The 487,587-nt window shown below is 41.3% G+C and overlaps 6 protein-coding genes and 2 long non-coding RNA genes across 26 annotated transcripts; 3 read left to right on the top strand and 5 right to left on the bottom strand.

Moving 5' to 3' along the window:
• Positions 1-31,427: 31,427 nt before the first annotated feature.
• LOC120408233 (cardiomyopathy-associated protein 5-like) lies at positions 31,428-77,796 on the bottom strand. Its single transcript, XM_039544937.1, has 12 exons — positions 75,963-77,796; positions 71,703-71,798; positions 70,784-71,017; positions 69,010-69,032; positions 66,266-66,387; positions 60,318-60,467; positions 58,178-58,324; positions 52,953-53,100; positions 43,395-43,528; positions 41,845-41,944; positions 37,874-38,050; positions 31,428-36,459 (listed from the first exon to the last, which is right to left on the bottom strand). The coding sequence occupies exons 1-12, from the start codon at positions 77,787-77,789 to the stop codon at positions 36,207-36,209; spliced, it is 3,411 nt and encodes a 1,136-aa protein (XP_039400871.1). The 5' UTR covers positions 77,790-77,796; the 3' UTR covers positions 31,428-36,206.
• LOC120407996 (cardiomyopathy-associated protein 5-like) lies at positions 77,789-79,028 on the bottom strand. The gene is made up of 2 exons (XM_039544432.1): positions 77,860-79,028; positions 77,789-77,813 (listed from the first exon to the last, which is right to left on the bottom strand). Exons 1-2 carry the CDS (start codon positions 78,885-78,887, stop codon positions 77,789-77,791), a joined length of 1,053 nt encoding a protein of 350 aa, XP_039400366.1. The 5' UTR covers positions 78,888-79,028.
• A 13-nt stretch (positions 79,029-79,041) lies between these two features.
• Positions 79,042-93,159, bottom strand: LOC120407997 (cardiomyopathy-associated protein 5-like). The gene is made up of 3 exons (XM_039544433.1): positions 92,988-93,159; positions 79,126-81,363; positions 79,042-79,078 (listed from the first exon to the last, which is right to left on the bottom strand). Exons 1-3 carry the CDS (start codon positions 93,101-93,103, stop codon positions 79,042-79,044), a joined length of 2,391 nt encoding a protein of 796 aa, XP_039400367.1. The 5' UTR covers positions 93,104-93,159.
• Positions 93,160-100,447: 7,288 nt separating this feature from the next.
• Positions 100,448-167,697, bottom strand: TENT2 (terminal nucleotidyltransferase 2). 5 transcript variants are annotated; one of them, XM_039543416.1, is made up of 16 exons: positions 167,521-167,697; positions 160,372-160,424; positions 160,041-160,232; positions 159,123-159,248; positions 156,703-156,952; positions 154,876-154,990; positions 154,672-154,763; positions 152,994-153,060; positions 151,280-151,349; positions 140,033-140,109; positions 134,370-134,498; positions 129,737-129,780; positions 118,770-118,906; positions 110,080-110,171; positions 105,408-105,487; positions 100,448-101,609 (listed from the first exon to the last, which is right to left on the bottom strand). In XM_039543416.1, the coding sequence occupies exons 3-16, from the start codon at positions 160,193-160,195 to the stop codon at positions 101,535-101,537; spliced, it is 1,509 nt and encodes a 502-aa protein (XP_039399350.1). In that variant the 5' UTR covers positions 160,196-160,232; positions 160,372-160,424; positions 167,521-167,697; the 3' UTR covers positions 100,448-101,534. The 5 variants fall into 5 exon arrangements, with proteins under 5 accessions (XP_039399350.1, XP_039399349.1, XP_039399351.1 ...); XM_039543415.1 differs by lacking the exon at positions 160,372-160,424 and having other exon boundaries at positions 167,521-167,696; XM_039543417.1 differs by lacking the exons at positions 160,372-160,424; positions 167,521-167,697 and adding an exon at positions 157,502-157,571 and having other exon boundaries at positions 160,041-160,179.
• A 43-nt stretch (positions 167,698-167,740) lies between these two features.
• On the top strand, positions 167,741-180,427 carry LOC120407646. Of its 2 annotated transcripts, none has more exons than XR_005600152.1 (3): positions 167,741-167,988; positions 176,120-176,253; positions 179,235-180,427. It is a non-coding gene; the product is annotated as an uncharacterized LOC120407646 (long non-coding RNA). The 2 variants fall into 2 exon arrangements; XR_005600153.1 differs by lacking the exon at positions 167,741-167,988 and adding an exon at positions 173,826-174,091.
• Positions 180,428-180,533: 106 nt separating this feature from the next.
• Positions 180,534-351,226, top strand: HOMER1 (homer scaffold protein 1). Of its 5 annotated transcripts, XM_039543422.1 has the most exons (11): positions 180,534-180,652; positions 183,404-183,583; positions 184,513-184,686; positions 271,162-271,318; positions 275,103-275,234; positions 281,252-281,344; positions 288,863-289,005; positions 325,734-325,890; positions 339,244-339,354; positions 341,235-341,315; positions 348,186-351,226. In XM_039543422.1, exons 5-11 carry the CDS (start codon positions 275,133-275,135, stop codon positions 348,372-348,374), a joined length of 876 nt encoding a protein of 291 aa, XP_039399356.1. In that variant the 5' UTR covers positions 180,534-180,652; positions 183,404-183,583; positions 184,513-184,686; positions 271,162-271,318; positions 275,103-275,132; the 3' UTR covers positions 348,375-351,226. The 5 variants fall into 5 exon arrangements, with proteins under 5 accessions (XP_039399356.1, XP_039399359.1, XP_039399357.1 ...); XM_039543425.1 differs by lacking the exons at positions 180,534-180,652; positions 183,404-183,583; positions 184,513-184,686 and adding an exon at positions 198,988-199,157; XM_039543423.1 differs by lacking the exons at positions 180,534-180,652; positions 183,404-183,583; positions 184,513-184,686 and adding an exon at positions 226,598-226,720.
• A 256-nt stretch (positions 351,227-351,482) lies between these two features.
• JMY (junction mediating and regulatory protein, p53 cofactor) lies at positions 351,483-486,455 on the bottom strand. 2 transcript variants are annotated; one of them, XR_005600510.1, is made up of 12 exons: positions 485,282-486,455; positions 459,141-459,314; positions 442,199-442,349; positions 432,585-432,754; positions 410,549-410,714; positions 402,912-403,099; positions 385,287-385,373; positions 379,530-379,625; positions 377,034-377,586; positions 371,030-371,340; positions 365,237-365,391; positions 351,483-351,605 (listed from the first exon to the last, which is right to left on the bottom strand). XR_005600510.1 is itself a non-coding variant. In XM_039544878.1 (11 exons), the coding sequence occupies exons 1-10, from the start codon at positions 486,185-486,187 to the stop codon at positions 371,033-371,035; spliced, it is 2,799 nt and encodes a 932-aa protein (XP_039400812.1). In that variant the 5' UTR covers positions 486,188-486,455; the 3' UTR covers positions 362,989-365,391; positions 371,030-371,032. The 2 variants fall into 2 exon arrangements, 1 of the variants encoding a protein (XP_039400812.1); XM_039544878.1 differs by lacking the exon at positions 351,483-351,605 and having other exon boundaries at positions 362,989-365,391.
• Positions 351,588-394,523, top strand: LOC120408212. 9 transcript variants are annotated; one of them, XR_005600520.1, is made up of 12 exons: positions 351,598-351,711; positions 353,541-353,823; positions 357,749-357,849; positions 371,086-371,362; positions 375,261-375,459; positions 376,577-376,669; positions 377,220-377,347; positions 381,498-381,615; positions 391,759-391,852; positions 392,139-392,262; positions 392,558-392,776; positions 394,228-394,523. It is a non-coding gene; the product is annotated as an uncharacterized LOC120408212 (long non-coding RNA). The 9 variants fall into 9 exon arrangements; XR_005600513.1 differs by lacking the exon at positions 381,498-381,615 and having other exon boundaries at positions 351,588-351,711; positions 353,717-353,823; XR_005600518.1 differs by lacking the exon at positions 381,498-381,615 and having other exon boundaries at positions 351,588-351,711; positions 353,717-353,823; positions 357,812-357,849.
• Positions 486,456-487,587: the final 1,132 nt, after the last annotated feature.

The raw sequence follows: 487,587 nt of genomic DNA on the forward strand, positions 1-487,587 counted from the left end.
ACAACATTCAGATCCAGATGCTCTTGGTGTGGGTTACTGGTCCTTAGGCCTCTTCCAGAAGAAGGCTGCTAATGGGTAAGGGATCTGCTAAGCTTTGGTCTTAGTGTTTTATTATTGTCTGTGTGACTGTGCTTTAGTTTCCTAAAACACTGCTACTTATTATTGACACAATTCCTCTAAATCTTTTTAAGACCTCCATTTGCCTTGTTCTAGGTTGTCTTTTAACTTACCAAGAACACCTTTCACTCCTTCCATGCTGAGATGGCCTTCTCAGACAGAAGATGAAAACTAAATATTTTTGCCTTCTGGGGAGGATGTACAACAAAAATCTGTTTATTGTTAGGCATACTTAATTCTTTTCCCAATAGAAAAACACACTAAGATTCCAGTTCCACATCTGTGAAACAGATCTACAGAGAAGATTTGTATCACCAAACATTGTGCTACTGAAGTAACATACTTTTAATATTTTCTCAGTGCAGTAAGGCAGTAGTTGATATAAAGTGTGCTCCACTTAACACAGACACACTTAATTGGACAATCAGTTACACACACACACACACACACACACACACACACACACACACACACACACACACCTATTTTCCAGTCAAATACAATGAATCAAGTGCACTCATTTCTGCTTAATATAGATCATTAATTGTTCTGCAAGGACCTGGGTTTAAACTCTATCACTGCAGCTAGGTATTAACCAATTAGCACTTTATTGTTGTGCAAAGGTGTAGCTAGTTCTCATCATGTAATTAAGCAATTCTACTGTGTCATTGATTCAGGGAAACATGCTTAAACACATGCTTAACACTCAAGTCAACTTAAAGTTAGGCATGTGCTTAGGTGCTTTGCCAAATTGGGACTTTAAATTATAAAAGCCACATTGTGTTGGACTCAAATGCTACAGAACCAAAGACATTCTGAGGCAAGAATAAAAATTCAGGCCAACATTCTATCTTTCAGCTGTAATTGTTTAAATAAAAAAAGAACAACCAACCCACAAACACTTCACTTTCTGCTGCTATTACTAAGTTGTATTCATTAATAAGTCATTTGAGCATCAGTGTGAGCTTTGTCTGAGTAAGGACTGCAGTGAGCTTGTAGTAAGGTGGGATGTTTAGTGGGGCACCCTATAGGGCAGCTCCTGGAGATCTCCATCTGCACTAGGAAGAAAGCAATCTGCAACATCCCATGCAGGAGTGCAGCAAACTCCCCCTCGTGAACCAGATAATTGGGCTGGCTAGTGCATGGGGGAAGCTATGGCTCTGCCTACTCCAGATTAGGCAATTTGCTCCCAAGATAGGGGAGCAACTCAGCAGGAGTTGCGAGGACTGCCATTCTGGCCAGCCCTTATGCTGGGTGCAAAACAAACGGTCATAGGTCTCACCCCCACTTAGAGCTGTTGGGTTCCAAAATGGGGACCTGCTGTGGTTCCCCTAAACTAAAATCCTAGTTTAGATCTGGTAAAAGCTGCCACCACCCAATAATGTACGTGTATTGGGACACAGTCCTTCCCCAAAATCCTTGGGGATCCCAAGAGCCCCAAATCCATGGAGTTCTTACACCTAGGAGAAATAAACCATTCCCCCCTGCTTCCTCCCCCCTCCCTTTTCCTAGGAGAGATACCGGAATCCAACTACAGAGGGATACCTCCCTCCTCCCCTTTTCCTGAGAATCCACCCAAGGAAAGATCAACCAAGTCCTTTACAGAAAAGATTTATTAAAGAATAAAAAGAAAGTAACTGTCTCTGTAACCAAGATGGAACATTACACAGGGTCTAAACTTATCAATCTCTGGAGAGAATTCCCCCTCCTTTCTTTCTCAGTAAAAGCAATAACAGTACAGAATTAAAGAAATTCTATAGCAAAACACAGAATTGCAAATACAGAAATAAAAGTATAAGAATACTAGTTCCTTGCTAATACTCACTAGCTTGAATAGAAGAATTTATTGCAGAAACCTGGGAGGACTTGATTAAGATGTCTGGACTCCCTCAACTCCCAAGAGAGACTCTCTAAAAAAACAAAAGAACAGAAAAAAAAACTTCCCTCCACAGGGATTTGAAATTATCTTGTCTCTGATTGGTCCTCTGGTCAGGTGTCCACAGGTACTGCTTGTTAACCCTTTACAGGTCGAAAAAAAACCTTAACCCTTAACTAACTGTTTATGACACAAACTCTTTACTCAACGTTTTACCCAACGATAATACCACCTTGCACTTGTACAATGTCTTTCTTCAGCTTGACCAAGGCAGGAGGGGAGGGGGGTTGGGGTGCCACAGAAAGGGCAGCTTGACCCCGTGTCCTTCCTGATAAGAATTGTGTTGAAGTTGCTGATCCTGCTCTTCTAAAATGCATGTATGTGCCCTCAGAAATGTGTCTAACAGCAGGGGCGGCTCTAGGCACCAGCAAAACAAGCTGGTGCCTAGGGCAGCAAAATCTAGGGGGCGGCAAAAGGCTGGGGCCCTAGCTCATCCTGCCGCTGTGAGCCGAGGAGCGGCCCGTCCCCTGCAGCCGGGGGGGAGGGGGGAGCGGCAGGCTGGGCCGGTGGACCTGCCACCGTCATGCCTGCGGGAGGTCCACCGGAGCCCTGGGACGACTGGACCTGCCGCAGGCATGACTGCGGAGGGGGCGCTCGTCCCGCGGCTTGGCAGCCGCGGGAGGTCCAGCCGAGCCACGCGGGACCAGCGGTCCCTCTGCAGTCATGCCCGCGGGAGGTCCGCTGCTCCCGCGGCTCCGGGGCGCCTCCCGCGCATGACTGCTTGGGGCGGCCAAAAAGGTAGAGCCGCCCCTGCTAACAGGGTCTCAAGGCTGCCAGCTCTGGGAAAAACCCAGACCTGGTTAATCAATAATCAAAAGGAAGCCTCTTGCTTGACCGTTGAAACTGCTTGCTTAACAAGTTTTCTTTGAGGGACAGATCATTGTATTACTTTGTATAAATAAAGGGGGGAAGTATGAGGTAGTGGGACTCTTTGGGACTGGACTCTCCCTCTGGATGCATCTTGGATTCTCCACAGGCAGACAGGCTGCCGCTGTGCCACTCGAAGCCACACTCAGCTTCGGAAATTATCGAGGGTTGGGGGTGTTTTACTAACCTGTTGTGGACGTGTGTAAGTGCTTGAGACTAAGTAAAGTTTAGCTTTAAGTGAAGGCACTTTTGTGTTATCCTGTTTGTGCCAGTCATCTATGGGTCGGACGGCCGTGTCTCCCCTGATTTCTTTCCTGACACCACCTCTCACAGAGTAAGAGTTCCAAGGGCTTTGGGTTGAAAGAACCCCGGGTAACAGTATCACCACCACCAAGGGAAGAGCATCAATAAGATTTTGCCTCCTTTGAAGGACAGATAATATTTACTGCATTGGAGCCTTTTATTGTTTACCTTCTCTGGACTGCCAGTTCTTGGAGTTCTCTTTTATTCTATAGAGCAGTGACCAAGTGAACTTTGATGTACTATATTTAAAAACCTTAACAAATAATTTGCTGAAAAACACCTCTCAGAGGAGCACAGTAACCAATTTTTAAACCAAATAATTTGGTTAGAAACTATTTCACCCCGATAGCAAGAAATTCTATTACACACAAAACTGTTTGAATGTTCTCTCCATTCCTCGGCTGCATTGCCTCTGGACAGCTTCATTTGATTTTAACCACTCTTTGCCTCAGTTATGCTGCAGCTGGAGAATTTGTGACCTAGCTCACATTCTTACAAACAAGGAAAAATGGTATAAAAAGTTACTTCCTCTGTCTGTTTTGCTGCTGAAGGCAGTTGGCCTAGGTTGACATCTCTATTGTCTCACTCATTGATGAAAGAGGGAGAAGGAGAAAGAAGCCCCTTTAAAGTTGTGAAAAGTCTTATTTTTTCTGAGAAAAGAATGACTTACAGGAGTGACGAATTTATCACAAGTTACATAGGGACAGATTGCAAGCCCCTTACTCTTGCTGGATCATGAAATCAGTGAGATTATTCATGCAAATTACTCCTCACCAGTGGGAGTAAACAATCTCACTCAATTACTGGTATACAGTACTAGTGTAAAATATTTGGAGCCCTATTCTGCTTGATTTACTCTTTCATGCAGACCCAATAACTTCAGGGGTGAAAATCAGACCAGAATTTGGTGTGTCTAAAATCTTTTGCGAAGGATTTTGAATAAAATAAATCCTCTTCCTATATTTGATCCCTTGGACTGCATATTACAGTATCTGTTAGTGGGTTCATATGAACCATTTTTACAGTTTTAGTTTGGGTGGATTCAGTTGAACAAACAAAATATACAGCAAAATGCAGCTGAAACAGCGTTTCATCTGATTTGGAGGTATGGGCAGGTCTACATTTAAAATGCTGCATCAGTACAGCTGTCCCATTGCAGCTGAGCTGTATTACTCTTAAGTGAAGGTGCTCCTACACAGATGGGAGAGCTTCTCCTGTCAGTGTAGTTAGCTACCACCTCTCAGAGAGATGGGTTACATCAATGGGAGAAGCTCTACCATTGACATAGCACTGTCTACATGACAGGTTAGGTCAGTGTAACTACATTGCTCAGGTGTGTGGATATTTCAGACCCCTGAGTGATGTAGTTATATCGATATAGGTCTGTAATATAGACCTGGCCTATGAGACTCAAAACCAGATGGAGCTGCTGAGTTTTGCAAGTCTTCCACCAGAACCATAAAAGTAGCCTTTTGGTTTGTGGTTTATGATGTTCCAGAGTGCAAGCCAGACCAGTGAGGGGCTGTGTCACTACTTGCCCTGCAACCTGGGGTGCCTCACAATTCTTTGTTGCTGTAGCTCCGAACCTGGGCTCCTTATAAACAGCATGCAAGCCACACCCTGATTGTCCGGGTATAGCCACAGCCCTGGTCCAGCTGCTCTGACCCCAGCAACCGGGCAGCAAACACCAGACGCACTGTGGCTTCCAGCAGCACTGGTTACTATTTGCATGGTGACCCTAAGAGGCTCCCAGTTCTGAACTCCCCCCCTCAATGTGTGTTTTTCCATTATTCAACCCTCTCCTGGACAGTCAGGTATATTAGTCCATTGCCCCTCTAAAGGTATCAACATACAACAATCTGCTTCCTGAAATGAAGTTACCCAAATAATTCACAATACCAGATTAGTTTTAATTAAGGAAGAAAACAAGTTTATTTAACTATAAAGAGAGAGATTTTAAGTGAGTGCAAGTAATGAGGCATTAAAGTCAGAAATGATTACAAGAAAACTAAACAAACTCTTTCTAAACTTAAACTAGACTTGGTTCAAGGTGACGTTCAAAGTGTTTTCAGTACATAGCTGAGCAAGCTCTCAGGCCAGGATCTGATCCCAAAGTCTATAGGCTGTTTCTTTTGTCTTCTTACATGGAAAAGAGAGATGGATAGGGAGAGATAACTTGGGGTGCTTTTGCCCATCACTTTTATAGTTCAGTCACCCTTAGAAACGCAGGTTCCTGAGAGTGACTCTTAGATTAAATGCTTTCAAGCTGAGAGCAAGGCAACATGAAGTCTGCTGAGGGGAGAGATTTTATGCTGTTTGCTAAGATGCTGCTTTGTTTGTTCCTTCCTTGCCAAAGAATGGACATTTGATCAGGTTTGATGACACCTGGCTAGGTGTCTCCTTGTCCTTGGTCTTTGAAAAACAGGTTTACCAACTCCCAAGACTTGTTTGGTAAATGAGTTCAGCTAACAAATGACTCATCACCAATGTACTGTACTGTACTTGCAAATGTCTAAAGAGTTTCTGGTTCTCATACAAACCTTCAGAACCTATTTCTCCATCTCATAATCTAAACTCTATCATAGATGTAAAATGTCATGCTTTACACTCTGACGTCTGATTTTTTCTCCTGAACAAATATAGATGCTAGCATTTTTTATGGATGCTTCTACCTGTGTGCATGTTTATATGGGCGGAAAGTCAGAAGCCAAGGCTGAGGTTACCTGGAAATTTTATCCAAATTGTGTCTCTCCTACATGTATAGCTTTTTCTTCTTTCCTTTGTGGCACTGCTCCGATGATCTCATTTTCTCTTGTCTGCCACTATTTCTAGTTTTTAATGTCTTTTATCTTCATTTAGGCACTCATCTCCTTTCATTTGCCTCTCTTTCTTCTCTGTGCTCCTTGAACACCTTGTTTTTCCACTGTTGGGTGTTTGGGGTTCTCCCCCCCCAGTTTTGCGTCTCAATTTTTATTTCCCTTTTGATTTTTTATTTCCTGTGTTTGTTTCTCTTCTTTAGTTTCCCCTCTGAATCATTCTTCTGTTTTGGGCTTTGCAGCATCATTATCCTCTTTGATTCTTCTTCTCCCTTGACTACAACGCCCTCTCAGTCCTCCGTGGTTGACTCAGCCAGAGCTGCGTGGGAAGTGATTGTGAGTGAATCAGTGACTTGGTGCTCAGAGGGGCATTAATAATCTATTTATTCGCAGTTCCTACCTGTATATCTAACTTCTTCTCTAGTGACCATTTTTCAGATGAAGCTATATATAATCCTTAGACATATGAATATGGAATACACTTCAGAGAGGCTGGAAGAGTTACTCTAAAGATGGAAGAGGCTGAAAAATTGAAAAGTTACAAGTAGCAACAGCTAACATTAGTCCTAGTGGAGAAGAGATTATTAGCTAAGTGAATGAAGGATCTTAAACAGCAGGTGGCCTCTTTCCATAAATCAAAATGTTCTAATAAACCTACAGTATAATTCACATTCAAGTGTTATTTTTTTATTTAACTGTAAAATGCAGAAATTGTCTTTCAGCAAGCTAATGTAACATATTGCAGGACCAAATTAGTGCATGGTCTAGAAACTTTTATAGTATATGGAAATATTTTGTGATATCTTAAAATACAGTTTTGGAGCATTTGTTTTCTTTCCAGCACAAAGGCCCCTTTCATTCCTGTAATTAAAACTGGTAAATGCTTAAAGTCATGGAACACACAGAGATGATTTTTAAATGGAACCAGATTTTTTAAAAGGTTGTAAAAGTACCTCTGTCTCCTGGGAATCTCACTGGTGGTTCCCTCCTGAGTCTCCTGAACACACTAATGTGTGCTGGCTCTGGGGAAATGTTCACATTAATAGGACACTGGCTAATTCTTTTTTATTGTTTTAAATGTTATTTTACTACCCATTCTTTCCAATGCCCTCTTGAAAGCTTGACATAAGGCACCTGAATTTCCTGTCATTTACACTGATGTAAATCCAGAATAACTCCCCTGACATCAATGGAGTCACAGTGGTGTTAAACTGGTGTAAGTGAGGGGAGAAGGGTTGTGCAGAAGAGCTGCTCTAGGGAGAGATTTTCCTACTTATTTCAGCTCCACTCATCAATTGTATCTGTGCAGATCGACCCATGTGCATGTGTGGAATTGTGCAGTCTTTGTCCTTTCCTATTTTGGTAAATAGTTTTTTTCCCCTGGTTTGGAATAGAACTGAAATGAACATGTTTCTTTTACTTTCCCCCAGAATAATGGTGACCAGTCTAATTGGTTCGCAAAGGGTTTGAAGCAGCACAGGTGTCATGGACACAATCATTTGGGGAGGGAAGGGGGCTGAAAAACTCTGATAATATCCCTTTAAAGGAACATGTGACAAGCACATCATATCTATTTCTTCCAAGACTGGTGAGCTTTAAACTGATGTATCAACTTCAAACCAATCCTCTATCTAGTGAGCCATCCACCTGAATCTGTTCCTTAGTGCTTCTGTTGAATAAATATTGTTCAACCAAATTATGTGTGTCTTTTATTTATTTGCCTACCACTGTGTTTTCTTTTTCCTGAGTTTTAAGAATCAGGAATATGTTCTATGGGACTTCTTACTGAAAAGTAAAGTGAGACTTTTGTAATGCACTATCAGCTCATTCTTCCAACTAAGGGAATGTATGTGGCTGTGTTATAATCCCCAGAGCTGAATGCTATTGAGTGAGACAAATAAAAGAAAAGTATGGAAAAATGAATAAAAAGTTGAGGGAAAAGTTGGAACACAGCATCTCTTTTTTGACAGTATCTTTTCATTTTAGGAGTGAGTGGGGCAAAGTTTCATTTTGGAGGTGCATTACCTCACTCCCCTTCCAATTTGGGCATGATATCTGGTAAATATTAAACTTTTAACCAGTCCAACTGGAAGTTGACTTTTAATATAAAACTCTTGGAAGCAACCCTTCTTGTAAATTCAGTATTATAGGCCAGTCACAAAAGAATGACATGAGATAAAATACCATACGCTGTTACTAAACTTGAAATAAAAATTGCCACAAGAAGAGTACTTGTTTAACTTCTACTTTCAAATGACCCCCAGGTAATTAGATAATAGCCTAAAGGGAGTTCCTAATACGGCTATAAATAAGTAAACCTGGAAGGTAGGACATTTTGGGGTGTTCCCAGATTTAACACTGCAATAAAAAAAGCCATGTACATTAAACCTTACCAGCACCCACCCAGAAAGTTAATCTGTATCATATAAAGAAGCATCAAACAGAGAATTATTCCTTTTCTTGAAGAACTATCCAGTTACCAATATTTAAAAAGACACATTTTCTAGATATTGGACTGTAGACGTGCAGACTCACCCCTGCGGTGCCTCCTGCTGGTTGTGCTTGGGAATTAGCTCATTTCCAGCCAGGAGACCCCTCTGCAGGCCAGTGATCCTCCTGCTCTCTTGGCCCCCGTGTCCCTCCCTGGACCCCAGTGCCCTTTTAACTGGGGTACTGCCCCCAGCAGTCCCCCACCAATCTGGGTCTCCCCTCCCTGAGGAACCCCCCCAACCCACTATCCCCACTTTGCCTCAGTTTTGGCCACTGCCCAGTCTCCATCTAGCCCCTGTTCACTGGGGCAGACTGCAGTATCAGCCACTCATCATAGGCAAAGGGGTTTGGACCTGCTGCCTCTGCCTACCCATGGGCTGCCTCTTTGCAACCCCAGTACCCAGCTGGCCTTACAGCCTGTGGGGGTGGGGGGAGTTCCAGGCCAGAGCTCCCCAGCTCCTCTTGCCTTCCCCTAGCCCTGCTCCCCCTTGGGCACCCAGGTACACTCCCTAGCAGCCAGACCCTTCTCCCTCTAAAGGCAGAGAGAGACTGTTTGCTCCTGGCTTCCCTGGCCCTTTTATACAAGCCAGCTGTGGCCTGATTAGGGTGTGGCCGAGCTGCAGCCGCTTCCCCAATCAGCCCAGCTTTTAAGCCCTTCTTGCCCCAGCCACAGCCCTCTCCTGGGCTGTTTTAAGCCCCAAAGGGCAGGAGCAGGTAACCACCCCGCTACATGGACAAATACTTTTTCAGTGAAAAAGCACCCTAAGAAACTCCAAGTTGGTTTTGCAGGTCATAACTTTTTATATTCATCATTCCATGGGCAGTATAGGGAATGATCATAAATTTTATCAGTGCTGTTATAGAGAAAACAAAATCTGAATTAAAGCTGAGATTTTCTCTGCAGACAAACTCAATAAGAGGGATATTTTCATGTGACAATGATCAAAATGAGTTCAATTAACTGTTATATAGCAGCAACCACACCCAGGGGCGGCTCCAGGCCCCAGCACGCCAAGCGTGTGCTTGGGGCGGCAAGCCGCGGGGGGCGCTCTGCTGGTCGCTGTGAGGGTGGCAGGCAGGCTGCCTCTGGCGGCTTGCCTGCGGAGGGTCCACTGGTTCTGTGGCTTTGGTGGACCTCTCGCAGACGTGCCTGTGGAGGGTCCGCTGGTCCCGACCCTCCGCAGGCAAACCCCCGGAGGCAGCCTGCCTGCCGTGCTTGGGGTGGCAAAATCCCTAGAGCTGCCCTGACCACACCTAGACTCATTTTAGGCTCTTCTGTTTGAACATGGGTTTTTAAAAAAAAAATTTTGAGCATATAAAATTCTTAAGAGGAAAATTCCTTTCAATTTGAATTATTGTCTCCCTCCCCCTTGTTTATTTGGTGTTCTCTTTAACTCTTATTTTAAAAGTACTTTCAGTACCAGGTAACTCAAGAGATGTGAGGAAGTCCCTTTGCACTGAGCTAGGTAATAATTGGAGGTATACCAATCTCCTAGAACTAGAAGGGACCTTGAAAGGTCATCAAGTCCAGCCCCCTGCCTTCACTAGCAGGACCAATTTTTGCCCCAGATCCCTAAGTGGCCTCCTCAAGGATTGAACTCACAACCCTGGGTTTAGTAGGCCAATGCTCAAACCACTGAGCTATCCCTCCCTCCTGTGGAGCTACCACAGTTTTGTTTTGCTTGTTTGCTTCAGTTTTTCCCCCCCTTTTTGGCCACTTAGAAAGAATTTATGCTTTTAGATTAGAACTAAAGAATACAAATTTCAAATTCAGGCCCTAATCCTCTGCTGGGTTCTGACCACTTTACATTGTTCCACTGGTGCATGGTGGCCCTATACCGACACCTAGTATGATCCACTGTAGGAAGGATCTACTCAGCACCTGGGAAGCATGTTGTGGTGCAGAACTGGTATAAAGGCAACTTCACCCAGTATACAGCAAGTTTCAAAGAATACTGGTCCACTATTCTGTAATGCTATTTTTGGAAAAAATAAATGATTTTCTGAAGAGATGGATCAGGACTGACTCACACTGCATGGTATTTAGATATGTGAATATTGGCCTCTGTAAAATTCAATGACACATGTGAAGACATTTTTTGCTACTCTCCCTGGCATTTATTCATAGACATGGATTTATAGACATTACAAGTATAAGCAAGGGACTCATATAAACAATTAGATCAGAGCTTTGACTTTCAGGTGTCATTTGTTGGAATCAAGCTAACTGTATTAGACATCTCTCTTTACTATTTTTTTTTGGCTTGTTGCACCACATTACTATCTTTAGCTTAAGAAACCTCTCCAGATATTTACTTATGTTTCATACCTGTGCACTCATTCCACTTTTACTGTGGGTAACTATCAGAACAGAGGACTGGTGGGGCAGGATAGTAGGATTCCATTCTCTTCTATGCTGTTATCACCTTGCCATCAACACAGCATGCACAAATGGGGACAGTGCAGGAAGAAGCCCTCTTGAAGTAATTTTCTCTTACTTGAACTAGCATTCTTACTTGAACTAGCAAGTCTTGCCTTGTCTATCTTAGATTGGCATCTCTTCAGAGCAGGGAACAAGCATTACTATATGCTTGGAAAGCACAGGGTAAATTTCTGGTGTCATATATATTATTATAACATATACAAGGCCCAATTCTTATCATGCTCTTGTATTTTTGCACCAAAACGGCTATGAAGCCCACAATCTGGTATAGATGTGTCAGGGTTCCTTCCCCACTCTGAACTCTAGGGTGCAGATGTGGGGACCCGCATGAAAGACCCCCTAAGCTTATTTCTAACAGCTTAGGTTAAAAACTTCCCCAAGGCACAAATTCTTACTTGTGCTTGGACGGTATCGCTGCCACCACCAAGTGAGTTAGAGTCAGGAAAAGGATGACTTGGAGTTCCTGCTTCCCCAAAATATCCCCCCAAGCCCCTTCAACCCCTTTCCTGGAGAGGCTGGAGAATAATATACCAACCAAGTAGGTAAACAAGGTGAACACAGACCAGACCCTTGGGTTTTTAGGACACTAAAAACCAATCAGGTTCTTAAAAACAGAACTTTATTATAAAGAAAAAAGTAAAAGAAGCACCTCTGTAAAATCAGGATTGAAGATAATTTTACAGGGTAGTAAGAGTTAAAATACAGAGGATTCCCCTCTAGGCAATACTTTAAAGTTACAAAAAACAGGAATAAACCTCCCTCTTAGCATAGGGAAAATTCACAAGCTAAAACAAAAGATAACCTAATGCATTTCCTTCCTATTATTTACAATTTGTAATCTTAGATGCTTATTTCAGATATGGCTTTAGGAGATGTATTTTTTCTGCCCCGGTCCCTCTCTGTCCCCGAGAGAACACAAAGGTGACACTAAACACATTAAATAGATCCCAGTGCCTGATGGGGCAAAAATCACTCAGCAAGCATGGACCCTGCTCAGCTCCATATATGCTGAACCAGGACCTTAACAAGCACTGACTGGTGGGAACGCCATAATAGGAATCAATTTGGAGTTGGAAAATCGCAAGCACTGGTGGATCTGCAGCAAGGGACTTACTTCCCAGACCAGAAAATAACAGTTGGGGATGTTGAAATGCCTGTCGTTATCCTGGGGACCCAGCCTAGACAGTGGTCAGGATCTGTTCAATTACAGGCTGAGCAAGTGCAGAATGGTGGTGGAAGTACAGTGTGACTGCTGTGTTTGTTGATGAACACAGCCCCAGAGTTGCATCCCGCCACCTCCTGTCCTCACGTTCACTGGCCTCTTTCCTGTAATTTGAAACGAGATAAATATTTAGAAAGATACATTTTACAGAACAATGGTTATACTCTTTCACAGTGTGATAAAAGCAAAGAAGCACAAGAAAAAAACCTCCCCCCACAGATTTGAAAGTATCTTCTCTCCTTATTGGTCCTTTTTGTTAGGTGCCAACCAGGTTATTTGAGCTTCTTAACCCTTTACAGGTAAAGGAGGGATTTTATGCTACCCTTCGCTGTATGTTTATGACAAGGTGGAACCCTTGGGTGACACAGAGCCAGTATAGCTCCATGCTCCCATTCACACAGCCCCTGGTACAGTCAGGAGAAATAGTGTGTAGCTAGAGTATGGCTGCCTTCTGGCTAATCCTGATTGCTAGAACAGATCCTTGGTACTAAGGGCATCTGGCCACAAAGCCAAACCAGCCCCAGAATTGAGAACTTGCTTAGGAGTCAAACAGCTCCTATTCCCACCTGCTGAAGTCCTGTGATGAGCACAGCTTGCCTGGACCCAAAATTCAGGTGATGACGTATGGATGCATGACGTTCCTGTATTCTAGTCTGTTTCCCTTTTGATTCATGTGATAAGATATTCCTCCTGTATTCTCATTAAGAACCTTGTTATCTGTCTGCTTGTTTTTTTCCTATTCCTAACCCTGAACCATATAATGCACAATCTATACAAGCCTCTTCAGATCGCTGTTTGTTAACTTCCTGACAGATCCAAAAAGTCAATGGCATGCATCAAAAAGGACTCTTTCTACTCTTTATTTCGACACAATTTTATCTCACCCTCTGCATGAAAAATAAAACCCAAACAAAGAAAACTTCCATTCATAATTCCAAAGCATCTTGGTGCATATAGGAAAATGAAAGCTCTACTCAACTGCCAGTCAGGCACAATATTGATTTTAGAAACACCATATTCGATATGAGGAGTGGGGATTTCTTGTTTTTCCTTCTCATACAAAAGGAGATAAGCTGTTCAATTAGAGAAGCCAATGTACACTTAATCTTGCCTCTTGCTAGCACTTTCGGTGAGACCCAGCAATTCTGTTCTTCTTGACATATATTGCCCCCTTATGGACAATGAATAGTTATAAACAACAACAGCAAGCACATTTATTAAAACAGTTTTATTTTCAGACTATTTACTGGGCAATACAAGTTTCTCACTTTGAAAAATACACATCTATAACCAGATGAAACCATGTGGGACATTCTGTGATGGCTTTGTACAAGAGACCTTGTGTAAGAGAGCCTTTCCAGTCCTCTCTTTGCATTAAATTGCACCACATTACTATTTGACAGTACTATTTTATACCACACTAGGCAAGGGCAACTCTCAATACCAAAAAGATCAACATTTCAAAATTACAGTTATAAAAATAGTCCAGCAATATTGTCACAATGACATAATGTTAAGATGCTAAGTGACGTAAAGCACGTCAGACTATATTTCCCAAATGACCATGCAAACCACAGAAAAACAGGAGAAAAACACGTTCCCTAGGTAGGAAAACACTGCATATTTAGAACCAGGGAATAGATAGTTTAAAAGGGGGTGGGGAGGGGTTTTATGGCTTTTTTTCTCAACTACAAATAAGTGAATGATTAACTTTTAAATAAAGCAAATGTGGAGAATAGCTGAGAAACATATTTTGCTTTTTTCTCCTTTCCACATATAGTCTCTTGTTGTCTCGTCATAGGGTATGTGTATGTGCAAGAGATCCTTTATTCTTAAGGAGAGGGGCAATATATTATTATATAACATATGAGGACAACCTCAGCCAGTAACTCAAGTCATTCACCTCTTTGCTGGTGGCATGGTGCTGGAAGGACTGGGGACCAAGCAACCAAAATAAGCCAAATTTGAGTGGCATTGTGTTCTCATGCACCAACTTACAATGCCACCCACTCAAATTTGGCCTGGCCACCCTTCCACTATGTCAGTAGGGAAGAAATTCTGCTATTACACCAACTCGCTTTGGTGAGGGGCCAAACAGGGGGATGGGGGGAGGCTGGGTCCTCAGCCCCCACCCCCTTTGTTGCACCCTTTCCAAGTTCAGGTTCTCAAAAGGTTGTTCATGGCCCCCCATTTAATAAGGGGGCATGGCCCTTTGCCACCCCCCCATCTCCAATGCCCATGGGTGGTGGCTCTTCTGCTGGAACATACTCACAGGTGGACTGGGTTGGTCACAGGCTTCTGCTGATGTGCTTCGTCCCTAATATGCACAAATAACCATTCTCCATAACCCCCAGTTCTGACTTGTCCTCTCAGCAGGTGCATGTAAACATTAAATGCTGGTCCTGGGTGCTTGTGGGTGGTCTCGGTGGATGATGGTGCTGGGATTGTGATTGCTGGGTTCAGACAAGTGCTGATAGCACTACTGGGACTCAGGATTGAAACTAATTTGCTGAAGCATATAAAAGTTCTGTAGTCCAGCTGATAGAGCAATGAACAGTCATTCACACTCTGAAGCAACCTCAGGACTCTTGCTCATGAACTCAGCCTTCTGGAGGGAAGAATTCAGCAGGCTTTGGGTGTTGGGAGCACTGGGAAGCTATGACCGATCCAAGAGCAATGCTGTGGCTTGTCTCTGAGACATATCTGGCTAAGTTCAGATATTAGCAGAGTTCTTAGGGTAAAGAATAAACCCACATTTAGATACTGAAGGTCGTTGTGATAGGATTGCTGTATGCCACTGACCTAATACGACTGCAGCTCTCCTCTTCCTTATGATGACAGTCACAAGAACCAGCTCCCAAACTGTGAAGGATTTTTTTTGCCTGAAGCAGTTGCTAAGCAGACTCTTTGGGTTACTATGTGGGCATTAGGCCTCTGCAAAATTTCTGGGATCTGTTTCACAAAAATGTCACAGGGAAGCAGAACGATTCCACTGAGATGTGATTACACTCAAGATTTCCAGTGATTAGTTTGCTGTGGTGGCTTGAAATACATTTTTAAAAACAAGAGGATTTGCTATTAGTTTTGCTAAGAGCTTGGGAGGTCAGGTGGAGGTGAATGAGCTTTCAGGCTTTTGAGAGCTTGGTAACACAGCAGCCAAAAAGGAGACAAGCAGCACTATTTCCCAAAGCAAACAGCTTCAAAGATGGTGATGGCCCCACCTCATTCATCTGACTTTGAGAACCTTGGGCAGTATGGGGGAAGTAGGATACAGGAACCATGTGACCCACCAGTATTGCACATGGGTAGCAGTTAGGGTCAAATCACCACCTCGGACAGAGTGATGAGTTAACACAAAGAAGTCCATGCTAGAAACGGCAACTACCAGAAATCTCTTTCCTAGTGTGATAGTTCCAGGAGTGGTATCACAGAAAACTGTGATATCATCATACCTGTGGGTATGTGGAGTATTTGGTGACACTCCTTGATAAGCTATTCTATATATACACAGTACTGCTGCTGAATATATTGTAGAATAGGTAGGAGAAAGAGAGAGACCATCTCATGCTGGTGTATTCCCTCAAGGAGCCCACTTGTCTAAATAGGATTCAGTGCTCTAACTACTGGCTGCATGAAAGATGGAAGAGAAGGTGCAGTACATGCTACAACTTCTAGTGTACTTGTTATTTTGTTCTCCCAACGCTATTCCTCTGAGGATGAAAGCCATAGGCTGTTTCTACTATCTAACCCACTTTTGTTAGTCTTTAAGGTGCCACCAGACTCCTTGTTGTTTTCATCTAACCCACTGCATTTCTGCAAACCAAAGAAAGCAGAATTGCCCTATAACATCTCAGACAAGGCCTTTGTATTGTACAGTGCATCAAGGCTCAATTATGTGCCTGATCTCAAAAGTTATGCGAGGAGAACCACAACCACGGGCGGCTCCAGGCCCCAGCATGCCAAGCGCGTCCTTGGGACGGCAAGCCACTGGGGGCGCTCTGCGGGTTGCGTGAGAGCTGCAGGCAGGCTGCCTTCGGCGGGTTGCCTGTGGAGGGTCCACTGGTCCCGCGGCTTTGGTGGACGCCTGCAGGAGGTCCGAAGCCGCAGGACCAGCGGACCCTCCGCAGGCAAGCCACCGAGGGCAGCCTGCCTGCCGTGCTTGGGGCGGCAAAATGCCTAGAGCCGCCCCTGACCACAACAAATTCTGCAGCAAAACAGCCTCTATGCGGCAACACTAATTGATTGCAGACTTCTTCAGTGCCCTTTGATTTTACTGCAGGAATTCTAAAATGCACCAGCAAATGAAAATAATCCTGTTAATATTATTTATTTGCACTGTAGAACAGAGGGACATACCCTGGCACATTCTGAGCTTTTGAGAGTCTGTTGGGTAAGTGGGCTGGGAGAGAAGGGGCAGAAACACTTGTTAAACTGGAAAACTGGGAGTAGCAGAAGAATATTCTCTGCCATACCCTGGCATGCCTGGTATTCTACTGTGGGGGTGGGAGGCTGCTCTCTAAGCTCCTAAGCAACTGGAGCTCTAACCAGGGGAGTTGCTGGAGAAGGACGTAGCTGTCAGGCCGAACTCCTATGATTCTCATGAAGGAGTTCTGGTCCTGAGCCACTTAGGAGCTACACATGTAACATGCTTTTCCCTCCTGTGCAGCTCTTTACCCTGCAAAGGAACAGAGCTCTCCTTTTCGCACAACTCTGGGTCGGGGCATGGGAGCAACCTTCTGCTCCTGCATTTTCTTTGTTGTGCAGGAGTGGAGTTCAGAAAGGGAAGTCAGCTGCCATGCAGAGCTACAAGCCCAGCAGGAAGACATACAGAGCTCCTGTGCAGGCTCTTTCAATAAGGTCACCCATTTGCAGAAAAAGGCTACACATTTAAGCCTGGTTTCATCTCCCCCTCCAGCTGGCTAATGCATGTATGTTTCTGTCACGCCCCAGGCACTAAGACTTGTGAAATTTTTAAATGCTTTGCTGGATTGGGGCCTCTCTAAGTGTAACCCTTCTGTTCTGCCAGATGTTGTTACCAGCAAAACGGGCCAGGTTCAAACAGCTAGAGTTCCCTCTGAAACTAACTACAACCACCAGCTTGACACAGCCACCCAGAATGTCACTAAATAGGAGGGCCCTCACTAGAGTTCACTCAGCTCTACTTCTGTTCTCAGAGGCTTCAGAAGAGACCTCTCTGCATTGCACTTCATCAGAGAATCCTCCTAACAGCACAGTGCCCCCATTAGAAAGGAATCACTAACAAATAGGACCCCAGAGCAGAGTCCATGCCCCAGGGGTGCACTCCTTGCCACAATATAGGAACATTTCCTCCTCTCTCTTCTCAAGTCAGGTCCACTTTTCAACTAACTCCGGACATTGTATGCGGTTGTGGTGAGTCCCAAAGTGCCATTGGAGGAATTCTGGGTAGAAATTTTGTGCAAATAAGGCCCTCTGTAGCCATACTTCAACCTGTTCACCAAGTGATGGGAGCAGAGAGCTTCTTACCCTCTAAAGTTTCAGGCCACAAGGCTTACAAAAGAACCACAGCACACAAGTGTTTGAGAAGGAGAGGCTATTCTCCTTGTGCAGTAAATGGAGTTCTGCAAGATGTGTACTCCTGTGGGTGTTCTGCTTCAGCTGTGCCTGTTCCCTATGCCTTTGATCAAAATTTTTTGGTAGCCATGCCCATTTGACCTATGCATCCTAATGCTCCACACCAAGGCTATATGGGGCTGCACAGGTGAACTGTGCTCAGTTCCTTCTCCATCGCAAAGACCCACAAGGGAGACTCTAAAGCAGAGGAGCAGAACGACAGGTAGTGGCGCATGCATTGGGACACACATCTTGAAGAACTCCAGTTACTGCACAAGGTCAGTAACCTCTCCTTCTTTGAGTAGTATCTATGTGAGTGCTCCACTTCAGGTGACTACCAAGCAATACCCCAGTGACCAGAAGCCCAGGGGGAGCCAGCTGAGGTCACTTAATTAGGGTTATCTGCAAATAATGGGTCAGACAATCCCCAAAGATGGTGGATATTTCAATATGGGGTGTGCTATAGACCGCCGGGATCTAGCTTAGAGATGGATAGAGAGCTCTTTAATGTTTTTAAGGAGGTAAACACTAATAGGAACTGCTTGATCATGGGGGACTTTTCCCGGATGATATATATAGAAAAAAAAATAAATAATAATATAATAATTCTTTCCAGCTTTTCCTAGACGTGATAGCTGATGAATTCAGTGGTCAAGTGGGTGACGAGGAGGGGATTTTTTTTTTTTTTTTTTTTGTTTTTGAGGACCTTGTTGAGACCTTGTTGTGTGGGACAACCTTGCTCAGGGGACAACCTGGAAGTCGTTTCGATTCCATATATTCAGGAGGATAATCAGAGAGAGTATAATCAACTAGAGACTCAAAAGGGCTAATTTTACTAAATTAAGGCTAAAACTAGGGAACTAGCTTAGAAGGGAAGGGAAGATCTAAGGGGGGATTAGGCGGGGGGCAGGTGGGGGTGTGGGTTGAGTTGAAGTTGAAGTTGTGCATGTAGAGAGGGGGAGAGTGAAGAGAAGGTAGCGGCTCGTGAGCAGCTTTAGACCGGCGAGCTGGCAGAGCAAGCGTCTTAGAGGGTCATAAAGAAAAAAAGAAAAGGAAAAGGATGGGAGGAAAAGGAGGGAAAAGGAAACCTACCTTCAGAGGGTGAGGGGAGAGGGGCAGCGAAGAGAAGCAGAAAGGCAAAGCGACGAGTGGAAGATGGATCTAAACTAATAGCAAACGGTTTTTTAAAAAAAAGAAAACCATAAGAATAAGTGAAGAAAACCAGAAAGAAGAAAAAGTGGCTTTAAAACTTATCTTTATGGATTGGAATGGAGGGAAAATCTTTATATGGCATAATTTATAAATAATACTTATGAAAGTCGAGGAATAGTAATAGGGGGAGGAATGGGAGTGATAATAGGAGAGCTGAGGTAGGAATATGAAGGGGTGAAGCTTAACGCTGGAAAATTAAAGGAAAACTGGAAATCGGGAGGATATAATTCATCCTAGAATATATTATATTGCTAGAGGATATTGCTTAATTAATAATAAGGAATTAAAATCAATATTTCACATCTTGAATGGAGATTAGATAATGTAGTTCGGATATTATATGAGAAAAAAGGAAATAGAAAAATTAAAGGATGGATTTAAGAAAAGTTGTACTGTAAGAATTAAAAGTCTGTTAAAAAATGTAAAAAAAAGAAAAAAGTCGTGGAAAAATCTTAGGCAAGAGAGGTATGGAATGGATATATGATGGATGGGGGAGATCATGAAATCGTGCCAAAGCAACTTGATTTTGACCAAAGAGAGAGTAACAGATTTTTAAATGGATGGATCTTTTATGGATTTTCATATACAGGATACGGTTACCGCTGGTGAAGCGTTGAAGATGGAATTAAAAAAAGAATTATCAATGAAGATGAGAGGTGGATAAGGAGTGGAAAAAAGGGAAGAGGGGAAGGAGGGAGAGGGAGGGGGAGGGGTTGAGGAGGAGGGGTTAGAAGTGGAGTGAGGAGGGTTACCAGTGGAGTTTGGGTAAGCGTCATTTTTGGGTTTTTTTTTATTGAGTTTTTTAGGAGTGGGCTGATAGGGCTGAAGGATGAAGTAAGTGTGTGGGCTTTGTTGATGTCAGATAGGATAGGGGAGGGGATTTATTCTTTGATGAGAGGATAAGATGGAGTATTAGTAACAGGAGTGAAAGTTAGATGTGTATTAGTAGTAAATGGTGTTAGGGATGTGTGATAAGAAACTAGTTATAAGATAGGGGGTCTAAACTTTAGTTACTAGGGGAGAGAGGAGAAGGGAGAGTCGGAAGGAGGTAGGAGAGAGAGTGTGATAGGGCATGAGGTATGAGGCAAGCTGATGGCTAATGCGGGGCAAGGGTTGCATTAGTTTGCATTAGGCGAGGTAGGATGTTGCATTAGGCTAGTATTTCTAGAGTTAGATATTATATATTATAATTGAGTAGTATCAGGTTTTTTATTGGTCTCCCATGTTTGGAGAATTGTTTTTTAAAGAAGAAGGAGAAAGAAGGATGAATTCAAGGAAGAACAGGTACTAGAAAGATCCGAGGAATGGAAGGCCTTCGGAGAGAAAGGAGGTTTTTGAAGGACTTGAGGAGCTACCAGAGAAGGATAAGAAGGAGAGGAGATATGATATTAAACTAGAAATAAATAGAAGGATTAGGAAGGTGATAAAAGGGAAGAAGAATCAGGATATAAAAGGTCAGTGGAGAAAAACAGGATTGAAAATTAGATAAATTCAGGCTTGAAGAAGAGAGGAAGGTTTCTGCAGAGTAACCATCAAAAAGTGGGATCAGGAGAACAGTCTAGGAGAGGTCTAGATAGGGAAACAGTGGGGCGAAGAGGGATTATAAGAGTAAGATTAGATAGGTAATGGATGATGGTATGATAGGAATAGGGATCAATTAGTTGCCTGGTATGATAGGTTATGGCATGCCTTTTGGTTCTTTGAGTTGAGAGTGGAAGGCTGTCAGCTGATCCAGGGGCTGTGGAGCTTTGGGATTCAGGATTCAGGGGAAGGAAGGGGAAGGGGGGAGATTGGGCTGAGGGGGTTCGTGGGAATACTTAGATTTACCAAGCCAGCACTAAACAGCTTCTGTTATACCTTACTAGTTACTCAGAAGTCCAAAACACAGTTCCCTTTAAGTAAGCCAGCCTCAGGCCTCCACCCAGATACTGAAGTCAAGAATAATGAAGATAAGTGAAAATCTTCTTCATCATATAAAAGAAAAGGTTCTACCAATCCCAAAGGATCAGACACATTACCTCCAAGGTTAATATTCCAGATCTTAACCAAATACACTCTTACAGCCAATTCTTATTAACTAAACTAAAATTTATTAAAAAAGAAAAGAGAGAGAGTATGGTTAAAAGATCAATATACATACTGACATAAGTTCAATTCTTGAGGTTTAGATTCATAGCAGAGATGGTGAGCTTTGTAGTTGCAAAGAGTTCTTTTAGAATTTAGTCCATAGGTTATAGTCCAATGTCCAATATCATATTCAGGGTGTACCAGCTTAACTGAGATCTTATCTTATGCTTTGATACCTGATCGGAATCTCCCACCTACTTAATGGGGCTTAAACATCCTGAAGGATAAATGACTCAAATTCAACCCTTAAAGACATATAGAGAGATAATGTCAAATTCCCCTGATGAAGCTTAAGCAGATCTGAAATGACAGGATCAGGACCCAAGAATCTTTTATAGAATTTCAAGCCTTCTTTGACAAGTCGGAGTCCCTTGGCTTACAATAGTTAATCAGGGCAACTTTGAAGTAGGTCCATCACTGCTACTTAGCTACACAAATTAACATAAGGCAATTGCCTATTTTTTGCCATTCGCAGATAATCAGCTATACATTTCAAAGAGAGATGAATACAGCAATATCCTGTGTTTACAGTTCATTTAAATGCTAGGATGTTCTTTTCATCTTTGAATTAACAGAATACAGCATAGACAGGGACCATTGATTACATTGTTGACCACTACCCATATATATGAAAATACACAAAAACAAACATTATCTCCCTATATGTCTTTAAGGGTTGAATTTGAGTCATTTATCCTTCAGGATGTTTAAGCCCCATTAAGTAGGTGGGAGATTCCGATCAGGCATCAAAGTATAATGATTAGAAAAAGAACCAGATGACCAATATGGCTGTCTGCAATTGGTATATCCTTAAGTAAGGCTATAGACATAGTTAGTGTTCTTGTGCAATGTACTATCGCTCTCAAAGAGGGTTGAACATGAGGTCGGTCATAACAAATCTTTATATAACCAGAGATCCGTTTTGATAACCTCTGTTTTGAAATTACTGAACCCTATTTCTATCTGCAATGGATACAAATAGCCCAGGAGATCTTCTAAACAGTTTGGTCCTACCTAGGTAGTAGGTTATTGCCTTTTGTACATCTAGAGTATGGAATACAGCTTGAGTGACTTTGATTAATATGAAATCCTGAGGACACCTTAGGTAAAAATCTTGGATGTTCCCATTGTGACACTTTCTCTCTGATGAATACTGTAAATGTGGGGCAGGGTCTGCCATTAAGTCCCCCAATTCTCCAACCCTTTGGGCATAAGTGAAGGCTGTCTTCAATAAAAAATACATAGCTAGTGATTCAAAAGACTGTTTCGTAAGACAATTAAGTTCTGGGTTAAAGTCCCAGCTTGGAGTATGATCTCTGATTTGTGGGCAGATATTGGGTAACCCTCTTAGGAATCTTGCTGTAGTTGGGTGAGCAACAAGTGAAAAATTTCCTATTGGTGTGTGAAAAGCTGTTATTGCTGCTAAGTGAACCCTAATGGAATTCATAGAAAGATCCTATGTTTTCAGTTCCAATAGGTAATCCAATACCCTGGAAAGAGAAGAACGAGTCGGAGAAATCTGATGACTATTACACCAAAAGATAATATTGTTTCCATTTCTGGAGGTAAGTATTTCTTGTAAATTCTTTTCTACTATTTAATCAAACGTGTTGTACCTCTGACGAACAGGATATTCACAAGAGCTATTGAGGTCCCACCATGCTTGGAGCCTTAGAATCTGCAGGTTGGAGTGAAGCGTTGGACCAGCATCCTGGGTCTATAGGCAAGGACCGAGGTGAAACTTCCACAAAGGGCAAGAGGCCAGTCTGACCAAATAGGGATACCTCCAGACATGTCTTGGCCACATAGGTGCAATCAATATGACTCTGGCTTGATCTTGTTTGATCTTATTGAGAACCTTGAATAGTAATGGTATCAGTGGATACGCATAAAGAAATGCTTTCATCCATGAGCTGAGGAACACATTTCCTATTGCTCCCCCTTTGGAGCAATACTTGATGCATTTTGTATTGGCTGCCATGGCAAGCAGGGAGCCCCCAGACTAAAAAGATCTTGTGGGGACCCTGGAGTTCAGTTCCCATTCATAATTTAGAAAGACATGTCTTCTGAAGTCATCTTCCATGGTGTTCTGAATACCTGGGAGGTAAGAAGCTGAGATGACTATGTGTTGACTATGCACTAATTCCGGAGTTTTATCACTTTGGCACAGAAAGATGGGGAATGTCCACCTTTCTGAAAGTTGATATAATATATGCATGCCATGTTGTCAGTTATCATCATTACTGACTTCAATGTGATTAGTGGTAGAAAGCATTTTTGACGGCTCTCAGTTCCAAAAAATTGATGTGGAGAAAATCTTCTTGTAGTGACTATTTGCCCTGCACTTTGTGAGGTCCCAGATGTGGTCCCCAACCCAAAAGTGAAGCATTTGATCTTATCATTATAGTAGGGGGAATCTGCAAGAATGGAACACCTGTGCAGGTTTTGGTCAGGTCCTTCCACCAGTTGAATGAGTGTAGAACCCATTGGGGAACAGACAATAACCTGCCTCATCTGCATTTGCTTGGTTTGTAAACCATTTGAAGCCATCCTTGTAGACCTTGGAGGTGTAATCTGGCATTCTGCACTACAAAGATGCAAGCTGACACACGTCCCAGCAGTTGAAGACAATCTCTTACTGTTACTTGAGGCCTTCTCTGAATCTCTGAGATGAAATTCACTAGTGTGAGAAATCTGCTGGACGATAGGTATGCTTTGCCTGTGTCTGCATCCAGGAAAGTGTCTGTGAAATCTAGACACTATAGTGGAGTAAAAATGAACTTTTGGAGGTTTATTTGAAGGCCCAGGCTGTGAAACAGGGAATACCTAAATTTTTGTTGACATGAACAATTCCTGATATGATCTTCCCTGATCAAACTATCCTCTAGATATGGAGAAATTATTGTCTTCCAACGACATAAGTGAGTGACAACTACTGCCAGTATCTTTGAAAATACCCTTTGTGCTGAAGATAGGCTGAAGGGAGTACCCTGTATTGGTACTCCTCATTGTTTATTAGAAAACAAAGAAACTTCTTGTGTGAAGGGCGAATAACAATGTGACAACATGCAAACCAATCTCCTACTTCTAACGAAGGAAATATTGCTGCAAGGGTCACTATCTTGAATTGTTGTTGCTTTACATATTTGTTTAGAGACCTGAGGTCTAAAATTGGCCTCCACCCTCCAGTCTTTTTGGGTATCAGGAACTAGTCTGAACAGAATCTGCTTTCCCTGTGTTGCACAGGAACTGGTTCTATTGCTCCTATACACAGAACAGAGGTCACTTCTTGCAATTGATTGTGAGAGGTGTTTCTGAAGAAGGATAGGAAAGAGGAATGGGTAGGTGGGAGAGATTTGAAATGGATAGTGTAACCAGGTGCTATGGCTTCCAAAACCCATTTGTCCAATGTTATATGCTCCCATGCATCCTGTGGGAGAGGTAGAATCTAAAAGGATGGAAGAGGGAGTAAGATTTTGCAGTCACAATAATTTGTCAATTGGATGCTTGAGACTCTCAACTAAGCCATCAAAACTGTCACTTGGAGGACAGGAATGGCTGACACAATGTAGCTGAAAGAGGTTTCTTTTTTGAGTGTGTCGGTCTCTTGGCTAGGGGTTCAGAGATTCTACGAAACGTTGAATATAGAACTGGGCATGCTCTTTCTGCCATCTGAGACCTATTAAAGCTCCTTTTATTTACAGGAGAATAAATCCTTAGGCTCTCAAGTCCTTTAAAATGTGGAGAGTTGTATCCACTAAGTGCACACAGAGCTTGCAACTGTCAAAGGAGAGGTCTTTGGCACACTCTGAACCTCTTGGAAAGCCCAAAAGCTGAACCAAGATACTCTTCCCATGACCTGCTGTGGAGATAGACCATGCTGCAGCATCTGCTGCATCCAAGGAGGCCTGGAGCAATGTCTTTGCCAGGAGCTGACCTTGTATAATGGACTTAAACTGGTCCTGATGTTCTTCTAGTAGATGCTCAATAAAATAATTGACTTTATTATCATTTAAATAGTTGTATTTGACCATGAATGCCTGGTGGTTTGCTATCCTGAACTGAAGTGTGGCTGAAGCATAAGATTTAACCAAAAATACTGAGCCAGTTGTGGTCCTTAATGTAAGGGGTGGACTGAGTTATTTTGACTGTCTCATTCATTAATGGCCTCCACTGCTAGGGAATTGGGAACTGGGTGAGAAAATAGAAACTCTGATTCCCTAGCTGGAACATATTACTTTTTATTTGCTCTCTTGCAGGTAGGTGGTGTGGTAGATGATGTTTGAGAAACCATCATAGCAGGTCCCATAAGAGCAGCTTACAAATCTTCATACACATTGAAGTGTGTAAAATAGCTAGGAGTTTCTGATGGGACTCCTGCAATTTCACTAAGGAAATCTGCAGCGCGTCAGCAATTCACTTCAGTTTCTGAAAGTGCCTGAATTCATCTGCCATAGAAGGTGGCGGAGGCATTACAGCTTCGTCAAGTGATGATGAGGAAATATTAGTAAGAGGTGTCACCTCCTTATAGGCCCTTGCCTCTTGCCCCTCAAAGGTCTTCTCAGGCATAGGTGATGGTAAAGGAGGTTGAAGCACATGGGCTCTTCTCTTCTCCCTTCAGTGTTGTAAGAACCTTGATGTAAATTGTTTGTGATAGCATGCCCACGGATCCCAGCAAGGCCACTGAGGGGGCCCAAATGGCATTGGTGGAGGAAGCCATCTGTGTTTCTGCCATGTGGATGCCATTTGAGGCCTGTAATACATCAGCATAGGAAGTAGAGTGCTGTGTCCTAGAATAGGTAGGGGAACCCTGCACTGAAATTTGAGTCTGAGGAGTCCTCTTCCACATTGTCTAAGTGGGGAGAAAGCTGTTCAGCTTGCAGAGTAGATGAGGGTGCATGTGATGCTCTAGGTGCTAGAGGAGTCAGTAACAGAGAGGCTTGACACTGACAAACCCACAGCACTTGTTAACAGAGGAAACTCCAGCTCAGGAGATATTATCATATCCTTAGGGCACCTAAACTCTTATGGTACCAACAGTATCAAAGATGAGGCTGAGTGGGTACCTGTGGAGGGTGGCTTCAGTACCGATGCAGCTGGTACTGAGCATGTGATATGGGATTCCCTCAGTAGTAGGTAGGTGAGCAGTCTTTGGTATTGATGATTTTCTTATCAGTCTGAATTGTTGTTCAGGGATGGGCTTGGTCTTTTCAGCCCTGTCTCTGCCACTCTGGGTATGGGTATCCAAACTTGGTACTGAGTCTGCCTTAGATGACTGATTCCTCTTCATCTTTGTGGTACCGGCCTCACTCAGAGCCTGTGTAGAACTCCCCTTAGGAGCTGAGCTCTTGTGAGACAGTGACTGAGCACTTCTTGGAGATTGATTTTTTACCTCCTACTGCTTAGAGGCAGATATACATGAGTATCATAGATGTAGTCTGTTCTGCAGTACTGCCTACCTGTCTACTGCTCTCCAGTGACCAAGACATCCATGTGGATGCGGCATTTGTTGTCCTGGGAGCTCTATGTACAGGGGGGTCCTCCACTCTTGGGGCTGAAGCTGGACATGAAGCTTGCGCCATCATTAGGAGTTTAAACTTATTTTCTCTATTCTTTTGGGATCTACCCTTGAAGGAAGGGCACATCTTGCACTTACTGGGGATATGAGTATCACCCAGGCAGTGGAGGTGGTGGGAGCATCCACCACTTATCAGAATAGCCTGACAACAGGAGAGGCACCTCTCGATTCCTGGGACACCCGGCATTCCCAAGCAAAACTGATGAAAATTTAACCCTTGGGAAGGGAAATCTCGTATTTAACTAGCTCTATGAATAAATGGGGAGAGGGTGTTTTGTTTTTTAAGAAAAAAAGAAAACAAACAAAGGGAACAATTGTTTCAACAACTATAACACTGTAAGGTAAGTAACTATAAGGTAGCTATCTGAGAAAAAGCTAAATATTAGAGAACAGGCACACAGTAGACTCTGTTTGGGGCCAAAGGCAGTTGTGAAGGAATTTAGGCGGTTTGCCTGTGCAGCCCCATGAGTGGGGGCACTGCTGCCAAAAATCTCTGATCAATGGGGCAGAGCAAAGGTGCACCTGAAGTGGAGCACCCGTGGGATACTACTCAAAGAAAAGCATGGCTCTAGACTCATTTTGTTTTGCAGTGTTACAGATTCCTAAGATTTGTAACATTTCCTTTTCAAATGAATATGTATGTGATCTAGTTAGTTCAGATTATGTCTAAGATCACCGTACATGTTTGTTTGTTTTTAAAAAGACACCAAGAGTCAAGTTAAAATAATACAGCTCATTTCCCCTAACCTACAGTGTCTTCTCAATGATCAGTTAATAGAGATTTTTGAACAAGGAAAAACGAAAGACGTTTTCTCTGAATATGTTTAATGAAATAACCACTTCCAACAACATTTCTTCAACAGCAACCTGGGTAAAATACAGCATATTACAATAGAAAGCATATGATTTTTCATATTTAATGCTTTGCTTAAAAAAGTTAGCACACTTTACAAAAATAATCTTTATTTCTACAAAGAAGAATTTAAATACAGCATGCGTCTCAGGCTTTCTCCTATATTTCTCTCTTGCAATGTCAAACACCTAGCTGAAGTGTTGGTAAAATCGCTGCTTCCATCTCTCTTGTTTCCCAGAACCTGGGTTTACAACATTAGAAAGTAGGTTACAGCCAATTTAAATAGGCTGTTACACGTAAAATTCTCCCCCTTGATCTGCACGCTTGCTCTCTGATCCACCATACAGTTCCATATGACATATTATGCACTTGTAATATTCAATAAAGATTGCAGTACAATTTTTAAAATGCCTTCATTTGGTTTACAACTCTCCAATGTCCATATGCTTTTGTCCTCCTAGCTAACTTCCCCTTCCAAATCTTTAGTGGTCCTTATGTTTTTTAACCTGCCTCCTTATCAGCATCTCATTAAAGCACACATCTGTGGCTTTACATTATCCCACTACACTAAAACCATTAATTCTCTCTATTACCTCTGCACTGCAGATAAGAGAACATCAATGCAGTTTAGAGAGGGGGAATTTTGGCCACACAATATGCATCAGCTTTAAAACATAGAGATCTATGGTATTTCTACTCCAGAGTCGTGACAGATAGACTTCATTCTAAAAGGTTCATTACTATCCACAAGGTATGTAGTGTCACAGATTCCACAGTACTGTCTACACAAAATGAAAATTCTAGATGTGTTAGTTTTAAAAATCTGAAATGCAGATAATTCAATCACTTTAATATCTCTATATTTTAAAAGAAGCTTAACTGCCAGCCCTTAGCTCAGTTGCTAAGAGATGAGCTCACTACTATTTTAAACTCCAGAAGATCAAACCAACCTGCTTAACTCAATATCAATATTGTATTTGTTAACAGAGAGTTGCACTAATTAATTCTTGCTTTCTTTGAAAAACAGCTGACTTTAAAGAGAAGTGCTTATAACCACGCAGGGTTTTAGCATCTTCCTTATTTGGCCATTAATGGAGATCTTTTAAAAAAGCAGCAAAAATGCCATAAACTAGCAATGAAGAGTCACCGTCCAGCTTGTTACGCATGCACAAGGGAAGCAAAAGTGTGACACTAAATGGGCCAAATCCTCTCATACACTGTAATGAAATTACCTCCTGGAGTAAGACAAGAGGGGTTTGGCCCTTTTCTTCTTTTTGGTGATGTACTTGTGCACTCTCATCTCCAGGAAGCGCAGCTTAGACTCTCATGCAGTCATTTGTAAATAAACATATGGGGCCCAGTCTTGCAGTCCTGAAACGTCAATGGGAGTTTTATAAAAATACGTTCTGCAGGCACAGACCCACAGCTATGACCAGGGGCGGCTCTAGTAATTTCGCCGCCCCAAGCACTGGCGGTCGCCGGTCCCGCGGCTCCAGTGGACCTCCTGAAGACGTGCCTGCGGAGGGTCCGCTGGTCCCGCGGCTCCGGTGGAGCATCCGCAGGCACACCTGCAGGAGGTCCACCAGAGCCACCTGCCGCCCTCCCGGCGACATGCAGAGCGCCCCCCACGGCATGCCACCCCAAGCACGCGCTTGGCGCGCTGGGGTCTGGAGCCGGCCCTGGCTATGACGGACACTTCCTTTTCCCCAGAGATGCCCCTGATTTACGCCTCAAAGGTGCTCTGATACTATGGTGAGGGGAGCTATACAAACATCTGTGTAACATCTTGTGCACCTACATAAAATGTGCTATTAGCTGAATCAAGGAAAAATCTTTGACTGACTGTTTTTAAAGCAAGAGATGGAAATGTGAATGGAAAGAAAATCTCACCTTTTTAAAGATAAAATAATCAACATTTATTTATTAAGCACTGGCAGTATGATAAATCTAGAAAGTATCCATGTAAATAGTAACTTTATATATGGCATTTAATTAATAGTAGAGATAAGAAAATATACATGTATAAGAAATAACTGCATGATGATTCCTTAATATTATGTAATCAGCACATAACAGACAACTGTGTGTGTTATGGGAGTTGCATGTAAACTATTTTTTCCTCTGGTTTTAGTCTACATAATAATATTTGTATAATTTCAGTGGGGCTTCTTGGCTTTATGAGTGTGAATTTTGATAGGTCTAGTTGAGGAAACATAAGGAAAACAGGCAGATAACTAGTACATGGTTATAGATAACCTTAGTTAATTTTACCTGAAGATGCAGTTCTGCTCTGAAAAGTTTCTCTGTGAAAATGGGTGTGTGGGATGACATATTTATCATGTCCCATGATCCAAGTCTGCTAAGCACCTCTCAGGAGGATTTTAGCACCTCACAGGACTGGAATATGTAATATGTACTTGACTTACAAGCAGAAAGATGATTCTTCTCATAGTCAGCCCTGCAAACTCAGGATACGTCTTCACTACCCGCCATATCGGCGGGTAGCAATCGATTTCTCGGAGTTCGATATATCGCGTCTCATCTAGACGCGATATATCGAACTCTGAACGCTCTCCCGTCGACTCCGGAACTCCACCACCGCAAACGGCGGTGGCAGAGTTGACGGGGGAGCCGCGGACGTCGATCCCACGCCGTGAGGACGGGTAAGTAATTCAAACTAAGGTACTTCGACTTCAGCTACGCTATTCGCGTAGCTGAAGTTGCGTACTTAGATCGAACCCTACCCCTAGTGTAGACCAGGCCTCAGATTAGGCTCTGAAAGTCATATTGGGTTCACTCCTCCTTGTGCCTTATCACCTGAAATAAAGATTCTGCAAGGCATATTATGCCCCTAGTTACATCTGTGCAATCCCCTGGTCTTGTGGATGTGTAAAGGTATAGCTGATTGGAATTTAGCTACCACATCTGTTGATGCATAATACATAATAGACTCCAGTTATTAACATCACTCATCATTAACAGCATTGATTCTGCAGGGTTAGCCACAATAAACCAAAAATAAGTGAACATGTATTTTTGTCAGTAAAATGAGCAGATGCATCTCTGAATACACTCAGGCAACATACATGCTGTTTAAGAAGGTGCCATTTATACACAGTCATTTTTCAGAGTAGAACAATACTTTAAACTATACATGTTTCACCTGATGACTTAACTATAATAGGGACAATTCTTCCGTTTGGGGGGAATCTCTGCTCCATTCCCCACATGTTGTGCCTCATGAGGAACTGCAATGAGATGTGGTCAGTGACCAGAGAACGCTACCCTCTGGTATGCAGAACATAAGCAAAAATATCTCTGTTACAATGAACTTTGAAACTCATTTGCACAACACACTGTTGAAGGCAGAATAGGGCCTTTACTTTTCCTGGCAGGTCAGGTAAATAATCTGATAGGATCTAGCTTCTTGATAGTTAATTATGAATTCCTTGCTTGTTAAATGTGAACGACTTTATGCAGATTAGTGATTCTATAACATGTATTGCTATTTTCAAAATCCAAATTAACCCTCAACCTATCTGAAGTCCCAGTTTGTGAATGATTTTGGAAGAGGGAAATTCCAAATGAATCTAACTTCACTTTAGTCTTTATATGCTATTAAAAAAAACAACCCAACCCTACAGTGGCAATAAGAATGTGTAGCTCACTCATAAACCAAAGAAAACATCACAATAGTGGGGATTTAGCACCTACATGTCATAAATTAGGCTTGGTGATTGATACCATAATCAAATTCCATAATCCATAACTGCATCTGACGAAGTGGGTATTCACCCACGAAAGCTTATGCTCCAGTACGTCTGTTAGTCTATAAGATCCCACAGGACCCTTTGTCACGTTTTACAGATCCAGACTAACACGGCTACCCCTCTGATACATAATCCATAGTGAATTTTTTTTCTTTCTTCCATTACTTATTTCGAAAATAAAGTCTCTCTAGACCATCTTTAGTACAAAGAAATTTAAACGTAAGTGATGTTTCCCTTCAAAAAAAAGTACTGACTGCAACAGAAGAGGAAATTATTACTCATAGACACCCCCGCCCCCATATGCTCTGCAGTGCACTCATAAAAGCAAGTTCTATTTGATATATACTATTACAAGCTGACATTGAAATGAAGCATTTAGGTTTTTTTCTGGAATAGAAAGGCCTAAGTGAGATTTGCGGATCAATACTATCTATACTAGTGAGAGTCCCATTCAGCACTTGTTTTTGACAATAGAAATTAATGATCATCTCTTATAGTCAGGCATATATTCTTACCTCCAAGCACAAGGATTTTTGGACCTAATCCAAGCCCAGTGAAGCTAAGGGGACTCTTTCCAGTGCATTCAGTGGGCTTTGGCTCAGGCTAAATATTAATTAATGCTAATAACAGCTGCAAGTGCAAATCCCCATGCCTCAAGATAAAAACACACGTCAGGGTATTTCGAGCATCCTTAGTTTCTTACTGTTGCATTGTCTTGACTCTGAAGTGCACCTGTGCAATGATAAGCATGGAATGATGAACAGACTGTGTACACATATTGCATAAACTCATTAGCATTTGGAAAAATGTCTCAGCCACTACCAGCTGAGCTAGCAGCCTATGCATAAAAAAATAATTCACACAGCTATAATGCATCATTAAACAAAAACATCCTCAAGAACATTAGCAATATATTTACTTGGATCTTGTTTTTGTATAGGTAGCTATTAATCACAGTAGCCAGAAAAATGGGTGTAACAAGCCCCGACATCTTGATTCAATACACTGCATAGCGAAAAGCAAGAGTGACTATATTTTATATTCGAACTTACACCAGAAGCACATTCTGGTAAATAAATTCTAGGAGCTCATCTCTGCCCTGTAGTCATAAAAGCAAATACAAAAAGCACCGTAACTGCATCTCTAGGTTCTTAAGGGCAGCAGAGTTTACACTGCGTACTGCTGTGTTTTGGCAGATCATATTGTGGATTTCAACATCTGTACTTCTTGTAAATTTGGTAAAACTCTAACCAATATGTATGCTTACAAGTCTTGGGTAATGCATTTTATTTACCATGTGCTTTGTTCTGGCTGTCCAAGTTAGGATGAGCTTCCAAGCTTTGTTCATTCAATATTAATTAATGTGGACTAGATTAGTAATTGAGACTAGCATTATGCAAGAAATAAACACTGACAGCTCAAAAAACAAAAGTATCCAACATCAGAGGGGACATCAAATATATATAACTTGCTCCCCATTTCTTATAGACAGTTCCTGACAGCTGCAAACAAAAATGTATATAACCCAAGAACTAATTGTTTTTAATCAACATGCTTTTCACCATTTAAATATATTTACCCTTTTCCTACCAGCATTCAATGTTCTATTGCATTCTCTCACACATGGTATTTTGAAAAAGGTCAATTAAATAGACATTGTCCACATATTTTAGTAATCTGTACTGCATTATTCTTGAATTATTGGTTAAATTAAGATTATCCACATACTTCACAGAAAACATATAGACTGTTTGAGAAATCCTGGCCACACTGAAGCCTATGGGAATTTTGCCATTCATGACAATTAAATTGAGATTTCATCATGTATGTGGATGAGTAGAACCCTTACTTAAATTTATAAATCCAGAGGGCTAAATTCTGCTATCATGCACATGGATTTAACTGAAACAGACTCTGGCCCAAAATCTACCAGGGAGAATCACAGCTTCATATGATGTGTTGCATGCTGGATTTTGCATTTGTTTCGCTAATTTGCTTTGAAGAGGTGTAAAGTCACAGGTGGGCAGACAGCTCTATATTTATTTTGTATCCGACCAGTTCATCTGTTTTAGATATTTCCAGAGTTATTTGGAATATATTACTAATGAAAAATGCTCCAGATCTTCTGTTTTCAGACAGAAGTATGCAAATAACAAAAGCGTAGAGATATACCGATATACTGCTTAGGATCAACCCATAACCATCGCTTCTTACGTTTGACAGGTCTAGCTTTTGCAGTAGGCAAATGGCAAAATCCTCGTCAAATCTAAATTTTGGACACAGCTTACTTGTAAGTCCTGTAAACACATTCCATTTTTGGTGCTATGCATCCAAGGTCAAAACTGAAGCTTAAAAATGTAAATATAAAAATACTGTTCCCTCCCATTTAGCTAAATGGCCTGGGGGACATCTGAACATTTTGGATAACCAAGTGTTCAGCTAAATGGAAGTGCTATTTTGAATACAGGACTACATGGGGGGACACACTGGATTTGGATAACTAGGATTTTTGGATAAAGGGAATATGGATAACTGGAATTGTACAGTCCATCTGGGAAGCCTATCAGGTAGTCCTTCAAAACAGACAGAGATCCTGTATTTGTATAATTGGAACCATTTTGAAAAAGCCTTTGATCTAGAAGGACTATTATAATGCTACCTGCACAACAATGAATGGTTATAAACAAGACTTTGTTTTGTCATTTGTAAATATTGCCTGAAAGATTCTAGTTTGTCACAAAAAGTGTTTTTGGTTTTCTTTGCCATTCTTGCTCTCCTTAACCCTGATTTGTCTACCCTGCAATACATCATGGAATTGCTGATTAGTGAAGCTAACCTTGGCTCGCGGGACACAGCTGCCCTGCAAGGATGCAGCGATGACAAGTAGTAGAGGACATTGCAGATAAAATAACTGGAAAACTGGGATTTGCAGATTTAGTTTCATTTTCATAAATATTTTCTGAATTTAGCTATTAAAAGCTCAACCCTGTATTATTTCTACACTCAAATCTCCAGCGAAATCATTGGTTTTCTGGGCACTCTAGGAATGCACACAGCCTACACCTCTGACCTAGCCTCTCACCCTCTCCCCTTCTATTCTATTTTTCTGCTTTCCACCTCCCCCGGCCCCTTCAGCTCTGATAATATCACCACCTTCAGTGCCCCCTTTGTGTTACTTTTCCACACCATCCCCTGCACACACATGGAACACTCTCCCCTCTCCCAAGCCAACAAGCCAGCTGAATCCCTCTCTCGATTCAAAGGACTCCTTAGCATGCACTCCTTCCAGGATGCTCCCAGTGAGCCAGGAATAATTTTAAAAGCAAAAAAGCACTTTTAATTGACTCATCAAGATGTGCACAGGCTTAAACTAAATGACTGTGTGATCTTGTCATTCACACCTTGTCCGTCCCTGGGTATCTGTAACACCTGTCACTGCACCAAAATCAGAGCATAAACCGTATGGGACATGGAGCATGTCTTACTATTGCTTTGTGATGCCTCTAGTACACTTTTAGGTGCTGCTAAAATAAAACATAAATAAAATAGACTGCAGATTGGACACCAACTGTGATCTTGACAAGCAGAAATCTAAATTGTAATTAATTAAAAAACTATTTTCAACAGCAACTCCTCTCAGACATGTGAAACCCCACTTACTTCAGAGGGTACCGGGGATTAACTGAGATGAGAAGTGAGCCCAGTGGGGAACCACAAGGATGGGCAGCATGCATCACATTGCCTGCCATCTCTTAAGGTCAATACACACCAGGGGTTCACAGGGCTTCATTGGCAACACGACCAATGAATCTGGCCAGGAGAAGAAGGGCCCATAGCGCTGATTTGTAAAGTGCTTTGAAATACAGTTCTAACTAACACTGGCCAGGGTTCATACCAGAATATAGCTCTGCCGGCAAATGTTTAATCACATTCCGATACCATCTTTGTCTTCTTATCTAGCAATTTCTAGCGAGCCCATCACAATAGCCTCCAAGCATTGCAGCTTTCTAACTAGGGTCCAATGCTAGTGTAGACAAAGCTCAAATGGGACAAAAAGACAGAGTAGAGCAGAGGCAAGGAGATCATCTACGGGGAGTTCTATAAATGTGAAACTGGGTAAGGTAAGATCAAAGGCAACAGCAATTATGTCACAGATGAAAAAGGGACAATCCACAGGAAGGCTGAGGCTATAGGACCCTATCTATCCTTTAAGCCGTCCAGGCAGTAATTTTAGGACCAGAAACGCAGGCAACACTTTGGACTCCAAAATTGCACATGCATATTTTTGCTGAACATCTATTCACATTACAAGTGGCATTTGTGCACACAAATCAGATAACTGTGACTGTCTGAACAATGCGGATGGGAAATGTTGAGTCTATGGATTCAAAATGTGTGTGAGCAATGTTGGAGGCTAGTTTGGGGCTGGCTTGAAAATGTTGCCCCTTTGATCTTATTTTCTCTGCCCATTTATTTTTGTAGAAATGCAGATTTCTAAAGCTCAAAGAGAGAAGCACTCATCTCATATACAAGATCATCATCAAACGTAAAAAAATTCAGCTAATATTGTAATTGTTTTCTATCGTAGTGAAGACTGCAGTTCCTGTTCATGAATTTATCTTTCCCCGTCCCAATGCTCGGTTCTAATATACACCTTTTCCCTTTAGAGAATAACTCAATATATACCACAAGATACATACTAAGTGGGAGGGAGTCTATTATCCTCTCCATGCACAGAGTGCTATGTGTATAATTACAATTAGTGTTGATGTGTGGGAGAATGGTGTGGGTAACATTTGCTAAGAGAAAAATAGATACCTTCTCCCCACCCCCCAAAACATTATAACGGTTTGTCTTCCGGATAGTTTGAAAGCAAGAGATTAGCTGTGTTTCACAAACTCTGGCAGCTCCATTCCTGTGTGCAGGTTAAGTATGCCAGCTTTCTCCAGAACAAAGGCAGGGTGAGCAGCATTAGTAAATCTGTGCCTGATGGTGAACAGAGCTAGTCCTCTCTCTGCATTGAAGAATGAAAGTCTCCCAGCATTATAATCCAGCAGAATGCCGACCCTGGCTGGCTGCTCCGTCATGTAAACATCACTCATTACACCATGGTGGAAGAATTTATAAATGAAACTGTGGAGAATGGGAAATAGAAACAAAATGAGAATCCATGATGCCATTAATCAGAAATAAACTACCACCATTTATTTCCCAGCCATTAACAAAATTGCTGCCTCTCGTACACTTTGCACAATGCAGTTCACACACTGAAGGAGATCTCCGAGAAGTATGAAACTTACTACATGTCTAAGCAGACGTTATTTCGTAATACTACCTTCTACACTCTGAACTCTTACACTAGCCCCTCAGCATTTCAAAGAACTCTCTTTCAGGAGAAAGACACCCATTTTGATCTTCTTCATCAATGCCACCTTCGTTCTTTTCTGGCCTTTGGGCCCAGTTATGGCGTCAGAGGGCTTTGAGGATGCTCAGAGTCTCACAAGATCAGGCCCTACTTATCTCAAATGCTGCATTTAGTTGATTGTTGCTAATATGCTCAGATTTAGGATTAAATAAAAAATGTACTCCCCAAAGGTTGGCACTTTACTTGAACCTGTAGTATACTCATGTCCTATAAATAGGGCTACGATTTTGGCTTGGAAATTTTTTAGTAAATTTCATGCCAAAAGTGCAGGGGGAAAATAGATAAGTCACAGAAAGGAGAATGAGCTTACCCCGCTCTCACCCCACAGCAGCAGTTCTGTCCCACAGGGCTGGGCCCAGCTCCCCTTGTTGGGCGTTGCAACCTGGCACATGAGGTCGTACCACCACTTGGGTTTGGCCCATCCACGGCTTTGCAGATAGAGGCAGAGGGGCATCTGGGCCAAGCCTGAGTGATGCTGAACCCTGTGAGCCAAGCCACACCACCACTCGGGCCTAATCAAATGTCTTTATATAGCCATTTCCAAGATTGCACTGACTCCATTCATGTTCAGGATTTCCGTAACCACAGTGACCTCCATGACAAATCATAGCCCTACCTACACAGCCCTAAGTGACCTGGGACTGTCCCTTTCCCCATGCCACAGCTGCAGCTGACAGGGGCACTCAAGCTGGATCCCCCGCATTATGAAAGAGCAGAAGGACTGGCAGGTGTGCTTTGTGTGATCTCCAGGACTCTGGAACTTGCTCCGTGCTCCAGAAGTGACCTTCTGCACATGCTCCAAAAGCCCTTTTTGATAGGGTTTTGCAAGCGGGTTGAGGGTATGTCCCCAGAACCCTGTACGTGATCCACTGGCTGGTTGAACTGAATTCAGTTCATTTGTGCCTGATAAATGTTTGTTTTTTAATGCTGCCAGATGTGCTAAGCTGCTGTCAGACTAAGGGTCAAGTACTTTTATAGGTATATTTTTATAGATATATTTTTATCTTTTATAGGTATATTTTAAATTATGACTTAAATCTGAAGAAATAAAAATAAACAAAGATGTCTTCCACCATGTGTAAAAATGTAACTTTGCAAGTACCTAGACTCACTCAGCTTTACCTTGTTTGTGTAGAACAATAACATATGCACCAAGAAGTATCATCCTGCCCCAGGATGCTGCCTTCTGGTGTAGAGTTATAGCAGATTCCAATCCGATAGCCTTTGCAGCCAGTGACAGTGGTTTCCCAGTAATGCAGACCACGAGCTGGCAGCAGCTCACCCAGGACAGATGGAATTCTACGAAAGAAGAGAATACAGCAAAGCCAGTATTTCAGCATAGCGACTACATAATGTTCTTTCCATCGCTTATAGTCACATCATGTGGCTGCATCTTATATTGCATAGATAGTAACTTCATCCTCCTAACTGAAGCTTTCCAATATAAAAAGCTTAGTTACTTTTAGCAAAAAACCTCTCTGATTCAACCTGCACATTATGGTAAACGTGCCGTGAGAATTTAAAACTATTAAACATTATAGAAAGCCATATAATGTCCAGTAAAAGACACACAAGGACGTAGAATAACATTTTCAAAAGTGCCTGGCTGATTTAGAAGTCTCATGCTCAAAAGAGATTTAGGCATTATGGGCTGGTCTACACTAAAAAAGTCTTGCCACTTTATTATATGAGTACAGTTAGATTGAAAAAAAACCCTAGTATGTATATGTTTATGTTGGTATAAAAGTGCTTGTACCAATGTAGATTACTGAAGGTTCAGGAAGCCAAACAAGCTATATCTGTATGAACTTCTTCTATGCAGGTATAACTGCATCCACACTAGGGTTTATACCAGTATAACAAACAGATCACATCTCTAACTGACATAGTTAGGCTGGTTTAACTTTTCTAATGCAGACCAGCCCTCAGAAGTCCCTTTTGAAAATGAGATTTAGGCTCTTAAGTGACTTAGGGGAAGTTTACACTTAAAACACTGAATCGGTGCAGCGGTGTCGCTGTAGCACTTTAACGGAAATGCTGTAAGTCGACAGGAGAGAGCTATAAAGAGAGAATAGTGAATACTCCTTAGGAAAGGAAAGTAAGATGACCAGCCATTTTTAACCACGGTCAATATGGCAATAAAATCACAAATCAGTTCTTCTTGGGGCAATTTTCAAGAGCCAGAGAACTGAGCATGAGCCAAGACAAGGGCAGAGCCAGTCACTCCAGTACGTAGCTTATTCTCTGAATTCTTATCTCACAAAAACATGGTGACTGGGCAATATAACAAAATTCAGTGCTGATAAGTGCAAAGCAATGCACATTGGAAAGCATAATCCCAATTATCATATAAAATGATGGGATCTAAATTAGCTGTTACCACTCCAGAAAAAGATCTGGGAGTCATTGTGGATAGTTCTCTGAAAACATCCACTCAATGTGCAGCAGCAGTCAAAAAACTAAAAGTTAGAAACAATTAGGAAAGGGATAGACTATAAGACAGAAAATATCAGAATGCCATGGTACAGCCACATCTGGAATACTGCTGGCAGGTCTGCACTTCCCATCTCAAAATAGATATATTAGAATTGGAAAAAAGTACAGAGAAGGGCAACAAAAATTATTAGGAATATGGAACAGCTTCCATACAAGAAGAAATTGAAAAGACTGGGACAGGTCAGTTTAGAAAAGAAACAATTAAAGAGGGATACAATAGAGGTCTATAAAATCATGAACAGTGTAGAAAAAATGAATATGAAGGTGTTATTTACCCCTTCACATAAGACAAGAACCAGGGGCCGTCCAATGAAATTAATAGGCTGCAAGTTTAAAGCTAACATAAGGGAATACTTCTTCACACAACACACTTTTGAAGGCCAAAAGTATAACTAGGTTCAAAAAAGAACTAGATAAGTTCATGGAGGATAGGTCCATCAATGGCTATTAGCCAAGATGGTCAGGGATGCAACCCCATGCACTGGGTGTACCCCTAAGCTTCTGACTGCCAGAAGCTGGGACTGGATCACTCACTAATTGCCCTGTTCTGTTCATTCCCTCTGAAGCATCTGGCACTGGCCACTGTCAGAAGGCAGGGCACTGGTCTGAGCCAGTATGGCCATTTTTATGTTTTTATCAGTTTAATTTTCAGTGGACGTTTCTCAGTGCAGCTTTAAGCTCTTTACAACAATAAAAAAGGTATCAGACTAACAGACATTATTATGTTGTATTTTCTCTTCCATCTGGCCTCAGTTTTATTAAGGTAATTGGATAAGCCAGTTTGATGGTGTCTTCATTTGAGGATGCAATGTTTTGTTACCCTTCTCTTCCTCTCTTAATATTAAAAGTTAGAATATAATATTTTTAAAGTGTCTATTTTGATAGTATTTTGTATCCCACTCTCCCAACCTTCCAATATTGGAGGGGAGTGTTCTAATATTTTGAGCTGTAATGGACAAGCACTACACACATCTAATTTACTGATGTGAGCCAGCTACGTTGCACAGCTCCAGGACCACAGACTGTCACGCATAAATTAGAACAGCTTTCAGGATGCCTTAGCTTACACCAGAGACCACACTGGGATATGAGAGCATAAATGTGGTTGTTTATGCCAGTTGAACCACATAATCTGGCCCATTTCATCATCTGTATTGACAGTGCCTAGCATATTGTTTTTGCTACCAGAATGCAAATAATTTAATTAATAATACAATAACAAATTACAACATCAGTGCTATTTTTTCTGAAACATTCCCTTGATACCTCTGTTTTAAAAAAACCAAGGTGTTTTCTAAAGTTCCATAATAATTTATTATAGGGTTGTTTTTTTTTAAATCAACTGTCATAAGCAAATATGGTATGAGATAGGTCAGTGTTTCTCAAACTAGGGTCGCTGCTTGTGTAGGGAAAGCCCTTGGTGGGCCGGGCCGGTTTGTTTACCTGCCCCGTCTGCAGGTCCGGCCGATCGCGGCTCCCACTGGCTGCAGTTTTCTGCTCCGGGCCAATGGGAGCTGCTGGAAGCGGCGGCCAGTAAGTCCCTCGGCCCGTGCCGCTTCCAGCAGCTCCCATTGGCCCGGAGCAGAAAACTGCGGCCAGTGGGAGCCGCGATCGGCCGGACCTGCAGACGGGGCAGGTAAACAAACCGGCCCGGCCTACCAAGGGCTTTCCCTACACAAGCGGCGACCCCAGTTTGAGAAACACTGAGATAGGTGCCGTTTTATAAATCCAAATAATGAAATAAATTGGTGAGACCACAAAACAAGTATCATTTTAGGTTTGTGGCTGTGATTGTTTTCACTTCACAGCAGTGCTAAAATTGAAGCCCTATCTCATTCAGTTTCTAGAAAAGCAGGACTTGTCTACACTTACCGGGGGATCAACGCATGGCGATTGATGCATCAGCGGTCAATTTAGTCGGTCTAGTGAAGGCCAATAGAGCCGCTAAATTGACCGCAGATCACTCTCCTGTCGACTCCTGTACTCCACGAGAAGCACAAGGGGAGTCAACGGGAGAGCATCTCCCGTCGACATAGCGTAGTGTGGACCCCAGGGTAAGTAGATCTAAGTATGCCGACTTCAGCTACGTTATTCACATAGCTGAAGTTTTGTAACTTAGATTGATCTCTCCCTTAGTGTAGACAAGGCCTCACTCTCTTATGCAGGATGAGGCAGATTCTTGCTTTCATTGAAGAGGTGTTCTTTTCCCTCCTAAAGCAGTTCAATTTTTTTTCTCCTCCACCCTATATAATCATCTACAGCTGTGTAAAGTGGGTGTAAAATGTTGCCATTTGATTAAGCATTTTGCATCCACCTGGTGCAGGGGTAGATTACACAAGGTACAAGGCAATGAAGCTTGACCAAACATAGGTTTTGCACCGATTTAAATAAATCAGTAGAAAAATAACTTAGTTAAACTGGTGCAGCCTCCCAGTGTAAACTCAGTTATACCATAACAGGGTGTTGCACCAATTTCACTAAATGTTTTTTCTACCATTTGAGTTACATTGGTGCAATAACTGGGTGTAGATAAGCCTGAAGAGTCAGGCCCCATATCGAGACATCAGAACTTCAATGCTCAGGATTCTGATACTTACCCAGTGAATTTAGTTCTCTCAGGAAGGCATATCACAGTTCCATCGGACGACACTTGCAAAGCAGGATGAGCTGTGTCACTCATCACATGAAATCTAGTTCCTGTTATTATTCATGACAAAAAAACACACACCAATTCAGGGATGACTACAGTACTAATTTGAAATGAATCATAAAATACCAAACAATACAACAACATTTACTGTTTTCTAAACAAAACACAGCAGCAAGGATGAGTTTCTCTTAGAGAAGAGCAGAGCCCGAACAGTGCACTCTTAAGTGCAACTACTCTTCTCTTGAAATTCAGATCTGGATCTGAACGTGGCAGCTTGGATCCATCTTATTTTCACAAAAGGAGGAGGCGGTGTATGCAAGTGGTAAGCCTTAAATCAGGGCGACACCTGTATCAGCAGTGTTTTCCCTGCTTCACCCTCCCACACATAAAATAATTATACAGCAAGAGCAGCAGTGGCTACCAGCATTGACAGCCAATTTTATTTATGTAGCATTTTCTAGCATAACTATGAAAGTTTCACAAAAGGGAACCCAGTAGCTTTGAACTTTAATAACTTTCTTCACTAATCTATCGTGATCCAGTTCCCCACTAGACTAGCACAATCATAAATACAGCCTCACTACATAGACCTCCAGGTGAATCTGCCATAGGCAATCTCACACTCAACAATAAAAATAAGACAACTACAGATATCCTGGAAAATTGTAGGACTTCTTTACGTAGGGTTTGCTGCTGTCATTGTTCTCCGCATTTCTTTACTAATTTTATTGTCACAGTCTGTTCTGCGTCCATCAAAATCTTTTTTATTAGTAATGGGTAATGTTATGCCAAAGAAGGCAAAGACTCCCAAGTGCTTACGGTAGTTCAAAAACTCTTTGGGCAACACAGAGATCCCTGGTATTAAAAAAAGTTTTGAAGTCAATCAATTATTTTTCAAAACACAGTTCTTGAAGTTTGAGCCTGCCGTAATGTATCTTCTCCTAAAATACTGGACTAAGTTGTTTTTGTTTTGTTTTAAATCCACTTACAAACTTTTAGTTGTGTTTCAGATCATTCTGTATAATTTTGAATAGAACCTTTGATTAGGAAATGTCTTGCCAAGGTAAAAAAAAAAAAATCCCCAGACATATCCAGGTAAGGCCCACAAGGGGCTGAAATGCAAAGATGAGTTTCTGTCAACTGTTGAATTTACTAGGGTTGCATAGGTCTAATGAGGGCAGAACTTGGTATTGTTTTAGGAGTTTTACATTCACAAGGAGATGTACAAAATTCCAGTACCTGAAGAACACTGGACAGTTTCCAATAGTCCTGATTCCACTTACACCAGCTTTACACTGGCATAACTCTATTAAATTCAGCTGAGTTATTCCCAATTTACACTAAAGAGCAGTCAAATCAGAAGCAGGCCCAGTATGTCACAATGAACTGGTTACTTTTGGAGACTAAATTTCAACATTAAATTCTGGGGCAATTATGCCTCCTTTAGTGTCCTGCCACTCTACTCCATTGTTTTGATGTCAGAAAATGCAGATCTACCTTTCGTTGAGATGAGGGCGGCTTCACTCTGTTCACTTGTCCCAGATGAGTTGGCAGCTCTCACATAGAAGAAATAATTCACATTGGGCTGCAGATTAACTTGCAGTTCAGGCTTTTTTATTCCAGCAAAAGATCTAGAAAAAAATCAACAATTTTTACAATTGAAAATGCATACTAAAACTTTCATGAACAAATTAAAATGATCTCTTATACAAACAGCTAAGCCATTTTAGCTACGTGATACTGTACTTGGATATTACAGTGATGGACACTGTAGGAAAACCTGAGGTTGTATGGAAGCGTAGACAGACAGATCTTTTCTTCAGATTACAGATGGATTTTGCTGTTTTACCTATGACATTTTCCCTTGCTTTACTGGCTTTAAAATGACTTGAGTCTCTACTGCCTTGCACTTTATATAATTATTTATACCTATGTAAACCAGGTATAAAATTCAACTAATCTGATTTAGTAGCATTTTACACACACTTTGTGCTCAGATTGCACAGATGGAAGTGAGTAAACAAAGTGCAAGGCAGTGGAGAATCAGGACCCCTAATTTTCATTGATCTTCCCAGTAAAACATACATGTTGCCAGATGAACGAGTTTAACAAATAGAACCTGCAATAAATACAGCTGCATATGAGAACACATGGCTGGTATGACCAGGCTACTTAAATACAGATTTCAACTGTGTGTGGAAGATACCACTTTCTGAATATACATGGGAACCACACATATCTTATTGTGGGCTCTTATCTCACACATCATTCAACAAAAAAGACCTGACGTCCCCTCCCTAACTTTGCAGTGCACTTTAACTGGCTAGCTTTGCAAGATACAGCAGTAGAAGAACTGTTTTGGCACAGTGTCCTACTTTGATTAATCCTGCCCTTTATGATTCCTCAAAAGCTCCTGCCTTCACATCCTTGACAGTCGGTGCCATTACACACTTCAGGAAAACTGAGAGAATCAGCACTCACTCGATCTACTTCACCTTGAAGACAGCTGGGTTGTCTAGAAAAATATGAACTTTACTTTTTATTCTGATGGAAACATACGGGCTGAATTTAACGTTTTCTCACTTTCTGGGTCCATATTTTCAGAGTCCCATAGAATGCACATACACCATTGCATGCACAAAACCTGTATCTGAGTGCCCAGGTAGCAGTTATCTGCACAGATTAGGTAACTTTGTCCACAAATACCAGCCTATACATACCATACAGTTACCCAGTTTTCAAGTGTAAGTATAGGTTATTGTCTACATTGTGCATGCACATGTGCATATTTGGGGGCAAATTCTGCCCCCTTCTGCATGTCTGTTCTTTCACAATGGAACCACACGGTTCTGTTGTACAAGGAGGAGCTGGGTGTGGAGAACCCTACCTCTGAACAAGACCCATGTGCCAGCTTATGGAAGGTGGGAGGAGAGAGAGTTGGGGATCAACCACAGCACGGACCCTCCTTCTCTCTACTTGCTGTGTCACGTCTAGATAAAAAAAGGCTCTGCAACTTTTCTGAAACATGGGGAAGAGGATTCCTCCCATCCTGGCTCCCACTGTGCATCTCCCCAGCTCCCAGTCTGACTATTTAGACCAACTGCTAGGTGTCTGAATATTGGACAGATTAACATGGTTCCTCCAGGGGAAATGATGAAAACTCCCTCACTTGGGACACTGAAAATGAGACCAGAATGGTCTCACTACTACAATTACTGCTCCTGCGCTGACAGGGGGATGGAACTAGATTAGCCAATGAGTCTTTACCATCTCTAATTTCTATGATCCCACAGTATGTCAGACAGGCAAATGCAGTTTGCTACGTAGGTCCATTATTATTAATTTATCTAAACTGTTTTTCTGCAGATGTCCCACTAGAGAGCAGCACAAACTGAAGAATGATCAGTGCTCTTCCACTAGGATTTTCACATGCACATCTGAGCCTTGTTTATCAGTATGAGCAAAATCTCACAGTCATTACACTTTTTTCATGAAGGCAAAACTCCCTTTAACTTCAAAGGGAGTTTTGTGTCCATAAAGATTACAGGATTGCACTCTATGTGCAATTTATTTCACTTCTCCATTGTATGCGTTTTACAGTGCCTTTTGTCATGAAAAAATTGAGAAGAAAAATCATTATGTCCTTCAAAGATGTTTCCAATCTGAGTGAACTTCAAAGGAGGGGGGGCACTAAGCTCATCAGGACTAAGACAAACCTTGTTATAGAAATAAGCATGCAAATCCCAAAAGAGATGCAGTAAGTGCAGAATCAGGTAACCCAAAGTTGATGAAGATTGACAGATTGTATCACTATCAAGTAAGTGATAAAGACCCTGATTCAACAAGGTACTTAAGCATGTGCCTGTCTTTAAGCAGGTGAATAATCATATTGGTGGATTATCCCAGAAAGGCTTTGTGGGAGAAGTGTGACTAGAGGAGGGATGACTAAAGAGAAGGTGGTCTCATAGAGGAGAAAGACTGGTCTGAGTATAGGAGCAACATGGAAAAAGGCATGATGAGAGTACAAGAAGAATACAAAAGAAGCACTTTGGAGGCAGGCTAAAGTAGAATAAAAGGAGCAAGGAAGGAGAGACAGCCAAGACTCAGGCAGGAATGGAGTTTTGCAAAGCTTTGAAATAAGTTATCCACACTTATTTAAACTAAGAAGATAGCCTGGGACACTCTAGAATGTCCTGATACTCCAACAGTTTTTGCAGGTGAAATCATTTTTCGTAGTTCTCCATTGAAAGCTCTGACACAGAAGCAGAACACACTGAAAAGGAGTCATTTTGCTCAAATAGTTAAAAGCGTGCGAAAAATCGAGCTACAAGGAGACGTATAGAAAACTGCTTGTCCTAATGAATGGACAAAAATCTCTCAAGCACAGTGATTTCCTCTGCACAATGCCTTCCTGTTTTCCCCATAAGATGCCACAAAAGTCACTGCTCTACCATGAAAACAGGAGCTGTCCTTTCCCTCCCCGCCCCCCATTGCAGAATAATTATATCATAACATTTGAGATGGCTTCTTAGACTAACCAAAGGCTATACAACATGTCCATCTGAGTAGAGAGGGCAGCAAGCTGCAACATTCACATCCTGAGTCAGAGCCAAACTTTCTCATAGCGCAGGGGCGTTCAGATCTGCAGTTTGTGTTCAGAGTAGGATCAGCCATCAAGTTCAGACTGGGATGTCCTCCAAGTCTGAGGATATTTGAATTCCGGCTTTGGGCCCATCTCAATATGAGAGCGCAATATTTCACCTACAGCTCAGATTTAATAGCAGCACAAAGTTGTCTGGACGCAGAACGGACCTATCAGTAAAACAGTGATCAGGTTTGCCAGTAAGGTACTGTGCCTAGTAACCTATTTTAGCTAGCTTTTAGCTTCCTAAGAATACGAGCCCATCAATTTTATCTGAGATTAAGTCTTAAAAACTATCCCTGCTGGTGCCAACTAATGAAAGAGGATAAGCCAACAAGATTGAACATTCATTTGGAACACTCAGTTAATTTCAGCCAGCTCCAGACTCACAACAAGCTGAGTCCCAAACAAGAAATGTCTTTGAATGCCTTGCCTTTTGGTCTGGCTGCTGGGGAAAGGGATGAGGTGGAAAACTGAGCCAATGAGGCCCCCCCTACCTCCCTGAGCCATAGGCAATCACTTTTGTTGGTTATGCTTTAGGTCAGCCCTCTAGTCAGTAATTTAACCTTCAGAGGGAAAAAGGCGTGATTACTGCCTGGTTTATGTGAGTATAAGGCAAGTATGTGGGAAGGGAATCGGCATTGTTAACATCCTGATGGTGCTATGGGAAAAGCCTGCTCCGTTTCCAAGTCCCTGTGATAAACTGTGATGCTAGATCTCCCTTAATCTAGCATAAACCATTGAACCCTGTAATTTCTGTCATAGAAGGAAGGGAAATCAATCTAACAAAATATGCTGTGTGTTTGGTTATATACTTGCTGTTTAAAATATGCATCACATTTTACAGACAATTGGAAATGTAGAAAGATAATTGTATTGTCAGAGCATGACATAACCTCTTGGAAAAGGGCCAGGTTTTCTTTAGGTTTCATACTATTGCTACAAAACCTTTGACAAAAAATACAGGGCATTAAAAAGCAACAAAGAGTCCTGTGGCACCTTGTAGACTAACAGAAGTATTGGAGCATGAGCTTTCGTGGGTGAATACCCACTTCATCAGACACGTCTGATGAAGTGGAAATTCACCCACGAAAGCTCATGCTCCAATACTTCTGTTAGTCTACAAGATGCCACAGGACTCTCTGGTGCTTTTTACAAATCCAGACTAACACGGCCACCCCTTTGATACAGGGCATTAAAAGTAAAGGAACACAAGACACTTGATTTTTTAAATTTTCTCTCTTGCTCCTGTTTAGAATGAGAAATCTAAGTCTCAAAGACAGTCTCCAAATTTCAGGTACACCTCTACCCTGATATAACGTGACCTGATATAACACAAATTCGGATATAACACGGTAAAGCAGCGCTCTGGGGGGGGCGGGACTGTGCACTCTGGCAGATCAAAGAAAGTTTGATATAATGCAGTTTCACCCATAATGCAGTAAGATTCTTTAGCTCCCGAGGACAGCATTATATCGGGGTAGAGGTGTATTATATTTAACAGGAACATTTTTTCACTTATAGCAGGAAGCAGTTACATTTTTCTTCACATTTAAATTGGTGAACAAGATTGTATCACCTGATTGATGTGGCTCAATGCTCAGAAATTGCCTAAAACACTGGAGATTTTCCTGAGTCATGAGAAATCTGATTTATAGAAGTTGTTTTTTTGTTTTCATCCACACAACAAATATATCCCATTTATTCCCATCTATTGCAATAAAAATTCTAAAGGAGTACTTTCAAATACAGTGTAAGCCAATGGGTGACTTACATATGTTAAAGTGTTCAGAATCCCCTCTGTATTTTAAATAGCTATTTTCCCTTCCAAACAATCCACCAGTGGAACCCAATATCTAGAGCTGTGCTGACATCATTGATATCTGTGGTGAGAGCTGAATGCACACAACGTTTTGCAAGTATAGCACCTCACAGGATTGGGCCCACTAAGAGGGCTGGATGGTCTTGTGGCAATTGGAGTTCCATTTCCAGCTGTGCCACGTGCTTCAGGCCTGCTTATCTGCCCATCTACACCTTTCTTAAAGGAGTTTGAATTGCGCTAATATAACTGAACACAGTACCAGGCTCTTCTTCAGTGATGCGTGCAAATCATTTAGGCCCAATTTTTTTTTACAAGCATTGCTTAATCTTGAATGACTGTTTTGGGATGCTCATCTTGAGCCACCTAGGGATGATTGTCAGAGGTTCTGAGCACCTACAGCTGCCATTCACTTCAGTGGCAGAGGCAGATGCAACTGCTCAGCATGCACAAGTTTTCACATCTCCACAGCACTGTTCAACACTGGACAACATTGTTATATCATTCCCAGACCCATCTTCTCTATGGAGACTGTACTTCTGAGAGTGGCCTCAAGCAAAGTAGTCCATTCTCTACCAGGCTAGTGTTCCTGCCAGTAGATAGGTATAGTATTGCATAGACATCTGAAGGTTCCACTTGGCATCAGGGTGCTAGCTGAAATCCAGCACAGATCAATGGTGCTGAGGGAAAGTCTTGCCAGTAAGTGACCTATGGGAAAGGAGTTGGTGGTCTCAATCCACTTCCGACTGGACAGGTGTCCATGTCACCAAATCGTCACCATAACTGGCCCTCGTCACTGTTCATGACAGTCTCAATAAGACTGAATGGGCATTGGAGACTCAGTATTATTCTTTTGCTGCAAGAGGTGGTCCCCTCCAGTTTAGGATTCAAACATATTGGCAAGGCAATGGGCAGGGATGCTTGTCCTGCTATTCTACACATAGATGGAAGATTTCTGTCTCTAGGGGTATCTATCTCACACTGATCACAAGGATTAAATTCACTCAGGAAAACACAAACACAATTATTTCCACTTCTTATGAATTCACAACATACTAATTTCTGTCTCTCAGGTTTCTCACGGTTTCTATCTGAACAGCCCACACAGCTAATCCCAGGACTATATTTCTCTAAATTTTCCATCTTCCACCCATAGCTCCATTGACTTCTCCACTCAGAAAAAGCAGAACTGTGAGAAAACAGCAGTGGTATAGAAATCAAAAGAAATATTTCAAGCCCACTTAGCCTGGAAAAGGATTAAAGAAAAGCAAGGATGTCTGAGGAGGAGTTCCATGAGTTTACACACAGCCAGTAGGAAATCTTCAGCCACCACAATAGCAAGGTTAGGGAGTGATTGTTGTCAGAGAACTAAAAAGGTTCTGCACTAGATCATCCCGCATGCGGGTGAAAAGTTGAAGGGGGTGGGAATATTTGGGGAGAAAAATCTCTGTGCCGATTTCTTTGCAGAGATTCCCCCACACTCTCCCATTGGGGAGTGAGGATTGTCTCCACAGGAAAGGGTGTGGTCCTGTCCACATACCTGGTAGATCTCCTGGAACCTGCAGAAGGCCACAAGCATTTGCGTGTAGGCCCTGTATACTTGCACCTGATCCAGCCCCCTATGGTGTATTGGAGACACCCCCCCCCTTGTCTGTGGTGGATCCCCAGAAGGATATATGCAGAGAAGTTAATGTAGCCTAGGACTGTATTACCTTTTCCTGGTAAGTTCCATATACCAGCAGGAGTGTGCAATTCACATCCTGTACCCCCAACTTGCTCACTACTTCCCCATGTCTCCTCCCTCATTCTCTGCTCCCTCCACCATGCCCAGGACACCCTAGCAGTTGTATTAACTTTCCATTGGCTTTCCATTGGTGCTGCAGAACCCCCTTTCAAGGGAAATCCAAGAGGCAGGCCTCTTGGATTTCCCTTGAAAGGGGGTTCTGCAGCTTCTGGGCTTCATGGAGCTGGAGCAAAACAGGATGGGACTAGAGATACAGGTTCACTGTGTAAATGGCCTGCGCCTGGCTTATCCCCAAGATCTGTGGTGTCTGTCAAATGTATTCCCTATTTGCTTTTATTTTTTGTCCTTTCTGAAATTTCACTCTGGTCACAGAAAGGCCAAAATATCAATTTGATTCAGTAATATATAGACTCATGAACATTTCAGATTTTGCACAGGCATACTTGACAATGAGGGTCAGTCAATTCTGTCATTTTGTAGGCACAGTTATCTTCACACAAGCAAACTGCTCCACACTGAACTTATTTTGCTCACCAATGACAGAAAACTGAACATTTTCAGCTTTGCTGTTGAGCAGAATAGAGGCTATTCCAATTAATTGCAAGTAAACTTGTAAACTTGGAGTAAACATGTACTGTATGGTCAGAAGCAACCACATTTTGCCTAACTGAAGACAACATTGGCAGGAATTCAAGGGCCTCATAAAATTTGTATGAAACTGAGCACGCTGCAGCTGCCTGCATACCAGGAACAGCCATGCAGAACTCCTGTTCCTCCTCCTGCTTGGATTAAGACAAAGCATCATGTGCTGGCACATTTAGTCTATGCAGGCCTCAACGCCCCATTTAAAGGTCAGAAGGAGCCATGGTCTACATTGTAGAGCTCTGGGGGTTACATTTGGCACATAGGTACTGACTTTTCTTGCAGGCTATTTAAATATTCTTTTAAAATGTATTTATCCTGTTTGTTTTTCCTTTTCCTTAGAGACTATCACCAACTGCCTCTGTGTGTCACCTAATTCATTTCTGTTATTTTTAAGAACAATTAAACTATTCCCCCAAACGCCTTTGGGCAATGGGCTCTTCCTTCTGTATAAACCTCCGTCTTCCTTACTGTCCCTGCATCATGTGGGGCTGGAAGGTCATGAGGGGCCTGTTTTTTTTCTCATTCTCTCTGTTGCCATCCTTTGGGCAGGTACAAGAGGACAGAAAATATACTAATCAGTTATGGGGAACACACACTGAAGTCAATGCAGTCTGGGACAGTGCTGATGTCATTGGAACCTATTACCCTCACCTGACAAATATGTGCCTTGATATGGATGATGACAACGTATATACTCAGTGTCATCACTACTGTGTTTGAAGTGACGGATGGTAAGCAGAGGTGGGTGGGAAATGGTTTTGCTGACCCACGAACATTTGAGATTTCGAAAATGGACCCATTCCATGTCAGGATGAAACAAAGACCCTTTGAAGTGTTTTGGTGAAAAAACAGAGAAATAGCTCCACTCCAGAATAGCCAATCATCCAGTGGCTAGAACAGTCACGTTGGACATCAGCAACTCAGGTTCAAGTCCTTGCTCTGCCTGATTCAGACCAGGGACTTGAACCTGGGTATCTGACATCCCAGGTGAGTGACCTCATCATGGACTCTTCTGGGCTGGGTCTCCCTCCTCTCCTCACCTCCTGAAATTCCATTCTGGACTTGAGAAACTTTTCCCAAAAGTTCAGTCAAAAGCAGTACATTGCCACAAAACTTTTTGGTTTCAACAAATTGGCATTTTCTGATAAAAAAAAAATTGTCAAAAAATTCCAAACCAGCTCCAATCCAAGAGTCGGTTTGTTTTTCTGTGGGGAGCCTTTTTTGGGGTGGGGTAGGAAAGGTTATTTATTAGTGATGATTAATTATTATTTTCCTAGGAGAAATGGTTTATAAGTTGCGTGCACTCACAATTTGGATACGCCTGTTATTGTAATTTTTAGAGTACATGCATTACTAATGATTATTATTTGCATTGCAAGAATATCTAGAATCTGAACCCACTCATGATCTGGGGCCCCATTGTTCTGGGTGCTGCATAAATACATAGCAAACTAGGTCCCTGCCCTGAGGATCTTACAATGCAAGTTTTTTTGATATAGCAAGATGATTTGCACAGACAGACCCCTGTGCCAGCATAGAGCCCAATTGAAATCACCAGGCGGTCACCCACACAGAACTCATTGATGGATCAGGTCTTAGGAAAGCTTATAATTTAATTGTAAATCTTACAATTTAACATAGGAAAGCTCCATACCAATAGCATACTAATACTTGTGATGTGTTTAATAAAGAAATCACATGAATGAATCCTTCTGCTATGCTCTAGTGATGAATCCCCCACAACAGATTTTCAGGTCCCTTAAATCTTTTTTTTTTTTAAGCAAACATACAGACTTCCCAGCCCCTGCCCTTTTCTGTGCAACACAAGTGCACTGGTTCTGCTGGGAAGGAGGGGGAAGGGGCCCTCCATAGCTGAAGAGGAAGAGGTAGAATTTGCCCCTTAATCTCTTATTTCCCAATTGAGGACTAGCTCAATGGAAGTTTTTCCTGAGTAAAGACTGCATAAGGACTTCAGGTTTGGGTCTGAAGTAAATGGGTTCATTAGCTTAGCAGAATAAAATGATGATATTTCTAGTTTCCCCCGATCTAAGATCAGAGATTAGCATCTGGCCCAGAAGCTGATTTCTTCTTTATTCTCTTTGTCCTGAATTACATAATCTCTTATATAATAATCCATGATCTGGAAAGTGCTCCTTAACTTCTATTTAATCTCATCTATCCACATTTCAAACCTTAGGGACTGACCTGAGACCCTCTCCTTCAGGAGAGTACTGTCTGCAGTACTCCAGTGTGAAAGACTTTGTTGCTTCTGAGTTGGCTGTGCTCCATCGGATGATGGCAGTGTCCCAACACACAGTACAGTCTTCTGCCTTTAGTAAGGGGGTAGAGGGTGCTGTGAACACAATGATGTGTTAGCTGTACTATGAAGAATGCTACAGCAACTGCAATATATATGCTAGGAAGATTGAAATGAAATGACAACTACAAAATGTATATGTCACCAATCCTAAAAAAACAAACTAAATTAGTGTAGAAAGATCATTTTTCCTCAGATGGAAATAATGTGCGCGGAAACAACTGTAAACACCACTACAATAATGTTCTCCCATCCCCTGTTATCTTTTTTTTGGGGGGGAGGGGGGAAGGGAGGTGCACGCTAATCAGGAAAAACACTTTACTTTACCCATCTCATTACCCCCCAAAAAAAGTAGTAAGAATTACGTGCAATTTATTCTGTGCCCTATGCTTTGGAGCTGAAGGTCTCAAGTTCAATCCCTCCAGAAAGAACCCATGAGAAATCATTACGTAAATTCATGCAGTTCAGAGTTTCCTTAACAAGTTAATTTAGATCGGGGTTCTCAAACTGGGGGTCAGGACCCCTCAGGGTGTCACACGGTTATTACATGGGGGGGGTCGCGAGCTGTCAGCCTCCACCCTCAAACCCCACTTTGCCTCCAGCATTTATAATGGTGTTAAATATAAATTAAAAACACTTTTTTACATAGGGGGGGTGGTTTGCACACAGATCCTTGCTATGTGAAAGGGGTCACCAGTAAAAAAGTTTGAGAACCACTGATTTAGATGATCTCAAACACTTTTTTCACTCATTTATGTGGTGCTTTAAGGAATAGACCCATGAAGCAGCATAGGGTCTGGTTATACCTAGATTACCACAGCTCTGTCTTCAGCAGCCCTTGCATCAACTGTATAACAAAAATTAATATGATGCAGAAGAACTGAGTAGTAGCAAAGGGCTAACTTTGCTGCTTTAATTGTGTCCCGTGTATTGTTGCAATGCAGCTACCAAAATTTAATACTACACTTCTCTTCCCTATGGCCTAAACTCAAAGACTACAAACCCTATTGCACATATAGAAAAATGTACATGAAGGAGGACATGGATTGCAAGTGATTAAAGGAATATTGTGTGAAATAATGTACTGAATTAGCCTATCAGATTCAAGGTCTTATTTTCTAGGCTGAAAGTGATTTTGTTTACTCACTCAGTTTCTCTCTGCAAACTTTTCTCCACTACGTGAAGTACTGGCATCATGTGAGCCTACCAAGATCTGAATTTAACACTTCTGGGATAATATTAATATTGGTCCCTAAAATAATATCATTGAGATTTCTGTTCTATTATAATAAACAGATATATTTACAGTGAAAACAAGGCTAAGTGCTGTGGTGTTAAGCAATGTGGTGATCCTGAGCTGAATCTTGCAAGCTGGTGTGAACTATTTCTTTGGGAACAGCAGGTAATACTAGTAATATTGCACAAATGGATATAAACTGGCCACCAGGAAGTTTAGACTTGAAATTAGATGAAGATTTCTAACCATCAGAGGAGTGAAGTTCTGGAACAGCCTGCCAAGGGGAGCAGTGGAGGCAAAAGACATATCTGGCTTCAAGACTAAGCTTGATAAGTTTATGGAAGGGATGGTATGATGGGATAGCCTAATTTTGGCAATTAATTGATCTTTGACTATTAGCAGTAAATATGGCCAATGGCCTGTGATGGGATGTTAGATGGGGTGGAATCTGAGTTACTACAGAGAATTCTTTCCTGGGTGTCTGGCTGGTGAGTCTTGCCCATATGCTCAGGGTTTAGCTGATCACCATATTTGGGGTCAGGAAGGAATTTTCCTCCAGAGCAGATTGACAGAGGCCCTGGGGGTTTTTCGCCTTCCTCTGCAGCGTGGGGCATGGGTCACTTGCTGGAGGATTCTCTGCACCTTGAAGTCTTTAAGCCACAAGTTGAGGACTTCAATAACTCAGACATAGGTCAGGGGTTTGATACAGGAGTGGGTGGATGAGACTGCATGGCCTGTGTTGTGCAGGAGGTCAGACTAGAAGATCATAATGGTCCCTTCTGACCTTAAAGTCTATGAGATAAGGGGCTGGACATTTCAGGGAATTATCAGAGGACTCGGGGGGTTGGAGAGCACCTATCACTAACTTGTAAAGTGGGGGCAGGGAGCTGGGGGGGGGGGGGCTGAAAAGTAGTGTTTGTGATGCCAGAGGCTTGTGGATCCACAGCAGGCACAGACAAGACTGCATCATTCTAAGGGCAGGTGGTGGTACCCTGGGAAGCGTCATGCCAAAACAAGAAGTCAGTGGGCCTGATCCTTAGCTGTTGTTACTCTGTGTGGCTCCATTAATGTCAATGGAGCCATGCTACCTTATGCCAGATGATGATCTGTTCCACGTACTGGCCCACAATAGACCAGGTTTGGTGACCCTCAGGATGTTATAAGGCTCAGCCTGTTTTCCACAGCTTTCAAGGAGGAATTGTCACTCTGAAACCTAAAATGTCTGTAGAGTTAGTGTGAAGTGATGCAAGCAGGTACAAGCAGGGTTGAGAGCTCTTTTTATTCTGAATATCATAAGGCTGAATCATGCAGTCTGTTACTATCCAATTTTTAAGTTCTCGGCCATTTTGTCTTTTTTACTCCCATGACTTTATGAATTAAACTGTGCAACAGTGTGATGCTGGCAGACCAGGTGCCAGCTCATACTAAGCCCATAGGCCTCAACTGAAGACTGACCAATATATAGCTGGGAATCAGTCTGGCTCACCCGTGTGTTAGTATTGTTAAAATAGGTATTACGGTTATAAAAATGTGTTTTGTGTTTAGTCTTTGTGAAACGCTTGTAGGAAGTTGCATGTATTCATCTCATTTATAACATCTGAACCCCGTTATAAGGTTATATTAAGGGTTTGCATTGTAATCCTCTGTAATTGTATAAATCAAACAAGAATGAAACATTAATTAATGTAAAATGCTGGCTTCCTACAGAAGGTGTTAGGTCCTGCGCCTGCCCATCAAGAAGGCCCATTGTAACCAAATGAGACATTGTGAAACATCAAAGAACAAAGACTTTGTTAATAGTATTCCTCCCTCACCCCCATGAAGAGGAGGCGAATGTGTGAACTCATCCCATCATCTTGAACTTGGGGGAGAAGGCAATAAAAATCCCTAACACAAAGAAACTCTCTATGCTGTTTGAACTCTGAAGGTCAAAGATTTCTAAGCGTAAGCAAGGGATCCGCAGCTGCTTAGTCTGGGTTAGCCCTAGGCTGTAACTCATTTGTGTGTGTATGTTTATCTGCTTTAATATTGGGAATAACTCTCTTTGCTTTTTCTTAGTTTATACATCTTTAGTTAGTTTATTATAGGTGTAAGATCTAAAGTGCAATTGTCCTAGGGTAAGTGACTGGTCCTTTGGGACTGAGAGTAACCTGAACGTTGTTGTGATTTTTGGTATAAGGGACCATCTATCGTAAATGCAAACTTGTCTAAGTGGCAAGATAGACTGGAATCATTTGCAGACCCATACAAAATTGTGAATGGACCCCTTTGGAAATCTTAGACATAGTCTGTGGACCCCCCAAGAGTCTACGGACCATAGGTTGAAAACCACTGATTTAAAGGATCTGAATATTCCAACCTGTGACCTAGCAGTCGTTCCCTGAACTGATATGCTGGAGAACTAGTTTCTATTGTCTGTGATAATTTTGCTGTCCCTAGGTGTTTGAGAGGGCAGGGTGATATAGTATCTTCCACTATACAACATTACCACTAGCCCGTTACAGAATGTAGCATCAATGGACTCCAGAGGGAGTTCTCTTCAGGTGGATGGGCAGTGACCAAAAGATGGAAGCAGAGTGAATAGTTCATATAAAAAAATCATCCAGCTTCCAAAAGGGACAGGCATAAATAAAACAATATCAAACAAATAACAGTCCAAAGAGTTAGTCTTTTAAAAAACTTTAGATTTTGTGAAAAGTATGTTGACTTTCCAGCTGGAACAACTAGTTTGCACTTTAGCCTGATGCCAAAAATAACATTTAGCTGCCAGAAGCCAGATTCAGAGAGATTAGAAATCAGGGCAGGACAAAACTCTGGTAGAACATTTTTTGTGAAAATTCATGTGAATTATTTGGCCATTTAAATGTAAAGGATTTTGCACCCCCAAACCTGTGGGTTTTCACAAAATTTGGGAAGTCTGAACTTTCTTTCCAGTTATTTTTCGCAAAAATCTTTGGTAAAAAATATGCACTATGACTTAACATGCTCCAGGATGAGAAGAGGAGGATCCAAAAACTTTGTGGCTCAGTGGATTAAGTACAGGACTCAAAGCCACAGCTTCCACCAAGCGATCTCAATAATACTTGGTGCTTTATAAACATTATTTCATTATAAAGCATGTAAATATCATTATCCGTGTTTTACCAATAGGGAAATTGAATAATCCTCCTCATCCTGCAGAGTTTAAATGATCTGACAAAAGTCATCCAGCAAAGTAAGTGTCAGAACATGGATTAGAACACAGGACTCCTAAACCTATGCCTAATCTGCTAGATCATGGTGCCCCGAAAGCAAGTCACAAACTCTGAGCCTCAGTTTCCTAATCTGTCAAATGAAGCTAATACATAATACTTATCTAATTACTTGCCGTTATTATAATTTATTATTCATATCACGATAGTGCCTAGAATCCCCAGCCAAATTCCGGGCCTCTGTGTGCTAGGTGCTGTACATACACATAATAAGAGACCCCCCCCCAAAGAGGTTACCATTTAAATAGACAAGACAGAAAAAAGGTGGAGAAAAGTAAGTATCAATATCATCCCCATTTTATAGATGAGAAACCGAGGCACAGAGCGACTGAGCAACTTTCCCAAAGTCACAATTTCTGACAGAGTCAGAAATTGAACTAATATCATTCCATTCCAATGCCTCAAGTACACGTCACAATTGGGGACATTTTAAATTCTGTGTTTTCTCAAATTTCACATGTGGTAAATACATTGCTGTCATTTTACAGGTAGGGAAACTATGTGACTTGCCTATTATCTAGTGGATGGAATCAGTGAAACACTTCTCTACATTTCTAATAGCATTGTCTAGTTAATACTGTCTCAGGAACTGAGATCTAATCTTTAAATGCCAAAATATACCTACCAGTTCTGAAAGTGGATTTGCGACTCGGTAAGCTACATCCTGTATAGTTCACAGCCATGACCCACACACCATAATAGCGATCTGGCTCCAGGTCTTCCAGAATGCAGTAACTCTCCTTCACTGTAACTCTGTATTCTTCCACCAAGGCTAGTACAAGCACACACATACAGGTCATTAGAGAAATGCACACCTGTTAGAAACAATTTGTACGGTTTAGGGTCTCTTATATTGACCAAACAGGAGTCGATCATATCGGGGCTTATATAGAATAGGCATAACACTTGCCACAAAAATATGGTCAAGAAGGAACTAAATGAGTTCTGCAGAGTAAGGAGATAATGGGACGGTTTACTTGTGGTCATCAGCGGTGCTGGAACTAGGGGTGCAGCGGCACCCCCTGGCTTGAAGAGGTTTCCATCATATACAGGGCTTGCAGTTTTGTTCAATGGCTTTCAGCACCCACACTGTACAAATTGTTCAAGCGCCACTGGTGGGCACCATCAAATTTAATTGCCAGTTGGCTTTTTATTGCACACTGCATTTGTGGAGATAGCTCAGCACCCCCTTGGCTAATTAACATGGAGGACTTCTAGCACTTAAATTGCTTTAACTCTTTACCATTCACTCTCAAATAAAACGGCAGAAAAGCAAAGTTAAGATACAAAGGGATTACTACAGGCAAATGTGCTAAGTTCTTCTTGCAAGGCGTTCAGTAGAGATGGTTGAGAAACAGAGGGGTGTTTTTCTGCAGGAAATTTAGAGAAAAATGACTCTCTTTGCTTTCCACAGAAAATTTAGACTTTTTGGCAATTTATCACAAACCAAAATATTTCCAGTTAAAATGGTGCTGCAGTGCTTCACAGGAGTTGTAGTATGGCTGCTCTCTGGGTGGAAAACATCTCCTTCTCCCCTCTGAGTAAAGGAGTGCATCATAGGAATCCCTGTCTGTGGTGCATCTTGGGAGATACAGTCCAACCAGAGAGCCTGGCCTATAAAGGAGAATGTAAGTATAAAACACTCAGATTAAAATTCCCATGAGGTACTGTGGCACTATTTTGAAAAGAAAATTTTTAGCATTCAGCCAAAATTGAAAACTCTTTCGTTGGGGGCATTTGTTTTTTCAATTACATATTGAAATTTTCTCCTGAAAGTAAAGACAAGATGGCTGAGATAATATCTTTTACTGGACCTTCTGTTGGAGAGACAGAGGGAGAGAGAGAGAGAAGCTTTCGAGCTACACAGAACTCTTCTTCTGAAGAAGAAAAGCTTGCTTGTGTGTGTGTGTGTGTCTCTCTCTCTATCTCTCCCCCCCCCGCCCCCGCCTCTCTCCAACAGAAGTTGAGCCAATAAAATATATTACCTCACTCATCTTGTCTCTCTAATATCCTGGGACCAACATGGCTACAACACTGCTCCTGAAAGCAGACATTTTATTTGGAAGATTTTGTTTAATTGGAAACCCAATTTTCCACTGAAAAAAAGTTCTGATTAACCCCTAGATCAGCCCTAGTGCTGAGTGCCCTCAATTCCCATTGAAGTCAAATGGATATCAGAGCACTCAATGCTTTGAGGGACTGGACCCCAAATTTTTCGTAATACGTCAGCTGTAAACAGTTGTGAATCTTGGCTTCATTTCTGTCTTGTGTAACTTACTCTCTCAGAAAGGAATTTAATTCGCTGCACATCTTACAAAAAATGTTTAAGCAACATTCAAATACTTTAAATAATTCTTACTAGTCTATTTTTTTACTGTACAAACTTCTTTATTGCACCTCAAATTCACATATTTAAAAAGTAAAATATTTTTGTGCCATTTTGAAAAATCTGCACCTGTGTGTTGAAATGTTGCATTTTTGCTGAGTTTTTCCTGCTTTGTTACCACCGAACACATTTCTCCAACTTGGGAGCATAAATCCAGACCCCTAAATCCATAATCAGGCACCTGATTTTCAGAGGTGGAGATCTGTATCTGCAGCATTATCTGTCCTTACTACTGTTAATATTAACTCTTCAGGATCAGTCATATTGTGCTCTTCCCCTTTATATAGCAATAGCCACATTTTTAAGGATCATTTTAGATATAATTTTATTTGAGATGCTGAACTAATGTTGGTGAGATGCAGGTTCAAAAGTCACATACCACTTTGAGCTTTGTTCGGTTGAGGCTCCTCCATGCAATACACCTGGAAGCAATCAATGATGTCTCCTTCACTCACAGTCCAATAGATTGCAATTGATGTGCTTGTAGCAGAGTTTGGTTCCTGAGGTAGCAATTTTGGAGTCTGTGGAACTGGAAGATAGACTTTGGTAGTTATTTATACTGCTCATATTGAACCACATCAACTCCAGTTATGCATGTCATGAGGCAATCAGATGGTTTATTTTCCTTTAACTATGAATACTTGAGATGACAGCCAGTTAAGGAGTCATTAAAATAAAAAATAGGGGGACTATTTCAAATGACTGAATAAGGACAATAAGCTTCCTTTCAACTAGCTACAAGCATCCTCTTCAGGGAATGGTAAAGTGGGACCTTCCCCACCAACCCAGAGTCCGGTCAGCCTTAGGAGTGCCCAGGTCACTAACTTGCTTTCTCCCAATCTAGATATCAATAGATACAGGCTGCCTCTGTCTGCCCTTCGGTGATATGGGAACCCGTGTTCCACCATTGAGTCCAGTGATACCTTTAAAACTTAAAGCTATCAGGTATGTACTGCAATGTAGTAAAATGTCATGGGCATCATCCCTTCCCCTGCCCTTTCCCCATGAGGTCTATTAACCTTAATAGAAGAGAGTGAGTCCACGTGCTCAGGCATCTACTACTTTGTAGTGCACTCTGAGGCATAAATTCTGCTGAAGCCTCAAAGTGCCTCTTATAATTTAAGCTGTCAGATCAGAAAGCCCAGCAGGAGGGTTACTATTGTGGATTGCACTGTATTAGAGAGGGAAGTAGGCTGCCTCTTGGAAGAGGCAATTTGTGTGGAACTGGCCTTGCCCTGAACAGAGAGATTATAACAGGACAGCACCTGCTGAACAGGAGACCAACCAAGAAGACAAGAGAAACATTTGTTCATAGGAAATACTACACTAGAGCTAGTTAGTGGGAAGTGGAAACCTACTGAAGAAGGGAGCCAGGTTTCAGAGGCAGGAGTGGATGTACGCCACTGCCAGCCAAGGGCAGAAATAGTTGATAAGATTCCTTGGAATCTAGGAAAAGTACCTGTCATACCATGAAGAGATTGTACAGTCTGTCAATTCTAGAGGGAGAGGTGACAGCTGAGCAATAGGTCTTTAAAAGAAAGGATGTGAACTATGGGAGAGGCCATTACTCCCAGAGAGGAACAGACTCTGCTTGGACACGATGCTAAGTGGGCTCTGTCCTCCAGGGCTCAGAACTTAACAGCGTGGAGAGAGAGAGACTCTTTGGAGTCTCACTATTGTTGAACTGTTCCCTGGATGTCCAGGGGTGTTGTAGTAAGATGAGGCCCTGAAACATAAACCCTTATCAGAGGCCCGGTAGGAGGCCTAAGGCCTGAACTAAAGTAATGGTCAAGACTTTGCTAACATAACACAAAGTTAAGCTGTGAGCCAGAGGCAGGCCCTGCTCACAGAAGCTGACAAGGAAAGGGCTGATGCTGCAAAAAGAGACATACCTAAAAGGTACTGGACACCAGATATCAGAACATTCGCATACTTGTACACTCCACACAGATAACAAGGAACAAGCTGATCCATCCCAATGACAGGGCCAAAAGGGTAATATGATGGATAGAGTTGTTTTGTTTGAACCAACATGTACAAGGTGAGAGGCAGCACCTTACTACGTAGAGGGGTTGTACCTTGCTTCGTAGAAGGGTTGAACCTCAATACGTCAGGAGTGATGTGTAACTTGTTTGTACCTGTGTATAAGAATGCATCCCTGGGACGGTGTCTTTGTCCAGCCTAGGGAACAATGGAGAGTCCCGCCACTGACTGAGCTGAGTCCATTGCCAGGGGGCACATATTTGTAGTATGTCCTGTAGAGTAGAGTCTAGAGGGAACTATTACTGTGCTTCGTTTGACAATAAACCTGGCCCAGGTGCCTTCGTACCTTACTAGAGTCTGTGGTCATTGGGGGTTCTCTTGGGGTCTGCTGTGCCAGCGATCTGCAGAGCTGGGGCAGCACACAGAGGGAACAAACGCACACAGCCAATTAATATCAACATTGAACAGAACATAGCACCACACCAGGAGCATCTGATGACAGATGTTTTGTGGGGAGATAATCCTTTCAGGGGGCAGACATAGAACTCTGCTTGAGCTGCAAGGCTGCCATACTTTGATTTTGAACCCTATATCATCTGACACCTGATTGGGGATGCCACAAAGTCCTCACAATCCTCAGATAAGCACCCAAAAGTTTGACTGCTGATCCAAATGGAACCAGCCCTCATGAGATGGTTATTTTTCAGGATTATGAGTCAATGGAAGACAAAACCATATCTCACCATTAAATAGTCTGATTGCACAGAACAAAAATATGCACTGTTTTTTCATTTACCCAGTAAATTTCCATGTTACATGGATTCTATAAAGATCTAAGCAGAAAGCTTTTGCTCTTTTCAGTTATCTTCCGACTAATGATGATGATCGCCTGTGGCATTAACAAAGTAGATGCTGATGCTAGCTGTTTTCCTGTGATTTATACCGAGAGCTACAGTAAGAATACATCTGCCTGTCATTGAAAAAATCATCCCTTTAGTTGCTAAAAGCAAACCAGATTTGGGGTTTTTTTTATTGCATCTAGAAGAGCCTGTCTTCTAATTGTGTCCAGTGGGGAAATGATTGTGGGTTTTAAGTAGAGTTGTATGGAAACCAGAATTCCTATTTAATGGGAAATGATGCAATTTTCAAATCTGTTTCTGTTCCAAAATTAGAATGAAAACAAAACATTTCAAAATTTCCCAAACAATGAAATTTTTTGAAAAATTGTTGTTTCAAGTCTATCAAAACATTTAGTTTGTATTAAATCAAAATATTTCATTCAATATCAACTTTGTTTTTTATAATATAGAATTAAATTTCAAATTGAAAAGTCATTTCAAAACAAAATATTGATATATTCCCCTCAGAAAATGTTGAAATGGAATATACTGACATTATCAAAATGCTTCATGTCGAAGTTTTTTTCCTGAAATAAAATGTAATCAAAACTGACAAGTTTCCAGGGAAAGTTTCTATGTTAATGAAATGGCATTTTCTGATGAAAAAATAATCCATCAAAAAAATTTCTACCAACTCTAGTTTTCAGTGACAAGCTGTCGCATAGATCATTTCATCCCTGGTTCTACTCTCTCTGCTCACAGTAAAACCAAGACGACCCAAACAGATAGCATTCCATAGAGGGGTTTTCACAAGGTCAGTATAATGGGGAGAATGGTCAGTTTCCCCCTCCTTTCATAGTATCCCTGGCAGAAAGTGGCAATCAGTGGAAGTGCTGGAGTCAAACAGTAACCTGGTTTAAACAGCAGGGGCTGGTGGCAGGTTTTTATCAGTGACACGTCCTTGACCTTGGAATTTGTTCCCTCCTTTTCTTCCTGACAGATTTGATTACATTCTGGGTATGCTGCAAGGTTTATCTATGGTCCCAGGCCTTTATTGAGAGAGTGGATTAAGTGAAGAGACAAATGGGTGAAGGAGACAGTTACTGGGTGGGAAGCTCTTGGGGAGAATTTTCTGATTGGGTGAAAAGACTCTGAAAAAAATCTATTTTTGCTATTTTATCAACCATACAGCACAGAGAGAGAGAGAGAGAGAGAGAGAGTGAGCGTGTGCACGCACACGCATGTGCAGGGGATGAGAGGACTTCAAAGATCAAGATCTGAGGAAATTTCATTTCCGTGTCAGTGCACTGACAAAGAAGTGGAAGAAGTATGGTCCAGTTGTTCTGGCACCTGCGACTGGGAAGAGCCTGGTTCAATTCCCTGTTCTGTCACAGGCTTCCTGTCTGACATTGGGCAAGTCACTTAGCCTCTCTGTGGCTCAGTTCCCCAACTGTAAAAGGAGTATAATAGCACTTCCCTACCTCTCAGAGGTGTTGAGATTAGAGCTGGATGAATATATTTTTCTGCTAGTTGGCTCAAAAAACATCAGAGAAAAAAAAAAGCTTTGGATTAACCTGAAACAAAAATGTTCTGGTGATTTGAAAAACTCGAAAATATTTGGGTTTCTTTTCAACTGAAAGAATTTGGTAAATTCAGCATAAATTTGCTAAATTTTCAGTCGACCCGAATGTGTATATTTTGGCAAACACTCTACTTGCAAAGATAAATAGATAAAGACTGCGAGGTACAGTCACAGATGGTATAGTAATGGGCTTCATATAAGTACTTTAAATAGATAGAATAGAGTGATGCAGCAGAGGTGAGCAATGCAAAAGTCACAGAAGAGACAGCACAAAAAGGAGGATTAGATAGGAAGAGAAAGAGGCTAGACTGCATAGGGAGCTAAGGGAGAGAGAGCATTAAAAGGTATGGAGGAAAAGAAAAAAGAGGAAGAGATGATATCTTCTGTTTATATCACAGGTTTAGTTTCAAGGGAATGTAGAGAGACAGTGCAGAAGAGCAAGGGAAAAGACTATATGGAGGAAAAAGGGAAGGAGAGAAATATAGGAGGGGGCTAGCTGGGTTATTGGGAACTGGAAATGGGAGCTAGAGCCCCTCACCCCTAGTTTGTCAGTGCAAATCCAGCCCTGGTTGGATGTGCTGTTTGGTTTTGATTGGACACAGTGGTTAAAGCAGATCTCAGCAACTTTAGGAAACTAACTGGTTTTTAATCCAAGTGTTTGTGGAAAGCAAACACAAAACAAAGGCAAAGCAAATCTGTTCCATCAGTTACCTCCTTGCCATTAGCTGGCAGTCAGAGTGGGAAGGTGGGACTTGCCTGCTGGATTGGAAGGGTCAGTTTATAAACTGAATAATAGCATCAAAGGAAATTTGCTCTAAATCTTTAATAAAAACTGCTAGAGATTTCCTAGTAAGTTACTTTTTTTTAAAGCTACAATGGCATGGGGTTGGGTTGGGTTAGGGCGCCAGCACTCAGACCATCGCTTGAATACAGAATTGCCTTGATACATCTAAATACATTTAATTTTCTTATTTCTTGAAACAACATTTAAAAATATGTTTTGAAAAGATGAAGAGAATGGTTGGCAGGGTGCTGACAGGAGGGAAGCTGAGTAGGTGGCTTGCTGCAAAGAACTATGCTGATTCTGAGCTGTTAGTTCTCAGAAATCATAAAACTGAAAAGAAAGCTAGTAATGGATGAAGCTGATACACCATGGCCAGTAGACAAACATGGCTTGTTTATTCTCTCAACTTCCATGACTGCTGGTCAGATCTGGATGATCTTCATAGGTAAAATTCACACACACATATGGCACAAAGCGCAACTAAACAGGCTTTAGTTTAAACTGAACAGGCTTGTGAACTAAGCATGGGCTGGGGAGATGGAATACACCCCATTACCCTCCATAGTCACTGCCCTTGCCTACAGAGTAGGCTGGGTCCAGCTACTGTAGCCACTGCTCCTTCATATCCATATGTGGATAAGTTTTCCAACCACTAGATCCACATAAATACACATCCAGTAGCCTCCTTTTTCAGTCCACCCCCAACTTTTCTCTCCACTCCAGAGGCCTGCTTCCCCAGCAAGGAGGTGGGTCAGAAGCACACCCTGAATGGCTGCCGTATTTGTGACCCCACACATGGGCACCATGGGGCTTACTTAGCATGGAGAGTGTTACACAGGATTTATGCCAATATGAGATTTTCACTTTGGAATGAACAGGTATTGTAAAGGGTGATTAGAATTTAGAATAAACAAGACATTTTAGTGTTTTCTCCTGCGCTACCTTTTCCCCTGCCCAGCAATAAACCAAGCACTTGTGCACAATTAGACTTCATTTCAAATTCAGCTCTGATTGCTAATTACACAGGCTCACAACTCTAAACTTTTTTTTTCAAAGCACATTCTAATTTTACTTTTCTATAAATTCCAGGGCTTTGCGAAAATGTTTATTTTTCACAGGATGCACCCATAGATTCTTACCAGCAACACATTTTAAGGTATTCTGGTCACTTCTCACTGAAGCGTCTGCATAATGGTCAAAAAGTGAAAATGCACTGGGCATTTTTTCTAATGAGAGAGATTTATCCATTGCCGAAAGTAACCTATTGGGAAGAAAATATATATCCAAATAAATCCCTGTAGTATTACATAGCTTCCAAAGCTCAAAGATGAACAACATGTGACATGCACTGCTCAAAATATTTCCCATGGATTTAAGAGCAACAAGCAAAGAGAAGAAAACTTCCTAACCTTGGACGTTAACTAAGGGGTACAATGTTTAAAATTAGTTCAAGGATATCTTAGCAGTAAAGATGAACCCAATCTAACGACACAAATCTGTACACTCATGAACTGTGGGAAAGTTTAGATATGAAGTTCACAGTAAGGCCCTCAAGAATATGGGGTTTAAGCTTATTGACATTGTCCCTTTGTATATTTAAAGGCTACAGAAAATTACATCTATCTACAGGAAGTTGACTTCAGAGACATAATGTAAAGCAGCTGGTTATGAGGAGAAAAAAAGAAAAAGGAAAATGGATTGGACTCAATTAGCCCTTATTTGCTTGGTTCATTATGAAAAACAGCAACATATTTTAAACTTTGAGGCAAAAGCAGCTCCAAGGAAATGAAATAATTCTTTCTACAAAGCAGTCGAGCAACCCCATTTGTTTTTACACTGAAGTTGTTAGTTGTTCACAGTTTTAACAGGATATATGTAATAAAAAATAAATTTTCTTGAGAAAGACGTGCAGCATTATATAAACCCTTTTCTTCGCGTTTTTTAGTAAATCAGATACAATCAAGTAAAATAATCTAGTTCATGCACAAAACAAACTAATTTTAATACGTAAGCTAATGCTAGTAAACAACATGCAATAAAAATCCTTGAAAATTATTTTTGCATAGCCTACTTTTCAATAATCTACAATATACAAGTAATTGGACAGATTGCCACATGCTGGTATACAATTTTAATGTAGTGGGTGTCCCACAGGGGTCTGTACTGGGACAAGTCCTATTCAACATATTCATAAATGATCTGGAAAAAGGGGTAAACAGGAAAGTGGCAAAATTTGCAGAGGATACAAACCTACTCAAGACAGTTAAGTCCTAGGCAGCCTGCGAAGAGCTACAAAAGGATCTCTCAAAACTGGGTCACTGGGCAACAAAATGGCAGATAAAATTCAATGTTGATAAATGCAAAGTAATGCACATTGGAAAACATAATCCCAACTATATATATAAAATGATGAGATCTAAATTAATTGTTACCACTCAAGAAAGAGATCTTGGAGTCATTGTGGATAGTTCTCTGAAAACATCCACTCAATATGCAGCCGCAGTCAAAAAAGCAAAGGCCAAGACTATAACAGGGTTCAAAAAAGAATTAGATAAGTTCATTGATGGCTATCAGCCAGGATGGGCAGGGATGGTGTCCATACCCTGTTTTTGCCAGAAGCTGGGAATAAATGACAGGGAATGGATCACTTGATGACACTTGTTCATTCCCTCTGGGGCACCTGGCATTGGCCACTGTCGGAAGACAGGATACTGGGAAAGATGGACCTTTGGTCTGACCCAGTATGGCCGTTCTTATGCCACATGATTTCATAGCACAAATCCCATGAATAATGAGAAATGTAAAAGGATGTTTTGAGCATCACTTAAAAAATAACCCTTTACTTACATATAGAAATTTCCAATTTGATATTTCTTATTAAAAAAACTTACTATTTTACAGTATGTCCCTGAATTGGCCACATACAATTTACCTGGGCCCCAATCCAGCTGAACACTTTAAGCACATGCATACCTTTAAGCGCATGACTAAGTACCATTGACTTCAGTACCGATAAATCATATGGGGCGCATATCGGTACATAACTCCCATTTAAGTCAATAAGTGAAATCCTGGCCCCACTTCAAGAGGAGTTTTGCCATTGACTTCAGTGGGGCCAGGATTTCACTCAATAACACTGTTGTGCACAAAAGGGCTGCGGGTTCAGGCTTTATGAATAATAAGAGATAACTTGTGCAGATTTTAGCAGATGGCAAATGATTTTAAGATTAAATTCTCTCTCATCAGGATGAGTCCCACTAAACGGAACGCTCAGTGGCAAATCAGATAGGGAATAAGGGTTTGATTATGGGTTTGGGGGTTTTGTTGGTGTGTGTGTTTGGGGAGGGAGGGAGGATACAAACACAGATGAAATAACAGTCAAATTCAAACTTCACTAGAGTTGCAACCATTTATACTAGCTCTGAATTTATCCCAGCAGTTCCACCCATATAAGTGACATGTTGGATGATTTTCATTAAGATTTCATCTCATATGGAAATTACACCAGTAAAATATGAACACTTCAAAACAGGGTATTTAAGGCAGAAATCTAAGCATCATCAGAATGCTCTTATATAATTACAAGCAGCAGCTATTTAAGAATGGCTATGCAGAATATTCCAAGTGATCTGACATTTAAAAAAAAGCTATATTTATTATTATTTAAATTATGAATTATAAAACACATGCAAAACCCTTCAAAAGCTGTCAGCTACAGTAACAAGTGTAAGATTTCTTCACAGACTATTATTTGTGGTGTTTTTAAAAGCAGATATTTATACTGGAAGCATGCTTTCAATAAAGCTAGAAAGTATTAAATTAAATAGCCAAACATGCTATTCCTAATATTCACTACAATGCACCTAAACCACATTTCATATACCTTTTATTCATTTCTTTATATAACTAATAGAGAAAGGGGAAAAGAATGTATTAACAATAAAAAACAGAAGTCAACATAATATTAAAGCACGTAATTTCAAGACCGAGTCTGCTCTTTTCTGTTGATGTAAATAAGCACCACTTCATGAACTTCACTGGAAATTTTCCCATACGCACCACCAGAGAATTTAGGTCTCCAAGTATTTTCCCCTCTTTAAGGCCATGAATGAATCAGCATGGTACCTAAGCACCTGCCTAGCTTTAAGCATGATTAGTCAGTTTTCATTACTCCTGCTTCACTTGAAGCAGAAGGCTTAATTACTTTGCTGAAACAAGTTGTAAGTTACGTTTACAGGAGGAGATATAATTTCTACATTAAAACATTAGGGTCCAAATTCCAAGACCAAAATTGCCTCCACATTGCTGACCCTTAGAAGCTCCATGATCTTTACACCAGTTGAGCTGGGAATACTCCCATGTCATGGGAATCCTCAGCTGTCTCTTTAGCAGCACAAAGAGGACACAGAACTGATCAGGATTAACCCTCCATTCCTTATAGAAAGGGCCAGAGGAGCTCAGCATTGCCAGCCTCAAAAGATCAAAAATCAGAAGTTAAAGACCCCCAAAATTAGGAGATTGCCCCCCCAAATCGTGCCTTTTTTTAAATAAAAAAAGACTATTTTGTGGGGGCTTTTTAGCCTTTTTGTCTCACTTACATGTCTGCCCATCCCCTGCCCAGCAATTAATTCTGCCCCATCCAGCCCCCAACCCCATCAGCTTAGCCCCCAGGGCTATGGGTTTTTCTTTGCCATGTAGATTTACCCTTAAGCTCCCTCCCCGCCTGCTATGAGAATGGCTTCAGGATGTTGTGGGGAGGGGAGGAGAGGGCTCTGCCTGTAGCAGATGACTGGTGATTCTGCCTTGGGGGCAGACAAGTGAGGCCAGCAACTAATCAGGGAGCGCCAATTCACTAGAGAGCTGGAGCCTCTTGCATTATTGAGAGACTGGGTCCAGCCCCAGCCAAAATCATGTAAGTCGCAGAAAAGCCACGAGAGTTGGCAATACTGGGATCTTTAACAACCACACATAGTTAGGGACCCATTTTTACATCTGACATGAGACATGGCATATCTAGTGGCACATGCCCCCAGATATTGTGATGGGCATTGAGTCAGTACTGACACAGAGGGGGAAGTGCTACTCACCGAGTCACTGACAATTCTTGCAGCAACTGTGCATTCCTATGGGCATAGATTTTGGCCAGTGATTCCTGCATCTAACCCACAAACCATTTAGAGACTGTAAGTAATGGAGAATTTACCACAAATCTCGGTAATCTGTTCCAATGGTTAGTTATCCTGACTGTTAAAAATGTGGGTCTTTTTTTCCCGGTTTGGACTCTTCCGACTTCAATTACCATTTCCTTCCAATTTCTTGTTACACCATCCTTTGATATAATTAAGAATCCTTTCATAACAGAAATCTTCTCTCTGCTTCTTATAGATTGTGACTGAGTCATTTCCTAACCTGCTCTTCAATAAGCTAAATAGACTGAGTTCCTTTAGTGTCTCACTGTGAGGCACTTTTCCACATGACAGATCATTCTTTGACCTCTTTTCTGAACCTTCACATGACCCAGCAGTTCCAGACTGGTGTATCTGAGGTTTCAGAATTAATTTACCTCAGAAGACAAAGTAGGTCTGAGGATATTATATCAAATGCCATATGTGACTAATATCATTAAGGTTTCTGTTATGAATGTAATTCATACTTACATTTAGGAAAACAACATCATCAAGTTCTTCAGTTTCCGTTACAGTTGTCTCTAAGGTTTCCTTCGCCTCAACAATACTTTGCTGAAAGTTAATCATCTGGTCATACAAGTATTCCATTTTCATTTTCTTCACTTCCTCAAAGTTCTGGGACATCTCATCATACTGGGCTATCACTGTCTTAACGATCTCTTCATTTTGGTCTTCTAAAACCTGCTCATTTTTTTTACTATTTTCCTGGAAAATAAAACATGAAAATCTGAGAAGTAAAACTACATCAGTGAATGAATGTACCTAAAACTCTCTAAATTATGTAAACACCAACTATTAGTCTGGCGGCCTTTGGCATCTTTACAAAAAGATGTATGTAATTATCTAAGCAAGTTCACGTATAAGAAATATTATTAGGTAAATACTTTAAAAACAATGGCCAACATTTTCAAACTTGAGTGCCTAAAGTTAAGGTTTCTGTAGTTAGGCACTTAAATAAGAAGCCTTATTTTCAAAGCAGCTGAACTTCCAAATTTCCTATTGAAATCAACATAGGCTACAAGTATTAAGCACCTCTGGGCATCAGACCACTCAGTTAGATGCCTGAACATGAATTTAGGTGCCTAACTTTAGGTATCCAACATTTGAAAGTGTTGATCCATGTAAAAGTTTAAAAATTAAACGAAACAGATTGAAAGTGCTATCACAATAGCCCACATAGTGTTCACTGTGCAGCAGCTCTGTATAGTAAAGCAACTATATATTATTCTCAGTTAATCACTCATAGTAAGGAAACTTTGTTTAAGGACTAGTGAAATAGACAATTCCTGTGAAAATGATAACATGAAACTACAAAACAGTATAAAATATCCTTAAAAGACTGCCAATATTGAAGGAGGAACGAAAACAGTAGTGTAGATATTAGACTTACCTCAACAGAATTAAACAGGGATTCTATTTCACTAACCAACTCCTCAAACTTCACTGACCTTTGCTGTAACTCTCCTAGAAATTCGTCTAATTGATCCTGAAATAAAAAAGTGGCAGCAATTTTCTAAATATGATGCTTGGGAAATACTGCTTTATAAAGCTTTCACATAAAATATATATGTAATGTTTCACCTCTAGATATTATTGGAACAATTGTTAAAATTAATTTCATAGCTTCAACATGACTAGAAAGGCAAACACAGGAATAGTGGTTGGAAAAGGTACAATACCAACTTCAAAGAAGAAATAATAATTGATCCTTCAAGGTGCTTATATGAGGTGTTTCACACCCTCAATTCTCACTGGCTGTGCAGGAATTTGAGGGCACTCAGCACTGCACAGGAATGCTCCAGAGACTGCAGGATCAGGCCCACAATGAGAAAAGAACACAAGTAATTGTTACGGGCTAGCCTATGCAATAAAGTATCTAGGGAACTAAACATAAATATAGATGTTACTGAGGTTCACTTTTAAATATCTTAAATAAATATATACAATTTAAAACTATGTATGTATTGCTGTGCACTGAAGGTCTGAACTTGCATTCCGTTTGCATTCCAAAACTCTCATCAAAGTCACTGGTTGTTTTAGGTGTGCAAGCAATACGGAATAAGGCTCTCTTCATTTTGGTCTTCTAAAACCTGCTCAATAAAGACAACATTGACCACGTATTATAATAATAATAGAGCTGTCTCTCTATGCAGCAGTCCTTCTTGACCTTCCTTGAGAGAGTTGGCCATCTGCTCATATGCAATTTATATTTCATAAGTGCACTTGGTTTTAATCAATTTGTATACTTCTGAATGGAAGGTTAGAGGAAGATTGGTAGCAGCTTCCTACAGTTTGGCAAACTTCCACATCCAAAACGTGTTTGAAAAAATACCACGTGACCTCTGAATTATAAATATCATATTCTATTGTAAAATTTAATGTTAAATTGATAAATATTTAGGATTGATCACTTTGAGATCCCAATGTGAAATTTTGTTTGTGAAGATAATGGCTCTGTCAGTTTTTATAGATTAACAGCTCATTTCACTTAACATGAATTTCTGCTCTAATGCCAAAAGCTGAGAAGGTGAGCGTTGTGTTGTCTTCTTATTTCCTTAGCAATTATATCTGTGTGAGTAGCAAGAACTACACATAGACAATCTAAAAGTAACATGAGCTTTGGCTGGTAGAAATCATGTGAAGTCAGACATGTGTTGTGGCCAGATTTAATTACTAACTGTATCTCCAAGTTCCACAGCCAGGGAATTACATCAGGGGACATATCCATCTCTGGAATAACTCCACTGACTTCAGTGCAACTACACCAGGGAAGACTTCAGACCTGTGACTTTATTAGTGACATTTTGGCAGCTGATCATAATTCACAGCCAAAGCAGGAACTGCCATAGATAAAAAGTGATAAAATGTGGTACATGCACAGACCAGAGAAAAAGAAAAATTAACAGTTGCAAAATTTTATAAATATTTATATTTGAGGGCGGTATTTCATCATCTTATAATAATTTTTATTCTTACTTTTGAATTAGCGTTATAATATACTTGTGCAATAGAACACATGCCAGAGATCCACTTTCAGGCCAAATTCAAGGGTGAAATGTATACATTTAATGTTAGTAAATCATCCTGGTTTTAACAGTCAGTAAGAGAGTGAAAGTAACTTACATGTAAAGAGGCCAGAATGAGATGAAAAAAGGTGCAAGTTAAAGGTGAAATCAACAGGGAATTTTGCTTAAAAACTGATGCACATGGCTCAGAATTTTTAATAAATCTCCAATTGCAAAATGGTTATTACTGGTGACTGTGCACAATCCAGAAAACACAACATGACTTTTGGATGCTGGATTCAGATTGCACAGCTGGTAACTAGAAAAGGAATACCTTTTGACTGGTAAACTGAGCAATTTTGATATGGAATAAATGAGAAGATAAAGATTAGACCTCATAATACCACTTTTTACAGTCACTTTTCAGATCCAAACTTCAATTAAACATAGACAAGTTTCTAGAGAAGTGAAAAGTGTTTTCACAAGTATTTATATTGTAGGAGTATTTGGATGCATTCATTATACATAGTATATTAATTAATGTATACCTATCATAATACTAAATTGTAACACTGGCAAGAATAGGCTTGCTAGAATTATGGATGAGGGAATTTTAATTTCATACCCTTATTTTTGAGTTTGTTTCAACCTTTTATATTGGATAGATCTGACAATTGCTATGATAGAGGCTGGACGCAAATTTTTTAAAACATCAACAGTGGTGTACATTTAGGCTCCATATCAGGCACTTCTCGCCGCCCTCCCCTCCCCCCCCCGAAGACAATAAGAGCTTGTCTGCACTACCACTACAACCAAATGAAGGAACTGATTAAAAAAACATGAGTCTAATGTGTAGTGAAAGGTAAGATTTTAACCATGTTTTGTAATCAGGCTAAAGCCTTTGTCTGACCTTTGTACTTAAACTGGACTGCTAACAATCTTGTGACAATGTCAGTGCAAGCACACAGAGGTTACTCTACAATGTCAAAGTGAAATGAACCAGTGTTACTAAAGTTATGCCTCTCTGCATGCCAAAAAAAGCCACCTATATTAAGGATGACGCTATAACTAGGAAAGCTTAGTAAGACCTGGTATGTAAACAAGATATCACACAAAAAAAATGAATAGATCAAAATCGCCAGTTTGGCAAGTTCATGACTGCAAGGCCACCTTAATTACAATATATTCTTCCTTCTAGTTCCATATTCTAAAAGAGACCTTGTATTGCCCTGTTCTAACTAACCTGATAGTCATCTTGGTACCAGTATTTGCTGGCCCAGCTCTCCTGCAGATTTTTAGGAATTTTTTGCATTCTTTATTTTATAGATCTTGTAATATGTGGGCTTGCTACACAAATTAAATGAACCATGGTGGCCTGCAATGCTGTTAAATCAAACCCATTTAAATATTTTCTATTTCCATCCTCTCATGGGAGAGATTCTCTGCAACAGCCCCAAATTCAGCCAAAATAAACATTTGCATCTTACTTTGCAACATTTTAAAAAAGTCACCAAACTTTGGCTGCCTTCCAAAGGCCCTTCACCAAGAACTTCCTGCTACCCACCCCAGGTATGTAGCCCTGGTGACCTATGACAAAAGCTTGCCAGCCAAATGGACCTTCCACAGTGGCGCATCAGACCATTCTGGTTCTAACAGATGAATAACTCACACCTTCCACTGGATTGGGAAACAGGGCAGTGCTGCTCATGGAGCACAAGGGTGATGTGTTCATGTTGGCCCAACCCAAGAGGTGAGCACTGCATGTATGTTCAGCACTAGGCTGAAGCTTCTGAATGATGCTGCAAGTGTACCTGAAGGTAGCAGTGCCCAAACTTTTTTCTAAGGCAATCCACCCACAACATTGTATCTTTTTTTGCAACCCACACAGGGTCCACATTGGGGGAGGAAGGGGCAGAATCATAATCCAGAATCCTCCTCTGCTACCACCTTCTCTTCCTTGTCCTGTGAAGGGGCCACTGACTATCCTCAGCAGTTTCCTTCCACCCTCCACCCCAGCACCACAACCCTAATCCTGGCCCAAAGCAGAAGAGAGGCCGGGGGTGGGCAGGAGGGGAAAGGATACCAACCCCACTCCATACCCCACAATGGCTGCTCCTGTTCTGCAGGGCTGGGCCCAGCTCCCCACTCTGTGACCCTCCCATGACCAGGGTCACAGCACCTCTCAAGGTTTGGCCTCAGAGGGTAGGGAGCCAGGCCCAGTCCCATGGGACAGGAGCTGCTGCAGTGAGGTAAATGTGGGGTGTGCTTACTCTCCAACTCCCCCTCCTCCTCTCCAGGGCCTCACTCCACACTGGGCCCATGACCCATCTACAACCTTTCCATGACCCACCATTTAGGAAACACTGGTATAAAGAAAGTGCATTGTAATAATCCAGCCCAAGGTTGACTAAAGCATTGACAATATGGCAAAAGGAAAAGTTCCTGTCAATAGATAGTATATATAGAAACTGAAAACCAAAATACTTGCATTCTTTCTGCTGAATCTGGAGCAGTCTCCAACTAATAATTTACAATCCCAAATTTGGGCTAAGGTTAAAGATGAAAGATTCATATTTTAAACTACATAGTCAATCAAGTAATCATTTATCAATTTTAATTATGAAAATGTTAACATAAATGCTTACCTTCATATCCGTTACAGCAGTGTCCAGTGTTGTCACATCATGGCCTTCATGCTCCCCAAAAAGCTTGTCAATAGCAGAAATTGGGCACCTGCACTGGCAGCAATAAGTATCAACGTGGGCCTTCTTAATTTCTTTTTGTTGACTCTCACTTTCAGATATGTCGAGTGATGATTTTTCAGAATTCATCACCACAAAGCCTGAATCCTCATGTTCAATGGGTGTCTCTTGCTCTGCCTCATTTACAGATTCATAACTATAGCTAATCTGGTCAAACGATTCCCTGTCTTCAAACAATAAATCTTCATGTGCTAATTCAGAGGATATTTCATCTTGCAAAAGTTCTTCTTGGGTAATCACTTCATAATCCATCGACTCAGCAAGATGTTCATCAGTCTCCAAGCACTGCTCCTCTCTTGTTGAATCTGATGGAAGGTTATCGAAATCACGTCTAAAAGGCTGTATGTTTAAATCACCTGAGGCCTTATCAAACTTTACTCCAGGTTCTGGAAGGCCAGTCTTAACTACTTCTAGGTTATGCTTTGCTATATTGTTGGCAATCTTTTCTCTGACTCTTTTTTCATTTGTCTGCTCATCTGTACCAAATAGATATTTTTCCCCATTGTTCACACTTTCAAAACGATCATGGTCTAAATCATATGCCTCTTTTGTCAAGGGTTGAAGGTGATTATTTAAATATGAAATTAATTGCTCTGGTTGCTGAGGAGTATGAACATATTGATTGCTTTCACTTTCATCAACAGGTGTTCTTCCATGAGGCACGTAATTATCCATTTTATTAACTATTGCTATTTCATGTTCTTCTTTTCGCTCATCTGTTCGAGGAGTTACTGTCTTTGATTTATCTTGCACAGATGCTTCTTTTTGATTAGCAATTACCTCAGAATCTAGTACTTGACTGGACTCTTCATGACTCATTTGCTCTGACAATTCCTCGTGTGTTGCTGCAGGTGCATTTTCTTCCTCTTGTTGACTAGTGGGATCATTTCTTGCATCTGAAATATTAAGCGTGCTTCCAAAAGGAACTGCCTGAGTTGGTTGACAAATTGTTACTTTAATATAAGTAATAAACGGGATTGTCTCTCCCACCACAATTTCTCCTTCAGACAAGACCTGGGTTTTGGTGGATTCTTCAGATAAAATATGAACAGATTGCTGCTCCTTTTCAATTACCTCATAAAAATCCTTATGTTTGTCTCCTGAAACCCTCAGTTGGCCTGACAGGTCTTTATTAATAGACTGAGCTTTTGAAACTTGATCTTTCTGAGACTCAGCTGCGTTGCAAGGAATATCATCTTTAAGAATGTATTTTTCAAAATATATTCCAGTTTCATCATCTGTGTCAGAATTTCTAGGAAAAGATGCATCAGAATTCCCACTCTCTTCATCAGAAGGAGGCTCATTTTCACCTTTTGCGTTTTCTCCCACGGCTTCTGCATAGAGGTCCTTGTATAAAAATGCCAGTGCAGGTGGCTCCTCTAGAAGTTCTGGGTTAATTGCGCTGACTGATGTGGGAAACAACATAGACCGTTCTAACACTCCTTCTTCTGTATCAAATAAGGGTGTGCCTGCTAACTTCTGTTCATCTTCTATATTTATCACTTTTTTACTACAGTCAATTGATTTTTGCATAGTCAAAAATTTCTGAGCATCTGCATGAGACTGCATCTTGCTTTCTTGTTCTATCATTCCATAAAAGGCTTCATCTAAGTCATTATCTAGTAAAGTAAATTCATCTTCCGAAGTATTAACATCAGAATTTCCAGTTGAAGAGATGGTTTCTTCTGTATGTTTCTTAGGGTTTGCCATTACAGCATCAAAGGGAGATAGCCCCTGAACAGATAGTTCAGTGGGAGATTTGTCATCAATCAAAGTATACTTCTCAAAATAATCCATCTCAATGGTACTCTCATTAGGATTCAAAACTTCACCACTTTTATTTTCTGACACAGTGGAAATTTCCTCCTCTGTTTCTACAATTTCCTGAGCATCTACTTCAACAAGTTCTTTTTGTTCCATATCTTTAACTCCAGTGTCATCTGCCACTGAGTTTTCTGAAATTTCTGTAACTGTTCCATATGCTGACGCTTCATGGTCACCACAATCAGACAGTTTTGTTTTAATGAGGGTATTTGTTTCTAAGTATTCTAGTTTATCTGGCATGTGTTTGCTTTCTTCTTCATCCACTGAAGAAATGAGTGGGACAGCATGAATGTTCAATATCTCATAACCTTCTGAAATGATATTAAACATATCTTTTTGTTCATCAGGTTCTGGAGTATATTTGGATTCTTCTGCAGAGTGCACATGTTCTGTTAATTTCTCTTCTCTCGGTAGATAATGTTCAGGCTCTTTTGACCCTGCTTCTACATTTGAAAAATGCTGTATTTCTTCTGCTGTTGAAAGGTCTCCAATGCTAGTTACTGTTACATTATTTACATTTTTATCTGAGACTGGATTACCTGGTAGTGAGGAGTATAAATTATGTGTGTGGGTTTCATTAATAGGCTCTGATAGAAGATTACGGGAAGCTTCATTTGAAACAAAATCAGATACCATTGTCATGTCTGATTTATTCTCATTAGTACTTTGGGCTGTACGTGCTGTCTGAAGTCTACCTGGAAATTGTTTTGATTCAAAGTATTCAGCTTCATTTGGAAAAGACTGAATTTCTTGCTTGTCTGCTTCGTTATTATTTATAGGATCAGCTGAGCCAGTTTTTGACTCTTCTGACAACAAAGCAGTTTCCTCAAAAGCATAGGCTTGAATTTCTAGATTCTCTGTTTCATTAAAAGGCCTAACTACGGTGGTTTTTAACTGTGTTGATGGGAAACTGTCTACTTCAGCTGAATAAGACTGATTTTCTTGCATCACGGTTTCATCAATAAAGTCTGATGAAACAGCCATTGATTGTTCAGATGACGTATATTCTGCATCAGGCAAAGAAGAATCAATATCATGCTTCTCTTCTTTATTAATAGAACCTGCTGAAAAGTTCAACACTTCTGAAACCAAGTCTGGCACTTCATGTGCATCAGGTTGTATTTCTTGCTTATCACTTTCAGCAATGAAGATGGGAGAAGGAGCTGTTAACTGTGCTGACAACAAGTATTCTGTGCCCAGTGAATAAGCTTGAAGTTCTTGCCCATCTCTGCCATTAATATGCATTAGTGGCATAGTGACTAACTGTTCAGACATCAAGTTTTCTATTTTAGGTGAATGTAGCTGAATTTCTCGCATCTCTGCTTCATCAGTGTCATATGATGAAACTAAAGAGTGACACTTTGATTTTGCAGGCTTGGGTCTATATGGCTGAATGTCTTGCTTTTCTTCATCATCAATAGAATGTGACAAAACTAAATGTTTAGGCACAGATTGTGCAGTTACAGGTGAAGAAGATTGAATTTCTTGGGGAATTACTTCATCAACTGAATAATATGAAAGTGAATGTTCAGGCTCCAGTCCTGCAGGTACATGTGAATAACACTGACTCTCTCGGATTTCTGTATCTCCAATAGGATATGATAAAATTAAATGACCAGATTCCAATTGTGGAGTTGTGAGTGAATAATGCTCAATTTCTTCACTCCCTGTTTCAGATAAAACTAGATGTTCAGACTCGAATTGTGCAGGTACAAGTAAATATGGCTGAATTTCTTCATTCTCTGCTTCTTCAATGGAATGTGATAAAATTTGATGTTCACACTCCAATTGTGCAGCTTGTTTCTCTGCTTCATCAATGGAATATGACAAATCTGAAAGCTCAGACTCCGGTTCTGCAGTTACTTGTGAATAATATTGACTTTCTTGTGTTTCTGTTTCATCAACAGGATATGATAAATCTACATTTTCAAACTCCAGTTGTTCAACTGCAGGTGAATAAGACTCTTGCTCTTCTGCTTCTTCAATGGAATAGAATAGATCTGAATGTTCAGACTCTGACTGAGCAGTTATGGGAGTGTTTGGTTGGATATCTTGCTGGTCTGAATGTTCAGACTCCAATTGCTCCATCTCTTGTTTCTCTGTTTCACAAGTAGAATATGATATTTCTGGTTGTTCAGATTCCAGTTGTGCAGTTACAGGCGAATAAGGATGAATTTCTTGCTTTTCTGCTTCCTCGATGGAATATGATAAATCTGGATGTTCACATTCGGATTGTGCAGTTACAGGTGGATAAGGTTTAATATCATGCTTTTTTATTTCAGATAAAACTGAATGTTCAGGCTCCAACTGTGCAGTCACAGGTGAATAAAACTGAATTTCTTGCTTCTCTGTTTCCTCACCAGTATGTGATGAACTAGAATGTTCAGAGACAGATTCTGTAGATATAGGAAAGGGCTGTATTTCTTCTCTCTCTGCTATAGCCATAAGATCTGATGGCTCAGATATTGACCGTTCTGATATTGATGTTATGGGCATGGGTGAACTTGTGTGGATTTCCTGCTTCCCTTCTTCCTCAGGAAGGTATGATGAAAAAGACAGTGACTGTTCTGATGTCTCATGTACAGTCTCAGCTGGAGAAGACTGTGTCTCTTTTCTCTCTTCTTTATCAAGAGGAACTGTTACACCCGCGTTTGAAAAACTGCTAGATTCAATATTCATTTTGACATGTTTTATATTATGAAGTGAACCATCATCCCTATCAGTGCAATTCTTTTCAAGATGCACCAAAGAAGGTGAGGAAAGGCTTTGATTTAAGAATCCTTTGTGCTGTTGTTTCTGCTTCCTTTTTATATCTGATGGCACAGCTGGATCTTTACTACCCTTCTTTTGGAAAAATTTTGGTGTTTCTTCTTCTGAAATTGAACTGAACTTCTGGATTTTAGCTCTTACAGCCCCATTAAGGGCTGGCCTTCCTTTTTTCAGTTTATTTTCTTTACCCATGGACTTGGAGGCAATTGAAGCATGTGACACTGGTTCCCCTGTAATGTCTAGCAAATCCTCTTTATCTTTTGAAGTTTCTGCATCCATAGCTTGTGCTTCCAGCTGAGCAGCATTTAACTTAGCATCCTGCACTTTTGTGGGAGCATCTCTTAATTCTTGCATCTGCATTCTGGACAAGTCACTCTTTTTGCTGCCCTGGCCTCCCTTCAAGTCTGATGTCCTATCTGATGATTTACACATTCTTTTCCGGACAGTCTTACCTTCATCCATGAGAAAGATAACTTTCCCTGGGGGAGAATCTACAGATGAACTTTCAACACTACAAAGATCAGAAGTAGCACTTGCTTCTGAGGCCCAAGGAGTGGAACATCTGCTTGAGCTGGTTTCCCATGTTATTTCACTATCTTCACTTTGAACTGTTACCACAGAAAAGGAAGGCTCGGACATGATGCATTGTAGTTTGGGTTTCACATCTTCATTCTGGATAATCTCCTTTAAACTACAATAATAAATAAATAAAAGTATGGTAGGATCATTTATTATAAAAAAATCAATTACAGTCAAATCAAACATACCTAAATCTGAAAAATGGTTTTCCTTAAGTACTGTAACAAATATAGGCATAAATAATGTAACATTTTGTCTGACAAATATACTGTTGGCATTGATAACATCGTATGTTGTAAGATTGTATAAAAACACTAAGGACTTCAGATTTTATCTCACTTATGCTAGTGTGAAGTCAGAGTCTGGCTTTAAAACTTAAAGGAAGCTTAATGTTCTGCAAAAATCTAAGCATGAAATAAATCAGCAATATCACTAAAGATCTAAGGCCTGATTCTCCAATGCCTGATAGCTTGTGGAATCATTTAAACCTGTACTATGTTGGTGTAAATGCTGACACACTGATTTGGTAGCATTTTTTACCTACTTTGCACAGATGTAAATGACTAATTCAAAGTACAAGGCAGTGGAGATTCAGGCCAATAGTTTATTACTACATCTTAGTTCTCTTCATCTTCCAACTTAATGAACTTTAATTTATTAATTTAGGTCAATTCTGTGTATAAAGGTGTTACAAATAATAAAAATATTCCTCTATAATCATGGGTTTATCTGAGTAAGTCCTCCAACATACCAATAAATGGTTAACCATGATTTTAAAAAGAAACTTTTAAAATATTTATGGTACATAAAATTCCAATAGCTATCATTTCTATCAGTGATTTAAGTATATTGTTTCAGGAAAAGCCTACAGAACCATTTACCCCTCCAGCTTTATAAACTACAGCAGCAAAAAAGGTTAAAACGATTAAAGAATTAAGGATGAAGTCACAAACTTATTTCAGTAAAGAAATTTGAATAGTAATATGCAGAAAATAGAAAAGACTACCAGCAAATGTTCAACCCTCTATTTTTCTTCAGTACCCAATACCTTAAAAACTTCCATCGAGTAAAGCAAACCACAGATTCGGCAGAAGATGTCCTCCATTAGCCACCTTGCTATGGAAAAGGCCTTAAGAAGCCTGTAACCTACCTAGCAACTGTCTGAAGGAAAACTACCAGTGTCACCAGCCCCATCTGATTGAGTACAGAAAAGAGCTCGGAAGAAGAGCTCCGTGTAGCTCAAAAGCTTGTCTCTCTCACCAACAGAAGTTGGTCCAATAAAAGATAACACATGCACTGAAGCAACTATGAACTCTCAAAGCCTACTTCATGATGAGGCAAACTTGCAGCTGAAACATCCTAGTTTCACTGAATAGAGGGAGATAGTCATGCTTTGAACTATTTTTATCTGGCTAATATAATGTAATTACACAGATAGGAATAAAGAGCTAACCTGTGACATAGGAGACTCCAGGATCAGAGCCAGGTGGAACTCATTGTCTTAGAGGACACAAGGAGGAGGCTGAGCGGCACTGAGTTTGTTTACAGATGGCAAGTAGAGATTAGAGAAAAAGGATAAACTACAACCACATTGACTTAAAAACCACTCTCCAACATATGGTAGAAGACAGACATGTTAAAGCACAAGGAGAAAAGAAAACCCATCAAAGGAGTACAATGGTCTACAGCAGCGGTCGGCAACCTTTCAGAAGTGGTGTGCCAAGTCTTCATTTATTCACTCTAATTTAAGGTTTCGCGTGCCAGTAATACATGTTAACGTTTTTAGAAGGTCTCTTTCTATAAGTCTGTAATATATAACTAAACTATTGTTGTATGTAAAGTAAATAAGGTTTTTAAAATGTTTGAGAAGCTTCATTTAAAATTAAATTAAAATGCAGAGCCCCCCCAGACCAGTGGCCAGGACCCAGGCAGCATGAGTGCCACTGAAAATCAGCTTGCGTGCCTACCCCTGGTCTACAGAAAACCTTAAACTCCAAAAACTAGAAGCATACAGCCCCCACTCCCCTTGTTCAAAAGTACCCAGCAAAAGCAGTTGTGTGTCATGCCTGTCACCAAATAGAGCACATTCCAGGCAGAACTGACCAAAGCATGACAATTCTGTTTCACAGCAACTTTTGCGGTTTTGAAATTTGTTTTCAATACACACTGGAAAGGAAAACACTTTCAAACATTCTTGAAAATGGAAGAGCTTGTTTTATAAATGTCACTGGTTTATTTACATCATAAAGGTGTGTAAATGAAGTTGGGGGGTGGAGACACTCATTGGCTAAACGGGGGAAGAAGAGGGGATTGTTGCAGTAAGAGGAGGGGAGTGGGTGGAGAAAGAGCAAATCTGCCTGGGAGGGAGATGGAAATGGGAGAGAAGAGTGAAGGTTAGAAGGAAATGGAGATGAGAGTGAGGTTGGGAAGTTGAATGACCACAAACAATGGCTACACAATGAGCAGAACAAGTATTCAGAGCCCCAGGGTGCAGAGCTGCTGCTACCTTTGTGGAGAGGCAGAGTGGAGTTCACTGGGCCTGATCCCCTAGGGGGTGGGGTGACATGTGAGTGAGAGTGTGAGTGAGATATATGGGAAGCTGGAAGCCTCTGCCTTCCTCCCTGAACCATAAGGTGCAGTTAGTATTGGGTCTTTGGGGAATGAGCCTAGCGAGGGATTTCCATAGGACACTTCCTGTGAGCTCCTCCTGGCTGCTGCTGACAGGGCCGGCTTTAGTGCGGGACCCAATTCGAACATTTTCAGCGGGGCCCTGGCAGGGATGACTAAAAAAAAAAACCATGTAAAAAAAAAGCATTTCATTTCTTAGCAACCGGTTCCCTATAAGAAGTTCTTATTTAAGGGATGTGCCACAGTATGCATTTTTTGTACCAATAGGGTTATCATACATCCGTATTTTCCTCCCAGATGGCGATTTAAGAGCCAAAAAGCCTGACATGTCCAGGAAAATACGGATGTATGTTAAACCAACCTAAAGTTCTTTTTTAAGAAGATGGGCCTGAACTAGAAATGAGCTCCATTTTACATGTGTGGGTCCCCACCACTCCCTGGGGGTGTGCTAGGGTGACCAGATGTCCCGATTTTATAGGGACTGTCCTGATTTTTGGGTCTTTTTCTTATATAGGATCCTATTACCCCCCACCCCCATCCCGATTTTTCACACTTGCTGTCTGGTCACCCTAGGATGTGCACGTGTGTGGGTCCCAGCTGCTCCCTGCCCCTCTCATTGAAGCAGGTGTGCAGGATTACTGCCCTGGAAACTGCAGGGCAGCAGTGGACATGGGGCTGGCTGGAGGCAGGGCAGGGGCTGACTGGAGATAGGGTCTGGCTGCAGGCAGGGCAAGGGGTGGAGGGCTGGCTGGAGACAGGGTGTGTGTGGGGTGGGTTGGCTGGCTTCAGGCAGGGCCAGAGCGGGGTGCAGCATGGGTTGGCAGGGCTGGAGACAGAGGAGTGCAGGACTGGCTGGCTTCAGGCAGGGGGGTGCAGCAGGGGTTGGCTGGAGACAGGGCAGGGGATGAGGGGCTGGCTGGAGACAGGGGCTGGCTGCGGGCAGGGCAGGGGGTGTGGGGCTGGCTGCAGACAGGGGCTGGTGTGGGCAGGATGGGGGTGTAGGGCTGGTGCGGGCAGGGCAGGGCGCGTGGCAGGGGCTGGCTGGAGACAGGGGCTGGCTGCGGGCCGGGCAGGGGGTGCGGGGCTGGCTGCGGGCCGGGCAGGGGGTGCGGGGCGGGGGGGGGACAGGGGCTGGCTGCGGGCAGGGCAGGGGGTGCGGGGCTGGCTGCAGGCAGGGGCTGGCTGCGGGCCGGGCAGGGGGTGCGGGGCTGGCTGCAGGCAGGCGCTGGCTGCGGGCCGGGCAGGGGGTGCAGGGCTGGCTGCAGGCAGGGGCTGGCTGCGGGCCGGGCAGGGGGTGCAGGGCTGGCTGGAGACAGGGGCTGGCTGTGGGCCGGGCAGGGGGTGCAGGGCTGGCTGCAGGCAGGAGCTGATGCCGGCAGGGCAGGGGGTGCAGGGCTGGTGCGGGCAGGGGGTGCAGGAGGGGCTGGCTGCAGGAAGGGGGGGCTGGCTGCAGGAAGGGGGTGCAGGTGAAGGAGGTGCAGCCCACCCTGTATGGTGAGTGCCCCCTCCTCCTCCCTTCCCCACCAGGGTAGCAGCAGCAGCAGCCCGGGGTTTGGTGGCTATTTAAAGGGCCCAGGTCGCCCCTGCTTCTACCGCTGCGGCCCTTTAAATAGCCATGGGAGCCCTGGGGAAGCGGCGGGGCTCCGGGGGCTATTTAAAGGACCGGGGTGGCAGAGTCAGCTGGAGCCTGCCCCCTCTACCCCAGGGCTCGGAGGGCTATTTAAAGGGCCCGGGGCTTTCCTGCTTCTACCGCAACGGCCCTTTAAATAGCCGAGGGAGCCCTGGGGTAGTGGCGGCGGGGCTCCGGCGGCTATTTAAAGGGCCGGGGCGGTAGAAGCAGGGGAGCCCTGGACTTTTTAAATAGCCCCTAGAGCCCCACAGCCCTACCCCAGGGCTCCAGCAGTGGGGCTATGGGGGCAATTTAAAGGGCCTGGGGCTCCAGCCCCTCCTGCGAGCCCCAGGCCCTTTAAATTGCCCCCCTGGGGAAGCCAGGCCACCCCAGTACAGCGCACCAGCTCTTGCCAGTATGCCCTACTGGGACTTGGGCGCGGGGCCCAATTCAGGGGAATTGGTTGAATTGGCTTAAAGCCAGCCCTGGCTGGTGATTTTGTTCCCCATTTAGTAAGGAAAAGGGGAGACCAAGGGGCCTGACTTGCCGCCACTGCTCTCACCAGTGCTGGCTATTTTGAGGAAGGAGGCCCCAGATGTCAGAGTATTTCCATAGCCCACACCTGAAAGCTCTTCCTCCCTCATGGAGAGCAGAAGCCATGGAGGGAAAGGAGGCCATGGGCCTTGTGCCCTGAACAGGTCCCTCTGGGTTTGAAAAAATGGTAAAGATCCTCAGAGCCGCACATGACCCAAATACCATGGGTGAGAGAAGGCAGTGTTGGCACCAGCCCAATTCAGATTAGCCGGGAGACAGGAAAAGGAAACTGCAGCAGGAATCCTGGCATTGCTGTTCAGGACAACACGTCAGGCCGATCCAATGTACTGTGGTGATTTCGTTATCAGGGAGCATCTTACTGCTGTTTTTGCTATTTTACACTTGCAGTGAGCGGTAACAGAGGCATCCACCAGTTTGTTCATTTTGAGCCCTTTTACTTAAAACCTCAACCCTAGTGGTGAATTTCCTGGGCCCATACTACTTTGTGCCCACATTCTCGTGTGGTGTGGTAGGGTAACATCTTTACCCATCCAGTATACAGCCTACTGATTGTACTAGGCCTTTGTATACTCTACACCTTGTTTCTTTCTCCTCCCCTCACCTAGTCAGAAGGTGCTGACCTATTTGAGAGAGGCTAAAAAAATACTGAAACAAACAAAAGAAAATACACTCTCCAACTCCCATTTACTTTAGTAGGTGGGTCTAGAGCACCTATACTTACAAACTTAGTTACACCACTGTGACAGTCCCCTCTGGGCCCTGCCACATCCCACCCACTGGCTGCCAAGCAGCTCCTTCTCCATGCTGGCTAGCGGAACCTCTCACCTACTCAGACCAGTCCACTACTCAAGTTAGACTCCTCAATCCACTTCTCCAGCTTCCTTCAGGCTGAGGGCAGCCTCTGACCCTGCTATACTGCCTCTCACCCTCTTCCTGGCTTTGTCTCCTTTTAATTGCAAGTAGGTTTGCCAACCCTCCAGGATTGTCCTAGAGTCTCCAGGAATTAAAGATTAATCTTGAATTCAAGATTATTTCATGTGATGAAACCAGGAATACGTCCAAACAAAATGGAGGGCATGTTGTTGTTGTTTTAATGGCAATTCTCCAGCACCTTGTATTGGTCCCCCAGTTCACTTGCCATCTGAGATTTTATCCTTAACTAAAATAATCAACTCCAAAAGGTACAGGAAATGGTTACAACAATATAATGCCTGCTTATCTTTTGTTTTCGGAGTATTTGAGGCTGGGAGTCTGAAGTCCTTTTATCTATATGAGCCAGCTAATGGAAGGAGCCCAGAAACAGCAGTGCCTGGACAGCTAACTGATGTTCTTTTCCTGTGATTAAACTTTAATTCCACATGTGTATCAGACTCCACAGGGAATCCTACAAATGAGGGTCTGGTAACTTGCATCATAATAGTTTGCTTGGTGTTTTTCTCAAAGATATCACATCCTTTCCAAATACCATCACTGCTTTATAAGAAAATATTAGTTCTAAATGGCAATAGAAAAAATAGACGTCAGTCAAGAAGATAATTTCACAAGGTACAGTTCCAAAAGCTAGAGCACACAGCACAGGAGTTTATAAAAACAACTGGTTTATTCATGCTGACGAAGGACATGATGTCTTGCGCTGTCCTTATGACAGGGTTCTGATACTACTTGTTAATCTCATTGTTTCCAGAAATCAGGGCCGGCTCCAGACCCCAGCGCGACAAGCACGCGCATGGGGCGGCAGTTGTTGTGAGGGGCGGCAGATTGGGCCGGCGGACCTGCCGCAGTCATGTCTGCGGGAGGTCCACCGGAGCCCCGGGACGACCGGACCTGCCACAGGCATGACTGCGGACGGTTCGCTGGCTGCGCGGCTCCGGTGGACCTCCTGCAGGCATGACTGCGGCAGCTCAACCGGAGCCGCCGGACCAGCCAACCGTCCGCAGCTGCGGGAGGTCCAGCCAAGCCACGCGACTAGCGGACCCTCACCAGTCAAGCCAGAGGGAGGTCCGCTGCTCCCGGGGCGTCTCCCGCGCATGACTGCTTGGGGCGGCCGAATATGTAGAGCCAGCCCTGCCAGAAATAACAAAAGAATAACTGCAGTACCTGGCTTTGATAAAATGGTGTGAAAAGTAAGGCACCATGACTTTGCTGGAGTTTTGAGGAGACTGTTGCTATCAGAACTTTACAACAGATTTAAAAGGATAACTAGTTTCTGATAGAAACACTGCATTGTAGCACTGACCCTGATCCTGGAAACAATAACATGCATCACTTTACCCACTTGAGCAGCTTCACTGGCTTACTTAGGACTACTTAGTGCAAGTAAGGATTTTTTCATTGCAGGATCAGGCCCTTTATCTGTATGTTGCATGTTTTTATACACTCTCTCTAGAATTCTACTTTAGAACTTTAAAAATGTCCATTAAGCTTTATGCTTTGTCACATCGTCTGTGCCAGTTTAAACAAACCACCAGCTGCTGCTAGCTTTTGTTTTCATAGATCTTATTTAAATCCTTCTTCCTCTTGCATTGAACTATTTTCTCCCTACCAGATAATGCTAAGACTGACTCTGTATGGTAGCATGTCTACTATTGTGTTTCAAATGCAGCCCACCTGCTCTGTAAAGCTTTAGTCTAACTGGGGAAAAAACACCAGTTACAGTTACCCGCAAATCCTCACACATTCCATGCTGGATAATCATGCTTTAACACCACTGTCCATTACTGTTGTTACTGTGCCGTCCTTGAATGCTACTTTACTAAGCACCTGCCTAAAACACTTAGAATATCTTCAACACTTTGGATCTCTTTTAGCTTATCCAAATGGCATATATTGTGTACACTACATTTTTTACCTACACCACAAACTAATTACTTTTTACCTTTGTTTCTAAAGTACCAGACACCCTCTCCTAAGATGGCCTAGTCTCCAATTGACTGTACAAAGAGCCCAGTAATGAAATAAACTAATTTTTAACCCTGTAAATTCTTTGTTGTATTTTCCTCTCTCAAAAGAATAACTCACAGTATTTTTAATATTTTAAAAAATATTAGCTCTTTTTAATAGATTCTGAAAGAGTGAAAAAACTGGTCACTCAAAATAATCTCTTCTCTTTGTTGGATACACAGGGTTTGTGTCAGGTTATTCACAAGCACGGCTACAGCTTTTTTTAAACAGCATTGACAAACTTTATTTTTATTTATTCATTAACTTTGCACTTATCACAGCTGTAGATAAGTACTTTCTATTTAAATATATGTTATTGTATCCTTAGGCTTTAGTTACTGACTCAATAATCCACTGGTGTCCCATTGCTCATTGAGATCTCACCTGTATTATATACTAAATGACAAAAAGATTAAATGATCAGTCAGATCTCTCTTTCTAGCACAATATATGAAGCTTGTCAATTTGGGTTCTGGCAGAATGTCAGAGGAAGCAAACTCCAGGGACAAGGGCTCTCAGCTAAGAGCATCCTGTATAAAGGAACTTCAACAAAAGTGCACTGGATGACCTCAACTGTTGTAATGGAATACGAAAAGAACTGACATAACACAATCCCAGGCTTTGTAGGGTTCTAAAAATGAGAGATAGGAAGACAATGCTAAAGTTATTCTCTTTGAGCACTGCTGGGGGAGTCAGGAAACCTGAGTTCTATTCGTGTTTCTAAACAGGCCTGCTGTTTGCCCTGGGGCAAGTCACTTGACTTCTCTATGCCCCAGATCATTATACAGTACTCATCTTGCTTTGTAAAAGCACTTGGAAATCTGTGGCTGAAAAACATTACATAGGTTCCTCTTATGTCCTATGGCAAAACTCCCCCCCACCCCCACCCCGAGTTTAATAGTGCAAGGGCAGTCTAGAGCTGAATAGGCAACCAATCCTGCATGCAGCTCGCAAATGTTAAATTGCAGTTAATGCCAGAGTTGGCTGCAGAATCAGGCATGTACGGCCTTGCAGACAGATTTAACATATCTTGGACTTTTCTAAAAAAAGATTTTCAAAACATCAATAGCAAGTGTATCTTGAAACAGAGGCACCAAATTTCACTTGTAAACTCACAACCAAGTTACAGAGTCACATCGTATGGGCTTGGCCTTTACATCCTTACTCATATTCCTGAGAGTTTTGCTTAACTAGTAATGACAGGGGAGGGCTTAAAGCTCCAAATCTTCATTTTATTTACATTTACAAAACTCTCTAACAGCTAAAAAAAAGTTTAAAAATTTACACCAATAAACCATTTCTGAGCTAAAAGAACAGGAGTACTTGTGGCACCTTAGAGATTAACAAATTTATTTCAGCATAAGCTTTCGTGGGCTACAGCCCACTTCATCGGATGCATAGACTGGAACATACAGCAAGAAGATATTTATACATACAGAGAACATGAAAAGGTGGAAGTAGCCATACCAACTGTAAGAGGCCAATCAATCGAGATAAGCTATCAGCAGCAAGAGGGAAAAAAACTTCTGAAGTGATAATCGAGATGACCCATAGAAGGTGTGAGGATACTTAACATGGGGAAATAGATTCAATTAGTGTAATGGCCCAACCATTCCCAGTCTCTGTTCAAACCTAAGTTAATTGTATCTAATTTGCATATTAATTCAAGTTCAGCAGTCTCTCTTTGGAGTCTGTTTTTGAATTTTTTTTTGTTGTAAAGTTGCCACCTTCAAGTCTGTCACTGGGTGGTTAGAGAGGTTTCTGAGCTGTGAACTTGTTTTGCCTTATTTGCTCTAAAGGCCAAATGTTAATTCCCATCACAGACCTCCTGGAAAAGCAATGGAATATTCTTAACAATCATCATGTGAACAGAACTACACTAATTAAATCAGAAGCAAATCAAACTTAGCAAATCAAGTGTCTACACTGGCACTTTACAGTGTTGCAACTTTCTCACTCAGGGGTGTGAAAAAACAAGTTTTAGCGCTGTCGAGTGCCAGTGTAGACAGTGCATCAGCGCTGGGAGCTACTCCCTTCATGGAGGTGGGTTTTTTATGCCACGGCTACACAAGCCACATTAAAGTGCAGCCATGTTGCCAGTGAAAACATGCCCTGAGTTGAAAAAAACTCAGGTGCCCACTGAACACAGCTGTTTGGAAGTCCCTCAAATAGATCCACCTATCTTAATTAAATGCTGTTGTGGGATGTACATGAATTGTGCCATTATTAATATAATTGGCTGTCTCAGGAATTTGTCACCATGATTTACCAAATACTCACTGCATTAGAACATTCTTCATCTGCAGCATTATGATGCTATTCCTGACTAGGCAATGGTATTTTACTTGTACAGTTTGTATTGCAATAGCACCCACCCAAGCCAAGAATGAAATCTGATTGTCCTAAGTACCATTCAAATGCATAGATAGAGACCCTCCCCGCATCCCCCACCCCCAGAACTGCTATTAAAGAAAGGATATCTGAAGATAGAAGGCATGAGCTACTCTCATCTGTAGCTTAAAGATGATTATTTAAACACCATTATTAACTATTTAATTGTTGCTCATAGAAGCAGAAATATCCAGCTGATTACTCTGATTCAGAAACATACTTAAGCATGTATATAACTTTAAGCCCTGCGTAGTCCCATTGACTTCAGGGGGACTACACGTGTGCTTCAGGTTACACACAGGTTGAAATAACTTCCCAAATCTTGGCTGAAGAGCTTAACCAGCATGGTTAATATAGGTGCCAAAGATGCAAGAGATCTTTTGGGGCATGTAGTCCATTCTCTTTGCTAGTACAGAACTGCTCCTATAGTACATTTTGGCACAGTAGGCTTGGTCCCCTCTACTTTGAAACAACTCCAGTGATGGAGATTCCCACCCTTTCCTTTGGGAGAGTAACTCACAGTTGAATGGATCTCACGATCAGGAAGCTTTCCTAATGCTCTGGACTAAGTTCTCCTTTTCTTAATCTCATTTATTTACCCCTAGTTAGAACCAGGAAGCAGAGGAAAGATACCAGAGAAGAGGGTCATGGCAAATTTGGGCATTATTATGAGTAGAGTTTCACCATTTGTTCTTCATCTTGTTGACCTCTGCCCATGAAGAACTTTCATGGTAAGGCTCCAAATCACTCCAAAATTTGATAGGCTGCCAAGAGGTTCTGTATAACCAAGAACAACTCCTATCACTTGGGTGACTGGAAGTATATTACTCAAACCACTTATCAAATAGACTTCAGAAAGTATTTTTCAAACATTACTACTTATTTTCCAACTCTGTTTACAATGTACATTTAACAATGATGGATTCTGTCCCCACACAACAACCTCCTGCTCTTGATCTACACTAGGTGGATCTGGATGGGCACAAAGTGTCCCACTGATATTAGCGAGGTTCTGCAAGGGCACAAGGGTCGGCCCACATGGATCAGATTGCAGGATCAGGCCCAGGATCATGGCAGAGACAGGATCAGAAGTCAGATTTCTGGCTCCCAATCCTACACGGAGAGCACTCATTCCAAGCTATTTCTCAGCAGTTTCTCTGTTAAAAACTTTGGTCTCTGCATAAAAATGCCTAAAACAGTATTCTGTGTCCCTTTTCACCCCAAAAATCAGTCACAGAAGGCCTCAGATACCTGGCAGAAAGAGCTTAGAGTCCTCCTTCCTCACCCGACTGCTGACATGTAAATCCCCAGAATAAGTAAGATCAATATGTAACAAAAAGTCAGCCAGAAAGGGAGGGGCAGGAGATGCCACTCCAGCTGGCATGCTGCAGACTCTTTAAATAGAAAAGCCTTCAGTGCTCAGGATAGGCACTTACAGAATAAAACTTAATTACAGCCAAATTAACCAGAAAGGCTCGCTGGCAGATTCTCATTTGTTTTATTCAAATATGCTTTGGGGGAGAAAAAGATAAAATAGGTCTGGATCCCAGGTCCCCCAAGTGTTACGCCCCGCCCATGCATGCAGGGCTTGTTCCTTTCTGGAGAGGGAGTACCTGTTAGTCAGCTCCGCCACTTCTTGGGGCTCCACCAACCCTTCGGGGACTTCATCCTCTATAGAGGAGGAAATCTCAGACACTCTGTCGCACTCAGAGCCAGAGTAACCCTCCATTCAGTTCAGGCCTTTGCTCGGATTTTTACCCCCTACTCCGTCCTCCCCAGGGTTGCCTGAAGCAACTGTCATCCCCAGCAGCTTCAGTCCTCCTGACTCAGGGGAGTCTTTAAATAGAAGGCAGGAAAGTTACAACACCAAGTTGCTGTTGCTGCCTAAGTCTTACCACTGGGTCCTAGCACCAGCCTCATCCCAGTACACTGTGAATAATAAAAGGGACAAACCAGTAATTGCAGCCAGTTCTCTGGGCTACTCAAGCCACTCACAAACTAAGCACATTTTTGCTACGAAGAAGCTTTTGGTAACAGTGTTTTATAGCCAAGCTCACTGGCTAAATGTGCAGAGTTACAAAAAGAAACACAAATCAGGGCTTCAAGTGACCTTCCCCAACCAGAAGAAAGGGAACACACGGACAGTGTGGGGCTATGGGAGTGGAGGAAGCAGATATGTAGAAAGTCTAATTGTGTCTCAATATCAGTTATTAAAAGCAAAATAAATGTATATAAATGTTTAACAGGGGGCTCTGGTGTAGAACCCTGTATGAGGGTTCAGAATAAAATGTGGTTTAAAAAACATTTTTTTTATAAAGATTAAAATATTAAAAACACAGCAAAGAATACACAGCCTTAAAAATGAATGTGGTACTTGTGAAAGGTGTCAGGTGATCCTGGTGTTTCAAGTTTCCTATCCTTACGCCTCGAAATTGGAATACTGAGTTTATGGACCATGTGAGGGGAGCCAATTCAATACCCTTGGTTTGAAAAACATAAGTATTGTAATTAGGCAATGGGAGGCATGACTAGATTTACTGCTCAGATGCTACAGTATCTTGAAACAAGTTATGACTTTCCCTTTCCTTCCCATATGGTAACTCTGCTAAATAGTAGTTACTAAAGCCTATAAAGACAAAACAATTCACTAAGTTGTGGATGAAGAGGCAGCTGCAGTTTGAACAGCTACTGATACTACGTATTGTTATTGATAAGCAAACTAGCAGACTAACAACATCTGCTTTTCCTCTACAACAGATGGAAATCAGCCACATTTGCACTGTAATTATTCTCTACTATCATACAAACTGGGTTGCTTTTCACAGGCAAGGAGAAAACTATCTTCAATATTCTTAAATTAGAACTAACCAAATGAAGTGCTTGTCACAGTTCAGGGCAACTGCACCTGTATTTCCCCATAGCGGTTCAGCAATGGCATCCATCATCAGGCTTCCAGCTCCCATGGCCATCACCTCTCTGGGCGGAGACATGGGTCTCACTTCCTCCGACCAGGGAATCCCCAGGCTGCACAATCTTCTGACTGTACTGGGATGTCCCAGCAGGGGACTCTGCCTGCTTACTTTCTCTTAAGAGTCTACCTACAGAGTAATTGCCTGCAGTTACAAGTTTCCATGCAGCACTTCCTATGCAAGCACATTTTTCTCTTAAGGTAAAAGCACTACCGAGAAAACAATAAAAGAACCTACACACATGCTAATAAGCTTACCAGTGATGCCCCCAATCCGAACATGGGCTCTGGCAGGAGCAGTCCTTCAAAACCCCATCCAAGGAGTTTCCCTTGTGGTTTTGAGTTCATCACAGCTTTAGCTCAGAACAAGCACCCACTCTTATGGGGCCTCAGTAGGCCAAGTCCTTCCAAATCTTCCCTAAGGATTGGGGCTCTGTTGTATTAATTTATATGGTATAAATGGATCAAAGGTGTTAACATCACCCAATCACTGTCCAACATTAAGCACTGTTAAACAAGGTCCAGAGTTGGTATACAGAAGCCTCAACCTACTTTCTACCTTGGCAAACACACCATTAATTTTTTTTTTAATTAATGATAAAGATGGAAAAATAGTTAAAGGCATTTGAAATGTAAAGTATTAAATAAAGCTTTTATTTTAGCAACATCTCTTGTTCTCTTTCGAGCTGGAGAGTCTTTAGAAGGCAAACTCCCTTGTGTGGCAGTCTCTTAGATGGTATGAGATGGTGATAACTGTCCTTTTGGGGAAAAAAGAGAAGTTAGCAGAGATGGGCTGAAGCTGCAGCTGCTGTTAAAGTTCAATTCTGTTTTTATTCCCGGGGGCGTTTGGGATGCAGCTGGAGCTGGTAGAGGTGGCGATGTGATCTGGGTCCCTATGTCCTGGCCAGGCCAGAGAGAGGTCTCAGGATCAGGATGACAAAAGGCCTGGGGTGCCTCTATATGGTGGGGGTGGCAGCAGCCATGATGGTGAAACTCATTCCAGTGGCCTATTTTTCTATCATTTCTTTCATTAGCCACCCAGCCAGGGAATGGTGGACTAGCCCATCCCCTCATTATTTTGTCCACCAATTGAGCCTAGTTTCTGACACACCAATTTTGGATCACTGATTTCTGGCGCCACGTTTTTCTCATTTACCAAGCATGATCTTAAAAGTCTGAGTTACATCAGGAGGCTTTTCTTTGGGGTAGGATGGGGTGGACTAATTCAATCTGTCTCCCTTTCGTACCTTTTTCCATCAACATTTGTTATTATAGGTTATTGTGACATCTTATGAACTTTCTTATGCTTTTTACAGTTGAGTTCACAATTATGGTAAATCTGTAGGCCCTCCATGGATGAGAGGTCCTGTCCATTTGCTGGATCAGGATATTTAGCCAAGAATCCTTTGTCTATTGGTCCTTAAAAAAATCCAGTTTGAACTAGTATACGGAAAACTCCCCAGGCGGTAGCTTCAAAGGGCAGATAACCAGAGGAGTTAAATTAGCATCCCCCTCCTCCTACACCAGATACACGTATTTCCACAATAACACATACACAAAGGTATTAAGCCGAATTCAATAAGGTTTGTTCAGGATATAGTCAGTCTGTTACAGCACTCATTATATTTATAATGGGGGAACCCCCCCTCAACTGATATTTTGAATTCAGAATCCTAAATGAACCAGAATGCTGTTTCTTGATACTTTGAGTGAAATAAAATAATTCCTTATTTTATTTGGCACTTTAAATAAATTGCAAGTTGTAAATCAATCATCAAGCTCTGGTTGATATCAGAAGTTTAAGGAAGTCTAGCTGGACTAATTTCTGAATATAAACCATCTATCTAAAGAAGCAGCAAAGAATCCTGTGGCACCTTATAGACTAACAGACGTTTTGCAGCATGAGCCTTCGTGGGTGAACACCCACTTCTTTGGATGCAAGCTAAAGTTAAATTACAAACTTGGGTGCCAGAATCATCTCATCCAAAGTGTTTTCTATGTACAGATAAAGCATTTTTGTTCCCCTTGCCCAGGCAGTGAGACCTGTTAGGTACATGATGTACAATGCAGTCTCTGCATCACAGATCATTTCTTAAACAATTACCTTGATTTAAAGGGACATTAAAGTAGATTATGCCCCAGGTTTGGCCTTTGTCACTGAGATGGAGGATCAGCTGAGTGAAAGATTTTTGAAGTTAACGGAGAACAGTGTTATACCTTCTTCTATAAGAAAAGCTATCCTGAAACATCTCTGTAGGTACACAGTGCTGTGGATAACAGGTATAGATTCGTCTTACACACAGTGAACGCAGTGTCATTGCTTGCTCCCACCACCACTAATTTAAATGACCAGAATAGCATTCTCAGCTTTGTCCTGTACCTCTCACAAATTGGCTTGTTCTATAAGTAGACCAAAAAAGATTCTACATATCCCTTTACAGGGTCTTCTTGTAAGCACCACACTTCAATTTGTTACCCATGATTGATTTACATTAGTACATGCAAACATTAACAGGAACACGAGAGAACACAAGAACACTCAACCATTCAGAGAGTTTAAGGCCACAATGCATGATTAGGTCGTATAGTCTGACCGCTTCTATGTCACAGGCCATTACATTTCACCCAGTTACTGATCTGTTGAGCCAAATATCTTGTGTTTGACTAAAGCATATCTTTTAGAAGACATCCAGAGATGGAGAATCCACCACTTCCCTTAGTAGTTTGTTCCAGTGGATAATCACCCTCACTGTGGAAATTTTATTTCTTATTTCTAATTTGACTGTATCTGGCTTCAGCTTCCAGCTATTGGTTCTTGTTATGCTTTTTGCCAGTAGATTAAATAACCCTTCAGTTCCTGGTATTTTCTCCCCATGAAGGTACTATATACATAAACAAACCCCAACATTATACTACCATTAATCCTGCTTCCTGACAAAGATTTCACTGACACAGATTTACCTTCACTAATTTACACCTGCAGAAGTTCTTCCAACTGAACTCTAAACTAAAACAGATCTTTGCCATGTACTCTCACCAACTGCATTCTTGTACTAGTACTCACTGATCTCTAGTTCCCCTTATAGCTTTTACTCTGGCTTCAGGGCACATATTTCAACCTTTTTTGACTAATTTTACTCAAGTCACTATCTCCCCAGTCTAGGATTTCCAGAACCCACCTACACACAATACTTCATGGGGGATTTACTAGAGCAATTCCTTGCACCATCAGTGTCTTGTTAATTTAGAGTTCAGCTTTTTCACCCACGCCCTGTCCTAATGACCTATTTTGGTCATACGTATAAACTTACTTAATTATGAGAGCTTGATTTAGATTTATATAAAAAAAATCTTCAATGAGTTCATAATAGAACTCTTTAATCTCACTGACAGCATAAATCAAATAGTCAAAAAGCCAACATTATAGATCCTACTATACGCAGTCCATGCTGATTCCAATACTGCTGCTATGGAAAGTGAAGCTTTTGCTATCATTCAGTGAAGTCAGTTAGGTCACCTGTCCAAATCAGTGTCTTAATTGAAAGTGATGTTACTAATTCCGGTGGCACTGGAACACTGAAGAGAGCTCTTGGAAAAGGATATAAAGTGAAACAGAATCCTACACATCGTCAATTTCTGGCATAATGTAAACAGAGAAATGGAAAAGACATCAAGCAGCAAATCACTACCAAAACTCACATAGTATTCAAAGCTGTTTCCACAGCAATGGAAGGGGTTTAAATTAAATCATTCCACTTGATTGCAGCGAGAAACCTCAGAGATGCTTCAGTGTTGTACTATGCACAGTGACAGAAGGAAACATTGGTCCAACATGACAAACTTTAAGAGTTAGGCCATACCTACACTTACAAGCTTACAGCAGCACAGCTGTACCAATACAGCTGTGCCACTGTAAGAGCACTTGTGTAGCTGCATTAGGCCGACGGGAAAGAGCTCTCCTGGCAATATAATAAAACCAGCTCAACGAGTGGCAGTGGCTATGTCGGTGGGAAAGTGTCTCCCACCAACATAGCACTGTGCACACCAGTGCTTATGCTGGCAAAATTTATGTCGCTCAGGGGGGTGTTTTTTCACATCCCTGAGCAACAAAAGTTTTGCCAACTTAAGTGCTAGTGTAGACATGGCCTTAGTCTGTTACTTAAAGACTTTAGGTCTCTCAGAAAACTATTATTGCTTCTGATTATAAAGGAGGTGGAATCTGATTACAAATGAGGAACCTTATTTGAGTAAATTGGGAAGAAAGATCTGAAAAAGTTAATTCATAAATATATTGGTTATTAGTAGACTCCTCACTCTGGATAGATGCCTAAACTAATTGAAGATTCAGCTCATCAAGTCATCTTCAAGCAACTACACAGGGTGAGTGATCCAAACTTTCTAAACTAAGTGGAAGATGAGCTCAAAAGTTACACAATCCAAACAAAAAAAACTTCAAGAGCTTCCATCCTGTTTCATTAAGTTAATCAAAAACTACTGCACACAGTAGTACAAGCTTTACAGCATTCACAAGTTATTCTTCAAATACTTGGCATTTCCACAGTATTCCTGCTCCTGGATGGCCAGAGAGGATACTACAATACCTTGATATTTGTTCATTTTTTGATTTTCCCTTATAAGTTATTCTTCACATTACTGGGGTACTGCCACCATCCATGCCATCACCAGAGAGAACTACTTCAAAATAGTTACTCAGAAGATATCTTGCTCAGGAGTACGGGAATACTTGCTGGAGGAAAGAGGGTAGTGCAGATTTATTCCCACATATTTGAAGTAACTGCCACCTGGACTCATGGATTCCTGGTTACAGGTACAGATGCTCAAAAATGTTTCAACTTTTAATTTTTTTTTCTTGGCAATTTCTCATTGCCTTTTTTTTTTAAACCATTAAGTTGAAGGCATTATTGTGCTTCATAAAGGAAGCTATAAGGGAATTTTAAAAAGGAGACACTATCCTACTAGCAAATTTTAGGCAAAGATGGGGAAATAGTGCGGGATACAAAACAATTATTTAAAGCACGGAGAATGGTAACAAGGAGAGCTTTCCTTATGCAATGCCTATTGCCTTTTCTGCTTTATCTGTTGGGAGAGATGCATACTCCAAGGGCTTGTCTACACTACTGCTTAAATCAATGTAACTTACGTCATTCAGGAGTGTGAAAAAGCCACTCCTGAGTGACGCAAGTTGCATTGACTTAAAGCGGTGTCTACACTGCACTACGTTGGCGGGAGATGCTAATTGTCATTGAGGTAGAGTAGTTACTTCAACAGGAGAGTGCTCTCCTGTCAACATAGCAAGTCTTCACCAGATGCGCAGCTGCAGTGAAGTGTAGTGAAGACAAGCCCCGTGAGATAAAGTTTATGGAAGATTATATATGTAGTTTTGTAGCTTTGACATGCTGCTCACTTGAAATGCATCTGAGATGCTGTCTTGTGTATGCATGTTCCTTTCTAGATCTTTTATTTCCATAAAGTTTTGTACTCTGTAGGCATAGGAATAGCTAGTGCCTTTTTAAACATTGTATACACACATCTAGAGTTACCAGAGAATCTTTGAATGCTGACATTTTGTGCAACAAGTTTTCATTGTTTTACGTAAAGCCACTTGATCATACTTCAACACATTTAAACATGGGTGACTCATTCAGACCAATTTTAGCATCTCAAGAAAAGGAAACAAAACCTGATTTGGAATAAAACATTTCAGTTTTATCTGCTTGACTGCCATTGAACTGCAGATTAGATTAAAGTTATAGAAGCAAACTTGTTTAAAAAAAATTAGATGACAGATTAGAGTGAGATGTATAGTAAATTATTTTAGAACAAGCAACAACCTGATGGTATAATCTTAAACATTAAAGTGTTTTGTAACTTTTTAAAGAATTCTGCAGTTGATGAAGCATAAATAAAAGTTACCTGCAACTTGGAGACATGGACTCAAGAACATGTTAAGAATCCAAATGTACATTTTGAGAAGCCCTGTAAGGACTACATTGCACATATGTATAAAATTCCAACAGCCACACATACATTTCTGGTTTTGGACAAGACAATCCTTAGAAGAGCTCATGTGAAATAATAGCAAAATGAAACAGAAAAGTTATCTTTATTTTCCGTACATAAACTTTATTCCACTGGACACCATACAAAATATTAAACTCAAGAGGAAAAAAATGAAAATATTAATTTGACATCATCGAGAAGTAACAATTTTAACATGAATTGGTCTGCAACAACAAATACATGAGAGGCACAAACTGTGCTACAGCAGGTCTAAAAGAAGTTTCACTGGGTTGTTTTTTTTTTGGAAAAGTTAAAATTTTCAAGATTACTTTTTAAATTTCAATTTACAGCAGCTGACCAATTTACAAATATTTACACAAAATCAAAACAAAAACTTGGCTTATTAGCAGCTTTTCTTTAAGCAGCCATCACTACTACTTTGCATATGGAAAGGAAACATTAAAATAGATATCTGACCTAATCTGTATGAACATTAAGCATTTACATACATTGGTTTACCATGGATTATTTCAACTGTTTTGTAGTAGTTCTGCTGCTCAAAAATTCCAGTTTAGATTATAATTCCTGTGACCTGGAGCATAACAACAACTAGGGTATAATTCCATGTTGATAAATTGTTATTGTTGTTCCATGTAAGAGGGAAATAAAACTTGAAAGTGCCAAGTAGAGCAAAAGTGCATACTGCTTTAAGCAGTTGTAAAGCACAGCCTACTTATTTATCAAGAAACGTGCAATGTGTGCTATGCTTTAAGGAAACAGCTGGACTTTTATACATTGCTTAGCTCTTCATTTCTTTATTTCAGTGTTAAGTGTGGTTGAATTAACCATTACACAGTTAAAGGTAACAATTTAATATACTCTGATATTTTCCTTAAAATTAATTTAGTTCTGTGGTCTGAAATTTGGGTCATAATAGTCTCCTATACAAGTCAATGGTGCAAGGATTTTTAGAAAATCCATCTTTGAATGAATGGTTGTATTAACAAATGTCATAATAAAATATGCAATCTTTCTTATAAATATTTCCTTAACAAAAACTTGAAAGAGAAAACACTTCATAAAAAACTATGGGAAAACTGCATCTTGGTTTTGATATTGTTCTTTATATTTCAGCAGACTCCAGTAAGAAGAAGAAGAAGAAAGAAGCCAATTATCTTTTCTGTATAGTTGCTCTTACAGGTAGTATACAGTTCAAGTCTCTCTTGTCTCGTAATCTCTGCCATGACTGAGGAAAAAAGTTACAAGGTTTTTAAAAGCTATTTTCTTCTATATCACCACCTCCTTTAAAACTGAAAGAGGTAAGCCCTACACAGATCCACAAAGATTTTTAAACAGTTTTGTTTTCCTCACAAATTTATGAACAGCGTCAGGTACTTATTTCTTTAAAAAGATTGCTTACAGTAAGAGGGAATCTGTAGTAATCCAGACAAAATAGTGTGACTGTTGAGAACAAGGGCTAGTCTACACTAGAAGTGCTACATTGCCACTGTAGCATATCTGGTGAACAGGGCCGGCTCTAGCAATTTCGCCGCCCCAAGCACGGCGGCACGCCGCAGGGGGCGCTCTGCCGCTCGCTGGTCCCGCGGCTCCGGTTGACCTCCCACAGGCGTCCCTGCGGGAGGTTCACCGGAGCCACCTGCCGCCCTCCTGGCAACCGGCAGAGCGCCCCCCACGGCATGCCGCCCCAAGCACGCGCTTGGTGTGCTGGTGCCTGGAGCCGGCCCTGCTGGTGAAGATGCTTTATGCCAGAGCTCTCCTGTCAGCATAAGAAGTCCACCTCCGCGAGAGGCCGCAACTATGTTGACGGGAGAAGCTTTCCTGCTGACAGAGTGCTGTCCATACTGGTGCTTAGATTGGAGTAACTTACATTGCTCAGGGGGGTGACTTATTCACATCCCTAAGCAACGTAAATTACACCAAAAGAAGTGGTAGTGTACACCTGAACTATTAGAGGGCTGGAGCACATGACTCATGAGGAGAGGCTGAGGGAACTGGGATTGTTTAGTCTGCAGAAGAGAAGAGTGAGGGGGAGATTTGATAGCTGCTTTCAACTACCTGAAAGGGGGTTCCAAAGAGGATGGATCTAAACTGTTCTCAGTGGTACCAGATGACAGAACAAGGAGAAATGGTCTCAGCTTGCGATGGGGGAGGTTTAGGTTGGATATTGGAAAAACTTTTTCACTAGGAGGGTGGTGAAGCACTGGAATGGGTTACCTAGGGAGATGGTGGAATCTCCTTAGAGGTTTTTAAGGTCAGGCTTGATGAAGCCCTGGCTTGAATGATTTAGTTGGGGATTGGTCCTGCTTTGAGCAGGGGGTTGGACTAGATGACCTCCTGAGGTCCCTTCCAACCCTGATATTCTATGATTCTAAGTATGTTTTCAGGGGACAAAGACAACTTGTGAAGGTGGGGGTATTAGTATATTTTAAAAAGAACTAAGTTTCTTATAACGTTTTGGCTTAAAAATGGTTAAGTACCTTCACATTTCTGATTTTGGAGACATAGGCTAAATATCTGAGGAGATCTCCCTTGCTACTTCTAACAAAAGGATGTGTCCTTGAAATTGGTGATTTAAATTATATTATCTCTTTTTATGTCCTGGGTTACAGAAGTAGAGTATGGGATAAGGTCTTTAAGGCCCTGATTTGGCAACTGACTTTATACAGGCAAACCTTGTGCGAGTGTACAGTCAGTGCCTTTCAAGTAAACATTTCACAGGAACAGTGAGCTGGAGCGATTTTCAAGGAGAGTTAGGCACCAACCCCATGGGGCTTCTTTAAAAATCCAAGCCTTAGAGGATATTCTTTAGTATCTGCATCTTTTTAAGCAATTAATATAGTTGTTCCTTATGGTGCCTAAGGAACTTATTTAAATCATTCATTAGTAATGGACTATTTTATTTACATATATTATATGGTGCTTAACACTAGTGGCTTCACAGAAAAAAAATATTTTGAATAAAAAACCTAACACACTTTATATGCTTATGAGGTCACTAATATTTTCACAAAAAAATAAAGCTTGCAAATTGCCCATATTAAAAGCCCAGACCTGACCACTTGTGTCAGTAGCTCATCAACTGATCTCTTTTTTCTTAGGTGTTATGGCAAGAGGCAGATTTTTACAGCAAGCCCAGAAAGTTATCCAGTATGGGCTCTCTCTCTTTTCCATTGCTTATATTCAGTAACAGATTTAAAATCACAGGACAAGCATACCATGCCTAGAACTATATACATATAAATAGTTATAGAATCATGCAAATATAGTTTGGAAGAGACCTCGAGAGGTCATCCAGTCCATCCTCCACACTGAGGCAGGCCCAAGTATACTTAAGACAATCCCTGGCAGATGTTTGTCTAACCTGTTCTTAAAAGCCTACTATGGGAAAACTATGCCTACTATAGCAAAGATTCCACAATGCCTGTTGGAAGCCTAGTCCAGTACTTAACTATCACAGAATATCAAGAGTCGGAGGGATAGCTCAGTGGTTTGAGCATTGGCCTGCTTAAACCCAGGGTTGTGAGTTCAATCCTTGAGGTGGCAATTTAGGGATCTGGGTCAAAAAATCTGTTTGGGGATTGGTCTTGCTTTGAGCAGGGGGGTGGATAGATGACCTCCTGAGATCCCTTCCAACTTTGATATTCTATGATTCTAGTCCAACTCCCTGCTCAAAGCAGGACCATTCCCCAGGCAGATTTTTGCCCCAAATCCCTAAATGGCCCCCTCTAGGATTGAACTCACAACCCTGGGTTTTGCAGGCTAATGCTCAAACCACTGAGCTATCTATCCTTCTAGTCAGAAAGTTTTCCCTAATATCTAACCTAAATCTCCTTTGCTGCAGATTAAGACAATTACTTTTTGCCCTACCTTGAGTGGACAGGGAGAACAATTGATTACTATCCTCTTTATAACAGCCCTTAGTCTTCAAATATGTTATCAGGGCCTCTCCTCAGGTCTTCTTTTTGCAAGACTAAACACACTCATTTTTAAACTTCCCTCATACATCAGGTTTTTATTTATTTATTTTTAAAGATCTTTCATCCTATTTGCTGCCTTCCTCAGAGAACACAAAATACCTATGAAATGTGACAATATTTTAAAAAGCAAAATATTTTACTAGTGTTTGTGACACAGAAAGATATTCAATTTTAAAAGGACTAGTTCTGCTTGTTTCTTGCATTAGAAAAATCTGATCTTCACTTCCTTCTCTTTGTTGGAGAAACATGAACAGTGATACCTGCTATGAAAAATCTCAATGAACCCACAGTACAAGTGCAGCTATAGGTACTTAATTCCAAACAGATATCTCACATACAACGCAAACTCTATGATGGGGAATAGGGGTAGGAGACAGGAGGTGGTCAGAATTTGCAGATTAAGCCCTCTAAGGCCTAAATCTTACATTCCAAGTAAAATCCACATCTCTCCCTCAGCTGGAAATAGGGAAAGTTGCAGCTCAGTTAACAGTCATGTCTCACTACAGTTAATGTTCTCCTAAGATTGTGTCAATAAGCCCTTCTTGCTGAAGAAGTGTGCACCTGATATTTAAAGTGTGTACAAAGAGCAGAAAAACAACTTGTAAATTACTAGACGCCATGATAGAAGGAACAGTAAAGACAAACTATTTGTTTGTTTGTTTTTGTTCCATAGCTCCCTTTCAGATTTCCATAAGGGACACCACTGAATCTAGGAAAGGTTGAAAGTGTTCTACCCTCAAAACATGAATAAGGAAGTCAGGCTGAGACTTTCAAAGCTGACTAAGGGATTTGGATGCCCAATTCTCATTACAATTTATCTCTGCCTTGGAGTCCTGAATTTAAACACAAAGACCATTAAGAAATTCTCATTTTAGGTACCCACTTCAGTGTTAGCCCTGCCCTTGTGCGCAAACGCGCGCGTGCACACACACACACACGCCACCACTGTAGTACACAAATCCACTGACCCTCTGTTTTCATTTTTTATTCCAAAAACTTTCTTGCAGACAAGAGGGCTACAAGAATTAATGTGATGTATTTTTTACCTTTAGAAATTCATCCTTGATAATGTCAAACTTCTGCTTTTCATGTACAGCCCTAGCTGTGTTTGTTCCATCAAAAGGCTCTGCAAGGTTAAACATAAATTTTAAGTGTTAAAAAACCAACCTTTACTTTATCTTCACCTAGTAAACTACTCTGAGAGAAGCAGAGAATGAGTCAACATATTGTCACTTTCTATGAGGGCTTTTTGATACTGGCTGCATTTTCCCTTTCTGACATATACTGTGCAGGTAACTCTCATACCATAAACACTAATATTCTGCAGTTGCAGTAGAGATTGTTGGAGATTTACTCCTTTAAATCTAGATAGATGGCATTGTCAGCAGGACTATTAATACAGGTGGTCTACCACGTGCTTTCATGCACTGTACAAGTATTTCAAGTATTATAAAAGTCAGCAGTCAATTCAAAGTCTCAGAACAAGGAATAAAGCAGCCACATCCTTGACTAATGTCTTTTGTCAGTTCATAGACCATATATTTCTATCCCATTTTAAATATTGCTAAATATTCTAAATAAGGAAGGTCCTGTTACAATCAATAGTGTGTATTATACATCTAAATATGACTGTGCAACTGTTCTGAAAAGTCCATGTGCAACAATGTACTTATATCAGATCTACAAGCAACTACTTTATCTTATTATGCAGTATCTTTTGAGACAAAATTATACATCAGACTGAAGTAGTAAAATATGGTATTTTCCTTGTACCTGAATATATAAAAACCAAAAGCCCTGTAAAATATTTAAGAAAACCCATCTTTCAAAAAAATGTCTACTCTTCCTGCCATTTTTGTCTTTTTCCAGTTGGCAATGTATAGTTTTTCACGTTTGCTTCTAATGGACTAGACTCTGGCCTATTATTTGTCATCCGCATAATCAATATCAGCATAGTAGTCATAAATTTGTACTCGCCTCTGCAGTACAGCAAATATACAACAGGGTTACCATGCACAGACCGCCTTTCAATTTCATTGCAAAACAAGTTTTAGAATCCAGTCTTTTTACACTTTTCCAGAGGACAGTTTAAGTACATTATGGTGTATTTCATACTTGTAAAAGGTACAATATCCAATGACAGAGCCCTGAGGCAAAATACAGTCCTAGCTAGATTAGTCTCCTTTTAATATGTGTCACATTCTGGGCCGTAAACTAACTTTATTTTTAATGGTTTAGGAACCCTTTTAATTTTAGTGGATGTGAGCGTAAGAGTTTTATGAAATACATTAATACATATAAGATGTGCTGGAAAAAAAACAAAAACAAAACTATAAACGTCCATGTATAAATTGAGCACAATATTGGTCACAGTTTTGTATTTCTCATATGCATTTTTAATTACAGTGGCAATGATGCAGTTGTGACTTTCCAAAGTATTCATTTATGGCCTGTTTTTACAATCCTTATTCAAGAAAAGCAGTGTGGCGGGGTGGACTTGATTCAGAGGCCCTTGCTGGAGGCCTCACAGTCCTGCCTCACCCCACCCCCAAAAAGAGCAAAGGAGTAGTGCTCCAGGCAGCCTAGAGCAGCTGCAGGGAAAACAACCAATCAGAGGGGCTGCTGGAGCAGCCAATCAGGGTCCAGGAGGGCCATATAAAAAAAGCAGCAGCAACAGTCAATTGTTGCCTGGAGCTGGAAGAGGGAGGACTGGGTTCCTGGTTGGCTGGAAGAGCAGAAGGACCACAGACAGCTCAGTGTGGGCAGGCATGAGCCCAGGGAGGGCTGCCGAATATCAGGGGAGCTAAGAAGGAGCTCCTGGCAGGCTGCAGGGACCAAGCAAGGACTGAGCCCAGAACCTAGCCTGACCAAGCGAGGGTACCGCAATGGACCCTGTTATAGCGGGCAGTTTCTCTGGGTAGGAAGCCTTGGCAAAAGTTAAAGACTGTATACCCCGGAAGGGGTTTGTTTGTTCTTTTCCACCTACAGACAGTGTGTGAGATTCAGCCAGAGGGCTGAGTCATTGAAGACCTGCCGATGAAGCCATCAACCAAAGGGGTGGGAGGAAGGGGTGAACGTTTGTGAGAGGTGGGTACCACCTCATTCCAAGAACTGAGAAATGGCTTGCTCACACTTGACCAGAAGGGGGCACTTGTAATTGGATGCTCTCACCTCTTGCAAGCTCTCATTTAACTCATGGGGATTTTGCCAGTATACCGACTATAAAACTGGGACCTTTCATTATCAAAACCATCCAAATTACACTCCAAATTTAAGTGCACTTCAGTATTCATAATTCACCAGCACAATGGGCTGACTGGTTTTGTTTGGCATGCTTCTAGAATTTTTTCCTTCCTAAAAAAGATGTTTAAAATAGTTAACTGGGTGCTTACTAGCAGATTTTACATTACAGTGAGACATGCCTTTATACTGGATCAGAATATTGGCCATCCGATCCACAAGATGTTCAGCATTCTAAAAATCTAGACACAGAATTTGACACAGTGACTTGTTACTACAGTGAATTGCAAATGCTGATTATATGCCATGTGAAGTAGCATAGTATTTCCTTTTATCTGTCTGAAATTTGATGCTGAATGATTCTGTAATAATAGTTAGGAGGCTCCAGGCATTTCATACTGCACCCAAGATCATAAAGATTTTAAATTACAAGTGAGGGGCTGCAAAGCCTTCCCAAGATTGTCAGGAAACTGTCCCAGTGCAGACTCAAACCTTTCCCATGCTATGCTAATAAATGATAATACATTTTTTTATTCTATTCTCCTATCAAAAGAAAAACATTTGCATTGGAACAGTGGACAAGAAGAATTTTGCAAGACTATGTATGCAACATTTTAATTAAAATAAATCAACTGTTAAGTGTCCCTCAATGTTTTCTAAATGTCAGGAAGTTTTCAAAGGAAAACTCCAGTATAATGTAAATTTTACTCACTAATCGGAAGAATAATTCAGTAAAAATGAATGTCAAATATAAAATAATCAAATTTCCATCCTGACAATTTGATTGAGAAGAGGACTAAAAGTATCATCTTTCCATTAGGAAACATTAGAATCCAGAATGTTTCAAGGGTAGTGGCAAGGCAGGTTTTGTAGAATTTTTTTTCAAAAATAGTTTAACTGCACTGCTGTGTTAAGGGCTAATACTGGCCTGAATCAGGTACAGGGCAGACAGCTATTGTGCGAGCGTCTCTAAAAACATGTGCAGTCCAGTCACTCATAGGAGCTACAAGGGGATGGAACATGCTTGGAGATGGCATGGCACACATGCAGTTAGGTCAGCACTAAGGGCCATGAGGGGCTAAAGCATTCCCAGTTTCGATGGAATCAGTCAGAGCCAGCTCCAGGTTTTTTGCCACCCCAAGGGGGGGGGGGTGAAAGGGGAGGGGCAGAGTGCCGCCTGCTTGGGACGCTGGTGCCTAGAGCCGGCCCTGGAATCAGTGATTTAAGCTACTAAACTAAGACATCACCACTGAGCATAAGTGAACTGAGATTTTTCAAAGGCTTATAACTTGGCCCAATTTGGGCAGATTTTCACAGAAATAGCAAGAGACACACCCTTGACACAAAAGGAACCTCCCCTCCACCCCCATCACCACCAAATTCTGACTCCTTGCTCCAAAGCATGGAGGTGCCAGATCTTCTCAAAGAAACGTTTGCCAGAATTTTAACATCGCAAAACAATGTATTTTTCTTTAGCCTTGTTCTTGGAAATGGCAGGACCATTATGGCTGAAATGTTCTAAAAAAAAAATTCAGCCTGAGGCAGACGGACAATCAGAATAGAAAATTTGAATTTGGCCAAATTATTAGCAACTGAAAAAAGGATCAGTGTGACAGGGTGTACAAATACCACATTGAACTCCCAACCTGCAGAGCCTGCTCCAAATGGAGAGGAATCTTAAAAGGGAGCAACTCAGCTCAAAAAGGGGGAAGACGACAGAACCAGTCTTGGGGCTCCAGAACAAGGGTGCTGAAGAAGCCTCCAGTGAGTCAGATATCGTTGTCTCTCACAGGCCCTGGTTCAGAGCCAGTTGAGAGGGAGGGAAGGCCCAGGCTCCCCTACCAGCTGTCTTTGTTGCAGGAGGGGCCAAAGCCTCACCCCACTCTAGTAAGGAAAGGGTAGGACAGCGAAAACCTTGAGGTGAAGCTAAGCCACATAACAAGGGTTAGGAACTGGACTGAAAGCCCTTCCTGCTGGGAGGCATGAGACTGGAAACTGGGTGTGCTATCCACTAGTCCACCTGACCCTCTGAGGACTATTAAAGTAATATAATGGGTAGTATCAGGCACCCTTAACACTTGGCAACATTATCAGCCCTGCCTGTAACACACGTACTGTAAGTGAAGGATAAACTGGGAGCAGTCACTGCATAAAATAGCATGTGAAGTGAAGCAGAAGTATTGTATGACAATGGTAAAAAAAAAAAAAAAAAATCGTTCAAGGGAGAGAAGCCAACAAATATTTCCACTTTAGTGGCACAGGACTTTGCTACATAGTTGTAAAACAGTAATCTATCTTGGGTACACTAACTTTTCCACTGAAATGTCATAATATATTATGTATCTGCATGTATTATTGAAAATGCCTGAAATAAGAGACAAGCAAAGCCTATAAGTGACAGGCTAAAGTTAAATGAATGCTATCAAGAAACTAAATATATGAAACTGAAAACACAAAAATTGCAGCTTCACACTTTACCTTCTACACAAATGAATTTGTTTCTCCATTCAATACCATCAGGTCTTGGAATGGCTCTGGCTTCACGAATTGAAATCATTTGGTGACTCCAGCTAGAGGAAAGGAAAACAATTTGCAGACACTTAACACAGATTGCTTTTTGAACCATCTGTATACGGTTACATACAAAATAGGTAAAGTGTTCATACAGAGTTATGACTTAGGAATTTCAAAGGATAGTAGTTCGAAGAAGCAATTTTTTTTTTTGCGTTTCTAGGCAGGGGCTGCTCTAGCCATAGACAAACTAGGCCACTGCCTGGGGTAGCCAGGCCAAACTTGAGTAGCACTGCAAGTCTTTACACAAGGTTGCAATGCCACTCCCTCAGATTTGGCTTGCTGCAGCCAGCTCTCTTGATGGAGAGGCAGCCAGACGATGCCTGAGTGAATAGTGTTGTGACCTAGTGCTTAGCTCCCACTTCATTTCTACCATAACCACTGAACCATCAGAAGGCTCACCACCCTCAGCCCAGAAAGTCCAATGCAGGGTGCATGCCCCTCCCCTACTTGAGAACCTCTGTTGTAGGGGGTAGGAGTGGAGTGGTACACTAAAATTTTGCCTAGGGTGGCAGATTGTCTTGAGCAGCCTCTGTTTCTAGGCAGAAAATGATGGAAATTAACCATTTTGGCGAGTGGGAACCATGAGGGGGGAGACGAGGTAAAATTTTCATACACACATTAAAATAAATTATGAAAACATTTCAGCAATATAGAACACCACAGACCTCAATGGACATTATAACTTGGTGGTGATTTTTTTTTTTTTTTTTTAAAAGAAAGTAGTCCCTTTACAGTTCAACATGCTGTTTTAAATTTAAAAATACAATTAGAACTTGGGACTCTTAAAATTCTAATTAAAACAAGCCAAGCTGACCAGTATAGGTTGAGAAGTAGGGGAAGGGCAAGGTAATAAATCAAGTCCAACTGTGGCTACATAGTGGGTGCCATTAAAAATGTCCGACATTTAATCATAATATACAGTACAGTAGTTTACTCTCAGATTGGTGAGAGAGCCTGCACAGCCTACAAGCAAGGTAAGGATATTAGAGAACCTTTACACTTTTTCTTGCTGAACCTTTTGATTGTTCAGAATTGTACATCAATGAAGCCATGACAATTTACATCAACTGAGAATCTTCCCCCATAGCTTTACGTAAGACTGTATTCAAAGTATTTTTTACAAATTAGTTCTTACTCACAACTTCAGACTAGACACCTGAAAAGTTTCAGCTTATGAAGTTCAGCCATTTGAGTTAAGTGCACATACATCTTTACAGCAGAAAATATACTTTCACTCTTCCATAACTCAAAAAAAAAATCTATGTTTAACAGTTTGTTGAAATTTCCCATGGGGTTACAGGACAAATTGCTTAATGTACAATTTAGCTGAAATACTTCAAACAACTTATCCACACATTTTAACCTATTTAAATCTCTCTTGACTGGACTGTTCCTAGGCAATAACAAAAGTATAAATGGTAAATATGTCTAGCATTTAAGGCCAGCAAAAACTTTAGCTCTTATCCACACCACCACTATAGTATCTCCTTGTGTCTCCCACTAATTTTCACAAATTAGGGAACATTTATCAGTATAATATGAAGTATTGTAACTAAATACTGTAATGCCCACGTCAAATGAACAATGTAGATCAGGGGTTCTCAAACTGGGGGTCAGGACCCCTCAGGGGGTCGTAAGGTTATTACATGGGGGGGGTCGCGAGCTGTCAGCCTCCACCCCAAACCCCGCTTTGCCTCCAGCATTTATAATGGTGTTAAATATATTAAAAAGTGTTTTTAATGTATAGGGGGGGGGTCACACTCAGAGGCTTGCTGTGTGAAAGGGGTCACCACTAAAGTCTGAGAACCCCTGATGTAGATTTACTAATTCATTAATCATGTAGGCAGGTTCAGAAAGGGCTTCAGGCATAGAGTGCTACTTGGAAGGATGCATAGTGACCACAGTAATCATTAGCAAGGTTCCACTGCAGTTTTAGAAAATATGGGTCATAGAGGAAAGAGTAATATTAGACACCATGATTTGGCTCTCACCCCAACATGTCTATAAGCTTATCTTAAACAAGCTAAAGGGAAGAGTTATGTAACAGAATATCTAAACTGAGCAGATCACAGCAGGCAGTAAAGCCACTTTGGTGCACACTGAACATGATAAACATTCCCCCCCGCCCACTTAAAAATTATTGAGGTTCTACCTGACTTCAAGATAAGCAGTTGCATCTTCAGCAAAATAAAAATGTATATTTTATTGCAGAAAAATCTATATATTATAAGCTGTTCTATACTAAAAGTGTTTGGGAACAACGAAGTAGCATTTCTAGTTGTTTAAATCACATTTTGCACTTCACTGAATCATGACAGTAACTACCTTTACTTGATATCCCATTTACCATTCATTAACATTGTATTCCTACTAAAATTAGAGTCTGAATTAGAATTGAACTATTCACAGCAAGTGATTTATTTACCGACCTTAGACTTTTTGGTTTGTAAAGAATGTTCACAAGTTTTCTCGCTATTTGTAGTTGCTCAATGAACATTTTATGCAAATATATTTCAACCTATAAGTTTAAAATATGTTCTTTGTTTCAACTATTTCATCAGCTATTTCTGGTGTCACTGATCATATGATGTTTTACTCTCTGAGCAGCAGACAACATTTCAAGGAAAAAAACCCAAAGATTTCAAGACAGCCAGGCAAACGCTTCTGGTATAAATTTTTGTCTGAACACAACGCATTCTTGTAGACAAAAAAAAAAGTTACTTACACAAATGTTCAAAGAAAATGAACAAATACATTGTGAACATATTCAAAAGCAATTAACTGTTAATCTAAATCAATGTTCATGATTGCATTATCTTCCCAGTTGTATTCTGAATTGATAAACATAGCTGTGAACTACTCTACTTGTTATATACTCTGCTCTTCCTCACACTCCAAAAAATGGAGAGACAACACATGACCAATCCATACTTATTTTGTCATCTCTAACCAAATACAGCTTATTCATAGGTTGACCTTAAATCCATAACCCAACATCAAATATGTAACTCAAAAACACTTGCTATAAAAATCAGCACCCCTAACCCCTCCAAGGACATTTTAGAATCTATTTTTCCTCAGTAGGGAATATATAGTTTCAAGTAACATGCCTTCATTATACAGTTTTTTATTTAAAATTCTAATTCAGAAGAATGAATTCTGAAAGTAAAACATTTTCACTTTTCAATAAATAGGTAAGATTTAAAAATAAGACTGCATCTTTCATCATGCCTTTATTTAGTCTCCAATTCTGCAGCAAAATCCACTGGATATAAGCAAGGCATTTATCAAATCAGTCCTTGCTTTGTTAAAGAGCGTTTGCCAAGTAAAAACCTGCTGCCTTCACTCAGAGCTGCTGTGTGAAATCAGACACGAGGATCGTAAGAGGGTCTGGTAAACAGAGAGGAGTTTCAGTAGATTATTTTCTTTTGAATACACTTCTAGACTACTTTGCACTGTGCATTAGACTTTGATATACTGAAAGTGCAGCTTTGATAATTTGGAATAAAAAATTATGTTCTTTGAAGAGAGCCCATTTACTTATTAAAAGTTTACACACACAAAAAAACATTTAAAAGCACATCTTCAGCAAGTTGAATTACGTACAAAACATTATCAGAGTGAAATTTAATCAATCGCAAACCAGTGTATGAGAATCAAATTGTGTATTGTTTGCCAATATTGCTGCATAACAAATTTATTTGAGCTTTTCCATGTGTGGTGCTTCTGGGACAATCTCCAAGTCACAATTCCACATCTTATTTTCCCCTCGATTATTTTATTTATAACTTGTATTACAGTGATGCTTAGAGGCTCCAACTGAGACTGGGGTCTCATTGTGCTAGGCACTGTACAAACACATTTTAATTGACAGCCTCTGCTTGAAAGAGTCAACAGTGTAAACAGACAAGACAGACAAATAGTGAGAGGGGAAAGAGAGGGATAACAAGGTGAAGTGACTTGCCCAGGATCACACAGCAGGACAATGGTGTAGCTGCAAACAGAACCCAGCTCTGAGTCCCAGCCCAGTGCCCTACCTACTTGACCACGCTACCTTTCTCATAAAAATTACTTAATTCTACCTGATATGATGTATATTAATGTAATTTAAAAATCTGTCTTCATTTAGAAATGATCTCTCTCTCAAACTGATCACCAAATAATATTACATTCTTCTCCCCGCACCAAAAACCCTGTGACAGCTGACCAATTAAGCACTCAAGACAGGTAACAACAGCATTGAGGACGCAGATGATACTTTAATTATGTCCCATTGTGAATATCCATTATGATACAGTCTTCAATTATATGGTCACACTACTTCTAAATTGTACATTTTCCTCTATAACACCTATATGGTGTCTTGCATCTTGTAGTATTATGTATTACTCTGTATAGGCCAGAAGCTATGAAAGCTACTTATATGAATTCTACATACAAATCATAATTATTCTTTAATCTGTACTATGTTGTATAATAGGTCAATAGTGATAATTCACTGGAATATATAGGCTGCCTCAGTGTGAACTAAGTGCATAGTTAACTACCTGCAACCAAGTTGGGAATGGATGACAGGGGATGGATCACTTAATGATTACCTATTCTGTTCATCCCCTCTGGGGCACCTGGCATTGGCCACTGTCGGAAGACAGGACACTGGGCTAGATAGACCTTTAGTCTGACCCAGTATGGCCGTTCTTAAGTTCTTAAGGAAGGCTCTTCTGCTTGTTGAAAAGTAGTATTGTATATGCTGCTGATTAAATTATTCAATTATATAGAGAATTGAAAGATCATTAGAGGTATTGGAGCATTACAGTAATGAAAACAGCGTTAAGTATGTAAGCATGAAAAAAATATGACAGGAATCTATATGCTGCAAAAGAGTTTGATATACTGTATAAAGTTTGTATTTTTTTATATGAATATTTACGTTCTCTTAACGTGATAATTTTTTAAATAAAAACTCCCAGGTTTCATTATTTTCTTTTAAAGGAAAATATTCCAGAATGATATCACAATGTGCTCTATTTTGGAAAACTGAACACTGAAATAATTCATGTTCTTCTTGAAATCTTGTCCTCTCGCAGTTTCCATGACTCTGACCTCTCCTCATTCTTCTCCTATCTCTAATTGCTCATTCAGTGTGTCCTTCAGAAGAGTCTTAATGTGGGGTTCTACATGGCTCTGTTCTTGGTCCCCTTCTCTTCTACCGCTATACCTTATTGCTGTGTAATCTAATTCGCAAACACAAATTCAACTACCATCTCTATACTAAAACTCACCGATCTACCTCTCTACTCCAGACCTCTCTCCTTCTATCCAAATTAAAATCTTAGCCTGTCTCTCTGACATCTCTTAATGGATGTCTGCCATCACCTCAAACTCAACATGACTAAAACATAACTCTTAATCTCTACTACCTCCTCTCTCAATCACTGTGGACCACACCACCATCCTGCCTGTCACTCAGGCCAGTAACCTGGTCATAGTCTTCAACTCAGGCCTCTCTCTCTCAAGGTTCTCACATCCACGTCTAAATCTTGTGGATTCTCTCTTCCCTATCTATCCACATAGCTAAAACCTCATCTACGCTCTTCTCTCACGTCTCAGCTACTACAACATCCTTCTCTCTGGCCTTGACAAATGAAATCTTGCCCTATTCATATCCATTCCAATGCTGCTGTAAAAATCATCTTCCTAGCCCATCATTATGGCTGTCATCCCGTTCTTTGCATCCCTCCACTGGCTCCCCCTTCTTTATTGCACCAAACATAAGCTATTGGTTTTCATTTTCAAAGCCCTTCATGGCCTATCTCCACCCTACCCATCATCTTACAATTTACTGTTATGATTTCAACTCCTTTCTCCAACTGACTCATGACACCAGTCTCCAATCAGCCAGTTATTACATTTTCAAACAAAGTATCTTCGTGTTTTCTCTCATACTGCCCCTCATGCTTGGTGCCGTATATAGGGTACGGACAACCTGCTGCCACTTCAGTTCCTTCTTTCTGGCACTGCTCCAACAGAGGGATAGACGGGTGGGTCTCAGAATGGACATGAGCAACACATCTTGAAGAACAACAGTTACAAAAGGTAGGTAACTGTTTTTCTTCTTTGAGTGCTTACTCACAGCAAGAGTGGCCATGGGAAGCAGCTCCTGGCTGCAGGCATGAGGGCTCCCATATGAGGTCCAACAGACCATCCAGGACCTCCCATTCGAGGGCTCAACCCTCTTCTCCAAGAGAACGGACTCATAGCTCTGAAGGCTTAAGGACTCAAGAGCCACTCTCAAGTCCCTTGGCCGCCATATCCCCAGCTCTGCCTTGATTCTACCAACCTCAGAACAGGCAAGACTATTCTAGGAGGCGTAATAGAAACCACAGGATGAGGCCTCCTCCTTCATCTGCTCAGGGCTCTGGGCAGGTGAAACAGTCCTCCGGACAAAACAAGCCTTTTGAAGGTGCACCCAAGGGCAACACACTGATTCAAACATTGCATCCAACTATCCCAGGGGTTCTCAAACTGGGGGTTGGGACCCCTCAGAGGGTCACGCGGTTATTACATGGGGGGTTGTGAGCTGTCAGTCTCCACCCCAACCCCGCTTTGCCTCCAGCATTTATAATGGTGTTAAATATATAAAAAAGTGTTTTTAATTTATAAGGTGGAGGGAGTCGCACTCAGAGGCTTGCTATGTGAAAGGGGTCACCAGTGTAAAAAAAAAAAAAAAAAAGTTGAGAGCCACTTAACTATTCCATCCTTTTCGTGCCGACTGTCCCACTTCTACCATGCATGGGCCTGGATCACGTCAGATTGCTGGGTGTTCCGCATGGTAGAACTGGGATACTCTCTCCAGTTCAGCTTATCTCCTCCTGCTCACCCTCCCTTCCCCATCCCTCTTCAGGGAACCCTCTCACAAGAATCTGCTAATGCAAGAGATGCAGCCGCTACTAAGAGCGGGAGCGATGGAGGTGGTTCCTCGGGAACGAATTCATGAAGAAGCTGAAGTTCTTTGGCCTCCATCATCCCTTCCCTGGATCTATGAGGACTGGTATGCTGCCCTTGACTTGAAGGACCCATGCTTTCATATATCCATAACCCCGCCTGACAGAAGGTTTCTCAGGTTTGTGGTAAACCACAATCACTATCAGTTCATGGTCCTCCACTTTGGCCTGTCAGCGGCACCTTGGGTGTTCACCAAGTGCATGGCAGTCATGGCTCATTTCTTGGAGAAGTGCCAGGTGCAGGTGTTTCCGTACCTCAACGACTGGCTGATCAAAGGCTACTCTAGAACACAAGTGGAGATGCAGGTAATCCTAATAAGATCAACTTTTGACAACCTTGGCCTTCTACTGAATGTGCAGAAGTCAATCCTGTCCCCCACTCAGAGGATAGAGTTCATAGAGGCAGTGCTGGACTCAAGACAGGTGAGAGCATTCCTACCAGAGTCACGGTTTCAGAATCTTTGCAACATCATACAAGATCTCAGATGTTTTCCTGCCACCATGGCAAGGAATTGCCTGACGCTCCTCGACCACATAGCCACCTGTACTGATGTAGTCCAGCATGCCAGACTGAGGCTCTGACCCATTTGAGCGTGGCTAGCATTGGTGTATTGACCAAACCGGGACAGTCTAGACAAAGTAGTCACTCTTTCCCAGCTGGTTCTTGAGTCTCTCCTATGGGTGGCTCAACCAGCAAGCCATGTGTGCAGGGATTCCCTTCTCCAGACCTCAACCATCACTTTCCCTGGTCATGGATGCATCAGCGATGGGATGGGTAGTGCAGCTGGGGAAGTTCAGGACTCAGGGCCTCTAGTCCCAAGTAGGGCTCTCTCTCTAACCATCACAGGCGGTAAGAAGGAAGGCAAGACCCTATATACAGCGACTCCAGGGGGTGCCTGAGCCAACCCGACAGATACCATTAGGGGAAAAACCTTCCAACTACTGTGCACACCATGTGCACATACCTAATTGGAATCGACATGAGCAAGCACTCGAAGAAGAACTGCAGATCATGTAAAATGTACTCTATTCTGCACTGAACAGCAGTTGATTTCCAAGTGAAATTTCCAGGTGTTTGTTTTGACCTAAACTGTTTGGGTCAAACAGGGGGTTGTTAGGTCAAACATTTCAGTTAATATAAGGTGAAACTATGAAATAAGGGAAGAAGCCACTGAAGTAACCAGGACCCAACCTACGTCAGGTCAAAATCAATACCTTAAGTTGCATCCAGAAACTCTGAATATCTTTGGAGAGGGAAATATCAGTCTAAAATAGCACACTAACAAATAGCTGGCTTTAGGACAATAGAGCTATTTGATTTTTGACAGACTATTTTGTAGATTAAACTGAGGTAGTTTATTAAACAACCGTAGGCACATCTCACTGCCAAGCTTACACAGGCACATCCAAGTGCCGTCATGTGCCCCATTCCATTTCTCTCTCCCCTTGCTCTTCATCACCCCCATTCTGCCTCCAAACCATTCTTCTCTCTCTGCTGATCAGTCTTAAAATGTTAGCATGCTACATCCAAGTATGCAGCATTTTCACCTATTGCAAGATGCTAAACATAGGTAGAAGTTTATCACTTACTCAAATTCTGTGGCATAATATTTGAAGAAGCCCACTAATAAGTCTCCAAGAGTTGATCCATTTTTGGAGATGTAAGGAGGAACGGTGCGTGGGGCTTGATGTACAAGGTGCAGCTGCATAGTAGGACTAAAAGATTCCTGTCAAAATAAAAGAAAAGAGAATATAGCCTTTTGTAAAGTACATGCTGCATGACTGCACTTAATCTAGGTGCTTTCAAGATCACACACACCAGAAAGTTGCCCATCATTTATTTAGCAAGTTCTGTAAGTGTACATGGCCCAGTTTCTATTTACTAGTGAAGTGCCCTATTGTTCCTCCTACTTCTCTGTTGCATACAAGTAACTCTACTGACCTCAAGGAGAATTAATCATCCCCTGCATGGGGACAGTCAGTCATGTTATTGCCTGTGCTCCCTTTCCTTTCATGAAGCTGCCTAAGAACTATCATCAGAAAAATCTCAAAATTGAATTTTTATTTGCATACCCACTATGACAGATAAGGTCTGAAAGGGAGGGGAAACTTGTTTCATATTGCATAGTTAGTTTTAAACCAGTATGTCAAACCCTTCACTCTTATGTGACCTTGCATCTTCCCATACAATGATTTCAAAGACTGTGGTAGCATTTCCTCTAATCAAGTTAAGTGAAAACATTAAAAATCGTTTAACAACCAACATATACCTGACTATATAGTCCATAGCACTTTGGTTTTTCCACCATAAATATTGGAGGCTGACCACAAGAAGAGTTGCCTTTACTAATTCAGAAAGTTCTCCACCCAAGACTAAATAACTCAAAAAAAATTTAAACAAAAGAGAAAATTTAAGTAACAATTTAACTTTCCTAAACATAAGCTGGGCATGTTAAAATAGCAGCAAACAACTGCCAGTCTTGCCATTTTGCATATAGGTCCTGTATTATTAATTATTATGTTTAAGAGAAACTTGTACCGCACCATATCTTGCAAGTTCGCCTCAGAATATGGAGGCATGGTAGAAGGAACCACAACAAGGGGGATGCAACTCATCCTTGTGTTCCTAGCTAATGCAATAGGTTTGAAAACCCTGTAATATGAGGGCACATATGAAAAGATTCTAGTTCTTGAATTGCAACTTTAATACTAATTGTATAAATTGTTAAAAAGAAAATGTATAGAAATTAACAGACTTCTGAAAGCAATCTTGCAGCTGGCAAGAGAAGAAATTAGCAAAAACTGAAGGAACCTCTTCAGGGTCACTTATTTATTATTCTGTTTGTTATTCATTTCAATGTGCCTGCTAAGCTTTCAGAAAATAAAACTGAAATTTACAGCAAGCTTCTCTCAAGTTTAGCAATACTCCGAAAAGGTTTTTGAGCACTATCTCCATGTTCGCAATAGATGACCATCTGTAAAATGGTCAGGTGGTTAGATCACCAGAACAGGGTTTGGGACTACTGGATTCTGTTCCCATTGTTGCCAGCCTTGCTGTGTGACCTTGGATAATTAACCCTCTCTGATAAAGAGCACTCTACCAATTACCAAAAATATTGTTCCTCTTCTACCTCACATAATTATGTCATGTATATTCATTTATAGTATAATGTCCAGAGGTCCCCATCTAATACCTTACAATCTAAAAGACACAGGATATACTAAGGACAGGGATGTAGATATCATATACAAATAAAGTCACATTCTCGATCAATAGGCACTCAGTAAACATCTAAAGATCCTGCAGCGTTCCATACTGTTTTAACATCAGTTTCACCAGAAATGTAATACAATACCTGAGTGGAAGCTATCCCTATAGTTTGCTGTGGGTGTGAACAAAAGAGCCACAGCATATAGTAACAAGGACATTAAGATATTTCCCCCTCCTCACACACACAGGTTGACAACTGGGGCTGCAGCCCTCTAAAAATACAGAAAAAAGGTGAACATAATGAAATTGCTATTGCAGACATTTACTACTTCTACGTTTACATGCTCTTACTAGACACTTCTGAAACGGAATCTGGGATTTATTCAAAACACCAAGATCTTCCCAACTTCAAGAAAAATCCACTAGTCTGCACTGAGGCGGTCATACTGAACTGGTAAGGAATTAGGCTAAGGGAGTATTGCCCCATTTATTTTACAGATTAATAAATGAGCTATTTTCATTAGTGCAATTACTAGCTCACACTTAGATAGGCACCTGACCATGGAAAATATACAGGCATCAATCTAAATTAATGAAACTTGACCAATATTTAAAGAATGTGATTATGACAGTCCCTAGTTTTTATTTATGGAGCTAAAACAAAGAATATCCAGATTGCCATGAAAAGTAATCTACTGCCAACAAACAGTTATAGTAACACCATCAGTCAACACATCAAGCATCACCAGGGTAAATATTTTAGCCAAGAAGAAAGCACAAACATACACAGGAAAAAAAATAAAGGATGGGTGAAAAAAATATCAGATACCATTATCATTAGAATTTTTTTTTATGTTGGCAACCAAAGCTTAAGAAGATGTATTTAGGAAAGCTAAGTTCATAGACAACTTACTCATAATATAGACATCCTAAATGTTATAATAATCATATAACTGATTGAATTTTCAGGTATATCTATTGTGCCTGCCTCTTCACTAAATTTACTGCTTACCAGCAATCACACAAGCACCAGCATAGCAAATATGAAAAAGACTCCTCCTGTGACAAGTTGGAAATGCACGCCATTCAAAAGATCCAAAAATGCCAGTCACTATTCTCAGCCAATAAGAACAATTCTTAAACTTTCTGAAACAGAAGCCCTGTGTTCTAATTTCTGCTTGTCACAGTGAATAATTTTTTAAAAATATTTTTTTGAAAACTGAAGTCAGGTTTTTAAAATATATGTACTATTTTTAAAATAAGCCTGTTTTAAATTTAATTTCATGACAACCGATTATCTTTTTATCGTAATCTTGTATCATTTAAATAAAAGGTAAGTTGAACTAATGAATCCTAATATATTTTAACTAATAAGTTAAGGGTGCTTTTCTAAAAAACAGCAGCAAGGGGAAAACATTTAACTAAATTTGGAGGTCAAGCTTTATAAATACGGCACAATGTATCATGTATTGTATTGCCTATTTTCAGGCTTAATGATGTGAATACTACTATTTATTTTTTTCACCAAATGCCAGTACTTTGTTGTGCAGTGAAGATCTTGCCTTAGTTGTTGAATAAATTTATGTTAAACTAGCTATATAATTGCTTAAATAAATGTGTATAGTTATAGTGTGTGCTCCTGTTTTAGCAAGAAGTACTACCAAAACTAGGCTAAAAGATGCATTTAGCTGTACAGTAAATAAATCAAATCACCATGTTTTAATGGTTATACCAATGAGAATGAAATTTGCATTTTGAAAATAACTAAAAATGTACAAATGGTTAACACGATTTTCCACTTGCTGATTTAGTGATTTAAATCAAAGAAATTGATCATCAATCCACCCTCATTCCTCCAAAAAACAAAACTGCATATCACGTATTTGACATTATTGCCAGGAAAATGTTTAAGAACTTTGAGGATACTCCCACACCTCCATAAGGTTTCCCAGGAACTCCAAGGGCTGCTGATCACCACTTGACAAAGTTAATCAGGCAAAATACCACTCTTTAAAGAGATAATTGGTGTGAGCTTGCAAATTCTTTAGGACTGAAATTCATTATTACAGCGTTATGCATTGATTGAAGAGCTAACAAGTGTCCAAGGATGGTAGCGCCCACAACTAAAACAAGCTGTTTCACTGACAGAGTAATGAAAATTAAGGACTACTTCAAAGCTTTTATATAATGTATAAGATAGCACACTCTAGCTTTAGCAGGTCATGAATTCATATCTTGAAAAGTAACATGCATGTGCAATAATTCCTTCCTCCCACTTCTCCCTTTGTAATTAAATAATTTTCCTTCTGACAGGTTTTAACAAAATGTTCCTTATGTGAATACTTGGCAGCTAAAAAGAGAGTTACCTTTTTCCGTAACTGGTGTTCTTCAAGATGTGTTGCTCATGTCCATTCAGCTTAGGTGTGTGTGCTCACCACATGCACCAGATTCCATAAGTTTTTCCCTCTGCAGTATCCGTAGGGGACCAGATCTGGTGCCCCCTGGAGTGGCGCGCATATGCAGCGGCATATAGGGCACTGCCCACCCCCTTGATCCTCAGTTCCTTCTTGCCAAAAACTCCAATAGTGGGGAAGGAGGATGGGTTGTGGAATGGACATGAGCAACACATCTCGAAGAACACTAGTTACAGAAAAAGGTAACTGTCTTTTCTTCTTCGAGTAATTGCTCATGTCCATTCAACTTAGGTGACTCCCAGCAGTACCCCTGGAGGCAGGTAAGGAGTTCACAGACATGTAGATTGCAATACAGCTCTGCCAAACCCAGCATCGTCCCTGGCCTGCTGTGTGATGGCATAGTGGGCCGTGAATGTGTGTACCAAGGACCTCGCCATGGCTTTACAGATGTCCTGGATCGGAACGTGTGCCAGAAAGGCCACTAAGGATGCCTTCGCTCTAGTCGAGTGGGCTCTGACGATCAGTGAGAGGGACTCATGCTAACTCGTAGCGGGTCCGAATGCAAGAGGTAATCCCGTTAGAAATCCTTTGCATGGAGGCCCTTCATCCTATCAGCTGTAGAGATGAAAAGCTGAGTAGACTTACAGAAAGGTTTTGTCCGATCTAGGTAGAAAGCTAGTGCCCTTCTTATGTCCAAAGCGTGAAGGCACCTCTCTTCACTAGTCTCAAGGGGGTTAGGGCAGAAAACCGGAAGAAAGATGTCCTGGCTCATGTGGAAGTGGACACCACCTTGGGAAGGAAAGCTGTGTGGGGTCGGAGCTGGACCTTGTCCTTATAGAAGACCATGTACGGCAGTTCTGAGGGCAAGTCTCCGAGCTGCGAGTCCTGACTCGCCGACATTACCGCTGGAGCTGGACCTCCTCCATACAGAAGGTTCTATGGCAGTTCTGGGGCCAGGGCTTGCAGCTCGGAGACTTGCCGCCATCACCGCCACCAGGAAAGCTACCTTTCACAATAGATGAGATAGGGAGCATGAGGCCAAAGGCTCAAAGGGTGGACCCTGAGCCTGGGCAGAACCAAGTTGAGATCCCACTGTGGGACCAGGGACTGGACTTGAGGCAAGAGCCTCTCGAGGTCTCTAAGGAACCTGACCATCATGTCATGGGAGAACACAGTCTGCCCCTGGATTGGTGGATGAAAGGCCAAAATGGCCACCAGGTGCACCCTGATGAAGAAGTGCGCCAAGCCCTGGTTCCTTAAATGAAGCAGGTAGTCTAAGATCAACTGCACCAAAGAATGCGAAGGGGAGATGCCCTGTTCAGCCACCCAGTGGGAGAACCTCATCCACTTTGCCAGGTAGATCTGCCTAGTCAAGGGCTTTCTACTCTTGAGAAGAACCTTTTGGACACCATCTGAATAGGCCCGTTCATCCAGGTTCAGCCTCGCAACATCCATGCTGTGAGGTGGAGGGATGCAAGGTTGGGGTGCAAAAGTTGGCCGTGATCCTGTGACAGCAGGTTCAGTCAGTTTGGCAGGGGCTAGTGAGGGACCTAGGACAATGGCAGAGAGGCTCAAGATGCGGCTCGCTGGTAACCAGACGCAGACCTCTGGAGGCACGCACCCCCCAGCAGGAGTTTTGGAGTCGGAGCCCGGAATCTCCGCAGCACCAGTACCGCTCCAAGGACAGGTCAAGGGACTGACAGTACCATTCCCTGGACCGTCGTCAATCCCTCAGGGCAGCATCACTGCGTGCAGCTACATCTTCCCAGCTTCTGGCAAACAGAGACTAGCGACACCATCTCTGCCCATCCTGGCTAATAGCCATTGATGGACCTATCCTCCATGAATTTATCTAATTCTTTTTTGAACCCTGTTATAGTCTTGGCCTTCACAACATCCTCTGGCAAAGAGTTCCACAGGTTGACTCTGCCTTCTGTGAAAAAATACTTCCTTTTGTTTGTTTTAAACCTGCTGCCTATTCATTTCATTTGGTGACCCCTAGTTCTTGTGTTGTGAGAAGGAGTAAATAACACTTCCTTATTTACTTTCTCTACACCAGTCATGATTTTATAGACCTCAATCATATCCCCCCTTAGTCATCTCTTTTCCAAGCTGAAAAGTCCCAGTCTTATTAACCTCTCCTCATATGGCAGCTGTTCCATACCCCTCATCATTTTTGTTGCCCTCTTCTGAACCTTTTGCAATATATCTTTTTTGAGATGGGGTACATCTGTACGCAGTATTCAAGATGCAGGCGTTCCATGAATTTACACAGAGGCAATATGATATTTTCTGTCTTATTATCTATCCTTTTCCTAATGATTCCCAACATTGTTAGCTTTTTTGACTACCGCTACACATTGAGTGGATGTTTTCAGAGAACTATCCATGATGACTCCAAGATCTCATTCTTGAGTGGTAACAGGTAATTTAGACCCCATCATTTTATATGTATAGTTGGGATTATGCTCTCCAACGTGCATTACCTTACATTTAATCAACACTGAATTTCATCTGCCATTTTGTTTCCCAGTCACCCCATTTTGAGAGATCCTTTTGTAGCTCTTTGCAGTGTGCCTGGGACTTAACTATTTTGGCAAAATTTGCAGAGGATACAAAATTGTTCACCTCCCGGTTTTCCCCTTTTTCCAGATCATTTATGAACATATTGAACAGAACCGGGCTCAGTACAGACCGCTAGGGGACACCACTCTCTACCTCTCTCCATTCTGAAAACTAACCATTTATTCCTACCCTTTGTTTCCTATCTTTTAACCAGCTACCAATCCATAAGAGGACCTTTACTCTTATCCCAAGACTGCTTAAGAGCCTTTGGTGAGTAATATATATTCCCATTCTACATGCCTTATTGGAAGGGAACACAAACCTCCACCCAACACAGCTAGTTACTCAAAAGCAACACACACAAGGAAACTCTGGCCATGTAATTTTTTCCTTTAAAAATCTACAATTTGACATTATCAGCAGACTCTAGCCATTTTAGTGTATCTTCCCTCACATACCTTTTCAAAGGGTGCAGCTGGAAGGAGGGAGGAAAATACAAAGTAGCCACTAATAGCTGCCTCATTCAGAGGCAAATACAATGCCAGACCCAGTGCAGATTAAAGGAGCTTAAAAAAATTAATCATGATTAATTGTGACATTAAAAGAGTAATCGCGATTAATCACCATTTTAATCGCACTGTTAAACAACAGAATACCGTTTGTTTAAATTTTTTGGATGTTTTCTACATTTTCAAATATGTTGTTTTCAGTTGCAACACAGAATACAAAGTTTACAGTGCTCACTTTATATTATTTTTATTACAAATATTTGCACTGTAAAAAGATAAACCAAAGAAATAGTATTTTTCAATTGATCTTGTACAAGTACTGTAGTGCAATCTCTTTATCATGAAAGTGTAACATAAAATGTAGAAATTTTTTTTTACATAACTGCACTTAAAAACAAAACAATGTAAAACTTCAGAGCCTACAAGTCCACTCAATCCTACTTCTTGTTCAGCCAATTGCAAAAAGACAAACTAGTTTGTTTACATTTACGGGAGATAATGCTGCCCGCTTCTTATTTACAAGGTCACCTGAAAGTGATAACAGTTGTTCCCATGGCACTGTTGTAGCTGGCATTGCAAGATATTTACGTGACAGATATGCTAAACATTTGTATGCCCCTTCATGCTTCGGCCTCCATTCCAGAGGACGTGCTTCTATGCTGATGATGGGTTCTGCTCAATAACAATCCAAAGCAGTACAGACCGAAGCATGGTCATTTTCATCATTTGCGTCAAATCCAAGAACAGAAGAATGACTTTCTTTTTTGATGGCTTGGGTTCTGTAGTTTCTGCATTCGAGTGTTGCTCTTTTAAGACACACCTCGTCCCTCTCAGATTTTGAAAGACACTTCAGGTTCTTAAACCTTGAGTCGAGTGCTGTAACTATCTTTCTAATCTCACATTGGCACCTTCTTTGTGTTTTGTCAAATCTGCAGTGAGAGTGTTCTTAAAACGAACATGTGCTGGGTCATCATCCGAGACTGCTATAACATGCAATATATGGCAGAACGTGGGTAAAACCGCAGAGCAGGCGACATGCAATTCTCCCCACGGAGTTCAGTCACAAATTTAATTAACACCTTATTTTTTGAACGAGCATCAGCAGCATAGAAACGTATCCTCTGGAATGGTGGCCGAAGCATGAAGGGGCATATGGATGTTTAGCATATCTGGTACATAAATACCTTGCAACACCAGCTACAACAGTACCATGTGAATGCCTCTTCTCACTTTCAAGTGACATTGTAAATAAGAAGCAGGCAGCATTATCGCCTATAAATGTAAACAAACCTGTAAGTCTTAGCAACTGGCTGAACAAGAAGTAGGACTGAATGGACTTGTATGCTCTAAGATTGACATGGTTTTGTTTTTGAGTGCAGTTATGTAACAAAAAAGTCTACATCTGTAAATTGCACTTTCACGAAAAAGAGATTGCACTATAGTTCATGTACAAGGTGAATTGAAAAATATTTATTGTTTATCTTTTTTGCAAATATTTGTAATAAAAATATTATAAAGTGATCACTGTACACTTTGTATTCTGTTATAACTGAAATCAATATATTTGAAAATGTAGAAAAACATCCAAAAATATTTATAATAAATTTCAATTGGTATTCTATTATTAAACAGTGAAATTAAAACGGTGATTAATCCCAATTAATTTTTAATTGAGTTAATTAACTCATGTTAATCACTTGCGTAAACTTGTGATTGACAGCCCTAGTTTTTAGTGATTACATTAATGTGAAATGCACTTGAGCTTCCTGAGTTAAAGTTTTTTGTAGGGTGTTCCTTATTTTCATTCTAATTTGTAGTTGAATTTGTGTAGGAGTTACAATTTTCAGATCAATAGTTAAATACTTAAGTAACTACATTCTTGGTGGAGAAGGTGGAGCCAACAATATACTTGCAATTTGCTAGCAGACTGTAGAAGCCAACATTTTTATTATTTTCATACAAGATTTTGATTAGAATATTACTACTTTTTATGGTACTATATAGTCATAAATTAATCCCAAAAGAGTAAATGTAATGGCTATTAACCATATAATACCTATACTGCCACCTCAAATACAAGTGTCTATCTGTGAAATTACTGTCACTCGAACACAGTTAAAAAGAATCTACAATGTTTTCAGATTAAAACAGATGAATTCCCACAATATGTTTTCCTAGACAAGTTCTACTGCTTTGGCAAGTCCACAATGTGAACCCCTGCATTTTGTGAGAGTTCAAATAAACCCTAGAAACACTGAGGGTGAGGTAATATCTTTTATTGGATCAACTTCTATTGGTGAGACAGACAAGCTTACACAGAGCTCTTTTTCACATCTGTGTAAGCTCAATAGTTTGCCTCTCTCATGAACAGAAGCTGGTCCAAAAAAGATATTACCTCACTCACCTTGTCTCTCTAATATCCTGGAGCCAACACAGCTATGACAACACTGCATTATAGAAACTTGTTCAAATGATTTTTAACAAGGAACAAATTGTAGGAGTTGGTGACACTCAAAAATATATGCTGTACAAAGGACAACTAAATTTCACATGAATTCCAATATTTATATGCCATAAAACGTTGACCTGAAGGCAAGTTCAGTTATATTTAAATACACAGACTATAATATTTACAAAAAATGATACGAAACTTCAGATGTAATGCAAAAAAGTGAAATCACCAAAAAAGTGAATCTTGAGAGAAGAGATGGAAAGATATAAAAATATAGTAATATTTTTCTAAAGAATAAAAACACAATGTAAAAATAAAATATACCTTTAAAGACTAATTTGAGGACGAGTAAGTACTTCGAACTAAGGTACTTCTAGTTCAGCTACGCTATTTGCGTAGCTGAACTTGCATACCTTAGTTCGAATGCCCCCCCCCAAGTGTAGACCAGGCCTAAGAGAAGAGACTGAGTGGAGTTATAGGAAATGAGACAGAAATGAGGAACAAAGAATACGAAGGCACAGACGGAGGAGAAAAGACAAATGTTAGGGAGAAATATGAAAAAAGTGATACACAGGAAGAAGAAAACGGAGTAAGGAAGGAATAAGGAATGTCTCTGAACAACTTAAATACAGAGTATAGCCACTCAACAACAACTTCCTTTTCTTTTCCAATTGAATATCTGTAAAAGGGCAGGAAGCAGTCAGTCAGTCAGTCAAAGAGCCACCAGTTAAGGCCCTGATCCTAAAAAGAGATCCAACAGCATGGACTCTTATGCCCAGAAGTCCCATGGGAAATCAGTGGGACACTGCCTGGGCATACCAGTAAGTGTCCACACACACACAGCCCCTTGATGGAATTGAAGCCTAAAGTCATGAGAAGGTCGCGCACAATCCTCCATATGAAATATGCAAAGTTGTCCTCTGCTGGTCTAAATATTTGATCAAATGGAGGATCCAAGTGACTCAACAGCTAGGCGGTTGGCTCTCTCCCTGGCCTTTCCTGCTGCTGACAGCCAACAAGAATGAAAGCACTGCTGGAAGCAGTATTAAGAAATAGCAAGTGGTATGTTATACCAGACTAATATATGCAACTGATAAATTTTCAGCACAGTACATGGTCGATTAGGTGTGCAGCTCCTATTAACAACAATGCAGCACATTGTCTGATCCTGTGTTGAAAGCTGATCTTGTATGTAACTGAAACGGTTTATACTAAAAAAGGAATGATCAGAATCAGCAGTTAACCGTTCTGCACACAAATGAAATGGCATTGAGTGTTCCAATGACCATGCCCATAAGCTATATTTAATTTTACCCAATACTGATTTAAGTATTCACATTAATATTGTAGATAATCAGTTTTATATACAAAATATGATGTAATAATAATTTATAAGAAACACTTACTGGGTAATTTTTTTGGAGGGATGGAAGGATGGGTTCAGGTAGGGCTATAAAAAAAAAGTTTAAAGTTGCTGTGATTCACATAATTCACAGAAAACAATATTGTATCAATTACACCAAAGGTGTGGACTGAAAGTCCATGATAGAAGCGTTTACTTTGAATTTCACTTTCATGTACTTTTGTGAAATTAAAATTACCTGCATAAACTTTATATAATTAATGTATATCTCATTATATGAAAATTATTCAGTTAAATGAAAGTGTTATCAACATATTGCTATTTGTAGAATAAACATATGAAGACTTCTATGTCAGCTGGACACTGTTTGCATTTTAAAATTCATGTTAATTCGTTATTGTAGGCCACTATTATTTAGACTCCAAAAAGGATAATCATAGCTTAACTCAAGTACTTGGATCTACCCTAATATGATTATAACATGCCATGGGATGTCTTTCAGATTCTAGATAAGTACACAGTTCTTCAGATATAAAATCTGCCACGCTATGTCATCAAAAGTAACTAAAAATAAAATAAAATGGCCCACATATCCAGTAGCCACTGCTGAGAAAAGCCCTAGAAGATTATGTTCTGCGCTATTTCCTGCTTTTACTACACAGCTAGCAGTGTCCCAAAGCCACGTGGACATTGGTGATGTTAGTGCACTAACAAAGAGGTAATTTTAACTTTAATAAAACCCTGAGGTGGTCGAGGGAGTTGTGTTTGGGGGCGGGGTGGGGGGGAGAAGAAGGGGAAGAAACAGGACACACAAAGAATAAAAATAATGGGGCAAATATTTATCTTCCATATCAGATGGTGTTAAACATAATAGAGAGAAAAAAAACCCACAAAAAACAGTTGAGTTTCCATTTAACGTTTGTACCCCACTCATTATTTATTAGAGCTGCAGATCTAGTAGCTAGCTCCTTGTTGCACTAAAGCTATGATGTCACTCCATCAGCATTTTTTAAAACAGTTCATCTATACCAGGGGTTCTCAAACTGGGGGTCGGGACCCCTCAGGGGGTCGCAAGGTTATTACAAGGGGGGGTCATGAGCTGTCAGCCTCCATCCCAAACCCCACTTTGCCTCCAGCATTTATAATGGTGTTAATATATAAAAAATATATAAATTCAAAACACTTTTTTATAAGGGGTGGGGGTCGCACACAGAGGATTGCTATTTTAAAGGGGTCACCAGTACAAGAGTTTAAGAACCACTAATCTATACCATTCCTTAAGGAGAATGATAAAGTTTAGCATCTAGAACTCAAAACTGTGTCTCAGAGGGGAACAATAATTAAGATACCCTTTGCTTTGGGGAACTGAGAATTGGACCTGCAGAATTCTCAGCAATAGGACTTTCATATTTTCAAAAAGAATGCTACAGTGACTAATTGAGTTGCTAAGAATAAGATCACAGCTGTTTTAATACTCAAGGTTTCCTTTGCTTGTGGGCGTTTGGGGATATGAAGGAGCTATCTTATTTCTATGACATCTTGGAGATTTCCCAGCATTCTGTCGGAATGACAAGAAAGGAAGCAAAATCTGAGCCATCTGAGTGCTCAAGATATTTTCATCTGAGTCTACATCATCAAGAGTCTAGGGCTATAAAGGGGGTCAGTAATCACATTTGCCATTTGAGTTCCTCTTTTCCTGCAATACAGTGCAGATGGACCTGTTCATGTAGGAAGGTTAAAGCTCAAGAAACGTGTGTACCTATAAAATAAACTCAAGCCATAGGTCAAAAAAGATTTCCACAGTAGCATGGTTGGCAAAGAGAAAAAGGAAACAGAACAGAGATTTGATTGCACTAGGGAGGAAAGATGGACTCAATTTTACTGGTAAATGAAATATTTGCTTTTCCTTTCTTCTTCCCCTATACCTCCTTACTAGGATTTTTGTAGGTAAAGTATAAAATTAGGGAAGATAAGCTGTTTCCAATAGCCTCCTACCAATGTGTGATCAGCGGTTGTGTGTTAGGTAATCTTGCAGAAAAAAAACATTAGGAATACAACCACTAGCAGCTGTGCATATATCCAGAGACACATTCCCCCAGCCATTTTAGCCCAGGAGGTTGATCTAACAAGCTAAAAAGCTCCCAAACTATGGTTTGTGAATTGTTGGTTCTCCTTGGAGAGCTGGCTAATCACATGGTGCTGCTTCTCCAACTAATTTCCAATTGCTTAATAATATTAGGAGATAGCAAAACACACATTAGGTTCCTAATAGTTTCCCACAAACAAATGCAGTGGTTGTCACAGGTATTTTGTGCAATTATCACCTCCTCACAAGTAGTAGTATCATTGCAAAATATCTATGTATATAAAATCTATGTATTTCATTGTATCCCCCTTCCCTACCATTTGTAGAACACTTGTCTTCATAGACTGTAAGCTTTTCAAACCAGAGAGTGTGTCTATCTGTGGCTTTGCACAACACTTAGTGCAAAAAGTTCCCCAATGTGAACCAGGAACTCTTTGGGTGCTACTGTAATACAAATATTAAAATAAAAAACAAAATAAAAAGTGAGACCCTTGCCTTCAATCTCCAACTGAGGCAGCCTACTTACACTGAAAGCTTACCACTGATCACATCAAATGGTTTATAACTTTTGGGCCAAATCTGTTTTAAAGACTGCTAAATGGCGTTCATAACTCTTTGAAAATATGTTTTTCCCCCTCTTGCACACACTTCAGCTTTCTTATTTTGAACCTTAGGATCTGAAGGCCCACAGTGATTTTGATCCTATAACCCAAATGGCCAGGACTGACATAAGACCTCACTGATTAACTTCCCAGTTATGTCATTTTTTTAAATTGGCTGCTTCAATGATTTACATCCATTCCACCCAGTTGCATGCAAACAATTTAGCCATTTTTTTAAACCTGGAAGGAGCAAGAAACTATTCTGGAAACACTCCACCACCTACCATAAGGTTTCTGAGTCACAAAAAAAAAACAGACTTAGCAATATTTTGGCTAGTGATTCTTCCCTTCCATAGACATCTCCCCAACGGAACCTATAGCAGACAACCAGACCAAGAATATACTCATAATAGGACAACACGGACTAACTCTTACATTTAGTGCCTAGATACCATGGTGACTGCTACATTAGGAATATCTACATAGTCTCGGCAGGATAGAATTGAGAGGTAACTCAATCTAACTGGTCATGGAATGACATATACCTTTTAAATTGCTATGCTTATAGATGTTGTCTTGCTACAATAATCAGAGCCATCAACCTGGTTAACTGTGTTTTTAGTTAACTTCTGAATTGTTGTAAAAAGTTTGCAGAGAAATCATGGTATTACGTGCTCTTTGAGACAGTTTAGTAAGTAGTTAGCTATACATTCTAGGCTGGATATCAGACATCCAGGCCAAGAAAATTATGTAAAAGTGAATAAATAGAGCCATGTCTATCTTTCTACCTGCGGGAAAGAAAAACTAAGCAACCTGAAAGGCAGCAAACTGATAAAAGAAAAACTTAAAAATACACACATAATTTGCAGGTAGAACAGCAAGGGATTTTTGTGGCCAAGAGCTTAGTAGGATTAGAAAAAGGATTGATATTTATATAGATAAGAACACGGAGTTACATTAGAAAAGATTAAAAACAAGAATTTGGAAGGAATACAAACCTTCATGCTTCGAGGCATAAATCAGCCTCTAACTGGCAGAGGCTACACAGAACTTCCTCTGAAGACAAGTTACTCCATAACTGTACACCTCAGAGTTTCTTGCACTGTCCTTCAAAACATCTGCTACTGACCACAGTTGGGACACAGGATACTGAACTAGGTGGACCACTGATTTGATATAGATTCTCTATTCCTATGTTCCTAAGCAGGCAGAACAGCTTAGGAGATGATGTAGAGGGATTTCTTTACCATAACAGAGCAATATAAGCATATGGGGGGAAGGAGAGGAGGGGGACCATGAGCATGCAGTTCAGTCTTATGCTTACAGAAGCAATCGCTGCGCTGCACCATTCCCCTAAATTTGCAACAAGGAGCCTCAACTCAGCAGCCCTGAGACTTACCAAATACAGACAGAAATTCAATATTTCAATACATAAACTACAAGAAAAGATGAGAGACTATGGACATTTAGGGACCCCCAGCAGTTCATGATCACTGAATATACCAGTCCCTTAATGAAAAATCAATAGTAAGGAAGCTCTCATGAACTTAAGCTCTGTTTGCATGAATTCACTGCGCCTCAGTTGTTCAGGTCCTGGGAAATCAGAACACAGAGGAGGCCACCCAATAGCATACAATCCCCCTTAGGATATCCTGAAGACATTCCTGAACACAAAAATAACCTGAAAGCAGAGCAGTTAACCAAAATACACCTCTTGTAAAGTGAAAATATTAAGTTGGGCTTGAGTTTATTTTATAGCAATACAAGGTCCTCTAAACAGATTTTTATTAAGAATTAGTCTGCCTCCAGAGAACAGGTCCATCCTCACTACATAAGAGGAAGCACTAAGGAAAAAGAATACAAAAATAATTTTCACTTTATCCTCAGCCACTTCTGTCCGGTTACTTGAGATCTTAATGTTAAAAAAATGAAAGCTAGGAAAATATGACTTTAAAAGGGACAATTTCAAAAGCTGAAAACATACTTACTTTGTAAATAGTGCAAAACCATCAACACAAGACTATAGCTGCTTAAAGTACCACGACTGGCATCATTTATGTCATGAAAACTTGCCCACTTCTTAACCACCAGTACTAATGGACGAACTCGATTCTCAACTGTAAGTAAAATAAATACTCATCAAAACAAGCAATTAAGTAAATTTTTAACTAATTGTCAATGCTAAAGTTTTTATATTCCCTCCAGGTTAACATGACACCACCTACTATACGTTGCCCTCCCCTTTTCCTGCCTAATACAGAATTTCATTAGTTATCCCAGTGCTACTGTCATCTTACCAGAACAGGAAATTGTATTCATGCTTACTTGAAAATGTCCTGTCTTTGAGTAATAAGGATCACAGATCCATTACAATGGATACTTCAGTCTGGTTGCAACTGGGGAACAGAATTGGACCCACCAGTCACTAGTAGCAGGGGAATGCCCCGCCTCCTGAAGTTGAGATAACTTCCACAGCTAGGATAATTCAAATCTGCTTTCCTAAATTACGGATGATGTTAAATATACTTTGAAGAAAACAATTTCTCTTATTACAGAGCATGGTAAATTCCACATAACAAACAAACGCAAATTCTTCGATGTTATTCTCTACCCTAGATAATCCATTGTTTCCTAAGTAAGTCTTATAACTTAAAGAAAGGAAATTTCTTTCTAAACATGCATAATTTTTCCTATTCTTCTTTGTGCTAAGGTCCACAGATCAATTACAATGGGATTTTCATAGCAATGTGCCTACAAGGTGGAAAGCAGGATCATCCTTTAAATATGGACTTCTAAAAATAAGTAAATGATGTATCTCTCTTCTCTCTTTTCCTGGGCATTAAGCTGTGGAAAAAATTTCTGCCAAAAGAAAGGAAATGTCATCAGGTAAGATTGGATAACCAATATGCAGAATTTGGTTAACTAATGGCCATCTAGCAGATCTCAATACAGAACACAACGACTCTACCCTGAGATTGTCAGCATGCCTAAAAGGACTATACTTTGTTGCTTAGCCAAAGGAGGAATATTTTGAATTTCCTTAAGGAATTAATGCAATGAGTATTGTGAGGGCTACCTTTCCGAATTAAAAGTACAATACTGAGTCTGTAAGGAGCACAATGAGGTTCCTGAGTCACACTCTATAACCTTGTGGGGTTGGAGTAAAGTTGATGCCTTAATAAAATATTTAATGTTGGATTTGTTTTTTTCTTGAACATGCTGAGAACACATTACAGAGACTTGGGTTTATTGAGCTTCTGGACCCCAAAGAGAAGTCAAATAGAACTTATTCTGGTACAAAGCCCTTGGTTTAATTACCATGTTAAACCAGTGAAACATAGCCTTGAGTTCCCCCAGAATGGCTTTATTTTAGGAATATAAGAGTGCCCAAGCAAAACATACTTCATCCAAGCATTCATTTTTAACCGTTATGGTCCTGGATGGAGAACTGGTTTTGCACTAACAGACCTCCTGTGTGAGACAGACACACAGAAAGATCCAATGCTAGGTTAATCAAGCCTGAGAGCTAGAAAGGCAAACAGTAATACTGCCACTGTCTTGTTCCTTTTGTATTATCTTGGGGAGCTGTGGAAAAGGTGGGAAGATATATAGCAAGGATTTTACCCAGCTTTATGAGATGTCATTCACTACTTCACATCTTGGATCCTCACACACAGCAAGGTTATAAGGTTTCCAGATGCACAGAGGTCAATCATTAGCTCATCAAACTGGCTTACAATAAGTGAGATTTTTGGGTGGAGGAGCCAATTTGCTAATTTGACTTTTGCCATGTAAATCTTGGTGTTCATTTCCCCATTGTTGGGAAATGCACATAGACATAAGAAACTTTGTTCAGCCTTCAATGAGAGAATCTCTCGAGGTAGGCCAGATTCTGTTCTTCCCAGTTATTATGAAAATCTTATCTGACATGCTGACTGTCTTGACCAGAACAGGTTAGTTATCCATGTAAAATATGCTCTAAGACCCCAATGAACCACTGTGTTCCAGCTAGTGGATGATGTGCTCTCTCTTTCTGGTATCCATTCCCTGAACTGAATCAGAAAGATCCCTTGAAAAAAGAAGTCTTTGATTCTCTGCATTCAACAGTTGGGGGAGTGAAGAGTATATATTTGCAGCTAGAGCTCTGCCAACAGATGATATAGGGTGATACCAATAGTTACTGGACAGGTATATGAACTCTGGATCATTGAAGCATGCCTGTGTTTGAGATCAGAATTCCCAACAGGATGCAGGAAGAATTCGATTTTCCTGTGACACCACTTGTTTTCCTTATGACAATCTTCATACTCTGTTTACATTCTTCCAAAATGAGACTTTGTACCTGGCAGTATTCTCCTCAGCATAGGCCTATGATTAACTTCCGTGGCACCATGTGTCTGCATCTGTCCTGAATCAAGGACATAGTAGGCATTGTATCACTCTGTATATTTGCTTCAGCCTTCTCTTTGTACAGACCCTTATCAGAAGAATTGGCCGGGAAGAGATAAGTGAATTTCCTTCTCTAAAGCCAGTATTATTGCCAACATGGTCCTGGAAAGAGACCCTGGGAACACATGTAAATGCACAAACAGTAATGACTGAAGATAGGAAAAGAAACAGGCTGCCCTCCATATGCAAACATAAAAATTGTGGATGGTAAAATGGGAATGCTTTAAAGGCAAGCCTCTACTAGAAACTTAGATGTTTCAGATATGGCCCTGCTCTCCTTGTCCCGGATTGTGAGGCTAGAAATAGGATGGGAAGGGTGTTGCAATGCTCCAATTTGAAGTAAATGATGACGATTTTGTTCATGTTGTGGCTTTTGCATTGGTTACTGAGACTGGGAATGGGACAAAGATGTTCTTTAAATTCTCACACAGCTACACTGGACATTGCCCAGGGCGGGAAGCCTATTACCTCATTTGATCAAATGCCTTTTTTGTCCGCAAACTGAAAAAGCCTGGCACTAATCAGTGGCCTAATTCCAGACAGGGCTGACAGGCATGTAACTTAGGCAATATGTGACAGCTACCGACCCTGCACTTGTTCTAGCTACCATTTGCAAAGTGGTAGCTTTTCCTGTTGTACTTCACAGACTGCTCCAACTTGCCAAATAGCCTGTATTCCTTTTTTCTTTAGTGTCTGGAAGAAGTATAAGTCAACTCTTCTGATGACTGAATAGCCTCAGTTTTCCATAATTTTTTCAATTATATCACTAAGATAGCTAGGATCTGATTTGCCTGAGCATCTGATCCCAAGGAGCAAAGCACTATATACCTGCGTCAAACAGATTTGATTCCCACTCTCTCCCCGAGAAGCATTTAGGCATGATTTTTAAGTTGAGAAAGACCACGTTAGTGCTGCTTGTGAAAATATGCAGGGGTACTTAGGGTGCTATATTTACTAGTTTATTTTTGTTTGCCTGATGCCATCTAAGAGTTTTCATGCCCAAAGGAGGGAGCTGAGATACCACCTGTGAAAGGCCTGTATAGTGAAGTGGTCACCCAGGTAAAAATCTCCACCAGTTAGAAACACAGACTCCCTGGTCACCAAATAGCCACATTTATCTTGGGTAGTGAAAGCAGATTAAATTTTGTCTGGTGCACACCGAGGAGGCCTTCTACCCTTATAAAATTGAGTCAAGGGTAGAAAAAAGTAAACGGTGATCCAAGAGACCCCTCACTGCCTGACTATTATTCTGTATCTGAGCTGCTGTCCTGCCATTAGTCTACAGCTACCTGCTACGAGAGAGGGAGAGGTAGTGGTGAGACATGGCAACCTGCAACAGAAGCTAGGAACAATAATCTGAACATTAGGGCACGGTGACCTACAGCACCAACTGGAGATGACAGCATGATACTTTCCCAATCTTTTTGGTGCGACAGAGAATCCCTAGCGTCTATGACATCTTCCCAAAGTGTATCAAGAGGGATATACAGCTACAAGGCAGCTGCAGACCAGCTAGGGATAGCTTTAAAATATCCAGTTCTCTATCGACAAAAATCTATCCTCTTTTTGTTTGAGAAGGGAGGAAAATGTTAATATATTTTACTCTTTGTGTCTCTAACTCTGCTTTGAACTGCTGGTCTGAAACTGGGGTGAAAGCATTCCTAGAGGAATCAGCAGATCTATGTCCAATTTTTCTGCTTATCTTCTCTGGGAGGGTGAGCAGAAGATCTTGGTGCTGAGGATTATCTGATATGCTTCACTCCATGAAGGTGAGCAGGGGAACCAAGCACTGATTTTATTATTCATTTATTTCTCCTTTGGGAGTTTGTCCCCATAATCCTGCTTCAGAGGGGGGAGTGAAATTGGGCTCAGATTGCACTGGGAATATTTCAAGGGGCTAGCAATTTCCATGATCTCAGAGATGCTGAGGTTATTTGTCTCTCTGCCCTAACACAGCCCTCTCCAGGTCTCTCAATGAGGCACTAGCCTTGGGCTCAAGAACAGTCTCCCCAGCAGCTCTAGCCTCTCTTTTGCATGGGATCCACATGTGCCAGATAAGTCTGTTTTCCCCAGGGGTGAGGGGAGTCTCACCTGGGATGTCAGCAGGGATCTATTCAGGTTGGGGGCTAGTATAGAGGTAGCAAGAGGGGGAGGGAGCTGGGCCCAAAGGCTCCTTACTGCATCCTCAGGTACTGGCAGTGACTGTGCTGTATCTGCAGCCCCCACATCAGTGAGCTGCAGGGAAGCGGAGGCAGCTGAGCTCTGCAGTCTGAGGTGTGGCTGCTAGTGTGGGCTGAAGGAATGCTGGCACAGTCTTCCATCTGGCATATTGAACTTCTGGCTTCAGTCTCTTCAGGGAGATGGAGGGGGCTGCTTCCCCCAGAGTCTGTTCTTTCCCAATCCTGCCTGTCCCATTTTCCTACTTGGGCAGCATCTTGTCCAGCACCACCAGCCTCTCTAATCCTGTCTGGCTCCTCTCCTGTCCAGGGGAGAGGGGCTAAGGTGACTCCACCCGGACTGGGAAATTGCACTCTGCCTGCTGAGCTGGTCAAGCTCCCCAACAAGACACAGACCCTTTCATTTACCTCTAGCTTTTCTCAGGCTAGCTCTCTCTGCAGGGGTGCCAGCTGCTCCAAACACCTCAGAAGTGGAATCCGATCTGAGGACGACAATCTCCCCCAAAATCAAAGGCAGGCTTGGGACTCAGCTAGGAATTAGCCAGACTAATTATTCAATGGAATTGTCAGCCTAAACCTGAAATATTCTTTGGAATTCCCCTCAAAGAAGCTCTGCAGTAGGAAGGCAGAAAAAACTGGGGGACCTTCAGGGAGCAGGGCATTCCGCTGCTCCCAGTGACAGATGGTGCAGGTTCTGCCCCCAAGCTGCAGGCAGGCTGACACACCCACTGTAATAGATCTATGGACCTTAGCATGAAAAAATATACATTTTAACTGTTGAAAGTTAAAAAGATTAGTCATATTAAAACTACACGACTTTTCTCCATATAACTGATCTTTTAAGAATTGTGGGTAACAAGAATTACTGTACCTATTTTAGTTACTTAGTAAGACAGATAACATCCCAATATGATTAGATACTAGCACATGTGTAATAAAAGTTCCTATCAAGGGGGTTTAACTGAAGTGCTAGTTTAAAGTAGGAGAAAGTTCTCTGGGAATAAGAAAATATAAAGACAACTTACTGTATGCATAGGTTCTGAGAAGGAATGTATTTCTTATTCCTACAACATTGTTTACATTCAAGTCAAACTCCACACAGCTATGGGGGGGAAAAAGAAGTCAAATTGTATCACACACATTTTTCAAAATAAGACAACTACAATATATTTATTATCATCCTGTCATTAACAAACTCACAGTTGTTAGTTCAGTCAACTGGAAACTTGAGTTTAAGATAAGCCTCTAGACTTTTGCTTCTTGAGTCAATAAAAGCTGTGAGGATGTCAAATGTGCTATTTGCTTAATTATTGCTCATGCCTCAATTATGGACTTGAATTCGGTTGTGTCTGATACAACTAAATAATACTGAAATTGGAAGGTATACGATATGCAAGAAGAACACAGTCCAAACCAATAGGATGGCTTAAAATCCTACGTTTTCGTATTAGCCTACACATTTACATTGACAATATTTAATATATATTCATTTGCGAAAATACTTGGGTTTGATGAAGCATCTTTTGAAATCATTTCGGATTCTGTGATGTTTTAGTTTGGAATAAGTCCCTGAGAAAGGGAAAAGGAAAACACAGGTAGAAGGTTTGGAAACACAAGGATCTTCCTAGACAATTCAGGTTCAGATTTAATTGATCCTACTCTGGGGACACACCAATGTGGCTATACACACTTCAGTGGCCTGGTTGTTTCTTAACTCTGCAGTGGTGTTTGGATATCAAGCAACAAGCACTTTAGAATGAGATATTTGTTTTGTACAAAATATGCAAGATTTGCTATTAACTCAGTTTCTCCATTGTTAATCTGACTTCAGAGTGTGCGTTTTTTATAAATTTCACATTATTAGCAGCAAAACGAGCGCAGCAAGAAAAGCATAATATGCCTATTCCCAACTGACAAATTTTAATTGTAGTGCCTGTATGAGACTGGAAAACTCTAGATTAGTGACAGCATCTGAATTTACAGTCAATGAAGAACAGCAACGTTTTAATCTAGAACAGAAAGGACACACTGCAGATGGACCAGAAGGGAACTCAAATCAATGATACATTAGAGATTCAGAACTGATTCAGTCAAATTTTCTCAAAGTGTCAAACACTCCTTATTTTGCTTTGATTTTAACAGCCATCTCCTTTTTTAATTTTTTTAATCTATTTATGAAGCTTTAATAGATTTACAAATTATTGCCATATAGGTATCAAAAACAAAACAATCATTTCAGCAGTGAGCTTTTGTTTAGAGAAACATTACACAGTAATATAATCATGAGATCGCTGTTCAATAACCTCTGTTTGGGAGAAAATCCCTTTCGCATGTTACTTACATTTCCTTTATAATAATTTATAGGATTATTTGTTATATTGGTGGAAACAGAAGTATGCCAATTAAGCTATCAATTCTGAATATCTGCAGAACACGCTATACTGCTAAAGGAATTTTTATTTTGTTAATTGCTTTAAAAACAGCCCATTGTATCCGACATATTATTTGAAAACGTATATCAGAGTTAAATCTTACTCTTTCAGAAGTCAGAGAACAATAAAGCCCCACAAAGTAAACAGAAAATCAGCAGAGTAGGAAGTTTACAAGTTTGAGTTAGTATTTGGTAGATATTGTAAATAAATGTGAAAACACCGCTGGGAATATTAGTGGTCATTGAACTGCACTGAACTAAATATGCTTCCTGGGAGCAGCTGAGAAAAAGAGAAGATGCCTGGTTTATACAGGGTTAGTCCTCTAGGTAGTCATTGCCTGGTTCATTTTTTGATCTCTGTATGGGTAAGTGCGTGGGTACATGCACGTGTGAGTTAATGAAGAGTGTGGGAGAGAAAGAGGTTGATGGGATAAGATGGAAAAGTAGTACATCATGGAGATTTTAGGAGAAGAGGGAGACAGTAACGTACACAATTAGGGAAAGAATTAGGTGAAGGAAAGGAGGGAAAAAGAGGATAAGACACTGAAGACTATTCAGGAAAGATGTATCACCTTTAGGGAAATTTTCTGATGAAACTTAGTTTTGTCAAAAAATGCCTATTCAGTAGAACAAAATCTTTTGTCAAATCTGTACTAGAACTGGAAAAATCTTCATGGAAACAGCAGAACACAGGACACTCTGCCTCCGTCTCCTCCGCCTCCCCTCTAGCTCAGGAGAACAAGCAGTACCGCTCTGGGTTCCAGAGCTGGGGGGTTAGCAGGGAGGAATAGCAGCTCAGCTCTCTGCCTTTCTGGCAGTCACCCTCAAAGAAGGCTTCTGTCAATTTCAGAAGAGAAATTGACAAGAGCCTTCCTTCAAGACGGCCAAGAAGCAGGGAAAAAATAGTTTTCATTTTTCTGAAACAGGATTTTTCTCAAAATCCCTTGCTGTGAAAGTTATTTTCCCTATAATTAGACTGAATCTAAAAAAAAGAAAGGTCTAACAAAAGCAATAAAACATAGAAAGTATTGCTGACAATGCTACAACTAAAAATACACATATAGTACAACAGCTGTTTAATTCCCATAAGCTACAAGTGTTGGCAGTATAGTCTTCTTGGGTGATAAATTTGCCCAGGGGCTAATAGATGACATGTAAATTTTTCAATTCCTGATTGTAAAGAGTTTCCACTTTGTGTGTTGGTGTTAAGATTATGGCAATGTATTAGGTGAAACTTTACATAGTAGTATTACCAGCAAAACTAGTATGAACCGTAAGCTTATAAGAATATTTATGAAAACTACCTAATACGGTCACTTTCATACTTATTCTTAGGGTTTGGGTTTTTTTAAAACTTGCTGTTACATAAAGATAACTTCATCTAATCACTTAAGTTTCTCACTTGTGAGTTACCACAGTGGTCTCCTGTGTGCATTTAGTAGTATCTGGGCAAACTTTACATGATGCTTGCTTTTACTTCACTATTTGGATAATATATCCACTGTTTACCTACAATTGATCATTTTATTCAACTATTTTAAAAGTAATATTTTGCATATTTTGATCTTGTGTCCCACAGTCCTATACCCTATCCAACAGACCACCTTTTGTCCTCTTTTGAACCTCATTGCAAATGGAAAAAGTATGTAATGAAATTCCAATTAGCATTTTCTAATCCAGAATGCAAGTATAGCACAATTGGAAGGTAGTTACTAATAAAAACTGAGGAGATACTAGATTTTGTAGTACCAAAGGGGATATAGTAGGGGTTTTTGATCTGATCATAGTGGATCTCTCCAAGGAAGGTCAATAAAAGTTTTGGGTTCCCCACCCCAGGACAGGATGAAGAAGGGGAAAGGCGGGAGGGGAAAGCAGGAAGAAAGGGGGCAGTGGGCAGAAAATAGCTGAATATTAGAAAGCTGCTCAGGGAACTCTATTAGGAATGATTAGAGTATAGTCATATGAAAATGATATACAAATTGTCTTCCTATCTTAACATGTAGGCCCTTAAATTTAGAAAGACTTGGGCACCATTCCTATACTTTGTCACTAATGTAATGCTTTTACATGTAATCTTTTTTCCAAGTAAGCACTCAAATGTTGAAAACTTAGCTAGGGTAACAGGATATAAATAGCTATGCTGTACAGCTTCCTAGTGCATCCCTCTTATTAGGCTAATGTTATTTTCATATTCATAAATTTCACAAGAACTTTTTGCATCCATTATGCCTTCATTGAGATGTCTATTTTTTCACTTAGATACACATTGTTTTTCCTTAAGTGTTTAAAAAAATAAAAATTAAATACTAAACTAAGTATTTAATGCACGTGCATAATCCTTGTACTATACGGTTAGCATGGAAGTCCATAATTTTTGCTACGAATTCAACACCTCTCTCCACAAAGTATTTAGAATGTTAATTTTGATTCAAACCAGACTCTATAGTTTATGCATAATGATTAAAAAACAGTAAGTCTTTACAAAAGATGATGTTCATTTGATGTTAAGACAGTTTTACAAAGTACAAAGTACAAAGACTAACGAATTTTTTTGGACATAAGCTTTCGTGGGCTAAAACCCACTTGATCGGATGCATGCAGTGGAAAATACAGTAGGAAGATATATATACACACACAGAGAACATGAAAAAAAATGGGTGTTACCATCAATATAGCGCAAGTAGAGTAGGGTTGTTAGGGGATGAGAGCTGAGGAAGCGTTGTTCTAAGTCAGCCATAAAAATGTTGGCATAGTGTGGGGCCATGCGGGTACCCATAGCAGTGCCGCTGACTTTAAGGTATACATTGTCCTCAAATGCGAAATAGTTGTGGGTGAGGATGACATCTTCATCACCTGGACCCATGGAAACGAAGCCCTTGAGGAATTCCACCATGATTTCAACAATTTCCATCCCACCATCAACCTCAGCCTGGACCACTCCACACAAGAGACCCACTTCCTGAACACTACAGTGCTAATAAGCGATGGTCACATAAACACCACCCTATCCCGGAAACCTACTGACTGCTATATTTACCTACATGCCTCCAGCTTCCATCGAGGACACACCACACGATCCATTGTCTACAGCCAAGCTCTAAGATACAACCACATTTGCTCTAATCCCTCAGAAAGAGACAAACATCTACAAGATCTCTCTCAAGCGTTCTTAAAACTACAATACCTACCTGCTGAAGTGAAGAAACAGATTGACAGAGCCAGAAGAATACTCAGAAGTCACCTACTCCATGACAGGCCCAACAAAGGAAGTAACAGAACGTCACTAGCCTTCACCTACAGCCCCCAACTAAAACCTCTCCAGCGCATCATCAAGGATATTCAACCTATCCTGAAAGACGATCCCTCACTCTCAAAGATCTTGGGACACAGGCCAGTCCTCGCTTACAGACAGCCCCTCAACCTGAAGCAAATACTCACAGGCAACCACACACCACACAACAAAAACACTAACCCAGGAACCTATCCTTGCAACAAAGCCCGTTGCCAACTCTGTCCACTTATCTATTCCAAGGACACCATCATAGGACCTAATCACATCAGCCATCCCATCAGAGGGTCGTTCACCTGCACATCTACCAATATGATATATGCCATCATGTGCCAACAATGCCCTCTGCCATGTACACTGGCCAAACCGGACAGTCTCTACACAAAAGAGTAAATGGACACAAATCAGATGTCAAGAATTATAACATTCAAAAACCAGTCAGAGAACACTTCAACCTCCCTGGTCACTCAATTACAGACCTAAAAGTCGCAATTCTCCAACAAAAAACCTTCAAAAACAGACTCCAACGAGAAACTGCAGAACTGGAATTAATTTGCAAACTGGACACCATTAAATTAGGCTTGAATAAAGACTGGGAGTGGATGGGTCATTACGCAAAGTAAAAACTATTTCCCCATGCTAATTTCCCCCTACTGTTACTCACACCTTCTTGTCAACTGTTTGAAATGGGCCACCCTGATTATCTCTACAAAAGTTTTTTTTCTCCTGCTGATAATAGCCCACCTTAATTGATAAGTCTCTTTAGAGTTGGTATGGCAACACCCATTTTTTCATGTTCTCTGTGTATATATATCGTCCTACTGTATTTTCCACTGCATGCATCCGATTGAAGTGGGGTTTAGTGCACAAAAGCTTATGCCCAAAATAAATTCATTAGTCTCGAAGGTGCCACAAGTACTCCTCGTTCTTTTTGCTGATACAGACTAACACGGCTACCACTCTGAAATCTTTTCTGAAAGTTAACGATACACCGGTGATTATTATGATATGTATGTATTAACGCTATGCGAGGAAATATGAATATTTAATTATATTGTGCTTTAAAGTCTGTGCCCAAACAGAAACAGGTTCCCTCTCAGCCAGGAGAAAAGGCAGCTATCTACTAGTCTCCAATGAAATTAAGAAAAGCATGACCAAAAAACTATAGAAGTGCCATTTACGTAAGCAGGGGGATGGGAAGTCCACAAGAAGGGAAGAACAGCAGGAGGTAATCTTGCCTCTTGAAACAAGGTCACTGAAATTTGGAAGATATAAGCAAGGACAGAAGCCACATTTGACATCCATCACTAGACAGACAAGGGAACAGCGGAGAAAGATGTGTCTTTCAACCAAGGTTGTATTGAAGTCTCTGGAAACTGAAAATAAAGTGAGAAATCTGCTTAGGCCAAGATATTTCACTCACAAAGACAAGCGAAGCCAGCACCTTGTGCTTCTGTGGAAAGTCCTGACTGAGAGAAAGTCAGCCATGACTGGGAAGAACGAAGACTGGTGTGAGAAACCATCTTGAACAAAGCCTGTACCCTGCTAGTTTATCTTTTAGATACCTGTTTTCCCTTTTGATTTCCTTGTAACCCTTTCTAACTTTATTTCTTTTACTTGGCATCACTTAAATGTATTAACAATAGGACACAGGTTAGGTTTGTTTTTTTTTTCCTTTTTTTTTTTTTTCCCTATAAACCAATTCTGTGCTGTATCTGCAGGAAAGGATATATTTATTCCAATTAAATTAATAAACTGTGATGTGCTTTTGTTCCTTTAAAAAGACACACAGACCTTCTTATTTCTCTGAACTGTCCAGGCAAGGGCTGGACATAGCACAAGGTTTTGGGAAACTCTGGGACTGGGAGCGTGTTGGGGTCACCTTGCTGGTTGTAACCAAGGCTGATAGAAGCCAGAGTGGGTCTGTAGACAGGTTGCTCAGGTCAGAATTGCTGAACCAGGGCTGGCTGCATAGCACACAGACACTCAGGGTATGACCTGCATGCTTGTTGCTGACTCAATGTCCCAGGAAGTGGAGTTACAGTGGCAAAGCATTGAGAGGCACTAAGTGTTACAGGGTAAGAAGTGACATCCCCTCCCTGCTCTGAATTGCGCATGCACAAACTTAAAATCTTTTCAACAGCTACATCCAGCAGGGCTGCACATGTGCCTGTGCTGCCTCATGCTCCTGTGCAATGGCCATGTCCCTCCCCTCCCTCAGTTCCCTTGTAATTCAAAGCCCTTGACTGCCGAGGACTCCAAAAGCAGGGATGGAGAATGGCTCATGGGACCCACACTTACCACAACATCATAAAGAACCACTGCTAGGCAAGGGATGGTGGCACAAGGAGCATCAGCTGAATCAGTTGAACAGAAATTGAAGTAGTTTTCCCAAACTTGGCATCAGATCTAGCTAAACCCAGTGCATAATGCTTGACATACATGAGTGGGCTGCTCTGTGTAACTACCTTACAGATTTCAGTACATTTCAGAAGTAGGCTACAGATGTCACCTAGGCTCTGCTGGAGTGAACCTTAATAATCATTAGGATAGGCACAACACAGTTAGATACAAAGACTACTTAAATGGATAATGGAGTGCATGAAGTAGTCTGTCCCTATAGCCACAAATAGAAAATGAGACATTCTGAAAGATTTGGGCCTCTCAATGTAATATAGAAGAGCTCTGAATATGTCCGGAGTATGTAGCTTTTTCTCCCCTGGTGTGGAGTTTCAGGAAGAAAAGACGTACACTAACTGATTGGCTCAAATGGACCTCAGAAACCACTTTGAGAATACCACCTTGCCCTTACAGAATGAGGTATACAGATGTTCTGACATGAGTGCCTGACACTCATTCACTGTTCTGGCCAAATTGATGACCAGCAAAAAGACTGTTTTGAGAGTAAGACTGTAGATGGAGCACTCAGAGGGGTTTGAAGGGAAGCTCCATAAGCTTTGAAAGGACAACATTGAGGTTCCACATGGAAGAAGGTTCTCTAACCAATAGATAAGTAAGCATTAGTCTCAAGAAATTTGGATACCATTAGATGAGAGAAGATGGAGAGCAATTTTATCACAGACCAGAACCCCATTGTGCTAGGTGCTGTACAAACAGAACAGACAGACATTCCCTGCTCCCAAAGAGGTTACCATCCAAGTATAAGGCAAAAGACAACAGAGGATAGAGGCAGATAGGAAGTACAAGGAAACAGTGAGTCAGGATTGGCCAGGAGGATAGGTAGTGGTCTCAGCATAGCAGCAGCATAACCATTGCCAAGTTTTGTGTAGGCCTCATGGCAAGGTAGAATTTTAAGGCCGGTTTTGAAGGAGGATAATGAGTTAGTTTTGCAGATGTTTATGGTAAGCTCTTCCCAAGCATGAGGGGCAGCATGAGAGAAAGGATGAAGGTGCTTGTTTTCTTACTACATGGGATGAGGCTCTGCATTTCTCAACACATGGAAGAGTAGATCGCAGCAGCGCCAGTAAGGCCAAGGTGACAGATTACAAGGGTACTGTCCCAATTACAGTTCTCCTGTCCACTGCTAGTCACATATCAGTGCCCAGTACAGAAAGAAACCTAGAGGGAACTCTGGGAACATTCTGACCAACAAAGGAGGATTCCCTAATTGAAGTAGGGAAGAAAGAGTAGCTTGGAGATGGCAAAGAGGAGTTTATCTCTTTCAAAGGCTTTTTCTCCCCACTAGAACCAAGGTTATGGTGCCTGGTTACAGGGAGGAACTTGCCATGGATAGGGCTCCTCAACTCTGGGTTGGTGGATTTCTCTTCCCCAGGGTAAGACATGACTTTCATGGATTGCTCAAGTAGAAGTAATTTGAGCCTGATGGGTCTCAGTTTTTGAGTGCAGGATGAGAAGATGCAGCGGGGGGGGAAAAAAAAAAAAAAAAACACTTCTTGGGGACATCCCCGTCCCCGAAGCAGAAGAGACATCTGCTGAGCCCATCAATGAAGAGCATATGACTATCACATGAAAGATAGGGTTTAAACCCTGTGGGTTTAGAGTTCGTCATGATGACAGTTGGTTCAAAATGACTTGCCCTACTCTATAGGGGGCATATAGGGCACGTACCCATTTTTTTTAAACATCTAAGTCAAAGATAACGAGAAGTGAAGAAGAGTTTCTTCACAAAACGAAGTTTGAAGCTCAAGAAGTGCAGTGGGTTGAACATTTGCCAGGTTCCATTTTGCTGCCACAGACAGTGAGAGGCAACTGAGGGAGGATTGCAGACATTCTGTCCTTTATGTCTTGGAATGGGAACATGAGACAGCACAGGGGGCATGTGAAGCACTGACAGATACTGCTATTCAAAAGATTCTGAGCTTGTATATGTGAGGCACATTCACATCTACAGTGGGGATCCACACTGCCACACTCAAAGTTAAACACTTAAATGGTGAAAACATATTGAATTTTTTCCCCTTTGAATTTTATCCTGCAATGAAGTAACTATTAACTAGAGCTGTTTGAGAATTTTTTCTAAGATATAGTTTCTTTGGAAAAATGCCAATTTTTGCAGGACTGCACCAGAAACTACACTTTTGGTGAGAAAGATGCCTCAGGTCAAAACTAGAAACCACCCCCCACCTCAGAATAGCCCAGTCGTTACGGCCCTCACCTGGGAAGTCGGATGTACAGGTTCAAGTTTCTGCTCTGCCTGATTTGGAGCACAGGCTTAAACATGGGTCTTCCATATCCCAGGCAAATGTTCTAGCTCACAGGCTATTTACTACTCTGTAGTGGATGACTCGCTCTCTTCTGTTTGACCCGTTCCACTTTGCATAAATAAGTAAATATTCAATAGATCAGAGATAGAGTTCGATTCTCTGTCTCTGTAGTTAGAATATTCACCTGGAATGACTGGAACCTGAATATCCACTTCCCAGGTGAGCCCCCTAACCACAGGAATACTAGCTATTCTGGGTGGGGGTGGGAGCGCTCACTGATTTTTCACAAAAGATTTCAAGAGGTCTCTGATATGTCCCAATGTGGAACTGGCAATTTTTCAAAATCTCAAAAATGTTTGCAGGATGAGAAAAAGGTTCTCACCCAGATCTACTATTAACTAAGGCCTTTAAGAGACAAACCAGATAGCAACGCTCCGCATCATAGTCGAGCAGTCTATGGAGTGGAACTCCTCGTTGTACATCAACTTTGTTGACTATGAGAAAGCGTTCGATAGCGTGGATCGAGAGACCCTCTGGAAGCTCCTTCGGCACTATGGCATCCCAGCAAAGGTGGTCAACCTGATCAAGAACTCATACGACGGCATACACTGTAGAGTGATCCATGGAGGGCAGCTCACAAACAGCTTCCAGGTGCGAACCGGAGTCAGACAAGGATGCTTGTTGTCACCACTTCTCTTTCTTCTCGTCATCGATTGGATTATGAAGACATCCACTTACGAGCATAGGAACGGAATCCAGTGGACGTTGTGGACCCAGCTTGACGACCTGGACTTTGCCGACGACCTTGCACTCCTTTCACACAGTAAACAGCAGATGCAAGAGAAGACCAACGTAGTGGCAGCCACGTCATCACAGGTTGGCCTCAACATCCACAAGGACAAGACCAAGATCCTTAGGATCAATTCCATCAGCAACGACCCAGTCACACTGAATGGACGCCCCCTGGAAGAAGTACAGTCCTTCACCTACCTAGGTAGCATCATCGACCAGCAGGGTGGCACAGACGCAGACATCAAAGTAAGGATTGGTAAGGCAAGAGCAGCCTTCTTACAGCTCAAGAACATCTGGAGCTCCAGAGAGCTGTCTTTGGCAATAAAGATTCGACTGTTCAACTCCAACGTGAAATCAGTCCTACTGTATGGAGCTGAAACCTGGAGGACAACCAAAACAACCACCAGGAAGATCCAGACCTTCATTAATAGCTGCCTCAGAAGGATTCTCCAGATCCGCTGGCCAGACACCATCAGTAACATCCACCTCTTGGAGAGGACCCGTCAACTCCCAGCAGAGGAAGAAATTAGAAGGAGAAGGTGGGGCTGGATAGGACATACACTACGCAAGCAGCCAACCAACATCACCAGACAGGCACTGCGGTGGAACCCCCAAGGCAAGCGGAAAAGAGGCCGCCCAAGAAATACCTGGCGACGCGACCTTCAGGTTGATAGCAAAAAAATGGGCTATACCTGGAACCAGCTAGAGCGAATGGCCCAGGATAGAAGACTCTGGAGATCTGTGGTTGGCGGCCCATACCCCGGTTGGGGTGACGGGCATGAATGATGAATGAATGAATTAAGAGACAAAACGCTGTGTAAATGATAATATGTGATGTGGTACTGCTATTTATTCACATCATAAAAACTCGCAACTGGAGGGGCTGTTGAGAATTGTTTAAGGCCAGGAAGGAGATAAGCTGACATTACCACTATCCTAGCTGACAAGATCTATGATCTGACTACACGTCACAAATACAAAGCATGATTTTAATGGGACTACTCAAGTGCGAAGTACATGTTTAAGAACTTTACTGTATCAGCCTTAAGAAAGGATGTTAATTTAAAGTACTTGCCTGACTTTATCCCTGAACTTCACTATTGGCACTTTTGCTCGAATCAGCTGAGGTCTCTCAATGTAGTTTGCTGAAAGGGAGGAAAAATATATTCAGTGAAGTGTCATGCAAGATGTTGACTGTAAGAAAACTGGATCCTAAAGTGGTAGTCAGATCGTTCACATTTAGTAAATAGGAGCTGACTAGTGAACTTAGCTAAAGTGATTTAATGAAGTCCAATATGAACTTTTGCAGTAAACCTAGAAGAACTACTAGCTGAAATACAATCTAGGTGATTATAAGAAAAAATTAAAGTTAACTTCATTTCTACTGTGAAAAAACCATTGGTCCAAGGTTTTTCAATGGGACATGAGATACAAGCAGATTAATCCTAAAAAGACCAATTCTTCAAATGCTACATTGAATAGTCCTTGCTCACATGAAAAGGACCATTGGGGATAGCTCAGCGGTTTGAGCATTGGCGTGCTAAACCCAGGGTTGTGAGTTCAATCCTTGAGGGGGCCATTTAGGGATTTGGGGATTGGTCCTGCTTTGAGCAGGGGGTTGGACTAGATGATCTCTGGAGGTCCCTTCCAACCCTAATAATTATGATTCTAAGTCAATGAAACTGCTTATATTAGTGCTACTTACTTTGTAAGAGGTACAAAACCAGACCTAAAACTTGGAAGCCAGACCCACTGTCCGCTGATATACAGCAAAACAGACTAGCACTGAGCTGTGGGTGTGAAATGTAACTAGCCTGTCTAATTTTTAATCTTTTCCCTTAGTACTTAGGAATTTTTAATCTACATTTTGTTAGATTAGTACTTTGATTTTGTCTTAACACAAGAATTGTATCTTCATTATACATACATACTGTACTTAAAACTCTCTGCAGGAACTGTTAATTTGGTTAATTGACTCTGTTCTAAGAAAGATGTTCCCTAGCGTTCTATCGACATAGAAGACAAATTATTGTTATTTTTGCAATTAGGACAACTCTTTCCATCAAAGGAGAGTAGGGGAGATAGACCACACCTGCACTTTGTTTTTCGGGAGCTAGAACATATCTTCCCAGAGGCATATCTCACTCAGCAATAATCAGGAGAGACAGAGAGAGAAAAGCTGAGTCCAAAGGAGCTTAACCATTACAGAAAACCATCAGGGAACAGAGCTTTTAATAGTCTTCACTATGTTAGCAAAATCTGGGACCACTTGAACTTTGCACGCTTTCTGTATCAGACACAACATTTTATTTTCCCTTTTCGCTACTGTAAATTAAGCCAGAAGTATAAGGAAAATAAAGGTAAGAACATTTTGTTCTTACCTTTAAGACCACCTTAAATTTACTTATTCCTCACTATAATACTAATTTTATATTTCTCTCAGGGTAGTGAATATAGATTAAGCAGTTTCTCTTCATGTTTACAATCAGGTTCTCAGTAACCTAACGATGTAAGGTTTGGGTTGCAAGCACTAGAGGGGAACATTAGTTTATTAAAAATAATCTTCCCAGTGAAATTTAAAAAGTCATGTCTATCTGATTTTAGAATCTGGAAAGGCCTTTCCAACTACTGTATCACTTACCCCTTCTGATAAGATACTGTATATTATGTGATTTTTTTATCCCATATGATTGGAATCTAGACAACATATACATATAAAGGTAGCTTTAATGAACTATCCATTTTGCCTCCAGAATTACAAACACTGTTACCAATTGTCTAGGACTTACAAAGTTTAGTACAGAAGAGTTTTTGGACTAAGCTGAGTATATGCCTTGCTTCAGTCTTCTGATTTACCTGAAATATGAAATTTAAGATACAGAACATAAGTATGTGACCCCTTCTCTTTCCCTACTTATACAATATTTACAGTGAATGGAAAAAATCTGATATTTTAGGAGATGAGCATGTAAAAACCTATCAGCATTCAGGAAGTTTATCAAAGCTTTTATAATATTTTCTTTAGCAACAGATAAAATATTTCATACAGAGTATTATACATCGTAGTCACACCAGAGAACAACTATGACAGGAAGCTAACCCATACCTGAAGAAACTGGAGTTTTGCAACATTCGCTTTAATTGGTGTTACTTACAAGAATACTCCAGAATCCTCTGCTTAAGACTTAGTTTTACTATTCCTTTTCTCAGAACTTAACATAGTTTCCTGTTTTTAGTTTCCTCTCACTATATGTAGTAAAGAACAATAAGTACATTATAGTGATGATATATATTACATAATAAGGTTTCTTACTGTGGCAACTCAGTAAAATTACCGAGTCTCTATTCCCTCTTAAAAAGTTCACATTCTCTGTTTTTTTCTCAATAGGATTTTGTATCACGGAAAGTTTGTCTTGCTGTCTCATAATAATGCAAATGGCTGTCATCACTATATGTAACCTGGACTTTAAGTCATTTTCACCTTTGAGAACTTTTTTCCTATTGAAGTAAAGTACGCTTATTGAAAAATCTAAGATACGGAAGGTACAGCAATATTCGCTATTTCTGCCTAACTTGATGTGGCAACTAAGAAAAAAACCTCACTTATTAGAACTATCAGTCTTGTGCCTTTAAAAAAAGGAAGAGCACAGAACTGGGAAACAGGATATTTGGGTTGTATTCCCAGCTGTGTCACAGATTTTCCGGTGTGACCTTGGGCAACTAACTCATCTCTGTGTGTTTCAGTTCTGCCTATTTGTAAAATTAAAGTAACTACTTTACAGGGTTGTTGCATGAAGCTATATTAAGATTTGTAAAGTATTTTGAGAGCCACAGATCAAAGCTCTAGCAATATGAAATATAATTGTTACCGTATTTTCCGGCATATAAGACGACTTTTTATACTAAAAAACAACCCCCAAAAATCGGGGGTCGTCTTATATGCCGGGTATAAACAGCGGGCAGCCCAGAGCCCTCTGATTCCCGGCCGCAGCTGGGATTTAAAAGGCTCTGGGCTCCCCGCCGCAGCAGGCAGCCCAGAGCCCTCTGATTCCCAGCCGCGGCTGGGATTTAAAAGGCTCTGGGCTTCCCGCCGCAGCAGGCAGCCCAGAGCCCTCTGATTCCCGGCCGCGGCTGGGATTTAAAAGGCTCTGGGCTCCCCCCCTCGGAAGGGGGGGGTAGTCTTATACGGCAAGTATAGGCCAAAACCTATGTTTTAACTGTAAAATTAGGGGGTCATCTTATATGCCCAGTCGCCTTATACGCCAGAAAATACGGTAAATAGAAGGTTTTCACACCTCCTGTATAACTCTCAATTTCTTACATGGGTGGATTCCAAAAACAGACTTAATCCACTAAACAAAAACCAAATTTTTCAAGGTAATATCTTGAAAGGGACAATTTGCTTTATTACAGAGTTCACTGTGTTAACAGTCTTCCCATTTTAACATGTTTTTTAAAGCAACTTACCGGCTCCTCTTTAACCACCAGGCACAGGTCACCATCACTGCTACGAGTACCAAATCCATTCAGTGAGGATCCAACCAAGAAGAGTCTGCTCTCTGTAGCAACAGAACCATAGAATGAAGCTTGAGGATTTTTCTTAGCTCGAACAAAATCATGTAACTGAAACCTGTATAGTCAAATATGTACTAAAAGCCTGAAATAACATACGTGGAAAAATTCGCTGAATTTCCTTCTGGAGTTCCGTTCGGCAGAGCTCTTTTTTGTTCAAGTCGCAGGTTTGTTGCTGACATGCTTGAAACAACTCCAGAACCTGTTGACTTAACTTAACACCCCCCACAAAAAAAAAACAACACCTTTTATAATGGGTGAAAAATTCCTGCAAAAAATACAGTTATATGAAAAACGGAAGACAGAATACATCACAATTAAGAGACAATAACATACATATATGTCTATATTAGCTTCCAAAGTCTATTCACTCTTAGAGCCTTATCCAGCTCAAATTCACCTTAATCACCCACACAAGACTGATTTGGCCAACATGTGGAGAGAGGCTATTCATCCACAGCAAGCCAATTTCCATCTTCAGCCAGGCAATATCTGCAACCTTCCAAGCAAAGAGCAGCCCTAAAGGCTACAAATATTTTCTATTGACTCATAAACAAATAGGAACTTTAAAGTTATGTCAGGAAAAAACAAATATTAAAAAAACTGTTTTGAAGACAGTTTGCATGAGAGGAAAAATCAAAACACTAGCTATCTGTCAGAAAAAATCTGGTTTTATTTGGAAACAAGCATCATTAGTTTCTCTTAATCTACTTTATAGCTATGCATTATAATCATCATCTTGAGGTAAATATTTTCACAGTAGTATAACAAGACCTGTCCTAATACATTCTTGACCTTATTAAAAATGAAAATTCTAACATGGCATTTCCCTGTTATTTGTTACATAATGCACTACAGTCTTTCAATTTCAAAAAAAAAGGCTGCAGCAGGCTTTATTCTTATTTTGTGGCTCTGATATCATTATATCCAGAGGTGGTGCTAGCTCATTGGAGGGCCCTAAGCAGGAATATTTTTGCCACCCCCAAACACATACTGAAAAGTGAATAGGTGGCACCTTTGAGCTGCTCAGGACCCTAAGCAATTGCTTAGTCTGCTTATGCCTACCACCAGCTCGGATTATATCTGCTATGCCCCTCCTCCCACACATCCTAGAAGATGCAGGATACAGCAAAAAGTGCTTTTTCCTCCCTTACACATCCTCAGAACTGGAATGATAAATTCTCCCTCACCTCCTCCCGGTTTGGGTAGAGAGGCTTCTTTACAGCTCTCTCATTACACTACAAAAGGAGCAATCTCCCACACTACTGGGTCTCTTTCCTTATTAGTCCTATCTCTGCTGTTTCACATGTGATGCAACAAATGGAGACCACTATGATTTTCACTCTGCCTGACCCATATGCAGATTTCATGAGATCCACGTGTAGGAAGAAAACAGGGAGGTAGCATTGAGCTACAGACATTCTCTGCCCCTTGCAAGAACAAGCAGCCATGTTTGTTAAACCCAGCAGCTGATGCTGCCATAGAATCCCAAAAAAAGTTTTCCTGGCAGCCTGAGAGACAAGAGTCTCCCTACCAGCTGGAGAACAGACTTAAATTAGTTAATGTTTGTAAGTGCTCTGTAAAACCATCATGCAAGTGACAAGTAGTAGTATCACTAGCTCATTTAAATTTGTTAATAGATCATAGAAGATTAGAGTTGGAAGAGACCCCCTGCTCAAAGCAGGACCAAGCCCAATTAAATCATTCCAGCCAGGGCTTTGTCAAGCCAGGCCTTAAAAACCTCTAAGGATAGAGATTCCATGACCTCTCTAGGTAACCCTTTTTAAAACAGAGTGGTGTCTTACCTTTAATACTTAAGAAAAAATCACTAGCATTAAATGTTTTCTTTATACTTTTTTCATATAAATGATAAAATATGAACATCTCACAAGAAGAAAGTAAAACTCAGGCCTGTGTTAACATTACCTTATCTTTGGCCACAGGGAGCGTGGTTTCTATAGGGTCTGGAAATGGAGCATCTCGCAAGGGTGGAACACATCCAGTCAAATCTGGTATGTAATGTGCATGAAACAATGGTGAAGGAATTGATCCTGGGAATGAGTATCTGCGTTCTTCTGGTGAAGGCACTGTTTGGTTAACTAGAGTTGACTCACAATGAGGTGAATGAAACCGCTGACGTTTGACATCATAAGGAACATTTTGTTCACTTAGCCTCCTGCAAAAAACAAAGACAGTATCCCTCCAGTTTGTAATTTAAACATGTACCAACATCCAATAATGAATTACTTAAAGTAGAGCCTGAAGTACAAATACTAACAGTTAATTACAGTGAATATTTCAGCAAAACCAAGTTTTTTTAAAAAACAAGAGGCACGCCCATCCTAGATACTAAGTAAATCAAAATCTTGAATGGAGAACATATGAGAATGGATAACCGCTGAAGTGCAGTCAACTCTGAAGTGCAATGCACCATCAGCTGCTTAATGGCACAATTTACATTATACAACAGTAAAATGAATACCATCGTCAACTGAAACTAAATGGTGAATTCGGTTAGGCAAAAATATAACTAACCAAGCTGAAGTCTGGTCAGGCTATTTTTATGAAAAGTAACCTACTTTTTTTCTGAAATACTCACTACTGAAAAGTGTGTTTTTGTAAATTATATCAACATTGGTGCAGTGAAAAGTTGTGTCCAGTGTGTATACCCAGTGACGAATTTGATAAATTCAAGGGTGGGAAGGGGAGAAAGAGAGAAACTTACCACAATAGCCATTCAAAATGTAGAATTTGTCTGTGTAGGTTTAGATTGTACAGACAGTAAAATGTGTAATCTGGGCAAAAAAGAACCACTATTCATTTGGCAAATATTTATAGTTTAATGCATTCATCAATGTGGCTCAAAGTTAACGTGTCCGTTTCAAACATAAACAATATAATCGAGCATGTTCTCATTAGTTTTAGAAATCTAAATATACTTTATTATGTGATGCTGTGGTCTTACATTTGTCTTGGCATTTCAAACTCCCATTGTGATAAAGCTGTATTAGATGTTAGAGTCTATACATTTTACTTTCAAACAGCTGTTGTACAGAAGAGGATGCTCTAGTTTTGTATAAAAAGAAAACATGAATATAAAAAGTGTATTTATTCTTTATAAAAATGCACCATGAACAAACTTTTCTTTAAAAAAAAAATAAACCTGTTTAAAAATAAAAATTTGAAATTTGAGAAACTGATTGGGAATTTAAAAAACAGATGTTGATTTCCTCTTTCAATCTATGAGTAAAAATCAGGAGGAAGAGGATGAGATATACAAATTCTAAAAACAAAGGACATGGGGACAGATTTTCAAAGATATTTAGACACCTACAGATGCAGATGTTTGCCAATGGGATTTTCAAAAGGTGTCTGTCCGCATTTTTAGACACCTAAATACCTTTGCTTCTGGTCACCATGGCCAGATTTTCAAATCTGCCAATTTGTTAGCTACAGTTAATACTTCCTTTGTTTAATAAATAATCAGTTTTAAATGCAAAAACATGGTTTTGATTATTTTTTCCTTATGTATTCTATTTTTGCACATTTACTTGAATTCCAATTTCCATCTAAATACAGCTTGACAAAAAACTGAACAAAACCCAGTTTCCATCTGGAATTTCCCTTTCAGAAAAACCTAAGACAACTGAGAGGGACACAAAGTTATGTGTAAGTTTGTTTGTTTATTGTAGAATAGCCACAACTTGCTTACAAAATTCCAAAAAGCAAGAATCTTGTGTGTATGTGTATATATATATACACATAGATAGATAGATAGATATAGATAGATACACACACACACACACTTATAAAATGAAATAAAAGTTATAAAGGCTAAATGTAATTAATACTATACTTCAAAAAGCTCTCAGATGCAGAGGCAAACAAACTGCAGACTTCCTGTTTTCTATGTCACAGAAACATTATAATCTCCATACAATGTACATTGAAAAAGCAGTTCTACTCAATCTGAATTTTTATCAAATTACTGACACTAATCTACTTCAAGTTAAACACATGTGTGTGTTTGTTTATACAGAATCGGGGCCCTGATTTGCAAGACAGATGGCGGAGGAGCCACTAGTAATTGAAAAGAAAATAAAAGAGCAGTGTATGCCAAGCACTTTTCTATTACAGCTAATATTGTCACAAGCAGGTGTATGAATGCTTAAAAATGCTGCTATGCATGCACTTGAATAAGAAGTTTCTGATCAAGTAGGTCCAATATTCCTGATTCTAGACAATTTTAAATAAAAAATGCAAATTGATCTCACCATCAAGTCTCTCAGAAAACCACCTTTTTGTGCATTACAAGCATAAGTAATTATATACTAACAAATACTTACTTCCTGCCTCGGAATAATGTGGGGGCAGCTGATGTAGGTCCTGAGCTGCCATTTCCATACGTCAATGGCTGAGGCGAAACAGCTGGAATAGTTGAAAGGTTCCCACTCAAGAGAGCTCTAGAAAGACTGCAGTCCATAATTATTATTCAGATAATAATTGAGGGTTTGGGATATTTTTCTTACACTTTTCAACAAAAAAATTAAGTAGAAAACCCCAACTATAACCTATTTGTTAGACGTAGTATATCTATTCTTTACATTTGAAAGGAGGAGGAGGAGGAGGAGAATACTTTTCACAGAATGAAATTGACTAGAATAAGAAAATGAGGTAGTCACTGTGCAGAGTACAAATACAAAAGGAACTTTGCAAACTCACTCAAAAACAACACTTAGGGTTAACATGAATTTCTCAAGAGAACATTCATGCTTTAAAACTTAACCCCAGACAAATGTTCCTTTCCCTTATTCATCTCCCCTGTTGACTCTCCACCCCCACCCATTCTCAATTTAAGATCCTCAAAGACCCACTGTGGCTTACTAGCTCCCACTGCTGTGATGCATCATGTATTGCACTGGTGTGTATTTCATTCACCACTGAACAGTAATGGAATATGCACGCCACCAAGAGAGGTAATGCAAATCCATGTTTAGAAATTGATAAATTTCTAAACAAAATTAAAATATTTTATATGACGAAGTATAAAATATTGGAAAAAAATATTCTTCCAGTGATAAATAGAAATTATTTTCCTTCAAAGGAAGATACATTTTGGGCCTGATTTGACAGTGACATTTGTTAATTCTCTGAGAATTATCTTCATTTGATTCCTCCCTCCAACCTAGATCAGTTTAAAAAAAAAAAAAAAAGCACAGGCCTTCCAGGAACCATTTCCCACTCTGAAATTCTACTGTACTTACGCTGCATTCTGAAAGTTGAACCGAGCATCAACAATTTGCTGATGAGAGAGAAGAGTGGGTGGTATGTTCAGAGGAAGCTCACTGAAGAAATTATTGTGCTGCTGATGTTTTGGAAGAAAGGGTGGACGACCCAAGTTGGAGGAATTTGGGAACATGCTCTTCTTCACTAAAAGTGAACATGTATTCTTCTACCTAGATCAACATTTAAAAAAATCCTGAAATTAGGCTGCTAACAAAATACTAATTATGTACTTCTTTTCAAATCATGCATTGATTTAACTATTTTGCCACTGAACAACTAGAATAAATCAAACAGATTTCTAGAAGTCACCTTAGATTTTCTCAGCCTTATCCTATGGGTATTTTATCACCTCTGAGAAGACACTGTGTAAAACAAAATCATTTTAATAAGTAGTTACCTTGATTTAGCAAATTCTTTTAAAGGGAAATTTTGATTAATTCCCCATATCTAGTTTTTGTTTAAAATGTTTTATAAAACCTAAGGTAGGTGTTTTCACTGTCTTGTTGAAAATTGATTTCCATGTAAATAGTCTACTTGGAGTTAAACATTTCTAGGAAATACTCCAAAAGAAACAAAATGGCACTCAGTTACTATATAAGAACCAGAAGGTGCAACTGACCATAAAATAAAACAAAACTAGTATATTATTGTGTTCAAGATGAATAATATGCAAAAAGTAAGCAGCCAACATTAATGGTGAAACGTAATTTAGAGTTTTAAAATGATTTCAGTTTCAACAATATAACTGAGTTCAATTGAACTATTCACATGCATAAAGTTACTCAGATGCATGTTTACAGGATAGAGTTCTCAGGCAGAGGTTCTCAAACTGTGGTTCGTCGACCACCAGTGGTCTGTGAGCTCCATTCAGGTGGTCCGCAGATAGTTCCCTCTAAGGTGTGTGCATGGGCAGCCGCTCACAAGAGAATGAAGGGCCACCGATCTAATTAGTGGAGCCGCGCAGGCATGGCTCCACTAATTAGGTGCCTGGACCCTGGAGGAGACACACATGTAAGGTGAGGTGGTGACCTTGGAGGGGAATAGAGGGTAGGTGGGAGGGGGCAGTGGGGTGAGAAAAGGGGGTGGGGGAAGTTTGGGACATGGAGGGCTGCGGTGGCCAGAGAAAGAGGCAACTTTTCCCAGCTCCAGGGCTGCAGCTGCTGGGGAGAGACGGCCCTCCTTCCCAGCCTCAGCTCTGTGGCAGGGGTAGAGAACCCCCGCCCATAAACCTCCTTCCCAGCCCCAGCTCAGGGGCTGCCACAGCAGGGGAGAGAGGGCACATCTACTGCATTAGAAAGGTAAGACTCCTGATATTAAAATATGAGTTATGCACTTTTATTTGTAGAACAAAAAACAATTATAATTAATTTATATATCACTTTTATCCAAAGCGCTTTACAATAGTTAGCTAACGGTACAAACAACATTTGGAAAAATCATTAAGTGGTCTGCCAAGACCCTTGGCAATTTTCAAGTCGTCCGTGGGGGGGGGGGAGAAGGGGGGAAAGAGTTGAGAACCACTGTTCTAAGGCAATAGTAGTAAAACTGATTTTTTTTTATTACACATTCTTTCAGCTGATTTGACAAACATTTGTGAGTCTGTCACAGTTTACCTAACCTACTATTTTCATTTGCCACCATGTAGGAAAATGCCAAAATGTATCATTTAAATTACATACATTGTATAGAATCAGAAAAATCAGAGGATTAAAAGAGAAAAAACACATTAAAAACTTCATCTTTAAGACAAATTAGACATAGAATTATAATGTACTACAGAAGTTCCTGAGCATCTCTTCTTAAACTCAATTTACGTTATAAACAAGTTTCCTTTCTTAAGTTACTAATGCTGCCTCAGAAGAATTTTCAAATCCAGTTTGCTAATCACTGCATACTGCTGTTTACTTTTCACATTTCTCTTTGCTGCAGTGAAAGCCAGTGAGTTTTTTCAATTTTCTTTATAGTCAGTTTCATGTTCAGGGTCTTAAACCCAAACACATAAATCCCAACACACAAGTAGCCCCACTCACTGCAAGAGTTAAGATTATACAAACATCTCTATGCACAAACAACCTTTTTCATCGGAATGCATAACAATAATTTGGAAATAAAATTAGATATTTCCACATTTTTAGGTTGTCAACTTGATTTTATAAACACTACCCCACAAAAAAGAAAAAAAAGCACCACCTACAACACTGATATGCTCATGCTAAAAAAAAGTTAAACCATTAAGGAACTCAGTGGTAATTTCCCAATTGCTTAAGAAAAGAGAAACCACATATCATAGAAACAAAAACTGCTCCAGTCCCATTTCCAGCACCAGATACATCCCTTCATATATGCTAAGTACTTGTGTATTCCATGACCCCACAGCGACAAAACCTGAAGTGAGTACATCCTTTGCAAGAAAACTGTGCTTCAGAATCCAAACTTTCTTTTTAAAATGGTTGTGAAAAACCCATGAACCAAGTATAAATCAATGCACCAGTTATCTTCCTGAATCAGAATACAACCTAAACCCATGGCTCAGAGATATGAACTGTTCAGTTTGTGCAAATGGTGATAGTTATCATTAAACTTGAAAATTATGTTAATATTTAAATTAATTTTCATTACTGATTGTCCTAGTATAAACATTTAATAAGGGCTTGTCTTAATGGGGAAATTTACCAGCATTATCATACTGCCACATGGGGATTTATACCAATATAACTACAGCAGCATGTTAATGCTGGTAGATTTCCCCATACAGACAAGTCCTAACATGCATAGCCGACAAACCTAAAATGATGCCCACTTGGATTGGAGGGGCAAGTAGAGACACTACGGGGAATCAGAGAAGCTGAGGAGTTCCTAGAGAGCCAGATTCAGGAAATATCAGTACTCTAGGTTCAAGGAGCTGGCCACCAAAGACTCAAGACAGAGAGAGAGACAGAGAAAAGACCTGGCAATTTGTAACCACCAGAGGCAAAAGGTCACGGCAGCATTCTATATGGCTGGAGAGAGATGAGGATGAGCAGGCTGTGGCCACCAGAAAGACAAGGATCAAGAGGAATTCTACAAAGCTAGAGGAGTTTCCAGTTGATACCAGGCCCTCAACGTGGAAACTGTGGAAGAGACCTCTCAAGATCCAGCTGTTCCAAAGGAACAGAGATGGTACAGGACACACCTGTGAATGACTGCTCAGCCCAACCTATAAGAAAAATCAAGCTTGTCCACAAAGAGCTCTCCCGCTATCCAGGTATGAGACAGACAGGCTCAGCCCAGCAGAATCCAAGGAGAGGCTTACTGTGAGGGAATCCAGGTGTGGGATGAGAGGGTTCTGTGTGGGGCAATCTGGGTGCAAGCAGATCATTGGGGAGGGGGTTTCGCGTGCAGGGGATGGGACTCTGCGGGGGGTGGGGGGGAGGAGTCCAGGTGAAGATGGTTGGGGTTAAGCAGGAGGGCTGTGGGGGAATGAGGCTGAGCAGGAGGGAATCCAGGTGCTGGGGGAATGGGGCTTGGTGGGGTGGAGATCCAGGTGCAGCTGATTGGGGTTCAGTGGGGTGAGAAGCTCATTGGGGTGGGGGCTTGAGTGCAGGGGGCTCAGCGGCAGATGGTCTTGATGCAGGCGGGAGGGGCTTTCCAGGGGGTCCAGGTGTGGAGGAGGGGGGCTCAGCAGGGAGAAAGGTCTGAGTGCAGGGGTCCTCTGGATGCAGGTGAGAATCAGTGGGGCGGAGATTCGGGGTGCTCGGTGGAGGCGTTCTAGGTCCATCTTCTGTGGGAAAAGGGAGCTATAAAGTTTGGATGGCCTCCAGCTCAGTAGAAGGGGGACCAATCTTCTCGGGGATGGCTGGCGGGCTAGAGGAGTCAGGAAGTGGTTAAACTAATAAGAAAAGAAGAAGGTAAAAAGAGGGAAGGTCTGAGCACTCCGTACAAAAATCAAGATGTTGAGAACAAAATTAATCAAGGAACCAAAGGACATAAAGAGAAGAAATTCTTTAACTGCCTAACAAATCAACAAAGCCAGACGTGTACCCAGAAGCCTCCTGCTGCAAGACAAGCCCAAGAAAGAAACCAACAGAACTCCACTGGCCTCAGCTTAAACCTCTCCAACACATCATCAGTGATCTACAACCCATCCTGGACAACGATCCCTCGCTTTCACAGACCTTGGGAGGCAGGCCCGACCTCGCCCACAGACAACCCACCAACCTTAAGCATATTCTCACCATGAACCACACACTGCACCATAGCAACTCTAACTCAGGAACCAATTCATGCAACAAACCTCGATGCCAACTCTGTCCACATATCTACACCAGCAACACCATCACAGGACCTAACCAGATCAGCTACATCATCACCAGTTCATTCACCTGCACATCCACCAATGTTATATACGCCATCATGTGCCAGCAATGCCCCTCTGCTATGTACATCGGCCAAACTGGACAGTCCCTACGTAAAAGGATAAATGGACACAAGTCAGATATTAGGAATGGCACTATACAAAAACCTGTAGGAGAACAGTTCAATCTTCAGGACCAGACTCCAAAGAGAAACTGCTGAGGTTCAGTTCATTTGCAAATTTGACACCATCAGCTCAGGATTAAACAAAGACTGTGAATGGCTTGCCAACTACAAAAGCAGTTTCTTCTCCCTTGGTGTTCACACCTCAACTGCTAGAAGAGGGCCTCATCCTCCCTGATTGAACTAACCTTGTTATCTCCAGACTGATTCTGGCCTGCATATTTATACCTGCCTCTGGAAATTTCCATTACATGCGTCTGACAAAGTGGGTATTCACCCATGAAAGCTTATGCTCCAATACATTTGTTAGTCTATAAGGCGCCACAGGACTCTTTGTTGCTTTTTAATTGCCTATGCACCAATGCTAGGCGCCTGGGTAACAAACAAGAGGGATTCTCATTTATGAGCATAAATTTGATCTAGTTGGTATAATTGAAATCTGGTGGGATAATTCCTTTACTGAAGGTTAAAAATCAATAGTTAAAACCTATGTAGGAAGGATCAAGTGGCCAAAAGGGGAGTGGGAGTGGTGCTGTATGCAGGGCCGGCTCTAGGCACCAGGAACCCAAGCAAGTGCTTGGGGCAGCACAATTGCAAGGGCAGCAGTTGCGCTTTTATTTTATTTATTTATTTATTTTTGCACTTCGGCAGTTGCGCTCTCCGAGGCAGCAAAAAACCTAGAGCCGGCCCTAGCTCTATGTAAAAAATTGTATTAACCTCTACCTTGATATAACGCTGTCCTCGGGAGCCAAAAAATCTTACCACGTTATAGGTGAAACCGCATTATACTGAACTTGCTTTGATCCACTGGAGTGCGCAGCCCCACCCCCTGAGCACTGCTTTACTGCGTTATATCCAAATTCTTGTTATATCAGGTCGTGTTATATCGAGGTAGCGGTGTACTTGTTTCCAAGTCACTGATAACTCAGAAGAAAATAATCTTGAATGCTTATAGATCAACGTCCTAACACTTAAAGCACACAATGAGCTATTAGGGGCTGCTACAGAACTTCAAAACACACTGGTATTGGTCAATTATTAAGTGGAAATGGTAGAATTACCAATAATGCTGAAAAGGCAGAAATGTTCAATAGATATTTCTGTTTTGTATTTGGGAAAAAAGAGAGATGATGTACTCATATCACATAACGCTCTTCCCCTTCCACTAGTATCTCAGGAGGATGTTAAATAACAGATGCTCACCAACAACTGCACCAATATACACACCGCATGCTTCTAACCCCGTGGAGTCCCACGTGCATTTACATTGCTGTGGCCTAGTGCCTCCAGACCCCAGCATGCGTGCCACACATATGCCTCCAGTGCCCTACACCTGGTGCCCCTAAGGCCCCAGCTCTGTACTACACCACAACCCACCCCACACACACCCTTCAAGTGTTCTGTATTCTAGTGCCACGAACACATCCCCCCACATCTTGCCAGCCCCCATACCACAGAACAGTACCTTTGCCCAAGCCGTACATCCTTGCTCTGTACCCCCCACACCTCCAGGGCCCAAGCCCCCAGCTCTGTACCCCACACACCTCTGCACACACGTCTAGTGCCCTAGGCGACCCCAGCTCTGTACCTCGCCACACACCTTCAGTGCCCTCAGCTCTGTATCCCACACATCTTATGCAAAGTAAGCTGTCATGGGATAAGAGGGAAAGTCCTCTGATGGATCCGGAACTGATTAAAAGATCAGAAACAAAGGGTAGGAATAAATGATCAGTTTTCAGAATGCAGAGAGGTAAATAGTGGTGTACCCCAGGGGTCTGGCAAAAGGGGTAAACAGGGAGGTAGCAAAGTTTGCAGATGATACAAAACTACTCAAGACAATTAAGCCCAAAGCAGACTGCCAAGCGCTAAAAAGGTATGTTACAGAACTGGATGACTGAGCAACAAAATGGCAGATGAAATCCAATGTTGATAAATGCAATACATTGGAAAACATAATCCCAACTATATATATAAAGTTGTGTGGTAACAGTTAATTTAGATCCCATAAGAAAGATCTTGAAGTCATTGTGGATAGTTCTCTGAAAACATCCACTCAATGTGCAGCGGCAGTCAAAAAAGCTAACAATGTTTGGAATCATTAGAAAAGGGAAAGATAAGAAGACAGAAAATATCATATTGCCTTTATATACATTCGTGAGTGCAGATGTGGTCACCTCATCTCAAAAAACGATGTACTGGAATTGGAAAAGGTATGGAAAAGGACAACAGAAATGATTAGTTGTATGGATATGATAAAGGCCCAAAAAATCATGACTGGTATGGAGAAAGTAAATAAGGAAGTATTACTTACTCCTTCTCATAACACAAGAACTAAGGATCACCCTAATGAAATCAATAGGTAGCAGATTTAAAATAAAACAAATTGAAGTATTTTTTTCACACAATGCTCAGTCAACCCATGGAACTCTTTTCCGAGGACATTGTGAAGGCCAAGACTATAACAAGGATAAAAAAAGAACTAGATAAGTTCATGGAGGATAAGCCCATCAATAGCTATTAGCCAGGATAGACAGAGATGCAAAACCATGCTCTGAAGTCTCTCTAGCCTCTGTTTGCCAGAAGCTGGGAATGGGAGACAGGGGATGGATCACTTGATGATAACCTATTCTGTTCATTCCCTCTGGGGCGTCTGCCATTAGCTACTGGCATACTGGACTAGATGGACCTTTGGTCTGACCCAGTATGGCCGTTCTTAACCCCCACCCCTCCAGTGCCAAAGTCCCCAGCTCTGTACCCCACACATCCCCCCACACCTCCAGTGCCCTCGTGCCCCCGGCGCAATACCCCTGTCCCAGCAGCGAGTGGGGGGCGGGGGCGGAAACAGAGCGCGGGGCCCTGGCCCCTCCCCTGTGTCCTGAGCAAGGATTCACCCGCGGCAGAGGACCCCGAGGCTGGCACCCGCGCCCCGGCCGGGACACTTACTCCAGTCCGGGGTCAGGGACGGGCAGCGGAGGAGCCGGGGCCTCGCCGGCCCCGGGCAGTCAGCGGCGGGCGCTCGCTCTCCTTTCCGCCGGCAGGAGTTTGCCGGAAGCCAACGGGGCCAGGGGCTGCCCAGCTGAGAGCCGCCCTCTGACCCGGATCCAGAAAGGGCCGGCAGGACGTGAGCGCTCTGCCCCTCCCACCCCGGCCTCACGCGGGTCACCGTGCGCATGCGCGGCGCCCCCGTGCTGGAGACGCGGGGCTCTGGTACAGGTCCGCGTGGCGGCGACGGTTTTTTCTGTTCCCTGCCCGTGCGCGCAGGGACGTGCGAATCCTTCGGGGGCCTCCCTCGCCCTGGGACCAGCTCTGTGGGAGCTGCACCGGCGTGAGCCTCCCGGGGCCTGTCACCCGCCTTCGCCGCGGTGCGAGCTCAGCCGCTAGGCGGCGCTGCCCTCACGCTGCGGCAATGGGGTCAGTGGCCTGTTGCATCGTGGTAACTTGCCTCAGGGCGTTGCCATTTATTCTTGGGGTGCGCAGCGTCTGTGCTTTAGGAGGTGCCCTCCCCCCACCCTGAGATGATCCCGCCATGGCTGCTGGAAGCTGTAGGGCACAAGCGTAGGCAGCGGAATTGGAAAAGAGGCTCAGGGACAGCTCCTTGCAGCTAATCATGGCCTGTAAGAACATGTTAATCTGTAGGCAGGTTGCATGTGGACTGTTGCTTTAAAGTGCAATATTTTCCTCTCCGTGCACTAAAAATGAGGCCGTTCCTGTCTCTCAAGGCCAGTGCTACCATTAAGGCGAACTAGGCGGTTGCCTAGGGCACCAAGATTTGGGGGTGCCAAAAAGCGGTGCCCCCCCTTTTTTTTTACAGCGGTTCTTCCCCGAGTGCGTGGTCGCTGCTCCACTTCTCCCGCCTCCCAGGCTTGCAGCGCCAATCAGCTGTTTGGCGCTGCAAGCCTAGGAGAAGAATTAGAGCAGGGGCGGCGTGCTTGGGTAGGATGCAGAGCAGAGGTGAGCTGGGGTGCGGAGGTACCGCACAGCTCCCAGGGCTGGGAGGGTGGGGAGCTGTCACGGGGGTGCCTCAGGGCTGGGGGGGGAGCTGCTGCAGGGATTCCTACCCCAGCTCACCTCTGCTCTGCATCTTCCCCAAGCACGCTGCCCCCACTCTAATTCTTCTGCCTCCCAGGCTTGCAGCGCTGTGGGGGGGGGGTGCCTCAGGGGAGGGAGGGGAGCTGCTGGGGGAGGGGGCACCTCAGGGCGGGGAGCTGCCGCAGGGCGGGGGAGAGCGCAAGGTGGAAGTTTCACCTAGGGTGCGAAACTTCCTTGCACTGGCCCTGCTGTCTCTAAACACTTTATTCTCTTTCCTAACTTCCAATCTCCTTGGAAGGGCTTCAGGTGAGGCCGCTCTGTAGGAACTTTACACTTCTTAAGCACTAAGGGGGTAGGAAGACCGCCCCTGAATTTAGAGCAGCTGAAGTGGTTCCCCCCCCCCCCCTCGGTCAGGAGACACACTGATTAAGCACCGACCAGGTGTTTACCACTGGAACACGCAGTGCATAAAGCACCAATCAGGAGAAGGGGCAAGAAGTTGGATTGAGTTAGTACATGCGCATAATAGGATGATTGATGTAACCGATTATAATAAAAGGACATGGAAAACCCCCGTTCGGGGCGCTCCACTGGAACAGATTGACCAACTTGGCTTCGTTATTTGCAACACCGCTCTGCTAGTGTACAGACTTTTGAGGAAGGGATGAGAAGGGCTGGTAGTTTACGGCCTGGTATCTAGAGCACTACAGATATCTTGTTTTCTGAACTCACTAATGGATTAGCACTGAAAGACTTTGCAGACTAAGGCTTGGTGTACACTACAGAGTTAGATTGGCCTAAGGCACCTTATGTCGACCTAAGCTTTGTAATGGTCTATGCTACTACGTTGCTCCCACCAATGTAAGTCACACACTTACCAGGGGGGATAAAAATCACTGATTTTTTTAAATTTAAATCTGATTTTTTTATAAAAAGGTTTTTTCCTCAAAAAGCAATCTAAAGATAGTTTTAATTAAGATACATATAGCTCAAAAAATCTCATTATGGAATGGGGATTATAAATTCTAATTCTATAGTATGAACATTGTGAAAAAATAGATGATAGTACTTGTCCCATTTGGTATTTTATGCTTGTAATTTAATTCTGTCATTGCATATTTCTCTTTAAGACCTCACTCAGTTCCTTCCAAATTTCAACAGAATCAGCAATAAAACAGCTATTTCTCTGCATTTTGTTCAAGGCTACAGAAATAGGCTTCAGGGTACTCAACATGTGTCCAACATTTCTCTTAAGCATAGTGTTGAGAACTTTGGCTGTGACAGTGCCATCTATTTTTTCACAATTTTGTTCACAAACTGTCATCAGATTAGGCCAGTTCTTGATATAGTGCTCAAAACCATCTACTATTGAGTTCTATCACACGTCTTGTGGGAGAGTTAGCTTGTTTCCTCCCACTTTTTTCAGAGAAGCTGCTGCAAAGTGGTTGTTATGGAAGTATTTTGCAATTTCAACATTATTAGCCTTTATTTCTGGAACACTGAAGTCTTTGGCTAGGAGGTGCATCAAATGAGCACTGCCACAGTATGTTATTAGCTTGGGACTCCCTGCACTCTCTTCTAAATTTCTTCTCATCTTGGATATATTTGCAGCATTGTCTGTGACCAAGCTGCATACTACACATTTGATTTTTTTTTGCCATTTGTTATAGCTTTTACTGCTATTTCTTGTAAGTATTCTACTGTGTGTCCATTTCCTGATGTATCAATTGTTTCTGTAAGGAAGACATTCCCTTCTTCGGTTGTCACACAAGCACATACCACAGGATCATTGTGGACATTGCTCCATGCATCAAGACTCAGGTTAATAATTTCACCCTCTAGACCTTTTGCACACTGCTCAGTTTCTCCTTCATACACTTTATCCAGCAATTTGCCTGTGACATCTGCTCTGTTGAGTGAACTGTATCCTGGTCTTAATGACTGAACCATGTTAACAAAGTGTGGGTTCTCAATCATATGGGAAGGAGAGTTTGTGCATAAACAAACCAGACAATTTTTTCATCAATTACCTCTTTTTGTAATCTGCTGGTTCTTATGACAAACTTATCTATGGTTGTTTCTGGATGATAGAGATTTTTTTTTCTTTTTGCTACAGGTGATATACTATGGCTATGTGACATACATGATGTGACTGAAACACTCTCATTGGCAGTTAACTCTGAAACTATAGAAAATGATGTTGATCTTAAAGGTGGATAGTCTTCTGAATCCTGTATGTTGAGGATGGATTCTCCTAAACAAACTAAGTCAGTGCAGATATTTAATTATTATTACCATACTGCTTATTTAGTATTACTCATTGCATTCACTGACACTCAGTACTATTTTAAAGGTGAAGTTGTAAAAGAAAGATCTGCCTATTTCAGCTATCTATTTTTTTTATCATAACTGCATCTAAAATGATAGTACCATAGAGTAACAACTACATTTTTTGCTCCAACATGAGAATTCAAGAATAGTCCAGAAGGAAGACAGGCAGTCCTTAAGAAAGAAGTATGAAATAAAAACATTTACCAACCTGAAGATCCTGCATGTTCAGACATGTTCTTTTCATCATCTTCAATGCAGCTTCCTCCTGAGAAGGAACACTTCTCATGATGTTTCATTCGGGCAACCAGTCCCTGCATTTCTTTGTTTCACTGTTTGCATTTTGCACGCATGCCTGTCTTACCCACAGGTACAGGAACTTCATTAAAATATTCCCAAACTGGGTCTCTTTTGCGGCCTGCTGCTATTATAGGTTTTCCCTTCTAGTGAGAGAATGATATGGTAGATCTCAAATCAGTGAAGGCTACACTCAGAAAGACCTCAAGACTTCTGGAATGTGCTGCTCAAACAGTTTTACTTTTGTTTCTACTGCCTGTCCCTCCCTTCTCACATTTATCTCCAGACTTCTTCTTTTTGTTCAAATCTATTCTGCCCCCAACAATCTTCTATTCATTGAACTTTTTGAAACTTTGCACTTTTAGAGAGAGGTAAGGGATTGACTCTGTGTACACAAATTTGCAGAGGGACAATAGGGTTGAGGTCTGTTATTTCTCACCTCTATATACTATTTATTTATTTTATTTAAAACATTTTTGCTGTTAAAAAGCATGTTATCTCTGGAGACAAATTCACAGTTTGAGAACTGAAAAACTAAGCATCTCTGATGGTATCTTCTAGACTGCGCACTGAGTCCCATTGAGTAGATACAAAGATTAACCTACATAATCTATACAGAAGCCCCTGGAACCTCATAAGATTGGGTCTCTAATCCATGTATTATTGGAATTCATTTACAAAACTTTTCGTAAACATTACATGAATATATTGTCTCATACTATAGAATTAGAACTTATAATCCCTTTTCCATGATGAGATATCTTGGAGCTATAATGTATCTTAATTAAAACTATTTTTGTTAGGTTTTATTCTCAAAAAGCATTTTATCAAAAAAACCCAATTTAAATTTAAAAAATCAGATTTTTTTTTTAAAATCACAGATTTTTATCCACTCTGACCTCACCTACCTTGTCTCTCTAATATCCTTGGACCAACATGGCTTAAACCACAACTCCTGTCTTCTTCATTAAAATGCATTGACCTTGTTTTAAACCTGCTGTCTATTAATTTCATTTGGTGACCCCTACTTCTTACGTTATGCGAAGGAGTAAATAACACTTCCTTATTTACTTTCTCCACACCAGTCATGATTTTATAGACCTCAATCATATCCCCCCTTAGTCATCTCTTTTCCAAGCTGAAAAGTCCCAGTCTTATTAAGCTCTCCTCATAAGGAAGATGTTCCATACCCCTCATCATTTTTGTTGCCCTTTTCCATACCTTTTCCAATTCCAATATATCTTTTTTTGAGATGGGGCGACCACATCTGAACTCATGGATTTATATAGAGGCAATATGTTCGTGATGCTTGCCCCTGGTCTTTGACTCCCAACTCTGATTCCAGTTCTGACCCAGGGCTTGATTGGGATGAGATGATAGGAGGGGAAAAGAGACTGGGATACACCACAGGACACCTGCATCATTCAGTGCATAGGCTGGGCTGTGCCCTGGGGATAAATTAGAGTTGAGTAGTGAACAAGGCTGTTCTCAGTTAAACCCTTACCTCACTTGTTGCGGAAGTTGGACAATATGTAGTGAATGAGGCAGGCAGGAGTCTGTAGGAAGAGAAATGATGGTTTCATGAAGAAGAGCTCTGTGTAGCTTGAATGCTTGTTTCTTTCACCAACAGAAGTTGGTCCAATAAAAGATATTACCTCATTCACCTTGTCAGTCTCATGGTTAAGGCAGTTAAATGGTGCTTTGGAGAAATGGATTCTATCCCACCCTCTAACACAGATGTGTGATGCAGGGCAAGTCATTTAAACCAGACTTTTCACAGGTTGCCACTAAATTTGTTCCTCATTTTCTGGGTGCCCATCTTGAGAGCCTGAGGTCTGATTTGCAGAAGTGCTCAACACTCACAGCTGCAACTGAAGTCAATGAGAGCTGTGTTTTGTACATTTAACGTGCTATACAATGCTAAGTATTCTGAAAAATCAGTTCCTCGGAATATCAAATTGAACACCCTAAATTAAAGGATACTTTTGACCTTAATCTCTCTCTGCTTCAGTTCTCCATCTGTAAAATGGGAATAATACCAACCCCTCACCTCACAGAGGTTTTGAGAATATACCTTAATGCCTATGAGCTACTCAGACAATATAGTGCAAAGTGCCATAGAAAAGCCTCTGAGGAAAATAATTCTGTCTTCAAAGCAGGGTTTGAAGAGTGTAAAATCAAAATCCTGAATAGCTGTTCATTCAGTGAGCACCAGATACACTGGTCCTGTGGAAAAAGTAGTGTGATCATGTCATTGAAGAATGTATCATAATGGATATGCACAAGGTTGCTCAATAACCTTAATTCTGGTGTTTCCTAACTTGTGTGTGCTAGACTTTGTAATCTTAATAGTCTTCTAATGCAGTTTATAGTGTGTAATATATAGATTTAAGCTCACTTGAAGTTCAGTAGAGACTGAAATAATGAAGTTATTTATGGACATCAAGCTACTGTTCAAGGTTTTCCTTGTGTGCAATAAACCCTTCTGAACAGGAAACTGTGGTGTAAGAAGTTTACTGAAATATTATCCTTCCCCAGCAGATGAAGAGGTATTGGGGTAATTCTGTACACCTAGCACAAAATGAGATCAGGCTCCTTGTTAGCAATTCATGTAGTATACTGTCATGGCATTGTTGATTAAGATTTGGACAACTTTAGATCTGATCAGGAGGAGGAAAACCCTGCAGGTGAGATTAATAGTTGTCAACTCCAGCAATGTGAAATTAAGTTTCATCTCTGGGGAAGCCCACAACATTGACTAGTGTGGGGTTTTGGAGGAGCCCTTAGGCCTTCTACTAAAGCACCTGCAACCTGTGATTGTTACTGGAGACAGCAAGGTGAGATGGGGACTCCTTGACTGGTATGTTCCTCCTTTATCTACTACAGTAGATTTCTTGAATGACCTAAGGTGACCCTGCTGTCAAGATAGGGATAATACATTACCAGTAAACAGCCCTGTAGGCTCTTCTGAAATAGTCTGGGGAATGGTGTCATGAGGTGTGTGAAGCCTAACAGCTAGAGGAGAAACCATATTTCTTGAAGGCTGGGATTTTGCAGAGGATATCATGTAGAGCTGGTCCACTAGCAAGCAAATTTTCACAGCTGTAGAATCTACCAAGGCTGCATGAAAATAAACTTTTGATTATTTACATGAAGGCCCAAGGAGTGGAATAGTGTGCCTATTTTTTGGAAATTGAAGACACCCCTTATGTTGTATGTTCTTAGCTACAATTAATCTAGATCCAGGATACTCTGATGTCAAATTAAAGCAACCATGACAACCAGGCATTTGGTGAAAACTCAATATTGTAGAAAGACCAATCAGAATATTTTCCTACACAAAACTTGGAGATTTTAGATGTGATCAAAAGTGCAGCTGTCTTTCAAGATTGTCAAACTTGCTGCCTGTAGCCTAATGTGACAAAATTACCTTAGAGACAGAGGCAAACAGTTTGTGTGAATGGCTAGATTTTTATTGGAAGGGCTTTTGGGCTCTCTCCTGAAGAATGAATCCATTAATTATGTTATTTTACCCTGAATGTTTAGCATATCTGGCATGTAAATACCTTGCATCACCAGCTACAACAGTGCCACGTGAATGTTTCTCACTTTCAGGTGACATTGTAAATAAAAAGCAGACAACATTATCCCCTGTAAATGTAAACAAACTTGTTTGTCTTGGTGATTGGCTGCACAAGAAGTAGGACTGAGTGGGCTTGTAGGCCGTAAAGTTGCACATTGTTTCATTTATGTATGCAGTTATGTTAAAATTCTACATTTGTAAGTTGTACTTTCACAATAAAAAGATTGCACTACACTTCTTGAAACAGTATTTTTCAATTCACCTGATACTTTTGTTTATCATTTTTACAGTGCAAATATTTGTAGTAAAAAATAATATAAAGTGAGCACTGTATACTTTGTGTTCTGTGTTGTAATGGAAAATAATATATTTGAAAATGTAGAAAATATCCAAAAGTATTTAAATAAGTGGTATTCTATTATTATTTAATAGTGTGATTAAAACTGATTAATTGTGGGTTTTTTTAATTTCATAATTATTTTTTTAATTGGTAGCCCTGGGTTGTTGGTTTTTGTTTGTTTGTTTGCCTAAAACTGCAGATTCAAGTCAACCAAAATTCATGTCAATTTTGGCAACCTGTTTTGTATGAAAAGAAAAAAAGAAAAAAATTCTGAAATATCAAAGTGAACCAATTCAACATTATCAAAACAATGTTCATGCTAGAGTCACAAGAGGATTTAGGGATCCTTCATAAAACCAATTATGGTTACCCCCTTATACTCAATAGCCCACTGGTTGGGGTATGCACATGGGATCTGGAAAACTCAGACTTGAGCCCACACTCTCCTCCCTCCCACAGGCTGCTGGCAATTCTGAGGTGGGGTTTCCTCGGTCTCTCCTATTCAAGTATTGCGTACAAAATGGAACAGCTTCAATAGTCATTGGGTTAGTGAAAGTGCATGAGAATGACGCTGTAGCATGGTGGTTTGGACACTCACAAGTGGGGGGCACCTGGGCTCCATTCCCTGCTCCTGTGCCGGGATTCAAACCTGGGTCTCCTGCATTCCACTGGACTATTGCGTATAAAACCTCCCCTTCTTGTTTTTTGTTAATCTAGCCTTTCATTTACTTTTCTTTTATTAAAAATGCCATAAACGTTTTGTTTTGGGTCAACCAAGACATTTTGTGCAACCACTAATTATTTTTCCCACTTTCAGTTCACTGAAAATTCTGGAAATTTTTTATTTGACCCAAACTGAAATTTTTTCAGACCTGCTAGCAAACCAAAAAAATCAGTTATTTGCGCTGCTCTAATACAGAATTACTTGCTAGTAGCTGATTTACTCTTATGGATCCACCTTCTAGGAAGTAAGAGGACTGTCTGTCATGGCCATTATAAAGAAACCAGCCCAACCACTTCTACCTCAAGACAGAAGCTTCTGGAGAAAACCACTAAGCAGCAAAATAACAAACAGCATTCACCTACTCATCTATCTAAGGTATTTATACAGCCCCAGTCACTCCAGTGCCTCACAGTCCTTAATGCATTTATCTTCATAGCCCCCATATGAGGTAAGGAGGTACTATTATCTCATTTTACAGATGGGGAACTGAAGCACAGAGAAACTAAATGACTTGTCCTAGGTTACATAGGAAATCTGTGGCAGAGCAGGCACTTCCAGGTCTCTAAAGACCGAAGATACTACCCTAACCATTGGATCATCCTTCCTCTCAATAATTACTCCCTTTTGAAAGTGGGGAAACAGAGGCACCAAGAGACGATATTATTTGCCTAAGGTCTCATACAGTGGCAGAGCTGGGAATAGGGCGCAGGTTTTCCAGTGCCTAATTCTCAAAAATTTTGCTGGGCCCCCCTTTGAAAATATTTCAGACTGTCATGAACCCCCCAAAGTGATTGGTATGATATGATATTATATGGTACAGTATGGTACCATACAATGGTATAGAATTGTAGAACTGGAAGGGACCTCAATTACCATACCATGCCACCTTTCCTTCTGCACTGCTGCTGGTGGTGGCAGCCAGCAGCCGGCTCTCTCTGGCCACCCAGCTCTGAAGGCAGCTCAGAAGTAAGGGTAGCAATAGCAAATCACAGACATTTGTCTGCCCGGATGGAGATTGGAGGACCAAAAAAGAAGTCATGTTCAGAAAAATCTGGATATATGGTAACCCTAATCTCATGACCCCCACTACAATAGCATTGCAAGCCCCTTTTTGGTAAGGACCTCCAGTTTAAGAAACACTGCACTAGAATACATTGGTTCCCTACTTAGTCCTATAAGTCTTCAGAAGAGAGAGTAGAATGGGAAAAAATATAAAGTAATCACAACTTATTCTCTCTTATTTTAACCTCTTCTCATCTCCTATTCCATTATGAGGCAGCAGTAGCTGCTCTATAGTCAAGGTTGTGTTAGAGTTCAGTTTATTTAAACCTTTATTAAAAAAATATATATAAAATATAAGCTAAGTACTATTTGCATATTTCATGGTGGTTTGATACAAAATAAATTGATACAGAGTAAAGAAGTTCAAAAATCACCCCATTTGGTGATTTTCACCTGACTCTCTCACTTTTCTTTATACCCCTTTTGCAAGAAATATGAAACTCTTGGATCTGTGCTTTGGTCTCATGATTGCACCTCGTGTTCATCTATAAAGCCTTTTATAACTCAAGCCATAATGGAAAATGTGGCAAGCTGAACCACAGAATTTGACAACTTGGCTGCACTTGCAAACCCCATCAACTCCACTCATTTCCAGGTGCAAAAGCCCTACACACATACAAGAGTGAGATTTCTTAAATAATCTTGTTGCATAGAGGAAGTTCCTTTGAGCTTGGAAAGAGAAAAGCCAAAGTTCAAATCTCAACTTTTCATCCATTTTTTAAACTCCCATGCAATTCATTATCCTTATTATTGATTAAGCCCAGTAATCCCCAATTGGAAGGTAGTTAAGGAAGAGCAACACAATTCTCTCCACCCTACATCCATTTTTATACGTTAGCAAAGAGCTTATGTGAGGTCACTACCACAACAACCCCCAATCTTAACCTCTGCAGCAAGCTATCTTTCAGAGTGACTAAGATTGTGACAGGACATACCCCATCCACCCAAAACCTTAAAAGCATGGAAATAAAAAGTTAAGAGGAAAGAATTGTGCCTTCTTTTCACCTTCGTATTGCCTACAGTGCTATGGATACTGCACTCTAATGATCTATAAGGCTTTCGCTTCCATCTCCAACAGATGTCAAAAAGCAATATGTACAACAGCTCCATCAGGTTTGTGTTGACAGTCAGATGTGCTGATCTTTTTAATATAAAAGCATGAGGTCACTGTTAAGATTTTGTGTTGCAGTGAAAGTTTGATGAAATCAGAGTATGTATTGATTTTATGTTTCTGTGCTTTTAAAGTTTTGGGTGGATGAGGTGTGTCTTAATACAATCTTAACCATCTGTAAACATAGTTTTTGTTTGCTAATAATATGAAATTCAGAATTCATAGCAAGTTGTATGAGACTAGATAAGCCACATAAGGTAAGTCTCTATCTTTGCTCAAACAGCAGCTTGTGAACTTCATGCATCCCTCCCTTCTTCCCCTCCCCCCAAAAAAAGCCTCTGAAGAAAGGAAAGAGTCCAGTTTATAAACTTATTGGGCTAGACCAAGCTTTAAGTTTACAAGTTTTGTTTGGCAATGTCTTAACTCTCAAACTTCCAATACCCCAGATCAAATGACGTGCCAAGGATACCAGAGAGAGACAAATCTACAAGACTATACATATCAATACAACCTTTAAACCAACAGCTTTAAAGTATATTTATGGTAAAAAAAAAAACTGGAAAAAGTCACATTATTAAACAGATCTGCGCCTGTGAAAATTCAGAATACTATTTTAACTACTCAAGTAAGCAGATAAGATTTAATTACTGCTCACTCCTGTTAGCACTGTACAACAGATACAGCTTTGTGAAAGCAAGCTGGATTTTGTTCATGTATGCACATTACTAACAGAATATCTAACGACAGTCTCTATTACTGAGGATGACGCATTAACCAGAAAAAACACAGTTTATATTTCAGTATCCAGGTGGGGGTTGTAGTGCAGGCAGTATTTACACACACAAATAGTAATGTGAGTGCCAGTAGGCATAGAACCGTCACTTCCATTTGTGTAATATTTTTCAAGACTATAACTGCACCCTTATTCCTTCCACACATATAAACAAAGACTTCAGACCAAATTTAGAGCCAATATACCCCTGAAGTCTTATTTATTCTCAATGGGGCTAGAGGGATAGAAACCAAGACAGAATTTTTCCCTTGCCATTTTAGCCTCAGAGTGTTGTTTCCTCTACTTGAACTGAATTTGGATAAAAGTACCACTGTTAGGGGAAAAGGGAATCAAAGTGGGGTATAAAAAGACCCCTGCTAATGATGGAAGTTTGGATTATTCCTGTTTTAGGTCTGTTTTAGGTCTGTCACCTATGGTCTCAGTGAAACAGAAGAAGGACATGATTAAAGGTGAACATGATTAAAGGTGTTTATTAGGTACAGGCAAGTAAAGAACACTCAGTGATTTGGAATCAAGCGTGTGAAGCCCTCTAGCCCTTACAGATGTTATGGACTAACAGTCAAGAAATCTATACAGACGAGATGTCAGTCATGGAGGGAGGGTCGTGTCTGACCGACTGCCACAGTTCTGGTGTGATGGACAACCTAGACCGTCTACTGTACCTGGTGATGATGATGTGCACAGGAGGAACATGGATCAAATCGGCTGCTGGACCAGAATTCCTCAATCTCAGGCAAGTAGGGATGAGTTGACGTGTTGTCTCTCGGAGACTGCTCATGACGACTGATGACTGACACAGACACGGGCTGCCACCATGATGGACAGCACCATATAGCCTGTGAGAGGAGCTTATATACTCTCTTGTCTCCGGGCAGAATTGCCAGATCACATGACCGATCTTTTCCCGCCTTACAGGAAAAGGACGCCAAAAGCCCAACAAGAAGGGAGATCAACATGGCTCCCAAACAACAACTTTATAGAATTCAAAATGACGATTGTGAACAAATGTTTAAAATGATACCATAACAGAATATACAGTTAGAATACATAACAAAACAATTTTCCCGTACAGTTTCCCCTCTTTGGCAGTTTGAAGGACTCTGTCTTCAATGCCATCACAACAAATTTAGACTAATTTAAAAGAGGGAACTGATATATAATGATGACTGTATTAATCTGTCTTTTTATCCAAAACGTGAGGGCAATTAAGTAAATAATAATCATTAACTAGATGACCAATACAGTGATTACCGGATGCAACAGAATGTTCCAGAATTGATTAAAATCTACTGAGCCATTGAATAAACCTTCCCACCAATGGAAAGAGTCACTTTGTATCTTTTTAATATCCTCTTGATTTGATTAGAGGAGTAATACATAGTAACCATCACTTCCCAGCTTTCCTGTTGTAATTGCCTTATAAAATTAACATTACAACCCACAATGGAGAAAACTGAACAGAGACACAAATTAATATAAGGGTTATTAGAGATCTTATAATAGGAATTTACTAAGAACTCCCTGCATCAGCTTCTCAAGCATATGCATGTATGATCAACAAATACCAACGTTGAGCTGTTAGAGCTGGATGGCTGGAGTTTATAGTTACATTTGCCCTCGTTGGGATTTAGACAGATCTGAGAGATCTCCAAAACACCAGAGTCACATGTATAACACAATCCTTTCTCCTCTAAACAGGATCATAAATTGACACTTCGATAGGTTCCATTCCTGTTGTGCACCCATTTGCCCAGTTCTATTGGAAGCAGGACTGAACTATTGAGGTTTAAACCTAAGGGCACCAAAAGGTATATCTTTCCTCTTGGGCATCTAATGGGGTGAGGACATATGCTATAATAGTGTCATTACTGGGTAAATATGAGAAATTGAATAGTCTCTACCATGCCTGGTGACGTTGTTCAAAGGCATTAGTGGCATTCACCCAGAGAGCATTTCGTAATTTGTAATTCGATAGGGATTAAACCACTGAGGCCACTTCTAATAATATCTTTAGCCAGGCTTAGTACCCGCTCCTGAGCCTGGATACACGCCAATGCCATGGAGCTATTTGATTGCAGGACGTGAATGGCTCCTACCAGATTAAGGTGGTCTGCCTTCTGCAGCTACATCCAGCCTGGTAGAATGCTGGCAACCTTGTACTCTAGGACACTTAACTGGTTTAATAATGTTGTGAAGGGGTTTGTTAATGAGACTATATCATAACCTAGTGCCCCAATCTTATTGGCTAAAACTTGCTGATCTATCATATTGAGGACACCTAGCCCTGTTCCTATCCCTTTTAATATGGTTGGTACTGTGTCCCTTTTTTGTACCTGTATAGGGGATGCTTTGGGTACCACACCCTTGAGACGTGTGTGCCACCCAGATATTATAGGAATGACTTTAGAGTATACATTCTACACACACTTGAGATAATGAAATCTGGACAGGCATGGTTTTTTTTAGCGCATAAATTGAGTTAACCATTAACAACCTCTTAACACCTCTTTTTACAACAACTGGACCAATGTTGCTGACATACAGTTCAGAGACGACCACAACATTGGTTATTTCGTGAAGTCCAAACAAACTTGTTACATGTCAATTTCCCATTTTATTGGGATGCGCCTGTATATTTACACTTCCAAAACATTTGATATGAAATGACACATTTTCTTTAGCACAAAACATATTAGTGCCAGGATGGTTAACATAACATAACTGAGTACAGTTAAAACATGTTAATTGAATGTGATAACTGAACAATGGAGTGTTCAGATATGCACTTACATTATTTACTGTGTACTGGAGACCCACTGAAACCTTAACCTTAAAATTTCCAACTGGCCTGGTGGAGGGAATGTTGGATTGAATATAGGCACTTTTACACAGCTCCCGCATTGCTAATTTGTTTGAACACTCCTCCAAGAAATCACTATTGAACTGCCACACAAATTCATATGGTAATTTTTGAACCCATGAAAGCTGTTCTCCATCTTCCATGGTAGCTTCATGATCCCCTTCATCATTTTCCGTGAAAGCCATCAGAGACTTATTATCGGTCTCTTGTTTCAAACTATGTAGCAATCGTCATTGTGACTAAATACATACATGGAAATTTTTCCATGAAGTTTCATACTAGGCAATTCATAGTCATGGCCATAGATGTAAACCCAATTTCTTTCATATTGACTGAAGGTTTTGTTTACCTTGCAGTACACATGTTCATTTTCTTTAACAACCATAAAACATTTTATACCTATAAATATATATGTGAACAACATGAATTTCATTTTTAGATGTAGAAGTTAGCCCTGAAACAGAGAAACAGAAGAAGACATTAGTATCATGCAGTTATTTCCCCTTCCATGCTTTTAATTGGGTGGAGTGGAACCATTTTAAAATTATTTTTCTGTCTGTTTTTAACTCCACCTGATATGTTGTAGGGCTAGCTTTGTTCACAATGACCACTGGGCCCACCCACTTTGGACCCAGTGAATGGTTTCTGTCTGAGAAAAATGTATAGAGGACTTTGTCCCCTATTTGCCAATCTATAAATTTTAAATTTCCCCCCAGTCTCTTATCCATCTGCCTTATACTACATTTTAGTTGCAAGGCCACTTGCTTCTGAGCATTGCTGATGGCATTCAGTAAGGTGTTCATGTATTTATCCATTTACACTTGTGGCTGGTAGTGGTCAGGAGGCGCCCTTCCCACCCACCATTGTTCTGGTGTTTTCATTAGACACCCAGTTATGATCTTGTGAGGAGTGTATCCATGAACCCCCATGGATGACCGTATTGCCATCAACACAAATGATAGTTTTCTGTCCCAATTTTTTCCAGAAGTTTCTATGATTTTCCTCGGCGCTGTCTTGAGAGTTCTGTTGGTCCTTTCCACAGCCCCGAGGTCTGTGGATGGCCTGCAATGTGGAGTCTCTGGTGAATATTGAAGGCGTGGTAAAGGGTTTTAACTATTTCCCCCACAAAATGGGGCCCGTGATCTAATTCGATGACAGATGGAATCCCAAATCTCGAAAAGGTCTGTTCAAGCAGTATCCACATGGTGGTGGTTGCACTATTATTGCATGTTTGGATACTCTTCCACCCATTTCAAAAACAGATCTAGTATGAGCAAGCAGTATCGGTTAACCATCCTGAACATGGTAGGGGACCGATGTAGTCTATTTGCAGTCTGTGCCAAGGCCCTTCAATTGGTTGGTGCTGCCTGGGTCCCATAACAATCTTGTGGTCAGGGTTGTTGGCAGCACATGCCAGATAGTTCCATATGTAGTTTTCCACTTCTTTTGCTATGTCTGGCCACCATCCCACTATTAGTATTCTTTTAGTGGGTTTTTTTCCCACTCCAAAATGACCTTGATGGCGGGCCAAAGCAATAAGCTCTCTCCTGAGACAGGTGGGAATTACTAGAATGGGTATTTCTCTGTTGCTGCTCTGTTTAGCTGCCATAATTAGCCCACTATCATGTTGGAAGAACTTATACCAACTATATTCCTTCTTATCTAGTAATTCCATAATGCTCTTATCCTGTTTTTGCAGGTTGACGACATCGAACTGGTTGTCAGCCTCCACTGGTTGAATCCTGTGTACCACTTCTGACGACTTCAGCCATAAGGTTTCAGGTCCTAACAGCACTGCTTCTTTGGCCAAGAGATCAACCCGATGGTTCCAAAGGGTGATCTCTGCAGAGTTCTTTGTATGGACGCGTACCTTGAACAGGTGGGTTGGCTGCTTTTTCTCCTCTGCTAACCTCCAAGCATGGGTCAGATATTTGGTATATGCCACTGGTTTGTTATCAGCAGACTTCATGTCCCTGTTCATCCAGACTGGCATCCGGTCTATTAAGGCTCGTATAACCCAATCTGAATCAGAGCAGATCATTATAGGTGTTTCTTTGTCTGTTGCATCAAGGGCTGCCACTACAGCAACTATCTCTGCAGCCTGTGCAGACCTTGGGGTGACAGTTCCTTGTAAAATGATATCTATGGTGACTTGTAATGCGGCATAGCCGGTGCGTGACTTGCCCTGATGGTATTGGCAACTGCCATCAATGACCCACAGATCCATACCCGCATCCTTGGCCTTTTTGTAAGAAATCTCCAGGTGGAATGGTGAAAGCATTTCTTCAATGTTTGTGGGAGGCAGTGGATATTCATGCTCCTCTCCCTGTGTGACTAGCGCGAACGGAACAGCAGAGAGGGTAAGCACCTTGTTCACCTGAACATCCAGATTTAAGAGGTTCAATGTCCACTCTGCAAGGCGGGGATTGGAGACCCAACCTTCATTAATCTTCCCAGATAGGACGTCCCTGATAGATGTGTGAACAGTCGTCAATACAACAGGGGACATCCCTGTAAGGTATTCACAATGCTTCAGGTGAGCACTACCACCTCCCGCTCACAAAGCGAATACCTCTTCTCAATTTCCATCAGAACCTTAGACCCGAAGGCCACAGGTTTCAGGCCTGTCCCACTTCGTTGTAACAATACCGCACTTAATCCATGGTCTGTGGTAGCCAGTTGGAGATGGTATGGCTTGCCTGGTTGGGGGTAGGCAAAGGCTGGAGCTTGAAGGAGAGCCTGTTTGAGTTTACAGAAGGCAGTTTTCTCCTCCTTACCCCATCTCCATTCGTGTCCTTTTCTTAACAGCAGGTAGAGGGGCTGCGCCAGCTTGGAGTATCCTTCCACAAAGTCCCTTGAGAAGCCAGTCAGGCCCAGGAATGATGGAAGCGCTGAAATACCTTGTGGTGCAGGCATCTTGGTGTTTAGTTCCACCCTGGCTGAATCAGGTCCTCTTCCTTGAACACCAAGCTCCATACCCAGGTAAGTAACCCTTTGTTGTAACATTTGGGCTTTGCTGGGACTGATGATGAAGCCAGTTCTTTCAATGGCCTGTACCACCTCTTTTAGAACCTCCAAGTTCTCCTCTCTGGACATAGTAGCTATTAAGATGTTATCAACGTAGCTAATGATTTTGTCTCTGCTATTAAGATTTCCCCACATCTTGGATATGTACTTGTGACACAGGGAAGGTGCATTATGGTATCCCTGTGGTACTCTCATGAATGTCAAATTTGTGCTAAGCACTCGGGTGCAGTGGGATAGAAAAGAAAGCATTCGTGAGATCCAACACCATGAATCACTGTGCTCCCGTAGCAATACTTGACATTATTTCTTGAAATTTTGCCATGACAGGTGTTAGTTTAGGGGTAACTTGATTTAATTCGCGGTAATCTATGGTCAACCTCCATGTGGTTTTATCAGATTTTAATATGGGCCAGATTGGTGAGTTGCAGACACTATCCATTTCAACCAACACCTTTTGATTTTTGAGGGAATCAGTGGTACTACATATTCCTTCTTCGGCCTCCTTGGAGAATTTGTATTGTTTTTGAGACCTCGGGTTAGGTCCCTCAACCATGACTTCGGCCTGGATTCTTCCACACTGCAATTTGTCTTTTGCAAAGACTCGTGGATGATGGCTGGTAACTTGCTTCACTGCTTCTTCCCATTCAGCAATGATGATTGCTTTAACTGCCACCACCCAATGTGAAGATGGCACAACGATTCCTCCCAACTCATTGTCTGTTTTACTGAGCATATTATTTGGTGAATGTAACTTTAGTGCCCTTGTGGCCAAGATGAAGTCTGCTCTGCAGGCAGCTCTAGCCAAGAGACAGCACATGCAGGAATGCAACAGAAAAAATCCCTTCCAGCCCAGGGGCACCTGTTCCAAACCCCCCAGAGTGAACACACACATCCACAGGAAAAGTACAATGAATATAACAAAGGGAGATATTTATTTATAGAAGGATGAGAGGAGAAATACAACAAGGGGAAATATAGGGGGAGCAGTAAAACAGGGCTGCATCCAAGCCAATGCCCCACGGGCCCAGTGGTAGCACAGTCTGGAAGGGCAGACACTGAGCAATGTGTCTGCACACATTGTTCAGGAGTCCTGAGCAAAGTTCCAGTCCAGTGGTGAGGATTGGGTGCTCCTGGTCGTCTTTGGCACCAGTGAACTTTCCCCAGCAAACCCCTCCAGTGCCCTCTTCTGCCGCTCTCTGCAATGCCACACAGAGTGACCACCTCCCAACTTAACTATCTAGCAACCTCCCTCCTTGTTCCCAATGTAGAGTCACAAGCCCCAGTACTCACAGCCCCATCTAGCTCTGAGCAGCCATGATACTGGGTACAGATTCAGCCTGTCCTTCTCAGGCGATTCCTCCCTGGCACAGTGCTCCTCCTGGCTCCTGTCCTGGGGTGTCCCCGACAGGCAGGTTCTCCGCTGCTTCCTTTGTGAGGGCCTGCAGGCTGCTGCCTCACTCTTTCCCTCTCAGCTCCAGCACCACCCCCTGGAGTTTCCCTCCTTTTTTCCTCACTCTCCCCTCCCCCCCCCCGAGGAAAAAGATGTAAAGGGGCCATGCTCTCTAAACCCCAAAGGGGTTACATGAATATACTATTAAATTTAGTCTTTTGAGCACATCTGTGCCCAAACTACCATGTCCATCTAGGCATTGAATGTTGGTCCTTGGTCTCATATTTTAGAAGCCTTCTCCAGAGGGTAGATCTAAATCCTCTCAGATCAGCAGCAATGTCTTTGTTGTATTCTCTGTTGTCTTTGAGGTATTCCTTATTATACTTAGCTGGGTCCTGGCTGGAGGAGTTCTGGCGGTCTGTTGCTGCTTCATTTTTATAGTGTGAGCTGCCCTTTTTCTCCTTGATTTTGTTGATTGGCTTCCCTTGATCACACTTGACTGCTGCTACTTTTTTCTTATTCCAATGACTTGGGAAGGCTTCTCGCTGGAGTTCAAATGCCTCCCCCATTTTATTCTCCAGGTCTCAGAGAGTGGTGGTTCTTGCATTTACAGGTCCAATGGAAATCCTTATAGCAGGCAGCAATCCCTGAATCAGAATTTCCTTAAAATCAGGTGTATCACAAGTGGCCAACCCGTTAACCACAGGAGACATGCCAGACAGCTAGTATAGCAACTGTTTTCATGCCAGAAACCTCTCTGGCCTTCCTCCCCCCCAACCCCATCTCTGTCTGTCTGAATAGTATTTACCCGTAACATTTTCATGTGGATAATATACCTTAAACACAGCATCATACACTTCTGCAATGTCTTTTATGTTGGCTATCTGAATGTTTTCAGGCAGGGCTTCAAACTCTTCCCCACTCATACATTCCCTTAACAAAGAGACTATAGCCTCTTTACTTAAACCAATCATGCTGCTAGTCCTAGTGAGCCAGTCCAGAGCTGACTCTATTGAGAGAGAACCCAAGTTCTATCCCATCACACGTACCTGCTCTGGCCCAAATGGTTTTGTCTCATGCCTGGTTTCAGGTGGTTTGTGTGGTCCATAGCATACCACAGTAGTGGTCTCTGGAGCCACTGGAGGATATGATGTCCCCTCCTCCCTTCCAGTAAAACATGTTAATTCCTGAAGGCTGTGTTGATATTTTTCCCCTTCCTCTCACACATTCATGCTATCATCAGGTGCATCAGAAGTTTCCACATCTGAGTTTGTGCCTTGGGACTCATAGCCCCTGACAGAGTCCATATGTATAGCACTGATCATTCCCTGTCTTTTCCTTAACTTCTCCTTTAACATGTTAACTTTAAAAATACATGCTGAATGATTATTAGACCTTTCTTTGAAATTTTTTGTTTCCTTCATCATCTCCCTTATAGCTGCCTGGGAGTCTTCTAATTTTTTTGCTAATATAAAATTTTCCTTATCTTTTTTGGTGAGACAGATATTAAGTTCCTTCACCAGTTGCTCTAATTGGTTTATTTGCATGGTCTGATTTAAGCCTGTGCTGACAAAGTGTTTGAGTGCATTGTCAGTCCTTCCATTTCAATACTTTTAGATGACATTTGTTCTTGAATATTTGTGCCAGCACCTTGCTGGGACTTAATATGCTTGTCCAATTCTTTAGCTGCCATTGCAAAGCCATATATCAAAGCCCTTTTCCTTCGCTTTTTACTAAGTTTTAGTTTTGATGTGACAAATCCCTCCCAATTAACACTGAGTTTCTTTAAAGCATTTTCTCCTGCAAACAATTCCTCGTCCCATGGAGTTTTACCCTTTCCGAATAAGTTGACACTCTGCTTGAGTGAAATTTTATTTTTCTGCTCTTTCCAGCCATGGGCTCCATACTTCTTATTGTTCATTCTTGCTGTTGATGTATTACTCTGATCTGACAGGGCTTAACAAGATAGCGTAGCCTGTCTGACACAGAGCTGCTGAAAGCTCAGAGGGTTAAGGGGGAGTTAAGGTGTTCACTGAACTGCTTGGATCAAGGCAGAAGCACAGCTTACTGTAACACCTTAGTTAGATCCGGCGGCGTAGTGGTGTTGGAGGTGATATGCTTGCCTAGGGCCTACTAAGCCAGGTGATGCACTGCTTGTTGGGGAAGCACAGGCAGCAGGGGTGCCCAACCTGTGGCTCCGGAGCCACATGCGGCTCTTCAGAAGTTAATATGCAGCTCCTTGTATAGGAACCAATGCTGGGGCTGGCGCTACAGGCGCCAACTTTCCAATGTGCCGGGGGGGTGCTCACTGCTCAACTCCAGGCTCTGCCACAGGCTCTGCCCCCACTCCACCCCTTCCCACCCCCTCCCCTAAGCCTGCCATGCCTCGCTCCTCCCCCTTCCCCCCCAGAGTCTCCTGCATGCCACAAAACAGCTGATTGGGAGGCGCTGGGAGCGGGGTGGTGGAGCTGATGGGGGGCTGCTGACGTATTACTGGGGCTCTTTGGCAATGTACATTGGTAAATTCTGGCTCTCTCTCAGGCTCAGGTTGGCCACCCCTCCTATATGGCCTTGAGTGAAGAGAAGACCTGGGACTATGGTGGGGTAAAAGTGGCCATCCTGGACAGGGTAGGGCTCAGGGGCGCCATTTCAGATTTTTGGGGGGAGGGGGCAACTTTAACTTTGATTCCAGGAGTTACTTAGGCAACCGAAAACTCTAGGTTTTTTGCAGACAGTAGCTTAGAAATTAGCTGACTATATATAAATAACGAATCTCTAATACTCAGCTCTAATACTAACATGTTCTGGCATCTTGTGTCATGTCACTTAAGGGACACGGGTTAGGTTTAAAATTTTAAAGGATATTCTTGAATACAACTGAAGCAATTGTTGAAAAATCTAATTACTTTCTATCATTTAGGCTACTTATTTTTAAGTTACTTTCACAGTATTGCCAACCCCAAATGTTAAAAAATGATGTCAGGTTCACCAAAAATCATGGGATTGGCTTAAAAATCATGAGATTATCTAAAAGTAATAGATTTGGTGTTCTTTGTATTTGCCTTCTGCTTTTTGAGCCTTTGGGGTGCATTGGGGTCACATTTTGAAGCTTTCTTCACAGCCATGTGGGCTAGAAACTTACTTTTTCTTTAAGAATGAAGGCTGAAATCATCACATATCCACTTGACTCCAGGAGCTGGGGCTTTAAAGAAAACAATTATCATGACAAAATCATGAGAGTTGGCAACACTCCTTTCATTTCTGTATAAAGACCAATTACTTTCAGGAAGGCTCTTAAGAAAAAACACTACCATGATTGAGTTGCAGTTCTCCCAGGAGAATATTTAAAACCAAATACCAAGAAAATTCCACATTTTAAAGTTGAGAAAAAATGGAGTCTTCTAAGGAAAATAAACAGGCCAGGAGCTCTGGGCAGCTCTTCCTCTTGAAAAAAGTTGGAGGGTCAAATCTTCCAGTTCTTAATCAGATAAAACTTCTATTGCCATCAGCACCTCCACTCATGGATATTACCATGTGTTCAATAATTATACACTTCATACTTCAAGATATTTAACCATCTTATCCAGGGCTATGCATTTTATACGCAGTGGTTCAGGGACTACATTTTCTGTCATATTCTAAACAGTGCTGAGCATGCAGATGGTGTCAGTGAATAAGAACGGTCAAACAGTCCATCTAGCCCAATGTCCTGTCTTTAGAACAGGCAATCATTGAGTGATCTATCCCGTCACCCATTTCTAGCTTCTGACAAACAGAGGCTAGGAACACAATAATACAATATCACGAATAATACAAATCATGACAATAATTGTCGACTTTATGGACTCTATGGATGCAATTTCTGTTCTTTATTCTGGAACTAGCCTGAATACAGCTGAAACACTAAGAATTTGAGGCATAAACACATCTGATACTCATATGACACTTTCTCATTCCTTCCTTTTCTCAAACTCAGAACAAAAAATGACAAAACAAAATAGTTTTCAGTTAAAATATAAAATTTCACAGCAGCCATTGCTCTACAGCCCAGCATGGGGCAGAACATGCCACTTCTTGAGGGTTAAGTGATCTCCTCTCCTCTCTTTCTTCATCCTTCCTGGGACAGGGGGTTGGAGTGTGGGAGGGAGCATGGGGTGTGGTGTCTGGGAGTGAGTTTGGGTACAGGATGGGGCTCAGGGCTGGGACAGGGAGTGAGGAGTGCGGGCTCTGGGAGGGAGTTGGGGTGTTGGAGGGGGGTTGGGGTGCAGGCTCCGGGCAGCGCTTAGCTCAGGCGGCTCCTGGAAGCAGCCAACATTTCCCTGCAGCTCCTAGGCAGAGGCGTGGTCAGGCTGCTCTGTATGCTTCCCCCATTTGCAGGTACCGCCCCAGCAGCTCTCATTGGCCACTGGTCCCAGCGAATGGGAGCTGTGGAGCTGGTGCTCAGGATGGGGGCAGTGCGTGGAGCCTCCATAGCCACACTTCCATGTAGGAGCTGGAGGGAAATGACATTAACTTCTGGGAGCCGCATGGAGCCAGAGCAAGCAGGGATCCTGCCTCAGCCCCACTGCACTGCCGACCGGACTTTTAATGGTCCAATCAGTGGTGCTGACCGGAGCCACCAGGATCCCTTTTTGACCGTTCCAATTGAAAAGCAGATGCCTGGCAACCCTACTTAGGGACAGAGTTTCAAAGATTTTTAGGCACCCAAAGATGCAGCTAGGCATCTAGTGGGGTTTACAAAGAACCTAACCTTCTAGGCACTTTTATAATCCCTCTAGGTGCCTAAATACCTTTGAAAATTTGGCCTTTAGTCTATGTGTGCCTCAGTGTCCCATCTGTACAATGGGGATAACAACACTGTTCTACCTCCTGGAGAGGCTGTAAGGAGAAATAGGTTAGACATTGTGAGATGCTCAGATACTATGGTGATGGGGCCACATAAGGACCACAGGTAGAGTGGGAACTTCTCTATACCACTGCTAAGTATTCCTGTGGTTTTGGCCCTTTCTTTTCACCTATCCTCCTCACATCTCCCTCTTTTCTGAATGTAACCTTGGTTCAGAGGGCTTGGCTATATTTCCTCAGAGTCCCCGGAGTTCTGTCTTCACTTCCAGATCCTTAATTTAATTACCAGCCCTTTCTTATCTTAATCACCCTGTCTCTGTAAACAAAATGCTGACTCCCCCCTGCCCCAGGGACACAAGCTGAGACTAGCACCTCTCCTCTGATGAGCTCACATAACACACTCAGGCTGCACAGCAGGTAAGAGCTCTGCCTAGTGCTAGGACTACATACACTGGGAGCAGAGCTCATGTACATAACTCGGGGGTCATAGGTGCCAACTTCTGCTCCCACTGATGGGTGCTCAACCCCCCTCTTTCCCCATCCCCACCCTGACTCCACCCCTGCCCTGCCCCCTCCCGCTCCCATTCCAGCCCCTTCCCCAAAGTCCCCGCCCCAACTTTGTTTCTTCCCCGCCTCCTCCCCTGAGCATGCTACGTTCCCACTCCTCCCCCTCTCTCCAAGCATGCTGCCAAACAGATGTTTGGTGGCAGCAAGGCGGGAAGCACTGGAAGGTAGGCAGAGAAGCAGGGGTGTGGCACGCTCAGGGGAGGAGGTGGGGCATGGGTGGGGGGGAGTTGGCTGCCGGTGGGTGTAGAGCACCCACAGAGTCAGTGCCTATGTCGAGGGGGACCCTAAATGGCTCTGCTGGTAGGCCTCTCAATTTTAAAATACAGACAGAAATTTCTGGCAGCTAGATGGAGTGAGGGGTGGTTGACAGGCAAGGATGGTAAATGTGGGTAGCCCAATGTGCAGCAAAGCATGTGATGGACTAAGGTCTAAGATGGAACAGAGGCATGCAGCCCATAGCATACAAAAATTAACAGACTGGGCAACTTACTCGCTACAGCCAGACACCTGAAGTGTGGAGAAAATCATAGATATGATAATATTGGAACAATTTCTCCTGAGCCTCCCTGAAAGCACATGCATTTGGATTTGGAGGCACAGCCAACAACCCTAGAAGAAGTGGTAAAGAAAACTTTGTGGAGACAGACTTTCCAAAGAAAGAAGTCCAGCTATTTCAGGGACTAGACTTGGCGGGGGGGAGTGTGTCTTGCCATACTAAGGACAACCAAAAAGAAAAAGGAGGAGGCAAGAGAAACTCCTTCAGTGAGCTAGGGTGTGATTTGCTAGCAACATGGGCAACTGGGGTGTGTATCTATTGGGTTTCCGGGAAACGGGGCGGGCAAAGCCCGCCCCATGCTAACGGATCCCCCCCAGCCTAAGGGGAGGTTCCACAGGGCCTCAGAAACCCACTAATTGCGGGGGACAACTAATAAAAGAACAGGGACAGGAGTGTGGTCAAAGGGTCATAAGAAGGGAGCCTGACGAGGACACCAAGCAGAGAACCCCGGACAGCGCCCACTGCTCCTCGAAGGCATCAAGGGAGCCAGCGGACGCCGCCCAGAGGAACTCCGCTCGGAGACGTGAACGGACTAAGGATCGGAAACAAGCCCCACAGTCGCAGGAGTCTCCATTGGCCAACCACCTCTCCCTGGTCACGTAGATGGCCATCTTAGCCAGGGTGAGGAGGAGGTTGACCAGGAGGTCCCGCGACTTCGTGGGGCCACGGATAGGGAGTGCATGGAGAAGGAGGTGGGGGGAAAAGTGCAGCCAGAAACGCAATAGGATATTGGTGAGGAGCCGGTATAGGGGCTGCACCCTAGCGCACTCTACGTAAACGTGCGCCAGGGTCTCCCTCATGCCGCAGAAGGGGCAGGTGTCTGGGACAGGGGTAAACCGCGCCAAGTACACACCTGTGCTCATGGCCCCATGGAGGAGCCGCCAACTGATATCCCCGACGGGCCTCGGGACCAGGGTGGAGTACAGGCTGGCCCACTGGGGCTCCTCACCCTCCAGAGGTGGCAAGAGGTCTCGCCACTTGGTGTCGGGGCAGGACAGGAGGGTGAGGAAGTGAAGGGTGTGGAGCACGAGCGCGTAGAGATGCTTCCTTGGCGCGGTTTGGAAATGGACCGGCTGCAGATCGTGCAGCCGGCTTGCGGAGAAGGGGCGGGGGGGGGCCGGTCGGGTCCACGGGGCAGGGGCCCGATGAAGAGGTCCGGAGGGCTCGGGGTGGGGGGTGGGCGGGGTGTGCCCTCACACAGGACCCGGTCGTGGTAGGCCCGAGCAGCGGGCGGCAAAGCGGCCTTCACGTCCTGTAGTACGCGCCGGGGAGTACAAGGCCTGGAGAGCCCCATACGCCGAGCGAGAGTTAGGGGATCCAGACAGTCTCCCCGGTCGTAGTCCAGGAGGTCTCTGACCCTGGTAGCTTCCGCCAGGACCAACCTCTGGTACACCGCGGGGGACTCCGCCACCTGCACACGGAGCTGGGGGTTGTGTAGCAGAGGCTCCGCGAGGAGGTCCGCCCCCTCGGTGGCCGCCACGGACCTGGTTGCGGAGAACAGCTTCCAGGTCCGGAGGAGGTCCTGGTAGAAGACCGGCAGCCCAGAGAGATCTCGCGAAAGGCCCCTCGGATCGAGATAAAGGAGCTGCCGGTCGTATCGGAGCCCTCGGAAGCGGCGCAGGAAGGCGTGCGCCAGGGCTCTCCACGCCGGACTACCCGCACCATAAAGGAGCCTCTGCAGTGCCTGGAGGCGGAAGACGTGGACCTGAGTGCGGAGGCACTTCAGGCCCTGCCCTCCCTCCTCCAGGGGCAGGTGGAGCACCCCTGCAGGGACCCAGTGCAGTCCTGGCCAAAAGAACTCCAGAACCACCCTCCGGAGGTCGGTCAGGAACACCGGGGCCGGGACCAGGGTGTTGAGCCGGTACCAGAGCATGGACAGGACTAGTTGATTGAGCACCAGTGCCCTCCCTCGGAAGGAAAGGCACCGGAGGAGTCCTGTCCATTTTCGGAGCTGCTCCGCCACCCTGCCCTGCAAACCTTGCCAGTTCTCCGGCGGAGAGGGATGCGTGGCAGAAAGGTAAACGCCGAGATAGAGCAGCGGACCCGCGCTCCACCGGATGGCCTGAAGCGCGGGTGGGAGGGAGCTCGCCTGCCACCCGTCCCCGACCACCAGGCCAGAGCTCTTGACCCAGTTGACCCGGGTGGAGGAGGCCACCGAGTACACGGCCTGGCAGGCCTCCACCCGCACCAAGTTGCCCGGGTCCTGGACCACGAGGAACACATCGTCGGCGTACGCCGACAGGACCAGCCGCAGCTCCGGCTCCCGAAGCACCAACCCCGTCAACCTCCTGCGGAGGAGACAGAGGAAGGGCTCGATCGCCAGGGCGTACAGCTGGCCCGAGAGGGGGCACCCCTGCCGCACTCCCCGCCCAAAGCTGACCGGCTCGGTCAGGGTCCAGTTGAGCCTGACCAGACACTCTGCGGAAGCGTACAGCACCTGGAGAAAACCCACAAACTGGGACCCGAAGCCTAACGCTCGCAGAGTGCCCAGGAGATACCCGTGGTCCACCCTGTCGAATGCCTTCTCCTGATCCAGGGACAGGAGGGTGAACGACAGACCATCCCTGCACCCAAGCTCCAAGAGATCCCGGACCAGATACAGGTTATCGAAGATGCTACGGCCCGGGACGGTGTAGGTCTGGTCTGGGTGGATCACGTCCTCCAGCACGGCCCCCAGCCGCAGCGAGATGGCCTTGGCTACGATCTTGTAGTCCGTGCTGAGGAGCGAGACGGGACACCAATTCCGTAAGTCGCGGAGGTCCCCCTTCTTCGACAGTAAGGCGAGCACGGCTCGCCTGCACGAGAGAGGGAGGACACCGCTCCGCAAGGACTCGGCCCAGATGGCGACCAGGTCCTAGAGATAAAGGGGAAGCTTAAGTGCAAGGGTGGGGGGTGGATGGACTGCCTCATCCAATCATTACAGGGACAGACTGGAGCCCCTTCCCTTATAAGAAAAAAAGGGGGGTCTAGAGTACCTGCAGCAGAAAGCAGGGCTAACAAAAAATAGGACAAAAGGGCTTGATATAGAAAAATCTGAAAACCTGAGCCCTGAGGACACAAGACAAGTGGAAAATAGAATCTCCTTAGGGAAAAGGAAGGAGGAAAAAAGAGAGCCCATAACAAGATGTAGAGGAAGATAGTCAGACAGTCCCAGGGAACTTCATCAGCAGGAGTGTGGGAGGAAGAATCTCAGGAACAGTTTGTGGGGCTGGGAGAGCCAGAGCTTTTACTAGAGAAGGAAAAGGAGGGACAGTAAGAGGCTGTACCCCAAACCAAAGGGGGAGAGGGCAAAGAGAGTGGGGAAGTGGGCTGCCTCGGTGTGAGAACCTATAGGCAGAAACTAAGTTATGCAGGCAACCCCCACCCAAGAAATGTGATTTCTGTAGGTAGAGAATGGAAAACCACCCTGGAAGCAAATCTGAGCAGAAAGAGTCCAACACCACCTCTAAAGAAGGAAGGGCATGCGGGGCAGGGTGGGGGAGAAACCTGACCAGTAGGCAAGCAGGGAGATGTATGGGGTTAAGAGTTAACAGGTGAGCCTGTATCTGATCATTCCAGCACCCATTAGTTTCCCTAGAGGAAGCTAATTAGGGTAATTAAAGGTAATTAGCTGATCAGATGGTAGGCTGGGTGAGCTAAGACTGATAGAGACACAGGAGGGAAAAGCTAACTAAGCTCAGTTTCACAGAAGTCTGAGTGAAGGGAGACCTCCGCTTCTCTCAGACCCTGAGGAGCAGGCCTAATGTATAGGAGGCTATTGTAAATAGTGCTATTGTATGGGACTATAAGAGTGTTGGTGGCAGGAGTGATAGTAACTTAAAGGATGTACCAGTACACCGGAGTCCTGAGCAGGGCATGGCCTCAACCAGAAAAGGTGGGGCCTTTCAAGATTTAAGGGCCCAGGGCTTTGGCCCCTGTGGGGAGCCCCAGCCCCTTTAAAGTGCCACCAGAACTCGGGCAGCAGGGCTCCCCGCAGGGGCCAGAGCCCTGGGACCTTTAAATCCCTGCCCGAGCCCAGCTGCTGGAGCTCCGGCAGTGATTTAAAGGGCCCGGGGCTCCCTGCAGTGGCTGGAGCTTGGGCCCTTTAAATCACTGCCAGAGAAGCCAGTCCAGTCCAGTCAATGTACGGGCTCTTGCTGGTATGCTGTACCAGACCATACTGGCTTACTTTCACCTCTGGTTGGTGGAAAGAACCCAAAGAAATGGTGGCTACACTACTGGCTGGTTTCTGTGCTGCAAAGAGGCAGGAGTGGAGCTTGTTCTGCAACATGTGTGTTCTCATTATTGTTTTCTTTGCTTCTGTCCTTGCTGCTGTCTGTTCCTATTGCATCTAAGTTTAATTTAGATTTTAAGTTCTTTTGATCAGGATGGTTCCTTACTATATGACCCTGAATGGGGCCTGTCGGTGTTACAGTGATGATGATGTAGATGTCTTCAGTTATGAAATACAGCATAGATCCTTTTTTTTGTCTAACACAGGGTGCAGAGTCTTAGTGATATTTTTCAGTCATGCCACACAAAAGAAACAGGTTGTTTGGTCAAAACAAATCCCCCTCACCTAGCCAAAAAAAAAAGGAGGGGGGGGGGAATTCTCACTGCAGGTATTACTGCAGGTATTTCTGCAACATTCTAGTTGCTTGTATTTTATTATGGCCGTTTTCCAAGTTCTCAGTGTTCCTTTTTCCAAAGAGTATGTTACTCTGACATAAAGAAGGGTCTAACAGATTGATGACATGGATAAACCCCACACTGGACCAACACAGAAAGGAGTTAATGGTCTGTGCAAGAGTCAGCAGCCAAAGCCAGTCTCACAAAAACTGACAGCAATATTTAGGCTGGAGAGAATAAAAAGGAGAAAATGTTTCAGAGGTAAATTGTTCTGACAATGAGTTTCTTGGATTTGAGGCAAAGAAGACTTAGGGTTGGGCTAACCAGTATTAACTTTAATAAAAAAAAAAAAGAAATCTAAAAGTATCAACGTCTAGGGAGAAGGTTTAAATTGAAACCGAGGAAGGGGGTGAATTTTGACATCCCAAGGGGTGCATAGACTGTTTATTGGAGCAAGTGGAAAAGTCACCTGGTCATGTACAACAAAAGCCCTCTCAGGTGTGATGTTAAGGGAAGCCTGTTCCAGATGTCTGAAAGGGGCATAGAATTAGTATAGCAAATACTAGTGTATCTCCCCTGCAGAGAGAAACCAGTATGATTTTCCTTCTTTCAACATCTGAAATATCAAAGTGTCCAGAATAAACACATGTATCAGCCCAAATCTTGCCTTTCAAGCAGCTCACTTACTACTGTTTAAAGATAATAATCACAGGTCCCTTTGGAAGTACTTTACTTAAACAATGCTTCTGATCAGGCCCCTTTTAAGAAAAAAATGATTGCTAAGGCTTTCAAAATAGGGTGCCTAAAGCTTTATTCCTAAATACTTAGGTAGGCAACTAAAAAAATTGCCTGAATTCAGCTGTGAGCTGATGGATTTTCCATGCTCTCGAAGATCAGGCCACTTATTCAGGTATCTAAATATAGATGATAGAGGCTAATTTAAATGTTTCTTACCCTGTAATCAGAACTGTATGGGCCATAAATTGCCAGCTCATAAACCAGAGGGATTCTGGCAACAATGAACTTCATTGTGAACATCACTTTTTGTGTTATATGATTTACTAGAGCTTGCAAATGTCTTAGGAAAAACTGCTGTATAAATGTCAGTAAAAACTATTTGCTGTTTACCACCTGTAAGCATATTGATGAGTAAGGTAGTAGTAGGAGTTCCTGACCTGTCTTTAACAACTACAGAGTAACTGTAGGATAGGGTGTACTCCTCACACCTGCCCTCAGAAAGTGGGCCTGCCTGGTTTAATTCAAATCAGCTGCAAATAGGAGAGGTCTGCCCACCTCCCCAGGATGTCAATAAGTACAAACAGGGGAGATGTAGGCTGAGTGGGTGGTGCTAATTATGAGGAAGCTCATTTGTGAGGGAATAGGCAGTGCTTCTATAAAGCCAGAAGGCAGGCAACAATGTGGGAGGAGACATGGAGGAAGTCTGCACTCTCTCTCCCCCTTAGGAAAGAAGGGGAGATAAAAACCTAGGAGGAAGTGTTTACATAGTAGCCCTAAGAGAGAGGGGTCTGACTCAGTGGTGAGCTGGAGCAGGTTCCCACAGGTTCTCAAGAACCGGTTGTTAAAATTAGACCTCCATGGAGAACCGGTTGTTAAAGGGCCAGGGGGTGGGCAAAGAACTCTGGTCCGTGGGCCGGACCATCCTGTTGCTCCCAGGATTCCCAGCTGGGGAGGCTGAGGCTCCCCCGTCCCTTCCCCCGCTTCCCCCCAGCTGCAGCGTGGCCAGCCACCAGCACCAGCTGGGCAGCTCAGCTGAGCTCTGGAGTCGTCCTGCTGCCACTTTTTGAATGGCCCAGCGGGGGGGGGAGGGGAGAGGGGGCTGCTGCAAGCTCCAGGACTGGCCAGAGGGGAGGGGAAGGGGCAAGTGGGGCAATTGTCCCAGGCCCTGCAGGGGCCCCCGGCCCCACGAGGATCTCTCCCCTGGCCCCTCCCTCGCTCCCCCCCTTAAATCAGAACTTTTTATAGGGAACCGGTTGTTAAGATTTTGGCAGCTCATCACTGGTCTGACTAGGTGGTTGGAGAGTGAAAAGCTTGGAGAAGCAGGGTAGGAAGTAGTCCAGGGGCAAGAGCAATAAGGTAGATATAGCTGCAGACCTTAACTGCTCACTATAGGACCTTGGACTAGAAACCAATGTAGAAGTCAGGCCTGGATTCCCCTACTGTCCACTGTAGCATAGTATTTCTAGGGGCTGTGAATGGGAAGGTTGCCTGTGTCACTGTGGGAGTGAGAGCAGTGGGCATGAGGGCATGATGCTGCTTGGGCAGAGATTTGAAAAGACTCCCTGGGAAGGGGAAATCAGAGTATAATCTGGCCAGAGAGCCAAGTCACGAGGCAGCTGTACTGCAACTATGTGAGCATCAGGACAGCTGACACTGTGCCTGAGCAGAAACGGGGTGCTGAAGTGGAGGTAGTTAATTGCTAGAAGGAGGCACCATTCAGAGGTGAGTAGAGCACTCTGTGACAAACACCTATGTAATTCCTGGCCTTTTTCAGATCTTAGATAAATAATCTATAGAGATTCCTATTGTTATAAGTCCCTGTTTTCAGTTCACAATTTTCTGAAGCTCTCCTTTCGAGCTGAAATTCTCTCTGTTAAGTTTGTGCCTGAAGGTAAATTGTTTTGATCAAAAATGGCTCAATCGTTCATAAGACAAAAGAGTGGAAAAGAAAAGGTTACTTGTATTATGCAGTAAGTGTGGTTCTTCAGGATGTCCCCCTGTGAACTAAGATCAGAGATTTTAGGTAGCAATGTCCACTCAACTTGCACATGTGCTTTCCCAGTCTCATGTCTTGCACTGAGGCATCTAGCACTGTGCAGGAAAACTGTCCTCAGTTCCTTCTCTATTGCAGCGCTCCTTATTAAGAGCTCTGACATATGGAAGGAGGGTGGGTTGTGGAGAATCCATAGGGACACATCTCAAAGAACCACAGTTACCGCACAAGGTCAGTAACTTCTTCTTCTTTCAGTAGGCAGTATGCATGCTCCACTGGGCTTCGGAGTCAAGTATAGTACTGATGAATCCAAATGTATCACCTATGACTTAGCATCAGATGCTTACATAATGTTCCACAAAAATATGAGCAGATGTCCAGGTTGCTGTTCTGCATATTTCTGTGATGGGAATGTTGTTTTTTTTAATGAAGGCTACAGAAGTGTAAAGAGATCTTGTGGAATAAGTTCAAACTCCAGATGGAGGATGAAGATTGCAGATATGATAGCAATAGGTAATACAGTTTGATATCCATCTAGTCTTTGCTTCGAGGTTGAGGATACTTTAGACCTCTCTGCAATCAAAAGGAATAGTTTAGGAGATTCTGAAAAATTTTGTTCTCAAAGTAGAATGCCAAAGCTCTCCTGACATCAAATATATGTAATCTTGCTTCTGTTGTTGAAAGATAGCTTTGGGAGGAAATTAGGAGGTGAATAAATTGGTTTATGTGGAAGGCAGTGGCAGAAGATACTTTTGGGAAGAACTTTGGCTGTGGTCTGTGTGACCTTTATCCCTTTTAAAAAATAATAATAATGTTAAGGGTGAGTGTGCCATTAGAGTCCCTATTTGCCTGATTCACGAAGCCAAGGTGATGGCTGCTAAGAATGTTGTTTTCATAGACAGATACAGAAGGAAGCATGTGGCCATGTGCTCAAAAGAAGGCTTTGTAAGGCACTTCAGGACCAGATTAAGGTCCCATGTCTGACTTGTGAGAAGTTATCCATACCATATCCATCCATGCCTAGGATGTCTGATTTGTGAGAAGTTATCCATACCCTTGAGGAATCTTTGTTGTAGGATGAGTGAATACAGAGTAGCTGTCTGTCTTATGATGAAAGGCAGTTATGGCTGCAGAATGTACCTTTACTGAATTTAGAGATAATCCTGATCTAGGATGTAATCTAGTGCTAGTGGGAGGGGAGAGCATGTGGGGGTAATCTGTTGAGTCACACCAGATTTGGAATCTTCCATTACTGCATGGTCAAGGGTGGCTGAGAAGCAACTGAGGACAGTTCACCTATGCAGCATTAGGTAGCCTAGACATAAGGCCTGAGACAGGGAGAATGCATATGCAGGCCAAATAGACACTGCTACCTAAAATCTCCAATCTGAAGCACAGGGATGCAGATATATTTACAAAAGCAGCAAAGAGTCCTGTGGCACCTTATAGACTAACAGACTTTTGGAGCATGAGCTTTTTTGTGGGCGAATACCCACATTGTCGGATGCACGTAGTGGAAATTTCCAGAGGGAGGTATAAATATGCAAGCAAGAATCAGGCTAGAGATAACGAGGTTAGTTCAATCAGGGAGGATGAGGCCCTCTTCTAGCAGTTGAGGTATGAACACCAAGGGAGGAGAAGCTGCTTTTGTAGCTGGCTAGCCCTTCGCAGGCTTTGTTTAATCCTGAGTTGGAGTCAAATTTGCAGATGAACTGAAGCTCAGCAGTTTCTCTTTGAAGTCTGGTCCTGAAGTGGGGTGTGTTGTTGTTGTTTTTTGCTGCAGGATGACTACCTTTTTGGCTAAATAAACGTAAGGCCTTATGTCTAGGCTACCTAATGCTGCATAGGTGAACTGTCCTCAATTGCTTCTCAGCCACCATTGACCATGCAGTAATGGAAGATTCCAAATCTGGTGTGACTCAACAGATTACCCCCACATGCTCTCCCCTCCCACTAGCACTAGATTACATCCTAGATCAGGATTATCTCTAAATTCAGTAAAGGTACATTCTGCAGCCATAACTGCCTTTCATCATAAGACAGACAGCTACTCTGTATTCACTCATCCTACAACAAAGATTCCTCAAGGGTATGGATAACTTCTCACAAATCAGACATCCTAGGCATGGATGGATATGGTATGGATAACTTCTCACAAGTCAGACATGGGACCTTAATCTGGTCCTGAAGTGCCTTACAAAGCCTCCTTTTGAGCACATGGCCACATGCTTCCTTCTGCATCTGACTATGAAAACAACATTCCCAGCCAGCTCCAAACACATCTAGAGTGGAGCACCCATAGGGATGCTACTTAAAGAAGAAAAATCTACTTTTCTACAGGAGCCTTTGGCTGAACTCCTTTGCACCTGAAAAAGTGCAGCTCCTTTCCTTAGCCCCCTTGCCCCTTACTGTGCCTGCAGGATCTGAGCCAGGAGCTTCTGCAGAGCCCTTGTGTCCACCCACACTCTTCATTGTAGCTAAATTAGCCATAGGCAAAAAATATAAAATACTACAATTTTTGAGAAATGGTATGCTTTGCAATCACCTTTTATTATATATGCTCAGTTAGTTGCCTGGGTAACATTAACTGTGGCATATCCTGACTGATGAGTATCTAGCTGTGAAACCTTAGCTTTCTTAACATGGTTTTGTGTTTGGTATGTAGCTGTGGTACATTATTTATTAGTCATGTCTGCAAGACATCCTTGCAGTATAGATAAACTTATACCAGCACACTATTTTATATTTAAATATAGCTATGCTCATATTGCATATCAGGGCCAAATTTTGACCTAGTAAATCTAAGTGTGTTCAAATCTGAAACGTACCTCCATTGAAATAAGTGAAGCAATAACGGGAATTAATTTAGGCCAAAATCTACAGTGAAGACTAGCTTTTTTAAAATGATACCCCTGTACTATACTTTAAAGTTCGTTTAGAAATCCGCGTGTTCTGGGATGCAAGCCAAAACAGAGACTTAGCTCTAAAAGAAAACTTCTGTCCATGAAAAAGCCGCTTTCCTTGTGGAAAGCATATAGGGCTTTAATAATACAAAGAATTTAAATCAGATGTACATTAAGAAACAACAATAAATTAATATTCCAAAAAACAAATTTAAAAAAATCAGTTAAATGACAGTTTAAGTACCGACCCATTGTTTACAAAACCCAGAAGCATAAGAGCCAGGAGATGAATAGTAGAGAGCTTGATGAATGTTTGTTGTTTTTTTTCATAACAATAAACACATTCTTACCAAGTATATAGAAATACATATTTTGTCATAACATAACCTTAGCTGTAATCTAACAATCAGTTTTTCTTTTAGCAGCTATAGGGTGGGTCTTCTAACATGTGACTGTGGATCCCAGCATGGGTAGAAACGTGCCTAGTGTCTGAGCTCGGAATCTTTTTGAATACCAGCGTCTTAACAAACACATTTTGGGGCCCTGCAAAAGGCCTTTGGCACACCCCAGCCTTGCTTCCTCCAATCTTGATAGCGGCCTTCATTTGCTTCAAGTCCAGTCCAAGGGAATTGAACGGTCCTTTGTTTCCCACACTAGGATCGCTTGTTTAGTGATCCAAGAAACGACAAGATCCAGTACAGGGATGCCAAAAAATAAGGATCCTATAGTAGGGTGGCTTGGTGGTCTGAGCCTCTGACTCTGGTCTCTCTGTCAGCCCAATAAAAACAATGAGGAGTCCGGTGGCATCTTAAAGACTAACAGATTTATTTGGGCATAAGCTTTCGTGGGTGGTTTTTTAAAACAAAACACAAAAAAACAACCTTACTTCTTCAGATGCCCGATGTGGCCTGGATAGGGTCCCAGCTGGGTCACTTTTCTTGCTGGTAACCCCTCATCCTTTCTGACCGAGGGAATCTGGGTGGGTAGAAAGACCCAGGTCCTCTTACTTCACCAAGTCCTGGTCCAGGGCCCTTAAAGTATAATGGTGTGGGATGGCCAGGACCCTGTTTACCTTCCCTTGGACAACTTCTTCCCTCTGTTTGGGGCATGGCTGCTGTTGGGTTAAAGACCTTTGCTTCAAACCCCTCTATGGGCTGATGCAGGTGGCCCTCTGGTGCCCCTGTATAGGGGTCTCCCTCTCTCTTGGGTAATGTCAAAAAGGAAATGAAGCCAACAAATAGGTGCTAGACTGTGACCCAAGAACTCCTCCATGCCAGTTGGCATGGAGGTTACAAGAATATCCTGATTCTGGTTCACCAAAGGATGTCATGTGAGGTCTTAAAGGAAAGCTAGGGTTATGCTGGAAATTAATTGTATGAAATGTATATACAGATACACATACCCCTCATTTATTGTGTGTATGTATACACATACTAGGACTGTCAATTAATCACAGTTAATGCCTGCAATTAACTGAAAACAAAATTAACGTGTTAATTGTATTCCTCTGGGAGAAGAGCGAAGCACTGGCAGGGCTGAAACTCAATGCTTAGTGGGTGGCAGTATGGGGCAGAAGGTAGGCACAATTTTTTCTAGTGGAAGAGGGGATTTTTTTTTAAAGTCCAAATGAGGTCACTAGTGCAAAAAGTTTAAGAGAAACTGCCATAGAGAACAGAGGTATGGCGAGCTCAGCCTCTCTGCACCAGCCTCTCCTCCCCTACTTCATGCCAAGTCCCTGAGGTAAATCCACACTCCCTTGCAAACAACGGCTCACTCAGCTGAAGGGAGTTATGTAAAAATAGTAGTAATTCTACATTTCTAAGTTCAACTTTCATGATAGATTGCAGTACAGTACTTATGAGGTGAATTGAAATACTATGTTTTTTACAGTGCAAATATTAAAATATACTAAATATTTTGGCTGTTTTCTATATTTTCAAACCTACTGATTTCAATCCACAATACAAAGTGTACAGTGCTTAATTTATATTTTTGATCTGTTATTTAACAGTGTGACTAAAACTGATTGATCACAATTTAATTGCTTGACAGCCCTAATATATACTGAAAATGTTCTAAAGTTTGCATCAAGGCAGAGTTGACAGAGTCTACAAGGGATGTTAATTTCAATTTCAGCAGAGATGGGTGAATAAAGTATTCTCATTCACAGTGGGGTCTCCATTACCTATTTAAACTGAATGCAGATGAAGGATTGTAAGAAGTTTAGGAAAAACAACAAGGAGTCCTTGTGGTACCTTGGAGATTAACAAATTTATTTGGGCATAAGCTTTTGTGGGCTACAGCCCACTTCATTGGATGCATAGACTGGAACATACAGCAAGAAGATATTTATACATACAGAGAACATGAAAAGGTGGAAGTAGCCATACCAACTGTAAAAGGCCAATCAGTTGAGATGAGCTATCATCAGCAGGAGATGACCCATAGAAGGTGTGAGGATACTTAACATGGGGAAATAGATTCAATTAGTGTAATGGCCTAACTATTCCCAGTCTCTGTTAAAACCTAAGTTAATTGTGTCTAATTTGCATATTCAAGTTCAGCAGTCTCTCTTTGGAGTCTGTTTTTGAAGTTTTTTGTTGTAAAATTGCCACCTTCAAGTTTGTCACTGAGTGAGTGGTTAGAGAGGTTGAAGTGTTCTCCGACTAGTTTTTGAATGTTATGATACCTGATGTCAGATTTGTGTCCATTTAGTCTTTTGCATAGAGACTGTCCAGTTTGGCCAATGTATATGGCAGAGGGGCATTGCTGGCACATGATGGCATGTATCACGTTGGTAGATGTGCAGGTGTACGAGCCCCTGATGGCCTCCTTCCTGTGGGTCCAGATGATGATGATGATATCAGTGTAGCATGAGTAGAGTAGGGCAGTAGGGGATGCCCCTGCTCTAGAGCTGAGGAAGCATTTTTAGTCAGCCATAAGAATGTTGGCACACAGGGACTCCTTGTTGTTTTTGCTGATACAGACTAACACCCAAAATTATTTTCAGAGTGGTAGCCGTATGCTGCAGCTATGTCACAGATCACCAGTCTTAAACCCTAATTCTCAGGGCTCTTAGGAGTTGGTAGTTTCCAACCTGCCAACAGTTGCCACAATAGAAGCTGAACCCTGACGGAGGACTCCAGTCCTGGAATCTGACTGGCAGAATGTTGGGGATCTACTGAGCTGCCCTTGCAGAGCTTGTTCCTCTCTGCCTGCCAGGGATAGGGGGGTGAGGGGGCTCTGTCCTTCTCATGCTGTACCCCATCACCCTAGGCACATTTCCAGGTCTCTCGGCCCCTCTCTCTAATAGCCAGGCCTGAGCATGAAGCAGAGGGGGTGGGACAGAGCCGCTTCTCCTGCCAGGTGTGAGGGTGGCCACTCCAGATTGCTGCCTCTATGCAGCGCAGCAGCTGCCTATGAGAGCCCAGCTGGGGAGGTGATGGCAGCCTGCCCTCTCCGCTGCTGGGAAGAGTGGGGGCCTCTGGTTGTGCTTCCCCTCTTCTCCCCCCTGCCAGCATGTTTCTGGCTTGCTCTGCCCCACTCCCTGGCAGCTGGGCCTGTGGAAGGGGTGGGCCACTGCTGCCTCCCCAGCCAGGCTCTTGCAGGCAAAATAAAGCACCCTGCAGTGACTGTAACCTTGGTCCTGTAGGCTCTAAAAAGCCAGGCCTCTATCTCCTGAGTTAAAGGAAAATCTGCTAGAAGTGAGCTAAATAAATAATTTTGTTCTTCCTAAGCTGCAGCCAGCTACTAAAGGGCAACCAACAAAGAATCCTGTGGCACCTTATAGACTAACAGACGTTTTGCAGCATGAGCTTTCGTGGGTGAATACCCACTTCTTCAGATGCAAGACTTGCATCTGAAGAAGTGGGTATTCACCCACGAAAGCTCATGCTGCAAAACATCTGTTAGTCTATAAGGTGCCACAGGATTCTTTGTTGCTTTTACAGATCCAGACTAACACGGCTACCCCTCTGATACTTGACACCATAAAGGGTAACCTGCTCACAACGTGCCTACCTGCTCCTACTTTGGGTGCTGCAGCAACACCCATTCCAAATTAGGAGCGCAAAACTGGGACCCAACTGATCCCCACCAAAATCATGTATAATGTTACTTTTTTCCCCAGGGATCTTTTTTCAAATACAGGTGGCACATTGGTTTTTAATATGTAGCTCAGATCATTTGATTTTTCTTCAGACTTTACAGAGATGTTCCTCTTTGTCTTCAGTTTTAGTCTGGCATTTTTTTTCAGGACAAACAGTTTTCTAAGTCGTCATTATAGAGGGGATAAAATAGGGCTCTGAAATGGAAGCTGACTGCAACTTTATCTAGGGAGAGGCTACCACATCTCCATAATACATTGCATCAGATTCAGGCAACCTCAGGCTTTCTTGTGAGTGATATATTAATAAATTTTCTTTGAATAATTTATAATGTTGCTGTGCAAACTAGTTACAGTATTAGGAGTCCTAGAAATGTCAGGTTTCTAAAAAAATCTATTGGTAAACATACACAATGCAAAATACTATATTAATGCAATACTGAGGCTGTCTTTAAACCCACTAAAGGTAGGAAACCCAGAGTTAAGGTTCCCATGACAACCTTTATGTATGCAGTGCTATGGTTTTAATTACCTGCTTTATGTATAACTCTATAAGCACTCTATTTTCATTTTATGGATTTTAGGTACACTGAGCACTATCTATAGTACATCTTAATTACACTTGCAGTTCTCAGCAAATATCATACATATGAGTTAACTATAGTAAACTGATGTATAGAAATATCTTTCATAGTAACATTCAGTTGTCTGTGTTATATACATCCAGACAAGATAATTATAGCTTACTTGTCTGCCCCACTGTAACGTATTGGCTAGTCCTGTTTCTCAGAGTTATAGTAGTGGAACACCGATAACTCATAATATAGAGAGCTCCTAGAAGTCAAGGCAATATAAAGGATGAGGTAAACTGAAACCAGTACTTAATGGTAAGTTGAATCAGAATGATGGTCACTTTATTCAGCTCAGCATGAAATTATAGTTTCCATATCCTAAACATTTACATTGTTCCCCAACACTAGCATGTCCTTTACAAGGGCAGCGCTATTGCTTACTTTCCTTTTACTTCCTTCACAGACAGCTTGACTGACAGCGTGAAATGCTCGCAAAGCTGTTATTAAGGTGCCAGGATCACTATACACCCATACAAAATTCAGTTACTTTTTGTGAGTTTCTGAGCCCTAGAAAGGGGCAAGTTTTAGCTGCAGTTTTGCTGTACTTAACTTGATTATTGACTCTGCTAATCCTTTTAAGGGATGCACAGAACTTGAAACTTGGGGTTACTAGACTCTAGTACCTCAACCTCTTGACCTCTTTTGGATGAGATCCTGAAGGGTATAGGAGACTGCAGGGCAGATTATTTAGCAAAAGAGGACCTATCTCAGTGCAAGCAGGAAGTGAAGCACTGTTTGGTGAATTTTGTAGGGGATATTTATTTACAGGCACCTCTAGCAAGTTCATGGTTTCTGGCAGTGAGAATCTATTTTAGGGCAGGGAACCTGCATGCCTTAAATTCCATAAGTAGTCAGTAAAAGATTATAATAAAAAAAGTGTTTGTAAAAAAGCAGATTTGAACACCATCTAGTGGTTTTCAGTTCTCAAACTACTAGTAGTACCTCTAGCAAATTTGTAGGGATAATATTAAATGTACAAAACTTAAAAGGTGGGAGCAGTTGTCATTGGCAGTAACCTGTTTAGAAATCCATAAATAAGTTTTTTTAATTTATTGACAAACTAGCAAATATATTTGTTAAAGTAATCATCAGTTATTTAACACTGAATAAATAATTTGAACCTCCACTAAAGTCACCAGTTACAAAGGGATAAAAATCCAGTGAACATCCTCAATGAACAACAGTTTGGAGGAGAAGAGCAAAGGGAAATGTTCTATAACTTGGTCAGTAATAAAGCATTGTACATAACTCTATTAAATACACTTGCAATATATCACTACACATAAATATCCTACATAGTCATAAGTGAGAAATTGTCATTACTATGTTAGCATACAATTAATGCAAGATTGGAACATGACTACTCCTCAAAGTAAAAGGGAAGAGGAGATCAAACTCAAATAGTTGCTTGACTTTAGCTACATTATCTAGCTAGGAAGAGACTCTATCCAATCCACTGGCTCTTTTAGCAAAGATTCGATGGGTCAAAATCTCTGCTGACATAAGTTCCATTGATTTCAGTCGTGTTTCAACCATTTATGCAATCAGTGAATTTGGCCCAATATCGTATAAGGTACTGTCATTTGAAATTTGACTCTAGGAATTTCAACCTTCCAAACAATTTAAGCATCAGAACTGCAGTTGTGTTTTTTTTTTATAAACAGCTTAAACCTTTAAGTCTTTCTTTCCACCCTAAAAGTGTTTATCAAATTCCTATGAGGGATTAGCTTATTTCTTGCAGCTGCAGAATGGACAAAGAAACAGGCTGAGACAATAATTTATTTTCAATCCTATCAGCAAGTTGAAGACTCACCAGGGGCCAGTCCTCTTCAAGCTGTAGAGACAACAATGTGGCATCTCCTAGAATCTTTTTAACAAGACAAAATACAGTGAGTTTCAATAGTGAATCCAGGTACCAGGCAATCGGGTACAATTCCTAACTTTGGCCCTGATCTTCCAAGTGACTCTGTGTGGATGAAATCCTGAGCCCATGCAGAGGCCTTCTGACATTAATGAGGCTTCATACAAATGTGATTCACCCCCACCCTGCAAATTGGGGCCCTTGATAGTATGCTGGCATCCTTAGATATGAGAATAAAGAACATGGAGTCTTAGTAGCATGCAAATTGCAACTAAAATCTCAAGGTTTTAAAAAAAATCTATTTTTAAAAAAGGCTACTGGGCTGACTGAGGACAAAATGTTGGAGAATTAACTTAGTCAAAAATTGTAGAATTCTAGTATTCCTGAGCAAATCAACATTTACTAGTATTGGTGGAAGAAGGAAAAAAAGATACCTCTTCTGTCAGGGTTAGAACTCTTAAGATTACTGAATATGTAGTTAATTAGAAAATAAACTGTGTTTAGTGACAGTTAAGGTGGTGGCAGGACAAACCCTCACCTGTGGAAAACCTTAAAAGCACAGAAACAAGACATTAAGGGCAAAGATTCCTGCATTCATTTCCACATTCATATCTCCAACAATAATGCACTCCATAATTACTCCCACTCACCTTTTACTTACATCAGTTGTAGACACCCAAAAGGAATAGGTACCCCAACTTCATCAAACTTGCACCCTGACGCAAAACCTTGTGACCTCATTATTTTCTATCAAGTGATCAGCACAGCTGATTGTTGCACATTCAGTGCATGTGGGATATTGTTTTGTCTTAACATTTTTGATAGCCTGATCTTTTATACAGCTTTGATGTACCACAGTAGATAGTTATGCAGAGACAATGAAAATGGGAGCAGCACCTGCCTGGGAATCACAGAAAAGCTGTACTGTTGAAGCTGCTCCTGACCATGCCAAACCTCCTGCAGGATCTCTGAGGATGTGATGTTAGACAGAAAATTGAGGTACATTTTCTCCCCATTTAAAAGTGAATGGAAGTACACACACACAGAGCAGTCCTCCATGATGAACTGGTGATGGCATAGCCTTTCAGCAGGAGCAAACTTCCATGAACAGAGGAGTCTGTCATCACTCCCCAAAACATAGCCTCTCATTGGCTTTTGGAAATGGATACAGCCAGGACTGGCTGCAGCAGCAAAAAATGCAAGTATACTACCAGTTCTGCCTTTTGCACTCTCCTTTTGGGACCCAGTCCCTTCCTGTGTGAGGCATACGTTCTCAGCATTCAAAAATGCCTATGCTGGATAACTCCAAGTATGACAGCCAATTGTGACATTAGCCAGGGTACAATCTGGACTGATGGACACCTGTGTCCTCTCAATTTTTCCAACCTGGGGTGCTATTTACCCTGCTTTGCTGTGAAAGCAACCACTCCTAGCCTGGTCTTGCACAGTTCCAGCTATATGGGATGAGTGCCTGCCACTCATGAATTGCATTGCAGGCCAACACCAGCAAACTCCCAGTCCCAGTCTTTCTCCCCAGCAATGTGCATTTTGTACTGCCCAGTACCCTCCTGGACAATACAAGCTCAGATAAAGTCCATCATATATTAGGGTTTGTGGATATCATTATCCCAAATGGAGTTTTCCCAAACCCTTCAATCCAAACACACTGTTTTAGATAAACTATCTTTTTGTAGTTAATACATTGGTTTTGCTGTTTTAAGTGACTACAAGTAATGATGCATGTGTCAGAATTGGTTACAAAGTAGTAAAAGATGAAGTGCAACTTAAGCTAAGTGAAGACAAAGGAAAGATCTCAAGTATCAGAGGGGTAGCCATGTTAGTCTGGATCTGTAAAAGCAGCAAAGAGTCCTGTGGCACCTTATAGACTAACAGACATTTTGGAGCATGAGCTTTCATGGGTGAATACCCACTTCGTCAGATGCATGTGAGAGACAAAGCAAAGGTGTCTCTCACTAGTGTTCCAGCAATCTTACTGGCTGAACCTCTTTCAATCAGGATCTCTTCCCCTTCCCTCTGTCCAGTGCTGCTTCCGTTGTTCTTCAGGGGTTGATGCTGCCATGGGTAGAGAGCAAGGGAGAGATGACTTGGGGCACCTGCCCTTTTCTCTTATAGCCCTTTCTCTTGCACAAGAATCATCTCCAGCTGATGTTCAGGAGACAAAGTCAGTATGGCCAGGAACCGTAAGCTGCTTCTTTGTCAAAATGTAAATCTTTTGCCCACACCCTCTCTCCTGCTAAAGAGTGACCCCTTGATCAGGTGATGGTCCCTTTGATCCTGTTGACACCTAGCTGAGGTATGGGCTAGCCTTTCATCTCTGGGAAACTTGTTTGTGATTGCCCTCCAGAACATGTTGGAACATGTCTCAGTTATAATCACAGTGAAATCTTATATCTTTACATACAATGTTACCACTCAAATTTACAGGACAATAATTATCAGCAAATCATGAGTTTTCAAATGCTACATTACACTTTGTACAAAATTTAATATAGTCTTGTAAAAGGGATGAACATAGAGATACAAAGTGTTACACCCATTCTTGGCCAATGGTGGGAATTGAACTGGTGACTTCCAGAGGTTTAAAAAAAAAAAAGTATGCTCCTTACTGCTTGAGCATGGCTCTCACCCTGAGAGCCATCACACATAGGCATCAACTCCATGGGTGCTCTGAAGCTGGAGCACCCACAGGGGAAAAAATAGTGGGTGCTGTACTCCCCACCACCCCCACTCCCATTCCTCTTGCATGGATCAGTACCTCTCCCTCCTTCCCTCTGCCTCCCACCTGCTGTGATCAGCTGTTTCCTGGTGTACAGGAGTTTTGGGGGGGATGGGGGAGGAGCGAGGATGGGGTGTGCTTGGGGGAGGGAGCAGAACTGGGGGAAGGGGTGGAGTGGGGGGCATAGCCTTGGGTATGGGATATAGCCAGGGGTCGAGCACCCCCACCACTTTGGAAAGTTGGCACATGTGGTATCACAGACGTATAGCCTATTTGGCTTGGACACAGAGCATATGTATGCACTGCATCTGGGAGTAAGCCTCCCAGCCCAGGTCACAGCTTCACGCTAGCATACTAAAAATAGCTGCAGAGATGTTGCAGCAAGGCTCTGAGGCTTTGTGTCAGAGCCTGAGCACCAGCTTGTGTTGCAATGTCAAAGCACTGACTATATAGCATGCTAAAAAGAGCTAGCGCAAGCCCCACTAGCTCAAATCTGTGGACCTAGGTTAGGAGGCATGCTCCCACATGCAGTGTAGATACACTCAGAAAGGACATAAACACACACACTATGTTGTTTCTCTGAACTGTCCAGGAGAGGGCTGGATGTTGCAGGGCATATGGTTTTGAGAAAATCTGGGCACGCGTTGGAGTCGCTTTGCAAGTAGTAACTAAGGCTGGTGGAAGCTAGAGTGGGACATGAGGCTGTAGACAGGCCACTGGGATCAGAGTTTGTGAACCAAGGCTGTCTAGCACACAGACAGGGTCAGGGCCGGTTCTAGGCACCAGCCCAGCAAGCAGCTGCTTGGGGAGGCACATCCAGGTCTTCGGCGGTGGGTCCTTCACTCCCTCTTGGAGCGAAGGACCAGCTGCTGAATTGCTGCTGAAGACTGAAGGGCAGCAGTAGAGCTGCAGATCATGATCACGGCTTTTTCTTTTTGCTGCTTGGGGTGGCAAAAACCCTGGAGCTGGCCCTGGACAGAGTGCAACTTGTATGTTGGTTGTGGGTGGCACAGGGTGGGAGCTACAACAGCAAAGCATTGTGAGGCACCCAGGGTTAGATGGTAGGCAGTGACACAACCCCTCACTGCTTTGGATTGTACCCAGAACATGACATTCATAAAAACTATAAAGCTTAATATTTTTCATTACCTTCCAAAACTTGCACATGATTGTCCAAAAGTTCTCCCTTGCGAGTCAGTTTGCCCACTCTGGATGGACCCAGAAGAATCAAGCATGATAACCAAAGGCTTAATGTCTTTTTACTAAGATTTGCTTTAGTAGACCTCTCTTCTTTGCAACATCTCTTCAGGCCATAAAGAATATCCCCACAACTCCTAGCAAAAGGAAGAATGACTGCAGAACCAGCAACAATTGATCTATCAATGGAACTATCACCAACATCTTCTGAAAGTGATACCTGGGGAAAAAGCCTGCTTTCATGAGCATTGCAATTAACAAAGTTTAAACATGAATGGCCACCAGCTTGCTCTGCCCCCCATACCATGTTTGCCACAAGTTCAGGGACTGTAATATTTCCTAGCCCTGCTGTTGGGATACGGGGAAGTGAATCTGGCCCTATATATTTACAAGTTTGTTTGTTTTAATGGGAAGAGTTTGCCTGTGACCTCTGACTTAGTCCTTGACACTTAGCAGCCTTTTTTTCCATTGCTTGGAAGATCTGTATACTCTTTATTCGGACTCTTTTTCTGCTATTTTCTTTCCTATGCAGAACCAGCAGGGAGCCCTACTGTTTCCTGTCAGAGCCCTCTGATATTTTTCTCAACTCAAAACCTTTCTCTTCCTCATGGCAAAATTGCCTCAGGGGGCTAGCCTGATATTTTCCCAATTAATCCCTTGCCTCAAGGGCAGGGTCTCAGGAACCCCATATACTAACAGTACTAAGAATTGACAGTATAAATCCATCTGCCAAAGGCCTACTGTCACTCCCAACTGCCATAGAACCTTCTGATTTCAATATTCCATCCCTTCAACCTTTAAAGGACCATTACACAATGTTATACAGATGTGCACATTAATATGGAATATCCCTGTTTTTGTTACTACATTAGGACCATACCATCAAAAAGAGATCTCTATTCAGTTTGATTTTATTCTGCTAATAATGAATCACCTTTCCTTTGGTGATTTTTCAGGCTGTACTGCAGGAACCATTACAAGACTTCATTCAGTTGCCTGGGAATGGCTGGCATGACCAGCCTGAGTCTGCATCCCACATGCAGAAATTGAAAGAAGGTTAATTAATAACTTCAAACGTCATGGCTATCATAGAGCTAACAGAAGAACTGGGAAGCCTGTGATATCCCTTCCCTCTCCAGCCCAGCCATCCCTGTTTGTCCGCTGGCCCTGCCATACCCATTTTCACAGGCACATCTTCTTTCCCACCTACCAGCAACTGGTCCAGCTGTCATCTTCTGCCTGCTTATTAGTCTCTCCTATCATCTGAAAGTTCCATTGTCTCCATACCCCCCGGTCTCACTAATCAACCAGTCTCCCTAGTAAAGCTTACATTTTCCACCTCAGATCTCTGCCTCCTTACAATTTTTTTTAAAGCAAAGATGTCATTCCCCCATGCCTGTGTAACTCACATACTTATACTTCAGAATTATTATTTTATAAGTCCGAAGAAATGGAGAGAAGCAGGGGGGAGTAGACATGGGTTTTAGTTGAATCATCTATGTCCGTGCATATGTGCAGAGATCAGGTCATGGCAACTTAGGCCCAGAGATATCTAGAGGAGAAAGATATGTGATAGTTACTAGATATGCTCAATAGCTCTTTTTAAAGCTGTACAGAAATTTTTCATTTAAAGGCAAGCAGTCTGTCAGGTCCACACATTCACCCTCTGATAACTGAGTCAGAGGTTAAGTGGGAAAGGTTATAAATACGGAGTAGGAGAGAGCCTTAGAGAATCAATGGCTGATCAATGCATAGCTAAGAGATCTGTCTGTTATGAAGGCTGCATCTCAATACCTGTACCATTTTGGGTACAGAGTCTCTGCTTTGCTAGAAAATGGAGACCGTCAACTATTAGTTCGGGCATTGGAATTAGCTGCTGGCTGCTAGGCTCTTAGGACTGTTTTGCTGAAGATATTCTGAAGTATTTGGATGGGACCTTAGAGGCTTCTATTCTCCTTAGGCTCTGAAGAATCCAGGTGACACACACACACACACGTACATTTTGAGGCCATGGTATAGGGACTGAGAAATGCTTTCTGTGAAAATGTCTGTGTGTACCAAAATATAAAATTATATATGGTCTTTTGAAACCTTGCACAGAAGTATATGTAACTGCAACAAGTGGGGAAGTCTGTACAGTACAAAGAACCCCAATAACTTTACTGCCAAATAGTCTTGTTTAAGAGGTTATTCAGAAGTATTCCAAATACTGTTTGCAAATATTTGTGTATGTGTTAAATGTTTGTTCACTAAGAAATTGCATAGTATGCTCTATTTGAAGCTGATTGACAGCTGTTATTAACACCTATATTCAGAGTTTTGAATACTATAGTTCTGAGTTTTAACTCCATGTTATATGTTCTGAAGTCTTGAAAACGCCAAACCCTGGCTTGTGCTTCAGCACAGAGGCTGTGACAGAGTGTGAGTAACCTCAGGCTGACTCTCTACACTTTTTGCAAGCTTCCCCATGTGGGCCAAATTGAGGAGATAATTGGTTAAGGACTGGATGAGTAAACAACTAACAAGGTGATTCAGCTTGTCAGCTGGGGACAGTTCAAAGAGAGAGGAAGAAATAGGAGAGGAGGAAGAAATCTGGAAGGAGGGGCTAGAGAAGTCCAGGATCTCATTGTAATCTCTAATTCTCTTTCTCCTTGTGTGGGGGGAGAAGGTAAAAGCCTTATGTTGTAGGGAACAAGCATCTGTATAGCATATTGTCAGTAAAGCATGTGGTGTTGAACCCTGCAGGAGTTTGTGAGGACTGTTTGCAGTAAGGAATCCATGGTGAGGGAATACTGCCTTTGTGATAGAGGCAAACTGAGATGCAGGAAAAAGGGGAGTATAATAGTTATACAAAATATTATCTCAGCAGTTAGTAAGTGAGCCAGATATCTACATTTAGGAAGTAGAGAAAGTGGGGAGGCCTTGCACCTATGTAAGGGGGCTGTTGGCCCCTTACTTAAACTTGGTGATATATATTTTTGGTTGTCCCTCTTCCACTACTAGGAGAAAGGGGAAGGGCCACAGAGAAGTCAGGATCCTAAACTGACACTTCCCAGGGCCAAGTGGGTGATGGCAATGTTACCAACTCATGACAAAATCATGAGTCTTATGATAATTATTTTCCTTAACGCCCCAGCTCCTGGAGTCAAGTGGATATGTGATGATTTCAGCCTTCATTCTTAAAGAAAAAGTAAGTTTCTAGCCCTTGTGGCTGTGAAGAAAGCTTCAAAATTTGACCCCAGTGCACACCCTAAAGGCTGAAAAAGCAGAAAGCAAATAAAAAGAACACCAAATCTGTTATTGTTACAGAATCCCATGATTTGTGGTGAGCCTGACTCATGATTTTTGAATATTTGGGATGGGCAATACTGAGAGGACAATGCTCCAAGTCAGCCTGATTGACATGGAAGGTAGGCCAAGAAGGGAATCAAAAGCCCAGTGGCCCATTCTTCCTGAGCAGCAAACCGAGCTGGGTGGGGGAGAGAACTGCAGCCCAGGGACAGAGAAGGCAGGGCTGTGCTGAAGGCAGAGCAGCAGCCAGAACCAGAGGGGCCAAAGGAACAGCCCAGAAGGTAGAGTCAGGCTGCAGGCAAAGCAGCAGTAACACTGAGCCAGAGGAGGTAGGGCTGCGCTGGAGCCAGGAGCAGTGAAGACCTGCCACACTGACAGTACCCTAGAGATGAGCTGCAGGGCCAGAGATGGGATAGTGGATGCCTGCCATGCTATGAGTACACTGAAGCTGAGAATGATGAACCATTGAGGAAAGCGAGGTGGGGACACTGGGCAGTGAGGGCCCAGTGGAGGGAGATATTGCCATGCAAGAGGACCTTGAAAGTTGGACTGGGGGAGGGGAGGGTGAACCCGATGAGAGGGCTGATGCTTGGGAAGAGGGTCCTGTCACCTATGGCCTGAGGGCATGTAGCTGCCATCAGAGCAGGTGGCTGACCCACGGTATCATTGCAGTGCATCCAGGTCCTGGGAGGGAGGCCTGGGACATGTGAGGAATAGACTGAACTTTTCAAGTTGCAGAGACTACTGTTTATGGTGTTCCCCCTCCCCATAGGGAAGGGTCCTTTGTTCTTTTGATCTTTTCAATTTTCCCCTTACTTTTTTTACAGCTGCTGTTTAATAAATTGTATTTGGTTTAAACTTAATGTAGTGATCAGTGGGTCAGGAAAGTGGCTGGTGTGGGGAGAGTACCCCAGAATGGTGACACCCTAGCCTCTGGCCTAAGTGACCACAACAAGATTGGGGGTTAAGCCTCCGAGGAATCCTAGACCTAGCCTTATTGGGGTTACGAGGACTACTGCATTGGAGAATAGAAGAGGAGTTCTCAGGGTCAGGCAGGCATCTGAGTTTGGAGTGAGGACTCAGATTCTTTCACTGTCCTATTCTACCAGGGTAATACAGAAGCTAGGAAAGTTCCCCACTGTAGTGGGACCATTCCCTTACTTACACCTACACTGTAACCTGGCCAGCTTAATGGAAAGTTCAAAGACAAAAGCAGATGTACGCTGGCAAACAGAAGGGAGAAGTGTCTGTATTCCTAACCAGTTCAACACACACCCTACTGCTCTCTTATATGGACCAGCTGGGATAGTTGCATCTCCTCTTCTTTCCTTAACTGGCCCCATTCTCTGCAGTTGATGCCTTTCACTAAATCAACTCTCTAGTTACAATTTGTAACAATATTCTCCCATAAGCTGCCTGTTATTTGCAAGGTGCTGTTACCTTGTCTTCCCTCTATTTTCAAGTTTAAACTATTTTTTTTGTCTGTTAGAAATGTTTGAACCTACTTCCCTTTCTTTCTATTGTATTCCAGGGGGAAAGAATCCCCATCCCAGACTTCTTACACCAGTAGCTAAGGAGCCAGCCCTCCCTAGGTATACATCCTCTCCAGCACTGCCGTTTCTCAACTGTGCCGGAACATCCTGGTCTGACTCCCTGCGTGAGTCAACTCCTGTTGCCATTCTAGGAGCAAATGAGCAGCACATATGAGAGCACCATATAAACCTCTTTCATGGCATACCCCAATTGCATTGCCATTATAGTTTAAGTAAAGTTATTCACCTGCACAACAAGACAGGGATCAGGTCCTCATACTTTTGTTTTCGCTTGTACACTAAGACATAAGAGTGTAAGGAATATGTTGTCCTTATCAGCGATGCTATCAATATTGGAGGAGAGACCTGAGAGGCTTGCATTTATCTGGCCAGATAAAGAGCCTTTCAGGTTACCTTCACAATGCATTTATTTGTAATTTGTAAATTCACAGATGTATTCTGTGAACTTTCTTATGTGGTTTTTAATTTTTTTTAAACATTTCAGTGCAAGTATTTTCAAGTACTTTTTTATTTTCTCATTATTGAGCAGAACCTAGTAAGATCTCTGTACTCTCTCCTCCACTTCCAACCTATTAAGGTCTCAATCTTGCAGGAATGTAGATACAGATTGTGAAAGTGCGCTTCTGAGCTGTGGATGGGACTGCTCAGCATGGTGCTTTGTTATTCATGACACAATAAGGTTAAGTAAACTGAGGGGAGTGGGCGCTGCTGGCTGTTGAGCTGGCAAGAACACTGTGCCCAGTATTTATTAAATAATAAATCCTGTTCCCTCAGTGTCAATTTTCCCCATACTGGGTCACTTCTTGTGGCAAGACTAACCTGTTTACTCTGTTATTCCTGCCCTTTCACATATGTAGATGTTATTTTTATGAGCTATGACCTTATTGTCCTTGCAGGGAATTGATTGCTGGGGAAGACACTGGGTGTATGTTCCTTTATGTTATGGAAAATGTTATATTAGATCAGTCATTTATGTAAAGGGAGCTCAAAAGCTTTAGCGAGAGGTGCCTTACAAATGTATACTATAAAATAATGAAAATATGCATTTTATCTCTTCCCTGTATAGAATGTAATCAGTTATCAAATATTTGAATTACTTTTGGATTAAAAATGCAAATGTGGAAAATAATAGTATCCTAGCATACAATTAAATAACCTTCTTGTGAGATGCAGGTGAGGAAGAATATGGGGTTGTTTGTTTTGGTATTTTTTCCTATGCATGTTTGAAAAACCTTGACAACTGTTATCACAGGTCATTTTCTTGAACCACCTGGGATTGGCTAGCTAGACCATATCCCAGATGTTCAATTATTATCCTTCTGTTTAGGATGTCAAAGAGTCAATGATTTAGAAAAATTAGAAGAAGGAATGAGAATTTTATTTGCCTGCTTTTGAAGATGAGGAAATAAAATAAGTTATTTTGAGAGAGAATAGTATAAGACCCCCCAACTCTATGAACACTTATGCACATGCTTAACTTTACTAACATGAGTAGTGGACTACTCATGGCAGTAAAATTAAGTGTGTTTAACTGTGTGCAGGACCAGGGCCTAACCAACAATTGGAGAGGATAAGTGACCATGCAATCCGTCTACCTCTCATCACTATTGGTTGAGGACAAAAAAGAATTAGTTGAGGTAAAACTTGGATTATACTATCTGGTTTGGAGGAAACATCATCACTTTTCCCTCTTGTGATTTGATCATGGATTTTAAATGGGATTAGTTTAATGTTTACCAAAAAAAACCCTACCACAATTTAAAGTATACATAATTGCACCATAAATATTGCAAACTAAAAGGAGCAGCCAGAAAGTTCTAAGCAAGATGTTTCAAGCAGAGTTCCTTCATAAACATGCTTTTTCCCTACACAACAGGATTAGTCTTTAAGACCTCACACAGACCGCTAACTGCTCTATTGAGAGCATGTCTTGTATAGACTGTAAATCAATATGGAGGTTCAGGGATTATATCAGCAGATGTTGAGGGATGAATTGGAGCTGGATGAAAAGCAAATCAGGAAATATTTTGAAAAGTTCCTTATCCAAGGAATAGACTGAATCCCCAATTCTTTGTCTGACAAGAAAATAGGGTTGTCCCCTATTGGAACCATTATGGAAATACCAGCTGTGGCTCAATAGTTACAGTTAAGTTTATTTTTTGCACTTAAAGCAGAGATTCAATGTCTGTAGTATGTATAAAATACAGTTAACCTCCCCAAAATCACAGCACTTTGAGTACAGAATATGTGTTTTGAGCAATGACAAATAAAACTGCTAATTTGTTTAGGATTTACGTTAATTTTAAAAGGGGGTCTTTAAGAAATTTAATATAAAAATATAGGGCTGGAAGGGACCTCAAGAAGTAATCATGTTCAGTCCCTGGTACTGAGGCCATTCCAAGTAAATCTAAACCATTCGATAGGTGTTTGTCTAACCCAGGGGTTGGCAACCTTTCAGAAGTGGTGTGCCAAGTCTTCATTTATTCAGTCTCATTTAAGGTTTTGCGTGCCAGTAATACATTTTAACATTTTTAGAAGGTCTCTTTCTATAAGTCTATAATATATAACTAAACTATTGTTGTATGTAAAGTAAATAAGGTTTTAAAAATGTTTAAGAAGCTTCATTTAAAATTAAATTAAAATGCAGAGCCCCCCAGACCAGTGGCCAGAACCTGGGCAATGTGAGTGCCACTGAAAATCAGCTCGTGTGCCGCAGGTTGCCTACCCCTGGTCTAACCTGTCTGTAAAAACCTCCAATAATGGTGTAGGACAGGTGTAGGATTCTCAAACTTTTGTCTGGCAACCCCTTTCACATAGTAAGCCTCTGAGTGCGACTCCCCTTATAAATTAAAAACACTTTTAAATTATATTTAATACCATTATAAATGCTGGATGCAAAGCGGGGTCTGGGGTGGGGGCTGACAGCTCATGACCCCCTGAGGGGTCCCGACCTCCAGTTTGAGAACCCCAGGTGTAGGGTAAGTATAAAATTAAAGTTGATTTAAGTTTAATTAAGGAAATATGTGCTGTAAAGAGAGGCCCTGACAAGTAAGTAGGAAGTCCTTGAAAATAATATGGCGTAAGGCCAGAAGGAATAAAATAAGGAGGATGTCTGGTGCAAAGAATAACTAATAATAAGGGGAAGTTTGTTTTAAAAAAAAAAGGGGGGGGGGAGGCTCTGACCAATAGGGATGACTGCAGATGTTTTAATATAAAACAAAGAGAATCTATCCTAAAATGAGCCAACATGGCCCTTCCCCAAACCACATACCAGCACTAAAGCCTATGTGAACCCAGGTGCAATGGGAGAACTGTTGGACAGCAAGAAGGAGGGGAGGAAAGGCCTTGGGAAGAAAGGAGATTGTAAATCTTATATGAATTAAGACGGGAAATAAGGGTGAGTTGTTTCCAACTGGTTTTTAGCTGAAATCAGTAAATGGCAATAACATAACTTGTTTGTTAAAGAGAATAAAAAGTAAACTCTTTAAGGGTTTGTTGCTAATACCTGCCTGTCCATGTTGGAGCCAACCAATGTGGATCTAAGCACCTATGGGTTTAGCCCATTTGTAAGTATCTTGATCAAATGCTTATAAACGTTTTAAGTATCAGAGGGGTAGCCGTGTTAGTCTGGATCTGTAAAAGCAACAAAGAATCCTGTGGCACCTTATCGACTAACAGACGTTTTGCAGCATGAGCTTTCGTGGGATGCATCCGAAGAAGTGGGTATTCACCCACGAAAGCTCATGCTGCAAAACGTCTGTTAGTCTATAAGGTGCCACAGGATTCTTTGTTGCTTTTATAAACGTTTTATAACTGTTTGGCTGTAGTAAATTGCTTATTTTTTAGGCGCTTTAGGCATGTTTAGAACAATTGTATAAATACCATTTGGTCTTTTAATCACAAATTCCTTTATTAAATCCAATTAGTGTTTGGTGGTTTCCCATATTATATTATTAATTCCAATTCCACAACTTCTCTTGGAAGCCTGTTCCAGTGCTAACTATGCTTATAGTTAGAAAGTGTTTCCTAATAGTTAACCTAAATCTCCCTTGCTGCAGATTAAGCCCCTTACTTCTTGTCCTATGTTCAGTGGACATGGAAAACAGTGGATCACCATCCTCTTTATAACAGCCTTTAACATATTAGAAGACTATTATCAAGACCCCCCTCAGGCTTTTTTTCTGAAAACTAAATATGCCCAATTTTTTTAACTTTTCCTCACAGCTCAGGTTTTCTAAACCTATCAGTTTTGTTGCTCTCCTCTGGACTCTCTCCAGTTTGTCCACATCTTTCCTGAAGTGTGTTGCCCAGAATTGGGCACAGTACTTCAGCTGAGGCCTAATCAGTGTCAAGTAGAGTGGCACAATTACCTACTGTCTTATATAAAATACTACTATTAATACACTTCAGAATAGTAGCCTATTTTGTAACTGTATCACATTGTTGACTCATTCAATTTGTGATCCACTATAGCCCCCAGAACCTTCTCAGCAGTACTACCACCTAGCCATTTTGTTGATTTGATTTTTTTTCACTTCCTAAATGAAGTTCTTTGCACTTGTCTCTCTTGAATTTAATCTTGCTGACTTCAGTCCAATTAACTAATTTGGCAAGGTTGTTTTGAATTCTAATCCTGTCCTCCAAAGTACTTGCAATCTCTCCCACCTAGTTGTCATCTGCAAATTTTATAAGCATACTCTTCACTCTATTATCTAAGTCATTAATGAAAATATTGAATAGTACTGGACCCAAGACTGACCCCTGTGTGATACCACTACATACACTCATTTAGTTTGACAGTGAACTATTGGTAAATTAGTCTTTGAGGACAATCTTTCAATAATTGTGCACCCACCTTATAGTAATTTCATCTAGACCACATTTCCCTAGTTTGCTTATGAGAATGTCATGTGGGAATAGGCAAACCACTTTTCCAAATTTAAGCTGGACAATCTGTTTTTGGTAATGTTTGTCCCTGTCTTGTCCTGGACTTGGTTTTGTTTGATATCAGAGCATGTTACTTTGCTCCCACTGGTGTGACCTCACATATATGGTGCATGCAAGGTCATGCCACATGGAGGACACCATTTTGAAAAGCATGCCACGTTGTTCCCACTGGTGTCATGCATGTGCGGTCACACAGGTAGGGGCAGGCCCATGCTGTTCCAGAAGTACTGAGACCTCTGGTATTCTGTAGATGCATCAGTGGCCCCTGTATGAAGGACTGTGTCAAAAGTCTTTCTAAAATCAAGATATATCATATGTACTGCTTCTCCCTTATCCACTAGGCTAGTAACCCTGTCAAAGAAGGAAATTAGGCTGGTTTGGCATGACATCCTTGTTAGATGTTCCTTATAATGCTATTATTCTCTAGGTGCTCACAAATTGATTGTTTAATAATTAGTTCCAGTATCTTTCCAGGTGTTGAAGTTAGGTTGACTGGTCTATAATTCCCCGGGTCCTCTTTGTTCCTGTATTTAAAGATAAGTACTATGTTTGCCTTTCTCTCCTCTGGGACCTTGCCATTCCTCCATGTGTTCTCAAAAATAATCAGTAATGGTTATGGATTGCTTAAGTTACTTCCTTAAGTACCGTAGGATGAATTTCTTCAGGCCCTGCCAACTTGAATACATATAGCTCAGTGGTTCTCAACTTTGCAGATTACCTTTCAGTTATCTGATTTGTCTTGTACCCCAAGTTTCACCTCACTTAAAAAGTACTTGCTTACAAAATCAGACGTAAAAATACAAAAGTGTCACAGCATCCTATTACTGAAGAATTGCTTAAGTTCTCATTTTTACCATGTAATTATAAAATAAATCGATTGCAGTATAAATATTGTACTTACATTTCAGTGTAATACTGAGCCTGTTTTTTCACATGTGAGCCTTTATCGGAGGCCTGAGTCCCACCACCCGGTACTGAAGCATATAATTAAACTCTGCAGGCCCCCCCGTGACAGGCAGCCCTGGGCAACTGCCCTGCTTGCCACCCCATAATGCTGGCCCAGCACTTGCGACCCCTCCTAAACCTGCCCTGTGACACATACACACGCACACTCACAACCCCCATGTTGAGAAACACTGATCTAGATGAATTGAGTACCCATGGAAAACTTATGTACCCCCAGGGGTACACATACCCCTGGCTGAAAACCACTGATCTAACTCATCTAATCATTCTTTAACCTGTTTTTTCCCCTATTTTGGCTTGTGTTCCTTCCCACTCGTAAATATTGTGTTTAGTATCTGGTCACGTGAGGTGTTCCTTGTTTGGTCCTGAACTTTCTTAATAGAATAAGGCAGCCACAATGACATACTTCACAACATCTGAAGTGGCTAAAGCAGGATGGGTGCTGCCCGCAAGGAGCAGGAGGTTGGAGGGGTTGTCCGGTGCTGCCTACCTGGGCCACTCACTCACAGATAGCCTGTCCACCCCTCCATCTCTATTTATGGAGGGGCTAGACTTGAGTGATGGTGCAACCCTATGTGCCAGGAGCCAGGACTCAATGCCCAGAGTTGAGAGCCAAGCCCAGCCAGCTCTATGGGACAGGACCTGTTTCACCCAGGACAGTCCCGCAAAACCTGGAACTGTTGGGAGGTCTGCTTCAAACTTCCTACATTAAATTAACTGAAACCTTGTGCACAGACTACTTTTGAAGATTTATTTTTCAAATTAATGGCCACCTCCCCGTTTTTCATAATTGACCATTTCTTCAATTGGACATGAAGGGGAGAGCTCATTCAGATCCTGGCTTGCATACAAATATTGCACAAAAACAAGTTAAAAGAACATTACAATGGTTGCAAAAATCAAGCACTCAAAAACTAGGAAAAAACAGAATTAAGGTTGCCTGTGCAATCCTAATTCAGCTGCTTTGTGATTATGTATTATGATACAGTTCTTAATTATATATTATTTGTCACACAGGACCCCTGCCTCATTCAATGCACAGAATAGACAATGTTCATTTAATGAGCAGTTATTCAATATTTTGTTTTCTCCTCATTGTTCAGTGTTTGCCCCATGCTTTATTTACTGCACAGTATTCAAACCTTGTTCAGAATTCACTAACTGATTTCCTCATGGGCTTTTCTCTGGCTCTTACCACTACAGTATCTGTGTTTCACAAACATTAATTTATATCCTAACACTCCTGTGATACGACAGATTATTATCCCCATTTTACAGGTGGGGAACTGAGACAGAGGGAGATTAAGGTCAAAAGTACCCACTAATATTGGGTGCCTAATCTGGGACCCCCCATACCCTGATTTTTCAGAGTACTTAGTATTATATAGCACTTCATCTGGTCAAAGCATATCTCTCAGTGATTTCAGTTGCAGCTGTGAGTGCTGAGCACGACTGTAAATCAGACCCATGCTCTCAATTGAGGCATCCAGAAAATGAGACAGCTTCCCAGTGTCCCAAGTGGTGGTGGTCTGGAGATGGCTCAGTCTTTCTCTGCTCTGAACCTGCTCACAGCTCTGGTTCTCAAGACACTATGTAGTTGTTCATAGAATATCAGGGTTGGAATGGACCTGAGAGGTCATTTTTCTCAGTGAGGCAGTGCCCTATGTACCCCAATGGTGTAACTCAGGGCTAATCAGACTTTTACATACAGGCAGACAATTTGAGTGTTTCATGGATATCTCCCCTCCCATTCATGATTGCATAGTGTCCCTATGGTAACTAGATTGCTTATATGGGGGAAATATTCAAATAATTCTTGGATGTCTAATTATGAGCTGGAAAGCGGACCACAGATTGAGACTCTTTGATGTAACTGCCTCAATGTAACTGCCTAGCTTTGCAAGGATCAGCTGCCCTTGATCTCTATTTATGCATTAGAATTTAGAGATTTAGGTACAAAACTTTGCTGGACCTCCAAAGAATCAGGTGCCAGATAAATGATTTTATATTAAACTAGCACCAGTCTCTGACAGAGCCTGGCAATTTCCGGTCTAGTAGCAGCAGCAACATGTGTTATCTATTTTGGCAATACAGTTGGAGGAGTGGGCCAAAAATAGTAGGATCTGGAGAAAACTAGGTGCTGGCTGTGTCTTTGCAATGCTACTAAGCAGGAGTGCATGAGGATCTAGATTTTTGCAGTAAAACTGGAGAAGGTGCTGAATTTCTGAATTTACCTGGTAGAATGTGGAGGTTTGGGATTTGTAAAAGTAGCTGGATCTAAGGGCTGGATACATATATTTATGGTGCTAGTGTGCCAGTTTGCAACAGGATCAGGATTTTTTTTGGTGCACTGGGAGCTGTTAAATTTTGATAGGATGAACACCAAAAAACCCAAATTGGAATTTAAAATTGGCAGAAAGCAGGCACTGTATTGGGCTGCAATGCATCAGGTTCTGGATTTTTTTTACGGTGATGTAGTAGAGATATACTTATTTTATATTTAAATTATACATTTTGGGGCTTTGGGCCAAAAATTGCAAAGATCCAGCTATAACTGTTCTCTATCCAGGCTATGGAATTTAAGGCGGTAGAGAGGGAAACCAAAAATTGGCTAGGTCTCAGAGACTCCAAGTTTTTGTAGTGTTTATTCTCTGAGATACATCTGGGTCTGGATTTTTATTTTCTGGTAGGGTAAGAGGCAGCTGGACTTGTTCACTATTTTGATGGTACAGTTTGGGACGCTGGAGCCAAGAATCAGCAGACTCCAGATTTCTTCCCATTTTCTGAACACCCGATGTTCTGTGGAGAATCAGTGAGGTGGGCAGAGGAGGTGGGAGATGGATGCGCTAGGACAAGGCACAGCTAGTACTCTGGGGAAGATCACTCATTGAAGTGGGCGGCAGCCGAGATTTCCCTCAGCTTCTCCTGTTCCATTCCCTAATATAGAAGCGCTTCCGGCGGCGTGGAACACTTTGACATCATCCCCCGCACCCTGATGACGTCAGCGCCGGGAGCTGTGTGTGACGTTGGTGCGTAGGGGAACGCGCTGACGTCTCCTATTTAAAGGTCCCCAAGCGGAGGATGGAGACAGAGCGAGCAGGTGCCGCTGTGGGGAGCGACGGGGCTGCAGAGCACAGGGAGGGAGCGCGCGGCGCAGCCTGCTGGGGACTGTAGGGTGCCCGGCCGCGGGGAGGAGGCGGGGCAGGTGGACAGCCGGGACCGCTAAGTCGCCGCGGTCTCGTGGACAGAACAAGCGCCTCGTCCGGCGCCCGAGGGGTGGGAGAGAGAGACGAGGGGGCCGGGGCAAGCAGCGCCCGTTCCCGGGAGCGAGGGAGGCAGAGAAGGAGCGAAGCGGGGGCGGGTGTGAGGGAGGGGGGAGGTGCGCGGGGAGCCGGCGGCTCGGGGGCGCTGGAGCAGCCGGGTGCAGCCCGACATTGAGCTCCCAGCCGCGACACTGGGATCCCGCCGCCGTGTGCGGGGCTAGGGAGCGGGAGTCCCGCGCGGCTCCGTCCCTTGGTCCGTACCGTGCCCCTGCGGCACAGGAGAGTGGGGGGCGCTGCCGCTCCCTTCCCCCGCTGCCGCTCTCGGTGATTGATCCGCCTCTCCGAGCCCGGAGGAAGATGCTCGCCCGCTCGCTGCAGGATGAGGCGTGACTGAAAGGACCCGTCCCCGCTGGAAGAGGGAGCGGCGCCCAGCATCTCCACGGCCGGTAGGGGGGTCTCTGTCTGCGGGGGATGTGCCACCGGTGCTCCCCCATAGCTGCTGCTGCCGCCGCTCTCTGGGAGCCTCATGCCAGCGCCGGTGAAACGGCTCGCTCCGCCTCCGCCTGCTGCTCGGGAAAATGAATCGATACCCCCCATCCTGCTGCTGCTGCCGCCGGCGGGGGTGTTAGAGGGAGAGGCGGCGGGCAGCGCTGCGCATAACGCCGGCCGCATCCCGCGCTGCACCTGACATACCCCGAGCTCGCGCTGCCCTGGGGCTTTGCTTACCCGGGGGATAAACGCTGCTGCAGGGTCCCTCGCCCCGGTGTGAGGCGACCGTCTCCCCTTCTCCCCGCGCAAGGAGAGGCTGGCTGGCTGTGGGGAGGGGATTTGCTGTCTGCTGCTACCTCCGAGGCCATCTCCTCTGGCAGCGGGCTGGAGATACAGGCGAAGACCGTGCTGCGAGAGGATATGGGAGAAACCCCTCTCGGGCTTCTTCCTTAGGACGCCTCGGCTCCTTCTCCTTCCAAAGGGGATTGTGATTTCTTTGGCTACAACCCCACATGCTTATGGACTCCCGTTGTGGGAGGCGCTGACCCGCTAGGGCAGCGCTTAAGCCCTGCTAATAGGGGCGCGAGGCCACTTGGATTTCTCTGAAACGCCTGGGATATTCAGCCGGGAAACGTGGTGACCTAGACTCGTGTCAGCATCGCCAAGGGAACGTCGGACCAGAGCGGTAGAGAACCAACAGCGTGGTGGAGAGGCGAGGAAAATCCTCTGGGAATCATCTATAGAGCAACTTTGGTGCAAGTCTCCGTTGGGCATCATGGGGTAAGGATTTCATACTAAGAAATGGACTTGTCAAGAGGAACATAAAAAGGAACTGGGTTTCCAGGTGGTTCACAAGTTAGAAGCAAAATACATAGGTCCGACATGAAATGCAGAACAAATGAGCTTTTAAATTCTATTGTCAATAAGCTTTTCTGGTACAGGAAGTCTGGTATGTAGAAATTTCATTTTAACTTTAGTAGAATGAATGCTTTCGTGGTCATGTGATATAGTCTTTGGTCTCTCAGCACTATGGACTTGGATAGGGCACCAGGAGTTGTATTAAAGTACACTGTTATTTCTATAACAGGTTTCTGCTAACAAGTTGAGTAGGGAACTAGGGAATATTTGAGCAACGAGACCTGAAATGATAGCTAGAAAAACATCAAATTGGTGTTTCTGCGCTTTCCAGACTGGGATACCATCTATTTCATGTTTACATTTTTAGTTTTTACTCTGAAAAGTGAATGAAAATGGCATCTCTCTACTGAACTGATCATTTCCTTGTGTGACTCTAGTCGTACCTACTTGCATTGTGACAAACCATTTTACTCTTCTTGGCTCTGCAGGGCCAGATCAGCTAAGAAAGTGATTTACATTCTATTATTTGGGCATCCTCAGAATTATTTAATAAATTACATTTAGTAACCTATGCAAACCACCGAAGACGACAGAGTTGTGTGGGTTCATTGATCACAACTTGATTTGCAGAACTCTCTCTTTCTGGTGCTGACACAGAAGAAGAAAATAACCCAGCTTGACTTTCAGATCCCAGACTGGGAGAAACTTGAAAACTTTCAGTGACATTTTTAGTCCCTTTCAGAGTTGAACCATAGTTTAAAGTATAGCTTGTTACATTGACTTAACAGTAGGTACCAGGGAAGGAAACATTTGTTCTAGCTCCTCTTCCAGGTACCCTACAGAAGAGAAATTAGATCTAATGTATAGTTTTCCCAGCTTTTATAGCATGTTCTCTGTATTGGAAAACCACTGTACACTAATTATTTTGTGTAAATCAGAACTTGTAAAGTAGAGAGGTGGGGTAAATTTTAAGTCATTTAGGCTATGAAGTGACTTAGCCATTCCAGAAATCTTTTCCCATGGCCAACTGGAATTTTAATAAGTCTTGAAGTCATCCCAAGCAGCACACTTGGTTGGGCAGCCCCTACCAAGTATAATGGAAAAATCATATGATCTCTCTCGATATCTTTATCCTTTTTCTTTGCACAGAACATCAGTTGGGGATATTTGACTAATTCACTATACACAGGAAACAGTAGTGTGGATTATAAAGAGAGAACCTCAAAAATCATTTTTTTCTCTAATGTTTTGTAATTATACTAACTTTATACAATAGTAAGGCCAGCATTTCAAACAGAAATGTGAATCAAGACAAGTTATGGTCCTTCAGTGTCTCGTTCATATAGGGGTTTGTGCTGGGAAGTGAAAAGTGCATTTCTCCTCAAGGACAGTTAAATGGGCATTTTAAATCTCCAGTTTTTTCAGCAGCTAGTTGGGGGGCTTTAGGTAGTTCTGAATATGTTCTGGTATGTAGTTCTGGAGTAGACTAATCTATCTATGGCATAGGATGAATAGACTGATAATCTTTTAGATCCCAGTGGTGCACCTCTCTTGTTCATAGGCTAGCTATTATATTCTTGCTTTCTCTCTCCTTTTCCACTCACCCACCAGACAACAACCCAACTCACTTTTCATTTGCAGCAAGCTACATACATAGAAGATGTATTCAAGCAAGCAGTAATGTAGGTACTCCTTGTGATACAAGTGGCTAAATGATTGTGGGGTCTTCATAGAATATAAATGTTGTACAGACCTTAGTGCAGTTTTAATTCAGATGTAGGAATTGTTGCTTTTGGAAGGCTTTCAAAATACTACTAAAGTCTGCTCTTAATAGTTTTTCTAAGAACTTGGTTAGTTGATCTTACTCCACATATGAATGGAAAATGTACTTTGTCCTTCACAGAGCGGTGAAAAATATGAACATACTTAATTCTACCTGGATATATGTATACAAGTTCTGCCCAATACCCATGTTTTCACTGTTCTGTAGTAAAAAGTAATGAGTTCATCACCCCTTCACAACTTTATCATTTCTGAAAATAAAAGCTAGCCAGCATAAATGGAATATTTCACCATTGCAAAGAAATTAAAGTGTGTTGGTTATTTTTTGTTAATTAACCAGTGCAAATTACCTCTTCTAGTAGAGGAGGTGGAAGTTTCTATAAATACTTCTTACAAATATATAAAATGTGAGGGGCTTTTGAAGTATAGAGAGAGGAGGAGAGACTACAAAAATGGCTTCCCAGAGAGTAGATCTCTTAACTGAGTAATTTCAGCAGCAAATCACTAGCAGATCTTCATCTGAAGAATGACTCTCTTCAGAGAAAGTGCATGCTTGATAATGTAGAGAAATGTATTAACTCAGAAGCTGTACTATTCTCTCTGCAGATTTCCTTGTAAAGGAATGGGCACAATCAGATCAGAAATGCTGATATTAACCATTGCTAAGACTATTGCTGTATAGCCATGTCTACACTTATCTGTTCCTGACAGGTTTCACAGTGAATGCATGGAGACCACGTTTAGTGAAGATTCAGTTGAATCCACTGTTAAGAATGGGCAATTTTGCTAGTGTTGAAAGGCACATAGCCTGAAGTATCAGTCCCCTTCGTGGGACTGAAGTCCTTTTTTGTGATAGAGGGTACTCTATGATATTTCTGTAGATGCTTTTTCTAATGTAAGATATAGCAACTGTAACACCACAATTTCTAAAGTTTTATCTCGATCATGGCTTTTTCTTCAAGCTTCTATTCAAAATGAATTCAAGTGGCATGCAAAGTGAATGACTGTAAACTCTTGAAGTTTAATCCTTTAGAGTCAAGTTACAAGAGTGCATGGCTACTCTGATAGAAGCAGTGAGGCAGTTGGTAATTCAAACATTTAGGCAGGACTGCATCTATTTTATCAACATATCGAATACTTAATAGGTGCTATTTTTCTACACACCTCTCACTCAACCTATGAACATACAAATTGGTACCAGGCCACACCAGTGGTGTACCTATTTCAGCGCTTAGTACCAGATGCTTCAGAGGTAGGCACAAGAAACCCCATATAGACAATTGTGGAGTAAACTGTTCAAAAGAGAAGCTTTCTGTTTTAGTCATATCTAATGTAACTGGATGTTCTTACTGACACCATAAATATTATCCTTCTAAGCTCTTGAATTCATAGCCTCAGCATCTTGTGGCAAATAGCTTAACTATGCACTATGTAAAGTATTCCTTTTTTCAGTCTTCAATTTGTTGCATTTCAGTGTCATTGAATGTCCCTTTGCTTTTTGTAATGTAAGAGACGGTAAATAGAAATGCCTGATCTAGTTTTGTCTGTAACATTCATTAGTTCATACCTTTTCATCATCCCCACTCTTATTCATCTCACTAAACAGTTCCAATATTCTTGGTCTCTCCTTGTATACAAATTTCTATATCTCCAGTCATTCACTCACTGTCAGTTTCCTGAGCATCTACAGGGTAATTTCAATCCAAGTCCCATTAGAAGGAATAGTTTACACTATTCATGAGTATTACCTTTTATTGTTTAACACAGAATTTCACCTGCAATTTTGCTGCCTGTTCACCTTCTTTGTTTTAACTTAGTGAAGACAGCTTTGTCATCTAGAAGGTCTGCCAATTTGTTGTTCACCCCCTTTTTAAAGGTAATTGAAAAATATATTTAAATACCAGTTCTGCTATGAAAAACTTGGGCAACAGCTGTTAACTTTGCAAAGTGAAAACTGATCTCAGCTACACTTGTACTTTTCCTGGATAAGATCCTGGTTTATTACACTAGCTTTGCCCTGTAATCTTCTTCTTTCATTAAGGTTACCAGTTTTGGCTGGATGTATTCCTGGACTGAAGGTTTCATCATGACATAATCTTTAATTAAAAATGAATCTTTAATTCCTGGAGACTCCAGGACAACTCTGGATGTTTGTCAACCCTTTCTTTCATATGGCTTGGGTAGGTAGCAGTGACTACAAATTTATACAGCAGCAATGAGCTGGTGAACATCCTTCAGGCCCCCAGCAAATTATTAATTCCCTTAATAGCCTTTTTGCAGGACTTTGTCAAATATTTATTGAAAATACAAAGAAATTGTTAACCATTTTGCCTTTTATTTACCCTTGCTGAATGATTAAAAAATTACAGTAATTGCTATCTTTGTTTTCTTTTTTTCTCTGACAGTTATGACACTTGTCAGCCTCCAGTCCTCGGGTGTAGCCGCAGACATTAACACATGTATGTTTTTGCATGCACTAGCACTTGAAAGAATTGCTGGGAGGTTGCACAGTCAGGATAGCAAGGCTTTCTCATCAACTGGGGAATGTTGTAGAAAGTAGTATGTGTGTACTTATTCCACAGATGCTATTCGCTTAACTGAAACAGAAGTTCCACATGAGTACTACTTCAAGTACTCATGTGGAACTTCTGTTAACCTCATGTGGAACTTCAGTTAACCTCCCAACATGCCAGGGCTCTTTCTAGACACCTGGCAGAATGCATATTTCTAGTTGATTGATTACCCTAATTTTGACTCATCTACATGTGGTCTCTGAGTCTCAGGCATCTAGCTAACACTCCAATTTTTAGCAAACATATATATATATATATATGGTCTCTTTAAATCTTCTTTAAAAAGTGGATTTTTCTTTAATTGTGTGGGACTGTCTCTGAGATAGTATACTAAGGGTTTAGCCTCGTGGGGGAGGGAGGAGGGAGACCCTGCAGTTAGCGTGGAGTAGCTAGTGTGCAATAATTCCCCATGTGAACACTCTTACTGCTCACTCAGAGTGCCTTTAGTGCATAGTAGCTTAATGCACTTTAGGAAAAACCCTTAAACAGGCAAGTTGTTACACTTAGGCTATGTCTACACTGCACAGCTTTTAGCAACATGGTTGTGTTGCTACAGCTGTGCCACTAAAAGTCGTGCAGTGTAGCAGCTGTTTGTTGGCAGGACAATGCGCTGTTCACACTGGTGCGTGTTGCGGCAAAACTTTCATTTTTGGGGGCGGGGGAGGTTTAACATCTCTGAAAGACACAAGTTTTGTCATTCAGTTGCCAGTGTAGATGTAGCCTAAGTCTCAATCAATCCCTCTGCCTCTCCCCCCCACCCCAACCCCCCAAACAAACCCTAGTCTTAAAGGGAAACTTACAATTGGTGTTGTAAAATCTACATTGAATTGTGCTGAACCATTTTGTTTGGGCTTACAGCATAGAGATACATGCTATACAACTTAAATATCCATATGAGCGATTTATAAAACAGAGAAAAGAAATGTCGTCTGTCACCTTTTTTCTTTTTTTAAAGCAATTCAGAGATTGTCTGCCCTTTACATTTCTTCGTGCAGACTACATTAACTGAGTATTAAACAATATTTGACAATACTAGAAACCTTCACACACCACAAACTGGACCTTATACTAAACAGCCAGCTAGGATATGATGTCCCTCTTAGACACCACATCAAATTTAAGATTCTTATCCTGATTTTTTTTTCCCAAGCTACCTAATGTGCTGGATTCAGGCTAACTCAGGAACCACCTTTTCTCATCAGTAGTGGTCTCCTACAGAAGTTGGAAATATTGCTTATAAGTATGAGGGCAGAGCTTTTTGGTAATGCATTCGTGATCTTGAAACTCCCTTATACAAAAGCCACAGACTGTGGCGCTTTCAGGACAAAATGAGATTTTCATTGCCACTGCTTTTCCACTTAAATACTTTTTTAACACTTAAAAAATTACACCTTTTCCTCTGGCAGGGGTGAAGTGTAGTAACAAGAAGAACTCTTGTTACAGATGTACCCAGAGGTACACCCTGAAATGTATGTACTAGATGAGTGAGGTATAAATGCCTAGAAAGAGTCCGGTTTGTGTTTGTTCTTAATACTAAATAGTTCATAGACTACTACCCGAGGAAGTAATATGGTCGGGAACTCCACACACTTAAAGCATGTGTTTTTTATGGCCTTGAAACAGGCATGAGAAAATTAAAACTGTTTTTGCAGCCTTTCAGCACATAGGCATGGAGTAGATTGGGCTGAAGACATCTTTCTCTCCCAATCCTTCTCCCTAATAAAACTGGAGCATGTTATAGGTTTGTTAGACATATTAGACCATTTCCCCCCCCCCCCCAAAAAAACTTTTGTATTAATCAACTGTTAGTTTAGAGACAAACACTGTGAAATTGGTATGACCTGCCCCCCCCCCAGCATGGATCTGGTTTCATATTGGTATAACTGTAGCACTAGGGGTCGCACCAATTAATTATTATTATTATTTTTATTTTTGGTAAAGTAGTATAGCTAGATCAGGATGAAAACTGTGCCTTAGAGTGAAATCCTAGCTCTGCTAAAGTCAATAGCAAAACTCCCTGTCACTTCAGTATGCCCAGGATTTCACCCTTAATGTCTCAAGACAAACATGGTGGATACCAGAGGATTATTTGCAAGTGGTTTTATTCTTGGGATGTCTTTCAAATACATAATAAATGGAAACTGTGGCTAAGACTACAGACACTACTGCATTGCATATCTCGTTGTTAACATGTCATTTCAAAATAGATTAGCGGGCTGCTGAGTGTGTCTTTTTATGGCTTGCAAATGATAATGGAATTACCACCGGTTCTTATGAATAGCTTTAATATACAATCCACTTAAAAAAGGATGAAAACAAACCAGCATGACTGCTTAGTGCAATATTGGTCACTTGTATTAGAAGCAGAATGCATCACTATTGGCTAAATTTTATTTATTCATTACAAAGAACAACTCAAGAGTCATAGGGAATGTTTACACTGCAATTAAAACCTATGGCTGGCCAGTGCCAGCTGACTCAGGCTGTGGGGCTGTTAAATTGCTGTGGAGACGTTCTGGCTCTGGATGTAGCCTGAGCTCTGGGACCCTCCCACCTTGCAGGGTCCTAGCCTGGGCTCCAGCCTGAGCCGGAACATCTACATAGCAGTTAAATGGCCCAGCAGCCCAGGTTGGGTGTCCCTAGCCTCTATTTGCCAGAAGCTGGGATGCATCACTTGATGATTACCTGTTCTGTTCATTCGCTCTGAAGCACCTGGCATTAGCCACTGTCTGAAGACTGCGTTAGGTGGACCTGTAGTCTCACCCAGTATGGCTGTTTTTATGCCATCTGTGGGTGTTTGCAGTTTACGCACACCCTCAGGGGCCAAGACAACAAGTAATATAAAGGCGAGCACAGAAAGTTACATGTTTTTTAAAAAAAAATCCTTCTTATAATAGTTGGTCCATCAAAAATTATCTGCTTTACCCTTATTTGTCACCTCTATTCAGCAGTGCAACTTAATGTTGAACCCTATGGCTAATCTTTTTTAAATCAGAATTGTTGCTTATCTATCTCTGTGGTACAGTAATGCATAGGGAGAAAAACATATTGATTTAGTGTTTGTAAAAGTGGATTACAGATATCTGTATAAAATAACTGTCCAGATCACCTTGGTCAAATATTAATCTTGTAGTTACAGCTTCCAGTGTATCTCAAATTATGTATATGTAAAGAAGTTTTGAAATATGTAAGTAGATAGGACAGTTTCTGTTGATCAGATATTATTATTATTTTATTTAAATCTAAAGGACATGTTCGTTTATAAACTTTGTGTTTCATGTAATGAAAGATGTGATTGAATTAGCAGCAACTAGTGGAGAATTAGGATGAGACTTGAAGTGAACTGCAAAAGCAAGTGTGCGTGCTTCATTATGCATTTCTTTCAAAAATATTTTTTTCCTTTCTCTCAAAGATTAAAAATGTCTGGTTCAGATGTTGTTGAAGGAATGAATAAACTTGCAAAACCAACAAACTGAAACTGAAGCTGTTGTTGTTCAGGATGCAGCTTGGGTTTCAGGCTCCTAGCTCTAGTTTCCAATCCAATTGTCTTGGTGGTAGAGTAAAGGTATAAGTATTTTTTTTTCTCTTTAACTCTGTGATATGATACTGACACAATCTTTACCTCCATGAAGGGCACAAACAGAAGGGTGTGTTGACAGAGCTGCCAAGCACCAAAAAAAAACCAACTACTATACAAATTGGGAAGCTTGGAGTTAAGGCTAGGTAGGAATTTTATCTCTTTCTGGACAGATTTTTAATTTGAAAGCATGGTCCTGTAGAAGTCTTTAATTTTGAAGGTTTTCAAATAATGTGCCACCATTAATAGGAGCTTTACTTCTAAGCAAATATGCCTTTAAGGGGGTAGAATTAAGGCTGCTCTTGGGACCTTTAATCTGAATTTCCTGACTTTAACAAGATTTAAAATCTCTCAAATGTTGACTTCTTACAAATGTCTGTAATATAGTCTTTTAGGATTAAATGAAAAAGGATGACTAAGTGCAATGATCATGAGAGAATCATGTAAGACACCATTAGAATAGGGTCCGAGGACTAAAATTACAGATAGCATCCGAACGCTTCTAACTTTGCACAGTTTTGGAGTCAGACAAAATTACCAATGGTAGTGGTAATATTGCAAGTTACTGGTTTCTGGGAAGGAGGAGCATGGAATACATTGCAGTTCCAAGGAATTAAATAACAGGGTTAGAAATCAAACACACACTGCTGGCATGACACTGAAGTGTACTGTGATTGATATCTTTGTTCTGTTGGCAAATATAATGCTGGTGACAGCAGTCATTACTACTACAAAAACAATAACACCAATCCAGAAAGACTGTATTCAGGCATCCAGCTGCTCTCATTCCAAGTGCAACTGACTGATGCTTTCACTTGAAAAATCAGGGTAAACCTAGATTTCCTGTATCTTATACTGGTTGTCACCGACAAGTATGAAGTGAACTAGTTTGCAGCTTTGGGCTTGGCTGGCTTGAAAGGATGTCTGGTAGCTAAGCAGCTCTGAGAGAAATTGTGATTCAAATTCACAGTTCCTCTCCTGCTTCTTTTCTACCCTTCAACCTCCTCCACCTGCCAAATACGCACAGTTTAATTTACTACATCATAGAGTAAGTACTGCACCCCACCATGGTGGCTGGCTAGCTCTGGGTGCAGGAGCCAAGGCTGTGTCCTCACAAACATTGGCCCTGTTCTCCCCATCTTCTCTGGGCATGAGGCATAGGGTTTAATCTAGGAGAATTTTCTGTGACCATCTGGAGGGCTGGGTTGGTCTCTTATTTGGACAAGTAATCTTTCATGATTCTCTGCAAGTACCTTGTTGACAACATAAACCTAAGTATAAGTAGGTCCTCTTGTATTCCTTGGCTATGGAAATGACCCATTCCCACAAGTTAAATTATTGAATTTAAGGGTTTTTAAAATGCTTCTCATCCATATGGTTGCAAAGACACTGTGGATGTGACCAGTGTACGTTAGGGTGAAAAGTCTCAAATCTACATTAGCCTAGAAGTATAGCTCTGAGAAGTGTGAACTCTCATGCAACTCAGTGAGTTCTTAAGTCTGAAAGGTGAAGATTTGATTTATTTTTAGCAATGAAGTATTCAGCTGAAATAGCTGTTCCACCATTCCTAGCTGCCAACCATGCAGCCTATGCCTCCCAGGTGCCAAAAGGCTTAGCTCTCCCTCATCCAGCTGTGAAAACCTCCAGTGTTACCCAAGTCTTGTGATGCAGCTAGGAATTATCAATACAAAAATTATTAGCGTATTGAAAACTGAAAATAGTAAGACAAAGTAAAATCAATGGCGTATATCAAAATAAACTGCCTACTGGCTGCTGTCCTGCTTGTAGTATTTTCCTATGTAATTCTTTATAAACTTCCATTTAGCAATATGAAGCTGCTGCAGAATTTCTTGTCATAACTGTATGTATCCTTTTTGTCTCTTACTAGAAACTTGCTGAGTAAAAGAATAGCCATTGGTTTGTGTATACACAAATCAGTGAAGGAAACTAAGAAATAATGGCTGGTAGTTGGTGGCTTTTTCACTAGCATTCTAGTTACATAAGTAATTTGGGGCCCTAGCAGTTATTTAGCCTACTGACTTTCAAACAAGGCATTGTACCATCTGCACTTTCATGAGTTATGGACTTCTAATTTCCAGTACCCACTGATGCATACTCTGAATTGTATACAAAACTAACCTATGTTGGTTCAACTTGCTTCAACTTTTTTATTTTCCATTCTTCTCTTTTGAATATTTCTTCTCTCAAATATTTAACTGGACTACTAACAGTGTCCTTATCACTGTACAAAACATGCCGGATGATCCTGTCACTGCCACAAAGAATTTGCAACCTTCAAAATCCAGATACAAAATGCATTGGATGACTGGGAGAATGGGTCTTAGTGTGGTAAATGTTGCATATGGGTGTATAACAGTGCTTTCTGTTTTTAAGTGGTTTAACACTTGATGCTTTATGGAAATATTGAGTTTAAGAAAGGGATTTGAATGAAGAAGGTGATTGCCTTGTTCAGCAGGGCCAGAAAGGACTTTACATGTGATAGCAACATGTATAAAGCAGTGTCCAGAGATGAATGGAAAATGCAAAGGAAGAGGTGAGGAAGGAGATCTGGGTGGAGAAAAAATGGGATTAGGAAGAAATAAGCATGGATACATGTAGAATCTCGAAGGACAGTAGGAGAAATCTGAACTTGATAAAGGTAAGACAGTTCATGGATATTTTCAGTGGAGAGAGTAACTGGGCAGGGGTCAGGAGAATCTATTTTAGACATGGTATCTCGGATGGCCTGGAGGAGATTGAGCAAGGAGACCCAAGAGGAGGAAGTTACAGTAGCACAAGTACAAGATTGCTTGTGGCATAGTTGTGTGTTTGGCGTGGAGAGAGGAGTGAAGAGTGGCTGAGTAGCCAACTGGATGTAGGAAGCCAAACCTTCCACCCAGTGTGTTGGTTTTGTTCCAGGAATTTGAAAAAATATGAACATAGCTCTGAGAGGGATCATTTAAAACATTGTCCACAATGTTAAGACCTCCATTTGCAGCCATTTAGCTTTGTAAGAACTCATCCAGTTCAAAACACTCAAGTTATTTAACTTGCTAAATTAAAAAGTGAGGGTTAAGCTGTTACAAACATTTTTAACCAATACATCAGTGGATTTCTTAAGGGTTTAGTGTAGAGCTTGAGCATTCAATACCGCTGCAAGGAGACACCTTTGTCTAAGCTCATGGAAGGAAAACCATCAAGTGTCTGTCAGACAAGGTAGATGCAGATACTAATGAGAACATATTGAGCTCTCATCTTCTAAGCCACAGAAGAAAGAATAAAAGTCTTATAGGTCAGTTTGTACTCCACTTCTGCTGCTCGTGGCCGTAATAGGTTAATTTTCACTGGTTGGTGGGGAAAGTTGTTAAATCTAACTAGGCAGGCTGGTGTGTTAGCAATTTGAAATTAAATATGTACCAACTAGCCCATTTGTCTTTAAAGAAGAGTGAAGCTGGTGAATGGAAGTGATGAGTATGTTGCATAGCATGGGTTGGTCTGGTCAAAGGCCTGAAAAAAGAGTATAGCTAGTGTGGTGAGAAAAGCACCAAATGCTGTCAAGAAAATTTATTTAGAAGAGCAATCAGGGGTCTGGGTAACACTGATGCTCTAGATCACGAGTAGTGGTCATTAGTTATTCTGAAATTAAGTTATTCTGACAGCATGTCTCCACCTTCTGTCCCCTACAACTCCTAATAGTAAATGTTTACCTCTAGAGAGACAAGGTAGGTGAGGTAATGGTTTTTTGTTTTTTTTTTTGTTTTTTTTATTGGACGTCTCTTTCACCAACAGACTTTTTCAGGATACACAGAGCTCTTCTCCCGGTCTTTGTCATTTAGGGCATTCAGTATATTCTAAACTTAACAGCATTTGCAAACTTCCACTTGTACATCGCCTTTAAACCTATTTGCAAAATAAATTATTTTCTTTATGCCATTTATTTTGTTTCTAGTAAATGTTGTTCTTCTGTTTAAAAAAAAGCTTCTGTTTTTGAAAATGAAATGTCAGCATGCTTTTGGACTTTGTGAATTTTAGGGAATTGACAATAACAAACCATACATACACCATATGTGCTAGTTGGTTTTCTAGACTGTCAAAGTACTAACTCTGAAGAGTTTTTTTTTTTTAAATGAAGTAATTATTTTCTTTAAAGTCAAAGTTAGGCAGTTATGTGTTTAATTGTACACATTTGCAAAAGACACGTAAATATCTAGGGTGATTGATACTAGAGAGGTCCTTCTGAAGTTAACAGAAATAGGTGTATGGGCAGTATGATGGCAGATGAAATTCAGTGTTGATAAATGTAAAGTTATGCTATCTGAAAGGATTAACTCTACTGGTGTCAAAATTAGCTGAAAAAAGATATGGGTATAATTGTGGACTTATCAATGAAAATTTATCAGCATGCAGTGGTGTTCAAAATGTAAATCAAACGTGAAGATGCATAATGATTGATAGAAAATAAGTGTTATAATGCCAAGTCAATGGCATGCCTTTGCTTGGGACGTTTTGTTCATTTCTGGGCATGGTGTCTGAAAAAAGAGACAGAAATAATATGGGTTTTGGTATAGAGAAAGTATATCCTCAAATATAACTCCATTGCTTGCAAGTTTTAAAACTAGGCTGGAATAAATATTTTAAGAGTGTACTCTACAGAACTCTCTTGGCTTGACATTGAGATGGACTGGATGATCTAAGTAGGCTCTTCCCTCTTGATGGCTCTCCCATTATGACCTCAAAGCACCTTCCATTTGCTTCTATTGTCAGTAGTCTCGGTGTCATCTTAGACCTCAGACTCTATCTCTAGCATCTCCAATACCTGAAAATATGCCTGTTGCTACTTCCTCAACAATACCCATATATATCACTACCTTGACTCAGCCTGTGATGAAACTTTCTTTCATATAATCTTCTCCTTTTTCTACCAGTCATTGATGCACTCACTTTAAATATTACCTGAAACTTCTCTTCTCACTTACTATACATCTTAATTTCTCTTTTATCTGCTAATATCTTTAAAAATGGTTTGAGTCTGTGTAGGAGCTAGAAATAGAACTTGAGAATTCCTGTTTCATAGCCCTCTGCACTCATCACTGGGCCACATCTTTCTGTCTTCTGTGGAATTGAGAGCAGATGCCTGATCAGCATTTTCCCAGATTTTTTACGGAGGGAGGGAGGGAGGTGACAGACCCAGAGGAGGCACTCCTGGTGCTACAGACACATAAATTTAATGTTAATTTCATCACCTGCTAAGGATCCACATCGGAAGATCTAGGATGATGAATCCAGGCAGCCTGGAAACTGGTTTGCTGCTTTTGGGAGACCAGGTGGTGATTATATGCTACTATAAAACTTTATTCTAGTGCGAAGAGGCTGGCTGCATTCCATTCAATTATTTTCACACTCCCAACCAACTTCTTAATGTTAGTGTTACTGCTTGGCTGTTGCTACAAATAATCAATTTAAACTATTTTTTATTTTTCAGTTCTGAGGATATAGCGACAACTAACTCTTATAGCAGATCTTTACCGTTCTCAGAATATTGTGGGCATCACAAGGTTGATACACCATTGTTAGGGTCCTACCAAATTCACAGCCATGAAAAACATGTCACAGACCATGAAATCTGGTCTTGTGTGCTTTTACCATATACTATAGGGATTTCATGGGGGAGACCAGTGTTTATCAAATTGGGGATCCTGACCTAAGGGGATTGTCGGGGAAGAGGTGTCACAAGGTTATTTTAGGGGGATTGCAATATTGCCACCCTTCTCCGCTGCCTTCAGAGCTGGGTGGTCAGAGAGCAGCGGCTGTTGGCCAGGTGCCCAGCTCTGAGGGCTGCATCCAGCCAGCAGCAGCACAGAAGTAAGGGTGGCAGGACCATACTATGCCACCCTTACTTCTGCACTGCTGCCTGCAGAGCTGGGTGGCGGAGAGTGGCGACTGCTGACTGAGGGCCCAGCTCTGAAGGCAGCAGCGCAGAAATAAGCATGGCAATGCAATACCATACCATACCATCCTTCCTTCTGCGCTGGTACTGGCAGTGGCTCTGCCTTCTGAGCTGGGCTCCTGCCCTGCAGCCACCTCTCTTCAGCTGCCCGGTTCTGAAGGCAGCACCGCTGCCAGCAGCAGTGTAGAAGTAAGGGTAGCAGTACTGCAAGCCCCCCTACAATAACCTTGCGACCCCCTCACCTCCCACACACAACTCCTTTTTGGGTCAGGGTCCATGGCTTCCCATAATGTAACAGTCTTTATTATGCAGTATGTTGCCAGACGTAAGGAAAAGGAATAACTTGCCAGATCAGTGATGGCAGATAGCCCTGGAATACTACATACAGTGCTCATTAAAAATGAGTGTAATTGATTTGATACTTATTACTGTAAGATGAATTCATTTACTTTTTTAAAGATGCTCATCCAATTCCCCATGTAGCATGAAATAGTTATTGGCTGATCTTATGATCTGGATCAGCAATTCCTTTGAAAACTTAGAATGCTTCTAAAGCCTGGAAGAAAATGTGAACTGTTTGGAAATTGATGATGGAGACAGTGGGTATATATCAATTTTAGCCCCTCTTATTATTTGTCACTCTTTAACCACCAACACTGTACACAGTGCTGATGAAGATACTGCCCCTGTCCAAATGAGCTTACAGTCTAAATCGATAGACCTAGAATACAGTGTGAGAACCAAAGAACCATTATCTTTAAACTTTTAACTTTGCAACTGATAATTTTATTAATGTAGGTTAGTGCTTCTGGGCTAAATGAGTCTTTGGGATGGAACTGAAAGAAGACGGGTGCTTAGCACACTGGGATAAGAAGGGAGTTTGATATTCATAGCACTGGAAGAATGCACACAAATAAGAGTGAGCAGAGGTGAAGAGGAAAGATGAGGCAGAATTCTTTCATTGGGTGAAGAGAAAAGTGGTAATAAATTAAGGCAGAGATGAGGCAGAGGCTGAGCCTTGTCGGCAAGGACAAGGAGTTTAAAGTTGATATGGAAAATGTGTTGAAGGAGAATGACCATAGTCTTAGTGCCAATTTATGAAAACTTATTTTTGCTGCTGAAATATAGCAGATAAATTCCAGGTGACTCGTTCTGACCACACTAGAGCGACAATAAGAAGCTTACTTTGTGTTTATAGATTTTTTTTTCAGCTGCTTTTGACTCATTGTATTGATCAGCACTGTGGATACTGCTGCATCAGTATGGGGTGCCTGAGAGCTTAGGCCATGGCTACACTTGCAAATTTGCACCGCTGCAGCAGGATGTGAAAACACACCCTCTCCAGTGCTGCAAATTGCGGCGCTGCAAAGCGCCAGTGTGGTCAAAGCCCCAGCGCTGGGAGCACGGCTCCCAGCGCTGTACGTTATTCCCCACAGGGAGGTGGAGTACGGACAGTGCTGGGAGAGCTCTCTCCCAGCGCTGGCGCTTTGACTACACTTAGCGCTTCAAAGCGCTGCCGTGGCAGCGCTTTGAAGTGCAAGTGTAGCCATAGTGCTTAGTAGAGGAACTGTACTGCAGTACACTTAGTTGTGTGAGGGTCAACAGTTGTATTACAGACTGGTTTTCAATAGAATCAGGAATACAGCAGGGATGCATTCTCTCACCTATGCTCTTTAATGTTCTAATAGACTATCTGACGACAAAGCTGACTGAGGCCAAAGTAGTAAGCGGTGTGAAATCTAAAGATTCATCTTTAGAGGATCTTGGGTATGCGGCTGATACTGCCTTACTGGGAGAGACCATGGACCAACTACAGCTAGTGGTGGAAGAGCTGTGAAAAACTGTAGAATCTATGGGACTTAAGATCAGTAGTGGTAAAGCTATTTGTGCCTCCTATAAAATGGAAATGAATGACCTGCAGATGCTGTCTGTAGATGGTAGTGACATTGAATGGGTGAACAATCTGCCTGGGTAGTTGGCTGACAGCAGGATGTTCTATATCTAAAGTCACATGTCGGATTGGTCTTGTCAGTAGGATCAAGTCCAATGGGCAGAAAAAGGTATACGGTACTTTTACAGAAGGGTTATAGAGGTGAGGTTGAAGGAAGTAGAGCACAAGGCCAACCACAAAATGAGGTTGGAGGATGCAATTTTTTGGGGTTTTCAAAAACAAAATCCTCCCATATTTATGTAACCCACACACCTTCTGGGTGTGGTGTTCAGTCCCATCTAGTGGCACCTAGAGAGTGTTCTACAGCCTTAGCTAAGAGCCAGTTGGCTTTTAGCTCATGCTGTAGAGGCTCATGCACTACGCTCCAGAGGTCCCCGATTCGGTCCTGCCCACCGACGACCAGGTCTGTCGGCATTACACTTATTCTTTCAAAAAAAAGATGACTTTCAAGGGACTGTTCAAGATAGAAGTCTGTTGTACGTACCACCACAGCTACATAATAGCCAGGTGAATCTTCTGTTGCTGCTGCATTATGACCATTATGCTTCATTCCTTTGTGGGAGAATTTATTGTAGAATCCATCCCATGCTCCAGAATCTCAATTTTCCTCAAAACAAAATAGCCTTTGTGCTTGCAAAGAAAACCCTGAGCAGGGTGTAAATTGATTGTTACTTCCTGAGTCTTAGCCTGAAAAATTACTCTTGGATGTGATCTCCTCCAAAGTTGATGATTTTTTAAATATCAACCTTTACTACTTCACTGCTGATTCAGTGAATATTTCTGCTAAAATGTGCCTGTTCCATGAGCTTAATTACCTTCTACTTGTCCCCATATACCAAACACTTGAATGATCCTCTACCCCATTGCCAAAACCTCAAGCTTGGACCTTGTTAATGTCTATGATGCAGTTAGGAGTTGTCACTACAAACATCCACAGCATATCAAGAATGGAGACAGCATAGAATTGAGTAATATCAAACAAGAGAGAGGCTACTGTACTACATTCATTTTTGTATTTAGTTTATTAAAATCCTTCCTTTTACTGTAGCATTTCCAGTCTACTACTACAGGGGCTGCAGGATTTAGGTGAAGCTTTCAACAGAATATGTAGGGCTTTAACCAGTTGTTTTCTCTGTGCTCTTACTGTATCCAGGGATTTTTTTTTTTTTTTTTTTTTTTACTGATGTCTGAAGGAAATCCATTATGGTGGAGAGGTGTCTTTATCAGATCAAACTTCTGGTCACAAAATACATTGGTTCTGGACAATATTTCCTGTAATTTTTGCATCAGTATAAAGTGTCTCTGTTACAGTGGTTAAATCCTCTGATTTTTACAATTAAAGATACTGAGGCGGAAATGTCCACTTAGCAGTGTAGTCATTTATTTTTCCATAAGTCTAAGTGTAGCTTTGTCTAGTAAATCACAGGTACTCTACCTTACCACCATGACCCATCCATTAAACTGGGGAATAGGAGAGATTTAGGCATCAGGGCATGCATAAAGTGCTGATTTCTGCCTGTTTTTGGCAATTGCAGGTTGTGTAATCTGATTGCTGTCTTGGGGTGAGTAAGAACTAGGCAGCTGAGCATCAGTAAAAACTTGAGCTCATGTTCTCCCATTACATTAAAATAGTAGAGACTCCATGAGATCATTTGGACATGCTTTCCCACTGGATACGAGGAGGGGTGGATAGAATTAAACCAAGGTGATTTAAATCACCAAGTAGAAAGCCTAGATTTTTATCAACTCTTCCATTTGTATTTTCTAAAGAGAGCTGTATTCTCATTAGCTGATATAACCATTAAAACATATTGATTTACAACTAAATAGAGCCTTTACACTAGATTTGGTATATCTTTTCACTGCTTAGGAGGGTATACTATAACTATAAACATTTCTTCAAGCAATTGCATAGCTTAATATTTTCAGATCTTAATACTTTTTAATATGTTAGATGGTGAATGATACATTATTTACTAGATAATTAACTTTTTGCTCATGATTTGTGTCAAGCTGCAATAGGATAGAAACTGGAATTAAACACACAACAGCATATAGAATTTGGTTTTATTAAAACACCTTACATGTTTTGAAAGCATGAACTTTTCTCAAAACATGTTTCACATTTACAATTAAATGATTTATTAAAGGAACAGGGATTAACTGTAGTCAGTGAATTAAACTGATTATTTCAGTTTAGGCATATTTGAAAATTTTCCCAAGTGAAAGTGACTGGAACATAAGTTTCTACTTATCTAAGTCTCTTGAAAATGAGACAACAATTTGCTAAGTTACTTTAGGCTTTCCTTCAGACTTTTAAAACTAGTAAATATCATCCCCCTCCTTCCTAGATTTTGTTCATAGACTGGAAGAGAAACAAGTTTTCCTTTGTTTAAAACAAAACAAAACAAAAAACCTCCCAATCGATTTCTCAACTTTGAATTAGTCCAAATGAAGAAAATCTCTTCAGTAGGCACAGAAAGAGTACTACTGCTTTCAAAAGCTGGTTTAGCACGTAAGCACCAGAAACTAGAGTTGTTGAGGTAGTGACTTCCTGCAGTTCAGTGGTAAGACTTTCTTTAAAACATCAGCAAACCTGTACTGCATGAATGGTTCACCTCGAGTCCTGAAACTTATAGTTGAAGTGCTTTAGTGGCTTTTGGATGCCTGTGTAATAGCACTAGCATCTTCAGCATTTAGGTATCTACACTGGTATTTTAGGTTGAGAGTAAAATGGCAAGAAAATGAGGTTGAGTGAGTGCTTGATCTATACGCTTCTTTACGGCCTGCAATTTAACTTTGTTGTTGGGTATTTATTTCTTCAATGTCTCTTGAAGTTCCTTCCAAATTTCACCTGCATCAGCAATACAGCAGCAATCTTGCTACAGTTTGTCCAAGGCTATGGAAATAGGTTTCAGTATATTCAGCTTATCTTCTACATTTCTCTTTAATCCAATATTGACTACTTTGGCTGTGATAGTTCCATCTACTTTGTCACAATTTTCTTCACAAATTGTTATCAGAATAGGGCAGTTCTTAATAAATAACTCAGAACAGTCAACCACTGAATTCCATTGTACATCTTGGTGGAGAATTAGTTTGAAATCTTCCTGCTCTCTTCGGTGAAGCTGAAACAAAGTGGTTGTTACAGAAGTATTGTGCAATTTTAACACTTTCCTTTATTCCTGGAATTGTACCTAAACCTTTGGCTAAAATGTGCGTCAAATGAGCACTGTGCCCATATGTTAAGTTTCAGGTTCCTTTCATTATCTTCTTCTAGTTTTCTTCTCAATTTTGCGACATTTGTAGCATTGTTTGGGACAAAGCGACACACTTGACATGTTAATTTTTGTTCACGGTTGTTGGAGCTTTTTCAGCTGTTACTTTTAAGTATTCTGCATTATGAACATTTCCTGATGTATCAATTGTTTCGGGGGGGGGAAGAGGGATAGCTCAGTGGTTTGAGTATTGGCCTGCTAAACTCAGGGTTGTGAGTTCAATCCTTGAGGGGGCCACTTAGGGATCTGGGGCAAAAAAAATTGGTCCTGCTAGTGAAGGCAGGGGGCTGGACTGAATGACCTTTCACAGTCCCTTCCAGTTCTAGGAGATTGGTATATCTCCAATTATTACCTTTTTTTTTTTTTTAAAGCCCCACCTTCTGTTGTCACACAAGCACATATTACTGGATCAGTATGTACATTGCACCACACATCAAGACTCAGATTAACAAATTTCCCGTCAGTGTTTTCTGCACCCTGTTCAACTTCCTTCTCATACGCTGTATCTGGCAACCTTCCAGCAATGTCTGCTCTATCAGGCGGAATATAGCCTGTTTGTAATGACTGAACCATGTCAATGAAATATTTGTTCTGAACAAGATGAAAGGGAGAATGTGTTGCTTAAATAAACTAAGCAATTTTTTCAGCTATTCAGTCTTGCTGGAATTTGCTGGTTGTGGTTACAAACTCATTCATGGTTTTACTGGATGATGAAGAAAGGCTTTTTTGGGAGTGGGGGGTATGTGCAAGTAATTTACTGTCTGATGTATATTTATTTAGTTGCAGAAATGCTGGTCACACCAGCAGATGACTCTAAAGTTCTAGACCTTGCAGACTATGGATGTTCATCTGAACATCCCTGAAACAAAGATGGTAAAAAGGTAACTCGTTCACCTGAGTATTGCAATCTTTTTAAATCAGTGCACTGAGTAAATGACAGATTCTTCATAGTGCAGCTGTTTATACCACTGTTTAAATGATATAATTATTCTAAATCCAGTTTTATAGGGACAATAAATTATAAGGACTATCTAAATCTGTTTAAACCCTTATCTCTAGCAACATACCAAACAGCTTGGGGAAAAAACCTCATGTGTTAAAATTCATAAATGCCTAATAAAACTTCACTTTTGAACAGGAAAGCTTCATGTAGGATGTTTGATTGTATTGAGCAATTAAAATTTTTTAATCCAGTAGTAATAGTAAAAATGAAATTGATAAATACTTCCTCAACAAAGTATCATACCAATTATATTTTGGATGCGAACATTTTAAAATTTATAAGTATCTGCCCAAAACACAAATTTGATGATGATCTAAATTATCATTTACTAGCATTGTTAGAAAGGATAGGTAGCCTGGAAGAATGGAGTAAAAACAAATTTACTATCCAATTGATCCAAATTATGATGCAGACAAGTCTGAACAATCTTCAAAGTTGTTACCTTCTGAGAAGCATTTTTCTTAATGCTGTTTCATTCTGACGTCCAGGCCTTGTATCTCTTTGTTGCACTGTTTACATTTGGCACATGTTCCTCTTGTATTGTAGATATGCTCTTCATTGCTCTATGGCACAAATTCGCGGGAGACCACTCTTTCAAACACCAGTGCCCTTTTATTTCCTTGTATTTTCCCACCACCACGTGTGTATACAGCTTTATACAGGTTTCAGAGTAGCAGCCGTGTTAGTCTGTATCCGCAAAAAAAACAGGAGTACTTGTGGCACCTTAAAGACTAACAAATTTATTTAAGCATGAGCTTTCGTGAGCTACAGCTCACTTCTTCGGATGCATAGAATGGAACACACAGACAGGGGATATTTATACATACAGAGAACATGAAAAGGTGGAAGTATGCATACCAACAGGCAGAGTCTAATCAATTGAGATGAGCTATCCTTAGCAGGAGGGAAAAAAACTTTTTGAAGTGATAATTAAGATGGCCCATAGAAGGTGTGAGGAGAACTTAACATAGGGAAATAGATTCAATTGGAGTAATGACCCAACCCTTCTATCAGGCAGGTAGCCCCATGGGGAACAGCTTGCTCTTACAGCTAGCTGGGAGCAACAGGCCCTCACTTGCCTGTTCCTCCCCTCCTACTTCCTTCCTGCTAGCTTTATAGGCCTTCCCACACCAAGCTCACAGGTGTCTGTCCTTTAGGGCTTTAATCAGCCACTGCCTGTCAGCTCTAATCTCTTCCCCTTACTGGGAGCTGAGTTAGCAGGCTCTGAGCTAGCGGGCTGAGTCAGTGCCTTTTGGCCAGCACCCTGTTGCATGTACCCAGGGATACAGGAATTTCATGACCGTATTCCCAAATATGGTCTTTTTATGACCTGCAGTCATGGCAATATTTTTTCCTCCAAATCTCAGGTGTTGAAATCAGCACTAGAGGCTATACTCTGTCCCTTCTTTCCACAGTGACCTGCTTTGACACTAGTGTTGCTCCTTTCTGGTTACTTCTCCCTTGTTACATAACTCCCCTGCTCCCAGAAAAACAAAAGAACTAACAATCCAAGACTTCTGTCATGTAACCCACATGCCTTTTACACTGCAGTATTTTATTTGTTTATGGACAGGGAGACAGTTGAGGAATTATTGGATTTGTGTGCACATGCAAGGAGACAGAGCAAGGCCATTTACCTGAAGTGTCCAGAACCATGAAGAAGCAAAGTCTGGTAGTTAGTTACTGAGCAGATCAGTGTTTTCCCCTGAGCCGGAGAATAAGTTTCCATCGTGAATGGAGTCATAAATATTCAGAGTTAATTTTAGAACTGAGCCAATTAGAGCTCAGGAAGGGAGAAGTTATAAAATAGGAGTCTGAAATCATCCAGGTGAGCTCAGTGGATGATCCTGAGGGGATCACATGAGAGTTAGAGGCTGGGTTCCAATGCTTGTCATAACTTTGCCAGTCTCTTGCACCCAGTAGTACAGCCCTGAGATCCCCCCACAGGATCAAGCCCTTAATACAGCACTTGACATCTTGTGCCATATTTATAAAGCTTGACCTCAAAAGTTAGATGTTTTTCCCCCAGATTCTTTCTTTATATAGAAAAGCAGCCTTTAATTCAGTTTTTGATAGAGACTCATGGATACAGCATATTTTATTTTTTGTTTAAATGTTGTGAGAGAGTATAATAAGTTTAGGCCTTAACATATTTTGTATTAAATTCAGATTTCATTTTAAACAGGTTTATTTTAAAAAAGAAAAACTTATTATGATTTAAATAAAAAAAAACTTTTACATTTAAAAATGTTCTCTTTTGTTTAAAAAAAAATCTGTATTTTTATCCATCTTGATAGGAGGGAGCTTTGAATGTTGACTGTAAATGAGGTCTTCGAACCATATGGGTGCTCTGAGGATTGTGAGGAAATATTTATCTCTGTAGCTCTTGGGGCATCTCTACTTGGCTCATTCTGGAACCCTAGCTGTGCACTCAACTTCTCTTCCCCCTAACAAAGGGGAAACTAATGTTACTCCTTGTAGTTCTGTGCAGCTATCATTTGGAATATTTGCTGGCTTGCCATGGGAGTGCTCTGTAGGAAGAGGGAAGTACTGTGTAGGCCCCACTTCATCTCATCCGCAAACTTCTCCATTGTATCTTAACCCAAGTGTTGCAACAATTAATATAATAAGTTACTTTAGGAAATATTTATTGGATTTTTAAAATCTTTCCAGTGTTTGTAAATTCATAGAATATATTAACTGATTTGTTGGATTATTTTTATTGTTTGTTTTAGGGATTATTTTTTTTTGGTTAGTAGATAAGAAAACTAGTTTATGTATATGTATATGTATATATATTTTTTAAAACTTGGTTGGCTGGTCTCGCAGCATAAAAAAAAACTTCTTTCCTTTTTTAAAATTTGTTAGGGTTTTTGGTGAGAACAAAGGGTATCGAGGCTTTGATTGGGATGGGGTTTTGCTGCTGTTTGGTGACCAGAATATTTGCTTTTTACTTGATTAGATTGCTGGATGATATTTTTACTGATTGTAAATTTAATTGCTATAATATCACTTTAAGATCATAGCCATTTTTATATTTTAATCAAAAGAATAAATTAAAATAAGAGGTAATTCAGAAGTAATAGTATGCAAATAAATAGAAGATCTCCAGATCAATAAGCACTTACAAATCTTTAAAAAAAATTAGCAGTTAAGATGTTCTTTATACATTTTATTAATGGTAATTCATGAAGGTATTCCAAAAAGGAGCTGCATGAAGCCAAATGCTTGTCCTTGTTCATATCCTTCTCCTTGTTGTTGACATCTTACTCCCAGAGGTCTCATTTTGGTACATGACACAAGGAAGATGAATGTTTATGATGGTTGGCTGGAAAGACAGAGTAAGGGAAACTGTTCAGTGAGATGGGCCGTCAAAGCGGCAGTCAATGAAACTGCCATATTCAGCGATTAATGTTGATCTTGCCTTTCTTCAATAGCACTCTGGGAGAGGTGATTACACAGAGCTGAAATGGCACAGGATATTTTGGGGCAACAGAGGGGGTGAAATTTTTTTTTAGTTTGGACCATTCAAAAAGAACTAGAATTTCTGTTTTTATTATGGAGGAGCGGCAGCCACTCAGATATTTAGATATTTTGTCTCCATGATGTTGCAATTCTCTGTTTTCAGGAGCTTGTGCTCATATTGTATTACTTAAAAAAAAAAAAGCAGTTTGCATTTTAACAGGTAAATATCTCTCTAAACGCTGAGCCTCTCTGTGGGGCCAGGAATTTGGGGGCAGATGGCCCCAACAGCCTTACTACACTACTTAGACCTCAACAGCAGCATCTGCAAGTTGCACCTACGCAGCCTGATGAGCAACAGTGAACAACAGCTGCATAGTCTGAGCTGTTGTGTGGAGTAAGGAGACTGACTGGCTGAGGCTCACTACAGTGGGAGGACAAGTCTTTTGGAAGGAAATGGTTGTTACCAGAACTTTGATAGAGAATGAAATTCTTGATTAGATACAATTCATAAATTCAACTCACTTCTTATAGATGCTCTTAACTTTTACTACTGAAGATTGTAGAAAATTATGATTAATCAGGGCCAGATTTAAGAAGGACTCCATCCCACTCTTTCACTGCAGAAGCTTGTGCATATTTTGGAAATCAGATAATTTTCTATCCTTGCACAGGGTTTCAGAAGACAGTCCAGGGTTTTATGAAATCTGACAGACACAGAGTGATGTTCATCCTTGATCTAACTTCATTAAAGTTACACTGGGGTGAATTTGGTCCATTGCTTATTTGTGTGGGGATGTGAAAGAAAAGTTGTCTTTACTTTTATTGCTATGAATGAATCTGAATAAAAGTAGCACAGTGCTTATAGATAGTTTGAGGGGGAAAAAAGTAGGAACGTAGTCATTTAAGCAGGCTAATACACTGTAGAGAAATAGATCTAAAAGTGTTGTCACAAACAATAGAATGTACATTGATCCACTGAAATACCTCTTCAAGATTCACTTACTCCACAGATGTTAACCTACGTCAATCAGTGCCCTCTGCTCACATTTTGTATGTGAAAAGGGGATGAGAATGAATATAAACTAATGACCTGTGGCTTCCAGGAGCAGCTTGTATTTCTATTTGTTTTTATACTGTTAGCTCTTCAGGGCAGGGTCTATTTTTATTTATCTTGCACAGTTCCAAATAGAATAACAGCATTTAAATAATTATCTAATGAATGCTAAGCCCGCCAGTCTAAATAAATCCTTATTTGGTGTGACTTAAATGAACCCAGGGTAGTCGCTGTTTCTTCTTCCTTGTCCATGTATCGTACATTTAACATGTTTTGGGGTAGTATCTATGCTAAGTATATAAACACTACCCAGAATTTATTAAAATGGATATGTGAAATCAAAGCCACAGAGGCCAAGAAAAAGTAGAGTATTAGAGTATTCTATCTAGGCATTTATGTGGTTCTCATTGCAGTTTATGAGCACCTCACAGTCATTAATGGACTTTATCCTCACAATATCCCTGGAAATATGCATGTATTATCCCTGATTTTACTGAGGAACTGAAACACCAGATAAGCAACATGTTGCGGCTCACACCAGAAGTGTGGCAGATGCAGGAATTGAACCCAGTTGTTTTGAGCCCCAGCCTAGTGCCCTCTTCACTAGATGGACTTTCCTATGCCTGAAGTATTGGGTTCGTAAAACAATCTCCTCTCTCCCACCGCCATGATCTGCTACCTTCCTAATCAACCCTAAAATTGCTAGAAGAGGATCCTTATACTGGCTCATGCCTGTCTTTTATACGGCTTGGAACCTGAACATAGGTTTCTTCAGTGTTTTGTAAATTTGCCAACATGTAACCTGCCAATGTTACATTTGTGAGATAACTTTGCATTGGCAGGTTTCAGAGTGGTAGCTGTGTTAGTCTGTATCTGCAAAAACAATGAGGAGTACTTGTGGCACCTTAGAGACTATGCCCAAATAAATTTGTTAGTCTCTAAGGTGCCACTATGACTCCTCATTGTTTTTGCATTGGCAGTGAATTTTAAAGTTGGAATATACACTGTTCAAAAGGTACTTCCTTCTATTTATTCTAAATTTTACCAGCCATTGACTTCATTCAGTGACCTCTGTCCTCTTGTATGATAGAACAGGGTAGAAGAAGTAAAACTTGTATGATGATCTTCAAAATATTGAACACCTTTAATGAAACTCTGTTTTTCCCAGGCTGCGTAATCATAGCTGTTGCAAATTTTTTTTGTTCTTCTGTAAGTAAAGATTAGAATGCTAATGCTGTCTGCGGTTTTAGCAACACCTGCTTGCAGTTTCTTTTCTCGTTATTCCTTTCCTCTTCTTGAAATTATACCTTAAGGCAGTGTTTCTCAAACTTGGGGTGCCGCTTGTGTAGGGAAAGGCCCTGGCAGGCCAGGCAGGTTTGTTTACCTCCCACATCCACGGGTCCAGCCGATCGTGGCTCCCACTGGCCGCGGTTCGCTGCTCCAGGCCAATGGGGGCCGCTGGAAGCAGGGGCCAGTACGTCCCTCGGCCCACGCCACTTCCAGCAGCCCCCATTGGCCTGGAGTAGCGAACTGCGGCCAGTGGGAGCCACGATCGGCTGGACCTGTGGACGTGGCAGGTAAACAAACCTGCCTGGCCCGCCAGAGCCTTTCCCTACACAAGCAGTGTCCCAAGTTTTTGGGAAACGCTGCCTTACTGGCTTCCAGAGCATTCAGCTGACATCATAGCACACAAGCCAAATTTTTCCCCCAAATGCACTATTTTTATAGGATTAAATACTCGTAAAGATTCTATCAGTAACTAGTGGAAATGCCAAAACATTATCAAAAGGATCTAATTTAAGAAAGTTGTCGCATTTTAGCTATGCAGAAAATAAAATAAATCACCTGATGCAATACAGATACACAATTTATGCCTTCAGTGTATAAACATGTAAGTGGCCACCTACAACAGATTTCAGTGGCATATCACCTGCTTATAGCAGTGTTAAACTTGGCCCTGTGTGTACATATTAATGTAACTGTATATTACCTGTGTTTCTAGTGGCATACATGTGACTCTTAAGTTTAAATATATTTAGTCTCTTGGTAAAATGTTGTTGTTTTTTTTTAATTTATATTTATCAGCATGGTGGAGAAGAGGGGATGACTCTTTATGGATAGGATTTTTAAAAATTCTCAGTGAAATAAGTCAGTTTTAAAGATAATGATTAGGCAATGCTGAGCACTTTTTAAAATTCCAGACTCTGAGTGAGTGTGGTGTTATCAAATATAGAAACCTAAAATGCCTTGTGCCAGCTGTACACTTTATCTTCTCAAACTGACCCCTTCTAATATTTATGTATGTTCACTATTCTTCTGCTGTAGAGCTGAAGCTACTAAGTGGTAAGATTTCTAAGTCATCGTGTGTGGGGTTTGTTTGTGGTGTGTGTGTGTGTGGGTTTTTTTTGTTTTTTTTTTTGTTTTTTTGAGATTTAATAGGTTGTCCTACCTCATAAAAGTTTAGTTGTTTCTCTTGTATTTTAAATATGTGAAGACCTATATACTTAATTGCAGGCAGGTCCACTGATCCAGTAGTGAGTTTTTAACTAGGTGAGACAGGTTTGTTTGTCTTGGGAAGGGATGCATAACTGGGAGCCTTGAGTCTGTGTTCAGCCCGGTGTTTGAGTGGTTACTCCATCTCTGTTAGTAAAGATGTGGAGCTGAACAGTAAGGCTTTTAGGGTATGTCTTCACTAGAGCTGGAATGTGTAAATTCCAACTTGAGGAGACATACCCACCCTAGCTCTGATTGCGTAAAATAGAAGTATAGCTGCAACAACATGAGCAGCAGGAGGGGCTTCCTCTCCTTAGTACAATCCTGTCTGAGACCATAGGTATGTACTCGGGGCAGTACTTCCCATTGCTCATGCTGCTGCTAACTGTTTTTAGCACGCTATCTCGGTCAGCGCTAGCGTGGGTACAGCTCTTCAAGCTAGAATTTACACTTTCCATTGTTTGGGTATACTGAAAGAAGGACAGGAGACACTTGATATGGATTTTATTCAGGCCACAACTTTATTATATAGATATCTAGGACTACCGGGCAGATAAAGTGTACAGTGCAGGCAAATCATGCTTATTCAAATCATTTCCTGGGGCTTCCACCAGCCCCGCCTTCATTTTCCATCCAGGTCCCCCCCAGCCAACCCATGGCTTGGACCTTACCACCCACCCTCCTCATAGGAGAGTTAAGGTGGGTTATAATAACAAGGGTGGGGAGCTTGATGCCATACTCATCATAGGAGTTCCCAACCCCCTCCCCATTTCTGTTCCTTTATCCAGCACATCCTTTTAAGTCCTTTTACCAGGCCATTTATCTGATCACTGGATGCCTTCTCTATGGAGTACCTTCACTGGACATCGGCCCGACACTTACAAAATAAGTTGCGACATAAGGCCTACCACCTTTTCTTCTTACCAGAAAAGGTCCTCCCTGACACCCGCTGTGAGGAAGGTGAAAAAACCTCATTGCACCAAAGCCAATCTGGTGGTGTGGGAAAAATTCCTTCCCAGCCCCCCCTTAAAAAGGAGTGACTAGCATAATGCCCACAGCAGGCCCTAACCCACCTGATATTAGCCACCACTAGGGGAGGGTGGGTGTTGCTTTGCCTGCTGCGTGGAAAAAGGGGCTTCCAACGCCCAGGCTTGCATCTTTATAGCCTTCAGACCTCACTTCCTTGGGGGTGAGTCAGCGCTGGCAAGCTGACCACCATTCACCTTTTGCAGCCGTTTCTGACTTTGTTCCCACCCCTAGCCATAAAGCACAGCTGCCTTCCCTCAGCAAGCCCGGACAACATTCCACCTGCTGGAGGAGTGTTGTGGTCAACTCTAGTATATACAAACTGGTTGCCAAGTAAATGGGAGCTGTAACAGGAGAGGTTTGGAGAGAGTGTGCTTCCCTCCGTTTAGGGATGGCTCCACACGAAGTAGTGGATATGGAGGACAAGGGAACAATTGCTGTGACCTGCCTTGGATATGTTGTTGTCCATTCTGCTAGAAGACAGACAAGACTTTTGGTACATGAAGTACAAGTGGATGGCCATACTCGTATACAAGATGTATTATCTGGAAGTGCAAGTTTCAGCACTGCAGCATCTGAGAAAACAAAAACTTCTTGGACAACTAGATTCAGAAATTGTTTCCACAACAGTCTATATAAGGGGAAGGACTGGCTATAAAGGAACTGGAGAGAATAGAAACCAAAGACTCAGATTGGCAACTTTTGACCAAGAGGGGAAGTAGAACCAAGAGGCTTTCAACCTGATTAGAAGTATTGAATCACTAGCAAATACTCAGTAAGTAAATTGCTAAAGAGCCTGTCTCCGGAGGAACAGAAAGCTACAGGGGTTGTACCTGGTAAATAACCTTGTGGTATGAAGCAAGCAGCTAGCAGGAGGTTCTTCATCCATCCGAAGAAGGCAAGCAGTATTATTGGTGACTCCATATTAAGCAAAGTGAACAGAGAATTCAAGGAAGGGACAAAAGGACAATAAAACAGCAAAAATACAAGATGTAACTGCAAGATTAGATGGGATTATGCAGTTGTCTGGCAAGTTGACACTGATCATACATATTGAAACCAATGGTATGGCATCACATGGAACTATATGGCTTATGGAAGACTTCAGGGATCTTGGAAGGAAGCTGAAGAAGAGGAAAGTTCAAGTGATCTTGAAGATCGTTCCAGTCCCATGAGTTGAGAGAAGTAGAAAATACTGCATGTGGGTTGCGTGAATGCTGTGAAGCCAAAGGTTTTAGTTATGTGGAACATTAGGCCACAATCCACCAAGAGATGGGGGCTGTATGAATGGGACGGTCTGCAGCTCATAGGTGAGTCTTCTCTGGAGCTTGGCATGGAGGTCCTTCAAATTAACAATGCAAAGGAAGGGTGTTAAGGAGACTAGTTCAGTAAAAAATTACTCAGCATGCCACAAAGAACATGAAGAGAAGAGTGTTCAGTTGCTTATAAACAAATGCTACAAGTCTGGGTAACAGGCAAGTGGAATTGGAAATTCTCATTAAGAAACTTGATATAGTTGGCACTATTGAAACTACAGCCACTGTAGAAGCAGCAAAGAATCCTGTGGCACCTTATAGACTAACAGATGTTTTGCAGCATGAGCTTTCGTGGGTGAATACCCACTTCTTCGGATGCAAGCAGTGGAAATTTCCAGGGGCAGGTGTGTATATATAAGCAAGCAAGAAGCAAGCTAGAGATAATGAGGTTAGATCAATCAGGGAGGATGGGGCCCTGTTCCAGCAGCTGAGGTGTGAAAACCAAGGGAGGAGAAACTGGTTCTGTAATTGGCAAGCCATTCACAGTCTTTGTTTAGTCCTAAACTGATGGTGTTAAATTTGCATATGAACTGGAGCTCAGCAGTTTCTCTCTGGAGTCTGGTCCTAAAGTTTTTTTGCTGGAGGATGGCCACCTTAAAATCTGCTATTGTGTGGCCAGGGAGGTTGAAGTGTTCTCCTACAGGTTTTTGTATATTGCCATTCCTAATGTCTGATTTGTGTCCATTTATCCTTTTCCTTAGAGACTGTCCAGTTTGGCCGATGTACATAGCAGAGGGGCATTGCTGGCATATGATGGCATATATTACATTGGTGGACGTGCAGGTGAATGAACCGGTGATGGTGTGGCTGATCTGGTTAGGTCCTGTGATGGTGTTGCTGGTGTAGATATGTGGGCAGAGTTGGCATCGAGGTTTGTTGCATGGGTTGGTTCCTGAGCTAGAGTTACTATGGTGCGGTGTGCAGTTGCTGGTGAGAATATGCTGCAGGTTGGCAGGTTGTCTGTGGGCGAGGACTGGCCTGCCACCCAAGGCCTGTGAAAGTGTGGGATCATTGTCCAGGATGGGTTGTAGATCCCTGATGATGCGCTGGAGGGGTTTGAGCTGGGGACTGTATGTGATGGCCAGTGGAGTCCTGTTGGTTTCTTTCTTGGGCTTGTAACAGCCACTGGTTACAACTCCAACAATACTCCTTCTCTCTGGAAAGACATCCTGCAAGAGAGGAGCAAGCCAGTACTTCTCCACTCTGAGCTATTTAGTGTCGTGCACCCTCTGCAAAGATTGGTAGGAAAAGAACAGCTCAATGTCTCATTGAAATAGCACCTGCTCTTTTTCCCCTGCATCTCTATCAATCCGAATAGTTCAGCATCACAAGGAGACTTCTGAGACGTTGTCATTAGTTTCCCTCTCTCCAGTCCTGTATCTCTAATGTGCTTCTGACATTGATTCATCTGACAATTTTAAGCTCAACCTGATCAAAGCCAAGCTTTTGATTGTCTTTATTGTAGATAAAGCAATGGATTCCCCTCACCCCCATGCCATAATCTGTGTGTCCTTTTTACTCTGCCTTCCCAGTGCACACATCCAGGCACTGCCTGAGGCTTGCCACTTCTGTTGCCATAATGCCAAGATTTAATCCTTTCTGCTCAGACTGCCAAGACTCTATAGTAGACGCAACATGAGACGAGAGTCAACAAATCTCTCGCTGTCTGGCTTTAATACCAGCCATGTTGCCCCTTCCAGTCCATTCAAAATGTTGCTCATGGGGTCATCTTCCTGGCTTGTATCTCTGACTAAGCTGATAAAGGGTCATTAAAAATATTTTAAAATTATGACAAATAGAAGGACAATATCTTTGTTGTTGCAGCTTTTGGGATTTTTGGATCCCCTTAGATTCCTAGTGCTACCTACTGTTTTATCCATAGGGTCTGATCCTGCAAGTGGTTTAGCATTGACTTCAGTATGAATTGAAGGCTCCTTCACAGGTTTTGTCCCTGTGGCAAATAAGAATAACCATTCTAAACCATTAAAGAATAACCATTAAAGTTTATATTGCATACTGAATTTTCATTCATTTTGTTAACTAGGCCAGACAAGTATTTTAGTAGTTGTATTGCTGTGTTAAATGGACTTTAATTCTGTTCTACATCGTTTTTTATACATACCTTCCTGTAGTGCATAAAGCAGCACAACTGCACATTATTGTGTGTGTTCTCTCATCCACTCCCCAGAGGGAGAAAAATGTGTAGTGGAGTGTCTTACTTTGGTAGTGGCTCTTTTTAATATAAATATAGCTGTTGCTATATGTTCATTAGAGAAGACAAGGTCAAAGAAGTGCATCTTCTACTTGGAGCAGAAAGTGTTGAGGTTTGTGATGGTTCTTACTTCCTATGGAAGTTCATTCTGCAGTTGTGGACCTCCCCAGATTAAGTTCCGTCTCATGCACAGACAAGTTTTACTTTTTTTGTTAAGAGTTTCATTGTGCTGGAGGAGCATAGCTGTCGACCATGGTCTGCATTCCAGAGCTTTAGACAATCTTCTTCTATATATCCTGAGCCCAAGCAATGGAATGCTTTTTTCAGGTAAGACCTTGAACTTCTCTTGGAAGCTAGTAGCGGAGGACAGGTTTGTTGTGTTTGCGGTAGCCTCCTTTGCTGAGAAGATGTGCTGCAGAGTTCTGAAGTAGTTAGTTTCCTAAATGCTGAAGCTTTATGCTGAGGCATATTACATTTCTGTAATCCAGATGAAAGGTGATTGAAGTGTGAATAACTGAGACTAGGTCTTTGTCCACCGGAATGGGACAGAGTGTTCTAGCCAAGCAAGGGTGGTAGAATACTTGTTGGTGCTGGTATGTGAGAGTTCATTATTAGCAAAGAATCAAAGATTATTCTGACCTAGATTACAGGAATAAATAGACCAATTGTGGGTGTGTCTCTTCAGTCAACAGAGACTTGCTCATAGCCTCAAGCTCTTCAAAATACTTTCCTCTTTTGCCCATTTGCATCACCTTTGTGTTGCTTGGTTCAACTTCAGCCAGCTGCTCTTTATCCAAGAGCTGATCTAATTCAGCATGGTGGTAGTGGTGTGGTTGTCTGTGGTAAAGGATAGGTAGAGCTGTGTAACACGGATTCATGTCAGCAATATGTAGATGATATAAGACCAGTTCACCTAGTGGTTCCATGTAGTCATACAATTTGGTTTGTAGTCCGACAACTTAGATAACTCAGTTTACATAAATAGGAAGGAGGCTGTTGGAAATTTATTGATATAATTGTTTATACGGAATAAGTCATTAATGTAACCATAAATTCCTTTGGATTTAATAAAGGCCAAATGGTATTTATAAAGCTGCTCTAAACATGTCCAAATGCCTAAATACTAAGCAATTACTACATCTGTATAGTAACAAACATTTATAAGACGTGATCAAATACTTAAGGACTAGACCAAGGCGGGCTTAAACCCAGGTTGGCCGGCTCCAGCTTGGTTAGCAGGTACTAGTAATTAACCCCTTAAGACCATATCTCTCCTTTTTTTTTTTGCCTTTTAACAATCAAGTGATGTCACTGCTAATTGCTAACTTTAGTTAAGAACCAATTTTGGGTAGTGGTATGTTAGGGATTACTACTGGCTCAACACACACAATCCTCCTTTATTGTTTAAACAAGTGATGATGATCCCTTTTAACTGGGGCCTTCTTTCCAAGGACTTTTCCTCCTATCTTACCAGTTACCTTTCAGGTCCAGTTTTTCCAATTAAACCATATTCTTTAGAGGGCTTCCCACAACTGCTAACAGGACCTGCACTGTACAAAATACATTTTCTTTAGCCCAAGTAATTTAGCCATTAAATATATATACATCATCAATCCTACAAACATTCAGCCAAAATTAGGCCCTTTCAAAGTCAGAAGTTTTTCCCAATAAATTCAGATATTTTAAAGTTACTTTTCGTCTAAGGGAATTGTCAAAATGGGGATTTTTTTTCAATAATTCAAATATAGACCAAGTCTGACCTATGTTTTTATTGGAGGATAGGCCTCTCAGCTGTTTTTGTATCGTGCTACATATTTGTTTTCTTTTAAATTGCTCCCCTGTTCTACTCAAATCCCTGTATACTTTTTAATTCAGGCATGAACCAATAGCACAGAGCAGATGGGGAGGAAGAAAGTGGTTGAAACTGAAAGCAAATTGACAGTGCAGGAGTAGGTGAGGCGCCAATAACAAATTTACAGGATGAGGAAGAAGATGGAATGGAGGTGGGGGGATAGATGGACTCTGCTTAATAATTTTGAATTTGCCCTTTTTAAAAGAGAGGTAATGGTAGGTATCAGAGTTTCTACTAAAGTAAAAGCTTTCAAGATAGCATGTTTAGATTTATTATTTTAAAATAAGTTGTTAAGCTAAACCATGACTTATAGCTGGAGCAGGAAAGCACTGGAGCCAGCTAAAGCTGATTAAACCAGCAGGCCTGACAGCTGTTTAGTGCTTAAAGTACAGCACATCAGCAAAACCTCCTTTCTGTGATTACCCATCATCAAAAAGCAGCTATTGAGGCTTCTCTTATTAATGACTAACACACACATAGGAATTTATATGCCTGGTAAATGGAAATGTTTTGGTTTCTTAATTTTCATAAAACTATCCAAGACTGCCAACTTCTCCCTCATATCACTGCCCACCTCCTGTGATTTTTTCAGTTTTTCATTTCTTAGTTATATTCCAACTTTCTTAGTGATAAAAATTCAACTACTAGAAGACCTATACAACTAGATGATGTACGGAAAAGTATAGTCTACATAATCTAGGAAATTAATCAAGACAACATATTGTGGCACTCCTCTCTTATAATCAAACTTTTAAATTAAAACAAAAACAAAACTTGAGTCATTGAAACCCTTATAGAATTAGAGTGCACTTTTAAAACTGCATGTGAATGGGAAACTTCTGTCAGAAAATGAATTTTTTTCTCAATTATCTTTTCAGCTTTTATAGACACCATCTTTCTTTTAAATTACTGACAGTCAGCAAGTCTAAAGATTTGCATGCCAAACACCATTTCAGATTGAATAGCTGTGAGAATTAAAGTGTAAAACTACTTAGGACAAAACTCTGTCAGTCAATCGATGGTATAGAAAATCTTTTCAGTAAATGTTTGTTGATTGTGATTATAGCTTCCAGATTTTTATCAAGTGACAGATTGCAGAAATAGGATTAATATGGCTACTTAGCTAAAAAAGCAGTTCTATATTTAAGATTGTCATTAGTCATTTAAAGTTCTGACACTTAACTTGGTGTATGTAGTCTAAAAAGCAAAATCTGTTAGCTTTTTCTGTAATTTAATAGACTGGATATATTAGCCTCCAATAAACTTTCAGATAGTGTAATGAATCTTAATCCTTATGATTAATGTCTGTTATCTTCAAATACCACCTTTTTCCTGTACAGGGAATGTCTCTGTGTATATTGTAGTTGCTTCCATAAAGGTTGTAAAATAACAAGACCCTAACCCTATGTAATACTGTTTTTAATAGCAATTGTACTCAGCAATATCAGATGATAGGTACTAGTGCAGCATTATCTAGAAATAGAGTAAGAAGTGCTTTCCAAAAATTCAGTGAATTATTTTTAGAGCTGGTTGTCTATGCTTAGATTCTCACTGACTAGTGGCTCGAAAGAAAGTGATAGTGTTTGTACTAGCTTTTTCAAAATGTTGTCTTTTTATATATCCATAGATAGCTGCTTTAAGTTTTGTGTATATGTATGTGTGCTGTCAGTGGCATAAAGTTCTGCCAAAATGCAAGTAATAATATTTGAAGTTGAAATACAGCCTTCCCTAATAGTAAACAATTGTTGCTATAGGATGGCTGTTCACTTGTTTATCTGACATAAATTTTCATGGTCTCAGTTCAATTTCTAGTGGACAGTTGTACGTGTCCCACAATGTAATACCACAACTCCATCCATTTATTTGTATCCTCATTGGCAATTGCAGAAGAGGCCAAGGATTGAAGGGGCATGGAGAGTGAATAGCCTCTTACTGCTAGAAGAGGCCCCTCCAAGTCATGATTAAGTTGCATTGATGGAGCATTGCCCCGAGTCTGCCCTTTCTACATCTGTTTTGTGAGTATAGGACAGGGGTTGGCAACCTTTCAGAAGTGATGTGCCGAGTCTTCGTTTATTCACTCTGATTTAAGGTTTCGCATGCCAGTAATACATTTTAACGTTTAGAAGGTCTCTTTCTATAAGTCTATAATATATAACTAAACTATTGTTGTATGTAAAGTAAATAAGGTTTTTAAAATGCTTAAGAAGCTTCATTTAAAATTAAATTAAAATGCAGATCCCCCTGGAGCAGTGGCCAGGAACTGGGCAGTATGAGTGCCACTGAAAATCAGCTTGCGTGCCGCCTTCGGCACACGTGCCATAGGTTGTCTACCCCTGGTATGGGAGGACCTCAGTCCCCAGAGTTGTGCATTTGATACCTTTTGTGCATTGAATTCTCACAAAATTTGTCACTTGAAAAAGAACATATTCTCTATTCTTTGTAGTATCAAAAAAGTTCAGGGGATTTTGAGCTATTCTAAACTCAAAGAAAACAAACCTAGAATTAGAAACATCCTAATTTCAAGATTTAAATTCATCTACTTAATATAACCAAAGTTGTTTCTGATGTCCACAGTTCTGCGGGATACTGGTTTATACATATGGCTAGCACGCCAAGAATTCATGCATTTTACAATGAATTGCATCCCCTATATATATGTATGTTCCACATTTTTGGGCTAGCAACAACCTCCAGCTAGTTCATAAAGTTCCTGGTGTAATTACTTCACTGGGCAGAAAATAATTTAACTTTTTTTTTATCTCGTTATATGCTTCAAAATTCAGGTAGCAACTGAGCTGGCATCACATAAACCTGAAGATTTCTAAAACTATGCCAGATTTAATAGGTATAGATCACATTGCATGACAAGCACAGCAACTTCAACTAATTAAGAAACACATGGTATAAAATTTAAGTGCCTAGGTGATTTAGGAGCCTGGAAGTCAATGGGTTTGTCTTCACTACAGTGTTAGCTTGAGGTATAACTTGAGCTTTGTCCCTAGCCCACCTCCCATCCAGACACAAATCTCTATTTTAAATGGTGTTTCAAGCACCAGCTACTGAAGCTCAAGCTAGTAACGTAGTGGGGATGCAGCAGCTTAGGTTAAAACTCATCAGCTGTTAACGCAGTCTCTCTGCTGATCAGATCACTGTGTGGCTGCTTTCAGTTGAAATATGCTAACTCAAGTGTACTAACTCAAGCTAACTGTTCCGTTCAAGACAAACCCTTAGGCTCCAAATGGTATTACTACGCAGCAAATATAGACTAATACCTGATCCATTTCTGATGTTGTACATTTTTCAGGCATAATAAGATTTGAGAGGTCTAAGAAATTACAGGATATATATGGCTTTCAACAATACCATTGTGTACTATGTCATTATCCAGTCATGTATAGTAGGCAGGATTGGACCCACTCATTGGATGGAAAATGCCAAAGGAAAGCCTGTGTGTTACAAAGAGTGTTGCTGTTTCAGTAGATGGCACTCTTCCCTCATATTCAGCTCAAATGAGGTCTTGACTAAAATCTCCATGCTAGTCTTTGTAAGAATAGGGTTTTCTCTCTGATGTCTTAGCCAAATTCCAGCTTAATTAATAACATTGTTCTTTCTAGTTATGCCACATGCATTTTACTACATTGATAGTTACAATTACAGCATTCATGGATCAGTGGCAAATGACTGAGGTAAAACCTAGATTGTAGTAAAATATTTCTTGGTCTCCCAAATTTGGCTTGTCAAAACTAACTTAACATAGTGTGAATATGAGAATTGTCACACTGATAGAAAATTGGCTGAAAGCCTATAAACAATAAAAGTGGTAATTTATCAACTTGGGAGGAGGTCAGTTTAGTGGGGTGTTAAGTCTGGCCTTTAACACCTTTCATGTTCTGGAGATGGAGACAAATTGCATATTAATAAAATTTGTAGATGGTCGTAATTCTCTTTTGAGATAGGAAAGCTAAGAGTCTGTGAATGAGTTGGGGAGACTATTTCCCCATTGTTTTCCTATAGCAATGGACCTATTTCTAACTTTGGGGGGGGGGGCTATATGTGTGACAGATTCATGCACACTGGTAGAGATAATAAACAGAAAAGGGATTATAGTTTTCCAGCCTGTAAATTTGGACTTCCTGTCTAGAAGTATTTATCAGTTTCAGTATAGACCAGGTTTTATGTGCTTATATTAACTAGTCTATATTTTCTGGGGCAGAATTTTTGACAGAGCTCGAAATGGAACTATAGCTGAGAGGGAGCCTTCATGCAAACGTTCTCAGCTACTTCGAAATTAAGAATAGATGGGACCAACCCATCTATAATTGAAGCCTGGAAACAACCAGCAGATATTCTCCCAATATATGTAGGGTGACCAGATGTCCTGTTTTTGGGGACTCTTTCTTATATAGGTGCCTATTACCCCCCACCCCCATCCCATTTTTTTCCACGGTTGCTTTCTGGTCACCCTATATATATGTTAACATCTTGTTAAAAATCCTGGTCTATTAATGTGTAGGCACTGCAATAAGTAAAGGGCTTGTTTACACTACAGATGCTACAGTGGCACAGCTATGGCCCTGCAGCTGGTGCTGCTGTAGTGTCTTAGGGCACATCTACACTACAATCTTAAGTCAACCTATATTAGGTTAACTTACACCAACCGCAGTAATTACTGCAGTGGGTATTATCCACGCTACCCACCTTCTGTTGGTGGTGAGTGTCCTCACCAGAAGCGCTTCCACCAACTGAAGAGAGGCGGTGTTGTGGGAAGGCTGAGAGCCAGGGCTCCCAGTTCCCCACCAGGAGCCCAGCTGCCGCCCGGAGCTTCTCACCTCCCCATTCCTAGCCGAGAGCCAGAGTAGGGGACAGCCACCGAGGACTTTTCACCTCCAGCAGGGAGATCTGCTCCTGGAGTCCGATCAGTTGCCATGCTCCCAGCAGGGAGCCAGGGCCCAAGGGACAGCAGGGCTCCTTGTGGGGAGCCCTGCCGGCAGCCCAAGCCAAGAGCCTGGGTGGCAGCCTGGCTTGGAGTGGAGACCTGACAGCAGGATGACTGGGGAGCCAATAGCTGATGTAACAGACACTGCATCACCCTAACTACACGGACGTAAACCCTACGCCTCTTGGGGAGGTGGAGTTATTATGTTGGTGTAGTAGGGCACAGGTGGTAGTGTAGACCAGTGGTTCTCAAACTGGGTTGGGACCCCAAAGTGGGTTACAACCCCATTTTATTGGGGTCACCAAGGCTGTTGTTAAACTTGCTGGGGTCTAGGGCTGAAGCCAGAGTCCAAGCCCTACTGCCCTGGGCTGAAGCCCTCAAGCTTCGGTGCCCTCCAGGGTGGGTGTCTCAGGCATCGGTCGCCATTCCTGGGGTCTTGTAGTAATTTTTTGTTGTCAGAAAGGGGTCGCGGTGCAATGAAGTTTGAGAAACCCTGGTGTAGACATATAGTTGGGGCGACATAAGCTGCCTTATGTTGACCTAACTCTGTAGTGGTAAAGCAAGCTCTAGTGTAGACACTTGCTACAGTGATGGAAGGGTTTTTTCTTTCGCTGTAGTAAATCCATCTCCTCATGAGATGGTAGCTAGGAAGACAGAAGAATATGTGTGACCCAGAAGTGTCTGCTCTGGAGCTTAACACCCTGAGTAATGTAGCTAGTTTAGGTGTAGACCAGGCCTAAGTTTGTGAGTCTGTAGAAACCATTGGAATATCTGAGCACTATAAAGTGAATTAAGGATAGCAGATTAGCCTAGGTGTGTCTGCCACATGCAGATGAATTACATTTAATTTAAACTTGGATACTGTGTCACTTCTTTAAAATTCCACTCTCCATTGCTCTTTGTCAAGATTTTTCTGGAAAAGAATTAATGTTCTTAATAATTATTAACTAGCTCTTGCCTTACTCCTCGTTTTTGCATTTTAATGAGTACAGAAAGCATCTTCATAATAGTGGAGGAGCAGTAAAAGAGGCAGTAGCAAGCGGAAAATAGGAAAATGATAGCTAGGGGAGGATGGGACTAACTGTTCTTATAGACCTTTTCTTTATAAAAACAGTTCTTCCTTTCTCCCTCAAAGCAATCCATGCAAACAAGCACGTAGCTTTTTAACTTTTTGTTTCAAAATTTTAGAGGTTTCAGAACTCACTGAGTTAAAATTGAAACCTGTGCCGATCTATATTTAACACTGGTGGCTACTCACTTCTGCTGTCAGATGTAACAATGCAATGACTTTGGGGGGGGGGGGGAGTTATTTAGCTGTGAACTTATAGAAAATACTTCATCTATATTGCACATAAGTTGCTTTTCAGCTATATGACTACAAAAATGCTCTCTAAGAGGTTCTGATTAATTCTAGTACAACAGTTTAATATACTGTGTACATAAATGCCAGAACTAACTTTGTTCATGTTTAATGTAGTTTGTATGTGTGGGCCTACATCTAGGTAGAATATAGGATGTTTTTCAGTCTTTCTGAAATGTTAACCGTCGATGGATCCAGTAAACCCTCAGTGAATTCTGTGAGCATACATAGAATATCACTGATGTGCAGAAAAGCCCCAAAATCAGTTGCTTAACACACTGAATACTGGTGCCAAAACTGCATGTGTGTGTTTGTGTGTTTTAGCTACCTATTCTTCATCACCTCTAGGTAGAATGTTACTGATTACTATTTTAACCGTAGTTATTTCCAAGTTAGAAAGAAAGATAGGGCAGCGTGGCCTACACTGTTACTGGAAGAAAGCTCTCAGAAGAGAGGTTTAACCAGCTTAAGCCACAACTCTTGTATACAGTTTTTAGAGGCAAGTACTAAAACTTGTTAGCTGCTGATTGCATCTGAATGTCTTAGGGCTTGGCTACACTTGCGAGTTACAGCGCAATAAAGGAGCCCCAGGCACACTAGCTCACTCCCTGTCCGCACTGGCAAGGCACGTAGAGCGCTCTGACTCCGCGGCTACAGTGCTGCTGGTACTCCACCTCAGCGAGTGGAATAACATTTGCTGCGCCCCGCTGGAGCACCCCAGCGTCAGTGTGAATGAGGTGTTGTGTTACTGTGCTGCGATCAGCCTCCGGAAAGGTCCCATAATCCCCTCAAGTCAAGTGGCCACTCTTCTCATTGTTTTGAACTCGCTGTAGGAATGCGGATATGCCGTTTGAAAGCTCCGTTTCTGACAGCCGGCTGCTTATCTGCTCCGAGACAGATTAATGTGAAATGGTGTGGGTGGGTGTGTGTGTGTGTGAGAGAGAGAGATGCTGTCTGAACTTACAAGACAGTATGCTGACCTGCTCTCAGCCCCCCTAAAATCCACTCTTCCCCCCCCCCCACATACACACAACACACTCACTGTCACACTCCACCCCACTCCCATTTGGAAAGCACGTTGCAGTCACTTGAATGCTGGGATAGCTGCCCATAATGCACTGCTCCCAATGCTGCTGCAAGTGCCGCAAATGTGGCCACACCAGTGCGCAAGCAGCTGTCAGTGTGGACAGACTGCAGCGCTTTCCCTACTGCGCTCTCTGAACGCGGGTTTAACTCAAAGCGCTCTACATCTGCAAGTGTAGCCATGCCCTTAGTAAATATAAATGTAAGTAGCTCCTATGTTATGTACTTTATGCTTTAATGCTACTGTAGATGAATACAAAATACTTTATTTTACTGGAACTTTTAAAAGGTTTTAATGTTGAATGACTAATTGAGATTCTATAACATTTTCCCCTTAAAAATAACATTTTAATTGCTTCCATCTGTTTTTGGAAGCAAAGATTTATTCTAATGTAATACTGGATTTATTGACACATGCCCATTGCACATTCCATTTTGTATAACTTTTGATATATCTAAAAATTAAGCATACCAGCAGAAAACAGGGGCATAGTTCGGGTTTTTGATCTTTCTGAGAGGCTAGTTTTTCATTTTAGACGCTGCAAGAGATTCTAATCAGCAGGATATCTGGGCAAAATTGTTAGTCACAACTAGTTTAACCAAATAAGGCTGTACTATTTACTACTATGTTTAGCTACTATTTCATTCTTGCATGGATTAATGTGTTGTATAACTTAGGGGTTTTTTTAAGCTTCCTCTCTTCTGGTGAACAGACAGCTTTACAACGTACAAGATGGAAAGAGCAGTCTTGCTTTAATTTACAGAAAGTATTAAAAACAGTGCAAGGAAACTTGATAGGCACTGCTCCGTACTTAACAGTAAATACCTACAGTTTACATACCAGGGTACTGACTCATGATATATTGGGGGGGGGGGGAATCCTCCATTTTGATAAAATTTAATAGGAACAGTGCTCCTATGGGGTATTTGGCCTGCTGTTCTTATAGTAATCATCAGTATACCTAAAAGTTGGATTTATGATGCCAAAGTATTTTTCCTCATCCCAAAATGGATCTTTCCCAAATAGCTGTTTATAAAGATTTGTAAAACTTTTGTTTTTATGGGTTTTAAATTTCTGGACACTGAAGAGAACTGGATTTGTGCCATTGCAAAATTCTCTTGTATTTGGTTCAGGTGTAGATGCAGCAATTTTTGTGTCAGGTTTTGAATGAAGGCCAGGAGTTTAAACATAATATGCTAGACAAGTGGAGTAAGTGAAATGATTTCAGAAGGAAGGGATGATATGAGGGCCAATGATGAGGAAGATGACTTTTAGCTTCTGAGTTCAGCTGCTGTATTTTGGTCAGGGAAAACAGCCTTCCAACCCCATGACTCCTGGGGAAGAGATGACTTAATAGTGTGGATGCAGTGGTGTCTGTATGGAGGACTGGCATCCTGTACTGATCTGTCTCATGTTCTCCCCAGACTTCACTTGGAACTGTGCTGCCATTGGCTAATTCATGGTTCTGTTAGAACATTCAAGTAATAAAGGATGAGGGTTTCACAACACATGTTCCTATCACTAATGAATGTCATCTGTAGCTTAATTAAATCCAGGAGGCCAGTTCAGTTTCAGATAACAGACCATTACTGAATAATCAGAGTATTAAAAAGTTTAAGGAAAAGAAGGATTTGAAGTCCATGCACTCTGCAATGCTCGGTATACTGAAATGTAATTACACTGGTATTAATGACTGCTAGTGTTTAAAGGGGTAGACAGATGGAGGGTGGGAGTTGAGGTGGTGGTGGATCAGTGGTGAATCTATATTTAGATATCTACTGTGTATCCTCTTTTATCTGACTCTATGGCTGGCCACTGGTTTTGTTTTAAAAATCTTGCCTTCTCTGTGTGTGAATGTACTTAAAACTGCTGTATCCCACTTCACATAACAATTTTTGTGGAGGAAAATTACTCATGCAAAGCAAAATGTGTACATCCTGATGGTCAGAATTGTCAGATCACTAAGGCAAAAAACATGCTGTGTCCAAACCAGATTCATCACTTTTACTTTCTGTCCTTCAGGGAACAACCCATCTTCAGCACCCGAGCTCATGTCTTCCAGATTGACCCAAACACTAAGAAGAACTGGGTTCCCACCAGCAAGCATGCTGTTACTGTGTCCTACTTCTATGACAGCACAAGAAATGTCTATAGGATAATCAGCTTGGATGGCTCAAAGGTAAGTCTATTTATTTTAAGATTATTTACTTTGATTTGCTTGATCAACCTTTTAACTATGTTTCAGTCAGGCATATTTCACACATTGTTAGAAATGTGTCTTTTAAGTCACAATCTCTCCCAACAGGAAATTTATTGTTGGAGTTTTAAAATGGGAACACTTTTTTATTGACAATGTTTAATTGTTCATAAGAAAATGCTGTTGTCAATACATTAATATATAAACCTATTACCAAAGTTCAGGAATTGGCTTTTAGTCACTGGGCAATCTCAAAAAGTGCATTTATTGTAAAAGATACTGGAAGTTATGTATAGGTGATGATCATATCTGTTTTCAGCTTTGTTTTCTATAGAGTATTAATATAACTAGTTCCTTGGCATTATGAAGGACATCTGTTCAGTGATCATAATCTCTCAGTAAATCCTTGTTTGGCATATAATCCTCCATTTTCTGTATGGGAAAAAAATGGTGACTTTTCTCCTATAATGCTTTAAAAAATAACGTCTTATCAAAACTCAATACATATTTTGATTAGGCATTGTAAATTATCTAGTACCTGGATTTAGAAGACTAAGAATCAGGAATCTTGTTCTATTGTGTGATATGAACAAGACCCTTGTCTGTCCCTCATATTAGCAGTCTGTAAAATACATATTAAAATACTGACATGGAGCTGTGAGCTTTTAAATATTTGTAAAGTGTTTTGAAATCTGTGGGCTAAGGGTACTATGTAAGTGTAAAATATAATTCAAAAATTAAAAGCTGGAATTTTTCCCGAAAGCCTTAATTTACAAAAAGGTTACAACTTCTGTGGGCTTCACTGAATTGAAAAATAGGGGTAGAGCAAAAACAACTCAAGAATTCTGGGGCACAGATGACGTGTATCTTAACCAAAGTTTTAAGGCCTATACCAGGGCTAATTGCATGATGCAGTAGAGTTTGTTTTAATTCCTTAATTAATGTTCTGTATTACTTGAGGTTTACTGTGTTTTGTAAAAATTTTGTAGGGTTTGGCAGAGTGATCCAATGGATAGAACACAATAGTAGGAGTCAAACTCTATTTGGATGAGCTTTCATGCCCACATGAGCTCCCATTGAAGTCAACAGGGTGTTGCATAGTCACAGAGATCAGAGGCCAACCCTAGTAAAATAAATTTGCATACAGATAATTTTGAATAAAAACAAGTGTAAGTTCTGACCAAAATTGACATGGTTTCATATCAGATATGTAAGGTGAACAAAAGCTTATAAATGAAAGTACTCTGAAAATTACAATAGATGCAAATGTAGCTTACAGGTGTTTTTATATTTACACTGACAAAATAATAAATGAAGTATGAATAGTAATATGACAATATTTGCTTCAAAGCTCTGTTTACATTGTATTAATATCAGTTTTCTTAAATACCCAAATCAAGATAATGCTCACATCTGTATTGACAACTTTTTCTGCTTTGGATTTTATTTGGATCTGATTTGCATAATTAAAAAAGCCACAAGCTTGGAAGGTAGGGGGAGACAGTAAAGTAGTGCAAAATTCTTACAAATTGAGTAGCGTGATTTGCGCAAAGTGCAGTTTTTAGAGGGTTTTTTAATAAAACCTAAAATGTGAACTTCTGCATTTCTTAAATAACATTCTCGATGTTTTTTTAAATAAAATGAAAACCTTTTATTTTTATAGAAACCTGTAGGGTTTTTAAATGGATGTTTTGTATGACACCACTTTAGGCAAGTTTAGAAGGGGGTATCAAAAGAATTCTAGCAGACTTCTCTAGTGTTTCTTGGTCAGTTTGGCTAATACTGAATTTCAATAATCAATAGGTCTTGACTAATTTTGTTGTTGATCTAACAGAGTATTTGGGTATTATTAACACATTAAGTATTTATTTTCACATGAATTTTGAGTCAGCTGGGTAGTTCTGCTTCACAGGGATTCGAATATAGTCCAATTGACTTCAGTGGGGCCAAAATTTCACTCAATAGCTGCTTTTTTTGGTGCTGTGTATAACAGAGGAATACACAAAAACAACAAGGAGTCCAGTGGCACCTTAAAGACTAACAGTTTTATTTGAGCATAAGCTTTCGTGGGTAAAAAAACACCTCACTTCTTCAGATGCAACAGAGGAATACATACACCTTTGCAGCTTGCTGTGCGTATGTAACTGATCCATCCTATGCTATATTGCAGTATTTTTCCTTGACTTTAGTAAAGCTTTTGATACAGTATTCTTGCCAGCAAGTTAAAGTATGGGCTGGATGAATGGACTATAAGGTGGCTAGAAAGCTGGCTAGATCGTTGGGCTCAACGGGTAGTGATCAATGGCTCTGTGTCTACTTGGCGGAGTGCCCAAAGGGTCAGTCCTGGGGCCGGTTTTGTTCAGTATTTTCATTAATGGACTGCACCCTCAGCAAGTTTGCTGATGACACTAAACTGGGAGAATTGGTAGATACGCTGGAGGGTAGGGATAGGATACAGAGGGACCTAGACAAATTAGAGGGTTGGATGAGGAAGAAATTGGATGAGGTTTAACAAGGACAAGTGCAGAGTCCTGCACTTAGGATGGAAGAATCCCATGCACTGCGAGGGACTAGGGACCAAATGTCTAGGCAGCAGTTCTGCAGAAAAGGACCTAGGGGTTACAAGTGGATGAGAAGCTGGATATGAATCAACAGTGTGCCCTTGTTGCCAAGAAGGCTAATGGCATTTTGGGCCATATAAGTACAGGCATTGCCAGCAGATCGAGAGATGTGATCATTCCCCTCTATTCAACGTTGGTGAGGCCTCATCTGGAGTACTGGGTCCAGTTTTGGGCCCCACGCTACAAGAAGGCTGTGGAGAAATTGGAAAGAGTCCGGTGGAAGGCAATGAAAATGATTAGGGGGCTGGAGCACATGACTTATGAGGAGAGGCTGAGGGAACAGGGATTGTTCATTCTGCAGAAGAGAAGAATGAGGGGGGAATTTGATAGCTGCTTTCAACTACCTGAAAGGGGGTTCTAAAGAGGATGGATCTAGACTGTTCTCAGTGGTACCAGATGACAGAACAAGGAGTAATGGTCTCAAGTTGCAGTGAGAGAGGTTTAGGTTGGATATTAGGAAAAACTTTTTCAGTAGGAGAGTAGTGAAGCACTGGAATGGGTTACCTAGGGAGGTGGTGGAACCTCCTTCCTTAGAGGTTTTTGAGGTCAGGCTTGACAAAGCCCTGGCTGGGATGATTTAGTTGGGGATTGGTTCTACTTTGAGCAGGGGGTTGGACTAGATGACCTCCTGAGGTCCCTTCCAACCCTGATATTCCATGATATTTAAAACACAGAGATGTGAGGTTTTTTCCTATAGTTAGGTGTTATCTCATTAATGCTAGCCATGTTCACATAAAGGAACAATAAGAAGAGTACCAAAAACTATAAAATTGTGTTTCTGAACACACATTTTGAAGCTTTTATTTTAGTGTAAGACAACAGCTGTCTTGGCAGTATGTCTTTAGAATGCCGCATCAACATACACATCACAAAATCTGTGTTTTGTTTTTTTCTTCTGACCCCATTGGCATCTCTCCTAGAAAAAAATGCCACTCTGCATATTAATAATTGTAGATGTGATTGGAACAGTTTGTATCACCTCTAAATCATGGCTACCAGTTTATATGGCTTTGCTAAAGAGTTCTCTTGAGAGCATGTAACTATACCCAAATATTTGGATATATCTGCATGTTTGCTGATGGATCTTACATTATTTAAAATGTGATTGAAAACGTCTTACAACTGCTATTACATTTTCTTTGCAGGCAATAATTAATAGCACTATCACCCCCAACATGACATTTACTAAAACATCCCAGAAGTTTGGCCAGTGGGCAGACAGCAGGGCGAATACTGTCTATGGCTTGGGATTTTCCTCTGAACATCATCTTTCAAAAGTAAGTAAACCTGTTTTTTAAAAATACCCAAGAGATATGGAAATTCTGCCCCCCCATTACCCCCCCAAACAGGATGATTTATGAAGAGCTAAAACCAAATTAATATCTTGTATAGCCTTGACACTCAATAGTGTTAAGGATGGATTCAGAGAATATGTAAATATTACCTTTTATAACCTGGAGAAGTGAGAAGGGCAACCTTGGAAACAAGCTTTTAAACCGCTTTGGTGATACCAATGATTTTTTTTTTAAGGGAGAAATTTTAGATTTTTTTTTCTTTTAAAACCTTACTGCACAATGTAAAATGTCAGATTTTTCTTTTCTCTTTTGTCATATAAAAGTGAATTTTTTTCCCCGTAGCAAACCAAAACATTTACATGGAAGATCAGTTTACTTTTTTTCTTTTAAGGAAGAAAATTCAGGCCCTAAATTCAAATAGCAAGAAAGAAACTATCTTTAGATCCCATCAGGAAAATTTTTGCTCAGTCAGTGACACACTTTTTTCAACTGTAATTTTCACCCACATTCTTCTTTCATCTTTTCCTCCATTCTCTGCCATATAACTATTTTATTACAAACATTTTAAGAATTGAAAACTTAAGGGAAAGTTTAGAAAAATACAGTAGGGATAAAATAAAACTAATATTATTAGAGTATAGAAAATGCAAATAGATTACCAGCAATATTGAGAAACACCTTGTGGAGTATGTGAAATTTTATGCTGGCCTGCTTGAAAATAAAAATCCACTTTCCTAGTGGGAGGTAAGTTGCTCACATTTCCCAGAGAAATCCCAGTTAGTATTCCTGATGTCTTTAGTGCCACAGTTTGAACAACAGACTGCAAGTTGTTGGTAGCATATGCCATAATCATAGAGCATACTGAAATAGAGAAACTCCTGAAAGGTTTTCTCACTGGATTACCTGGCTTTCCAGTGAACCTTGGACCTTCCAGAAGACGCTACCTTTGCTTTCCTTGGACCTCTCTTAAACCAGATTATTTGCACTACTGCAGCCACTCTACACCTAGGAAAGTGTAGAGCCAGCCTCAGTCCAGATCAAGGAGTTACAGCAGTTCCCTTGTGCCCACCCCCTTCAAAATATTTCCTGATGGAATATCTGTCCAGTTGGATATTATTGTGATTTACTTATTAAAATTATTTCTGCTTTACATAATCAAATAGCATCAATCTCTACTAAGTTACTTAAAACCAAGGAAAAAATTCTGAATGACATTGATTATAATATAATATGCATGTGCATTCTCACACATCACTGCATCAATAAGCTTAAAAAACAAGTTAATGTAGCTTGTTTTAAACTGGTGTCCATATCTAGCCAAGAGACAATTACTCATTAATGTGGTGTATATCTTGCATTGCTAATACTTACAAGGGTTATTTGATGAGTGCTGATTTGATTTTCCTTTCTAATGTACTAGTTTGTTGCAGGTCACTCTCTCTTCATTTCTCAAAACAGAATATCAAAAGAGCTTAATAAGAGTGTCTTGTATTCAGAGCAGGAATTCCTGGGGTGTTTTGTTTGTTTTTTGTTTTCCTAGCATCTTGATACTGCCTCTTCATTTGCCCCTTTCTGTGGTTCGTGGTGTCTTAATCCTTTTGGGATGTGCATATACATTGGCTATATCATTATTTGCATGTGTGATACCAATGTGCTGATGAGGAATTGGAGAAAACAAAATTATAATTATTGTAGGAAGCAGTTGTTAAGCAGTGCACATCCTGAATTCCATGCTCTCTGGCAGATATGTAAACTTTTTATAAAAATCAAACTGTCTTTCTGAAGTTTGTGATGATGAACATTCAGTACATGTTCAGTATGCTATTTTCATGGTGCCTTCCTTATCTTAATTATTAAACCACAGATATGTTAGTCACCAGTCCTTGTTGAGGACTCCCTCCACACCTCACACACAAAACAAGACTGAAGTTTTAAAATTAATCTGTTTTGTCAGTTTTTTTTTTTTTTTAAATAGCAAAATGTAAGAAAAGGTTATGGAAACTTCTTAGCAGGGGAAAAGAAATCTTCACTTTTTGATCGTAATCTATTCAGTCACTTTTGAATTGGGAAATAAGTTTATTTAATGGACACAGGACTGAGACAATAGAAGACCTGGGTTATAATCCAGCTCTATTAAATTCCTGTGTAACTTTGAGCAACTCACTTCCTCTATCACTGTGTCCCCTTCCACAGTGTCCTGTCCACAGTGACTGCCTTTCACTAGGTATTTGTACAGTACCTAGTGGAATGGGACTTCAGTTGTGACGTGGGCCTGAGGGTGCCAGAGAAATATTAATTTATATTAACTACATTTGTTTCTGAAACTTCTGAAACAATTTATTCCTTTACCTATAACTCCATTTTTAAATTGCTTTTTTGTGTTTGTGACTAACAGTGCCCCTAGATGAGCTGTTTCATTTATATGTAATTTGAATTACATCAGTATACAAGGGCCCTAATCAGAGTCTCATTGGGCTAGCCACTGTAAAAACATAGCAAAAAGACAGTTCTTACCCCAGGGAGTGTTTTTTCTAGGTTTGAGTAGACACTATAGATGGATGAAACAGACAAGCAGAGCTGTGGAGGACAAGGTAGCTGTAAAACAAATATATTTTTTTTGTAATAAGTAGCATTCTCAGCTTGCTACTTGCCTGACCATTGCCTGTTCCCTTAGTAGGTGGCACATCTTCTCTAGGTTGACAATAAATCCTAAAAATTAGACTAGTATTTTCACTTTGCGGACTGCTTCCTCTTGTGCTGGTATTACTGCCCTCTCAAACCAATCATCCAAGCAGGATAGCCTCTTTCCTCAACACAGCAGCTATTGTAATCATTACTTTGGTGAAAATCACCAAACTGAAAATACTAATGCTGAAAAATAACAAAAGGGAAAGAAACAGCCTCTGGAATCTCTGGTGCCGCATGTGCAAATATATAACCTTGAAGAGATAAAAGCTATAAATCAATCTTAAGATATGAGGATGAAATGAAGAATCTGCATTTAAACTTATCTGTTAATTGAGTTGTCCATTGGGAAAAGACATCTGTTACTGATTGTTAAGGTGAAAAACGCCCTTGAAGGAAAGCTCTCTTTATTTTCTTGAACCAAAGAATTTGCTGACAGGATAGGAGTACTGGAACTGTATAAGTAGCTCCAAACGGTCATTAAGAGAACTTGTTTCTTATCCAGGACCTGAGGTCCTGCTTCCTGGAACTAAACTATTATAATTGTTAGAAGAAATTTTTCTCAGACTGTTAGCAGTTTGGAAGGTCTAAGAAAACTTCTAAAAGGAGTAGTTGGAATTTCAGTCTAGACTTTCTGACCTGATTTCCCACTGCTTTGCACCTTGTGTATTCATACACAAATGCAAAACATGTAAAATGCTACCCTACCAGAACATCTTCCCTTTGTACTCATTTTGCACAAGAGTGAATGACTACGCAGTGTGTGCAGCAATGGAGAATCTCTTCTTCTGAATGTAGCCAATAATCTTCAGATGGGGAGTATGGTGAGAATGTCCAAATAAAAAAGTTGATCTTTCAAGCTTGAGTCACTTAAACAGAGATGACATTCTCTTTTGCTTCCTTAAGTGTGGAATGTAGCTGATTTGCAGAATACAGAACTCCTCTGAATGAGAGGACTATTCATTTTTGTTATGTATGGAAAATTCCTAAGGATGCAGCCAAATTATTTGTTTAGCGCATAGTGAGGTGCCCGGGATGTTGGTAGCTAGCTTCAGGGAATATTGGAAAGGTAATATTTAAGGCAATGAGGTACCTAGATGGGATAGCGATGCTCTTTGGGGAATTTTGTGCACAGCGCCTCATTAGCCACAAAGCTATCAATCATGTAATAATTTGTTGAAATATGTTTAATCCACAAATTATGTCCTAGTTGTGAAATGGTCAATTTCCTGAGTAGGGAACTTTAGTTTTCTTGTGCAGCGTTAATCTGGTGGAGATCTTGGAATCCAAAGGAAGAAAGAGAAGAAAGAAACCTTAGCGTGAGAAGTCATAGTCATAGCTTGTCACTCCGAAATTGTAGCCAAAATCTGGTGTTCTCACTTATTTCAAATAGTTTCTCTGGAGGAGAGGATATTGACAAGGGGTACTGCATCAGACAGCATTCAAGTGATTGCGAAGACTTTTCACATTTGCATTTGGGGTCAGCTTCTACGTGGTCATACTGTCAACAGTCTTTTCCATCCCTTCTCTCACTCAGTTTAGAGTACATCACTGTTTTTGTTCAAGGTCAGTACCTGGGGGGAGTTTTTTGGAAGGAACCAAGTTCTCCAAGGTGATTGGCGTTTTCTGCCTTTTTTGTGTAAGAAGTAATGATTGTCTATTTTAGATGACACTAGTTTGCTCTTTTTTTGTTAAATGTTTATATTTGGTTTTTAAGAACTCAACTCAAAATATTTTATTGTCTGAAGGAGAGAACCAGCTCTCTTCTACTAGGATATGTAGGGCAGAATGATCTAGCACAGCTTTCTTGAATTTACCTTTCTCTAGGAAAAGAGAAATCCTTATTACAATCAGATTCCTGTTAGGAGTCTGCAGTGTGTTTCAGGAAAGAGGCCTAAACTACTTCTGACTCATTTTCTCTCTAAATCACCACCTTCTGAGGCTTGAGAGGAAGGAGATGTAATTCTGTATGCTTTCTCACATCTCCAGGCAAATAAATCTGAGTTTTATTGAAAATTGCTACAATTCCAGTGAGGAGGATACCATATTCCTCCAGGCTTTGGTGGACATCTAGAAAACAGGTTTATTTACAGTAGCTGAGCAGTTGACCTCTGGATTAAGTTATTCAGAATTGCTTTCATTCTGAGAAACTGGTGCCCGCTTTGTCTCCATTTCTAGATCTTTGGCAACAGGTCAGGTTTTGCTTAAAAACGGGTGAGAAGGATGTGTAATACAATAACATCTTCCATTCCCTCCAAATCCATGTGATCATATGCAGTGTAAAAAAAACAAAAAAAAAGAGTATACCAGTATCAGAGAAATTTTAAAATATTTCTGCACTCTTTAGTCAGATGTTTCTTCAAAACCAGTTGTTCTCAAGGAGGTCTTAATTAGAAAATCAGAATTCAAATAAAAACAGTTGCTTGGGTACTATGTTGAGTGCAGTGCTCATCAGGTTTAGGCACATCAAGCCAAATTCATCTCTGTAATTCCATTACTTTAATAAAGTTGCTCAAAAGATTAATCCATCATGTTAAATTTAAACATTTAATTCAGAATAATTTCTCAATCACTATTAGAACTAGTTGAACAGTTTTCAAGAAGACTCTGTGCCGGAAACATTGACCTTTTAATGAAAATTCATGAAACAAAGTATGTGAATAGTAATCCTTGAAATTAATCTGAACTAAATATTTACTTAGACATAATGAAACAAATTGATACTTCATGTAGCTCCACTGAAGTCAATGGAGTTACATCAGAGATTAATTTGGTTTAGTATTCCTCTGGTTGATTTTTTCACTCATTTGAGTTTCAGCTTTATACCCATTTGAGTTTCAGTTTTAGCCAAGATATGGGGAGAAATCAGTATATTTTCCATATGAGAAAGGATTAAGGCCATTGAAAACCAAGAGACTCCTATTGACTTCAGTGGGTTTTACATCCATCTCAACATCTGTAAGGAGGAAAATGAATTTCAAACTTCAAAGAAGCTTTTTAAGGCTACCTAACAAACCTAATACCCATGCTTGAGGTGGCTTTTTCACACTTTTTTCATTTGTGTATAGCAATATATTTTGTTGGTATGTCAAAATTTTAATGTAGTTGTTTGCTGATGGGTGTATCTGTATTGCTCACATACGAATGGATTTTTAAGCATATGTAAATTCATGTACCATAAATAATACAGCAGAGTTTGGGTAAATGATCATTTACTAAGGGAAAAACCCTTGACTGACTGAATCTGTAGTGGTCTTATTTTGTAACAATTATTTTGTATTTGTACTATAATCTTTTTAAATGTGTACCTTCAGTTTGCAGAAAAATTTCAGGAATTCAAAGAAGCTGCACGATTAGCAAAGGAGAAATCCCAAGAAAAGATGGAGCTAACAAGTACACCTTCACAGGTGGGTTTTATGGTTTGATCTGAGCTCAGAACTTTATAGCTTAATAGATTTTGTTTGTTCATGTATTTATTAATTTATTTGGCAGACAGTGACCATTGTATAATGCATGTGGTCACACTAGACTACTAACACAGGCCATAGGACTTAATTCGTGCTTCAAGTCCAATAGCTGTGCTTGAACTAGAGCATTTTAAACCAGTGTAGCCTTCTTTCTCCACTGTGGCTTTTGGGGCATCTAGTAAAACATGCTTAAACCATTCCCAATTATCATTAGTATTTTTCTGTTTAAATTTTTTTTTCTTCTAGCTGACTTGACTCTCAATTATTTTCTGCTATGTGAAATTGGCCCTTTTAAAGCAGCAAGCACATGTTACTGGCTTGGACTAGACTGAACTTGTACAAACATAATATTAAGTCATGATTAGTTGTACCTAAGCAACCACTCATTTTGAGTTCTGAGATCAGTTCATCTGTCTCTGTCAAGATGAAGTCCTGTATAGAATTTTCCTGTGGTGGGTGCAGCACTTTTCTGAGTTAAGAAATTGATATCTATATTTTTTTAGACATTCGAAAGATGTTTTAGTATTGGCAGTGAGAGACCTCCAGCATGTCACTTGGATTGAAGTCTCCTGTGGCAATGCAACTTTTTTTTCCTACACATTGTAGATAAGTGAATAAGGAGCCAGTCATTCTGTTCTTCAGTGTGATTTGGTGATCTGTAGCAGATACCAGCTAGTTACCCCATCTTGTGTCTTATCTATTAGAACACTAATCCATAAGCATTAAAGGGCATTTGCTTCATTGTTGTCAGTGACCGGGAAACAAGTACAGCAGAACCACAGAATTATGAACACCAGAGTTATGAACTGACCAGTCAACCACACATTTCATTTGGAACCAGAAGTACACAATCAGGCAGCAGCAGAGAGGGGGGAAAAAAGCAAATATAGTACAGTACTGTGTTAAACATAAACTACAAAAAAGGAAAGCAGCATTTTTCTTCTTCATAGTAAAGTTTTAAAGCTATAGTAAGTCAATGTTCAGTTGTAAAACTTTTGAAAGAACAACCATAATGCTTTGTTCAGAGTTCTGAACATTTCAGAGTTACGAACAACCTCCATTCCCAAGCTGTTCTCAGGTTCTACTGTAATGCTATTTTTGACAGAGTGCCACTGCCCCCCCCCCTTTGCCCCCACAGTCCTCCTTAAGAAGGTCGTAACCATTGAGGTTCATGTTCCAATAATAGGAATCTTCCCACCAGGTTTCAGTAATGTACTGAGTGTTGCTTAGTGTTTTTAAAATGACTTTTTTCTCCAGTTTTACTGTTCTTTTTTTAAAGTGCTTTATAGTCTGCTGCCATGTCAGTGTTCAAAGTAGACATTTAGGGTCTGATTCTCAGTTACTGTAGCAACGAAGGCATTCTTGTCATAGAATCATATGACTGGAATGGACCTCAGGAGGACATCTAGTACAGTCCCCTGCACTCAAGGCAGGACTAAGTATTATCTAGACCATCCCTGAAAGGTGGTTGTCTAATCTGCTGTTAAAACCCCTCCGATGATGGAGATTCCACAGCCTCCCTAGGCAATTTATTCCAGTGTTAAACTTCCTAACTGTCAGGGTTGTTATTCCTAATGTTCAATCTAAACTGCCCGTGCTGCAATTTAAGCCCATTGCTTCTTGTCCTATCCTCTGAGGTTGAGAACAATTTTTCTCCCTCCTCCTTATAACAACCTTTTATATACTTGAAAACTGTTATCCTGTCCCCTCTGTCTTCTCTTCTTCAGACTAAACAAACCCAATTTTCTCAATCTCCCCTCATAGGTCATGTTTTCTAGGCCATTCAATAAAAAAAAATTGAATGTCTTCTCTGGGCATTCTCTAATTTATCCACATCTTTCCTGAGAGATATGGTGCCCAGAACTGGACACAGTACTCCAGTTGAGGCCTAATCAGTGCGGAGTAGAGTGGAAGAACTACTTTTTGTGTCTTGCTTACAACACTCCTGCTAATACATCCTAGAACAATGTTTACTTTTTTAGCAATATGTTACACTGTTGACTCATATTTAGCTTGTGGTCCACTCTGACCCCCAGATCCTTTTTGTGCAGTACTCTTTTTCCTAGGCATTCATTTACCATTTTGTATGTGTGCAACTGATTATTCCTTCCTAAGTGGAGTACTTTGCATTTGTCCTTATTGAATTTCATCCTATTTACTTCAGACCATTTCTCCAATTTATCAGATCACTTTGAATTCTAATCCTATCCTCCAAAGCACTTGCAGCCCCTCCCAGTTTGGTATCCTCTGCAAACTATATAAGTGTACTCTCTATGCCATTATCTAAATAATTGAAGATATTAAACAGAACCAGACCCAGAATTGATCCCTGCGGGACCCCACTTGATATGCCCTTCCAACTTGACTGTGAACCACTGATAACTACTCTCTGGGAATGGTTTTCCAACCTGTTATGCACCCACCTTATAATAGCTCCTTCTAGGTTGTAGTTCCCTTGTTTGTTTATGAGATGGTCCTGCAAGACAATATCAAAAGCCTTACTAAAGTCAAGATATACTACATCTACCGCTTCCTCCCCATCCACAAAGCTTGTTACTTTGTCAAAGAAAGCTATTAAGTTGGTGTGACATGATTTGTTCTTGACAAATCCATGCTGACTGTTACTTATCACCTTATTATCTTCTAGGTGTTTGCAAATTGATTGCTTAATTATTTGTTCCATTATATTTTTGGGTACTGAAGTTTAGCTGACTGGTCTGTAATTCCCTGGGTTGTCCTTATTTTCCTCTTTATAGATTGGCACCCTATTTGATGTTTTCCAGTCCTCTGGAATCTCTCCCATCTTCCATGACTTTTCAAAGTTCATCACTAATGTCTCAGCTATCTCCTCAGTCAGCTCCTTGAGTATTCAAGGATGTATTTCATCAGGCCCTGGTGACTTGAAGACATCTAACTTTTCTAAGTAATTTTTAACTTGTTCTTTCCCTATTTTTAGCCTCTGATCCCACCTCATTTTCACGCGCATTTACTATGTTAGAGGTCCAATCAGTACTAAACTTTTTTTTTGTGAAAATTGAAACAAACAAGTTATTTAGCACTTCTGCCATTTCCAGAAGTCCTCAAATCTTGATTTTTAAAGACTTCAAGTTACAGAGAATCCACCATTTACTCTTGTTCAAACCAGCAAGTGACCCAGGCCCCGTGCTGCAGAGGAAGTTTAAAACTCCCCAGGATCTTTGTCAATCTGACCTGGGGGAAAATTCCTTCCCAACCCCAAGTGGGCATGCTCCACTACCCAGACAGCTGAGAGAGAGTTATTGCTTTTATGTTAGTAGGATTTGTTTTTAATGATCACATATATTGATGGTACTTTCTAAAAGTTAGTCTCATATGTGACAATTTGATTTAACTTTCATACTGATTAAGATGGTGAGAATTTGTTTGAAAGGATCAGATTAGAAACAGTCTTTGATGTTTTCAAAGGCAGGAAAGAATTTCTCACTTTTGGAATACCAGTTGGCTGCAGATAAAGAATTTAATATCTAGTGGAAGCTCTAATTATATGAGAGCACTAATTATAATTTGATTGACCTACCTGATCTGAAAAATGGCTACTCGAAACTGATCTAGCCTTTCAAGATACAGATTTCATCTCTGAGATCTATATGGAATAATTAAAATGAGGTATACTGATTTGTCAACAGAAGTCCATTGTAATTAAAATAGATTAACTTGCTTTACCCCCAAAATGGTGCTAAATGTAATTTATGGATTTCTTTAAGTTACTTAAACTGAACTAAAATTTTTCATGTTTAGGATAAGTTCTGACCTCAGATAGTTGTGCCTTTTTATCTAATGTCAGCAGAAGTTACTTTATGTATCTGAGGACAAAATTTGGGCTGTCTATTTTACATATAATAGCATAATATATGCCTGTATGTATTTGTCCCAAACCTTCTGGCAGCAGTGTTCTTAAACTAGTTTTTTCCCACTCGGGACTGTTCTGCCTTTAACATTCATGGATCTAGACTGTTCTCAGTGGTACCTGATGACAGAACAAGGAGTAATGGTCTCAAGTTGCAGTGAGGGAGGTTTAGGTTGGATATTAGGAAAAACTTTTTCACTCGGAGAGTGGTGAAGCACTGTGGAATGGGTTACCTAGGGAGGTGGTGGAATCTCCTTCCTTAGAGGTTTTTAAGGTAAGGCTTGACAAAGCCCTGGCTGGGATGATTTAGTTGGGAATTGGTCCTGCTTTGAGCAGGGAGTTGGACTAGATGACCTCCTGAGGTCCCTTCCAACCCTGGTATTCTATGATTCTATGATTCACTGTAGTTAAAACTAAATTCTGAGTTTCACTAGAGTGCAAACAAAGTAGTTTTGGGCATAGAAATGGTAACAAGATTGAAAGAAAGAAGCGTGTACTCCCTATAATTTGAGTTAATAGACTCTTCGTTCTGGATTGAAGTGGGAGGGAGGGAGGGGAATACTTGTGTATTGTGTGATTTTTTTTTTATTTATTTTTTTTAAAAAACCAAAACATTTAACATAATACAACTATAAGTCAAGTATTACAGAAAACTTTGTTAAAAGGTAAGTTTGTATCATGCCACTTTTGCAACTCTTTAAGATATAAACACTGCATATATGAATCAAAAAAATGTGAACAGTTATTAAGCATTTGTCAACCATGTTTCGACGCTCTTGTAAAGGTCAAGCTGAAAGTAACAAGTTTTGACTTGAATATTTTTGGTTACACAATATCTGTCCTCTGGGGAGGGAAAGGAAGCCTCCACTTTCAGTCCAGTTAAAGAAAACTACCGTTATTTGTCATCTGAAATTGGAACTTTGTGGTCTGCTTCTGTCTTGATAACCTCGTCAACTTTTCCTGCAGATTTAGTGATTTGGAGTAACTGGGTCAGATTCAGAAGTGGCAGCTCAAAAGGGCTAATACTTGTAAATTATAGCTTTGTTTTTAGGGAGTAAAACTAAATGGGGAAGAACGTGCACAATAAGGGCCTCGTCCTTTACAGTTATGAGCACCTTTGACAAGGTGCTGTGGCCTTCAGTTCCCATTGAGGTCAGTGTAATCAAGGGGATGGGGAGGATAGACATTACTCTTACAAGTGCAGCATTTTGCTCCAGCCCATAGGGTTACATAACAATAGCTTTTGTTACCCACCTTCCCCCCCACATCCTTAATTCAGAGGTATAAGTGCTAGTGTGACAGATTTTTGTTACCAATCTGCCTGAAGGCATCAGTTGATCAGGCTGATGCCACAGGATCTTCTCAGGGAGGAGATGATGAAGCACACCAAAGGGTCTAAGTTTTAAAGCTTTATTAATAAAATACAGCAGAGAGTGCTAAGAACGCTCCCACGTCACTCAGGGGAAAAAAGAAAGCATTAGAGCCCCAAGCCCTAACCCACTTTCCTACTCTGACCCGCACTACCCATGACTGGCCAGGCCTGGGTGTCATGTAAGAAGAAGAGGGGGAGGAGTGGATGGGAGTTTTTGCCTTGGGCCCAGGTTGTCCAGGGAATCCGCTGTAATCTCCAAATTGCTCCAGCTCTCGGGAGGGTTTTTAAGTCCTGGGTTCCTTTGCGGGTGTTGTCGTCCAGGGCCCTCTCTGCCTGGTGTTCCTTGTACCAGTTCCAATCGGCTTGCTGTGACCTTCTCGGCTGCCCAAAACACACCGGCTGTGGAGAATTTGTTTTCCCTTCTGTTGGCCATCACCGTCGCTACCTCATTCACTCTATTTTTGCTGCTATCTTTGCAGCTCTGCTCCACTTAGTTCTCTTCTCATGACTAGGCAGTTGTAGATTTTTCGTCTAGCCCATGACCTTGGGCCGGGGCCAGCGTCTCATCACATGGAGCTAGCTAAAGTGCCGAGTTAACCTGTTCTCTGCTTTTCCCCCCCTACCCCTTTGGCCTCTTGTACTCCTGCAAAAGAATCTTCCATTCCCCACTTTCTCACCTTTGACCCTCCCCAAAATGCTTTGTGATGCTTGCAACAGCGTTAGCCACGTACAATGCTGATCTACCTTCCCTGGGGACTCCGAGGGAGGGGGCCATTGGGGTGTGACACTAGAGACACAGGATGTGTTTAGTCATGGGAAAACATGGTGCTTCCTGTAACCTATTCATGTCAGGGAAATGATACACAGTGAGTGAAAAAAGTCTAATTCCTAGATTTAGGATCCAGGCTGAGCGATGTTTCTTTTAAAATTAAAATTACAGTGAAATATGTCTAATGACCCGGATTTAATAAATATTGGTTGCTTGATAAAGACAGCAAAACACAAATGTACCTGTGTTGTGATGTAGGGTGATGGAGATTGTACCGGTGCCATACAGCAGTGGACATCTTCAAGTATAGTTAGGGATCCAGAGACCCACACTAGTGGAGACTGCTCAAGGGATGAGCTGAGTCATGGGTGGTGCGTGACTTCTCCATTTGGGGAGGCTGCATGCACCTGGACCGTGGCCCTGCCCCAAGGCCTGCCCACTCTCATCCTCTTCCCCGGAAGGCCCACCCATGCCCCAGCCCCACTCGGCCCCCTCCCTAAAGTCCCCACACACACTGCTTATGCCTCTTCCCCACCCACCGGCAAGCCACTCATGCGCCTCTTCTCCTCCAGTCCCCCTGCCTGCCGCTCGCACCTCCTCGTGTTCCTCCCCCCCACTCCCCCAGCTGGCCACTCACCGTTTGTGCACACATCTTCACCGTCAGCAAGGCTCTCATGTAAGCAGAGTGTGGACAGGAAGAGGCAGAGCCTTGGGGGAAGAGGATGAGTGGAACCGGGTCTTGGCGGGCAGGCTGCTTGGAGAGGCTTAGCCTCCCCTGGCTTTTTATACTTGCCGCCGATGGGCTGAGTCAGTACATAAACTAGCTGCCTTGGCCAGCACTAGCTAGGTCCAGGCCACCCTGCTGAACAAGGTTTGCAAATAGATTCTTGTACAGATTTTACTGTAATTAGTGGGCAGCTGAAGCTGTGATTGTACCAACAGTGATGCTTCCACTTTCAACTTTCATTTTTTATTAAAGTAAAATGAGAAACAGCTTTAATACTTCAAGGTGGTTGCACTATGGTAAAATACAAAGTGGAAGGTAAGAGTTGTAGTCATGGTTGTGAAGAATTTTCAACCACAAAGTCTGTCCTAATGTGTAGGTAGAAGATGATAAAGGAAGGGAAAGAGGTCCAGGAACCCTATAAGCAGGATACTGCATACTTGTTGATATATTGTACATATTGATGTGTACAATCTTTTCATATAAGTAATATTAAGTTTCTAAATCATATCACATGATAGCTTAGGTGTTTTGGGTTTTTTTTTCAAATTTGTATACTGATGATTTTGGGTGCCTCAGCTTAATGTCATTTTTAAATTAGTAACCATGCACTTAAAAATGTTAATTTTGTCATTGTTTATATGCACATTGTGGCATAAGCTTAGTGTATAATTGTAATTTTTTTTTTTTTTTTTTTTTTACTAAAGGAATCCGCAGGAGGGGACATTCAATCTCCTTTAACACCAGAAAGCATTAATGGAACAGATGATGAAAGAACAACTCCAGAAGTGACACAGAACTCGGAACCAAGGGCTGAACCAACCCAGAATGCATTGCCATTTACACATAGGTACAGATTCAGTTCACACATATTAATTAAGTAATACATGTTTACTTCATTGTTAAAAGGATCTTTTTTTCTTCAGATGGCTCCAAAATGGCAGTGTCATGAATTAAACAATCTAATATTCTTTTTTAAAAAGCAAAGTACAGGACTCAGCTTCATGTTTGCAATACAGTCTTTTTTTCACAGAAAAATTGTATAGGAAAATCTACTGAGGAGGTTTTTTGGAATTTCTCTTACAATGTGAATATTTTAGTACAAGCACTTTATTCCTGAACACAAGGTGTCCCTTTAACAGGAAGCAATACTTACATGCCTGAGACCTCAGCAGAATTAACTGCTTCAAAGAACTTGTTCCAATTAACTTCCATTTTTTTGTTCACTTTCAAATTATTTTAAAAGACTGATAACATTAGACTCAGCCTTGTGGTGATAAGTTGTTGGAAGATGAATGTGTCTATGTAATCCTGAAGTGCTTACATTTAAAACAGCCTTCTAATTAAACATCTCTGACCATTTAAAATATTTCTCAATATTTTTTTCAAAATACAGAAGAAAGTTACATTTGCACTTCAGCATGAATCATAATTCATTGAACTGAGCCTGTTTTGCTCCACTGCCCCTTAGGAAAATTTAAACAATGTTTTTATTTAAAGTTGAAAGTTCTGAGCTAAAATGGATCTAGCTTGAATATTAGAAATTATCATAAATGGGACATTCTTTCTCTACAAGCAGAATAAGTAGAGCAGGGAAAAGTTAGGTAAATATAATAAGTCGAGCAAAGTTTTGAAATATTAAATTTCTCTTAAATTATGAGTTTGATTCAGTTTAAGAAGAGGTTTAAAAACATTAAATTGCTAAGATAGTGCTTGAGAGACTGGGCGACAACAGAATCTTTTGAAATTTTGTGTGGGGAATTCAGGATGAGCAGAGACATGGACTTTAAATTGTTCAAGAATTCAGTGTTCCTTATGAAGAATGTGTTAACATCACCTGGAAAAGCTCACAAATGTCCAAACTCTAAAATACTCAGAATTTTGCACTTGAAAATTGTTTGACGAGTGACTGTGTGTGATGTCATTTTTATATTTGAACTGTCACCAGTGTAGTCACAGTATGTGTGTAGAGGAAATGGTCTTTTTTGAGAGAGAGAGAGAGACAAATTATGTTTTTGAGGGAGGAATATTCGAAATACAGTAGACACTTGTTTGCAGCAACAGCTTGTTAAAAGCAACCAGTGCTGATGAGCAGTGTTTCCCCTGGGACCACTTTTTCTACTGTGAATTGTCAACACTCCCCATAGCAACAGCCACCTAGGAGCAACATAGCAAAAGGACAATGATATGTTGCTACTAGGGTTGTCGGTTAATCACAGTAACTCATACATTTAACTCAAAAAAATCAATCACAATTAATTGCAGTTTTAATTGCAGTGTTAAACAATAGAATACCAATTGAAATTCATTAAATATTTTGGATGTTTTTCTACATTTTCAAATATATTGATTTCAATTATAACACAGAATACAAAGTGTACAGTACTCACTTTATATTTTATTACAAATATTTGCACTGTAAAAAGGTAAACAAAAGAAATAGTATTTTTCAATTCACCTCATGCAAGTACAGTAGTGTAATCTCTATCGTGAAAGCGCAACTTATAAATATATATATTTTTGTTGCATTGTTTTCTTTTTGAATACAAGTAATGTAAAACTTTAGAGCCTACAAGTCCACTCAGTCCTTGTTCAGCCAATTGTTCAGAGAAACAAGTTTGTTTGTTTTTGCAAGAGATAATGCTGCCTGCTTCTTATTTACAATGTCACCTGAAAGTGAGAACAGACGTTCACATGGCACTTTTGTAGCTGATATTGCAAGGTAATTACGTGCCAGATATGCTAAACGTTTGCATGTCCCTTCAAGCTTTGGCCGCCATTCCAGAGGACATGCTTCCACATTGCTGCTGATGCTCGTTCCATAAAATAAGGCATTAATTAAATTTGTGACTGAACTCCTTGAGCGAGAATTGTAAGTCTCCTGCTCTGTGTTTTACCCGTATTCTGCCATACATTTCATGTTATAGCCATCTCCGATGATGTTGTTCGTTTTAAAAACACTTTCACTGCAGATTTTGACAAAACGCAAAGAAGGTATCAAGGGGAGGTTTGTAATAATAGCTACAGCACTTGACCCAAGATTTAAGAATTTGAAATGCCTTCCAAAATCCGAGAGGGACAAGGTGTGGAGCATGTTTTCAGAAGTCTTAAAGCAACACTTCGATGCAGAAACTACAGAACCCGAACCACCAAAAAAGAAAATCAACCTTCTGCTGGTGGCATCTGACTCAGATGATGATAATGGGTCAGTCGGCACTGCTTTGGATCATTATCGAGCAGAACCTGTCATCAGCATGGACGCAAGTTCTCTGGAATGGTGGTTGAAGCATGAAGGGACATATGAATCTTTAGCATATCTGCCATGTAAATATCTTGAACACCAGCTACAACAGTGCCATGTGAACGCCTGTTCTCACGTTCACCTGACATTGTAAACAAGAAGCAGGCAGCATTATCTCCTGCAAATGTAAACAAACTTGTTTGTCTGAGCGATTGGCTGGACAAGAAGTAGAATTAAATAGATTCTTGTACGTAATTTTATATTTGTAAGTTCAACTTTCATGATAGATTGCACTAGAGTACTTGAATTAAATGAATTGTAAAAATAAAAATAGTATTTTTCAGTACAAATATAATAAAAAATTAATATAAAATGAGCACTGTACACTGTGTAGTCTGTGTTGTCATTGAAATCAATATATTTGAAAATGTGGAAAACATCCAAAATATTTATATAAATAGTATTCTATAATTTAACAGCACGATTAATTTTTTTAATTGCTTGACAGCCCTAGTTGCTAGTAATGAGCATCTACTGTATTGCACTTCTCTGTAATCCTGAAGACAGAGTTCTGGTCAATGGGTTTATTTAAACTTGTTACATTTGCATGTTTAAATTTTCTATAAATATTTTGTGTGAAAAGGGAAAGGGCTAAGTCCACAGTGTTTTGTTTTGTTTTTTTAAAAGAAAATTATGATCATTGCAGGAACTGCCCCTTACATAATTTAATAGTCATTTCTGTTACACCAGTATAGTAAATGGACCTCCATCTTCAATGAGTATGCATGGAAAAAATTACTTTGGACGTTTTAAAAATGAACCATATGTACCATTATTTTTCTGAAACTACAATGTTACAAAAAATTTCTGAATTTCTCATTTCTGTCTACTTCATGTATGTATTTTGAGTTTTCTGTTTGTTCTATTATACTATGTTTAACTTTACTAGCTAGGATTTGTCTTCCAGTATTGACTCTGTATTTTGAGTATCACTTATTCATGAAGTTGATTTTCACAAAGCTAGTGTTTCTTTTGCTAATGGCTACTTACAAGTTAGCCAATGAGCCATTCATGTTTTTTTTCCAGAAGAAAATCCAAAGGAGGTAACCTTGTGAAAGTTAAATTATTCTGGGTTAAGTAGTTTATACTGTAGTTCAATACAGATTACAGAAAACCATTTTTCTAATTCTACTAAAAAGATCAATTGCAGGTATTTATATAGTGGTATTTAACATTGAGAGAAATATTCTTCTTCAAGGAGTTTTACTTGTAGAAAATGTTTCATATGAAAGTTATTTTTATTGAGGATTATGAGAACTCAGTCTTTGCTATACTAGAATTCAGTATTTTTTCTGATAGATATAAAGTTGCCTCTTTCCAGAAATAGCTCAATTAAGTAAAACCATTATTTATTGTTTTTCCCCAGCCTATGACCGAACTAAATTTTGAAAATCAATTGCTTTAATTTTTCTGTAATGGTTTGGTGTTAGGTTTAATGACGTCTCCATGGCCCAAATTCTGTAGTGCATGTACAAAACAGATGTAAAATGAGCTTACGTAGGCAAGTAGTCATGGTCAGAAGTGCAAATATGAGATGGGATTTTACAGTGTTGAATGGATGAGTTAGACAGATGCAGTTTTTGGTGCATTCATTAGTAGGGTACGTTGTATTGATTTGACAGTTCAGTTTTGCTGTACAGTTCAACTTGCAGATGCCCATAGGAAAACAGTTTGTGTAAAATACACACTAAACACTGTAGATTATCTGGGATTTTCACAAGAACTGAACTATAGACAGGAATTACACTCCTGTAGTGCCTGCTATATCTTGACAGCATTTCTCAATACTTGGCAGATTTGATCTACCTTGATATATCATTCTGATGCTTCCTCACCCAACCCCCACCACTCCGGATGCACAGATAACCAGCGATGGTTATTGACCATAGCACTGCTGTAAAGAACAAAGTGAATGTCCCCTTTCATTGTCACAGTAGTGCATTTCTGAAATTATTGCTACTATGCAATTGTCAGGTGTCTCCCTGGTGAATGTGTAGTGACAAAGTTGATATCTTGGCAGTGTTTTTGGTTGTGAAGACTAATGGAGAGCATGTAAAGGCTCTTATATGTAGTGCTGGATTTTTAAAATGTTTAGTGTTTATTATTTTATTACTGATAGTGTCCACAATTTGCTAGGTACTTTCTAAACAGAAAAGCAGCCATGATCTTTTCTCCATGGAGTTCACAAACAGAGTGTGGAGAAAGGATACAACAAATTAATAGCAAGGTAAAAGTAGTGATGGGCCATATTTTGGTAAAATAAGGTTAGCTTAACAAGTTTATTTTTTTCAACAAATAGAGGGCGTGTGTGTGCGTGTGCGTGCGCGTGCGTGCGTGTGCGCGTGTGTGCGCGCGTGTGTGTGTGAGTGACTGACTCACAGACATACAGAATAAGTCAGCTAGTTTTCCCACTGATGCTACAGTCGAAGTGGGTCTTCAGGAGAGATGTGAATGCAGGGAGTATGGTTGCCTTGAGCTCAGAAAATGCAGCTCATGGAAGAAGGCATGGGAGCAATGTGGAAGAAGCTGACAAATTGGCAGACAGAGCTAATTTAATGGACAGAGCTGAGGAGGCAGGAGGGCCATGCAGATGAGACAAGGACAGGTACATAAGGAAAGGGAATGAAAGACTTTACAGGTAGTTACAAGAAGCTTGAACTTGATCCAGTAGCAGTAGAGAGAGTAGAAGGATTCAAAGAGGTGATGTAAGAATAACAGTCAAAGAAGGGGATTTTAGTGGCAGTGTTGTGTGCACTGGATGGGGAGGATGTGAGTGTTTGAGAACAGATGATCAGAGGTGTAGGGGGTGGTACTTTAGTTTGCACCTTTCCTGTTAGTCACTTCTAGTCTGCTAGCACATCTACAGAACAGGTTTGGTTTATAGTTTTTTCTCATGATGTACCCTCTCTTTGGCCAGCCATACTCCCTTTGACAGACCTACACTCTCCTCTGTTTGCCTGTTAGTGGAGTTGTTTTATTTTGCACATTTACACAATATGTCAGCATCATAAGTTTAGACTGTTTTGGTCAGACACAAGTGTAAGTAGCATTTTGCACCCAAATATTAACTTACAGCACCATGTAAATCACCACACCACAGAGTTTTGGCTATTTTGCAAACTTTAACTTTTAATTATTTTAGTTAAATAATTAAAATATTGATACAAATTCTGCTTGTCAGTAAATTGCTGTAACCCCATTCATATTCTGTGAATGTAACGGAGCAGAATTTAGTTCAGTCATTTCAATTCAACGTTAGTTGAACTAGTGTTAATACGCTCTGTAGCAGTTTTATTAAGTGGTCAGTATATCTTAAGGAGATCAGATTTTTTTCTGCATATGCTAGTTTGAACAAATAGTCAATGTGACCCTTACAAAGAACGATAAACGCATACAATTAAATCTCTGCCTATTATCTTTGTTCAAAATGACTACTGTAGTTAGCATTGACTGATTCAGTAATACTGTTTTACAGTTCAATCTCTCCCTTCTGCAATAGTTAAAATATATTATAGTATTAACCTTGCTCTGGTAACTGAAACCTGGGATAAAAAATAAAATGATTTGTAGCCTATGATGCCACAAGTAATTGTTGGCATCATGCACTTTTAAAGGTGCTCTTTTCACCAGTCTTTTTTCTTCTCAGCCCTGTCTAGGCAATGTATATCCTGTTTTTAGGAAGATACTAATGAACCAGAGGTCATGTGTAAAGTAAAATGAGACCTAGTAAAATGCACAAATTATCTTCTCCCTTAACTTGGAAGGGGCAAGAAAGGACTAAGATTTTTAATACCATCAGACGTCTTTTTTTTTTTCCTTTTTTTGGGAGGGTAATTCTTTTCCACATCCTCAGTCTGAGTTTTATTTTTAAATGTTAACTGTAAAATGGCATCCAGAGAGAAGAAAGACAGTTAAGAAGGAGCACTTTCTTTGTTCAGCCTTTGAAAACAGATCTAAAATTATAAGTTTAATAAATAGGTCAGTGAACGCCTATCTTATTACTTTGAGTTTGCCTAGTAACTGTTTGATACTTTATAAAATATTGTTTTCCTAGCACAGTATATTTCATTTCTCAATACCTTGTAAAACTATGTGATAAACTTGAGCTTTCAGAGGCTTTACTAAATAGATGAGGACTTTGTTTTTGACAGATCTTGAAAGGTTTTTTTCTCAGCAACCATGACTTGAAGCTGTTACCTCACATTTCATGTTATACAAAATCTTATACATATATTTCAGTACAATAAATTTGTGGTATGCCAATTAAATTTAATGAACCGTTACATATATGGTGTTATATTTTGGAAAAAGAAGTGTGTGCTACATAATGTTTTGACAGTAAACAGATTTATTAATAGATATATAGATATATATATTGCCTGTTCATTAAAATAATTCCTATTTTTGTATTCAAATAAGTTTTTTTATAAGAGAACTTGTTTCATTGCCTTAGTGAAAAATAGGCTTTTATTTCAAATGTTGGTTATATCTTAGATCTTTCATTGTCTAGACTGAATACCATTTGATAATGTTGCATGTAAATCCAGTGCTGTAACAACAAAAAAACCTTGCTGCTAGTCCATGTTTTTCTATGGGTTTTCATTAAAGGTTGTGTGCGGAAATCTTATTAGTAGATCAATTTGCTTCTTTATTTTATGTTACAATTGCACTTTTGCTAAGACTGAACATTTGTGGGTTTACTTCTGCATTATAGTAAAACTATATTTCATGGATTATGTTGAATTCTTACTAAGTTTGTCTGAGTTACAAAAGAGAAGTTGAGATTTGAAATAACTGCATTCCCTGACTTAAGGCGTATGGAGATAATTTGTACTGGAATCCAAATGTATATTTTCCCTTTATTTATTGTCATTTTTAGCTTCTTTGGCATGGTCTTAAAAAAAGTTTTGAGTGAAAATGATTAAATTTGACCTTTTATAAAACAATATTGTTGATTATATTGTCTCTAAATAGTAACCCAAAGTGAGCTAGGTTCTTTTAAAAGTTTTGCCTTTTTATAAAATTAAACAGTCTATAAGTGACCGGTAACTTTTTCATTAAAGATAAGTTCTGTGTGTATTGGACGAACTCTAATGAGTTCAATTGTTCTATTGTGAAGAGAAAAGAATCCCTTGAGGTGTGCTCAAAGCAGTGACTACTTCACTCATTAAACAACTTAATGTGTTCTCCCTGCCAGTGCTGGCATGCAGCCACTAGTGGGTGGGGGAGGGGGAAGTGGAGGGTCAGACCAGCTGCATGTGGCTTTCACTTCAACCAACTTGTCCTTCACTACTGTGGAGCACCTGTCGGTGTGCTGTCCTCCTATCCTTTGTGCTCAAGAAGTTCCAGACCAGTATGCTGGTTGCCCACTGAACAAGTGCAGAGAGAGGGGAAGAGCTTCCTCATGGGCTTCCAGAATTTAACCTAAGAAGTTTCCTATCAGTAAAAAAAAAAAAAAAAAAATTCATAGTGTTTGTCAGTGTTATGTTCTTAATTTGAAAGAAAAATGTTAGCCAACCTTAACTGAATTAATTTAAGTCGAATCTTTAGAAGAAATTCAAAGACTTTCCTAATTGTGACAATCCCAGTAAGTAATAAGGAATTTTTAGATTATATAGTCAGGCCTATGAAGACGTTCAAACCAGAAAATATTGTACTGAATATTTAATACAGATCTCTTTGATACTTACCTTTAGTTACACTAGCAATCTCCAAAGGGGGGGGGGGGAAGGGGCTTAATCATACTGTTGTAAGTGTAGACATAAAGCATACGTCGCTAGGTGCCTTGAAAAAATCATGTACAAAACTGAAATCTGCATTGGTTGGAGCTAATTTTTAGTAAATGTAGGAACTGGTGATAACTGTAACTAAAAGCTGTAAACCATTAGAATAATTATTTGTCACTTTGTTTGACTAATATATAAAACAGTCTATCAAGCACATTCTTAGAAGACAAAGACAATCATGATGTAGTTTATATAAAAGAATGTTCATACAGTCTATATTGTCATGCTATTTTCCCCTCCAGCTTATCACATCCATAAGAATTCTATATAAAAATTAAAAGTTGGAGATGGCTTGCTTAACTGCTGAACTTATTTCTAATATCAGGAACAGCCAGTCTTCAACCAGATCTCTCAAACCCTGTATTTTTTTTAAATATTTATTTGATGATAAATACTATTTATGGCTCCATAAACCTGGATTGTGTCCTTTGGTGCTTAAAAATAAGGAATCAAATTCCGAGTTCTGTATTGGTTAAGAGAATTACTTTTAAGCATAGCCATTAGGATTGCCCCAGTATGTCTCAAGAATACAAATATTTGGCGCTCATTATTCCTATTCAAATGCTACTTTCACATATAGAGTGATGAGTTTCTTGTCCTTTTTGAGGCACTAGTGAAAGAGCTCTATCCCATTCAAATTTTGCTGAGATTATAGGTTAGTGATAAGATTCCTGCTGTTTAATTACTATTTATCATAGTTTTTTCTAGTAAATGTCATTGAGAGTAGTATGTCTTTATTTTAGTTGTAACATTATATGATTGTTTTGTGTTTGTCCTTATGTGATTCCTCTGGTGTTCTTCTATGAGACAGTTTGGTCTGAAATGCTGTGAGAATATGTACACAGCTTACAATATCATGAGTTTTAAGACTGTGACCCTTATCTTCCTTCCAATGAAGAAATCTTTAGGGGATGAGTTGTAGGGAAAGCCTTCTATGAAAGATAGTTATGTCACCTTGTCATGTTCTTACACACACTTCCATCTTTCAGCTTTTTTGTCATTGTTTGAACACTAGGGCACGACAAAGAGCAGATTTAAACTACATGATAGATCTTCTTTATTGTAGGACTAGGGATTCCAAGCTGCCATGTTTCATTCAGCAAATATCTATCTTGTATTTGTGATACTTTTCACTGAGCTAAATTGAAGATTCCAACTTTTGTCACACAGATCTTTCCTGTCCAACATGTCTCTAAACATCTTAAAACATTTAAATCTTGTCTCAGAAAATAGACACCAAATTAATGTTGTGAATCCTAGCAAAGTGTATTCCCGAATGATCAAGCAGACTATCATGAAGCATTTTTAACCAGAAATACACAGTTCCTTTGTGGAAATGACATTCCTTGAGTCACCAGTGGGACGAGGGATGAAGAATGTACTTCTATGTATTTTCTGTAACTACGAATGTCATCTTACTTGGATCTCAAACCACAAATGTGTATTTGGTCAAAGGTAACTCCTAAAAGGCCTATTGAAAGCTTTTCTTCCACCAAAAGGATGAAACTAATAAAACAATTTGCAACTATTAGGAAAAATTGTGATAAAGATGTTAATCCAGATAGCCACAACAATACTTAAGATAGTCATGACTCTTCTCTAAGAAACATGCCTTTTACGAAAAATAAGGATTCTGCTATCTCAGCTCACACAACACCTGTTTAACCATATCTATAACCAAACCTAACTCATCAAATTGTAGTAAGCATGCTTGCGTCCCAATTAGCTAGAGAAGTTCATATGTGAAAGTATTTCATAACCAGAATATTCTGCCTCTTCAGAGTCCTAGCTGAATGTAATAATACTTATAAAAATGCTTTAAATTGTCTTCAGAAATGAGGTACCTAACATTTGTACTCATCAGAAAGATGCCCAGGAACTGGTGACTTTTGTCAACCTGCGAGGGGTCAGGTTCACCCTTCACTTTGGTGGGGAAACTCTCTTAAAGGTTTGAAATTTGACTGTTTGTAGCAAAATTATTGCAATCTGTCTTGCAGGTAAGAATATTTAACACTCATTCACATGATACCTGCTTTCCTCTGCCTCTCCAAATAAGAGCTGTCCAAAATATACCTGAGCAGCCTGTTACAAATTTAATACGCTAGGAGAAAAACGCACTGATGAAATGAAGGAACAGTGTACCCATTAAGTTAAGACTTATTTGCTTACCATCTGATACCTCTAAGAGCAAAAGTTTTCATCAAATACAAAAGAGAGAAGATTTATATAATTATAATTGCCTCTGCTGCCAGACAAATCTTCCCTTATATAATTCCAACTCAATAAACTAAGTACCTAACTAGATTCTATATCATGGTCTGGTTCCTATGGAGCAGAAGAAAGGCTTGAACTTAGATTTCAGATGTCAGTATTCCTCCTGGCTGCTAGAAAGGAATCCAGCAGAAGGGCATATACATTTAAAAAGGAAAAAGCTTAAGATACGGCTTGTAGGCTTAAGAGCCTTTTACTTCTACAAAATAACTGCTTCACTATCTTTTATCTATCCAGCATAATCTCAAGGTTAATTTGGTGTTGGTTTTGACTTTTTATGAATACATAGAAGATAAATTCATCTCCTAATTTCCGGTTGTCTGATTTAGCCAAGGTCTGAGGCCTCTAAAACCTCTATCTAATGTTCTTTAATAATAATACCTAGCTCTTATATAGTGCTTTTTCATCAGCACATCTCAAAGTGCTTCACGAAAGAGATTAGTATCATCAGCAGTAAAGGACAGTGCAACAGTACCTAACAAACTCTTCAGCTCCCAGGAGTCCATAGGCTCCAAACCAGCTTTTAAGTAATTGAAAACTGATTTAAAGTGGTGTGCATTTAGCATGTGTCAAGTTTTGCAAAGACAAGGCTGTCAGGTTTCACACTTTAAAATCTGTTATTGCACATACACAATAAACATTTTTGGGAAAAAAAAAAAGCTTTATTCTTGTTATGGTCCACACTAGATTGATATAGTACTAAATGCAAACTTGCACATTCATCACAGCTGGACTAATGGATTAGCGCTGCACCTTTTTAATATATTTTTTAAAATTCATATTTGACTGAAAAATCCTCTCTGATTGCTAGAGTACTGATCAGGCCTCCAGGGATCTGGTTCAAGCCTCACTGGGTTTATAGAAAACTGAGGCTGTCATGCAAAATAAAGTTGGGGTGGGGGAAAGGGAGGTGAGATGGGGGTTGGTGTATGCACATTTCTTAAAATAAGTGGTTTTCTTCTCCCCCCGTTGGCTCTTTATTTTCCCTTGTTTTATGTTTTTATCCCTTTGCCCTCAAGCACACCCACTGCAGTTTGTCTGTTCTCCTATTCCTCTCAAGTTCCTACAGTACATAATTCTACTTTGCTGTTGATCTTTGCTATGTTTGGCTAGAATCCTGCTGTTTTAAAGAAACAGCATAAAGTATTTCAGAGATCAGGGCCCAAATTCAAATGTGAGTGTATGTATGTCTAAGGAAGTCTAGGTTGGTGTAACTCAAAAGGAATGTATCCGGAAAAGCAACTACAAGCAGAGAGTAGTTTATTTTAATTAGCATTCTTCTGTCAGTTATTCCTTCCCTAAGATTGACAGGGAAGCTACCTGAACATAGACCACTTTTTAATTTGTGCTTTGGTATATTACTAAGGTTCTACTTTCTAGGCACACAACAATTTTACACTGAAACTTTTTAACTCCTCTTTCCATGAGTATTTTGGGGAAACCATTTCAACCCTTTAATGTTTGTGTTTGGGAGCACAAGTAGTTCATTTGATGTACAGTATCCTAGCAGTGAAACATTCATCCTGGCCTGGAAGTCAGAACAATACACTTCTTTAGACAATGAATTAATTGTACTGGAAATTGCTATATTTGAAAAATTCCATTTTAAATTTTCAGTAAGCTGCTGGTGCAGAGGGAGATACAGCAGCCCTACATATCTTTGTTTCTCAAGTATGGTTTAATGAGGTTAAGGCTCAGTACAGTAAATAACATGGCCTTGTATTCCAATGTTGGATATACTCCTCCTGGCTCCTTCAATATTACCCACAGTGTTTCCAGCTTGGACCTGGGTCATCTGACCAAAACTGAGTGTTAGAATCTTGTATCTTCCTCCATATTCTTTGTATCCTGTTTTTGTTTTGTTTTGTTGTTTTTTTATCTTTTTTTCCAAAAGGCAAGTGTAGGGCTTTGTTCTTCATATAAGCTTCTTTCATGCCAATCTAGCACACATCATGTGTACAGGTAAACTTCAATGCATGCCATTTTTTTAATAGTATTTGCCAGCAGATGCCATAGTTATTTCTTATTGTAAAGAAAGGGGGATTGTGATATTTCATATGGTAACTAATGGCAAATAATGACTTTTAAAATGCCAACCACTGTACGGATTACTCTTTTTAGGCAAGACTTTATTTGAGGATAGCAGATAGGGAAACAAAATCATATCTTTTACTGTTCAGGAGTCCTCTGTTTAAACCTTAGAATCTCAAAGATTCTGATGATTTAGTTATGTACTATATATCTCAGGGTCTCCTACAAACACAGTCAAAATTTCTGAGCAGATATCTCCAACAATACTTCCAGTTTTGAATTTTTGTCTTTTTTTATTTCACTTGCATTCCTGGTGTGGTTGGTGACTATTTGTCATGCTGTTGCATGTTTCCAAACCTTAAAGGGTGGCTGACCAAGTGGAACTGTTTTTTTGAATCTATAGCAGCTTTTCCTGACTTCTGAAAGCTGAGCCACTCCAGAGAAATGAAACCAATTATGCTCCCACTCCTCACTTCCAATATAAGCTGTTAAAGGCTTAACCATCTTCATTTAGACATTTTCTCACTCCCTTCAGCTAATTCTTTGTACATTAATGTATCCCAGGAGGAAGGACACACCCCACACTTTGCTAGACTAGGCCAGAGATGGGCATTGATCACCACCACCTGCTGCAATAATTAGGGTTGAAAAGTTTATTTTTTTTACCACAACTGGTGTTTATAAGGGCCCTATTATGTATGGAAGTTATAATTACCTGATACATCTCTCACTGAAGCTTATACCACAGTGAGCTATTGATGACTCTCAAGTCTCATGATGAATTATCAATCAAGGAGTCACCCAAACTGTGTTTAGGAAATTCATGAAGTGTTTTGGTCAGTCATAAAACACTCTTGTTTTCACAAGCTCTGTGCCCCCCCACCCTCTGTGGCCTACCAAATTATTTGTAAACAAGTGTATTTGAGTCAGAACAAGTTTCTTAGTTGGAAGTTTCCTCTTTGGCTGTGGCTGTAGAATCCCCCACGTATGACTTCTAAACTATCAACGTTAAATTAAGAATTTTTTTTCTTTTAAATTAAATAGGGTGAGCTGGATTCTGAACTGTGCAGAGGGTTTGTCAGCAGTTGATTGCAGCTCCCAATCTCCCCCACTCCACACACACATACCCGTATAAGTTAGATCTGTTGAGAAACTCTATCTTATACCTCTGGTGTAAAGTCTTTCAGTGACTATAAGCCAGTGGGAGATCAGAAATGGTATAGCTGAATGCTCTTCTGCCCTGGAACATCACTTATCTACCTCTACACCTGGGGTGTGGGGGAGACCAGCACAGGAGCGGGCTCTTTTGCCTCTGCCAACTTTGTAGCAGTAGAGTTCCCTTGTGCAACTTTGTGCTGCCTGCATAGGCGCAGACTCCGTGGGTGTTCCGGGGCTGGAGCATCCTGCGGATCAGCTCCTTCCCCTTCCCCCCAGTGCCTCCCGCCCACTGGCAGCCCCGCCGATCAGTGCCTCCCAGGGGCCGGAAAAAGCAGGGTGGGGTGGGAAGAGGTGGAGTGGGGGCAGGGCTTTGGGGGAGGGGGTGGCGGGGGCAAGCACACCTCAGCTATTGACAAAGTTGGCATTCTGGTTGCCTCAATGGTGTAAAGCAGCTGTACTGGGCTGGAGAATCCAACTCCAAGTCTCTACATGTGTGTTGGCAGTATTGTACCTAAGTCGTTCTGCCAAACTGCTCATCTTTGATAGATCTTACATTTAAAAACTAGACTTAAAGAGAGACTTTCATTTTATGATGGTGCTGACGCCATTTAAGAGTCCTCCAAATTTTTTTTTTTGGGGGGGGGAGCACAATGCTTTTAAAAATAACATTAAATTATGGGAACTATTGAAATTTTTTAGTTGTTTTGGTAGTTTGAGTCAAACACTCAAGATATTACTTCATCAAGATATTACTTTGCCTTCAAAATGCATCTGAAATACTGGATATAATATCTGGCATCTCTATAGCACTTTTTAATACCAGGAGGTCACTTTGCATCACAGTAAAGGAAGAGAAAGTATACCTTAGCGTGTTAAGAAAAACTCCTGTTATAACACGAAGGTCCATGAGATCTTAAATGTTCACACGAAGTAGACAGCTTGCTTTTAACAATCTCCTTCAAAAGGCCCACATAGAGTTTATTGCATGGTACTCTATGGACTCTATTTTTGTCAGATTAATTAAAGGATTCCTAAAGATCTTCCCCACCCCCCAAATTTGAAAATGTGCTATTGCAGAAGAGTCTAACATATAATAAATTCTTTGAACAGTTCTCTTTGCAGTTCCCTAGTCAGACCCCTGTATTTACACAGAGCCCCACTGAATGGGGCTTCCATCCATCCACACAGTTTTCTTTAGAGGATCAGGCATTTATTTGTGCCTTATGGTAGCCTCCTCATTTGAGTATTGTGTTTTGTTATTGCAAAGTTCTTACTAACTGGGATTGTTACAAAGTTACTTCATTCGAATTCATAAAGTTTCTCATAAAGTTTAAGTAAACAGTGTTAAGGCAGTGAATTATTTTTCCTCCTGTAAGAAAATATTAATTTTCTTTTAGCTATTGTCATTTACAACTTTTATCATCACTGTTATAAGTACACGAATCAGATTTATTTTTTGCTGGTATGTGTATGTTTATAAATATGCAGTATTGTAGCTTCTAAAGATAGTAAACTGTTCATCGGAGTGAAATAGAACTGTGTTGTGTTTGCAGATAGTACAACTGTAGAATGACAGACTTTTATAATTGACATCCTACATGTTTGTGTAGGGACTTGGCAAAACCTGGTTCCTTCCCACCTCTAGCATATGGAGCCACTCCATGAAGAGTACTCCAACCCAAGTAGAAGTAGTCTCCACCGGGACTTTATGGGATTGTAGGAATCTATGTAGCAACAGATCCTCCAACGCCACTTTTGCCTTCCTCCGGCTCATCTATACTTTGTATGCCCTCAACCCTCTCCCCCTACCCATTTGATTTTGCTCTAAAAGGGGGGCTCTACCTGAAGGAGGAGGCTGGGTTTGCCCCTAAAAAGCAAAGAGTGAAAGTTCATTGAAATGGGTTGAAACAGCTTTGAATTTCCACTTCACTGTAAACATAAATTCATAGATTCCAAAGCTAGAGGGACTGTTGTGATCATCTAGTGCTAGTCTGATCTTCTGTATAACACAGGTGAGAGAACTTCCCGAAAATAATTCCAGTTCCACAATATCAGAGTTCACTATAAATAGGTTTCCAAAGCCTGCATGTAACAGTGATATTAAAAACTGTAAATGACCATAACCATCCAGTATTAATCCATCTGATGTCTAGCATATCTTTCAAACACATTTAACTTACATGCAGAGCAAGAATTAAAGTATAGTGTCTAGAGGTCCCAGTCAAGGATTAGGGCACCATTATTCACACATGTAACAAAAAGACAGTCCCTGCTCCTACGAGGTTACAATTTGAAATATAAAATGAGAAGAAGGGATTACAACAAACAGACTGGAGGAGTCAGTTGTCTGTTTTTCTGGTTCTGTCTCATAATGGTCTAGTTTAAATGCCAATTGTGAATTTGAATGCAAGTTTTAATGTTGGGGTGTAGCTTATGGGCAACATTATTAGCGTGTTTGTTTTGCTCAGGATAATTATTTTTTGTCACAGCGTGGCAAGCAGAAGCCCCTTGCAATGGAAGTTGAGTGATATCTCTTCTTAAAACTTTGATGTAGGTTTGGGCTTAGGAGCAGGTATGCAGATGGAAATGAGCATGGAGATGGACTTTTTATTATCTGGTGTTAGATGACAGAAGATTTAGCTTGGGTGAGAGGTTACAGTTAAGGGCAACAGCTCCAGGGGCGCTGGAACAGTTTGTACAGTGGGGGTGCTGAGAGCCATTTTAAAAAAACTGCAAACCCTGTATATGATGGAAACCACTTCAAGCCAGGGGGTGTGGCAGCACCCCTAGTTCTAGCACCCATGAAAAGCTCCCTTATTTGGACATAGCATCTCAAAAGCTTGAAATTTTTCAGGATCTTAACAGTGCTAAAGATGCCAGTAAACCTTGACCTCAGAAATTTTCTCTCTGCGTTCTGTCAACATCACCATAAATGCCAGTGGCAATGGGTAATATTGTCAAATAAGATTTCACACTCCCTCTTGTTCTGATCATATAACCTGAAAAATCCTTAGTCTAGAGGTTAAACGGTAGCTCTATTTCTCCTTTTGTTTGCTGAGACCGTAATCTAGGTTGCCAGATAGTACCATTCGACCACCAAACTAATTTTACAGTGGTCACCACAGAGCCATCAGATGCCAGCTACTTTTGGTTAGTAGCAAGGCAGGTTGGATTCAAACTGGTAATCTAGAGGCGAAAGGCTATACAACTTCTTATCAACCATCTGAGCCATTTAGTCAATAAAACCCTCAGGCTTTGTTTTTCTTAAACATGTGTCCAAATGAGAAAAGCCAGCACACTTCAGATTAATTAAGAGGACAAAATAAAATGTCCAGGATACTTTTGACCTCTTTCCAATACATATATACAAGGATCTGTCGTCAGGCCATTCATTATGATGAACTTTGATACTAGAGTTGCTATCATTGCAAATCTTGTCCCGTGGAAGGAAGAAGCAAGATGATCACTTGATGTGTGATAATGGTATTCCATCATCCCGTCATGACACACTCAATTTTTTAAATTATTTAAATACAAAGGATTGTGGTATCCTGCAAGGTGTTCTTGCAGAGGATGTGACTGAGGTGTGAGAATTAGAAAGAATCTTGTGAAATTCAAATCAAGTGGAAACCGTGTGATTTGATTAAGCCAGTGTGGGTCAGTCAAAAGAAGCCAACCCTGAAATGCTTCTAAAGCTCAAAATAAACTATCCAATTGCATAGTTGATCAAATAAAATCTTCCCATAACAGAAATGAGATCTTATTCTCCTTTTCCATAGTTAAAAATGGTGAATGAAATGTAAGTAGACTCATGTCAACATAAACCTAAATCTAATTGATCAGTTCAAAGAGCTGTTCACTTTATTCAGCCTCAAGTTCCAAATTTTAAAAATAAAATGAGATGACAGTATCTGTCCTGTAGAATTGTCAAGTCATGCTTGCCAGGGGCTTGCATATTGCCTACTTTCTTGGCATGTTGGGCCAAGTCCTTAGTGAGCCCATGTTGAGTAAAGTTGGAGGCAGGGGAGAAAAATGGCTTTAATTTCCATGAGTTCTGTTACTTAGGGAATTTTTCTGGCATTTTAACTACCATGTTGTTTACTGGAAGTTAAAATGCTGCCACCTGCCAGAGCTTATTTTTTTCCCCCTACACTAGTGATCTCGCCAGTGAAGCTGAGACAATGGTAGCAATAGTGGAAAATTCTTTTGGCAAAAAAGGTTAGTGTGGGCCTGGCTTTAGAGGCTAATGGGGGGTGGGGGTGGGTCTGAAGATCATCATCTTGATGAAACGGTCATTTCATTTTGCCTGAAACTTACAAACCATCCAAAAAGTACAGATGGCTATTTGCCACCCAGTCTGTTTCCCTTGACTTACTTCAAGAGATGAATGACATAAACTGGTAATAGTTTAAATGTTTCTTTGAAACTATTATTTCAATAGACTGTTGAACATACTCATCTTGCTCTGCCAAGTTCATTCATTCTAAAAAGGTGCTAACAGAAATCTAAGATACTTCAGGACCTACAACTTCACTTAAAGGTCCTTCGTTTGGCTAGGGATCAAATTAAACTAGAAACTATCAGAGTCCAATGAATGAAGATCCAGTATTGGCTATGTAAAATATCAGTTAACTTGCTTATTTCATATTGCCCACAATATTACTGTAACTAGGTTAAAATAATAGTAGTACCCAACTATGTATGGAAGACAGTCAGGGAGGAAACGAAGGGGACAAACCAGGCCTTCATAAATCCTCTCATGGGCCACCTTCCAATTACCACTCCAGTGCCTACACACACACCCCTCCCCACACACACTTGGTTCTCAAAGAATGTTATTGTGGGGAATGCAAGAAAGTTTCTGCTGATCAGAAATTGTCCTAAGACTATAATTTGAGAACCACTGTTCTCTACCAAGGAAGCTTGTATCTTTGAGTGAAAAAGTGAAAGTTTGACCCCTAGTAGCCTTTTTCCTAGACTCAGATTTGGTTTAAGTGAAACTAATTTGATAGTTTTAGTCTAATGTAAAATCCTGATGTTAAATGGCACAATTGTCAGTATCTGAACACAGAGGGGTGTTGAAAGCCCGTATTGAGTTACGTTGGCTTTGTGAGGGTTGAACACTGTAAGTCTGGTCATTGCTAATACTATGTTTCTTTCACATCCCTTAACATTTACTTGTTAGTGTCTTTTAACAGCTCAGAAGAAAGAATAGGTTTGGGCTGTCTATTTAAGCTACTGACTCTAAATTGCATGGTTATCAGGGGAGATATAACTAGGCTTAATTAAATTTACCATGATCTCATGTAGCTTTTGCTTCCTTAATGGAATAAAATTGTTATTGTCAGCATGTAAAATGACAGTAGATCTTGTGCACTAATTGTGCATTTAATGTGTCACTATACTTGTTTGGATAAGTAAAATAACAATCATAACATGAGTATGAGTGTAGCAGCTATTTGATATTACTGTTATAAGATAGCCTAGAATCCAGAACATACAGGAAATGAGGAACATCATCAAAACCAGTCAAAATAACCATTCTTAATCATTCGCCATCTACCTAATCAAACCCATGTATGGCTCCTCTACTTTTTGTACTAAAATTGTGGGGCCTGTTAGCTGTGTCAGAGCTTCAGTTAGCCTCAGCATTGCCAAAGATAAAGGGATGGGCACTGACCCAGGGAATGTGTGTGACACAGTTAGGGATATCACGAAGACATCTCAAACGGTTCAGATAAATGTTTAAACTTAGTCCTTGTTTGAACTGAACCAAATCAGCCACTAGTAGCAGCTGTCAATGTGTTGGCATTGGTGGAAATGTCACCAGTAGGCTAAAGGCTAGGCTGTAATAGGCCCATACACAAGGGTGCAAGCCAGGAAGTGTGTGAAGACTCTATCCCTCCCCCTTGCCTGGCTGGCATAGGGCCTGTCAGCTGCCATTCCTGCACTCAGATAGCACAGTTAATTACTCCCATGGCTTTGCTGAAGAGCAAACTGTACTTGCAGGGAGGCAAGAAGAAGGTGGACGATGGATCTGTCCCCTTTGCAGTCCCCTTTGCTTATGCAGTCCCCCTGTATACTGGACTGCTCAATTCCTCCCAGAGCTCATTGTAAGGCAATGTGCATGCCTGCTACCTGGTACACAGGGTTGTGTTGAAATCCAACCCAGAAATGGTGGACGCAAAGGGACAGAAACACTTCTCAATTCCACCAGTGTAAACATGGGAGCCTCTACTGACTTTGATGGAGTTATTTTAGGTTTACAGTGGTGGAATTGAGAGCAGATTTTGCCCTTTTGTCTCTACCATCTTGGCTGGATTTAACAGAAAAAAAGAACCAATTCTGCTCTCAGCGACTCCATTGAAGCCAGTGGAATTTCTCAGCTCTACACAGGTGTAATTGAGAACCTAATTTGCCCCAGCACTTACAACCTAGAACAATACTAGCACAATAAATAAGGGTTAACGAACTCTACAGTAACTGGAACCTCCTTTACAGCAAAGTAATTTTCTCTTGGTAGTGCATGGATTGCAGAAGTGTGTATATATAAATGATCACTTTGGATAATATTTCCAAAAGTGCCAAATTTCTTAGGTTCCTAAGTCTTATTTTTAAAAATTACTAATTCGTATTGATTTTCATTGACTTTCAAGTTTAAAAAATAGGACTTAAGTACCTAAGTGACTTAGGAGCTCTTGAAATTGTATTCTTAATTAATATATTTTCTAACAAACTGTTTTGTACCACATCAGCTGAAGGGAATTCCAAGCCCAGGAGTCTGGAGCAGCTTAAAGTATCTATCCTTTGTAACCATCAAAATAATGGAAAACAATAGTTGTGGTAAAAGTGCAAGATGAGTACACGCCTATCCTAGCAGCATTGATGATCAATTCCGGTGATATCTGTGGATGGAATACTAGAATGGTTTTTACTTTTTCAGAGTATATAGTAATACTTTACATTTACAAGACTTTAGTGTTAGTACAGTAGTGAAAAATGTTTAGAAAATATTTAACCCTTTGGGAGAGAAAGCTTTAGCGAGAACTTATAAAACAAAGTTGTTAATGCTAGCTAGACTTTCAGCAGAGGCACACAACGGTGACCTAGATGGTGGCATCCTTTTGTATTGTATAAATTAAATTACTAACTTAAAGTATAGTACCTCTTTGAAATAATCAAGCTCACCAGATAGGACATGAGTTCCCCAAATTGTATTCTTATAATGCAAGTTAAATAACTACAATATATTTACTTTTCTCACTAAACAATGTGCAAAAGGCACAAAGGACAATGTTGCTTACAGCACAAGTTCAATGAAAAAACAGGTAGAGCTAAACTGGAAAAAACCCTATATGGAAGTAGACAGGAAACTCTGAGATCGGCATTGTTCTGGGGGGGAGAAGGGGGTATGTCTCCCTTCTTTGTTTGGGTGGTCTTGTCCCCAAATCTGTGGATCTCTCAGCAAAAGCAAAAGCCCTGTGCCTCGGCACTGTCTCTTAATACTCTGGATCCCATGAGAGCCCGGTTCTAGAGCTATGATCACAGGCTCTCATTCATTGTCTGCTAGCTCTGAAGCTATTCCTGGTATATATTTCATTGTACAGTAGGTCAAACCCAGTTTTCCCTAGGGCATCATTCTCTTGCTCTGGAATGCCATATGGGGTTGGTGAGAAGGATCATGTTATGGAGAGCAGTTAGCTCTCTGGAAATGCAGAAGCACGTTCCCTGTACTACTCCTGCATGGAAAGGTATTATTTGCATTATGGTAGTACTGAGGGGCCCCAGTAATGGATCAGGGCCTCATTGTGCTAGGTACTGTACACACACACACACACACACACGCCCCAAAAGTATGATCCCTGCCTCAGTGAGCTTACAGTTTAAATGTAATACTAGAGATAATAAATGGATATAACAATTCCACAGAGGCATCTCTCCCCCTTTCTATGGACCATGATTACATGGCTGACCTTCCAGAATTAGAGATCCTGGATCAAATTAAATGCTAAATGCAAATGAAAATAGTAAGTCTGAATATCAAACGTATTTGAAAGAGAAGCTTGAAATAGTCCCACAAATACCCACCCTGACACGCTTGTCCAGAAGAGTTGGTGTTTTATCTCTGCCACTAAAATGGAAAAAACAAAAAGACAGTAACAGATTCTTTCATGGCTTCTCTTCCATTCCACTTGATTCAAGCATGTCTGAGGGTGAGACTAAAGTGTTCAAATTACCTTGGTGGTCCCAGGAACCTGCCTGCTTTTGATTCTCGATACCTCTGTTGGCTAGGGAATCTACTCTGAATCATCAGGTTGCCCTAGATACTCTCCTTCAGAGGGGGGGTGTTTTCACCCTATTTCAGCATTGCTTCATGTATTGTATAGAATCCTGAGTCACAAGCTTTTGATACGCCCCATTCATTGACCAATGTACAAAAGTTTCTGTTACTGTGAAAGACATACTTCCTGAAATTAGACCAATCTTCTATTTTTGTCAAGAAGAAAAGAACCTCAGATAAGGTCATGCCCAATGACTTTAGTCTGTTTAGCTGCCATTGCTGCTTTTCTTTAAGTGGTACAATAGATAAGTCTCTCTATCCTTAACCTGTGTGTAATCAAGACATTCTTATAACATTTTGTTTATCTTTTTTCCTTTGATCAAATCTGAAATTTGGGGCCTGATTGACAAATGTATTTCTCCATTTCACACTGGCATAGCTCCATTGACTTAATATAAATATTCCTTAGTGCAGAGGGAAGAACAAATCTTTCACAGTTAATGTTCCCTTCTTCTCTGCCCCTCCCCCACCCCGCTGGGAACTAGCATCCTTTGATAAAGATTCTTTTGAATGCTCTAAGTAAGGATAAGGGTCCTTTTGAAAGTTAATTAGTCTTTGGCCTTGTTTAAAGTGTTAAACCTGAAGCAAGTTCTCTGTATTTATCTCTTGGTCATATCTGTAAAGAGACCATATTTTGTTAAAAATGTCAATTAATCAATAACTTCAATCAATATCCAATATGATCTCCTTTGTGTACAGTGTCTACTTAATCACAACAATAGACAGGAAGGAAGTACCCAGTAACCAAAGCTTATCTCATGGTTTAAAAAAAGAAAAAATGTAATGAAACCATCGTTATATTCTTTCTCCCATCATACTTGTCCGTTGCTTTATATTATTTGGTTTAGATTATAAATATATTGGGGCAGGGAAATGTGTAATTACTCTGTAAATTGACACATACAAGTGTGGTTCTATAAAAACGATATTGAAATCATAGTGGCGGTACATATGATCTATTTCTACAATTTTGAAGCAAAACTTAAAGCAAAATTTTGATATTATCTTGGTATATATCGGGGTGACCAAACTCACTGACCCTCTGAGCCTCATGTAACTGTCTTCAGAAGTTCAAGAGCTGGGGTGCACCTGCTGGGGCTTGGGGCTTCAGCCCTGTGGGGAGGGTGGTCTCAGGGCTTCAGCCCCATGGGAGGCACCTGCTAGAGCTCAGGGCTTCAGGCCTACTCCTGCTGAAGCCCTGAGCCCTGGCAGGCATGCCTGCACTCTGGAATGCCAAGACCCCCCTGCCCACTGAGTAGAAGCCAGAGGTAACATGGGGGGGGGTCACATGCACTCCCCTCCCCAATTTTTGCAAGGGTTTGCTGACCCCACTCGGTCACATGATGCTGCCAGGCCCCCTCGCTGCATGGCAGCTGCTGGAGCCAGCAAGCTGGGAGCTGCGGCCCTGAGAAGAGGCAGCAGCAAACAGCTGGGAACTGCAAGGGGAACCACTGCTTTGCTGCTTCCTCTCTTTATGGACCTAAAGCAGTGGCCCCTACCTGCAGCTCCAGCTGTTTGCCACTGCCACTCCACACGGAGCTAACACCTGGGAGCTCCAGAATGGGGCCGCTGGGACTAAGAGGGAGGACGTTACTGGGAGGTCATGACTCAAGCTGTTGGGGTGTGTGTGTGAATCTTTAAATTGTGTCCCCCCCACTCTTAGCAGACACCAGTTGTCTCTGGCAGAAGCCCCTAGACCCCCATCCTTTCTCAGGGCAGAAGCCCCGAGCCCCCTCAACCCCTCCCCCGGCTGCTAGGTAGACAGTGTGTGGGGGGGGGTGAGGAGGGAGGGCTCTGCAAGCTGCACTTTAATTGTAAAAGAGCCACATGTGGCTAACAAGCCAGTTTGGCCATCCCTGCTATATACATAGTGCAGCAAACCAAATGAATAATCCTCTAGTGACTTGAAATGTAGAAAATATTTGTTACTTCGGCCATCTCTTGTATTCTCACATGTTGAAGGCATCTATTGGAATATCCTTCACACTAAATGCAGCCATTTTTATTTATTTATTTATTTATTTATTTTTATTTTGGCAAAAACAACTAAATATGGTGATTTGAGCATTCAGGATTAATGTTCTTAAGTGACCTAGTTTGCAGAAAAAATAAGCATGCATTTATAGCCTCTGGCGCTGTATTCGGGTCACAGATGGACAGATAGCAAAGCTATTCCTTAGTGATTTGCTTAAATTATAATACTAATACCCAACAAGAATGAGGACAGGCTCAATGTTAATTGTTCATGTTGCCTAAAAAGAAGATCAGTGGAATATATTTTGATATTAAGCGAGGGAATCAAGGTTATTTCAAACAATGTAAGTAAGCAGTTGTTTTGTACTGACAGTCAAATTATGAAAAAGAAAAGGTGAGTGAGGTAATATATTTTATTGGACCAACTTCTGTTTGTGAGAGAGGCAAGCTTTTGAGCTTTCACAGGATATGTCTAAATTAAAAACCCTTGGCTGGCTGGTGCCAGCTGACTCGGGCTTACGGGGCTTGTACAAAGAGGCTATTTAATTGCAGTGTAGATGTTTGAGTTCGGGCTGAAGCCCAAGCTCTGGGACCCCCCCCTCACCCTTCGTGGAACATTGTGGGACAGTTTCTGAAAGGCAGCAACAGTCAGTGTAAGCAATGCAGTGTCTACAGTGGCCCTGTGTCAACCTAACTACATCTACTTTAGCTCTATGCCTCTCGCAGAGGTGGAGTTATTAAGTCAGTGTAGTGGGTGAGTTACATTGCCGGGAGCGAAATTTTAGTGTTGACACTTACAGAGTTAGGTCAATGTAAGGCAGCTTAGGTCGACCTAACTCTGTAGTGTAGAGCAGGCGTAGGTCAATGGAAGAATTCTTCTGTTGACCCAGTGCTATCTACACCAGGCCCGCCAACAGCAATTCTGGACCCCAGGGCAGAGCAATCAATGGGCGCTCTTCTGGCATGGCCAGGACTTCCACATGCCCGGCTGCCTTTGCCATCACCAGTACCACCCCATGCATGCCTAGGAGCATTGCCACCTGCCTGGGTGATTTAAAAGGGCTGGGGGAAATGAGAAAAAAATGGCTGGGGTGGGGATTTAGTGGGCTATATATTGTTCTAATAAGCCATAAATCCAGTGTGTCTAATCAGTGTGTGATTTTTAGTGTCTAGCAAAGTTGGGAGACAAGATTTAGAGTTTACACAGAGCTCTTCTTCAGGTCTGAGAAATGTACTCAGAGTGTCACATCTAAATACAAGGTATTTAGCATAAGTAGTTAGCATATTTTAAGGGACTGTTGAAGGTGAAGTGAACAGTAATACCTTTCCAGTTATGGGTGGGGTGGGAAGGAGGGTAAAAAAGGCTAGGATGCGAGGGGATTTAGTGGGTTATAGATTGTTATTATAAGACATAAATCAAGTGTCTCTAGTCAGTCCATGATTCTTAGACCATGTCTACACTAGCCAGCTTACAGTGGCACTGCAAGATCCCTCGTGTAGGCACTCTATACCGACAGGATGAGCATCAGTAGCTATCTCCATTGGAGAAGCTTTCATAAGAGCGGCCATACGGGTCAGACAAAAGGTTCATCAAGCCCAATATCCTGTTTTCTGACCATGCATCCGACGAAGTGGGTATTCACCCACGAAAGCTCATGCTCCAAAACGTCTGTTAGCCTATAAGGTGCCACAGGACTCTTTGCTGTTTTCTGACCGTGGCCAATGCAGGGTGCTGACATAGCATTGTGCATTCTACCACTTAAGTCAGTGAAACTTATGTTGCTGGTTGGGTGTTTTTTCACACCCCTGAGTGACATACGTTTTGCCAACATAAGTGCTAGTGTAGACATACCCTTAGTGTCTAGCAGTTCTGAATTTAAGCTTCCAGGCTCATCTTTTGAAAGTGTTATGCTGGTTTCCTCTGAGGATATGGACTGAGAGGTCAGATATAGAGTGATTGCTTTGTGAAAAGTACTTTAAATTAGTAAACTTTTCTAGACACTAAAATTAGGGTTGCCAATTTTGATTGGACATGTTCCTGGAGGTTTCATCACATGACATAATCTTTAATTAAAGATTAATCTTTAATTCCTGGAGACTCCAGGACAATCCTGGAAGGTTAACGACACAACTAAAATCCTCTCACCAACAGGAGTTGGTCCCATGAAAGATATTACCTCATCCACCCTGTCTCTCTAATATCCTGGGACCAACATAGCTACAACACCACTGCAATCAAATTATTATAAATCATAGAGGTTTGAGATTGAAGAAAATCTATTACTCTGAATCCCTCCCCTTGAGAAATGCAAGATTCATTCCCCAGATAGCAGATACACTATATCTACACCAGAAAGCCAGGAAAGTGTCTCATAGATTTCTAATGGACACTCAAACTCTTTCTCTCCCAGATGTGTTTATGATCATAAAGGCAAGTGATACATAAACATGGTTTTATGTACAGTAGATAAGCATTTATAAATCTACTGTGGAAACATTCCTCTGTATATTGTACATATCTACAGTATATGTATGTCGTAGTTGACCCTAGTAGCACTCATTTTATTATTACATAGTTCTGTGGTCTGTTTTCCTCTTTATCCACATGCCTGGAGGCCATATTACTATAGCACTAGGGTTGTCACCCGTCTGGGTTTTACCTAGACAGTCTGTTTTTTGGCTTCTGTGTCCAGGTTCCATTTAGTGTTGCAGGTGCCCAGTTTTCAACTGGAAAGCCCAGTTACCACGGGGTGAGGGGAGGTGCCAGGTCATTAACCCGTGCCAGCTCCTACTCAGCTTGAGCTGCCTCCTACCTGCAGGCAGGCTCCTTGTCAGGATGCAGCAGCTCCCATCCCCAGAGCAGAGGGAGCCTAGCTGGGGGGAGTGGTGGGGGAGGGAAGTGGAGACAATCCAGCTAGCAATGGGAGGAGGGGAGGAGAGGAGCGAGCCATGGAGGCGGGAGTTTAGGGGAAGAGGCGGAGCAGGATTGAGGCCTGGGGGAAGAAGCAGAGAGAGGGCAGGAACTTGGAGGAGAGATGGGGCAGGGGACGGGGCCTTAGTTAGGGGTTACCAGCAATTAGAAAGGTGGCAACCCTAAGTAGCACTACTGTAGTTATTGTTCAAAAGTCTCTTCCATTGTAATCTATTTTCAGGCATTCACAGTTTTCTGAAATCCATCTGTTAGGCTGAAAATTTTCCTCCTTTATCATCTGTAATCAACTGGAGGACTGTAGTGCATCTCCTCCATGATCAATATTCCACCTTATGGGCTGGAACTGTGGCTGCAACATCTCTGCATTTCCTATGTAGTGACCATATATACTTTTCATAAGCCAAATTTTTTTAGTAAAAAAGGGAAGGGGGTCAGCTTATGAACGAGTATAGAGAGGGAGAGGTGAGACACAGCCCCTCCCCCTAACAGAGGGAGCAAGGAGAAGCAGCAGAGCCAGAAGGGAAGAGGCGGGGCCAGAGTCTCTCCGCTTCTGGCCATGCTGCTCTCCCCCCAGCCTCCGAAGCAACTGCAGCTCCGGGGCTGGCAGGCTGCAGCCGTGCTGTTTGCCCCTCCCCCCAAAGTAGGCTGTGGCCACACCACCTGGCCTGCCGGAGCACACCGCGGCCGTGCCGCCCGGCCAAGCCCGCTGGAGCATGCTGCGGCCGCGCCGCCTGGTCTGGCTCACCGAAGCAGGCTGCAGCCACGCTGCCCAGCCTGCTGGAGCAGCTCCAGCCCAGCCAGAGACATCCTCCCCTGGCCCTCACCAGATAAGGTGGGAAGGGATGGGATGGGGAGAATGTGGGGGTCCCGGGCTAGGGGTGGGGTCATGTGGGGGGTGGTCACAGGAGTTACTCCCCTGACCCCCAGCTTCTCCCCCTGCAAAACATTTCCCCACCAGTTGCTGTCCCGGCCCGTCAGGGTAAGCAGCTGGCGCACCGGGACACTTCGTTTACTTAGGTTTACCTCTATGCCTGTGGACACTCAAGGTAAAAACAAACCATCTCGGCTCACCAGCAGCTTATTCTGATGGCCCAGGAGCCATAGTTTGCTGACCCCCAAATTATAGGGTTGGCTTATGAACGGGTCATAAAAAAATTTCATTTTTACTTATCCATCTTGTGGGGGTGGGCTTATAAACAAACCGGCTTATGATCAAGTATATGCGGTACTTCTAACTGTTAAATCCATGTAGCCCCTGCCTTGGCTTACGCCCTACCAGATTGTGCACACAAAGTATGCAAAGAATGTATGTTTCCTGTGGGACTAATGACATGATATTAGTTAACTATGGCAGGGCCGTCCAGAGGATTCCGGGGGCCCGGGGTCTTCGGCGGCGGGGGGCCCTTCCGTTCCGGGACCCGCCGCCGAAGTGCCCCGAAGACCCACGGCGGGGACCCCCCACCGCCGAAATACCGCCGAAGCCGGACCCGCTGCCGAAGCGCAGCCCGGTCTTCCGCCGCCGAATTACCGCCGAAGACCGAGCTGAACTTCGGCGGCGGGTCCTGCTCCGTCTTCGGCAGTAATTCCCCAGCGGGGGGGAGCAGAAGGACCCCCCGGCGACGAAGACCGGCAGCGGCAGAAGCTCCTGCGCCCGGCCGCACAAGAGTTTGCTGGGCCCCCCGGAGCGAGTGAGGGACCCCGTTCCAGGGCCCCCGAAAAACTCTGGTGGGGGCCTCTGTGGGGCTCGGGGCCTGGGGCAAATTGCCCCTCTTGCCCCCCCCCCCCTCTGGGCGGCCTTGAACTATGGTGTTGGCTACAAATGTGGACTGATTTAGTTAAACTGGTGTAAATGCCATTGTGGACACTCTGATTCCTAACAGATTTAAATTAATCCAAAATAAATCTGGTTTACCCAAAATAAGTATCCAAATAGCATTTTGCTTTGGATTCAGTCAATTTAAAATAATACCTTTAGTTAAACTGGTGCAATATCGGGGCAGATCTTCAGTCTGCGTAAATTATTGTTGCTTCGTTTACTTCAAACCGGAAGCTTGACTTCAGTGGAGCTATGGCAGTTTGCACCATGTGAGGGTCTGCCCCTTTGTGTAGACAAGCCCTATATTTCATGGGAAATCTGGAATTTTGGTTTTCTCCGGGTATGTCCTCAGTTCAGTCAGCAGGTAGTTAATGCCAGCTTGCTTTACTTGTAGATATGATCTGCCTGCTTTTGGTACTTAGGAAACCTCAGTCTGAATGGCTTGCATTGGAGTCTTGTTTGACATTTTTACTCTCTTTCGTGGATGTTATTCCTGTATTTTCAGCACTGCTATTGGAGGACGTTGCTGGGCTATAACTGAGTTATTCTGGAGAGGTTTGCACAAAATGTCACTGTGATTATTAAGAAAATGAACAAAGTAATGTGATGCTGATTATTTTAATCAGGTCCTGATTCTATTAGGTATATAACTTCAAATATGTTCAAATCGTGTAATGTCTAAAGGAAAATAAATTTGAAATAATAACCATATTGTCATAGTTTTGTTAGAGGATGTGAAATTTTATTAGGGGGAAGTACTAATACCAAAACAGTTGTGAAGTTATTCTGCATCATCAAAAATAAAACTAGACAAATTAAGGAAGAATATGGCCAGTTATTTTATGTAATCATAAAAAATCTGCAGAAGGCACAGTAAAATCCTTTATAGAAATACCAGTGTGTGTTGTGAACAGTGTATTATGAAAGTCTGCATTAAAATAACAATGTTCAAGTCCATTGTATAAATCTATTGTCTGAGAATATGCTTGAGAAATCATATTGGTGCAGTCCTATTGAAAATTCCCATTCTAAATACATAAAAAGTTCTAGGGACAATGTCTAAGTTTTAGATCTGCATAGCTAGAGCTGTAATAGAATTGTTGCTGAATCTAATCTTCTAGAAAATGAATGCTTCAGGAATATTTAATGCCAATATCCTAGTGTTCAAGCAGTAATAAAACAGGCCAAGGCTGTTTACTTGGCATGGTGGTGAGAGGATGATACAAAAGTACAGGTGCAATGCATTCAGTAAGGATCACACTTGCATCATTATTTATCGTAGCTGGACTATACCTTCTGAAATCTTACATTCATAAGTTTACCTAGTATTAAGATGGATATATAAAAATTAAACAAATATATCTACTTACCTATGCTGCATTAAATTAAAATATATAAAATAATCAATCCAGTCTTTGATTAGCCTGTATATTTATTTGGAAAAAGAGCTTTCATGTGCTATAATACATTAGTATAAAATCTTGTACATATAATTGTTTCATAAGGAGGAAGGGGCCTCAAGTGTAAACACACATTTGAGCAACTGTAATCATGTGATTAGTCCTGTTAAATTCAGTGGGACTACTTGTATGCACTAAGTTACTTAGCTGGATAAGTGTGTGCAGGATCAGGACATAAGGGAGGAAATATGCATATGATGTATAATTAAGTAATGCCTATTAAAGGGAATGATCTGGCTTCCTTAAGCATGTTCTTAATAGATTTTGCTCATCTGTCATGCTGCCACCACTGTAAAGTAAATCTGACCATCACCCACAGAAGCAAAGAATGAGAAGTTCTTTTTCAATAGTTACTTCTCATGCCTTCCCTGGAAGAAATGAGTCACAACCTTCCCTTGTAATCTTCATACTTTTGAAAGTCATTGTTTTAAAATTTAGTCATTTACCTCTAACAGTTGGGGGAGAGGGTTGACATTTCTAAACTGTAAGCTTCTAACTAGTTGAATAGATCCTGAAATGCCATGCTAGAGGATTTTTTTCTACATTCTGATAGGAAGGGAGGTGGGTGATTTATTTAAAACAACAACACTATTCACTTTTTGTAGGGGGGAACCCATATGTAATTAGTGAAATTCGGGTTTAAAGCTAAGAAGAATTGCATAGGATGTACTGAATTGCCCACAAGCACCCCTCAGCTGCTGGTTTAGAATGGCATAAACATCTTCTAAAAATCTGTCAGCTAGTTCATATGTAAGGTTTGCAGCAGTGTAGGCTATGTATAGGCATAGGATGAGAAAAGGAAACCCAATAGGTGAAATAGTAACACAGAATGAGGTACTGCATATATAGGCAATGTTCAAACCACATGTAAACCTTCAGGCAAACCCACTTTTCTTCAGGGGCAGAGAGCACTTGTTTTTAAATGTTGCTGTTGCTCTTGTAAAAACAAAACAAAACAGGCAAAATACATCATAATACAGAGCAAGATAAATGTTTTTCAATCCATGCTTTCATATTTATTTATTTGTTTAATGCCAACATTGTGCAAGGCTGTATGTTTATGGTACTGTACATACCCGACTGTGTACATTAATACATTCACCTCTGTGTATCTACCTTAGATGTTGGTTTCCTTCCTTTGTATGTATTGTATATTAATGTAGGGTTTGTGGATAATACCAGATTGATTGCTCCTGGAAGCTGAAACTCTCTATTTCTCCAAAGAGCAACTACAGGATAGCCAGGGGCAGTTTACCTATAGTGCTCTGCCAATATATCTCAACCCCAACCTGGATGAACTTACTCTATGTGAGAGCAAGTCTACACTACAAACTTAAGTTGACCTAAGTTACATCGACTTACAGCCACTGCAGCAATTAAGTCACTTTTGCATAGCTACACTGTGCTCCCAATGTCAGCGGTGCGCATTCTCAGTAGTAGTGCTTGCATCGATGCAGAGAGTAGTGCACCATGGGTAGCTATCCCCCTGTGCAAATTGCCACCATCTAGCACAGGGTATTTTGGGAAGGGTTTGCAGTACCTCATGGAGGCAGATGAGTCATGTACGGGTGACTGGGAACATGGTTTCAATGTCCCATGATATAGTTTTCTCCATCCCATTTTATCTGCATCCCATAATGTTTCGTGCCTCTTTTCAAAAGCCCCGCAAGCCTGCATGTCCTCCATCTCTGTGAGAAACATGGATCCTGCACAGCTCTGCGCTATTGTGATGAGCGTTGTGAGCATGGCACACCTGATCCTGCAGTATTTGCGGAGCTGCCAGAGGAGTCCCAGGAACATTATAATTCCTTGGAGGGTAGCTTACTATAGGACATAGAACATAAGAACGGCCATACCGGGTCAGACCAAAGGTCCATCTAGCCCAGTATCCTGTCTTCCGACAGTGGCCAATGCCAGGTGCCCCAGAGGGAATGAACAGAACAGGTAATCCTCAAGTGATCCATTCCCTGTCGTTCATTCCCCATTCTGGCAAACAGCGGCTAGGGACACCATCCCTGCCCATCCTGGCTAATAGCCGTTGATGGACCTATCCTCCATGAATGTATCTAATTGTTTTTTGAACCCTGTTATAGTCTTGGCCTTCACAACATCCTCTGGCAAGGAGTTCTACAGGTTGACTGTGCGTTGTGTGAAGAAATACTTCCTTTTGTTTGTTTTAAACCTGCTGCATAGTTCTTGTGTTATGAAAAACAATTCAAGGTTGTTGTTGGCATTCACGGAGCAGCTGCAGACAGTGGAGTGCCATTCTGGGCCCCAGAAACAAGTACTGACTGGTGAGATCACATCGTTATGCAGATATGGGATGACGAGCAGTGGCTGCAGAACTTTTGGATACACAAGACCACATTCCTGGATGTATGTGTGGTGACCTTCAGTGTAGTGACACCAGAATGAGAGCTGCACTGACAGCGAAGAAGCAAGTGGCGACCGCTGTTTGGAAGCTGACAATGCTAGATTGCTACCATAAATCGGGAATCAATTGGGCCTGCACACTTGCATCACAGCAACCTCCCCAGTGGATTTCCCATTAATGACATCCTGCTGCGAAGGACTGTGACTCTGAGCAATGTGCAGGACATAATGGATAGTTTTGCAGCAATAAGGTTCCCAAACTGCAGTGGGGTGATAGATGGCATGCGTATCCCGATTTTGGCACCAGACCACCTTGCCACTGACTATATCAACAGACGGCTACTTTTCTATGCTATTGCAAGCACTGGTGGATCACCAGGGATGTTTTACTGACATCAGTGCGAGATGGTGAGGGATGCACGGTGGGACTTTCTTTTCAGACCAGAAGATTACCATTGGGAATGTTGAAATGCCAATAGTGATCCTGGGATATCCCCCGCCCCCCCAGCCTACCCCTTACTCCCATAGTTCATGAAGCTGTACACTGGCCACCTTGATAGCTGCAAGGAGCACTTCAACTACAGGCTCAGCAGGACAGTTGAATGTTTCTTTGGCCATTTGAAAGGCTGTTGGCACTGTTTACAAATGAGATTAGACCTCACTGAAAAAAATATCTCAATGGTTATAGGTACTTGCTGTGTGCTTCATAATATCTGTGAAGCAAAAGGGGAAAAGTTTCTGTCAGGGTGGAGGACAGAGGTGGAGCAGCTGTCTGCTGATTTTGAGCAGCCAGATACCAGGACTATAAGAAGAGCTTGACAGGGAGCTATACAGCTCAGGGAAGCTTTGAAAGACCATTTTAATAGTAAGCCACAGTAATGTGTATTGCTGTAGTGTGCTCTGCCTGGCATTGTTTTTTCGCCCCCTGGTATGAACCTTGTAATGAGTGTTGTGTGTGTAGTAATATAACATTGCAAATGCGCCTATTGCTATTATCTGTGAATTGTCAGCCCCAGCCAGCATATGCTGTGAACTAATGAAAATGAATTAAGTTTCCATAATAGACACCATGTGGAATGTGGGTGGGTAGGGATAAAAGGAAGTCCCGGAATGCAGTTCTCTATGGGCTGCAGAAGGAGGTGAGCATGGGTCTGTTGAACCTGAGGGTCAACAAGAGTCCCCAGCATGTCTGTTTGCCACTTGAAAATCGCTAGCATCTCCTGCTGCATGTCTCTCTCCTTTTTCTCCTCTCCTCTCTATCCTTGTCCATTCTGTCCATAAGGGTGATCCTCCAAGCCCTGTGCTTGGTGTCCACAGCACCAGAGGTTTGCAGGATCTCTTATAACATGTCATCCTGCATCTTCTCATCCTTATCTGACTGAGCTGCTCCACTGGTGTGGATGGAGAGACCCTCAAGGCCACATTTCCAGCTGCAAAAGATACAATGCACAGAGGCACTTTTGTGAATATATTCACAAGATAAATGGAAATGCGGTATACTGAACTCACTCCCCTTGATCCACACAAGTTGCAATCACGATATTCTCACTTCTCCTTGGGATTCATAGAGCACAGAGGCTGTCCCAGCAGCCATGGTGACTGTGGCCTGTGAGGGGGGGAGGGAGCGAGTTGGGACAATGAGGGGGACAGGGGTGAGTATATGCAGATAGGGCAGTTAAACTGAATACTGGCACCATTTTCCACAGGCAGTGGTGATTTTAGCTGATAACTCACTCCTAAGGGTAATGGAGGCTGATGATTTGCATTAATGGGGTAATGCACATATCTGGCTGTAGACTGGATCCATATGCTGCTAGCTTGTGTGTTGCAATGATGCCTGCTTAAGTAATTGCTGAGTGGAATGGGAAAGTGTCCTACCATGGCAGAAAAAATAATCCAGCCCTCCCTAGAAACCTTCAGCAGAGGATTGCAGTGTACCTTCAGAAAAGTTTCTTCAAGATCTCTGAACTCAAGGTGCATCCTGGTGCACATAAACAAACTGTTCTGCAGGACCCCCTCTGCCTAACTCTACAGGGGAGTAAGAAGCAGATATTGTGTCTATCTCTGTTGGTTATTTCACTACCTTTCCTAGCATGATTAAAAAAGAGTAAATGAACAGGTGTGCCCCTGCAATGTCAAAGCAAACTGCACACTTACCAGAGGTTCCTTCCCCGGCATCAGGCTTGCCCATTCTGGACTGTAGGGACTGGCTTGACTATTCTGGAATCAAAAACACGTCCTGGATCGCTGCACCACTGGATCCCCCAGTCACCTGCCCCTCATACTCCTCCTCTTCCTCATCCAACACCTCCTCCTTACTGTTCACTTCAGCGGCCTGTGATTCCAGCTCCCCCGAAGTATGCACAGGGCCCTGGAGGAAGCGGGGGGTCCCCACCAAAGATGGCATGGTGTCCCTAGCCTCTGTTCGTCAGAGGATGGAGATGGATGGCAGGAGAGAGATCACTTGATCATTGCCTGTTAGGTTCACTCCCTCAGGGTCACCTGGCATTGGCCACTGTCGGTAGACAGATACTGGGCTAGATGGACCTTTGGTCTGACCCGGTACGGCCTTTCTTATGTTCTTTGTAAAAGTGGCATGGCTGCAGCTCCACACCACAGCAACTGTTAGACTCCATTGCCTTCTGGTACGCCTGCCTCAGCTCCTTGGCTTTCATGTGGCACTGCTGCAGGTCCCTCTTGTTGCCCTTATCCCAATGCCCCAAGCGACTTGCTCATAGATATAGACGTTTCTATGGCCAGATCGGAGCTGTGCCTACACAACCTCTTCTTCCCACAGACCCAGGAGATCCACCACCTCCTGTGTACTCCAGGCAGGCATGTGTCTGCAGTGTGCAGCCAGCATGGTCAGCTGGGCAGTTGCTAGGTGAACTCTCCATGCTGAACAAATAGGAAATGGAATTCCAAAAGTTTGTGGGGCTTTAAAGGGGACGGCTGTCTACCTGGCCACCGGGCAGTGGAGTTCAAAATGGTGACCAGAGGGGTCACAGTAGGGCATTGTGGGAAATCTCCTGGAGGCCACTAAAGTCAACATAAGTAATGCAGTGTTTACACTGACACTGTATCAACCTAACTATGTCAGCCTAAGTGCTACGCCTCTCACAGACGTGGAGTTATTAGGTCGGTGTAGTGGGCATGTTACATCAGTGGGAGCAACATTTTAGTGTAGCTGCTTACAGAGTTAGGTCGATGTAAGCTGCCTTGCATCGATCTAACTCTGTATCGTAGACCAGGCCTAAGTCAGTGTAGTGGGTGATTGACATCGGTGGGAGCAGCATTTTAGTGTAGACACTTACAGAATTAGGTCAACATAAGCTCTTTTACTGCGACTTAACTCTGTAATGTAGACCAGGGCTGAGGTAGAGTGATTAAAAACTCCATGTCTATTCAGTCCTTGGTCTCTTTTGCTGATGCTGCTGACAAAAGTGTAATTGTTATGGTGATAGTTTTTGTGATGTGGACCCTTGTCCATTCTCGAGGAGGTCCAGGATGGACTTCCTAGGAGGAGAAGCTTCCCAATAAATTCAGGATGTTTGAATGTATGTTTGAGTATATTCTTCAGGTTTGATTTACTCCTCTACTAGAGATATCGTAATTAGGCTGACCAAACTGTAGCTCCAAACCACTGTATTAATTCTCTGAAATCAATATGTTGCCTGATTTTTTTAAAAATATACTTCAAAAATTTAAAGCTAAAAAAAAATCAGTTACATATAAAGCATATATATTTAAATCATTAGGATGGAATTATGTTGAATACATTTTTTTAAATCACATGCAGTTACTTTTAGAAAGCAGTCCTGGGCTTCAGCATCTATTTGTGGTAGGATAAAGTGGACTTTGAAGGTTTTTTATAATTATATTTTTCTATGGTGGAATCTATTTTAAGTGTTTTGAGAATTTTAACTTTGAACTATTTGAACAACTAAACCAGCATGGATACCTTTCTCATTTGAGCGTTCAATGGAGTGAGATTTTTTAATTAGTCTCTTTGATTTTCTGTATTTTGAATGTTTTCTGAAAGACAGCACTTTAGCAATGAAGAGACGAAAAGAAAAAAAAACGTGATGCTATGGTGATTTGCATTATTATGATTGTTCTTATTTTATGTTTGTAGTTCGACAATCAGCAAGCACTGGGAGGCAGAACTGGCGACACTTAAGGGTAACAATGCCAAGCTCACAGCAGCTCTGCTGGAGTCCACTGCCAATGTAAAACAATGGAAGCAACAGCTTGCTGCATATCAGGAAGAAGCAGAACGTCTACATAAGCGGGTGAGTCCAGACAAATAGCTAAGGTCCTTGAAATCCATAAGACTGAGGAGCTAGTGAATATATTTGATTATTCTGAAGTAAATCAAACATACAGTGTAGTGATCGCTCAAGGGACTATCTTTTCATATTGCAGTTGACAAACTGCACCCAAGCAGGGTTTTGTGAGAGAGAGAGAGAGAGAGCGCACAATACACTTTAATGTGTGCATAGGAATTTACTCAAAACCCCAGGGTGGAGCGAAGTATTCTGCAACATGAAGGGTTGTAAATTGTCATAAGAAATGTGAATATTTTTATATCACTTAGACCGTGCTATAGAGGTGTGGCACATTATAGACATGGGCAGTGGGTGACGATTCCCCTGGGGGAGGCCAGCTCCCCGTCACCTCTTCTGCCTGTGGTTCCGCCCACAGTCCACCTCTGGCCCCTCCCCACTCACCACATCCCTCCTCTCCTTCCCCCTCATTGCTCCCTCCCCCCACATCCCTCCTCCCACCGGAGTGCCACAATTCTCCCCCTGACCCCTGATTTCCCTGCATTGGCCCATCCTCCATTCTATGCACCCACTGCCCCTGCCGCACATCCCATCCTGCCGCCTGCATCTCCCTTTGCCTGCCTGTTGTCCCCTCACACATCCTTGTTTCCCCTTCAATCCCCTCTTGCTCACACCCCCGAACAGCTGATAAATGGATTTTCCCTGCAAGAGGTACACCGAGCTGCCCTGCTTCAGAGCACACAGAGTGCGATATAAGCTCCATAAACGGAGGAGGTCAAGAATACCTCTTTCAAAAGTAGCAGCAACTTTTCATTTAGCTTCAGAGCAAGGGGGTTTGATGGAGGAAATAATGGCTCATCAGCAAAATTCTGGTACCTAGGAGTGGGAAGGAAAATCTCTTCAATTAGAAGAGTCTCCTCCTTCACCTAACCCAATAAAGCCACTCTCCTAATAGACGGGGGTGAAGGGGGGGGGAGTCGGTAAAACTGTGGAACATTATACTGTGTTAGAAAGGAACATTATACTGCTCAAGATTCACCTCTCCCAGCTGCAGCCAGTGCTCCAGGCTCCCCAGCAGCAGCAGCCCCAGGGCTCGGGGACCTTGCAAGGAGCATGGGACCCAGAGTCACTGCAGCAGGAAGTGCAATTCACTCCCTGCTGCTGCTGGGATGCAGGGAGTCCGGCCATTCTTCCTAGCCAGCTCCTTCTGGGTCATAACAAGGAGCCAATTCCATTGCACTGCAGTCCCACAGCCCCAGACCCTGCCCCTTGGTGGCTCCACATTCCCTGGGCATGGGCAGCTTCTCCCCACATTAAGGGGGCATGGTACACAGAGGCCATTGTACTTCTATAGAAAGGTGTCCAGACCCTGGGGAGAGGGGAGGAGGGACCAGCAGTAGGGGGTTAAGGGGGAGGAGAGAAGCAGCCTGCTTGGAGCTGCCTCTGAGCACTGATATGTGCTATTCAGGTTCCTAGGCATCTTAGGAGGCAGTATCTGATACTCAGCTTCCTGGGTTCATCAGTAATCTCCCTGGATTCCGAAGAAGTTACTGATAAACCCAGGAAGCTGAATAACACATACTGCCTCCTCAGCCACCCCGGAAACTTTATTATGTGCCATGCAAACTTCCTCCAGCGGAAGCCCAGACATGGACACCTCCAAAACCTGCAAGCCGGGTTCCAGTGGCAGCACAAGGGAAGGCTCAACCTTCCCTGGCCTATTGTACTTGTCGTCCGTGTATACAGACAAGTAAGACATGGGCCCAAATCACCCCCACATATCCTTTTGCATGCAGGTATCCTTCCTGCTGTGTGGAAGAGGGCTCAGGTTGCCTCCTCAGTGCTCAGCATCCACAGTGAGGAGGTGGAGACTGGGAAGACTGGAGAAAAGAGTAGTCAGGTCAGAAGCAGGGTTTGGGGAGGTCCATGTTGCTCTTACCTGGCTATATTATCTTTTCCACAAAGCCTCCATCTGGGGGTCCTTGAGCAGCTGCAACCAGGGGAGTGCCCGGTAGTGAGATTGTAAAGGACATGTAGTGCCAAGGTGCCTGTGTTAGGGGTTCTTTGTGAGTAGCTGCAGAGGCCCAGTCCCTCCTGTGGATACCCGCGGCCTGCCAAGCATGGAGGTGGTGCAGCCTTTTCATGGAGGTGGTGGTGAGGTAGATATTGGGATTGGGGGTGAATCTCAGGGAGGAGATCCTTGTGGATATTTCCTCCTCATAGTCTCCTTCTGAGGGTTTTGCTATGGGAAATAGAGTGACCAGACAGCAAGTGTGAAAAATCAGGACGGGGTGGGGGGTAATAGGAGCCTATATAAGAAAAAGACCCAAAAATTGGGACTGTCCCTATAAAATCAGGACATCTGGTCACCCTAATGCGAAGGGATGATGATCTGGGCCCTGGCGGCATCCTTAGACACGATGAGCTTGATTGTCCGCTGACATGGGGTTTCTGACGCAGAAGGTGTTGGAGCTAATGGCAGAGCTGATCGGGGAAGAAATTCTCCAGGTGCTTTAGGTTCACTTTGTGTCAGTTCCACTACTTTCCAGGGGCGGCTCTAGCCATTTTGCCGCCCCAAGCATGGCAGCACGCCGCGGGGGGCGCTCTGCCGGTTGCCAGTCCCGCGGCTCCAGTGGACCTCCCGCAGGCGTGCCTGCGGATGCTCCACCGAAGCCGTGGGACCAGCGGACTCTCTGCAGGGATGCCTGCGGGAGGTCCACCGGAGCCGCCTGCCGCCCTCCCGGCGACCGGCAGAGCGCCCCCCGTGGCATGCCGCCCCAAGCACGCGCTTGGCGTGCTGGGGCCTGGAGCCGCCTCTGCTACTTTCTGCAACAGATCTTACCTCCCACTCACACAAATGCTATGCCTGACTCTCCACTGCTGTTAGGTCCATGAGGTATCTTACATCTGTGGTGTAAGTTAAAGCTCCCTCCCTCGCCCCACAACTTTTATATGCACCACAGAGAGGCAGTTGAGAATCAGAGTCACAGCCAACCTCCTGACAGCCTCTTCTCTCCGCTGCACCTGAGCAAACTTGGGTTCATTAGAGAATCAAGCCCATCATGTCTCACTGAAGACCAATCCTGCATACTCTTCACTACTATGCATAGACCTATATGCTCAGTAGTAAATATCCTCCTATGTAAGCAGTGCAGAAGGAATTTGACAGACTAGAGAATCTGGTCTGATATAGGGAGATATGACAATGCATGACAGAGGAATGAAGTTTACACAAAATTGAAGTAATGAAATGATCTGTTTTTGTAATATATGCATTGTGCTATTTCTCCTTTTTTCTTGTAATTATTTATATTTTAATATTATTTATTCTCTATATTAAGTTGGCACAGGAGTGTCACTCTGACCAGCCTGGAATGTGTTTCTGCACTTATGAAATCACATTTCCACATTTGTGAATACATTAAAAAGCAAAGGCAGCATCAGTGCTTGGAGAAAGGAGCTGTGTCTTGTTTAGTGATTTGTTTACTATTTTATTAATTTTTGTTACTTTAGGAAAATATTGTGAAGGTGACCTCAGTTTAAAAACAAAGCCATAAATTTCTTCCATAAATGCCATCCTCTTGAGTATGCTGAAAGAAAAGCACAACTGGAAAAGAGAGGTGTTTTAGAACAGTGGTTCTCAACCAGGAACACGGCACCCCCTGGGGGGCCACCAAGCAGGACTAGCATTAGATTTGCTGGGGCCCAGGGCAGAAAGCTGAAGCCCCACCACATGGGGCTGAAGTCTGACGCCCTGAGCTCCGCCATCCGGTCTGAAGCTGAAGCCTGAGCAACTTAGCTTTGTGGAGCCCCATGAGGCATGTGGCCTGGGCAGTTGCCCTGCTTGCTACCTCCTAATGCTAGCCCTGGCTTTTATATGCAGAAAAACAGTTGTTGTGGCAGAGGTGGGCTGTGGAGTTTTTATACACCTCTACCCCGATGTAACGCTGTCCTCGGGAGCCAAAAAATCTTACCGCGTTATAGGTGAAACCGCGTTATATCAAACTTGCTTTGATCTGCCAGAGTGCGCAGCCCCCCCCCCAACCCCTGGAGCACTGCTTTACCACGTTATGTCTGAATTCGTGTTACATCGGGTCATGTTATATCAGGGTAGAGGTGTAGTATGTTGGGGGGTGCCTAAGAGAGAAAAAGGTTGAGAACCCCTGTTTTAGAAGTCAAATCCTTCCAGTTTGGTGTTATAAACTGGCATGTGAATACCTATTGCCATCTGTTCCATGGAATAATGTATGCTGAGTCTGCTTGTGTATATGTACAGGTTTCCTTTGCTACCTCTTTTAGTGAGCTACTCCCTTAGCTTTTGTAGACCTGTGTTTTTTGGGAATGTGAACATTAGTTGTAATAATGATGCTCCAGTTATGCAGCTGGCTGGTAGTTATGGTATGATGTCTATAGGTATGTAGTCATAAATTATTACAGTGGAATCTCACCCAGTATGCTGTCTTCATTGGGAATTCCTAAGCATGGGAGATAGACCTGACCCAATAAATCCAGCTCTCTAAGCAAATATATGGAGTTCCGGCATTTTTTTAAAAAAAGATCAACATCAATATGCAGTCAGCATGATTGATGCAAAAGTGGATCAAATCAGGATGCAGGTTGTTAATCTAGATTGGTCCTGATCCTGCAAGGTTCTGAGCACTTTCAACATTTCCCTCAGCACTTTACAAGAATCAGTCAGTACCTTTTAGGGTTAGGTCCCATGTTTGGAACTGGAGAAGCTGTTAGATTTGGTAGTTAATTCAGCGATATATTTTTTTAAAGCACAATTTTAACATCTCAGTTAGCTCCCTCTATAAAAAAGATAGAAACTGGTGCAAATTCTGTTGAAACACTGGAATAACAGACAAGGAGGCAATGTTTTAGCTACAGCATATGATGGCAAGCAGAGGTTAAGTGACTGTGCCTTTTTTGACAAATGGATTATCATTATATTAGTTGTTAAATCTGACTTTTTCTTCAGAGGGCATGTAAATGAAACATGACCAAAAATCTGTTCATTAAGCTCCCAAGAAACATGCCATTTGGTCCTGAGAGAGCCCTGTCAAGAAAAGAGACTCCTGTAATGAATAGCCCTGATTTTTAGAAATATTCATATTAAGATAGATTTCAAGGGGAGGCAAAAACCCCAGTACGGGCTTTCATGTTAAAGGATAGTTAAATGGGTTCTCTGTACACAAGATTTTTCTGTGAGAGCATCCTGCATAGGCAGTGTTTATATCTGTGCCTGTGTGTCTGTCTGTGTTCTCTTGGGAAGCTCACACACCAATCAGATTGCCCTAGAAAACCACAAAAAAGCCAGTGTACATAGTGAGAGGGAGAACCCTAGTGGATAATCAATCACATTTGTTACTGAGAAAGGAAAGAAACAAGAATGAACTGGAGTTTTCAGAAATAATTACTTGTTTTACATCTGTTTAATGATGCATAGTGTAGTTTTGAAAATTTAAATTTTCTATGTAATTCGGTAAAACTGCATTATAATTTGTATTTTAGAAGTGTAAGATCATTTACTTTAATTGAATTACTCATTTAAGTAAAGTTGAGTAAGTGAGTATTTGCAGGATGGGGGCCTAAGTCCTCAAGCTGGGAGCTGTAGCAGACTCTTATCCTCTGTGGATCAAACACAGAAGCGACATATCACATGTACTGAACAATGGGCTACATACTATTATCTTAATCTTATTTTTCTGTATTTAGTCCTTCCCTATTGTTTTTGTTGCTAAAATTATGTTACTGCTTGCCTTTTTCCTGTGTATTTTTATATTCAACTAGAACCTTGATGTAGTATGTTTATAATTAGCATTCATCTTTACAGTTCTATATAAACCTTTTTTCATGTTTTATTATTCTCATTAATCCTAGCCTGTCTGTCTATCTTGCTGTAAAACATCATAAGTATGATATCAGGCCTTTTCTGCACTCTGCTGAAGGTGTTGGCACCCTAAAACCCACCTGCTCAGTTAGGCTACCAACAAGACTCTGTGTGCAGACACATTGCTCAGTGTCTGCCCTTCCAGACTGTGCTACCACTGGGCCCATGGGGCCTTGGTTTGGATGCAGCCCTGTTTTACTGCTCCCCCTATATTTCCCATTGTTGTATTTCTCCTCTCATCCCTCTGTAAATAAATATCTCCCTTTCTTATATCCATTGCACTTTTCCTGTGGGTGTGTGTGTTCACTCTGGCGGGGGGGTTGGAACAGGTGCCCCTGGGGTGGAAGGGATTTCTCCTGCTGCATTCCTGCGCACGCCTTCTCTTGGCCAGAGCTGCCTGCAGAGCAGACTCCATCTTGGCCATGAGGGCGCTAAAGTTACACAACTAAGTATGTTGTTTGTTTATTTAAAGGTGCAGACAGCCAACATCTGAGTTTTTGTATTTAACTCTTTAGGGATTGTTGCTGAGTTTGTGACATGGTCACCCTGCTCCAAGCAGGCTGCCAGAACTTGTGGTCTAAGGCAGGGAACACCTGCAGTACCACACTTGGCCACACAAGAGGCACTGTGGAGCAGCCCCACCTATCCCAACTTGGTATTAGCAATGGGATCGACTCCTCCTTTCTGTAAAGAAGAACCATGGAGAAGACTGTATAACTCCCAGCTCTGCAGCAGGGGCTTTTCCTGGATAAAAGGAGGCCAATGAGGCCACCCAGAAGCAGCAAGCTGTGCTTCTCAAGCTACTGTAGAGGCAGCAGCCATAACGGCAATGACAGTTGCAGGAGGCAATAAACGAGTGGATCACCAGCCGCTCCCATTCCAGAGTGACACTGTTGCGGTCAGGAATAGAGCTTACCAAAATAGGACCTGATGATGATCTTGAGATACATGTTACGCTGTTCAGTGGGAAAAGAGGACTAAGCTGCATGACTAGCTCCTTTTCTGTCTGGGGAAGCTCAGACAAGTTACTGGGCCTTAAATGATGAAGCCACAAAGGACTATGATACCCTGAAAGCTGCCATCTTTGACTGACAAGGGGTATCAATGGAGACTTACCAGCAATGATTCCAGATAGAAACTTTCTCCTTTGGGACATAACCCTGTTCCATGGCCCAGCAACTAAAGGATTGAGCCACCCAGTTGCTTCAGCTGATTTCCTGCTCTCGAGTCAAGATTGTAGAGCAGGGGTAGGCAACCTATGGCACGCGTGCCGAAGGCAGCACATGAGCTGATTTTCAGTGACTCTCACTGCCAGGTCCTGGCCACCGGTCAAGGGCGCTCTGCATTTTAATGTAATTTTAAATGAAGATTCTTAAACATTTTAAAAACTTTATTTACTTTACATACAACAATAGTTTAGTTATATATTATAGACTTATAGAAAGAGACCGTCTAAAAATGTTAAAATGTATTACTGGCACGCGGAACCTCAAATCAAAGTGAATAAATGAAGACTCGGCACAGCACTTCTGAAAGGTTGCCGACCCCTGTTGTAGAGTCTGTAGTGCTCAGACAGTATCTAGCGGTTTTGCAAACCACCACTCAAACCTACTGTATGCAGACATAACTCCAGCACCACTGGAGGTGCCATCCTATTCACAGAGGACTTTATGCTGTTAGGTTGGCCTGACCAGTGTGAGCCACCTAGGCCTAGAGAAGCCTGGCCCCAACCTCCCGAGGAATCGACCTGAACTATCAGGAAAGGGCTGGGGGTTCTTGGAGAAGTCTCAGAATGAGGGGTACCCTCCTCATGGACCACAGAAGGCACCCCACAACACCACCAAAAGAGCATCAGAGAGGAAGTACATGGAGTCGCACCTGGGAGCAGGTCAGGGAGCTTCCCCTAAACAAATGATCATCTGTTTCCACTGTGGAAAGCTGGGGTACATCGGTCATTCATGCAATTTCATAGAGTGTGGTTTCATGGAGTACTAGGGCCTCTCAGGAAGAACAGATGAGAACTGTTGCTAAGGATTTGTAAATCCAGTAGTCCTATGGGGCTGAACAGTATCAGAGCTAATAAACTCAAGGTGCTTCTGAACCCTAGTCTGGGAGACCTTACTGGATTGTGGAGAACAACAGGAGGATGATCCAGTGTATGTGACCTGGGTCCATGAGGATACTCATACCTACCCAATAGCCTGGCGACATTTGAACATACTGGACCAACCAGAATGCTTCAGGTTGGTGTAACACCCAGTTTGCCATGGGAAGTAATAATCGGGAGGGACTGGCAATGCTTCTCTTCGCTATTACTGCACCACTTAGAGAGCTCAGAGGTCAGATCTGACCACCTGTCTAACATCTTCCCAATTGTGGGCTCCAACCTCTGTAATGGCTCCTTGCAATTCAAGAAGACTCAGAAACAGAGACAACTTGCTTGATTGCAAACAGCCTTGACAGCTGATGAGATGGCTGGCAGCTCAGCAGAACAGCCTCAGGATAACTCTCTTCCCAATGTCAACCCAATGCTGTTAGCCGGTTCCTTTGATTTGGTCTGAGAAGAACAAGGAGATGACACCCTTGGAGAGGCATACACCTAGATTGTGGTGGTTAATGGAACCATCTCTCAGGAGGTTTAAAACTCCCAATGTCCTTATTTCAAGTGGCAAAATGACTTACTCTGTTGTGTGGAGAAGAACTCCTGCCCAGGTGAAGTATGCCACTAGATCTTGGTGCTTTGAAACATTCAGAAAGAAATGCTACAGCTGGCACATGCAGTCCCTTCATTGCTCACTTGGGCAGAGACAAAACCCTAGAGAGGGTTCTGGGCAGATTTTATCAGCCAGGGGTCCACAAAGAAGTAGAGAATTTTTGTAAGGCTTGCTCTCAGTGCCAACAGGTAGCACCTAAAGGACACCTCTGGGCTCCCTTGATCTCCTTCCTCTCATAAGTACACCATTGGAGCAGGGTATGGATGGACATAGTGTGACTATTGGGGGGGAGGAAGTGCTTTCCTGGGAATGGGCCAACTATTACACTAGGTTCATGCCCCACTTCATAAACCTTGCAGCACCATTGAGACACCTCACAAAGGCCACTGCACCCAGAGCAGTCCAGTGGACAACTGACTGTGATGAAGGAAATATCAAGATAAAGAGTATCCTATGTCAGCAGCCTGTACTTCAGAGTCTGGACGTCTTCTCACGCCAGTTCTTACTGCAAATGGATGCTTCTGCAGTACATTTGGGAGCAGTGTCACAAAACTTTCAGGTTGTGGAGGATCTTATACTATACGTAATTCAGAAGCTGCAGCCACTAGAGACTAGATTCTTCTTCATCAAGCAAGAATGCCTGACCATCAAATAGGTTGTAGGGGAATTACATTATTATCTTTTAGGGTCTCCCTTTGACCTAATAATGGACAATCAACCCTGTAAATGGTTGCAGGTGATGAAGGACACTAGTCCTCGCATTACTCAATGTTATTTGGCACTGCAGCCATATGCCTTTTGTGTGCAATACCAAGGTTCACAGCGCTAGAATGCAGGTTTCTTTTCCCGGTATGGTGTGGATATTCTAGAAGGAGGAGATTGGGCCCTTGGGATCAATCAGGCCTTCTCTAACCCCAGGTGTTGGCATCTTGACCCCTCCCTCCCCACACACACGTCCACACACACAGTCAGGCTGGGCTACCAACAAGACTTAGTCCTCCAGAGCCCTAGAAGGGCAAGGAGGAGAACTGACCAATCAGGAACCAGCAGGCCAGTTAAGAATATTTCCCTGATTCTTCTCAGGGGCAGAGCTGGGTTGAGACTGGGCAAAGACTCAGTTCCGCCATGGGATCTCAATTAAGTCTTAGCGCAACTCATAAAGTTGCCTTTTGAGCCTTAGGCAGAGTGCTTTCTATTCTATTTGTCTATTAAAACTGCTTTTATAATAGCTATAATTTCAGCTGGGCAAGTGAGCAAGTTACATACCCTTGTGGCTGGACCAATTTTCACTATTTTTCACAAATATAAGGGTGGTGCTTTGTCCTAACCCAGTATTTTTACTTAGTATTGAAGTTTCATATTAATCAAACAGTACATTTACCAGTTTTGTTCCTCACAGTCACAAGAGTGAATCGAGCTTACATACTTTGGATGCTCAGAGAACCCTATCTTATTATCTAAGGAATTTCACAGGCTTCCTAAATCTCCCTTTTCCCTATGCAGACAGGCTGTCTCGGCACAAACAATATCTAAATGGGTTAGACAGTGTATTCAGGAAAGCTATAGATTAGCAACTATTCTCCCCCTGCTGGATTATATCACATTCTGCTAGAGCAATGGCTACATCCTTGGCATGTCTTAGACATGTGCCAGTTTGGAAGGTATGTAGGGCTGCCACTTGGAGCACTGTACATACTTTTACTTAACATTACATATTAGTTCTGGCACCTAGAGTAGACACCCAGTTTGGCAGAGTTGTACTTCAGTCCTTATTTAATTATGACACTGAGTTCCACCTCCCATTTATGGAGTACTGCTTTCCAAAGTATGCCATGAGTGGAAATATGCAGAGGACATTGAAAGAAGAAATGAAGGTTATGTACAGTCAACCAATGGAACTCATTGCCAGCGGATGTTGTGAAGGCCAAAATTATAACTGGGTTCAAAAAAGAATTAAGTTCATGGAGGATAGATATGTGACGTTGCACTCTATATGATTTTATGAAAGTATGCTGATGAGTATGAATATAATGTAAATGGAATATGCTTCAAGCAAAAGGTCTCTTGTAAGGTATCATTACAAAGCTTATAATCTACTGTGTGTGGTCATCCTATTTGTATAAATGTATCACTCTTGTATGTGAAACTAGAAATATAAAATATAACTCTGAGGGCCTATTGTAATTATGCAAAGTGTGGGCCATTAATGGTGGTTTGGAATCTTGATGGCTCCCATTAACCAGGACAATTGTCTGTACGTGGCTTTGTTTTACTTGTAAGTCTTCCTGTATATGTGTGTGCTGGCAAGTGGGTAATGAAGTCTTGCAGTGACAAGTGATCATGTCACCTGAACTGAAATCCACCTTTAACCTCGTGCTTTTCCATTTAGAAGTGAGGGGTGGGAACCCAAAGGGACAAAGGATTCCCACCTTATTCAAAAGATATATAAGTGGGTGGAAGAGAACAAAAGTGAGGGCTGCAGTCATGAGAAATCCCCTAGCTACCACCTGAGCTGGAACCAGGGCTGTACTGGGGAAAGGATTGGATGCTTTCCTAGTCTGGGCACAGTCTGTGAAAGAAACTTATTGAAACATCTCTGAGGGTGAGATTTTATCTGTATTCAGTTTTATTACTGTATTAGATTCAGATTTGTGTGTTTTTATTTTATTTTACTTGGTAATTCACTTTGTTCTGTCTGTTACTACTTGGAACCACCTACATCCTACTTTCTGTATTTAATAAAATCACTTTTTACTTATTAATTAACCCAGAGTATGTATTAATACCTGGGGGGAGGGCAAACAGTTGTGCATCTCTCTCTATCAGTATTATAGAGGGCGAACAATTCATGAGTTTATCCTGTATAAGCTTTATACAGGGTAAAACAGATTTATTTGGGGTTTGGACTCCATTGGGAGTTGGGCATCTGAGTGTTTAAGACAGGAACACTTCTGTAAGCTGCTTTCAGCTAAGCCTGCAGCTTTGGGGCATGTGGTTCAGACCCTGGGTCTGTGTTGGAGCAGACAGGCGTGTCTGGCTCAACAAGACAGGGTGCTGGAGTCCCATGCTGGCAGGGAAAGCAGGGGCAGAAGTAGTCATGGTACATCAGTTGGCAGCCCCAAGGGGGTTTCTGTGATCCAACCCGTCACAAGGTACATCAATGGCTGTTAGCCAAGATAGTCAGGGATAATTGCCTTGTTCTTGTCATTCCCCTTGAAGCATCTGACATTGGCCATTGTCGGAAGACATGATATTGGGCTAGATGGACCACTGGTCTGACCCAGTATGGCTGTTCTTATGTTCTTACCTGTAACCAGAGTTCTTTGAGATGGGCTCTGGATAGTCACAATCTCCACCCCCCTCCCACTCTTCCTCGCAGTCCTAATAAAATCTGTCTCTGAGGCAGGGGTGGAAGGAACTGAGGCAGCAGCAGTTCCTTCCACTATTTATAGCCTTTCTGTCAAAATATTCAGGAACACTGAGGGAAGTGTCCCTTTAACGGACACTGCTAGGAGAAAGCTCCACTGTTCAGGCTGCACCAGCCAGCACAACCCATGAGTGTGAATATGCAGAGTCCATCTTGAAGAACTCTGGTTTCAAATAAGTAACCTTCATTTTAAACCGCTGAAAATCTGGACCTTTTAAAAGATGCTTCATGCAAATCAGGAGCACATCGTATCTGTAATTAACCAGACTCTTTGTAATTATGGTCTTTAAAGAAAATTAGAGCCTTAAGCTTCAGAGGGAAATAATTTATTTAGAAAACTGAGTTGTTGCTTTGTGCAGTAATATTTTTCAGTAACATTTTATTTATTATTCATAATATATTTTTAGCTTACTTCACACATACAAGAGCTGGATTGATAGAAAACATAATGGCTCCATCAGTGTTCTGAATGATTTATGAACAACAATGTTTCTAAGTAGAATATGGTATTATAGAATATAATTCATGGATGTACAAAATGTTACCCATTGTTCTCTCAAGGATCATTTGTCTGTGTATAACAACAGGCATATTAACATCTCTTCAAATCGAAATTGTACGTGCCATTGCTATGCGTTTCATCCAAAGACAGATGGACAGAGCACTCTGTCTGCCAATAAAGGGAACTCTATAGTACCAAAATGTGCCATTTAGCCACTGGCCTAAAGGTGAGATCTGAAAATATAAAGGAGTTAAAATGTTTGCAGCCATGTGTTGGTAGGTAAGTATGCAGCACTACACCTTGCATGCAAATTCAGAAATTGAGTCTGAGAAATTGTAGTTGCCTTTTGGAGGACTGGGTGGTCATTGATTAACATGATGCAATATTAAAAACTTTCAGTGGATAGATTAGATAGATCAGATTAGACAAATCTGTGATCAATCCTCTAGACCATGTGAACTCTAGAGAGATAATGCCTCTTCTTCCCTGAACGTTCTCAAAATTAGTAAGTGCACATTTTCATGCAAAACAGGCTTTTTTCAGACTACAGAACCAATATTTTTCAGTTATCAGAAACGGCAACAAAATTTAGAATTTCAGAGGTGGGAAATATTATACAAAACAATTGGGTAAAGAATTTTATACTAATGTTTTACAAAAATATTTTCAGCATTTTAATCCGTATATATTTTTACAGTTAATAAGTATATTTCAACAGATGTATATTTCAGATGTAAGTGTTAATGCAAAGAGGCAATAGCACCTTGTAATTCTTCATGTTGTCACTTAATTTTATATTTATTGCTGACATTTATTTCTACAGGTGACTGAGCTGGAGTGTGTGAGCAGTCAAGCAAATGCAGTCCATACACATAAAACAGAATTAAACCAGACAATACAGGAATTAGAATCCACACTGAAGAAGAAAGAAGAGGTATTTGCTAACATTATTTATAACATTTTAAAGTGGCTTTAAAAATCATATTATTTATAACAGTTTGTAATGTAATCTTAAATCTGCTTGTGAGCACAGAGGTAATTTCTGCGTGGACTAAAGTAAGAAGAATCCATTTTTTAGCCTTTTTGAGGTTAATAAATTTTCTTACAGATTGTCAATCACAACTATTGTGTGGATTTTAGTGTATCTGAGCCAAAAATCTGCATTTTTCTGTTCACTCTTCCCAAGTACTTTTCTTTGCAAAAGAAAGCATGTACTGAAGCATGCAGCATTTCTTCACAGCAGCAGTCAAAATGAAGCACTGTGAATCCCATTTATAGACAAGCAATGTCAGTGCAAGTATTTATTTTTAAAAGTAGCTATAAGCACTGCTTTCCTTTATTGGGGAAGTGAGTTCGTGCTGAGAAACAAAATAAATCTTAACTCATAAAGATTGGTTTAATATAGCTGATTTTGGGGTCCTGAGGGCCCTGCCCCTTTCTTCTAAATAAGCTCCACCCCCTATTCGGTGCTACTTATTGTGCCGTCAGCCAGGATCTGGGCCAGCAGTAGGAGGGTATGGAGAATTAGAGAAGCCACCTGTGCTGCCCCAAAGTGAAGCACACTCACCCCCAAAAGGGATAGCTAACTGTCCCCATACTGAAGGGGGAGGATAAAAGGGAGAAGGGAGCTGACTATGGCGGGAATTGGCTTTTGTGGCTCTCCCATTACCAAAGATTCTATAACGAGCCATATATAGGAACATTGGCATTGGATCAGACTAGTAGTTTCCAACAGTGTCCAGCACCAGATGTTTAAGAGAAAGTGCAAGAAACCCGGACATTGACAGTTATGGAATAACTTCCCCACAGGGCAAGTTTCTTCCTAACCCCTGTAAGAGATCGGCTTGTGTCCTGAGATGTGGGGATGTGTATTGGTTTCTTTTTTCCTGTTGTTTTTTAATTGTTACTATTGTAATTCTGTATGCTCTTGTTATCCATGTAAACATCCAGTCCTTCTTTGATTCCTGCTAAGCTCTTGGCCTCAGTGATATCTTATGGCAAATTGGTCAACATGGTAATTGTGCATTGTGGGGGGAAATATTTATCAGTTTTAAAGTTGCAGCCATTCAATTTCATTGACTAACTGCTTGTTCTTGTATCATGAGAATGAGTGAACAGAAATGTCTGATCTAATCTCTATACCGTTTATTTTGTATACCTTTATCACCTTCATCCCCTCATACTTTCTCTAAACTAAAAATACCATTTTTATCCGTCTCTCTTCATATGGCAGTCAGTGGTCAGAACTTTGTGTTCAGGCAATTTCTGTTCCCTCTCTCTTGCTGCTGCTGGCTTCATCCCTTGCTAATGATATAGGAAGCAGCTCCCCACTGAAGTCTAGATTTCTCTTTTGAAAAGGAGGAGGAGTACATTAGTGTGCAGTAAAATGTTGTTTTAAAATAAATACAGACCAGGATTGAACTTTTAACTACCATGACCCTCAATTTTCTAGAAAAAAATATTCCAGCCTTGCTGGGGTGGGAGGGTAAGAGAAACTCCACAAAGGTTAAATGTTGATGGCAAATGCGTTGTTTGAGTTATTACACTTTTCAAGATGGAATTGCTCATTGTTGGTGTATGAAGTCTAACATGCAGATGAATAAATTGCAGAAGTTGCTGATTCCATAATATTAGTGTGTGTGGGGCGGGGGGAGAGTTTGAACTCCACACACAAGAAGTGTCAAGGTAAGCAGCTGCTCAGTGTCTGTTTTGGTATAATTGGAATGATTTGGCCAGGAAGAGAATAAGTGGCTTATTTGCACTGAGTTAAGATCCAGTAATATGTACTTAAAGGAATTGTTTTTCATCCCTCAGGAAATAGAAAGATTGAAACAAGAAATTGATAATGCCAGAGAGCTTCAGGCACAGAGGGATGCTTTGACCCAGAAGCTCCAGGTAAGCATCAGCATTATATACATATTAATTTAGATGTAGGAGAAAAAGGAAGATGGGCAGTAGGCAGACACTTATAATTATCATATGTGCAGCTTACCTGTTCCTGGCTAGGTTCACCCAAACTGACAGAGAGGTGTAACTTACGCCTCCATGAACCAGTCTGGACCCCATGTCCTCCAGGGGGAATTCACACCAAATTCCATTTGCCCGCCCTTGGGCCATTTGACCTAATTGCTCCATAGGGGAGCAGTTTTAAGTTGCAGCTGAAGCTCCATAGAAGCCACTGTAGTGGAAGCTGCTTAGGAGATGCACCACATTAATGCGTTCTCTGGCCACATTCCTTCACTGGCCAACACTGTTCCCATTTTGAGCACTACCTGGCTTCTCTCAGGCCTTTCTGGCAGACCTGCTGCCATTGAGTGCCTTCATCAGGTTCTTTAGCACACACTGTGATGAATCTAGATCAAATTGCAACTGTACTCTGATTTTAAAGTGTCCATATATACAGTATCTCGTTATTCCTTGTTGGTTTGAATAACTCAACAATTCTTAACATTCTCTCAGGAGTCTCTAAACCCAGGATTTGGGTTGGGGATCTTATTGGGGTGTGTTTGTTTTGTTTGTGAAAATTGTTTTTAGAGCTGAATGCCTCCACAAACTGGAGATGGAACATGGAGCCTTTCATCTCTCAGTCAGTTTAAATTTAGCCCCAGTTTGAAAATTGTTAGTCTGACAATTCAGTAGTCCTGTGTAAAATGAATTGGTGACCTCAGTCTGTCCCTTTAACTGAAAACCCTATGGCAGACTCAGCAGAAGCCCAGATGTAGTTGGTGACTGAACTATTCTTTTATTTCGAGCAAGATGAGCATTAACTAAGGCCCTGTGTTCAAACACTTCCAAAATTTAGAAGCTTTGAAATTCGTATCTGAATTGTGTCTCTTGAGCCCACATCTAATTCCTAGAATAGGTCTCTACAGATGTAGACTGAAATGTGTAGACAGCAAGGAAGAGGCTTGCATTGCCTTTTTCTGTATCTGTTAGAATCATAGAACCATTGGGTTAGAAGAGACTGCAAGGATCATCTAATCTAAACCCCTGCCAAGATGCATGATTTGTTGTGTCTAAACCATCCAAGACAGATGGCTATCCAGCCTCTTTTTTAAACTTGCAATGAAAGAGTTTCCCTATGCAATCTGTTCCATTGTCCTACTGCTCTTACAACTAGGATGTTTTTCCTGAGATTTAATCTAAATCTGCTATGCTGTAGTTTGAACCCATTTCCTCTTGTCCTGCCCTGTGTGACAAGAGAGAACAACTTTTCTCCATCTTTTTTATGGCAGCCTTTCAAGTATTTGAAGACTGCTATCATGTCCCCCTTAATCTTCTCTTTTTCAAACTAAACATGCCCAATTCCTTCTGCCTTTGCTCTGATATGGCTTGCATTTCATCCCTTTGATCATCTTTGTCACTTGCCTCTGGATCCTTTCCAGTTTCTTTGTATCCTTTCTATAAATTGTTGACCAAAATGGGACACTATTCCAGCTGAGGCCTAACCAGTGCCGAATAGAGCTGTACTTTCACCTCCTGTGACTTGCATGTTATGCATCTGTTAATACAACCTAAATGCATTTGTTTTTTTTGCAACAGCATTGCATTGCTGACTCATGTTGATGTTGTGATCCACCACAACTCCTAGATCCTTCTCAGCAGTGCTGCTACCAAGCCAGTTACCCCCCTCCTCCAGTTTGTATTTGTGCATTTGTTTTTTCTTTCCTAAGTTCTTTCTTTGTCTTTGTTGAATTTCATTTTGTTGTCTATAGCCCAGTTCTCCAATTTATCAAGATCCCTCTGAATTTTAGTTCTCAAGTTGCAGTGGGGGAGATCTAGGTTGGATATTAGGAAAAAATATTTCATTACGAGGGTGGTGAAGCACTGGAATGGGTTAATTAGGGAGGTGGTGGAATCTCCAACCTTAGAGGTTTTTAAGGTCTGGCTTGACAAAGCCCTGGCTGGGATGATTTAGTTGGGATTGGTCCTGCTTTGAGCAGGGGATTGGACTAGATGACCACCTGAGGTCTCTTCCAACCCTAATCTTATATGATTCTATGAGGAGTCAGTCCTGGGTCTGGTGGTATTCAATATTTTTATTAATGACTTGGATAATGTAGTGGAGAGTATGCTTATAACATTTGGAGATGACACCAACCTGGGAGGGTTGCAAGCACTTTGAAGATAGGATTAGAATTAAAAATGACCTTGACACATTAGAGAATTAGTCTGAAATCAGCAAGATGAAATTCAAAACAGACAAGGGTAGTAGTTGGCAACCTGCCACATGTGGCGTGTTGGGGTAATCCGCTGGCAGGCTGCGAGACACTTTGTTTACATTGACCGTCCGCAGATACTGTCGCCCACAGCTCCCAGTGGCCGCCCCCTGAGCACTGCAAGTTTCAGTGCTGTAAAGTGGCAGTGTAGACAGTGCACCAGCGCTGGAAGCCGCGCTCCCAGCACTGGTAGTTACTTTCCTTGTGGGGGTGGGTTTTTTACAGCTGGTGCACTTTAACATTGCTAGTGAAGACATACCCTTAGGTTAGATGTTAGGAGGAAAAGCTTTAATTATGTAGCTCTGCTCTGGACTAGGCTTCCAAGGGAGATTGTGGAATCTCCATCTTTGGAAGTTTTTAAGAACAGTTTGGACAAACATCTGCCAGGGATGATCTAGGTTTACTTGGTCCTGCCTCAGCAAAGGGGTTTGGACTTGGTGACTTCTCAAGGTCCCTTCCAGCCCTACATTTCTGTGATCCATCCTGTGATCCTACATCTCTGATCCATCACCTGTTTTCAGATCTCATCTAAAAACAGATGTTTTCTCCTTTCTGCATAACTGTTCATTTCTCTCCTCTCTCTGTTTTATTTTTTATTTTCAATTTAATGTATTGTGTACCTCTAAAATATTTTAAAATACAGCTTGTATAAAAAAGGCTATACAAAATAAAGTATATCTCATTGTCCTGCATACCAACCAGATAAAAATATATTGATGAACAGGAATGAAACAGAGAGTAATCCATTAATGGTAAGAACTCCAGTGGGGAACAGTATCAAATAAGCTATCACAAGGGGTAAGTACTGGGACCCTTTTAGTTAATATTTTCATTAATAATGCAGAGAAAGCATACACAATCAGCCATGATCACATAAGCTCACAATAAGTAAGTATTCCTTTATTAGAATAGCAGATTCATAAATATAGCTTTTACTCAAAACATGTATATTTAATTCTGATCTATTTACTACACACCTTGCACTAAGATCCACAGGACTTTATTATGATGGAAACTACAAACACTATTTGTTGTGTTAATATTTTTTTCATTTAGAATAAAAATGTATTAAAAATTAATCACAATACCATTAAATCACAATACCATCAAAAACACAGAATATAGCTGCAAATGGACCTGGAGAGATCAGAAGAGTGAGTTGATTGTAATAAGATGAGATTCATTACTAATAAAGTTAAATCTCATACCTGCAGATAGGAATGGAGAGAGACAGCTATCCGGAAGGCAACAAGTGTGAGAAAGGCCTAGTTGTAATAGCAGACACTAAACTAAATACGAACTTGCAAGGCAATACCTGTCCCAAAAATGCTAGTGCTATTCTTTGGGGTGTATATGCAGGAAGGTTGTATGTAAAGCTAGGGAAATAACATTTTCATAACACTTCAGCAACAGGAGCTGGTATATTGCATGCAGTTCTGTTTCCTGCAGATTAGTAAGTATACTAAATACAAAGAAGGGAAACAAATATGGTGCAAGAATTGGAGGAAAATATATATGAGAAAATATTTGGGGAGCTAACTGTGTATAGTTTAGAAAAGAAGACAAGAAAGGGACATAAATACAGTACCCACAAATAATTTAAATGAAAGAAAGAAAGTATTCCTATTCTCAGAAGATATTAGGACAAGGAGAAAGGGCACTGTAAGGAAAGGATGTTTATGCTAGATATTAGATAACAATTCCTAACTTTTTAAGAGCAATTGGACAGTGGACTAGATTGAGGAAGGTGTTCAATATTAGATATAGGCAAATCAGCCATTATTTAGACCTGGATGATGCACATATTCAGGGTTACTAATATTTAGATGATATTCACACATCCATCTATATGAATATCGTTAGATATGAAAAATGTTCTAGTACATCCTCTTGCCCTCACTGATTACAGTATTTTAAGATCTTGAGATTAAGGAAGACACCCCACTGCATGTAGCATTGGGAAATGGAGAAGGGGCTCTGCCAGGAGTCAGAAAGAGAAGAGGAGAAAGAGCAAGTAATCAGTTCCACTTTGGAAAGAAGAAATAGACATTGTGCAGCTAAGAAAATATTAAAACAGTTAACACCTTCTTTTTAGGCATATGTCACGGATGGACAAAGGAGGCCTGATTCTTTACTGCATTGCATTTGTGTAATCATTTACATGTAATTTGGTACAGTTTTACACACAGCACAGGTGTAAACACTAAAGAGCAGAGCAATAGAATTTAGCACAGGTATGGATTCAAAGATGGACAATTGGTCTGTTCTGTTATGGCAGTTCTTACATACCTAGTAATAATAGGAGCCTACAAAGCAATGCTAAGTACTCCAAGCAATACCATTCAGTATAAATAAATCTGAAATGCATCTTTTTCAGTCAATTCTCCCTTCTAAGAACTTCCAGAACTATCGTATTCGTTTATAAACCGACTAAAAGCACTCTGCTGTGGACCCCGAGAGCAAGGGGGAAAGTCCTACTCATATGGTTTTGTACAAGACACAGTAATCAAAACCCAGTAATTTGTTAAGATTTTTTAATACTCATATCTGTTTACAAATGAAAAGCAAGCACAGGGTTCCGGTTTAACTTTAATGTAACCCATGACCACATGCTCACGTAGGGCAGGTTGCTGTGCATACATGTAAGTGTGGTTTTAAGCCTCCTTTGTGATTCCCTGATTCTGCAGCTTTCTGGCCCATAAGAGCTGCTGAAATCTGTTCTTGCTGCCACATGCTCCAGGGGCTGTTCTTTGGGCCTGTTCTGAGGGGCTTTGGCCACGTCATCTTTCCCCAAGTTGTACTCCGTGACCAGTAGTCAAGAGGTGGGATGGTGTAGGAGCCAATACAATTATCTGCACCACCCAAGGATTTCCCTGTGCAGTGAGAAGCTGATTACATTGACTTTAGAGAAGCTTTGAGCCACTCGGTGCCCCATCATAGGTGGGTACTTATTGTCCTCATCCAGCTCCCACTGGTGCACGTCTGGGCCCATATCAATGGAGAACATTAGTACAGTCGTTAGGGTAAGTGAGGTGGGGGGGGGGGAAGAGGAATGGCAACAGGCAGTGCAGAGAGGGGAGGTGGTGAATGGAAGCAGCTGCAGGGGAGAGGAGGGGACACAGGAGGAGAAAAAGTGGCCACTGTAAATTGACCGCTTCTCAAAGTGCTTTTCAACAGCAGCTTGAAACCAGTCATCGTAAAACCTAAAATGAGAACTATTAAATATTCCAAATTTAATTTGATAAAATGCAGCCGAGTTGGAAGTGACTCTTCTGTCACAGAGTGCTGCTGAAAGGGCAGCTGGGCTTCTGGGAGATAGGAGGAACAAGGGGAAGCCCAAGTAGCCCACAAAATGATGAAAAAATGTTTATAAATAAATATATAAATATTTTTTCTTGTCCATTTCCTGAAAACTGTTTTTCATAGTGGAAGGTATATTATATAAACCCTCCGTATGCTGTTTTTAAAAGGTTTTTTAAATAACTGAAATTTAAAATTGAGACATACTCAAATAACAATAAGCTACACCAGACACAAATGAGGCTCATATTGATAACTTGTCAGGAGCCCAAGGGCAGCATGCAATTTGCATAAAATGGAGCTTATTATAGCTGCCCTCCTCTTTAATACGTGACCCACAGAGATTAGAGGTCTGAGTATACAGTTCTGCATCTTGATCCGACAGCCTGGATTTGAGCAGCATCGTGTTCTGTGACCTATAGCAACTGTGGGCTGCTCCTCTGCCTTAAAGATGAGAAAAGACATTTACTATGGTGTAATTCCCCTTGAGGTGCATTTGAGATGCAGACATATTGTCTCCCCTCCTACCCACTGTTATATTGGAACAGCTTCTATGTATGGCAGCTCAGAAACTGTACTCAAATAGCACCCAGGAGCAGAGAGAAGCTCTGAAACATATTTTTCAGTACAACAAAAGATGTAATTAGTATTTTGTTGTTTATACATTCGTACAGTTATCTTGATCTTGATATTAGTCTTAATCTATATAGGTCAGTGTGTAGTGTGAAATAGCATATACAGTGGGTTTACAGTAGGATAGTATTCATTCACACATGAAGTAATGTCTAAGACATGAAACTATTCTTTTTATTTAGCGGGGTGTGTGTCCTTGAGTAATCTATGTATTCTAAAATGGAGAATGGCTAAGATTAAAATAATCCCTTGAGAAGTCACTTTCAGTAAGTGGCATATTTATATATCAGAAACAATAGCAAATTTACTTCAGTTAATGTCTTGCATTCAAGATGGCACTCAGCGGCTATATAATTTTATCACTCTGTTCCAAATGTCCTGTCCCTTAGATGTTTTACTGAGAAGATAAAAAGAAGGTAGTGTTTTTTCAAACTCCTCACTGGCCTTTAACAAAAACCTGTTTTTTGTTAGCAGTAACTGAAAGATTGCAAATAATTTAATTGTGGTCTTTTAAAACCTGGATTAACTGAGACAGACATGACTGACAGCCGAAAGAGAAAACTACATTCTGTTCATAAACAGTACATTAACATACTGCATGTTTTCTCTGAAGGAAGTAGAAATTCGAAACAAGGACCTGGAAGGACAGCTGTCTGATCTAGAGCAACGTCTGGAGAAAAGTCAGAATGAGCAAGAAGCTTTTCGCAATAACTTGAAGACACTTTTAGAAATTCTTGATGGAAAAATCTTTGAACTAACAGAATTACGAGATAACCTGGCCAAGCTAATAGAATGCAGCTAAAGAAATGGGATTTCAGTGCCAATCATCTTAAAGATGCACTGTCTCTCTTCATAGGACTATGTTGGGCTCTGCATCAAAGTTGCACAAAATTAGAAAAATGCTCCTCCAAGAGGGCCTATTTTAAATTTGAATAGTATATTTCAGTGTAAAATTTAGAATTCATCTTGTAGCTAGTTAAAAAAGAAAACACTTGAATTACAAATTACCTCCATGCATATTATTGGCCATAAATAACTTGAAGAAAGATATTAACAGTAATTAAATGCAATGATTTTCTAATTATTAGCCAGTGGAAGAATTAGCAGTGTCCCAGGTCACATCCCCTTTTTGTGTTAGACACAATGTAGATTATCTGCTTTTTTATTTAACTAAGATATCTAATTGATGTGTTTTGTGCAAAAACTTAGTGATGACAGCCCTACCTTTTGTTGTAATCTTAATAATTTCTCAGGATATTTTGCACTGTTGAGAAACAGTGCCATTACCAATTAATTCTTGCCAGGCGTGAGAGAGAATTGCATCTTTAATTGAAACATAGTTAATAGAACTGCTTGTATAGAGTTCTTCCTTTTTTTTATACTGGAAGATACTGTATTTCTTTATGAAGTTCACTCTGGTGTTCTATAATATTGTCCAGTGTATGGTTTACTTTCCATATTAATTCCATGTATTTACAATGAGATACTGTCTCCCATTTTATTACACATTTTGAAGCCAACCAATGAAGGCAGGTGAGTTCCTTAGAAAAAAATATTTTTTAATTTAAAATTTGACATACACAGATAAATATAGGTAGCCAGTCATTTATTGTCTGGCCTTATTAAACATCAAATATAATTAGAATGTGCAGTTACTTGAAGATGTTTTATTAGCCTGTTTTGCAAGAAATCTTTTCTGAATGATCAGTGCATTTCAGTTTTGTGTAATAATGGCTAGTGGAGAACACTGTTTATTGATCATTTTAAGGATATAGAGCTATAACAAGGGGATTACCTTTACGTTGAACTTGCCCAGCCAAGAGAAATGTTTCTAGAAGCTGTGTAGTCATAGCAAATTGAAATGGAGACATGTTTTCTCTGTATAGTTCTTCACACCACATCTTTATCAAAACCACACCAGGCAATATTCTGAACTGTTACATAGTTGTTTAAAAAGAGGAACTGAATTCACTTATCCTCAGTGAATGGGTTTTAAAGTTGTTTTGATGAAATTTTGACAGACTTTTGGCAAACATGCATTTCTCTATATAATATATTTATTTTAAGAAAAGTCATTGAAAGGTAAGCCAAGTGTCATATGTTTGCTTATTGAATGGGAAGTGCATCAAAGTATGTTGTTGCCATAAATTGCCTGCAATGTTGGAGAGGTTTTTTAAAAAAAAAAATGTATGAATGAGTATCAGACTCAAGAGTCTCAAGATGCACTGAGTTTTTGTTTGCACCCAAAATTAATTTGAATGTTAAATACAAAATCTAAATGATTACTAAATTTGTATAACAGACAATTTTCTCCACTTTTACAGAGTGATATTCAAAACTAGAAAACGTAGGTCTGGTTTGTGTGTGTATATCATATGTATAATACACACATTCTAATTTACATTAGAAAGAGAGAAAATACCTGGTTTGTTTATAAAATATCATTTTTTCTTTACAAGTGATTTATCAGGTTCCCCTGACAAGTCAGGAGAGCAGTTTAGATCAAATACTAAAGCATCATGTATTATACTGTATGTACTGTACACACCATTTACGTTTCCTCCATATTTTTAGGGTATTTTCTCACCTATTTTATTTATTAAGAAGGGGGAAAAACTTAGTTCAGTGTGCATATGGTTGAAAGCTTTCTGTGGTGAGTTACATATTTTTTATTTGGTGGATGTTAAATGGTGATGATATGGGTAACTTCATCAGGTGAGCAGAAATCACCAGGCTTTAATTTACATGAAGATATTTGGGGCTGATTCTCTTGTGATTTACACCAGTGATTACACACACAAGAATCTTCAGTGATGTCAGTGGAGTTACACTGGTTAAAACTGGTTCATGTGCCAGGAGAATCAAGCCCATTAAAACTGGATGGGCTTAATTAGGAGGAAGTAAAAGGTAAAACAATAGCAAGTTGATAGGATATTAAATGTTATATTATTTTAAGTTATATTATCAGAACTTTTAAAAATGTCATCATTTACATGTGGGAAAATAGCTTACAAAAATATTTCCACTTAAATTTTTTGTATGTGTGTGTTACATGAGTATTTTTATGTGTACATACATACACATATGTATATATAGTACATGGAAAAAATTAGATGTGCACATTTTTAATATTTTCCTAGTGAAATGAAATTTAAAATTGGAAAATAATATTTGAAAATGTCTTTTCTCATAAAGTAGAGATGCTTGATTTCATTTTTTAAAATAATGCAATCTACTGAGGGCTGCACCTTTGAATTCCCAAGTAGTCGTCAAACATGGATATGGGATAAGGTGGACATAAGTGCACATATAAATAAAATCTTATTGTTAAGAGTATTTTAAATGTTCATTTTCAGTAGGTGAGTGTGTAGAAATTGTAATCTAAAGTTCATAATTAGGTGGTTATACCTACTGTAGCCTCTCCACTTCTGTATTAAGATATTTGAAACATTAATTTTTCCCCAGAGACAGGTATTGTACATTGTATCTAACTTTAGATAAAACTGTGGGAATATATATGCCAGAAAACGACGTTGGGTACTGTAGCCTGAAAATGTGAAGAACCTACACAGGAGAGGAGAGCAATCATATTGTGTATAACTTGTTATATGACCACTATGGAATCTTGTAAAAAAAAAAATCAGAAAAAAGAACCCCAACAAGAAAAAAAAACAAAAATATAATTTTTATTTTGAAATACACTTGCTGTTCTCTGGAGAATGTACTTTTTCTCTTTATTTTTTTCTTAAAACTTTTTCAAGTATTAAAAAGTGTGCAAGTGATGGCAGCAGTTACCTTAATCCTTCAGGTGCTACTGGATTTTGCATTGGCGTGTCATGTTGTGAAATCCTGACTTTGACATAAAAGGTTTTATACGTACATCCTCGTCTGGAAAGTTAGTTTTTGGAGTGTCTCTCTCGTAATCCGTATGCCGGAATGATCCCGAAGTTGTATTCTTCTATATAGACGTATTAAAATCTGTCAGCTGTAACATAGGCCATGATTTCCTGCTCTCAGCAAACTTCCAAGAAAACTGGAAAGGAAAACAAAATAATTCATCAACAGTGGATTTTACATGGTACAGGGAAGAATATGGAATAATTAATTGTTATAAAATCTCAAAGAGCAGCACATTTCAGGTAAGAAGTAGTTTAGCATAGTGAATACACAGATATAATTGAAACTGAATGTAAGGAAGTGGTGGCTGTGACTAATACTGTGATGATGGCATTTGGAGAAGATAATTCCTTTATAATTAAGTAAATTTTTAATAAAAGAGAGTGGAGAAGAACGCATCAATTGAGGAAAAATATTTTTGAATATCCTCCTTCAGTTGCCAGCCATGGAAAGTTTCCTTTTTCCATGCCTTTTCCTTCTCTAGCCTGTCAATTAAGGGTTAAATCCAGGTTTAATTTGAGTAAATGGGTGAACCTCAGTTGGTTCCATCCTCATGTTCTCTGTTTCTGTGCTGAAGAGGCTATTGAACAATGTCCTGTATGCATCATATTCTTTGAGGGAGGTAGTTAGAGTCAAATGCAAAATTGGCATCAGGCTATTGTCTCAGATTCAGGGTGGGAGGCAAAGGAGAAAAAGGCTGCAATCCTTCCTTGTCATTCTCTATTTTGCAAAGTCTGGCCCAGTAGCATTAAGAATATATTGACTGCTTTACTTGTCAGTACCTTAGAATAGGGCCAAATGTTAATCTGATTAGAGTACAGCTCATTTTAAAAAAAATCAAGCCCACTTGGGCCAGAGGTATGTGCACTCTCAGTAACTGACTATGCCAATTAGACATACAATTATGCACTCATTTTCTCTAAACAGGGCTCTGGATTGTGCAAAGCAATGTCCTGATCGGTTGGTTGAGTTTTTCCTTACATCTGTGCACCAACTCTCAATGATACAAAGCTGGGACTTTATCGCTGAATAGTATTTTTAAAATTCCTAGTCCTGCTTAATAAAACGAACCCCTGGATTTGCCCAATTTACATCAGAGTTTAATTTGACCCACTATGTTAAATACAAGATAGTGAGTAGGGTCTGTGGGCTAGATCTTGGATCCTTGTTCAGCTACTTTCTACTGCTCTGGCAGTGTAAAGGAACTGGAAAGCTGGTCTAATAGTCTATATTCCACATGTGTAGGGCAATCCATAGGTGGAATAGTGGTTCCTGTGCTCCCCACTTTGCTCATGTCTTGGCATAAAGCAAAGGAGACTTGGGAAACCAATATGTCCAAGCTGCCAGAATGACCCTTTGGGGTATGGGCAGCCAGCCCTGGGATCAGGAGAGCACATATATGATTTAAAGCCACATTTGCAGCTTGTGGTCCAATCTTGAATAAAGGTAAGCTCGGGTAGACTACTATATCTGGATCTTGATGTTATTTTAGATCATTTAGTTTGTGGACATGGAAAAAAGCACAGGTTTAAAAAATATTTTGGAATGTAAAAGAATCCTGAGAGCTTTCTCATCAAGAATCTGTCACATGACACAGCTTAGAAATTGACAAAGTTTCATAGCTTTCCAGGCAGGACATACAACTCCTGAAGTAGGGATCTGCAACAGCAGGTTCATGAAGAAGGCACCGCTTCCAAATCCCTTATGCCACTCTAACTTCGGGTGCATCCACCCTAGCTGGAGAAACTCATTGTGCCAGGAGGAAGAGTCACACAGCCAGGGATCCCGAGAGCAGTATCAAACATACTGCAGTATGGAATATATTTTATAAATCCATTGAGAACCCTGGTACCTGCAAACCCCGTTTTCTCTTGGCCTTTTGCCTCCACAAATCCAGAAAGTATTGTTGTGGTGGTCTTGCCATTCATAGTCTCTAAATACGCTCTGCTGTTTTGGTGTCACAGCAGCTGTAGGCCACCCATGTCTCACACCTTTACACTGTTAGCATGACAGAAGATTGCTCTTTAATTGATTAATTTTTTCCCTTCCTTTCCATTTTTGGGTAGTTTAGGATGATCCACTGGTAGAAACTTCCTCCAGTTGTTTATTCAGGATTTTCAATACCTGTCAAGCACTGCTTCCACCAGGCCCAAAATGATAGACGAACAACCTAAATATTTTAGTGGAAAAGAACTTGCACTTCGGAGAATGTGGGAATTTTTGATGAGGAACAAATTCTTCCTGTAGGTCAGGTAGCACCAGCCTCCTCAGAAGCTAATGCAGAGGTTCCAGAACCTTCACAAATGAAGGCCACGCTGAGATGTTGAGAGAAGAAATAGAACCACAATTAACAGGTAAGATTAAAAAAAAATCTAGTATTAACAAAGTATCTGTCACCAGATGGCAAATCAAATTTTCCTCGATAAGATTTAGGGCCATTTAGAGGTTAATGTGCTAAAAAAATTTTTTTCAAAATTCCCAGACCATTAACTGATATTCATCCCCTGATAAGAGAAATCTCTTGGAGGGAAAAATCCTCCTGATATCCCTGCCTAGTAAGAGGATATTATATCCTCCAACCAGCAGATGTAGATGCAAAGAAACCAAGCTCCACCCCTGCCACAAACACACACCCCTATGCAGGTCTGGCTATCTGGATGTGCTGTCCTTTTCTTGTCTCTAGCAGCTGCTCTTCTGGGTTGCCCCTCTACAACTTTCGTTTTGTGTTACTTTTTTTGTAGGCATCCATTTCTAATTCTAAGTTAGCTCCCCAGAGGAGGTTTTTTGTATACTTCAGTCCCCTCATTCTGCTCTAGTGTGGTTTGTATATACATATACATGCAGCCACAGAAAAAAATGGAGAGAGACCAGGAGGGAGAATTTTGTTCAGCAGCACTAAAAGGGAGAAGCAGAATTGGCAGCCAGGACTCAAGCTAGGCAAATTTCTCTTCCCACGGCATATTTTATCGCACTCTTTAAAAAGAAATAAGCAAATAGACGTCTGTGTTCTATCATTTCTGCATCACACTATTACATACAAATGTCTTAAAATTTTACTTTATCTCCCTTGTATTTGTTTTTTCTTTCTCACTTTGTTTTTTCTATGCCCTTTTCAGTCTATTTTACCCTCAGAGAGGATCGATTTGCATCACTGATTTTAATCACAATTTAAATAATTGATTTGAATCTTGTTTTGCATTTTAGTTATTTTCCTAAAGAGAGGTTGATTCCCATTGGTAGGTAACCAGTAAAACATGTTGATTTGCAACTGAATATACCCTTCACACTAAAATTTGGAGGGGGGTTTACTAACCAGAAGGACATAGTGTGTCTATATACATTTATGTAAGCAGTTATATAGGGTTTAATTTATATTTATTCAGATTCTTAATTTTTACATGTTTATTGTTAGGAAAAATGGTGAATAATGCATTTATTTACTAGCTCATCATGTTTTACTCTTGATTTGTGCATTTGGATGAAAATTAGAATTCAATTAAAATTTTCATAAAATCTTAAAAAAAGAAAAGTATCTTAAATTTGATACATAAGAAAAACAGTTCATCCAAACATGTTTTGCATTGAAACTAACTTATTACCTCACCTTTGTTGTTTAATATCTTTTATTGGACCAACTTCTGTTGGTGGAAGGGACAAGCTTTTGAGCTACACAGACATGCAGCGCTCTGTGTAGCTCAAAAACTCGTCCCTTCCACCAACAGAAGCTGGTCCAATAAAAGATACGTTACCCATCTTGTGACTGTTGTATCCTGGGACCAACATGGCTAAGACACTGCAAACAATTATTAAACAAGGAAAGTATTATGTATAGTTAGTGAACTGAACTGATTGTTTCTGGTTGCCATGTCTGTCAAGATTTTAGAGCTAGCAGCTCTCGTTGTCTCACAGCTAGTTGTTGTTATTGATAGATGGCAAGAAGAAAACAAGCTTTCCTGCTTTTTCAGTTCCCAGTAAGTTTATTAACTTTGGCTGAACTAGTTGAGTAAACTCCATGAAGAATATATTCTCCCTGCACCTTTACAAGAGGCTATTGCTGTCAAAAGCTGGTTTAGCAGTTCAGCAGACTCTGCTTCCAGCTGATTAGCCAGTAACTTCTACCAGTTCAGTAGCTTGACTGTCTTGAAAACTTTGGCAGCAAACATATAACACTTGAAAGGTATTATTTATTTAATTTAAATAATTTTAATCATTATAGTAAGTTTAGGCTTCAACATAGGTTGCCATAATTTCTAATTTAATAGTTTTTTTTTAATGTCTTAAATACATCTAATTTGAATTTAAAAATCTGACTTTTATCCATGCGGCTTTCAGTATGTTTCTATATTGTGTAATAATTGTTCCTTCCTTTTCTTCCCCTTCCTCTTTCTTTCCGTCTCTCCTTCCTTCAAGTTTTCACTCTCCCTCTCTTCTCCTTTGCACTCGTTGGTGTTCCCGGATTCTAATTGCTGTACTCTCCCCCCTTCATTTTCTCTCTCATATACAGGTTCACTCTCCTCCCCCACCCCTCCCCTTACCAAACACTCTCCCACTCAGGCTTTTTGCCTCCTTGCTTTCCTCTTCACTTTCTCCTTCTAGACCTCTCCCTAGGCTCACCCTCTTTGCTCTCCCACTAATTCCCCCATAGTGTCATTCCTGAGGCTCTTCTTACCCACCCTCATACTCTCCATTCCCCAGGCTGTCTTAATCATTATCTCCTCTCTACCGCCTGATGTTTCCAGTCACCTCCTTCTCCTAGTGCTGTCCTCTTAAGATAGAGGAGTAGGGAACAGCAGACTTTGCCTGCTACGTAAAAAATGAGCCAAGTTGGGAAGAACATCATCACTATGAGAAAAAGTTAGTGAGAACATGCCACCACCCTGATTGCATTTATGGCTTCATGAACAGGTCCATGTGTCCTACTCCCTTTAGAGGGAGGCATCAGTGTGGTGAGTGAAGAAGTGCTGGTTTAAGGTAACTCCTGGATTAGTCTTTTGATTGCCTGATGGATAGTCTAGTCTCGTGGATAGGCAGAGATGATTGGAAAAGAGAATTTCCATGGAAAATTCTTAACATTTGTTTTTGTTCCAAACTGGAAGTCAAAACTTCACAGAAAGTTAAAGTTAAAAAAGTTAAAAAAAAATCAAGTCAGGATCATTGAAATCGTTCTGAAGATTATATTTCTAGATTACATGTGTTTCAAAGTTAGTATTTTATCAAGTAAAATGTTGACATTAAATGAATGAAAGCTATTTAATGAAACTTTCAACAGAAAAATAAACAACATTGAAATGATCCCATTAAGTGTTTTGATTTCTACAAAATTATTTTCTAGTGGAAATCTTTTGTCAAAAAGTTTGATCTATGCTAGTCGCAGACTCAGTGATAGATACAAGAACATCTGGCCTCATCAACTTCACTTACTCTTGGATTGCTGTTGTTGGCTATGAGTGTATGGGGGCAGCACCTAGGGAATCCTAAACTCCCAAAGTTTTTAGCATCACTGAGTCCCAGAGCAGTAGTTAATGTCCTCTCTGACATTATCAGTCCAGGGTCTGAGTCTCATTCAGCTATCAGATTATTTACAGTAAGTGCAAAAAAATTATATTGATCCTGAAGCTGATGTTTGACCTTGATGGGATTCCTGGAATGAACCAGGAAGCCCGAGGGGAGTTGAGCATGGGCTAACACATGACTGGCATGGCAGGAAAGGAACATTTTATTCTAGCTACAACATGAGTGGGTTAGAGAGCAGGCAGGTGGAACTGCTGGAGCAGTGCAGACAATAGTATCAAAGGTGTGGAGGAGACTATTAGCAGTTGGGATGGAAAAGGTGGTGCAGAATTGGACAAGTTATAGAAAATGTGACAGGATTCAATGAGAGTGGAGGACAGGAAGACATCTCAGCAACCAAAGAGACATTTTACCTGCAGTCCTCCACTGTAGAAAAGTGCATATAAGCTTGCCCTGTTAGAGTATTGTGATTGAAGCGGGCTACTCATGTTGCTGAGAAGAGAAACAAGTGTATTGTAAGCTGAAGCTTTAGTGGACAGGAACTGCAGAGCAACCACATGATCAGTTGAAATGTTACCAGTTTGTGTGTATGGAAGTGTTCTAAAAAATTCTTTGTTTCACAGAGGCTCTCTTTTTGCTATGGCAGTAGGTGTAACAGAATAGGTTTTCTCCAAGATGAATAACAGGAAGAGGAGCATTGGGAAAAGGAACCGAGTGGGTTGGTTTTGTATAAAACTTCCTTCCCTTCTTTTATTTTCTGCTGTGAAGGTGGCTAACCTACATTCCCCTTTGGTGGAGATAACAGCCTGATGTAATGCTTTATTCCTATAGGATTGGGAAGAAGAGGACTGTGACAAAGTGGCTTACTAGTGAGTAGTTATCCTTTGTATCTAGCATCTCTCTATTACCAAATGTGGCTAAGATCACCACTGTACTAATCATTTTATTTCTTTGTGTGAATTAGCGAATAACTCAGGGAGTAGCTCAGTTCCTAGGGTGCAGTGGTTCTGTTGTACACATTAAAAATACATTGTTGAGAGAGGGCCCTATCAATTAAGATGAAAGTGTGCACAGAGGAGCTGCTCATCCACTCAAGCCTATTCCAGAAGAGAGAGACTGCAGTCTCTACACATGCTACTCTCAGCTGCTGATTCATCACATGGAATGGCTTGAAAAGTCAGTAGAACTAAGGAATAAGTACAAAACACCAGAAAAGAGTAAGTAACTGCTGCAGTAGTCAGGGATAAGCATGTAGAGATGTATCCCAAGATTAAAAGAGTGATCCAGATCAGTCACAAAAAATGATACAGAGATGATTGCATCTGTTGAGTAGATCCCTGGCACAATCCACAGTACCAGCCATGCCTTCCAAAATCGCAGTGTAAACTGAGCTAATTTAATATGAAAGTTGAGACAGCAGAGGAACTCAAGAATACCATATTTCTTACAAAGACACTTTTCAAAGTATAACTGCACATCCAATGTAACCTTACTGCATTTTTTTTTTAAAGTGGGAATGATTGAGCAATCTTTGTGGGGCTTCCAACCACAATCTGCCTTTTTATATTTGCAAAATGCATAGCAGAGTCCCTACCCCCCACAAGCTAACAATTTAATAGCAGATTCCTGTAAGTGGATTCAAATGGGTGTAGGATCCTAAATATCAAACAGAAGTATAATGGAAAACAGTTCAGTATACAAGTAAATGGTATATAGCCATATTCAATAATGTAGTAATTTAATATTTTTGTAAAATAGCTACATAGAACTTACCTTTTGTGCCAACTGGCTGATTTAAGTACCTCCACAAAATGGACATAAAGCTAATAGGTACCAGGGTGAAATTTCTAAAGAGAAACTATTTCTGGGTTCCTAGCTAAAAAGCTACTCGCTCTCCTCTCCCCGCCAGAACACAAATGGGTGAATCTTTTCAAAACAACCATAAGAGCATTTTGTACATACAGTACTATAGGAGCTGGTAACCAGCCCTATATTTTGGCTGCTTGACTCTTTCAAGATACCTAAGGACTCACACCACTGTTGCTTTCAAAATTGGGCAGGGAGAAGATCCTAAGGCCTTTTCTTTGTATCATGAAATTCTGTTCAGGTTTGGGTGACACAAACTGTTAGACTTTTCCATCTGCCACTTGCATTGTCAGCAAAATTTTGAATCATGCCAAAACCAGAAATTTCATTCTAATGTAAGCACAAGTGAAAACATCAACAAGACATGCTGCACTGGAAATTAGGCATGGATACTGTGGTTGAAATATGATCAATCATAACATCTATACAAAAGAAGACTAAATGGGAATGGGGATTTCCTAACATTTGAGTGCTTGACTGTGTAACACCCTTTTAATACAGATTTATTTTTTGTAATAATATAAGGGAATAACAAAGACACTAGAGATAGGTAGGCAGTCTACTAATTTGGGAGAAATCCATACTCATAATACAGTCTCTTAATTGTTTCTGGAAGATTATATTGTACATATTCCAATAAGCAAAGGCAAACTGATTTTTGTATTTGAGTCTATTTTAATTCTAACTCAGGTCTTTTTAAACCAAGTAATTGCATCTGGAGGCTTGTTCTGGTTCCATAATAAGATGTAGGTGCTACCTAGTTCCATAAAGGGATGAAAAAATAAATGCAGAATTTTTCAGTGTCTCTTTAAATATCCATGGATGCAACTGTGTAGTGATAATACAAACACTCAGGAATTTAGCATCTCAGCAGCCTGACATACACCTGTGCTTCAGTTAGGCACTTCTAAGAGTTAAATTTTGCCATCAGCAGTTAAGAATATGATAGAAATGGAAGGCTAATGGTACATAAATATTATGTTGGGAACTAAACTGTTGATTGTCTCTCCTCCACTTTTTAAAACAATCTCTGATAAAACAAGTGTTCAAATAAATATCCTTTATTAAAGAAAAAAATCATTTTTAAGCACCAAAACTGTGAGTATGTTGTTACATCGCCTGTACAAGAAAAAGGTGATTTCAGTACTTGGGGTACAGGTTTCACTTTGAAGTCATGATAGTAAAAATATGAAATACACAGAATAATAATAATTACAGAAAAGTTGCACTAAAGAAAGAGAGCAAAAGGCAAACAGTCAAACCAATATTTTTTTCTTTTTAGTTTTCAGGTATTGCTAGAAATGCTCACGTAGTTTTTATTTTTTACACTTGTTGCTTAATACTTTAGAACATTGAGCATTATTAGGTATTGTAAATTTGCAGGAGTAGTTTTATAATACAATGTGCATTTAAAATGTCCATTTAAATATAATTGTGTTAAAGACTTTCTTAAAGCCAACCACAATGTGCTAGTGTTTGATTCTACTCATAATATTGCACAAAGCTAGTGGATGGTGAATCAGTTTATTTCTTATTTATTCAACCAAGCTAGAAAGTGTCAGTTTTATTAACCCTTTATTCATGCAAATCTGCAGCTTTCTGCATTTTACCTACTTTGAGGCTCTGCACTTAGAAACACATAAGATAACTTGTAAAGTAGGCAGCAACCACAGAAACATGTATGGAGAGGTCACAGTGAGTCTGTCTCTAATCACATACCTCTCCACAATTCATGAGGGTGAAAAGTATCTTCCAATAGATGTGAAGACTTGAAAATCAAGCCCCTCTACCGGTAAATTAATTACTGGGGAACCTTTGAATTACCAAGCAGAAGGTAAATAAAAACCATGATGAATTATTTAAAAACTTGATGCTGTGCTTTGTATTTGTTGGGCTCCTACCCACTGAGACCATAAACGAGCAATATGCTCCCAGTCAAGGTTTTTCTTAGAAAAGACCAACTGAGGGGGTGTCTGTTAAATCAGCTGTAGGCAGTCTTTCCTCATTCACATAATTATAGGTCCAGTAAAGTCACAAATTGGTCATATTCCATATTTAAAGATATCTGAGAATCCACATGGGGGAATGGAAGGAAGACCATTTTGGTAATATTAGGCGGCCCAAGGGCACAGGTTTTAGGAGATAGGATTTACAGAACTTCATTGTAATTCACAAGTTGCAGATTCACCCTGGTCAAAGCCAGGAATTTTGGACGAAGTCGTAACTGAATGGGCAGTGCAAAGCATAATATATACAACACTCCCCACCCCAAAATACATTGGCATACCCAGCCCCCTCCTAAAAATTCTAACCTTTAATACACGATGTTTTAGGCAGCAACTAAATATAAATCCATTTTATAGGAAAACTTTAAATTACAGTATATTTATAGGGTAAAAACAGCCACTGCTGTATTTTACACAGCAATACGGGTCAATGTGCTTCACTATACCAAAGAGCACTTTTTAGAATGAACCTACTGTCCGATATACTCCATTAACATTCAGGGCTGATGGGGGGAGGGAGGGGAGACCCGGTACAAATTACCAGGGCCCAGCTTCGTTGGCCCCGTTTAGCCAGTCCACCCTTGCTGGGGGGGGCTCAAAAAAATTTTTTTTTTACCGGGGCCTGCACCTGCTCTCAGCAGCCCTGTTAGCATTCAGTAAATGCAACATGCTCTGTCAATAAGACGCTTCCAGTTCTTACTGCTTCTCTGTAGCATATTGATTCTCTAACATTATACATAGTATCTTGCTTCGTGCTTATGGGATCATTACCAAAAATAACACAGGTAAAGTAAGTACATAAGCATTACAATGAAAACAGCTGCTTAAACTACAAGTAACCTTAATTTACAGTTATAGTCTTTAAATTCAGTGCAACAAAGGGAATAAAAGAACATTAACTAATGAAAGTTTCTGCTTCCTCGTCTCAATTGGTTGCATTTCAATAAAGAACTGCTCAGAGTTTGAAGATTTTTGACTTTACAGAACATAATGCTGAAAGGCAAAGTGATTCTTTTAATCAGATTCTTTGTAGTCTATTGAACCCAAAGTCCCTGATGCAGCCATTGAACAACACAATATCTGATCAAGTTTATTTATGTAACAGCTATGTGTTGTAGAATACAGGCTGCTAAACTTTTTAAAGAAATCTTTAAAGTAACATTTAAAAAAGAGAAACAAAACTAAATCACACACAAAATACGCAAACATAATATGCAAAAGTGAATAAAAGAAGGTTAGTCATTTTTAATGGATTTTGGGACCACTGTGAGGGAGGTACAGAAATTGAAATAAATGCTAATCCCATTCCTGATCAAAAGACTATTGTTGTTTACCTTTCATTTTTGGTTGCTCTAATAGCAATAAACCATTTAAATTCCTTTTTCTCACTGATAAATTCTCAGTCCCCAAAGTACAGTATATACTCATGCTTCCTGAATTTATATGTAGTTCAGATTGGGAAATTCCAATTCCTTACCTCAGTGAACCCATTTCACTACCAAACAGCTCTATTTTGAACAAACAAGCAAGTATTCTTGGCATGTAAAATGCACAAAAGAAGAGAAATTGTTGAAGATCAGTGGCTAGGAACAGAACAGTTCAGCAAATCTGATGTAGTGCATCCAGGAAGAGCAAATACTGAAAATCTCTAGTGATCATTTAATGTGCAAGCTTTTTTTCCTCTTATACACAAGTAAGTATTAATGCCATCCCCATAGTGATGGTTGCCATGGTCTCTCAAGTGCAGAGCTGTTCAATAAACCTACTGTCAGTTACAGCAAGGATTGTCAATTTCTCCAACACTTGTGAAAGTAGTTGGACTTTCCCCATATAACTTTTATTGCAATACCAGTGTAAATCATCATCTAAAAGCACTGGGAGTATTTTTATGCATGGAATTGTAAATGGCTATTAAATTGAAGAACTGTTTGAAACTGTGACATCCAGTAACTACTTTAGATTAAAATCTGATTTTTAATATTTTCTAGAAAACACACACCTTCTTTCCTTTTTAAAGTTGCAGTTTGAATTTGATATAAACTGTTATGCTCAGCACAGCAGCTATCTTTTGTGTGCATGTGCATAAAATATGATATTCCTATGAATAAGCAATGTATACAGACTCAGTCAGGAATCTAATATTTTAACTAAATATAAGTCTATCAAGGACAGGTTTATTTTTAATCATGAACAAGTTTTCAAGGCAAAGTTGACAAATCATATGTAGATACATCTGAGAACTCTGTAGTACAACACAGTACAGAGCTATTTAAACATCTCCCTATATAGTGATAAATTTGTGGATAATAAATTTAGTGTAAGGGGAAGGGACATTATGCCTGTTTTTCAAATTACACTATTCACCCCCCCAACTCAAAAGTTTTGCCAGTGTTTTATGCAAACTGTCCAATCTGCACTTTTGTTTCTTGCAGCAAGAAAAACTGGACATACTTGATGTCCCACTATTGCTGTTGGTCTAGCACTCAGTTTCACATACACTATATCATCCTAATTTGCAGATATTTCTGTTTTGTGCTACAGCTAAAAATTCATAAACTGGACCCAGTTTATAGTGTAATTAATCTGGAATATGGATGTCTGAAAACCATCGGCACACAAACTACTTACATTTATGATCTATGCTAAATGATTACACATGATAAATTTTGAAATGGTTATATGTAAAACCATAGAAAGAAACTTAGGTTGTCAGGTCCTTGACAAGCTAATGATGGATGTATCATAGAACTGATGCTCTGTCCAAGAAAGATACTGCCCCAAACCTGATACCTGGAGCAAAACTGGAATCATTTCTGAAAAATGAAAATGTTTCACTAGACATTATAAATAAGGCCAAAAAAATCAAGAAAAATGCCTATCAATGCCAAGTATAGAGTGGCAAATTATCTTTCAAAACATGACAGATCTTTATTATTCAGGACAATAATTGTAGAACAGCCTAAAGGTTCCAAGATCTGAGGTTCATTTTGGTTTTATAACCTATTGCCAAGATAAGTATTCTTGCTCCCACAACTATTTTAAGAAGAACTGTTATAAAAGTTAAAGAGGAATATGCACTCCGTTACACAACAGTAGCAATTCATGAATCTGCTTCTAAATGAAAATGAGTACAGTCATTTGTCCTTCATAAAATGAATACTGAACAAAAATATAATTTTGTAAAAGGAAAGGGGTGGCGTGTCTCTCAAACAGTACGTAAAATTTTAATAAAAATAAAACACTGGTCAAGACTTTCATATAACTTGAGTGTTTCTCAACTAACAAACATTACATGGAGCCTTTAACATAGTACAAGATTACTTAGAACTCTGTATAAGATGTACCTCTAAGTACTCTGGCATTATAAAACTAGCTGCCCGCAGCTATTAGTCATGCAGTTTAGGATTATTTCTTTTTAAGTTCTCACTGTATTGAAAACTGTACCCTCCCCTCCTTTAGAGCCACATACAGCCAGCATTAAAAGGAAGTGTAGTTTTCAGCCAAACAGGCTGTTAGGTATGATGATTTTTTTGTAGCTACTAAAGGAAATATTAACAACTAACAGAGAAGCATAACTTCCGTAACTGATGTTAATATGTTTAAGTCCTGCGTTCTCCTTAAATAAGAAAGTAAAGAAGGTTGCTTACAGTAATCAAACAAGAACAGTTCAAGCTAACAGAAAAATAATGTTACGTATTATCAAATTACAAAATATTGCTTCTTATAACAAATTTGTATGTATGGTATAACTATTAACTCAGTTCATCTCACCTAAATATTACTGTTTAAAAGAGCATGGAAAATCTACTTTTAAAATGTAGGGTGTAAGATTATATATGACCTTCTAAAAAGTTGCTGCAATATGCCATGTTAAGTGTACCATATTGTAAACACATACATTCTTAAATACATGTATTCCACTGTTATGGTACTTAGACTGTACAGTCATTTGTTGTTATTATTTTTCATACTAACATACCTTCTTTGCAGTGAGAAGAATAACTAAAGATATCTTAGTTGCATCTCTATCTGAATTTTAGCTATTGTGGTACAGCTATTAAATTTGTTTTTCAAGCAGATGATATTTTCAGTGCACTGAAAAGTAGGTTTCATAGCTGTCCTGATGTTTTAACTGCATCCCCCAGTAGCTTTATCAATGCAGCATTCTTCCCACTTAAAATGTTCCCTCACTTAACTGGCCATATATGCTAACGCAAATGTAAAAAGTGCTTAAAGAATTGAGAAAACATCCTGAAGACCCTTTTCTTATTACAGTTATATAAAATGCATATCTAAACAACTTAGCTTTTTATCCAACCTTGCACTTGTGGAATGAATAAAAAATAATCTGAAAAAAATCAATGTTTCACGTTTTTTCACATACTCAATCATTTGCCAAAGGAAGCCTTTTTCTACCATGCAGCTGATGGTCAAAATTGCTGGCTTTGAATTTTCTGAAATGAAGAGGAAGATTGATCTCCAGCTGTGGGGTATTTTTTTGTTGTTGTTTTTTTCCTTTCTTCAGTGGCTGCTAGTCACCTGTGTAAAAAAACAAAACAAAGAATAACTGAAACATAATTTAATTTCAACTGTACAAATCCCCTCCATTAAATACATTAAGCGGCATTTTTAAACTCTTAGATTCTGCTTAATTCCAGTGGTTTAGAGCCATCATAGTGGCTCCTAACAATCCCAGCAACCAGTGTATTGGGCACAGCCAGGGCTTCACTGTGCCCTCTTGGGGTTATTAGCAGCCAACACAAGATAGAGCACCCTCAGGCTGCTCTAAATTGCAACAGGGGACTGCACTGTCAAATAGCTGGCCTCAAATCAAGGTAGTCTAGAAAAATCTTAGTCACCCCATCCCTGAGTTGCTCTGGGCATTCCTTGGTCTCAGTTGAGAATCTGGGCTCTTATGTTATTGCAACATTTGACTGATGACTCAAGTCAACACAAACTTCTTTAACAGACTATGCAATCTTAAAATGAAAAGTATAAAGGATCTAAAACTTCCAACTGGCTATTTTCTGAACATCAACAATTTTCTGTGCGCCACTGCATCTTCTGGTAGTGATTCAAATGAATGCAGCTGACTCATGTATTGTCTCGTGAGATTTAGAAATTATAGGGAAGACATAAATGGAAAAAATTTAGTTTCAGAAGCTAACCCATATAACAGGTAGTTGGAACCTCTGTGACAGACCAGATTTAATCTTTCATGTGTTGTTTCATTCTGTATATTTATAACTGTAATTTGAAAAACAATCTCATCTATATGATTTCTAAAATAAGTTCTTGTGAAAGTATACAAGGGTTGCTAAAATGCTTAAAATAGTGAATGGATATTCCACTTTTCCCTTTCATTATGGCATAAGCATGCAATTAACAGAGGATGATACTCCATACAAGGAAGTATAAATTAAGTGCTTCAGAAAGTGCAAGAGGGGGACTTTTTTTTTTTTTTTTTTTTTAAAGGACAGTTTGTGTGATTTAAGGTCTTAGAAACAGGTAATTATTTGAAGACAAAGAAAATATGAATGAGAAATGGAAGTTTCAACTCCCCTCTTAGTGAGTTAGTCTGAGGCAAACACTACATTTTAAAACTAGTAGAGAAACCAAATATTCCACTTTAAATTCTCAGTTTTACAATTCACATGCCTTCTCTTTTAAAACTTGTATAAATGCCAATTTCCCCTCAAAATTCAAGAAAAAAGCAATACTCCTTTCACTCCACCCTCTCCACAGCTCCCAAATAGGTCACCCTTCTTTTTTTATCATACTCCATTTTATAAGCCCCCTGGGACAAGGACTTAGTCTTTGTTTGAAAACACATGCATTTTTAAGACTCTGATTAATAAATTAGGATAAATATGTATGTATCTATTAATAAATTGATATATATATATCTCATAGGGCACCCTATGAAGTACTTATAAAACATTACTACTAGGGCTGTCAAGCATTTAAAAAAATTAATCGTGATTAATCACACTGTTAATAATAAAATACCTTTTATTTACATATTTGTGGATGTTTTCTACATTTTCCAATATTTGATTTCAACTACAACACAAAATACAAAGTGTAAGTGCTCAATTTATATTTATTTTTATTACAAATATTTGCACCATAAAAGACAAAAGAAATGGATTAGGTGAATTAAAAAATACTAAGTACTGTAAAGCAATCTCTTTATGATGAAAGTTGAACTTACACCCTAGAAGTCCAATCAGTCCTACTTCTTGTTCAGCCAATCACTCAAACAACTTTGTTCACATTTGCAGAAGATAATGCTGCCTGCTTCTTGTTTACAATATCACCTGAAAATGAGAACAGGTATTTGCATAGCACTGTTGTGGCCAGCATCGCAAGATATTTACATGCCAGATGCGATAAAGATTCATATATCTCTTGATGCTTCAACCATCATTCCAGGTTCTGCATGATAACAATCCAAAGCAGTGCAGACCGACACATGTTCATTTTCATCATCTAAGTCAGATGCCACCACCAGAAGGCTGATTTTCTTGTTTGGTGGTAAGGATTCTGTAGTTCCCGCGTCAGTGTTGCTCTTTTAAGACTTCTGAAAGCATGCGCCACACCTCATCCCTCTCAGATTTTGGAAGGCTCTTCAGATTCTTAAATCTTGGGTCAAGTACTGTAGCTATCTTTAGAAAGTTCACATTGATATCTTCTTTGTATTTTGTCAAATTTGCAGTGAAAGTGTTTTTAAAACGAACAACATGTGCTGGGTTATCATCCGAGACTACTATAACATGAAATATATGGCAGAATGCGAGTAAAACCATGGAGCAGGAGACATACAATTCTCCCGCAAGGAGTTCAGTCACAAATTTAATTAACACTTTTTTAATTTTTTTTTTTAACAAGCATATCAATGTGGAAGCATGTCCTCTGGAACAATGGCCAAAGCATGAAGAGGCATATGAATCTTTAGCGCATCTGACATGTAAATATCTTGCGATGCCATCTATAACAGTGCCATGCAAATGCCTGTTCTCACTTCCAGGTGAAATTTTAATTAAGAAGTGGGCAGCATTATCTCCCATAAATGTAAACAAACTTGTTTCTCTTAGCAATTGGCTGAACAAGAAGTAGGACTAGGTGGACTTGTAGGCTCTAAAGTTTTACATTGTTTTGTTTTTGGGTGCAGTTATGAAACAAAAAAAACCCTACCTTTGTAAGTTGCTCTTTCATGATAAAGAGATTGCTCTACAGTACTAGTATGAGGTAAATTGAAAAAACTATTTTTTTGTTTCATTTTTACAATGCAAATATTTGTAATAAAAATAATATAAAGTAGTCACTGTACACTTTGTATTCTGTGTTGTAACTGAAATCAATATATTCGAAAATGTAGAAAACATCCAAAAATATTTAATAAATTTCAATTGGTATTCTATTGTTTAACCGTGTGATTAATCACAATTAATTTTTTTGAGTTAATCACGTGAGTTAACTGTGATTAATGGATAGCCCTAATTATTACACATCCACTATACTTTTTTCCCCCCAAAACCTTTACTGCTATTTGGATAACTAAGTTATCCGTATTCGGGGAAAGAAAGCATTCACAAACCATTTTACCATCTTCCTTATATTATAGGGAAGAGACGTATCCAAGATCAATCAAAGGGACGCCTTTCTACCAAGTCAGCTCAAATGTTATTCCAATTTATCACAGACCGAATTTTTCTTAGTGAGGGCAATTCTTTTAAAATTGTTTTACCCTCTGACTGCAGTTATAAAGGGAATTTTAATCAGCAATGACATTCTTTTAACAGATCCTGGCATTAAACTGATTTCCTTGTACGAGAAAACATGCTCTGAAATTTCTGCAGTAGACCATTATTTAAAGTACTAGGTAATTAATTCTGTTAAATCAATTTATAAATTCAATCCAAGTAGGGTCACGTCTGTGAAAATAATAGTAATTCAGCAGAATAGTGTTACATATGTTTCAGTCTAATGCTTCTAAAATCAGATTATTTCATACAATTCCTCAGCATAGCCTAGTTTTTGTAAGGTTTGTTTGTTTTTAAACACAAACCATTACAAATCTATCAAAAACTGTCAGTTACAATTACATCCCACTGAAGTATTTTCATGGTAACAGAGTGTGGAGGGGGTAGAATGCAAATGCCAAATGTGTGTATAAGTCTCTGTGGAACTCACAGTCCAAATTCCATAAGATTCTAAGCACCTTCAACTTACTTACAGTTAGAGTACCGGTATTTAAGGTTCAGATAACGTTAGCTTACAAAAGAAGATGGCAACTGGTGCCCTATCAATACCTCAGGTTAAAAAAAAGGGAAGGATTTTGAGGAAAGCAGTTTACAATATTCTGAGGTATTAAAGAGTACTCTTCCCAAGAGGAAAACAAGATTCAAAAAGATGCAATTAGGTTTACAAAACTATTACATAAAACCAAATCACTGAAATAGGTTTGGTCAAATGTCTAGAAAGAGTGACAGAAGAATGAACACGCTAAAAAAGTAATTCAGCCCACATCTTCGATTTTATAACAATCGCCATAGGAAATCATGAGGGACCCAAACCTGTAATCGTGAAGTTAATAATAGTTTTGAGGAAGGTGTCAGCTCTTGAGTGATCAACAACTGTAGTGAGAGCCAGACAGCCCTGCAGATCATACCAGCTTTTGACTGTGCATTCCAACAGCATGCAAGCATATCTGCGCCTTTGGATTTAAGACAGGTTCACGCTTCCTAGCAATAAAGCTGGATCAGGAGAAATACAGTAAAACTAAATCAAACAGATCAATTGATATGGCTCTCTAGTGGCTAATCTACCAGTGGGGTGGAGGGGAGGTAACTGTTTATTTTCCTTTTTTAAAATTTAGAATAGGATATCAAATAGGCATAACAATTTATTTAATAGCTTTAATTTAGTAAAGATTTGTAATCACATTAAAATACTACAGCTTGTTTGTTTTGCTGGGCTACCATCCCTTTTTAATACCTGTGATACTTGCACTAAATGTCATTTCACAGCTGTGTCAGTGTCCCAAAAGCTCTCAGTCCCTGGAGTGCATTACTGCTTAATTATTAACATACAAATGGGGTGTCTTTTACTACCACTATATATGTGGTTTGAATGCAAAATTTATTATTTATTCCCTTTAACTCACTATACACCTTGTGAGAGTCCATTTCTAAGAAAGTTTTTTAAATAAGTTCTTTAGAGATCCTTGTGGCTTTCTCCTCGATCTAGATTTACATTTTTATTTACTTATAAATATATTTATTTGAACCTTTTATTTATATTTAAATATGGCCATGTTCTATCAGCAGACTTGATACAGAAAAACAGCACTCTGTCAGTCCAGTTCATAGGAGTAGCACAGAAGAATCTGTCTCTTTTGACTACCACCACAATCTTGAAAATTAAAATTCCTTGGCTATTTCTGCATTGTTCTGAACTCACTAAAACTAGCTATCTTAAGTCTAAGTTCTGTTCTTGTATCACATCTAACTACAATGCCTGGAAATTTGTGGGGTATTTTATGAATAGCAGAGGTATAAATTATACTGGCATATTTACTGTTTATGATTTAGAAATCTAATCAGACCGTTCACAGATCTGAAAGAAAGCTATCAAAAAGCCAGCCACCAAGATGCCAGACAGACAGGGTCGCCAACAAGATTTCAATATGCTTAGTAGTCAGATCTAATCTTCTTTGACTTGTAATTATTTAGCTTCAAGTGGGAAATACACTGGATTTTTACACATCAGAAGCAATTAGAAAACATTTGACATTAGTAAATGTAGGGGTATATTCAAGAGTGATTTTGTTGCATTATTATTTCTGAAAGCTCTTTTCAATCTTATAGTCTGGTCAATATACTGAGGTTTAGGTTTTTTGTGAGGACAACTTCTGTCACTGGTTTAGCAAAAAATGTTTACAAAAAAAATTTCTGGCAACAGTCCAGAAATATGTTTCCCTTATAAGTTTAATTAACTCCCTTTGATATGCCAATGGTTCAGATTAGATATGCACATTTTTACCAGTTTATGTATACTGCATGATTTAGGCACACTCCTAAATCTCCTAGACTTTCTAGCCAAAGCTTAGCAGATATTCCTAAAAAAGTGTCAACAAAATAAAATTTAATTTTTAAAAATATAGGAAATTTACAGGTTAATTTTCCCAGTCTGTGCAAGTCAAACTCTCCTCTTCATCTTCTGATTCAGGTGATGCCTCCTTAATTCTTCGCAGTGCTTCATGGATGCTGCGTGTTAAAGGGTCAGTGTCAGGCAGAATTGTAAAAGACTCTCTCAGAACATCTTTCTGCACCTTCTTCAGTTTCACCCCTTTTCTTATCTGTGCCAAGATGTTATTGCTGTCATCTTCATCAGGGAAAGGAGGGAGATTTCTCTGCTCAACTTTTCTTAGGTGAAAACTACCACGCTTCAAGGAAGCCAGCACCTCATCCATTGGGGAACTCACTGCAGCAAATCAAAAGACTGAGTTAGTATTAAGTTTAATATATTTACACATTTCAGCATCTTCATTTTTGTTTCCTATATGACAAAGGGTAGTTACCACAGCAATTTTGCAGTTTTGCAGTTTTGACCTTTTTTTTTTCTTTACTGGCAAGAAGAAATTATATTTGTACTGTGAACACTATAATATGACTTCTGAAAACCAAATAACATCAGCATATGGTATACAGTATGGCTACTTTGGCAGATAAGTTTTCCTGCCTGCAAGACAACAATCAGTTACAAAATCAAAATACATTATGATGTCTATTTCCTGTGGCTCAAACTCTGATAGTGAGCACATAACTTAACTGACTGGACTGCATACTCTGTGTAATGCAAGCACCAGAGGAGAAACTGAATTCTCAGGACATGCCTGAGGTAGCTGGTTTGTATCCACTGCATGACTTCTACTACAAGCCATGGAGGACTAGCAGATGTGGTCAGGTGCAACAGCATGTATTTCCCTCTCCTCCAATCTGATATGCGGAGGTTTTGGCCAGTGGATTTGCACAGTACTAATCCCAGCCTTCTCAAACGCCCCACTCCCCTGTATTTAAAGCAAGCAGAGCAGTAATTTAGCTATGTTAAGGCACAGAGTGAGGGCTCTTTACAGTCAACCTGCAGCTTTACTCCCCTGTGAAACAAACATAGTATTTCAACTGGATTCTGGGTTTGCAGATCTACAGATTAGGTGGGGGCCAGGATTAATGTGTGTCAAAAAAACCCAGCATAATATTTTCAATACAATAGTGGGAACTAGCTATGTACCAGCATATCATATCCAAAGTGAAACATTTATCCATAGCTGAAAAACTCTCCCCAATTCTCCTAAGTGTATTGTGGAATACATTTTTATGACATCCTTTGTTATCCATCGGATTTCAACAATCCTGAGTTGGGTTGGCTTTGTGTCAGAGATATGCCTTTCGAAGTCCCTCCTCCTTTGTGAAAATCTGCCCAAATTTGGTCAAGTTAGCTCAGATTTTTGTAAAGACAAACACATAAGGGTACATTCTAAGCTCGTTGTCTGATCTGCTTATGATGTGTTCAATGGTTTGGATGGTCTATCTGCAGTCACAAAAAGGGGAGTCTTTGGTTTTCCACTTGCACATCAAGGATAGCAGCAGAATACGGACCCTGGACTTCAGAAAAGCGGACTTTGACTCCCTCAGGGAACTGATGGGCAGGATCCCCTGGGAGAACAACATGGAGGGGGAAAGGTGTCCAAGAGAGCTGGTTGTATTTTAAAGGATCCTTATTGAGGTTGCAGGGAAAAAACCATCCCAATGTGTAGAAAGAATAGTAAATATGGCAGGCAACCACCTTGGCTTAACAGTGAAATCCTTGCTGATCTTAAACGCAAAGAAGAAGCTTACAAGAAGTGGAAGATTTGACAAATAACCAGGGAGGAGTATAAAAATATTGCTCAGGCATGCAGGAATGAAATTAGGAAGGCCAAATCACACTTGGAGTTGCAGCTAGCTGGAGATGTTAGGAGTAACAAAAAGGGTTTCTTCAGGTATGTTAGCAACAAGAAAAAAGTCAAGGAAAGTGTGGGCCCCTTACTGAATGAGGGAGGAAACCCAGTGACAGAGGATGTGGAAAAAGCTAATGTAATCAATTATTTTTTTGCCTCTGTCTTCACAAACAAGGTCAGCTCCCAGACTGCTGCACTGGGCAGCACAGTATGGGGAGAAGGTGACCAGCCCTCTGTGGAGAAAGAAGTGGTTCAGGACTATTTAGAAAAACTGGACGAGCACAAGTCCATGGGGCCGGATGCACTGCATCCGAGGGTGCTAAAGGAGTTGGCGGATGTGATTGCAGAGCCCTAGGCCAGTATCTTTGAAAACTTATGGCGATCGGGGGAGGTCCCGAATGACTGGAAAAAGGCTAATATAGTGCCCATCTTTAAAAAAGGGAAGAAGGAGGATCCGGGGAACTACAGGCCAGTCAGCCTCACCTCAGTCCCTGGAAAAATCATGGAGCAGGTCCTCAAGGATTCATTTCTGAAGCACTTAGAGGAGAGGAAAGTGATCAGGAACAGTCAGCATGGATTCACCAAGGGCAAGTCATGTCTGACTAACCTAATTGCCTTCTATGATGAGATAACTGGGTCTGTGGATGAGGGGAAAGCAGTGGATGTGTTATTCCTTGACTTTAGCAAAGCTTTTGATATGGTCTCCCACAGTATTCTTGCCATCAAGTTAAAGAAGTATGGGCTGGATGAATGGACTATAAGGTGGTTAGAAAGCTGGCTAAATCGTCGGGCTCAACGGGTAGTGATCAACGGCTCCATGTCTATTTGGCAGCCAGTTTCAAGCGAAGTGCCCCAAGGGTCAGTCCTGGGGCCGGTTTTGTTCAATATCTTCATTAATGATCTGGAGGATGGCGTGGACTGCACTCTTAGCAAGTTTGCAGATTACACTAAATTGGGAGGAGTGATAGATATGCTGGAGGGTAGGGATAGGATACAGAAGGACCTAGACAAATTAGAGGATTGGGCCAAAAGAAACCTGATGAGGTTCAACAAGGACAAGTGCAGAGTCCTGCACTTAGGACGGAAGAATCCCATGCACTGCTACAGACTAGGGACTGAATGGCTAGGAAGCAGTTCTGCAGAAAAGGATCTAGGGGTTACAGTGGACGAGAAGCTGGATATGAGTCAACAGTGTGCCCTTGTTGCCAAGAAGGCTAACGGCATTTTGGGCTGTATAAGTAGGGGCATTGCCAGCAGATCAAGGGATGTGATCATTCTCCTCTATTCGACATTGGTGAGGCCTCATCTGGAGTACTATGCCCAGTTTTGGGCCCCACACTACAAGAAGGATGTGGAAAAATTGGAAAGAGTCCAGCAGAGGGCAACAAATTGATTAGGGGGCTGGAGCACATGACCTATGAGGAGAGGCTGAGGGAACTGGGATTGTTTAGTCTGCAGAAGAGAAGAATGAGGGGGGATTTGATAGCTACGTTCAACTACCTGAAAGGGGGTTCCAAAGAGGATGGATCTAGACTGTTCTCAGTGGTACCTGATGACAGAACAAGGAGTAATGGTTTCAAGTTGCAGTGGGGGAGGTTTAGGTTGGATATTAGGAAAAACTTTTTCACTAGGAGGGTGGTGAAGCACTGGAATGGATTGCCTAGGGAGGTGGTAGAATCTCCTTCCTTAGGGGTTTTTAAGGTCAGGCTTGACAAAGCCCTGGTTGGGATGATTTAGTTGTTAATTGGTCCTGCTTTGAGCAGGGGGTTGGACTAGATGACCTCCTGAGGTCCCTTCCAACCCTGATATTCTATGATTCTATGATAGCTGCACCTTTAATGATTGTTCAGGTGCAGTTCAGTGTGATCTAAAGTCTGTGTGGATGGTTGAAATGGGAGGGTGGCTTGTTGAGTCAGTAATAATGTACTTGTTTGGAATGGTAAATGTGGTCCAGTCACTTTGCCATTCCCTGGCGAGAGACAGGAGATGTGATCCATAGTGGTTTTTGCGATTTCAGGTGTTGTTGGGGTATGTTATCCATAACCTGGCTGGATGGGAAGTTCTGGGTTGCCTTTGGCACAATTAAGTTCTTGTGCTGTAGCTCTATCTCAGTGGTTGAAGGTTTGATGTTTGCTAATACTGAAAGCTACAGCAGAGGTGCTGATTTTAAAGTTCCCATGATGATGTGCATGGTCTGATTCAGCTGCCTATCCACAAATTGAGTATGGTAGCTTCTTGTCCACACTTGTGCACAGTACTCAGCAACTGAGTTCACCAAAAGAGGGCTAGAAGCAGAATTTATAACTAATAAGTCCTATGGTGCATATATTGTAACTGCTGCACTTCTCTTAGTGAAGAACTGACAGTGGTTACAAGCTCTATCAACTCTCATATTTTTCACCAGGTGACACCTGTAAGTGTCTTCAGGGTCGGCCTAGATCAAATAGCACCCCAGGTGAGGAGTATCTTCAGCATCCTCCCCTCCACTTGTTTACCCACAAGGGCACAACTGACAACATTCTAGGCGGTTCAAGGAAAATATCGTTCTCAGGAAGTCTGCAAGGTTCCACAAGATTCTAAAAAGGTCCAGAACATTCTAGGAGGTTAGTGAAAAACAAATCCACATACGGAATACCTGAAACATTTTACATTCTATTTTTCCTTTTGTCACTAACAACAAAAACAGCACCTTGAGCCTGGCACCCCAGGCGATCACTTGCCCCTAAATCTGGCCATGAGTGTCTTACAAGACCCAATAATGCTCCCGGAGTTTGACCAAAAGTAGCTGAAATATGTTTAAACCCAACTTCAATAGAAAGCTGCCCAGCTGCATGGGTCTCCACACACAGACATCCTTGCAGGATCAGAGCCTTTGTGTGCTTACAATAGTAGAGAATTCTTTTGTGGATGGTAGAAGAAGTTAAAAGCATCAATATAACAGTAACATTCACCTTTGCCACACACCAATCAACCTCAAGAAGAGTCTGTGCTGACATGCCCACGATGTCAGACACCTGACAACACCTTTGTGTCTAGGGAGATTTAGACGTTCTTGCAACACTACGGAATTTTGACAATGAAGATAATTAAAGATTTGTACCCAGAATTTATAAGCTGGTCAAATGCATAAGTTTCATTCAGACTTAATTTACAATCTGTTTGAACTTTACATATTTGGGTCATGGACAAATCTGGACAACACTTTTTGAAAACAAAAATGTTTGTCATGTGATTAAAAAAAAATAGACTGTTGAATCTACTTCAGACTCAAAATATCCTGTGGTCTCATTCACCACAAGAAATTTCAAAAGAAATTTTTTGAAGGAGTTAGGTGATTAACAATAAGTGTTGCAAATAAAGGCTCCACGGAGTCACTACCATAGCTCTGTGCATGAGGCACAAAAGGAGCTTCACTTATGTCTGACTACTTCTCAGCACACTTTTAGTTAAGGTTAAATAAAATCACAGTACTGGCACAGAGCCAAACGGGTAGGTACTTTAGAAAACAAACTTTGCTAAATGAAAAGTACAAAGTGTGAAATCCTGGCTCTATTTAGGTCAATGGGAAGATTCCTACTGACGTCTTGGAGCAAGGATTCCATCCCAAGTTGGTATGGAAAGACTATTTTCCCATGCTTCCCAGAGGAATCAATTAAAATTAAGTACTAAAATTTTAAAATTAATCACTTATGTCTCAATGTTTATTTAATTTCTAACTAGCAATCTGTGGTGGTTTATTCAAAGCTGCCAACACCAACTGGGTTGATGGAAAGAAAAAGGATACACAGAGGTGGCAGGGTGAGACAGATAAAGGTAAGTACTGCAATTCATTTCATTTTTGTATACAGCATAAGTTTTTGCACCCATATCTGATCTAAAGACGTCTGTTATGTAATGTCTGTCAACTGAAAAACTGACTGCATCCTGAAGTGCAATTTGTAGTTTATGTGGAGTTATATATAACGGAATCAACAGCATACACTACAGTACAAATTCTCACCACATGAGTTCACCAAACTTTTCAGTTGAGGGCATTAGAACAAGTGTTGCATTGCTAATTATATATAAAATCCAACATACCCTTTTCTACACAGCAATCAAAAAAGGGGGAAACAAAATGACAAGTACATTCTTTAGCAGTTAATTGAGTTTAAATAAATATAAACAAAAATATTACCTCTCCTCCTTTGTAAACCCTCTAGATCTGTCTTCTTAAGTTTCTTCTTGGCACTGACTAACTGACTGCTATCAAAAAGATGTGCTGATGGGACAGTTGTAGACTGTGGGACTCCTGTATCCTCACTCTCCTGTTTAACAGGGCTGTCACTTTTCTCTAAAGATTCAGTAGAGTCTTCCTTGATAGGCAGAGGTGGCGGCGGCGGCGGCGGCGGCGGCGGCAAAGGAGGCGGAAGTGGAACTACAGTAACAGTATCTGGTTGAAGCTCATTACTGGGAAGAAGAGGAGGAGTAGTATGATGAGAAAGTTCAGAGGTAATGCCACTGGGAGGTAACGAACTATCTTCAAGTTGTTCTAAGCTTCTGGGCTCCTGGGTTTGGAAAGGCTGGATTACTTTTCCTGATTCCACCTCCTCAGTTTTCTTTTGGATCTGTGTGGTTACTGGTAGAGATTGAGGTTGATCTACACAGGGCACTGAGCTGAGTGTACTACTACTTCTTGTATGAGCCAGTCGCAGTCTGGTTGATTTAAGTATTACTTGCCCAGGATATCGCTAAAAGGAAACAGTTATTTAAAATTAGATAAGTGTATGCAATATACTATACTAGAAACTAAAGAACATGTGATCAGATGATTTTGCCTTTGTGACAAGGAAACTCACTTCAATATTTTTGTTCTTTACTTTGCTGTTGTATTGCACTGGAATTACATAAGAGGTCTCTTGCACTGCAGTACATTTTCAAAAACACATTCCAATAAAATGTGCCAGCATATGGCAGCACAGTGGTGTACTGTGTGTGTGTGTGTGTGTGTGTCTGTGTATACACACACACACACACACACCCCATGTCATAGTTTAAAGTTTTGCAAACACGTAAATCCATCATTCCCAGATTACGACTTCCACATATTGCAAGCCTCCACCTTCTCCTCCCCTAATTCATACCAGGTGGTGATAGACAAGCACATTCTTCAAAAGGTTATAAATACTGCACCACTGGGATTATCCCAGTCATCTTCTCTCCTCTTTATGTAACTACTGGTTACAGCAAAGACCAGAATGGCAGAAAGATCCTACGTTCTAAATCAAGGGTGATCTATTGTCTCACTGTGAGGTCTTGGTCAACTCAATCTTTGTGCTTAAGTCAACTCAGGGATGCAAATGGACAGACATCATACTTCTCCAAGAACCAAGCTCTTCATCTAAATTAATGGTTCCTGGAAAATAAAAAAATACAATCTTCCTTCTCCCCCCCATAAAACAGGCCAATGAGTTGCACTGGAGCATGTTCAGGCCATCAGGTCCGATGAGCTGGTCTCAAATGCAGCATTGTACTACTTACTCAGACAACCTTCAACACTCTTCACTGGCACCCCAAATACTAGAATTTTTTGTCAAAGATGAGCTTTCAAAGTGGTCTTAATCTGGTTTCTACATTTGCCCCCCTCCTCCCAGTTTGTGTCCTTGCAAATTGCAACTGTTCATACAAACTGCTGAAGGTGAAATTAAAGGCTGTTTTTGAAAACTGGGCCCAATGTGTATTTTCTTAAAAATTACCACAGATGACTTAAAACATAAAAATTTTACAAAGCTACATAGAGCCTATCCATATGGATATACTATACATAATGTAGCCGTTAATGACTTGATTAATATCCTATTGCTTCAATGTGTGAATTTACTAGTATATAGAAGCTGTAAGTTTCTAGCAGCCTTGAAAGCAATTCAGGTGGAAAGACTCATTTTTATATCACTACTAAACAAGATTTCTTGCTAATAATAGTATCAGAGGGGTAGCCATGTTTGCTGCTTTTACAGATTCAGACTAAGAGTCCTGTGGCACCTTATAGACTAACAGATGTATTGGAGCATGAGCTTTCATGGGTGAAAGCTCATGCTCCAATACATCTGTTAGTCTATAAGGTGCCACAGGACTCTTTGCTGCTCTTGCTAATAATAGAAATTCTTCAATTTTATTACTTGTTCAGTCTTAGATGCATAGGCCAGGAACCATTAAAAGGAGTTAACATTGTGTCATTTCCTTGTATTCTCGTCTGCATCCATCTGTTGTCTCTTGTCTGGTATTAGGCTGTAAACTCTTTGAGACAGGGACTTTTAGGAATTATGGTAATGCAAATAACAGGTCATGATCCAATACATGTGTAAAACAGCACCTGGATTATATCTGTAAGGAAAGACCCAGCTTCAGTTCCTGATTATTTTCCTGTAAATATTAAGTAACTCAGAAGAGAAACTGAGAAGATGGAGGTTAAGCACAGAACTATGCTGCAATACATCCAAAGAACTTTATCTAATGCTGTACCTTATTTCCTCTTAAGTCTTAGAGTATGGGAATTTTAACACCTATTCCCAAAATGAATCCTTTAAGTATTTAAAGAAGAACAGATCTCTCTCAGGATATTACCAGAATATAACTGAAGCATATTTTTAAGAATAAATGCCACACGATGGTGAAAAGTGGTCATTACTTCTACCTGTTTAAACGTGCGAAGTCTGTCCAGTGTTTTCTGTCGCTCCTGACTAACCCAGGAGCTCTTTCTTTCCTCTTCATCTTGCAGCTGATCTTGCTTCTAAGAAAGGACATCAAAAACACATCAGTTACTATGTACAGAACAACCACTCTCAATTCCCTCACCACCAGCAGAATCAATGATGAAAGATTCTACAGTAGTGGGAATGGAGGGCTGGTTATGGAATATATGTATGGACTATATATCTCAAAAGTAACCACAGTTACTATACATGTAACAGGTTCTTCGAGTGATTGTCTGATATATTGTATGTATGTTTGTATGTTCAACTGTTCGTGACTCCCAAGCAGTGACCTGTTAAACAGAAAATGAAGCACAGTTCTACCAAAGACGGCATCATCGCCGCAAGCCTATGAAATGGCATAGTACTGAGTGAATGTGTGGACAGAAGATCACATTGCTACTTCTCAAGTGCCTCAAAACAGTAGTTTCCTGAGAGAGGCCACCGGAGTGAATTGAGCTCTTATTGAATGAGAAATTATTTTATCAGGTGGGGTTTTACCAACCAGCTGATAAAGTCTCATGTGGAGATCCAACTGGAGATTCTTTGTGCAGAGATAGTGTCACCCTTGACTTTCTCGATATGCTACAACCAATATAGGAGACTTTCTGAAGTCTTTAGTTCTGTCAAAATAGATGTGCATAGAGTACTTTCTAATTAATGTAACCTCTGTTACCCTTTATCAGAATGTGGCTTTTGAAAAAAGTCAATGACTTGGTTTAAATAAAACTCTGAAGCCACTTTAGATAGAAACTTGGGGCGTGATTTTATGGAAACCTTGTTCTTGTGGGAAATTGTATATGGCAGACCTGCCATCAGTGCTACTCCCCTATCCAAAGTTCTTGTCACCAGGAAAGTTGCCTAAATGCAAGATGGAAAAGAGCATGTGACCCAGGGTTTGAAGCATGAGCACACAAGCCCTAACAGAACTAGTTTTAAATCCCAAACTGTAACAGGGTCTTTTACTGGAGGAAAAACTTTTGTTAAGTCTTTCATAAATCTCTTTACCACTGGGTGAGAGAACACTGAGGATCCAAGTACAGGGGGATGAGATGGCTGCTAAGGGTATTTGCAGAGAGCTTAATCAAAGCCCTAATTTGTTAAGGTGTAATAAGTAGTCATGAATAGTAAGAATCTGAGATTTTGATGGTGACAGATGTTGTAGCGCCGATTTGGAAAATCTCTTCGATTTTACTCGGTATGTAGACCTGGTAGAATACTTTCTTTATGGCATTTGTAAATTAACACTACAGCATAAGTTTCATCCAGAAACTGACTGGCAGCCAACTCATATCATAAAGCATAAAACTCCATCTAGTAAGTGCGTAGCCACATTTTGCACTAGCTTCAGCTTCCAAGTGGTATCAGTGTAAACAGCCCATGCTCCTTGTTTATATTTATAAAACATAGTGGTTGTGTTGTCCATTGTTACTTGAATAGTAAGGCCTTTTATTTCTTGAAGAAAAACCTCAGAGGTTTGTAGATGGCCATTAACTCCTGTAAGTTTATGTGGAGGGACTCGTCCCAAGCGGACCAAACTCACTCAACTGTTAATCTGCCAATGTGGGCTCCCCAGTCCAGCGCACAACTGGAGGACCTTGGTTGGGATGTATACTAACACATGCAGGTGATGTTTGCTTAGTCAGTATACTGATCCCAATCAGCCCTGCACATTTCTCAGATGGGAGACAAAAATGCATGATGCCATGAGGCCTAGCCACCTGACGCACATTCTGACAGAGGTCAGTCGGTAGGCTTGGGAAGCAGGGTGGGGGGGATGGGGGAGATTATATAACTGGACCATTGTTTAGAACATTTCTGGAGCTAACTATGGTGGAGTCTAATAGAATTCCGGTGAATTCTATTCTCTGAGAGAAGATCAATACAGACTTTTTTTTGTTTATTAATAGGCCCAGATGACAGAATAATTGAAGGATATGTTGACTGTTTTCCTCCACTTTTTGTGATGTCTCCCAAATTTACCCAGTGATCCAAGTACGGGAATACCTGGATACCCATTTTTCTGAGGTAGGCTGCTATGACAGTTAGGCACTTTGTGAATACCCTGGGAGCTGCTGACAGTCCAAATGGTAGAAACCTGTATTGTCAGTAATGGTTTCCTACCATCAGATGGACTGTGATGTGTATGCAGAAATTCTCGCATAATCACTGACTCTAGTAGCTAAGGATTTATGGAAAAAAACAGCAAGTAGTGAGAAACTTGTGATAAAATCATGTGAGATGGCAATACTGTTAAGCTCTTTAAAGCTTACTGTAGTTTTCAAGAGACACAAGGAAAACTGATTTCAGTATGTCAGGATATGATGAATAAAACAGTAAATTAATTTACTTGACATACCAGAATCCTTTTCTTTATAGTAAAAGCTGAACTAAACTATCAATTTTCACTGTCAGAGTGAAATTTAATATTTTTGCAATTTCTTGAAAGATTATATAAATTCATATGTGATACTTCAGATGCAGCCCTTTCATGATGCTAATTATGAAACATGATCTCAGGACAAGTTTATCATACATGTAAAATATGTCCACTTTTACCACTTCAATCAAAGTTTGACAGCGAAGAGACTATTTGGATTGTGGTGCATCTCTGTCCCAAGTATTGTTACTAAATATAAATATTTAAATATAAACAAGTGTTCAAGACCCACAAGGAATTCTGAAAAATCACCCCATCTAACAGGAACTGTGTGAGAAATATGGCAATTTAAACAGCTAATACGGCCTCTGTGATGGGGGGGAGAAACAATGCCATGAAGTATATAGCTGAGAGATTCTGGGACTACATATTGCTTTATTTAATACTAGGTAAAAAGTGACTTTTTGGAAAGTCCCTATAATTTCATCCCTAACATCTGTTGCTGAGACAGTATGAGATAGTTACCCAGGATTCTCAATGTCCAGTTACACATTGCTATGGAGGATGGTAACTGTGGACATGCCAATGCGACTGAAATATAAGTTTGACAAAGTCTTTAAGCAAGTGGATTCACCTACCCACATTAGGTTCAGTTGTTTGGCATGGCTGTAATTAACATGGTGGAAAGCTATTGCTCAGATAGCACCACTCCCTGCCAACTCTAGATGGGTTTCTGAATGACAAGGATCAGGAATGGATACAGTGTTATAAACAGCCTTTGACTAACTGCATTTGGTGCCCAACTTAAATACAGCCTCAAACCCTAATGTAGCTACATAGTACAAGACAAGCTTCACTAGCTGTTTAAATATGAAAGAAATCTTTCCTATGCTTTTCCAAGTTATATTATTTCACTGCTTTTTGCAAAACAACCTTTCAGCAGTTAATGGCAGCGATACTACTTCATATTCATAGACCACCACAATTTGCCAGTCTTGCCTAACTGGAAGAAAAATACCTGTTTCTTTGCAATTGTTTCTTGCAATTTACTTAAGATACTAAACCAGAGAGACCTCAATATTGATGGAAAATGATATAAAAAAATGTATAATTTAATGATAGGTCATTACAAACTTGTTTGCATCTTTACTGACTAATAAGACATAGCTACAAGTAGGTTATAGCCACAATACATGAAAATAACAATACATAACTAAACTTAATATGTCACAAAATGTTCAGTCTAATCAAAGAAATTCCATGAGGTTTCTGTTTGACTCCCAACGACAAGCAAATGCCAGGAAGATAACAACTCCTTAACCCATGTTTATTACCCCTAAGAGTTTATACTATGAAAAACCTCTGCTACTCTTTAAAACGCCAGGAAAAACATTTGTAGTTGGAAATATTTTAAACCTTTTTTATTTCTTAAATGTTTGTGAGAAGCATACTTGCAATACGTTAACCAAATGCTAAGCTCCTAATATCACTCCTACATAAATGGTAAAATACTTTATGTACCAAGATGGACCTTGCTAACTAATTACTAATGTAAGAAGCTATTCAAGTATAGGCTATTTATATTCATGGGGGAAAATAATTAATTAATGGCAGTACTCAAGGAATTCTCACACCCAACTCAGGAAGACAAGGATCATCATCTTTCTAAAAACTGTCACATAGAATCAACAACTTCTTTAATAACTGTTTAAGCCAAAGACTTTGCTTTGAGAACAACAACAACAAAAAAACAAAAAAAACTTTTCTATAAAAACAGGACGACTTTCTGGAAACAATTTCATTTCCTGTTGAACTCCAATACCTTTATACATTAACAAACTACATATTCATAAGATGAAGAGGCCTCTAAGGACAACCCATGGAAGTAATCAAACAGTGAAGGGATGACAGCAACCAACTTTGAATCTAAATAAATCTGAAAGAGGTTTGTTTTCCTATAATTTTATGAAAATAAGAAGGGTATAAAACACACCCGCTGCTACCCTGCTCAAACACAGTACTCAATATAGTTCATCCTGTCCATCTCTACAAGTAAGCTATCACGGACAGCTACGAAAGAGAAGACTCAAAAAAGAAACAACCCCATGAAAACCTCACCAAAATTTCAGCATGGTTTGGTGAGAGAACATTAACTAAAACATTAAAACTCTTTTAATGGTTTTATTGGGATGTAAAAATGCTGCTGTACCTTAAAATATTAACAGTTTTTCCTGTTAATCACAAGATGGTTAAACCATGTATTCTCAGAGAGGAGACAGAGGCTAAACAGAAGAATAGCGGGGATTTAAGATTGTTGATATTTGTAACTGGTCTGTTTCAAGACAGCTCCTTACATGACTTCTTCTAAATAGCTAATTTACTTATTTTTGTTGATTTTTTAGGATTTAACTAAGATTGTTTACTATGGCCATCTATAAAACTGACTGTTTTTTATTAATAACTGGACGAGTCCCACCTGCCCTTAAACAAATTGTTTTGCTCATACATAAACAGTTTAAGTATCTAATAAGATACTAAGAGTGAACTTACTGTAATTTGGAGAAACAGTAAAATTTTGTCTTAATTTAAGAGAAAAATGCTCCCCAGAGGGGGTTTACTCTCAAGGGTGTAATTTCTTTTAAAAACTCTCCACGCAGACACATACAGAAGAAATCCTAACAGAAGTAACCAGTTTATCATTTATGTTCTGTCATGTGTGTTGTTTTGTTTAATGTTTTCTTTTCCTTTCTTTATAACCATGGTTAATAATTATGATTATTTTGGTTGGACACAATCGTGGTATCCCCTAAGATATGTAAAAGAACCCCTCTGACTAAAATAATGGAGTCACACCCCAGAATTGGCAATAAGAAAAAAAATTAAGAGCTGACTTACCATTTCTTATTTCTCTAAACTAAATATTTTTATAATTTTTAAAATAAACTTACTTGACATCCAACAATTTAGATGAACCCTCTTTTTACCACACAACACATTTCAGGGTTCTAACTATATAGCAAAATATTTCTTTAAAGATATCACTATAAAAAACAAGTCCAAAGATCTATAGTAAAAGAGAATAAATAACCCCCAATACTGTGTGGGAGTCATTAGTTTAACAGCATCAGTTTTACTTTCAAAAATAAGATAAGATATCTTATCATGAACTTCTACTTACTCATCTTTATCCAAAGTTTCCAGGTTATATGCCAACTGTTCAAAATAGTAATCCATCTGAAAACACTGCTCTAATTAATGCATGGCGAGGGATATAAAACATGAATCAAAGGCTAATTTCAATAACCGAGCACAAACTCACTAGCTGCACAGTATGATGCATTCTGTATTTTTCTTCACTCTGATGGCGCTGCTGGAACTTTTCATTATGCTTTGCGATACAGATCTCCTGTAGAGACAAAATATTACCAATAAAGTATACATTCCAAATATCAACTTATAAAAGCATACTGTAATATTTTACAAACAGCACTAAGCATTAAAAAAGTAAAATTGTTTAAGCAGTCATCATATAGTAATCTAATTTAACTTTTGAATAAAGACACAAAACCTAAACAACTGTGTTAACACTGTTCTTGACTACCACCAGAGCATATATATGTAGCAGCTACTAGCCAAGTCTAACACCATTACAGATGTAGCACAACTCACTGATTTTTCAAAAAGTTGAGAGTGCACAGGTACTCGTGCAACTCCATTTTAATTGACGTGAGCAATGACTGCTAACATTCAAGCAAAATTAGATAATTATGTATTCAGCTAGACAACTGGCAACTCACAAGTGCAAATTCCTAATTTCCATGTGCAATTGGTGACTGCACACACAAACATGGATGCTATTGTATCTACATTTCTGCACCTGCACCTTATTTTCCAAGAGTCATTTCTGACATGTCTAATTTAAAGAACTGATGAAAAATGGCTCTTTAGCCATTACACTTACTGTTTTACATTACACACATACAGTTACCTCACATTAATTACAGGAAGTTCTCACAATATTGTAAACTTGACCAAACTTCAGTTGGATTATGCTCCACATGGAGAATTGATTGCAAGCATGCCCATCCCTAAGGGGGAAGAGGCACTGAGTATGTTCATCCATTACAGACAAGGCACCATCATAGGCATCATCAAAGATAGTTGATTTGACCTCAGCCATCAATCAACAGACACCTACAGTGGTGTTAGGAAGATTCAATTAAGTCAAGAAAACAAAGAAATCAAAATGTCTAATGGAGACCAAAAAATACGGCAGAAGCCTAACACCAACTCTCAAAATTCAAGAAAGGAAAATCGTTTACAATAGAAATAAAAAAGGGAAAATGCTACATTCTTCTCAAAGAGGACCAGTGGGAATAGTGATGGGCTAAGAGGTAGGCAGAGTTTGTGTCCAGCCTCAACCAGCAATGTTATCTGAAAAATTTCAAAGAGCAGACAGCTACATGGAAATGCATGCAGGCAATACTCGAAGAATGTAGGTTTATAATGGAATACCCTTCTCAACTATTGGTAAATACTAACACTTTAAATTGTTTATCATTTTATTGGTCACAATATGCCTGATGAATAGGACTGGAAACTTGAATCCTCTATTTATCCATAAAATAAAGGCACTAGGCAGCAAACGTTTCCTATAAACCAAACTTTGGAGACTACAACAATAAATTTAGAATGTGATAAATGACTTTCAGAAGCTGAGACTTTAATGTTAGATCTCTGTTTTGTTCTCTCTCAAACCTATTAGCTTGGTTAAAAGATTATTGTAACTTTTTGGGCAAGGTACTGCATTTCTAAACTAATATATTTTAAGTTGTGACTAGTACGGTGAGGAGAAAAGAGAAATCAGAGAAAGAAAATGACAAAGGTTACTATACTTACAGATAATTCCTCAGACAAATGTACCAAAAAAGCCGTTTCACTTAAGAGTTGACAATCAAAACAATTTGAAACAACAAAAATGAATGATGTTTCTAATGAGTCAGGCAAGTAAACAATTAGCACAAAACCTATAGTGAGCTCACTTTCTAGTGATCAAGAAATGACCCATTCTAATATTTTAGGTCTCTATTTCTTTTATATCTAAATAAAAACTCTGATTTGGAACTATTAAAATAAGACCTTTTAAATTTGAGATGCTCATTAGAATGTTGCTCTGATGTTACTTGAGCAGGACTGAATTTACAAATTATACACTTCCATTTACCCCAATTTTAAAAGTTATTAAACTTAAATAAAGCCCTGAAGAGAGAGAGAGAAAGTAATTCAAGGTCTTAGATAAAAGACACAAACATGAAAAGATGACTAAATGTTCAACTTTTATTTTTAGTACTGTTGCCCTTTCTTTGGTTGTAAGAAATGCTGATTATATGCTAATTAAAATAGGAGTGCTTAAAGTTAAGATGAAAAAATAAAGGATGGTATCAATGTAAGAAATCAAAGTCTTTGTTCTGATGCTCTTTAATTTAGAAATTAGATATTCAGAAGATCATGCAGACTTAGCTAAAGATCCATGCTATTTGCATTTTACGGCTTTGTTTCAGAAAGCATATGGGAATAGCTCCAAAGAGCAGGCTTTTTTTATGGATTCTATAGTAACAGGTTCTCTCTCTTTAAATCACTGGGCTAATTTCTACAGTGATATCAACTTGTGCTTCTATTTCTTAAAAAAAACAAAAAAAACAGAAAACCCTCAAGTTTACAATCTATCTTCACTTTTTCTAACAAAAATCTGGTCAACCCTTTCAGCCTTTGTCACTTAATAAAACTACTTGATTAATACTAGCAAAAATGAACACACATGTTGATTTCCTAAACTTCCATTGTACTTTGTATTCATATTTAAATGCAATGCATTAAAAAAATTGTCTTGCATGGGTTTGTACTCCATAGCACCGTTGTTATAGGCAGCGATGGCCACACTACCTATAGTTATGTTTGCCTAACACTTCCATTAAAAGATCCAGTTTTCAGTTGCTTGTAACTTTGCCAAATTTTAACAGTGAGTGTAATTAACCAATTTACCAAGAGTTGTGGTAAATTCTACATCACTGGAAATTTTAAAATCAAGATTGGATTTTTTTGAAGACATGCTCTAGCTCAAAATAAATTATTCTGCGTAAGTTTTATTGCCTGTGTTATACAGGAGGTCAGAGTAGATGATCACAATGGTCCCTTCTGTCTTTGGAATCTATTAATTTAACCATTCAGGTTGAAATTTTCAATGTCAGGTGTCTGCCTAACGTTCTGGGAAAATGTCAGCAAAAATAGTTCAGCCATCATCAAGAATGAGGTTAGGGAAAAGCATGCGTCACTGGCAAAACAATGACTCTTACAACTGTTTAATTTAAAACATCTAGAGCAGCATTTCTCAAATGCAGCCACCATGGCTTTTTGTGCGGTCACAGCCTCCTGGGTGGTGATTGCGGGGACAAACCAGTGTTAACAAACATATAGATATCACTTTTCATAGAAACAGACTTACTAGCTAGCAAGTCTTAATAAAAAGCAACCAAAAAAGCAAAAGAAACAACAAAAACAAAAAACACAAGAACATGCAAAGTACATTATTTGTTTCTATTCTGTTTAGGTCCAGTAAAGAATAGAGACAACTGAACATTATTTTTATTATTATTTTTATTATTATTGAGCCTACAGAAACCTACAGAAATAAATTACAATTTGGACATGTATGTGTGCATATTTATTTATTTTTCTTAAAGTTAATTAAGTATTTTAGGAAAAATTGTCAGAGTGGCCTCCAGCAAGAATTGGTGGCCACACTCCAAGACCACCAAAAAATGTCTTGAGAGCACTCACACATTGGAGCTGGGACTTCATATTTGACCGGGAGGGATGGGGGGGGGGGGGGAAATCGCCCTGGGAACACAGAAATCTTTGCCTGTTGTCATGAAAATCCACCCAAAATTCAGCCAAGTTATAAGCCTCTGAACATCACCTTTTGTAGGTGCTCAGTAGAGGTTAAGGGGCATTTACAAAACTTTTAAAATATTTCACCTCCACTAAGCATGCTCCTCCCCCTAGAGCTCTGTGTCAGCCATACTGAGCAAGGCCTTTCCTGTAATTGTTCTTCCCAACTGCCAGGGTCCCCTGGACACTAGAACGGAGTATGGCGGCCGTGTCTTCTTTGGAATCCAGGCAGTATGGAGGAGAAGGAAACATCCTGAGGAAGAAGAGGGAAAGAGGTTGGGAGAGAGGGGAGAACCCCTGGGGCTTAATTTGCAGAAGTGTTAAGCACTGACCTGCAATTGAGGTCAATGGGCACTGTGCTTCAAGCATATAAAATGCTATCTGATGCCAAATACTCTGAAAAAGTCAAGTCCTAGAGTCTCAAACTGAGCACTCAAAATTAGTGGACAACGGTCAATTTTGTCTTTATTCTCTGTGCCTCAGTTCCCCAGCTTTAAAATCACATGACCTCACAGATGTGTGAAGAAAAAATGACCACTGTTCATGAAGCACTCCAAATACTAAAGTGATGAGTGTGATGAGAAAAAAGTCCATGAGAAATTAAAAATTTGGCATTCGATGCAAGGTTTGGATAGTGTGCAGTAAATAATGCATGAAGCCATAATAAGGATAAAAAGTAATATTGAATAACTATCATTCAGTGAGAACCATCCATCCCATGTACTGAATTAAGCATCCTTAATTCTGGCATTTCCAAACTGAGTTCTTGACTTTGCAACTTTAATGTTCTTTTAAACAGTTTTTAAAAAAAATACATATATAATCTAATCTATCAGGATTGAGGGCCATTTGTTAAGATGATATTACTTCCCAGGAGAGTTTGCAATCTTTGATCCAGCTTGTGATATTCTTACAGAATAGCACCTTACTCCACAAAATCTCACTTACTTCATCAGGACTCACTGGGGAGGTGAGGCACTACCTTAGTGGAAATGTATGGTTTCCTCTTGCACTACTGGCTTTTCACTGATTGTGTGGAAATCCAAGCAGGCCCATGATGGGGGATAGGAAATCATTACTCATGGTGCCTAAGACAGCTTCATTGGCCAACTGTTTTCCCAGCCTGCCTATGATAAGGAATAAGTTCCCAGAGCAAGGAATATTTCAGGATCTTTACAGCTGTTCACTTGTTCCAAGATGTGCTCCCAGCAGGGCCGGCTCTAGGCACCGGCTCAGCAAGCAGGTGCTTGGGGCAGCCAAGGGGAAGGGGTGGCAAGTCGGGCTCTTCGGCGGTAATTCGGCAGCGGGTCCCTCGGTCCCTCTCGGAGGGAAGGGCCTGCCACCAAATTGACGCCAAAGAAGAAAGCAGCGTGGTGGAGCTGCCGCTGATCACAATTGCGGCTTTTTTTTTTCCCGCCGCTTGGGGCGGCAAAAACCCTGAAGCCAGCCCTGGCTCCCAGAAGGTCTTTTTCACACTTTCAGCCTCTCTCTTCCTAATGGCCTTCCCTCTTGATTTTTCTCTTACAAATCCAACTCCCTAATTCAATGGCTGTTTGTTTCAGACAATAAAAAAGAGGTTACTCTGTGCAGTAACTGCAGTTCTTCAAGAGGTTGTGTCCCTATGGGTGTGCCACTTCAGGTGCTCATGTGCCTCTTGAGCCTTTGGAGATTTTCACTTAGTGTCTACTCGGCCCGCAAAAGCGCCTAATACCACCTCGTGCCAGATACAGAGACTATATATGGGCATGCAGGCACAGCACCCTCAGTTCCTTTCCCACCCAAACATCCCCTAAGGAATAATCCAAAGCAGAGGGCAAGGATGCTGGGTAGTGGAGCACCCATAGTGACATCTCAAAAAACTATGGTTCACTGTACAAAGTGAGTAACCTCTTTTTCTTGTCTGAGTAGCATCCTTATGGGTGCTCCACTTCAGGTGATTTCCGAGCAGTATCACCAGATGGAGGAGGGGGCTTCAGAATAGAGTCCAGAACTGAAGAGAGTACTGCAGAACCAAGTGCCACAGCAGATCTGACAACATGAATCAGGGCACAATGTTTAAAAAACATACGTATTGAAGCCCACGTAGAAGCCCTACATATTTTAGATACTGGTACATTCTTCAGTAATGCCACAGATGTTGCCTGTGATCTGGCTGAACATGTTTTCACACACACACCCTTTTTGGGAGAAGAGAACGCCCACAGCATCATAACAAGTGATAATACATCCAGGTATCCATCTTGATAATCTGAGTAGAGATCGAGAACCCCATGAATCTATCTGCAAAGGAAATGAAGAGCCTACATGACTTCCTAAATTACTTGGTCCTATCTAAATAGAAGGATAATATCCTGCTAACACCCAGGATATGTAAATAGGATTCCTGTAGTGAACTATGTGGTTTCAGGAAAAATACTTGTATATGAATGGATTACAATGGAACTTCAATAGAATCTTAGGTAAGAATTTAGGGTGTGGCTGTAAGGAGAATGTGCCCTTAAAGAACACCATAAAGAGGGGGTGGGAGAAATCTGCCATCATGGCTCCAATCTCTCTGACCCTAAGGGGCGATGTGATAGCTGCTAAGGCGGCCATCTTCACAGATAAATGCAACAGAGAACAGGTTACTAGTGTTCGAATGGAGGTCTCATAAGGTAACCGAGTACCAGGTTGAGGTCCCAGGTCAGGGTAGGTGCCTAATCTGTGGACATTTCTAACCTGTCTCCAAACCCTTAGTAAACCTTCTGGGTGAACAAATATGGAGAATCCTTCTACCAGAGACTGAAAGGCTGATATTGCAGCCAAATAGACCTTAACTGAACTCATAACTCTGATTTCTTTAGATCCAATAGATCATCTAAGATGACAAAGTGACACTGATGCAGGCAGGAGGCAGCAATGACACCATCAGTGGAAGAATCTCTTCCATTTCTGCAGGTAAGTAATGCAGGTTGATCTCTTCCTGGAAGTACAAGAGGTGTTACTGAGTAGTAGAGAGCAGGAGGATTCTAGGTCCGTGAACCATCGAGGAGTCATGCTTTGAGGTGGAGAACCAGTAGGCTGGGATGAAGCACAACCCACAACTTGTAACAGGAGATGAGAAACAGTTGGGAGCTTGAATGATGGTTGGACATCTAGGTGAAGCAGGTAAGCATACCAAGCTTGTTTCAGTCATGTCAGCACTATAAGGATAACTCTCTCTGTCCCTGTTCATCATCCTTAGTATCAGTGGTGTTGGAGGAAATGCATAGAACAGACCCTTCTTCCAAAAAAAGGCATCTCCCAAGGAGTGGTGGCCCAGACACCTGCTTGAGCAGAAAAGTGGACACCACCTGTTCTTGGAGGAGGTATTGAGATCCATCTCTGGCAGTCCTTATTTTAGGAATATGCTGTGGAGAACTTGAGTGTTCCATATGTAATCCTGTGAAAAGTGTCTGTTGAGGATATCAACTGTGGCATTCTGAATATGTGGGGAGGCAGAGTGCTAAAATTTGGATCTGATGAGCTACACACCAATTCCATAGTTTCATGACAAGATTATGAATCTAAGAGATGGTAAGCTCTGGCCATCAACAAATCCAAATATGTCCCCACAAACTGTATCTTCCATACAGGGGTTAATGGGGACTTTTTTACATTCAGCTGCAGACCCAACTCCTGGAACAGGCAAGGACGGTCTGGGAGGAAGATAGCACCACTTCATAGGAGCGGCTCTTGAATAGCCAGTCATCGAAGTATAGGACATTTCTTGTCAGATATAAACAGCTGCTACTGCCAGGACTTTTGACAACACCACTGGGGCTGAGGAAAGACCAAAGGGAAGCGCTCAGGAGTAGAAATGATCCTGACCTATAGTGAACTGTAGGTATTTCCTGTGTGATGGGTATAGCATTATATGGAAATAGGCATCTTGTAGGTTGAGAGCCAAAAACCAATCCCTTTTCTCCAGTGAGGGAATTACAGCTGCCAGAGTCACCATCCTGAACTTTTGAGACTTTCTGAACTTGTTTTAGAAGTCTTGGATCTAAGATTGGTCTCCACTCTCCGTCCTCCTTTGGCAGAAGGAAATACTTCAAGTAAAACCCCTTGCCATCCTAAGTTCCCTCTAAGCTGCGCAGCTGCTCAGAAGGCTATCAAGTGCAATGCACTTCAGGTGCCCCGCCCTCTACGTCATGCTGCTCCTGCCTTCTGACTTGGCGCTGCTCCCAGGAGCCTCTCCTGCTTGCTATGCAGAGCGGGGGGGGAGGGGGGGGAGGGGAGAGGGTGCGCTGATGTTAGGGTGTCCCCCTCCCCCCACATCCCCTCTCCACAGAGCGGGGAGAACGTGACAGGGCTCAGGAGTGGGACAGCGGGAGATAGTTGGTGGCTGCAGCTGTGGCTGCTTTGAGTGCTGATCTGCTTAAAAGGGCAACATACTTAAAGCGGCAACGCGTCTCTGTCTCACACACAGCGTACGTCTCCATCTTTCACGTTCACCTCCCAACACATACGTGTATTATTATTATTATTATTTCTTGAAACTTCCTGCAATACACACACATTCTCTGTAATTTTATTCTTTCAATGTGCTGTTTGAGTTTTTTGACTGGTCTCTATGCATTTCATAATTTTTATTTCTCTCGTACGATTAAATTTAGTTCTTTGAGTAGTGAGTTCTAAAATGCCTAAACCGTCCTGGCTGAAGTAATTATCTGTATGGTAACTTTTTTTAAATGTATATTATATCGATGTTTTTTGTTTCTACTGGTGGCGCACATCCGCACATTACCTCAATAATTTGGTGCCCATAACAAAACTCATTCTGCACATGGATGGGAAAAATTAGAGGGAACATTGTTCCTTGTGAGGCGGAGGAACCAGCTATCTTGCTCCTAATCGAAGGAGAGTTCACTTCTTGTCTCAATAAAAACTCAGAGAGGGGTCCCTGAATGATAGGGAAGGGGGATGGAGTGGAGAGAGTGATGTAAAATGGATGGTATAACTCGATGTTATGACCTTTATGACCCACTTGTCTGTAGTGATCCACCTCCAAGCATGTTGGAAATAGGCAACGTGATCTCCAAAATGGGGAAGGTGGGCTCATGGGCGCAGCTGTAAATCCAGAGGTGCAGGAGGATTTGAACCATCAATCAATCCATTAAAACTGTTGCTTCAAGATGGCTGGGTCATCATGGAGAGCGGTCATGCAGCCCTCTTTCTCTGAAATCTATGTCTCTTTCTAGCGGGGGGTTTGGTGGATCTATGGAACCCTGAACACTGAATGGGATGTGATCTCTGGGCAGTTTATCTACTAAACTTTTTCTTATTTGTAGGTGTATGTATACCCAGGGATCATAAAACAGTCCTAGAGTCCTTTAGCATGCACAAGGAGTCACCCATGGTTTCCAAGAACAGTTTACAACCAAAGGCAAGATCCTCCACAGCGGTCTGTACTTCCCTCAGATGCCCTGCTCATAACCACAGCTGTGGAGATGGACCTGGCAGTAGTGTCTGCAGCACACCAACATGCTTGACAGGCAGTTCTGACCACCAAGTGGCCCTCAGATGATGGACTGGAATTGCTCCCTATGTTCTTGTGGCAGAAATTCAATAAAAACTGTGAATCTGTTATGTGTAAAATTATATTTGGCCATGACCACCTGACAATTCGTGATCCTGAAATGCAGGATTGCTGACAAAGAGGCCTTTCATCCAAAGAGATCCTGCCTTTTCTGGTCCTTATTATATGGGGTAGACCTAGAGAAGCGCTCCCTACTCCACTTATTTACCACATCCACCGTCTGGGAGTTAGGTGGTGGGTGGGAGAACAAGAAGTCAGAAACCATAGGGGAAACATAATACTTCTTATCCACCTATTTCCACATGGGTGGAACAGTGGCAAATGTCTGCCACCAGTCTTACCCAGATCTACAAGTGCCTCAGTGATGGGTAACGCCACTCTGGAGGGGTTACTGACTACAAGATATCCAACAGTTTGTGCTGTGAATCACTGACCTCTTCAAGAGGAATTTGAAAAGTGTCAGCTACCTTCTTTATGAGGTCTTGAATTGTCGAAAATCATCAGCCATGGATGGTGGCAGAGGCATAACCAGGTGTTTGAGGGGTGACCCCCTTATCCACCCTAGCTTCCTGAACCTCAAACATCTGCTATAGGAGGGCTGGCTGGGGAGGAGAGGGCTGTACAATTCTGGCCTTCCTATGAAGAGTACCAGTGGTCTGGAAAATTGTTGATAGGCTGCCCAGAGATCCAAGTATGGACACTGGGGGTGAGAGGGCATATGGAAGTGGGAGTGGCATGAGGGGCCACCTTGATAATGACCCCAATCTCCCCTACATCTTTCAGAGAATGGGTTGCTGAAGGGATATGTTGGAGAGGCCTGAACAAAAATAGAGGAGACCAACTGAAAGTCTCTTCTCCTCCTCCATCTGATCCAAAGAGAGAACACACCCATCAAAAGTGATGGAGAAACCTGCAGTACTGGAGGACAGTAGTCTGTAGATCAGGGTCTCAGTACCAAGAGATGATCAGTACCCATGAGTAGTGGGGACTCTGGTTGTTATTGAGAGGTCCTCAGTATATCTTAATTCCTGTGCTATCAAGTAGGGCATTGGTATCAACATAGTAGCCAAAGCCAATGGTGGGTGGCACCACTGCTTGCTTGGTGCCAAGAATGCTGCATGCATGGGTACCAATGGCTTGGCTGAACACACAGGTACCAACAGCTGGGTGAACTCGAGATCACCAGCCCCGAGTGTCTATGCTTGCCCTCCTTGCTGGTAGAGGGTACCAAGGCCCTATTGGAGATCTCTCTCTCCTTTGTGCTCTGGGACTTTATGGCCCCACCAGTACTGAAGGAGAAGCCCTTCAATTCAATGGCATGGGGTCGAGTTGAAAAGTCGAGGTTTCAGAGACCGTAGACCTGGACCTGGACCTGGACCTTTTCAGAGCTGTCTCCTTAAGGTGAAAGTCTGCACTCCTCTTTTTGGAAGTCTTCCCTTTCTTAGCGGAAGCCTGTGCTGAGATAGAAGGGATGCTGGAACATGTATGGGGGTGGGGGGGGATGGTAGGGGGGTGTCCTGACCTGACTCAGAAGCTGGCCATCATTAGCAGTCTGAGTTTAATCTTCTTGTTTTTCCTTGCCCTGGACTTGAGGGCCAGGCAGAAGTTGCAGTTCTGGGAGACATGGGACACCCACAAGCAACGGACACACTTAGAATGGCCATCGCTCACCTGTATGGCCTCTTAGCAGAGAGGCAACATTTGAAACCTGGAGAACCAGGCATGCCGTGCCAGGAAAAAAAAAATCTCCCTGAGGGGAAAGAGGAGTAAAACAATTACAAATATACTAACAATTAACTATAAAAACTAATATTAGAAAAAAAACCAAAGCACACTCAAGGCAGACACACTATGGCTCCGTCTCAGGCCAAGATGGTTTAGAAGGAACAGAAGGCAGTTTGCCCATGCCTGCCTAATATGGCCTTTTTGACAAGTTTCAGAGTAGCAGCCATGTTAGTCTGTATCCACAAAAAGAACAGGAGTAAATTGTGGCACCTTAGAGACTAACAGATTTATTTGCATGAAGAGGCACAGGGCGCATATATGGGCCAAACAGACACTGCTAACTGAAAATCTCCAGTTAAGGGCTCGAGAGGCAAATGCGCACCTGATGTGGAGCAGCCATATAGACACTAATAGAAGAAAAGGCAGTTGGTCATGTCTGTTCCACATGTCTGTGCACCGGTGCCAGAAGTTTTTCCCCTAGGAGTATCCATAGGGGAGCACCCTAGCAAGCCTGGAGTGGCGCCTCCATTGTGCGGTATAAGGGGCGCTGCACACTTCCCCCACTCTCAGTTCCTTCTTGCCAGACAACTCCGACAGAGGGGGAGAAGGGTGGGATGTGGAATAAACATGAGCAACACATCTCGAAGAACACTAGTTACGGAAAAGGCAGCTCTTTTCTTCTTCGAGTGATTGATGATGTGTAACCCACAATACGTGATTCCAAGCTATATCTGTTGGAGATGGGAAGGAGTTCACAAACTGTCGGGACAGAGAACAGCCCTGCTGAACCCGGTGTCCTCCCTGGTCTGAAAGACAATCGTATAATGCGAAGTGAACGTGTGAACTGAAGACCACATGGCAGCCCTACAAATGTCCTGAATGGGGACATGGGCCAAAAAGGCAGCCAACGAGGCCTGCGCCCTAGTCAGGTGCGCCTTCACAATTAGCGGCGGAGGGATTTCCGCCAGATCATAACAGGTACGGATGCACAAGGTGATCCAGTTGGAGAGCCACTGAGTGGAGATCGGCCGACCTTTCATGCACTCAGCCAAGGCAATGAACAGTTGCGAGGACTTTCTGAATGGCTCAGTCCACTCCAAGTAAAAAGCCAGAGCCCGTCGCACATCCAGCATGTGGAGGCAGCTCTCCTCACTGGACACATGGGGCTTGGGGCAGAGGACCAGCAGAAAAATGTCCTGATCCATGTGATAGGCAGAGACCACCTTTGGGAGGAAAGAAGGGTGTGCGTGGAGCTGGACCGTATCTTTATGAAACACCCTGTACGGGGGCTCGGAGGTCAGGGCCCTGAGTTACAAGACCCACCTAGCCGATGTGATTGCAACTAGGAAGGCCACCTTCCACAAAAGGTGTGACCAGGAGCACGTGGCTAGCAGCTCAAACAGGGGCCCCGTGAGACGGGACAACACCAGGTTTAGGTCCCACTGCGGGATTGGGGGCCTAACTTATGGGAAGAGACGATCCAACCCCTTAAGGAATCGGCCAGTCATAGCATGGGAGAATACCGTGTGGCTCTGCACTGGAGTATGGAAAGCTGATATGGCCACCAAGTGCACCTTGACTGATGAGGGTGCCAGGCCTTGAGCTCTAAGGTGAAGGAAGTAGTCCAGAATAAGATGGATTGGGGCGGCCCCCGGGAGAAACGCCCCACTCATCTGCCCATCTGGAAAATTGAGACCACTTTGCCAAGTAGGCTCAGCATAGGGAGGGCTGCCTGCTTTCTAGGAGGACGTGCACGTCCTTTCCTCCCTACCTAACCAGTGAGCAGCTACGCCGTGAGGTGGACTGCCGCTAGGTTGGGGTGGAGGAGGCAGCCCTGGTCCTGGGAGAGGCCTGTGAGGGTCCCATACCAATGCTGCCTGGGCCAGGCCGGGGCAATCAGAAGGACCCGGGCCTTGTCTGTCTTTATCTTTTCCAGGACCTTGAAGATAGTAGAAACATGGGAAAGGCATAGAGAAACTGGCTTGACCAGGACAGGAGGAAGTCATCGGAGACAGCACCCAGTCCCAGCCTCCCCGTTGGAGCAGAACTGGGGGGAGTCCTCAAACTTGGGCAGGGAGCCTCACAGATTGAACTCATACCGGCCCAGGAGAGCCTGGTGGTTCGCCACCCGTAACTGGAAGCTCAAGGATGAATAAATTTTTCTTCCAAATGAGTCCAGCCACCTTGAATCTTTATTTTTCAAATTAGGGGCTAGTTGGCCCTGCTGTTCCCTGTGGTTGACTGACTCAACCACCAGGGAGTTAGGAGCAGGATGGGTGTATAAGTATTCATGCCTCTTGGTGGGTTCAAAATACTTGCGTTCCACTCTCTTAGAGACTGAGGCCAGTGAGGCTGGGGTTTGCCACAGGGGATTTGAAAATTTTTGCCACCCCTTCATGAAGAGGCAAGACTATCCTGCCTGGTGGCACTGGCGGAGTCGGCTGTTTGGCCTGGCCCATCGATGGACGACTACGAAGGGAGGCCGAGCTGACATACGACCTGCCGCTATCCCTGGACTGGGAGGAGTAGCGGCGTCGGGAGCGATGCCGACCACAGGACCACGATTCCGACGTGGAGGACCTGTACTGTCGGTAACAGCTGCTCGGCGATCTGCTCCAGTGGGCAGACCTGTGACGGCGAGATGCCAGCAATCGACGCCTGGGGCTGCAGAGGCGGTGCCATGGCGGGGTCCTGGAGCGGGATGACAAATAGGAACGACATTGACGTTCGTGCTGTGACCGACTGCGATAGCCCCTTCAAGATGAGGACCTTTGGCGTCGTCTGCCTCGGTCCCATCGCTGTTCGCTCCTCGAGGCGGAGCAGTGCCGAGAGTCTCAGTCAGACAGAACCCAACCAGACAGCCTGGTGAGTGTCAAGGGAGATCCACGTGGACTTTGCCCTGGACGAACGCTGGGTGGCGAACGGCGTCGGGAACGTTCCCTCGACCGAGACTGGTACTGAGCTGGGGGCAACTGCGGAGATCCCAGCAGTGGCTTGCCTCTGGAGTGCAAGGCTGACATCGGCGGTGCTCCTGGTACCGGCATGGACGTAACATCCCAGGCTGCCTGCAGGGCCTCCAATGTGGAGGATATCCAGGGAAGCCAGCTCTGAATGGGCCAGGCTACTCTGCTCGACTTGAGTCAGAAGCCTAGAGGCCAGTGGGGATCGAGGACTGCCCAACATGGGTCTAGCCTCTGTCCCGGGTTTACTCTGATGCCGCACCGAAGAAGGCCTCTTCCTAGCCTTCTTGGCATGCCCTGTGGATGGGGAGCAGTGCCAACTAGTCGATACTGCCGCAGGGTCACCGCGTAACGACACCACGGTGCCCGGTGCCGACTCAGAGCAGCGCACTGGAGCCGGGGTCAGCACCGACTCCATCAGAATAGTCCAGAACCTGATGTCCCTTTCTCTCTTGGTACGAGGCTTAAATGACTTGCAAATCTTGCAGCGATCACTGAGATGGGTTCCCCACAAATAGCTTAAACAATCTGTGTGCAGATCACTCACCGGCATAGATCGCCTACAAGTGTCGCACGACTTAAAATCTGGGGCACGGGGCATGCCCCAGCACTCTAGCTAAGCTAAGCTAAACAACTAACTAACTACAGGTACCATACACTGAACGAGCAAGCAGTTTTGGAGAAAAGCTACAGCAAAGCTGGAGCAGAGCAGTTCCGAAGCACCTTCACTGGCGGAAAGAAAGAACTGAGGGTGGGGAGAGCGTGCAGCGCCCCTTATACCGCACCATGGTGGCACCATTCCAGGGATCACTAGGGGAGAAACTTCCGGCACCGGTGCACGTGGCGAGCACGAACACCTATTGTGGAATACTCATGAGCAATCACTCGAAGAATAACTAATCCTATACTACTGTGCAGACACCAGGTGGTAGAAGTGGGGTAACAATACAGCTACAACATTTGCAAGCAGAATCCAGAGCTGGCTGTTGAAGAACAATGGAAAATAAACAACTACTTTTACATTATATTACCTATTAAGAACTAGTTCATGAAGAACCACCTCACCTGGACTGAGGGAAGGGAGAACTAATAGCACTGGAAAAATGACTGACTAAGGTGAAAAAAGACCATCGGTGAAACAAATTTAAGTTTTACAAAGATAAGATGGTGTACAGTCAATTTAGATATGAGGCTTTTATCAAGCTATATGTTGTAGTTACTTTTTCCCTACTCTAAGCAATTCTGCCTCAGTGGCATCTTAAAAGTGTCTCAAAACACATGCTTCATGTACTGTGTAGGGGCTTCACTATTAATGAAAGATAAGGTGTTTCCTTATTGATTTTAAATTGTAATCGTTTCTTACTTTATAAGGTTTGTTACAGTGGTGCTATGATTTGACAATATTTTCACAGAATCATAGATTATTAGGGTTGGAAGGGACCTCAGGAGATCATCTAGTCCAACCCCCTGCTCAAAGCAGGACCAATCCCCAAATCCCTAAATGGCCCCCTCAAGGATTGAACTCACAACTCTGGGTTTAGCAGGCCAATGCTCAAACCACTGAGCTATCCCTCCAACAGGAAAAAGAACATGAAGTACAAGTTTTGAGAAAGATCTTACACTATTACGGAATGTCAGGTACAATGTGTATTATCAATTGTACCTTACACTTCATTTTGTTTCTGTATTTTTGACGTCAGAACTTTATGAATAAAAGGGATTTATAATACATCACTATATTTTAACTTTTCTGAGAGAGGGTTTTCAGTTTCTTGGACAATTAGATTAGCTATATCTCCTGCAAAAAGAAACACAAGCAGGAGCTAGTGAGGGAGATGCAATCCTAGTCTTCTCCTATTCAGGATTTTAGCCCGAAAGAGGCAGCAGGCTACAGAGAACCCTAATACCTAAAAATCTATACTACAGCAAGAGATATTAGATTACTCTAATCTACAGCAGAACCATGTGGCATATGCCATCTAACATACAACTTGTTTTCTGTAGTTTGACTGCATAGGTTCTAAGGCAGGGGTGGGCAAACTATGGCCTGAGGGCTGGATCCGGCCCGTCAGGGCTTTGGATCCGGCCCACGGAATTGCAACCTCTGTGGTGCCGCAGGCCCCACACTGCTCCCAGAAGCAACCTCGGCCCCTGGAGGAGAGGGGGCAGAGGCCTGCGTGTGCTGCCCTTGTCTGTAGGCACCATCCCCCACAACTCCCATTGGCAGGGAACGGGGAACCGCGGCCAATGGGAGCTTCGGGGGAGGTACCCACAGGCGAGTGAAGCGCACGGAGCCCTCTGCTCCCCCTCCCCCATGGGCTGCAGGGATGTGGTGCTGGGCACTTCCAGGAGAGGAGCGGGGCCAGGGCAGGCAGTCAGAGAGCCTGCCCTGGCCCCAGTGCATGCTGCTGCTACCCAGGAGCCGCTCCAGGTAAGACAGTGGTGACTGAAAACCAGACAGTACCAAAAAAGTATAAAGTTAGCTGGTATAAAGATAACTGCTTGGTGACTGTATTAACTTTAAGGGAACTTTAATTGCTTTAAGGGAACTACAAACAAGTCATTCAGAGAAATGAATGAATGTGCGTTTACCAAAATTTAATATATGACTTGAAAATGTAATCCATATTTGCAACAATTCTGCGTACAAATCACAACCGTTAATCTTTCAAGACAGATTAATATTAAATCCATACCGTAACTTAAATCTCTTCACATACTGATTACAAATTAAAGTTCCATGAAAAACTGTTGCTTCTCTACTCAAGTCTTTTGATTTTTTTTAATTGGGGAAAAAAACCTAATTTTTCTTTAAAAGTCTATTTAATCTAATCTGGGAACCCAAACCCTGAAATGCCCTAATCGTAACATTGCATGGGGTCAGTACAGGGCAGAGTTAGTTATTTCAGTGCTCTAAATTGTGAAGTTTCACACTTCTAACAGGACTGAAACCAAGCTGCCCAAAGGAAAGATGGTGGCCCCTATGCTGTTACAAAGCAGAGAGGATGACTGAGCAGCAGATGAATGAAGACAGTGGCCATCTTTGCTAAGGGCAGCCTGTGGTCTCCACCCCACTGGGAATGATCAGAGATGGAAGCCATTTTGAGAAGGGCATCTTAACTGTGGGGAGACTATGTTCCACTGAATTGGGAATAACAGCTATTTTGAAAGAGGACAATTCTTGGTGGAATTCTCTGTAGAAGAACATTAGCCTCTACTAAAGGAGAAACTTTCAGTTGTGAAGAACAGAAGCAGCCACCAAAATAAACAAACTAATGAATAAATATCTTTAACGCTAACAAAAACGTCTTCAAAAACAAGGTTTCAGGACATTTTGATTATATTGGAAGTCTGAAGAGTCTGTTTTTCCATTATTAAGATTACTAGAGACCAAAAAAAAGTATTAAAGGACCAATTTTTAACAGACTGATTTATAAATTATCTAAAATTAATTATGTGCTCAAAGTGTTGTAATTGTGGGGTACAGAACGAGGTTGAACTGTTGCAAAACTCCTCAGCCTTCACTGTGGAACTAAAACGGATAGCTCCATAATTTTAAGGAGCATCAAAAACTTGGTATCTTATATCCCTTATCCCAGAACACTTATATGCAGCTACTGTTCCTGAAGAGATGCAGTTTACTGGGTGTTGAGTCTCCCTGTGTGGACTCCCCTCCAAGTTTGGATGTCTCTGTGGTTTTACTAAAAAGGGGACGTCTCTGTTAGAGAAGAACTGTACAATTTAATATTACCTTTTTATTTCTGAGGTAAGCTTTCTTGGCTGAAATGCGTCCACGCCTTGCTTCCAGCTGGCGGATTTTCTGTTGCAACTTCTGCAGCTCCTCTCTTTGTAAGTGTATAGATGTTGCCATATCTTCTTTTTCAAGCATGGCTTCCATACTTTCATAAGTATCGTAATATACCACTTCATCTCTCTTCTCTGTTTATAAAATGTCAGCAATAAAAGAAGTCAAATCAGTGTATATGACTGAGATAAAACACTAAGTTGGTGGATTCTGTTTTTTTGTTTAACATTGAACCCTGCATTAGACAACACGCAGGAAGAGCTGGTCTTGACAAAAACAACAGTTGAGAGCCAACATGTTAAAGGGGCACAACCTCCTAAGGCTCTACAGCAGGGGTCGGCAACCTACGGCATGCGTGCCAATGGTGGCAGACGAGCCGATTTTGCCTGGCACGCAGCTGCCAGCCGGGGTCCCGGCCACCGGCCCCGCTCAGCTGAGTGAACGGAATCCCAGGCCGGCAGGAGGCTGAGTGGGGCTGGCGGCCGGGACCTGACCGGTGGCAGGCACGCCCCCCCAGCTTCCCCCTCACTGTGCTCGGGTTCTGCGGCTCCCGGGAGTGTGAGCTACCAGGGTACGGGGCCCTGCTCCGGGAGGGGCGGCAGTGGTGGCTCATACTCCCGGGAGCCGCAGAGCCCGAGCACGGCGAGCGAGGAGCCAGGGGGAGCACGGTGAGGGAGGAGCCAGGGGGAGCACGAGGACCGACGGCCGCATGCATCTGCTGCAGGAGCCCCCCGGGGGGGGACCAGGCCACAGCCCGGGCAGGCACACCCCCCGGTTCCCCCCTCACCACGCTCGGGCTCTGCGGCTCCCGGAAGTGTGAGCCGCCGGCACCGCTGCCCCTCCCACAGCTGGTGCCTGCATACATCCACTACAGCCTGCAGGAGCCCCCGGGGGGCACCGATCTGCAGCCTGGGCAGGGGGGCGTGGCTGCACCGTGCCGGCTCCTCCATGGCTGGGGCTTGCTGCTGCTGCAAGCGGAACACTGGCTCTCCCGGTGCCTCCGGAAGGTGGCTCCTCCCTGCCGAGCTGCTGCAACGGCCCAAGCCCAGCAAAGCCAGTGAGTGGACTTGGGGCGGGAGCAACTGGGGTGGGGTGGGTTGGGCTCGCGAGGGGGGGGCTGTGCACCCTCCAGGGGAGTTCAGGGGTGGGGAGGGGAACCTGGTCTGGGGAGCAACCCCTGGGGTCTATAAAGGCTTATTGGGATTTACCCTCAATGAACCGATGTGCCGGGAGGAGGGGAGGGGAGGGAGCAAGGTGGAAGTTTCGCCTAGGGCACAAAATATCCTTGCCCTGGCCCTGCCCCAGGGGGTGCATGCACCCCAGGTTAAGAACCACTGCACTAAACTGATAAGATCTGCATTTTAATTTAATTTTAGATGAAGCTTCTTAAACATTTTAAAAAACATGTTTACTTTACATACAACAATAGTTTATAGACTTATAGAGAGAGAGACCTTCTAAAAATGTTAAAATGTATTACCGGCACTTGAAACCTTAAATTAGAGTGAATAAATGAAGACTCGGCACACCACTTCTGAAAGGTTGCCAACCCCTGCTCTACAGTTTAGCTAAAACATAAAAAGCTACATCAATTATGTACCTCCTGTACCTTATTGGGTCAGACACCATTCTAAGAAAGAATAAATGTAAGCATGGATTTGGGAAGGAAACATAACCCCATGTCACCCCAGCACTACACCCCTGATAGTGTTTGAACTTAACTAACGTGAGGGGAGAGTTTATGCTGCATAGTCATCCCATGTGATCTCCACTGTAAAGTTCAAGCTATATAGCCACTTCCTAGGGTGTCTGTTGTGTGACTCTTCTTCAGACCTCTCATATATATATATATATACACACACACACACACATACACACACACACACCATGAAAGAGAAATTAGACAACATGATGATCCCAAGATTTCACCCATCAGAAGGTTTCTGGGCGCCTAGTCACAGCTTCTGCTCACTGGAGGCAGGGTGAGTACCTCTGCTAGGCTTACCTTGAAGACACCACACTTAAGAGGACAATGACATTATCAAAAGTCTTCTTATATCTCCTGCAGTCAGCCACCTCAGGAAAGCTGCTACTCTGGTTGCATACAACTCTAACTTCCTCCTATCCAGCTGTAGGATTCTTCTGGGGCAAGGGCTTCCCCCTCCTCCCTTCTATGAGGCTACCCATCTTAAAAGCAGCAGCCATTTACTGTGTTATCTGCATGAAGCATCTTCTGCCTCCTGGTGCTGACTATATCTCCTCGCTAACAAACAGCAACTCGGAAGAAGAAAGTGATTCTAGCAAGTAAGGACAGAACTTCATAACTCTAAAATTAAAACAATGTACAAAAAAACCCATTCTAGTCATTGAACCTAGCACTCACTTAGAAAAAAAATTCAATAAAAAAAAAAGTCAGCTATACATGTCACTGGACCACTTTATGAAAAATCAGCCTGCAAAATTTCATGTTTGAATCATCTAAAACTGTATTTTCTTAAGCAGCTATCAAAGAGAGAATCTGTGTGCAGTTTTCATTCTAAAATGAGGCAGAGTTGTAAAACAGGATTTTACAAATGAACTGACAGACTCGATTACTGGCTGGATAAAAATCAATGATTTAAAAATAAATAAATAAATAAATAAATAAATGGTTGGTTTGTTTTTTGTTAAAATGCTTTTTGAGGGGAAAAAAACCTATCTAAAGATAGTTTTAATTAAGATACTTTATAGCTCAAAGATCTCTCATCATGGAATAGGGATTATAAATTCAAATTCTATGGTATGAGACAATATATTAATGTAAAAGCAGCGAAGAGTCTATTCATGTAATGTTTAAGAAAAGTTTTGTAAATGAGTTCTAATAGTTCATGGTTTAGAGACCCAATCTTATAGGGTTCCAGGAGTTTCATAGAATCATAACAGAGCAGATGTTGCAGGCAAATTGCTGGATAAAGTGTATGAACGAGAAACTGAGCAGTGTGCAAAAGGTCTAGAGGGTAAAATTGCTAACCTGAGTCTTGATGGGTGGAGCAATGTCCACAGTGATCCTGCTGTATGTGCTTGTGTGACAACAGAAGAAAGGAATGTCTCCTTTACAGAAACAATTGATACATCAGGAAATGCACACACAGTAGAATACTTACAAGAAGTAGCAGTAAAAGCTATTAAAAAAATCAAAATGTCTAGTATACAGCTTGGTCACAGACAATGCTGCAAATGTATCCAAGATGAGAAGAAATTATCTAGAAGAGAGTCCCAAGCTAATAACATATGGTTGCAGTGCTTATTTGATGACCTCATAGCCAAAGACTTCAGTGTTCAAGAAATAAAGGCTAATGTTGTTGAAATTGCAAAATACTTCTGTAACAACCACTTTGCAGTAGCTGCTCTGAAAAAAATGGGAAGAACCAAGCTAATTCTCCCACAAGATGTGCGATGGAACTCAGCAGTGGACTGTTTTGAGCACTATATCAAGAACTGGCCTAATCTGAGGACAGTTTCTGAACAAAATTGTGAAAAAATAGATGGCACTGTCACAGCCAAAGTTCTCAACATTGGGCTTAAGAGAAATGTTGAACACATGCTGAGTATCCTGAAGCCTATTTCTGTAGCCTTGAACAAAATGCAGGGAAATAGCTGTTTTATTGCTGATGCCGTTGAAATTTGAAAGGAACTGAGTGAGATCTTAAAGAGAGAAATATGACAGAGTTAAATTACAAGCATTAACAAAACAAATGGGACAAGCACTATCTCCAGCTCATTTTCTTGCAAATATTCTCAATACTCAATTCTCAGTACCAGGGTCAAACCTTAACTACCGAAGAAGAGTTGGCTATGACATGGACATCCAGCAATCATCCCACCATAATGCCAACTATAATAAACTTCAGAGATAAGGGTGAACCATTCAAAAAATATATGTTTGCTGATAATGTTTTAAAGAAAGTCACACCAGTGAACTGGTGGAAGTCACTTAAGCACTTGGATTCAGAGACTGTTGAAGTGATAATCTCACTTTTAACAGCAGTAGCTTCTTCTGCCAGTGTAGAAAGAATATTTTCTTCCTTTGGACTAATTCATTCCAAACTGAGAAATCATTTGGGACCTGAAAAAGTAGGAAAGCTTGTTTTTCTTTTCTAGATTATGAACAAACAGGAAAATGAAGGTGAAGACGACTGAGTTACCTGCAGAAGCCAATATTTTAAGTTTCTCACGTTGACCTGGCTGACACAGTCAATTTCATTTTTTTTTAATATTTCATTTAACTATTTTAGTTAAAAACAATGTTAACAAAAACAAACCTTATTTTAAAAAACTTGAATGTTTAACTACATTCAAAAATTCATTTGCTTGTTTTGTTAAAATATTTATTAAATGTTTGCTGTTGAAGAAAAAAAATCCAGAACACAGAACGTTGTTGTTTTAGTTAAATAAAACAATTTAAATGTCTGTCTGGTGATGTTCTCCTCCTAATACAGCATGGCAAGAAAATCCTCCAAATATTAATGATTAAACTGTTGATTTTGAGATAGTTCACTTCCCAGTGACTTCAGAAATATCTGCTTCAATTACCTTTGGTAAATAAAATACCCAAACAATCATTCATTTTCTGATATAGCTGTAAAACTAATCTGAAAAGTTTCAAAATAAATCACTTTAAAATGTATAGTGTGTCCTTTCTAAAAATGAAACCTACATCTATCTCTGAGTTGTGAAGAATGTGTATTAAGGTTATAACAACCAACAAGAATGCACTCTTATGTAGAAATCCATGATTAAATCGAGTCTTCCTGACTAGTGATTTAAATCATGATTTAAATCAAATCCACTCTGCTCAATTATATCTTTAACACTTCAATGCTAAAACTGGACTCCTTTAAAATATTTGTACATTTCAATTCTATTGTGTCTTTAATCAGAAAAACACAAACTATTCTTTTTGGCCTTTAAAACATGTCTGTGAGGTTGGTAAGTACTGAACCTCTCTTATAACCTGGAACATGAAAAATATGCAAATTAAAATAATTCCTTTTCTGTTTAGTCCCACAACATTCAGACTTGCCAGATAAATTAAAATACTAAGCTAGCAGCCAACTCTCACATTATCTGTTGATGACATTCCATCCACCACAAACCCCTCAGCAGAGAGGAAGCTGGCCTGTTTGGGTATGTTGCCCCTTTAAAAGCCTTAATTTACAGAATGTGAATTCAATTACAGATCTTCTGTTGGTAACTCTAAAGGCCATCATCATGGGATTCCCTGTTTACTGTCTCAATAGCTACCAGAGCAACTGTGTTCCATTTACAAGTAAAACAATGTTTTTTCCCTCCCTAACTACCAACCTGGACATTCAAGCTAGGATTTTGAAGTAAAGTTGTGTTTTTTCTGGCTTTAGCATTATCAAAAGAAGATTCTCAGCCAGAATTTAGTGTCAATTCTGCTGATGTCTTCTCATGGCACTACAGAGTGAATGTAGCTACCAGGAGTAAAAAGTAGTTCCAGTTTACAATGGTTACTAAAATGTACATAGTACAGATCTGTTTCATAAGAAAAATGCTACTTTTCTGACCATAACTGTACTTTAAAGGAAGTAGGATTGATGATCCAATAAACAGCACTTTTCTCTCTGAGTCAGTAGTAATTTGTGTGTGTTAGAGGCCACTGTACTTTGAGAGATGCCATGTTTCAGAGGAGATGCAGGATCCTATGGTATTTTTTTACAAGAGTAACTGCACTAGTTCTGCTGGATTAATTCCAAATAGGTAGTTTCATTCTGTCTAACTAAAACTTCCCCATAAATTTCAACTGGACCAGTATTCTTTCAGTATTCGGCCCTAACTTGTATGTAGTATTGCTGTACATTATTTAAAAATGCTAACTCCTAACAGAGACTGTTGCGTTCAATAAAGTCTGTCAAACCCTTTAAGCTTTTTTGGATAAAGGCTTAATATAAAAGTGTAATATTGTGAAATAAGAATATTTTTAAAACTTAAGCAGTGAGCTATGAAGAATTTTTCTGATTCAGTAATCATCTGAAAGCTTGCTTCAGTGTACCATGACCAAAACAGTGATGTATACTACTTTTACAGCAGGTCCACTGTTCTTTTGGTGGAAAAGTTGGTAATAGTGGAATAATCTCAATACCCAAACTGAATTTAAGTACTGGTGACAATGTACCTCAACTCAGAGGTCCTTCAAATTACTCAGTGAACCTTCCAGAAGTAAAAGTCAACATAACATTATAGGTTTGCTAATATTAATTTAAAGAAAATTGATTTAACTACTTCTTCCTCCTTTGTCTCTCTTACTAGATAGGTTCCCTTCTGGCTGCATGAAAGTAAACTGTGCAGTGACATCAGGATCAAAACTAGAATCATATCCTAAAGCAGTCTGTGAACAAAGAGCTATCTATTGAGCACTTATGGCCTGCAGAGAGGGGCTAGGCTGACTGCTAAATTTCATTAAAAGACAGCTAAAAATGTATTAAGCTCTCTTTCTCTATGGGCTCAATTACAGTAATTGCCATAAGGATGTTATAGATCACACATGTGAGAAGAGACAGTCCACACTACTGTAAATGGGGGAAAAGGTGCCATGAGGTGCTGTCTCCCAAGATGTAACTCACAATATGAGCACATTTGAAAATTTCTGCTCTAGAGTGACTTTTCTGATGAACACTTCCTCCACAAGTCCTTTAGCACTGAGCCAGCACAGACAGCTAACATTTGAGTAAAAGTATAAGCATAAGAAAACCCAGGAAACCAGGCTGGACACAAACACACTAAATGTCCCTGAACCATGTCTATGAGTTGGTTTTAAATTATTTGTGAGCTAGATCAGGTCTAGGGGCCACAGCTTGCGTGTCCCTGATCTAAACTCTGTTACAAGGGCAACATAAATGTATCAAAAGCTCAGCTAGAGGATTCTGATTTGCATGACGCCTCCTTGACAGCCACTTGCTAAAAGCAGCAAAGAGTCCTGTGGCACCTTATAGACTAACAGACGTATTGAAGCATGAGCTTTCGTGGGTGAATACCCACTTGGTCAGATGTCTAAAAGGTGCCACAGGACTCTTTGCTACTTTTACAGATCCAGACTAACAGGGCTACCCCTCTGATACTTGCTACATTTAAACATTTATTTCAGAAATTTTGAGAGCAACAACTCCTGTAAATTAGCCAAACCTGCAGTACACAAGACTATTTAGAAAATAATTCCTTCCTTTCTAGCCCTAATTTTTCCAAATATTGCATAAGACGTTAGGTATGTGATTCCAACTGAAGGTAAGGAGACAACGCAATACATAATTTGGGAATTGGTCCTGCTTTGAGCAGGGGGTTGACTAGATGACCTCCTGAGGTCCCTTCCAACCCTGATATTCTATGATTCTATGATAAAGATTTAAAAATTTACCTCCTTCTCACAGATGCAGATTTTAACTTATTTTAATTGTACTTACGTTCAAAGTCCTAAATCTTTACGTATTTAGAGAATGCTAAAATTGCTGATTCTAAGTTTTACAGTTCTAGTAGTAGTACTGTCTTAGATAACAAAGATTATGCACATAAAATGTGTACTGCACCTGACACTAGTCTTTTGATGCTTTCAAGTTGTGCTGTCAGCAGCAGCTCTTCATACTTCAAAATCTCAAACTGCACTTCATACAACTGAAGCTGTAGATCATAATAATCAGCTTCCAACTGGTCCAAATGGGCTATGGCTTCTGTACCACCTTGCAAACTCTGCATCTGAATGGAGGGAAGAAAAAAAAAGAAAAGTGAATAATACATGTCTACAGGATCCTAGTAAAACCAAGACCTAGATATTCATTTTTATGTTAAAAAAATTGAAACATGCAAAAAGTCGTTTTAATAGAGACAGTTCAGCTTATTGTAAATATGAATAAACTCAATACTGTAAATGCTGTAGAAGTTTTGACTACTCTCACTTCAGATGTAATAGTCAATGTATTTTCAGTATAGCACTAGGAGGTCTGTAACATCAGGTTACAGTTTATGACTGCCCATTCTTTCAGGATGAGGAGAGTGAGGTACACCCCCAACTTCCTGTTTCTTCTGTTTTTGTATGTATTTCATGTTTTTTGTTTGTTTGTTTTTGTAGATAGAGCAATAGGGGTCTAATGTAACCATTTGGTACTGTGTTAGCTTAGATGCACAAATGTTTTAAAATTGTTAGAGGCTGTTATACCAACAAAACCTAGAAAACTGAAGTTAAGATTGACAACCTAGGTCACGGTGAACTAAAAAAAAAAAGACTAGATGTATCTCTCTCTCTCACTGGGACAACAACTGAGGAATCTTCCAGCAAATAAAATATAAATATTTTACTCTATGTTTTCCATTCTCACACACTATGTGGCTAACCTTCCTAGATGCAGACATAAAGCAGCATACCTGCCTAACACACAGGCTTTTGTGCCATTTCTCAGGCCTCCCTTCAAAATCTCAGGACATCCAGTGCTGCAGCAATGAACAGAAGAGAACATTAGATCCTTTTTAGACAGAGAGAAAAGTTGATAGTTCTTGAGCCTCATTGCTTTGGGAGTAAAGTAAGAGAATAAAGAATTTTCCAGGTTTAAAACAATTATGTCAATTTTTCTGGTCATATGTCAGAAAGGAACACGTAAGACAAGGTTTCAGGAAACAGCCAAAATGAAAATTCCAAGCTTTTCCATTTCCCACAGTAGGCAAGTATGCATAGCAGCCAGATCCTGTTTGGCTGGAGAGTGGGGATTGGAGTTCAGAACTGCACAGTCAGCTGATATTGAAAGGAATCTCTCATCCACTGCTGCATTTTATAGAAGAATCTAGCTTTGGATTTCTCAGGTTCTCCTTCCCACCTACCAGTCACTGCCAAAGCCAAACCTAAGTTCTTAATAAATGAGTCCCTGTCAGCAGGAGCGGCACCAGGCTTTTTGGTGCCCTAGGCGCAGGGCCGGCTCTACCCGGTCCCGCGGCTCCGGTGGACCTGCCGCAGGCGTTCCTGCGGAGGGTCCGCTGGTCCCGGGGCTCCGGTGGACCTGCCGCAGGCGTGCCTGCGGATGCTCCACCGGAGCCGTGGGACCAGAGGACCCTCCGCAGGCACGCCTGCGGGAGGTCCACCGGAGCTACCTGCCGCCCTCCCGGCAAAATGCCGCCCCCCCGCAAATCCTGGCGCCGTAGGTGACTGCCTAGGTCGCCTAAATGGAAGCGCCAGCCCTGCCTGCCAGCTTCTATGGAGTCTGGATCCCCTCCTAGCTGAGGCAGGAGAGAAAGACATTTTGGCTTCAGTTGGACACATTTTTCTAGTCTGCCCATCCTCTTTTCCTGAGGAAAGAGGATCCAGCTTCTATATTATAAATCCTCAACCAGGAAGTGGGGCCATCTAATGAGAAAATGTAAAACAAAGTAAAAGTTGTTGTTTTTTTTTAAATTAAAAAGAACAACATTTTACTTGCCAGTAGATTTAAGTTATGGTCATATCCTCAAGGATTAAAACGTCACTGTAATGAATAGTCAACCATAAATTGGCTTCCTAGTTTTTATTGATTTGAAATGATCTTTAAAGAGTTTTCTGAATTAATCTAGAAAAGCATGTTTCCACACAAGATTGAAGCATGGAGTGGGCAAACATGGACTGTGTGGAAGCAAGGAAAGAATTAATAAGGATTTGAAGGGGATTTTAATGCATGTTAGTCAGTTAGCAAGAGTCAGGCCATACTGTGACCTGCTTTATGACGTGAGATTTGTAGAAGCAAGATAATGTAAGACAGAGTGAACTGTGTGAAAGTATTACGACCTTGCAATGCGCAGTCTTGCTTTTTCTAGTAAGATAGCAGAAAAGCTTATGTATAAACAAAATGTATTTGTTGCTTTTTACTGTCTCCATGATTGTCTAAGCTTGTCTGTAACAAAGGTATAAAGGCTTGATGTAATTGTTTACCAGTTGAGAGACCTGTCCAGGACCCTGTGTCCTATGGCACTCTCTCCCTCCATGGTAATTACTGGAGAAATAATAAAGTATTTAATTTTGCTGCTCCCAAACAAAAAGCGAGAACTAAGTTTTTCTTCGACAACTGGTACGCTGTCCAAAAAGGCATTCCTGTTTCCAAGTCATTGGCAACTTAGAAGAAAATGATCATAAACACTTAAGGATCCATATTCTAACAGATAAAGCAGAAGATGGGGTAGTAGTTGGTGTTTGCTATATACCACCAGATCACACTATAGCAGTGTTTCCCAACCTTTTCTAGTCTAAGGTACACTTTAATAAAATGTGTGTGGGGCATGCTAAAATTATTAAAAGAAAACTTACTTTTAATGAGAAATTTGAGCTTGCCTTGATGCACAGAGTCATTGAATCCTGGCAGGAAATGTGAACAATGCAACTTGGAGCTCTTGCTCCACCAATCTCAGACGCTCTCTTTGTTTTTGATGCAAGGCGGGCTTAAAAAACTTACACTGGTACATTGTTGAAAACAGGAACAGAATGGAGATAGCATAGTGTGACATTACTGGGTATTGATCTGCCACCATCAACCAGAATGAGTTCAAAGACATGTCACCATACTTTAAAGCACAGTCCATCCTTAATTTGGCAAGTTGCTCGAGCCATTTTTGTAAGATTCTTAGCACTTCCCACTGCAAAGGAACTCCAAGGATCCAGTCAAAATATTTTGTATAGGCTGAAGAAAAATATGACCTGAATTTTTCTTCCAGACCTTTCAGATGTTCAGAAATTACACTGACCAAAATACTCCCAGTAGGATCTGCCATGTTGGGGGGGGGGGGGGGGGAATTTCTACTGTGACTTCTGCTACTTTTTCCACAAGAGGGCTAACTTAGATCTAAACCAGGGGTCGGCAACCTTTCAGAAGTGGTGTGCCGAGTCTTCATTTATTCACTCTAATTTAAGGCTTCGTGTGCCAGTAATACATTTTAACGTTTTTAGAAGGTCTCTTTCTATGAGTCTATAATATATAACTAAACTATTGTTGTATGCAAAGTAAATAAGGTTTTAAAATGTTTAAGAAGCTTCATTTAAAATTAAATTATAATGCGGAGCCCCCCAAACTGGTGGCCAGGACCCGGGCAGTGTGAGTGCCACTGAGAATCAGCTTGCGTGCTGCCTTCGTGCCATAGGTTGCCTACCCCTGATCTAAACCCATGCAGTTTATCCATGCAGGAGAGAAGATTCTCATTTCTACCTTGCATTTTCCTGCTCACGTGGTGTTGGAATACATAAGCCAAATAAGCAAGTTTTGCACACCATGCCACATCAGAGATCAAGTCTGTATATGTGGATTCCTCCAAAGTTACGAACAGTTTTAATCCATCTCTCAGCTCATACAAATGAGCGAGAACTTTTCCATGGGAAAACCAGTGGATTTCTGTGTACAAAAGTAAACTCTGGTTTTCTGCTCATCTGCATCTCATCGCTACAACCTTTACAGACCTTTAAGGAATCTGATCATTATACCATTAGAAAAAACAGACTGGTTATCCATACAAAGGTGGAAAGCTGATACTGCTGCCAGATGAACCTCGGCAGAGGAAACTGCTAAGCCTTGATGTTTTAGGTGCAACAGACAGTCAAGGATATGTTGGATGGACGAATGCATCAATAAGATGCTGATTTGACAAGCCCAGATAGAGAACCACTTCCATTTTGACAAGGAGGCGTCCTGTTGGAGGGGTTTCTACTTCTTAGTAAGACCTGGCAAACTTGCTCCGAGCAAGACTGTTCTCTGGAATTTAGCAATGGAGCTTCTAGGCCATTAGGTGAAGGGATTGCAGGTTCAGGTGGAGTAGCCGACCACAATCTTGGGAGATCAGATCCAGGTGCAATGGGAATGAGATTGGAGATGTCACTGGGAAGTCAAGTAGAGTGGAGGAACCAGTGCTGGGGCTATTAATATAAACCAGGCATGACCCTGCTTGATCTTTAATAGCACTCTGTAGGAGTGGGATCAGGAGACAAGCATCACTTTTCTGTCCAGGGTAGCAGGAAGGTATCTGTGATTGAGCCTGGACTGTGGCCTTGCAGGGAGCAGAAAGTGGTTTGCAAATAGATCGATCTGGGGAGTCACCCACTGCTGGAAAATTAATCTTGCCACATCCAGGCAAAAAGACTATTTGTGGTGACTAGAAAATGACCTGCTCAGGTGGTCTGCTAGCTCATTCTGCAGCTGTGGAAAGTAAGAGGCCTTGAGGATGATTGAATGGACTATGCAAAAATCCCTACAGGTGAACTGCTTCAATGAAGGAGGGATGAGTGAGCTCCTCCCTGCCTATTGAGGTAAAACATAGCTGCGATGTTGTCTGTTAGAACAAATGGCTTTTCCCCCCCTTGAGGTCTATCACTAGAGACTGAATAGATTGGAATTCAGACCCTGGGAGAAATGCTCTGGCCTGGGAAGAGACAAACACAACCCCTAAAAACTCTATCCTCTCTGTACTGGGCAAAGGGTATGTGATGTTGCACTCCATATAATTTTAGGGAAATATGCTAATGAGTGTGTCACATTATTGATTTGAACTGGGACCATACAGAACATGGTTGCAACCAAAGTCCTGTAGTGGCACCAAATCTTGTATAAAGGGGGTCAAATGAGGTGTCTAAGACAAGGTTATGGTTTGCTGGTTATGATTATGCTGTCTATATGTCTGTATCAATTTTGTAGTTGAAGTTATGAATATTGGCTCTATACTGTCTGTATTTCAAACTTATGCTATGCTTCTGGGAAACATCCCAGATAAGTTGGTGTTAGCTCTGCCTAGCCTGCTTGATGGCCCATTAAGGATCATCAGCTATACAACTGACCCGTTGAGAGAAGGCAGATACACCTTAAAGCTCAGCAAAGTATGCAGGAACTTGCCCATGTAACTCCAGACTCCATTTTGCTGTAATTTTCCACAGTAAGAACTAAGATGTGTTCTTACACCTGGAAAAGACTATAAAAGGCTGATGCCTCATCTCCATCTTGTCTTCAATCCTGTTTCTTACCTTTGGAGGGACTTTGCTACAAACTGAAGCTCTGAACAAAGGACTGTTGACCCATCCCAGGTGTGGATGGACTCCAGAGACTTGATTTGAACCTGCAGTTTATTCTATCACTGCTACAAGCCTGAACCAAGACTTTGCCATTACTGTACGTAATTGATTCCATTTAACCAATTCTAGCTCTCATCTATATCTTTTTCCTTTTATGAATAAACCTTTAGATTTTATATTCTAAACGATTGGCAAAAGCATAATTTGTGGGTAAGATCTCATTTGTATATTTACCTGGGTCTGGGGCTTGGTCCTTTGGGATCCAGAGAACCTTTTTTATTTTACTGGGGTATTGGTGTTCATAACCATTTGTCCCCATAATGAGTGGCACTGGTGGTGATACTGGAAAACTGGAGTGTCTAAGGGAATTGCTTGTGTGACTTGTGGCTTGCCAGTGGGGTGAGACCAAAGTCCTCTTTGTCTGGCTGGTTTGGTTTGCCTTAGAGGTGGAAAAACCCCAGCCTTGGGCTGTAACTGCCTTGTTTTAAACAATTTGTCCTGAACTGGCACTCTCAGTTGGGTCCCACCAGAACCAGCATCATTACAGAGTGTAAATATAATGTAACTGGGTTAACTGTGCTCCAGTAATAAGACCCGTGGCTTTCTCTAACTGTCCTAATTTCTCTTCATGTTCTTGGCTTTTATAAATATTTCAAATTGCATCTGCACTATTGGCAACATCCCATAGGTGTTTGGTCAAGTCCCTTTGCGGTGCTAACCTAAGGGCAGCCCCTCATGAACAATTAGGATATGTAGAGGTGATTTGGAAATTAGATAAGGGCAGTGTGAATTTTATGTTCCTAGAGTAGTATTAATCACAATCCATCGAAATCCTAACACATCTCTCTTTCGAAGCCAATTAGGGAGAGCAGTCCATTCTGATGGTACTTGTCCATAAGCGCAGAGCCCAGCCCCTGGAAAAACCCCACCCCACCATTTAACTCCACATTCCCAAGAACGGTCCCCACAAGTCCCTCTCTGTCACTTTACAATACTGCATCTTTTTCACCAAGGTCAATTTTTAATGTCTTTTGTAGTCAGGAATTCATGGACCTTGGGGGGTCTCAGCAGCATGAGTGTTCCTTCTTCTTCCCTGGAACAGCCATGGTTTAGCATTATGCAGGGGAGAGGTTAGTAGCACATCACCCTGTAATGGTTTGGTTCGTCTAGCAAAGTCCAAATGCATCACAGGTCTGTCAGTGGACAAGAGAGAGGTTACTAGCACTTCACCTTGCCCTTTTCTTCTGCTGTCACCTCAAAAAAGATATACTGGCACTAGAAAAGGTTCAGAAAAGGGCAACTAAAATGATTAGGGGTTTGGAGAGGGTCCCATATGAGGAAAGATTGAAGAGGCTAGGACTCCTTATCTTGGAAAAGAGGAGACTAAGGAGGGATATGATAGAGGTATATAAAATCATGAGTGATGTGGAGAAAGTGGATAAGGAAAAGTTATTTACTTATTCCCATAATACAAGAACTAGGGGTCACCAAAATGAAATTAATAGGCAGCAGGTTTAAAACAAATAAAAGGAAGTTCTTCACGCAGCGCACAGTCAACTTGTGGAACTCCTTACATGAGGAGGTTGTGAAGGCTAGGACTATAACAGCGTTTAAAAGAGAACTGGATAAATTCATGGTGGTTAAGTCCATAAATGGCTATTAGCCAGGATGGGTAAGGAATGGTGTCCCTAGCCTCTGTTTGTCAGAGCATGGAGATGGATGGCAGGAGAGAGATCACTTGATCATTACCTGTTAGGTTCACTCCCTCTGGGGCACATGGCATTGGCCACTGTCAGTAGACAGATATTGGGCTAGATGGACCTTTGGTCTGACCCGGTACGGTCGTTCTTATGGTGAGTTACATGTTGTTTCTGCCCTTAGTTCAATGACCTAGAAACTGCTACCACCAATGGTGCTAAACAACACTGGGGCTGGGAAGGAATTGCAGTGGGATCTGGCATGTTCAGAGGTTCAAGATTTCCTGAATGACCAGCTAATGGCCATTTGGAGTGATCTTGAGCATCAGGCTTGGCCCACTGTCCTTACAGATACTTCAGGAGTATCATCTGATCTATGGCCTGGAGACATACTTGGAGATTTTCTGGGTGGAAGTGCAGACGTTTGCAGTGCTCCTTCCAAGCATAGGGACCGAGTGGAGAGATGTGGGCTCCCACATACCGAACCCTGCCAGGTCCATAGGAAGGATGCATTTAGGATTGAATAACTCACCGAGACATTTGGGAAATTAAACTACCTGGTATGCCTAATTGCTTTTTATTGCAGGAGCACTGACTAACACCCGATATTTGGATAGGAATAGGGAATAAATGGACACACTGGCCGTTGGAACCCCCACAGCTTCAGTGTGTACAAAACCTGAAGCCAGGGGAAGTTGTCACTGTTCATGACCGTGTTTGTTGGGAGAGTAGGGGACAAGGAACTACCCTGACAGGACACCTACTTTTCTAAGCTAATAACAGCCGTATGTTAAGGCCACCACTTTGCAAAGCATACATTTTAATCTCACCACTGCTGCAGGCAATAATATCATTTCCTGGCCTGCAAACAGGATTGTAGAATCAGCCCTTAAGATTTCAAATATCCTTCAGTTGGACTGCCTTAGTGCTTGACTGATTTCACAATTTGTTTCACTCCTACCAGAGGTTCAGAAAATCTCTGAACTGCAAGGGACAATTCAGGTGCTCAAAAATATATATCAAATTGAAAAGCATGCTTTCCAGACTAAAGGTGTCTACTTTATGTACTAAGTATGATGTAATGTGTTCTGTGACTAAGGCTATACAACAACCCCATCATGCAATTACAATGGGAATGTTAATGCTCTTAGTGTTTTTAATGTTTCTGTTTCGCTTGGGATCATGTTATTGTTGTTGTAAATGATGTAATAATAATAATAAATAATAAAATAATAACAACAGCAGCACCTTCCATGTTCATACTGACCATGCATTGTTATCTTCAACCAGAACCCCAAAGGCTGAGCCATTTGATTTGGAATTAAAAATGCAAACTTTACTAAAAAATAAAGGTTTTTAGGTTAATGGTTGTGCTAAAAGCACAAAAGGGGGGGAATTTTAAGGGGAAATTGAGTAGGCCCAAACTTTAACCAAGATAACTTTGATTAAAATAACTGTGTACAAGGGGCAGCAGGAGAGAGAGGATGAAAAATGCCAGTCTTGCAAAATGTAACTGTAATCGCTAGCAGCCTTAACCGCAAAAGTACAACCTGATAATAAATAGAAAAGTGTGTTGCTTTTATATTCCTAAGAGCTGTTTTTCTGTTTTAAAGGATATTACGAATGAAAAGTGTGTTTGACTAAACGTGATTTTAAGCTATACAAGCTTCTGTGTTCCTTTGTTAAACAAATCGGCTAGGCTGGCTGTGTCTCCCTGCATACTTGTAATAAAAGAGCCTCTGGGTAGGTCTATACTCACCGTCCGGGTCGACGCGGTGAGTTCGACTTCTCGGAGTTCGAACTATCGCATCTAACCAAGACGCGATAGTTCGAACACCCCGCGCGCTCCGGTCGACTCTGGAACTCCACCACCACGAACGGCGGTGGCGGAGTCAACCTTGGAGCCGCGGAGTTCGACCCCGCCGCGTCTGGACGGGTAAGTCAGTCGAACTAGGGTACTTCGAGTTCAGCTACGCTATTTGCGTAGCTGAACTTGCGTACCCTAGTTCGACCCCCCCCCTTAGTGTAGACCAGGCCTCAGGCTGTTCTGATCCAAACACAATGTGTGGTAATTTTTCCACCTCAGCAACTTACTTTGTTCTGTCTGTTATTACTTGGAACCACTTAAATCCTACTGTTTATACTTAATAAAATCACTTTTAGCTTATTAATTAACCCAGAGTAAGTAATTAATGCCTGACGGAGCAAACAGCTGTGCATATCTATCAGTGTTATAGAGGGCAGATTGTATAAAGCTTATACAGGGTAAACTCATAAACTGAGTAAAACTGATTTATTTGAGGTTTGGATCCCATTGGAAGCTGGGTGTCTGGGTGCTAAAGACAGGAACACTTGCTAAGCCATTTTCAGTTAAGTCTGCAGCTCTGGGGGCATGAGTCAGACCCTGGATCTGTATTGTAGCAGATTAGCATATCTGGCTCAACAAGACAGGGATCTGAAGTCCCAAGCTGGCAGGGAAAATGATTTAAACATGTGCAACCACTTGAAGAATCAATAATCTGGAGGATGACATGGACTGCACCCTCAGCAAGTTTGCAGATTACACTAAACTGGGAGGAGTGGTAGATACGCTGGAGGGTAGGGGTAGGATACAGAGGGACCTAGACAAATTAGAGGATTGGGCCAAAAGAAATCTGATGAGGTTCAACAAGGACAAGTGCAGAGTCCTGCACTTAGGACGGAAGATTCCCATGCACTGCTACAGACTAGGGACCAAATGGCTGGGCAGCAGTTCTGCAGAAAAGGACCTAGGGGTTACAGTAGCGAGAAGCTGGATATGAGTCAACAGTGTGCCCTTGTTGCCAAGACGGCTAAAGGCATTTTGGGCTGTATAAATAGAGGCATTGCCAGCAGATCGAGGGACGTGATCATTCCTCTCTATTCGACATTGGTGAGGCCTCATCTAGAGTACTGTGTCCAGTTTTGGGCCCCACACTACAAGAAGGATGTGGAAAAATTGGAAAGAGTCCAGCGGAGGACAACAAAAATGATTAGGGGGCTGGAACACATGACTTATGAGGAGAGACTGAGGGAACTGGGATTGTTTAGTCTGCAGAAGAGAAGAATGGGGGGGAAGGGGGATTTGATAGCTGCTTTCAACTACTTGAAAGGGAGTTCCAAAGAGGATGGATCTAGACTGTTCTCAGAGGTACCAGATGACACAAAGGTAGGCAACCTATGGCATGTGTGCCGAAGTCGGCACGCGAGCTGATTTTCAGTGGCACTGACACTGCCCGGGTCCTGGCCACCGGTCCGGGGGGCTCTGCATTTTTAATTTAATTTTAAATGAAGCTTCTTAAACATTTTTAAAACCTTATTTACTTTACATACAACAAACATTTAGTTATATATTATAGATTTATAGAACGAGACCTTCTAAAAATATTTAAATGTATTACTGGCACGCGAAACCTTAAATTAGAGTAAATGATGACTCGGCACACCACTTCTGAAAGGTTGCCAAACCCTGAGATGACAGAACAAGGAGTAATGGTCTCAAGTTGCAGTGGGGGAGGTTTAGGTTGGATATTAGGAAAAACTTTTTCACTAGGAGGGTGGTGAAGCACTGGAATGGGTTACCTAGGGAGATGGTGGAATCTCCTTCCTTAGAGGTTTTTAAGGTCAGGCTTGACAAAGCCCTGGCTGGGATGATTTAGTTGGGAATTTGTCCTGCTTTGAGCAGGGGGTTGGACTACATGATCTCCTGAGGTACCTTCCAACGCTGAAATTCTATGATTCTATTAACTGTAGGACTGGAAGGGACCTTGAGAGGTCATCTAGTCCAGTCCCTTGCATTCATGGCAGAACTTATCTAGAACACCCCTGACAGGTGATTGTCTAGTCTGCTCTTAAAAATCACTTTTAGATGAGGTGGTTCAGAAACAGTAGACACCAATAGGACAGACGATCTTGCTCTGGAGCAGGCCAAAGAATGGGACCTCAAAGACCAAGGAGCATCTCAAGGATTCCCAGAAGGCCACTGGACAAATGGACATGGCATTGGTGGCCAAAAGACCTCAAGCCAAGAGCCCTGTCCTGCCAACAGGAACAATGCTAATCCCAGTATCAATGGTATCTGAGGATGGTCTCTGGCGCCTATCGGGTGACAACGAACTGGAAGATGACCCCAATATAGATCTCAAAGAATCCCAGAGATTCTCTGGTGACAGTGGGGGAGCCATCCCCGATGGGCCAAATACATCATCAGACTCATCTGAATCTCAAAACAGGGACAGCATCAGTGTCAAAGAGGAATAAAGAATCTGAACTGGCAGTACTGAGCAAGACACTCCCACCTGGTACCAGAGGAGGCACCAGCACTGAGGCCAAGGACAGGTACCTGCTGTCATGGCAATGATGGTGCCAAAAGGCACACTCACACCAAGGGGGTCTTCAGTGCCAGGCACAGTGTTGGCCTCCATTCTACAGCCAGGGATACCAGTGGTGTGAATTGCAGTGCCGATGAACCTGGCAGCTCTGCAACACAGCCAAAAGTTACCAAGAGCCTTAGCAACTACAGCACCAGAAAACCCCTGAAGTAGTGGAAAGACAGGGACTAAGAGATAAAGCACCTCTAAAGCGGCCTGATACACCACCAGTGTGGAGATAGTCAGCACCAGTGTTGGCATCATATGTACTGGACTCTAAGGATGCTCACGGCTGGAACTGGAATCAATGGTATGGTCTCTCACTGATCTCGGCCCAGTACCTGGAAGCAGTTAGATGGACCTGCTCCATTCAGCGTACCAGAAGGAGTCTGATGCCAGTCAGCACTCCTCTTAGAAGATGAGGAAGAGTCTTCCTAAGCCCTGGAGCAGTCCTGATTAGTCTTATGGGATCTCTTCCTCACTGCACCAGAAGAGGGAGAATGACTCCTTTTCCTCTTAGGGGAAACAGCAGGGTCTGAATGTGCAGCAGCATCACTTCTTAGTTCCGAAGGTGACTGCCAATCAGACAAGGGCCTCCGTGCCAAAGTGGGCTTCATGGCCTGCTCCAGAAGGTACTGCTTCAGCCATAAGTCCCTCACCACCCTAAGTCCTCTTTTGAACAACTTATATATGGCAAACCATTCTTTAATGTGCCCATCGCCAAGACAAAAGCACCTCATGTAGGGATTATTGGGGATGCGCCCCCCCGCCCATGACAGACAATGCTTGAACCCTGGTAAAGGCAATACACGTCACCCAGCTACTATAAACAACACTATGATAACACTAAACTAAACCTAAGGTACTACTAACTATTACCTAGAGCAGTGGTTCTCAACTTATTTATCATTGTGGGCTGCAGATGCAGCTCTCTTTATCCTATGTGGGCTGCATCCATACAATATATATACACACTACCTGTATGGCCTTGAGGATGTCACATATGCTGTGGGCTGACTGGGCCACAAGTGGACCGTGGGTAGAGAACCACTGATCTAGAGGAAATAACCCTCAAAAAACAGACTAAAAATGTGAGGTGAAAACACTATACCAAGCTCCATCTCCATCCATGAAGAAGAAAGTGAAGGGGTTCGAGGCAGTGCTGCCCTCATATGGCCAGGAAGGAGCTAGGGCCACAATGCACGAGTGCAACCCCTACGAGTACTGCTAGGCAAAATTCTCTGGCTTCAGTGCGCTGGGTGTGCATGCACACCAACATGAAATACACACCTGCATCTAAGAAAAATAATGCAGAAAGGGCAAAAAAGTGTTCAATAAATATCTGTTCTGAATTTGAAAAAAGCCAGATGTAGCCATATATGAGGATGAAACACTTTCTACTCCAATAGTAGTTCAGGGGGATATTAAAAACAGCAGCTACTAAACTTAGATATTTTTAAAATCAGCAGGTTTACATTACTTGCAACCCCCAGTTTTAAAACAGCTGGCCAGGGAGTTCACTAGACCACTAATGCTGATTTTCAATACCTCTGAGAATACTAGGGAAAAAAAGCTAATATTCTCCCAGTATTTAAAAAGGGTAAGTGGGATGACCGTGCCTATCAGACTGACACTGATTCCAAGAAAATAATGGAACAGCTGTTCCAGTACTCAGTTAATGAAGACTTCAAGGAAGGTGATATAATTAGAATCCCCCGTTTTGACAGGCATTATCCCAGGACAAAATGATTCTGAAAAGATCCTAGGGATAGGGGTCAGGGTTAGGGTCATGGTGAATAATCAGGTGAACATAAGTCTCCAGTACAATGCTGTGGAGACTTATGATCCTTGGAATCTTGAGCTGGAGTAGGGCAGTTGTATATTACATCTATCTGGCACTTGTGTGACCGCTATTGGAATACTGTGTCAATTCAAGAAGAGTATTGATAAAATGGAGTGGGCTCCACGAGGATGATTAAAGGACTTGAAAATATACCTTGTATCAATAGATACAAGGAGCTCAGCCTGTTTAGTTTAACACAGAAAATGGTAAGAGGTGACTTGATCAGAGTTTAAGTACCTACATGGGAAGCACAACTTTGATAACAGGCTCTTCAATCAAGCAGACAAAAGTATAGCAAGATCCAATGACTGAAAGCTGAAGCTAGACAAATTCAGACTAGAAATAAGGCGCACATTTTTAATAGTGAGGGTAATTAATCATATAGCAATTTAAGGGTTGAGGTGAATCCTCCATCACTGGAGATTTTTCAGTCAAGACTGTTTGTTTTTTTTCTGAAAGATATGCTCTAGTTCAAACAGGAATTAATTCAGGGAAATTCTATGGTCTGTGTTATGCAGGAGGTCAGACCAGATAATCAGTGGTCCCTTCTGACCTTGTAATCTATGTTATTTACCTGTAAAACCATCTCACTGCTAATCAAGTATTCAGATTATTATTAAACATTATAAAATTTATTTCAAACATTTTTACTGTATATTTACTGAATACATTTGTGTATATATAATTAGCAGCCTGATATGACTGGAGCATCTCTTACAGAGAAGTTAGGTTCTACACATTTCGATTGTAGTGAAACACTGCAACTGCAAATTAGTAGGCATCTTTCAGTCTCAAGAGACCATGGGTATGCGGCCCTGAAAGGTAAAGAATTTACTCTGTTTTATGGCACCTGCAGATGTGGCTGAAGAGACCCACTCGAGAGAGACAATCGCTGCCAAATCTGTCACATTTAAAGATATTTCAACCCTTTAGGCTCTGCCTTCTGTGAACTCTTTTCTCCTCTTCTAAGCTGGACTGCTTCCTCTCGTAATTCCAGAGACCTTTGTTTAGCTCTTGTCTCCAAAGGCTGTGGTCTTGAGTGTGATCTTCCCAGTTGTCCACATCCATGTCCATTTCTTGAGGTCTCACTTGCACACATCCTTGAAATGTAATTTTGGACACCCTTTGGGTCTTTTTCCAGATGCCAGTTTGCCCTAGAGAATGTCCTTTGGGATGTGCCCATCATTCATTCAGCACACATGCCCAAGCCAGTGGAGGCATCTCTGTTTGAGGAGTGTTTGCATGCTGGGTGTGCTGGCCCGCTTGAGCACCGAGGTGTTGGTGACTGTCCCTCCAGGAGATGCCAAAGATTCAACGAAAGCAATGCATATAAAAGCTGTTGAGCCTCTTTTCCTGATAAGAGTATAAGGTCCACGTCTTGCTTCCATACAAAAGCTAATACATGCATGATAAACACAGATCTGTGTGTGTTCTGTCAGTTTGTTGTTTTGCCATACCCTCTTACTCAGTCTAGACATTGTGGTGGTGGCTTTTCCAATGCAGATGTTGAGTTCCATTTCAAGTGAAAGGTTGATTATGATAGTGGAACCCAGGTATGTGAACTCGTTCACCACTTCAAGTTCATAGTTGTTGATCTTGATGGAGGGTGCTCAACTCCTTGGCACATTGTTAGTCTTTTTTAGGCTTACGGTAAGCCCAAAGTATTGGCAGGCTTTGGAAAAACTGTCCATAAAGTTTTGGAGATGAGCTTCTATGTGGGCTGTCACTGTTGCATCATCAGCAAAGAGGTGGTTTTGGATAAGGGCTTCCCGAGTCTTGGTTTTAGATCTGAATCTTGCAAGATTGAACAGCTATCTATGAGATCTTGCGTGCAAGTAGATTCCCTCAATTGAGGAACCAAAAGCTTATTTTAGTAGCAACGAGAAAAGATCCCAAACAGAGCTGGGTCAAGTACACAGCCTTGCTTAACTCCGCTACAAATCTGGAAAGCCTCAGAGACTGAGCCACTGTATTGAACTGTGCTGTACATGTTTTCATGGAAAGATCGACTCATGCTTAAGAGCTTGGGGGGACATCCAATCTTTTCTAGAATCGCAAATAATCCACTTCTACTGACAAGGTCAAAAGCCTTTGTGAGATATGTAAAGGGGCTTTTTTTGTTCTCTGCATTTCTCTTGTAGTTGTCTCAGTGAGAAGATCATATTAGTAGACCTTTCAGCTCTGAAGCCACACTGTGATTCAGGATAGATTCAGTCTGCAAGGGTCTGAAGTCTGTTCAAGACAACTCGGGCAAAGGCTTTTCCCATAATGCTAAGGGAAATGCCACGATATGCTGACATCTCTCATTTCTTGTGGTACTTCGCCTTCTTTCCAGTACAGGCAGAGGAACTCATGAAGATGTTGCAGTACAATAGGTTTTAGGCATTTTATGATCTCTTATGGTATGCAGTCTTTTCCGGCAGCCTTTCCATCAGGGAAGCCATCTATGGCAAGGCTAAGCTCCTTGACAGCTGGTTCATCATTAAGTTGGTTCATGCAGGCAGGCTTCCGATGGCGTTGACAGCTGCGTGCGTAACAATATTTTCATGAGAGTAAAGTTCAGAGTAGTTTTCTACCCATTGATCCAACTACTTGCTGCAGTTGTTGATTGTTTCCCCTGTTGTTGATTTCAATGGGGCTGTCTTCTTTGAAGTAGGACCCAAGGCTTTCTTGATTCTATCATACATGTTTCTAATGTTGCCTGCATCAGCTGCTACTTGGATGCTTTCACGTAAGTGCAGCCAATAGTCCTGGTTCTTGTCACTCTCAATGCTTGTAAGGTTTTTTTAATTTGGGTCTCCCTTGTAGATGATTTGGGCTGTGCATCTGGCCTCCATGAATGGTGTCAACACACTGGGATATGTATGAAACCAGTCATTAGTCTTATTTTCCTTCTTCCCAAAGACAGACAGAGCTGCATCATAGATTGTGTTCTTCAGTTGCTCCCAATTCAGCTGGGCACATGTGGCACAATCACTGAAGTCAAGGGATTGTGGTAGTATATTTTTGTATTGCTGTGACTTTTCTTGGTCCACAATGGCACTGATGTTAATACAAGGACATCCTTTTACTTTAGATCTGTGTATTTTCTTTGGTTTAAGTCTGACCTTGCTGCATACCAGAGAGTGGTCTGTGTTGCAATCAGCACTTTGATAGCTGCGGGTAATGAGGACGGTGTTAAGGTTGGTATGCCTTATGAGAAGATCCAGATGGTGCCAGTGGCCAGATCTGGGATGTTTCCAAGACACTGTGTTGCGGCTTTGTTTGGAAGAATTAGTTTGTTACACAGAGGATGTAATAGGAAAATTCTAGCAGTCTCTGACCGTTTCCATTCATCTGACCAGTTCCATGTTGACCAAGACAGTTGGTCCATGCTTCATGATCAGCTCCCACTCTTGCACTGAAGTCCCCTAGCAGGAAAACATATTCATGTTTTGGAATCCTGCTGATGGTGGTGTTCAACTGGTCACAGAACTGGTCCTTGATGTCAGAAAATGAGGAGAGTGTTTGGGCATACACATTCACAAGGTTGACTGGGCCCTCAGATGTGAACAAGTGTAGTGTCAAAAATTCTCTCTGATCCATTTATAGGTGACTCAACCATCCCCAGAAGTGAGTTCTTGATGGCAAATCCCACTCGCATTTCTTCAGCACTGTTTCCCTGCCAGAAAAATGTGTAGTCTTTTTCCCTGAGAGATCCACTTAATGCTAGCCGTGTTTCTTGGAGTGATGCAATATCCACATTGAGTCGATTCAGCTCATTATTATTACAGCAGAAGTGGTGCGGGCCACAGGGATATGCTGGCCGCTGCTTCCCGCCGCTCCCATTGGCCGGGAATGGCGAACAATAGCCACCGGGACCTGCGAGGGGCCATGCCTGCAGAAGATCAAAGAAAATGTCCTGCAGCCCACCAGCGGATTACCCTGATGAGCCACAGACCGACGGTTGCTGACCCCTGATCTAGACCCTGCTGCAAGTCATCATTTTTCCAAGCTATCCTTTTGCAACTCTTCAGTTTTTTGCAACAGATCAGTTTATTCCACACCCTTAAACATTTCTGTGAGCATGCTAGATATTTTATGTCCAAATCACAGAAGAAACAATTTGGCTAAAATGTTTGCCTTCAGAAAGTATGGGATGGGGAAAGAGATTGGTTGTTTTTTTTAAACTTAGAATTTTTAAGTGTTTTTAATCACTTAAGTGTTTTTAAGTGAAAGACTGATGAGAACAGTCTTGACTTTCTTATTCTTGCCATAAGCAGATGCAGGATGAGTCACAATGAGACACAGGATAACAGTTTGAACTCAAACACATTGAATGCTTAGTTTTTGTTGTGGTCATGAACACATGATAAACTTCCCACTCAACATTTTCAAAGTCTTGGCTATTCTCTGGGAAAACTAGTTAAAATAATAAAGGAATAAGACCTACGTTATCTTCTAATTACTGTAACTTCAAAAGAGGTTTTGTTTTTTTTGCCAACTATTAAAAGCAAAGTAGGTAATCACTATTAATGAGTATTCCACTACTCACTTGTTATTACATAATTATAAGTCTAACTGTTACCACTAGCTGAATCAATACTGACCACCAATACATTCACTTAAGGCACTTAACCCTCTCCGGGTTTTTTTTTTTTAATCTCTTCATTAGTGAAGGAAAAATGGCTCCCAATTTTAATTAAAAGTTCAAAACTAATCTGAGCTGAAGGAATCTACACAGAATATATATTAGAAGATTTTTTTTTTAAAGCTATCTGTTGCTTTCACCTTTTGATTTGCTGCTTTGTACATTTTTGGAGGGACATAAGAACAACCATACTTGGTCAAGACCAATGGTCCCTTTAGCCCAGTATCCTGTCTTCTGACAGTGGCCAATGTCAGGTGCCCCAGAGGGAATGAACAGAATAGGGAATCATCAAGTAATCCATCCTGTCACCCATTCCCAGTTTCTGACAACAGAGGCTAGGGACACTTCAAAACATAGTTTTGCATCTCTGCCCATTCTGGTTAATAGCCATTGATGGACCTATCCTCCATGAACTTATCTAGTTCTTTTTTGAACCCTGTCATAGTCTTAGCCTTTACAACATCCTCTGGCAAAGAGTTCCACAGGTTGACTGTATGTTGTGTGAAGAAATACTTCCTTTTGTTTGTTTTAAACCTGCTACCTATTAATTTCATTTGATGGCCCCTTATTCTTGTATTATGAGAAGGAGTAAATAACAACATTTCCCTATTTAGTTTCTCTATACTACTCATGATTTTATAGACCTCTGTCATATCCCCCCTTAGTCGCCTCTTTTCCAAGCTGCAAAGTCCCAGTCTTATTAATCGCTCCTCATACGGAAGCCATTCTATACCCCTAATCATTTTTGTTACCCTTTTCTGAACCTTTTCCAATTCCAATATATCTTTTTTGAGATGGGGTGACCACATCTGCACATAGTATTCAAAATGTGGATGTACCTTGGATTTATAGAGAGACAATATGATATTTTCTGTTTTATTACCCTTTCTTAATGATTCCCAACATTCTGTTTGCTTTTTTTAACTGTTGCTGCACATTGAGTGGATGTTTTCAGAGAACTATCCACAATGACTCCAAGCTCTCTTTCTTGAGTGGTAACAGCTGATTTAGACCCCATCATTTTATATATATAGTTAGGATTATGTTTTCCAATGTGCATTAGTTTGCATTTATCAACACAGAATTTCATCTGCGATTTTTTTGCTCAGTCACCCATTGTGTGTACAAAGTATTCTTTGTAATTCTTTACAGTCTGCTTTGGACTTGACTATCTTGAGTAATTTTGTATCATCTGCAAATTTTGCCACCTCCCTGTTTAACCCCTTTTTCCTGATCATTTATGAATATGTTGAACAATACTGGTCCCAATACAGACCCCAGGGGGACACAACTATTTACCTCTCTCCATTCTGAAAACTGACCATTTATTCCTACCCTTTGTTTCCTATCTTTTAGCCAGTTACTGATCCAGGAGAGGACCTTCCCTCTTATCCCATGACAGCTTACTTTGCTTAAGAGTCTTTAGTGAGGGATCTTGTAATAATTTAATGCAATGTTCTCTATTTATAAATATCCTGTAATAGCTTTATAAATAAGCTATGTATAAAGCAGGTCAAGTCTATGGAATTCAGCAATACAACAATAAGTAAAAAGTCTGCAATGAGGCTCTGGTGGAAATGCACTGACCAACAACACACTTCCATGTATCCAAACAATTTTACATATTTATAGACTTACAAAGAGAGCACTCACTATGATTTAATACATTCCTGTTTGTTATCATGATGACAAGACTTGGCAACCAGTCCACAAAATGGAATCTGGTCTCCTTTTGAGGATGCTTTACATAGTCCCTCTCAAACAAAGCATGAGCACAGCAACCACAGATAGAATTTAGGAGGTACAAAGGGGAAGACAGAAATTTAGTTATGTAAAGATGTGGCTATTCTTACAGACCACAATAGAAAATGGTTATGTTTTAACTATGAGGTGAAAAAATAAACCAAGACTAGCTTGTCCCTCTCTCTCCAATTCAGAGGCCCCAGGTGTTGATTCATAAATTCCAAGACAGTGGATACACTGGCAAATAAGGACCCACAATTCAATACTGGTAAGGTTCCACCAATGTAGCAAAAATGGAAGCAGAGGTATAGATGGCGGTAAAAATCCCTGAGCCTTTACCACAGTACAGCTTCCACCAAGGCTACCACCAGTGGAGCTGCACCAGTGGTGTATTATGGCCCTAATCACAGAAATGTAGGGCAGGAAAGGACCTTTAGAGGTCATCTAGTCCAGCTCCCTGCACTGATGATGCTAGTTTAGATAAGGCCTTAAAAGCTGAGACTGCATTACCTCTAACAGTGGCGTGTTTGAACGTGGTCAATTTGAACAGCTAACACCTTTTCTAAAATGGCTTTTTCAACAGATATCTTTGTGGAGTTGGAGTGCTCTTTTTTCAACTTGTATATAGGAAAAGCCAATATACAGTTTTGTTATAATTTAGTTTAAGAAGAGTGAACAGAATGCATCATTATGATGAAAAAGTTGATAGAAATATTATAAGGACAACATCCTTAAGAGGATTTCAAATCACAACTTCTAAAACGTTAAGACACTATCCCTTAAGCAACCATTTTTAGTTATCCATAGAGATTTACAGGAATTAGTCAGTTACATGCTAACTATCCTACTATTCCCTGAATACAACAGACAGTTACAAATAAATAACTTTAGAAGTTGCATGTAAGGGCTATATTCATTACTCAACCTATTCCCTAGTTCATATGCATATATAGAGAGAAAGAGAGAGTATAGATATAGTGTATGACTGTTTTCATCACAGTAAGGAAGCAGCAAACTGGTCCTGGCTGATCATGTAATAATGCCATGATTACACCATGGGGCTTCAGAAACAATCATAAGTTTTGTGGATAAAGCACACAATAAGAAGCCAATAAGAAGCACGTTTAAGTGCAAGGATTCAAAAACTGAGGAGAAAATTTTGAATTTGCCAAAAATAAATCAGGCATAAGTATTTAAGACCAATGAGCAGTTTGTTGCACTTTCCAACATATGAACAGCATCCAAACGATGCTACTTTATACTCATCTTTTTAATGTGCTAATTTGTGATAAAAGTGATAATATGATTTTACAATATAGAGATTTGGTTCACATGGAAAATTCCGTGTTGAAATCAATGTCAGAAGAGATTCTGTTTGTGCACATATTAATAATTTATATGATTCAGGAATCATTTTGGCTAGTGAAACAGGCTTAAATATTTCTCGAGAGAGAAAGAGGCAGGTTTACATATCCATAGTTGTAGCAAATTGGAAATTCAGTAGCATTCTAGTCATTTATAGTAAAAATTGACACATACAAACATCATAAAAACAAAGTAACATCCTTCATGAAAGCTGAAGGAGCAAGAATTTTTTTCCACATTTCATTGCCCTATATGCTATAAATTAAAAAAAAAAAAAAAGAGGACAATGAAAATGTAAAACAAAGCTTCTTGCTTCTGCAGCTTTCACCAAATATGCTACCATACCCTCCACCCCCACTCCTCATAGATAGTGATTTTTGGTGGGCTGTTTTTGTTGTGGGGAGGGGATAGACTGTCATCTTTTTCTGGATCTCAGATGTTGATGTACATTGATCCACTGTAGATCCAATACTGCTCTCAGGCCTCCAAAAGCTCTTTGGAACAATGATGCGCTGAGATTATAACTAGGAGATTTCTGATCCTACTCCACCCCCTCTGCACGTCCATTCTATTTGCTCCACTAAGATTGTTAGTAATTTTAGGATTACTAAAACATGTCAGAGAGTTTCTAGACTGCTTATTAAACTGTACAATGAAGGAGACAACACAGGGTACTGGAAAATATGGAAGGAAAATGATACAAATACAAAATCTACATTGCAACTGGCTGTCATCTGCCCAACAAGACTGATGACAGAATCTCAGTTTGAAATGGTAAAAAATTAGAGATTTTTTTGTAAATAGCCTTATAAAGGTTTACATAAAAATCTTTAAGAAAATTAAACTCAGAATTAATTCACAATATTTTTAATTTTAAATAGATTTGTATGAGAAATTACCTCTTCTTTCAGTGCATGTTTCTTCTGCTCCAAACAGATTTCTTTAGCTCTCATCAGCTGCAGAGTCTCCTTAGAAACTGCATACTGCAACTTTTCCATACGTTCTACTGCTGCTGCCCATGCTGCCTTACCAAACCTTTTCTGATCTGCTCGCATTCGATCATACACAGCTGTAAAAGAAAAACAGAGCTCTCGTTAATACAGATAAAATACATGAAATTTGATGTGCTGTTAAATTTCATATACAATTTGTTAGCGCTATCACAATTCCTATAAACACATCAACAATTTCTGCAATAGTAATAGCTATTATGAAAATAAGTTTCCAGGAGCTTAAACATGATGCATGATTTCTGCAACTACACAATCTCCCCAGAACTATCATTCTCCATTATACTTCTGCTTCTGACCACTGCAGACAGTTTGAAATTTAGTAAAATTTTAGAAACCTAGTTTGTTTCAAATTTCTGTTTCCTTTGTTTGAGGCACTTGCCAATGTAAAGTTTCGAGGTATATCATAGTACTCCACAGTTCTGCAGCCACAAAAAACACCCACTGACGGAGAAGCTAAGCCTTTAAAATAAACAACAAGAACAACAGTGTAAAACATACTTACCTGAACTAAATCTGAACTGGGAGGGACATAACAGTTTTCAAGTACATAAAAGGTTGTTATAAAGAAGAGGATGATAAATTGTTCTCCTTATCCTCAGAAGACAAGGGCTTAAATTGCAGCAAGGGAAATTTAAGTTAGACATTAGGAAAAACTTCTCAACTGTAAGGGTAGTTAAGCACTGGAACAAATTACATAAGGATGTTATGGAATCTCAGTCTCTGGAGATTTTTAAAAACACATTAGACAAACGTGTCAGGGATGATCTACATCAGGGGCTCCCAAACTTTGGTATGCAAACCTCCTGGAATGCCCCCTCCCCCAGACATTTCTGGGGGGTCTGCAGGAGAAATTATGTAACAGTGGATTTATTATTTTATTTACTGCATTTTCCTAATAGCCTAACCTTAAAGCTTTAAAACTCTGTGGGAATTTGTTACATAAAATACGGTAGTTAATTTACTTCAAGATATACCAATGAGAACACAGATATACAGAGACCCCTCACCTCCAATCACCGTACAGCCTGGGTTCAGTTGCCCAGCAACTGTTCGGTCTAAACAAAAACAACTGATACAGACTAACATGGGTACCACTCTTAAAAGTTGTCCAGTCTAACTGAGCTCAAAACTTAGTCAGGGGCTTTTTTTTGGTTGTTATAACACTATAACTATATCTGCACGTAACAGTGAAATATGGACAAATGGCTAAAGATAGGTATTGTTAAGAAGAAAACACAAAGTATCAGTGCAGAGAAGGGTAGGGATAATGGGGCAGCTGGCAGATCTGCAAGTGGGTGTGACCAAGTGCCTGGGATGGATCACACTGAGAATGCCACACTCAGGGCAGACTGCAAGAAATAGGGCAGGCAATCCCCAAAGCTGGTGGTTTATTCTATAATTAGATTCACCACACTAGTAATAAAACAGCTTCTGCAGTACCACACTGGTGAACCAGAAGCCAAAACACAGTCCCCTTTAGGCATTCCAGCCCTTGGCTCCCATCCAAACAGCCAAGTCTAATATAGTAAGAAGTTATTGAAAACCCAGTTCACCATATGTGAGGTTCTTACTAATCCCAAAGGATCAGACACTTACCCCCAGGTCAATATGTATCTCAAAGCTTACTCAAATATCATGTTTTCAGATTTCAAAGTAGCAGCCGTGTTAGTCTGTATCTGCAAAAAGAACAGGAGTACTTGTGGCACCTTAAAGACTAACAAATTTATTTTAGCATGAGCTTTCGTGAGCTGCAGCTCACTTCTTCGGATGCATAGAATGGAACACACAGACAGGAGATATTTATACATACAGAGAACGTGAAAAGGTGGAAGTATGCATACCAACAGGAAGAGTCTAATCAATTGAGATGAGCTATCATCAGTAGGAGGAAAAAAAAACTTTTTGAAGTGATAATTAAGATGGCCCATAGAAGGTTTTCAGACAATCTTTAGTAAACTAATGAAAGATTTATTAATAAAAGGAGAGATATAAATGGTTACTAGATCGTATACATACAAAAATGATTGCAAAGTCCTTATATCGGGTTTGTAGCAGTGATGGAATAGACTGCTGGCTTGCAAAAGTCTCTGGTAACTTTCAAAAGATTGGAAGGCCTCAGTCCATAGTTCAAGATGCTCCTTTTACTGTAGTTGTAAATCCACAGTCCAGAGAATTATAGCAGGAAAGAAGAAAAATCGAGTTGTCTCATGTGTCTTTTCTATTCTTTGCCTTGTGCATGGAAATTTACTGTCCCAAACAAAGCCCACAGCCCCTATGTATGGAAAATTACTGGCCCAAGATGGAGTCCAGGGTCACATGAACATATCACATGTCCCTATATGTTTTGCTGAATCACAAGGGGTGGCTCCTTGCTGTCTGAGGCATCCACAGGAAGACCTACTGAGCGGGATGAGTTTCTTCAATGGGCCATATCAGAGAGTGGAGTGATTTTAATGGGCCAAACTTACTGACCTCCGAGCGATAATCTTCAGCCCTGCGGTGGGGTGGGGGCGTGTCTTAGGGCTTCAGCCACATGGGAGGTGCCCGCTGGGGCTCGGGGCTTCTGCCCCACTCCTGCTGAAGCCCCAACCCCAGGCGGCATCTCCCATGGGGCTGAAACCCTCAGCTCCCTGCCCCAGTCTGGTAGGCAGAGAAGGGGGTGGGGGCTGCGAGCCGCATTTTAACTGTAAAAGGAGCCACATGCAGCTCACAAGTCGCAATTTGACAATCTCCGACATAGGTTTACATTAGGGCTAGACAGCTATCTGGTGGTAGTCATCCAGGAATACAATACATGTTTAAGATACAAGTACATAGCCAATATTCATAACTTCAGATACAAACATGATATGCATATAAAGAAGATAATCATACTTAGCAAATCATAACTTTTCCATTGAAGTTTTATATGCCATACTTTGTACCAGATTTATGGAAATTGTTTAACAGTGGTAACAACAGTGATATAAATGGTCACCTTTCATATACACAGCATCACTGGGGTACGCAGGCAGCTGGTTGATCTGGAAGTGGGTACACAATAAGAAAAGTATAGAAACCTCTGATCTAAATAATACTTTGTCCTGTTTCAGTTCAGGAGACTGGACTAATGACCTACAAGGTCCCTTCCAATCCTACATATCTATACCACCTCCAGGGCCCTACGTTTTAGCTTAACTGGTTGCAAAGAAAACTTTCTAAATGTAAACTGAATGATAAAGACTCAAGTCTGCAAACAGCCTGAATAATATCTTTAAAGTAAGTGTGAGCTTCCACATTTACCTATTGAATGTTATCTTTGAGCCCTTATAGTGGCAATCTAAATGCCAATATTATTTCACTGCTAATCATTTAAGCACAATGGTGCAAACTATCTCCAGAGGCAACCACCACCTGCCCCCTTCCCAACTTCCTCCCAAATAGTAATATGTGAGAGGCAATATAATTGCAACTTCCTGATATTTATTTATGACCTCCAGGTTGAGGCCCCTGATTTAACAGAAATATCCAGCTGATGTGTTTAGCCTGTAATTCTAAACTGCCTCCCATATGTTCCCAACTGCTAAGTGTCCCAAATGTCACCTTCTACCTACCAAAGCCTCCCTTGACAACTTCTACAGTGCAGTTGTGTGTTCAGTACAAATCTGCAGCACTAAGAAAACTAAGAATTATGGGGCAACAAAATTACACTTTAATATTAAATTTTAACACCACAATGAATATTGTACTGATTGGGTATTTAACGTAACAAAACATTTTATTTTAAAAGTTGAAGCTGTTGGAAAATCCAAGTTCCTTGCCAAAGAATTAGGTTCAAGTTAACCATACAGAGTACAGGAAGACCTGGACATAACCAGATGAAGCAGAACTTCTTCAGGAACCTTCCAGGATAGCAGAAGTCCCTTGCCTGATCAAGATTAGAACTCACTTATCTTGAGCACCAACCACTACTTGGGCTGAGACAGATAAGCCATTCACTGATTTAAACCATGCAGGGCAATTACATGATATTATTTGAACACTTCTGCTAAGCAAAACTCACTGAAATTCAGGAGTCCACAGATGAAGCATTCAGTCTCCAGACCCCCAATCCTCAAAGGAATTTAGGCCTAAATCTGGGCCCAGGTGTTTAAAGCAGTGGTACCCTCAGTAAGGGATAGCTGTTGAATGGCAAACTAGTAATATGGTTACTCACACCTTGCTTCCTCACTCAGTAACAAAATCTGTCCTTATTTTTATTATTCTTAGAATTACCATAGCACCCTAATCATACATGAGGACCACATTGTGGCAGGCACTGTACAAATATGAACAAAAAGAGCTGCCCCAAAGACCTGACAATCTAAATATAAGACAAGAGACAGAGGGATGGATTGATGCAGTGTTGTAACTATGTCAGTCCCAGGATATTGAAGACAAGGTGGGTGAGGTAACATCTTTTATTGGATCACCTTCTGCTGGTGAGAGAGACAAGCTTTTGAGCTTACACAGAGCTCTTCTTAAGGCCTGGGAAACCTATTCAGAGTGTCACAACTAAATACAAGGTGAAACAGATTGTTTAACATAAGTAGTTGACACATTTTTTCAAGGGACCATTCTAGCTACTTCACCTACATTGATGGTAAATAAGTCACAGGAAAACATTTTTCTGACTTAAAGTCTTGTCTATACTTCACAGCACACTTAACTAAATAATGTTTTTAAAAATTCACTGTAGTTAAACAAGTTTAACCCTTGCTTAAATCAATGTAGCTTGCATTGGTAAGATACTGACTTAAGCTAAATCAATACAAGGAAGGGTAGACCAGGGGTCAGCAACCTTTCAGAAGTGGTGTGCCGAGTCTACATTTATTCACTCTAATTTAAGGTTCTGCGTGCCAGTAATACATTTTAACATTTTTAGAAGTTCTCTTTCTATAAGTCTATAATATATAACTAAACTATTGTATAAGGTTTCAAAATGTTTAAGAAGCTTCATTTAAAATTAAATTAAAATTCAGAGCTCCCCAGACCGGTGGCCAGAACCCAGGCAGTGTGAGTGCCACTGAAAATCAGCTCGCGTGCCATAGGTTGCCTACCCCTGGGTTAGACCAATTTAAGCAAGTCTACATTAGGGTTTAACTAGAGTGACTTTTAAATTGATTTTGCTAAACTGGTGCATTTTCTAGTATAGAAAAGGCCTCAGTTACATCAGGGCAGACTTTCAACTAGCAGATACCTTTTGCAGATGAACCTGAGTAAAATATTCTCTGAGTAGTGTAGCAAGATAGTTACAGTTATGTAAGGTCTAACTGATGAGAAAAGGAACAAGAAATGCTGAGTCAGATAAAATTGATATTATGGTTGCCACCTGCCTGAAAAAAGAAAATCCTGCAGGAATTCTAGTCTACATGGGGGGTGCCTAATCACAAAAAGTGCTGCTGTGGAGAAGCACAAACACAATTGCATTGAGGGGGCGTTTTTGTTTGCTATTATGGGTGTTTGAGAAGGACCACCAATTGAAGAGAGAGATGGACAGGCAGAAACAGGATGAAAGGAAAAAAGAAAGCTCCAGTTTCCTCTTAGGGAAAAGAAAAGCCAACAACACAGAATCACAGACTTTAAAGGTCAGAAGGGACCATTGTGATAAATTATTCTAGTCTGACCTCCTGCATGTTGCAGGCAACAGAACCTCACCGACCCACTCCTTTAATAGACACCTAATCTCTGGCTGAGTTACTGAAATCCTCAAATCATGATTTAAAGATGTCAAGTTACAGAGAATCCACCATTTACTCTAGTTTAAACTTGCAAGTGACCCATGCCCAATGCGGTAGAGGAAGATGAAAAACTCCCAGTGTCTCTGCCAATCTAACCCAGTGGATAATTCCTTCCCAACCCCAAATATGGTGTTCGGTTAGACCCTGAACATGTCGGCAACACCTACCAGCCAGACATCTGGGAAAGATTTTGGTGTAGTAACTGAGAGCCCTCTCCATCTAGTGTCCTGTTACTGGCCATTGGCAACATTTTTTGCTATCAGTCAAAGATTGGCTACATGCTGTTGTGGGCAGTTTCATCATAACATCCCTCCATAAACTTATCAAGCTCACTCTTGAAGCCAGTTAGGTATTTTGCCCCCGCTGCTCTCTATGGAAGAGCTGTTCCAGAACTTCACTCCTCTGATGGTTAGAAACCTTCATCTAATTTCAAGCCTAAATTTGTTGATGGCCAGCTTATATCCATTTGTTCTTGTGTCCATGCTGGAGCTTGATATTTATCCCTCTGAAATATTTAGAGAGAGCAATCAGATCCCCCCTCAGGCTTCTTTTGGTTAAGCTCAACAAACCCATCTCTTTGAGTCTCCTCTCATAAGGTAGGTTTTTCCATTGCTAGGGGTACGTCTACACTACGGGACTATTCTGAATTTGCATAAACCGGTTTTGTAAAACAGATTTTATAAAATCGAGTGCGCGCGGCCACACTAAACACATTAAATCGGTGGTGTGCGTCCACGGTCCGAGGCTAGCGCCGATTTCTGGAGCGTTGCACTGTGGGTAGCTATCCCGTAGCTATCCCATAGTTCCCGCAGCCTCCCCCGCCCCTTGGCATTTCCGGGTTGAGATCCCAGTGCCTGATGGGGCAAAAATCATTGTCACGGGTGGTTCTGGGTAAATGTCGTCAGTCACTCCTTCCTCTGGGAAAGCAACGGCAGACAAGCATTTCGCGCCTTTTTTCCCTGGATTGCCCTGGCAGATGCCATAGCATGGCAATCATGGAGCCTGTTTTGCCTTTTGTGACTGTCACCGTATGTGTACTAGATGCCGCTGACAAGGGCGATTCAGCAGCGCTACACAGCAGCATGCTTTTGCTTTTGCATGACAGCAGAGATGGTTACCAGCCATACTGCACCATATACCAATCCATAAATTGGTAAAAAGATGAGCATGGCTACCAGTCCTTTTGCACTGTTCCATTTGCTGCTGTCATAAGTGCCCCTGGCTGCTCTTAGCCAGGGGCGCAAAAGCCAAAATTGGGAATGACTCCCTGAGTCAATCCCTCCTTTTTGGTATCTAAAAATAGAATCAGTCTTGCCTAGAATATGGGCAAGTGTACTAGAGAACCACTGTATCAGAGAACCAGAGAGCACAGCTGCTCTGTGTCAGATCCTGCAGAAATTATGAGCTGTATGCTATTCACAGGGGGTGCTCCTGCAACAACCCCACCTGTTCATTTCATTCTTCCCCCAGCCTTCATGGGCTACCGTAGAATTGTCCCCCCACTTGTGTGATGAAGTAATAAAGAATGCAGGAATAAGACACAGTGACTTGTTAGTGAAGGCAGCCTCCAGCTGCTATGATAGTCCAGACAGGACAGTAAGGAGTGCATCCCTCTGCTAGTTCAGGGGCACTTGAATCTTTTCTTTACACATGAAGGGTGGGGGCTGATGGAGCTCAGCCCCCTGTTGCTATGACGATGATGGATATCAGCCATACTGCACCATCTACCAGGAAAAATTAGGACCAGGCGACCTTGACCGACCTGTCCCAAGCAAGTTGGTATGGTTACCAGTCCTTTTGCACTGCCCCATGTGCCAACAGGCTGATGATGAGGACGGGTAGCAGTCCTATTGTACCATCAGTCAGCCATAGTGTGGGGGGAGCAAGGATGTTGGTGTTGAGTGCTGCACCATCGCGTCTATCTGCAGCATTCAGTAAAGATAGGGTGACATGTAAAAGAGTCAAGACAGGATTGTTTTCCCTTTCACTTCTGGGGGTGGGTGGGGGGGGTGCGTAAATTGCCTAGCTATGCCCTGACCCACCGCGGACACTGTTTTTGACCCTAGAAGCATTTGGAGCTCAGCCAAGCATGCAAATGCTTTTCAGAGACTGCAGGAACTGTGGGATAGCTTGAGTCCTCCAGTCCATGAGCGTCCATTTGATTCTTTGGCTTTCCGTTACGCTTGCCACGCAGCAGTGCGCTGAGTCCCTGCTATGGCGTCTGTCTGGAGATATTTAAAAAATGATTTTGAATTTCGTCTTCTGTAACGGAGCGCTGATAGAACAGTTTTGCCTGCCCTTACAGCGATCACGTCCGCATCGTCCATGCTGGAGCTCTTTCTTTATTTTGATTTTTAACTGCATCACCACCCGTGCTGATCGGAGCTCCACGCTGGGCAAACAGGAAATATTCAAAAGTTCGCGGGGCTTTTCCTGTCTACCTGGCCACTGCATCCGAGTTCAGATTGCTGTCCAGAGCGGTCAGTGGTGCACTGTGGGATACCGCCCGGAGGCCAATACCGTCGATCAGCGGCCACACTAACCCTAATCCGATATGGTAATACCGATACTAGCGCTACTCCTCTCGTTAGGGAGGAGTACAGAAACCGGTTTAAAGAGCCATTAAAATCGATATAAGGTGCCTCCTAGTGTGGACGGTTGTGGCGTTAAATCGGTTTTACGCTCCTAAAACCGGTTTAAACGCGTAGTGTAGACCAGGCCTAGGATAATCCTAGTAGCCCTTCTCTGCACCTGTTCCAATCTGAATTCATCTTTCTTAAACCAGAATTGCACACAGTATTCCAGATGAGGTCACACAAGTGCCTTGCACAGTGGTACTAACACTTCCCTGTCTCTATTGGAAATATCTCGCCTGATGCATCCTAGGACTACATTAGCCTTTTCCACAGCCACATCACACTGACGGGTCCATAGTCATCCTGTGATCAACCAATACACCCAAATCTTTCTCCTCCTCTGTCACTCCCAACTGATACAAGAAGAATTTTTGCTATAAGCTGGGTATGTTAGTCCCTACATGCATTACCTTGCACTTTGCTCTATTAAATATTATCCCATTTCTATTACTCCAGTTTACAAGGGCATCCAGATCTTCTTGTATGATATTCCAGTCCTCCTCTATATTGGCAATACCTCCCCACTTTGTCTCATCTGCACATTTTATTAGCACATTCCCACTTTCTGTGCCAGTAATAAAAATTTTAAATAAGATTGGTCCTAAGACCGATCCCTGAGGAGCCCCACTAGTAACCTCCCTCCAGCCTGACAATTCACCTTTCAGTATGACCCCTTTAACCAATTCCTTGTCCACCTTTCAATTTTCATCCTAATCCCCATCTACTCCAATTTAACAAATATTTTCCCATGTGGAACCTTATCAAATGCCTTAGTGAAATCCAGGTAGATTAGATCTACTTAACTGATTTTTTTAGACAACGGAAATTATCTTCTCAAAAAAGGAGAGCAGGTTGATCTTGCACAATCTACCTTTTGTAAAGCCATGTTGTATTTTATCCAATTACCATTAACATCTATATCCTTAACTACTTTCTCTTGCAAAATTTGTTCCAAGACCTTGCATAGAACTAGGATCAAACTAACAGGCCTATACTTTCTCGGATCGCGTTTTTCCCCTTTCTTAAAAAAAGGAACTATTAAAATTCAACTTAGATTTCAAATAACCTTTATGTGAAAAAAATTAAGACAGTGGAAAATGGTTACCTTTCTGTGCTTTGGCTGTTATTTCGAAGTACTTAACAGTAAGATCCTGAATAGAAAGGACAGCCATGTGGGCTTTCCGCTGCCAATCCGCATCTTCTTTTTGTAGGCTCTCAATCCTCCTGGGGCCTAGGTAATCATTCTCTATGGAGATCTGAAAATAAATCAGTCCATCATTAACATCAACAAATTAAATTTTGTCAACGGCAGCTAGTTGCAGTCAACCTGGGTGGATAAAAATCAATGAATTAATCAATGGATTAAAACATGAAGAAAAAAACCTTTAAAATGCTCATTTATGCTGAAAAAGGACAAGTGTAGGGCCTTACTAACATTCTTACTGTGAAGACAGAAACTCAAAACAAAAAATAGGTAAACAAATAAGCCATACTACATTGCACCAATGCCACCTTCAACAAATCAAAATAGCTTAAATGCTTCAACCAGGCAGGCTATAGTCCCAACGAAGGTTTGCAGTCTTTGGTCTTCCTCTTGCTTCTAATGAATTTGTAGAATGTTTTCTTCTTTCTTTTATGTCCCTAACTAGTTTGATCTCATTGCCTGCCTTGGCTTTTCTAATTTTGTCCCTGCATACTTGTGTTATTTATTTATATTCATCCTTTGAAATTTGACCGAGTTTCCACTTTTTGTAGGACTCTTTTTTCAGTTTTAGATCACTGAAGATCTCCTAGTTAAGCCAGGGTGGTGTCTCTTGCCATACTTCCTATCTTTCTTACGCATTGGGATAGATTGGTCTTGTCCCTTAATAATGTCTCTTTGAAAAACTGCCAACTGTCTTCAATTGTTTTTCCCCTTAGACTTGCTTCCCATGGGATTTACCTACCAATTCAGAGTTTGCTAAAGTCTACCTTCTTGAAATCCATTGTCTTTATTGTGCTGTTCTCCTTCCTACCATTCCTTAGAATCATGAACTCAACTATTTTCATGATTACTTTCTCCCAAGCTGCCTTCCACTTTCAAAGTCTCAACCAGTTCCTCCCTATTTGTCAAAATCAAATCTAGAACAGCCTCCTCCCAGTAGCTTTCTCCACCTTCTGAAATAAAAAAAACTGTCTCCAATACATTTCAAGAACTTGTTGGATAATCTGTGCCCTGCTGTGTTATTTTCACATGCAACCTTTCATTAAAAGTCATTAATTTGGAGCAAGACTTGACTATACCATAGTGCCCCACAGCAGCAGTAGGGGAGCAGCCTCTGCTGATATTGCCACAGCAAAAGCACAGGGGGAAATTGACTAGGATCATGTAAGTTTCTCACTGCTGCTGGGAAAGAAATAGCAGCAGCAGAAGCATAAAAGCACCTTATTCCATTCAATCGAGAGATTCAAATAAACATTGGATTGCTTCCTCTTATCTTTCCCTAACAGTTAAGTCACTTTTCTTTGCCCTCAATACCTTGCTCAATTTTATTTCAAACACAAACTCTGCTCAACATCTTTCATCCTCTCCCTTGCCCCTTCACTCTATCCTGGTCACACAATGTGCCCCTGTCTGTATTCCTTCTCACTCAATGTGCCTTTTTCTGTATACAGTAGAACTCCATTTATCCAACCCTCCACTAGCCGGCTCTCTGTGTTAACCATACTACCAGCGCACACAGGTGCGATCTCTCCTGTGGCCACTAGATGGCACTGCAGCATTGCACTTTCCCATTCTCTGGTTTATCTGGATTTTTGATTATCCGATCTGGGCCCCATCCCAATTAGATCAGATAAACAGGGTTCTGCTGTATCTTCCTATATTCCTCATTGCCTCAGTCCACTATATCGCCACCTTCTCTTCATTCAAATCCCAGCTCAGCACACCCCTTTACCCAAAAGCTTATGAACTCTAGATTTACATTTTTAAAGCATTTTAGGATCCTTCGAGATAAAGAAAAGAATATAAAAAGTATAATTCAGAACTTAAACATTCACTTGCATACAAACTTTGTTAATCAGAATGACAGACTGGATGATTTAAACAGTAAAATGATCACAGCATATTTCACTGGTTGAATTTGTTATACCACACCAGTTCCCCGTGTCATGAGAGATCATTTGGAGCACTGGGGAAGTTCCTGAAGACTGGAAGAAAGCTAATGTTGTGCCAATTTTTTAAAAGGGTAAATGGGGTGACCTGGGTAATTATAGGCCTGTCAGTCTGACATTCACCCCAGACAAGATAATGGTGTGGCAGGTAGGGGCCCCAATAAAAGAAATAAAGGGAGAGTAATGTAAATCAATAGCATGGAAACATGTCCTCTGGAATGGTGGCGAAGCATGAAGGGGCCCTGTCTTCCTTGTTCAATCCCATCTGGCCCTGTTCCCCCATCCCCTGACTGCCCCCCAGAACCTCCACCCCATCCAACCACCCCCCCTCCTCCCTGACTGCCCCCCAGGACCCTCCGATCCCTTACCCAACCCCCCACCCCCTTACCAGCAGCAGGAGCTCGCAGCCGTGACACCCGAGCAGAGCCAGCTGCGCTCCCCACGCTGCCCAGCGGAAGTGGTGGGCCAGAGCATGGCCGTGTGGCTGTGGGGAGGGGGGACAGCGGGGGAGGAGCCGGGGACTAGGCTCCCAGCCGGGAGCTCAGGGGCCAGGCAGGATGGTCCCGCAGGCCAGATGTGGCCCGCAGGCTGTAGTTTGTTCCCAGATGTATACATTTCCATTTAGATCAGACGTGGGCAAAGAAGGTAGGCCATACTTAGAAGATGAGGGACTCTATCCTGGGAAGCAGTGATTCTGAAAAAGATTTGGATATGGTAGCGGATAATCAGCTGAAGATGAGCTTCCAGGGTGACACTGTGGCCAAAAGTGCTAATGCAATCCCGGGATGCATAAGCAGGCGAATCTTGAGTAGGAGTACAGGGGTTATTTTACCTCTGTATTTGGCACTGGTGAAACCACTATTAGAATACTGCATCCAGTTCTGGTGTCCACAATTCAAGAAGGCTGTTGATAAATTAGAGAGGATTCAGAGAAGAGCCATGAGAATGATTAAAGTATTAGAAAGCATGCCTTGTAGTGACAGACTCAAGTAGCTCAATCTATTTAGCTTAACAAAGAGAATGTTAAATGGTGACCTTACCAGTCTGCAAGTACCTATATGGGGAACATATATTTAATAATGGCATCTTCAATGTAGCACAGAAAGGAACAACACAATAATGGGTGGAAATTGAAATTAGACTAATTTAGACTGGAAATAAAGGTGTACGTTTTTAACAATAAGGGCAATTAATCATTGGAACAATTTACCAAGAGTTGTGGTGGATTCATCAATGACCATTTTGAAAGCAAGACTGGATGTTTTCCTAAAAGATATGCTCCAGGTATTATTTTGGAAAAGCTCTATGGCCTGTGCTATACAGGATGTCAGACCAGATGATCATAAGGATCTTTTCTGGCCTTGGAATATATGAAAAATGAATATGTTGAAGTCATTCTGAAAAGACATTTGCCTGGAACAGGTAAATTTCACATAAGCTCATTTTTATTATTTTTTTTCGCTTTTTACTAGTTTCTCTAGGTATTATGTAGCTGTATTTTTCTTACATGATCTTAGGGCAGATACCTTCAACTGGGGGTACTATTATAGAGGTTGGGAGTTTTCCAAAGTGTTTCTTTTTCCCCACTATCACCACCTTGGCCTGCTCAGGATTCAACTTTAGCCAACTGTTTTTCATCTACTTGCTGTTCTCAGCCAAGCCACTACAGGGCTGTGACATTAGGTTGTTTCCATACGATGAGAAGAGGGAGGTAGAGCTGGGTGTTATCTGAATATTGCTGTTTCACAATCTCTCCATGTGGGCTTCAAAATAGACATTTTCAGGCTTTTCTCTGCAACCATGAGGATAAGAAACTTACTATTTTGTTCCTGCAACCATCTCCGAGCAATTGGGACTCCTTTGCCCACACAGCGCCTCATTAACTTCAATGCAACTCCATGAAGATGGAAGTCCATTCACATTGACTGTATTGCAGGATTGGGGCCTAAAGAGTTTTTCATTCCAATATGTGGAGGACATTTTCTAGAGTATGTTTGGAGAGAGTCTTTTAAAGTCCCCTTCTCTGTTAACATCTTATCTACTTTCTTTTCAGGCTACATATTCTTAGTCACCCTCACATTAAAATGAGAGAAAAGGTTTAGTGAAGTTTAATATCATTTCATACTATATGGTAGCTTTTAGTAAAAATCTGAAGTTTCAACAAAACAAAGCTGTTTTCAAAAGATATCTGTCCTTTTAACAGTCACATTAATACCCAAACAGTTGTAACTTTAAACATTAGTATAGTTCGCCATCAGAAAACTCTTTAGGCCTTGATCAGTTAAGTTGTCAAGCTAATTAAATTAGACATTATTTACAGTAGTTTAAAAACAGAAGCACAACACAAAGAACAATTATCAATTCCGCAGCTTCAGAAATAACTAATAAGCAAAATGAACTGTAAGTGAATTTCAAGTTCTCATATTTTTCATGTTAGCCCTCAATCTGGGCACATTTACAAAGTTATGCTTAAAAAACCACATTCATCTGAATTCACAATTGCTACTGAAGGTAGTTTAATCACATACATTTTCATTAAGTGCAGTGTTTTTAAATATACAGTACCACTTTTAATTATAACAGTGTTCTCATTTTCCTAAATTGAATTGACAGGTAATTATAAATTCCTAGAATGTGTTGAGAACAACTTTTTGTTTCAGAAAGTGGAGGAAGTAAGTATGGGGACAGCCATTTTAGACTTGATTCTGACCAACAAGGAGGGTAGTCAACTATCAGAGGGGTAGCCGTTTTAGTTTGGATCTGTAAAAGCAGCAAAGAGTCTTGTGGCACCTTATAGACTAACAGACGTTTTGGAGCATGAGCTTTCGTGGGTGAATACCCACTTCATCGGATGCATGTAGTGGAAATTTAGGAGGGTAGCAAATCTGAAGTTAGAAGACAACTTGGGTAAAGTGATCATAAAATGTTAGATTTCATTATTCTCAGTAAAAGGACATCAGCTGCGGAATAAGGACAATGGACTTCAAAAAGAACAGACTATAATACTCAGAATTGGTAAGTGAGGTTCCATGGGAAGAAAAATTAAGGGAAACAGGAGTTCAGGAGGGCTAGCAGTTTCTCAAAGAGCTAATATAAAAGGCATAACTGCATACTATCCCAATGTGAAGAAAGATAGGAAGAATAGTAAGAGGTAATAAGGAGCTCCTGATGGAGCCATGAATCACATGAAAAGTCAAAAAGGTATCCTACAGAAAAAGCAATAGATAAATTGCTACTGTGGTGTACAGAAGCACAGCACAAAACATGTAGCACAAATCAGAAAGGCTCAGGCACAAAATGCTTAGGAAATGACATAAAAGGCAATCTGAAGGGGTTATTTAAATACATTAGGAGCACAAGAAAGATGACGCGAAGTGTCAGTCCTTCTACTTAGCAGGGAAGAAGAGCAAATAACTGATGAAATCAAGAAGGCTGAAATGTTTAATACCTATTTTGCTTCAGTCTTCACTAAAAAGGTTACTGTTGACCAGATACTCAAAACAACTAATATTAACAAGGGGGGGGGGAAGAGGGGAGAGAATAACTGGCTAATAATAAGTTAATGAATACTTAGATGAATTACAGTTAGCAGGGTCCAGTGGAAAAAATCATCCTAGGTTACACAAGGAACTAGCTAAAGCAATCTCAGAACTGTACCTATTTTTTAAAAAGGGGGACAAAGACGACCCAGGAAATTAACAACGAAGTCAGGCTGACTTCAATACTGGAAAGAAACTGGAACAAAATTAAACAATCAACAAGCACCTAGAGGATAAAGGGTTAGATTTTCCAAAACCAAATCATGCCAAACCAACCTAATTTCTTCCTTTGACAGGATTACCAGCCTCGTGGAAAGAGAGGAAGCAAAAAACATGATATATCTTGATTTTAGTAAGGCTTTTCACACAACCCCACACGACATTCTAAGAAGCAAGCTAGGGAAAGATGGTCTAGATGAACTTACTAGAAGGTGGGTGCACAACTGGTTGGAAAAGCTGTATTCAAGGAGTAGTTATCAATGGTTTGCTTTCAAACTCGGAAGGTGTATTTGTAACACTGACAGACCCCGGTCGTTGGCGGGCAGAATCGAACCTAGGACCTCTGGAGCTTAGTGCATGAGCCTCTACTGCATGAGCTAAAAGCTGCAACTGTTGGCTAAGACTGTAGAGCAGACTCATTAATCTCTTTCTCTCTCTCTCAGTGGTCTCGGTGCAACTAGATGGGACAGAACACCACACCCAGGAGGTCTGGGGGTTACATACTTCCCTTAGCTGAGGAAGCACATCCCGAGCTTCAGAGAGACTTCCCGGTTGAAATCCGGGACAAGCCCCCACTTGTAATGCTGACAGACTCCAGTCGCCGGCGGGCGGAATAGAACTTGGGGCATCTGGAACTTAGTACATGAGCCTGTACTGCATGAGCTAAAAAGCCAACTGCTGTTAGCTAAGGCTGTAAAGCAGACTCATTAATCTTTCCCTCTCTAAGTGGTCTTGGTGCCACCAGATGGGATAGAACACCACACCCAGAAGGTGTGTGAGTTACGTATCTAGGAGATGCTACAGGGATCAGTACTGGGTCTGGTACTATTCAGTATTTTTATTCATGACTTAGACAGGGGAGTGGAGAGTATGCTTATAAAATCTACAGATGACACCAAGCTGGGCAGGGTTGCAAGCATTTTAGGATACAGGATCAGAATTCAAAACGACCTTGACATATTAGAGAATTGGTCTGAAGTAAAAACCAAATGCACAACCTACAAAATTGGGACTAACTAGCTAGGCAGTAGTACTTCTGAAAGGGAGCCAGGGATAATAGTGAATCACAAATTCAATATGTCAACAATGTGATGCAGTTGCAAAAAAGGCTAATATTCTGTGGTGTATTAACAGGAGTGTTGTACATCAGACAGGGGAGGTAATTGTCACGCTCTCCAGTGGCGTATTATCGCCTAGGCCAACAAGGCCTAGGCCTAGAGCAGCAAATTTGCTCGTGACCCCTCCCCAACTCCGCCCCTTCCCCAAATTCCTGGCCCGCTTCCTCCCCCAGGCGCGCTGTGCTTCTCTCATTCCACCTCCCTCCCAGGCTTGCTGCGCAAAAGTGCTGGGAGGGAGGGAGAAGCGAGTAGCAGTGCGCTTGGAGGAGGCAGAGCAGAGGTGAGCTGGGGCCCGTGGGCACGGGGAGTAATCGGGGGGGGGGGGGGACGAGCAGGAACCGCTCCCCGCCCCAGCTCGCCTCCGCTCCACCGCTGCCATTCCCTGAGCATGCCACAACTCCTTTTCTCCTCCCTCCCTCCCAGGTTTACTGCGCGAAAGCGCTGGGAGGGAGGGAGGGAGAAGCGAGTAGCCGCACAATCGGAGGAGGCGGAGCAAAGGTGAGTTAAGGCCAGCGGGCGCAGGGAGTGACACTTGGGGGGGGGGGAGGGAACCGCTTCCTGCCCCAGCTCATCTCCCACTCCACCGCTGCCATCCCTCAAGCGTGCCACAACTCCCCTTCTCCCTCTCCCTCCCAGGCTTACCGCGGGGGAGCAGAGGTGAGCTGGCAGGGGAGGGGGGGCGGCAATTTTTTGAGGGCCTAGGGGAATCTGCTCAGATTACAACGGCAGGTGCATGTCCACTGTCCTTTGATGAAGTGGCAAACTAATTAATAAGCTTGCACTGTTCATGAGAAGGTCTTGAGCAGTGTCAGATGGGACATCACTGGGGTGCAAGGCTGGGGCCTGGGGAGATTTGCTGGTGTCTCTCTCTGTATAATTCATGAATGGTTTATATAGCATTCATGCAACTTAGCTGGGTATGTCCCTGCATATTGTTGGCTGACTGATCACAGCACCTGGAGGGGTTTTGCTGCTTGTCACTAGCACAGCATTGTAAGACAGCTCAGGGGGGAGAACTAAGGGGGCACAGAGGTGTCACAGTTCTAGATTGTACCCCAAGGACATGTCATTCAGGGGTGTGAATAAGCCACACCCTCAATGACATAAGTTACACCAACATAAGCACCAGTGTGGACAGCACTATGTCAGTGCGAGAGCTTCTCCCACTGACATAGCTACTCGCGGGGGCTGAAGTAGTGAAGCCATTCGTTGGCTTGAAGTGGCTATACTAGAGAGTTTACGGTGGCACAGCTGCCATGATGCAGCTGTGCCACCATAAACTCCCTAGTGTAGCCACGCCTTTCAATTTTTACTTCACATTAGACTCTCACTGAAGTAAACGGTGTCTGGATCAATCCCAAAGTGCCTATTACCATGGTAGCAAACCACTGTCCATAATTGAAGCACACAATAACCCAGAACAAAAAGGTGGGATCTTACTAAAATCAAGATATATCATGTCTTCTGCTTTCTCTCTTTCCACTAGGCTGGTAACCCTGTCAAAGAAGGAAATTAGGTTGGCTTGGCATGATTTGTTTTTGAAAAATCTAAATCTCTAGGCTAATGAAACTTGATGTCATGCATTCAGAATGTTTTGTTGTTTCAGAAGAGCACAGATTCTCAAGAATATTTAAAAAAAAAAAAGTGTGCTTTACACTTGCTGGTCCAACTCCCAAGAATACTCTGTTTCCTTAGAATGCTAAGGAGCACCATGCTAGGTACAGTAGCATGAAGCGTACAAATTAAGATAACCACTTGTAATTAAAATACAAGAGCAAGGTTGTTAGCCATGGTGACTTATCCAAATTTTCAGTTTTGGTGAGCTGTATGAAACATACCTGTTCCAGGCAAATGCATTTGTGAAATTAACACTACAATTCACTGATTGAACCTCATTACACCCAAAAAGACTATGTTAAAAGAACAAATGAGGCTGAGTCAAACAGACAACCACCTCTTCCATTACACAACTCCAATGCATACCCAGAACACCACCCATCTTATGCACTGAATAAGGCAGCAGTCTTGTGGCAAAAAATGTATCATCATGTAATTAAAGACTATCATAATACACACAAAGGAGCCAAATTAATATTGCACAGGCGGCCTTAATTCCAGAGTTTACTAACTTTTGACTTTGCTGCCTTAATATTCTTTTAATGTTTTATAGAGTTTAAGGCCAAAAGGAGCCATCATATCATCTAGTCTTATCTCTGGCATATAAGAGGCCATTAAATTTTACCCAGACACCTGTACATTAAGCCCACAGACTTTAGTTAGACCTGGAGTAGGCAACCTCTGGCACGTGTGCCAAAGGCAGCATGCGAACTGATTTTCAGTGGCACTCACACTGCCCCTGTCCTAGCCACCAGTCTGGGGGCTCTGCATTTTAATTTAATTTTAAAAGAAGCTTCTTAAACATTTTTAAAACCTTATTTACTTTACATACAACAATAGTTTAGTTATATATTATAGACTTATAGAAAGAGACCTTCTAAAAACGTTAGAATGTATTACTGGCACGTGAAACCTTAAATTAGAGTGAATAAATGAAGACTCGGCACACCACTTCTGAAAGGTTGCCGACCCCCGAGTTAGACCAACACATTTCAATTCTCAGGAGATTAAACTGTGCCAGTGACACAGAAAACAGGATAGACCAAGGTGCCATCAATGCCCAAGGCCCCTCCAATGGCAAGGAACTGTCTAGGTGGGATATGTCCAAATGATTCGAGCAGGCAAACCCCAAGCCACTCACCCACCCACATCTACAAAGGAAGGTGGAAAAAACCATAGAGGTCCCTGCCAATCTGACCCAGGGGAGATTCTTTTGACACTAAATCTGGTCCCAGTTGGACCCTGAACACATGAGTAAAACATATCAGCCAGGCATCTAGAAAGAAAAGAGTCTCTGGACCCACTCGGAGCACTGGTCCCTCTTGTCCACCATTCCATCTCCAACTGTGGCTGAATTCTCTGATGCTTCAGAGAAAGAAAAAAGAACCCCCCCCCCCCCACACACACACACACACACAACATATAAAGCCAATTTTGCATTGGGGGAAAAATTTCCTTCCTGACCCCTGCAGGTGACAAGTTGAAACACTGATGCATGCAATTTTGTTACAGTCATTATCTTAATGAGAGCTGCAACCATTATGAGCACCCCCTAACCCCAGCTTCTGCCCCATCTCCTCCTCACCCCACCATTCCTATCCTTCCTTGTCTCCTGCCTCTCATTTCTCATCCCCAGCCCATACTCATGTTCTCTTCCCTCCTTTCCCTCCCACCCATCTTCTACCTATTACTCTGCTCAGATCCTACTCCTAACCGCCCCATCTCCACCACACCCTGCATCCCCCACTCTCCCCACCTCTCTCAGACCCGGTATATGCATAAAAATTTACCAGGGTAACTATTCCTTAGAGGGCTAAATTATTACCAGTAAAAATCACTAAGTGAATGTATATATGGGAGTGATTTATACCAGTATAGCTATTATTTGTATTATCATAAGCCTGGTCTACACTACGCGTTTAAACCGGTTTTAGGAGCGTAAAACCGATTTAACGCCACAACCGTCCACACTAGGAGGCACCTTATATCAATTTTAATGGCTCTTTAAACCGGTTTCTGTACTCCTCCCTAACGAGAGGAGTAACGCTAGTATCGGTATTACCATATCGGATTAGGGTTAGTGTGGCCGCTGATTGACGGTATTGGCCTCCGGGCGGTATCCCACAGTGCACCAGTGACCGCTCTGGACAGCATTCTGAACTCGGATGCAGTGGCCAGGTAGACAGGAAAAGCCCCGCGAACTTTTGAATATTTCCTGTTTACCCAGCGTGGAGCTCTGATCAGCACGGGTGGTGATGCAGTTAATCAGTGATCGCTGTAAGGGCAGGCAAATCTGTTCTATCAGCGCTCCGTTACAGAAGACGACATTCAAAATCATTTTTTAAATATCTCCAGACAGATGCCATAGCAGGGACTCAGCGCACTGCTGCGTGACAAAGCGTAGAAAGCCAAAGAATCAAATGGACGCTCATGGACTGGAGGACTCAAGCTATCCCACAGTTCCTGCAGTCTCTGAAAAGCATTTGCATTCTTGGCTGAGCTCCAAATGCTTCTAGGGTCAAAAACAGTGTCCGCGGTGGGTCAGGGCATAGCTTGGCAATTTACGCACCCCCGCACCCATCCCCAGAAGTGAAAGGGAAAACAATCCTCTCTTGACTCTTTTACATGTCACCCTATCTTTACTGAATGCTGCAGATAGACGCGATGGTGCAGCACTCAACACCAACATCCTTGCTCCCCCCACACTATGGCTGACTGATGGTACAATACGAGTGGTATCCGTCCTCATCATCAGCCTACTGGCACATGGGGCAGTGCAAAAGGACTGGTAACCATGATGACCAGGATCTGTTAGGTCGATCAAGGGCGCCTGGTCCTAATTTTTCCTGGTAGATGGTGCAATATGGCTGATAACCATCGTCGTCATAGCAACAGGGGGCTGAGCTCCATCAGCCCCCACCCTTCATGTGTAAAGAAAAGATTCAAGTGCCCCTGAACTAGCAGAGGGATGCTGGGCTCCTCTCCTACACACTCCTTACTGTCCTGTCTGGACTATCATAGCAGCTGGAGGCTGCCTTCCACTCATATCTCACTAACAAATCACTGTGTCTTATTCCTGCATTCTTTATTACTTCATCACACAAGTGGGGGGACAATGCTACGGTAGCCCAGGAAGGCTGAGGGAAGAACGGAATCAACAGGTGGGGTTGTTGCAGGAGCACCCCCTGTGAATAGAATACAGCTCATAATTTCTGCAGGATCTGACACAGAGCAGCTGTGCTCTTTGGTTCTATGATACAGTGGTTCTCTAGTACACTTGCCCATATTCTAGGCAGGACTGATTCTATTTTTAGATACCAAAAAGGAGGGATTGACTCAGGGAGTCATTCCCAATTTTGGCTTTTGCGCCCCTGGCTAAGAGCAGCCAGGGGCACTTATGACAGCAGCAAATGGAACAGTGCAAAAGGACTGGTAGCCACGATCATCTTATTACCAATTTATGGTATGGTAGATGGTACAATATGGCTGATAACCATCTCTGCTATCATGCAAAAGCAAAAGCATGCTGCTGTGTAGCGCTGCTGAATCGCCTCTGTGAGCGGCATCTAGTACACATACGGTGACAGTCACAAAAGGCTAAACAGGCTCCATGATTGCCATGCTATGGCATCTTCCAGGGCAATCCAGGGAAAAAAGGCATGAAATGCTTGTCTGCCGTTGCTTTCCCAGAGGAAGGAGTGACTGACGACATTTACCCAGAACCACCCGCGACAATGATTTTTGCCGCATCAGGCACTGGGATCTCAACCCGGAAATTCAAAGGGGCGGGGGAGGCTGCGGGAACTATGGGATAGCTACGGAGTAGCTACCCACAGTGCAATGCTCCAGAAATCGACGCTAGCCTCGGACCGTGGACGCACACCACGGATTTAATGTGTTTAGTGTGGCCGCGCACACTCGATTTTATAAAATCTGTTTTACAAAACCGGTTTATGCAAATTCGGAATAGTCCCGTAGTGTAGACGTACCCATAGAGACTAGGAGTCTAGAGACTAAGAGTCTCACTCATGCTATTCCCCTTCACTAATGGGACTAGCTTTACCAATGTAAGTTTTATAACTGCGTGCACCCTATGAAGGGTTGTACTGCTCTAACTATACTGGTATAGCTAAAGCAATACATTTTTCTAGTGCCTCTTGCCTGGGCACTAACAGGGAATGCATTGAAATCACAGAAGAGAATATGCCTGTTCAGTTTTTATGCCTTGTGCCACAGAAGCTGGAACATGCAATTGCAGGAAAAATTCTGCTCAGCCTCTACAGACCTGGGATGGATCATGCTCAGTCACGCTGTGGAGACGTTACATGTACCAGCAATTGCAGCTAGGTGCTGTGAAGGGACAGAGCATTATCAGTGCAGATGGAATCACTAAAGTATTTAGCTACCCAAATCTAATAAGTCTCTATTGAGCATGTGTGAACTAACATTTTTACCAAGGCTTCAAAATTTCACCAAATTTTCACAGCAACTGCAAAATTTACATCCCTGAACACCAGGGCAACCTCCTAGCCAAATTTCAAGCCCTTGCTCCAAAGCACTGGGGCATGAGCTGAAAAATTAAAGGCAAAACATTTTGTTCCTAGTCTCATTCCCTGAAAGAGCTCAACTGTTTTATCTGAACTTAAAAAAAAAAAAAAAAAAATTCAGCTCAAGGCAAAACACCCAGTATTGAAGGGTTCAGCCCAAACAGTTTAAATTTATAAAGCTATAAGCAACTGAAAACAGGATCTTTTAATGGACAGTGTGGGGCAACCATAATTGCAAGTGTCACTAGCTGTACCACTTGTAGTTACACTTGATATCCTGATAAAAATATGATTTTTAAATTCTTTTAAACTTTAACATTTAGTACAATTATTCTGTAGGCATGCTTGACTGAAGAAGCTGGGTTCCATGCAAGCTGACGTTATTATTTTTCCTCTTTCATCCATTTTCTTTAGACAAACTGTTGTAGTACTTGTACTGTGTGCCCATAGCTGCTACTGGCATTCAGATGTTGAGTGTTCTACTGAGCCTGAGAAGGATCTCCAAGAAGCTATAGCAACCCAGTGGAGTTTTGTTCCACTTCTAAGGGCTGGTCTACACTGGGGGGTGGGGGGAGGGGTGTCGATGTAAGATACGGAACTTCAGCTACGAGAATAGCATAGCTGAAGTCGACGTATCTTATTTCGACTTACCTCCCGTCCTCACAGCACAGGATCGATGGCCGCGGCTCCCTCGTCGACTCCGCTTCCACCTCTCACCCTGGTGGAGTTCCGGAGTCGACGGGGAGCGCGGCGGGGATCGATTTATCACATCTAGATGAGACGCAATAAATCAATCCCTGATAGATAGATCACTACCCGCCGGATCGGCGGGTAGTGTGGACGTACCCTAAGCCTTCTAGAACTCCATATGCTGTGAGAGTTAGCGTAAATAACTTTATTGCCAACAAGTTTAATTTATAAACCAAGTCTTCTACCCTAGCTACTAAGATTAACAAAATTTGTCATCATAGATACAAGTACTGCTTTCTTTCCACCCATGAAAATAAAACAAGAGATGGCATCTTTCTCTGTCACAAGTCCAGCTGACCAACTTGCATACTCAAAGTTTTCCAAATTAGGAAAAGATCTTAACATACATACACCTCATTAGACTCAACTATGTACCACTCAAGTTCTCCAATCCAGTAGTTGCAAACAGTCTGCCAAGTCTCTGAAGTTTATAAAATAAAATATCACCTTTTGTATGTCATTTTTATTTCACTTCTAACAATGATTTTTGTTAAAACATCAATTAAAGTTTCCCCCTCAATGAAGCATTAGTGTTTCTTTTTTTGATTAGCAAAAGAAAAAGAGTTCACCTTTTCCTGTACACTAAAGAGTTAAGTAAAATGGGGAATATTTATCTTGTACTGAAAGAGGCTTTTATTAACTATAATGTTGATGATCTCTAACTGTATAAGAATTCTGAGCTCTGCACCAGAATTCTCTGTTCTTTAAAATTTATCCAACAGGAAAGGAAAATATGTAATTTAAGAAGAACCTATATACTAACTCACTGAGTTGTCTTCAGACTACTAGAGTTCCTGAAAGTTATTTTAGTTTTAGGCACAGTAATAAGTCAAAATAAGAAGTTCTTTTTGGACGCTCTGTAATCGTTCCCCCAACCTCCCCTCTTTTACAAAAAACCTGAAGCCACCGAGTACTACTGATAAATGTATGGAAGGAATCATAATGAGACAAGAAAACATACTCACTATACAGATTCAACTAAAAGACTCCATTTTGGCTCCTATACCTACAGTACATGTCTAGAGCCAGAAAAGGCTCTTCACACTTTATCAAAAGTGCAGAATATTTCCAACCAAGTGTGATGATGAAACTACCTGTCTCGTGATTAACATTTTTGGCTCATTAATTGCTACATGAAGACAATATAAGATTTTCTAAAAGTTTAACAGAATATATCTATAAAAATGTTTAATGACTTCAGCTTATTGAATGTTTTTTCTTAAGAGCTAAAACAGATGTAGAAACTTAATTTTAAAAAGGCCATTAGTGTTAGGCCAAATTACAAGTTTTTAAAGTACACTGTTATTATTCCAATGTTTCTGTTAATTAAACAAAGAATGGGTAACTAGCAACTTACTCCAGTGCTTTCACTAGCAAACGCTGGGGGAGGGGGATGTCACTTTCCAAAATAATCTCACTAAATAATTCAACAGTAACAAAGATTTTAGAAAGCACATTTTTCTTTTTTACACATTAGTCAATATTCACAGTAAGCCATAAGACAGTAAACTTCACATACAGTAACTCCTCGCTTAACGTTGTAGTTATGTTCCTGAAAAATGCTAGGCAAATGTTAAGCAAATCCAATTTCCCCATAGGAATTAATGTAAATGGGGGAGTTAAGTTCCAGGGACATTTTTTTCGCCAGAAGAAAGAACGAAAGAAAGTCTCTCAGTCGATTAGATAGATAGATTAGATAGATAGGTATTACATACACAGTATAAGTTTTAAACAATTTAATACTGTACACAGCAATGAAGATTGTGAAGCTTGGTTGAGGTGGTGGAGTCAGAGGGTGGGATATTTCCCAGGGAATGCCTTACTGCTAAATGATGGAACTAGCACTCGGCTGAGCCATAAAGGGTTAACACGTTGTTAATGTAGCCTCACACTCTACAAGTCAGCAAGAATGGAGGGAGGGGAGACAGCATGGCAGAGTGAGACAGAGACATACACTATGTGCATGAGTGGAGACGCGCATTTCCCCTTTAAGTACACTGTCCCTTTAAGTAGATCAACATGTTCAGACAGCAGCTGCTGCCAGCAAATTCCCTCCATCCTGAGCCCTGTTGTGTCGTCCCCCCCCACCCTCCTTCTATGGAGATGGGGTAAGCGAAGGGAAAGAACAGGGGGGAGGGGGATACCCTCACATTAGCACCCTTCTTTCTCCCCTGCTCCCCACACAGCAAGCAGGAGGCTCCCAGGAGCAGCTCCAAGGCAGAGGGCAGGAGCAGCACAAGGCAGTGTGTGGGGGAGGAACAGCTGAACTGCCAGCAATTGATAGCCTGCTGGGCAGCTGCTGCACAGGGAACTTAGGGGAGCAGGGAGCTGATAGGGGGGTTGCCGGTCCACCCTGGTTCCAAGCCCCCACCAAGTTCCAACGGGCTGCTCTTTCTGCAAGCAGTGGACAAAGCAGGCAGCTGCCAAACAACATTATAAGGAAGCACTGCGCAACTTTAAATAAGCATGTTCTCTAATTGATCAGCAACTAAACAACATTAACCGGGACAACTTTAAGTGAGGAGTTACTGTACTAAATAAGAACTTGAATGTGGAATTAAAATGTTCACAAGCACATAAAATGAAACAAAATGATGGCTAACTGCATGCATTAGCTACAGGCTTAAGACAATGACAGCTTACTCTTCAATATACTCACAATTCTGAGTGAGCATAAATGAAGAAACTGGTATTGTTTAGTTGAAAAAGCTTGCAGTGAAGGTTGCAAGGGAAAAAATTATCTATCTAGGTACTTTTATGACTCTCCTCACTATAGTACTTTAGCACCCCCACCCCCCAAATTAAAAATATATTTATCTTCCCCTCCCCACCCTCTCTTTACTGCTTGTAGGAATACCTTGAAAGGTAAGAAATGTGTGTGGATGTGCACTCACCCTTTGGTCAGTATGTAGTCATTCTGGGAGATGTTTGGGGGGAGGGGGAGAGAAGAGTGGAGGCCTAGAAATCTACTGGTCTAAAGATATTTTAATACAGACAGAAGGTTCTCAAGCAACAACATATACACTCTATTTTTATATTCAATCTTCAATCTATTTTATATACAAGTAGAAATAATGGCTTATCTCTTGATAAAAAGTTTGTACCTTGATCTGCTGTCTTCTGAGCATTGCAAGTTCCCTCATATCTCGGAATGGCTGTAGTAGGTATTGGTACAGTTCTGTGGTGGCTTCTGCAAGACTACTGTAGGCTTCATCTTCCATTTGATACAGTTCAAGCAGCTCTACCATACTTTCTGTATTCTTATGTTTTTCCAACAGCTATAAAAAGATAAGAGAAATATTGCTTCAAAAAGTGTGCTCAAAATTTCCTGCTAACAAATTTGATGGCTACTTGCAGCTAATGGCCAGTCCCCACCCTAACCCTCTCCTTCCCCCCTCCCCCCGATCCACTTAGACATGAAAAGGTTCCATGGTGCAAGTTGCCATACTAAGCAAGGAACTAAGCCAGACAAGTCTGAACAGCCCTTTGATTACTGAACATCCAGAGTCAAAGTCATCACTGCTTTCCAAGAGCTTCCTGAAGCACAGTAGCACTGGAGACATAGCCATAAGTGGAGGTAGGAGGATAAAGTCTGATTTACTTTTCACCAGTTATGCCATTTACTTACTGCATTTCACTCCATTTAGACAAAATAAGAGAGAAGTCAAGTTTTGATTTTTCTAGTTGTTATTTTTTAATACCACAAAGATGAGAGATGCATATCAGAAAAGACAAGTGCATTACCACAAAAGACTTACAATCTAAGCCCTGGCTTTTTGAGCTGCTCCACATAAGTGGACCCCAGGGGCCCATAAACAGCCCTAATAAAGTCACTGCAGTTCCACACAGGTGAAAGGGTTTGCCTGTGTGGCACAGCTTGCAGGATAGTGGACTACATTTCTAGTCTATTTTACTTTCTGGTTCACGTGCTTTAGCACGTTTTATTATCTAGGTTACAAATGAAGCAAACAATGTCTTAAGAGTTTAAGGCCAGAAGGGACCACTAGCTCATCTAGTCCAACCACCTGTATATCACAGGCACCTGCACCACCCAGCATGCACACACGAAACTCAACTGAAATGAGATCAAAGTATTTCTGCCCACTGGAAATGAGACTACTATGTGCAAAGAACCAGGGAAACCAAGATACGCAAACACCCAAGGCCCCCCTCAATGACAGGGAAATGACTAAGTGAGAGATACCCAGAAAATCCTGGCAAGTGACCTACACTTCCATGCTGCAGAGGAAGGTGAAATAAAATCCAAGGTCTTCAAAGAGTTTTCATTAGAATTTAAAAAAAAAGTTGTACAAAGTTTAAAATACATCCACAAGTCCTTAATTTGAGGCTTAAATCAACCTAAAACTGTTTCCTCAAGAAAGTAACTACTTGTACAATCTTCTCTTAAAATACTGTCCGTACATAATCCTAGTCAGTCAGATAAAACAGAAACTTTCACAAATTTGTTACATTAAATTTTTATCTCATATGCCCGCTTTGAGACCATTTTATGTACATGCCTTGGCAGGTCAGGCCATATAACTTAACTCACTTGCCAGATCCAGAAAGCCACTTACTGATTAGCTAAGGCTAATGTTTTAAAAAAACTCCCCTACCTGAGATGTTTCCAAGTATCTACACAAAGAGCAGATTATCTCAATAGCCTTTTTATACCATTATCAGCCACTAAAAAAAATCAAAGCTCATTTTTTGTGTTACTGCCTCAAAAGCTTATACTCTGTTTATATCACTCATTACTTGTTTTTCTGAACCATACATCTGAAATGACTTTAACCTCCCCTTAAACTAAGTCATATCTTCTAGCTATTTGTTTATAGTTTTAAAATGAAACCCCCAAACTAGAAGTATGCCAAGTATACCTTAAACCAAGTTGTTGTGGCAGGAACTGTTACCATACCTCTGATCCAATAAGTGATGTCTTAACTCCAACAGCATGGACATTTCTGACAGTGTAGTCCCTAAAGAAAAGCCCCTGCTTTCCTCAGTTCTGCCAGTGTCATTCTTTCACCTCTAACTTGCTCCAACTTTTCTATTGCCTGCCCCTTTTTTAAAAAGCCCTCCCATAGTCTTGGCACAGCAATCTTCCCTCTGTTAGAGTACTCAAGAACACAGCCTTATTTCTTGTTGTACTTATGCTGGGCACAACTTTAAATGTCTCCACTTTTTAAGATTCTAAAATGTCAATCCCACAGGAAGGAAATAAGACTAATTTTAATTCTTTCATTGTTTCTGGAAGAATCATAAGCAGTCTTACGTCAAGAACTCAATAGCATGGATGTAACTTTTACTAATTATTCTATACAGTAGTTTATGATTATTTCGAGGCTCTGATATTCTGGGAAGCACACAGTAACTCTGCAGAAGGAAGTTTTGGTGGACAAATGCTAAGTGAAGGGCTGAGACTCAAATTTATAGTACTTTAAAGATGTCTTTTCTTTTTGAATGCTGAAAGCATAGGTACATATATAATAGCTGTATATGAAATCAGAGTTAGAGTGTTCATATTACTGTATAAACCCATACATGGGAAAAAAATGATAGCATAAAATAAAGTATCTTGAAAATCTGTGAAGAAGGGTTACATACCTTACAGTAATGGTCATTCTTAGAGATGTGTTGTCCACGTGGATTCCACTCTTAGTGCGCATGCACCCCACAAGCATGAGATCGGATTCTCTTCGGCTTGCAGTGTTTGTTGGGGCTGCGCCTGCACCCTAGATCCCCTTAAACCCAGCTACTCAAGGTCATAAAGGATGCTTCAGGACAAACCAATCCTTAGTTCCTTCACCAATATAGAATTCCAGAGAAACGGAACTCCTTAGAAGCTGGGAAGGAGAGCAGTCATGGAATCTGTGTGGATAGCACATCTTGAAGAACAACAGTTACTGTAAAGTAAGCAACTGTTCTTTCTTCAAGTGATTGTCCCTATGGATTCCACTCAATGACTAAGAAGCAGTTGTTTCCCTGCTTGGAGATGGGTATTAGGGGTTCTAATTAAAAAATGACTGCAGGTCAGCCTTATCAAAACAGGCACCCAATCTGGAAGCCTCTACCAAAGGCTAACACCCAATAAGGTGTGCACCAAGCTCCACATAGCTGCCCTACGGATGCTCTTCAAACAGGCAGTAGAGGCTGCCTGATCTCTAGACGAATGAGCTCTAGTGTGATAGATGGATCTGACTTGGCTAACTCATACCATGTTTTTATATAGTTGCAGACCTGATTTAGACTACCTCTGTGAGAATACTGAATGATCTATAACCCTCTCTACAAACGCCAGAAAGGGGCTAGATGTCCCCCAAGCAAGGAGCAACATATGGAACATTGCTTGGGGATATGTCCCTCTCCTAAGCAGAGAAGGCATCAGGAGTGCCAGCAAAGCCTCACATGAGGGATGGGTCTTAAATCCTAGAGATTTAGCTTCTGTCATGTTAGTAGCAGTCCTGCAAGGAGCTGCAGGGGATATGTGGGGAGCACAGGGGGTGCCATGTCTAGCCTAACCAAAAAAGTGTATCTAAACCAAAATAAACCCACACACAACACTCCCCCAAAACCTTTATTGTCTATGAGAACTAACGACTAACACTAGCAGTTTTCAGAAAGAAAAGTGGACACTGCAGGGGTTCTGCACAGGTGGTAAGAAGGAACTAAGGGAAGATTGCCTGCTTCACCTTCTGTAGTCTAGGGTAGAGGGACATGAGGCATCTAGGGTGCAGGCTGATCAATGTATTCTTTTTGGTCTGCAGTGTCCAATCTCATGTGTATGAGGTGCATGCACACCAACAGTTGAATATGTGTAGATAACCATTCAAAGAAAGACTAAACCTTATCTTCATTTCCATATACAGTCTCTGTTTAATGTCAGAATCCACTTATAGAATAAGGCAAATTAGATCCTCTAAATCCCAATAGGAAACAGTATACCAGACAGTTTAACTGTACATGTTGAAAATTTCCCACAGGCACTATCAAGAAGAAACACTATATACTCACATGAAAATTCATTAAGTACTTTTCTATAAGATGTAGGCCTTGGAAGAGTTAGGTGACTGCCAAAATAAACCTAGTGCATAAAAAGTGCACAGTTGTAAGAGGGTTAACAAAGTTGATATATTTTCCCCCTCATACCTATAATTAATTCTCAACACAAGCAATTCAGTGTTACTTTAGCTGCCCATTTACTGCAGTGTGTGAATAGCCTAACTTCAGTATAAAATTTGCAATCATTCATAAATTTGTTTTAATTGAGAAATGAGAGGCAAGGGGAAGAGTAACCTCTGAATTTACAGGCCTGAGTGACGCTGACTCCTAAAAATAAATGCAGTATTCAATGGATAACTTTTTACAGATGTTACATTGTGTTACACTGTTCACAAATAAATGAATCTACATATTGGGTAACTATTATGCAGATAGGGTCTGGCTGGTACAAAAACCCAAGCCTTCAACTGAACAGTCCATGCATTTGAAAATATAGCAGATTTTTTAAAATTAAGGATGGAAATAATCAAATGCTTTGCCACTAAAGCTTTAAAAGCATTGCACTGAATTACAGAGGTCTGTGCAAACATGTATGTGCTGTTCTTTATCTTGGGCCTGATCCAAAATCACTGAAATGAGCAGGAGGCTTTCCATGAATATTGGATCAGGGCCTTTAGTGTTGCTCCTTTGTTTTACTCTGTATTGAATATTAATCTTCATAACCACATAAATAAAACATCTAAATCTAAGATGCTAAAGTGTTACAAACACACCTCTTTAGGTCAATTATGGTTTCATATATGCTTGTTATTTAAAACACAAACACTTTAAGAGTATTGTGGTGCCATATGAGTGAATGCAAGGTCCTCGGAAGCTTCATAATCCTGCCTGTCATTTTGGATGTGTCTCTCAAGAAGGAAGAATCCCTGAGTTTATTTTAAAGTTTTTTTTAATTACGGAGGCATATTTGACTACTGCCAAGCTTTATCTGTCATTTTAATTTATAAAGCAGGAGTTCACTACTCTCACTAAAGCAACTGCTAAATACTCCTGCCCTTTTCTCCAAACAGTGGCAGCTTCAAAGAGCTCTCTCCTTTTGTTGCCAAGTCCTTATAGATCAGCAGGACTACTGAACATACAAGCCCCAGAAGATCATTTCCAAAGCCAATGGTACATAAACCTCAGAGGCAATATTAGCAGCAATTAAAATTTGATTGGAAATTGTATGCATGTTCTAATGTTTAAGTTATTTGTATTTCCTCACTCTCTGCACCCACCAGAAGATCTCTCATTAACCCACCCTTCTGCCCCCCAAAAAACAACAACAGAAGCCACACGCACAACTAGTACAGAATAGGTTTTGCCAGAATAGTAGTCTTCAATTATATGGAATCAAGATTACTGATAAACTATTTTTGCCTTCCTCACACACATGGTCCCCTATTCTGGCCATTAACTATTGCATTTAGGAATCAAGTAGCAGGAATGGTCAAAAAAGTCTTACTATATAAACCTCACCAGACTTGGAGATGGGGATCTTGCTAACACCCCCCATGCCTTTCAGGGCCGGATCAACTCTCCTGTGGGCGTGGGGCTATTAGATTTTCTGGGGCCCCTGTATACAAGTCTTTTTCCTAATTTAAAACAAAATGATCACAATTATGACATTGAGGCTATTAATTATATACTTGACTTTTAATTAACATAAAACTGTTCTGTAGTTACATTTCAGTCTTAAAACATGTAGAATATAGTTAAGTTAATTCAGAATAGACTAGTTCTTACCTTAGAACAGCTTTCAGAGAGACGTGCCAGCAGCCAGCCGCTTCCGGGTGCGGCGTGGAGCCACGGCATGCAGGAGCCTGCCTGGGCCCTGCTGCGCCGCTGGACTTTTAGTGGTCTGGTGATTGCGATCAACTGGCAGAGGCTCCAGGATTGACCAGTAGATCGCGATCAACAGGTTGGTGACCACTGAATTGTATATAATTATGGATTTATTTTTGCAGGGGCCCCCTTAGCCCAAGGCCCTGAGCTGCAGCCCCTAAAGCCCCTGCATTAATTCGGCCCTGATGCTTTTGTAACTTCAAGGTTATTATTTTTAATTACTGTATCACCTAGGAGCCCCAGTCAAGGACCAGGATCTCATTGTGGCAGGTGCTGTACAAATAGGGTGACCAGATGTCCCAATTTTATAGTGACTGTCCCGATTTTGGGGTCTTTTTCTTATATAGGCTCCTATTACTCCCCACCCCATCCCGATTTTTCACATTTGCTGTCTGGTCACCCTATGTACTTCGATGGTGTTCTCCATAAGGGCCAGGAGACTCTAGAATACCCTTCCTTCCCTGGTCCAAAATACCTCATATTTGTCAGCTTTTAGAGTATGCTGCAGGGTCTACTTTTTTCACCTGGCCTTTGAACAGCAATAGGGGTTGAGGCAAGTGTATGGCAGGGGTTAGTTAGTATTTGATTATGAGCTGCTGTTTAGTACAAAGAATGAGTTGATTAAAATAAAAAAAACAAAAATATAATTCAAATAATTGGCAGGGTTATCAGATAGTTTTAGTTATTCTAAATAAGAAAAAATGAAAATACTGAGAAATAGAAAGCAAAGTTTTTCATGCACACACACGTTCATGCTTTCTCCCATGCAGCCCCATATACATGGCATAAGCTCCTTGTACACACCCAAAGCCACTGCCCTCTCCTTCAAATCTCTCCTTTGCTGTGATGCCTAAAAAATTTTTTACAACACTGAGCCGCTGGTGTGAAAGATCAATGCCAAATGTGCTGGCTAGTATCTAATTTTTGACTGACTGTGCCACACACTGTAAAAAGTGTTTTAAAAATATTTGAAAACTTTTTTTAAAAAACTGGCACTGGATTCTAACCCTTTGCCTTTAAAAAGGCATATATGTGAGTCCAGCTGTACAAACCTCAGAAATTATATACCCTTTACAAACTTATAAAAATGATCTATGTCTGTCTGTTGTATTCACCTTTTGTGGTGTCTTACACTTAAAGACTGGCAGTTTTTGAGGTAAGAATAGTGTTTTTCATTATGTGTATGTACACTGCCTAGCATAAAGTGGCCTTGGTCACTGACTGGGGCTCAGTCCTTGGCTCTATCACAGTACAAATAATAGCCAAATCACCGCAGATAGTATAGAAGGAAAAAATGAACTGCTGGACAAGGAGGCTACAGAAGCTGAAAGAGCAGAATATTTACTATTAAAAATACTACTGTGGTTAAGTGAGCCACAAAAACTAATTTAATCTAATACATGCTTTATTGACCGTCATCACTAATTTTTCTATAGTTCTTAATATAAATCTCTAAAGAGCATACATAATTGTGTGCACGCGCACATGCCCCCAGATGGGGTTCACAGTTAATTATTCTATTTAGTTAAGTTGCTAACTCTGATCATAATTTATAGTCACTACAGCAATTTACAGGCAATGCAAAAGATGTCAGTTTAAAACCAAGCATCTTTTATAAATAAAAAAAATGCATCTCAAATTTCTTCTCTGAAGGCCAGTAAGCAAATCCATGACAGCATAGTACAAGTATTTTTGTTTTAAGATGGTAATTGTCTAACCTGCATAACTCACCTCGTAACACAGCTGTCCCAATCTTGACTAACACTATCATACCAAACAAGGACCAATAAACACCTGCCATTTGCTTGGTTTGGGCACATTACTCAGAAAGGTGAAGCCCTAAACAGGTTATGCAGGTCACTCATGTAATTAGTCCTTGTTTGGGAACAGTCACATACTTTTTCTATTACTAACAGAATGAGGACACATCAGGTATTTATCTGTATTGGGAGGTATTAATACTATGTATTCTGATGAGAAAAACAGAGGGGATGGATGAGTTCACTCTATTTCAAGGTAAACAGAGTATCCAAGATCTCCTATTCTTCCATTTGGGAAGATGGAAAACACCACAACAAAAATAAAGTCACTAATGAATACCTTTTCCAACAATGATCAGTGGGGACAAAGTCACTTTGAACCAAAAAAATTTCTAGGTAACACCTTGTCCTAAGGGTTTGGCAAAGGACTCTATTCTACTCAGGATCCTTATAAATCCAGAAGAACTTGCCCTGTAAGAATCAGGTCTAAAAGTCTCAAAAGACCAGGAATTTGAGAGAAGGAAGTAGTGTCAGTATTGGGGAATCTATGCTGTAACATAAAACATGTTAACTCCTAGCCTAAAGACATTCTGTGTAGGATATCTAATGTAAGCCAAGGGGTGAAAAAAGACGATGTTATTCTAAAGTGCCAACACTGAACAGTATTTTCAGATAAATATATAGTAAGGCCAGTGTCCTCAGGTGCATCCAAAGACTTCACGCTCAAGGACTTTTTTATTAAGACAACATAAAGTCTGTTGTTTGCAGGTCCAGGGAATGTAGGCCTAGCCCACCAAACAAGTCCAGAAGTTAGTTAGACAGATCAAAAATTAGATTTGAGGGTCTGATTCTCAGAAAACAGAAAGGTAAGAAGTGCACCTTTTCCATCACTTTTTAGTTAGTTCATGGGAGTCAAAATACTAGCACCAAACCATAATTGCTTTGCAACCCTAGATGCACATCACCACACTGATAATTTAGTTCTAATAGTTTTGAAAATCTTAAGACAGAGTCAGATGGGGGGGAGCAGGCAAGAAGGGTATTGCAAAGCCAGACTCAGAGCACAGCTGAGTTTCCTCTTCTCAAATCCATGGAGAAGGAGAAACCAAGTTGCTTATGGGGACCACATCTACTTTAAAGCCTTGAGCACCAAATGCCTAGTGCCACAACCAGGCCCTTGTGTGCCCACCCTGAAATGATCACAGCTTTCCTATATGGTTCCAAGACTCTACAACACCATATTCAAACAGAGGAAATATGAAATGGCTACCCTAAGAAGAAAGTAGTGCAACCCAATTTTAAAAGATTTATGAAGCAGTTTCCAAACTGAAATCATTTTAGTTATCAGCAACTATTGTTATATCAAAAATAACCAATTATTAGACTACATGACCTTTGCGGTCCCTTCTAACCCTATGATTCTATGAATTAGAAATAAACCAAACCATACATGATTAACATATTAACATTCAGAGAAGACAAAATTTAGAACGTATTACTATTAATAAAAGGCTAAACTTGTGCATGAAATTGTGCAAGTCCCATATTGCTCACATTTTTCCTCCCACTCAAAAAACAGTCAAGTCCCATATAATTAGCAATCTGTGCAATCACTTCCACAGAGTACAGCTTTCTTGGTAGCAGCAATTTAAATTAGTATCAAAGGAATAAAGTGCCACAAAATAAACTTGGAGAGTTTGAGGGGATGTGATTTTGCTTATTTGGTGTTGGGGGGAGGGAACATTATGGAAAAATAAACCGTGGGGGCAGGGGGAGGTTGATATCCACACTGAACCATAAGATAAAAGCAATTTATCATACACCTCTTATCACCTCAACTGCATCAGTCCCACTAATCTCTTTCTGACAGAACTACTGCAACATTTCAGAAGAGTCTCTAACCTCCATACACCCTTACCAACTTAAAAAAAACAAAACAAAAACAAAAAAGTGCCACACTGCCATATCCACTCCATAAAGTATGGAATTTTCCCTAAGTTGCACTGGCCTGAAGAGTCAAATGTCAATTAGTGCTTGACCAGTGTTACACTTAAGTTCCAGTCTTGTAATGCATCATAGCTAGAATCAAATTTAAAAATTTCACTAAGATGTTGTTAAAAAAAGTGAACGGTACAGAGTTTAAGCATAGAAGTTTCTGGTATACAGATTATCGAGGGCGCAAAGTTTGGTTTAAGATCGGGTGGCATAAGGAATACATAAACTGCAATATCCCTGACTGGGGATAAAAGGTTGATGGATCAAAGTACAGACACTGAGATATGAGGGTATAAAGTTCATAAAGTGGCTATGTTCAAGTGTGGAGTACAATGAGTGGATACGATGATGAGGATGGACTGACCCTCATTTGGTGAGATTTAATGTTCAGGGAGTTTACGGTTCCAGTTCATATGATCTAACGGAGAAAGTCTCTTGGTCCCTTTCTCATAGTCGAAGAACGATGTCACTCTGGCTCACGCCTCTTGGTACTGTCGGTGGCCGGTGATGTGCTCGATATAGATGTCCCTGGACCATCGGATGGACTACATCTCTTTGAAAGCCTGGAAAACCTGCCTTTTCACTATTACAAGGCATTTGTTTCTAGCAGTGGTGAACAGTATGTAACTTTTTAAAACCAAAGGGATAGAATGCTGTTTGTTTTTTAAGCAGCTCTCATACATTTTAAAAACACTTGTTACAATGTGTGTCATAAACAGAATACTTAATGGCATAGTATGGCACAAAAGATGTTGTTGGCACTCATTTAGGATGACTTGCACCAATGACCTACAAGTCATCCCAAATGAGTTCTAATAAAACATTTCAATTGCACCTTATCTATCTATCCCAGGCCAAAAAATTAAGAGCACACATCATCAAATTAGAGATAAAACCATTTACAGGGATCTGCCATTACCGCCCCCCCCCAAAAATTAAACCCCAGGAAATTCAGAGTTAAGACCACCAACAGTGGTTGTCAGGAGAAAGTCCCTGGAATCAGTATTGGAATCTGGTTAAATGTTTGTGTTGAGCAGAGAAAACACTTTTCAGTACCATTCTGGAAAATATGGAGATTCAGTTATGCTTTCTGAAATGGTAAACAATTCTGCCAAGATGACACTAGTACCATTTTTCAATACTCCTTCAGGGGAAACCTGTTGTTGAAACGCATCATCAGAGTTCTATTTTATAGCACAGCCAGTGTTTGCCTATGCCATGAACTGTAAAGAAAAACATAAGTTTCAGTAAGACAACACAACAGACAAAGGAACAGCACAGGTCAAAGGAAAGAAGAACGAACAGAATGTGAGGAGAAGCAAATGCTGGTCTTCTCTATGCTAGGGTTTTGATTGCAAAAATTTTTCCACCACTGTCAACACTCGTGTAAGTTATTTTAGTGACAGTCCTAGGTAGATGTGGCCACCAGTGTTTAACACCATGTCATTTAGACCTTCTCAAAGCAGGTTTAAGCAACACTGTGTTAAACACCAGCTGTCATAAGAACCTTGTCCACATCAGATCTCTTGCTACTACCAATGAAATTGCACCAGTTGAAAAGTTTTGCAACCCAAAAATACAAGAAACACCAAACACATGACCCTACCACATCCATCACCTATGCTGAGGAGGGAGGAGTGTGGATGAAAGTCAAGAGATAAGCATGGAGATGCTTACAAGGACATTAAAGGGAAAAGTTAGTACTGCTGTACAGCACTCAGTGGATATGCACCCATTTACACCAAGGATGAATTTAACTCCTATTTGTTTTAATTCAATTAACCATTTAAAATATTGTCAACCACTTTCCCAATCTATGCTCCCAAGTTTACATCCACCTTCCTCTGACTTCAGTAGCTCTGCAAGTTTAGACAATGTACCTTAACTAGAAAAGAGCCCTACCCTTATTAATTCATACCACTTATAGCTCAGAAAAACCTATTAGGTCATCTAGTCGATCTACCTTTTACAATCTAGTTTTAGGTAATTCAAGCAATAGTATTTCTAGTACTATCCTTGAAGACTATCCTATACACCAACAAATCTCAGTTTCCAGAGTTCTGGGAGGGCATTCCATCAATTCATATAAAGGTGATATAATATTTTCCATCCCAGTCTTTACATGCTAACATTGTTTGCTTTTAAATAGCACTGCAAGCTGAGAAGGTTTTCACTGAGCTACAGATGCTAACATCAAAATCTTTTTTCTGACTGGTACTGTGAATTTTAGTACCCTACAAAGTATGTGAGTAGTTCAAGTGCATCATTCCAAGGTATATTGCCTTTGTTAACATTTCTAGACAGTTTCAGTCATCTCATCTCGATGAGCCTAAATAATTCTGCGAAATCTGCAACTGTGGATTACCCTCTTTCTTAGATCACTAATACACTGAACACTGGTTCTAGTACAAAACATTTGTGCACCCAATTTTCAACATGGCAAAAAGTTAATAGTGACAGTCTAACCCTGTTTTCCTTCTCTTAATCAGTTTTTAAATACATGGTATTCTCTCTCTTACCCCATCTATTAGGTATCCTTAATAGCCTCTTGTGAAGGACTTTATCGAAGTGTTTTTGAAAGCCCTCAGATCAGCTGGTTCTCCTTTAACCACTATATTGTTGACAATCCTAAATAATGTCTTTTTTTTTTTTAAGTTGATGCTGCCCCCTTAAGTCATTTGATGCTCTTCTCTAAAAAGAAGGAAAAAACAACAAACATTCAATTATTGACACTTCTTGAGTACTGGAGCTGCCCAAACCTGCATAAAATGTACATACACCACAATCACAAAATTCAAAAAGAACTGATTTTCTTGCCATTTGTAGTGACTTTGTGACACTAAAAGCTAGACAACAGAATTAGCAAGTCCCAAGACTTGAAATGCAGACTTATTTTCCACATAAATAATTGGCCTTATTATAAGAAGTTACTGGGTGTGGGGCCATATTTAAAAGGAGTTGCCTGACTTTTAAACAAAGCACTCAAGCATTTATATAGTATACATCCTATGTTAATTTTCCCTAACAAAGGCACCCCACCTATCCTATATCCACAGCCTCTTTTTAGCAGATGGTCTTTTTAGCACGGGTGCTAAAATCTCTCTAAACAAAAATATCAAACATCCGGAGGATAATCTGGGTGGGACTGAAGAAATTCAGAATTAACCTTTCCTCTCCGAACACTATATTCCAGGGGTCAGCAACCTTTTGGAAGTGGTGTGCCGAGTCTTCATTTATTCACTCCAATTTAAGGTTTCGCGTGCCAGTAATACATTTTAACATTTTTAGTAGGTCTCTTTCTATAAGTCTATAATATATAACTAACTATTATGTATGTAAAGTAAATAAGGTTTTTAAAATGTTTAAGAAGATTCATTTAACACTAAATTAAAATGCAGAGCCCCCCAGACCAGTGGCCAGGACCCAGGCAGAGAGTGCCACTGAAAATCAGCTCGCGTGCCACCTTCGGCACCTGTGCCATAGGTTGCCTACCCCTGCTATATTCCTTAGTCATAAATGTTGTCATCTGAAAAGCACGAGAATTCCATAAAATCATCAGTTAATTGGATCAAGCCTATACTTTTGCAGATGTTCTTCCCTAAAAGCACCTATTTTAAACAGACTAGAATTGTACCAACAATAGTGTACTAGATTAGAGAAAAGGATGTACAAAATGTGTCCTGACAAAGACTACATAGTGGCCTATAGAGAACTGCCAGGTCCAGCCATTTACAAGATTCTGTTTTTCAGTGGCTCCTCCATCTCAATTATAGCAACATTACAGTTATAAAAAGCTATGTAACAGCTAAGCCCTGCTGGCCATTTGTAGCATACTATTGACACACTATAAAGGAAAATAGCTGTTAAAAAAAAAAGATGCAATAACTGGAAAGAACCAGCTGTATAGTTTGAGCCTACCTATGTGGCAATATCTCAGAGATAGGAGTCTGAAGAAGACAAAACAAAAACAGGATTTTGTAAGCAACTTGGAAAGGACTGACTTTAAAACTAAGCCCTGCAGGACATATAATAAAAGAGGGGAAAAGATGATGTAGGAATAAGGGAAGGAAACTAGAGAGGGAAAGATGAAGTAAAGTAGAAAGCAGAGGGTGGGAAGCAACACAGCAAAAGGTGGAAAGAGAGAAGGAACACCAAGCAATTGAGGCCTTGTCTACACTGGCAAGTTTCTGCACAGTAAAGCAGCTTTCTGCAGTATAACTCCCGAGGTGTACACACTGCCAAGCCACTTAGTGAGCAGAAACTGTGCAGTTGCAGTGCTGTTAAAAAAAAACAAAAAAACCCGACAAGAGGTGTACAGCTTTCTGCTTCGGGGCTACAGCCTGATCGATTGCAGCAGCCTCTGGGAGGTGTTCCACAATGCCTGTTCTCACCTCTCTGGTCATCTATTTTGAACTCTATTGCCCTGCCCTCACGTGACCAACTGTGAGCCTCACCCCTTAAATTCTTTGGGAATTTTGAAAGTCCCCTTCCTGTTTGCTTGGTGACAAGTGCAGTGGTCTCAGAGCATCTTTCCAGGTGGCCATGCCTGCTCCACACACCAGGCAATCCCCCGCTTGGAGCAATGCCAAGCCGCTGGACATCATCAGCACTTGGGGAGAGGAGGCTGTCCAGTCCCAGCTGCGCTCCAGCCATATTATGATACCTACAGACAGGTTTCACGATGCATGACAGAAAGGGGCCATGACTGGGACACATTGCAGTGCAGGGTCAAAGTGAAGAAGCTGCAGAACGCCTACCACAAGGCACGGAAAGCAAACCGCCGCTCGGGTGCTGCACCCATGAGCTGCCAGTTCTACAAAGAGCTGGACGTGATACTCGGTGGCGACCCAACCTCACTGCGAAGGCCACTGCGGGTACTTCGGTAGCTCGCATGCCAGTCAAGAGCGGACCGAGTTGGGAGGAGGAAATCTTGGACAAGGATGTGGAGGGGGACCCAGAGGCAGAGGACAAAACGGAGGTCAGAGATACATGCAGCCAGGAGCTCTTCTCTACCCTGGGGACAGGAATGATTATAAGGCCTCCCCGTAAAGTGCTGGCTCTCCCCAAGAAGCACGTGCCCAGTGTACAGTATGGTCCTGGAACACTGATTTCCCCTGCCCCTGAGGTTACTCACCATTTTGGAGGTCTTGTGGCTCATGTGTGCTTGCCTGGAGACAGTCAGTTAGTGACAGGTAAGTGAATAGTGGCTGAGTTTTAAATCACTGAATCAGTGGTCTGTGTGTTGCAAACAATATTACTTCTGTAAAATGTTGCATTTTGGCTTCACAGATATGACCTTGGAAGCCCAGCCTCCCTCTTTGTTATCAGCAGCTGAACGGCTGTGCAGAATTAGGAAGCACCACAAAGAACTAAAGAGGACTTTCTGCGTGAGGTCATGGTGACTCCGCAGCCGAAAAGCACAAATTGAAGGAGTGGCGGAACAGCAAGAAGAGGGACCGAAAGGAGAACACATCTTGCCAGAACGAAGCCATTGAGCGGCTCTTAAAAGCTATGGAGCGGAAAGAAGACACGTTCCAGGCGCTACTAGCACTGCAAACTAAGGCTACGTCTACACTACCCGCCGTATCGGCGGGTAGCGATCGATTTTTCGGATCGGGATATCGTATCTCATCTATCTAGATATCGATATATATCCCTTCTCGCGCTTCTCTTCCTCCCACCGCCCCGCGCGTGGCGGGGCGGTGGCGCGCGCCGGAGAGGAGCGACATCGATCCCGATGAGGATCGGTCGAGATGATATAAGATACTATAACTTCAGCTTCGTTCAGCTACGTTGAATAGCTGAAGTTGATCGATTTTTATCGATTTTCAGACCAGCCCTAAGCAGCTCCACACTCACCCTCCCCTGCAGCCACTTTCGCAAAACTCTTTCCCATGCGCCCCCCAGACACAGCCAACACACTCTTATCAACCTCCTGGATCCAGTGTGTACCCAGTGCATTCCACCCCCACCCACCCCCCATCACTCCAGCCCTACGGACTTTCAGTACCCACTGCACTCAACATCCATCTGTTACAGTTTAGCCCTGCTGAAGTACAGTACCTGCTGCACTGTACTCCAAAGGACAAGGTTGCATATGATACCTGGACATACACAAATCTAACCATCCCAGGACCCCACCTCCTCCTGGGACCCTCCCTTCCCCCTAGTGCTGATGTGTTTGTTTTTTTTCTTTGTCTCACTCCTCCAGTTGTTGTTTTTTAATAAAAGGATTGTTTTGGTTTGAAAGCAATCTTTATTCCACTAATTGAAAGCAAACACAGCCCTGCAAAGCATCAGGCAATTTTCTCAAACCTTCCTAGTGCATTGTCTGCAACAATCACAATCACCTCCTAGCATTACAAGCACTGCACTCCCAGAGCATAGCAACAAATATTAGTGGCTTTCTGCTTCAAACTGCTGCCTCAAGTCATCCCCAATCCTTATGGCCCACTCTGTGGCCCTCTAATGGCCCTGGTCTCTGGCTGTTCAAATTCAGCCTCCAGGCACTGAGCCTCAGCAATCCAGCCTTGAGTGAAGCTTTCCCCCTTCCCTTCACAAATATTATGGAACGTATAGCATGCGGCTATAAGCATATGAATATTGTCACTGGCCACGTCCAGACTCCCTGAGAGGTGGTAGCTAGGTCAACGGAAGAAGCTCTCCCATCAACATAGCGCTGTCCGCGTCGGGGATTAGGTCGGTATAACTACACTGCTCAGGGGTGTGGATTTTTCACACCCATGAGCAACATAGTTATACTGATGTAAGTCTGTAGTGTAGACCTGGCCCAAGTACCCTACAATGCTTGGGAACAAGAAGGCAATAGTTAAGAGCAGCAAGCCAGAACTCTGATTACCCTATGGTCACAAGCCTATGGAAGTATTAGGATTTCTAAGCATAAGTGAGAGTGCTTTTTCAAAGATGTATTCATCTATTACAGATGAAGTGCATAAAACTATTAATTTTGTACGTTTTTAAAGAAGCTCACACTCTTGTGTTGTTTTCCGCAAACATTGTCAGCAGAAAGCAAAATCACATTTACAATAACCCTAACCTCTGAGAAAAGATAGGGTATTACAGCTTCAAAGACCAAAATTGTTTAAATTTGTTTCTGCCCACAGAACGAAAGTAAAAGGGAAGAGAAAAATATAAACAAGTGAAATGTAAAGACAATAACATGTAGGAAGCTAAGGCAAAATGGTGAACACATTTTTTTTTAAATAACAAAAGACTGCTACTTAAAAGGACAAAATAATTCCAAACAGAACTTCAGAAGTTTTACTTAAAGCCCAAGAATTCTTTATAATGCTCCCTTAGGGTACGCTCTATATCTCCCTCAGTCAAATGTTTCCATGCCTTCAAGTTAATCTCTCACTCTCAACATTAAAATGTTTTTGTTTAATTGATAACATTTTAAGTCATATGCATGTATCTTGTATATAACACATTAATCTATAAACAAAATACACTTGATATTTCAGAAGTGCAGAGATGTTCATTTTGAAAAAGAAAAGTGTTAATGTATTTGCATTTTTAGTTTGCAAGATGGGAAAGTTACTACATTTGTGATTTCTATTTATCTAAAGATATCATCATTCAGTATCTTCAATGCTGTATTAAACAGCTGCAGGATGAGTCAGGTGGAAAATTAGATCTTAAGAGGTTTGACTCTGTAAGGCACTTGTAAGCTTTGACTAGTCCATGATAAACTGAAAAAAAATGCCAATGGGCCTATATACACATAGCAACTCTAACTTAGACTAAGGCCCTGTCTACACTGCCACTCACAGCGCTGCAACTTTCTTGCTCAGGGGTGTGAAAAAACACACCCCTGAGCGCTGCAAGTTTACACTGACATTTTACAGAGCTGAGCCAGCTCTACTCCCAGCGCTGGTAGCTACTCCCCTCCTGGAGGTGGGTTTTTTTAATAGGGCTGAGAGAGCTCTCTCTCAGCGCCGGTGCTGCGACTACACAGCCACAGCAGCGCTTTAACATTGCTAGTGAAAACATGCCCTAAATTAAAAAGACAGCTGAATAAGGACAATTCTGGAAAAAAATCCTCTCTGGCTAGGGCTCCCAACTAGGTACTAATTAGTGCACATTATGATTGGTCTTGGAAAGATTAGATTATTGGTAAATGTTGATTTCATCATATACATAAATCAACAATCAAAATTTACAGATGGCTGAAGAAAATGCTGCTTGAGAATTTAAGGATATTTATTTATATTTTAACAATTATAGAGCTTTAACTTTTTCAATCTCAATCTGTCATTAAATTATTTTATGACCCCCTTCCCACATCTGTGAAAATTTAAATGGATAAAAATAAAAATGCTCAAAAATAAATATTAATATTATCCATCAAAATGTACATAAAATAAATATCAAATTCTGCCAAACCTAATTATGATGTGGACAATAGAATGAGGCCACTGGCTAATTCCATACAGAATACTGTGCCAAAAAAACTGGCAGACATTAACTAAGCTACATTACTCACCTAGAGTGGTTTCAAGCTCATTTGTTCAAATATTCAGTATTGAATCAAGACTGCAGACCAACAATATTGGTTTCTAATAAAACTATCGCCAACAAGTATTTGAGGTCTGTTGTCAATCATCTACATCTGGGATTTTCAAAGTGCTCAATGCTAGCTTTCTTCTGCTCTCTTTTACTTCAACTGAAAAAAAAAAACCACCCTATTAACTGATGACTACCACCACAGAAAGTCATATAGAACAGTGGTTCTCAAACTTGGGCCACCACTTGTTCAGGGAAAGCCCCTGGTGGGCTGGGCTGGTTTGTTTACCTGCTGCGTCTGCAGGTTTGGCCAATTGTGACTCCCACTGGCCGTGGTTCGCCGCTCCAGGCCAATGGGGGCTGCAGGAAGCAGCACGGGCCGAGGGACATGCTGGCCGCCCTTCCTGCAGCCCCCATTGGCCTGAAGCAGCAAACCGTGGCCAGTGGGAACCACGATCAGCCGAACCCGCAGACGCAGCAGGTAAACAAACCAGCCCAGCCCACCAGGGGCTTTCCCTGAACAAGCGGCAGCGCAAGTTTGAGAACCACTGATATAGAATGTTCAGAATAATGAACCCTCTGAATTTCAAATCAAAGAGAAGTATAAAACAAAAGGTATGTTTTATTCCTCTTACAAGAAGTCTTGCAAATCTTTCAGATTTAACCATTACAGTTACTAGACAGGATTTATCTTTATCTTCTGCAGTATTCAAGCGCTATGATTTTATACACAAACTATTTGATAATCCAGAATGGATATAACAGGGGAATGTTCTGCTTTAAACAGCAGGGCACTGAACTATGAGAAGAGAGAGAGTGCATGGCTACATATTTAACAGATACCCATTTACGTCAAAGCTAAATCCAAATTGTTAGTAAGCAGTCAAATAACTACGGTTTAGTTTTTAAATTACTGGAATTATCATGCAAACATCACTTTCTCACTATACTGCTTTCACTGCAGAATGCTTCCTTTACCAGAAGCAAAAACATTCAAATGTGCATGAGACAGAATCCTTACAAGTTGTTAACTACTATTTGAATTGTTTTACACTGAAGTTGACACATTAACTCCTACATTGACAGCATCCCTTTAAAGCAACACTGTTAAATCTAATCAACTGCAAGATGTGAAATAATTCACTGGCAATATTGTGACTTGACTTTTTGTTTGTTTCTCTCCTCTATGGTCACATAAAAGGCCAACCACATCTAAAAGAAATTCTCTGATTCTACAAATAGTATGACTGACCACATGCACTATTATCAAATACAAGATGTTTGCAAATGGGGGGGGCGGGGTTTCAGTGATAGCAACCTTAGTTATTTATATCAATAGTACATAAGACTTCAGACAGAAGATTTTTTTTTAAGGTCTGCCACTTTGAATCAAAAGCAAAATTAAACCAAGAGCTGAAAAATTAAGATCTATAAAACAATCCAGTTGCTTAGTAAAGCACTCTGCGTGTGTACTAAACTGAGGAAGAGATTAAAATAAAATCCATTAGCCTCAAAACAGTGGTAAACTAGCCACAGCAGATAAGAGAACTTCTGACTTTAAGCTTTCATTAAAATTGTTTCTAGACCTTAAGGTCATGAAAATAACCCAAATATAAACAGACTGTAAACAAATGAAGCAGAGTGATCTTCCTGCATGTGCTAGTAGACTACTGCAATGCCCCTTCAACTGCTGATGGTAACTTTACCAAGCAGTAGCAGGATGAAATTAACAAGTTCTAGCCAGTTTCACAAATACAATTCAGAGCCTTGCTGGCAGCAGTGCAACAGTCAAGAGTGTCAGTTTCACCCTGCTGCAGTTAAGAAGAGATAGGAGCAGTAGCAGAGAAAGGCAAAGAAACTATACACTGAAGAAAGAACAGGAGTACTTGTGGCACCTTAAAGACTAACAAATTTATTTTAGCATGAGCTTTCGTGAGCTACAGCTCATTTCTTCGGATGCACAGAATGGAACACACAGACAGGAGATATTTATACATACAGAGAACATGAAAAGGTGGAAGTATGCATACCAATAGGAAGAGTCTAATCAATTGAGATGAGCTATCATCAGCAGGAGGAAAAAAAACTTTTTTAGTTTTAAGCATTGATATCAAGCATCCTTAAAACTACAATACCCACCTGCTGAAGTGAAAAAACAGATTGACAGAGCCAGAAGAGTACCCAGAAGCCACCTACTACAGGACAGGCCTAAAAAAGAAAATAACAGAACGCCACTAGCCATCACCTACAGCCCCCAACTAAAACCTCTCCAGCGCATCATCAAAGATTTACAACCTATCCTTAAAGATGATCCCTCACTCTCACAGATCTTGGGAAACAGGCCAGTCCTCGCTTATAGACAGCCTCCCAACCTGAAGCAAATACTCACCTGCAACCGCACACCATACAACATAAACACTAACCCAGGAACCTATCCTTGCAACAAAGCCCGATGCCAGCTCTGTCCACATATCAATTCAAGTGACACCATCATAGGACCTAATCACATCAGACACGCCATCAGGGGCTCGTACACCTGCACATCTACCAACGTGATATATGCCATCATGTGCCAGCAATGCCCCTCTGCCATGTACATTGGCCAAACCGGACAGTCTCTACGCAAAAGAATAAATGGACACAAATCTGACATCAGGAATCATAACATTCAAAACCCAGTGGGAGAACACTTCAACCTCTCTAACCACTCAGTGACAGACTTGAAGGTGGCAATTTTGCAACAAAAAAACTTCAAAAACAGACTCCAAAGAGAAACTGCTGAACTCGAATTAATATGCAAATTAGATACAATTAACACTGGCCTAAACAGAGACTGGGAATGGTTGGGTCATTACACTAATTGAATCTCTTTCCCTATGTTAAGTTTTCCTCACACCTTCTATGGGCCATCTAAGGGTATGGCTACACTTACGGTTTGCAGCGCTGGTAGTTTGCAGCGCTGGTCATCCAGCTGTGTAGGAGCAGCGCTGGTGTGTGGCCACACTCACAGCTACCAGCGCTGGTGTGTGGCCACATTTGGAGCATTTGCAGCGCTGTTGGGAGTGCTGCATTATGGGCAGCTATCCCAGCATTCAAGTGCACCAACGTGCTTTTCAAAAGAGGGGGGTGGAGGGTGGTGTACTGTGACAGGGAGCGGGGAAGATAGAGAGTGGATTTTTGGAGCCAACACTGTGTGTTAGCTTCCTGGATTGGAAAAATCACAAAATGTTCATGAGCCCTTAGTCTTAACTCTAATTGCAAACAGCCTGCCTCCAACACGGACTCCCCCCTGTTTCACTCACTCCCTGTGGTGTACTGTGACAGGAAGCGGGGAAGAGAGAGATTGGAAAAATCACAAAATGTTTGCGAACCCTAACAGCCTGCATCCAACACTGTTTCCCCTGCCTCTCATTTGATCATTCACAGCCAGGTACAGATAGCTCCTGTTTGCTGTGATCAGTGTTTGTTTTTATAGATAAGCAGTTCAAACAGAGCTCCAATCGGCTCCGTTCTGTTTCATTCACTCTGCCTGCCTGCCTCTCATTTGATTGTTTACTCGTTCACAACAAAACAAAGAGAGTAATTTATAAAAGCATTCTGGGATACACCTTATTCCCTGGAGGCCAATCACAGCGCTGGTGTGTGGCCACACTTGATGACCAGCGCTGGAATCCTTATTCCCCATGCTGAGTGAGGTGTACGGCCAGTGCTGCAGTCAGGGAGTTGCAGCGCTGGAAGTGCCCTGCAGGTGTGGCCACTTACTAATTGCAGCACTGGTGGAGGCTTTCCAGCGCTGCAAATCGCCAGTGTAGCCATAGCCTTAATTATCACTTCAAAAAGTTTTTTTTCCTCCTGCTGATGATAGCTCATCTCAATTGATTAGACTTTTCCTGTTGTTACGCATACTTCCACCTTTTCATGTTCTCTGTATGCATAAATATCTCCTGTCTGTGTGTTCCATTCTATGCATCCGAAGAAGTGAGCTGTAGCTCACAAAAGCTCATGCTAAAATAAATTTGTTAATCTTTAAGGTGCCACAAGTACTCCTGTTCTTTTTGCGGATACAGACTAACACGGCTGCTACTCTGAAACCTATACACGGAAGGACCCCATAAAAGAGAAGATGCAGTAGGCATGTAGTACAGGCATCTCCCCAGATCCTCCACTTCACAGCTGGCTAAGCAGGAGGGAGTAAAGCAAGGCTTAGGGCTTGGCTACACTTACAAATTTGCAGCGCTGCAGCAGGGTGTGAAAATACACCCTCTCCAGCGCTGCAAAGCGCCAGTGTGGTCAAAGCCCCAGCGCTTGGAGCGCGGCTCCCAGCGCTGTACGTTATTCCCCACAGGGAGGTGGAGTACGGACAGCGCTGGGAGAGCTTTCTCCCAGCGCTGGCGCTTTGACTACACTTAGCACTTCAAAGCGCTGCCAGGGCAGCGCTTTGAAGTGTAAGTGTAGCCAAAGCCTTAGTCTACTCTAGAAGTTTGCTGGTACAGCTATACAGCAAACCCACTAAGGGCTTGGCTACACTTACAAATTTGCAGCGCTGCAGCAGGGTGTGAAAACACACCCTCTGCAGCGCTGCAAATTGCGGCGCTACAAAGCGCCAGTGTAGTCAAAGCCCCAGCGCTGGGAGCCGCGCTCCCAGCGCTGTCCGTTATTCCCCACAGGGAGGTGGAGTACGGTCAGCGCTGGGAGAGTTTTCTCCCAGCGCTGGCGCTTTGACTACACTTAGCGCTTCAAAGCGCTGCCGCGGCAGCGCTTTGAAGTTTAAGTGTAGCCATAGCCCTAGTGTAGATGAGCTTAGACCTGCAAAAACATTCTTACTTCTATAGTAAAATGCATTTCTTGACTAAAAGAAAAACAAATTATTAAAATAATTTTAAACAGACTTGGCAGAATTTGATTTTTATATAATCTCCATGAATATCATTGTTCGATTTTAAGCCTTTTTTCTGATTTTTATTTAAATGTTCACAGTTGTGGGGCACTGGGGGAGGAAGTCAGACAATTATTTAATGACATGATGAGATTCAAGTAGTAAAAGCTGAGATTCCAAAAGTAAAAGCTTTATAATTGAAAACAAAATATTACATCAAAATATACAAAGGAAATATCCTTAGAACTCTAAAGTTCTCAAGCAGCATGTTTCTTATTTTGTCTCGCTGTACATTTCAAGTATTATCTGGGGAAATAATTTTTTCAGCAGTTTGTGTGAAATTGACATTAACTGATAAAAATCAAATCCTTACAATGCTGATTATATCCTTCCTGTACAACTATTTTTGTCTTCCTTATTTTGGATCTTTCTTGCACAATAGTCACTGCAAGTGGAGAGAAATGCTTATGGTTTATTAAAACTTTACAGTTCAAAGAAAGATGCCTAGGACTAATGGCACCAATTATTAACTGCTGAAAAGATCAATTAGATCTTGTAGGGCTTATGAAAAGCAACAGATGCCAAAGAGTGGGACACTATAACAATAAAGACAAAGGGGGTGGTTTTTGCTCAGATAGCTTTGCCCCATACTCCCTTCAAATTAACAGAATGAACACCTAGGGATATTACAAGTATTTTAGAAATAATATTATAGCATCTTAAAGTGCACAATTGAATTTATCTTATAAAAAGTTACATGAAAAAATGTAAGCCTTAAAAATATGTTTTAAGATGTTAAGTACTGTTTGAAATCTTTTGTACACTACCCAAAACCATCTACATTTACCAGGTTTCATAACACACACCATGCCCAATGCTGAGAACACTCAGGATTGCCCCTCAAAGCTCTAAAATATATAGCCATGCAAAACTGCAGGAATCTAATATTCCTATCCAGTGATAAGTAGATTTCAAGTACAGATGGAAAAGGCAAGTTGAAGGGGACTATATGAAATGTGATCCTGCAGGTTTACATTTCAAGGGAAGAGCCAAGCCTGTCTTCAAGGCATAGAAAACTTCTATCTTCACAATTACCTATTAACGAATATTGGATACCCCATCATCTGTTCCTCTTTTTTCTTAAAAATTACAAAGCCAAATGATACAAACTATTTGTTTAAAATGAAGCTATTACCAAGCAAGCTGCTTCAATGGGTAGGGAAGCAGAAACCTGAGAGCCAAAAGTGAAAGAGCAGGTCAACCAGTTGGTCTCCTTTCTTAAACATGAAGCACTTTTTAATTAAAGATGGATTGATTTACACAATAGGCACTGACAGAGATACAACTGTACAGACATTAGGTATACAATTAGTTCAGTTACCATGGGGAGGAAAAATTGTACTGTGGTCAAATACAGACATGCTGCCATGACATTTTGTCTGCACCAAATTATACACATTCATCAAGAACGCAAGACATTGATAGCATCCAAATCTGACTGAAGACGACTTATTTGGATGCCTAATTTTTTTTTCTGCCTATGATTCTGGTGGAGACTCATCAGGACCCATAACTGTATGGCAATAATACTGAACCAATGCTCTATCACCAAATGAGGTTCAAGGCCTTACACATGGCTCTCTTAGGCACCTCTTTTGTACTACACAGCGCCATACAAAAAGAGTGTTAGGCAAATGGCCAAGAGTCTCTAGGCTGCTTCTTATTCCTCTCTTGTAGACAAGAAAGTAAAATGACAAGAGGAATATTGGGCCAAATTCATCAGTGACATACGATCAATTAAGTTAACACCAAGGATGAATTCGGCACCTTTGGTAAGAATGCCACAAAAATGACAATTATCAATTCTGACATGGCATTGTAATGACGTGTCGATGCATGAAAATGCTGCATTGTGGTGAGAGTCATGACTCAACATCATGGCATGATCCTCCAAATTAACATGTTGTGGATCTCCATGACTCCATTCACTGGGTGAAACCTGGATCTACCCTGAATCCTGATTATTTATGGACCCAAGACCCTAAACTGTACAGTCAGAATAGAGACCAAATCTAGCTACTTCCACATAAATAAATTCAGACCTCCACAAATCTGAGCATCAGTGCTACAAAAACCCAGATCCAGCAATTGGATCCTGTAGGATCTATCCTATTTTGGCCCTCACCAGCCAAATTCTATGACATGAATGAAGTATGGCTGCTTCTATGGCACTAAAACAGTTCAGACCCCATTGCATCCCAGCACTCAAGCTTAGCTAAAACCTAGATCTGTCATCTGGAGCTTGGCAGTTTTTTGGCCAACACTGTACAACCTAAATAAAAAATTGTGTAACAACATTGGAAAAAATCTGGATCCTGACACATCTCAGCCCAGTAGCACTGGAGAAATAAAATCTTGTACCTGGATCCTGCTAATTTTTTAACTCCAGTCCCCCAAATTCTACTCTCCAAAACAAAACAAAAACAGTAGGTCCCAGTGGACCTTAAAAAAAAAAAAAAAGTAGACCTTTTTGCAAACTGGCACAACAGAAACACAAGTAGATTCTTCTTGAGCCAGGTCTTTTTTCTAAATCCCAAATCCCAGAATTCTAGCTAAAGAGAAATGCAACTCCAATTCTACTGCAAAAATCCACAGACTGCTCACTAGCACTGCAAAGACACATCTGTACCCAGAGTCTTTTGGAGCCTACAATTTTTTTACCTCAAGCTCCCAAACTGGACTGTGAAATTAGACAACACAGGTTGCTAATCTCACTCAAACAGAAAAATCTAGACTCTAACACTTCCTGGCGCAAGAACAATGCAGAAAACATATACCTGGCACTTACGTCTCACCAGATCCAGCAAATTTTTATCCACAAACCTCAAAATTTTACTGTTTAGAATCTAGCTGCTCCTAGGACATCACAGAAGTCTGGCCCCTGACACCATGAGCACTTGAAACAATCCAAATATGGCTCTGGATCCAGCAAGGTCTAGCCCAGTTTTTCCATCTCCAAAGTTTTACCTTTTAGCTACATACACCCAAAGTAGAGTTTGCCTTTTCTACGCTAGTTTTCTATTTAACTTGTACAATTGTACGTGTGGGGGGGGGGGGGGGAGTAGCAGAGTTACAGAGAGTGGCACAGAGTGGAAAGAAGTGGAAGCTATGCAGAGGGGTCCTAGCTGTGTTGGGGCCTCACCTCCTGGATGCGTTTGCGAGCCCGCTGCAGCACCTCTTCGTAGCCCTTCTGCCGCAGTTCACTCAGGCTCTCGTAGTACTCTTCGGGGTCGTCGGTCTCGGTGAAGAGCACCTGGGAAAGGATCTTCCACCCGCAAGTGTCCAAGCTATGGCCAAGGTAAACCTGTAACTGGTAACACAGCGCGTCCATCTCCTGCTCGGACAGCTGCGGGGCCCCGAACAACACCGTCCACATGCCCGAGGGCTCCTCGGGGAAGACGGGCAGGCAGGGCTCTAGCTCCGAGTTCACCGAGCACAGCTGCTGATGCACGGCCCGCAAGTCCTGGAAGGAGAAGAGGCCGGCCCAGCTGCACTCCTCCCCCGAGGAGTCCGCGTCTGCGGCCGGCTCGGCACCTTGCTGCACGGGTCCCGCGGGCTCATCCTTCACCAGCTCCAGCACCTCGATCTCCTCGGCCGCACCAGCTGGGCTCGGCGCCGCCGCCTCCCTGCTGCGCGGAGGCCTCCGGACCGGACTGGCCTTCGTCCGCAGCGGGCTCTTTAGCATCGCTTCTGCCCCGGCCGCGGCGCCCTTTTCGGTGCTCCGGAGCAGCGAGTCCGCGCGGGGATACGAGGAGCTCCTGGCCGGGCTGGAGTCCGCCCCACAGGCCGGGGTCCGGCGGGCCGCGGGGGCGTCAGCCTGGGCAGGGGCCCTGTGCTCCGGCCCCCCGGGGCTGCCCCGGCGCAACTCCCGCGAGCCGCTGCGCTGCCGCTGAGCCGTCCGGTTGTGGCAGGTGACGGCGAACTTGCCCTCGATCTCGTTCCAGGCCACGATGAACGCGAACTTGTGCTTCTCTCGCTCGAGGAAGGCGTGGGGCCTCACCGCCACCCAGTCCGCCTCCAGCGTCTCCTCCAGCGCGAAGGCGGACATGGTGCCCCGCTACGCGCCCGCGCTAGGCATCCGCATCCGCCGCCGGCTCACTGCCCGCCTTCAGCCATCTTGGGGGAGAAGGATGCGCCGGGGGGAACGGCCCCTCGCGAGCTCGGCCTCCCGCTGCCGCTCGTCGCCCAGCGCGCGCGACGCGAGCTGCGCCGGCCCCGCCTCCCGCCGCGGTATCGTCCTGCACCGGGCGGGCGGGCGCCGCCGCGGACAATACAACTCCCCGTACAGGTACTTCGCACGATCACGTGGGCAGAAACAGGCTCTGTTTACAAGCGACGCGGCCGCTGCGGCATCTCACCCCGCCTTAGGGTCCTGTCCCGCCCCCAAGCCACTTGCTGTCCCCGCCCCTCCTCCGGCTCCTCTCCTGTGAACGGCGCGGGCGGTCGGCCGGCCGGCGCTCCTCCCCCGCACGCCGCCAGACAGAGCTCCCCCCTCCTCCACGGGGATGCTCCGCCCGTTCCCCTGCCTCACGCTGTCACCGGTCGGTAGCCTGCGTCAGGCTCAGCGGAGCGGCGCGAGGAGCCGCACGTGCGGCGTTCAGAATCGCGGCGGCCCAGCCGCCATGGGGAGGGGGAGCTGGGGTCGGCTTGTCCGGGGAGCAGGCGCAGGCGCAGTTGGAGGGAAACAAAATAAAAGCAACAGTTGGGGAGAGAAGAGCCTGTGCCGGCCGGTCGAGGCCTGAGCGACACGTTACTCTCCTCATCGTCTGTGTCGGGGGGGAGGGGATTTAACTGGCGTCTCGCCTTCCCTGCAGCGAGGGGTAATTCGAAGTCAGTCCTCCGCCCGACCCCACAGCTGCTGGCTCTGGCGGATAGAATGTCCAGGGGGAAGTGCTATGGGGCGCTGCCACCTCTGGGATAACGGGGTAAGGGAGGAGGGGTCAATTCCTCCATCTCTGTCAGTTCCGGGGCAGCTCGGCTTTCACGCTTCCTTTTGTCTTTGAAAACCCATTGTCTCTCTGGGTCCCATGATTTAGTTTCTCTTCCGTTTCTTGGCATATCATCCTTCTTTTTCCTTCCAACAAATCTGTAATCCCAAAACAACGTCTAGGGATTCTCCCCTCATTAGCTGCAACTCCGTGTAGGAGTCAAACAGACAGCAACTAATCACTAACCCATCCTGCTGTTTCACTTTCTCCTCCACTGTCCTCTCTTCTCACACAAACTTTTGTTTCCAAAATTGCTTCCCTTGTTTTGGTTGGCTTGGGATTTTTTTGTACTCTTCACCTGCCCCAAATACAGTCTTTCCGGGAGAAATGGGAAAGGGTTTGGTGTTTTATGTAGGTTATCTTATTTCCTTATATTGAGTTACTCTGCAAACCCAAACATTCTCCAAACACGGAGGACCAAAGACACTGTACAAAGCCATCTCATGTACCCTGGAAAATT

This window comes from Mauremys reevesii, linkage group 6 (genome assembly GCF_016161935.1).
Source record: "Mauremys reevesii isolate NIE-2019 linkage group 6, ASM1616193v1, whole genome shotgun sequence".
NCBI classification, from domain to species: Eukaryota; Metazoa; Chordata; order Testudines; family Geoemydidae; genus Mauremys; species Mauremys reevesii.

What these genes read in the sequence shown, in the direction of transcription:
- LOC120408233 (XM_039544937.1), bottom strand. Translation starts at nt 77,789, where the DNA reads ATGGCAAACCCTAAGAAACATACAGAAGAAACCATCTCTTCAACTGGA. An exon ending in CCCTGTTTAATTCTGTTGAG is followed by an intron (nt 71,018 to 71,702) that starts GTAAGTCTAATA and finishes TTTATTTTCCAG; the next exon opens with GAAAATAGTAAAAAAAATGA. An exon ending in ATGATGTTGTTTTCCTAAAT is followed by an intron (nt 69,033 to 70,783) that starts GTAAGTATGAAT and finishes TTTCTCTATTAG; the next exon opens with TTATATAAAGAAATGAATAA.
- LOC120407996 (XM_039544432.1), bottom strand. Translation starts at nt 78,887, where the DNA reads ATGGCTGTTTCATCAGACTTTATTGATGAAACCGTGATGCAAGAAAAT. An exon ending in GAGATGGATTATTTTGAGAA is followed by an intron (nt 77,814 to 77,859) that starts GTATACTTTGAT and finishes CTATCTGTTCAG; the next exon opens with GGGCTATCTCCCTTTGATGC.
- LOC120407997 (XM_039544433.1), bottom strand. Translation starts at nt 93,103, where the DNA reads ATGGAGGGTTACTCTGGCTCTGAGTGCGACAGAGTGTCTGAGATTTCC. An exon ending in GTGGCGGAGCTGACTAACAG is followed by an intron (nt 81,364 to 92,987) that starts GTACTCCCTCTC and finishes TTATTATTGTAG; the next exon opens with TTTAAAGGAGATTATCCAGA. An exon ending in CATATTAATGGCAGAGATGG is followed by an intron (nt 79,079 to 79,125) that starts GCAAGAACTTCA and finishes ACTTGTTGTCAG; the next exon opens with CACAGTTAACAGCTCCTTCT.
- TENT2 (XM_039543416.1), bottom strand. Translation starts at nt 160,195, where the DNA reads ATGTTCCCAAATTCCTCCAACTTGGGTCGTCCACCCTTTCTTCCAAAA. An exon ending in AAGTTCAGGGATAAAGTCAG is followed by an intron (nt 140,110 to 151,279) that starts GCAAGTACTTTA and finishes TCCCCCCCATAG; the next exon opens with CTGTGTGGAGTTTGACTTGA. An exon ending in TCAAGGATGAATTTCTAAAG is followed by an intron (nt 101,610 to 105,407) that starts GTAAAAAATACA and finishes TTTTTTCCTCAG; the next exon opens with TCATGGCAGAGATTACGAGA.
- HOMER1 (XM_039543421.1), top strand. An exon ending in CTGAACATCATCTTTCAAAA is followed by an intron (nt 275,235 to 281,251) that starts GTAAGTAAACCT and finishes GTGTACCTTCAG; the next exon opens with TTTGCAGAAAAATTTCAGGA. An exon ending in CACTGAAGAAGAAAGAAGAG is followed by an intron (nt 339,355 to 341,234) that starts GTATTTGCTAAC and finishes TTCATCCCTCAG; the next exon opens with GAAATAGAAAGATTGAAACA.
- JMY (XM_039544878.1), bottom strand. Translation starts at nt 486,187, where the DNA reads ATGTCCGCCTTCGCGCTGGAGGAGACGCTGGAGGCGGACTGGGTGGCG. An exon ending in CTCGCAAACGCATCCAGGAG is followed by an intron (nt 459,315 to 485,281) that starts GTGAGGCCCCAA and finishes ATCTTTTTATAG; the next exon opens with CTGTTGGAAAAACATAAGAA. An exon ending in GACTTCGCACGTTTAAACAG is followed by an intron (nt 377,587 to 379,529) that starts GTAGAAGTAATG and finishes GTTTCCTTTTAG; the next exon opens with CGATATCCTGGGCAAGTAAT.